Raw genomic sequence first — 576,716 nt, 5'->3', positions numbered from 1 at the left:
AATAGTGGTGTGCTGCGGTCCCCTAGAAACTGGGGCAGGAAGGTTGAGCGAGAAGATGTGTGTCTTTGTTGTGGCCCACTTTCAGCTTTGCCACGGCCCCGTCCTCTGCATGCACCATCAGGATCACATCCACTTCCCCGTCCCTTGCCCCTTGCCTTGCCCATTTTAAATGGACTACTGAAATATTTGAAAACCTCAATATCAATGGATTCATTTTGAGAAAACTTATATGTGATCAGTATGCCTGAAAAACAAGTATTTGGAGACAACAGATAGCCTGGGCGTCTGACTGAGATTTTTATTTTTTTATTTTTTTTAATCACAAAATTCTGTGTAGACCAAGGCTAGCAGACAAAAAAATGCAATGTATGCCTGCAAAGTGAGGATTTGGACACCACAGATACACCAGGCGTCTGACAGAGATAACAGACCAAGAAGAAGAGTGGTGGGGTGCTACGCCAGATGACCTGGCCTCCACAGTCACCAGACCTGAACCCAATCGAGATGGTTTGGGGTGAGCTGGACCTCAGAGTGAAGGCAAAAGGGCCAACAAGTGCTAAGCATCTCTGGGAATCCTTCAAGATTGTTGGAAGACCATTCCTGGTGACTACCTCTCGAAGCTCATCAAGAGAATGCCAATAGGGTGCAAAGCAGTCATCAAAGCAAACGGTGGCTACTTTGAAGAACCTAGAATATAAGACATACTTTCAGTTGTTTCACACTTTTTTGTTAAGTACAGTATATAATTCCACATGTGTTAATTCATAGTTTTGATGCCTTTAGTGTGAATGTACAATTTTCATAGTCATGACAATACAGAAAAATCATTAAATGAGAAGTGTCATGATTCTCAATGGCGAGAGCACATAGCCCAGCATATATGAGAACTAGCTCTTGGAAGATGGAAACTATACTGACCATGAACTAAACCTGCCGCACAACTAGAAGTGGCCGGGTAGCATGCCTACGTTTTTTTAACCCTAGTTGCCCAGCGCCAGCCGGAGAACTACCTAATCCTAGCAGAGGAAAAGACAGTCCTGGCTCACCTCTAGAGAAATTTTCCCAAAAGGCAGACAGAGGCCCCCACATATATTGGCGGTGATTTTAGATGAAATGACAAACGTAGTATGAAAATAGGCTTAGCAAAATCGAGGTCCGCTTTCTAGATAGCAGGAAGACAGAAAGGACACTTTCATGGTCAGCAGAAAACCCTGTCAAAACACCATCCAGAAATTCCTTTAAGACTCTAGCATTAACTCATAACACCAGAGTGGCAATTTCCGATCACAAGAGCTTTCCAGACACAGTAACGAAACAGCAGCTGTGAACAGGAACAAAATGCAAAAACACACAAGGACAAAAGTCCAACTTAGCTGGGAGTTGTCTAGTAGCAGGAACAAGCACAGAAGGCTTCTGATTACATTGTTGACCGGCAAGAAACTGACAGAGGAGCAAGGTTATATAGCGACTCCCACATCCTGATAGGAGCAGGTGAACAGAGGGGATGATGCACACAAGTTCAATTCCACAAGTGGCCACCGGGGGAGCCCAGAATCCAATTTCACAACAGTACCCCCCCCTCAAGGAGGGGGCACCGAACCCTCACCAGAACCACCAGGGCGATCAGGATGAGCCCTATGAAAGGCACGGACAAGATCGGAGGCATGAACATCAGAGGCAGTGACCCAAGAATTATCCTCCTGACCGTATCCCTTCCATTTGACCAGATACTGGAGTCTCCGTCTGGAAACACGAGAGTCTAAGATCTTTTCCACAACGTACTCCAACTCACCCTCAACCAACACCGGAGCAGGAGGCTCAACGGAAGGCACAACCGGTACCTCATACCTGCGCAACAATGACCGATGAAAAACATTATGAATCGAAAAGGATGCAGGGAGGTCCAAACGGAAGGACACAGGGTTAAGAATCTCCAATATCTTGTACGGGCCGATGAACCGAGGCTTAAACTTAGGAGAAGAAACCCTCATAGGGACAAAACGAGAAGACAACCACACCAAGTCCCCAACACAAAGCCGAGGACCAACACGACGACGGCGGTTGGCAAAAAGCTGAGTCTTCTCCTGGGACAACTTCAAATTGTCCACCACCTGCCCCCAAATCTGATGCAACCTCTCCACCACACAGGGGCTGGCTGGCAATTTTCAGCCTGGGGGGCAATCACAAGGCAGTGGCCCTCGAGTTGCGGTGGCCTTCCTTTTCCCTGCTTATATCTGGGCACTGCATTAAAGTAGCAGAGATAACAGGCTTTAAAAACAGGCTGGAACACAGATATGGGAACTGAACGGAGCTTGCTGCATAGATATGGGAGCAGAATCGAGCTTACTCCAGAGATATGGGAACAGAACGGAGCTTACTACAGAGATATGTGAGCAGAACAGAGCTTACTACAGAAATATGGGAGCAGAACAGAGCTTATTATAGAGATATGGGAGCAGAACCGAACTTACTAGATTCAGAGATATGGGAGTCGAACCGAGCTTACTGCAAAGATATGGGAGCAGAACCGAGCTTACTACAGAGATATGGGAGCAGAACCGAGCAAACAGCAAGGATATGGGAGCAGAACCAAGCTTACTACAGAGATATGGGAGCAGAACAGGGCTTACTACAGAGATATGTCAGCAGAAACGAGCTTACTACAGAGATAAGGGAAACAGAACCAAGCTTACTACAGAGCTAGGGGAACAGAACCGAGCTTACTACAGAGATATGGGAGCAGAACCGAGCTTACTGCAAAGATATGGGAGCAGAACCAAGCTTACTACAGACATATGGGAGCAGAACACAGCTTACTACAGAGATAAGGAAGCAGAAACAAGCTTACTACAGAGATATGGGAACAGAACCGAGCTTACTACAGAGATATGGACGCAGAACCGAGCTTACTGCAAAGATATGGCAGAAGAACCAAGCTTACTACAGAGATATGGGAGCAGAACCGAGCTTAGTGCAGAGAAATGGGAGCAGAACCGAGCTTACTGCCGAGATATGGGAACAGAATCGACCTTACTACAGAGATATGGGAGCAGAACCAAACTTACTACAGAGATAAGGGAGCAGAACCAAGCTTACTACAGAGATATGGGAGCAGAACCGAGCTTAGTGCAGAGAAATGGGAGCAGAACCGAGCTTACTACAGAGATATGGGAGCAGAACCGAGCTTACTACAGAGATAAGGGAGCAGAACCGAGCTTAATAAGTCTACTGCATGGAACCAAGTCTGCTACATAGAAACTGGAGCAGAACTGAAATTACGACATACATACAGTACCATAATCTAGATTACTACATTGATAGAGTACCAGAACCAAGCTTACTGCTTAGATATGGTGCCATAACGGAGCTTACTTACAAACATACACACAACAATACAGCTATACAGTGCCTAGTACTATCTCCACTACACAGAGAATACATAATATTATAATATCACCATTACTTCTACATGAAACTACATTCTATACAAAGACCAATGATGCCACCATACACTCCCTGACAGAAGTTATGTCGCTTATCCATGTTATGTAAATAAAAGCTTATAACCTGATGTTAAATTCATCCATTGGTTGTATAAGTTATTCTTTTGAAAGCTGAAACCCTCCAAAATGTGATTTAGGTTAAGAAAATAAATTATCAAAGCAGAAATATTGATCAGTTAATGGACACAGAATGGTCAGATTTTGGCAAGACAAAATTTTTGTTGCCCACAGACAAATAATTAACTTAAAATACAAATATATGTTGCATAACATTGGTGAATGAAGTTGTGGTGCTCATCTAGATTCTTTGGTTTTGTCTTCCAAGCTTCCTCTTTCATCCTTCCCCAAACATGCTCAATGATGTTCATGTCTGGTGACTGGGCTGGCCAGTCCTTGAGCACCTTGATCTTTTTTGCCTGGAGGAACTTTATTGTAGAGATGGATGTATGAGATGGAGCACCGTCCTGCTGCAGAATTTGACCCCTTTTATGATTTGGAATATAAGAGGTAGCTAATACTTCTTGATATTTTAGGCTATTGATATTGTCTTCCACCTTGCAAATGTTTCGCACACCCCCATACTGAATGTAACCCCAGACCATGATCTTTCAACCACCGAATTTAACTGTCTTCTGGGTGTATTTTGGATCCATACTGGCTCCAGTAAGTCTCCTGCAGTGTTTGTTCCAGCTAAGATAGTGATATACAGAGAAGGCAGAAAGTCCCAGCAGTGCAATATAAGCTCTATTGTAATCTAAATGTTTGCCTATGGAAGATCCTGTCCAGTAGTGTGGACCTGCAGTGTCTGTTATGACAAGCGGCACTCCCGCGCCTTGCTAACGATCGGCGTGTCACGTGCGGTGAATTTAACTTTTACTAGTTGACACAGGGACTTGAGGTGACCAGACCTGTTGGAGCTCTGCTGCTGTGGAAGAGGGGCTTGCTTTGGATTTTCTAACCAACAAACATTCCTCCTGAGCAGTTGTGTTGTGGGGTCTGCCGGACCTGTGCTTGTCAAACACATCTCCAGTCTCTTCAAATCTTTTTTTAATTCTTTGTACTTGACACTGAGACACATTAAAGGTGCCCGCCACCTCTGCAGTGGATCTGGTCTTCAGCCTCTTGATAATCCAGGCTTTGGTTGCCCGGTGGATTTTTGGCATGTTGTCAAGAGCTCAAGTTGCAGTTCAAGTGAAGGTCTGGGGTGCTAGGTTTCTTTTTATACACACACACTAAATAACCGATCATTTACTGAGCACAGGTAAGGATGTAAACTAGGATTGGGTGCATTATATGACCAGGCGACAAAACTTTTGTCTTGCTAAAATCTGACCATTCTGTGTCCATTAACTGATCAATATTTCTGCATTGATGTAAATTTATTTTCTTAACCTAAACCACATTTTGGAAGGTTTCAGCTTTCAAAATAATAATTTATACAACCAATGCATGAATTCAACATCAGGTTATAAGCTTTTATTTACATAACATGGATAAGCGACATTATTTCTGTCAGGGAGTGTACAACTTTTACTACTAGTATACTACAATACTGATCATTAATTTAAAAAAAAAGCACAACACTAAGTGCCATTGTATACAGGAACTCTGTATTTACGGTCAGTGTAAAGATACTACAGTGATCACTGGTGACGTTATACACAGGAGATCTGTATAAGGTGTCAGTGTACAGGTAATACAGTGATCACCACTGCCAGTGACATTATACACAGGAGCTTTGTATATAGTATACAGTGTATAGTGTCAGTGTACAGGTAATACACTGACTCACTAGTGACGTCTCTAGCTGAAGTCCTTCATCTTTGCTTTTCACTTTCATCCAGCACAGACTGCCATCACTTCTTCCAGTCAGGACTCGTCTCTGCATAACATAACACAGTTGCCTAGAGCACGGCTTCCAGACCACATTCCCCACTTTTTCCCTTTCTTTTACACCATGTTCCAAATTATTATGCAAATTATATTTTTCTCTGATTTTCCTAAATGGTCGGTGCAAATGACAGTCAGTCAAATAAAAGTCATCACCCGTTAGAGTATACATCGAATTTTATTGGAGAAACCTCCCAATGATAACAGTATAATCTCCAAAATGAATAAAAACTCAAAATGCACTGTTCCAAATTATTAGGCACAGTAGAATTTCTAAACATTTGATCTGTTTTAAAGAACTGAAAATGCTCATTTGTGGAATTTGCAGCATTAGGAGGTCACATTCACTGAACAAAAAAGCTATTTAAAGGGCCACTGTCACCCCCCCCCAGCCGTTATAAACTAAAAGAGCCACCTTGTGCAGCAGTAATGCTGCAGTCTAACAAGGTGGCTCTTTTAGTTTTTGATTCATTTATTAGCTCAATAAAGCGTTTTATAAATTGGCCACACATACCAGATATTATACCTGGAGGCGGTCAGAAGCGTCCTGTATGAATCCAACTGCCGTCACTCTTCTCTTCAGGGCCGATGGTACCCGCCCCCTTCGCGTTGTTGCTTCTTAAATCCGGCGCCTGCGCTGTGCGTGCCTGCCTGGGGCCTGCGCAGTCTTCATTATCAGTAGCAGCTCAGATGCAGGGTGCCTGACTGCGCAGGTGCGGGCAGTGCGGCCGCCCTGTTACTGAATCCCCGCCCCGCACTGTGTTATTCATTATGCACAGTGCGGGGCTGGCATTCCTGGGCATGCGCACTGCGCTTGTCAGACGCTCCCCCGGTCCCCCGCCTTCCAGCGTTGTTCTTTGTGGCTGTTCCAAACGTCGGCAATGAAACCTGTATATTCGGGCAATGCTGGAAGGCGGGGGACCGGGGGAGCGTCTGACAAGCGCAGTGCGCATGCCCAGGAATGCCAGCCCCGCACTGTGCATAATGAATAACACAGTGCGGGGCGGGGATTCAGTAACAGGGCGGCCGCACTGCCCGCACCTGCGCAGTCAGGCACCCTGCATCTGAGCTGCTACTGATAATGAAGACTGCGCAGGCCCCAGGCAGGCACGCACAGCGCAGGCGCCGGATTTAAGAAGCAACAACGCGAAGGGGGCGGGTACCATCGGCCCTGAAGAGAAGAGTGACGGCAGTTGGGGGATTCATACAGGACGCTTCGGACCGCCTCCAGGTATAATATCTGGTATGTGTGGCCAATTTATAAAACGCTTTATTGAGCTAATAAATGAATCAAAAACTAAAAGAGCCACCTTGTTAGACTGCAGCATTACTGCTGCACAAGGTGGCTCTTTTAGTTTATAACGGCTGGAGGGGGTGACAGTGGCCCTTTAACTCCAAAACATCCTAACTGGCCAAGTCACATGTTACCATAGGGACCCTTCATTGATGACACCTTCACAATTCTCGCCTCCATTTAACTTGTGAGTTTTTGGAGAGTTTCTGCTTGTATTTCTTTGCATGAAGTTGGAATAGCTTCCCAGAGCTGCTGTTTGGATGTGTACTGCCTCCCACCCTCATAGATCTTTTGCTTGATGATCCTCTAAAGGTTCTTTATAGGGTTGAGGTCAGGGGAAGATGGTGGCCACACCATGAGTTTATCTCCTTTTATGCCCATAGCAGCCAATTACTCAGAGGTATTCATTGTCATGCATGAGATGGGGCATTGTCAGCATGAAGATGATTTTGCTCCTGAAGGTACAATTCTAATTTTTATACCATGGAAGAAAGTTGTCAGTCAGAAACTCTATATACTTTGCCGAGGTCATTTTCACACCTTCAGGTACCTTAAGGGGCCCTTCCAGCTGTTTCCCCATGATTCCAGCCCAAAACATTACTCCTCCACCTCCTTGCTGACGTCGCAGCCTTGTTGGGACATGGTGGCCATACACCAACCATCCACTACTCCATCCATCTGGACCACCCAGGGTTGCTCGACACTCATCAGTAAACAAGACTGTTTGGAAATTAGTCTTCATGTATGTGTGGGCCCAATGCAACCATTTCTGCTTGTGAACACTGTTTAGGGGTGGCCGAATAGTAGGTTTGTTGTTATGGTTCTCAATGGCAAGAGAACATAGCCCAGCATACATAGGAACTAGCTCTTGGAAGGATGGAAACTTAAACTGACCATGAACTAAACCTGCCGCACAACTAACAGTAGCCGGGTAGCGTAGCCTGCGTTTTATCCCTAGACGCCCAGCGCCGGCCGGAGGACTAACTAATCCTGGCAGAGGAAAATATAGTCCTGGCTCACCTCTAGAGAAATTTCCCCGAAAGGCAGACAGAGGCCCCCACATATATTGGCGGTGATTTAAGATGAAAATGACAAACGTAGTATGAAAATCGGTTTAGCAAAATCGAGGTCCGCTTACTAGATAGCAGGAAGACAGAAAGGGTACTTTCATGGTCAGCTGAAAACCCTATCAATACACCATCCTGAAATTACTTTAAGACTCTAGTATTAACTCATAACATCAGAGTGGCAATTTCAGATCACAAGAGCTTTCCAGACACAGAAACGAAACTGCAGCTGTGAACTGGAACAAAATGCAAAAAACAAACAAGGACAAAAGTCCGACTTAGCTGGAAGTTGTCTGGTAGCAGGAACATGCACAGAAAGGCTTCTGATTACAATGTTGACCGGCATGGAAGTGACAGAGGAGCAAGGTAAAATAGCGACTCCCACATCCTGATGGGAACAGGTGAACAGAGGGGATGATGCACACAAGTTCAATTCCACCAGTGGCCACTGGGGGAGCCCAAAATCCAATTTCACAACAGTACCCCCCCCTCAAGGAGGGGGCACCGAACCCTCACCAGAACCACCAGGGCGATCAGGATGAGCCCTATGAAAGGCACGGACCAGATCGGAGGCATGAACATCAGAGGCAGTCACCCAAGAATTATCCTCCTGACCGTATCCCTTCCATTTGACCAGATACTGGAGTTTCCGTCTGGAAACACGGGAGTCCAAGATTTTTTCCACAACGTACTCCAACTCGCCCTCAACCAACACCGGAGCAGGAGGCTCAACGGAAGGCACAACCGGTACCTCATACCTGCGCAACAATGACCGATGAAAAACATTATGAATAGAAAAAGATGCAGGGAGGTCCAAACGGAAGGACACAGGGTTAAGAATCTCCAATATCTTATACGGGCCGATGAACCGAGGCTTAAACTTAGGAGAAGAAACCCTCATAGGGACAAAACGAGAAGACAACCACACCAAGTCCCCGACACAAAGCCGAGGACCAACCCGACGCCGGCGGTTGGCAAAAAGCTGAGTCTTCTCCTGGGACAACTTCAAATTGTCCACCACCTGCCCCCAAATCTGATGCAACCTCTCCACCACAGCATCCACTCCAGGACAATCCGAAGATTCCACCTGACCGGAGGAAAATCGAGGATGAAACCCCGAATTACAGAAAAAAGGAGACACCAAGGTGGCAGAGCTGGCCCGATTATTGAGGGCAAACTCCGCTAAAGGCAAAAAAGCAACCCAATCATCCTGATCTGCAGACACAAAACACCTCAAATATGTCTCCAAAGTCTGATTCGTCCGCTCGGTCTGGCCATTAGTCTGAGGATGGAAAGCAGACGAGAAAGACAAATCTATGCCCATCCTAGCACAGAATGCCCGCCAAAATCTAGACACGAATTGGGTTCCTCTGTCAGAAACGATATTCTCCGGAATACCATGCAAACGAACCACATTTTGAAAAAACAGGAACCAACTCGGAAGAAGAAGGCAACTTAGGCAGGGGAACCAAATGGACCATCTTAGAGAAACGGTCACACACCACCCAGATGACAGACATCTTCTGAGAAACAGGAAGATCCGAAATAAAATCCATCGAGATGTGCGTCCAAGGCCTCTTCGGGATAGGCAAGGGCAACAACAATCCACTAGCCCGAGAACAACAAGGCTTGGCCCGAGCACAAACGTCACAAGACTGCACAAAGCCTCGTACATCTCGTGACAGGGAAGGCCACCAGAAGGACCTTGCCACCAAATCCCTGGTACCAAAGATTCCAGGATGACCTGCCAACGCAGAAGAATGAACCTCAGAAATGACTTTACTGGTCCAATCATCAGGAACAAACAGTCTACCAGGTGGGCAACGATCAGGTCTATCCGCCTGAAAATCCTGCAAGGCCCGCCGCAGGTCTGGAGAAACGGCAGACAATATCACTCCATCCTTAAGGATACCTGTAGGTTCAGAATTACCAGGGGAGTCAGGCTCAAAACTCCTAGAAAGGGCATCCGCCTTAACATTCTTAGAACCCGGTAGGTATGACACCACAAAATTAAACCGAGAGAAAAACAACGACCAGCGCGCCTGTCTAGGATTCAGGCGTCTGGCGGACTCAAGATAAATTAAATTTTTGTGGTCGGTCAATACCACCACCTGATGTCTAGCCCCCTCAAGCCAATGACGCCACTCCTCAAAAGCCCACTTCATGGCCAAAAGCTCCCGATTCCCAATATCATAATTCCGCTCGGCGGGCGAAAATTTACGAGAAAAAAAAGCACAAGGTTTCATCACGGAGCAGTCGGAACTTCTTTGCGACAAAACCACCCCAGCTCCGATTTCAGAAGCGTCGACCTCAACCTGAAAAGGAAGAGCAACATCAGGCTGACGCAACACAGGGGCGGAAGAAAAGCGGCGCTTAAGCTCCCGAAAGGCCTCCACAGCAGCAGGGGACCAATCAGCAACATCAGCACCCTTCTTAGTCAAATCAGTCAATGGTTAACAACATCAGAAAAACCAGCAATAAATCGACGATAAAAGTTAGCAAAGCCCAAAAATTTCTGAAGACTCTTAAGAGAAGAGGGTTGCGTCCAATCACAAATAGCCCGAACCTTGACAGGATCCATCTCGATGGAAGAGGGGGAAAAAATGTATCCCAAGAAGGAAATCTTTTGAACCCCAAAAACGCACTTAGAACCCTTCACACACAAGGAATTAGACCGCAAAACCTGAAAAACCCTCCTGACCTGCTGGACATGAGAGTCCCAGTCATCCGAAAAAATCAGAATATCATCCAGATACACGATCATAAATTTATCCAAATAATCACGGAAAATGTCATGCATAAAGGACTGAAAGACTGAAGGGGCATTTGAAAGGCCAAAAGGCATCACCAAATACTCAAAGTGGCCCTCGGGCGTATTAAATGCGGTTTTCCACTCATCCCCCTGCTTAATTCGCACCAAATTATACGCCCCACGGAGATCTATCTTAGAGAACCACTTGGCCCCCTTTATGCGAGCAAACAAATCAGTCAGCAGTGGCAACGGATATTGATATTTAACCGTGATTTTATTCAAAAGCCGATAATCAATACACGGCCTCAAAGAGCCATCTTTCTTAGACACAAAGAAAAAACCGGCTCCTAAGGGAGATGACGAAGGACGAATATGTCCCTTTTCCAAGGACTCCTTTATATATTCTCGCATAGCAGCATGTTCAGGCACAGACAGATTAAATAAACGACCCTTAGGGTATTTACTACCCGGAATCAAATCTATGGCACAATCGCACTCCCGGTGCGGAGGTAATGAACCAAGCTTAGGTTCTTCAAAAACGTCACGATAGTCAGACAAGAATTCAGGAATCTCAGAGGGAATAGATGACGAAATGGAAACCAAAGGTACGTCCCCATGCATCCCCTTACATCCCCAGCTTAACACAGACATAGCGTTCCAGTCGAGGACTGGGTTATGAGATTGCAGCCATGGCAATCCAAGCACCAACACATCATGTAGATTATACAGCACAAGAAAGCGAATAATCTCCTGATGATCCGGATTAATTCGCATAGTTACTTGTGTCCAGTATTGTGGTTTATTACTAGCCAATGGGGTGGAGTCAATCCCCTTCAGAGGTATAGGAGTTTCAAGAGGCTCTAAATCATACCCACAGCGTTTGGCAAAGGACCAATCCATAAGACTCAAAGCGGCGCCAGAGTCGACATAGGCATCCGCGGTAATAGATGATAAAGAACAAATCAGGGTCACAGATAGAATAAACTTAGACTGAAAAGTGCCAATTGAAACAGACTTATCAAGCTTCTTAGTACGCTTAGAGCATGCTGATATAACATGAGTTGAATCACCGCAATAGAAGCACAACCCATTTTTTCATCTAAAATTCTGCCGTTCGCTTCTGGACAGAATTCTATCACATTGCATATTCTCTGGCGTCTTCTCAGTAGACACCGCCAAATGGTGCACAGGTTTGCGCTCCCGCAGACGTCTATCGATCTGGATAGCCATTGTCATGGACTCATTCAGACCCGCAGGCACAGGGAACCCCACCATAACATCCTTAACGGCATCAGAGAGACCCTCTCTGAAATTCGCCGCCAGGGCGCACTCATTCCACTGAGTAAGCACAGACCATTTACGGAATTTTTGGCAGTATATTTCAACTTCATCTTGCCCCTGAGATAGGGACATCAAGGCTTTTTCCACCTGAAGCTCTAAATGAGGTTCCTCATAAAGCAACCCCAAGGCCAGAAAAAACGCATCCACATTGAGCAACGCAGGATCCCCTGGAGCCAATGCAAAAGCCCAATCTTGAGGGTCGCCCCGGAGCAAGGAAATCACAATCCTGACCTGCTGAGCAGGATCTCCAGCAGAGCGAGATTTCAGGGACAAAAACAACTTGCAATTATTTTTGAAATTTTGAAAGCAAGATCTATTCCCCGAGAAAAATTCAGGCAAAGGAATTCTAGGTTCAGATATAGGAACATGAACAACAAAATCTTGTAAATTTTGAACTTTCGTGGTGAGATTATTCAAACCTGCAGCTAAACTCTGAATATCCATTTTAAACAGGTGAACACAGAGCCATTCCAGGATTAGAAGGAGAGAGAGAGAGGAAGGCTGCAATATAGGCAGACTTGCAAGTGATTAAATTGAAAGCACACTCAGAACTGAAGGAAAAAAAAAAAAAAAAAAAAATTTTTCAGCAGACTTCTTTTTTCTCTCCTTTCTCTGCCAATTAATTTAACCCTTTGTGGCCGGTCAAACTGTTATGGTTCTCAATGGCAAGAGAACATAGCCCAGCATACATAGGAACTAGCTCTTGGAAGGATGGAAACTTAAACTGACCATGAACTAAACCTGCCGCACAACTAACAGTAGCCGGGTAGCGTAGCCTGCGTTTTATCCCTAGACGCCCAGCGCCGGCCGGAGGACTAACTAATCCTGGCAGAGGAAAATATAGTCCTGGCTCACCTCTAGAGAAATTTCCCCGAAAGGCAGACAGAGGCCCCCACATATATTGGCGGTGATTTAAGATGAAAATGACAAACGTAGTATGAAAATCGGTTTAGCAAAATCGAGGTCCGCTTACTAGATAGCAGGAAGACAGAAAGGGTACTTTCATGGTCAGCTGAAAACCCTATCAATACACCATCCTGAAATTACTTTAAGACTCTAGTATTAACTCATAACATCAGAGTGGCAATTTCAGATCACAAGAGCTTTCCAGACACAGAAACGAAACTGCAGCTGTGAACTGGAACAAAATGCAAAAAACAAACAAGGACAAAAGTCCGACTTAGCTGGAAGTTGTCTGGTAGCAGGAACATGCACAGAAAGGCTTCTGATTACAATGTTGACCGGCATGGAAGTGACAGAGGAGCAAGGTAAAATAGCGACTCCCACATCCTGATGGGAACAGGTGAACAGAGGGGATGATGCACACAAGTTCAATTCCACCAGTGGCCACCGGGGGAGCCCAAAATCCAATTTCACAACAGTTTGTGCACCACAGCAAGCCTTTGAAGGATCCTACACCTTCAGGTTCAAGGGACTCCAGAGGCATTAGCAGCTTCAAATAACTGTTTGCTGCTTTGTAATGGTATTTTGGCAGCTGCTCTCTTTATCCAATGAATTTGTCTGGCAGAAATCTTCCTCATTATGCCTTTATCTGCATGAACTCTGTCTGTGCTCTGTTTCAGTCGCAAATTTCTTCACAGTATGATGATCACTTTTGACCAAGGCATTGCACTATTTAATGCTTTTCAGCAGCAGAGAGATCCTTTTTATTTCCCATATTGCTTGAAACCTGTGGTCTGCTTTATAATGTGGAACATCATTTTTAAGTAGTTTTTCTTTAATTAGAATCACCTGGAAAACTAACGATCACATGTGTTTAAGATTGATTTTAGTGATCCATTGAGCCCTGAGACACAATACCATCCACGAGTTTATTTGAAAAACAAAACAATTAAATCTTTATGACACTTAAATCCAATTTGCATAATAATTTGGAACATGGTGTACACTAGACATCTAAATACAGAGGAGCACCCACAAACAATATATAATTGGTTATTATGCAACCTCATAGATTGTAAGCTTGCGAGCAGGGCCCTCATTCCTTTTGGTATCTGTTGATCTATGTGTTTATTGTTATGCTTAATGTCCAGTCTGTACAAGTCCCCTCTAAAATGTAAAGTGTTGGCACTATAGAAATAAAATTATCATAATTATTATTATTATTAACTGACCATTCCAAATATAAATTATAATCCACCACTGTGCACCCACTAACTATAAATAGCCACTTTCCCCATTTAATATAGAAATTAATTAGCACCTGTACTCTTTCCCCCAATTCATTACCAGTCACTTCATCCTCAACGCCCCCCACTCTGTACCTACCACTCTAACCCTAACCCCGATTCATTATAGTTACATGCCCCTCCCGCCCCAATTCATTGTCATGTCTTTCTCTCTCACCCTCTATTCATTATCAACTGCTCTACCCCACATTCAATACATCATTTACTCCCCCACCCTTAAAATTCATTATTTGTTCTTCCCCTAGATCATCATTTGCTCTCCCCACCCTCTCTTCAATTGATCATTTGCTCTCCCCACCCCCACCTTCAATTAAATTGCTGTCCCCTGTCCCTCACACTGAATTTATCATTTTGCAGTCCCCCCACTTTAATTTGAAGTCCCCTTACTTCATTCATTGCAGTCCCCTATCACCCCCTCAATTCATCTGCAGTGCCCCTTCATCATTTGCAGCCCCCTATCCCCCTTCCATTTCATCATGAGCAGTCCCACATCACACACTTCATCATGTGCAGTCCTGCAGTCCCCTTCTCCCACTTCATCATGTGCAGTCCCCTTACCCCCCCCACTTCATCATGTGCAGTCCCCTTACCCCCCACTTCATCATGAGCAGTCCCCCATCAGACACACTTCATCATGTGCAGTCCTGCAGTCCCCTTCTCCCACTTCATCATGTGCAGTTCCCTTACCCCCCACTTCATCATGTTCAGTCACCCTTACCCCCCACTTCATGTGCAGTCCATCTTACACTCCACTTTATCATTTGCAGTCCCCATTACCCCCCACTTCATGTGCAGATCACCTTACCCCCCACTTCATCATGTGCAGTCCCCTTTAACCCCCAATTCATCATGTGCAGTCCCCCTTACCCCCCAATTCATCATGTGCAGTCCCCCTTACCTCCACTTCATGTGCAGCCCCACTCCCCCTTCATCATGCGCAATCCCCCTTACCCCCACATCATCATGTGCTGCCCCATTCCATCATGTACATCCCGACTCTCCCCACTTCATCATGTGCAGTCTCCTTTATCCACTAAACTATCATGTGCAGCCACACTCCTCCATCATGTGCAGCCCCACTCCATCATGTATAGCCCCACTCAACCTTCATCATGTGCAGCCCCACTTACCCCCTCACTCCATCATGTGCAGTCTCCTTTAACCCCCAAATTCCATCATATGCAGCCTCCTTACACCCCCCACTTCATAACTTGCAGTTACACACCATTAAATTTATTTTATAAAGAAAACAAAAAAGTTCTTCATACTTACCTCACCAGTCGCTCCCCTGCAGTGCCTCTCTGCTTCTAGCATCCGGGTCATGTCGGCGTGTGCGTGAGGACGCCATCGCGCATGCCCAACACCTAACCTGGAAGTATAGAGAACATGAAGGGAGCAGTAGCTGCACAGCTGTCAAGGTGACAGCTAAGCATAGCTGCTGGCCCCTGCGCAGACTTGTGCGCTAACTGTGATGGTGGCTGTGTCTGCTGCCGACCGCATCACAGTACAGCGGACATGGCTGCCCACAATTTGCTGTGTGGCTGTAGCCACCACCAGGCAGCCGGCCCTGAACAGCTGCTGGGGGAGCGGCCCGGGGGGCATTTGCCTCTTTGCCACCTGGGCCAGTCAGCCCCTGCCACCACAGCATCCACTCCAGGACAATCCGAAGATTCCACTTGACCGGAGGAAAATCGAGGATGAAACCCCAAATTACAGAAAAACGGGGACACCAAGGTGGCAGAGCTGGCCCGATTATTGAGGGCGAACTCCGCCAAAGGCAAAAAAGCAACCCAATCATCCTGATCCGCAGACACAAAACACCTCAAATATGTCTCCAAGGTCTGATTAGTCCGCTCGGTCTGGCCATTAGTCTGAGGATGGAAAGCAGACGAAAAAGACAAATCTATGCCCATCCTAGCACAGAATGCCCGCCAAAATCTAGACACGAATTGGGTCCCTCTGTCAGAAACGATATTCTCAGGAATACCATGCAAACGAACAACATTTTGAAAAAACAGAGGAACCAACTCGGAAGAAGAAGGCAACTTAGGCAAGGGAACCAGATGGACCATCTTAGAGAAACGGTCACACACCACCCAGATGACAGACATCTTCTGAGAAACAGGCAGATCCGAAATAAAATCCATCGAGATGTGCGTCCAAGGCCTCTTCGGGATAGGCAAGGGCAACAACAATCCACTAGCCCGAGAACAACAAGGCTTGGCCCGAGCACAAACGTCACAAGACTGCACAAAGCCTCGCACATCTCGTGACAGGGAAGGCCACCAGAAGGACCTTGCCACCAAATCCCTGGTACCAAAGATTCCAGGATGACCTGCCAACGCAGAAGAATGAACCTCAGAGATGACTCTACTGGTCCAATCATCAGGAACAAACAGTCTACCAGGTGGGCAACGATCAGGTCTATCCGCCTGAAACTCCTGCAAGGCCCGCCGCAGGTCTGGAGAAACGGCAGACAATATCACTCCATTTTAAGGATACCTGTGGGCTCAGAATTACCAGGGGAGTCAGGCTCAAAACTCCTAGAAAGGGCATCCGCCTTAACATTCTTAGAACCCGGTAGGTACGACACCACAAAATTAAACCGAGAGAAAAACAACGACCAGCGCGCCTGTCTAGGATTCAGGCGCCTGGCAGACTCAAGGTAAATTAAATTTTTGTGGTCAGTCAATACCACCACCTGATGTCTGGCCCCCTCAAGCCAGTGACGCCACTCCTCAAAAGCCCACTTCATGGCCAAAAGCTCCCGATTCCCAATATCATAATTCCGCTCGGCGGGCGAAAATTTACGGGAAAAAAAAGCACAAGGTCTCATCACGGAGCAGTCGGAACTTCTCTGCGACAACACCGCCCCAGCTCCGATTTCAGAAGCGTCGACCTCAACCTGAAAAGGAAGAGCAACATCAGGCTGACGCAACACTGGGGCGGAAGAAAAGCGGCGCTTGAGCTCCCGAAAGGCCTCCACAGCATCAGGGGACCAATCAGCAACATCAGCACCCTTCTTAGTCAAATCAGTCAATGGTTTTACAACATCAGAAAAACCAGCAATAAATCGACGATAAAAGTTAGCAAAGCCCAAAAATTTCTGAAGACTCTTAAGAGAAGAGGGTTGCGTCCAATCACCAATAGCCTGAACCTTGACAGGATCCATCTCGATGGAAGAGGGGGAAAAAATGTATCCCAAGAAAGAAATCTTTTGAACCCCAAAAACACACTTAGAACCCTTCACACACAAGGAATTAGACCGCAAAACCTGAAAAACCCTCCTGACCTGCTGGACATGAGAGTCCCAGTCATCCGAAAAAATCAGAATATCATCCAGATACACAATCATAAATTTATCCAAATAATCGCGGAAAATGTCATGCATAAAGGACTGGAAGACTGAAGGGGCATTTGAAAGACCAAAAGGCATCACCAAATACTCAAAATGGCCCTCGGGCGTATTAAATGCGGTTTTCCACTCATCCCCCTGCTTGATTCGCACCAAATTATACGCCCCCACGGAGATCAATCTTAGAGAACCACTTGGCCCCCTTTATACGAGCAAACAAATCAGTAAGCAGTGGTAACGGATATTGATATTTAACCGTGATTTTATTCAAAAGTCGATAATCAATACACGGCCTCAAAGAGCCGTCTTTCTTAGACACAAAGAAAAAACCGGCTCCTAAGGGAGATGACGAAGGACGAATATGTCCCTTTTCCAAGGACTCCTTTATATATTCTCGCATAGCAGCGTGTTCAGGCACAGACAGATTAAATAAACGACCCTTAGGGTATTTACTACCCGGAATCAAGTTTATGGCACAATCGCACTCCCGGTGCGGAGGTAGTGAACCAACCTTGGGTTCTTCAAAAACGTCACGAAAGTCAGACAAGAATTCAGGAATCTCAGAGGGAATAGATGATGAAATGGAAACCAAAGGTACGTCCCCATGAGTTCCTTTACATCCCCAGCTTAACACAGACATAGCTCTCCAGTCGAGGACTGGGTTATGAGATTGCAGCCATGGCAATCCCAGCACCAAAACATCATGTAGATTATACAGCACCAGAAAGCGAATAACCTCCTGGTGATCCGGATTAACACGCATAGTCACTTGTGTCCAGTATTGTGGTTTATTACTAGCCAATGGGGTGGAGTCAATCCCTTTCAGAGGTATCGGAGCCTCCAGTGGCTCCAAATCATACCCACAGCGTTTGGCAAAGGACCAATCCATAAGACTCAAAGCAGCGCCAGAGTCGACATAGGCGTCCGCGGTAATAGATGACAAAGAACAAATCAGGGTCACAGATAGAATAAACTTAGACTGTAAAGTGCTAATTGAAACAGACTTGTCAGGCTTCTTAGTACGCTTAAAGCATGCTGATATAACATGAGTTGAATCACCACAATAGAAGCACAACCCATTTTTTCGTCTAAAATTCTGCCGCTCGCTTCTGGACAGAATTCTATCACATTGCATATTTTCTGGCGTTTTCTCAGTAGACACCGCCAAATGGTGCACAGGTTTGCGCTCCCGCAGACGCCTATCGATCTGAATAGCCATCGTCATGGACTCATTCAGACTCGCAGGCACAGGGAACCCCACCATAACATCCTTAATGGCATCAGAGAGACCCTCTCTGAAAATCGCCGCCAGGGCGCACTCATTCCACTGAGTAAGCACAGACCATTTGCGGAATTTTTGGCAGTATATTTCAGCTTCATCTTGCCCCTGAGACAAGGACATCAAGGCCTTTTCCGCCTGAAGCTCTAAATGAGGTTCCTCATAAAGCAACCCCAAGGCCAGAAAAAACGCATCCACATTGAGCAACGCAGGATCCCCTGGTGCCAATGCAAAAGCCCAGTCTTGAGGGTCGCCCCGGAGCAAGGAAATTACAATCCTGACCTGCTGTGCAGGGTCTCCGGCAGAGCGAGACTTCAGGGACAAAAACAATTTGCAATTATTTTTAAAATTTTGAAAGTGAGATCTATTCCCCGAGAAGAATTCAGGCAAAGGAATTCTAGGCTCAGACATAGGTGCATGAACAACAAAATCTTGCAAATTTTGTACCTTTGTGGCGAGATTATTCAAACCTGTAGCTACACTCTGAAGATCCATTTGAAACAGGTGAACACAGAGCCATTCAAGGATTAGAAGGAGAGAAAGAGAGGAAGGCTGCAGTATAGGCAGACTAGCAAGTGATTCAATTAAGAGCACACTCAGAACTAGAGGAAAAAAAAAAAAAAAAAAAAAAAAAATTGTAGCAGACTTCTTTTTTCTCTCCTTTCTCAGCCAGTAATTTAACCCTTTTTTGGGCCGGTCAAACTGTCATGATTCTCAATGGCGAGAGCACATAGCCCAGCATATATGAGAACTAGCTCTTGGAAGATGGAAACTATACTGACCATGAACTAAACCTGCCGCACAAGTAGAAGTGGCCGGGTAGCATGCCTACGTTTTTTTAACCCTAGATGTCCAGCGCCAGCCGGAGAACTACCTAATCCTAGCAGAGGAAAAGACAGTCCTGGCTCACCTCTAGAGAAATTTTCCCAAAAGGCAGACAGAGGCCCCCACATATATTGGCGGTGATTTTAGATGAAATGACAAACGTAGTATGAAAATAGGCTTAGCAAAATCGAGGTCCGCTTTCTAGATAGCAGGAAGACAGAAAGGACACTTTCATGGTCAGCAGAAAACCCTGTCAAAACACCATCCAGAAATTCCTTTAAGACTCTAGCATTAACTCATAACACCAGAGTGGCAATTTCCGATCACAAGAGCTTTCCAGACACAGTAACGAAACAGCAGCTGTGAACAGGAACAAAATGCAAAAACACACAAGGACAAAAGTCCAACTTAGCTGGGAGTTGTCTAGTAGCAGGAACAAGCACAGAAGGCTTCTGATTACATTGTTGACCGGCAAGAAACTGACAGAGGAGCAAGGTTATATAGCGACTCCCACATCCTGATAGGAGCAGGTGAACAGAGGGGATGATGCACACAAGTTCAATTCCACAAGTGGCCACCGGGGGAGCCCAGAATCCAATTTCACAACAGAGAAGGTGCATCCAAACTTTTGGTCTGTACCTCTGTGCCTAAAAAGCAAGGATTTGATCACCACAGATACACTGCGCATCTGACTGAGATAACATACTGTTTCAATATGTGGCCTGTTTTTTTTTAAATGTTTAACCACAAAATACTGTATAGACCAATGCTAGCAGACAAAACAATGCAATGTATGCCTGCAAAGCAAGGATTTGGACACCACAGATACACCGGACGTCTGAAGGAGATAACAGACAGTATCAATATGTAGCCTGTTTTTTTTTTCATTTTTTTAATCACAAAATACTGTATAGACCAAGGGTAGCAGAAAAAAGTGGAATGTATGCCTGAAAAGAAAGGATAGATACACTGTGCATCTGACGGAGATAACAGACTGTTTCAATATGTTGCCTGTTTGTTTTTTTTAAACACAAAATACTGTATAGACCAAGGGTAGCAGACAAAGAAGTGGGATGTGTGCCTAAAAAGTAAGGATTTGATCACCACAGATACACCGGGCATCTGACAGAGATAACAGACTGTTTCAATAGGTGGCCTGTTTTTTTTTTATTTTATTTTTTTAACCACAAAATACTGTATAGACCAAGGGTAGCAGACAAAGAAGTGGGATGTGTGCCTAAAAAGCAAGGATTTGATCACCACAGATACACTGCGCATCTGACTGAGATAACAGACTGTTTCAATATGTGGCCTGCTTTTTTAAAATGTTTAGTGACAAAATACTGTATAGACCAAGGCTAGCAGACAAAAAAATGCAATGTATGCCTGCAAAGCGAGGATTTCGACATCTCAGATACACCAGGCGTCTGACGGAGATAACAGACTCTTTCAATATGCGGTGTGTTTTTTTTAATTTATTTTTTTAATCACAAAATACTGTATAGACCAAGGCTAGCAGACAAAAAAATGCAATGTATGCCTGCAATGCAAGGATTTGAACACCACAGATACATCGGGCATCTGACGGAGATAACAGACTGTTTCAATATGTGGCCTGTTTTTTTTAATTTTTTTAACCACAAAATACTGTATAGAACAAGGGTAGCAGACAGGCAAAAAAGTGCATTGTATGCCTGAAAAGCAAGAATTTGGACACCATAGATAGACCAGGCATCTGACGGAGATAACAGACTGATCAAAATGTGGCCTTGATTTTTTTTGGCCCACAAAAATTGTGTCAATAAGTAGGCTATGACACTAAAGAAAAAATTGGAGTACTAAAATTGTAAAATATTTAGCGCAATGATATGCAATCCGTGTGGCGTACAAATCAAAGTGATAAATATGAGAACTGTAGCTAAATATTTTGGGGCCAGCTACAGATTTTTTGGGCAGCAAAATGGTGTCTAAAAATGTTGTAAGACACTCCAAAAAATAATATAGTACCAAAAAAGAAAGGCCAGAATTTTCTGCGCACTCACATCTGATGCCTGGGACAAAACAAACATTTTTAAATTGTTAGATTTTCACGCTCTTGTTTTGAAATGACCTGTATGTAGTCTGCAGTGTGACCAAGCAAATATATGTAGAAAAAAGGGGGCTATGGATTGCTTTCTAATAAAATAAGCAGGTATAAGGAGGAAAAAAAATAGCCACGGATACCTGGAGCTACGTATATATAAAATATGCAGCAGCAGACAGTAATGGAGCTTTTTGATGTATGCAGTGAGATCTATATACTCACATACAGTGCCTGCATGCCTTGCACTGATGTGGATATGTGCACATAGACTCCCCTGCCTACCTAGCTGTGCAATCTATGTACCCCCGAATTAGCCCTAAAAAGGACTGTTGGTTTATCAGGATTTGTGATTGAACACTAGTAGACCCATAGTACCTAATAAAAGTAAGAATCTGAGCCTATCTGAGCAGCAGCTCTACCTTAACTAGCTGAGTCCAGAGCAGAATGCGGTGAGCAGGGCGGCGCCAGGTCTCTTATAGACCTGATGACGCTGTGCAGCCAGCCAATCACTGTAATACCACAACAAAGATGGCTGCGGTATTACAGTGCATGCCAGACAATCCCTGCATGTTGATTGGCGCTCTAAAAGTGCCAGAATTAAAAGGAGGAGACCCACTGAATAATCCCGGAAATACTCAGTGCTCACCGAGCATAGTGATACTCGGGTGAGTACCGAGTAGTGGCGAGCACGTTCGCTCATCACTATTAATAATATATAAGTCCGTTGAAGCCACTTTAGAATTGAATTAGTCCCTAAGAAGTAGGTTTGGAAATCTATTTGAAAATATTCTCAACAAGGCCGAGCCTGGCTATATCTTTAAGGGGTTAAAGTGCTGCATTTATTTTGGCACATTATAAAAGTGGAGTTTCCAAGTCGAGATATGTATGTGCCAAGGTAATTGTAAATAATTATAGGTGTTGCCATATAATACATTTGGATTTTCCAGTTCCTACTTCCTTCGTGTTATCTTACTTGTCATATTAACAGACTCTAAAATTGTTTATGGCCATGATACATTAGTAAATTACATGTTAGCAACATGACTCTGTACGTCTGTTCAATATTTAGAGTCCTCTGCTTCTGAAAAAAGACACTTCCTAATAAAGTAGAACCTTTCTGCTATTGACATATATTTATGGCGGAAAGTGTTGGCACCCTTGAAATTGTTTCCTAAAACAACGTATTTTTATCAGAAAATTATTGCAATTACACGTTTTGCTATAGACATGTCATTTTCCTTTTGTATGTATTGGAACAACACAAAACGCAAATTGTACAATTTTGTTAGACACATTTTATGTATTTTGTGTGGTAAAATTATGTCCAATTTGCATTTTTTTCTGTTTCTTTTGTGTTGTTCCACTACACACAAAGGAAATAAACATGTGTATAACAAAACGTGTAATTGCAATAATTTTCTGTAATTGCAATAATTTTCTTTTTTTGGTTTAACGCTTGGTGCCAACGATTTCGGCCATGACTGTATGCTAGTTCAGTCCATAAATCAGACCAGACAAGTGCTTATTTTATCCACACAGATCATAGGATTGTGTGAAAAACTGTTGATGTGAACAGACACATTGGTTATTATTGGATCATCGGACTGTCCATTGAGCACACAGATAGCACAATGACCCAAAACATGGCCATCTGAATGAGATCCATCTGCCAGCTGAGCTACTGCAATAACAGCGAGTGTCTGTGCCAAATGGATAACAAAAAAATTAGCAATTTACCAATAGCAACTAGACCCTAACTAAAGATTCTTAAATTAAAATATAACTTGTATTACTAAATTTAAATGATATTGTTTTATTTCTTGCCAGTTTATTAGTCACGGGGTAGGTAATTCCCTCTCTTTACAGAATACTGTCTATACCTTTCCATTATCTGTGAATTTCCCTGGGGGTAAGTATTATTCAATTCTTCCCCTCTCAATCAAGATCAAGTTCCAGTGAACTATTTCATGGTTTCATTGGTATTCCGTAGGGGTAAGTATTATTCAATTCTTCCCCTTTCGGTAAAGTTACAGTGAATAATTCATTGACTATTGATTAGGGAAAGCCTTATTATTTCCCTATATGTAAAGCATAGTATAGGACCTCAATTCAATGTTGTCCATTTAAATAGTATCTGCTTAAGAGTGGCCATGGACCACTGCTTAATAAATGTTACCAATATAGACAGTCTGCTCTAAAAATTAACCAGTTGCCTCCCCAAATAGATAAAAAGCACACCTTAGTGTATGTTCAAATTACATAGTTACATAGTTACATAGTTAGTAAGGCCGAAAAAAGACATTTGTCCATCCAGTTCAGCCTATATTCCATCATAATAAATCCCCAGATCTACGTCCTTCTACAGAACCTAATAATTGTATGATACAATATTGTTCTGCTCCAGGAAGACATCCTGGGCATTGAGCCTTTTTGCTAAGTTTTTGGAGCAGAAACTAAGCAGAAATCCTCTAAAATCATCTTCAAAAACTCAAAACTCCTCATGTACTTGTTTCTCCTCCAAAAACTCATTGTGAACAAACCTGTTACACTACTATCCCAGGTATTCCAGTCCATGCCTCCTTCCACTGGGTCTGCTGCCCTCAGTTGTGGTCCACATTGGGTTTTGCAAGTTGCCTGGCGTGGATCAATGGCATCATTTCCCTAGACCTATTTAAAGCCCATTGACACACACACCTGTGTCTTGAGATGGAGTTTCTAAGACTATTAGTCCTATTTTAGGGGTGCTGCACCATTTGTACTATTTCTCTTTTGTGTTCGTGCTTGCATTTATTGCTGTGGGTTCAACTGCAGCCACCATGCTGATGCTGATATTTCTTGTGAGCCTTTACAGTCCTTACTGCCCACATGCTTGTCTGCTAGCTGCATCTTGGAAGACTGAGTCTAAGAACATGTGCAGTGTTTGAAATGTGTTCGGTTTCACACATTTTTTTCTCGGCACCTGCCACCTCCAACCGCATTTAATTTGATGTCTTATAACAACACCATCTATTATTTTTAACCCCTTCGTGACTGAGGTATTTTAGTTTTTGCGTTTTTGTTTTTTTTTCCCTTTCTTTCCAGAGCCATAACTTTTTTATTTTTCGGTCAATATGGCCATGTGAGGGCTTGTTTTCAGGAGGACAAATTGTACTTTTGAAAGACTTCATTGGTTTTAACATATTGTGTACTGGAAAATGGAAAAAAAATTCCAAGTGCGTTGAAATTGCAAAAAAAGTGCAATTCCACAGTTTTTCTTTTCACCATGTACATAAAATGCTAAAACTGATCTGCCATTATGATTCTCCAGGTCATTATGAGTTCATAAACACCAAACATGTATAAGTTCTTTTTTATTTAAGTGGTGAAACAAAGATCAAAACTTTGGTAAAGAAAAAAGGTGGCGCCATTTTCCGAGACCTATAGCGTCTCCACTTTTCATAATCTGGGGCTGCGTGAGGACTTATTTTTTGCACGTCAAACTGATGTTTTTATTGATACCATTTTGGTGTAGATATGATCTTTTGATCGCTCGTTATTGCATTTTATTGCAATGTAGTAGAGACCAAAAACACATAATTCTGATGTTTTGAATTTTTTTCTTGTTACGTCGTTTAGTGATCGGGTTAATTCTTTTTATATATTGATAGATTGAGCAATTCTGAACATAGCGATACCAAATATGTGCATATTTGATTTTTTTTATTGTTTTATTTTCAATGGGGCGAAAGGGGGCTGATTTGAACTTTTATATTTTTTTACTTTTTTTATAAACTTTTTTAAACTTTTTTGCGTGCTTCAATAGTCTCTATGGGAGACTAGAAGCTGCAGTTGTCTGATCGCCTCTGCTACACACAGGCAATGATCTGATCACCTGTGTGTAGCAGAGATGCTCACTTGCTATGAACGCCAACCACCGCACGGTGCTCATGGCAATCCGGCTATGACAACCATAGAGGTCGGCTGGAGATCTCTGTTTGTCAAGCCAACCCATCGGTGACCCACGATCACATGACGGGGTCACTGATGGGCGTGATTTCCAGCACGCTTCCGGTAAGCGTGAACATTTAACAGGTTAACAGACACGGGTGGACCGCGATTCCACAAGGGCTGTTAGAGGCACATGTCAGCTGTTTGAAACATTCCTTCTGCACCCCATTGTTTGTGCTACCACTAGTATAAGAACACATATGAGGCAAAACCCCCGAAAAACAAATGAGCATATACATTGCCCAATTGGGACAGTCCTATAGTGTCTCTAAAATTGAAAAGTTACCTTGTGTGAGCCGACCTCAGTGTAAATGTGGTTAGAGCAGCACAGGGGCTCGACGGACACCTGCCCATGGGACGCTGTATTGATGAAATAGCTAACTCAAAAAAGGCATCACTATTTGTACAAAGTACAAGCAACTACAGCAATACCAAATAAATTACTCTTACCAGAGTCATCTTATGTTGTCCGCGTTATTTTATTGGCTAAGTAGGAGGAGTATTCTGTCACGTCTCTGCCGTTGCCGGTTTTAGACAATTTTGGGCCCTGGGTGAATTTCAAAGGCCCCAATCCTGAAATATTCCACCAACAACATTGTAATAGTTAAAGGGGTTGTCCGGACTTAAGGTACAAGGTTATGAGTCTGCAGTCTCTTTATGAGTACATTAAGAGGTGTATTTTCCAAAATTGGGGTCGATTTTTGGGATTTTCTGATGTTCTGCCACCTCAGGTGTTTTTCAAATGCAACATGCAAAATCTGTGCTCCAAAAGCCAAATGGTGCTCCTTTTTTTCTGAGCTCTGCTTTGGGAATACTACCGCACTTTGGAGAAATTGTATTATGAATGTTGAGGTGCTTTTTCTTCTTTTACTCCTTGAAAATGAAAAATATAGTGCCATATAACATTTTCATAGGAAAAAAATAAATTTTAATTTTACAGTTTTCTTATTCTTTAATCCCTTCCCCCTGAAGCCTGTTTTCACCTTCCTGAACAGGCCAATTTTTACATTTCTGACCACTGTCATTTTTTAAGGTCATAACTCTGTAACGCTTCAACAGATCCTGGTGATTCTGAGAATGTTTTCTTGTGACATATTGTACTTTATGATAGTGGTAAAATTTATTTGATATGACTTGCGTTTATTAGTGAAAAAAAGTGAAATTTGGCAAAAATGTTGGAAATGTCACAATTTTCAAACTTTTAATTTTTATGCCTTTAAATCAGAGAGTCGTATCGCACAAAATAGTTAATAAATAACATTTCCCACATGTCTACTTTACATCAGCACAATTTTGGGAACATATTTTTTTTGTTAGGAAGTTATAAGGGTTAAATTTGACCAGGTATTTCTCAATTTTACAACAAAATTTGCAAAACCATTTTTTTAGGGACCGCCTCACATTTGAAGTGACTTTTAGGGGCCTATATGACAGACAATACCCAAAATTGACATCATTCTAAAAACTTCACCCTTCAAGGTACTCAAAACCACACCCAAGAAGTTTTTTAACTCTTCAGGTGCTTCACAGGAATTTTTGGGATGTGGAAGGAAAAAATAAACATTTCCTTTTTTTTTCCACAAACATTTTCCGTTAGACCTATTTTTTTACTTTTGCAAGGGTAACAGAAAAAATGCACTATACATTTTGTAGTGCAATTTATCCTGAGCATGCTGATACCTGATATGGGGGGGAACCTACTGTTTGGGCTCACGGCAGGGCTCCAAAGGGAAGGAGCGCCATTTCACATTTTGAATGTAAAATTTGCTGGTAAAATTTACAGACGCCATGTCATGTTTGGAGAGCCCCTGATGTACCTAAACAGTGGAAACCTCCCACAGGTGACACCATTTTGGAAACTAGACCCCTTGTGGAACTTATCTAGATGTGTATTGAGCACCTTGAACCCACAGGTGCTTCACAGAAGTTTGTAACATTACGCCGTGAAAATTAACAAAATCACATTTTCCCAGATAAATCTTTTTTGGCTCCAAATTTAGCATTTTCATAAGTGTAACAAGAGAAATTGTCCATACAATTTGTTGTGTAATTTCTCCTGAGTGCTCAGATACCCAATATGTGGAGGAAAAAAACTGTTTGGGTGCACGACAGGGCTTGGAAGGGAAGGAGCGTCATTTGACTTTTGGAATGCAAAATTTGCTGAAATAATTAGCGGACGCCTGATGTGCCTAAACAGTGTAAACTCCCCTCAAGTGACACCATTTTGGTAACTAGACCCCTTATGGAACTTATCTAGTTGTGTATTGAGCACCTTGAATCCACAGGTGCTTCACAGACGTAAATAGCGTAAAGCCATAAAAATAAAAAAATCTAATTTTTCCCAAATAAATCTTTTTTTAGCTCCATATTTTGCATTTTCAGAAGGGTAACAGGAGTAATTGCACCATACAATTTGTTGTGCATTTGCTCCTGAGTACGTTGATACCCCCTATGTGGGGTAATACTACTGTTTGGGTGCATGGCAGCGCTTGGAAGGGAAGGAGAGCCATTTGACTTTTTGAATGCAAAAGCGTACACCATGTCGCGTTTGGAGAGCAGCTGATTTGCCTAAATAGTGTAAATCCCCCACAAATGACACCATTTTGGAAACTAGACCCCTTTGGGACCTTATCTAGATGTGTATTAAGGACCTTGAACTCCCAGGTGTTTCACAGAAGTTTACAACGTTAAGCCGTGAAAATAAAATCACATTTTTGCCACAAAAGGTTTTTTTAGCTACAGATTTTGTATTTTCACAAGGGCAAAAGGAGAAAATTGACCCCAAAGTTTGTTGTGAAATTTCTTCTGAGTTCACCGATACCTCATATGCGGTCAAAAACTAGTTTTGAGGCACAGTGCAAAGCTCAGAAGGGAAGTAGCGCCCCTGAGGTGTCAGAGCTGCAGAACCCCCCATAAGTGATCCCATTTTACCAATTAAACCTCTCAATGAATTGATCTAGAGGTGCAGTGATTATATTGACACCACAGGTGTGTCACAAACTTTTAAACCATTGGGCAGTGAAGAAAAAATAATTTACATTTTTACCACAAAGATTGTGTGTTAGTCCCAAGTTTTAGATTTTCACACTGGGAAATTGGTAAAAATGGCATGAGAATTAGTCCCACAATTTCTGCTGAATGTAGAAATACCCCATATGTGGCTGTACAGTACTACTTTGCCATACGGAGTGACTTGGGAGGGACGGAGCGCTATTGACCTCATGGAGTGCAGATTTTCCTAGACTAGTTTACGGATTCTATATAAAGAGCCTCTAAGTGCTGGAAAGGCAGAATCCTCCTCAAGTGATCACATTTTGGAAATTATAACCCTTTGGGAATTTGTCTACAGATGTAGTGACTATTTTGACTCCATGGGTGTTTCAAGAAACAAGCAGCAGTGGATGTTGCTGAGTGAAAATTGCAAACTGTTGTTGTAGTGACCAGTACGTTGCAGCCACCAGTACATTATGCCCAGCCCATGCTTCTGGAAACATGCACCTGTAAATTAGGTGGGCTTTCACCACTATAGAAATGCCAAACATGTGGGCGCTAAATGTTGTTTAGGCACACTGGAGCTCAGCAGGGAGGGGGCATTTGGATTTGGAAGCTGAGAATTTGTTGAATTTCTTTTGGGGAGCAAGGAGCCATTTAGTTTTTCCAGAGCCTTTGTGCTACCAGTAACATGGAAGCCCCCTATATTTCCGTTAACAGATGACAGACCTTAGTGGGGACTTGCTTTTATTGTGGACTGAGTTGAAGCTTTCATTGGGAACATTTTACATAACGTTTGGGATCACATTTATCTGGTGTTATACACTGACTACTTCCATCTAAATCTCTGAGTGACGCGATTCAGATGAAACCCCTGAGGGATCCATTCACTATAATGAGGCAGCAGAGTTACTCTGGACTCCATCTGTCCTGTGTTCAGCAGTGTCCATATTTTCAGCAGTGCACAAAACTGTGGCCCACGGCACTTTTATGCAATCCTAAAAAGAGGGACCCTGCCAGATCACAGGTCCTATGGCATCCACAGTGTCTCCCATCTGCCTCATTATAAGGAATTTTCCACCTGGGGATTAGTCTGAATCACGTATTTCAGAGGTATTCACGGAAACCCCGGTGTTAACACTCCGTGCAGAGCGCGGGATAAAGCCTTACTGCGATCTTTGGGAGGCAGAATTAAAAAATTGACAGCATGTGAAAAATTGGTTTTATTTATTTTTTACGCTGTTCCTTGTGCGGTATAAGTGATTAGGTGACTTTATTCTTCAGGTCGGCGCGATTACAGTGATACCAGATTTATATCGGGTTTTTATGTTTTGCTGCTGTCACACACTAAAAGATGTTTTTTATTGTGAAAAATAGTTTTTGCATTACCATATTTTGAGAGCTATAAATTTTCCTTATTTTGGTCCACAGAGTCATGTGAGGGCTTGTTTTTTGTGGGACAAGCTGCCGTTTTTATTGGTACCATTTTCAGGTACATGACAATTTTTGATCGCTTTCTATTCTAATTTTTGGGAGCCAGAATGAACAAAAACCAGCAATTCAGGAATTGCTTTTTGGGTTGCTTTTTTCATACTGTTCTGTTTATGGTAAAATTGGTAAGACCGCTTTATTCTTCGGGTCAGTACAATTACAGTGATACCTCATTTATATTTTTTTATGTTTTGACGCTTTTACACAATAAAAACTATTTTATAGAAAAAATAATTATAACTTTTTTATTTTTCTGCTGATGGAGCTGTATTGTGTCTTGTTTTTTGTGGGACAAGATGACGTTTTCAGAGGTAGCATTTTTATTTACATTCGTATTTTCGATCGCGTTTTATTGCATTTTGTGTTCAGCGATAAGATGATAAAGCATTGCTTTTTGCCTTTTTTTACACTGTTCATTGAAGGGGTCAACTAGTAGGACAGTTTTATGGAGCTGATCTCTACGGATGCGGCGATACCAAATATGATAACTTTTATTGCTTTTTTTATTTACATAAATAAATGTATTTAGGCTACGTTCACATTTGCGGTGTGCGCCGCAGCGTCGCCGCCGCAACGCACAGCGCAAATGTGAACACATGCACAACGCAGCTTTTTGCGCCGCATGCGTCCTTTTTTTTCATTGATTTTGGACGCAGCAAAAATGCAACTTGCTGCGTCCTCCGCGACCCGACGCGGGCGCCGCAGGGACGCATGCGGCGCAAAAAGCAAGTGCACCGCATGTCCATGCGCCCCCATGTTAAATATAGGGGCGCATGATGCATGCGGCGCCGCTGCGGCGCCCGCCGCTGCGGCGGGCGCCGCTAATGTGAACGTAGCCTTATTGTAAAAATATTTGTTAATTTTTTTCTTTATTTAAGGATTTTTTTCAAGATATTTTTACACTTAATTTTTTTTTAATGTTTACATTGTCCCAGCATGGGACGTTACTGTATTACATCAGATCGCTGATCTGACACTGTGCACTGCAGAGTATCAGATCAGGATCTGACAGGCAGGGAAGGAGACATGCCAGCGCCTGCTTTCCGCAGATGCTCACAAACTACCTTCTGTGCAGGACCCAGAAGGACCCCGCTGCCAACTTGCAGTCTGGGGTCTCCATGGAGATGATCAGGACAAAATGACCGCATCACATTTTCCTGAAGGAAGTGAGTAGGGAGCGCCCTCCCTGCGCGATACCCCTCTATGTCGCTGTCACTACTGACAGCAGCATCAGGGGGATAAATGCTGCGATCAGTGCCAGCACAAATTGTGGGCATTTCTGCTTACACATACAGCTGACACCTGCCCTGGATCGCCATGGCACTCAGCATGAGGCCGCACGATTGATGTGCCATATTAGTGCTGCTATTTAAGGGAATGCAATTCCTGCAGGGCTGAACTAGTATAGCACATGTCGGGAAGGGGTTCATTCCTGTACGTCAGGGGTGGTTAACCTTTTTTCTGCCAAGGACAATTTGGATATTTCTACCATCATCCGGGAACCACACAAAACTATCAACGTGAAAATTTCCCTGGTACTGTACATTTGGTCAAACAATGAATTAACTCATCCCTAATGTGATGGCTGGAGCTGCTTCTCTTTGGTGTGACATGTGATGTTAGGTGATCATGTTGCTTCTCACAACTTTTCCAGATTTGCATCGGTTTGGAGAGCATACAGTTTTGTGATAAGTTTTGTAAAGGGACTAACTGGAGTAAATACATCACACAGGAAATGCTGGGACTGCTGTATATGTATCACAGGGGATGCTCAGGCAAGAGCATATACATCACACAGCAGATGCTAGGGCAGGAGTATATACATCACACATGGAACATGTGGCCAGAACATATGCATCACAGGAGATGTTGGGGCTGTAGCATATACATCAAAGGATACATTTGAGGTTGGAGCATATCACAGGAGATAGAGGCTGAAGCATATCATAGGGAATATTGGTGGCTGGAGTACATAACAAAATACATTGAGGCTGAGTCATATCACAGGAGATGTTGGATCTGGAGCACATCACAGGAGAAATTGGGACTTACATTGGGCTCGTTGCTCGGGTCTAGCACAAGAGCATTCCAATTTTCTCGATCCGAGCAATTAGCACCCAAGCATTTTAGTGCTCGCTCATCATTAATTATTATGCCACTTTCAGTAAGCAACAGAGCATCTCATTCAGGGCTCCTACTTGGTGAGTCCATCAAATATGAAATGCAAACACACACTTGGTCTCATCCAAATGCATACTTGTAAAGATATGCTATCTAGTTATATTATATTAAAGTCATAAATATTGTGTTCAAACTTGTCAGAACTAAATAGTTCATAAAAAAACTTTCCTAGGTGCGCTAAGTAATAATTGCCATTGGCATCTGTTCCTATTAATTTTCAAAGTCTTTTACCCTGTTGCACAATATCAGAATTTTACATGTTACTATTATTAGAACAAATTATATATAATATTGTAAGTCCTTATTGTTTAAACATGTCCACTTTAGATTACATTAGATATACTGTATCAAATAACTATGGCATGATGTGCAAGAAAAGTAGCCTTTCTTCAATGTCAAATATTAGAAATTCATGGTACAGTGGTGCACATGGACACCTCATTGTCATTTAATTGTAAGCCAGGTTTAGTAAAGTCACTATTGTAAAAATATTGTACTACAGCTAGGGTTCCAGAAAGTATTTTCTGTTTTGTTTTTCCAAATATTACCTATTGACAAACACATATCCTTCCCCCATCTCAAATTGTTTCATGAATTCTGTAATATGTGAACGTCCCCCACAACCAGGCATTTGTAAACCAATTATCACCTGATGTCTGCCTCTTAAGACCTCAAAATCTATAATTGCTATGGTAATTCAGTATTCAATTCTAGCTAAAGTAAATGGCGCTTTCCTAAATGGCTTACAACCTATTGCTTTAAATAGTACTTAATTTGTAAAATGTTGTTTATATATTATATGGGCTACAAAGTGCTACTGACTAGTGGTGGGCTGGTGTTCCCTCAGAACACAACTCACCTGCAGGAATTATGTTATGCCAGTTTTCTGATATTTAGCAGAACCCTATCAACAATTCAAATAACTGAAACATGTCTAAACACTATTGCGGATAAACAATTGTCCAGCAGTAATCTACAAGTATAGATGGATTCCATTTTCCTCGATCTTTTCTCTGTAGCTGTAATATCTCACTGCCCCATAGTTTGGTGGAAAAATGTCTAGATGTGAATGTAAGAAATTAATTTTTAAATTAATCTTTAAGGACATATATGTTTTTATTTTCTATATATGTAAATATCTAATATATAATTGCCTAGAATACTACTTCCGGCAATTTGTGCCAACTTCCGTGGCTTTGTCCGGAGATAATGTCCGGAGATAAGTGACGTCACCAGCGTCCTACACCCGCTCAGGGTGGACAAAGATATATGCCTTCGTGGTGCGCGGCACTTTTCTGATTGGTTGCCGCCTGCCGCGAGCGACCAATCAGAAATGTGCCGTACTGTGACACACTCCGCCCGCCATTTTGGTGTGATTTTTGAATTTTTACCTCACAGCAAGTTTCTACTGCGTGGAGGCGGTCCCAGTGACGTCGCTCTTCAAGCTCCTGACGAATTTCGTCAAAAAAATGATAATACCATTTACCAAAACTATATATATTTAGTTGTGAAGTGGTTCAGTGACATTTTCACACCAATTTTGAACTTTTGTTTGGTGTTTTCTCCATATACTGCCTATTATTCACTGACTGTTATACTGAGAGACTGCCGTTTATTAACCTCTTCTTTGCCACACTGGGTATATTGCTCTATTATTTGCCACATAAGGACATTGTCCATTATTGCCCAGCAATTTCTCTGCAATATAAACTGCCTATTTATTAATATCTGTATTCCTGCAAAGAACTATTGCCTATTATTAACTGGCTATTTTCCTACTACCTGACACTGCCTCTTATTAACCTGTTGTTTGCCACCACCACGCTTAAAGCTGTTTAGCTTAGCCAACATGAGCTCTAATAGTAAGGATACTAATGACACAGAGCCCAAAGCTGCTGATGGCGCACGTAAGATTAGGTCTGATATAAAGTATACTAATAATGCAGAGCAAAAAGACGCCGATGCCGCACGTAAGCGTAAACAGCGTGCTAACAAGAGTACAGAGGATAGATGCAAGCGCCTGGACACTGTTAAGTATAGTAATGACACAGAGTCCAAAGCTGCTGATGGCGCACGTAAGATCAGGTCTGATATAAAGTATGGTAATGATGCAGAGCGAAAAGCCGCCGATGCCGCACGTAAGCGTAAACAGCGTGTTAACAAGAGTACAGAGGATAGATGGAAGCGCCTGGATACTGTTAAGTATACTAATGACACAGAGTGTAAAGCTGCTGATGGCGCACGTAAGATCAGGTCTGATATAAAGTATGGTAATGATGCAGAGCGAAAAGCCGCCGATGCCACACGTAAGCGCAAACAGCGTGTTAACAAGAGTACAGAGGATAGATGCAAGCGCCTGGACACTGTTAAGTATACTAATGACACAAAGCCCAAAGCTGCTGATGGCGCACGTAACATCAGGTCTGATAATAAGTATACCAATGACGCAGAGCGAAAAGCCACCGATGCTGCACGTAAGCGTAAACAGCGTGCTAACAAGAGTACAGAGGATAGATGCAAGCGCCTGGACACTGTTAAGTATACTAATGACACAGAGCCCAAAGCTGCTGATGGCGCACGTAACATCAGGTCTGATAATAAGTATACCAATGACGCAGAGCGAAAAGCCGCCGATGCCGCACGTAAGCGCAAACAGCGTGCTAACGAGACTACAGAGGACAGACAGAAGTGCCTGGACACTGTTAATGCTGCTTGCAATAAACGCATTACTAATGAGTCTTTTGAGGACAAAACTAATCGATTAAGTAATAAAGCTGCTGCTGCACGCTCTCAACGTTGCAAACATAATATTTCCATGTCCTCAGTCATAGATTCTGCCCACAATACAGCTTCTTTGTCTCCATTCATAGAATGTGTGCAGCCTGAAGCTCCTTTAACCGTTGGTAAATCTGCACGTAAGCGCAAACACTGTCCTACTTACACTCCAAATGATAAACGCCGTCGCCTGTACACCGTTAAGTCTGCTTATAAGACATGCTTCACACCTGACTCTTCTAAGGCAACAAACAAACCATTACCAAATGCAGCTGGTGCACGCCGTGAACGGCGCAAAAAAAACACTTGCACCTCCATATTAATAAACCCTGACCACGATACACCTTCCAACTCCTCAGTGATTGAATCTGTGGACAGTGAAGATCCTCTACCAGGTCCACGCTTTATATATGTTGGCTTAAAGAAACATTCCAATGCTCCGTTACCACAACCTGTACCTCAACATCCTACAGGTTTTACTAATGATGACAGTACCATAGTAGAACACTCCTGTGGTCCTATGAACTATTTATGTGAACATTGTCAAGCATTACATTTTAATGCTGAGATACCAGCAGATAAAAATTTTACTCTGTGTTGTCACAAGAGTAAAGTGCATATACCTATACCCCAATATCCCGAGGTCTTTAAACGATTGCTGACAGGGGAGAGTGAGTTCAGTAAGAATCTCATGGAAAATATTCGTAGTATTAACAGCTCATTTGCTTTCGCCTCCATGGGTGCCAATATGTCCCCTCCACCTGGACATGGCCCTTACTGTTTCCGTATACATGGACAAATATATAATCGTACTGGAACCCTACATCCCAGTGATGATCAAGTTCCAGCTTATGCCCAACTGTATATTTTGGATACCGCTACCGCGAATGAACAACGTTTAAACTGTGAACAAAATCAAAAATGTCATCCCACTTTGATGAGTATAATTGCTCTTCAGTTAGACAATGTGAATCCCTTTGTTGCTGCCTACAAAATGTTACGAGATGTGGAACATGAAGAACATCTTAAAGCTGAAGCTAATGGCACTCTCATGCCAAATATCATCATGGCCCTTAAACAAGATCGGAATCAAGACCCTTGCCGATATAATAATCCAACTGTCAATGAAGTTGCTGTCGTATTTGAAAATGACAATGGAGAGCCACCATTTAATCGTGATATTTTAATACATTTACAACCGGACCCCAAAAATCCTTTGGCGCCAAGAACACAACAGGTCAGCATTCTACACAGTAATTTAGATGCTTTACTCTATCCTTTATTTTTCCCTTACGGAGACCAGGGCTGGCATGATGGCCTCAAGCAACAAGGGCAAAGTCCACACAGAGTTACACAACTGCAATATTACTGCTATGTGCTGTCTGTCCGTAATCAGTTTAATCCACTCCTGAATGGTGGCAAACTCACTCAGCAGTACTTAGTGGATGCTTATGTGAAAATCGAGGCAAATCGCCTAAATTATATCCGTCAACACCAAAAGGATTTGAAAGTAGAGGATTATTGTGTACTCCAGGAACATCTCCAGAAAAAATCCATTGAGAAGGGCATCCCCATTGGAAAAACGGTGATTTTACCATCTTCGTTTGAAGGCAGTCCCAGGAATATGCAGCAGCGGTACCAGGATGCCATGGCTATTGTGACTAAATATGGTCGTCCTGATCTATTCATCACCATGACCTGTAATCCGAAATGGAATGAGATTACTGAGAATTTGGAACCTTGGCAGCGTGTGGAACATAGACCTGATTTGGTGGCACGTGTTTTCAAAATAAAACTGGAAGCACTCTTAAAAGACATTAACAACGGATTATTTGGGAAAGTTTGCGCTATGGTTCATGTAATTGAATTTCAAAAACGTGGCCTTCCACACGCTCACATTTTGATTATTCTGGACAGCAACTCCAAATTAAGGACTGAGGAGGACATAGACAATACAGTGTGGGCTGAAATTCCCAATCCTACCCACTACCCTCAGCTCCATAAAATTGTTCTCCAACATATGATTCATGGTCCGTGTGGAGAACACAACCCAAATTCTCCCTGTATGGATCTGGGGAAGTGTACAAAAGGTTTCCCTAAAGATTTGCAACCAAGAACCATCATAGCTAAGGACGCCTATCCTACTTATCGCAGACACTTTGGCCCATCTTTTCAACACCATTCTAACATGATTGACAATTCGTGGGTGGTTCCATATAATCCGTTCCTGCTATTAAAATACAAGTGCCATATAAATGTCGAAGTTTGTGGTTCCATTCAGGCTGTGAAATATTTATTTAAATACGTCTACAAAGGACATGATAAAGCCAATCTTGAAATCTGCCAGACTAACATCCAACATGATGAAACACACCAATTCATGGATTCAAGATATGTCAGTGCACCAGAGGCAGCTTGGCGAATATTCTCATATCCAATGCATAAACAATCTCATAGCATCATTCGCCTTGCTGTACATCTACCGCATTCTCAGCCACTCTATTTTCATGAGGATGACTCTATTGGAAACATCAAACAAAAGCTCCATCAAAATTCTACACTTATGGCCTACTTCAAGCTTAATCAGAACGACCATCATGCTCATATTTATTTATACCGTGAAATTCCCGAAAACTATGTTTGGAAAGAAGGTTCTTGGGAAGTTAGAAAGCGAGCAGGTGGTTCTGTGATTGGACGAATGTATACTGTCAGTGTGAAAGACCAAGAACGCTACTATTTAAGATTGTTATTGTTACATGTCAAAGGTGCAACCAGTTTTGACAGCATAAAAACTGTACACGGAGTCACACATGAAACCTTCAAAGATGCGGCATTAGCTCTTGGCTTACTATTTGATGATAGTCTGTGGAGAAATACATTACTTGATGCCAGTATTCTCAACATGCCAGCACAGCTACGTGACATGTTTGCCTACATTTGTATTTTTGGTCCTCCAGCTAAACCTCGGGACTTATGGGATGAATTTAAGGAACACTTTGTAGAAGACTACTGCTATGCATACCACTCCGACACTCTGGAGTGTGTCAATTGTGAAGGCTATGCTATGACAGATGTCCAACATGTTCTTAAAGCTCATGGCAAAACTTATACTGATTTTAATTTGCCACGTCCAGTCAAGAAACAACACCTCCTCCCACAGTATGATAAAGATTATGAGTTATCAGCAGCTGCTGAAATGAAAGCTACTCTAAATGGGGACCAACTTTTTGCTTTTGATGCTATCACTCAAGCTTTAGAAGACACTAATTCTACAGCAAAGTGTTTTTTCCTTGATGGTCCTGGTGGCAGCGGAAAAACGTACCTTTATCATCTACTCCTACATCAGCTAAGAGGACAAGGAGACATTGTGTCACCTGCTGCCACTACTGGAATTGCCGCCAACTTGCTACAAGGTGGACGAACCATTCATTCTCTTTATGGGATTCCAATTCCTGTGAATGAAACATCTGTTTCCAGGATTAAGAATGATACCGATGCAGCAAAAGATTTGCACAGCACTAAACTTTTTATTATTGATGAGTGCACAATGCTATCCAAATATGCATTGCATGTCATTGATAGAGTTTTACGTGATGTCATGACAACAAATGTAGCTCACAAAGAAAAAACACCGTTTGGAGGTAAAGTGATTGTTTTTGGAGGCGACTTTAGACAATGTCTTCCTGTCATCCCTCATGGGACAAGAACTGATGTTGTAGAGAGCTGTATAAAATATTCACAACACTGGCAACATTTTACTCGCCTGCCACTTATTAACAACATGCGCTCCATTGATCCTCACTACAGCAGTTGGTTGCTTCAACTGGGAAATGGTGAACTATCTAATGAACATAACCTTGGAGATGATGTAATTGAAATTCCTCCAGACATGGTATGCACTGGCTCTTTAATAATTGAAATTTTTGGAGATAATCTTTGTATTGATGTGAATGACACCGAAAGCATAAATACAGCTGCATCTCATGCAATTTTATGTCCAAAAAATGAGGACGTTGAGAAAGTCAATTCCCAAGTCATGGATTTATTGATAGGTGACTATACTGAATATATCAGTGATGATTCCATCGATCCTGATGAAGCTGATGACCTCGATCAATACCCACTTGAGTTTTTGAATTCTCTAACACCAACTGGAATGCCTTCACATCGGCTGAAACTTAAAATTGGCACCATTGTCATGTTATTACGTAATCTGAACACGAACAAAGGTCTCTGCAATGGTACGCGGCTCATTGTCACTGCCTTACATGCCAATATCATACTGGCTAAAGTAATTAGTGGGTCAGCAGCAGGAAATGTGGTATTCATTCCACGAATTGATTTGTGTCCATCAGAGACTGGATTACCTTTTAAATTAAGACGGAGACAATTTCCCATCAAGCCCGCATTTGCAATGACCATAAATAAATCTCAAGGCCAGACCCTCCATCGAGTTGGCATTTATCTACCAGAACCTGCTTTTGCCCATGGTCAATTGTATGTTGCTTTTTCCAGGGTGAAGCAATGTTGCAATGTGAGGGTTAAAGTGGTTAATACACCACTTCAAGGACAATTATTGGCTGATAGTACTAAAGTCTTCACACGTAATATTATCTACAAAAATATTTTAGTTTAAAGTTACTTTTCTTTTTTTTCATTATTCAGTTTTTCTAATAACATAGACAGCAATAGGCAAATTCTATGTATAGAGATAAGGAAAACAAACAAACAAAAAAAAAAATGAGTGTAGCCATAGACATATAGATTTTAAGTACTTATGTAGGAAACTAGACTGTGGCCCGATTCTAATGCATCGGGTATTCTAGAATATGCATGTCCCCGTAGTATATGGACAATGATGATTCCAGAATTCACGGCAGACTGTGCCCGTCGCTGATTGGTCGAGGCAACCTTTATGACATCATCGTCGCCATGGCAACCATTATGACATCTACGTCGATACTGTGCCCGTCGCTGATTGGTCGAGGCGAATTCACGGCAGACTGTGCCCGTCACTGATTGGTCGAGGCAACCTTTATGACATCATCGTCGCCATGCTGTGCCCGTCTCTGATTGGTCGAGGCCTGGCGGCCTCGACCAATCAGAGACACGGGATTTCCAGGACAGACAGACAGACAGACAGAAAGACAGACAGACAGACAGACAGACGGAAAAACCCTTAGACAATTATATATATAGATACGTATATAACATACGTACTCATTAGCATATAGGGTTAATAACTCTATATCATATCTACATAAATTTAGAAATATGATATATCAATACATATTTTTATAGGTAAGTAGAACACACATTAAGTACAAGATGTAAGATGTGTATCATCCAAATGCCTGTATTTGGTGATAGGAACCTGTATTTGAAGCTCCTGCAGTATAGCTGCTGAGAGATTTCATTTTGTTTTTAAAAAGGGTGAGGTTTTTGTGAACAGGTAAGAGACGGGTGGGATGGCTGTTCACACACATCTCTATCTCCAGGTGTGTTCTGTACATAGAAATAGATATATAGATAGGTACATATTTAGATAGATAGTGAAAGAATAGAGATTTTGCTTTCACATCAACATTTTTCTGCTATTTGGAGAATTTATGGTGGAAAAAAGGCTATTTCTGCACTTCCTGCCTAAGGGCTGACCCACGCCACTCTTGCTGTAAGTTGCATGCAATGTATACGGAATTTGTACTTCACTTGCGGCAGGTGCGGCACATGTGGTTTCTGCAGTTTTCGCCACAAAATCTCCACTTACCAGTGTTTTTGTTGTGGCTGCATTTAATGCAATTGTCGAAGCCGCGTTTGCCGCATTTACTGCAAGTTAACTCCAAGCTTCATCTACATTGCATGGCACTTGCTGAAAGTGTGTTGTAGGTCAGTTCTTTGGTGCCAAGTGTGGAAGTTGTATTGTTTTTAACATTACTTCTGCAAATATCAGAAACATGCAGATGTGAAAGAGGTTTGAGTATTAAGAAATAGGAATCAGTTAGTTAGGACCCATCAGTTCAAAGGCTACCGTGACGTGGTTGATGGGCATGCTTATATTAGCCCATCGGTGTACTATGAACGTTGATTTCTTAAATTTTACACTTCTGTAAAAATAAACACAAAAAATTTGGATACACAAAAAGGCTTTTATTTCTGTTGTACTTATTAGAATTATTTAAAATGAAGGCTTAGCTAAGCCCAAGAGATGATTAAAAACGTTTCATACCAACCCATCAGATGTAAAATTACTGTGAAAATACCTGATGGGCACACAAGTATGCGCCAGTATGGGTACTAAGAGCTTTTCCACATAATAATGAAATATTTTAAAATGTCATAGAACATACCAATATACATAGTTATTGATACATATTATTTATTATTTACATTATTGTTCTTAAGCAAAGAACCGTTGTTGTGGCATTTGCCACAACACGCAAAGTTGTTGTCTGATGTCTTTCATCACTCATAAGCATGTTCATGGATCCTGTGTAACTGTACCTTAAATAACAAGAATTGTCAAGAGCTGGTGAGTGCAGCCATTTTTTGTTCTTTCTTACTATTATTTCTTAATTGTATTATTCTTACATTTGAATAAATAAAGTATATATGGATTCTAGACTCCCGATTCTTTAGAATCGGGCTGCCATCTAGTATATATATATATATATATATATATATATATATACACACTACCGTTCAAAAGTTTAGGGTCACCCAGACAATTTTGTGTTTTCCATGAAAACATACTTTTATTAATGAAATGAGTAGCCAAATGAATTGAAAATCTAGTCCAGACATTGACAAGGTTTGAAAAAAAGATTTTTATTTGAAATAATAATTTTCTCCTTCAAACTTTGGTTTCGTCAAAGAATGCTCCCATTGCAGCAATTACAGCATTGCAGACCTTTGGCATTCTACAAGTTAATTTGCTAAGGTAATCTAGAGAAATTTCACCCCATGCTTCCAGAATCCCCTCCCACAAGTTGGTTTGGCTTGATGGGCACTTTTTGCGTACCATACGGTCAAGCTGCTCCCACAACAGCTCAATGGGGTTGAGATCTGGTGACTGCACTGGCCACTCCATTACAGATAGAACACCAGCTGCCTGCTTCTTCCCTAAATAGTTCTTGCATAATTTGGAGGTGTGCTTTGGGTCATTGTCCTGTTATAGGATGAAATTGGATCCAATCAAGCGCTGTCCACAGGGTATGGCATAGCATTGCAAAATGGAGTGATAATAATAATAATAATAATTTTATTTATATAGCGCCAACATATTCCGTAGCGCTTTACAAATTATAGAGGGGATTTGTACAGACAATAGACATTACAGCATAACAAAAATCACAGTTCAAAATAGATACCAATAGGAGTGAGGGCCCTGCTCGCAAGCTTACAATCTATAGGAAAAAGGGAGACACGAGAGGTGGATGATAACAATTGCTTTCGTTGTTCGGACCAGCCATAGTGTAAGGATCGGGTGCTCATGTAAAGCTGCATGAACCAGTTAACTGCCTAAGTATGTAACAGTACAGACACAGAGTGCTATTAACTGCATGAAGTATATGAGAACATGATGTGAGGAACCTGATTAAGGTTTAAGGTTTTTTTTTGTTTGTTTGTTTTTTAATGAGCCACACAGGGATAGTTAGATTAATGCGTTGAGGTGGTAGGCCAGTCTGAACAAATGCGTTTTTAGGGCACGCTTAAAACTGTGGGATTAATTGTATTAACCTGGGTAGTGCATTGCAAAGAATTGGTGAAGCATGTGAAAAGTCTTGGAGACGGGAGTGGGAGGTTCTGACTATTGAGGATGTTAACCTCAGGTCATTAGCAGAATGGAGAGCACGGGTAGGGTGGTAGACTGAGACCAGGGAGGAGATGTACAGTGGTGCTGAGTAATGGAGTGCTTTGTGGATGAGGATAATAGTTTTGTACTGGATTCTTGAGTGGATGGGTAACCAGTGTAATGACTGGCACAGGGTAGAGGCATCGGTGTAACGGTTGGTGAGGAATATAATCCTGGCAGCAGCATTCAGGAAAGATTGGAGTGGGGAGAGTTTGGTAAGAGGGAGGCCAATTAAGAGAGAGTTACAATAGTCCAGACGAGAATGAATGAGTGAAACAGTAAGAGTTTCTGCAGTGTCGAAAGTAAGAAAAGGGCGAATTCTAGAAATGTTTTTGAGATGCAGATAAGAAGAGCGAGCCAATGATCGGATGTGGGGGGTGAAGGAAAGATCAGAATCAAGGATGACCCTAAGGCAGCGGGCATGTTGCTTGGGAGTAATGGTGGAACCACACACAGAGATGGCAATGTTGGGCATAGGTTAGTTAGTAGAGGGAGAAAACACAAGGAGTTCAGTTTTTGACAGGTTCAGTTTCAGATAGAGGGAGGACATGATGTTAGAGACAGCGGTAAGACAATCACTGGTGTTTTCTAAAAAGGTAGGCGTGATATCAGGAGAAGTGTATAGCCTTCCTTATTCAAAATCCCTTTTACCTTGTACAAATCTCCCACTTAACCAGCACCAAAGCAACCCCAGATCATCACATTACCTCCACCATGCTTGACAAATGGTGTCAGGCACTTTTCACTTTTCCAGCATCTTTTCAGTTGTTCTGAATCTCACAAATTTTCTTCTGTGTGATCCAAACACCTCAAACATGGATTCATCTGTCCATAACACTTTTTTCCAATCTTCCTTTGTCCAATGTCTGTGTTCTTTTGCCCATATTAATCTTTTCCTATTATTAGCCAGTCTCAGATATGGCTTTTTCTTTGCCACTCTGCCCTGAAGGCCAGCATCCCGGAGTTGCCTCTTCACTGTAGACGTTGACACTGGCATTTTGTGTGTACTATTTAATGAAGCTGCCAGTTGAGGACCTGTGAGGCGTTGATTTCTCAAACTACAGACTCTAATGTACTTGTCTTGTTGCTCTGTTGTACAGCGGGGCCTCTCACTTCTCTTTCTACTCTGGTTAGAGCCTGTTTGTGCTCTCCTCTGAAGGGAGCAGTACACACCGTTGTAGGAAATCTTCAGTTTCTTAGCAATTTCTCGCATGGAATAGCCTTCATTTCTAAGAACAAGAATAGACTGTCGAGTTTCACATAAAAGTTCTTATTTTCTGGCCATTTTGAGAGTTTAATGGAACCAACAAATGTAATGCTCCAGATTCTCAACTAGCTCAAAGGAAGGTCAGGTTTATAGGTTCTCTAATCAGCCAAACTGTTTTCAGCTGTGCTAATATACTTGCACAAGGATTTTCAAGGGTATTCTAGCCATCCATTAGCCTTCTTACACAGTTAGCAAACACAAAGTACCATAAGAACACTGGAGTGATGATTGTTGGAAATGGGCCTCTGTATACCTATGAAGATATTGCATTACAAACCAGACGCTTGCAGTTAGAATAGTCATTTACCACATTAAAAATGTATAGAGTGTATTTATGAATCATTTAATGTTAGCTTCATTGGAAAGAAATGTGCTTTTCTTTACAAAATAAGGAAATTGCTAAGTGACTCTAAACTTTTAAACAGTAGTGTATATATTTAAAAGAAATACAAAACAAAAAGCAGCACAAAAAATACAACAGGGTGCAATCCTTCCAGGTATATACCAAACCTGTCCAAAAGAACAAGAAAAATGAAGGCAGTACACCAATAAATGAAAAAAGATCACTATATGATATTTATTTTTTTGATTATCACTAAATTGTATAAATGAACTGTTGATATAAAATACCATGTATTTCCACTTTTGAAGTTGCTTGAGAAAGCTCCACACTTGGGACCGAAACGTCGCATATGGGCCAATAAACTCCACAGTTTTTTTTCATTTAATGGTGTGCTGCCTTCATTTTTCTTGATATATATATGTATATATATATATATATACAGCACAGACCAAAAGTTTGGACACACCTTCTCATTTAAAGATTTTTCTGTATTTTCATGACTATGAAAATTGTACATTCACACTGAAGGCATCAAAACTATGAATTAACACCTGTGGAATTATATACTTAACACAAAAGTGTGAAACAACTGAAAATATGTCTTATATTCTAGGTCTTCAAAGTAGCCACCTTTTGCTTTGATGACTGTTTTGCACACTCTTGGCATTCTCTTGATGAGCTTCAAGAGGTAGTCACCGGGAATGGTTTTCACTTCACAGGTGTGCCCTGTCAGGTTTAATAAGTAGGATTTCTTGTCTTATAAATGGGGTTGGGACCATCAGTTATGCTGTGCAGAAGTGGATACACAGCTGATAGTCCTACTGAATAGACTGTTAGAATTTGTATTATGGCAAGAAAAAAGCAGCTAAGTAAAGAAAAACGAGTGGCCATCATTACTTTAAGAAATGAAGGTCAGTCAGTCCGAAAAATTGGGAAAACTTTGAAAGTGTCCCCAAGTGCAGTTGCAAAAACCATCAAGCACTACAAAGAAACTGGCTCACATGAGGACCGCCCCAGGAAAGGAAGACCAAGAGTCACCTCTGCTTCTGAGGATAAGTTTATCCGAGTCACCAGCCTCAGAAATCGCAGGTTAACAGCATCTCAGATTAGAAACCAGGTCAATGCCACACAGAGTTCAAGCAGCAGACACATCTCTACAACAACTGTTAAGAGGAGACTTTGTGCAGCAGGCCTTCATGGTAAAAGAGACTTGTTTAGGCTAAAGAACGCAAGGAATGGACATTAGACCAGTGGAAATTTGTGCTTTGGTCTGATGAGTCCAAATTTGAGATCTTTGGTTCCAACCACCGTGTCTTTGTGCGACGCAGAAGAGGTGAATGGATGGACTCTACATGCCTGGTTCCCAACGTGAAGCATGGAGGAGGAGGTGTGATGGTGTGGGGGTGCTTTGCTGGTGACACTGTTGGGGATTTATTCAAAATTGAAGGCACATTGAACCAGCATGGCTGCCACAACAGGACAATGACCCCAAACACACCTCCAGGCTGTGTAAGGGCTATTTGACCAAGAAGGAGAGTGATGGGGTGCTACGCCAGATGACCGGTCTCTACAGTCACCAGACCTGAACCCAATCGAGATGGTTTGGGGTGAGCTGGACCGCAGAGTGAAGGCAAAAAGGCCAACAAGTGCTATGCATCTCTGTGAACTCCTTCAAGATTGTTGGAAGACCATTCCCGGTGACTACCTCTTGAAGCTCATCAAGAGAATGCCAAGAGTGTGCAAAGCAGTCATCAAAGCAAAAGGTGGCTACTTTGAAGAACCTAGAATATAAGACATATTTTCAGTTGTGTCACACTTTTTTGTTAAGTGTATAATTCCACATGTGTTTATTCATAGTTTTGATGCCTTCAGTGTGAATGTACAATTTTCATAGTCATGAAAATACAGAAAAATCTTTAAATGAGAAGGTTTGTCCAAACTTTTGGTCTGTACTGTGTGTGTATATATATATATATATATATATATATATATAGCTTTACCAAAAATGAAAAAAGAAAAAACAAAAAGGGAGCGGCACAGTCAATGGCACAGAGGTTCTTCCAAGACCACAATCAGGGTGTAATGTGAAAATCATGAAATAGATAGCCGCCTATTGCTATCGTTGGTGCTCTTCTGGAAAAACATCAATTTGTCCAATCCATGTGCAAAGAAAAAATAAGAAGGCACTCACCAATCTTCAGAAAATCAACACTTTATTCCAACTTCAGATACAATTAAATTAAAGCTTAAATTAAGATTAACAGATAATCAATGGGTTACCTTCAACAAAAAATTGGACAGTAAACTAATACCCATTCAAGCTGATATCAAGCAAAGAAAAAGAGATAAGTTCATACGTGACAAGACTGATTTTGAGACAGGACAGGTTTTTTCCTGGAATAAACGGAATGCACCCCGTGAAGATTCGGGTGTAGGAAGGAATACTAGTAAATGGAGAAGAAAGAACTTTAATAGGAATAAAAATTGAGGCAATGAAAAAGACTACCTGACTACTGAATCGGACTCTAGTCTGAGTGAAGGATTGGCCGCCTCTGCGAGCTCTTTGGAGCAATTACTGGCCGAAGTGGCGGGCGTTTCGGAAGTGTCATTCCCTTTAGGGGAAGGATCCGGAGGGGCGGAAGGAAGAGGCACCGGAGGTGGGCAGCGCAAAAGGAGACATGTTGCCTGGACACGGAGATATTAGCTGCTCCCCCGAAGGATGTAGTTATTAATCTGACTGATCATGTTTTAACCCTGGCCCATTTGTCGTTGTTATCTAAAGGCCTTCGGTATAGTATCCCACAGGATTTCAACCTTACTGAGTTTAAAATTGATTTGTTTAAATCTATTAGGAAAATCCATCTTTTTAAAGCGTTCTCTAATAAAACAACTTGCAGTAATGTTTTAGAGGGCGAAAATCCATGTTCAATTGGCCCCCTAGGTTTCATGGCAGGAGGAGGAGCTTTAGCAGACATGAGAGAAGATTCCAAGTTGTTGCTGGAGTTGACAGATGATATTGTTGATCATAGTCATACTGAGACAGTGAGCACTGCTCCTTTCAGAGGAGGTGTAGCGTCAAGTTATATGCCCCCCATTTCCCCAGGCAATTTGATTGATCTATTTGAGGCACAAGTAATTAAGGATGTTGAAGCCCTTGTATATCAAAGGGCCCCTACCAATCTCGCTACGGTAGAGAGGAAGGCTTTGCAGGAGATAATTGCTTGGGAAGATACAACAGTGAGATCTGCCGATAAAGGGGGAAAAATAGTGCTACTTCCAAGATCCTACTTTATTTCTGAGGCCAAGAGGCAATTGTCTGATAGTGTAGTATACAGACCTTTACTAAAAAACCCGGTGCAGAAATATAAGAGCGAATTGAGGACGTATTTGAGAAAATATGTTGAATTGGGAGTTATTTCACAAAAGAGGGCAGAGAAGTTGCTGCCGGAGTCCCCAACCAGACCCCATTGGTACCACATCCCTAAAGTGCATAAGTCTGTGGATTGCCCCCCTGGGCAGCCAATCGTGTCTGGGATAGGATCGCTTACCGAACCCCTGTCCCAGTACATTGATTAGTTATTACGCCCTATGTTGAAAGACATTCTGTCTTATTTGAAAGACACAAATGCCTTTTTGAAGAGTATACAGAATTTTGGATGGCAAGAGAATTGTTCTCTGACATCGGTAGATGTCAAGAGTTTGTATAAAAGGATTCCTCAAAAAATGGGAGTGGAGGCTATCAAACAGATTCTAGGTACCACAGAGAAAAGTCGACATTTCGTTGATTTCGTATGTGAGGGTTTGGATTTTATTTTAACCCATAATGCGTTTACATTTTTGGATGAGTGGTACGTCCAGGAAGTGGGTACTGCTATGGGGACTACGGCAGCATGTACGTTCGCCAATTTATTCTTAGGTCTTTTTGAGGAGAAATACATTTATTCAGAGAATAACAGATTTTTACAGCATATCAAATTATATCAAAGATATGTTGATGATATAGTTATCATTTGGGACGGAACCATTGATATTTGTAATGATTTTGTATCATATCTTAATCAGAGTAATAGAATGAATATGGTATTTACATCGGTTTTTGGAGGGCAACGGTTGGAGTTTTTAGACGTATTAGTAGAGATCAAAGGGGGTAGCATTTGTGCATCTCTTTATCGTAAGCCAGTAGCAACAAACATTATGATGCACTTTAATAGCTTTCACCCCATGCACACCAAGCAGGCTTTACCCTATAGCCAATTTTTGAGGGTGAGCACGTAAATAATACAGATGAGGGATTTCGTGGACAGTCGATGGAAATGAAGGATAGATTTAAACAGAGAGGTTACCCAGAGGATCTATTACAGTCAGCATTGGAAAGAGTGGTGAAAGAAAGAGAGATTAGAACTAGGGATATGACGCCCGTCCCGGGGGTTAATAAAGGAAAGAGATTTACCTTCTGCTTCTAGTACAGTACTATGGATCAGCAGATACGCCTGGCAATAAGAAAAAACTGGCACATCTTGGAGAGGGACAAGGAGTTGGCCGACATGATAGCTAGAGGTCCTTTGATAGCTAATAAACGGAGCGTGAGATTAAGGGACAAATTGGTGAGGAATCGTGTTGTGAAATCTAACAAATATTGGTTGAATACCAGCATCCCGAAGGGAAACTTTAGGTGAGGACACTGCCCTTTTTGTAGCCAGCATGTCATTGAGCAAGTTTTACAAATGGGAGCAGTAGATCATATGGTTAATGATTTTAGAACTTGTAAAACAGATCATGTAGTGTATGTAGTCTTCTGCCCTTGTAGATATTATTATATAGGGAAAACTATTCGTCCGATGTATGTCATTTTCAGGAACACTGTAAGTCCATCTTGTCAGGGAAAGGTGTGCCACGCCTGATCTCCCATGTGAAGGAGAAACATGATGGTAATCCAGGGATACTTACTTTTGCTGGGATTGAGAAAGTCAGTCTGCCTATTCAAGGGGGAAATTTGGGTAATTTGCTCCTAAGATGTGAAGCGAGATGGATCATGCGCACTGGTGCAATGGGGCCGCTAGGTTTCAATAATAGGATAGATATGTCGGTGTTCCTGTAATTTTCGCAGTAGTGGGTGCACAGTTGTAGCAGGTATGATATTATTACTTAGGCTGTAGGTCCTTTGTTTGAGAAGGTAATTGGTGGCGCTCTTTGCGAATAATATACTGCTTCATTTTGGTTATAGAAATATACGTGCTTAATGCTCCAGCTAAAATCGTTTCTTAAATACTGCTGATTATGTGTAATTTTGTCTTTAATATGTGCAATATTAATAATAGTGTATTTCTTGGTTTGTGGGAGGGGTTCGGCGGGGGGGGGGGGGGTGTGATGGCCAGCACACTTTTTCCGCCGTGCTGTCTTTGCATAAACTGACCCGTAGAAGCGCAAGCACAGCGCGAAACGGCTGTCGTCCTCCTCTGCTCACACGAGCTCGGACTCCTACTCCCCCGGCCCTGAATTTTATCTGAAGTTGGAATAAAGTGTTGATTTTCTGAAGATCGGTGAGTGCCTTCTTATTTTTTCTTTGCACATGGATATATATAGTTTTATATAACTCTTCATAGTTATCTGCTCTTGAGTTTCCTCAAAAAAACAGTTACAATTTACCACTAATGTAAATACTACCATTGCAGCCTTTTCCTTGCCCTGCAACAAATGGAGAAACTCCTCATCTTGAAGAAGCTTATGAATCTGAGGTCCAATAAAGTCTCCTTTCTTTATCTTTGCTTCACTCAACCTTGAAAATTTAACAATGAGATACTTGAACACTTTTGTATATATCCATTGGTTTTACAAAGTTCTTCAATAGGCCCAACTTGATATGCAATGGTGGTAACAAAATCTTACACGGGTCAACATGTGCTGGATTTTGGACATTTTTACTCGCTGGCTGAAGCGAATGTCCTAGAGACAAGTCTATTTTATTGTAGTGATATTCTTTTGCACAATTATCCCACTCAAATAGAAAGCAGCAGTACTTTGTGTGACTACCCTGGAGATAAGTACCGTATATACTCGAGTATAAGCCGACCCGAGTATAAGCCGACCCCCCTAATTTTGCCACAAAAAACTGGGAAAACTTATTGACTCGAGTATAAGCCTAGGGTGGAAAATGCAGCAGGTACCGGTGAATTTCAAAATTAAAAATAGATACTCCATACCGTTCATTATGGCCCCATAGATGCTCCACATAAAGCTGTGCCATATATACAATGCTCTGCACCATTGCCCCATAGATACTCCACATAAAGCTGTGCCATATATACAATGCTCTGCACCGTTGCCCCATAGCTGTGCCATATATATAATGCTCTGCACCGTTGCCCCATAGCTGTGCCATATATATAATGCTCTGCACCGTTGCCCCATAGCTGTGCCATATAGTGCTCTGCACCATTGCCCCATAGCTGTGCCATATAGTGCTCTGCACCATTGCCCCATAGCTGTGCCATATAGTGCTCTGCACCATTGCCCCATAGCTGTGCCATATAGTGCTCTGCACCATTGCCCCATAGCTGTGCCATATAGTGCTCTGCACCGTCCATTATTGCCCCATAGCTGTGCCATATAGTGCTCTGCACCATTGCCCCATAGCTGTGTCATATAGTGCTCTGCACCATTGCCCCATAGCTGTGCCATATAGTGCTCTGCACCATTGCCCCATAGCTGTGCCATATAGTGCTCTGCACCGTTGCCCCATAGCTGTGCCATATAGTGCTCTGCACCATTGCCCCATAGCTGTGCCATATAGTGCTCTGCACCGTTGTCCCATAGCTGTGCCATATAGTGCTCTGCACCATTGCCCCATAGCTGTGCCATATATATAATGCTCTGCACCATTGCCCCATAGCTGTGCCATATAGTGCTCTGCACCGTCCATTATTGCCCCATAGCTGTGCCATATAGTGCTCTGCACCATTGCCCCATAGCTGTGTCATATAGTGCTCTGCACCGTTGCCCCATAGCTGTGCCATATAGTGCTCTGCACCATTGCCCCATAGCTGTGCCATATAGTGCTCTGCACCGTTGTCCCATAGCTGTGCCATATAGTGCTCTGCACCGTTGTCCCATAGCTGTGCCATATAGTGCTCTGCACCGTTGTCCCATAGCTGTGCCATATAGTGCTCTGCACCATTGCCCCATAGCTGTGCCATATAGTGCTCTGCACCGTTCATTATTGCCCCATAGCTGTGCCATATAGTGCTCTGCACCGTTCATTATTGCCCCATAGCTGTGCCATATAGTGCTCTGCACCGTTATTGCCCCATAGCTGTGCCATATAGTGCTCTTCACCGTTATTGCCCCATAGCTGTGCCATATAGTGCTCTGCACCGTTGCCCCATAGCTGTGCCATATAGTGCTCTGCACCGTTGCCCCATAGCTGTGCCATATAGTGCTCTGCACCGTTGTCCCATAGCTGTGCCATATAGTGCTCTGCACCGTTGTCCCATAGCTGTGCCATATAGTGCTCTGCACCGTTGTCCCATAGCTGTGCCATATAGTGCTCTGCACCATTGCCCCATAGCTGTGCCATATAGTGCTCTGCACCGTTCATTATTGCCCCATAGCTGTGCCATATAGTGCTCTGCACCGTTCATTATTGCCCCATAGCTGTGCCATATAGTGCTCTGCACCGTTATTGCCCCATAGCTGTGCCATATAGTGCTCTGCACCATTATTGCCCCATAGCTGTGCCATATAGTGCTCTGCACCGTTGCCCCATAGCTGTGCCATATAGTGCTCTGCACCATTGCCCCATAGCTGTGCCATATAGTGCTCTGCACCGTTGTCCCATAGCTGTGCCATATAGTGCTCTGCACCGTTGTCCCATAGCTGTGCCATATAGTGCTCTGCACCGTTGTCCCATAGCTGTGCCATATAGTGCTCTGCACCATTGCCCCATAGCTGTGCCATATAGTGCTCTGCACCGTTCATTATTGCCCCATAGCTGTGCCATATAGTGCTCTGCACCGTTCATTATTGCCCCATAGCTGTGCCATATAGTGCTCTGCACCGTTATTGCCCCATAGCTGTGCCATATAGTGCTCTGCACCGTTATTGCCCCATAGCTGTGCCATATAGTGCTCTGCACCGTCCATTATTGCCCCATAGCTGTGCTGCTGCTGCAATAAAAAAAAAAAAAAACATACTCACCTGTCTTGCTTGCAGCTCCTCGGCGCCATCTTCCCGGCGTCTCTCCGCACTGACTGATCAGGCAGAGGGCGCCGCGCACACTATATGCGTCATCGCGCCCTCTGCCTGAACAGTCAGAGCGGAGAGACGCCGGGAAGATGGAGACAGCGCCCGGCGTGTGGAACGAGGACAGGTGAATATGCGATACTTACCTGCTCCAGGCGTCCCGCTCCTTCCCCCTGCCTGTCTTCGGTGCCGCAGCCTCTTTCTCTATCAGCGGTCACCGGCACCGCTTCATTAGAGAAATGAATAGGCGGCTCCGCCCCTATGGGAGGCGGAGCCGCCTATTCATTTCTCTAATGAGCGGTCCCACGTGACCGCTCAGGGGAAGAGGCTGCGGCACCGAAGACAGTGTGACAGGCAGGGGGAGCGACAGGATCGCCGGGACTAGGTGAGTATATGACAGTGCTCACCCGCCGACCCCACCACCGATCATGACTCGAGTATAAGCCGAGAGGGGCACTTTCAGCCCAAAAATTTGGGCTGAAAATCTCGGCTTATACTCGAGTATATACGGTAAGTAAAAAGGCAACCACCTTTATGTCCCCACAGAGGGGCTACAAATGTTGGTTATTGTTCAGGCATCTCAAAAGCTGTTTCATGTTGTCATAGATTTCTTTTATGTGGACTGCATAACCAGCTCGAATTGAAGATAATGTATTGCCACTATGCAGCAAGACAGCTTTTAGGCTTGTTTTGGATTAATCGAACAAGAGTCTCCATTCCTCTGAATTATGACTTATTTTTAGAGCTTATATTAAGCTGTTGATGTTATTACATGTCACATGATCACCCTCCATGAAGAAGTAATGGACAAGAATTTTATCATGGTTGTGGAACAAAGAAATCCGAACATTGGCAGTTAGGATATTCCACTGCTGTAGCCTGGAACCTAGTAGCTCAGCTTTACTCTTGGGCATATCCAAATCTCTAAGAAGATAATTCAGTTCACTTATAAGGTATGGCTCAGTTGAGGTTGCTGATAGAAAGTTTGGGTCATTGTCAGGAAATATGAAGTAATGTCTTATTGTTCAATCGCACACTGAGCTCTGCCTTGTCGTTTGGTTTTGCAGACACACTGCAGCTTTGATCCCCCTCTCCACCCCTCCTTCTCTCTCTTTCTGCCGGCATGTGTAATCATATACTCCTTTTCCCCTCCTCCCTCAAGAATGTGATAGCAGAACCCAGCTCTTTGTCTGCAGCGATGTGATCCATGTGTGTGCGAAAAAGTTATTCAAGATGAAATAACTCAACCCAAAGTAGCAATATACAGTAGGTGTGAAAATTACATGTTTGGGATGTGCGACGATAGCGCTACACACCAGTGCTTTTTCTAAGCTCAGCACCTGGCAGAATTTGAGAAACACATTACTGCTTAACCAAGGTACATAGCCAAGTCATGTTTGGACTTAAATGAATGGCAATGTCATGCTGAGAAAAATGATAATTTTGTCGTCCTTCTACGAGCCTCACAGATCGAGTTAGGATGGCTGTGAGCTATTAGAAAGTTTTCCATACCTTTCCAAGGGCAGTGTATACAGCCCTTCAGTGATGTCACTAGCAGAGTGTATAAAATATGAGACCTCATTTTAGGAGTAGCTATTTGCCCAGGAAGTGAGCCAGCAGATGCTCTGCAATCTGCTCTGATGCATTGGGATATATGCTCCTCCTTCTCCCTGCCGCATGGCTTACCATGGAATGACATAAGACAAATGTAAGTTTATCTTCATCTTTAATCCCTTTTATTTTGTAATCGCTCTGTACATACTATAATTGTCTCATCTTGTAATATCGTTTTTAATACTTTTGTAAACACTGTCTAATCTTTTTGGAGTAAAAGTTATAATATCTACTAGCTTTGTTTTCCTTGCAGTGATGGAAAGGGGTTTATAAGTGTATTGCCTGGCTGCAGCTGGGAATAGTTATACCGCCCTCACTGCAGTGTGTGCCCAATAGCCAGTACATAGCAGGCAGCCTTTCTGGTGACTAATTATTCTAGGGGCAGTTCCCTGACTGACCTGAAGGTAAGGGGGGCGCTAGAGATCTGCAAGTTCCAAGCCTGAACTTGAAAGTGGGATATAAATAAAGCCCTGAAGAAAGATCTGGGGCAACCAAACACCCCCGGTTCATGACATATTGGTGGCAGAGCAGTGGGATAATTGTGCATTAGTGATCTGGTTTGAGCAGTCATTCCTCTCACTAAAAACTTGCACGGTTCTTATGAGGACCCTGCGCAAAAAGTTTTTGAGAACGAGCTCAGTGTTTACTAGTCCTGAGACAATACTGTGTGTACTTTCGATTACCCCCTCCCTTTCAATTGTTTTTCTATCCTATCTTTTATTTGGCAATGATGGCCACAAAAAGAGAGCACTGGTACACCCAGCAGAATAAGGACACTCTTGTTGGAATATGCACGTACCACGGCCTGGACCCCCATGGAAAAAAGTTCTGAAGTGGGATATAAATAAATGCCTGAAGATTGAACTGGGGCAACCAAACACCCCCGGTTCATGATAGTCATGATAGGAAGATGCTTCATAACACCAAGCTCCCTCTTCTTCCTCACTTGACTCAACTGAAAATGTTTCTGGTGCTTTTGTAACTGGCAGTTGTTCTGAATGTGGTACTGGGTGTATTGCAGATGAAATGTTTGGTTACTGTAAAGTCCACTTCTTCCTTCCTTGAAACTTCTTTCCTAATGGAGGACACCATGCAATAATAGCAATTGGCAGTGTGATAGGTTGGATCTCTCCAGATCATTGGGACTGCAAAAGGCATAGCTTGCCACTTCCAAATACAACCACTGGGTAAGATGTGAAGCATATCTATGGCATCATATGTGTGTAGTCCAACTCTTGTCCTCATCTCCAATTCTGCTGCCAAAATATAAGATGTAGGCTTTCCTTATCATGGTTGTCAAGTTTCGCCTTTGTGACACAAAAGTGATTTCTCCACATATATAGCCAAAACTATCAGCTTTGTTAATTCAAGAACGAGGCATATCTGAAAAACACACATTGAAACATGTCAATATGCTAAGAAACTAAGCTAAATCCTAAAACTGTATACCTTAGGGTACCGTCACACAGTGAAATTTCCATCGCTACGACGGTACGATTCGTGACATTCTAGCGATATCGTTACGATATCGCAGTGTCTGACACGCTACTGCGATCAGACATCACGCTGAGAATCGTACGTCGTAGCAGATCGTATGGAACTTTCTTTCGTCGCTTGATCACCCGCTGACATCGCTGGATCGTTGTGTGTGACAGCGATCCAGCGATGTGTTCGCTTGTAACCAGGGTAAACATCGGGTAACTAAGCGCAGGGCCGCGCTTAGTAACCCGATGTTTACCCTGGTTACCAGCGTTAACGTAAAAAAAACAAACAGTACATACTTACATTCCGGTGTCTGTCCTCCGGCGTCTCAGCTTCTCTGCACTGTGAGCGCCGGCCAGCCAGAAAGCGAGCACAGCGGTGACGTCTGATGTCACCGCTGTGCTTTCCGGCTCTGCTGCTTACACAGTGCAGAGAAGCTGAGACGCAGAGGGACAGACACCGGAATGTGAGTATGTACTGTTTGTTTTTTTTACGTTAACGCTGGTAACCAGGGTAAACATCGGGTTACTAAGCGCGGCCCTGCGCTTAGTAACCCGATGTTTACCCTGGTTACTTTGGGACTTCGGCATCGCTCCAGCGCCGTGATTGCAACGTGTGACCGCAGTCTACGACGCTGGAGCGATATTCATACGATCGCTGCGACGTCACGGATCGTGCCGTCGCAGCGATGGAAATTTCACTGTGTGACGGTACCCTTACACAGAGAGGGTTTTAAAAAGTAGGTGATGCAACTATAATTAGGATTTCATCATTGGAGCTGTGCTGAAGTTTTATGTTTGGTCCCCCTTAGATCATAAAATACTGAAGGCTCAATAGACTAAATAGATGATGTGTTGAACGCTTCAATGGTTCCCACTGATTCTCAGATTGTTTTTTTCGGACATATTTAGATATCTACGCCAGAACAGCAGAAACCCTCAATAAGTGACATCATTTTACAAACTACATGCCAGAATGAATTCATCTAGGGATGCAGTTATCATATTGACACCTCGTGTGCCTCACAGAATTTTAGACCATTGCTTGTTGAAGAAAAAATAATATTATATTTTTGCCACTAAATTGCTGTTTTAGCCGCATGTTTTTAATTTTTCTAAAGGCTAGTAGGACAAAATGGACCTTAGTCTCTTGTAAAAATTTCTCCTGTGTTCGCCAATATCAAATATGTAATCAGGAAATACTTTTCAGTCACAGTGAAAAGCTCAGAAAAAAATGAGCATCTAATTACAGTGCAGATTTACTGTTATGGTTTGCGGATACCATGACCCACTGGAAAAGCCCCTGAGGTGCCAGGACAGCAGAATTCACAAAAAGGGACCTCATTTTAGAAACTACACCTCTCAATGAATTACTCTACATGTGCAGTGATCATATTGACACCATGGGTGTGTCACAGAATTTTATACTATTTGTCAGTGAAGAAAAACTAATTACATTTTTACCACCAAAATTTAGTTTTAGCACCAGATTTTACATTTTCACATGGGGAAATGGGTAAAAATGGCACAAAACTTTGTCCCACAATTTCTGCTGAATGTAGAAATACCCCATATGTGGCTGTACAGTACTGCTTACCCACACAGTGAGTCTGGGGGGGAACAGGCTCAGAATGGTTCAGAAAGAAGGGGGCATTTGGATTTAGGAGCGCAGAATTTGGTGAATTCCTTCTGAGGGACAAGGAGCAAATGTACTTTTCTATCACCTTTGTACTGCCAGTAACATGGAAGCCCCCTATATTTATGTTAAATGAAATAGTGTGGGGAGCTCGCTTTCTTTGTGGATTGATTTGAAGCTTTTGTTGGGAACATTTTACATAACATTTTGGATCACATATATACTGCGCTATTCACTGAGCACTTACTTTGGGGTGTACATCTAAATCTCTCAGTGACGTGGTTCAGATGAAACCCCAGAGGGATCCATTCACTCTAATGAAGCATCAGAGTTAGGCTGGGGTCACACTTGGCGTAAGACAATACGCCACGTATTATACGTCCGTACTACGGCCGTAATACGGAGAAATGTTCCCAAAATATTGATCCGTAGTCAGGGTGTGTCAGCGTATTTTGCGCATGGCATCCTCCGTATGTAATCCGTATGGCATCCGTACTGCGAGATTTTCGCGCAGGCTTGCAAAACCGACATCTAATGGATTTATGTGCTCAAATATTCATTAAAACATATATACAGTGTATATATATATATATATATATATATATATATATATATATATATATGTCATTGAGACACATATATATATATATTCTGTATTTAGATTTCATTCAGCGCGATATCTGTGAAAAGTCGGTAATTCAATTGCCGGCTTTTCATTTCTCCTGCACAAACCCGACAGGATATGAGACATGGTTTACATACAGTAAACCATCTCATATCCCCATTTTTTTTGCATATTCCACACTACTAATGTTAGTAGTGTGTATGTGCAAAATTTCAGCGCTGTAGCTGCTAAAATAAAGGGTTAAATGGCGGAAAAAATTGGCGTGGGCTCCCGCGCAATTTTCTCCGCCAGAATGGTAAAGCCAGTGACTGAGGGCAGATATTAATAGCCAGGAGAGGGTCCATGGTTATTGGCCCCCCGTGCCTAAAAACATCTGCCCCCAGCCACCCCAGAAAAGGCACATCTGGAAGATGCGCCTATTCTGGCACTTGGCCACTCTCTTCCCACTCCCCTGTAGCGGTGGGATATGGGGTAATGAAGGGTTAATGTCACCTTGCTATTGTAAGGTGACATTAAGCCAGATTAATAATGGAGAGGCGTCAATTATGACACCTATCCATTATTAATCCAATTGTATGAAAGGGTTAAAAAACACACACACACATGATTTAAAAGTATTTTAATGAAATAAACACAGCGGTTGTTTTAATAATTTATTGCTCTCTCAATCCATCAGCAACACCCTCGCTTGGAAAAATAATAAACGCACAAGATACATACCCTCAGCTGAACCGTCACGTCCCATGAGGTAATCCATCTAAAGGGGTTAAAATATTTTACAGGCAGGAGCCCTGCTAATGCAGCTGTGCTCCGTGCCTGTAATCCCCGGCGAATGAATGAAATGTAGGTCATTGACCTACATTTCCTTCAGTCGCGGTGATGCGCCCCCTGGTGGATGTCCTCATATGACCTGGAGCGTGGGAAAAAGTTCCCAGGCTGCAGTTCATGAGAACATCCAGCAGGGGCGCATCACCGCGACTCAATGTAAGTATAGATCACTGCTTTCCTTTCAGCACCCGGGGATTACAGGCACGAGCGAGTGGTTTATCGCAGCTCGTGCCTGTAATATTAGTTAACCCCTTCAGATGGATTACCTCGTTGGACATGATAGGACATCAGAAGGTATGTATCTTGTGTGTTTATTATTTTTCCAAGCGAGGGTGTTGCTGATGGATTGAGAGAGCAATAAATTATTAAAACAACCGCTGTGTTTATTTCATTAAAATACTTTTAAACCATGTGTGTGTGTGTTTTTTAACCCTTTCATACAATTGGATTAATAATGGATAGGTGTCATAATTGACGCCTCTCCATTATTAATCTGGCTTAATGTCACCTTACAATAGCAAGGTGGCATTAACCCTTCATTACCCCATATCCCACCGCTACAGGGGAGTGGGAAGAGAGTGGCCAAGTGCCAGAATAGGCGCATCTTCCAGATGTGCCTTTTCTGGGGTGGCTGGGGGCAGATGTTTTTAGCCACGGGGGGGCCAATAACCATGGACCCTCTCCTGGCTATTAATATCTGCCCTCAGTCACTGGCTTTACCATTCTGGCAGAGAAAATTGCGCGGGAGCCCACGCCAATTTTTTCCGCCATTTAACCCTTTATTTTAGCAGCTACAGCGCTGAAATTTTGCACATACACACTACTAACATTAGTAGTGTGGAATATGCAAAAAAAATGGGGATATGAGATGGTTTACTATATGTAAACCATGTCTCATATCCTGTCGGGTTTGTGCAGGAGAAATGAAAAGCCGGCAATTGAATTACCGGCTTTTCAACATTATCGCGCTGAAGTAAATATAAATATATATATACATATATATGTGTCTCTCTATGATATATATATATATATATATATATATATATATATATATATATATATATATATATATATATATATATATATATATATATATAACGAAACCCGACTTTGGATTACAGATCGTGTACCGCCGACCCGATCCCAGAGTGGGATCGGGTCGGGTTTCACGAAACCCGACTTTGCTAAAAGTCGGCCACTTTTGAAAAGTGCCGATCTGTTTCGCTCAACCCTAATAGACACCTAACATGACTAGGTTATTTTTTATCTAAGTGGTGAAAAAAAATTCCAAACTTTGCTAAAAAAGAAAAAAAAAATTGCACCATTTTCCGATACCCGCAGCGTCTCCATTTTTCATGATCTGGGGTCGGTTGAGGGCTTATTTTTTGCGTGCCGAGCCGGCATTTTTAATGATACCATTTTGGTGCAGATATGTTCTTTTGATCGCCCGTTATTGCATTTTAATGCAATGTCTCGGCGACCAAAAAAACGTAATTCTGGCGTTACATATTTTTTTCGTTACGCCGTTTAGCGGTCAGGTTAATGCATTTGACAGCGGCATTTAACTAGTTAATAGCGGCGGTTGAATCGCGATTTCACCCACCGCTATTGCGGGCACATGTCAGCTGTTCAAAACAGCTGACATGTCCCGGCTTTGATGCGGGCTCACCGCGGAGCCCTGCATCAAAGCAGGGGATCTGACCTCGGACGTACTATCCCGTCCGAAGTCAGAAAGGGGTTTAAAGTGTCCATCTGGAATTGTCGAGTTGTATCTGGTGTTCATTTTTTATAAGTGGTTTTATCTTCCAATAGGGAATTAATTAGCATTCTTTATACATTAGTGTCCAACTAGACCATCTTTGTCAGTCATCTTGATTGTTATCTCTTTCGATAACAGTCTGAAAGTGATCCATACAATCTGCCTGTGAATGAAAAGGGTAAAAGAAGGAGTTCGTGGTTACTAGTAGTAGAGCTGTATTTACAGTTTTTTTCTTTGGGCTAATTACTTGCATGTACATCTTTTAGGTCTCTCATAGAAATTTGTTTTGAAAACTTCAATTTACCAAATTCATTTGTAGAAGTGAAAAATTCTTATATGTTAGGCTGCTTTCACACATCAGTTTTTTGCAGACAGGCTCAATTCGGCGAATTGTGAAAAAAATGGATCTGTCTCAAATTGTGAAAAACTGATGCAGCTGATCCATTTTTTGCCAGATCCAACTAGCTACTCCAGTGAGAGAGAGAGTGAGTTGTGTGAAATCAGCCTTAGGCCTATCCCACATGTCCAGATAATTCCGGTACCGGAAAAATCGGTACTGGAGTTATCCGTGTCCGTGTGTCCGTGAGCTCACGTGGCACATCAGTGTGGCACACGTGCGGCAGCCGTGTGCCAACTGGGTACCACACGGACCGTGCAGGAGACAGCACTACAGTAAGCGCTGTCCCCTGCTTTGGGTGCTGAAGCCACCATTCATTTCTTCTCTCCAGCAGTGTTCGCTGGAGAGAAGAAATGAAAAATTTGGAGCCGCATATTCATGACTGTAATGGGCGGCATCACGTGACCACTCATACAAGAGAAGCTGCGGCACGGTGAGGACGCTTCGAGGGAGCCGGGTGAGTATTTTCTTTCCAGCGGTGGGGCGCACAGGGGGTGGGAGGAGGGGGAAACAAAGATCTTTATTTCTACCTAAAAAACCCCCAAAATATAATGATTTTTCATTTCTTCTCTCCAGCGAACGCTGCTGGAGAAGAAATGAATGGCGGCTTCAGCACCACGCTGGGGGGACAGCGCTTACTGTAGCGCTGTCTCCTGCACGGCACACGGACTGCACACGGACAGTATCCGTGTGCGGTACGTGTTTTACACGGACTCATTGACTTTAATGGGTCCGTGTGATCTGTGCGCTCCCACGAACACTGACATGTCTCCGTGTTTTGCACGCGGACACACAGTCCGCGAAAACACGCTGACATGTGCAGAGACACATTGATTTTAATCTGTCTACGTGTGTCAGTGTCTCCGGTACGTGAGAAAACTGACACCTCACGTACCGGAATCACTGACGTGTGAAACCGGCCTTACTATGCACTCTGTTGAAAAAAAATGTTTTTAACTGAGAGATTCTGAATAAACTTATTGATGTACAGCAATCTTTGAAATAAATCAAAATGTTTGTCTGCAACAAAATTCAAACCTATGAATAATACTTCCATTTGTTCTTTAGTTAATACATGATTAGAAAGATTTAAAACATTAAAGGACATCTCTTGTTTCATGGATTCTTACTTGAATGGAATCAAAATTTTGTCCAACTGTTCCTTAAATTTAATGGGCCTGATAATGAAGAATGAAGAAGTGAAACTTAAGGAAATACATACTGATACGGTATTACCACCACTAAAAATAATTTTGAAAAATTTACAGGTGATCATAAATATGATGAACTATTACAAAATATACAACATTGTTTCCAGGTTAGAAACTTATTATTATTAGTTTTAAAGGCATGTTAATTATTACCAGGAGAAACAAGTTTATGAATGGGGCAGGTGGCAGAAATCGCCCAAGACATTACATCAATTCAGATTCATCTGGCTTGCATGTATCTTTTACCTCATCAGACCAGGAGTCTTTGGATTGCAGCACTAATGACGTTCCCTCTGAGGTTTCCTCTTGCGAGGTTTCATATTATTGGAAACCAAAAAACGCATGTTCTCAAAAAACGCAAAAATTGCATGGGCCGCAAACACACCAAATGTAATGAGAATGGCCACCCGCCGCAAAAAGAATCTTTGAAACCAGAGACATCCATTAACCCAGGGCTGGGGAACATCCGGCCCGTGGGCTGTGTACGGCCCGCAATATTATCTGGTGCGGCCTGCAGCCACTTTGCCTGTTCTTTGGCCGCACGGGCCCTTTAATTTTTCAGAGGTCCGGGGTCTTAGTAACTGGGGGTACATGATCAGGGCTGGATTTTCCAGTGTCTGATCACACATGATCGCCATTATTCAATGAGTAATGGCGATCACAAAAAAAAGTGTGCCCGCTGTTTCAATAATTTCTCTTCTGACATGATATACATGTCAGAGGAGAGAGAAATTAAGCCCCCGAGACCCACTGGTACACCCACCATCCCTGGGTCCCTCCTGATTCTGGCACAGAGTCATCTTCCTGGAAAAAAATGGCGGGAGCATAAGCAGTGCGCCTACTGAGATCTGCCGACCGGTACCAGACAACAATAGGACATTTTTCCTATTGGTTCCTTTTGATCACTGTGATAGACTATCACAGTGATCAAAATAAAAAATAGTAAACCAAATCCCCCTTTGTCACCCCCTTAGTTAGATACAAATTATAAAAATATATTTTTTTATTTTTTCCATTCTTTGCAGTTGGGCTTAAGGTTGGGGTTAGGATTGGGATTAGGGCTGTGATAGGGTTATGGTTGTGTTAGGGTTAGGGTTGGGATTTAAAAAAAAAAAAAAAAGACTATATGATGGCAAACAGCCATGAAACATGCAGGGCAGGGATTCGAGCATGTCACTTGAGCACCCACGTTATTTGGTGCATACCCGAGCACCTGATGCAAACTGTAGTATCAAGCACTAATGACGACAATATGACAACCTAATATAATCAAATTCTGTGACATACATGTGGGTTCAAAATGCTCACAATACCCCTGGATAAAATCCTTGAAGGGTGTGGTTTACAAAATAGGGTCACTTGTGGGAGTTTCCACTGTTTAGGCACATCAGGGGCTCTCCAAATGCAACATGGCATCCGCTAATTATGGCAGCAAATTTTACATTCAAAAAGTTAATCAGTGCTCTGCCGTGCGCCCAAACACTAGATTTGTCCCACAAATAAAGTATCAGCGTATTCAGGAGAAATTGTACTACAAATTTTATGGTCCATTTTCTTGCTACCCTCTTGAAAATAAAAAAGTTTGGGTTAAAGACATTTTTTTGTGAAAAAAAATAAATGTTCACTGTTTTCTTCCACATTACTTCTGTTACTGTGAAGCTCCTGAATTGTTAATAAACTTCTTGAATGAGGTTTGAGCGCCTTGAGGGGTGCAGTTTTTATAATTGTGTCACATTTTGGTAGTTTCTGTCATACAGACCCCTCAAAATCACTTCAAATCACTTCAAATATGAGGTGGTCCCTAAAAAAAGGTTGTGTAAATTTTGTTGGAAAAATGAGAAACTGCTAGTCAACTTTTAACTCTTATAACTTCCTAATAAAAAAAACTATGTTTAAAAAATTGTACTGACGTAAAGTAGAGAAGTGGAAAATGTTATTTATTAATTATTTTGTGTGACATTTCTCTCTGATTTAAGGGCATAATAATTAAAACTGCGAAAATTGTGAAATTTTAAAAATGTAAAAAAATTCTGTATTTTTCAATATAAACGCAAGTCATATCAAATACATTTTGCCACTATCATGAAGTATAATATGTCACAAAAAACATTCTCAGAATCAGTGGGATCCGTTGAATTGTTCCAGACTTATCTCATAAAATGACACTAGTCAGGATTGTAAAATTTGGCTTGATAATTAAGGTCAAATTTTGGCTCAATCATTAAGGGGTTAATGTTTTGAATCTCTCTAATCATTAACTAAAGAACAAACTGTAGTATTATCCCTAGGTTTGAATTTTGTTCTGGACAAGCAATTTGATTTATTTGAAACACCATCAGTTTATTCAGAATCTCACAGTTAAAAACTATTTTTTCAACAAAGTGAATGGTAACAGATCAGAATTTTTTCACTCCTACAAATGAATTTTGTAAATTGAAGCTTTCAGAAAAAATTTACTTTGAGAGACCTAAAAGATCTGTACTCAAGTAGTTCTGCCAAAGAAAAAAAACAGTAAATACAAATTTACTACTAGTAACCAAGAACCCCTTTCTTTTACCCTATTCATTCAAGGGCAAATTGTATGGATCAGTTTCAGACTGTTATCAAAAGAGAGCTGAGACAATTGAATATAGCAACCATGACTTTTGGATATGGGATGGACCCCACTCCTTCTTAAAACCACCATAACTACTGTAAACCTAGGTACTAAAATAAATACACAAAACACATTATTTTGGTTGTCAAAATGGCCACAGCTTTTATTCAAATCACAGGATTAAATAATCACAGCAGGAGTCAGGTGGAGTGCTAGTACATTGGGATTCACAAGTACTGCGATATCCCCATCTGTCTGACATACAGCACCAGGACAGACAGCCATAAAGGGGCGGCACGCACTGGCTTGCCTTTCAAGCAGAGCCAGTAAACTTTCAGGGCACCAATGACCCTATTATCCTCACTCCTGTGCTTAACCACTGTGCCCGCCCCTGATTGATGTTACCATTACAACGTCCTTGAGGCTGGCCACCAAAGCCGAGCCTGCTCACCACCATGAGGTTTTACATCCTCTATTAGTTAAAATGAGTCCACCTTAACTTGTCTGCAACTTCCACCTGACTCCTAAACCACAAAGCCGTGACGGGTTAAATATTCCAAGTCTCATTTGACACCTTTTTTTTTTTTTTTTTTATAAATAATTAAATCATTTTTGTAAACTTAAAAACTAGAAGTCCCTGCAAAAGCATTAATGGGACTAAACTTGGCAAACCCCCGACTCACAAAGAGTCATCCTACAGCGCTCAGGAGAGGAAAAACCCCCTGTGGAGGAAACCTCCAGGGAACCATGGCTGAAGGATTGCCCTTCCCTTGGGCTTAGAAGGTTACCACAAATAATAACTCTTTATAGCCAATATACAATTGAACATGGTACAAGATATACAATGACAAATTCAAAAATACAATGAAAAATTTATCATTATACAAGCAATAATTAAAAAGTTTAAGTCCAAAGATTATAAACAGGGCGGGAGGGCGGGTAATGTTTCCTCCTGTCCATCCTGTGAGAGAGAGAGGGAGAGCCAGAGTTTCCTCCCCTATATAAGCCCCACCCTCCTCACAGTAATACACCAGGCACAAACATCTAAACTTCCTCTTAAAGCAACAACACTCTTGTTTAAAATCTACACCGCAATACAAACAAAAGCTGCAGGAGTTCTCGGTCCACCCATCCCCAAGTCATGTCCACCTCCATCTAGTCTCCGGTGGTTTCTGGAATGACAGACACAGACAAAAATCTAACTTAAATCCCTCCCCAGATTCGAGTAGTTCAAGAACTGAAACAAAGGTTGGAGATAACAATGAAGATGGCTGATAAAGGTGGTCTAGTTGTAATTCTGGACACTGATGTATATAAAATGCAAATGAATTTCCTCTTGGAAGCTAAAACCACTTATAAAAATTAACAACAGATACAACTCAACAATTCCAGATGGACACCTTTAAAGAAGTGGATGAAGGATTTGCATTGGGTGTAGTCACCAAAACACAAGTAATTTAATAAATAAATTTAATAAATTAAAAAGAAGAGGTTATCGTCAATGGACCTTGACTAGAGCTTTAAACATTGTACAAAATAAAAACAGGCAGGATCTTATTACTCACAAACAAAACGTGAAATATTCAATGGAAAATGTCTCTTTCCATTCATTTTAATTTTCAGTTTTATACAATAAAATCAATAATTCATAAACATATTCCTCTATTATAGGATGCTACTTTATCAACCATATTAGAACCAGGTTGCCTTACAATTGCCAAAAGAGCTGCTTTGGTAGGAAACATCTTCTCCAAGTCTTTTTAAATCTTATCAACAGGCATAAAAGTTGTTTTATTTAGTTGTGGAGGCTTGAGATGTAGAACGTGCAAACCCTCTGTAGTGACATATACATTCTCTAATTATGATTAAAAAAAATCACAAAGTTCGACAACATATGAATTGTAACTCCAGGTATCTAGTATATATAATTAGCGGAATTTAGTGCAATTTGATTTACATAGGTTGCACTACACAGAATTTAAAAGTCAGAATCTTTGAACACATAACTGACATTGTTACTCTTTCCAGTTCTAATCATGCTATTTTATTTGCATCTTAGCATTTTATTGTCACGAAAGATGCACAACTTTGTTTAGGATATCTGAACTAGAGTGAATAATGAACTTACAGAGGGGAGAAGACATCAAGAGATTGCTAATGACCAGTGAGGCTTTCTGGATTTTTTACCTGGGAACCTGACATCCTGCGGGACTAAATGGCTGCAAATAAATTATTTTTCATTGTTATAATTTCAGTTGTAAATTATGTTCTGTTAGTTGTGCATATTGGAATAAGTTAATTTTTTCTCTTGGTTTTTTCCTATTCCTTTTGTCTGTATATATAATTTTAAGGTTATTCATATATTAGTCATGTGATTTATGATCGGTTTTCCTATTGGTTACACTTTGTATAAAACCTCTATAGGATCTTTCATGTTTAGCTTTGAAAAAAAAACCACAAAAATTGAGCTTAGCTTGAGTTGGTACACATGCAGAGGTTAAACGCATGTTCACATTGGCCACAAAACATTAAAACCTACAAGAGAAAAAAGTAAGCAAAAGTAAAAGTAAGTTACATCAGGGTTTTTGCTTACTTTTTTCTCTTGTAGGTTTTAATGTTTTATGGCCAATGTGAACATGTGTTTAACCTCTGCATGGGTACCAACTCAAGTTAAGCTCAATTTTTGTGCTTTTTTTCCTTTGTATTGTTGCATTATGTGCAAGCCGGGGTGTGGCCTCCCTGTTTCTGAGCTAGAGATTATATATAAGGCTTCCCCAGTCTGGTGTTTCACTGGTTGGGCCCAGTCCTTTTGTCTACCCTTATTCACACAGAGGTCAACATTGACACATGGTAAGGTTTTAATATTAGACAGTGTAGGACTGTCCCGATCAGAGTTACCTTGACGCAGTGGGATGGCTTTTGTGCTATTTTTTGATCAAAAAACAGTATTACTAAAAACTCTGTAATTTTAATGCACTTTTACTTTTTTACTTAGCTACATCAGGGTTTTAACTTACTTTTTTCTTTTTTTTGTAAGTTTTAATGTTTAACTTTGAGAAAGGACGCCTTTAAACATTTGAGACGCATTGCCGCATATCTTACCACGTGAACTTTTTTCTGCCATCAATTTTTAAAAGATTTTAAAAAAAATATTTTGGATTTTAAAGACGCTGGAACACTATTCTTTTCTTTCCAGTATATAAATGATCCTGATTTACGATTTATTATTTGAATAGCATTTTATTTGATTTTATCATGATTAGCTTGCATTCTCATGCTTGTAATTTCCAGTGTTGTTGTTTGCTTATAGATAATTATAGATACTATTCCACCGCCTATATAAATAAAATTATTTAAAAAAATATTTACTTTCTTGTACATATACTGTGCCGAAGATTATAGCTGAAGCCCTGCTGTGTGTAGCACAGGCAATCAGATGATCGCAGCTTCTAGTCTCCCATGAAGACTATTGAAGTAGGTAAAAAGAAAAACAAATGTTTTTAAAAACATAAAAAACATTAAAAAAATATAAAATCACTCTCCAATCAAAATGAAACAATAATAAAAATATGCATATTAGGGTCACCGGGATCAGAATCGCCCGATTTATCAATATATAAAAATAATTAATCCAATCTGTAAATGGCATAACGCGAAAAAAAATCAAAACACCAGAATTATGTTTTTTTGGTCGCCGCAACATTTCATTAAAATAATAGGCGATCAAAACATTGTGTCTACACCACAATGGTATCAATAAAAACATCAGCTAAGCATGCAAAAAATAAGCCCTCACCCAGCGAAAAATAGATGCTACGCATCTCGGAAAATTACACTTTTTTATTTTTATTTTTTTAAACAAAATTTTGCTTTTTTTACCACTCAAATAAAAAAGAACCTATACATGTTTGGTATCTACAAACTTTTAATGAATTGAAGAAAAATTATGGCATATCAGTTCTAGCATTTGGTGAACATGGTAATAAAAAAAAAAATTCTGGAATTGCACTTTTTTTTGCAATTTCAACGCACTTGGAATTTAATTTCTTATTTTCCAGTATGTTATATGGTAAAATAAATGGTGTCATTCAAAAGGACCACTCGTCCTGCAAAAAACAAGCCCTCACATGGCCATATTGATGGAAACATAAAAAAGTTATGGCTCTGGGAAGAAGGGGAGCAAAAAGCAAAAATGCAAGAATGGATAATGCCCCAGGGGTAAAGTGGTTAATACCATAATGAGTCATTTTTTCAATAAGGATTGTACAATATACTTTATTAAATGGTTTGCTGAAGTCTAGATATATTATATCTACTACATTTCCCTGATCCACCCAGTCAGTGATTCCATCATAAAAGAAAATAAGATTAGTCTGGCATGACTTTTTTTCTCCAAACTGTTGCTGACTCTGGTTAATTACAGTATTCATATCCAAGTACATACATGCTGTTTAATAATTTGTTCACAGATCTTTCTTGGAATAGAAGTAAGGCTCACTGGCCTCCGTCTTTTTTTTTTTTTAAGATATGGAAAACATTTGCCCTTCTCCAATCTTTTGGAACTTCTGTTCTCTAGGATTTTTCAAACGTTCTGGATAGTGGTTCTTCAATTTCCTCTGCTAACTCTTTCAGTACTCTACCATGTAATTCATCTGGACCAGGAGATTTAAAATCTTTTAAATTAGTGTTCCAGCACCATTTCTCTGTTTACTCAGGAATGTTGATAAGCCCGGTTCAGTGTATAAAGTATTAATTTTTTGAGAGTGATTTGTGTGGGTAAAGGTAGGGGATGGTAATGAGGAGTTAGGGGGTCTTTTTGGATTGGTTAGTGGGAGGGACTAATTTGGGGATATATAGGTTAGGGTCACAAAAGGGGTAGGCATATAACACCTGGATGCTGGACTTACATCTTCTGGCCCACCCAACCCCTTTTGCTGGTGCTATTATGGGTTGGCAAGTAATAAAGTAATTTGGGGATTATCCTTTTCTCGCAGCAGTAGGAGGAAAAGGAAGGGGGATCTTGGAAGGTGGTAGATTGTACAAAAGGACTGGAGTGAACCCAGCAAAAGGACGGGTGACCCCTATGTGGTGCAATGTAATTACTCAAGTTTTAAGTGGGTCCCTACTTTGCTTACGTCTCAGCAGGACATCTGTTATGGGCATCATAGAGCTGGGTGTCCTCGATGTGGTGTGGAGGAACTGTTGTTCAAATATGGAAAATTGGAGCCTTCATTCAATGCCCCGCCCTCCCTCCTTTTTAGGTGGTGTAGGGATTTCACTCACTCAGGTGCGATGGCTCAGACTTCAGGAGGCACGTTCCTTTAAAAGTTCATAGGTTTATTACATCATAAACCACGTGGCAAAATAACAGCAAACAAATAGCCTTTAGTTCAGGAAAAGGAAAAACAGTGTCCAGTCTTTCAGGCTCAGACCTAGAACTTTAACACACTCTGGAGGCTAGCAGCTCCACACATATCCATTGTGTTAAGTATTAGGCTTTCTTTTATAGGTCTAACCACACCCAGAACCCATCACATGATCAGGCATGTGGTTGTGACATCACCACAGGTCCTGACACACATATAGGTAGCTATGGTTACATCACAGCGGCAAGCCATCTATGTGACACATATCTCCCGTCGATTAGCTGCCCTTTAGCCACGCTACATACCTCCCCCCTCTGCCTAAAGCCATGGGGCTTGGCACTTTCCCCCACTAGACAAGGGATTCTTGACAGGGCATCCGCATTACCATGCAGCTTCCCGGCCCTATGTTCCACATGGAAACAGAAGTCCTGCAGGGCTAAGAACCAACGGGTGACCCTAGCATTTCTACCCTTCGTTTCCCTCATCCACCTAAGTGGGGCATGGTCGGATATCAATCTAAATTTACGTCCCAGCAGATAGTACCGTAAAGTGTCCACGGCCCATTTTATGGCCAAGCACTCCTTCTCAACGACTGAGTAGTTCTTTTCAGACGAGGACAACTTCCTACTCAGATAGAGGACAGGATGCTCCTCCCCATGTAGCTGCTGGGAAAGGACTGCTCCCACCCCGACATCTGAGGCATCTGTCTGAAGAATAAACTCTTTTTTGAAGTTTGGGGCCATCAGAACGGGTTGCTTACACAAAGCTTCTTTCATTTCTTGGAAGGCTGACTCTGTTTCTTCGGACCACTTAACCATTACTGACTTTGTCCCTTTTAGCAGGTCAGTCAGAGGCGCAGCCATCGTGGCGAAGTTTGGGATGAACCTCCTGTAATATCCCACGATTCCCAGGAAGGCTTTAACTTGCTTCTTGGAAACTGGTTTTGGCCATGTTTGAATTGCCTCCACTTTACTGATTTGGGGTTTTATTTCTCCATGACCCACTATGTATCCAAGGTACTTAGCTTCTTCTTTACCCAAGGCACACTTCTTCGGGTTTATTGTAAATCCGGCCTCTCTTATAGCATCAAACACCGCTTGGACCTTTTCCAGATGACTCTCCCAGTCCGGGCTAAAGATGACGATATCATCCAGGTACGCAGCAGCGTATGCCTTATGGGGTGCAAGGATTCTATCCATAGCCCTCTGGAAGGTCGCCGGAGCTCCCTGTAGGCCAAACGGCATCCGAACATACTGGAAACATCCATCTGGTGTAGAAAACGCCGTCTTCTCCTTGGCTTCCTGTGCCATGGGGATCTGCCAATACCCCTTCGTCAAATCCAAGGTGGTTATGTACCTGGCAGGTCCAAGCCTTTCGATGAGCTCATCAACGCGGGGCATGGGATAAGCGTCAAACTTGGAGACCTCATTCAACTTCCGATAGTCGTTGCTAAACCTCCACTCTCCATCAGGTTTTGGGACCAGGACAATTGGGCTCAACCAACCGCTCTTGGATTCCTCAATGACTCCAAGCTTCAACATACGCTCCACTTCCTTGGAGATAACTTCTCGACGAGCCTCAGGAATACGATAGGGCTTCACATTCACCCGCACATGTGGCTCTGTTAGGACCTCGTGCGCTATGACCTTCGTGTGTCCTGGCAACTCTGAAAACAGGTACCTGTTTTTCTGGAGTAACTCCCGGCACTGTTGTTTCTGGGTCTTCGATAGCGTCTCCGCTATAGTAACCACTCCAACCTCACCTTCTGGGTTGCTTAACAACGATGGAGTTACTGTCGGCTCTCTATCTTGCCACGGCTTGATGAGGTTGACATGGTATACTTGGAATGGTTTCCGTCTCCCTGGTTGGTGAATTTTATAATTTACTTCACCAAGTTTCTCGACAACCTCATATGGCCCTTGCCCTTTGGCCAAGAACTTGCTTTCCACCGTCGGAACTAACACACGAACTCGGTCTCCCAGATTGAACTGCCTCACTCTTGCAGACCGGTTGTAGATTCTGGCCTGAGCTTCTTGTGCCTGGAGGAGGTGTTCTTTCACGATAGGCATCACCTTTGCAATCCTCTGCTGCCTCAGGGCCACATGCTCAATGACGCTTCTGTGGGGCGTGGCTTCGGCTTCCCAGGTTTCCTTGGCTACATCCAGGAGTCCTCGCGGATGCCGGCCATATAGAAGCTCAAACGGTGAGAACCCTGTGGAGGCCTGTGGAACTTCATGAATGGAAAACATCAGATAGGGTAAGAGACAATCCCAGTCTCTACCGTCTTTCTCTATAGCTTTTCTCAGCATGCTCTTCAGTGTCTTGTTAAATCTCTCAACAAGACCATCTGACTGGGGATGGTACACCGAGGTCCTCAACTGGGAGATTTTCAGGGCTTTGCATAACTCCCTCATCACCTTGCTCATGAAAGGTGTCCCCTGGTCAGTCAGGATCTCTTTCGGCAGACCTGTCCGGGAAAAGACATGGACCAACTCGCGGGCTATACTCTTCGAGGAAGAATTTCTCAAGGGAATTGCCTCAGGATAGCATGTGGCATAGTCCAGGATGACTAATATATACTGATGGCCCCGGGCTGATTTAACTAAGGGACCAACCAAGTCCATGGCAATTCTCTCGAACGGTACCTCAATAATGGGCAGTGGCACAAGGGGGTTCCGGAAATGAGGAGTGGGAGCAGTTAGCTGACATGTAGGGCAGGACCTGCAATAGTTCACTATTTCTCGGTGACACCCAGGCCAATAGAATCTCTGCACAACCCGTTCCTGCGTTTTTTCCACCCCTAGGTGTCCACCCAAGATGTGTGAATGGGCCATGTCCAACACCTTCCGTCTATATGGACCCGGCACTACCAACTGCTCTACCAACTCCTCCCTTATTTTCGTGACCCGGTACAACAACTCCCCACTCATCAGAAAATGGGGAAACCTTGTGTCTGCCCCGGCTCCTGCACCACCCCGTCAATAACTGTGACATTATTAAAGGCTTCCCTCAGAGTGGGGTCCCTATGTTGGGCAGTCCCAAAATTTTCACCGGTTACCTCTAACTCCATAGTGTCAGATGCAGGGGACACTTCCTCCTCATCCCCAACCAGCACACAAAAAGGAAACCTGTCTGTCTCTGGGTGTGGTGACACCCTTCCAGGGTTCACTGGTTCCCTACTCTTGCTAGGGAACTCAGAACCTTTTCCCCACAAATCCCAAAACAAACAGAAATCCCGGCCAATAATTATAGGGTGCAACAAGTCCTGCACGACGCCGACTATGTGGGACTCAGTGCCACATGCCGTTTCAATGTCCACCCTAGCCACAGGGTTGTCCTTTGCATCACCATGGATGCACCGCACTCCGACCTTCTTTCCCGGGAGCAGGTGGAAAGGAAAAATGGCCCTCACCAGGGTCACTAGGCTCCCCGAGTCTAACTGTGCCGTTACTGCTTGACCGTTCACCTTTACGGGACACGCTTGAGGTCCCTCGTTGGGCGGAGAGTTCACACTGCAGGCTGGATACGCATAGTATGAACAATGGCGTCCCATGCTGCAGTCCATCTGCTCAGTGGTCTGGGAACAACGGGCAGCTATATGTCCTGGCCCGTGGCACCTCCAACAAATAATACCACCCGTAGGGACCTTGGGCACCACCTCCCCCGCCCTTTGTGACCTTGGACGCACCACCCCTTTTTGGGACTCCGCTCCCTTCTGGGACCCCCAGTATGGCATGGGTTGTCTCCCCAAGGAGCCTTCCAACCCTTGGTATCTCTCGACCAGTCCGATCAGTTCGTCGGCATTCTGGGGATCACCCTGGGCAACCCAAGTCTGTATGGACCTCGGGAGGGAATGCACAAACCGATCCATCATCACCCATTCTACCATCTGTGCAGGCATAGAGGACTCTGGCTGCAGCCATTTCTGGACCAGGTGCAACAGGTCAAACATTTGGGAGCGAGGCGGTTTGTCCCGGTGATAAGCCCAGGAGCGAACTCGCTGTGCCCTAACAGTCAGTGTCACCCCCAAACGTGCTAGAACCTCGGCTTTCAATTTGTGATACTCTTGGGCATCCTGCAAGATCAAATCATAGTACGCCTTCGGGGGTTCTCCCGTCAGGTATGGTGCCAGTACCTCTGCCCACTGCTCTGGCAGAGTTTTTCCCTCTCAGCGACCCTCTCAAACACCGTCAGGAAGGCCTCAACATCATCTCCGGGGGTCATTTTCTGCAATGCGCGTCTTACCGTCTTCCGGACGTGGGTGTCATCAGCCAAACCTGGGGTTGGGGCACTCATCTTGCCCTGGATGGCGGTTGCCAGAAGCTGCATCTGCTGCCGTTGCTCCTGCTGGTTCTGTTGCATCTGCTGCTGTTGCTCCTGCTGGTTCTGTTGCATCTGCTTCCGTTGCTCCTGCTGGCTCTGTTGTATCTGCTGCACCAACAGCCTGTTGGTCTCTTGCTGCTGTGACTGCAACAGCCTGTTAGCCTCTTGCTGCTGTGACTGCAACTGGACCAAGTGTTTCAGCAGTTCCTCCATTTTCCCCGGCTGGCTTACAACAGACTTGATCCAGGACATTCAATAACAGACTTTTCGTCTCCGCTGGGAACGCTGCCCGCACGTCTACCACCAATTGTAGGGATTTCACTCACTCAGGTGCGATGGCTGACACTTCAGGAGGCACGTTCCTTTAAAAGTTCATAGGTTTATTACATCATAAACCACGTGGCAAAATAACAGCAAACAAATAGCCTTTAGTTCAGGAAAAGGAAAAACAAAGTGTCCAGTCTTTCAGGCTCAGACCTAGAACTTTAACACACTCTGGAGGCTAGCAGCTCCACACATATCCATTGTGTTAAGTATTAGGCTTTCTTTTATAGGTCTAACCACACCCAGAACCCATCACATGATCAGGCATGTGGTTGTGACATCACCACAGGTCCTGACACACATATAGGTAGCTATGGTTACATCACAGCGGCAAGCCATCTATGTGACACATCTCCAGTCGATTAGCTGCCCTTTAGCCACGCTACAGTGGCTATACTGTTAACTATTGGAATTTTGATATTATTTATTGTTGCTGTGGTGTTTTTACATCATGTAGTGGTGTTTTACTTTAGATAAGAGGTTGGGAAAAGGGTTAATTGTGGGGCTTATCTTTAAGGTTGGGCTGTTTAGCTATGCAATTCCACAGTCATGTAGTTTATAAATTAAACACCCAATTTTCTATTGTTTAACTTTAAAGGAAACCTGTGACTAGAAAAAATGCTATTAACTTGCAGATATGGGGTTAGTCTGCAAGTTAAAAGCGTTATTAACCTGCCCGCACTTACCCAAGCATAGCGGGGAGAAAATGAACTTTATTGCCCCTGCAGTGTTTCTGTTTCAGACATGATGGTGGTGCCGGCGTGGGTTCAGTTGCCGTGGCTGTAACCATGCCCCTGGCCCAGAGAATAAAGAGCGGCGACTGTAACCATGCCCCCATTGCAGAGGGACTGTCAGTCATGGTCGGTGGTGCAGTTACAGCCGCCACTCTGTATGCTCAGCAGTGACTCAGAGCGGTGACTGAACCCGCAACCTCCCCATTACTGAATGGTGCAGGGGGAATAAGGTCCATTTTCTGCCTGCAGTGTTCGGGTAAGTGTGAGCACCAGGAAGGTTAATAATGCCATTAACTTGCAGATGAACCCCATATTTTCAGGTTGTTTTTTCTGGTGACAAGTTCCCTTTAAACCAGTGTTCCCCAACTCCGGTCCTCAAGAGCCACCAACAGGTCATGTTTTCTGGATTTCCTTAGTATTGCACAGGTGATAATTGCATCACCTGGACAGGCAAGCATTCAGTCACCTGTGCAATACTAAGGAAATTCTGAAAACATGACCTGTTGGTGGCTCTTGAGGACCGGAGTTGGGGAACACGGCTTTAAACTATAGTGTTGTCAATTGCACACACTATCAGGTCACAGACAGCAGTTTTAACACAGGTAAGCAGCACAGACCAACATCAGGAATCTATGCGTTTACCCAGGGCTGCCACTAGAAATTTCGGGGCCCCATACTGGCAAAATTTTCAGGGCCCCCTTAAGACTCCGCCCAGGCTCCACCCCAGCCCCGCCTCCAACCCTCGAACTGTCCACAGCACCACTGCTGTCTCTTGGAAAAACTCCACTTCTCACCAATCACACATTAACAGTTCCCATCACCAGATCACACACATACATAGGCCGCAGATTTTGTTTTGGCCAAAAGTTTTTTTTAATCTGCCATGACAAGGTAGACTCTTTTTTCTAAGTTATTAAACATTTGTTATAATATGCAATACAATTTAGGTATATTTTTATTTATTTTTCAATTTTTCAAATGACCAATAATACCACATACAAGGGACAAATACCACAACACCATGACCAGACACCACATTATCACCACATAGTGACCTATAATACTATCTACAAGGAATAAATACTGCCACACCATGTGCAGACCACATATTACCACCACAGTGACCGAACAATATCGCATATAAGGGACAAATACCACCTCAGCATGTACAGACCACATATTACCACCACATGGTGACCAACTACATACATGGAACAAATACCAACACAACATGACCAGACCACATATTACCACCAGACGGTGACCGAATAATAGCACGTACAAGGAACAAATACCACCACACCATGACCAGACCACATATTACCACCACATTGTGACTGAATAGTACAATACTGATCATTAATTAAAAAAAATACTATCACCATAAGTGCCATTATACATAGGAGATCTGTACTTAGTATGCAGTGTCTGTGTAGAGGTAATACAGTGGTCACCGGTGCCATTATACACAGGAGCTCTATATATAGTGTCAGTTTACAGGTAATACAGGGATCACCAGTGACATTATACACAGGAGCTCTATATATAGTGTCAGTGTACATGTAATACAGTGATCACTAGTGACATTATACACAGGAGCTCTGTGTATAGTGTCAGTTTACAGGTAATACGGTGATCACCAGTGACATTATACACAGGAGCTCTGTATATAGTGTATAGTGTACAGATAATATAATGATCACCAGTGACATTATGCACAGGAGCTCTGTATACAGTATACAGTGTATGGTGTCAGTGTACAGGTAACATACTGACTCACCAGTGACGTCTCTAGCTGAAGTCCTTCATCTTTGCATTTCTTTTTAATCCAGCACAGACCGCCATCACTTCTTTCAGCCAGGACTCGTCTCTGCATAAAATAACACAGTTATCTAGAGCACCGCTTCCAGAGCACATTCCCCACTTTTTCCCTTTCTTCTACACTACACATCTGAATACAGACATTCATCCACCATTAATATATACTGTAATTGGTTATTATTAGGGTTGAGCGAAACGGGTCGGCAATTTTCAGAAGTCGCCGACTTTTGGCAAAGTCTGGTTTCATGAAACCCGACCCAACCCCTGTGTGGGGTCGGCCATGAAGTCGGCAATCTTCTGAATCTGGAATCGGAATTCCGATACCGATTCCCGATATGTTTAAGATATCGGGAATTGGTATCGGAATTCAGATTTAAGTGTAAAATAAAGAATTAAAATAAAAAATATCGCTATATTTACCCTCTGACGGGCCCTGGTACTAACCGGGAACCTTCCTTCCTTAGAATCAGCCTTCCAGGACCTTGCGGTGACGTCGCGGTGACGTCGCAGCTTGTGATTGGTCGCGCGGCCGCCCATGTGACCGCTCGCGCAACCAATCACAAGCCGCGCCGTCACCGTGACATCACCGAAGGTCCTGGAAGGGCTGATTCTTAGGAAGGAAGGCTGCCGGAATGAAGCCGAGGGTGAGTATATTCCTATTAGGTATATACTCACCCTCGGACACGCCCTGCTTCTTTCCGGCAGCCTTCCTTCATAAGAATCAGCCCTTCCAGGACCTTCGGTGACGTCACGGTGACGTCGCGGCTTGTGATTGGTCGCGCGAGCGGTCACATGGGCGGCCGCGCGACCAATCACAAGCCGCGACGTCACCGTGACGTCACCGCAAGGTCCTGGAAGGCTGATTCTAAGGAAGGAATGTTCCCGGTTAGTACCAGGGTCCGTCAGAGGGTAAGTATAGCGATATTTTTTATTTTAATTCTTTATTTTACACTTAAATATGGATCCCAGGGCCTGAAGGAGAGTTTCCGCTCCTTCAGACCCTGGGAACCATTGGAAACCCAATGCACTGCATTGGGTTTCGAGTTTCGGCCGACCCCGACTTTTTTATAGGATCGGCCGATTTCACTCGACCCGACTTTTGAAAAAGTCGGGTTTCGTGAAACCCGACCCGATCCTATAAAAGTAAAGGTCGCTCAACCCTAGTTATTATGCAACCCACCATTCCAAATATAAATTATAATACGCCACTGAGCCCCTTCTAGCTGTACATAGCCACTTTGCCCATTTAATATATAAATTAATTAGCACCTGTACTCTTACCCCCAATTTATTTCCAGTCACTTTATCCTCAACGATCCCACTATGTACCTCCCGCTCTAACCCTAACTCCCATTCATTATAGTTACATGCCCCTTCTGCCTCAATTCATTGTCATGTCTTCTCTCTCTCCCACCCTCTATTCATTATCAACTGCTCTTCCCCACCCTCAAAATTCATTATTTGCTCTCCCTACCTTCAATGCACCATTGCCTCTCCCCACCCCCACCTTCAATTCAATTGCTGTCCACCGTCCCTCACACTCACTTGATGTGCAGTCCCCATCACCCCCACTTCATCATTTGCATTCCACCTTACTTCATCATTTAGTCCCCTATCCCCCTTCACTTCATCTGCAGTCCCCCTTACTTTATCATTTGCAGCCCCCTATCATTTCATCATGTGCAGTACCCCCTCAAACACAATTCATCATCTGCAGTCTCCATCACTCCCACATCATCATTTGCAGTCAACGTCACCCCCACATCATCATTTGCAGTCCCCATCACTTGCAATCCCCATCACTATCACCTCATCATTTCCAGTCCCCATCACCCCTGCATCATTTGCAGTCCCCATCACCCCCACATCATTTGCAGTCCCCATCACCCCCACTTCATCATTTGCAGTCCACATCACCCCCACTTCATCATTTGCAGCCCCCTATCATTTCATCATGCGCAGTGCCCCCTCAAACACACTTCATCATCTGCAGCCCCCTATCATTTCATCATGCGCAGTGCCCCCTCAAACACACTTCATCATCTGCAGTCTCACTCCCCGCCACCTCACCCATTTAAAAAAACAAAAATAAAAATGTTTTTTATACTTACCTCTGTGGTTTCGGGCCGTCTAGTGTTTCCAGCAGTGAAGCAGCAGCTAGAATGTATGGGATGCTGAGAGGACCTGACAGGAGCCCATACATTCTAGCACATTCACTACTGAGATTGCTAGAATGTATGGGCTGTAGTCAGGACCTGCAGGGAGCCCATACATTCTAGCTACAGCCGAGCAGGAGCTGCGCAGCCGACTAGGTAAGGCCGGTTTCACATTTTTGCAGTTGTGTCCACAGCGTTTCTTCCGCAAATATCCGCGTGCGTTGTGTATTCCTATCTTTAACATTAGGGATGCATGCGTTTGCGATCGTTCGCATTTTACCGCGTTTGACGCCGCATGCGTCGTTTCGTCGTCTGCGGCTTTTCGCAGAAATGCAACATGTAGTAACATCTACTCAGCAGACACAGAAGCAGACGAGACGCAGGCTACATCCTTGGAGGAAAACAGGACACTGAACAATGTGAGTATATCCTATCCAATGCCTTTATTTTCTATTTTCTGTCTCTACATGTCCTAATTTCTGCCATTTCTTTCTTTCTTTCTGCATGCATCAGAATGTCTTCTTCTTCTGATGAGGAGCAACGTCCTGGGCCTTCTGAAGTAGAAAATGTCAGTGAGGTGAGTACTGAGTGAGTGAGCAGCGGAGTCACGGTCGGGTGGCAAGGCGGCAGCGTGTATGTATACAAGGCTGACTGTTTACTGTAACCTCACTTTACTATTCTTGAATCTTCCTTTCTTTACTTTCCTCTTTCTTTACATTTTTCTTCTGGACTCCTTTTTTAACTTGACTTTCCTTATTCATGCCATTTCTCAGCCTCTGCTTTCTTTCTTTTCCTTATGTTAATGTATGCAACATTTAATGTCTTCATTTATGTTTTAGGTTCCAGAACGGGATGAGGACCTCATTGACAACGATATCTTCATCTCCCTGGTCCATGAGCGAGTTCCGTTGTGGGACACCCGAGATCCACTGCACTCAAACAACGTCACGATCCGGCGCCTATGGAATGAGGTGGCCATAGCGATGTGGGATGGCTGGGACAATGCCCCGAATCAGGTCCGAAGTGCATTTGGTAAGTATTGCAATGCAGTGTGAAGCAGCAGAGACCTTGGCCGTGCTCACACAACTGTGTGTGATGAAAGAAACTCTCAGGAGTTTCTCTCATCACACATAGTTGTGTGAGCATGTCCAAAAGTCCTTTTTCTGACCTTTTTTTTTTTTTTTTTAACAGTGGCCAAAGTGAAAACATGTTGGCGTTCAATGAAGGACAGCTTCAACAAGGACCTGCGTCAAGAGAACCGTGTTCCCAGTGGTTCAGGAGCAAGGATCAGAAAATACAAATACCATCGCGTTCTGGCATTTTTAAGACCGGTCCTTGCCCAGAGAACGTAAGTATTTTCCCCTTGCATTTGGTTGTATTGTATTGCCATAATCTGTATATTTCTTTTCCACGGGATTTTGCGTCTGGTTAATTCTTGGTATTAATTTTCTTTTTTCACAGCACATGGAGCACTACTGTTGGCCCAGGTTCTGGAGCGGTCCTTCATCAGACAGCCACGGAGCCGTCCCAGCCATCCAGCAGTGCTGCAGCAAGTGGGCCTGCCACACTAACTGGAGACCAGGAAGCTGGTCCATCAGGTGTTCCCCTTTCCCAGTCCTCTGCCACTGCCTCTTTTTTTGGGGGGCTCTCCCGGCAGCGGCAGAGGGCATCGGACAGGTCCCTCATGCCCGAGTTTTTGCACTTGAGCTCGGTTTTTCACGAAGGACTCAAGGCTTTGGGTGTTGTGAATTCTGCTCTTGGGCTCCCTCCGGTGGTTATAAGTGGTAGTGCTGCTGTCTTTGGATCACAGCAGTCATCAGGTGTGTCCACTTTTTGCAATTTCGACTGGGCTATTTAGTCTTGCTTGACCCTTTGGTTAGTGCCAGTTGTCCATTGTTTCCTGGAGGATTCACTTCCCTGCCTGGTCTCTCTTGCTTGCTGATCATTTCAACAAAGATAAGTGCTGGCTTTGTTTTCTGCAGTCCACATGCTGTGGGCCTGATCGTTTTAGTTACCTTCCATGTTTTGTCTTGTCCAGCTTGGTCTGTATAAGGATTTGTTTAGCCAAGCTGGTATCTCTGGAGATGCAGATATACCTTCCATGCCTTTAGTTAGATGTGGAGTTTTTGTATTTTCTGTGGTGGATATTTTCTAGTGTTTTAATACTGACCGCATAGTACTCTGTCCTATCCTTTCTATTTAGCTAGAATTGGCCTCCTTTGCTAAATCCTGATTTCAGTCTGCTTATGTTATTTCCCTCTCTTCTCACAGTCAATATTTGTGGGGGGCTGTCTATCCTTTGGGGAATTTTCTCTGAGGCAAGATAGTTTTCCCCTTTCTATCTCTAGGGGTAATTAGTCCTCCGGCTGTGTCGAGATGTCTAGGGACTGACAGGTACATTCCACGGCTACTTCTAGTTGCGGTGTTAAGTTCAGGGTCTGCGGTCAGTACAGGTACCACCTTCTCCAGAGTACGTCTCATGCTGCTCCTAGGCTACCAGTTCATAACAGTACAACTGGCCAACAATGAGTTAATTGCATCTCAGAAGAAGGAAAGGAAAGTGCTGAGCCATTTTTTTTCTGCAGTCTGTTGTGCCTTTTCTTTCCTCTTTACCTCTGGGTAGTTCAGGAGTTTGGCGCTGGTATGGACGTTCAGGGATTGGCTTCTCGTGTGGATCAGCTTGCTGCTAGAGTACAGGGTATTTCCGATTATATCGTTCAGACTCCGGTTTTAGAGCCTAGAATTCCAACTCCTGATTTGTTTTTTGGAGACAGGTCCAAATTTCTGAGCTTTAAAAATAACTGTAAACTGTTTTTAGCTCTGAAACCCCGTTCCTCTGGTGATCCCATCCAGCAGGTTAAAATAGTCATTTCTCTGCTGCGCAGTGACCCTCAGGATTGGGCTTTCTCCCTGGAAGCTGGAAATCCTGCTTTGCTTAATGTAGACACCTTTTTTCAAGCGCTAGGGTTATTGTATGATGAACCTAATTCAGTGGATCATGCTGAGAAGACCTTGTTGGCCCTGTCTCAGGGTCAAGAAGCAGCAGAATTATATTGCCAGAAAATTAGAAAATGGTCTGTGCTGACTAAGTGGAATGAGGATGCCTTGGCTGCAATTTTCAGAAAGGGTCTTCCGGAATCTGTTAAAGATGTTATGGTGGGGTTTCCCATGCCTGCTGGTCTGAGTGATTCTATGTCTTTGGCCATTCAGATTGATCGGTGCTTACACGAGCGCAGAGTTGTGCACGCTGTGGCGTTGTCTTCCGAGCGGAGTCCTGAGCCTATGCAATGTGATAGGATTGTGTCTAGAGCGGAACGACAAGAATTCAGACGTCAGAATGGGTTGTGTTTTTACTGTGGTGATTCTGCTCATGTTATTTCTGATTGCCCTAAGCGTACTAAGAGAATCGCTAGTTCTGTTACCATCAGTACTGTACAACCTAAATTTCTGTTATCTGTGACCCTGATCTGCTCATTATCGTCATTTTCTGTCATGGCATTTGTGGATTCAGGCGCTGATTTAAACTTAATGGACTTAGAATTTGCCAGATGTTGTGGGTTCTGTTGTGAATTCCGTTCTCGGGCTCCCTCCTGTGGTCATGAGTGGTACTTTGTGAGTTCTGTTCTGGGCTCCCTCTGGTGGCTTTGAGTGTTACGGCTGGTCTGTAGCTGGACTCCAGCTGCCTCGTTTCCTGCTAGGCTTGCTGCCTATTTAACTCCACATGGACCTTTACTTGTTGCCTGCTGTCGTTGTATTCAGTACTGGTTCAGATCTCTCTGGGACTTCCCTTGTGACCTGTCTCCTCGTGGAGAAGCTAAGTTCATTCTAGTCTATTTTTGCTCATTGCTATTTGAAAATGTTTCTCAGTATATGATGAGTTCAGTCCAGCTTGCTTTTATGCTATTTGATTGCTAGCTGGAAGCTCTGGGGTGAGGAGTTGCGCCCCTCACATCGTGAGTCGGTGTGGGGGTCTTTTTGTATTCTCTGCGTGGATAATTTTTGTAGTATTTTATACTGACCGCACAGATTCCTTGTTATCCTCTGACTATTTAGTTATTAGCGGGCCTCATTTGCTAAAACCTATTTTCATTTCTATGTTTGTGTTTTCCTCTTAACTCACCGTCATTATTTGTGGGGGCTGCTCTCACTTTGGGGAAAATTTCGCTGAGGCAAGTGAGGCTTTGTTTCTCTCTAGGGGTAGCTAGTTTCTCAGACTGTGCAGAGGCGTCTAGGCCGAGTTAGGAATGCTCCACGGCTGCCTATAGTGTGTGTTGATAGTATCAGGATTGCGGTCAGTAAAGTTCCCACATCCCCGAAGCTTGTCCTATTTTTTGGTTTACCTATCAGGTCAGTTCATGTGTTCTTACCACCAGAACCATAACAGTACAGCAGGCCAGTAAAGTGTTAATGCATCGCAAAAGAGGGATAAGAGAAGCTCTGAGGTTTTTTTTTCCTCTGCAGTGTGTTTAGCCTCTCTCCTCCCCTTAATCTCTGGGTGGTTCAGGACTCAGCTGCAGATATGGACATTCAAGGTCTGTCCTCTTGTGTGGATCAGCTCGCTACAAGGATACAAAGCATTCAGGATTATTTAATTCACAGTCCTATGTCAGAACCTAAAATACCAATTCCTGAGCTGTTCTCTGGAGATAGATCTAGGTTTTTGAATTTCAAAAATAATTGCAAATTGTTTCTTTCTCTGAGACCTCGTTCCTCTGGTGACCCTGCTCAGCAAGTTAAAATTATTATTTCTTTGTTACGTGGTGACCCTCAAGATTGGGCATTCTCCCTGGCGCCAGGAGATCCTGCATTGCTAAATGTGGATGCGTTTTTTCTGGCGCTTGGATTGCTTTATGAGGAACCTAATCTAGTGGACCAGGCAGAAAAGATTTTGCTGGCTCTCTCTCAGGGTCAGGATGAAGCAGAGGTTTACTGTCAGAAGTTTAGGAAGTGGTCTGTGCTCACTCAGTGGAATGAGTGTGCCCTGGCAGCGATTTTCAGAAAGGGTCTTTCTGAAGCCCTTAAGGATGTTATGGTGGGGTTCCCCACGCCTGCGGGTCTGAATGAGTCAATGTCTTTGGCCATTCAGATTGATCGGCATTTGCGGGAGCGCAAACCTGTGCACCGTCTGGCGGTGTTTTCTGAACAGAAGCCTGAATCTATGCAATGTGACAGGATTCTGACCAGAATTGAACGGCAAAATCACAGACGTCAGAATGGGTTGTGCTTTTACTGTGGTGACTCCACTCATGTTATTTCTGACTGTTCTAAGCGCACAAAAAGGTTCGCTAAGTCTGTCACCATTGGTACTGTACAGCCTAAATTCATTTTGTCTGTTACTTTGATTTGCTCTCTGTCATCCTACTCTGTTATGGCTTTTGTGGATTCAGGCGCTGCCCTGAATTTGATTGATTTGTCATTTGCCAGGCGCTGTGGTTTTATCTTGGAGCCATTGCAATTCCCTATTCCACTAAAGGGAATTGATGCTACGCCATTGGCCAAGAATAAGCCTCAGTACTGGACTCAAGTGACTATGTGCATGACTCCTGCACATCAGGAGGTTATTCGCTTTCTGGTATTACATAATTTGCATGATGTTGTCGTGTTGGGTCTGCCATGGCTGCAGGTTCATAATCCAGTCCTGGATTGGAAAGCAATAGAACAAATAGTGGAGAAAATCCAGCTTCCAAAAATATCAAAATTTATTGAAGGTAAAATCCAACGTCCAAAAACATGGTTTACAGGAGAAGAAATAGCAGCAAGCTACATGTTTCGAACAATAAGTTCTTTTTCAAAGCTCTTGAAAAATAACTTATTGTTCGAAACATGTAGCTTGCTGCTAGGGAATTGCAGTGGCTCCAAGATAAAACCACAGCGCCTGGCAAATGACAAATCCATCAAATTCAGGGCAATAATTTTGATATTTTTGGAAGCTGGATTTTCTCCACTATTTGTTCTATTGCCTCACGTGAAGACTGCACGTCATCCGGGCTTCCCCACAACAAATGCCTAGTAGGTGAGCTGGTTTTGCCACATTTTTTTTTCTTCTGGTATTGGAAAGCAATGTCTGTGTCAAGTTGGGGTTGTCAAGGGGTACATGGCGATGTTCCTTTGGTGTCAATTGCTTCTTCTACTCCTTCTGAAGTCCCTGAATTTTTGTCGGATTACCAGGATGTATTTGATGAGCCCAAATCCAGTGCCCTACCTCCTCATAGGGATTGTGATTGTGCTATAAATTTGATTCCTGGTAGTAAGTTCCCTAAGGGTCGACTTTTTAATTTATCTGTACCAGAACATACTGCTATGCGGACTTATATAAAGGAGTCTTTGGAGAAAGGGCATATTCGTCTGTCCTCGTCAACTTTGGGTGCAGGGTTCTTTTTTGTGGCCAAGAAGGATGGTTCTCTGAGACCCTGTATAGATTATCGCCTTCTAAATAAAATCACGGTCAAATTTCAGTACCCTTTGCCTCTGCTGTCCGATCTGTTTGCTCGGATTAGGGGGGCTAGTTGGTTCACCAAGATAGATCTTCGAGGAGCTTATAATCTTGTGCGTATAAAGCAGGGCGATGAATGGAAAACAGCATTTAATACGCCCGAAGGTCATTTTGAGTACTTGGTGATGCCTTTTGGGCTTTCTAATGCCCCTTCCGTGTTTCAGTCCTTCATGCACGACATCTTCCGAGAGTATCTGGATAGATTTATGATTGTGTACCTGGATGATATTTTGGTCTTTTCTGATGATTGGGAGTCTCATGTGAAGCAGGTCAGGATGGTGTTTCAGGTCCTGCGTGCCAATGCCTTGTTTGAGAAGGGCTCTAAATGTCTCTTTGGAGTCCAGAAGGTTTCCTTTTTGGGCTTCATTTTTTCCCCTTCTACTATCGAGATGGATCCAGTTAAAGTCCAGGCCATCTGTGACTGGACTCAACCTACATCGGTGAAGAGTCTTCAGAAGTTCTTGGGCTTTGCTAATTTTTACAGTCGCTTCATCACTAATTTTTCTAGTGTGGTTAAACCTTTGACGGATTTGACTAGAAAGGGTGCTGATGTGACGAATTGGTCTTCTGCGGCCGTTGAGGCCTTTCAGGAGCTGAAACATCGGTTTTCTTCGGCTCCTGTCTTGCGTCAGCCTGATGTCTCATTTCCCTTTCAGGTCGAGGTTGATGCTTCTGAGATTGGAGCAGGGGCTGTCTTGTCACAGAGAAGCTCTGATGGCTCGGTGATGAGACCATGTGCTTTCTTTTCTAGAAAGTTTTTGCCTGCCGAGCGGAATTATGATGTTGGTAATCGGGAGTTGTTGGCAATGAAGTGGGCATTCGAGGAGTGGCGACATTGGCTTGAGAGAGCCAAGCATCGCGTGGTGGTCTTGACTGATCACAAGAATTTGATTTATCTCGAGTCTGCCAAGCGGTTAAATCCTAGACAAGCTCGTTGGTCGCTGTTTTTCTCCCGTTTTGATTTTGTGGTTTCGTACCTTCCGGGCTCAAAGAATGTGAAGGCTGACGCCCTTTCTAGGAGTTTTGTGCCTGACTCTCCGGGAGTTTCTGAGCCGGCTGGTATCCTCAGAGAGGGGGTGATTTTGTCTGCCATCTCCCCTGATTTGCGGCGGGTGCTGCAGGAATTTCAGGCCGATAGACCTGACCGTTGTCCACCGGAGAGACTGTTTGTCCCGGATAGATGGACCAGTAGAGTTATTTCCGAGGTTCATTCTTCGGTGTTGGCGGGTCATCCTGGGATTTTTGGTACCAGGGATCTGGTGGCCAGGTCCTTTTGGTGGCCTTCCTTGTCGCGGGATGTGCGTTCCTTTGTGCAGTCTTGTGGGATTTGTGCTCGGGCCAAGCCTTGCTGTTCTCGTGCCAGTGGATTGCTTTTGCCTTTGCCTGTCCCGAAGAGGCCTTGGACGCATATTTCCATGGATTTTATTTCGGATCTTCCAGTCTCTCAGAGGATGTCTGTCATCTGGGTGGTTTGTGATCGTTTTTCTAAAATGGTCTATTTGGTGCCCTTGCCTAAGTTGCCCTCCTCCTCTGATTTGGTTCCGCTGTTTTTTCAGAATGTGGTTCGTTTGCATGGTATTCCGGAGAACATTGTGTCTGACAGAGGATCCCAGTTTGTGTCCAGATTTTGGCGGTCCTTTTGTGCTAAGATGGGCATTGATTTGTCTTTTTCTTCGGCCTTCCATCCTCAGACAAATGGCCAAACTGAACGAACTAATCAGACCTTGAAAGCTTATCTGAGATGTTTTGTTTCTGCTGATCAGGATGATTGGGTGACCTTTTTGCCATTGGCTGAGTTCGCCCTCAATAATCGGGCTAGTTCTGCTACTTTGGTTTCGCCTTTTTTTGTAATTCTGCTTTTCATCCTCGTTTTTCCTCAGGTCAGGTTGAGCCTTCTGACTGTCCTGGGGTGGATTCTGTGTTGGATAGGTTGCAGCAGATTTGGAACCACGTAGTGGACAATTTGACGTTGTCACAGGAGAAGGCTCAACGCTTTGCTAATCGCCGTCGCTGTGTGGGTCCCCGACTTCGTGTGGGGGATTTGGTATGGTTGTCATCTCGTTACGTTCCTATGAAGGTTTCCTCTCCTAAGTTTAAACCTCGTTTCATCGGTCCTTATAAGATTTCAGAAATCGTCAATCCTGTGTCATTTCGTTTGGACCTCCCAGCATCTTTTGCCATTCATAATGTGTTCCATAGGTCATTGTTGCGGAGGTATGTGGTGCCTGTGGTTCCTTCTGTTGATCCTCCTGCTCCGGTGTTGGTCGAGGGAGAATTGGAGTATGTGGTGAAGATCTTGGATTCTCGTATTTCGAGACAGAAGCTTCAGTACTTGGTTAAATGGAAGGGCTATGGTCAGGAGGATAATTCCTGGGTTGTTGCCTCTGATGTCCATGCTGCCGATTTGGTTCGTGACTTTCATTTGGCTCGTCCTGATCGGCCTGGGGGCTCTGGTGAGGGTTCGGTGACCCCTCCTCAAGGGGGGGTACTGTTGTGAATTCCGTTCTCGGGCTCCCTCCTGTGGTCATGAGTGGTACTTTGTGAGTTCTGTTCTTGGGCTCCCTCTGGTGGCTTTGAGTGTTACGGCTGGTCTGTAGCTGGACTCCAGCTGCTAGGCTTGCTGCCTATTTAACTCCACCTGGACCTTTACTTGTTGCCTGCTGTCGTTGTATTCAGTACTGGTTCAGATCTCTTTGGGACTTCCCTTGTGACCTGTCTCCTCGTGGAGAAGCTAAGTTCATTCTAGTCTATTTTTGCTCATTGCTATTTGAAAATGTTTCTCAGTATATGATGAGTTCAGTCCAGCTTGCTTTTATGCTATTTGATTGCTAGCTGGAAGCTCTGGGGTGCGGAGTTGCGCCCCTCACATCGTGAGTCGGTGTGGGGGTCTTTTTGTATTCTCTGCGTGGATAATTTTTGTAGTATATTATACTGACCGCACAGATTCCTTGCTATCCTCTGACTATTTAGTTATTAGCGGGCCTCATTTGCTAAAACCTATTTTCATTTCTATGTTTGTGTTTTCCTCTTAACTCACCGTCATTATTTATGGGGGCTGCTCTCACTTTGGGGAAAGTTTCTCTGAGGCAAGTGAGGCTTTGTTTCTCTCTAGGGGTAGCTAGTTTCTCAGGCTGTGCAGAGGCATCTAGGCCGAGTTAGGAACGCTCCACGGCTGCCTATAGTGTGTGTTGATAGGATCAGGATTGCGGTCAGTAAAGTTCCCACATCCCCGGAGCTTGTCCTATTTTTTGGTTTACCTATCAGGTCAGTTCATGTGTTCTTACCACCAGAACCATAACAGGGTTCCCTTTGCAGCCTTTGCACAATCCTATTCCTTTGAGGGGCATTGATGCTACACCACTGGCAAAAAATAAACCTCAGTTTTGGACACAGCTGACCATGTGTATGGCGCCAGCTCATCAGGAAGATTGTCGTTTTCTGGTGTTGCATAATTTGCATGATGCTATTGTGCTGGGTTTCCCATGGTTACAGGTGCATAATCCGGTATTAGATTGGAAATCTATGTCTGTGACTAGTTGGGGTTGTCAGGGGGTTCATGGTGACGTCCCTTTGATGTCAATTACCTCCTCCCCTCTTCTGAAATTCCTGAGTTTTTGGCAGATTTCCAGGATGTATTTGATGAGCCCAAGTCCAGTTCCCTTCCACCGCATAGGGACTGTGATTGTGCTATTGACTTGATTCCAGGTTGTAAGTTCCCTAAGGGCCGACTTTTTAACCTGTCTATGCCAGAACATACCGCCATGCGGAGCTATGTAAAGGAATCTTTGGAGAAGGGGCATATTCGGCCATCTTCTTCACCATTGGGAGCAGGTTTCTTTTTTGTTGCCAAGAAGGATGGCTCCTTGAGACCCTGTATTGATTATCGCCTCTTGAATAAGATCACGGTCAAATTCCAATACCCTTTGCCTTTGCTTTCTGATGTGTTTGCTAAGATTAAGGGGGCTAGTTGGTTTACTAAGATTGACCTTCGAGGGGCATATAATCTTGTTTGTATTAAGCAGGGTGACGAATGGAAAACTGCGTTTAATACGCCTGAAGGCCATTTTGAATACCTTGTGATGCCATTCGGGCTCTCTAATGCCCCATCTGTGTTTCAGTCCTTTATGCATGATATATTTCGGAATTATCTTGATAAATTCATGATTGTATATTTGGATGATATTTTGATTTTTTCAGATGATTGGGAGTCTCATGTGAAACAAGTCAGGATGGTATTTCAGATCCTTCGTGAGAATGCTTTGTTCGTGAAGGGGTCTAAGTGCCTTTTTGGAGTACAGAAGGTTTCTTTTTTGGGCTTCATTTTTTCTCCCTCATCTATAGAAATGGATCCGGTTAAGGTTCAGGCCATTCATGATTGGATCCAGCCCACTTCTGTGAAGAGCCTTCAGAAATTTTTGGGCTTTGCTAATTTTTATCACCGCTTTATTGCCAACTTCTCCAGTGTGGTTAAACCCCTGACCGATTTTATGAAGAAGGGCGCTGATGTGGCGAATTGGTCCTCTGCGGCTGTTTATGCCTTTCAGGAGCTTAAACGCCGATTTACTTCTGCCCCTGTGTTGTGTCAGCCGGATGTCTCCCTTCCATTTCAGGTTGAGGTTGACGCTTCTGAGAATGGGGCAGGGGCCGTTTTGTCTCAGAGGAATTCTGATGGTTCCTTGTTGAAACCGTGTGCCTTCTTTTCTCGAAAGTTTTCGCCTGCGGAACGCAATTATGATGTCGGCAATCGTGAGTTGTTGGCTATGAAGTGGGCATTTGAGGAGTGGCGTCATTGGCTTGAGGGGGCCAAGCACCGTATTGTGGTCTTGACTGATCATAAGAATCTGATTTACCTCGAGTCTGCCATACGGCTGAATCCTAGACAGGCCCGATAGTCCCTGTTTTTCACCCGTTTTGATTTTGTGGTCTCGTACCTTCCGGGTTCTAAGAATGTTAAGGCGGATGCCCTCTCTAGGAGTTTTTTGCCTGATTCTCCTGGGGTCCTTGAGCCGGTCGGCATTCTGAAGGAAGGGGTGATTCTTTCTGCCATCTCCCCTGATTTACGTTGGGCTCTTCAGGAGTTTCAGGCCGATAAGCCTGATCGCTGTCCAGTGGGGAAATTGTTTGTTCCTGACAGATGGACTAGTAAAGTGATTTCGGAGATTCATTGTTCTGTGTTGGCTGGCCATCCTGGGATTTTTGGTACCAGAGATTTGGTTGGTAGGTCCTTTTGGTGGCCTTCTTTGTCACGGGATGTGCGTTCATTTGTGCAGTCCTGTGGGACTTGTGCGCGGGTCAAGCCTTGCTGTTCCCGCGCTAGTGGGTTGCTTTTGCCTTTGCTGGTCCCTGAGAGGCCTTGGACGCATATTTCTATGGATTTTATTTCAGATCTTCCAGTTTCCCAGAGGATGTCGGTTATCTGGGTAGTTTGTGACCGGTTTTCTAAGATGGTTCATTTGGTTCCTTTGCCTAAATTGCCTTCCTCTTCTGATTTGGTTCCATTGTTTTTTCAGCATGTGGTTCGTTTGCATGGCATTCCGGAGAATATTGTGTCCGACAGAGGGTCTCAGTTTGTTTCTAGGTTTTGGCGAGCCTTTTGTGCTAGACTGGGCATTGATTTGTCTTTTTCTTCCGCATTTCATCCTCAGTCAAATGGCCAAACCGAGCGAACTAATCAGACCTTGGAAACTTATTTGAGATGCTTTGTGTCTGCTGATCAGGACGATTGGGTGGCCTTCTTGCCATTGGCCGAGTTTGCCCTTAATAATCGGGCTAGTTCTGCTACCTTGGTTTCACCCTTCTTTTGTAATTCTGGTTTTCATCCTCGTTTTTCTTCAGGGCAGGTAGAGCCTTCTGATTGTCCTGGGGTGGACTCTGTGGTTGACAGGTTGCAGCAGATTTGGGCTCATGTTGTGGACAATTTGGTGTTGTCTCAGGAGGAGGCTCAGCGTTTTGCTAACCGTCGTCGGTGTGTTGGTTCCCGGCTTCGGGTTGGGGATTTGGTTTGGTTGTCTTCCGTCATGTTCCTATGAAGGTTTCTTCCCCTAAGTTTAAGCCTCGGTTTATTGGTCCTTATAGGATTTCTGAGATTGTCAATCCGGTGTCTTTTCGTTTGGCCCTTCAGGCCTCTTTTTTCATCCATAATGTTTTTCATAGATCTTTGTTGCGGAAATATGTGGTGCCTGTTGTTCCCTCTGTTGATCCTCCTGCCCCGGTGTTGGTTGATGGAGAGTTGGAGTATGTGGTTGAGAAGATTTTGGATTCTCGTTTTTCGAGAAGGAAACTTCAGTATCTTGTCAAATTGAAGGGTTACGGCCAGGAGGATAATTCTTGGGTTTTTGCCTCGGATGTCCATGCTACTGATTTGGTTCGGGCCTTTCATCTGGCTCGTCCTGATCGGCCTGGGGGCTCTGGTGAGGGTTCGGTGACCCCTCTTCAAGGGGGGTACTGTTGTGAATTCTGCTCTTGGGCTCCCTCCGGTGGTTATAAGTGGTAGTGCTGCTGTCTTTGGATCGCAGCAGTCATCAGGTGTGTCCACATTTTGCAATTCTGACTGGGCTATTTAGTCTTGCTTGACCCTTTGGTTAGTGCCAGTTGTCCATTGTTTCCTGGAGGATTCACTTCCTTGCCTGGTCTCTCTTGCTTGCTGATCATTTCAACAAAGATAAGTGCTGGCTTTGTTTTCTGCAGTCCACATGCTGTGGGCCTGATCATTTTAGTTACCTTCCATGTTTTGTCTTGTCCAGCTTGGTCTGTATAAGGATTTGTTTAGCCAAGCTGGTATCTCTGGAGATGCAGATATACCTTCCATGCCTTTAGTTAGATGTGGAGTTTTTGTATTTTCTGTGGTGGATATTTTCTAGTGTTTTAATACTGACCGCATAGTACTCTGTCCTATCCTTTCTTTTTAGCTAGAATTGGCCTCCTTACTAAATCCTGATTTCAGTCTGCTTATGTTATTTCCCTCTCTTCTCACAGTCAATATTTGTGGGGGGCTGTCAATCCTTTGGGGAATTTTCTCTGAGGCAAGATAGTTTTCCCCTTTCTATCTTTAGGGGTAATTAGTCCTCCGGCTGTGTCGAGATGTCTAGGGAGTGACAGGTACATTCCACGGCTACTTCTAGTTGCGGTGTTAAGTTCAGGGTCTGCGGTCAGTACAGGTACCACCTTCTCCAGAGTACATCTCATGCTGCTCCTAGGCCACCAGTTCATAACATTTGGGTGACCGAATGGATATTTCACTTAGCCACATGAATACACGTATCCAGGAGGTCACCAAAAGCCTTGACCAAGTAAAAGCCGACCTCCAGAGGCCAGCACTTCATTTTTTTAACCAAATTGAGCAGGGCATGTTGGAACATCTTACTCCTGATCTCCAGCTGAGTGTCATGCAGGCCTGCAATGCTGCTTACATGCAGGCTATGCAGCAGAGTCGGTATTTTCAGCTGACAGTGGCGGCATATCCACCTGTGCCTTCACTGTCACGATTATCCTCAATGCAGACCTCTGCTGCATACCACTGCACTGCCACCTCTATTCCTAGCAGTGCCAGACACCAGTACAGCACCACCACCATGCTGAGTGCTGTTGGACAGCCCACCGCCATCACCAGGACAACCGCTGCTCCTGCTTGAACCTCCTCCACTGACACCACGATGCAGCAGGACCCTGGCATGGCCTTCCGTACCGCCACCACCAAGATGCAGCAGGACCCTGGCATGGCCTTCCGTACTGCCACCACCATGATGCAGCAGGACCCTGGCATGTCCTTCCGTACCGCCACCACCACGATGCAGCAGGACCCTGGCATGGCCTTCCGTACCGTCACCACCACGATGCAGCAAGACCCTGGCATGGCCTTCCGCTCTACGAGCGCTATGGACTCTGGCATGGCTGCACATTCTACGAGCACTATGGTGTTATGGACCTGGTGGTTAGGAGCACCCGGAATGACATGATGAGTAAACTCAAAATCGGAACTAGCTCTGGGGAAGTGGGAACTCTGCTGACCGCAACCTCTACTCCTATCACACACACTAGAAATAGCCGTGGAGCGTACCTAACTCTCCCTAGACGCCTCTTCATAGCCAAAGAGCTAACTACCCCTAAAGATAGAAATAGAAGCCTAACCTTGCCTCAGAGAAATTCCCCAAAGGTAAAGGCAGCCCCCCACATATATTGACTGTGAGTTAAGAGGAAAGTCACAAACACAGGAATGAAACAGGTTTTAGCAAAAGAGGCCAGACTTCACTAAATAGTCAGAGGATAGAAAAGGAAACTATGCGGTCAGCACAAAAAACTACAAAAACCACGCAGAGTATGCAAAAAGACCCCCACACCGACTCACGGTGTGGAGGTGCAACACTGCACCCCAGAACTTCCAGCTAGCAAGGAAATATCATGATAGCAGGCTGGACTAGAATTAGCAGTACTAAGAAATATATTCAGGCAGCAGTAACAAATGAACTAGCAGGGACTTAGCTTCTGCTGGAGTAGACAGGTCCTCAGAGAAGTCCAAGAGAGATCTGAACCAATACTGATACATTGACAGCTGGCATGAAGTAACGATCTGAGTGGAGTTAAATAGGGAAGCCAGCATAGCAATAAACGAGAGCAGCTGATAAAGCCAACCTCAGTGACCAGCAGTTCTGCTCGAAGCCACTAGAGGGAGTCCAAGAGCAGAACTAACCAAAGTACCATTCATGACAACAGGAGGGAGTCCGAGAATGGAATTCACAACAGTACCCCCCCTTGAGGAGGGGTCACCGAACCCTCACCAGGGCCCCCAGGCCAATCAGGACGAGCCAAATGAAAGGCACGAACCAAATCGGCAGCATGGACATCGGAGGCAACAACCCAGGAATTATCCTCCTGACCATAGCTGTTATGATCCCTAGTGGCTGAGGATCACAAATAGATCAGCAAGTGATTACACTAAGGACAAGCTCTAGGGAGATGGTAACTGGACTGATCGCAAATCTGAACCTATCCAAAACAACTAGAGGTAGCCGGTGAACGTGCCTAAAAAATTCCTAGACGTCTCGAGCCAGCCTGAGGAACTAGCTACCCCTAAAGAGAAAGAAAGACCTCGCTTGCCTCCAGAGAAATAATCCCCAAAGATATAGAAGCCCCCAACAAATATTAACGGTGAAGTAAGAAGAAGGCACATACATAGGGATGAAATCAGATTCAGCAAAAGAGGCCCACTGGTACTAGAAAGCAGAAAATAGAGCAGGGGTCTATGCGATCAATAAAAAACCCTTACAAAATATCCATCCTGAGATTTCAAGAACCCACACACCAACTAACGGTGTGTGGGGAGAAACTCAGCCCACTAGAGCAACCAGCAAGCGAGGGAATTACATTTTAGCAAGCTGGAACAGAAAACATGATAAACACTGCTGATCAAAAAATGAGCAAACAAAACTTAGCTTATCCTGGATGGACTGGGAGCAAGGTAGTCAGAAGGAATCTGAGTAGCACTGATTACATCGACAGCCGGCAACAAGTGGAAGTAAAACAGAGCTATATAGGAACCTCCCAGAGGATGAACCAGCTGATAGCCAGAGACCAGCAGGATAACAGGTAAAGCCACCAGGGGGAGCCCAAAGCAAAAGTCACACCATACCACCAGTGACCACAAGAGGGAGCCTGAACACAGAGTTCACAACAGTACCCCCCCTTGAGGAGGGGTCACTGAACCCTCATGAAAACCACCAGGGCGATCAGGATGAGCCACATGGAAGGCACAAACCAAATCGGCTGCATGAACATCAGAGGCGACAACCCAAGAATTATCCTCCTGACCATAGCCCTTCCATTTAACCAAATACTGGAGCCTCCGTCTAGAAATACGAGAATCCAAGATCTTCTCCACCACGTATTCCAATTCTCCCTCAACCAGCACTGGGGCAGGAGGCTCAACCGGAGGAACCACAGGCACCACATACCTCCGCAACAACGAGCGATGGAACACATTATGAATAGCAAATGATGCTGGGAGGTCCAGACGAAATGACACAGGGCCAAGGACTTCCAGAATCTTATAAGGACCGATAAACCGAGGCTTGAACTTAGGAGAGGAGACCTTCATAGGAAAGAAGCGAGAAGACAACCACACCAAGTCCCCAACGCAAAGTTGGGGACCCACACAGCGACGGCGGTTGGCAAAGAGCTGAGCCTTCTCTTGAGACAGCTTCAAATTGTCCACCACATGATTCTAAATCTGATACAACCTATCAACCACAACATCCACTCCAGGACAGTCAGAAGGCTCCACCTGACCCGAGGAAAAACGAGGATGAAACCCCGAATTACAAAAGAAAGGAGAAACCAAAGTAGCAGAACTAGCCCGATTATTAAGGGCAAACTCGGTCAACGGCAAAAAAGTAACCCAGTCGTCCTGATCAGCAGAAACAAAACATCTTAAATAAGTCTCCAAGGTCTGATTAGTTTGCTCGGTTTGGCCATTCGTCTGAGGATGGAAGGCCGACGAAAAAGACAAATCAATGCCCAATTTAGCACAAAAGGTCCGCCAAAATCTAGACACAAACCGGGATCCTCTGTCAGAAACAATGTTCTCAGGAATCCCGTGCAAACGAACCACATTTTGAAAAAACAGTGGAACCAACTCGGAGGAGGAAGGCAACTTAGGCAAGGGCACCAAATGGACCATCTTAGAAAAACGATCACACACCACCCAGATGACAGACATTCTCTGAGAGACAGGGAGATCTGAAATAAAATCCATGGAAATGTGCGTCCAAGGCCTCTTCGGGACAGGCAAAGGTAACAGCAAACCACTGGCTCGAGAACAGCAAGGCTTAGCCCGAGCACAAATTCCACAAGACTGCACAAAGGAACGCACATCCCGTGACAAGGAAGGCCACCAAAAAGACCTGGCCACCAAGTCTCTGGTACCAAATATTCCAGGATGGCCCGCCAACACCGAAGAATTAACCTCGGAGATGACTCTGTTGGTCCATCTATCCGGGACAAACAATCTCTCCGGTGGACAGCGATCAGGTCTATCCGCCTGAAACTCTTGCAGCACACGTCGCAAATCTGGGGAGATGGCAGACAAAATCACCCCTTCTCTAAGAATACCAGCCGGCTCAGAATCTCCAGGAGAGTCAGGCACAAAACTCCTAGAAAGAGCATCAGCCTTCACATTCTTCGAACCAGGCAGGTACGAAACCACGAAATCAAAACGAGAGAAAAACAATGACCAACGAGCCTGTCTGGGATTCAGCCGCTTGGCCGACTCGAGATAAATCAAATTCTTGTGATCAGTCAAGACCACCACACGATGCTTAGCTCCCTCAAGCCAATGTCGCCACTCCTCAAATGCCCACTTCATAGCCAACAACTCCCGATTACCGACATCATAATTCCGCTCGGCAGGCGAAAACTTTCTTGAAAAGAAAGCACATGGCTTCATCACAGAGTCATCGGAGCTTCTCTGCGACAAAACAGCCCCCGCTCAAATCTCGGAAGCATCAACCTCCACCTGGAAGGGAAGTGAGACATCTGGCTGACATAAGACCGGAGCCGAAGAAAACCGGCGCTTCAGCTCCCGAAAGGCCTCCACAGCCACAGAGGACCAATTAGTCACATCAGAACCTTTCTTGGTCAAATCCGTCAAAGGCTTAACAACACCAGAAAAATTAGCTATGAAGCGACGGTAAAAATTAGCAAAACCCAAGAACTTCTGAAAACTCTTAACTGATGTAGGCTGCGTCCAGTCATGAATAGCCTGAACCTTGACTGGGTCCATCTCAATAGTAGAAGGAGAAAAAATGAAACCCAAAAAAGAAATCTTCTGGACTCCAAAAAGACATTTTGAGCCCTTCACAAATAAAGCATTGTCACGCAGGACCTGAAAGACCATCCTGACCTGCTTAACATGAGACTCCCAATCATCCGAAAAAAACAGAATATCATCCAGATACACAATCATAAACTTATCCAGATATTCACGGAAGATGTCGTGCATAAAGGACTGAAAGACTGAAGGAGCATTAGAAAGTCCAAAAGGCATCACCAGGTACTCAAAATGGCCTTCAGGCATATTAAATGCAGTTTTCCATTCATCACCCTGTTTTATACGCACAAGGTTATACGCACCACGAAGATCTATCTTGGTGAACCAACTAGACCCCCTAATGCGAGCAAACAAATCAGTTAACAATGGCAAAGGATACTGAAATTTGACCGTGATTTTATTCAAAAGGCGATAATCAATACAAGGTCTCAGGGAACCATCCTTCTTAGCCACAAAAAAGAATCCCGCACCAAGAGGGGAAGAGGACGGGCGAATATGTCCCTTCTCCAAAGACTCCTTTATATAACTCCGCATGGCAGCATGCTCCGGCACAGATAAATTGAAAAGTCGTCCCTTAGGAAACTTACTACCAGGAATCAAATTTATAGCACAATCACAGTCCCTATGAGGAGGTAAAGAATTGAGTTTGGGCTCCTCAAATACATCCTGGCAGTCTGACAAAAACGTAGGGACTTCAGAAGGAGTGGACGAAGCAATTGACACCACAGGAGCGTCACCATGAATTCCCTGACAACCCCAACTTGACACAGACATAGCTTTCCAATCCAGGACTGGATTATGAGTCTGCAACCATGGTAGACCCAACATGACAACATCATGCAAATTATGCAATACAAGAAAGCGAATCACCTCCTGATGTGCAGGAGTCATGCACATGGTCACTTGTGTCCAGTACTGAGGTCTATTCGTAGCCAATGGCGTAGAGTCAATTCCCCTTAGTGGAATAGGGAATTTTAAAGGCTCCAAATCAAAACCACAGCGCCTGGCAAATTACCAATCCATCAGACTCAGGGCAGCACCTGAATCTACAAAGGCATTAACCGGGTAAAATGACAGGGAACAAATCAGGGTAACAGACAAAATGAACTTAGGCTGTAAAGTACCAATGGTGACAGATTTATCAACCTTTTTTTTGCGCTTAGAGCATGCTGAGATAACATGAGCTGAGTCACCACAGTAAAAGCACAACCCATTTTGCCGTCTATAATTTTGCCGTTCACTTCTGGTCAGAATTCTGTCACATTGCATAGATTCAGGTGTCTGTTCAGAAGACACCGCCAAATGGTGCACAGGTTTGCGCTCCCGCAACCGCCGATCAATCTGAATGGCCAGAGTCATTGACTCATTCAGACCTGCAGGCGTAGGGAACCCCACCATGACATTCTTAATGGCTTCAGAAAGACCTTCTCTGAAATTTGCAGCCAGGGCACACTCATTCCACTGAGTAAGCACCGACCATTTCCGAAATTTCTGGCAGTACACCTCTGCTTCATCTTGCCCCTGCGAGAGGGCCAATAACGCTTTTTCAGCCTGGTTCTCAAGATTAGGTTCCTCATAGAGCAATCCAAGGGCCAGAAAAAACGCATCCACACTGAGCAATGCAGGATCCCCTGGCACCAATGCGAAGGCCCAATCTTGAGGGTCACCACGCAAAAAGGAAATAATAATCCTAACTTGCTGAACGGCATCACCAGAGGAACGAGGTTTCAAAGAAAGAAACAACTTACAATTGTTCTTAAAATTTAGGAACCTAGATCTATCTCCAGAAAACAACTCCGGAATAGGTATCCTAGGCTCAGACATAGGACTGTGAACAACAAAATCCTGAATACTCTGAACTCTAGCAGCAATATGATCCAGACTGGAAGCTAAGCTCTGGACATCCATGTGAGCAGCTGAACTCAGAGCCACACCAAGATTAAGAGGAGGAGAGAAGCTAGCACAGCAGCTAGACACACGGCAACAACAAGGAAAAAAAAAAAAATTCTCAAGGCTTCTTTTCTCCTGCTTCTGCCATGCAATTAACACTTTGCGGGCCGGCTGTACTGTTATGATCCCTAGTGGCTGAGGATCACAAATAGATCAGCAAGTGATTAAACTAAGGACAAGCTCTAGGGAGATGGTAACTGGACTGATCGCAAATCTGAACCTATCCAAAACAACTAGAGGTAGCCGGTGAACGTGCCTAAAAAATTCCTAGACGTCTCGAGCCAGCCTGAGGAACTAGCTACCCCTAAAGAGAAAGAAAGACCTCGCTTGCCTCCAGAGAAATAATCCCCAAAGATATAGAAGCCCCCAACAAATATTAACGGTGAAGTAAGAAGAAGTCACATACATAGGGATGAAATCAGATTCAGCAAAAGAGGCCCACTAGTACTAGAAAGCAGAAAATAGAGCAGGGGTCTATGCGATCAATAAAAAACCCTTACAAAATATCCATCCTGAGATTTCAAGAACCCACACACCAACTAACGGTGTGTGGGGAGAAACTCAGCCCACTAGAGCAACCAGCAAGCGAGGGAATTACATTTTAGCAAGCTGGAACAGAAAACATGATAAACACTGCTGATCAAAAAATGAGCAAACAAAACTTAGCTTATCCTGGATGGACTGGGAGCAAGGTAGTCAGAAGGAATCTGAGTAGCACTGATTACATCGACAGCCGGCAACAAGTGGAAGTAAAACAGAGCTATATAGGAACCTCCCAGAGGATAACTAACCAACTGATAGCCAGAGACCAGCAGGATAACAGGCAAAGCCACCAGGGGGAGCCCAAAGCAAAAGTCACACCATACCACCAGTGACCACAAGAGGGAGCCTGAACACAGAGTTCACAACACATAGCCCTTCCACTTAACCAGGTACTGAAGCTTCCGTCTCGAAATACGAGAATCCAAAATTTTTTCCACCACATACTCCAACTCCCCCTCAACCAACACCGGAGCAGGAGGATCAACGGAGGGAACCATAGGCGCCACGTACCTCCGCAACAACGACCTATGGAACACATTATGGATGGCAAAAGAAGCTGGAAGGACCAAACGAAATGACACAGGGTTGAGAATTTCAGAAATCTTATAAGGACCAATGAAACGAGGCTTAAACTTAGGAGAAGAAACCTTCATAGGAACATAACAAGAAGACAACAAAACCAAATCCCCAACACGAAGTCGGGGACCAACACAACGACGGCGGTTAGCGAAACGTTGAGCCTTCTCCTGGGACAACGTCAGATTGTCCACTACGTGAGTCCAAATTTGCTGCAACCTGTCCACCACAGAATCCACACCAGGACAGTCAGAAGGCTCAACCTGCCCCGAAGAAAAACGAGGATGAAAACCAGAATTGCAAAAAAAAGGCGAAACCAAAGTAGCTGAACTAGCCCGATTATTAAGGGCGAACTCAGCCAATGGCAAGAAGGTCACCCAATCATCCTGATCAGCAGAAACAAAGCATCTCAGATAGGTTTCCAAAGTCTGGTTGGTTCGTTCGGTTTGGCCATTTGTCTGAGGATGGAAAGCCGAAGAAAAAGACAAATCAATGCCCATCTTAGCACAAAAGGACCGCCAAAACCTAGAGACAAACTGGGAGCCTCTGTCCGACACAATGTTCTCCGGAATGCCATGCAAATGAACAACATGTTGAAAAAATAATGGCACCAAATCAGAGGAGGAAGGCAATTTAGGCAAGGGTACCAAATGGACCATCTTAGAAAAGCGATCACAAACCACCCAGATGACAGACATCCTTTGAGAGATAGGAAGATCTGAAATAAAATCCATTGAAACATGCGTCCAAGGCCTTTTCGGGACTGGCAAGGGCAAAAGCAACCCACTGGCACGAGAACAGCAGGGCTTAGCCCGAGCACAAGTCCCACTGGACTGCACAAAAGAACGCACATCCCGAGACAAGGAAGGCCACCAAAAGGACCTAGCCACCAAATCTCTGGTACCAAAAATCCCAGGATGACCAGCCAACACCGAGCAATGAACCTCAGAAATAACTCTGCTAGTCCATCTATCAGGGACAAACAGTTTCTCCGCTGGACAACGGTCAGGTCTATCAGCCTGAAACTCCTGCAGCACCCACCGCAAATCAGGGGAGATGGCAGACAGAATTACCCCCTCTTTGAGAATACCAGCCGGCTCAGGGACTCCCGGAGAATCAGGCACAAAACTCCTAGAAAGGGCATCCGCCTTCACATTCTTAGAACCTGGAAGGTATGAGACCACAAAATCGAAACGGGAGAAAAACAGCGACCATCGAGCCTGTCTAGGATTCAACCGCTTGGCAGACTCGAGATAAGTCAGATTTTTGTGATCCGTCAAGACCACCACGCGGAGCTTGGCTCCCTCAAGCCAATGTCGCCACTCCTCGAATGCCCACTTCATAGCCAGCAGCTCCCGATTGCCAACATCATAATTATGCTCAGCAGGCGAAAACTTTCTAGAAAAGAAGGCACATGGCTTCATCACAGAGCCATCAGAACTTCTTTGAGACAAAACAGCCCCTGCTCCAATCTCAGAAGCATCAACCTCGACCTGAAAAGGGAGCGAAACATCTGGCTGACGCAACACAGGGGCTGAAGAAAAATGACGTTTCAGCTCCTGAAAAGCCTCAACGGCTGCAGAGGACCAATTCACCACATCAGCACCTTTCTTTGTCAAATCAGTCAAAGGTTTAACCACACTAGAAAAATTAGCGATGAAGCGACGGTAAAAATTAGCAAAGCCTAGGAATTTCTGGAGGCTCTTCACAGATGTAGGTTGAGTCCAATCATAAATGGCCTGAACTTTAACAGGATCCATCTCGATAGTAGAAGGGGAAAAAATGAAGCCCAAAAAGGAAACCTTCTGAACTCCGAAGAGACACTTAGACCCCTTCACAAACAAGGAATTAGCACGAAGGACCTGGAATACCATTCTGACCTGTTTCACATGAGACTCCCAATCATCCGAAAAGACCAAAATATCATCCAAATATACAATCATGAATCTATCCAGATACCTTTGGAAGATGTCATGCATAAAGGACTGAAACACAGATGGAGCATTTGAAAGCCCGAATGGCATTACCAGGTACTCAAAATGGCCCTCGGGCGTATTAAATGCTGTTTTCCATTCATCGCCCTGTTTAATACGCACAAGGTTATACGCCCCTCGAAGATCTATCTTGGTGAACCAACTAGCCCCCTTAATCTGAGCAAACAAATCAGACAGCAGAGGCAAAGGGTACTGAAATTTGACCGTGATTTTATTGAGAAGGCGGTAATCTATACAGGGTCTCAGAGAACCATCCTTCTTGGCCACAAAAAAGAACCCTGCTCCCAACGGTGATGAAGACGGGCGAATATGCCCTTTCTCCAAGGACTCCTTTATATAACTCCGCATAGCGGTGTGCTCTGGCACGGATAAATTGAAAAGTCGGCCCTTAGGAAACTTACTACCAGGAATCAAATTTATAGCACAATCACAATCCCTATGAGGGGGTAGGACACTGGATTTGGGCTCATCAAATACATCCTGGTAATCCGACAGAAACTCAGGGACTTCAGAAGGAGTGGAAGCAGAAATTGACACCAACGGAACATCGCCATGTACCCCTTGACAACCCCAACTAGACACAGACATTGATTTCCAATCCAATACTGGATTATGAACCTGTAGCCATGGCAAACCCAACACGACCACATCATGCAAATTATGCAACACCAAAAAGCGAATATCTTCCTGATGTGCAGGAGCCATGCACATGGTCAACTGAGTCCAGTACTGAGGTTTATTCTTGGCCAACGGCGTGGCATCAATTCCCCTTAATGGAATAGGATACTGCAAAGGCTCCAAGAAAAAACCACAGCGCCTGGCAAACTCCAAGTCCATCAAATTCAGGGCAGCGCCTGAATCCACAAATACCATAACCGAGTAGGATGACAAAGAGCAAATCAGAGTAACAGACAAAAGAAATTTAGGCTGTACAGTACCAATGGTGACAGACCTAGCAAACCGCTTAGTGCGCTTAGGACAATCAGAGATAGCATGAGTGGGGTCACCACAGTAAAAACACAGCCTATTCTGATGTCTGTGTTCTTGCCGTTCAGTTCTGGTCAAAGTTCTATCACATTGCATAAGCTCAGGCCTCTGCTCAGAGGACACCGCCAAATTGTGCACAATTTTGCGCTCGCGCAAACGCCGATCAATTTGGATGGCCAAGGACATAGATTCATTCAGACCAGCAGGCGTGGGAAATCCCACCATAACATCCTTAAGGGCTTCAGAAAGACCCTTTCTAAAAATTGCTGCCAGGGCACACTCATTCCATTGAGTAAGCACAGACCATTTTCTAAACTTCTGACAATATATCTCCGCTTCATCCTGACCCTGACACAAAGCTAGCAAAATGTTCTCTGCCTGATCCACTGAATTCGGTTCATCATAAAGCAATCCAAGCGCCAGAAAAAACGCATCTACATTAAGCAATGCAGGATCTCCTGGCGCAAGGGAGAATGCCCAGTCTTGAGGGTCGCCACGCAACAAAGAAATAATAATTTTTACTTGCTGAATGGGGTCACCAGAGGAGCGGGGTTTCAAAGCAAGAAACAGTTTACAATTATTTTTGAAATTCAGAAACTTAGATCTATCCCCAGAAAACAAATCAGGAATTGGAATTCTAGGCTCTAACATCGGATTCTGAACTACATAATCTTGAATGCTTTGTACCCTTGCAGTGAGATGATCCACACAAAAGGACAGACCTTGAATATCCATATCTACACCTGAGTCCTGAACCACCCAGAGATTAAGGGGAAAAGAGAGACAAAACACACTGCAAAGAAAAAAAAATGGGTTCAGAACTTCTTTTATCCCTCTTTTGAGATGCATTAACACTTTATCGGCCAGCTGTACTGTTATGGACCTGGTGGTTAGGAGCACCCGGAATGACCTGATGAGTAAACTCAAAATTGGACCTAGCTCTGGGGAAGTGGGAACTCTGCTGACCGCAACCTCTACTCCTATCACACACACTAGAAATAGCCGTGGAGCGTACCTTACTCTCCCTAGACGCCTCTTCACAGCCTAAGAGCTAACTACCCCTAAAGATAGAAATAGAAGCCTAACCTTGCCTCAGAGAAATTCCCCAAAGGTAAAGGCAGCCCCCCACATATATTGACTGTGAGTTAAGAGGAAAGTCACAAACACAGGAATGAAACAGGTTTTAGCAAAAGAGGCCAGACTTCACTAAATAGTTAGAGGATAGAAAAGGAAACTATGCGGTCAGCACAAAAAACTACAAAAACCACGCAGAGTATGCAAAAAGACCCCCACACCGACTCACGGTGTGGAGGTGCAACACTGCACCCCAGAACTTCCAGCTAGCAAGGAAATATCATGATAGCAGGCTGGACTAGAATTAGCAGTACTAAGAAATATATTCAGGCAGCAGTAACGAATGAACTAGCAGGGACTTAGCTTCTGCTGGAGTAGACAGGTCCTCAGAGAAGTCCAAGAGAGATCTGAACCAATACTGATACATTGACAGCTGGCATGAAGTAACGATCTGAGTGGAGTTAAATAGGGAAGCCAGCATAGCAATAAACGAGAGCAGCTGATAAAGCCAACCTCAGTGACCAGCAGTTCCGCTCGAAGCCACCAGAGGGAGTCCAAGAGCAGAACTAACCAAAGTACCATTCATGACCACAGGATGGAGTCCGAGAACGGAATTCACAACACTATGGACTGTGACACAGTGCAGCCAGACCCTGACAGGTCACCCACCACGACCATGCCACGACATATGAGCCCACCAATGCTTCCCGGATCCCGGCAATCCCCCCCAAAAAAAACCCCCAAAAACCCAGCGGATTCTAAGTATTCCTCCCCCTTCACCTCCCAGTGTGTCTGTAATGTCAGGTTTGTCTCACCCTTCCAGTGCGGCTCAAGCCTCTCGTGTGTCAAGCCCCATCCCCGAACTACCAGACCCCACTAGTTTCATTGCCCCTTCTCCTGCCACCTCTGCCTCGTCCACAGTTAGCCAGGCCTCAGTGCTTCACACCCCCCGTTTACATCACTCTACCCCAAGCCAGCGCAGTTAAATAAATATTTTTGTTGTTTAAAAATAAAAACAATTTTTTTTGCCACAATTATGTTTGGTTTACTGTGTCTTTCGCCGCCGGCAACACACACCGTGCGCCAAATAAACTTCGCCACACACTTTATTTTTTGGCCACATCATATCTCCAGTAGTTAGCAAATAAAAGACTGCAGCTTTGTGTGTCTTTAGTATAGAGATATGAGGTGGGCCAAAAAATTAATTAATGTATTATCTCCACAATCTCTTCCTTCTGCTTAGTCAGTGACTAGTGTAGCAGTCTGAAAAGAAAATGGCGGAAATACAATGCAGAACTATACGCAACAGGTCAGGTGTCAAAAAAATGATTAGTTAGGACACCTGACCTGGTTAGTGGAGAACTGCCTTGTATAACCTCCATTTTCTCTTCTGTGTACGTAATCTATTCCACACAAAGTGAAGGGACGATGGTGGTCATACACGGCATATCTATGCTCACCTGCACAGGTGTCAGAAATAGTGAATTCATGAGACTGTTATATGTGCATCATGAATTCATTATTTATGACACCTGACTCGATGAATATAGATCTCTTTAGTGTAACAGTCATCGTCTCTTCAGTCTGTGTCCAATGGATACTGCAGAACAGAATCAGGACGCAATGACGTCAACAAGCTTACCACTAAAGCAACATGGCTGCCGTCACACTAGCAGTATGTGGTCAGTGTTTTATATCAATATTTGTAAGTCAAAACAAGAAGTGAACAAATTATAGGTAAATTATGATATTAACATAATAACTAGCACCTCTGCCTTTATCACCCACTCCTGGTTTTGGATTACATATACTGATATTAAAGACAGACCAAATACTGCCAGTTTTAAGACAGCCTTGGTTTGTAGAGGAAATACACAGGAGACACGGTCAACACAAACAAAAATAAAGTTTATTAATGAGACATATTATTCACATTTAAGAAAATTACTTGTACAGATAAAATTACAACAGGACATTTACACAACATTGTCCTGCCATGACACACGTCCAATATCAGAATCAAAAAAGGCAGCAAATTGGTCCCGCATGTGACCAACTTCAGCAGTTGACCGCAGTGGGTGATGCTGGTAATCGGGCAGTGGGTGTGCAACTGGTTCATCCAGTTCAATGTTGGTTTGCTCCTTTGCCATTATATAATTGTGCAGAACCACACAGGCTTTGACCACCTCGTCGAATGTCTCCATTTTTAGATTAATGGCTGATGCAAGAATGCACCATTTAGCGACCAGAATGCCAAAGGTACACTCTACTATTCTTCGGGCCCTGGTCAGTCTGTAGGTAAAGATCCTTCTAGTGTGGTTCAAGTCCCGACTGGCATATGGCTTCAGTAGGTTTTCACACATCTGAAAGGCCTCATCCCCAACCATAACAAATGGCATCGGTGGACCTTGAGTGTTGGGGAGCGGTTGTGGCCGTGGAAAATTTAAATTTTTGCCATACACACGGTGGCCCATATCAGAGTTCTTAAAAGTCTGGGAATCGTTGCCACGGCCAAAAGCTCCAATGTCCATGGTGATGAAGCGACAGTCCACATCGGCTATTGCCATGAGCACAACAGAAAAATATTTTTTGTAATTGAAGTACTCCGATCCTGTTCTGGCTGGTTTGATAATGCGAATGTGCTTTCCATCCATCGCTCCCAAACAGTTGGGGAAATCACACACATTGCAGAATTTTTTCGCAATTTCAAGCCACATTTCCGCGGTGGGTAGGGGTATAAACTCTTCCCGGAGTACATTCCACAAAGCCCGGCAGGTGTCCGCAACTATTCCGGACAGGGTGGATATTCCGAGCCGGTATTGGAAGTGGAGGGATGATAAACTCTCTCCGGTTGCAAGAAATCTATAAGAAAAACAAACCAGAAAAAAATTACAATCTATTCTATTTATGGTGTGGTTAAGCTAAAGACAGAAAGGAAAATACCCAAAAAATACATGTCAGAACACCCAAAATTTGGACTGTCATTGGTTTAGATTTGGAACATACCTTAATGTAACCAGCAGACGTTCCTCGGGTGGAATAGCTCTACGGAGCTGGGTGTCCTGTCTCCGTATGGCTCCTTGGACACGAGCAAGCAAATCCCGGAACGAGTCTTGCGACATCCTTGTATATTTATGGAATTTCTCCGGGTTGGCATTAAGCTCGCCATACAGCGTGTGGTAGGCTCCACGGCTCTCACGTAGTTCGATAATGGGGTGTCTCCAAAAACGCCTACGATGTCTCCTTCTCCATCTTTCGCGATTTCTGTCTTGCTCCCAAGCAAAAGCACAGACAAGAAACAGCTTGATGCTTAAATCCAGGTTGAAATAAAAGCTCTCCATGCGAAGATCCATTCTGACACAGCATACAGGAGCAAAATCTGAAGATTTCAGCTGTTCAAGGGTCTATATATTGAGATCCCATAATACACGCCCTCTGTAGTCCCATTGGCGGTTTCTAGTTATCTTGATTTTTCTCCTGTAAAATTTGTCACCATGTGCACCAAAAAAGCAAACGCAGGAAAAACGCATAGAAAAGCGTGCAAACGTGGCATTTTTTTAACCGCATGCGTTTCCGCATGCGTCTAAAAAACGCCGCGTTTGTACGCGTTTTCAAGCGTTTTTTCCTGCACTTGTGGATGCGGATTAAACGCTGCGGATACGAACGCCAATGTGAAACTAGCCTAAGACGGCCGTGCACAGCTCCAAAAAGGCTCCCAAGCCGCAGCGCCGACGTGTGCGCCGCAGTGCATGATGGGGCTCGATCAGTAGAAGCACAACAGTGGGGCCCCGGATCTGCGGGCCCCTCTGTGTACTGCTGCTGACCGGGCCCCATACAGCAGTAATGGCTGTAATGCCCTGATGGCGGCCCTGCGTTTACCATCTGCAGATAATATACTTGTTTATCTTGTGATGTCTGCAGGATGTTTCATATTATTTGAAAGGTTATAAACATATTTAAAGCTTTGTGTGCAGGATCTAGAACGTGTATAATTAATGCTATTTATGGAAAATGTGCATGGAAAAACCCTTCATGAAAATGTCCTGTACCTTTCTTACTAAGACTGTCAACAATCCTAGGAAATAATACATCAACAGCTTCAGTACAAAAGTCCCGTGCTCCTGATGTATTTTAATTAGGGCTCAATTGTTTCCAGAACTCTAAATTGCATAGAGGTTGTAAAGTTAAAGTGGCAAGTACAATCACATTAACACCGTACATGTTCTCTTCAACATGTCTGATTGTATAAGACAATCTTCTTAAAAGAAACCAAAACAATACATTAATTTGCTACAAGTGTAATTTGAAAAATATATTTAGTTATAGTAATAAGTTGCAGTTGTTTATCTACTGTGGGAAACTGTTAGCAACTGTAGTTTTTCAATTGATGTCCAGAAATGTACCAATAGAGGGCGTTAGACGCCTGTTTGCAAAAAGCTACATAAGAGAGGCTTGTCTTCACAAAGATTGCATAGCTGGGATTTTCCAACAAATTAACCTTTTAAACAAAAGGAATTCACTTTGTCACACTTAGGAAAGGTCACAGGAGTGTACTTCCCTCATCTGAGAAAATCAGTCCCATTATGCTAATTACACCCTGATCAAACTCTGATCACAGTGTGATTATATTGTGATTTGATTCTCTTGGGTGAGGAGACTATGAAAAAAAAATTCTCCGTCTCCTTCATTCTGTCAGTCTGAGTGCAGTCCGATTTATTTTTTCCTATCCGAGTATCAGATGCAAATCATGCATGCTGCGATTTTTTTTTCCTCTGACAGACTCAATCCAAGGAAAAAATCAGACATGTAAAGCATACTTCTGTGGATGACGCGTCCCTGCATCACCCACACAGTCTGCTCGGCACCACGCTCGTGCACAGGTGTACTTATCTGCCCTGTTGAGGGCAGAGTAAAATCCTGAAGTACGCAGTCCCTGGGCCTCTTTGACCTTTCCCGATGCCTCTGTACTGCAGCAGTTTGCTCTGCCCTTAACAGGACAGATAAGTACGCCTGCGCAGGAGTGCGGTGCCGAGCAGACTGTGTGGATGATGCGGGGACGCACCATCCACTCGAACCAAGGAGGACGGCATCGTAAGAAGATGGGAGGTGCAGGACCAAGAAGAGCAACACCCATCAGACCGGACCGCCCCCTAGGTGAGTATAATAAAAGTTACTTTTCTTCTCTTGCAGGTCGGGTTGGGGCTTATATACAGCATTACAGAATGCTGTATGTCATCCATGAAAGGCGGTGGCTGTAACTCGTATCGACCAAACCTGGTGACAGGTTACCTTTAAAGAGATTGTTCGCTCAGTAGATAATTTCACAATGGGAAGACATGGTGGTAAAAATGTAAAAGAGGGCATATTCTCCACAGGACTCTGCTCGACCAATCAGTGACTTCGGCATTCAAGTATTGGTTGATGATGTCCATACTTCTGACCCGCAGAGATGGTTGGAGCAGATGCTGCCATCCAGGGATGTGCATGCCTTCTTTCATTGTTATACCCCCGTTGCTGCGCAGTGTGAAATATAACTATTAAGTGAAGAACTACTTTAAAAAGAAAGTTGTTACAGCTGGCGTATATACAGAGACTAGCATCACTATGGAAAAAAATCGGTCAGTCAGTCCCTTTTACATATTGCTCTATTCATGAGGTAATACAGAAAATATTACCTTGTACAAATCAGGACTGAAAGAAATGCTGCCAGGACCTAGAATTGGGCAGCTACCAAAGGATTCGGGCATCTGGCTTCATAAAGACGTCTTTTGCAGAGACAGGGCTGGTCTCTGCTTTTTTGACACATCAGGTGATCTCCTTACCAAGCACACTGGCAGTGTGCTCTCTTGCCGACGCATCACTTCTCATCAGAGCTGGCGAGGGAGCGCACTTGTCACTGCACACTAAGAATAATAGTTCATAGTGACAAGGGAGCTTGTATTGAGCATATATCAAAATTGCCATATGATGCATACTCAATCGGAGGATTTGCCCAGCCTCTGAAATGGCCGTCACCGATGAACCTGCATTTTAGCGACTGCAGCCTCTGCCCCCTGATTGAGTTTCCCAGCATGCACTGGAGATTCTCAAGCAAAGCGTCATGAAACAAGAAGTAAAAAAAAAAATAAAACAGTTATATGGTGTAGTGAGAGAACAATAGGGGATTTTTTATTAAAGTACAGTATATCAGAAAAGAGATTAAATTAACACATTAAATAGACAGACGTAGCATATGATTAAAATAAATGTTAGTTTGGAACCAGCCCTCACTCTGCCTTTTTTTCTTGTGAAAACTGAGTGGAAACTCCAAGTTTTTACGTTGTTTTGAGTTTTTGAAGAGGATTTGGCATTTTTATTCAGTTGTTGCTGCAAATACTCCTAAGAAACGTCATTGTGAACATAGCCTTATTGTTATAATTAAGGTACGTTACTTACTATTTAAAGCTACGGTAATTTCTAAATTTTATTAGCTTTTATTGACAGTACAAAATAGCTAGAATAAAATGTTCAAAGCCTGTACGCTGACATTCTTACACAAGGCATTGTGTGTGCTAACATCATATACTGTATATATAGTATAACTTTTGATTGCAATGTAAGGCTCCTTTCAGACATAGCGCATTTTTGAGCGCTATTTTGCGGGCGCTTTTCAAAAATGCGCAATGTCATTTTCGTCTGCCGGCAAAGTGAATGAGAAATTCACTTTGCCGTTCAGACACACCGCAAAAAAACGCGGCGCTTTTGTCTGCAAACACGCCGGCGTAAAAAGAATTGACATGTCAATTCTTTACGCAGCGGCGTGTCTGCGTATCCCCCTAGGGCCCCATATTAACGTGCACACACAGCGCCTTTGTCCTGGGTGTCGGCGTCTTTGTACGGAGGGGTTGACACCCAGGACCGGACGTGACGTCGGACAGGAAGAGGGAAGCCCCCGCCCCCCAGTGAAGCAGCATGGAGTGTGTGAGTGTGTGTGTGTGTGTGTGTGTAGCGACGCTGCAGCGATAGCGACAACGATGCCGATCGCTGCAGCGTCGCTGTTTGATCGCTGGAGAGCTGTCACACAGACCGCTCTCCAGCGACCAAGGATGCCGAGGTCCCCGGGTAACCAGAGTAAACATCGGGTTACTAAGCGCAGGGCCGCGCTTAGTAACCCGATGTTTACCCTGGTTACCTGGTTAAAAGTAAAAAAAACAAACAGTACATACTCACCTGCGCGTCCCCCAGCGTCTGCTTCCTGACACTGACTGAGCTCCGGCCTTAACAGCACAGCGGTGACGTCACCGCTCTGCTTTCACTTTCACTTTAGGGCCGGCGCTCAGTCACTTTGATACGTGGCACTTTGATACGTGGCACGTGGCACTGAAATATGTGGCACTGAAATATGTGGCACTGAAATATGTGGCACTGAAATATGTGGCACGTCGCACTTTGATACGTGGCACGTGTCACTTAAATACGTGGCACATGGCACTTTGATACGTGGCACTTTGATACGTGGCACTTTGATACGTGGCACGTGGCACTTAAATACGTGGCACGTGGCACTTTGATACGTGGCACTTTGATACGTGGCACGTGTCACTTAAATACGTGGCACGTGGCACTTTGATACGTGGCACTTTGATACGTGGCACTTTGATACGTGGCACGTGTCACTTAAATACGTGGCACGTGGCACTTTGATACGTGGCACTTTGATACGTGGCACGTGGCACTTTGATACGTGGCACTGAAATATGTGGCACGTGGCACTTTGATACGTGGCACGTGGCACTTTGATACGTGGCACTGAAATACGTGGCACTGAAATACGTGATACGTGGCACTTAAATACGTGGCACGTGGCACTTAAATACGTGGCACGTGGCACTTAAATACGTGGCACGTGGCACTGAAATACGTGGCACTGAAATACGTGGCACGGGGCACTGAAATACGTGGCACGTGGCACTGAAATACGTGGCACTGAAATACGTGGCACTGAAATACGTGGCACTGAAATACGTGGCACTTAAATACGTGGCACTTAGGCTATGTTCACATTTGCGTTGTGCGCCGCATGCGTCCTTTTTTTGATTGATTTTGGACGCAGCAAAAATGCAACTTGCTGCGTCCTCTGCGGCCGGATGCGTGCGCTGCAGTGACGCATGCGGCCGGCGCAAAACGCAAGTGCGACGCATGTCCATGTGCCCCCATGTTAAATATAGGGGCGCATGACGCATGCGGCGCCCGACGCTGCGGCGCAGACCGCAATTGTGAACGTAGACTTAAATAGCTGGATAGAGCTGGATCCGCGGGCTGTGATCTGGCCTATGCTCAGCACTCTGTGGAGCGCTGTCATTCAAAACACGTCCACTCATTTTGGTGTTTAGTCCCAAAATGGAGGATGGAAGAAGAAAAGGGTTGGACAAGGAAATGACATAATTTCTTTTTTTTTTCCCCCACTGCAGTTAAAGCTTTATTTGTGTCAAACACAGACAATCTGCAGAGAAAACTGCATAAAAAACCGCACTAAAAACCGCATCAAAAACGCACCAAAAACGCACCTGCGTTTTCTGCCAAGAGCTGCGGTTTTTGTCCTGAAAAAAAAGGATTGAAATCAGGATCGTGTGAACATACCCTTACCGTACAGGGTTACGAGGGGGGGCGTCTGACTGACGCCTGCCCTAGTAACCTGGGGTTAGTGACAGTGGGGTTAGTAAACCCCAGCTGATGTCTGTTCCGCTTGCTGAGGCGTCTTTGGCTCAAGGCCATTGCAGCTGGCAGAATCGACATGATGTTAACTCCAGTGTGTATTGTATTCTGAGTCATAAAGACAGGAAATGACCTCAATGACTCTTTTTTTTTTTCCCCTTTTTTTTTTTCAAACAAACTTTATTTTCAGTACACAATGCTGAAAAAAACGCAGCTGCAAAAAACGCAGCAAAAAACGCTGTGTGTGAAAGCAGCTGCGTTTTTTGCCTGCGTAAAAAAACGCAGGTAAAGCAGCAGCAAAATACGCGCGCGTAAAAATACGCAGCAAATATGCTGTGTGTGAAAGTAGCCTAAAACTGACAGGCAGCTTAAGGCTGCGGTTTCCCATAAGTTTAGAGTACAATGTAAACCTATGGGAAATAAAATCCGCAGTGCACATGCTGCGGAAAAAAACGCGCGGAAACGCAGCGGTTTATTTTCCGCAGCATGTCAATCGTTTGTGCGGATTCCGCTGCGGGTTTCCACCTGCACCAATAGAAATCTGCAGGTGAAAACCCGCAGAGAAAACCGCACTAGAAACCGCGATAAATCCGCAGTAAAAACCGCAGCAGTTTTTCACTGTGGATTTATCAAATCTGCTGCGGAAAATTCCGCAGCAGAATCCGCAGCGTGGGCACATGGCCTTAAAGGCCCTGCCTCGGGCAGTACATAAAGTGTCAAGGGTTATCCTGCCCATTATTTTGATGTATAACACATGCGAGGTAAAGGCTGTGGTTTGGATAGTCGGTCTTGCTATTTATTTTATTTTTATATTGTCACTGTTAATTACTTTATCCAATGCATTCCTAGAATATTCTTTACCTGAAGTTGACATTCTCCTATATTCACACAGTCGCTACGACCCTGAATTAATGCAGAAAACTGCATTACACTGCTATAAACTAATATTGCAGTGCAATATAAAAGCAGTTGAGAATATAAAAATACTTGGGCTTGCCAAAAATAAAAAAGTATACATAGATGTTACAACCAGAACTGTTAGGTTATATTTAATCCATTCAGTGAATGCTGTGAAAATACAAAAATAAAAAACAATGTCAGGATTTATCTATTTTCCTGTAGCCTTTATCAAGCATCTGTTTTATTGTTTGTATGTGTAATAAAAAATCTGAACAATTTTCATCAGTGTGCTGAATCCAGTTTTCATCCATTTTGGTCTGTGTATCCATTTTTACTATCAATGTGGCACTTGGTTTTCTATGCATTTTTTCCCCAAGTTTTTTGGACCCTATAGTGTCCATTTTTTGCATAGACCCTGTGTTAAGTTAACATGTAGTTACTAGTAAATACCTTCCAAAGGTTCTGTCTCAATGGAGAAAAAAAAACAACTGTATATTGCTTTATGGAGAGGGGGAAAAAAAACACTTGCAAGGCTGAAACAAGATGGTGTGCAAAGGGGTTATAGAGAACCTATCAATGGTTATCGGCTTACTGTGCAGGAGTGAAGGTGAATCTCATAGGCAATGCACACATTATAATAATACAGGGCCATTATTCATGGTGACAGATTCGCTGCTCTATGAATGGTAAAAATTAAATGATACCCAACTCTACAGAGAGTCATTGGAAGCCTTTACTTCATGAGACATTATTAGGATATTTATATTTTATTAGGTTACTTTAACTCAATTCTTTCCAAAGAGAACACTAAACATATTCCCTTGTAAAGGGAACCTGTTACTTGATTCATGCTGCCCAAACCACTGGCAGCATTAATCAGAACCTGGTTACATGATTGCAGCTAGGTATAATCTCTGAAAGGCTCCAGCGTTTCAGAGAAATATTTCGACTATGGCCGGCGTCACACTCGGCGTAAGACAATACGGTCCGTATTTTACGGCCGTAATACGGCCGAAATACGGTGAAATGTTCCCAAAATAGTGATCCGTAGGCAGGGTGTGTCAGCGTATTTTGCGCATGGCATCCTCCGTATGTAATCTGTATGGCATCCGTACTGCGAGATTTTCGCGCAGGCTTGCAAAACCGACATCTAATGGATTTATGTGCTCAAATGTTCATTAAAACATATATACAGTATATATATATATATATGTCATTGAGACACATATATATATATTCTGTATTTAGATTTCATTCAGCGCAATATCTGTGAACAGCCGGTAATTCAATTGCCGGCTTTTCATTTCTCCTGCACAAACCCGACAGGATATGAGACATGGTTTACATATAGTAAACCATCTCATATCCCCTTTTTTTTTGCATATTCCACACTACTAATGTTAGTAGTGTGTATGTGCAAAATTTCAGCGCTGTAGCTGCTGAAATAAAGGGTTAAATGGCGGAAAAAATTGGCGTGGGCTCCCGCGCAATTTTCTCCGCCAGAATGGTAAAGCCAGTGACTGAGGGCAGATATTAATAGCCAGGAGAGGGTCCATGGTTATTGGCCCCCCCGTGGCTAAAAACATCTGCCCCCAGCCACCCCAGAAAAGGCACATCTGGAAGATGCGCCTATTCTGGCACTTGGCCACTCTCTTCCCACTCCCTGTAGCGGTGGGATATGGGGTAATGAAGGGTTAATGCCACCTTGCTATTGGAAGGTGACATTAAGCCAGATTAATAATGGAGAGGCGTCAATTATGACACCTATCCATTATTAATCCAATTGTTGGAAAGGGTTAAAAACACACACACACACGATTAAAAAGGATTTTAATGAAATAAACACAGCGGTTGTTGTAATAATTTATTGTTCTCGCAATCCATTTCCAGGCCCTCGCTTGGCAAAATAATAAACGCACAAGATACATACCTTCTGATGTCAGATCACGTCCCACGAAGTAATCCATCTGAAGGGGTTAACTAATATTACAGGCACAGCTGCGATAAACCACTCGCTCGTGCCTGTAATCCCCGGGTGCTGAAAGGAAAGCAGTGATCTGTACTTACATTGAGTCGCGGTGAGGCGCCCTCTGGTGGATGTTCTCATGAACTGCAGCCTGGGAACTTTTTCCCACGCTCCAGGTCATATGAGGACATCCACCAGGGGGCGCATCACCGCGACTGAAGGAAATGTAGGTCATTGACCTACATTTCATTCATTCGCCGGGGGATTACAGGCACGGAGCACAGCTGCATTTAGCAGGGCTCCTGCCTGTAATATTAGTTAACCCCTTCAGATGGATTACATCGTGGGACGTGATCTGACATCAGAAGGTATGTATATTGTGCGTTTATTATTTTGCCAAGCGAGGGTTTGCAAATGGATTGCGAGAACAATAAATTATTACAACAACCGCTGTGTTTATTTCATTAAAATCCTTTTTAATCATGTGTGTGTGTGTTTTTTTAACCCTTTCCTACAATTGGATTAATAATGGATAGGAGTCATAATTGACGCCTCTCCATTATTAATCTGGCTTAATGTCACCTTCCAATAGCAAGGTGACATTAACCCTTCATTACCCCATATCCCACCGCTACAGGGAGTGGGAAGAGAGTGGCCAAGTGCCAGAATAGGCGCATCTTCCAGATGTGCCTTTTCTGGGGTGGCTGGGGGCAGATGTTTTTAGCCACGGGGGGGCCAATAACCATGGACCCTCTCCTGGCTATTAATATCTGCCCTCAGTCACTGGCTTTACCACTCTGGCGGAGAAAATTGCGCGGGAGCCCACGCCAATTTTTTCCGCCATTTAACCCTTTATTTTAGCAGCTACAGTGCACAAATTTTGCACATACACACTATTAACATTAGTAGTGTGGAATATGCAAAAAAAATGGGGATATGAGATGGTTTACTGTATGTAAACCATGTCTCATATCATGTCGGGTTTGTGAAGGAGAAGGAAAAAGCCGGCAATTGAATTACCGACTTTTCACTAACACCGCTGCGTATTTCTCGCAAGTCACACTGCAGGTCCGTGTGGAATCCGTATTTTTCTCGCCCCCATAGACTTTCATTGGCGTATTAGCGCAATACGCTGACAAACGCAGCATGCTGCGATTTTGTACGGCCGTAGAAAGCCGTATAATACTGAACCGTAATATACGGCTAATAGGAGCAGCCCCATTGAGAATAATTGTGCCGTATGTAATGCGAGTTTTACGGACGTAGTTTCTGCGCTCTTACGTCCGTAAAACTCGCCAGTGTGACGCCGGCCTATAGCTGTAGACAAGATTAGTCTGGCTCTGCTCCTTCTTCCCAGCGCTATGGGAGCAACCTGTCAATCACTTGCAGCAGCACCTGACTAGAGAAAACATACTTGGCTATAGTCATGCAGACTGATGCTGCACACAGTTTGAGCAGTGTGAATCAAGTGACAGGTTCCCTTTAACTGCAGGAATATAAAGCTTTAGAATATCTGATTGATCATCAGTAGTCCACAGTGGGTGGACTATTGATGATCGATCAGATAAAACTTATTTTTCTTCCTGTGTGCAGGCTGATTTCAAGTGCTTCCTGTTCTGTCTGCTTTCCGCGTATTGCTATTTACAGAATAGACCAGTGGCAGACACGGAAGGAAGAGGGCCCTTGTGCAAGGACATTACATGGGCCCCTCTATGTGTCTGTGACGGGATGTGTTTGATGATTTAAAGTTGGGAATGGACGTCTTTACCTCTTTGGCCCGTATGTGGCTGGACACTTTGCACCAATGATATGTCCACCTCTGGAATAGACCATTCAATAACACAAGTGCACCACAAGTAATAATTTTAATAATTCTATTTACATAATGCCTATTGTTCCTGTAGGTAACTCAGCCCTTGATAGACCATATACATGAAGGAATGCATATAGACTACAGAGCATGCAAGGTGGACTGAAACATTTTAAGTGATGGTCAATTTATTGTGTTGAGCCCAAGGAAATTTTCCCTGCACCATTACCCTATTACCAGCAGCCTACATGGACATACAGTACGGACCAAAAGTTTTGACACACCTTCTCATTTAAAGATTTTTCTGTATTTTCATGACTATGGAAAGTGTAAATTCACACTGAAGGCATCAAAACTATGAATTAACACATGTGGAATTATATACTTAACAAAAAAGTGTGAAACAACTGAAATTCTGTCTTATATTCTAGGTTCTTCAAAGTAGCCACCTTTTGCTTTGATGACTGCTTTGCACACTCTTGGCATTCTCTTGATGAGCTTCAACAGGTAGTCACCGGAAATGGTCTTCCAACAATCTTGAAGGAGTTCCCAGAGATGCTTAGCACTTGTTGGCCCTTTTGCCTTCACTCTGTGGTCCAGCTCATCCCAAACCATCTCGATTGGGTTCAGGTCTGGTGACTGTGGAGGCCAGGTCATCTGGCGTAGCACCCCATCACTCTCCCTCTTGGTCGAATAGCCCTTACACAGCCTGGAGGTGTGTTTGGGTTTAATATCCTGTTGAAAAATAAATGATGGTCCAACTAAACGCAAACTGGATGGAATAGCATGCCGCTGCAAGATGCTGTGGTAGCCATGCTGGTTCAGTATGCCTTCAATTTCGAATAAATCCCCAACAGTGTCATCAGCAAAGCACCATCACACCTCCTCCTCCATGCTTCACGGTGGGAACTAGGCATGTTGAGTCCATCCGTTCACCTTTTCTGCGTCACACAAAGACACGGTGGTTGGAACCAAAGATCTCAAATTTGGACTCATCAGACCAAAGCCCAGATTTCCACTGGTCTAATGTCCATTCCTTGTGTTCTTTAGCCCAAACAAGTCTCTTCTGCTTGTTGCCTGTCCTTAGCAGTGGTTTCCTAGCAGCTATTTTACCATGAAGGCCTGCTGCACAAAGTCTCCTCTTAACAGTTGTTGTAGAGATGTGTCTGCTGCTAGAACTCTGTGTGGCATTGACCTGGTCTCTAATCTGAGCTGCTGTTAACCTGCGATTTCTGAGGCTGGTGACTCGGATAAACTTATCCTCAGAAGCAGAGGTGACTCTTGGTCTTCTTTTCCTGGGGCGGTCCTCATGTGAGCCAGTTTCTTTGTAGTGCTTGATGGTTTTTGCAACTGCACTTGGGGACACTTTCAAAGTTTTCCCAATTTTTCGGACTGACTGACCTTCATTTCTTAAAGTAATGATGGCCACTCGTTTTTCTTTACTTAGCTGCTTTTTTCTTGCCATAATACAAATCCTAACAGTCTATTCAGTAGGACTATCAGCTGTGTATCCACTAGACTTCTGCTCAACACAACTGATGGTCCCAACCCCATTTATAAGGCAAGAAATCCCACTTATTAAACCTGACAGGGCACACCTGTGAAGTGAAAACCATTCCCGGTGACTACCTCTTGAAGCTCATCAAGAGAATGCCAAGAGTGTGCAAAGCAGTCATCAAAGCAAAAGGTGGCTACTTTGAAGAACCTCATCTGCTGGTATAGGTACACTGTGTTTTATCAAGACCAAAGTCAGCACAGCCGTCTGCCAGGAAATTTTAGAGCACTTCATGCTTCCCTCTGTTGACCAGCTTTTTGGAGATGGAAATTTCATTCTCCAGCAGGACTTGGCACCTGTCCTCAGTGCCAAAAGTATGAATACCTGGTTTAAAAACAACAGTATCACTGTGCTTGATTGGCCAGCAACCTCATCTGACCTTTACTCCATAGATAATCTATGGGGTATTGTAAAGAGGAAGATGAGTGACACCAGACCCAGCAATGCAGAGGAACTGAAGGCTGCTATCAAAGCAACCTGGGCTTCCATAACACCTCAGCAGTGCCACAGGCTGATTGCCCCCATGCCATGCTACATTGATGCAGTAATTGATGCCAAAGGAGCCCCAATCAAGTATTGAGTGCATTTACTGAATGTACATTTCAGTAGGCCAACATTTCGGATTTTAAAATCATTTTTTCAAGCTGGTGTTATAAAGTATTCTAATTTTCTGAGATAATAACTTTTTTGATTTCACTGGCTGTAAGCCATATTCATCAACCTTAACAGAAATAAACACTTGAAATAGATCACTCTGTTTGTAATGACTTTATATAATATATGAGTTTTACTTTTTGTATTGAAGAACTTAAATAAATTAACTTTTTTATGATATTCTAATTTTGTGAGATGCACCTGTATTTGATCACCAAACTATCTTTTGCTCTGGGCAAACACTAAACCCCATCCCTGCAGTCACGAATGCATTATGTGTTATGTGAATGCAATAGTGTTTAGGTAAAATAATACAAAACAATGCATATATTGGAGCTATTCTAATCTTTATTATTCGGTTGACAAGTCATTATGTGTAGCTGCAAGTCTACTTCCTTGAACTATAAGTTATATTTCATGCAGGTACATATAACTTGTTTTAGTAACATTCTTCATACCTTTGATCCAGACACTACCCATATGGATCCGTTTCTTTCTTCTGCAAATCATCATTAACTGCTGACTACTGAGGGTCTGACTTTTGACGGGTAAAATATGCTTATTTTTTTTCTTTTTTTCTGCAGAGGTGTCTGAAATATAACTACAGTAATTTAGCAATCTTCAGTAATTGTATTTACTAAACAAGTAAGGATTAAAGGCAACCTGTCACGTAAAATAACACTATTAACCTGCAGATATGGGGTTAATCTGCAGGTTAATTGTTTTCTGACACTGTGTGGCCAAAGCACTGAGAGCCCCGCTACCGGGAGAAAATTAACTTTATTCCCCCAGCAGCATTCGGCTTCCAGTCATAGGAGTGGTGCTGGCACAGTTTCAGAGACCATTCAGCGTATAGTGGTGACTGTGACCGTGCCTCCGGCACTGACTGACATCCGGCTCTAATGATGAGCCGGCTGTCAGTCAGTCCCGGGGGCGCAGATACAACTGCCGCTCTCTGTACACAGAGCTGGTACTGAAATTGTGCCAGCGCCACAGTGCATGGGGGAGGGGTGTCAATGTGTTTGGAAACAACATGCCCTCAGTGCATTTCAAGTCTGATGTCTGTGTCTGATCCAGCTAAGAATAATCTGATTACAAATTCTTCCAAATTAGGGAAACTCATTTTTTTCCTTGTTGCATAATTAAGAAAGTGTGACAAGGAGGGGTTTAACCCATAAAAGCAAGACTGTGTTCTTCTTCCTCTATGTGCTCAGAGCTTTCACTGACAGTGAGTGTAGTCATGATATCTAACAGCACAAGATGCTTTTTTCTGTGCTGGAAAAGTTGAATTTTTGAAGAGGATTTGACATTTTTATTCAGTTGTTGCTGCAAATACTCCTAAGAAACCTCATTGTGAACATAGCCTTATTGTTATAATTAAGGTACGTCACTTACTATTTAAAGCTAATTTCTAAATTTTATTTGCTTTTATTGACAGTGCAAAATAGCTAGAATATAATGTTCAAAGCCTGTTCGCTGAGAATCTTACACAAGGCATTGTGAGTGCTGACATCATATACTGTATATACAGTATAGTATAACCTTTGATTGCAGTGTAAAACTGACAGGCAGCTTAACAGGCCCTGCCTCGGGCAGTACATATAGTGTCAAGGGTTATCCTGCCCATTATTTTGATGTATAACACATGCGAGGTAAAGGCTGTGGTTTGGATAGTTGGTGTTGCTATTTATTTTATTTTTATATTGTCACTGTTAATTACTTTATCCAATGTGTTCCTAGAATATTCTTTACCTGAAGTTGACATTCTCATATATTCACACAGTTGCTACGACCCTGAATTAATGCAGAAAACTGCATTACACTGCTATAAACTAATATTGCAGTGCAATATAAAAGCAATTGAGAATATAAAAATACTTGCGCTTGGCAAAAATAAAAATGTACACATAGATGTTATAACTGCACACGCAACAACCAGAACTGTTAGGTTATTACATTATTTAATCCATTCAGTGAATGCTGTGAAAATACAAAAATAAAAAACAATGTCAGGATTTATCTATTTTCCTGTAGCCTTTATCAAGCATCTGTTTTATTGTTTGTATGTGTACAAAAAAAATCTGAACAATTTTCATCAGTGTGCTGAATCCAATTTTCATCCATTTTGCTCTGTGTATCCATTTTTACTATCAATGTGGCACCTGGTTTTCTATGCATTTTTTCCCCAAGTTTTTTGGACCCTATAGTGTCCATTTTTTGCATAGACCCTGTGTTAAGTTAACATGTAGTGACTAGTAAATACATTACTACAATACATAAAGACATTATTAGGATATTTATATTTTATTAGGTTATTTTAACTCAATTCTTTCCAAAGAGAACACTAAACATATTCCCTTGTAAAGGGAACCTGTTACTTGATTCATGCTGCCCAAACCACTGGCAGCAATAATCAGTACCTGGTTACATGATTGCAGCCAGGTATAATCTCTGAAAGGCTCCAGCGTTTCAGAGAAATATTACGACTATAGCTGTAGACAAGACTAGTCTGGCTCTGCTCCTTCTTCCCAGCGCTATGGGAGCAACCTGTCAATCACTTGCAGCAGCACCTGACTAGAGAAAACATACTTGGCTATAGTCCTGCAGACTGATGCTGCACACGGTTTGAGCAGTGTGAATCAAATGACAGGTTCCCTTTAACTGCAGGAATATAAAGCTTTAGAATATCTGATTGATCATCAGTAGTCCACAGTGGGTGGACTATTGATGATCGATCAGATAAAACTTATTTTTCTTCCTGTGTGCAGGCTGATTTCAAGTGCTTCCTGTTCTGTCTGCTCTCCGCGTATTGCTATTTACAGAATAGACCAGTGGCAGACACGGAAGGAAGAGGGCCCTTGTGCAAGGACATTACATGGGCCCGGGCTCTATGTGTCTGTGACGGGATGTGTTTGATGAATTAAAGTTGGGAATGGACGTCTTTACCTCTTCGGCCCGTATGTGGCTGGACACTTTGCACCAATGATATGTCCACCTCTGAAATAGACCATTCAATAACACAAGTGCACCACAAGTAATAATTTTAATAATTCTATTTACATAATGCCTATCGTTCCTGTAGGTAACTCAGCCCTTGGTAGACCTTGATATACATGAAGGAATGCATATAGACTACAGAGCATGCAAGGTGGACTGAGACACTTTAAGTGATGGTCAATTTATTTTGATGAGCCCAAGGAAATTTTCCCTGCACCATTACCCTTTTACCAGCAGACACCATGGACATATATACATTACATGCACATATGGCGTATGCCAGATTTTGATAGCTGCAAACCAGATACTGTTTTCCATCTTGATCATTATACAGGTGCATCTCACAAAATTATAATATCATCAAAAAGTTAATTTATTTCAGTTCTTCAATACAAAAGTGAAACTCATACAGTATATTATATATAGTCATTACACGTAAATAACACTATTAACCTGCAGATATGGGGTTAATCTGCAGGTTAATCGCATTCTGACACTGTGCGGCCAAAGCACTGAGAGCCCCACTGCTGGGAGAAAAATAACTTTATTCCCCGGGCAGCATTCGGCTTCCAGTCAAAGGAGTGGTGCTGGCACAGTTTCAGTGACCATTCAGTGTATAGCGGTGACTGTGACCGTGCCCCGGCACTGACTGACATCCGGCTCTAATGATGAGCCGGTTGTCAGTCAATGCCGGGGGACGCGGTTACAACTGCCGCTCTCTATACACAGAGCGGTTACTGAAATTGTGCGAGCGCCACAGTGCATGGGGGAGGGGTGTCAATGTGTTTGGAAGCAACATGCCCTCAGTGCATTTCAAGTCTAATCTGCATAACACTTCAAGATTTCTTGTGACTGGCACATCAAATCTCTATAAAAAAAAGTTCTCTACAAAAAAGATATATATATTTTTTTATTGGGGGGTGGAGTGCAGGTTATTATACAGTGAAACCACTACTTTCACATGTAAAAACGGGCTCAGAAGCTCCCTGTACGCTTATCGTACATTATCGTAGTTAGATTTTTTTATGAAAAAATGAATTTTTCTTGAAGAATAAGCCATAGCATTACCGGTACTTCTAGGGGTAAGATAAGATGGGAGTTTCCCTTTAAATGAGTTTGTGAAGTTGCGCGGATCTAGACATGATTTTGTGTCTCAGTTTGGCGTACCATATATATCTTATTATATTCTCATTTTTACTATATAATAGTAGGTAATAATACAGTGTTACAAGTTTGTTGTGAAGCTTTGCCAAACTTTGCCCATTGCCTACAACGTGGATTTGATTTTGAAGCTGCAGTAGTAAGTATAAGCCACAAAAATGGTATTATACAAAATAATATTAATTGTAATGGTTAATATTCCCCTTCCCACTCACACACAAGGAGGCACAATATTATATACTTGGCTGTCTTGTGACTTGTTGCTGCATTATGCCTTTAGTTTTCATTTCATTACTTCTAAAGCTTGTACAGGTAATTATGACAGCAGCCTGCATGTAGAGAACAGTCTTGACCGCGTATGCCGAGTAGGGTCTTTTCCTACGTATGTAACCTAACCACCAGAAACTGCCCACCGACCCAACCCCTTTCCTTAAATAAAAACATAACCAATTATTCATTTGGATATTTTGGCCACAGCGGCCAACATTTATTAACAAAATTAACATAAACATAAATACAACAGTATAAATTCGAGGGGAGGGTTCTTGGAGCTAAAAAGATCTGGCAAAACCCCACAAAAGAAGATCGACCACCATATTACCCTCAGCCGTGAAAACCAGCTCGAGGGCACCGTACATCCCATTCCGGGAAGAGAAAAAACCACCAACAGCTCCCAGGGTAAAACCCCGTCCAGAGCCCATACCAAAAATGCCAGATCCAACCCCACCACATTTTAAATTGCCTGCAATTATGCTCCAATTCCTTCCCCCAACCAACCATCGTCAACTCCAAGAACCCCCACCCCCCCACCACACACGAACAGCCCTGACCACCTCAGGCTCGTGAGTGCCCCAACGCCACCAACGCCCGTTCAATTCCTTCTTGCAATGCCAAAGTCCACAAATCAATCCCAATCGCGTTTAAATGAATTCCGTCCTCTAACCAGTAGTTACCAAGCCCCGACTCCAATTCAAAATGTCTAACGCTAATCCCCCCGTTTCTGGAAACAAATCCTGCTATTGCCCTATTCAACTTGACCCTAGCCCTATTAATACCCTTCAAAGATCTCGCCCCCCTCCACCATTTCCTAGGCACAATGTCCAACCACACAATAAACACCCCAGGAAATGATACCTGCAACCTCAACAAATCAAACCGTATGTCCCTAATCAACTCCCTGACAGGCCGCGCGCCCAAGTCATTCCCCCCCAAATGCACGATTAAAATGTCAGGGTGTCTGTCTAAACGAACCACCTTGGAAAATTCAGGAAGGGCCCTGCTCCACACCATCCCCCTATACCCCAACCACCGAATGACAACCTGACGCCTACTAAACCCCAGTTGCCTACCGTCCGGCCTGACCTAGGCCCGCAGCGCCCCCCAATGAACGAACGAATGTCCGAAGATCCAGGCTAAGTAAGGGGACACACCTGCAACAAAATGCATGAAGAAAAAACACTGAGGTCAAATACAAAATCATAACCACACCACTAAATTAATGACGGACGTAACTTAAGTAACGATTGGAAGTCCACCTGCCAATCCTACAAATGTCCTCCGCGCCCAAACCCAAACTATCAGCTTCTGACGCCGCCCCGATATGAAAAGAATGCGACCCAAACAAATCCGGAGAAAGGCCCAACTCCCGCAAGCCCCTTCTTAACACCGCAATGAACTGAAAGCGTGACAAAAAGGACCCCTCTGCGTGACACAACAAAGGGCCGGATCTGCCTGACCATAACTGCCAGTACGCTTCCAGACAACCTCTAGGACACATCAGAGACCCGTTAACCCTCCCCAGCACCACACGTTTTCCTCTCCCAATTTGGTCAGTCTTTGAACGCCGAATCCAAAAAACGATACCCCCCGTCCATACTTCCACATCCTCCGCCAACAAACCCCCTGCTCTAACTTTAGACCGCGACACCAGCTCCCCAACGCGCATTGCCCCAAAAAATGCTAATGAAAAAGCGAGACAAAACAACGCCAACTCAAAACTTGACCCACAAATAATCTCCAAGACTCCGCCCAACCGTTCTAAAAGGCTAAACGAAATGGGGCGGCGACGGTCAACCGTCTGATTACCTCTCCTAAAACCCCTAAGTGCTTGTCTGACCAAAAAATGCTTAGTGGCGTCTACCAACCCCTGTAACTTAAAAGCAAAAGCCAATCCAGCAACAAATTTATTTACCTTCGAAATCGACCAACCTTCCTCGGCCGCCTTACCAATCAAGAATAACACTGCCAACATCCTATCTTCGTCTGACGCCAACTGGCCCCACACCGACAACCAACTTTGCCATACCCGCCAGGAGGCTTCGTATGACGCCCAGGTTTGGCTCGTAACAGACTCCCGAATCAACCGGCCCGCTCGTCCATAATCACGCTCCAAAGATGCAAAGGGCATTCCTCTCCCGAGATCTCCGCGTCCGGCGCCAATTCCCGAAAACGGTCCCACTGGAAACGAGACAATGCATCAGCTATTGAGTTCTGCACACCCGGCACATGCACCGCCGAAATACAAGCGTTCAGCTCCAAGCATCGGAAAACCAACTCCTGCACCAACTTAATCACCGGGGGGAATGAGGCCGATAAACTGTTCATCACCGACACTACGCTCATGTTGTCGCAATGAAAACGAATCCTCCTATTAGCAAACATTTCCCCCCAAATGGAAACCGCCACCACGATAGGAAACAATTCCAACAAAACCAGGTTTTTCGTAAGGCCCAACTCCCTCCACTGGCTCGGCCACCGTCCGGCACACCAACGACCACCGCAATAGGCCCCGTAACCGGCCGAACCGGCTGCATCCGTATATATCTCTGTCATGGTTCCCAATGGCAAGAGAACGTCAGAAAAACATAAATAAGGACTAGCTCTTGGGTGATGGAATCTCGAGCTGACCGTGAGCTAAACCTACCACACAACTAATAGTGGCCGGGTGGCGTACCTACGTTGCCCCTAGACGCCCAGCGCCAGCCGGAGGACTAACTAACCCTAATAGAGGAAAAACAGACCTGGCTTACCTCTAGAGAAATTCCCCCAAAAAGGAGACAGAAGCCCCCCACATATATTGACGGTGAATTCAGAGGAAAAGACATACGTAGTATGAAGGTAGGTTCAGCAAAGCGAGGTCCGCTTACTAGATAGTAGGAAAATACAAAAGGGGACTTCACGGTCAGCTGAAAACCCTCTTTAAAATACCATCCTGAAATTACTTTAAGACTCATGTGTCAACTCATGACACCGGAGTGGCAATTTCAGTCCACAAGAGCTTCCAGCTACAGAAAAATAATACAACTGTGAACTGGAACAAAAATACAAAACAAACTTAGGTCTAAGAGTCCAACTTAGCTGATCAGAAGACTAGGAGCTGGAACATGCAACAGAAAGGCTCTGGTTACATTGATGGCCGGCACTAGAATGACTGAGCAGCAAGGCTAAATAGGATACTCCCATATCCTGATGGAAACAGGTGAACAGAGAAAGTGAAGCACACAAGTCCAGTACCACCAGTGACCACCGGGGGAGCCCAAAAACCAAATTCACAACAGTACCCCCCCCCTCAAGGAGGGGGCACCGAACCCTCACAAGAACCACCAGGGCGATCAGGATGAGCCCTATGAAAGTCACGGACCAAATCAGAGGCATGAACATCAGAGGCTGTCACCCAAGAATTATCCTCCTGACCGTAGCCCTTCCACTTGACCAGATACTGAAGTTTCCGTCTGGAAACACGGGAGTCCAAGATCTTCTCCACAACGTACTCCAATTCACCCTCAACCAACACCGGAGCCAGAGGCTCAACGGAAGGCACAACCGGTACCTCATACCTGCGCAATAATGACCGATGGAAGACATTATGGATAGAAAAAGATGCAGGGAGGTCTAATCGAAAGGACACAGGGTTAAGAATCTCCAAAATCTTATACGGGCCGATGAACCGAGGCTTAAACTTAGGAGAAGAAACCCTCATAGGGACAAAACGAGAAGACAACCACACCAAGTCCCCAACACGAAGACGAGGACCAACACGACGACGGCGGTTGGCAAAACGCTGAGTCTTCTCCTGGGACAACTTCAAATTGTCCACCACCTGTCCCCAAATCCGATGCAACCTATCCACCACAGTATCCACTCCAGGACAATCCGAAGACTCCACCTGACTGGAAGAAAAACGAGGATGAAACCCCGAATTGCAAAAGAAAGGAGAAACCAAAGTGGCAGAACTAGCCCGATTATTGAGGGCAAACTCCGCCAACGGCAAAAAGGCAACCCAGTCATCCTGATCCGCAGACACAAAACACCTCAAATAAGTCTCCAAGGTCTGATTAGTTCGCTCGGTCTGGCCATTAGTCTGAGGATGGAACGCAGACGAAAAAGACAAATCAATGCCCATCCTAGCACAGAACGCCCGCCAAAATCTAGACACGAACTGGGTCCCCCTGTCAGAAACGATATTCTCCGGAATACCATGCAAGCGAACCACATTTTGAAAAAACAGAGGAACCAACTCGGATGAGGAAGGCAACTTAGGCAAGGGTACCAAATGAACCATCTTAGAAAAACGGTCACACACCACCCAGATGACAGACATTTTCTGAGAAACAGGGAGATCAGAAATAAAATCCATAGAGATGTGAGTCCAAGGCCTCTTCGGAATAGGCAAGGATAACAACAATCCACTAGCCCGAGAACAACAAGGCTTGGCCCGAGCACAAACATCACAAGACTGCACAAAAACTCGTACATCTCGAGACAGGGAAGGCCACCAGAAGGACCTAGCCACCAAATCCCTGGTACCAAAGATTCCAGGATGACCTGCCAACGCAGAAGAATGAACCTCCGAGATGACTCTACTGGTCCAATCATCAGGAACAAACAGTCTACCAGGCGGGCAACGATCAGGTCTATCCGCCTGAAACTCCTGCAAAGCCCGTCGCAGGTCTGGGGAAACAGCAGATAATATCACTACATCCTTAAGGATACCTGTAGGTTCAGAATCACCAGGGGAATCAGGCTCAAAACTCCTAGAAAGGGCATCCGCCTTCACATTTTTAGAATCTGGTAGATATGAGACCACAAAATTAAACCGAGAGAAAAACAACGACCAGCGCGCCTGTCTAGGATTCAGGCGCCTGGCAGACTCAAGATAAATCAAATTCTTGTGATCGGTCAATACCACCACCTGATGTCTAGCCCCCTCGAGCCAATGACGCCACTCCTCAAAAGCCCACTTCATAGCCAAAAGCTCCCGATTACCAATATCATAATTTCGCTCGGCGGGCGAAAATTTTCGAGAAAAGAACGCACAAGGTCTCATCACGGAGCAGTCGGAACTTTTCTGCGACAAAACTGCCCGAGCTCCGATCTCAGAAGCGTCGACCTCAACCTGAAAAGGAAGAGTAACATCAGGCTGACGCAACACAGGGGCGGAAGAAAAGCGGCGCTTAAGCTCCCGAAAGGCCTCCACAGCAGCAGGAGACCAATCAGCAACATCAGCACCCTTTTTAGTCAAATCAGTCAAAGGTCTAGCAACATCAGAAAAACCAGTTATAAATCGACGATAAAAATTAGCAAAGCCCAAAAATTTCTGTAGGCTCTTAAGAGAAGTAGGTTGCGTCCAATCACAAATAGCCCGAACCTTGACAGGATCCATTTCAATGGAAGAGGGGGAAAAAATGTACCCCAAAAAAGAAATCTTTTGAACCCCAAAAATACACTTAGAACCCTTCACACACAAGGAATTAGACCGCAAAACCTGAAAAACCCTCCTGACCTGTTGGACATGAGAGTCCCAGTCATCCGAAAAAATCAAAATATCATCCAGATACACAATCATAAATTTATCCAAATATTCACGGAAAATGTTATGCATAAAGGACTGAAAGACTGAAGGGGCATTTGAAAGACCAAAAGGCATTACTAAATACTCAAAATGGCCCTCGGGCGTATTAAATGCGGTTTTCCACTCATCCCCCTGCTTAATTCGCACTAAATTATACGCCCCACGGAGATCAATCTTAGAGAACCACTTAGCCCCCTTTATTCGAGCAAACAAATCAGTCAGCAGTGGCAGAGGATACTGATATTTGACTGTAATTTTATTCAAGAGTCGATAATCAATACACGGCCTCAAAGAGCCATCTTTTTTAGATACAAAGAAAAAACCGGCTCCTAAGGGAGATGAAGAAGGACGAATATGTCCCTTTTCCAGGGACTCCTTAATATATTCTCTCATAGCAGCATGTTCAGGTACAGATAGATTAAATAAACGACCCTTTGGAAATTTACTGCCCGGAATCAGATCTATGGTACAATCGCAATCTCTGTGAGGAGGTAGTGAACCAAGCTTAGGCTCCTCAAAAACATCACGATAATCAGATAAAAATTCCGGAATCTCAGAGGGAATAGATGACGAAATGGAAACCAAAGGTACGTCCCCATGAGCCCCCTGACATCCCCAGCTTAACACAGACATTGCTTTCCAGTCAAGGACTGGGTTATGAGATTGTAACCATGGCAATCCAAGCACCAAAACATCATGTAGATTGTACAACACAAGGAAGCGAATCATCTCCTGATGGTCTGGATTCATACGCATAGTCACTTGTGTCCAGTATTGTGGTAATTTTTACTAGCCAATGGCGTATACCCTTCAGAGGTATAGGAACTTCCAGAGGCTCTAAATTAAACCCACAGCGCCTGGCAAAGGACCAATCCATAAGACTCAAAGCGGCGCCAGAGTCGACATAGGCATCCGCGGTAATTGACGATAATGAACAAATCAAGGTCACAGATAGAATAAACTTAGACTGTAAAGTGCCAATTGAAATAGACTTATCAACCTTTTTTGTACGTTTAGAGCATGCTGATATAACATGAGTTGAATCACCACAATAGAAGCACAACCCATTTTTTCGCCTAAAATTCTGCCGTTCGCTTCTGGACAGAATTCTATCACATTGCATATTCTCTGGCGCCTTCTCAGAAGACACCGCCAAATGGTGCACAGGTTTGCGCTCCCGCAAACGCCGATCTATCTGAATAGCCATTGTCATGGACTCATTCAGACCAGTAGGCGCAGGGAACCCCACCATAACATCTTTAATGGCATCAGAGAGACCCTCTCTGAAATTCGCCGCCAGGGCGCACTCATTCCACTGAGTAAGCACAGACCATTTACGAAATTTTTGGCAGTATATTTCAGCTTCATCTTGCCCTTGAGATAGGGCCATCAAGGCTTTTTCAGCCTGAATCTCTAAATTAGGTTCCTCATAAAGCAACCCCAAAGCCAGAAAAAACGCATCCACATTGAGCAACGCAGGATCCCCTGGCGCCAATGCAAATGCCCAGTCTTGAGGGTCACCCCGCAGCAAGGAAATTACAATCCTAACCTGCTGTGCGGGATCTCCAGCGGAGCGAGATCTCAGAGAAAGAAACAATTTACAATTATATCTGAAATTCAGAAAACGAGATCTATCCCCGAAGAAAAATTCTGGTAAAGGAATTCTAGGTTCAGATATAGGAGCATGAATAACAAAATCCTGTAAATTTTGAACCTTCGTAGCAAGATCATTCAAACCTGCAGCCAAACTCTGAGGATCCATTTTAATCAGGTGGAATCAGAGCCATTCAAGGATTAGAAGGAGAGAGAGACAAAGGCTGCAATTAGAGCAGAAATGCAACTGAGTCAACTATAAAGCAAACTCAGAAAAAAAAAAAAAAAAAAAAAAAATCTGCAGACTTCTTTTTCTCTCCTTTCTTCTGCCAACAGTTCTAACACTTGGCCGGCCATACTGTCATGGTTCCCAATGGCAAGAGAACGTCAGAAAAACATAAATAAGGACTAGCTCTTGGGTGATGGAATCTCGAGCTGACCGTGAGCTAAACCTACCACACAACTAATAGTGGCCGGGTGGCGTACCTACGTTGCCCCTAGACGCCCAGCGCCAGCCGGAGGACTAACTAACCCTAATAGAGGAAAAACAGACCTGGCTTACCTCTAGAGAAATTCCCCCAAAAAGGAGACAGAAGCCCGCCACATATATTGACGGTGAATTCAGAGGAAAAGACATACGTAGTATGAAGGTAGGTTCAGCAAAGCGAGGTCCGCTTACTAGATAGTAGGAAAATACAAAAGGGGACTTCACGGTCAGCTGAAAACCCTCTTTAAAATACCATCCTGAAATTACTTTAAGACTCATGTGTCAACTCATGACACCGGAGTGGCAATTTCAGTCCACAAGAGCTTCCAGCTACAGAAAAATAATACAACTGTGAACTGGAACAAAAATACAAAACAAACTTAGGACTAAGAGTCCAACTTAGCTGATCAGAAGACTAGGAGCTGGAACATGCAACAGAAAGGCTCTGGTTACATTGATGGCCGGCACTAGAATGACTGAGCAGCAAGGCTAAATAGGATACTCCCATATCCTGATGGAAACAGGTGAACAGAGAAAGTGAAGCACACAAGTCCAGTACCACCAGTGACCACCGGGGGAGCCCAAAAACCAAATTCACAACATATCTCGCAATCAAAGTTTGTTAAGACCTCCTGCTGAATCAATGACCGCCCGTTGTAATTGCACAAGAAACGTTGCCACACTAGCAAGTCGTCTTTGTGTTCCTTGCTCAGGCGAATAAAATGATGCGGCTCTTTCACACCTGCCGTCGCAACCGACAACCTGCGACAAAATATCCTGCCCATGGGTATGATCCGACATGCAAAATTCAATCTACCCAAAAGAGACTGCAACTCTTTCAAAGTCAGCTTCCTCCTCTTTCTAACTCTATCAACCTCCTGCTGCAGCAGGGCCAGCTTATCCTCCGGCAACCGACACTCCATTCTCTCGGAGTCAATTAAAATTCCCAAAAAACTCAACACAATAGTAGGACCTTCCGTCTTATCCGCCGCTAATGGAACTCCAAAAAGCTCCGCCACCCAAAACATAGCCGATAACGTATTACGGCATACCGCGGAATCAGGCGGCCCGATAAACAAAAAATCATCCAAATAATGGATAACCGACTGAACTCCCGCCACGTCCCTAACCACCCACTCCAGAAAAGTACTAAACGTCTCAAACAAGGAACAAGAAATGGCGCAGCCCATTGGCAAACATCTGTCCAAATAGTAACCACCATTCCAAAAACAACCTAACAATGGAACGCTGTCCGGATGCACCGGAAGCAAACGGAAGGCCGATTCAATATCCGTCTTTGCCAACAGCGCCCCAGGACCATGCCTTCTCACCCACTGCACCGCTGCATCGAATGATGTATACTCAACAGAGCACAGCTCTTGGGCGATGCCATCATTTACCGACCGACCCTTTGGATACGACAAATGTTGAATCAACCGAAATTTATTCGGCTCTTTCTTAGGCACCACCCCCAAAGGGGAAACCACCATACCCTCAGTCGGCGGGCTTAAAAACGGCCCCGACATCCTTCCCAACTCCACTTCTTTCTTCAGTTTAACATCAACAACCTCGGCATGCAACATTGCCGACCGCAAATTTTTAATCGAAAAAGGAACCTCGTGACTCGGGGGAGGAATCCTAAAGCCATCCGCAAAACCATTAAAAATAATACCCGCCTTCAACTGATCGGGGTACCTATTTAGAAAGGGGGCCATCTCGTGAAGCCTCACCGGGCTCTCCCCCTTGACCGGCACCCAAAGCTGGCTTTCCTTTTCCCTTCCTGAAACACTTGGAAGCCCCGTGTGAACTTCCATTACAGTGGGAACACACATGCTTAAATTTACAGGTGCTACCGTATTTACACTGCCCGTCGTTAAACTGCCAGCAGGTTCCAGACTTCTCCTTTGCTCCCTGTGCACCCTGACTACTGCTTCCGTGTCCCGACTGCTGGCTGCCACCACCCCCGGACCCATGAAAGGACTGCCCATGTCTAGCTGGGGCCATAACCTTCAGCCAAAGGCCTATATCCTTCTGGTCCCACCTAATTTCCGGCCTTACCGCCTTACGCTGCCTGAACTGCTCATCATACCGCAGCCACGTCTGACCACCATATGTACGATGCGCCTCCCCAATCGAGTCTAAATAGCAAAACAAACCCGAGCAATTCTCGGGCGCCTTTTCCCCCACTACGCTCGCCAATATTGCAAATGCCTGCAACCAGTTCAAAAACGTCTGCGGAATTAGCCGCCACCTCCGCTTTTCTTCTTCCTCCTTTTTGCTATCGTCTTTTTTTCCTTTATCCAAGTTAAACTTTTCCAACGGAAGCAGGGAAAAAATTTCCACATACTCGTCTCTCCAAATCTTCTCCTTCACCTCCTTTTTTAAATGCGCTCCCAACGGCCCTTCAAAGCACACATAAACTTCCCCTTTTGCCCTGTCATCTAATTTGACCGTATCGCCTTTATCCTTCTCCGTCTGAACCGAAACCGATACACCTGACGATGCAACCTCCACTACCTGACCAGGGGTTAACAAACCACAACCCGCCTGGGGTTCCACCCCTCGACCAGACAACCACGCCTCAACCGGCGATGCGGCAACCCCAGCTGCCGACCCTCCCTCTAATCTACGCAAAATTTGCGACATACCCTGCAATAAGTCCTGCATACCTGGCACCTCCGCCACAATCGGCCCACTCCTCTGCCGTTCCTCACACACCGCCACCCTACCCCTCCTAATTTCCTGTAACCCGGCCCCTGCGGGCGACAGACCAGACATAGACGCATACTCACAAGGCTGCGCGGGTGCTGTGTCCCCGCCAGCCGGACCTCCGGATCCCTGGCGCTCTGACCTCACGCGACGATCACCGCTGGACTCCAACCTCTCGTCGCCGCGTTGATGCCCCAGGCCCGCGCCCCTGGCCTCCTCGTCACCAGGGGGGACCCGAGCATGCTGGAGCTGCTGCGTCGCTAGCCCTCTCTGCCCCAGGCCCGCGCCCCTGGCCTCCTCGTCACCAGGGGGGACCCGAGCATGCTAGAACTGCTGCGTCGCTAGCCCTCTCTGCCCCAGGCCCACGCCCCTGGCCTCCTCGTCACCAGGGGGGACCCGAGCGTGCGGTAGCTGCTGTACCGACCGTCCGTGGTCCGATGGGTAACGGGTAAACACTGCTCTGTGTGCCGGAGACCTCCTGGGCGACCTTGACCGATCCCCGTGTTCCAACCCGGGCGAGCCCGCCCGGTCGTGTAACATTCTTCGCTCCCGGTCAGGCAGCTTGACATTGCTGCCTGCATCTATCGCTCTGCTGCGCCGTTCCGTACAAGCGGGACGTAGAAGATCTCCCGACCGCTGACCGTCCGCCGCCTTTGCACTCCTCGTGGTCATCCTAGCAGGCACCCTGGGAGGCAATGGGCTGTGGGTGCGTGCCGCAGGTAACGGGTCCGGATTCCTGACTGCTGCTGCCGCTGCTCCTCCTGGCCGTGCTGCTCCTCCTGGCCGTGCTGCTCCTCCTGGCTGTGCAGCTCTTCCTGCTTGTGCTGCTCTTCCTGGCAGCGCTGCTCTGCCTCTTCCTGCCGCTGCGCGCCCCCTGAGCGCTGTGGATCTGCTGGGGGCAGGGGGAGCGGCGGCCGCCCTCCCTCTGGACACCGACGTAACAGGAGAGGCTGGTGGAGCGGCGGCCCCGCGCCCCCTGAGAGCGGGGGACCCGACAGGAGCGGAGGAAGCTGCGGCTGCGCTCTGCCTGGATCGCGCAGGCCGCACTTCCGGTCCAGCGCTCCCAGCAGCAGTGGCGGTGTCCTGGGCCCGACGCCCGGCACCTGGAGGCCGGGTGCTTGAAATCCTGCCGGAGCGGGAGCGGCAAGAGGGGGAAGCGCCGCCGGACTCACCGCCCGCAGGGTCCCTGGAGGGGCTCCGGAGCCTGCGCCTGCCACGCGCCGGGACTTCGGGAGACAGTCTCTCTGGGGGCCTGGTCCTCCTGCCCCGTGAGCTCTGCCCGGATCCTCCTGCAGCGCCGATGATGGAGGCCAGCTGGGCCTCAAGCCAGCCCCCTCTCCTGGACCTGGCCATCTCCCGCAGCTGCGACATCATGGAGTCCGCTGAAGCCATACTGCACGTCGTCTTCTTCCTGAATTAAGGTAGGGAATGGCGGTTTTCCCGCACTTTCCCTACAACCTCCCCTTTCCTAACTCCTCCCCCCCTTGCCGACCTCCTATCCCCAGCCGCAGCATTATTCAAAAAGACCGCCCGGCTCAAAGCAGTCATGGGGGGCCTCCACCCAGCTGCGCTTTGTTCCAGCCCCCCTCTTTATTAGTCTGCATATTGATGTATGACCATATGTTTTACACTGTGCTGCTAAGGGATCAATGTTACATTCTGATACAACTAAATACATACTTTTTTTTAGATTTAAATCTGTAATTATGAAAACCTTAAGGTTACATATTATAATGACTGATACTAGTACTGACAGAATATGTCACCTCTGTGTCTGCTCCAGCTAAAAATAATCTGATTACAAATTCTTCCAAATTAGGGAAACTCATTTTTTTCCCTGTTGCATAATTAAGAAGGTGTGGCAAGGAGGGGTTTAACCCATAAAAGCAAAACTGTGTTCTTCTTCCTCTATGTGCTCAGAGCTTTCACTGACAGTGAGTGTAGTCATGATATCTAACAGCACAAGATGCTCTTTTCTGTGCTGGAAAAGTTGTGGATCTCATTTTCTCATTATATTCTTCTTTGGAATTGCTAACTGTCATTCAATACAGAGAATTAAAGACTGCGGGATAACATGCTCTCAGGTAAGAGCTTATCAGGCATGTTAAAGTACTATTCTTCAGCAGACAAAATATTATAAAATACAACTACTGTACATGTTCTATTGTGATATATTGTATAGCCTGCAATGTCTTGGAGAATGTTAATTTCTGTATTTTATTTCAGAATTATTGCATATTTGTAAAAATGTATAAGGCAAATTGATACAATTTCTAAGAAAAACGTATATATATATAGAAGTTTATACGGCAATACATTTATACACTTATATTTGGATGACGGACACTGAGCATTATAAATGACAGAGCAGTCAGCTCTTATTATATATTTTACATCTTTTGGCTGCTTTTTAAAATAATTAAATTTTATGCTGAAAAGCTAAGCTGATACTAAATAACCTTTGGTCTGTATAGAAAAATTGGGTAAGCTGGTAAATTAATTTCTATTCTATCAGAATGGTCATAGAATTTAATGTACAACAAGAAATGTGTGTATGGAAGGTGGATTTAAACACAAACTCCTAGAGAACCACAAATGTTCTTCATGTTCCTAAAGCATACTTGTAAACAGTAGTAATTTTTCCAGCAGATAACACTAGATGTCACTGGTGCTGAAGGTCTCTGTGCATTGAGATGGTATCCTTGTAATGTTTTCCAACACAACCTTCCTCTGCTAACTACATTGGTGTCACGCTCACATCCTGACTGGTGAGCATGAGCCAGGGGGTTTGTGGACCCACTGTGCCACAAACCAGACTACCCTGGAAGGGGCGTGACTAGGACAGCTGCCTTGGTCTTCTCTGGAGCCTCTGATGGTGAGGTCAGGCTTGTGCGGCAGGCAGCTGCCAGCTGCCACTCCAGGGAGGTGTCTGGCTGTGGCTGCTGATCCCACTTGGAGAACAGAAACACTAGGACAGGTGCGGGCATCAGGCAGGACTGGCAAATGAGCACTGCGGAAACTTGGATGAGTAGGCAAGCAGGCACGGCTGAGACACAGGGCAAGCAGGCATGGCTGAGACACAGGGCAAGCAGGCACGGCTGAGACACAGGGCAAGCAGGCATGGCAGAGACACAGGGCAAGCAGGCACGGCAGAGACAGAGGGCAGGCTGGCACGGCAGAGACATAGAGCAGAAGTGGTGTATGAATAAGGTAGGATCCTGTACACACAGCAGGTGCAGGTACTGGTTCTGATAGGAAGGAATGGTGTATGGAGGATCAGGTAGGATCCTGTTCACACAGCGGGTGCATGTACTGGTTCTAATAGTGAGGAATGGTGTGTGGAGGAACAGGTAGGATTCTGTTCACATAGCGGGTGCAAGTACTGGTACTGATAGAAAGGACTGGTAAATGGAGAAACAGTTAGAGACCTGTTAACACAGGAGGAGAACTGCAAAGCTGCGGAGAAGAGCTGTAGAGCAGCAAGAGGTTCTGCAAAAGAAGAAACAAAGCAGTGCTGAACCGCAAGGTATATGGATAAGAGCTGCAACAAGAGGTTCTGCAGCACCAGGGCGTAAGCAGAACAGAACCGCAAGGTAAGCGGAGAGGAACTGCAGCAAGAGGTTCTGCAGTAGCAGGAACAAAACAGCTGAACCGCATGGTATGCGGAGAAGAGTTGCAGCAAAAGGTTCTGCAGCAGTAAGAGCAAAGCAGAGCTGAAAGAGAACAGAACCGCAGGAGTGCGGAACAGAGGTAAAGCTGCAAGAGAGTGGAGCCCAGGCAAAGTCACAAGGGTACAGAGCAGGCAGAGCCGCAAGAGTGCGGAGCATAAGCAAACAGAAAGGACACAAAGAAAGACAGCAGGGAAAGAAGCCACAGACAAGGAGACAGGGAGACAGAGATAGGACTAAGTTCAGACAAGGTAATGGAATGAGACAAGGCACAAGAACAAAGAGACAGGGACCAGGATATTCTGCCTCCTGGAGGGCAGACAGACCAAAACAAAGCAAAGCAAGAACACAGACACTAAGACCAGGATATACAGCCTCCTGGAGGGCAGACCAACAAGAACAAGGCAAAGCTAAGAGTAGAGCCTCCAGAGAAGGAGGAACACAGAGCAAGGCCTGGCAGCTCAGAAGCTAGACACTAACTGAGTTTAGACATTGCACAGGCCCAGTCCACAGGGTGGAGCTGCCCTAAATGCTGGAGGCCTCATGGTAATTGGTCAGGAACAGATTAGACAGGTGCACCCTGATTCCATAGGAACCAGAGAGTTCTGGTGCCGCCCCCAATATGCACACAGCCAGGAAGCATGCAGAGAGCAGAGGCACAGAATATGAAGCTGGCAACAGACAGAAATCACAACATGACCTGGAGCAGTGAGTCAGATGGTGTGTGAGGGATGGGAGGCCATGCAGTGATGCCTGCAGAGTTGTTACAGTACCCCCCTTTACAGCCCCTTTTCTTCAAGCCCTCCAGAATAACTTGTAGAAGAAGGATAGGAGCACACATAGTCAGAGCCATCACGACATTCCTCGAGTAGGATGAGGTAGGTGTGACATTAGGGATCTCAGATTGCCAAGTCTCTTTGAGTCCAGCAAGATCAGCTTCCTTTAGACTGGAGGAAAGCAGAGATGAGCACACTTCTGTCTTGGGATCTTCACCCAATGGCCACATGAGAGTTGGAGGCAAACATACAGGAAGGTACCCTGAAAAAACTGGACCGACTCTTCCGGATTAGAGGGTGAGTGAGTCTCTGTCTTGGTATTTTCACCAAGTAGCCAGTTGGAAGCAGAAGGCATACATACAGGAAGTATCTTCAGCCTGGTACCCTGAAAAAACTGGACCACCTCTTTCTCTTGATCGGAGAAAAACAGAGATACAAGAGCTTCTGCTTCAATGTCTTCATCCACCAGCCACATGGAGTCCGTAGGCATCTTTACAGGAAGCATCTTCTGCCCATAGTTCAGAGAAAAACTTAAAAGCGACAGGGATGTTCCTGGGAACTGGTCACTGGTATTATCACTGGAGGTGTGCGGAGAGGGTGCCAATGCTTACTTTACTTCAGTGAGGTCAGCACACCATGACTCAATAGCCAGCTGATTAGGTGGAGAAGATATCAACACTGTAGATTGACCTTGCAATTTAGGAACAAGAAACCTCTGGAGACTTGATAGTTCCAAACGCAGAACCACGCTGGGTCTTCGGACCGGAACGGGCAGCAGAGTATCCGGTTCAGAACAACCGATGGGCAGACTGGTCAACAAGTGGAAAACAAATTTCTTCGAATATAATGCTCCAATTTGGAGCTGTAGTAGTCCCTTCGACACTGGACTGTTCATACAGTTGTGGCCAAAAGTATTGACACCCCTGCCATTCTGTCAGATAATACTCAGTTTCTTCCTGAAAATGATTGCAAACACAAATTCTTTGGTATTATTATCTTCATTTAATTTGTCTTAAATGAAAAAACACAAAAAGAATTGTCCTAAAGCCAAATTGGATATAATTCCACACCAAACATAAAAAAGGGGGTGGACAAAAGTATTGGCACTGTTCGAAAAATCATGTGATGCTTCTCTAATTTGTGTAATTAACAGCACCTGTAACTTACCTGTGGCACCTAACAGGTGTTGGTAATAACTAAATCACACTTGCAGCCAGTTGACATGGATTAAAGTTGACTCAACCTCTGTTCTGTGTCCTTATGTGTACCACATTGAGCATGGAGAAAAGAAAGAAGACCAAAGAACTTTCTGAGGACTTGAGAAACCAAATTGTGAGGAAGCAGAAGCAATCTCAAGGCTACAAGTCCATCTCCAAAGACCTGAATGTTCCTGTGTCTACCGTGCGCAGTGTCATCAAGACGTTTAAAGCCCATGACACTGTGGCTAACCTCCCTAGATGTGGACGAAAAAGAAAAATTGACAAGAGATTTCAATGCAAGATTGTGCGGATGTTGGATAAAGAACCTCGACTAACATCCAAACAAGTTCAAGCTGCCCTGCAGTCCGAGTGTACAACAGTGTCAACCCGTACTATCCGTTGGCATCTGAATGAAAAGGGACTGTATGGTAGGAGACCCAGGAAGACCCCACTTCTTACCCCGAGACATAAAAAAGCCAGGCTGGAGTTTGCCAAAACTTACCTGAAAAACCCTAAAACGTTTTGGAAGAATGTTCTCTGGTCAGATGAGACAACAGTAGAGCTTTTGGGCAAAGGCATCAACATAGAGTTTACAGGAGAAAAAAAGAGGCATTCAAAGAAAAGAACACGGTCCCTACAGTCAAACATGGCAGAGGTTCCCTGATGTTTTGGGGGTGCTTTGCTGCCTCTGGCACTGGACTGCTTGACCGTGTGCATGGCATAATTAAGTCTGAAGACTACCAACAAATTTTGCAGCATAATGTAGGGCCCAGTGTGAGAAAGCTGGGTCTCCCTCAGAGGTCATGGGTCTTCCAGCAGGACATTGACCCAAAACACACTTCAAAAAGCACTAGAAAATGGTTTGAGAGAAAGCACTGGAGACTTCTAAGGTGGCCAGCAATGAGTCCAGACCTGAATCCCATAGAACACCTGTGGAGAGATCTAAAAATGGCAGTTTGGAGAAGGCACCCTTCAAATATCAGGGACCTGGAGCAGTTTGCCAAAGAAGAATAGTCTAAAATTCCAGCAGAGCATTGTAAGAAACTCATTGATGGTTAGCGGAAGCGGTTTGTCACAGTTATTTTGGCTAAAGGTTGTGCAACCAAGTATTAGGCTGAGAGTACCAATACTTTTGTCTGGCCCATTTTTGGAGTTTTGTGTGAAATGATCAATGTTTTGCTTTTTGCTTCATTCTCTTTTGTGTTTTTTCATTTAAGACAAATTAAATGAAGATAATAATACCAAAGAATTTGTGTTTGCAATCATTTTCAGGAAGAAACTGAGTATTATCTGACAGAATTGCAGGGGTGTGAATACTTTTGGCCACAACTGTAAGTAGGGCTGATTCATCACCAAACACCTTCACAGGATTCTGGAGCTGTGGAACAGGAACCACAAATAGACTCCATCTGGTTAGCAGCTTGAATACATCTGCAGTGCCAAAGCTCCCACAAGGCACCGGAAGACACATAGTTTAGCGGAAGGGAGTTATTCTCACCAAGGGCAGTCTCTCCTACTGGCCCAAGGTTTTGAAGCTTTAGATACCCTGGACAGAGGCCATCCAGGTGTTCCTCACACCTGCAGCAACACCGTATGCCCTTCTTATGGCTGATTTCAGGCTGCTGCTTTGCCAGCCCACTCTCATCAATCTTCTTAGGCTTCAACCGGGTAGCTGCTTTAACGAGTAGAGGAACTGGAAGGTCACAGATGGTCGAGGTTTGGCACAGAAGTTTCTTCATGGGTTTCGCCCGTCTGGAGCACCTCTCGGATCTAGGTGGGGAAGACTTTACAGGAGCAGCAGGACGAGGTATGTCAAAGATTCTATGGAAGGCCACCAGGAAGGCCCCAAGACTCATGACAATAGGATCCTTTGCTTCCCAGAGGGAACAAATCCATAATAAAGCATCTCCTGCTAGGTAGGGCATAATGTAACCCACCTTAAACCGGTCAGAGGGGAAACAAGCTGCATTCTGCAGGATGTAGCGCAAGCATTGTTCCAGGCAGCTTTGGCATTCTTCTGGATTCCCATAGAACCTAGGCGGGTCTGCTGGGTCGTGCTCCTCCTCCTGATAGGCCTGAAGTTGCTTGAAGAGAGCGTTTTAGACTATGATTGGGTCAGAAGTCTCCACAATCTGAACCACCCTTGGTGGAACAAATTTTTCAGGTTGCTCATACGGGTAGAGAGAAAGTTCATCATGCTCTGCGAGTGGTAGGACATGGGATACAGCGGAGGCCATGGTCTGTGCAAACTGTCAAGCTCACGCCCTGACTGGTGGGCATGAACCAGGGGGTTTGTGGACCCACTGTGCCACAAACCAAACTACCCTGGAAGGGGCGTGACTAGAACAGCTGCCTTGGTTTTCACTTGAGCCTCTGATGGTGAGATCAGGCTTGTGCGGCAGGCAGCTGTCAGGTGCCACTCCAGGGTGGTGTCTGGCTGTGGCTGCTGATCCCACTTGGGAGACAGGAACACTAGGACAGGTGCGGGCAACAGACAGGACTGGCAGATGAGCACTACTGAAACTTGGACGAGTAGGCAAGCAGGCACGGCTGAGATACAGGGCAAGCAGGCATGGCTGAGACACAGGGCAAGCAGGCACGGCTGAGACACAGGGCAAGCAGGCACGGCAGAGACACAGGGCTAGCAGAAATGACAGAGACACAGGGTTGGCAGGCATGGCAGAGACACAGGGCAGGCTGGCACGACAGAGACAGAGGGCAGGCTGGCACGACAGAGACATAGAGCAGAAGTGATGTAATAAGGTAGGATCCTGTACACACAGTGGGTGCAGGTACTGGTTCTGATAGGAAGGAATGGTGTATAGAGGAACAGGTAGGATCCTGTTCACACAGCAGGTGCAGGTACTGGTTCTAATAGTAAGGAATGGTGTGTGGAGGAACAGGTAGGATCCTGTTCACATGGGTGCAGGTACTGGTACTGATAGAAAGGACTGGTAAATGGAGAAACAGGTAGAGAGCTGTTCACTCAGGAGGAGAACTGCAAGGCTGCGGAGAAGAGCTGTAGAGCAGCAAGAGGTTCTGCAGAAGAAGAAACAATGCAGAGCTGAACCACAAGGTATACGGAGAAGAGCTGCAGCAAGAGATTCTGCAGCAGCAGGGCCTAAGCAGAACAGAACCGCAAGGTAAGCGGAGAGGAACTGCAGCAAGAGGTTCTGCAGTAGCAGGAACAAAGCAGAGCTGAACCGCAGGGTATGCGGAGAAGAGCTGCAGCAAGAGGTTCTGTAGCAGGAGGAGGAAAGCAGAGCTGAAAGAACAGAACCGCAGGAGTGCGGAGCAGAGGTAAAGCTGCAAGAGAGCGGAGCCCAGGCAAAGTCACAAGGGTACAGAGCAGGCAGAGCCGCAAGAGTGTGGAGCATAAGCAAACAGAGAGGACACAAAGAAAGACACAGCAGTGAAAGTAGCCACAGACAAGGAGACAGAGATAGGACTAAGTTCAGACAAGGTAATGGAATGAGACAAGGCACAAGAACAAAGAGACAGGGACCAGGATATTCTGCCTCCTGGAGGGCAGACAGACCAAAACAAAGCAAAGCAAGGACACAGACAATGAGACCAGGATATACAGCCTCCTGAAGGGCAGACCAACAAGAGCAAGGCAAAGCTAAGACTAGAGCCTCCAGGGAAGGAGGAACACAGAGCAAGGCCTGGCAGCTCAGAAGCTAGACACTAACTGAGTTTAGACATTGCACAGGCCCAGTCCACAGGGTGGAGCTGCCCTAAATACTGGAGACCTCTTGGTAATTAGTCAGGAACAGATTATACAGGTGCACCCTGATTCCATAAGAACCAGGGAGTTCTGGCGCCGCCCCTATGCACACAGCCAGGAAGCATGCAGAGAGCGGAGACACAGAATATGGAGCCAGCAAAAGGCAGAAGTCACAACATGACCTGGAGAAGTGAGTAAGATGGTGTGTGAGGGATGGGAAGCCATGCAGTGATGCCAGCAGAGTTGTTACAATTGGTCGTTCGGGGAAGAGTCAGAATTCCCCATAAACATTACGCTGTCAGCTGATCCCGCCAACAGTCTTTATGAGGGTCTAGGCAGAGATAATCTTATAATTTTCTTCTTCCTGTTGTACTTGTTTCTGTAGTTTTTGATCATTCTGTCCTACTTTTAAAGAAAATTATCAAAACCTCCCCTAAGTAGTGATGAGCTAACACGCTCAGATAAAGCGGTGCTTACAACATGCTCGAAAAATATGTTCATGTCTCCGAGGACTGTTTGTTAGGCAATTCCTGCATGTGTTGCGTCTGTCAAGCATATTATTCGAGCAATGCCAAAGACACTTGGATGGCACCTGAGCATGCTCAAATAATGCTAATATCATGGTGAGCTTTGGCTGTACTAGATATCATAAAGTGCTGCGGTGTACAGCATGGTGGAAGATGGCAGCATCCGCCAGAACTTCTGAGAAGGAAGGAAATGTTTCAGGCTCTCCCAGATTTCTATTAGGCAATCCTTGTAGGCTGCGGTCAACAGACAAAACTGAGTCCTAAGGGTATATTTACATGCAGCAAACATATCCTTGTTTTGACATCAAGCACATGGAATTCTGCCATTCAGATGAATGGGTCAGTTGCAGAAATTTCTGCAACAAATCTGCCACATACAAAGGTAGGTCCAGTGTGGAATCAATCAAGTTGTCACGACTCAGCTGTCAGATGACCCGGGACCAGGGGCTCCTTCCCTTTCCCTACCACTAGGTGGCACCCTAGCTCTCCCTATTCCCTGGGATTTTTCTGAAGGTGAAGTTGCCGGGGCCGCCACCTTTGCCTTATCTTCTGAATCAGCCCTCCATCTGTTCTCTTCCCTCCACCCAGGGAAGAGGGGCGCTACTGTGCACCGCAGTACACCAACCCAAAGAACAAGGCAACACAAACAAGGGTAAACTGAAATACCAAGCATACAAATATTCACTCACATATAACAGAGGAATACACCATGGAGTGGAGGATGGGGGAATAATCAAAGTAAGAGGAGGGAAGGGAATTATCACACTTACAAACCATGCAACAGTCATAGATAACTCCTCCAAAACTCCTCATAAAAACACCTCTCCACCAAGCCATGCAGCAAAAGCTAGCTCTGCCATGGGTTTAAATCAGGACCCAGATTATAAAGGGGATGAGAGTGGCTAATCGAGCATAGCTGAGAACTCATACTCCCAGAGTTTCCAACATGGTTGATTAACCTCTGTTCTGCCAAAAGAAATAAACACCATTTAAAAAGAAGGAAAAATGCTTATTTTCAGTGCAGGAGTAGGATCAATCAGATACTGCGGTCTTCTGGCTCCTCTCTTTCAAGGTGTAAAATGCCTCCCTGGCTGAATTGGACTACTTGAAAAAGTCAATTCCTTTCCTAGTCATATCCATAAGAGCTTTTGATGAACTTGTGGTAGTAGTTGGCAAAACCTAAAAACCTTTGTAATGCCTTCAAATCCTCAAGCTGATCCCAATCCAATACCGCCCGGAGTTTCACTGGATCCATGCGAAAAACTGTTGGATGACAACACATATCTTAGGAAAGGGATCTCTTCAACCAAGAAAATACACTTCTTGGGTTTGACATATAATTTATTGTCTTTCAGTATACGTAAGACTTGCCTGACATGTACCTGATGTGACTCAAGATCAGGTGAATAAATTAATATGTCATCCAGATATATAACCACAAATCTGCCTACCATGTGACTAAAGATGTAATTTGTAAAGTGCTGAAAGGTGGCAGGTGCGTTCGTCAACCCAAAAGGCATCACCAGGCTCTCATAGTATCCCTCAGGCGTATTGAATGCTATTTTGAACTCATCCCCCTCTTTAATGCAAATAAGATTATACACTGACTATATATTGAGGTCTAGTTTTGAAAACCATTTTGCTACTACAATCTGATTAAAGAGGTTCGGAATGAGAGCGAGCAGCTAAGGATCTCGGACTGTTACATAGTTACATAGTTATTAAGGTTGAAGGAAGACTTTAAGTCCATCTAGTTCAACCCATAGCCTAACATGCCCTAACATGTTGATCCAAGGGAAGGCAAAAAAAACCCCATGTGGTAAGAGTAAGCTCCACCATGGGGAAAAAAATTCCTTCCCGACCCCACATACGGCAATCAGACTAGTTCCCTGGATCAACGCCTTATCAAGGAATCTAATATATATACCCTGTAACATTATATTTTTCCAGAAAGGTATCCAGTCCCCTCTTAAATTTAAGTAATGAATCACTCATTACAACATCATACGGCAGAGAGTTCCATAGTCTCACTGCTCTTACAGTAAAGAATCCGCGTCTGTTATTATGCTTAAACCTTTTTTCCTCCAGACGTAGAGGATGCCCCCTGTGATCATATTGAGTTCGCAGAAATCTAGGCATGAGAGTAACCCCCATCTTTTTTCTTTACAAAAAAGAACCCCACAGCAATGGGGAAAGAGGATGGTCTAATATGACCCTCTGCCAACCTTTCTGCGATATAGTCCTTCATGGCCTGCCTTTCTGGACCAGAGTGTTATGACCTGGTGGTTAAGAGGCCACACTGATATGACCTGGTGGCTAAAACGCAACATGGGACGAGCTCTGAGAAGGTGGTATCTCTACTGACTGCAGTCCCTAATCCTAACAACAACACTAGTAATAGCCGTGGGATGTTCCTGACTCTCCCTAGACACCTCTTCACAGCCTAAGAACTAACTACCCCTAAAGAAGGAAATAGAAAGCTATGTTGCCTCAGAGAAAACCCCAAAAGGAAAGACAGCCCCCCACAAATATTGACTGTGAGTGGAGAGGGAAATGACGTACACAGAAATGAAATCAGAATTCAGCAAAGGTGGCCAATACTAAACTTGATAGAGAGAAAAGGATACTTTGTGGTCAGTATTAAAAACTACAAAATCCACGCAGAGTTTACAAAAATGAACTCCACACCGACTCACAGTGTGGAGGAGCAAATCTGCTTTCCCAGAGCTTCCAGCTAGCCTGAATATGACATAGTGACAAGCTGGACAAAAAGAGACATATTTGCAGAGCAATAGAGTCCAAGCAAATGGACAAACAAAAACTAGCAAAAACTTATCTTTTGCTGACAAGGACAGGCCATATGAGAAATCCAAGGATAGAACCAAATCCAACCAAGAACATTGACAGCTGGCATGAACTAAAGCCCAGAGCAGGTTTAAATAACAAACCCAGGCAAGGCGATTAGTGAAGGCAGCTGCTACAGCTACCTAAAGGAGCAGCAGTTCCACTCGAAACCACCAGAGGGAGCCCAAGGGCAGAACTCACAAAAATACCATTAGCAACCACAGGAGGGAGCTCCAGAACGGAATTCACAACAGTACCCCCCCATTGAGGAGGGGTCACCGAACCCTCACCAGAGCTCCCAGGCCGATTAGGACGAGCCAAATGGAAAGCTCGAACCAAATCGGCAACAACCCAAGAATTATCCTCCTGGCCATAACCCTTCCACTTGACCAGATACTGAAGCTTCCGCCTCGAAAAACGAGAATCCAAAATCTTCTCCACCACATATTCCAATTCCCCCTCAACCAACACCGGAGCAGGAGGATCAACGGAGGGAACCATAGGTACCACATATCTCCGCAACAAGGATCTATGGAACACATTATGAATGGAAAAGGAAGCTGGAAGGGCCAAACGAAAAGACACCGGATTGATAATTTCAGAAATCTTATAAGGCCCAATAAAGCGAGGCTTGAACTTAGGGGAAGAAACCTTCATAGGAACATGACGAGAAGACAACCAGACCAAATCCCCAACACGAAGCCGGGGACCAACACACCGACGACGGTTAGCAAAACGTTGAGCCTTTTCCTGAGACAACGTCAAATTGTCCACCACATGAGTCCAAATTTGCTGCAACCTGTCCACCACAGAATCCACACCAGGACAGTCAGAAGGCTCAAGCTGCCCCGAAGAAAAACGAGGATGAAAACCAAAGTTACAAAAGAAAGGCGAAACCAAGGTAGCCGAACTAGCCCGATTATTAAGGGCAAACTCAGCCAACGGCAAAAAGGTCACCCAATCATCCTGATCAGCAGACACGAAGCATCTCAAATAGGTTTCCAAGGTCTGATTGGTTCGCTCCGTTTGGCCATTTGTCTGAGGATGGAATGCTGAAGAAAAAGACAAATCAATGCCCATTCTAGCACAAAAGGACCGCCAAAACCTAGAAATGAACTGGGAACCTCTGTCAGACACAATATTCTCCGGAATACCATGCAAACGAACCACATGCTGAAAAAATAATGGAACCAAATCAGAGGAGGAAGGCAACTTAGGCAACGGTACCAAATGGACCATCTTAGAAAACCGGTCACAAACCACCCAGATGACAGACATCTTCTGAGAAACAGGAAGATCAGAAATAAAATCCATGGAAATATGCATCCAGGGCCTCTCAGGAATAGGCAAAGGCAAAAGCAACCCACTGGCACGGGAACAGCAAGGCTTATCCTGAGCACAGGTCCCACAGGACTGCACAAACGAACTCACATCCGGTGACAAGGAAGGCCACCAAAAGGACCTAGCCACCAAATCTCTGGTACCGAAAATCCCAGGGTGACCAGCCAACACTGAACAATGAACCTCAGAAATTACCCTACTAGTCCATCTATCAGGAACAAACAGTTTCCCCACAGGACAGCGGTCAGGTTTATCAGCCTGAAACTCCTGAAGTACCCGCCGCAAATCAGGGGAGATGGCAGAAAGAATCACCCCCTCCTTGAGGATCCCAGCCGGCTCAAGAACTCCCGGAGAATCAGGCAAAAAACTCCTAGAAAGGGCATCAGCCTTCACATTCTTAGATCCCGGAATATACGAGACCACAAAATCAAAATGTGAGAAAAACAGAGACCACCGAGCTTGTCTAGGATTCAACCGCTTAGCAGACTGGAGGTAAATCAGATTCTTATGATCAGTCAAGACCACCAAGCGATGCTTGGCTCCCTCAAGCCAATGTCGCCACTCCTCAAATGCCCACTTCATAGCCAACAACTCCCGATTGCCAACATCATAATTACGCTCAGCAGGCGAAAACTTTCTGGAGAAGAAAGCACATGGTTTCATCAAAGAGGCATCAGAATTTCTCTGAGACAAAACGGCCCCTGCCCCAATCTCAGAAGTGTCAACCTCAACCTGAAAAGGGAGAGAAACATCTGGCTGACGCAACACAGGGGCAGAAGTAAAACGACGTTTAAGCTCCTGAAAGGCCTCAACAGCTGCAGAGGACCAATTCATCACATCAGCGCCCTTCCTCGTCAATTCGGTCAGAGGCTTCACCACACTAGAAAAATTAGCAATAAAGCGGCGATAAAAATTGGCAAAGCCCAAAAATTTCTGAAGGCTCTTTACAGATGTAGGTTGAGTCCAATCATGAATGGCCTGGACTTTAACAGGGTCCATTTCAATAGCCGAGGGAGAAAAAATGAAACCCAAAAAAGAAACCTTCTGAACTCCAAAGAGGCACTTAGACCCCTTCACAAACAACGCATTAGCACGAAGGACCTGAAATACCATTCTAACCTGCTTCACATGAGACTCCCAATCATCGGAGAAAACCAAAATATCATCCAAATACACAATCATGAATTTATCCAGATAATTCTGGAAGATATCATGCATAAAGGACTGAAATACTGATGGAGCATTAGAGAGCCCGAATGGCATCACAAGATATTCAAAATGGCCTTCGGGCGTATTAAATGCTGTTTTCCATTCATCACCTTGTTTAATACGCACGAGATTATACGCCCCTCGAAGGTCGATTTTAGTAAACCAACTGGCACCCTTAATCCGACCAAACAAATCAGAAAGTAAAGGTAAAGGGTACTGGAATTTGACAGTGATCTTATTGAGAAGGCGATAATCTATACAGGGTCTCAAGGAGCCATCCTTCTTGGCAACAAAAAAAAATTCCGCTCCCAACGGTGACGAAGATGGGCGAATATGCCCCTTCTCCAAGGACTCCTTTACATAACTCCGCATAGCGGCATGCTCTGGCACAGACAGATTGAAAAGTCGGCCCTTAGGGAACTTACAGCCAGGAATCAAATTAATGGCACAATCGCAGTCCCTATGAGGAGGCAGGGAACTGGACTTGGGCTCATCAAATATATCCTGGAAATCCGACAAAAACTCAGGAACTTCAGAAGAAGGGGACGAGGAAATGGACATCAAAGGAATATCGCTAAGTATCCCCTGACAACCCCAACCAGTTACAGACATAGATCTCCAATCCAGCAGTGGATTATGTACCTGTAACCATGGAAAACCCAGCACAACAACATCATGCAAATTATGCAACACCAAAAAGCGAATATTTTCCTGATGTGCTGGAGCCATGTACATGGTTAACTGTGTCCAGTACTGAGGTTTATTCTTGGCCAATGGCGTAGCATCAATCCCCCTTAAGGGAATAGGGCTCTGCAAAGGCTCCAAGGAAAAACCACAGCGCTTGGCAAATTCTAAGTCCATTAAGTTCAGGGCAGCGCCAGAATCCACAAATGCCATAACAGAAAAGGACGACAATGAGCAAATCAGGGTAACAGACAAGAGAAATTTAGGCTGTACAGTACTAATGGTAACAGACCCAGGGACCCTCTTAGTACGCTTAGGGCAATCAGAAATAGCATGAGCAGAATCACCACAGTAAAAACACAGGCCATTCTGATGTCTGAATTTCTGCCTTTCTGCTCTAGTCAAAATCCTATCACATTGCATAGGCTCAGGACTCTGCTCAGAGGACACTGCCATATGGGGCACCACCTTGCGCTCGCGCAAGCGCCGATCAATCTGAATGGCCAAAGACATTGACTCATTCAGACCAGCAGGTGTAGGAAACCCCACCATAACATCTTTAAGGGCTTCAGAAAGACCCTTTCTGAAAATCGCTGCCAGGGCATACTCATTCCATTTTGTGAGCACAGACCACTTTCTAAATTTCTGGCAGTATACTTCTGCTGCTTCCTGACCCTGACACAGAGCCAGCAAAGTTTTTTCTGCCTGATCCACAGAATTAGGCTCGTCATACAGCAATCCGAGCGCTTGAAAAAATGCGTCAATATTGAGCAATGCAGGATTTCCTGGCTCAAGGGAGAATGCCCAGTCCTGCGGGTCGCCACACAGCAAAGAAATAACAATCTTCACCTGCTGAATGGGGTCACCAGAGGAACGGGGTCTCAGAGCAAAAAACAATCTGCAATTATTTTTAAAGTTCAAAAATTTAGATCTATCCCCAGAAAATAAATCAGGAATAGAAATTCTAGGCTCTAATACCAGAGTCTGGACAACATAATCTTGAATACTCTGTACCCTTGCAGCGAGTTGATCCATGCGCAAGGACAGACCCTGAACCTCCATTTCAGCACCAAAATCCTGAACCACCCAGAGATTAACGGGAAAAAAAAGACAAAACAAGCTACAAAGGAAAAAAAAATGACTCAGAACTTTCTTTTCCCTCTTTTGAGATGCATTTAACACATTGTTGGCCAGCTGTACTGTTATGACCTCGTGGGTAAGAGGCCACACTGATATGACCTGGTGGCTAAAACGCAACATGGGACGAGCTCTGAGAAGGTGGTTTCTCTACTGACCGCAGTCCCTAATCCTAACAACAACACTAGTAATAGCCGTGGGATGTTCCTGACTCTCCCTAGACACCTCTTCACAGCCTAAGAACTAACTACCCCTAAAGAAGGAAATAGAAAGCTATCTTGCCTCAGAGAAAACCTCAAAAGGAAAGACAGCCCCCCACAAATATTGACTGTGAGTGGAGAGGTAAATGACGTACACAGAAATGAAATCAGAATTCAGCAAAGATGGCCAATACTAAACTTGATAGACAGAGAGAAAAGGATACTGTGCGGTCAGTATTAAAAACTACAAAATCCACGCAGAGTTTACAAAAATGAACTCCACACCGACTCACGGTGTGGAGGGGCAAATCTGCTTTCCCAGAGCTTCCAGCTAGCCTGAATATGACATAGTGACAAGCTTGACAAAAAGAGACATATTTGCAGAGCAATAGAGTCCAAGAAAATTGACAAACAAAAACTAGCAAAAACTTATCTTTTGCTGACAAGGACAGGCCATATGAGAAATCCAAGGAGAGAACCAAATCCAACCAAGAACATTGACAGCTGGCATGAACTAAAGCCCAGAGCAGGTTTAAATAACAAACCCAGGCAAGGCGATTAGTGAAGGCAGCTGCTACAGCTACCTAAAGGAAATGTAGAAAGCATAAATGGCTTCTAAAAGGATGAAACAGCATAATAGCATATGCAGAAGCCAAAATGGAGAGAAGTGTGCAGGACACACCAAATTAATACATAACCACAACAGAACGGTGTACAAGTCCCAATGGTAGAAATAAGACAACTTTATTAGAATTATAACAAATGAGACAGGTCAAACAATAGCAGTGAGGGTTAAAACCGGCTCATGGGCCGTGACTGCATATAGGGGGAACAGAGCGGCACCCGCAATACAAATGGTAAAAGTAAAACCCACATGTAGTCCATAAACCAACTTATTCACATGCACATAGTATAATCCAGTAGTGGAGATATAAGAGGGAATATAGATGGATCGACATGGGAGATGTAACATACCAATATGATGTAGGTATCACGCCGGCACCACGATGTCCCCCTCCTCCCGACGCGCGTTTCGGGTGTCCCTTCCTCAAGGGAGGCAACTCCTTTGAGGAAGGGACACCCGAAACGCGCGTCGGGAGGAGGGGGACATCGTGGTGCCGGCGTGATACCTACATCATATTGGTATGTTACATCTCCCATGTCGATCCATCTATATTCCCTCTTATATCTCCACTACTGGATTATACTATGTGCATGTGAATAAGTTGGTTTATGGACTACATGTGGGTTTTACTTTTACCATTTGTATTGCGGGTGCCGCTCTGTTCCCCCTATATGCAGTCACGGCCCATGAGCCAGTTTTAACCCTCACTGCTATTGTTTGACCTGTCTCATTTGTTATAATTCTAATAAAGTTGTCTTATTTCTACCATTGGGACTTGTACACCGTTCTGTTGTGGTTAGCTACCTAAAGGAGCAGCAGTTCCACTCGAAACCACCAGAGGGAGCCCAAGGGCAGAACTCACAAAAATACCATTAGCAACCACAGGAGGGAGCTCCAGAACGGAATTCACAACACAGAGATATTATAGAGTCTGCTTTTAGGCAGCTTGGCACCAGGAACAAGATTAAAGGTGCAGTCATAAGTATAATGGGGAAGTAGTTCTTGACACTCCTGCTCCGAGAACACATCCCCAAAATCAGACAGGTATTTCGGCACAGAATGGGTATCCACCCTAGCAAGCCGGGTACTCAAGCAGCGTCCTTGACAATACTCACTCCACTTTACCACTTCCTGAGACTGCCAATTTACTACAGGATTTTGCAGAGTGAGCCAAAGAAGTCCAAGAACCACAGGTGAGAGCAGACCCTCTTGCTCATAACAGTCTAACACTTCAGAGTGCATGGCCCCTACCTGAAGTTGTAAACTTCGGATAACTTGAGCAAAATACCCCTGTCTCAAGGGGCGGAGTTGATGGCTATTATGGGTATGGGTGTGGACAGTGAATGTGGGTTGAGGTCTCAGATCTGGATGAACCTAGCATTGATCAAGTTAAACCCCTCCTCACTGTCCAGAAATGCAGACACATCTACCTTAATTTCATCCAGGTGAATTTGTGCTGGCAGAAAAAATTGTGTCCTACCCATGGAGATGAGTACACTTGGGTTGCTAACCTCCCATCAATCCGCCGCCTCAAGGGAGAATGGAGTCTCATATAGGGCTAAAGCAACCTTCACCCTTACTGTAAGCTCCTCACAGAACAGGCTACGAAGTGCGGGATCATTCCACTTAGTGTCTGTGGCCCACCATCGAAACTCGGAGCAATACTCCTCTGCTGGCCGGTCTCCTTGCTGAAGTTGGCGCAGTGTAGACCGAAAAAATTCCTCCACGGTCTGAAGCGACTGGGAGTCAGACAGGAGAGAAAATGCCCATGCTTGGGGTTCGCCCTTAAGGAATGATATTATTATCCCCACACATTGCTTCTCTGTACCTGAGGAAACAGGACGTAACGTAAAATACAGTTTACAGGTCTCCCTGAAAACTGCAAACTTGTCACGCCCCCTAGAGAACCTGTCAGGCAAAACTATCTTGTGCTCCACTATGGTTTGCCTGGAAGACATGATTCCTGCACCAGATGTATTAGGGTGCTGTAAAACAACCATGTATAAATGTGCCACCTCCAGACTGAGCTGCTGCAGTTGCTGCTCCTTCCCTATTCCTATCACTAGGGGCACCATAGCTTGCCCTATTCCCCTGGATACTTCTGAAAGTAAAGATGCCGGGCCACCACCCTTGTTTTAACTCATGAATCAGCCCTCCCCTCCATCTGTTGTCTTCCCCCACCCATAGAACAGGGGCGCTACTTTGCACCACAGTACAACAACCTGACGAACAAGGCAACACAATCAAGGGTAAACTGAAATACTAAGCATACAAATTTTCACTTACATATAACAGAGAAATGCACTGGAGAGTGGATGATGGGGGAATAACCAAAGTAAGAAGAGGGAAGGGAATAATCACACTTACAAACCATGCAACAGATATCCTCCAAAACTCCTTCTCATATAAACACCTCTCCACCAAGCCATGCAGCAAAAGCTAGCTCTGCCATGGGTTTGAATCAGGATCCAGAATATAAAGGGGATGAGAGTGGCCAACCGAGCTCAGCTGAGAGCTCATACTCCCAGAGTTTCCAATATGGTTGATTAACTCCTCTTCTGCCAAAAGAAATAAAAACCATTTAAAAAGAAGGAAAAGTACTTCTTTTCAGCGCAGTAGTATGAGCAATCAGATGCTACGGTCTTCTGGCTCCACTCTATTGCGGTAACCCCGTGACACAAGTTTTCTGTTACAGTTCTTTTGTGGATTTGCAGATTTCGCCCTACGCATTGAAAAAGGTTTATAAATCCTCAGCACAGGTCAATTTTCACATGGGAATTATTGGCAGAGTGAGGAAGATATTTTTGATATTCTATTCCCTTTCGCTTTGCTGATGCTGTAATTCACACTACTAATTTTCCATCTGCAAATCTGAACAAAGCCCTACTGAGCTGATGTAAACAGTAGAATGTTTAACCCCTAATGACCGCCGATATGCCTTTTAATGGCAGTAGTTAAGGGTACTTAAAAGACAGCTCTGTTAATTAACAGCGCTGTGGAAAAGTGTATAGCGTCCCCCAGAGTCCGATTTTCTCTGGGGTCTCGGCTGCTGGGGGTAGCCGAGACCCCAGAGAACATGATTTGGGTTGGTTTTTACTGACCTCGGGGTTGCGATTGCCATTATTAACCGTATAAAGGTGACCACAAAAAGAAAGTCTGGTTTTGCATTTAATTTCCCTCTCCTCTGATGTGATCGCACATCAGAGGAAAGAGAAATAGGTTCCCCCGAGCCCCACGCGTTACCTTATGTACCGGAAAAGCTGTTTCCGGTCCCCAGCCCCCCTCCTTCTCTTCCTGCAGAAAGAAAATGGTGGGCGCATGCGCAGTGCGTCTGCCAAGATCTGCCAGCTGGCAACCAATAAGAATTTTCTCATTGGCTGCTGGGTTTTCATAACTGTAATAGACCCTATCACAGAGATGAAAACCCCAAATCTACTATATAATTGTCTAAGGGTCACTTCCGCCTTTCTGTCTGTCCTTCTGTCTGTCTGTCTTTCTGTCTGTCACGGAAATTCATTGGTCGCGGCCTCTGTCTGTCATTGAAATCCAAGTTGCTGATTGGTCGCGGTGAAACGGCCACGACCAATCAGCGACGGGCACAGTCCGGCGGCAAATGGCTGATCCTTCCTCCCTGCAGTCAGTGCCTGCTCCATAATCCCCTCCAGTAAGCACTCACACAGGGTTAATGGCAGTGGTAGTGGGCCGCGTTTTGCCACGGGTAACGCTTACCGCTGCTATTAACCCTGTGTGACCAACTTTTTACTATTGATGCTGCCTATGCAGCATTAATAGTAAACAGATCTAATGTTAAAAATAATTAAAAAAAAACAAAACGTTATATACTCACCGTCCGTCAGCCCCTCAGAGCCAGAACCGGCCTTTCCCACTCCTCGCGACGCTCCGGTGACCGCTCCATGCATTGCGGTCTCATGAGATGATGACGTAATCATCTCGCGAGACCGCAATGCACTCTTGGGACTGGAGCGCGTGAGGAGCGTCGGTAACCGCTTCGCCTACATCCGGGCCAACGGAAGGTGAGTATATAACTATTTTTTATTTTAATTCTTTTTTTTTAACAGGGATATGATGCCCACATTGCTATATACTGCGTGGGCTGTGCAATATACTACATGGGCTGTGCAATATAATACGTGGGCTGTGCAATATATTACGTGGGCTGTGCAATATACTACGTGGGCAGTGCAATACACTACGTGGGCTGTACAATGTACTACGTGGGCTGTGCAATGTACTGAGTGGGCTGTGCAATACACTACGTGGGCTGTGCAATGTACTACGTGGGCTGTGCAATGTACTGCGTGGGCTGTGCAATATACTACGTGGGCTGTGCAATATACTACGTGGGCCATGCAATATAATACGTGGGCTGTGCAATGTACTACATGGGCTGTGCAATATAATACGTGGGCTGTGCAATATACTACGTGGGCTGTGCAATATAATACGTGGGCTGTGCAATATAATACGTGGGCTGTGCAATTTAATACGTGGGCTGTGCAATTTAATACGTGGGCTGTGCAATGTACTACATGGGCTGTGCAATATAATACGTGGGCTGTGTAATATAATACGTGGGCTGTGCAATATACTACATGGGCTGTGCAATATACTATGTGGGCTGTGCAATGTACTACGTGGGCTGTGCAACGTACTGCGTGGGCTGTGCAATATACTACGTGGGCTGTGCAATATACTACGTGGGCTGTGCAATGTACTACGTGGGCTGTGCAATGTACTAAGTGGGCTGTGCAATATACTACGTGGACTGTGCAATATACTATGTGGGCTGTGCAATATTCTACGAGGGCTGTGTTATACACTATGTGGCCTGTGTTATACACTACGTGGCCTGTGTTATACACTACGTGGGCTGTGTTATATACTCCGTGGCCTGTGTTATACACTACGTGGGCTGTGTTATACACTACGTGGGCTGTGTTATACACTATGTGGGCTGTGTTATATACTGAGTGCGTGGGCTGTACAATATACCATGTGGGCTGTGCAATATAATACGTGGGCTGTGCAATGTACTACATGGGCTGTGCAATATAATACGTGGGCTGTGCAATATAATATGTGGGCCGTGCAATATACTATGTGGGCTGTGCAATATAATATGTGGGCTGTGCAATATAATACGTGGGCTGTGCAATATAATACGTGGGCTGTGCAATATACTACGTGGGCTGTGCAATATAATACGTGGGCTGTGCAATGTACTACATGGGCTGTGCAATATAATACATGGGCTGTGCAATATAATATGTGGGCTGTGCAATATACTATGTGGGCTGTGCAATATAATACGTGGGCTGTGGAATATAATACGTGGGCTGTGCAATATAATACGTGGGCTGTGCAATATAATACGTGGGCTGTGCAATATACTACGTGGGCTGGCAATATACTATGTGGGCTGTGCAATGTACTACGTGGGCTGTGCAATGTACTGAGTGGGCTGTGCAATATACTATGTGGGCTGTGCAATGTACTGCGTGGGCTGTGCAATGTACTATGTGGGCTGTGCAATGTACTACGTGAGCTGTGTTATATGCTACGTGGGCTGTTATAAACTATGTGGCTGTGTTATATGCTATGTGGGCTATTATACACTCTGTGGGCTGTGCTATATACTACGTGGCTGTGCTATATACTCCGTGGGCTGTGCTATATACTCCGTGGGCTGTACTATATACTACGTGGCTGTGCTATATACTACGTGGCTGTGCTATATACTACGTGGCTGTGCAATATACTACGTGGCTGTGCTATTTACTACGTGGGCTGTTATATACTACATGGCCGACCGTGAACAATCAGCGACAGACGCAGTCCGGCCGCAAATTGGAACAGGATTTGAACCACGCTTCGCTAATTGGTCGCGGCCGGCCGAATCCTGTGTATTCAATGTATTATTCTAAAATCTTCATAAATAAACTACATGCATATTCTAGAATACCCGATGCGTTAGAATCGGGCTACCATCTAGTATTTGATAAATATGGCAGCTCTTGGGCTGTACCTCTCTCTTTTCTGCTTGTACTTGTTTTGAGAGAAAAGAGAGATAGACTACAGTTGAAGTGCTGCCCTGTCAGAGTGATAAAACATAATTTCTGCATCCGCAAGCATCTTATTAACCCAACCCTGTTCTCTGTAATCCCTGCATCATCGTCAGAGGATTATTTAAATAAAAGCCTTTTCTTTTATAATTTTTTTTTAATATTTTTTTTACACTGTGTTCCAAATTATTATGCAAATGATATTTTTCTCGGATTTTCCTAAATGGTAGGTGCAAATGACAGTCAGTCTAATAAAAGTCATCACCCGTTAGAGTATATATTGAATTTTATTGAAGAAACCTCCCAATGATAACAGCATAATCGCCAAAATGAATAAAAACTCAAAATGCACTGTTACAAATTAATAGGCACAGTAGAATCTCTAAACATTTGATATGTTTTAAAGAAATGAAAATGCTCATTTGTTGAATTTGCAGCATTAGGAGGTCACATTCACTGAACAAAAAAGCTAACTCCAAAACATCCTAACAGGCCAAGTTACATGTTAACATAGGACCCCTTCTTTGATATCACCTTCACAATTCTTGCATCCTTTGAACTTGTGAGTTTTTTGGAGAGTTTCTGCTTGTATTTCTTTGCATGAAGTCAGAATAGCCTCCCAGAGCTGCTGTTTTGATGTGAACTGCCTCCCACCCTCATAGATCTTTTGCTTGATGATACTCCAAAGGTTCTCTATAGGGTTGAGGTCATGGGAAGATGGTGGCCACACCATGAGTTTCTCCTTTTATGCTCATAGCAGCCAATGACTCAGAGGTATTCTTTGCAGCATGAGATGGTGCATTGTCATGCATGAAGATGATTTTGCTCCTGAAGGCACATTTCTGCTTTTTATACCATGGAAGAAAGTTGTCAGTCAGAAACTCTATATACTTTGCAGAGGTCATTTTCACACCTTCAGGAACCTTAAAGGGCCCTACCAGCTGTTTCCCATGATTCTGGCCCAAAACATGACTCCTCCACCTCCTTGCTGACGTCGCAGCCTTGTTGGGACATGGTGGCCATCCACCAACCATCCACTACTCCATCCATCTGGACCATCCAGGGTTGCTCGACACTCATCAGTAAACAATAGGGTTGAGCGACTTTCATTTTTTTAAGATCGAGTAGGGTTTTGGGAAACCCGATTTTGTCCAGAGTCGAGTCGAGTGCAGTCGGCCGATTATCGCTAAAAGTCGGGGATCGACCGAAACACGAAACCCAATGCAAGTCAATGGGGAAGCATAGTCGGCAGTGAGTGGAGGCCAGGAAAACACCTACAGTGCCCATTTTAATGCCAAAAACATCCATTCTTGTTTCTGAAGCTTGCCAATCTTAATTAACTGTATAATAATAGTTGGGCATAGGGAATTGGGGGAAAGTTGTGGGGGGAGTAGGGCTGGCTCAAGTTTTTCGTGGGCCCAGGAAATGCGGACTACGTCACGGCGGTGTTGCAGGGAAAGGTAAGTATTTAAAAGTTGCAAGTGCTGTGATCCTGAGCAAGCAGGGGGGGCCCACTCGTTCGCATTGCCACTGGCACAGGGCCCCTCAAAGTACGGCGGTGTGTTTGCATGGCGGGGGCGCCTCCCACCAGCAGCGACACTTTTGCGTACTCTGAGGGGCCCTGTGCCAGTGACGTCGCCAACGAGTATGCCCCCCCACCTGATGAAGGAACCTGCACTTTCATCTGCACCTTCCTCTTTGTCCCTGTGTAAGGTGGTATAACATGCGGGAAGGGGAACCTTACTTTCAGCAGGGACAGATTCTGGCTGTGTAGAGTACAAGGGGAATGTAGTGGTCTAGGTCAATGTACCAGCAGACTCATTTAGCAGTGGCTGGGCAATGGGCAGGATGAGGAGGAAACAGATATAGGGCCAAAGAATAAAGTAGGCTACATGCAGTTCAAAATTGGTAACAGGACTAAACAGGCGGCATTGCTTTGTTCAGTGGAGTAGCAAACCCAAGAGCAGCAGACACTGTTTCAAGGGCCTAACCACACTAGTAGGCCAAATGCAGTTTAATATCTGATAGTATAGGGCGAAAGCCAGAATGTGGAAGCTCAGCTTTGTTCAGTTGAGGACAACACCAGGGAGGGGCAGACACCTTTAGTAGGCCGGAAAAGCCTATTGCATTTTTTAAAATGGTAATTTGGAGCAGAAGGTTGAAGCTCAGCTTTATTTAGTTGAGGGCAACACCAGGGAGGGGCAGAAGCCGTTAGTAGGCCCTAACCACCATTTTTTTTTTTTTTAAAACCACTTAATGAGAGCCGGAAGGTTGAAGCTCAGCTTTATTTAGTTGAGGACAACACCAGGGAGGGGCAGAAGCCGTTAGTAGGCCCTAACCACCATTTTTTTTTTAAAACCACATAATGAGAGCCGGAAGGTTGAAGCTCAGCTTTATTTAGTTGAGGACAACACCAGGGAGGGGCAGAAGCCGTTAGTAGGCCCTAACCACCATTTTTTTTTTAAAACCACTTAATGAGAGCCGGAAGGTTGAAGCTCAGCTTTATTTAGTTGAGGACAACACCAGGGAGGGGCAGAAGCCGTTAGTAGGCCCTAACCACCATTTTTTTTTTTTTTAAAACCACATAATGAGAGCCGGAAGGTTGAAGCTCAGCTTTATTTAGTTGAGGACAACACCAGGGAGGGGCAGAAGCCGTTAGTAGGCCCTAACCACCATTTTTTTTTTAAAACCACTTAATGAGAGCCGGAAGGTTGAAGCTCAGCTTTATTTAGTTGAGGACAACACCAGGGAGGGGCAGAAGCCGTTAGTAGGCCCTAACCACCATTTTTTTTTTAAAACCACTTAATGAGAGCCGGAAGGTTGAAGCTCAGCTTTATTTAGTTGAGGACAACACCAGGGAGGGGCAGAAGCCGTTAGTAGGCCCTAACCACCATTTTTTTTTTTTAAACCACATAATGAGAGCCGGAAGGTTGAAGCTCAGCTTTATTTAGTTGAGGACAACACCAGGGAGGGGCAGAAGCCGTTAGTAGGCCCTAACCACCAATTTTTTTTTTTTTAAAACCACTTAATGAGAGCCGGAAGGTTGAAGCTCAGCTTTATTTAGTTGAGGACAACACCAGGGAGGGGCAGAAGCCGTTAGTAGGCCCTAACCACCATTTTTTTTTAAAAACCACTTAATGAGAGCCGGAAGGTTGAAGCTCAGCTTTATTTAGTTGAGGACAACACCAGGGAGGGGCAGAAGCCGTTAGTAGGCCCTAACCACCATTTTTTTTTTTTAAACCACATAATGAGAGCCGGAAGGTTGAAGCTCAGCTTTATTTAGTTGAGGACAACACCAGGGAGGGGCAGAAGCCGTTAGTAGGCCCTAACCACCAATTTTTTTTTTTTTAAAACCACTTAATGAGAGCCGGAAGGTTGAAGCTCAGCTTTATTTAGTTGAGGACAACACCAGGGAGGGGCAGAAGCCGTTAGTAGGCCCTAACCACCATTTTTTTTTAAAAACCACTTAATGAGAGCCGGAAGGTTGAAGCTCAGCTTTATTTAGTTGAGGACAACACCAGGGAGGGGCAGAAGCCGTTAGTAGGCCCTAACCACCATTTTTTTTTTTAAAACCACATAATGAGAGCCGGAAGGTTGAAGCTCAGCTTTATTTAGTTGAGGACAACACCAGGGAGGGGCAGAAGCCGTTAGTAGGCCCTAACCACCATTTTTTTTTTTTTTAAAACCACTTAATGAGAGCCGGAAGGTTGAAGCTCAGCTTTATTTAGTTGAGGACAACACCAGGGAGGGGCAGAAGCCGTTAGTAGGCCCTAACCACCATTTTTTTTTTAAAACCACTTAATGAGAGCCGGAAGGTTGAAGCTCAGCTTTATTTAGTTGAGGACAACACCAGGGAGGGGCAGAAGCCGTTAGTAGGCCCTAACCACCATTTTTTTTTTTAAAACCACATAATGAGAGCCGGAAGGTTGAAGCTCAGCTTTATTTAGTTGAGGACAACACCAGGGAGGGGCAGAAGCCGTTAGTAGGCCCTAACCACCATTTTTTTTTTTTTTAAAACCACTTAATGAGAGCCGGAAGGTTGAAGCTCAGCTTTATTTAGTTGAGGACAACACCAGGGAGGGGCAGAAGCCGTTAGTAGGCCCTAACCACCATTTTTTTTTTAAAACCACTTAATGAGAGCCGGAAGGTTGAAGCTCAGCTTTATTTAGTTGAGGACAACACCAGGGAGGGGCAGAAGCCGTTAGTAGGCCCTAACCACCATTTTTTTTTTTTAAACCACATAATGAGAGCCGGAAGGTTGAAGCTCAGCTTTATTTAGTTGAGGGCAACACCAGGGAGGGGCAGAAGCCGTTAGTAGGCCCTAACCAAAGTTGAAGGCCAAATGCAGTTTAATTTCTGATACTATAGGCCGAAAGCCAGAAGGTGGAAGTTCCGATTTAGACAGTGGAGGACAATTTGAATTAGGGACTGCAGACAGACTTAGTAGGCTGTCCCCTGTGGACCATGCATCCACCACATTAACCCATTGCGCCGTAATGGACACGTAATCTTCCGTGGCCATGCCTACAGGTCCATGCGTCTGTTGTCAGGTGCACCTTTGTACTCACAGATTGCCAGAGTGCATGGACAATGCGGTCTTCTACATGCTGGTGGAGGGTTGGGATGGCTTTTCTCGCAAAAGAAGTGTCGACTGGTTAGCTTGTAGCGTGGTACAGCGTAGTCCATCATGGCCTTATTAATAGTAAATAAAATATATAACTAGGCTCTATGAACTTTTAAATAGGTTCCAGGGGTACACGGGCAGCATTGGTGTGGTCAGTGGAGGAGTATTGCAAGTAGGGGCTGCAGACAGGCTATCAAAGGCCTAAAATAACAAACAGTAGGCAGTCATGGCAGTTTTACATCGGTTACATGGATACACAGGCAGGCACTCCAGGCAGCATTGTGCTCAGTGGAGGAGTATTGCAAGTAGGGGCCGCAGACAGGCTATCAAAGGCCTAAAATAACAAACAGTAGGCAGTCATGGCAGTTTTACATCGGTTACATGGATACACAGGCAGGCACTCCAGGCAGCATTGTGGTCAGTGGAGGAGTATTGCAAGTAGGGGCCGCAGACAGGCTATCAAAGGCCTAAAATAACAAACAGTAGGCAGTCATGGCAGTTTTACATCGGTTACATGGATACACAGGCAGCTAGGTGGTGAGTGGAGGAGTATTTAAAGTAAGGACCGCAGACAGGCTATCAAAGGCCTAACATAACAAACAATAGGCTCATGGCAGTTTTACAGCGGTTACATGGATACACGGGCAGGCAGCTTGGTGGTGAGTGGAGGAGTATTTAAAGTATGGACCGCAGACAGGCTTCGAAGGCCTAACACAATAAAATGGGCTGGCTGTAGGCACTTTAAAATTGGTTCCAGGGGTACACGGGCAGCAGTGGTCTGGTCAGTGGAGGACTAGTGGAAGGAGGGAGCGCAGAAAGGCTTCAAAGGCCTAAAATAACAAACAATAGGCTCATGGCAGTTTTACAGCGGTTACATGGATACACGGGCAGGCAGCTTGGTGGTCAGTGGAGGAGTAGGGACCGCAGACAGGCTATCAAAGGCCTAAAATAACAAACAATAGGCTCATGGCAGTTTTACAGCGGTTACATGGATACACGGGCAGGCAGCTTGGTGCTGAGTGGAGGAGTATTTAAAGTATGGACCGCAGACAGGCTTCGAAGGCCTAACACAATAAAATGGGCTGGCTGTAGGCACTTTAAAATTGGTTCCAGGGGTACACGGGCAGCAGTGGTCTGGTCAGTGGAGGCCTAGTGGAAGGAGGGACCGCAGACAGGCTTCGAAGGCCTAACACAATAAAATGGGCTGGCTGTAGGCACTTTAAAATTGGTTCCAGGGGTACACGGGCAGCAGTGGTCTGGTCAGTGGAGGCCTAGTGGAAGTATGGACCGCAGACAGGCTTCGAAGGCCTAACACAATAAAATGGGCTGGCTGTAGGCACTTTAAAATTGGTTCCAGGGGTACACGGGCAGCAGTGGTCTGGTCAGTGGAGGACTAGTGGAAGTATGGACCGCAGACAGGCTTCGAAGGCCTAACACAATAAAATGGGCTGGCTGTAGGCACTTTAAAATTGGTTCCAGGGGTACACGGGCAGCAGTGGTCTGGTCAGTGGAGGCCTAGTGGAAGTATGGACCGCAGACAGGCTTCGAAGGCCTAACACAATAAAATGGGCTGGCTGTAGGCACTTTAAAATTGGTTCCAGGGGTACACGGGCAGCAGTGGTCTGGTCAGTGGAGGACTAGTGGAAGTATGGACCGCAGACAGGCTTCGAAGGCCTAACACAATAAAATGGGCTGGCTGTAGGCACTTTAAAATTGGTTCCAGGGGTACACGGGCAGCAGTGGTCTGGTCAGTGGAGGCCTAGTGGAAGTATGGACCGCAGACAGGCTTCGAAGGCCTAACACAATAAAATGGGCTGACTGTAGGCACTTTAAAATTGGTTCCAGGGGTACACGGGCAGCAGTGGTCTGGTCAGTGGAGGACTAGTGGAAGTATGGACCGCAGACAGGCTTCGAAGGCCTAACACAATAAAATGGGCTGGCTGTAGGCACTTTAAAATTGGTTCCAGGGGTACACGGGCAGCAGTGGTCTGGTCAGTGGAGGCCTAGTGGAAGTATGGACCGCAGACAGGCTTCGAAGGCCTAACACAATAAAATGGGCTGGCTGTAGGCACTTTAAAATTGGTTCCAGGGGTACACGGGCAGCAGTGGTCTGGTCAGTGGAGGCCTAGTGGAAGGAGGGACCGCAGACAGGCTTCGAAGGCCTAACACAATAAAATGGGCTGGCTGTAGGCACTTTAAAATTGGTTCCAGGGGTACACGGGCAGCAGTGGTCTGGTCAGTGGAGGACTAGTGGAAGTATGGACCGCAGACAGGCTTCGAAGGCCTAACACAATAAAATGGGCTGGCTGTAGGCACTTTAAAATTGGTTCCAGGGGTACACGGGCAGCAGTGGTCTGGTCAGTGGAGGCCTAGTGGAAGGAGGGACCGCAGACAGGCTTCGAAGGCCTAACACAATAAAATGGGCTGGCTGTAGGCACTTTAAAATTGGTTCCAGGGGTACACGGGCAGCAGTGGTCTGGTCAGTGGAGGACTAGTGGAAGGAGGGAGCGCAGAAAGGCTTCAAAGGCCTAAAATAACAAACAATAGGCTCATGGCAGTTTTACAGCGGTTACATGGATACACGGGCAGGCAGCTTGGTGGTCAGTGGAGGAGTAGGGACCGCAGACAGGCTATCAAAGGCCTAAAATAACAAACAATAGGCTCATGGCAGTTTTACAGCGGTTACATGGATACACGGGCAGGCAGCTTGGTGCTGAGTGGAGGAGTAGTGCAAGGAGTGTCTGTCCCAGTACTCCCAAAATATAAATAGATGTTAATGTCTCGCAAAACAACCAAAACAAAAAAAAAGATGGCATACTTAGGTACAGGGGTGGGCTCATCTGCTGTGTTTCTGACATAGTAATTTGGCAGTAACTATTTAATGGTGCCAATATAGGACACAGACACAGACTACTTTAAGTTGCATCATAGATGTCTACAAATTTGTATTGTCAGTGCCAGACATTGAATGATGTCAGCGAATAGACTAAAGATTGGTGGAGCTGTGCGACATAATTTTGCACGTAGTAGAGCCCAGTTTGAGCTGGGGTAGGGGGGAACTCTCTTGAGGCCGGCGGGACCGCCCCAGGGCCACTCATGTTACAACGGTGTGTCTGACGTTGGGTGCGCACCACCACCGCCAGAGACACTACATTGTACTATGAGGGACCCAGTAGCAATGCCGTCAACCAAAAGCGAGCACACCCACCTCTTCAGACAAACAGCAGTCTCACGGGTGCTTGCGCCAAGTCGCGATACCACGGCCCCGTGTGGGGAGTTTGGCCATTTAGGGAGGTGTAAACATGTCGTATGCTGTACAATCTGCAGCAGCAAATTAGACATTAGAAAAGTAATTCACAGGCAAGAGCTTTTCATAGGAAAGCTAGGTGTCGGCCGGGCAAGGTGGGGCAAAAGATTTTGAAATCCAGTTGTGGTTCATTTTAATGAATGTTAGATCGTCAACATTTTGGGTAGCCAGACGAGTCCTTTTTTCGGTTAATATTGACCCTGCAGCACTGAATACTCTTTCTGATAGGACACTTGCTGCCGGGCAAGCAAGCTCCTGCAATGCATATTCTGCCAATTCTGGCCAGGTGTCTAATTTGGAGGCCCAGTAATCAAATGGGAATGACGGTTGAGGGAGAACATCGATAAGGGATGAAAAATAGTTAGTAACCATACTGGACAAATGTTGTCTCCTGTCACTTTCAATTGATGCAGCAGTACCTGTCCTGTCTGCGGTCATAGCAAAATCACTCCACAACCTGGTCAGAAAACCCCTCTGTCCAACGCCACTTCTGATGTGTGCACCCCTAACACTCCTAGTCTGCTGCCCCCTGGAGCTCGTGTGAGAACGATCACGTGCGCTGTGTGCTGGGAATGCCTGAAGCAAACGGTCAACAAGAGTTGATTGTTTGGTTGCTAATATTAGTTCCAAGTTCTCATGTGGCATAATATTTTGCAATTTGCCTTTATAGCGTGGATCAAGGAGGCAGGCCAACCAGTAATCGTCATCGTTCATCATTTTCGTAATGCGTGTGTCCCTTTGTAGGATACGTAAGGCATAATCCGCCATGTGGGCCAAAGTTCCACTTGTCAAATCTCCGGTTGTGATTGGTTGAGGGGCAGTTGCAGGCAAATCTACGTCACTTGTGTCCCTCAAAAAACCAGAACCCGGCCGTGACACGCAACCAATTTCCTGTGCCCCCGTGAAAGTTTCCGCATTAAAAATATACTCATCCCCATCATCCTCCTCGTCCTCCACCTCCTCTTCGCCCGCTACCTCGTCCTGTACACTGCCCTGACCAGACAATGGCTGACTGTCATCAAGGCTTCCCTCTTCCTCTGGTGCAGACGCCTGCTCCTTTATGTGCGTCAAACTTTGCATCAGCAGACGCATTAGGGGGATGCTCATGCTTATTACGGCGTTGTCTGCACTAACCAGCCGTGTGCATTCCTCAAAACACTGAAGGACTTGACACATGTCTTGTATCTTCGACCACTGCACACCTGACAACTCCATGTCTGCCATCCTACTGCCTGCCCGTGTATCCTCCCACAAATAAATAACAGCACGCCTCTGTTCGCACAGTCTCTGAAGCATGTGCAGTGTTGAGTTCCACCTTGTTGCAACGTCTATGATTAGGCGATGCTGGGGAAGGTTCAAAGACCGCTGATAGGTCTGCATACGGCTGGCGTGTACAGGCGAACGTCGGATATGTGAGCAAAGTGCACGCACTTTGAGGAGCAGGTCGGAGAACCCAGGATAAGTTTTCAATAAGCACTGCACCACCAGGTTTAAGGTGTGAGCCAGGCAAGGAATGTGTTTCAGTTGGGAAAGGGAGATGGCAGCCATGAAATTCCTTCCGTTATCACTCACTACCTTGCCTGCCTCAAGATCTACTGTGCCCAGCCACGACTGCGTTTCTTGTTGCAAGAACTCGGACAGAACTTCCGCGGTGTGTCTGTTGTCGCCCAAACACTTCATAGCCAATACAGCCTGCTGACGCTTGGCAGTAGCTGGCCCATAATGGGACAACTGGTGTGCAACAGTGTCATCTGCCGATGGAGTGGTTGGCCGACTGCGTTCTGTGGAAGAGCTGTAGCTTCTGCAGGAGGACGAGGAGGAGGAGGAGGGGGTGCGAACGCCTACAGCCAACTGTTTCCTAGACCGTGGGCTAGGCACAACTGTCCCTAAATTGATGTCGCCTGTGGACCCTGCATCCACCACATTCACCCAGTGTGCCGTGATGGACACATAACGTCCCTGGCCATGCCTACTGGTCCATGCATCTGTAGTCAGGTGCACCTTTGTACTCACAGATTGCCTGAGTGCATGGACGATGCGCTGTTTAACATGCTGGTGCAGGGCTGGGATGGCTTTTCTGGAAAAAAAGTGTCGACTGGGTAGCTCGTATCGTGGTTCAGCGTACTCCATCAGGGCTTTGAAAGCTTCGCTTTCAACTAACCGGTAGGGCATCATCTCTAACGAGATTAGTCTAGCTATGTGGGCGTTAAAACCCTGTGTACGCGGATGCGAGGATAAGTACTTCCTTTTTCTAACCAGAGTCTCATGTAGGGTGAGCTGGACTGGAGAGCTGTAGATCGTGGAACTTTCGGGTGTGCCGGTGGACATGGCAGACTGAGAGACGGTTGGAGACGGTATTGTTTCCGCCGGTGCCCTACATGCAATATTTCCTCCTACAAAACTGGTGATTCCCTGACCCTGACTGCTTTTGGCTGGCAAAGAAACCTGCACAGATACTGCCGGTGGTGCGGAAAATGGTGGCCTTACAGTGACGGAAGGGATGTTGCGTTGCTGACTAGCTTCATTGGCCGAGGGTGCTACAACCTTGAGGGACGTTTGGTAGTTAGTCCAGGCTTGAGAATGCATGGTGGTTAAGTGTCTATGCATGCAACTAGTATTTAGACTTTTCAGATTCTGACCTCTGCTTAAGCTAGTTGAACATTTTTGACAGATGACTTTGCGCTGATCAGTTGGATGTTGTTTAAAAAAATGCCAGACTGCACTCTTCCTAGACTCTGATCCCTTTTCAGGGATTGCAGACTGAGCTTTAACCGGATGGCAACGCTGTGCTCCAACAGGTTTTGGCTTTGACACGCGTTTTGGTCCAGATACGGGCCCGGCAGATGGAACCTGTTGCGATGTTGATGCCTGCTGCGGCCCCTCCTCCACCTCCGCTTCTGAACTACTGCCGCCTGCACCCTGTTCCCCCAATGGCTGCCAATCGGGGTCAATAACTGGGTCATCTATTACCTCCTCTTCGAGCTCGTGTGCAACTTCGTCTGTGTCACTGTGTCGGTCGGTGGTATAGCGTTCGTGGCGGGGCAACATAGTCTCATCAGGGTCTGATTGTGGATCTGTACCCTGAGAGGGCAATGTGGTGGTCTGAGTCAAAGGAGCAGCATAGTACTCTGGCTGTGGCTGTGCATCAGTGCACTCCATGTCAGAATATACTTGTAATGGGCATGGCCTGTTAAATGTTTCACTTTCTAAGCCAGGGACGGTATGTGTAAAGAGCTCCATGGAGTGACCCGTTGTGTCGCCTGCTGCATCCTTCTCTCTTGTTGTAGTTTTTGCTGAGGAGGACAAGGAAGCGACTTGTCCCTGACCGTGAACATCCACAAGCGACGCGCTGCTTTTACATTTACCAGTTTCGGAAGAGGAGGCAAAAGAGCTAGAGGCTGAGTCTGCAATGTAAGCCAAAACTTGCTGTTGCTGCTCCGCCTTTAAAAGCGGTTTTCCTACTCCCAGAAAAGAGAGCGTTCGAGGCCTTGTGTAGCCTGACGACGAAACTGGCTCCACAGCTCCAGACTTAGGTGGAATATTTTTATCCCCACGACCACCTGATGCTCCACTACCACTACCATCATTACCAGCTGACAATGAACGCCCACGACGACCTCTTGCACCAGACTTCCTCATTGTTTTAAAATCTTAACCAAAGTAACTTTATTTGTTGCTATCAAACAACTTACACGGTGAGCTATAACTTCAGTATGATTTCAATATCCCTTAACAGGTTGGTGAGACCACAAGGAAAATCAGGCACAATGTTACACACTCTGTTTTCTGTGGCACAAAATCACAGAGATGACACACACGCAGGACTGTCACTCAAGCACTAATGTCAATATTAATCTCCCACCTAATTTATTTATTTTTTTTTCTCAGGGAGACTTTAGAAACCAAATAATATTAAAAAAAAAAAAAAAAAAGGCTTTCTATGGCCCACAATTAGAGAGAGAGAGGTGGCACAACCAGGAGTCAAGACTGGCGCACAAGCTGAAAGGGCAATATTACTCTCCCACTGTTTTTTATGTTTTTTTTGTTTTTTTCAGGGAGACTTTAGAAACCAAATAATATTAAAAAAACCAAAAAAAAAAAAGGCTTTCTATGGCCCACTGAATGAGAGGGAGAGAGGTGGCACACCCAGGAGTCAAGACTGGCACACAAGCTGAAAGGGCAATATTACTCTCCCACTGTTTTTTTATGTATTTTTTGTTTTTTCAGGGAGACTTTAGAAACCCAATAATATTTTAAAAAAAAAATAAATAGGCTTTCTATGGCCCACTGAATGAGAGGGAGAGAGGTGGCACACCCAGGAGTCAAGACTGGCACACAAGCTGAAAGGGCAATATTACTCTCCCACTGTTTTTTTAGGTTTTTTTTTTTTTTTCAGGGAGAATTAGAAACCAAATAATATTAAAAAAAAAAAAAATAGGCTTTCTATGGCCCACTGAATGAAAGGGAGAGAGGTGGCACACCCAGGAGTCAAGACTGGCACACAAGCTGAAAGGGCAATATTACTCTCCCACTGTTTTTTTATGTATTTTTTGTTTTTTCAGGGAGACTTTAGAAACCCAATAATATTTAAAAAAAAAAATAAATAGGCTTTCTATGGCCCACTGAATGAGAGGGAGAGAGGTGACACACCCAGGAGTCAAGACTGGCACACAAGCTGAAAGGGCAATATTACTCTCCCACTGTTTTTTTAGGTTTTTTTTTTTTTTCAGGGAGAATTAGAAACCAAATAATATTAAAAAAAAAAAAAAAATAGGCTTTCTATGGCCCACTGAATGAAAGGGAGAGAGGTGGCACACCCAGGAGTCAAGACTGGCACACAAGCTGAAAGGGCAATATTACTCTCCCACTGTTTTTTTATGTATTTTTTGTTTTTTCAGGGAGACTTTAGAAACCCAATAATATTTAAAAAAAAAAATAAATAGGCTTTCTATGGCCCACTGAATGAGAGGGAGAGAGGTGGCACACCCAGGAGTCAAGACTGGCACACAAGCTGAAAGGGCAATATTACTCTCCCACTGTTTTTTTAGGTTTTTTTTTTTTTTTCAGGGAGAATTAGAAACCAAATAATATTAAAAAAAAAAAAAATAGGCTTTCTATGGCCCACTGAATGAAAGGGAGAGAGGTGGCACACCCAGGAGTCAAGACTGGCACACAAGCTGAAAGGGCAATATTACTCTCCCACTGTTTTTTTATGTATTTTTTGTTTTTTCAGGGAGACTTTAGAAACCCAATAATATTTAAAAAAAAAAATAAATAGGCTTTCTATGGCCCACTGAATGAGAGGGAGAGAGGTGGCACACCCAGGAGTCAAGACTGGCACACAAGCTGAAAGGGCAATATTACTCTCCCACTGTTTTTTTAGGTTTTTTTTTTTTTTCAGGGAGACTTTAGAAACCAAATAATATTAAAAAAAAAAAAAAAAAAAAAAAAATAGGCTTGCTATAGCCCACTGAATGAGAGATAGCACACACAGCAGTGGCACACAAGCCCTTACTGAGGCCAATATTTTTCTCCCACTGATTGATGTAGTGTTTTTGTGTTGAGGTAGAATTTAGAACACAAATCACGGAAAAAATAAATAGGCTTTCTATGGCCCACTGAATGAAAGGGAGAGAGGTGGCACACCCAGGAGTCAAGACTGGCACACAAGCTGAAAGGGCAATATTACTCTCCCACTGTTTTTTTATGTATTTTTTGTTTTTTCAGGGAGACTTTAGAAACCCAATAATATTTAAAAAAAAAAATAAATAGGCTTTCTATGGCCCACTGAATGAGAGGGAGAGAGGTGGCACACCCAGGAGTCAAGACTGGCACACAAGCTGAAAGGGCAATATTACTCTCCCACTGTTTTTTTAGGTTTTTTTTTTTTTTTCAGGGAGAATTAGAAACCAAATAATATTAAAAAAAAAAAAATAGGCTTTCTATGGCCCACTGAATGAAAGGGAGAGAGGTGGCACACCCAGGAGTCAAGACTGGCACACAAGCTGAAAGGGCAATATTACTCTCCCACTGTTTTTTTATGTATTTTTTGTTTTTTTCAGGGAGACTTTAGAAACCCAATAATATTTAAAAAAAAAAATAAATAGGCTTTCTATGGCCCACTGAATGAGAGGGAGAGAGGTGGCACACCCAGGAGTCAAGACTGGCACACAAGCTGAAAGGGCAATATTACTCTCCCACTGTTTTTTTAGGTTTTTTTTTTTTTTCAGGGAGACTTTAGAAACCAAATAATATTAAAAAAAAAAAAAAAAAAAAAAAAATAGGCTTGCTATAGCCCACTGAATGAGAGATAGCACACACAGCAGTGGCACACAAGCCCTTACTGAGGCCAATATTTTTCTCCCACTGATTGATGTAGTGTTTTTGTGTTGAGGTAGAATTTAGAACACAAATCACGGAAAAAATAAATAGGCTTTCTATGGCCCACTGAATGAAAGGGAGAGAGGTGGCACACCCAGGAGTCAAGACTGGCACACAAGCTGAAAGGGCAATATTACTCTCCCACTGTTTTTTTATGTATTTTTTGTTTTTTCAGGGAGACTTTAGAAACCCAATAATATTTAAAAAAAAAAATAAATAGGCTTTCTATGGCCCACTGAATGAGAGGGAGAGAGGTGGCACACCCAGGAGTCAAGACTGGCACACAAGCTGAAAGGGCAATATTACTCTCCCACTGTTTTTTTAGGTTTTTTTTTTTTTTTCAGGGAGAATTAGAAACCAAATAATATTAAAAAAAAAAAAAATAGGCTTTCTATGGCCCACTGAATGAAAGGGAGAGAGGTGGCACACCCAGGAGTCAAGACTGGCACACAAGCTGAAAGGGCAATATTACTCTCCCACTGTTTTTTTATGTATTTTTTGTTTTTTCAGGGAGACTTTAGAAACCCAATAATATTTAAAAAAAAAAATAAATAGGCTTTCTATGGCCCACTGAATGAGAGGGAGAGAGGTGGCACACCCAGGAGTCAAGACTGGCACACAAGCTGAAAGGGCAATATTACTCTCCCACTGTTTTTTTAGGTTTTTTTTTTTTTTTCAGGGAGAATTAGAAACCAAATAATATTAAAAAAAAAAAAAATAGGCTTTCTATGGCCCACTGAATGAAAGGGAGAGAGGTGGCACACCCAGGAGTCAAGACTGGCACACAAGCTGAAAGGGCAATATTACTCTCCCACTGTTTTTTTATGTATTTTTTGTTTTTTCAGGGAGACTTTAGAAACCCAATAATATTTAAAAAAAAAAATAAATAGGCTTTCTATGGCCCACTGAATGAGAGGGAGAGAGGTGACACACCCAGGAGTCAAGACTGGCACACAAGCTGAAAGGGCAATATTACTCTCCCACTGTTTTTTTAGGTTTTTTTTTTTTTTTCAGGGAGAATTAGAAACCAAATAATATTAAAAAAAAAAAAAAAATAGGCTTTCTATGGCCCACTGAATGAAAGGGAGAGAGGTGGCACACCCAGGAGTCAAGACTGGCACACAAGCTGAAAGGGCAATATTACTCTCCCACTGTTTTTTTATGTATTTTTTGTTTTTTCAGGGAGACTTTAGAAACCCAATAATATTTAAAAAAAAAAATAAATAGGCTTTCTATGGCCCACTGAATGAGAGGGAGAGAGGTGGCACACCCAGGAGTCAAGACTGGCACACAAGCTGAAAGGGCAATATTACTCTCCCACTGTTTTTTTAGGTTTTTTTTTTTTTTTCAGGGAGAATTAGAAACCAAATAATATTAAAAAAAAAAAAAATAGGCTTTCTATGGCCCACTGAATGAAAGGGAGAGAGGTGGCACACCCAGGAGTCAAGACTGGCACACAAGCTGAAAGGGCAATATTACTCTCCCACTGTTTTTTTATGTATTTTTTGTTTTTTCAGGGAGACTTTAGAAACCCAATAATATTTTAAAAAAAAAATAAATAGGCTTTCTATGGCCCACTGAATGAGAGGGAGAGAGGTGGCACACCCAGGAGTCAAGACTGGCACACAAGCTGAAAGGGCAATATTACTCTCCCACTGTTTTTTTAGGTTTTTTTTTTTTTTCAGGGAGACTTTTGAAACCAAATAATATTAAAAAAAAAAAAAAAAAAAAAAATATAGGCTTGCTATAGCCCACTGAATGAGAGATAGCGCACACACAGCAGTGGCACACAAGCCCTGACTGAGGCCAATATTTTTCTCCCACTGATTGATGTAGTGTTTCTGTGTTGAGGTAGATTTTAGAACACAAATCACGGAAAAAATAAATAGGCTTTCTATGGCCCACTCAGTGAGAGATGGCACACACAGGGATGGCACTGTAGCAGAAATGCCAATCTTAATCTCCCACAAAAAAAAAACAAAAAAAAAAAAAAAACTGTCCTACAATTACTATCTCCCTGCAGTAATGTAAGCCAGGTATGGCAGGCAGCAATAGGAGTGGACTGATGCACAAATTAAATAAAAAGTGTGGACAAACAAAAAAGATAGCTGTGCAGAAAGGAAGGAACAAGAGGATATGTGCTTTGAAAAAAGCAGTTGGTTTCCACAGTGGCGTACACACAGCAATACAGCTATCACGGAGCCTTCTAGGGCAGCCCAATGAGCTACAGCGCTGAGGGGAAAAAAAAAAAAAAATAGCTTCCACTGTTCCTGCACACCGAAGGTGGTGTTGGACAGTGGAAATCGCTGCAGCACAAGCGGTTTGGTGGTTAGTGGACCCTGCCTAACGCTCTCCCTGCTTCTGATGAAGCGGCAGCAACCTGTCCCTAAGCTCAGATCAGCAGCAGTAAGATGGCGGTCGGCGGGAACGCCCCTTTATAGCCCCTGTGACGCCGCAGACAGCAAGCCAATCACTGCAATGCCCTTCTCTAAGATGGTGGGGACCAGGATCTATGTCATCACGCTGCCCACACTCTGCGTTCACCTTCATTGGCTGAGAAATGGCGCTTTTCGCGTCATTGAAACGCGACTTTGGCGCGAAAGTCGCGTACCGCATGGCCGACAAGCACAGGGGTCGGATCGGGTTTCATGAGACGCCGACTTAGCCAAAAGTCGGCGACTTTTGAAAATGATCGACCCGTTTCGCTCAACCCTAGTAAACAAGACTAAAATTATTCTTCCAGTATGTCTGGGCCCACTGCAACCGTTTCTGCTTGTGAACACTGTTTAGGGGTGGCCACATAGTAGGGTTATGAACCACAGCAAGCCTTTGAAGGATCCTACACCTTGAGGTTCGAGGGACTCCAGAGGCACCAGCAGCTTCAAATATCTGTTTGCTGGATTGCAATGGCTTTTTAGCAGCTGCTCTCTTAATCCGATGAACTTGCCTGGCAGAAACCTTCCTCATTCTGCCTTTATCAACACGAACATGCCTGTGCTCAGAATCAGCCACAAATCTCTTAACAGTGCGATGATCACGCTTAAGTTTTCGGGAAATATCTAATGTTTTCATCCCTTGACCAAGGCATTGCACTATTTGATGCTTTTCGGCAGCAGAGAGATCCTTTTTGTTTCACAAGTTACTTGAAAACTGTGGCCTGCTTAATAATGTGGAAAATTCACCCTTTTTCTGCAGTCCCTGGAATAAGAGTAGATGTCACCAATTTTACCCCCATTGATTTTTTCAAAATTTTCACTAGCCCCGAAGTCCTAGAATTAATTGCCCACCAAACAAACCTATATGCCCGACAATATATTTCCCAAAAACCCACTGCCTTTCATTCCCGATCCTGGATTCCCACAAATGTCCCCGAAATAATTTTTTTTTTTTAGGCCTTACCCTGAATATGGGTTTATTAAAAAAAAAACACACTCTGCTCTTACTGGGCAATAAAAGCTGTCCACAGCACCCCTGTATTTGCAGCTGTCATGTCCCGAGTCCGTTACGAAGCCCTGATGAGATTCCTCCACTTCAGTGACAATTCCCAAGCCCCCCCAAGAACTGACCCCAACTACAACCGGCTAAATAAATTGAGACCCCTCCTACAATCTTCATTTCTAAATTCCTATACAGCAGAGAAAAATGTGGCAGTCGACGTGTCCTTAATGAGCTACAAGGGCCGTCTGTCATTCTGCCAATTTATCCCCTCCAAGCGTGCCAAATATGGCATAAAATGATACAAAACTTGTGAGAGCTTATAAGGATACACTTCCACCTTCCTAATTTATGAAGGTAGGGACTGCCAAAAAAAACCCCAAATGGCCCCAAGACAATTGGCATCCCAGGCAAAATTGTCTGGGAGCTAATGACGCCCTTTCTCCATCAAGGGTACCATGTGTATATGGACAACTATTACACGAGCATCCCCCTATATAAATCCCTCCATGCTGCAAATACAGGGGCCTGTGGGACAGTCAGGAAAAACAGAGTGGGGTTTCCGTCACAGTTGGTGTCCAGACATTTGGAGAGGGGGCGTTATTCTCACTTGCAAGTGACCAACTTCTTGCAGTGAAGTGGAATGACAGGAAGGATGTCTACATGCTGACCACAATGCATGCGGAAACCACTGTGACTGTCAGAGAGAGGGGTGCCACCAGGGACAAGGAAAAAACAGTCTGCATCACAGGCTATAACAAATATATGGGTGGCGTTGACTTGTCAGACCAGGTTCTGCAACCACACATGGTCAAGAGTAAGACAAGGGCCTGGTACAAAAAGGTGGCAATCTACCTTATTCAAACTGCCACATACAACAGCTTTGTCCTGTATAAAAAGTCCCAAGGACCACTTACACTTCTGCAATTTCAGGAAAAAAATTGTAGAGGGCCTCATGTTTGAGTCAATGGCACGGGGGGAAGCCTTCGAATCTGAGGATTCCCAGAGACTTGCAGAGCATCATTTTCCTCACCCTGTCCCTGTCACCCCCATCCAAAGGTGTTACGGCTAACGGAACACACTGAGTAAATATAGCTGTTTATTATAAATGGTGCGTTCGCAGCCCGGGGTCCACCGTGCAGGAGGAACCTGCTGCTAGTGAATGGTGGCACTGTTTGGCGGTATAGACTAGCTCTGTTACTTCACAGAGTAGCTGTGAGAGGAAAGCACTGCGCCCTGTTAGCCTTACAGGAGCACAAGCTTGCTGCCGAACTGATTGAAGTCAGTGGTTATGCACACAGGCAATCTCCTCACCGGAGGTGCCGGAATTCTAGGGGCTTATTTCAGCCGGGTCCCTGAATACATACATACAATCTCCTCACCGGAGGTGCCGGTATTCTAGGGGCTTATTTCAGCCGGGTCCCTGAATCCATTCATACATAACCACACTGGCGCAAAGCACATATTTGGATTGATACTAGCGCATGGCCGTGCGGCCATGCGAGCCTTTATAGCTGCAGCAAGTACAAGAACTTCCTAGAAGGACCAATGAGAGGCTGCCACAGAGCCTGAGCACCTTCAGGACCTTCCTGGAGAACCAATGGGCTTTGCTGCAGTATCCAAGCATGTGACCCTCGATCTCTAATGAGAGATCTTACCCTGGGCATGCTCAGAAGGAGAAAAGCAGGACTTAGTCCCAAAAGCGTCTGCTCGCCGCTGCCCAGCACTGGCTTCAATGGCAGAAGCTGGAAAAGCAGCAGTAACCCTTTGTACAGAGTCAGACTGAGCGAGACGCTGGGACCGACGTCTCCGCTGAGCAGACTCCACTGCGGCAGGAGACAAATGGGAGACCGCAGCGGAGATGGCCCGAGATTCCTCCTGTGCAGAGGCGGGAACTCGACCCCTATCGTTACCCCCCTCCCAGGGCCCCCCCCTGGACCTCACCACGCTCGAAGGCAGCAATGAGCTGCGGAGCCTGAATGTGCTCAGCAGGCTCTCAGGACCATAACCCTTCCAGTCCACCAAATAAAATTTTTTGCCACGTATCACCTTGCACCCCAAAATAGCATTCACCTCGTAATCATCCGTAGACGAACCTGATGTCCCGGCAGATGACTCGGAAAACCGGGACATGTATACGGGTTTCAAGAGGGACACATGAAAGGTGTCCGTACTACCCAGGCGTGGCGGAAGGGCTAAACGGTAGACCACAGGGTTAACCTGTTCGAGGACCTTGAAAGGGCCCAAGTAGCGAGGTGCAAACTTAGTGGACTCAACTCGCAGCCTGATGTTACGGGCGGAGAGCCACACCAAATCGCCAGGAGCAAAGGTCGGAGTGGGGCGCCGATGTGCATCGGCAGAGGACCTAATTCCCTCCTTGGAGGTCCGAATGGCATCCTGAGTGCGGTCCCAAATATCCCGTGCCTCCACAGCCCAGTCTGCCACCCTGGAGTCAGCGGAAGACACGGGCATAGGCACAGGTACCCGCGGATGCTGACCATAGTTAAGGAGGAATGGGGTTTGTCCAGTGGAGTCAGCTACGGCGTTGTTCAGCGCAAACTCCGCCCACGGTAGCAAGGATGCCCAGTCATCCTGCCTGGCTGAGACAAAATGTTGCAGATATGTGACCAAGGTCTGGTTGGCCCTCTCTACCAACCCATTCATCTTGGGATGATATGCGGAAGAGAGATTCAACTCAATGCTGAGAAGACGACAAAGCTCTCTCCAGAACCGAGACGCAAACTGGGAAACCCCAGTCACTGACAATTTTGTCTGGCATACCGTGTAGGTGGAAAATGTGTTTTATAAACAATGCTGCCAAGGCCCGTGCAGAAGGTAGCCGTGGAAGCGGTACCAAGTGCACCATTTTAGAAAAATGATCAGTGATAACCCAAATGATGGTACAGCCACGAGACTTGGTTAAACCCACCACAAAGTCCATCCTGACCATCTCCGAGGGCCTGTCTGCCACCGGCAAGGGATAGAGTAACCCAGCTGTCCGTTGTCGAGGAGACTTATTTTTGGGGCAGGAGACACACGCCCGAATATAATCTCCGACGTCACGGACCATATGTGGCCACCAGTACGTCCTCGCCAGCAGTTCAGATGTCCTCTTTGTCCCAAAGTGTCCACCCACTCTGGACGAATGAGCCCAAGAGAGAACCTCCGGTCGCAAATTAATGGGTACAAAACTCTTGCCCGGAGGCACAGACTCTAGCGAAACCGGAGCTACAGTTCTCAGGCTCTCAGAAGGGACAATAAGGCGAGGCTGCCCTTCCTCCTCCTCAAATGACACAACGGAGCGAGAGAGGGCATCAGCACGAATGTTCTTCTTCAGCGAGATAATGGAGGGTGAAGTGGAACCGGGAGAAGAACAAGGACCATCTGGCCTGACGAGAATTTAGCCGCTGGGCTGTTTGCAAATATATCAGATTTTTGTGGTCCGTGAAGACTTGAAAGGGAAAGCAAGCCCCCTCCAAAAGATGTCTCCACTCCGAGAAAGCCAACTTCATTGCTAGCAACTCCCTGTCCCCGATGGGATAATTCCTCTCCGCTGGTGTGAAGGTCTTGGAGAAGAAGAAGAAGCAAGGATGCTTCCGACCTTGAGCATCCTTTTGGAAGAGGACTGCTCCTGCACCAACGGATGAGGCATCCACCTCCATTATAAACGGCTTATCAACATCGGGACGATGTAGGATGGGAGCGCTAGCAAAATGAGACTTAATAGAAGAGAAGGCCCTGGAGACCTCTTCAGACCACAATTTGGTATTTGCTCCCTTCTTGGTGAGGGGCGGGCTACCAAGGGAGCTACCAAAGTGGAGAAGTGGGGAATGAACTGGCGATAGTAATTAATGAACCCCATAAAGCGCTGCACCGCTTTAAGAGAATGGGGTTCTTGCCAGTCCATCACATCCTGTAGTTTGGCAGGATCCATAGCCAATCCCTGGGCGGAGATGACATAGCCCAGGAAAGGTAAAGACTCCTGCTCAAACATACACTTCTCCAACTTTGCATACAGGGAATTTGCCCGTAAGAGGTCGAAGACTCTGCCAACATCTTTCCGGTGGGAGTCAATATCTGGAGAGAAGATGAGAATATCATCCAGATAGACTACGACCGAGGTGGAGAGCATATCCCTGAAGATATCATTGAAAAAGTCTTGGAAAATGGCTGGGGCATTACTAGATACTCATAGTGCCCATCCCAGGTATTAAACGCCGTCTTCCATTCGTCCCCCTCACGGATGCGAATCAGGTTATAAGCACCCCGTAGATCTAATTTGGTAAATACCCTTGCTCCCCGTAGCCTATCAAAGAGCTCTGAAATCATGGGCACTGGGTACTTATTCTTAACGGTGATGGCGTTAAGACCCCTGTAATCTATGCAAGGATGTAACTCTCCGTTCTTCTTCTGCACGAAGAAGAACCCCGCCCCTGCAGGTGACACTGACTTCCTAATGAACCCTCTTGCCAAATTCTCCTGGATGTATTGGGACATAGCCTCCGTCTCTGGGACAGAGAGGGGATAGACACATCCCCAAGGAGGTTCTGCTCCAGGCAAGAGATAAATAGGACAGTCATAGGGACGGTGAGGCGGAAGGGTCTCCGCAGCCTTTTTGGAGAAGACATCTGCATAGGACCAATAGCATTTGGGAAGAGAAGAGAGATCTGCAGGTGTCTCAGTGGTGGAAACCTGAACGCACTCTCTCACACATCTGCCCTTACATGATTCACTCCCGCCTAATTTCCTCCCAGAGGTCCACTCAATATGTGGGGAGTGGAAACGGAGCCAGGGTATTCCCAGCAGAATCTCGTCCATTCCCTCGGGAAGGACAAGAAGGGAAATAATCTCCTGGTGGAAAGGGGACATGGATAACATGAAAGGGACAGTCTGGTGTGTGATTTGTGTAGGAAGTGTCGACCCATTCACTACTCTAACAGTCACTGGTTTGGTGAGCATCACCTGAGGTATTGCATGACGCAGAGCAAAAGCAAAGGACATGAAATTTCCCTCTGCTCCAGATTCCACACAAAGCTCGACTGTTAGAGAAGATGAGCCTAACGTGATTATCCCTTTAAAGGACAACTTGGAGGAAAATGCCACATGGTTTAGTGAACCTCCTCCAGTGGTTACTAGGGTTGAGAGACTTTTACTTTTTTAGGATCGAGTCGGGTTTCGCGAAACCCGACTTTGTCAAAAGTCGGGTCGAGTGAAATCGGCCGATTATCGCGAAAAGTCGGGGATCGACCGAAACACGAAACCCAATGTAAGTCAATGGGGAAGCAAAGTCGGCAGTGAGTGGAGGATGGGAAAATACCTACAGTGCCCATTTTAATGTCAAAAACATCAATTCTTGTCACTTAAGCTTGTGAATCTTAATTTACCTTATAATAATAGTTAGGCATTGAAAATTGAGGGTCATTTGGCTAAAGTTGTGGGGTGGGGGGTAGGGCTGGCTCAAGTTTTTTGTGGGCCCAGGAAACGTGGACTACGTCATGGCGGTGGAGCCGGGAGAGGTAAGTATTAAAACTTTGCAAGTGCTGTGATCCCGAGCAAGCAGGGGGGCCCACTTGTTCGCATTGGCACTGGCACAGGGCCCCTCAAAGTACGGCGGTGTGTTTGATGGCGGGGGCACCTCCCATCTGCAGAGACACTTTTGCGTACTATGAGGGGCCCTGTGCCAGTGACATCGCCAATGAGTATGCTCCCCCACCTGATGAAGGAACCTGCACTTTCATCTGCACCTTCCTCTTTGTCCCCGTGTAAGGTGGTATAGTATGCGGGAAGGGGAACCTGACTTTCAGCAGGGTCAGATTCTGGCTGTGTAGAGTGCAAGGGGAATGTAGTGGTCTGGGTCAATGTACCAGCAGACTCATCTAGCAGTGACTGGGCAATGGGCAGGATGAGGAGGAAACACAGATATAGTCCCAAAGAATAAAGTAGGCTAAATGCAGTTCAAAATTGGTAAAAGGAGTAAACAGGCGGCACTGCTTTGTTCATTGGAGGAGAACACCAAGCAGCGGCAGACACCGTTAGTAGGCCCAACCAAACAAGTAGGCCAAATGCAGGTTAATATCTGATATAGGCCGAAAGCCTGAAAATTGAAGCTCAGCTATATTCAGTGGAGGAGACAAGCAAGGAGCGGCAGACACCGTTACTAGGGCCCAACCAAACAAGTAGGCCAAATGCAGTTTAAAATTTCCTATAGGCCGAAAGCCTGAAGATTGAAGCTCAGCTTTGTTCAGTGGAGGAGAAAAGCAAGGAGCGGCAGACACCGTTACTAGGGCCCAACCAAACAAGTAGGCCAAAAGCAGTTTAATATCTGACATCGGATGAAAACTGAGGCTCAGCTTTGTTGAGTGGAGGACAACTGTAATGGGAGGCAGACACAGTTAGTAGGCATAAATAAGAAAGTAGGCAAAATGCAGTTCAAAATTGGTTAGTGGAGTATACAGGCGGCATAGCTTTCTTCAGCGGAGGACAACTGTAATAAGTGGCTCAGACAGACAGAGTAGGGCAACAATTAAAAAAGGTGGTTAATTGCAGTTCAAAATTTGTAATAGGGGTACACAGTCGGCATAGCGTGGTTCAGCGGAGGAGGACAAGTATAATTAGTGGCTCTGACACACTGAGTAGGCGTAAAATAAAAAGGAACGATATATGCAGTTCACAATTGGCAGCCTTGCTGGGTTCAGCGGTGGAGGACAACTGTTGTGAGAGTCTGACACAGTTACTAGGACAAAATAAATAAGTAGGCTAAATGCTGTTCTACATTGGTAAGAGGAGTACACAGGTGGCCTAGCTTGTTTCGGGGGGGGGGGGGACAGTTGTAATGTGTGGCGCCGACAGACAGACAGACAGACAGACAGAGGCCTAACCTAAAAAAAGGTGTCCAAATGCAGTTCAAAACTGGTAGCAGGACTAACCAGGCGGCCTAGCTTGTTTCAGGGGGGGGGACAGTTGTAATGTGTGGCGCCGACAGACAGACAGAGGCCTAACCTAAAAAAAGGTGTCTAAATGCAGTTCAAAACTGCTAGCAGGACTAACCAGGCGGCCTAGCTTGTTTCAGGGGGGGGAAAGTTGGAATGTGTGGTGCCGACAGACAGACAGAGGCCTAACCTAAAAAAAGGTGTCTAAATGCAGTTCAAAACTGCTAGCAGGACTAACCAGGCAGCCTAGCTTGTTTTGGGGGGGGGGGGACAGTTGTACTGTGTGGCACCGACAGACAGACAGACAGAGGCCTAACCTAAAAAAAGGTGTCCAAATGCAGTTCAAAACTGGTAGCAGGACTAACCAGGCGGCCTAGCTTGTTTCAGGGGGGGGGACAGTTGTAATGTGTGGCGCCGACAGACAGACAGAGGCCTAACCTAAAAAAAGGTGTCTAAATGCAGTTCAAAACTGCTAGCAGGACTAACCAGGCGGCCTAGCTTGTTTTGGGGGGGGGGGGACAGTTGTACTGTGTGGCACCGACAGACAGACAGACAGAGGCCTAACCTAAAAAAAGGTGTCTAAATGCAGTTCAAAACTGCCAGCAGGACTAACCAGGCGGCCTAGCTTGTTTCAGGGGGGGTACAGTTGTAATGTGTGGCGCCGACAGACAGACAGACAGAGGCCTAACCTAAAAAAAGGTGTCTAAATGCAGTTCAAAACTGCTAGCAGGACTAACCAGGCGGCCTAGCTTGTTTTTGTTTTGGGGGGACAGTTGTACTGTGTGGCACCGACAGACAGACAGACAGACAGAGGCCTAACCTAAAAAAAGGTGTCTAAATGCAGTTCAAAACTGCCAGCAGGACTAACCAGGTGGCCTAGCTTGTTTCAGGGGGGGTACAGTTGTAATGTGGGGCGCCGACAGACAGACAGACAGAGGCCTAACCTAAAAAAAGGTGTCTAAATGCAGTTCAAAACTGCTAGCAGGACTAACCAGGCGGCCTAGCTTGTTTCAGGGGGGGACAGTTGTAATGTGTGGCGCCGACAGACAGACAGACAGACAGACAGACAGAGGCTTAAAATAAAAAGCGGTGGCTTCATGCAGTTCTAAACTGCTAGCAGGACTAACCAGGCGGCCTAGCTTGTTTCGGGGGGGGACAGTTGCAATGTGTGGAGCAGACAGACAGACAGACAGAGGCCTAACATAAAAAAAAGTGGCTGAATGCAGTTCAAAACTGCTAGCAGGACTAACCAGGCAGCCTAGCTTGTTTCAGCATGGGAGGACAACTGTTTTGAGAGGCTGACACAGTTACTAGGCACAAATAAGTAAGTAGGCTACATGCAGTTCACAATTGGTAACAGGAGTACAGAGGTGGCATAGCTTTGTTCAGCGGAGGTCAACTGTTAGAAGTGGCTGACACAGTTAGTAGGCCAAAATACTAAAGTGGGCTAAATGTCAGCCAAGGAATTGGTCATAAATAAACTGGTGGCATAGCGAGGTACAGGGGTGGGCTCCTCTGCAGAGTTGCAGACAGGGGTAGTTGGCGCAAAGTGTTAAGGGGTCTAAATGGAGGCCAGGGCCCCTGTATATTTTTACTATCATCTATCATTGCAACAAATTTGTTATGGCAGTGCCATTTAAGGATTTAACAGCACAGACTACACAGTGGTGGGGCAGGGAGAGGTAAGTTTTTCAAGTGGTAGAGCACAGTTCGAGCTGGGGGGGAACACTCTCTCATGGGCGGCGGTACTGGCCCAGGGCCCCTCATATTACGATGGTGTGTCTGACGTTGGTTGTGCACCACCACCGTCACGGACACTTCATTGTACTATGATGGACCCTGTGCCAGTGCCGTGGCCCAAGAGTGGGCACACTGTCATGGTTCTCAATGGCAAGAGACCGTAGTAAAGCATACAAAAGGACTAGCTCTTGGAAGATGGGAACTCGAGCTGACTGTGAGCTAAACCTACCGCACAACTAACAGTGGCCGGGTAGCGTGCCTACGTTTTATCCCTAGACGCCCAGCGCCAGCCGGAGAACTGACTGACCCTAGCAGAGGAAAATACAGACCTGGCTTACCTCTAGAGAAATTTTCCCCAAAAGGCAGACAGTAGCCCCCACATATAATGTCGGTGATTTTAGAGGAAATTGACATACGAAGTATGAAGATAGGTTTGGCAAATTGAGGTCCGCTTACTAGATAGTAGGAAGACAGAAAAGGGAACTACACAGTCAGCTGAAAACCCTTTCAAAACACCATCCTGAAATTACTTTAAGACTCTAATATCAACTCATGACACCAGAGTGGCAATTTCAGCTCACAAGAGCTTCCAGCCTCAGAAATATTCAAACACAGAGAACTGGAACAAAAATGCAAAACAAACTTAGGACTACAAGTCCAACTTAGCTGATAGTAGTCTAGGAGCAGGAACATGCAACAGAAAGGCTTCTGGTAACATTGTTGGCCGGCATAGAAATGACTGAGGAGCAAGGCTAAATAGACAACTCCCACATCCTGATGGAAACAGGTGAACAGAGGCGATGAAGCACACAAGTTCAGTACCACAAGTGACCACCGGGGGAGCCCAGAAACCAAATTCACAACAGTACCCCCCCCCTCAAGGAGGGGGCACCGAACCCTCACCAGAACCACCAGGGCGATCAGGATGAGCCCTATGAAAGGCACGGACCAAATCGGAGGCATGAACATCAGAGGCTGTCACCCAAGAATTATCCTCCTGACCGTAGCCCTTCCACTTGACCAGATACTGAAGTCTCCGTCTGGAAACACGGGAGTCCAAGATCTTCTCGACAACGTACTCCAACTCACCCTCAACCAACACCGGAGCAGGAGGCTCAACGGAAGGCACAACCGGTACCTCATACCTGCGCAACAATGACCGATGGAAGACATTATGAATAGAAAAAGATGCAGGGAGGTCCAAACGAAAGGACACAGGGTTAAGAATCTCCAATATCTTGTACGGGCCGATGAACCGAGGCTTAAACTTAGGAGAAGAAACCTTCATAGGGACAAAACGAGAAGACAACCACACCAAGTCCCCAACACAAAGACGAGGACCAACACGACGACGGCGGTTGGCAAAATGCTGAGTCTTCTCCTGGGACAACTTCAAATTGTCCACCACATGCCCCCAAATCTGATGCAACCTCTCCACCACAGCATCCACTCCAGGACAATCCGAAGGCTCCACCTGACCGGAAGAGAAACGAGGATGAAACCCCGAATTACAAAAGAAAGGAGAAACCAAGGTGGCAGAACTAGCCCGATTATTGAGGGCAAACTTCGCCAAGGGCAAAAAGGCAACCCAATCATCCTGATCCGCAGACACAAAACACCTCAAATAAGTCTCCAAGGTCTGATTAGTTCGCTCGGTCTGGCCATTAGTCTGAGGATGGAAAGCAGACGAAAAAGACAAATCAATGCCCATCCTAGCACAGAACGCTCGCCAAAATCTAGACACGAATTGGGTTCCCCTGTCAGACACGATATTCTCCGGAATACCATGCAAGCGAACCACATTTTGAAAAAACAGAGGAACCAGCTCGGATGAGGAAGGCAATTTAGGCAAGGGGACCAAATGGACCATCTTAGAGAAACGGTCACACACCACCCAGATGACAGACATTTTCTGAGAAACAGGGAGATCAAAAATAAAATCCATGGAGATGTGAGTCCAAGGCCTCTTCGGAATAGGCAAAGATAACAACAATCCACTAGCCCGAGTACAACAAGGCTTGGCCCGAGCACAAACATCACAAGACTGCACAAAACCTCGCACATCTCGCGACAGGGAAGGCCACCAGAAGGACCTAGCCACCAAATCCCTGGTACCAAAGATTCCAGGATGACCAGCTAACGCAGAAGAATGGACCTCCGAGATGACTCTACTGGTCCAATCATCAGGAACAAACATTCTACCAGGCGGGCAACGATCAGGTCTATCCGCCTGAAACTCCTGCAAGACCCGTCGCAAGTCTGGGGAAACAGCAGATAATATCACTCCATCCTTAAGGATACCTGTAGGTTCAGAATTACCAGGGGAATCAGGCTCAAAACTCCTAGAAAGGGCATCCGCCTTCACATTTTTAGAACCTGGTAGGTAAGAAACCACAAAATTAAACCGAGAGAAAAATAACGACCAGCGTGCCTGTCTAGGATTCAGGCGCCTGGCAGACTCAAGATAAATCAAATTCTTGTGGTCGGTCAATACCACCACCTGATGTCTAGCCCCCTCAAGCCAATGACGCCACTCCTCAAAAGCCCACTTCATAGCCAAGAGCTCCCGATTACCAATATCATAATTTCGCTCAGCGGGCGAAAATTTACGAGAAAAGAACGCGCAAGGTCTCATCACGGAGCAGTCGGAACTTTTCTGCGACAAAACCGCCCCAGCTCCGATTTCTGAAGCGTCGACCTCAACCTGAAAAGGAAGAGTAACATCAGGCTGACGCAATACAGGGGCGGAAGAAAAGCGGCGCTTAAGCTCCCGAAAGGCCTCCACAGCAGCAGGGGACCAATCAGCAACATCAGCACCCTTCTTAGTCAAATCAGTCAACGGTTTAGCAACATCAGAAAAACCAGTTATAAATCGACGATAAAAATTAGCAAAGCCCAAAAACTTCTGAAGGCTCTTAAGAGAAGAGGGTTGCGTCCAATCACAAATAGCCTGAACCTTGACAGGGTCCATCTCAATGGAAGAGGGGGAAAAAATGTACCCCAAAAACGAAATCTTTTGAACCCCAAAAACGCACTTAGAACCCTTTACACACAAGGAATTAGAGCGCAAAACCTGAAAAACCCTCCTGACCTGTTGGACATGAGAGTCCCAGTCGTCCGAAAAAATCAAAATATCATCCAGATACACAATCATAAATTTATCCAAATATTCACGGAAAATGTCATGCATAAAAGACTGAAAGACTGAAGGGGCATTTGAAAGACCAAAAGGCATTACTAAATACTCAAAATGGCCCTCAGGCGTATTAAATGCGGTTTTCCACTCATCCCCCTGCTTAATTCGCACTAAATTATACGCCCCACGAAGATCAATCTTAGAGAACCACTTGGCCCCCTTTATTCGAGCAAACAAATCAGTAAGCAGTGGCAAAGGATACTGATATTTAACCGTGATTTTATTCAAAAGCCGATAATCAATACACGGCCTCAAAGAGCCATCTTTTTTAGATACAAAGAAAAAACCGGCTCCTAAGGGAGATGACGAAGGACGAATATGTCCCTTTTCCAAGGACTCCTTAATATATTCCCGCATAGCAGCATGTTCAGGCACAGATAGATTAAATAAACGACCCTTTGGAAACTTACTGCCCGGAATCAGATCTATTGTACAATCGCAATCTCTGTGCGGAGGTAGTGAACCAAGTTTAGGCTCCTCAAAAACGTCACGATAATCAGATAAAAATTCCGGAATCTCAGAGGGAATAGATGACGAAATGAAACCAAAGGTACGTCCCCATGAGTCCCCTGACATCCCCAGCTTAACACAGACATTACTTTCCAGTCGAGGACTGGGTTATGAGATTGCAGCCATGGCAATCCAAGCACCAACACATCATGTAGATTATACAACACAAGGATGCGAATAATCTCCTGGTGATCCGGATTAATACGCATAGTTACTTGTGTCCAGTATTGTGGTTTATTACTAGCCAATGGCGTGGAGTCAATACCCTTCAGAGGTATAGGAACTTCCAGAGGCTCTAAATTAAACCCACAGCGTTTGGCAAAGGACCAATCCATAAGACTCAAAGCGGCGCCAGAGTCGACATAGGCGTCCGCGGTAATAGACGATAAAGAGCAAATCAGGGTCACAGATAGAATAAACTTGGACTGTAAAGTGCCAATTGAAACAGACTTATCAACCTTCTTAGTACGTTTAGAGCATGCTGATATAACATGAGTTGAATCGCCACAATAGAAGCATAACCCATTTTTTCGCCTAAAATTCTGTCGTTCGCTTCTGGACAGAATTCTATCACATTGCATAATCTCTGGCGCCTTCTCAGTAGACACCGCCAAATGGTGCACAGGTTTGCGCTCCCGCAAACGCCGATCAATCTGAATAGCCATTGTCATGGACTCATTCAGACCTGCAGGCACAGGGAACCCCACCATAACATCTTTAATGGCATCAGAGAGACCCTCTCTGAAATTCGCCGCCAGGGCGCACTCATTCCACTGAGTAAGCACAGACCACTTACGAAATTTTTGGCAGTATATTTCAGCCTCATCTTGCCCTTGAGACAGGGCCATCAAGGTCTTTTCAGCCTGAATCTCTAAATGAGGTTCCTCATAAAGCAACCCCAAAGCCAGGAAAAACGCATCCACATTGAGCAACGCAGGATCCCCTGGTGCCAAAGCAAATGCCCAATCCTGAGGGTCGCCCCGGAGCAAGGAAATTACAATCCTGACCTGCTGTGCAGGATCTCCAGCGGAGCGAGATCTCAGAGACAAAAATAATTTACAATTATGTTTGAAATTCTGGAAGCGAGATCTATCCCCGGAGAAAAATTCAGGCAAAGGTACTCTAGGTTCAGATATAGGAGCATGAATTACAAAATCCTGTAAACTTTGAACCTTCATAGCGAGATTATTCAAACCTGTAGCTAAACTCTGAGGATCCATTTTCATCAGGTGAAATCAGAACCATTCAAGGATTAGAAGGAGAGAGAGACGAAGGCTGCAGTAAGCAGAGATGCTAGTGAATCAACTAATGAGCAAACTCAGGAAAAAAAAAAAAATTCTCTGCAGACTTCTTTTCTCTCCTTTCTTCTGCCAATTATTTTAACCCTTGGCCGGCCAAACTGTCATGGTTCTCAATGGCAAGAGACCGTAGTAAAGCATACAAAAGGACTAGCTCTTGGAAGATGGGAACTCGAGCTGACTGTGAGCTAAACCTACCGCACAACTAACAGAGGCCGGGTAGCGTGCCTACGTTTTATCCCTAGACGCCCAGCGCCAGCCGGAGAACTGACTGACCCTAGCAGAGGAAAATACAGACCTGGCTTACCTCTAGAGAAATTTTCCCCAAAAGGCAGACAGTAGCCCCCACATATAATGTCGGTGATTTTAGAGGAAATTGACATACGAAGTATGAAGATAGGTTTAGCAAATTGAGGTCCGCTTACTAGATAGTAGGAAGACAGAAAAGGGAACTACACAGTCAGCTGAAAACCCTTTCAAAACACCATCCTGAAATTACTTTAAGACTCTAATATCAACTCATGACACCAGAGTGGCAATTTCAGCTCACAAGAGCTTCCAGCCTCAGAAATATTCAAACACAGAGAACTGGAACAAAAATGCAAAACAAACTTAGGACTACAAGTCCAACTTAGCTGATAGTAGTCTAGGAGCAGGAACATGCAACAGAAAGGCTTCTGGTAACATTGTTGGCCGGCATAGAAATGACTGAGGAGCAAGGCTAAATAGACAACTCCCACATCCTGATGGAAACAGGTGAACAGAGGCGATGAAGCACACAAGTTCAGTACCACAAGTGACCACCGGGGGAGCCCAGAAACCAAATTCACAACAGCACACCCACCTGTCCAGGCAAACGGCACTCGCACGGGTGCTTGCGCCACGTTGTGACCACGGCCCTGTGGGGGGAGTCAGCCCATTTAGGGAGGTATACCAAATGGCCTATGGTGGACATTCGGCACCTGCAAATGGCGGAATTGGAGCAGTCAGTAAGAGGAGGCCAAAAACAAGAATTTTTTCTGGCAAGCTAGGTGTCAGCAGGGGAAGGTGGGGCAAAATAATTCGAAATCCATGATTGGTTCATTTTAATGAAGGTTAGATCATCAACATTTTGGGGAGCCAGACGTGTCCTTTTTTCGGTCAGTATTGAACCAGCAGCACTGAAGACTCTTTCTGAGAACACACTAGCAGCTGGGCAAGTGAGCTCCTGTAATGCATATTCTGCCAATATTTTGTCATTTGCCTTTGTATCGTGGATCCAGGAGGCAGGCCAACCAGTAATCGTCATCGGTCATCATTTTGATAATGCGGGGGTCCCATTTTAGGATACACAAGGCATACTCTGCCATGTGGGCCAAAGTTCCAGGTGTCAATTCACTGCTTGTGCTGGGTTGAGGAGCACTTTCTTGAAAATATACATCACTTGTGGCCCGCAAAAACCCTGTACCTGACCTTGCAATGCCACCAGTTTTTATTGCCCCCTGAGAAGCATCCTCCTCCCATAAATATTCAGCCCCATCATCCTCCTCCTCCTCCTCTTCATCCGCCACCTCGTCCCGGAGACTTCCCTGACCAGACAATGGCTGACTGTCATCAAGGCTTCCCTCCTCCTCGGCCGCAGACACCTGCTCCTTGATGTGCGTCAAACTTTGCATCAGCAGATGCATTAGTGGGATGCTCATGCTTATGATGGCATCGTCCGCACTGACCAGCCGTGTGCATTCCTCAAAACACTGAAGGACTTGACAGAGGTCTTGGAGCTTCGACCACTGCACACCTGACAACTCCATGTCTGCCATCCAACTGCCTGCCCGTGTATGTGTATCCTCCCACAAATAAATTACAGCACGCCTCTGTTCGCACAGCCTCTGAAGCATGTGCAGTGTAGAGTTCCACCTTGTTGCAACGTCTATTATTAGGCGCTGCTGGGGAAGATTCAGCGATCGCACCTTCAGGAGCAGGGCTGGTAAATCAGGGTAATTCTTGAGGAAGCACTGCACCACAAGGTTCAAGGTGTGAGCCAGGCAAGGTATGTGTTTCATTTCAGAAAGGGCTATGGCAGCCATAAAATTCCTTCCGTTATCACTGACTACCTTGCCTGCCTCAAGATGTACACTGCCCAGCCATGACTGAGTTTCTTGCTGCAAGTACTCAGCCAGTACTTCCGCAGTGTGTCTGTTGTCGCTCAAACACTTCATTTGCAGCACAGCCTGCTGACGCTTACCACTAGCTGTTCCATAATGGGACACCACGGGTGCAACACTGGCAGCTGCAGATGGAGTGTTCGTGCGACTGAGCTCTGTGGACGAGCTTTCGCTTGTGGAAGAGGAGGAGGAGGAGGAGATGCAAACGCCTACCGCCAACTGTTTCATATACCGTGGGCTAGGCAGAACTGTGCCACTATGGCTGTCCCCTGTGGACCCTGCATCTAACACATTAACCCAGTGTGCCATGATGGACACGTAACATCCCTGGCCATGCCTGCTGGTCCATGCATCAGTTGTTAGGTGCGCCTTTCTACTGACCGATTGCCTCAGTGCATGGACAATGCGTTCTTTGACATGTTGGTGGAGTGCTGGGATGGCTTTTCTCGCAAAGAAGTGTCGACTGGGTAGGTCATAGCGTGGTACTGCGTAGGCCATCAGGGCTTTGAAAGCTTCGCTTTCAACCAACCGGTAGGGCATCATCTCTAACGAGATTAGTCGAGCAATGTAGCTGTTCAAACCCTGTGTACATGGATGAGAGGAAGAGTACTTTCTTTTCCTATCTAGAGTCTCTTGTAGGCTGAGCTGGACTGGAGAGCTGCATATGGTTGAACTAGTTGGGGTGGTGGTGGACATGGCAGATTGAGAGAGGCTTGGTGATGGTATTCTTGATGTGGGCCTACCTACAGTGTTTCCAACCAAGAACTTTGTGATTCCCTGACTGCTTTGACCTTGCGACAATACCTCCACATTTGTTACTGGTGTGTTGTGTATTTACTTTTTGCTCCCTCTAGTGGTTACTAGTTTTTTGACTCTGGTTTTTCTGTCATTCCTTTTATCCGCACCTGGGTCGTTAGTTAAGGGTGTTGCTATTTAAGCTCCCTGGACCTTCAGTTCAATGCCTGGCAACGTAGTTATCAGAGCTAGTCTGCTGTGCTCTTGTCTACTGATCCTGGTTCCAGTTATATCAGCTAAGTCCGCTTTTTGCTTTTTGCTATTTTGTTTTGGTTTTGTATTTTTGTCCAGCTTGTTCCAAATATATATCCTGACCTTTGCTGAAGCTCTAGGGGGCTGGTGTTCTCCCCCCGGACCGTTAGACGGTTCGGGGGTTCTTGAATTTCCAGTGTGGATTTTGATAGGGTTTTTGTTGACCATATAAGTTACCTTTCTTTATTCTGCTATCAGTGAGCGGGCCTCTCTGTGCTAAACCTGGTTCATTTCTGTGTTTGTCATTTCCTCTTACCTCACCGTTGTTATTTGTGGGGGGCTTCTGTCCAGCTTTGGGGTCCCCTTCTCTGGAGGCAAGAAAGGTCTTTTGTTTTCCTCTACTAGGGGTAGCTAGATTCTCCGGCTGGAGCGTGTCATCTAGAATCAACGTAGGAATGATCCCCGGCTACTTCTAGTGTTGGCGTTAGGAGTAGATATATGGTCAACCCAGCTACCACTGCCCTATGAGCTGGATTTTTGTATTCTGCAGACTTCCACGTTCCTCTGAGACCCTCGCCATTGGGGTCATAACAGTTTGCCAGGCCAGTATTGAATGTTTAATGCATTGCAGAAGAGGGATTATAAGAAAGAAGATTCTGAGTTTTTTTTTTTTTTTTTCTTCTTCCCCTTTACCTCAGAGTGGCTATGCTTGCTGCAGACATGAATGTCCAGACCTTGATTACAAGTGTGGACCAGCTGGCTACTCGTGTGCAGGGCATACAAGACTATGTTATCAGAAATCCTAGGTCAGAACCTAAAATACCGATTCCTGAACTGTTTTCCGGAGACAGGTTTAAGTTTAGGAATTTCGTGAATAATTGTAAATTGTTTTTGTCCCTGAGACCCTGTTCATCTGGAGACTCTGCTCAGCAAGTAAAAATTGTTATTTCGTTCTTACGGGGCGACCCTCAGGATTGGGCTTTTTCGCTGGCGCCAGGAGATCCGGCATTGGCTGATATTAATGCGTTTTTTCTGGCGCTCGGTTTACTTTATGAGGAACCCAATCTTGAGATTCAGGCAGAAAAGGCCTTGCTGGCTATGTCTCAGGGGCAGGACGAGGCTGAAGTGTACTGCCAAAAATTTCGGAAATGGTCCGTGCTGACACATTGGAACGAGTGTGCACTGGCCGCTAATTTTAGAAATGGCCTTTCTGAAGCCATTAAGAATGTTATGGTGGGTTTTCCCATTCCCACAGGTCTGAATGATACTATGGCACTGGCTATTCAAATTGACCGGCGGTTGCGGGAGCGCAAAACCGCAAATTCCCTCATGGTGTTGTCTGAACAGACACCTAATTCGGTGCAATGTGATAGAAAAATCGCAAATTCCCTCATGGTGTTGTCTGAACAGACACCTGATTTAATGCAATGTGATAGAATCCTGACTAGAAATGAGCGGAAAATTCATAGACGCCGGAATGGCTTGTGCTACTACTGTGGTGATTCTACACATATTATCTCAGCATGCTCTAAACGTATAGCTAAGGTTGTTAGTCCTGTCACCGTTGGTAATTTGCAACCTAAATTTATTCTGTCTGTAACTTTGATTTGCTCACTGTCGTCTTTTCCTGTCATGGCGTTTGTAGATTCAGGTGCTGCCCTGAGTCTTATGGATCTGTCATTTGCTAAACACTGTGGTTTTACTCTTGAACCATTAGAAAATCCTATTCCTCTTAGGGGTATTGATGCTACGCCATTGGCAGCAAATAAACCGCAGTATTGGACACAGGTTACCATGTGCATGACTCCTGAACACCGCGAGGTGATACGTTTCCTGGTTTTACATAAAATGCATGATTTGGTTGTTTTAGGGCTGCCATGGTTACAGACCCATAATCCAGTCCTGGACTGGAAGGCTATGTCAGTCTCAAGTTGGGGCTGTCGTGGTATTCATGGGGATTCCCTGCCTGTGTCTATTGCTTCTTCTACGCCTTCGGAAGTTCCGGAGTATTTGTCTGATTATCAGGATGTCTTCAGTGAGTCTGAGTCCAGTGCACTGCCTCCTCATAGGGACTGTGACTGTGCTATAGATTTGATCCCAGGCAGTAAATTTCCTAAGGGAAGACTGTTTAATCTGTCGGTACCTGAACATACCGCTATGCGTTCATATATCAAGGAGTCTCTAGAGAAAGGACATATTCGTCCGTCTTCTTCCCCTCTTGGTGCGGGATTCTTTTTTGTGGCAAAAAAGGACGGATCTTTGAGACCTTGTATTGATTATCGGCTTTTAAATAAGATCACTGTCAAATTTCAGTATCCTTTACCGCTGTTGTTTGCCCGGATTAAAGGTGCCAAGTGGTTCACCAAGATAGATCTTCGTGGTGCGTACAACCTTGTGCGCATTAAGCAAGGTGATGAATGGAAAACCGCATTCAATACGCCCGAAGGTCATTTTGAGTACTTGGTGATGCCTTTTGGGCTCTCCAATGCGCCTTCAGTTTTTCAGTCCTTTATGCATGACATTTTCCGGAAGTATCTGGATAAATTTTTGATTGTTTATCTGGATGATATTTTGGTTTTTTCTGATAATTGGGATTCGCATGTGGAGCAGGTCAGGTTGGTCTTTAAAATTTTGCGTGAAAATTCTTTGTTTGTCAAGGGCTCAAAGTGTCTCTTTGGTGTACAGAAGGTTCCCTTTTTGGGGTTCATTTTTTCCCCTTCTGCTGTGGAGATGGACCCAGTCAAGGTCCGAGCTATTCTTGATTGGACTCAGCCCTCGTCAGTTAAGAGTCTACAGAAGTTCTTGGGTTTCGCTAACTTCTACCGTCGTTTTATCGCTAATTTTTCTAGCATTGTGAAACCTTTGACGGATATGACCAAGAAGGGCTCCGATGTAGCTAACTGGGCTCCTGCTGCCGTGGAGGCTTTCCAGGAGTTGAAACGCCGGTTTACTTCGGCGCCTGTTTTGTGCCAGCCCGATGTCTCACTTCCCTTTCAGGTTGAGGTGGATGCTTCAGAGATTGGAGCAGGGGCCGTTTTGTCGCAGAGAGGCCCTGGTTGCTCTGTTATGAAACCTTGTGCCTTTTTCTCTAGGAAGTTTTCGCCTGCCGAGCGAAATTATGATGTGGGCAATCGGGAGTTGTTGGCCATGAAATGGGCATTTGAGGAGTGGCGTCATTGGCTCGAGGGTGCTAAGCATCGTGTGGTGGTCTTGACTGATCACAAAAATCTGATGTATCTCGAGTCTGCTAAACGCCTTAATCCGAGACAGGCCCGCTGGTCATTGTTTTTCTCCCGCTTTGATTTTGTTGTCTCGTATTTACCAGGTTCAAAGAATGTGAAGGCCGATGCTCTTTCTAGGAGCTTTGTGCCTGATGCTCCTGGAGTCGCTGATCCTGTTGGTATTCTTAAAGATGGAGTTATCTTGTCAGCTATTTCTCCGGATCTGCGACGTGTGTTGCAGAGATTTCAGGCTGATAGGCCTGAGTCTTGTCCACCTGACAGACTGTTTGTCCCGGATAAGTGGACCAGCAGAGTCATTTCCGAGGTTCATTCCTCGGTGTTGGCAGGTCACCCGGGAATTTTTGGCACCAGAGATCTGGTGGCCAGGTCCTTTTGGTGGCATTCCTTGTCAAGGGATGTGCGGTCATTTGTGCAGTCCTGTGGGACTTGTGCTCGAGCTAAGCCTTGCTGTTCTCGTGCCAGCGGTTTGCTCTTGCCCTTGCCTGTCCCGAAGAGACCTTGGACACATATCTCCATGGATTTCATTTCTGATCTTCCGCTATCCCAGGGCATGTCCGTTATCTGGGTGATATGTGATCGCTTCTCAAAGATGGTCCATTTGGTTCCTTTGCCTAAGCTGCCTTCCTCTTCCGATCTGGTTCCTGTGTTTTTCCAGAACGTGGTTCGTTTGCACGGCATCCCTGAGAATATTGTGTCAGACAGAGGATCCCAGTTCGTTTCCAGATTCTGGCGATCCTTTTGTAGTAAGACGGGCATTGATTTGTCGTTTTCGTCTGCTTTCCATCCTCAGACTAATGGACAGACGGAGCGAACCAATCAGACTTTGGAGGCTTATTTGAGGTGTTTTGTCTCTGCTGATCAGGACGATTGGGTGACATTCTTGCCGTTGGCTGAGTTTGCCCTTAATAATCGGGCTAGTTCCGCCACCTTGGTTTCGCCTTTTTTCTGCAACTCTGGTTTCCATCCTCGCTTTTCTTCGGGTCATGTGGAGCCTTCTGACTGTCCTGGGGTGGATTCTGTGGTGGATAGGTTGCAGCGGATCTGGAATCATGTGGTGGACAACTTGAAGTTGTCACAGGAGAGGGCTCAGCGCTTTGCCAACCGCCGCCGCGGTGTGGGTCCCCGACTACGCGTTGGGGATTTGGTATGGCTTTCTTCCCGCTTTGTTCCTATGAAGGTCTCCTCTCCCAAATTTAAACCTCGTTTTATTGGGCCTTACAAGATATTGGAAATCCTTAATCCTGTATCTTTTCGTCTGGATCTTCCTGTGTCGTTTGCTATTCACAATGTATTTCATAGGTCCTTGTTGCGGCGGTACATTGTGCCTATAGTTCCTTCTGCTGAGCCTCCTGCTCCGGTGTTGGTTGAGGGCGAGTTGGAGTACGTGGTGGAGAAGATCTTGGATTCTCGCCTCTCCAGGCGGAGGCTTCAGTACCTGGTCAAGTGGAAGGGCTATGGTCAGGAGGATAATTCCTGGGTGGTCGCCTCTGATGTTCATGCGGCCGATTTAGTTCGTGCCTTTCATGCCGCTCATCCTGATCGCCCTGGTGGTCGTGGTGAGGGTTCGGTGACCCCTCACTAAGGGGGGGGTACTGTTGTGTATTTACTTTTTGCTCCCTCTAGTGGTTACTAGTTTTTTGACTCTGGTTTTTCTGTCATTCCTTTTATCCGCACCTGGGTCGTTAGTTAAGGGTGTTGCTATTTAAGCTCCCTGGACCTTCAGTTCAATGCCTGGCAACGTAGTTATCAGAGCTAGTCTGCTGTGCTCTTGTCTACTGATCCTGGTTCCAGTTATATCAGCTAAGTCCGCTTTTTGCTTTTTGCTATTTTGTTTTGGTTTTGTATTTTTGTCCAGCTTGTTCCAAATATATATCCTGACCTTTGCTGAAGCTCTAGGGGGCTGGTGTTCTCCCCCCGGACCGTTAGACGGTTCGGGGGTTCTTGAATTTCCAGTGTGGATTTTGATAGGGTTTTTGTTGACCATATAAGTTACCTTTCTTTATTCTGCTATCAGTGAGCGGGCCTCTCTGTGCTAAACCTGGTTCATTTCTGTGTTTGTCATTTCCTCTTACCTCACCGTTGTTATTTGTGGGGGGCTTCTGTCCAGCTTTGGGGTCCCCTTCTCTGGAGGCAAGAAAGGTCTTTTGTTTTCCTCTACTAGGGGTAGCTAGATTCTCCGGCTGGAGCGTGTCATCTAGAATCAACGTAGGAATGATCCCCGGCTACTTCTAGTGTTGGCGTTAGGAGTAGATATATGGTCAACCCAGCTACCACTGCCCTATGAGCTGGATTTTTGTATTCTGCAGACTTCCACGTTCCTCTGAGACCCTCGCCATTGGGGTCATAACACTGGTGGCACCGTAGCCGGTGGGCTTCCAGTGAGGGAAGCAAAGTTGCGTTGCTGACTAACTTCAATATGAGCAGGTGCATCAACGGTACGGGAAGTTTGGTAGTTAGTCCTTGCTTCCAAGTGCCTGCTGGTTAGTTGTCTATGCATGCACGTTCTATTTAAATTTGTAGATTCTTCCCTCTGCTAAAGGTCTTGGAGCATTTCTTACATATAACTTTGGACTGATCATTCGGATCTTGGTTAAAAAATTGCCACACTGCACTCGTCCTACTATGGAATACCTTTTCAGGCTTTGCATGCCGTGCTACTGTCACTGGATTGCAATGCTGTCCTACACCTGTTGTGTTTTTTGACACAGGTTTTGGGCCTGATGCGGGCCTGCCAGATGACAGCTTTTATGACGTAGATGGATGCAGCAGGTCATCCTCCTCCGCTTCTGAGCTACAGGCAGCGGCACCCTCTTCCCCCAATGGCTGCCAATCAGGGTCAACAACTGGGTCATCTACCACCTCCTCTTCAATGTCATGTGCACCGTCCTCTCTGTCAACGTGTAAGGTGCTATAGCGTTCGGGACTGGGCACCATAGTCTCATCAGGGTCGGATTCGGGCTCAGTACACTGCGAGGGCAAAGTAGTGATCCGAGTCAATGGAACAGCATAATAATCAAGCTGTGGCTGTGCATCTGTGCACTCCATGTCCGATCCATCCTGTAATGGGCTTTTAACAATTTCCCTCTCTAACCCAGGCACGGTATGTGTAAAGAGCTCCATGGAGTAAAGTGTAGCGTTGCCTGTCGCATCCTTCACTTTTGTTTTGGGTGAAGGACACAAGGAAGCAACTTTTTCCGGACCTGGAGCAGCCACTGACGACTCGCTGGTTTTAGATTTCGAAGCTTCTGAAGAGGAGGTGAAAGAGCTAGAGGCTGAGTCAGCAAGGAAAGCCAAAACTTGTTCCTGCTGCTCCGGCTTTAAGGGTATGTGCACACGTCAGGTTTTCTTGCAGAAATTTCCTGAAGAAAACCGGAAATTTTCTGCAAGAAATCCGCATGTTTCTTTTTGCGTTTTTTTCCCCTTTTTTTTAGCATTTTGCAAGAGTAATTAGCTTGCAGAATGCTAAAGTTTTCCAAGCGATCTGTAGCATCGCTTGGAAAACTGATTGACAGGTTGGTCACACTTGTCAAATATAGAGTTTGACAAGTGTGACCAACTTTTTACTATAGATGCAGCCTATGCAGCATCAATAGTAAAAGATAGAATGTTAAAAATAATAAAAAAAATTAAAAAAATGGTTATACTCACCTTCTGCAGACAGCCGATCTCCTCAGCGGCGTCCGTTCCTATAGATGGTGTGTGCAGGACCTTCGATGACGTCGCGGTCACGTGACCGCGACGTCATCACTGTCATGTGACCGCGACGTCATCGCAGGTCCTTCACACACACCAGCTATAGGAACGGAAGCGGCAGCGTGCACCTGAGAGGCGGGAAGACTGCAGGGGCCATCGAAGGTGAGTATATGACTATTTTTTATTTTAATTCTTTTTTTTTTTACCAGTTATACGGTGCCCAGTCCGTGGAGGAGAGTTTCCTCTCCTCCACCCTGGGTACCAACCGCACATGATCTGCTTACTTCCTGCATGGTGGGCATAGCCACATGCGGAAAGTAAGCAGATCAATGCATTCCTAGTTGTGCGGAATCCCCGCAATTGCGCAAATCTAATGAACATGTTGCTTTTTCTTCCGCGATGCGATTTTTTCGTGGAAAAAAATGCAACATTTGCACAAGATATGCGGAATACACTGAAAATAATGGGAGGCATATGTAAGCATTTTTTTTGCATTTTTTTCGTGTTTTTATCACGTTTTTATAGCGAAAAAACGCGAAAAAAATGCGAAAAATACTGAACTTGTGCACATGGCCTAAAAGCTGTTTTCCAACTCCCAGATAAGGGAGCCTTCGAGGCCTTGTGTAGCCAGACGATGACGCTGCCTCAACACCTCGAGCCTTTGGTGCTATCTTGCTTTTCCCATTACCACCAGATGCTCCACTACCACCACCACCATCAGTACCAGCCGGCAACGACCGCCCACGGCCTCTTCCACCAGACTTCCTAATTTTTGCAGAAATGTTACCAATATAAAAACCGTTATATGCTACTGTTAAACAAGGTAGAAGATGTATATTAACTTTTGGAGAATTTATATCTCCCTTTTTTTGGCGGGAAGACTGCAGGAAAAAACAGGCCCTGTGTATTACACCACACAATGTACAAGGCAGAACGTGGCTGGCAGATATACGGCAAACAGAACTCACGTAGATCCACTAAGTGGCAATTTAAAGCTCCCTTTTTTTTTGTGGGGGGGAGACTGCAGGGGAAAACAGGCCCTGTGTATTACACCACACAATGTACAAGGCAGAACGTGACTGGCAGATATACGCCAAACAGAACTCACATAGATCCACTAAGTGGCAATTTAAAGCTCCCTTTTTTTTTTGGGGGGGGGGGGGGAGACTGCAGAGAAAAACAGGCCCTGTGTATTACACCACACAATGTACAAGGCAGAACGTGACTGGCAGATATACGCCAAACAGAACTCACATAGATCCACTAAGTGGCAATTTAAAGCTCCCTTTTTTTTTGGGGGGGGGAGACTGCAGAGAAAAACAGGCCCTGTGTATTACACCACACAATGTACAAGGCAGAACGTGGTTGGCAGATATACGCCAAACAGAACTCACGTAGATCCACTAAGTGGCAATTTAAAGCTCCCTTTTTTTTGTGGGGGGAGGCTGCAGGGGAAAACAGGCCCTGTGTATTACACCACACAATGTACAAGGCAGAACGTGGTTGGCAGATATACACTAAACAGAACTCACATAGATCCACTAAGTGGCAATTTAAAGCTCCCTTTTTTTTTTGGGGGGGGGGGGAGGCTGCAGGGAAAAACAGGCCCTGTGTATTACACCACACAATTTACAAGGCAGAACGTGGTTGGCAGATATACGCCAAACAGAACTCACGTAGATCCACTAAGTGGCAATTTAAAGCTCCCTTTTTTTTGTGGGGGGAGGCTGCAGGGGAAAACAGGCCCTGTGTATTACACCACACAATGTACAAGGCAGAACGTGGTTGGCAGATATACACCAAACAGAACTCACATAGATCCACTAAGTGGCAATTTAAAGCTCCCTTTTTTTTGGGGGGGGGGGAGGCTGCAGGGAAAAACAGGCCCTGTGTATTACACCACACAATTTACAAGGCAGAACGTGGTTGGCAGATATACGCCAAACAGAACTCACGTAGATCCACTAAGTGGCAATTTAAAGCTCCCTTTTTTTTTTGCGGGGGGGGGGGGGGGGGGGGCTGCAGGGAAAAACAGGCCCTGTGTATTACACCACACAATTTACAAGGCAGAACGTGGTTGGCAGATATATGCCAAACAGAACTCACGTAGATCCACTAAGTAGCAATATAAAGCTCCCTTTTTGTATGTGTGGGACACTACTGCAAAATTCAGGCCCACTGTATTACACTACACAGTATAAGTGGCAGAAAGTGGCTGGCAGATATACGCCAAACAGAACTGACACAGATGCACTTAGTGGCAATATTAATCTCCCTTTTTATGTGTGGGACACTGCAGCAAAAAAAAAACAGGCCCACTGTATTACACTACACAGTATAAGTGGCAGAAAGTGGCTGGCAGATATACGCCAAACAGAACTGACGCAGATGCACTGAGTGGCAATATAAATCTCCCTTTTTTGTGTGGGACACTGCAGCAAAAAAAAAAAGAAAACAGGCCCACTGTATTACACTACACAGTTTAAAAAAACCCACAATACCCAGAATATGATCCGGGAAGCAAAAGGTGTGGACTACTCGTACATTTTAAAATTCATCTTTAATAAATATATAATAAAATACACAAACTACAGAACAAAACAAAGGTAAAATTCACAATACATATGGTAGGGGACAGCAAGTAAGCTATATCGGGTAGTTTCAAAACTCAATTAATGTTGTCACAATCCCAAAAATAAATGTTTAAAATATAAATTGCCTGTTCAAATATACATATTGCTGGGCCATTGTATAGCAAAAAAGTGCATAGTGCCTATTAGAATGGGGTAAAAACACCCTCAGTGCAATGTTGCATATGCATACAAACAACTATCCCGCAAAATTTCATTAAAGAATTTAATAAAGAACTGGCATGAAAAGATAGGTAAATGTGAACTTACATGATAAGCTGACCTGATGGCACTGTCCCCACCACCCCTTTGACAGCGCCGTTTCGCCTAAACTGGCTTCACAGTATAAGTAGCAGAAAGTGGCTGGCAGATATACGCCAAACAGAACGGACGCAGATGCACTTAGTGGCAATATAAATCTCCCTTTTTTTGTGTGGGACACTGCAGCAAAAAAAAAAAACAGGCCCACTGTATTACACTACACAGTATAAGGCTGGGGTCACACATGCGAGTTTTACGGACGTAAGAGCGCAGAAACTACGTCCGTAAAACTCGCATTACATACGGCACAATTATTCTCAATGGGGCTGCTCCTATTAGCCGTATATTACGGTTCAGTATTATACGGCTTTCTACGGCCGTACAAAATCGCAGCATGCTGCGTTTGTCAGCGTACTGCGCAAATAATACGCCAATGAAAGTCTATGGGGGCGAGAAAAATACGGATTCCACACGGACCAGCAGTGTGACTTGCGAGAAATACGCAGCGCTGTTAGTGAAAAGTCGGTAATTCAATTGCCGGCTTTTCATTTCTCCTGCACAAACCCGACAGGCTATGAGACATGGTTTACATACAGTAAACCATCTCATATCCCCTATTTTTTTTGCATATTCCACACTACTAATGTTAGTAGTGTGTATGTGCAAAATTTCAGCGCTGTAGCTGCTGAAATAAAGGGTTAAATGGCGGAAAAAATTGGCGTGGGCTCCCGCGCAATTTTCTCCGCCAGAGTGGTAAAGCCAGTGACTGAGGGCAGATATTAATAGCCAGGAGAGGGTCCATGGTTATTGGCCCCCCCGTGGCTAAAAACATCTGCCCCCAGCCACCCCAGAAAAGGCACATCTGGAAGATGCGCCTATTCTGGCACTTGGCTACTCTCTTCCCACTCCCTGTAGCGGTGGGATATGGGGTAATGAAGGGTTAATGCCACCTTGCTATTGTAAGGTGACATTAAGCCAGATTAATAATGGAGAGGCGTCAATTATGTCACCTATCCATTATTAATCCAATTGTAGGAAAGGGTTAAAAAACACACACACACATGATTACAAAGTAGTTTAATGAAATAAACACAGCGGTTGTTGTAATAATTTATTGTTCTCCCATTCCATTTCCAGGACCTCGCTTGGCAACATAATAAACGCACAAGATACATACCTTCTGCTGTCAGATCTCGTCCCACGAAGTAATCCATCTGAAGGGGTTAACTAATATTACAGGCAGGAGCCCTGCAAATGCAGCTGTGCTCCGTGCCTGTAATCCCCAGCGAATGAATGAAATGTAGGTCATTGACCTACATTTCCTTCAGTCGCGGTGATGCGCCCCTGCTGGATGTTCTCATGAACTGCAGCCTGGGAACTTTTTCCCACGCTCCAGGTCATATGAGGACATCCACCAGGGGGCGCATCACCGCGACTGAAGGAAATGTAGGTCAATGACCTACATTTCATTCATTCCCCGGGGATTACAAGCACGGAGCACAGCTGCATTTGCAGGGCTCCTGCCTGTAATATTAGTTAACCCCTTCAGATGGATTACTTCGTGGGACGAGATCTGACAGCAGAAGGTATGTATCTTGTGCGTTTATTATGTTGCCAAGCGAGGTCCTGGAAATGGAATGGGAGAACAATAAATTATTACAACAACCGCTGTGTTTATTTCATTAAACTACTTTGTAATCATGTGTGTGTGTGTTTTTTAACCCTTTCCTACAATTGGATTAATAATGGATAGGTGTCATAATTGACGCCTCTCCATTATTAATCTGGCTTAATGTCACCTTACAATAGCAAGGTGGCATTAACCCTTCATTACCCCATATCCCACCGCTACAGGGAGTGGGAAGAGAGTGGCCAAGTGCCAGAATTGGCGCATCTTCCAGATGTGCCTTTTCTGGGGTGGCTGGGGGCAGATGTTTTTAGCCACGGGGGGGCCAATAACCATGGACCCTCTCCTGGCTATTAATATCTGCCCTCAGTCACTGGCTTTACCACTCTGGCGGAGAAAATTGCGCGGGAGCCCACGCCAATTTTTTCCGCCATTTAACCCTTTATTTCAGCAGCTACAGCGCTGAAATTTTGCACATACACACTACTAACATTAGTAATGTGGAATATGCAAAAAAAAAGGGGATATGAGATGGTTTACTGTATGTAAACCATGTCTCATATCCTGTCGGGTTTGTGCAGGAGAAATGAAAAGCCGGCAATTGAATTAGCGGCTGTTCACAGATATCGCGCTGAATGAAATCTAAATACAGAATATATATATATATGTGTCTCAATGACATATATATATATATATACTGTATATATGTTTTCCCTAACATTTGAGCACATAAATCCATTAGATGTCGGTTTTGCAAGCCTGCGCGAAAATCTCGCAGTACGGATGCCATACGGATTACATACGGAGGATGCCATGCGCAAAATACGCTGAAACACCCTGACTACGGATCAATATTTTGGGGACATTTCTCCGTATTACGGCCGTAGTACGGACGTATAATACGTGGCGTATTTTCTTACGCCATGTGTGACCCCAGCCTAAGTGGCAGAAAGTGGCTGGAAATATATATAAAAAAGGGACTGTATTACAATAACAATGTCCCTACAATAATCTCAGGACAAGTATGGTAGCCAGCAATAAAAAGGACTGCTGCACACAAAAGTGTGGACAAAAAAAAAATAGAACTGTGCAGAAAGGAGCAACATGACTTTTGCTTTTAAAAAAGCAGTTGGTTTGCACAGCGGCGTACACACAGCTATGCAGCTATCAGGGAGCCTTATAAGCTACAGAGCTGATGCACAGAAATCTAGCCTTCACTGTGCCTGCAAAGAAAAGGTGGTGTTGGACAGTGGAAATCACTACAGCACAGGCGGTTTGGGGGTTAATATTTCCTCCCTAACAATATCCCTGCTTCTGACGAAGCTGCAGCAACCTCTCCCTATGCTCAGATTGGCAGAAGTAAGATGGCGGTCGGCGTGCACGCCCTTTTATAGCCCCTGTGACGCCGCAGAAAGCAAGCCAATCACTTTCATGCCCTTCTCTAAGATGGTGGGGATCGAGACCTATGTCATCATGCTGCCCACACTCTGCGTCCACCTTCATTGGCTGAGAAATGGCGCTTAAAGCGTCATACGAAACACGACTTTGGCACGAAGATCGCTGACCGCATGGCCGATCCCACGGTGGGATCGGGTCGGGTTTCACGAAACCCGACTTTGCCGAAAGTCGGTGATTTTTTAAAATGTCCGATCCGTTTCGCTCAACCCTAATGGTTACTAGACGTGATCGTTCTCCCGACCGCCGTGGACATTTATTGGCATAATGTCCTAGTTGTTGGCAATTTTTACAAACCACAGGTACCCGAGTGGGCTGGGAGTTAGGTCCCGCTCGAGAAACCTCCATGGCCTCATGGGATTCGGACGCTTGAACGGAAGATTCTAGAGGTCTGGCGAAGGTGGGAGCCAGCCGAAACCTCTGCCTACACTGGGTCCGCTCTAACCTCCGCTCGTTAAAACGGAGGTCGATGCGGGTAGATATAGTAATGAGCTCCTCCAGTGTGGCGGGAATCTCCCTGGTGGCCAAGGCGTCCTTCACATGGTCTGCCAGTCCTTTCCAGAACACCGGAATAAGGACTTTATCCGGCCACTCCAGCTCTGAGACCAGAGTCTGGAATTGGACGGCGAACTGACTGACCATGGACGAACCCTGTTTTATTGCCAACAATTGGAGTGCAGTATCGTGGGTGACACGAGGTCCCAAAAAGACCTGTTTCAGAGCGTCCAGGAAAAGAGGAGCACTCTGCACCACACGATCATTACGCTCCCATAGTGGCGTTGCCCACTCCAACGCCCTGCCCGACAAAAGGGATAAAATAAATCCCACTTTCGCCCATTCCGTAGGAAAACGTGCAGCCAGGAGCTCAAGATGTATGGAGCACTGACTCACGGATCCCCGACATAGCTTACTGTCACCAGCAAACTTGTCTGGAAGCGGGAGACGGGATAAAGTCGGAGCAGGGGTGGCAGAGGACAAACTGGCTGCAGCTAAACTTGCAGCCTGAACAGCGACTGCGGTAACATCCACAGCTGAGGTCGTGCGCTCAAGTGCCGCCAACCTACCCTCCAGCTGCTGGATGTACCGCTATAAACGCTGATCGTCCGCCATTTACTAGCCAGCCCCTGGCGCTAGTATTCTGCTACGGCTAGCGGAACGCACCGTGTAAATATAGCTGTTTATTATAAATGGTGCGTTCGCAGCCCGGGGTCCACCGTGCAGGAGGAACCTGCTGCTAGTGAATGGTGGCACTGTTTGGCGGTATAGACTAGCTCTGTTACTTCACAGAGTAGCTGTGAGAGGAAAGCACTGTGCCCTGTTAGCCTCACAGGAGCACAAGCTTACTGCCAAACTGATAGCAGTCAGTGGTTATGCACACATGCAATCTCCTCACCGGAGGTTCTGGAATTCTAGGGGCTTATTTCAGCCGGGTCCCTGAATACATACATACAATCTCCTCCCTGGAGGTACTGGTATTCTAGGGGCTTATTTCAGCCAGGTCCCTGAATCCATTCATACATAACTGTTGTGATTCGGTTCGTGGGCTCCCCCGGTGGTCTCTTGTGGTACTGGTGTCCTGCAAGCTTTGCCTTCTCAGTTCACCTGTTCCTATCAGGATGTGGGAGTATCCTATTTAACCTTGCTTCTCAGTCATTCTAATGCTGGCCATCAATGTATCCAGAGTGATTCTGTTGCATGTTCCTGCTCCCAGTTTTCTGCTCAGCTAAGTTGGACACTTTAGTCCTTAAGTCTATTTTTGTATGTTTTGTCCAGTTTGCACTTATGTGAATCTCTGCAGCTGGAAGCTCTTGTTGGGCTGAAATTACCACTCCAGTGGCATGAGTTGTCACATGAGTTAAGGTAATTTCAGGATGGTGTTTTGAAGGGTTTTGCAGCTGACCGCGAAGTCCTCTGTTGTATCTTTCTGCTATTTAGTTAGCGGGCCTCTCTGTGCTAAATCTGCTTTCATACTACGTGTGTCTTTTCATCTGCTCTCACCGTTATTATATGTGGGGGGCTGCTATCTCCTGTGGGGACATTCTCTGGAGGCAAGCCAGGACTGTGTTTTCTTCTACCAGGGGTAGTTAGTTCTCCGGCTGGCGCGCGGCATCTAGAGACAACGCAGGAATGCCCCCTGGCTACTTCTAGTGTGGTGTGTAGGTTTAGCATCGCGGTCAGCTCTAGTTTCCATCACCCGAGAGCTTGTCCGTTTATTCTATGCTTCTGATGTTTTCTTGCCATTGGAAACCATAACACATAACCACACTGGCGCAAAGCACATATTTGGATTGATACTAGCGCATGGCCATGCGAGCCTTTTATAGCTGCAGCAAGTACAAGACCTTCCTAGAAGGACCAATGAGAGGCTGCCACAGAGCCTGAGCACCTTCAGGACCTTCCTGGAGAACCAATGGGCTTTGCTGCAGTATCCAAGCATGTGACCCTCGATCTCCAATGAGAAATCTTACCCTGGGCATGCTCAGAAGGAGAAAAGCAGGACTTAATCCCAAAAGCGTCTGCTCGCCGCTGCCCTGCACTGGCTTCAATGGCAGAAGCTGGAAAAGCAGCAGTAACCCTTTTTACAGTGTCAGACTGAGTGAGACGCTGGGACGTCTCCGCTGAGCAGCCTCCACTGCAGCAGGAGACGAATGGGAGACCACAGCAGAGATGGCCCAAGATTCCCCCTGTGCAGAGGCGGGAACTCGACCCTCAACTCAGTGGTATCATCAAAAAAGATGCCGGGTTTGCAGAAAGCATGGCAAATGGAGTGATTCCCAGTACTGTTGCCCACATGCCCATCCCATCCAGGCCCCTGTATCTCCTCCTGCCTTGAGACCTACCACACAAACTTCAATTATTTGTTTGTTTGTTTTTTTAAATAATTTTTATTTTCTGCTTAGTGGCCCCAGTAGAGTAATTTGGAACAATTAATAAAGAATATTTTCATTAGTAGATCACATTTTACTCTATTTCACAATTAATTCCAGAACTTGAACAATCCCATACCGAACTACTGTTCCAACAAATTCTCGTCCACGTACCCACGTCTGTATGCTCTAGAGTGTGGACCCCACAAATGTTCCTGAAAAGTCAGGTCATACGAAAATTAATTCTAGGACTTGATTACTCACAAACATTTTTGACCATTTATCTAACTTTGACTGTTTTTATGACTGTCTTGCTACACAAAACTTTGGCTTCCATTTATATTACTTATATTTATGTTGGTGATACGGGCATGATCATTTTGTTGGACGATTTCTAAAAATGAAGAAGTTCCGTACTTATACACTATGGGCTTTACTTTATGGTTCTTGCCGAACCTCTGGTACCAGACAGTACTTTCTATAAAGAACTGGTTGTTTTGTGCATATAGCGGTTCTGACCTTGGCGAGTGGGAGCTTGCTATGGTGTACCACGTCTATTGGCACATTCGTCTCTCATATAGGGATTGATGGAGCTAAACGGATGTTGTACGACCAGTCTCTGAAAGTCTCTGCCATTCTAGCCTTGCTGGTGTTCTTTCATCTTTGGAACAAACTCAGCTTTGCCACCTAGTTGGCTGCATTTTCCTCCGCATTTTGCCCTTCATTCCAGTACAGTTTAATCTTCCTGCTACAATATGTGCAAATGCGGGACAACTGTTTAGTTAGCAAGACCAAATTTTATAATCAGCCAATCCTGAAAGGATTTTCTTGTTTGCTAAATGTCTCTAGAAGCTTTGAATGGGTCCTGGATCTTCAATGTTACCCTAAAGACCAAATGGTGTGCCATCTATTATAGGCACAGCCATGTGTCCAGTACTCACATTGGTGCCATATTGGATATATTTCTGAACACAAAAAAGCTAGTGAAATAACATTTTTGGGGTCCATTTCTCTTGCTACCCTTGGGAAAATAAAAAATTGGGGGAAAAAAGATAATTTTTTTGTGAAAAAATATGATTTTTTTTTTACGGCTCTACGTTATAAACTTCTGTGAAGCATTTGGGGGTTCAAAGAGCTCACCGAACATCTAGATAAGTTCCTTAGGGGGTCTAGTGTCCAAAATGATGTCACTTGTTGGTGGTTTCCACTGTTTAGGCACATCAGGGGCTCTCCAAATGTGGCATGGCGTCCGATCTCAATTCCAGCCAATTCTGCATTGAAAAAGTCAAACGGCGCTCCTTCCCTTCCGAGCTCTCCCATGCGCCCAAACAGAGGTTTACCCCCACATATGGGGTATCAGCATACTCAGGACAAATTGCAGAACAACTTTTGGGGTCCAATTTCTCTTGCTACCCTTGGGAAAATAAAAAATTGGGGGCAAAAAGATCATTTTTGTGAAAAAAATATGATTTTTTATTTTTACGGCTCTACGTTATAAACTTCTGTGAAACCCTTGGGGGTTCAAAGTTCTCACCACACATCTAGATAAGTTCCTTGGGGGTCTAGTTTCCAAAATGGTGTCACTTGTGGGGGGTTTCCACTGTTTAGGCACATCAGGGGCTCTCCAAACGCGACATGGCTTCTGATCTCAATTCCAGCCAATTATGAGTTGAAAAAGTCAAACGGCATTCCTTCCCTTCTGAACTCTGCTGTGCACCTAAACAGTGGTTCACCCCCACATATGGGGTATTGGTGTATTCTGGAGAAATTGCATAACAATTTTTGTGGTTCATTTTGCCTTTTTACACTTGAAAAAAATAAAAAAAATTGGTTCAGAATAAAATTTTTGTGAAAAAAGTTAAATGTTCATTTTTTCCTTTCACATTGCTTCAGTTCATGTGAAGCACCTGAAGGGTTAATAAACTTCTTGAATGTGGTTTTGAGCACCCTGAGGGGTGCAGTTTTTAGAATGGTGTCACTGTTGGGTATTTTCTGCCATGTAGACCCCTCAAAGTGACTTTAAATGTGAGATGGTCCCAAAAAAAAGTGTTTTGTAAATTTTGTTGTAAAAATGAGAAATTGCTGATCAACATTTTAACCCTTATGATGTCCTAACAAAAAAAAATGTTGTTTCCAAAATTGTGCTGATGTAAAGTTGCCATGTGGGACATGTTATTTATTAAGTATTTTGTGTGACATATGTCTCCGATTTAAGGGGATAAAAATTAAAAGTTTGAAAATTTTAATTTTTTTTTGCTATATTTCCATTTTTTTCATAAATAAATGCAAGTCATATCGAAATTTTTTTACCACTATCATGAAGTAAAATATGTCATGAAAATACATTCTCAGAATCAGCGGGATCCGTTAAAGCTAAGTACATCCAGTAAAGGCTAAGTATACAGCTGTGAGCTGATATTAATAGTCTGGGATGCTCCATGGGTATTACCCCCTTCCCAGGCTATAAACCTCTACCGCCTGCTGTCTGCTTTCCCTCTGCTGGTTAAGAAAATAACGTGTGGAACCCACGCCATTTTTTTCAGAAAAATTATCTTTTAATAATTAAATACATGTACAGTAAGCTGCACACACACTGTACTAATTGTATTTGTCACTGATATCTACAGTATATAACTATCTATTCTATGTGTGTTTACTGTATGTCTTCTATCCTGTCGGCTCCTGCAGTGATTACACTGTACACGGCTGCTGAATTGCCGGCTTTTCTTCTATCTATCTATCTATCTATCTATCTATCTATCTATCATATATACATATATATATATATATGTGTGTCACTGACATCTATATATCTATGTATTCTATGTGTGTATGTGACACCCCAGGGTCCTGGTTGTCACAGTGGCATTGCTTTCCTCATGGGGAGAGTGAAGTCACGCTTGGAAGAGATGGAAGATTCCTCTTAACAGGTAATTAGCACATACAACACCGTTCTGACTCCAGGCCAGAAGGGGGAGCTCTACACCCGACTTCAGGGGAGCTGCTGTCTCTGGTCAGGAGGAGGAGTTAGTTGCTAGGCAGTTAGGAAGAATTAGTCAGTTGGTGCCAGACAGCAGACTGGAGCAGTCTGAGGCAGAAGGACGAGGGAGGGGCCATACAGCCTGAAGTGCTGTAGCTCCTAGATGGCGAGATACAGAAGGAAGAACAGCTTTTAGCTAACGTGCCAGAGAGCGAAGCACAGGAGAGTGACAACAAGGGAGAATAGCAGCGACTGGGCTACCTCCCTGACAGAGTGCAGATACCGGTAACCGGAAGATCGAGGTTGTGTCATACTCTAGGAGGCACAGCAGAAACCGGTAGGACAGCTAGACTACATGTACCTTGTCCACCCTAATACCCAGGAGACACAGTAACACATAGAGCCCTGGTCGTGATAGAGACCCTGTAAAAAGGCTCGTGTCACCTGTCATACGGGTGAGTCCTACCTAAAGGGGGACAGAGAGAACTGAGAGGACCTTGCCAAAAGCTTTAGGCAGTAAGGGACTACAATATCACCACCTAAAAGGAAGGCTTTTAACTCCACTTGGTTGAAGGGGACTCTGAACTCGTTTCCAAGCCGCCGGACCCCGCCTGTACTTGTGATCTGGTGCCCTAGCCTGGGGCTGCCTGCTACCATCAGTAAACCAGGTAAAGAGACTGCAAACCTGTGTCCTCCATTCTTTATCGCACCACTCACCATCTTCATTTACTACACCGGGAGCCCTGGAGACCCAACTTCACCTGCAGGAAGATATACCATCCAAGCTGCCATAACATCACCCCAGTGGACCCCTTAAAGTAGCGTCAGTCATCCCTGACCGAGTACCATAGGTGGCGTCATGAACATTTATTATTTCACAAACCCCTTTAAAGACCTTCCCCTTAACATGGGCGCCCAGGGTCATGGACCGGGTCACCACCGCCGTGACACATCCCTTTAAGTACCGGACCCAGTAATGAGTACCCCACAGCCCTGGCGGGCTTTCCATGTATATCTATTCTATCTATTCTATTCTAATCTGTCACTGTGATTTTACAGTACGCGGCAGATGAATTGCCGGCTTTTCAAAGATCTAGAAGTTTGGTTCTACAGGAAGTATTTTTTTTTCTCTGGGGGCACTCAACTTTGTAAGCATGCACAAAGAGACCCAAGTTAACCCAAAAATACATGAAAAAAGCACCAAAACTGCAACAAAAACGCAAACAAAAACAAACCAAAAACGCACCAAAACATGCGTTTTTACCACCGCTTCTTTTCTGCCAAAAAAATCAGCTTTTGCTGCAGAAATAAAACACAGCAAAAATGCCCAGTGTGAACATAAGTTGTCTTAAAAACCTCTTGCCAAAAGTCATGCAATGAGCACATTAAAATGAAGACATCCATGTACTTAGTGATATATAATGTACAAATTGGTTAGGCAAGGAGTAGGGATTTTATGTTAATAAAGCATTATCATTCTGTGATGAAACTTTATGCAATCTGTCTTTAATACTTTTTGTTAAAATCATGAATTACTCTACATCCTGGTATATGGAAGACGACCTCTGGATGCAAACAAAAATGTTTCTATTCACTGACAATAAACTGAGATTTGAACATGAAAAACAGAGTCTGGTAGAAAGTTGTGGAGTTCTTCATTATTCAGTGAATAAGGTTAATTACCATTAAAGTATGTGTGATATCTTTTGATCAGATATGGTACGATGCATTGCTGTGTTTGCAGAAAAATATCTGTAATAAGGGAACTTTTCATGTCTAGAAACGCAATTTATCTGCAGTTGTAGGGTTAATCTCCAAGTAAATGGAGGACAAAATCATACCTTTTTACTGGAAGCATGGGTACAGGGTGAAGATGAAGTCATTTTCTATCTGTAGCTTCTCACTAGCTGTTTTCTGGGCAGTGCAGAGAAGAGTGACAATTACCACTTACTATACTCTGAACGTGGCTGTAGTCGCTCTCCAGCACTTTGTGTGAGCATTGCATCTGTGCAGGTTGTTAATTAAAGTGTTAAAGTTTGATTACAGCGCACTCAACCCCTGCACCGCTCCACTGACTGGAAGCAAGAGGCTGCAGGGAGAGTACATCTTCATTTTCTTCCTGAAACCGTGCTTGCAATAAGGTAGGCAGACAAGCAGACATGATTTTAATGCTGCTTACCTGCAGAGTAACTCTATGTCTGCAGGTAAATAATGCTTCAGAATGGTGAGTTGACTTCCGATTTGTCAGAAGTTATTTTTAAAAAATGGGGGAACCGAACTGGAGTCGTGCTGGGAAGAGCTGAAGATGGCAGGTGGTGAGTATAATATTAGGAGCTGGGATTTTACATTAGTAGCACCACTCCAGTGCTAAAATATAAATTAAAAACACTGGAGTGGTGCTTTAACCCCTTCCCGACCTGTGACACAGCGTATGCGTCATGAAAGTCGGTGCCAATCCGACCTGTGACGCATATGCTGTGTCACAGAATGATCGCGTCCCTGCAGATCGGGTGAAGGGGTTAACTCCCATTTTACCCGATCTGCAGAGACAGGGGGAGTGGTACTTCAGCCCAGGGGGGGTGGCTTCACCCCCCCGTGGCTACGATCGCTCTGATTGGCTGTTGAAAGTGAAACTGCCAATCAGAGCGATTTGTAATATTTCACCTATGAAAATGGTGAAATATTACAATCCAGCCATGGCCGATGCTGCAATAGCATCTGCCATGGCTGGAGACCCCGATCTGCCCCCACCCCACCCCACCGATCACCTCCCCAGTCGTCCTTTTTGCCCCGATCTCCGTTCCGCTCCCCTCCTCCCTCCTGTCGGCTCCCCCGGTCCTCCTGTCCGCTCCCCAGGTCCTCCGATCCCCCCCCCCGTGTTCCAATCCCACCCCCCCATACTTACCTAGCTCCGATGTCCCTCCCGGTGTCCGGCCGTCTTCTTCATGGGCGCCGCCATCTTGGAAAATGGCGGGCGCATGCGCAGTGCGCCCGCCGAATCTGCCAGCCGGCAGATTCGTTCCTGCACATTTTGGTCGCTGTGATAAGTTCTATCACAGCGATCAAAATAAAAAAAATAGTAAATAAATCCCCCCCCTTTATCACCCCCATAATAAAATATAGAAAATATAATAATTTTTATTGTTTTTCCATTAGGGTTAGGGGTAGGGTTAGGGGTAGGGTTGCACTTAGGGTTGCACTTAGGGTTGCACTTAGGGTTGCACTTAGGGCTAGGGTTGCACTTAGGGTTGCACTTAGGGTTGCACTTAGGGCTAGGGTTGCACTTAGGGTTGCACTTAGGGTTGCACTTAGGGCTAGGGTTGCACTTAGGGTTGCACTGAGGGTTGCACTTAGGGCTAGGGTTGCACTTAGGGTTGCACTTAGGGCTAGGGTTGCACTTAGGGTTGCACTTAGGGTTGCACTTAGGGTTGCACTTAGGGCTAGGGATGCACTTAGGGCTAGGGTTGCACTTAGGGCTAGGGTTGCACTTATGGCTAGGGTTGCACTTAGGGCTAGGGTTAGAATTAGGGTTAGAATTAGGGTTAGGGTTGGAATTAGGGTTAGAATTAGGCTATGTGCACACGGTGCGGATTTGGCTGCGGATCCGCAACGGATTGGTCGCTGCAGATTCGTATCAGTTTTCCATCACGTTTACAGTACCACGTAAACCTATGGAAAACCAAATCCGCTGTGCCCATAGTGTGGAAAATACAGCGCGGAAACGCTGCATTGTATTTTCCGCAGCATGTCAATTCTTTGTGCAATTCCGCAGCGTTTGACACCTGCTCCATAATAGGAATCCGCAGGTGAAATCCACACAAAAAACACTGGAAATCCGCGGTAAATCAGCAGGTAAAGCGCAGTGCGTTTTACCTGCAGATTTTTCAAAAACTGCGGAAAAATCCACACAAATCCGCAACGTGAGCACATAGCCTTAGGGTTAGGGTTGGAATTAGGGGTAAGACTAGGGTTAGGGGTGTGTTGGGGTTAGGGTTGTGCTTAGGGTTGGGATTAGAGTTAGGGGTGTGTTGGGGTTAGTGTTGGAGTTAGAATTGAGGGGTTTCCACTTTTTAGGCACATCAGGGGGTCTCCAAACGCGACACGGCGCCACCATTGATTCCAGCCAATCTTGCGTTGAAAAAGTAAAATGGTGCTCTCTCCCTTCCGAGCCCCGACGTGTGCCCAAACAGTGGTTTACCCCCACATATGGGGTACCAGCGTACTCAGGAGAAACTGATCAACAACTTTTGGGGTCAAATTTCAACTGTAACCCTTGGGAAAATAAAAAATTGCGGGCTAAAAAATTATTTTTGAGGAAAGAAAAATAATTTTTTATTTTCACGGCTCTGCGTTATAAACTTCTGTGAAGCACTTAGGGGTTCAAAGTGCTCACCACACATCTAGATAAGTTCCTTTGGGGTCTAGTTTCCAAAATGGGGTCACTTGTGGGGGGTTTCTACTGTTTAGGCACATCAGGGGCTCTGCAAATGCAACATGACGCCCGCAGAGCATTCCATCAAAGTCTGCATTTCAAAACGTCACTACTTCCCTTCCGAACCCCGACGTGTGCCCAAACAGTGGTTTACCCCCACATATGGGGTATCAGCGTACTCAGGAGAAACTGGACAACAACTATTGGGGTCAAATTTCCCCTGTTATCCTTTGGAAAATAAAAAATTCAGGGCTAAAAAAAATTTTTTGAGAAAATAATTTTTTATTTTTATTTTCATGGCTCTGCGTTATAAACTTCTGTGAAGCACTTGGGGGTTCAAAATGCTCACCACACATCTAGATTAGTTCCTTGGGAGGTCTAGTTTCCAAAATGGGGGCACATATGGGGAAGCTCCAATGTTTAGGCACACAGGGGCTCTCCAAACGCGACATGGTGTCCGCTAATGATTGGAGCTAATTTTCCATTCAAAAAGCCAAATGGCGTGCCTTATCTTCCAAGCCCTGCCGTGCACCCAAACAGTGGTTTACCCCCACATATGGGGTATCATCGTACTCAGGATAAACTGGACAACAACATTTGGGGTCCAATTTCTCCTGTTACCCTTGGGAAAATAAAAAATTCTGGGCTAAAAATCATTTTTGAGGAAAGAAAAATTATTTTTTATTTTCACGGCTCTGCGTTATAAACTTCTGTGAAGCACTTGTTGGTTTAAAGTGCTCACTATGCATCTAGATAAGTTCCTTGGGGGGTCTAGTTTCCAAAATGGGGTCACTTGTGGGGGAGCTCCAATGTTTAGGCACACAGGGGCTCTCCAAAAGCGACATGGTGTCCGCTAACGATTGGAGCTAATTTTCCATTCAAAAAGTCAAATGGCGCTCCTTCCCTTCCGAGCCTTACCTTGTGCCCAAACAGTGGTTTACCCCCACATGTGAGGTATCAGTGTACTCAGGAGAAATTGCCCAACAAATTTTAGGATCCATTTTATCCTGTTGCCCATGTGAAAATTAAAAAATTGAGGCTAAAATAATTTTTTTGTGAAAAAAAAGTACTTTTTCATTTTCACGGATCAATTTGTGAAGCACCTGGGGGTTTAAAGTGCTCACTATGCATCTAGATAAGTTCCTTGGGGCGTCTAGTTTCCAAAATGGGGTCACTTGCGGGGGAGCTCCAATGTTTAGGCACACGGGGGCTCTCCAAACGCAACATGGTGTCCGCTAAAGATTGGAGCCAATTTTTCATTCAAAAAGTCAAATGGCGCTCCTTCCCTTCCGAGTTCTGCCGTGCGCCCAAACAGTGGTTTACCCCCACATATGAGGTATCAGCGTACTCAGAACAAATAGGACAACAACTTTTGTGGTCCAGTTTCTCCTTTTACCCTTGGGAAAATAAAAAAATTGTTGCTAAAAATCATTTTTGTGACTAAAAAGTTAAATGTTCATTTTTTCCTTCCATGTTGCTTCTGCTGCTGTGAAACACCTGAAGGGTTAATAAACTTCTTGAATGTGGTTTTGAGCACCTTGAGGGGTGCAGTTTTTAGAATGGTGTCACTTTTGGGTATTTTCAGCCATATAGAACCCTCAAATTGACTTCAAATGTGAGGTGGTCCCTAAAAAAAATGGTTTTGTAAATTTTGTTGTAAAAATGAGAAATCACTGGTCAAATTTTAACCCTTATAACTTCCTAGCAAAAAAAAATGTTGTTTCCAAAATTGTGCTGATGTAAAGTAGACATGTGGGAAATGTTATTTATTAACTATTTTGTGTCACATAACTCTCTGGTTTAACAGAATAAAAATTCAAATTGTGAAAATTGCAAAATTTTCAAAATTTTCGCCAAATTTCCATTTTTTTCACAAATAAACGCAGAAATTATCGACCTAAATTTACCACTAACATGAAGCCCAATATGTCACGAAAAAACAATCTCAGAATCGCTAGGATCCGTTGAAGCGTTCCCGAGTTATTACATCATAAAGGGACACTGGTCAGAATTGCAAAAAACGGCAAGGTCATTAAGGCCAAAATAGGCTGGGTCATGAAGGGGTTAATGGCACAAGTCCAATTGAACCCAATTTTGCATTAACAAATACTTCTAATATCCATGGCACACAACTCTTCTCCGATGCAAGTGGCTTAACAAAGGACAGCATTCATGTCTCTTTACTAGAATGGTTTTTGTTGTGATACTATTAATAGTATACTTTTAGAATGGGAATCTCATTCTTTATCTTTGCTTTATGAGGTTTCTGTTCTCTTCCTTCGTATCTGGCACATTCATTATAATGTCACTGAAATAAGGGAACTAGCTGCAAGTATTGTGTAAATTCAGATATTCGCTTGTTTGTGTTACACACTGTCACTCATCTTTTATAACCCCTAGTGCTATGAGTAACACGTGAATAAACATCATGAACATTACAATGCTGGTTTATTCATTCCTAGTTTCCTTCTACTGTTTCCTTGTTACACAGAACTTCCCGTTCTGCTACAGTAAATTGTTTGCATGTAAACTTTTGTTTTGAGCCTGCACAGACTTCTCTATTTCATGAGCTTATAGAAACTAAAAAATAATTCAGTCATTATAACCAGGAATAGTCTAGTTTTCAGTCTAATTGCCGGAATTCAGTAAGGCTGGGGCTTTACAAGGACATCTTGTGTAACAATGAAGTCTCAGCGACACATTGCAACATTGGCTGTAGTGAATTCATATGCTGTTGACTTGCAACGTACTGCGACACAGTCGAAAATGTTTCCAAATATGTTAAGTCGCACACACTTGCCATAGACTTCAATGCGAGTTGCATGCGACATGTGATTTTTTTGCAACTTGGTTGTTTTATTTACCATTAAATCATAGCTCTAAAATAGTTGCAGAAAAGTTGCACAGTTGTCAGAGAACTGCTATCGTGTTACACGTCACCCTAGCCTAAATATGGACGTCAAGCAAAACAATCAGTGCTATAGTGTGGCCCCATATGGCATGTGATTTTTTTTCTCACACCCATAGACTTGAATGGGTGAGTCTCATCCAATTTTGCACAGCCACACCAAAGAGAAGCAGTTGCGGGAGTCACAATAAGGCTGAGTTAATTAAATGCTTGACCTAATATAGAAGGGTAATTTTCAAGTTGATAAATTTGTATGGATAGTATAAATATCCAAATGGTCCTTGGCAGAAAAAAGGTTCTCCATCTCTGATCTACAGGATAAAATACCTATGAAGTAGCTGATTGACTTTAATAATACAATAACTCTATAAACTAGTCAACTTCAATGTTTTGGTTTATGAAATCTACGAAATGGGTACTGCATTAATTTGCAAACAGACTTGTGTTTGGAAGCAAGATAAAAAAAAAGCCAAAAAAACTCAGCTGCGTAGGGGCTCAAAAGGTAAGGGGACACATTCCCACTTTCATAGCTGCAACAAACTTCTGTTGAAGACACAAAAAGGAGTGCATTATGATGAGCTATTCAACTGCAGAGCGTCCATATGCTATTCCTGATCATGTCCCTTTTTGAGTCTGTGTCTGCCCATTGGTGACCCGGTTCCTGTGCCAGCATCCTCACTACTTCTTCTGATTAGAAGGCCCGGTGTGACATCATGCATGTCATTACACCACAACGATGACATTCTACATGTCCTACTAATCAGAAAAAGCACTGAGAATGCTGACTGGCAGGACAGGGTTCGCAGAGCACCTACCTTGCAGCCACTACCAATTTGCCTGCTGATCCAATGGTGAATCTTTTTGCTAAACCATTTTTTGGCTTACCAATATAACTAGGAAACACGAGACTGTAATATTGTTGCATTTATTAGATACAGTATCTAAATGCAGTAGGGCTCATTTTTTAGGTTTTTATAAACAGTAATTAAGTTCTTAGTAACATGCACTGTTTTTTTTATCCTCAGCTTTTCCCACATTTTTGACCTAAGATAATCTCTTAGAGAACATATAAAAAGGTTGTCATACAAATATTAGATCCATCAAAAGAATAATTTTTCAATTAACATATTTTTTTCAGCGTGTGTAGATATTGCTGATACATACTTGTTATGGCTCCCCCTTATGTTCTTTTAATTCCTTCTCAGGTCATGTTTTGTACCTCTAACCTTTCATAGAACTGTTGTTGAAGAATATATATTGTAGTGTTTCACCCGCTACGGATCTAGGGGACACTCGCTTAGGTGCGGCAGATGACACTCAGGAGACACGTTTCCTTAAAAGTTCACAGGGTTTATTGCTCCATAAACCACATTGCAACAGGAACAACAGGTAAACAGTCTTACGTCAGACAGGTTAATCCTCAATGTTCATAGTAGAGCTCTGCTCTCTCTCAGACCTGTAGGCACACAGGTCGTGCTATGTCCAGCACGTAGGCTCTCCAGCCTAAATGGTCCCTGTGTACTGTTCAGGACGTCTGTTCCCACATGGAACCGTCCAACATACAGGCCATTCTGCAGTGTCCAGCCAGGACACATGGAAGTGTGTCCACCCTGACACACACCCACACACTCACTCCATGTGCTACACACACCTCCTTACATAGGTGTAACCACACCCAAGTACCTGTCACATGGCTAGACAGGTGAGCGTGACATCACCACAGGTCCTTACACACAAAACCAACTTAGGTGTTCAGACACGCCTCTTTGGGTGGGTTTGTAGGTGACTGAACCCACACATCTCTCCAATCACCTGGAAGCCTTCCTAACATAAACAAATCCCTCAGCAGTAGATCTGATTGAGCAAAACATACCCAGGCTTCCATCACAGGGTCACCCACCTCTGCGATACATACCATTCATCAATCACATGACCAGTCGCCATGCCACAATATATATATATTTTTTAACTGCAACAACATAATGAACAGCAGAAATGAAGTTGCACTTTTTTGAGACAGACTAGATGTCTCATAGAATAAAGGAAATCCAGCAGAATCTGTCCTTTTCGACACCCGAACTGAGCGGCTCATGTCAAACATAAGTGTCAAGGAATTTCTTCAGTAACGACATCACTCCAAATTTACTACTTGATGAGAACTTTATATAGGCGCATCTTTTAGACAAAAATGTTATTGGGCAAATGTGGGAAAGGCCCTTGACACTGGTATTGTCGATGTTCTGGTGGGAACCCTTCTTTAACCTCACCCTCAAATTAAATACTTCCCCCCCCCAACCCTGGTCCTAAAATTAAGACAATGACACCATACATTGGATAATATTGGCCACAGCAGCCTTTATTTATATAACATACAAATATTTAGCAATAATATAAATAACACTAGGAGGGTCCTTGAAGCCCCCAAAATCTGGTGATTAACCATACAAAAACTGTGGACAAAATAACAGACCATAAATTACTCCCAGTCGTTACCCCACTAGTGAGCCGCGTTGGGGGACAGATGCTCAGGGGGCCGCACCCGATGGGGACGCTGCTCTCGTGGGGATTCTGCCTCCACCATCCCAGCTCCACGACCGATGATCCCGGCCACTTGCATCTCCAGCCAGCTGGGTGACTGCAACTCCACTGCCAATCATAGCCTTTCCATGATCTGCTCTACCAACCCCATGGTAAGCTCAGCAGATCGATAAGGGGACTGCTCTTGACCTCTTAGGAGCGGGAAATGAAGTATCCCGACCCCTAACCATCCCTATAAAAACCCCACACCCAAGTACCTGTCACATGGTTAGTCAGGTGAGCGTGACATCACCACAGGTCCTTACACACAAAACCATCTTCGGTGTTCAGACACGCCTCTTTGGGTGGGTTTGTAGGTGACTGAACCCACCCATCTCTCCAATCACCTGGAAGCCTTCCCAATGTAAACAAATCCCTCAGCAGTAGATCTGATTGAGCAAAACATACCCAGGCTTCCATCACAGGGTCACCCACCTCTGCGATACATACCATCCATCAATCACATGACCAGTCGCTAAGCCACATATTCCCTTCTCTGCCTAAAGCCGTGGGGCTTGGCACTTTCTATTACCCGACCAGAGATCCTTCTCTGTCGTCCCTGACAGTCAAACCACCTGTCAAAGTCAGGGCCTGTTACTGAACCCTTTCATTGGCATTCGTCAACCACTTCCGTCACACCCTTTGATAAAGACGACCCCTTGTCATCTCGTCTCAGTCAGATTTGGGCAGCATGGTCAATCTGGCGTCGCAATCCCCTTGCACCCAAACAACCTGTCTGGACTGACTCTTTGTCAACATGTCCGCTACCGGGTCTCCCACGCAAGTCACTCAGGGTAGCTACCCTCTTAGCTGTGACATCAGTTGTGGACAGCATCACTAACTGATTAGTTTCTGGGGACCAATTCACCTTACATGCCCCCACAGCCTTCTTGAACTCTTCATACATAGACTCCCTGGCACAGGCCTCTCTCAGGTCTTCAGGTACGTCTATCATACATTTGAACAAGGAACTCTCCTTCTATTCAGCTGTCATTAGACACCCATCTTGTTCAGTTTTCAGAGCCAACTTCCTCTGAACATCACCAGCTTCCAGACGTTTGGCCAGGATAGACACCTGCTGCTCCACCTTCTCCCAGGCTGCTTTATACATTGATTGGCTTTCTTTCAGGTGACCTCTGAGCTCCGCCACCTCTTTCTCTAAGGCACTCACACGACACTCAGCAGCCTGTCTCCGAAGCTCCTCTTGCTTCAAACGGGTATCCACAGCCTCTTGGACCATGCTTAGCTCGCTCCCTCTATCCTCTGGATTGGCTGAGCTTTCATCACGCGAGGTGGTACCTACTTCAGGCCCCACTCCTTTGGTGGCCTCCACCAGCTCTTCACAAGGTGCAACTGGTACCACTTCTTTGCATCCTTTACGTCTCTGGTGACGGGAGGACTTTTCCTTCTGGTGGGGCTCTTCTTTACTGTACTTCCTTACTTCCTCAGAGTCACAGTCACCAGCATAGTCTGTGTCATACCCCACAGTATGGTGAACCCCCAAGTCACACTCATTCCGGGTGTCAGCTCCACACGTTTTATCTACCACATCACTAACAGTCACATTGTGGCACACATCAGGTGACAACATGTCCGTAAGTTGGGACCCTCCACCATTTTCCTTGGTCAGGCCTGACTTAGGACTGTCAACTATAGGGGGTGCATTCTCTGCATTAGCTTTCACACACAATAATTCATTTGCCCGGGACAACAGTCCGACTGAGTCACGCTTTTGGGATGCTCTGCCCCTTTTTGGGAAACCACCATCCCGCGGGACTCCACCCCCTTTTGGGCAACTACTACTTTTTGGGTTACCTCCCCCTTTTGGGACTCCACCCCTTTTTTTGGAAACCACCATTCGGCGGAACTCCACCCCTTTTTAGGGACACCCCTCGTGGACTCCCTCATGGCACTCACAAGCCCCAACAGCTCCACAGCATACACTCACCGGCCACTTTATTAGGTATACCATGCTAGTAACGGGTTGGACCCCCTTTTGCCTTCAGAACTGCCTCAATTCTTCGTGGCATAGATTCAACAAGGTGCTGGAAGCATTCCTCAGAGATTTTGGTCCATATTGACATGATGGCATCACACAGTTGCCGCAGATTTGTCGGCTGCACATCCCAAAGATGCTCCATACAAGGCAGGATGGATCCATGCTTTCATGTTGTTTACGCCAAATTCTGACCCTACCATCCGAATGTCGCAGCAGAAATCGAGACTCATCAGACCAAGCAACGTTTTTCCAATCTTCTACTGTCCAATTTCGATGAGCTTGTACAAATTGTAGCCTCAGTTTCCTGTTCTTAGCTGAAAGGAGTGGTACCCGGTGTGGTCTTCTGCTGCTGTAGCCCATCTGCCTCAAAGTTCGACGCACTGTGCGTTCAGAGATGCTCTTAGGCCTACCTTGGTTGTAACGGGTGGCAATTTGAGTCACTGTTGCCTTTCTATCAGCTCGAACCAGTCTGCCCATTCTCCTCTGACCTCTGGCATCAACAAGGCATTTCCGCCCACAGAACTGCCGCTCACTGGATTTTTTTTCTTTTTCGGACCATTCTCTGTAAACCCTAGAGATGGTTGTGCGTGAAAATCCCAGTAGATCAGCAGTTTCTGAAATACTCAGACCAGCCCTTCTGGCACCAACAACCATGCCACGTTCAAAGGCGCTCAAATCACCTTTCTTCCCCATACTGATGCTCGGTTTGAACTGCAGGAGATTGTCTTGACCATGTCTACATGCCTAAATGCACTGAGTTGCCGCCATGTGATTGGCTGATTAGAAATTAAGTGTTAACAAGAAGTTGGACAGGTGTACCTAATAAAGTGGCCGGTGAGTGTATATCTCTTTAGGTCGGCACTGGCCCTTTAAGAGTCTGCACGACCTGGAGCACAATTTTTTTTTTTTTTTTTCAATCCTTCACCAGCTCCTGCTGGCACTGCTACAGCTCCTGCTGCAGTCCCAAATCACTGGCACCTCCAGGTTCTGATCATAAACAGCTGCTGCCGCCACTGCAGCTCCTGCTGCCGCGGAACCTCTTGCTGCAACCACGCTGCACGGCTCAACCGCAGACTTCGTGGACCCGCCGATCCACAGCAAGCCGCTTGTCACCTTCATGGACCCGCTGATCCACAGCAAACTTCGTAACCCCGCCGAGTTACCGCCAGACGACTTCAGTCTTTGTGGCCCCGCCGAGCCACAGCAAGTTGATCAAAGACGAAAAAGAAAAAAATGCATAGACTCGCCGGTCCACAGCAAGCACCTGCACACGTGCTTTATAGAAAAACACAGTCTCTCACTGACCCCGGTCAGAACAACACAGACTCCGGTCTTTTACACACCCGGCTTTACAGCCCAAACACAATTGTTCACTGATCCCGACCAGCATAATACACGGTTTTCAGACCGTTACACACCCGGCTTTACAACCCAAACACAATTTCTCACTGATCCCGACCAGCATAATACACGGTTTTCAGACCGTTACACACCTGGCTTTACAGCCCAAACACAATTTCTCACTGATCCCGACCAGCATAATACACGGTTTTCAGACTGTTACCCGTTGGCAACTTTTACGGGTTCCTGGACACCCCTCGGCCTCAGAGGTGCCCAGACGTAATGTCTCTATTTTCCTTCCAATCTGACCCTGGTCAGTACACCACGGATCTCCATCCGTCACCTGTCTTTGCCACACAGGTTCCCGGATCCCTCTTCTCCTCAGAGGTATCCCATAAACAGCAGTTCTCACTGACCCCGGTCAGTATTTACTCACGGTTGTCAAGACCGTCCACTCTTCTGGCTCAGACCAGCCAGTGCTGCAACCTGTGTTCCTTGGATCGTTGCCCGCATTCGAAACACCAATTGTAGCATTTCACCCGCTACAGGTCTAGGGGACACTCGCTTAGGTGCAGCGGATGATACTCAGGAGACACGTTTCCTTAAAAGTTCACAGGGTTTATTGCTCCATAAACCACATTGCAACAGGAACAACAGGTAAACAGTCTTATGTCAGACAGGTTAATCCTTAATGTCCATAGTAGAGCTCCGCTCTCTCTCAGACCTGTAGGCACACAGGTCATGCTATGTCCAGCACATAGGCTCTCCAGCCTAAATGGTCCCTGTATACTGTTCAGGACGTCTGTTCCCACGTGGAACCGTCCAACACACAGGCCATTCTGCAGTGTCCAGCCCGGACACATGGAAGTGTGTCCACCCTGACACACACCCACACACTCACTCCATGTGCTACACACACCTCCTTACATAGGTGTAACCACACCCAAGTACCTGTCACATGGCTAGTCAGGTGAGCGTGACATCACCACAGGTCCTTACATACAAAACCATCTTAGGTGTTCAGACACGCCTCTTTGGGTGGGTTTGTAGGTGACTGAACCCACCCATCTCTCCAATCACCTGGAAGCCTTCCCAACGTAAACAAATCCCTCAGCAGTAGATCTGATTGAGCAAAACATACCCAGGCTTCCATCACAGGGTCACCCACCTCTGCGATACATGCCATTCATCAATCACATGACCAGTCGCTATACCACAATATATATATATATTTTTTAACTGCAACAACATAATGAACAGCAGAAATGAAGTTGCACTTTTTTGAGACAGACTAGATGTCTCATAGAATAAAGGAAATCCAGCAGAATCTGTCCTTTTCGACACCCGAACTGAGCGGCTCATGTCAAACATAAGTGTCAAGGAATTTCTTCAGTAACGACATCACTCCAAATTTACTACTTGATGAGAACTTTATATAGGCGCATCTTTTAGACAAAAATGTTATTGGGCAAATGTGGGAAAGGCCCTTGACACTGGTATTGTCGATGTTCTGGTGGGAACCCTTCTTTAACCTCACCCTCAAATTAAATACTTCCCCCCCCCAACCCTGGTCCTAAAATTAAGACAATGACACCATACATTGGATAATATTGGCCACAGCAGCCTTTATTTATATAACATACAAATATTTAGCAATAATATAAATAACACTAGGAGGGTCCTTGAAGCCCCCAAAATCTGGTGATTAACCATACAAAAACTGTGGACAAAATAACAGACCATAAATTACTCCCAGTCGTTACCCCACTAGTGAGCCGCGTTGGGGGACAGATGCTCAGGGGGCCGCACCCGATGGGGATGCTGCTCTCGTGGGGATTCTGCCTCCACCATCCCAGCTCCACGACCGATGATCCCAGCCACTTGCATCTCCAGTCAGCTGGGTGACTGCAACTCCGCTGCCAATCATAGCCTTTCCATGATCTGCTCTACCAACCCCATGGTAAGCACAGCAGGTCAATAAGGGGACTGCTCTTGACCTCTTAGGAGCGGGAACTGAAGTATCCCGACCCCTAACCATCCCTATAAAAACCCCTTTTGCATACCCCCACCCCACTAAACCTGTCACCACCCCCTCCAACATACTGTCATGCCGGCCTCTGCCTCCATGGGGGGAGAGGGAGCAGTTTGCTCCAGCCTTTACTTTATCATTCTTTGGATGGTAACACTACTGCCCTTTGGCGTGGAGCTCTGGTGTTGTAATCATTAGGATAAGTTTTGCATAATTCTGTAATACATGTTGTACTGAGATGACGTTTCAGTTAATATTTCCGTGTCTGAATTCCATCAAACATATCAGTTGATCTAACAAAACAATGAATGTAATTAAACAAAACCCCAATGTACTGATCACACTTCCGAGAACTAGATATATTCTTATTAGGCAACACCCTAAACTTACTATTGTGGAAACTGAATCAGCAAAATCTATTTAAGGAAACTGAAAGGGTCATAATGGCAAGGACCGAGTCTGTAAAAGTAATATTAACTAAACATAACAAATACCCCACTCTTTTGGTAATAATGTAATGCATATTATATTATTATCATTATTATTATTGTACTTTAGTTATAAGACATTAACATAAATAACATTTTTATAAAGTTCAGATTTATGCTACTGAATTACTAACATTCAGTGATGCCAAAAAATCTGTATCATTTGCATGGATCCAAACAAGAAGAATACAGCTGTTTTTTAAGGGGAAATGTTATTGTTATTGTCTCTTCAACTCTGTCTACCATAAACTTAAAGAGTAACTTTTATGTTATTTTTATATAAGTCAATTTTACATGTAAAAATAAGCCACTTTGTACTATATCTTATCAGAAAATCAGCTTCTTTCACCTCCTAGACTTATCTTTCACTCTAATTTCACAAGTAAAATCAGTCTTCATTATTGATTTTCACATTAATGAGACAGAAGATGATGGTTGTTGCCTACAAGATTCCATGGAGAGAGGTGTGGATGGAGGAGATAGAGGCAGACACATTCTGCTGCAAGTTCTCCTGAAATGACCGTTCAGTATTTGGTTAGTATTTTGGCTTACAGATACTGATGTAAAATACTGAATGTGTAACCATGGCCTTACACCTAACACCCAGACATGCCATGGCCCAAATTGAACCAGTTCACACTTGCGACATAAAGATTTATTCCCACCTTAGACAAACTGTACCTCTTATTGAATCAGGAGCGTCTAAAAGTGATATCTGCCTCCATTTGTGCCTCGCCAGAAATCTTACTCTAGTCAGGGTGTGGAGTAGGATTTGAGGTGCAGCGAATGCCACCTTTTGTCATGAATTTGATAAGGGTAAGTTGCCACTTCCCCTTCCTGGCCCAGCTCTATTCACGTTGTTGAACCTGGGCAAAAATGGCTTGAAAACACCAAAAGTCACAAAATTTTAGGGGAGCATCGCATTGCACCAAAACTTTGCAACTTTTCAAAGCTTTTTAAGGTAGAATTCAAGTAAAAGCTTTAATAAATCTGGCCCTTAGAGCATATCTAGAGGATATGCCCTAAATATGCCCTAAATGTCTGATAGATGTGGGTCTCCATGCTTTTTCAAGCATGACTGTCTCCTGAACTTCCAAAGAAGTGAATGAAGAGACCTGCATACATCTACACTTGCACAGCTCTAAAGATACCATATGTTTTAAGTAGACCCATGTTTGGAAGTAAAATCAGCCAAATACATGAGGCATCTGTCAGACAAATATTTGTTTGGCAGGCAGCTATTTCTACTCACAACTCCTTACACATCATTACTCTGCCGTTATTCACCTGGGAGGAAAAAAACACCACCAGACATCTCTAATAGTGTCTTAACTCCTCCAAAAGGATCGGGTATTGAAATTCCAATTGCTAATCCTTCACTCTCTGTCCCCCAGGAGAGTTTGGAGGCATATATGCACAACAGATAGTCCATCAGTCCTTCCAAAATTGTGAGAATCAGACCATCTTTATGTATATGTCAGTCATTGGTCGAAGTCACATTAGCGTATCACATCCGATGCGAGAACCGAGAACATCGGATGCTATATGCTAATGACCCTCAGCTCTGCTGCGAGCGTGAGCCGAGTGTCCGTGCTCTGTGCTCCGATCCGCTCACATGACAGAATAGCAGCACAGCTGCAGAGGAGACAGAGAAATGAATTTATCCATCTTCTGCATTGCCAGCGTCCACGGGAATTGCACTGCACTTGGGTGATATCCGCCATTGGGAATACAAACATAAGATTAACTTGGTACAAATGCAATCCAATTTTGAATCGAACTGCATTCATCCGATTTAATCGCAAATGGAAGTGAGCCCTAAGGCTGAATTCACACTAGTGTTTGTAAAAACAGCAAACAGATTAGTTTGATCTTCAATACAGACCTAATTTGGACTTGTTCCTTTTTTTTTTTTTTTGATGACCATTGGTAATTTGAAGGATCTTTGAAAACCGCATTAAGGCTTTAATCTTCTAAAAATTTTGCCTGCAACATCTTAGTGTAATGACACGGATTCATCATAACTGTGATATTCTGATCATAATTCTAATCCCTCATTCAGAATCAATAACATTTCTGCCTTGTCCTTCGACATCCCCCCAAAAAATTATGCTAATCAATATGTACGACTCACACTGCAAGAAGACATGCCATCATTCAGCCGCTTCTATAGAGTTATGGTAATGAAAGATTTGTAGCTCTTGCTGCCTCTGTACCATGAGTTGTGAATGGTCTTGCAGCTCCTGTCCCTGGAAGAGAAAGAAGATATGCTGAGAACCTATGGACAGGTGTGGCACTGTTTATGAATGAAAGTAAGTATGCACTTGTAATCCTATACAATCCCTTTAACCCCTTCCCCAAGAAGCCTGTTTTCACCTTCCTGATTAGGCCAAATTTTTCAAATCTGATGTGATCAATTTATGAGGTAAGAACTCTGGAATACTTCTTCATATCCCAGTGGTCCTCAGATTGTATTTTTATTATACATTTTACTGTATATTAGCAGTAAATTTAGGTTATGTATTGCAATTATTTATGAAAATATCAACAATTTGATGAAAATTTAGAAAAATTTGCAGTTCTGAAATGTTGTTATAAAATTAAACTTGGTAATCCTATCACTCATCATTTTGTAAATGTATTTTTGTTAGCATTTTAGAAAGGTTAGCAGCAATTTTTCATTTTTTCAGCAAAATTTACAAAATCTTTTTAGGGACCACTTCACTTTTGAAGTGACTTTTAGGCTGGGGTCACACCACATGGAAACTCAGTCCGTGTCTCCCTGCCGAGAGTCGAACAAGTGTTCTCCGTATGGTCATCCTTGTGTAATGCGTTTGCATTGTGATGATGCGATTTTCTCGCACCTACATATCCATATGACATCCGTATGACATCCGTATGACATGTGTATGGCTTTACATTTCTCACTGCTTTTCCTCATTGAATTTTATGGCTCAATGGGCTGAAATGAGGAAAATGGCAGCGTATTTGTCGCAAGTCACATGGATGGTCCATGTGGTGTCCTAGTTTTTCTCGCACCCACAGACTTGTATTGGCGAAACTCGGGCAATATATGCGTGCAGTGATTTCACTCGCACGTTGAATACGCCCGAGAAAAAAACAGTGATGTGAGCTGCCTCATAGATTAACAGCGGTCCATGTGCTATGCAATGTTTTCTTGCATAGCACTCATCTGTATTCTACCGCAGAGTGACCCCAGCCTTAGTGGCGTATATGTCAGAACACCCCCTCACCACTTCAACAAAATCCAGTTTTAAAAATTGTACCTCTGAAAGTAGTCAGAAAAGCACTCAAAAATATGTTAGATTTTTAGGTGCAAAATAGAATGAAAATTATGTTTTTTTTCAATCAAAATGTTGGATTTCCAACTGTCAATCCTTGTGTTCTTCCCAGGGATGCACCATCACTAGAGTGTTCCTTTGGATGGGGGTGTGGGAAAAGATAGCTGTAAGTTAAATGATTGTTTGGCCAACAGTTGTCTAATGTGTATGGAGGACTTTTTAGTGAAACACAGGATTGTGAGATGGAGGAAAGTTGAACTTCTCGGTATGTTAATCTGTAAATGCTCCACCTCCAAAGTGTTAAAATAATGCTTTTTATTGACATAATTAAAACTTTATAATCCAAGTGAAAAAATAGTAGAAAAAAATCTTCTGGAGCACATGAAGTAAATGTTCTAATAGAAGAGTTATAATTATTTAATATATGCACTACCTGTAGAATAAAGTAAAAAGCAAGGAGGAAATAAAAGACAGACTGGCTGGGTTTTGTATGCAATATGCTATGAATAATAGACTTCCTTGTTTGACTGCAGTGCAAAATCCTGATTGAGGAAGTAGAAGCAAAAAAACATTTAAAGCAAGTCATTTAGTGCTCTTTATGTTTTAGGCATTTAAACTATTTAGAGTATGAACTACCTCCATTGTAACAATGTCTTTATATATCATGAAGATCTATTTATGTGCTTGGGAACTTTCACACGTACTGGATTTGCAGAAAAGTTTTGCAGCAAATCAGGATAAGGTTCCAGGGGAATTTATAGCCGCAAATCTGCACCAAAATTTCTGGAGTTTGTTATAGATTTCCCTGCAGAAAACAGCGCCTCCAAACAACCAAACATTACAACCACCTCCACTGTACCTCCCACGGCAATGCCTCATAGGTGCCTCTTTTCCTGGTATCTCATCATTTCATGCCTTTTTTGCTGATGTCTTGCTATATGTGTAAATGCAATGACTGGAGAACCATGTACTTGAGACCAGCATGGGACCATGCATGAATGTATTGTGGAGTAAGTATTTTGCTGCAGATGGCAAAAACAACTCAGTTGGCTCCCTCATTGAATTCAATTGTGAAAATCCTCATCAAATCTACTACAAAACCATAGAATACGTTGTCATGCTGAAAATGCTAAAATCTGAAATTGACGTTAGCTTCTGTATAGTAATTGCTGGCAGCATGTACAGTTGTATCCAAGAGCGCAGAAATTGGCACAGATTTTGTTTTTTAAAAAGTTAATAAATAATCTTTATTTTTATATAGCGTTAACATATTCCGCAGCGCTTTACAGTTTTGCACACACTGTCCCCAATGGGGCTCAAAATCTAAATTCCCTATCAGTATGTCTTTGGAATGTGGGAGGAAACCTTGAGTACCCGGAGGAAACCCACGCACACACGGGGAGAACATACAAACTCCTTGCAGATGTTGTCCTTGGTGGGATTAGAACCCAGGACTCCAGCGCTGCAAGGCTGCAGTGCTAGCCACTGAGCCACGGTGCTGCCCGGTGATGCTTTGGTATTTTTCACCCTATTAGGCTGCCGTCACACGCTCAGTATTTGGTCAGTATTTTACATCAGTATTTGTAAGCCAAAACCAGGAGTGGGACAAATAGAGGAAACGTATAATAGAAACATATGCTCCACTTCTGCATTTATCACCCCCACGTGGGGGGTGGGACGCGGGAGGTGACCCCAAACTTCATTTTAAACAAAAAAAAACCTTGATCTTTCATCCCTTCTCTCCTGCAAGCGCTGCTTTCAGCTGAGCAGGACAGAAGGGATGAATGCCGGCTTCAGCACCACAAGCAGGGGACAACGCTTACTGTAGCACTGTCTCTCCTGCACGGTCCATGTGGTCCTCAGGTGGCACACGGGCAGCTGCCGCATGTGTGCCACACTGATGTGCCATGTGAGCACACGGACATGGATAACTCCGGTACCATTTTCTGCGGACCGGAATTATCTGGACGTGTGAAACCGGCCTAACAGAAAATCCCTTTGTTCAGGGAGCATCTCAGTCTTTGCTGAATAAAAAACAACCGCATTTACCCCATTTCATGATCTATGTTGGAATATAATGAATTTACATCCAACAAGATGAAGGAATAGTTATCTTCCCACTCAATACCCCTCAATTCCTTGATTAATTGTGTGGAATCTCAAATATGAAGGAAACGACTTTACTAGATCTTGTAAAAGCAAATCAATATAATGAGAAAGATGACAAGTTAAAGACTCTATTCCTGATATAATTGGTCTGCCAGGTGGTTTTTCAGGGTTCTTATGCAATTTTGGCAAATGATAAAACAACGCCATTGTTGGTGCAGGATTTATTAAAAACCTTTTTTCTGTTTTATTAAGAATGTTCCTTAACATAGGCTTCCTTGAGCATATGGTGATAGTCCCGAACAAAGTATTGTGTAGGATTTTCCTTTAAATCCTTTAATCTCATATCAGACAATATGTTCAAAGCTTCCTCAATATAGTCAAATCTGTTTTGCACAACTACTCCCCCCTTCATCAGCTTGCCTTTTTCCTATATCTGTATTTTGTCTCAAATCCTCCAATGTCACTTTTTCTCTTTTAGAGATATTGTTCTCCTCTTTTATTTTTCCCAATTCCATGCTTTTCGATTTTATGCTTATTATTATTTTCCAATTTCCCAAATTCTTCAGATACTAATAAAAAAAGGTGTCTATATTTGGTCCTCTATGTTGATGAGGATTAAATAGAGATTTTTGGTGTACCTCCGTGTGGATATATTCCCTTTCTTACTTTGTCTCTATCGGAATCAGTATTTTTTGGGGTCCCCAATGTCCCCATTTTTTTCAGTCAACAAGAAATGCCTTTTAAGAGTAAGTTTGCGAGTGTTAGGGTTGGCGGAACGCACCGAATATATATATATATATATATATATATATATATATATATATATATATGAGACAGTAGGTGCGTTCGCAACCCAGGGTCCACCGTGCAGGAGAGAAACCTGCTGCTAGTAACAGGCGGTACTATATGGCGGTATAAGCGACCTCTGTTACTTCACAGATTTACTACGAAAAGAGAATGCCGTGATCACAGCTACCTAATAGAGCCAACAGTGGTCATGCAGTCAGAATAGTACACAGCAACTCCTCTCCGGTGGAGCCGGAATTCTAATGGCTATACACCAGCCCTAAATCCACATACACAAAACTCCTCATCGGAGGTGCCGGTATTCTAGGGGCTTATTTCAGCCAAACCCTGACCACATACAACCATGACCACAATGGTGCTGAGCCCATAACATAGGTTTGATACTAGCTCATGGCCGTGCAGCCATGCAAACCTTTTACAGTTTTAGCACTCAAGGACCTTCCTAGTGGTCAAACAGGAACCGTTTTGGGACCTGCGCATGTGGCCCCCGACCTCCAATGGGAGGTCGTCCCGTGGGCATTCCCAGTATGGGAAAAGTAGTGGACCACAGCGGAGATGGTTTGAGATTCCCCCTGTGCAGAGGCGGGAACTTGACACCTAACAGCGAGTGTACGCATTTAAATGCATTTATTTCTTGAGCAGGGCAGAAGTTTAGTTCCCTATTTAAAATTTCCATTTCTGAAGAGGATAAAATATGGGATGATAAATTAAATATTTTGACCAGAGGCAGATTTGGTTGTTTATTAGTTTCTGGGTTCCTTGTTTTTTTTTTTTTACATATTCTCAGATTTCTATTTGATCCCTTTCCTCTTTTTCCACATGCTCTACTTTTCTTTTTTTGGATCTTGATATTACAGCCAGTGTTAAGTAATTTGTAATGTGATTCTTTTGTATTGGACCTAAAATTTGAGCTGTTTGTGAGGAACTGGTTAGTGATGGTAAAATACAATTATAAATCCTTCATTGATTTTGAAACTTTTATTAACAAATGCATTATGTTTATGAAAAAAATCAATTTTTACAGGACTTCTGCAATTCGCCCTTGTATTATGGATATCAACTTCTGGGACAAATCCTGACTGACTGACAAATATTCTTGCCTAATCAATGCTTGCAGTTTATCACAGTTTCTGTGTTTGATGCACCAGTCTGGGGGCTTCAAAAGAGAAAATAATTTTGCAGGAAGCACAGGGATTGGACTGCAGATGTATTGGCAGTTATTTTCATTGATGAAGCCCCTTTCAGATTGCTTTGGACATCTTGAAAAATGATTGTCTACCATGAGTTTTGTGTTGTGGCAGTGATAAAGCATCATGAGATCATTTTTATCCATGGGAATGGGCTCATTCACAATTTTTGCCTAAGAACATTACCATGACTAAAGAATGGTATCTAACCATCCTCCAAGGGCAACTTCTCCCAATAATCCAAGAGCAATTTGGTGATGAACTCTGCTTTTATCCAGCACGATAGAGCACCATGTCACATTAAATAGCTATAACCAAGTGGCTTGGGGAACAAAACATTGAAATTAATTGCCTAGAAACACCCCACAACTCTCTTACGTCTGTCAGAGGCTGCAGGCTCAAAATGGCTACCTCAGTCAGACTTGGTGCTAGCCACTCCATCTGGTAAAATTCCAGAGAAACCATGATACACTTTAAATTCTATACCGGGATCTGGTTTTACAGCAAGATTCAGTGGATTCCCCCACAAAAGGACTGCTGTCCAGATGCAGGAAAGGTAACCAAGCAGGGTTAAAGCCAAGAAGTCGAGTCAATGACTAAATCATGCAGCAAGCAGGTTGATAAAACTTAATCTATAGTCAAAATCAGGAGGTCGTTGCAGGGAAAAAATCGTAAACAATGAGAATAGTGAAAAAATCAATCCTAGGTCAAAAGTCAGGACTGTCCACTGGAAAATAGCAAGGCAAGTCATACAGATTTAGGTCGGAATATAACTGGCAATGGACAATAGGATTTCAAGATCTTGAATAGTTTGCAGCCCCACCCAAACCACACACCAATTAACTCTATTTCTCCCAGTATTGATGAGACTATAAGTCCCAGAGAACACAAAACTAGAACTGAAGCTCAGCATTAACCACAAAGAAAGCGCAACTCTGCCCGGCGACAGCAGAGTCAGGAACGATAGACACTGATACAGATGTTGCCACAGTCTCAATATCATTGAGAAGCTGTGGTCAACCCACAAAAAGTGGGCTGACAAACAAAAGCACTGTTTAGGCAAGAATATGTTGCCATCAGTCAGGATTTGGACCAAAAGCTGATATTAAGCAGTCAGGACGAATTGCAGAAGTCCTGAAGACTAAGGGTCAACACTGTTGCATAAACTTGATGCACTTGTCTATAAAATTTTGAAAAATTATTATTTTCGAACTTCAGCAACCATAGAAAAATCGGACTAAATGATCCAATAACACTGAAGCAGTAAACTTTGTGAAGATAAATATTTGTGTCAGTCTCAAAAACCTTTTGGCCACTCTGCTGTTGCTCTTTTCCATAACAATTCTTGTATGCAGCAATACCTTATCGCGCAACAAGAATTGGTTATATAACTTCCAAGGAAATTATATGCTTTGAATGCAATTCTTATTAAATGTATTTATTAATAGTAACCACTTAAAGATGAGTTATTCAGTTAAACACAAATGAGTCATCATTTTAAGAGATCTAGAAAACCGTATTGAAAAGTCTTGATTCATTGTCATTATAAATAGCGGTAGTATGTATTTTGGGGGAAACTAATTTCTCTAGTTTAGGATTCTCTTTGAATCCTTAAGGGCATATGCGTTTTTGGAAAGAATGAAAGCATATGAAATAATAATATAAGAACAAATAAACATATTGTGTTATCTGTTTAGAAACCTATTTAAAAACATTTTATTACAGTCTTTTAATTCTTACAAATAAAGTAATTACTTAACCAAGTGAAACAAATTACGAGTAGTATATAGACATTATTTTGAGACTGGAAGTGTGGAATGTATGGACATCACCAAATACTAACCTGCCTGCATTTAATTTACCTTGAATGATCACATACATTTTAACCCCTTCATGATGGGACCAATTTTCGCTATTGTGTTTTTGTTTTTTCTCCCACTTCCTGCGGCCATAACTGTTTAATATTTCTGTACACATAGACATACAAGGGCTTATTTTTTAGTGGGACGAGTTGCACTTTTGAATGACAGCATTATTTTTACCACAAAGTATACTGGAAAATGGGGAAAAAAATTCCAAGTGGGGAGAAATTGTGGGAAAAAAATGCAATTCTGACATTGGTTTTGTGTATTGTTTGTATGGTGAACATTTTGTGGTAAAAATTACCTTGCAAATGCAATATGATTCTCCACATCAGTATATGATTGTGGTGATACCAAACATGTCCAGTTTTTTATTATTTTAGTGGTGAAAAAAAATAAGAAGTTTGAAAAATAGATTTTTTTATGTTACCATTTTCTGAGACTTGAAACATTTTTCATTTTTATGGCTGATATAGCTGTTCTATGATTTATAACGATGAGCGAATGTGTTTAGGTGTTATCTGAGTATCCAAAAAACATGCAGCCCCAGAGAATCGAACATATTATCTGAGCACGCCCAAGATACTTGGATAACAACCAAGCATGCTGGGATAACACGTTATCTGAGCATATTCACTCATCACTAATGGCTTATTTTTTGCAGGACAAGACGTTTCTATTGATACTATTTTGGGATAGATGTGACGCTTTGATCCCTTGTTACAGCAATTTTTGTGCTATTGCAGTGACCAAAAAATGTACTTTTGGCGTTGCTGATTTTTTTTTGTTTACAGAGTTTACCAATAGGGTTAATTTTTGTATTTTGATAGATTGAACTTTTCAGAACTTAAAAATCACAGTCTCCTTTGAAGCCCGGCCACAGGCAGGATTTAAAAGGAGCTCTGCAATGATAAGCATGGAGGTCTTCAACATACCCTCTACTGTCATTGCAACACATGTGTGACCCCTGATCATGTCACAAGAGCCGATGGGCTCATGGAATGACATGCCCTTGTAAGGGGTGTACCGAGACAGTGTAATACTCCACTCCCTTCTTTAGTGTTAATACCCCCTTTGCCTATATTTCTATAAATGTTCATACTTGTCTTGCTATGTAAAATAGTTTTACATAGGGAAAGTGCAGTACCCCTGTAGTCCTCAAGATGGAGTGCTGACAGACTCAAGTTAGTTCATACACTGTACATAGTTTACTATAGAAGGGGCCACTGTGGGATAAGTTAGAAAGCTTCCTGCTTTTAGCTCAGTGTTGCCTGGGAGCTGAAAAGCTCAGGAGGCCTGAGTGCCCTGACAATCCAGATGGGCTTAATGCCCAGGACAACACAGTGGCCATGCAACATTGACAAGAACAAGGCCCAGTCATCTAATATTGGTGGCCAGGACATCATCAGAGGAAGCAGCGGCAACCCTGCTAGCAGTGCAGCTTTAGTGGGAACTGCAGTTGCTAGGGAATACTAAGCAGTATGGGCAGGTTACTCATCATGTGGCAGCTCATTGTGTGGGCTGATGCCCTCAGGACCGGGGCAAAATGGTCGAGGAAGTCACCAAATGGTATAAGTCTGCACAGGGAGGATGCTGAAGAACCGAAAGGTACGGTCCGTGCCAGAAGTGAGCTTAGTGACACAGAGAGAAGGACAGGGACAGAGGAAGAGTTGCATGATGTGAAAACTGATGCTAATGTTGGGACAAATATAGATGTGCTGTGTACAAAGATCAGTAAAGTTGTTTATTTGAAAGTTGATTTGGACTGTGGCTTATTTTGTAAAAAACCAGACCAAAGAAGCCTCCAGAAACGTACAGAGGGCCCTGACGATGCAGGTGATGGAGCCAAAGGTATGCAGAGCTTTGGACAGTGTGTGCATGTGGTGGGAGGTCAGGGCGCACTAACGCAAATGCTCTCAGCCACAACTACTGCCCTGTCTCTCCCTCACACCCCCATGTTAGCGCATGTTCAATCGCACCACCAACGATTGTTAAAGGCAGGTACTGGGTGTAACACACAGTCATTACCTGCTGAGTATGGGGCGGGTCTGCTCTGTACACCCACTTCTGATTTGCACATATGTACAGCAGATATCGTGAAGAGTTTAAAAATGATTTTGTCTTACCCTTCAAAATCACTAAAATGTTTCAGGTACCTGGTGTCCCCATTCTGGCTAATTAGGTGTCCACTGCCTCCTATCAAGTGTGATTCATATCTAGCATCAGAGATGCTGAGTCAGGTTATAGAAAGTGGGATCGGTCTATATCTCTCTGCTCTTGCTGTTTTCTTAACCCCTTTACCCCCAAGGGTGGTTTGCACGTTAATGACCAGGCCAATTTTTACAATTCTGACCACTGTCCCTTTATGAGGTTATAACTCTGGAACTCTTCAACTGATCCTGGTGATTCTGACAATGTTTTCTCCTGACATATTGTACTTCATGATAGTGGTAAAATTTATTTGATATTACCTGCGTTTATTTGTGAAAAAAAATGGAAATTTGGCGAAAATTTAGAACATTTTGCAATTTTCCAAATTTGAATTTTTATGCAATTAAATCACAGAGATATGTCACACAAAATACTTAATAAGTAACATTTCCCACATGTCTACTTTACATCAGCACAATTTTGGAACCAAAATTTTGTTTTGTTAGGGAGTAATAAGGGTTAAAAGTTGACCAGCAATTTCTCATTTTTACAACACCATTTTTTTTAGGGACCACATCTCATTTGAAGTCATTTTGAGGGGTCTATATGATAGAAAATAACCAAGTTTGACACCATTCTAAAAACTGCACCCCTCAAGGTGCTCAAAACCACATTCAAGACATTTATTAACCCTTCAGGTGTTTCACAGGAATTTTTGGAATGTTTAAATAAAAATTAACATTTAACTTTTTTTCACCAAAAATTTATTTCAGCTCCAATTTGTTTTATTTTACCAAGGGTAACAGGATAACATAAACCCCAAAAGTTGTTGTACAATTTGTCCTGAGTATGCTGATACCCCATATTTGGGGGTAAACCACTGTTTGGACGCATGGCAGAGCTCAGAAGTGAAGGAGCGCCATTTGACTCTTCAATGCAAAATTGACTGGAATTGAGATGGGATGCCATGTTGCGTTTGGAGAGCCCCTGATGTGCCTAAACATTGAAACCCCCCCACAAGTGACACCATTTTGGAAAGTATACCCCTACGGATCTTATCTAGATGTGTTTTGAGAACTTTGAACTCCCAAGTGTTTCACTACAGTTAATAACGCAGAGCCGTGAAAATAAAAAATCATTTTTTTCCTACAAAAATGTTTTTTTAGCCCCTCAAATTTTTATTTTCCCAAGGGTAACAAGAGAAATTGGACCCTAGATGTTGTTGTCCAATTTGTCCTGAGTACGCTGATACCCCATATGTGGGGGGAACCACCGTTTAGGCGCATGGCAGAGCTCGGAAGGGAAGGAGTGCCATTTGTAATGCAGACTTAGGTGGAATGGTCTGCAGGCATCACATTGCGTTTGCAGAGCCCATAATGTACCTAAACAGTAGAAACCCCCGACAAGTGACCCCATATTGGAACCTAGACCCTCCAAGGAACTTATCTAGATGTGTTGTGAGAACTTTGAACCCCCAAGTGTTTCACTACAGTTTATAACGCAGAGCCGTGAAAATAAAAAAACTTTTTTGTTCCACAAAAATTATTTTTTAGCCCCCAGTTTTGTATTTTTCCAAGGGTAACAGGAGAAATTGGACCCCAAACGTTGTTGTCCAATGTGTCCTGAGTACGCTGATACCCCATATGTTGAGGTAAACCCCTGTTTGGGCGCACGGGAGAGCTTGGAAGGGAAGGATCACTGTTTTACTTTTTCAATGCAGAATTGGCTGGAATTGATATCGGAAGCCATGTCGTGTTTGGAGAGCCCCTGATGTGCCTAAACATTGAAACCCCCCAATTATAACTGAAACCCTAATCCAAATACATCCCTAACCCTAATCCCAATGGTAACCCTAACCACACCCCTAACCCTGACACACCCCTAACCCTAATCCCAACCCTATTCCCAACCGTAAATGTAATCCAAACCCTAACCCTAACTTTAGCCCCAACCCTAACCCTAACTTTAGCCCCAACCCTTAGTGTAGCCTTAACCCTAGCCCCAACCCTAACCCTAGCCCTAACACTAACCCTAGCCCTAACCCTAACCCTAACCCTAGCCCTAACCCTAACCCTAACCCTAATGGAAAAATTGAAATAAATACATTTTTTAAATTTTTTAATTTTTCCCTAACTAAGGGGGTGATGAAGGGGGGTTTGATTTACTTTTATAGTGGGTTTCTTACCGGATTTTTATGATTGGCAGCCGTCACACACTGAAAGATGCTTTTTATTGCAAAGAATATTTTTTGCATTACCACATTTTGAGAGCTATAATTTTTCCATATTTTGTTACACAGACTCATGTGAGGTCTTGTTTTTTGCGGGACGAGTTGACGTTTTTATTGGTAACATTTTCGGGCATATGACATTTTTTGATCGCTTTTTATTCCGATTTTTGTGAGGCAGAATGACAAAACATCTATTCATGAATTTCTTTTGGGGGAGACGTTTATACCGTTCCGCATTTGGTAAAATGGATAAAGCAGTTTTATTCTTCGCATCAGTACGATTACAGCAATACCTCATTTATATCATTTTTTAATGTTTTGGCGCTTTTATACGATAAAAACTATTTTATAGAGAAAATAATTATTTTTGCATCACTTTATTCTGAGGACTATAACTTTTTTCTTTTTTCTTTGATGATGCTGTATGGCAGCTCATTTTTTGCGGGACAAGATGGCGTTTTCAGCAGTACCATGGTTATTTATATCTGTCTTTTTGATCACGTGTTATTCCACTTTTAGTTTGGGTGTATGATAATAAAGTGTTTTTGCCTCGTTTTTTTTTTTTTTTTACAGTGTTCACTGAAGGGGTTAACTAGTGGGACATTTTTATAGGTCGGGTCGTTATGGACGCAACGATACTAAATATGTGTACTTTTATTGTTTTTTTTATTTAGATAAAGAAATGTATTTATAGGAACAATATATATATATATATATATATATATATATATATATATATATATATATATATTTATTTATTTTTTTGGGGGGGGGAATTTTTTTTTTTTTTTTACATATGGATATATTTTTTACACTATAACATTGCCCCGGGGGGGGGCATCATGTTATAGTGTAAGATCGCTGATCTGACACTTTGCTGTGCACTGTCAGCGACCTGACGTGACGTGCACAGCTCCAGGCTTCCCGGCGCCTGCTCTGAGCAGGCGCTGTGAAGCCACGTCCCTGCAGGACCCGGATGCAGCGGCCATTTTGGATCTGGGCCTGCTGCAGCAAGGAGGAGGTAAGAGACCCTCGGAGCAACATGATCACATCGCGTTGCTTCGGGGGTCTCAGGGAAGCACGCAGGGAGCCCCCTCCCTGCGCGATGCTTCCCTATACCGTCAGAACACTGTGATCATCGTGCCGGATGTCAGGTGCGATAGTCAGCTGACACCCAGCCGCGATCGGCCACGCTCCCCCCGTTAGCGTGGCCGATCTCGTATGATGTACTATCCCGTCGGTGGTCATACGGGCCCACCCCACCTCGACGGGATAGTACGTCTAATGTCAGAAAGGGGTTAAGCTGCACGTAGATGTAACAAGGAGGTAGGCTATCAGTTCTAAGCAGGCAAACCACTGTGAAATGTGAAGTATATCAAAGTTCTTTCCTGAAATCCCTTTAATAAATGATGAGCCATGCTTTGCTTAATGATCCCTTCCTCCCCATCTTCACTCCCTCCCTTTCCATCATTCTGGAATACGTTACTCTTAGTTTCATCTCTTCATAAAACTTTGTTGCAGAACTAGACAGGCTTTTCTAGATTTTTTCTAACAAAGTTTATCCCATGTCTGATATTTGCCACTCTTTGTTAATTTATGGGGTTCTAACTGCTTGGATCAGTCATTAAAGAGTATTTTATTTAATATTCAGGCTTTGCAAAGTGTTTGATCTTTCCTATATACTGCATTACCTTATTCTGTTTCCTTCTACATTTAATCCCATGTTGAAAGTACTGGCTTGTCTGTCTACTTCTTGCTGGCTTAGCAGCTGATTTGATCTTCAGCTCTAGGTAAGATTCAGTCAGAGAGAGAGAGAGAGTTTCTAGACTCTCCTCCATGCTCAGACACTTTCCTCTCAACATTTGTAACATGGCGTTAAAGATAGAAGGAAGCAAAATAAGCTAATGAAATATATTACAAAGATTCATAACTTTACAAAAGCTGATCAATAATTAAATAAAGAAAAGTTTAGTTACTTGTTAACCAGTGTTTCACTTTTGTGCTGGAAGCACCACTATGTAAAAAAATGCTAGTGATGCAACAGGCATCCTAGAGGTGGAATACCCTATTACGTAACCACTTACCGACATATAAAGTACTGGTACATCATTTGCTGGCTCACTGAATTTGTTTCAGTCTCAGGTACTCAGCCTACATCTTTTCCTGTACATGATGGCTGTATTATTCAGTCATCATCTACCTCCAACAGTGATGTCCGGACTCTGCCCATGGCTGGTAACCTGTTAAATGTTGCTGTCACTTTGGGACATTTATAGCATGCGTCCTGAGGGGAGTGCTGTACTAACCATCCATAGGCACGCCTGCAATGCAATCGTGGGATGCCTTTAGATTAACATAACAGCCAGGAGTCTACTGAAGACATCTGTGGCTATCATGATGGTACTCCTGTGAAAGCTAGCCAATGGCTGGAGTTTATAGGAGACAGCAATTTTTGCTATGTACAGTAATACTGCGGTAGAAAAATTATATTGTGGTGCAAAAAAGCAGCTCTCACATAGCCAAATAGATCAACAATTAAAACATGACGGATCTCGAAAAATTGAGACACAAGTGAAAATTTTGCTTTTACAAATTTAGAAAAAAATGTCACCACTTAAATAAAAAACAACTATGCATGTTTGGTATTGTAGTAATTGTACTGCCAGGTCATTCTTACCATATAATAAACACCGTAAAAAATGAGAAAATGAAAATTATAGCAAAATTGCACTTTTTTCATTATTTTGCCGCACTTGAAATTTATTTCCTGTTTTCCAGTACATAGCAATAAAGTTGGTGGTACAATTCAAAAGCTCCTCAAAAAACAAGCCCTCATACGGATATATCCATGGAGAAAAAAGAAGTGGAGGAAAATAAAGCTCAAAAAATGGAAAATCGCTTGCTCAGGAAGGGGTTCAAACAGTTAATACAAAAAAGTTTTCTTTCTTTTCTATGTGGAAAGAACTAGTTTACCTGAAAGCTAGCATTCTTTGATGAGTGATAACAGCATTTTATTTGTTTTGTATACTTTCTCTTATTTTAAAACGCCAATGATTTTTTAGTTTTGACTGCAGATTTTAAGAGAATATAATATTTTTGTTATTAACATGTTTGTTCTTTTTTAGGGAGTTCATTGCAAGAACAAACCAACCCGTAAGTACATTGATTTCATATAGAAAATAACATTTTAACATTTATTTGTAACTGGTATTATCTATTCATGGCAAATCAACTAGATGTACAAAGAGAAATTGAACACATCACGCATACAGTATATGTTGGATTTTTATGTATTTTATAGTGGTTTTTCAAAATATAACTATACATTTTTGTGGCATTTGTTTTCTTTACCATTGAGAAAGTATGCCACTTGTATTACAACACGTAAATCCAGCAGCAGGTTCAATTACCCCTTTTGTGCTGCTAAGTGCAGGTATGACGTGTGTGCTAGTTTTAGAAAGCAATTAAGTTCTCTGAACTAGTCCTTATGTGCTTCTCTTTGCTTCATTAGAATACTGTCTGTTCATTTGTTTGGCCTCATTACCTACACGATAAGAATGCAGGGAACTCCCGAATATGTGTTTTCTCACCACGTCACTCTCTTCACGTCACATAGTTTCCATTGCACTGGAAAAATGTAGCTAGGGTGTCAGAGAGGAAGGAACTGGAATCACCACGTGACAGGTAGTAACGTTTTATTAGCAATAAAACCCATGTAACTTACGTTGTAAAGAATCTACACCTCCCCTAATAAAAATCATTAGGGAAAAAGAGGGTCCGTTCTAAAATAAAATAATAAGTATTTATTTCAAATATTAAAACAGATTTAAAAATTCAAGCAGGACTAACATACAGTGACACATATCAATCAGAAAAACACCATATATAACACTGGTCAACAGCATTTTTGGTGCCAAAGATATTTCATCGAATTTAGGGTATTTTTGGGGTGCTGATTCTGAATATGTCATCAGTTTTGCCAGATTGGCTCAAGTTTTTGAGATTTTTGGTATCTTATTTATAGCACTTGTTGGTAAATGCGACGCATCATCTCATTAATTTCTTTGGATTAGTACTTGAACTGAGCAGTTCTCAATATAGTTTTGTGTTAATTAGTGTTCTAAAAGTTTGTTCATAGCTTGATTTTTGCACTAACTTTATGTTGTTGTCTGTTTTCCAGTGAAAAGCATGAACTCATCAAGAAGAAGTTGTCTTAACGATCCAGACTCATTCTGTTACATTTGTGGTGAATACACACTGCCAAAACATAGAAGAAACATAACAGACTTCGTAAAAAAAAGTGTATTTTGCCTATTTTGGGGTTATGCTTGGGGACCAAGACAAGTTTTGGGCACCACACATAGTGTGCAAAGCATGTATCGAATTATTACGAAAATGGAGCAAAGGACAAAGAAAAAGCTTCAAATTTGGTGTTCCAATGGTGTGGAGAGAGCCAAAAAATCATCATGATGACTGTTATTTATGGTAAACACAGGTACAGGCACATCTTCACAATGAGGGACAGGCCTTCTTGCAGATTCCATGTTACTCCCATTTTCGTTTCTTATGCTTATTGAATCCTTGCACTTGCACTGCACAGAAATAACAGTCATCATGATGATTTTTTGGCTCTCTCCACACCATTGGAACACCAAATTTGAAGCTTTTTCTTTGTCCTTTGCTCCATTTTCGTAATAATTGAATACATGCTTTGCACACTATGTGTGGTGCCCAAAACTTGTCTTGGTCCCCAAGCATAACCCCAAAATAGGCAAAATACACTTTTTTTACGAAGTCTGTTATGTTTCTTCTATGTTTTGGCAGTGTGTATTCACCACAAATGTAACAGAATGAGTCTGGATCGTTAAGACAACTTCTTCTTGATGAGTTCATGCTTTTCACTGGAAAACAGACAACAACATAAAGTTAGTGCAAAAATCAAGCTATGAACAAACTTTTAGAACACTAATTAACACAAAACTATATTGAGAACTGCTCAGTTCAAGTACTAATCCAAAGAAATTAATGAGATGATGCGTCGCATTTACCAACAAGTGCTATAAATAAGATACCAAAAATGTCAAAAACTTGAGCCAATCTGGCAAAACTGATAGCATATTCAGAATCAGCACCCCAAAAATAATCCAAATTCATTAAAATATTTTGGACACCAGAAAAAAATTTTTTTTTTGTTGACCTGTGTAATTAATCCAAGTGGACATCAGCTCATAGGTTTAATGAAATATATCACTCATAGTCCTTTTTAGTGTGTCTAGGTACCGCCCATAAGTACCATATAAAATGCATGTGCAAAGCAGTGATAGGGCTTGGTATGGGTCACTGTATGTTAGTCCTGCTTGAATTTTTAAATCTGTTTTAATATTTGAAATAAATACTTATTATTTTATTTTTGAATGGACCCTCTTTTTCCCCTAATGATTTTTATTAGGGGAGGTGTAGATTCTATATGTTTTGAGGATATATTCCTATACGATAATTGAAGACTGTGCTTATAAACTTACCTTGTAAGTCAAGATTGTTGTAAATCATTCTTTGTATTACGGAACACAATTATCTGTGTCAGAGTAAATCAACCCTAAGCTCTTCCTTCATTTGCATTGTAATAATAGTGGCCAAATGCACCTATGATACTGATACAATGTGCAATCCAAATATCAATATAAAAATATATAGAACCTTTATTAATAATTAAGAAAAATAATAGCTATTAAAAAAGGAACACAAGGACACAGACATGGAGGAGACAACAGGTAAGGACCAAATAAATAGTAAATCCTTAGTTCATAAAACGCATCAACAAAATTCCTAAACACTGGAACAAGTCTATGTGCAATAAAGTAAGAAATCAGAAGTAATAATATAATATATTAAACCAAGTGGTCAGCAAAGAAGTAAAATTCTGATTTAGGAGCTAAGTGTACGTCACAAAAGTACTGTCCGTGGAACTGTTCCTGGTAGCTCTAAAAATGGCTACCACAAACAGGCTTGTCGCTATAGACTTCATTTACCAAATTCCAGGAGTAGCCCCGATCTTCAACCTTAAACATCTCTACAGGAATAAGGACTTTCATAGGGACCTTTGGGCTGTAGCCATGGAGTCAGTTGCTGTTTGGTGGTGCAAGTTGGCAAGAATCATAGTTAGCAGGGTGAGAACCAGTAGGGCAGGGGGTGAAAATCATTGAGAAGGTGTGTAATCATTAAACAAGCCATAATTAGAACCAGGAACATCCGCTAAGACACAGTAGCTGAGATGCACATAACAACAGAGCTATGCAGGCTATAACTAGCAGTGGGAGCTGATTCTTAAATAGCGAGTAGCTCCACCTGGGGATGACAGTAGGAAGAAAGACAATCCCAAAGTTTCCAGAGTGGCCAGAGCCACAGGTCCCAGCAGCGAAACTTGACTACCTAATAGTTACCCTGCATTGGTCAATGATTGAAGCAGGAATAGAGCGGACTTGCACTGGTATAGATGTGATAATTAGGGTTGAGCGAATAGCTTCGGCTCCCTCCTTATCCGAATAGCTATAGCGCTTTTGGAATAGCTGCATCAAGAACCCGGATACCTGGAGTGCTCCAGATAATCAGCTGTTTGGTGCCTCAGCTGCATGTGTCGTGTTTGTGTGAAAGTCAGTACACATGCACGGAGAGCCTGTCAAAATGACATGGTTTAATATGTTTATTGAAGAGGCACTAGAATGGCTTCCCCAGGGCCTTGATCTTCTATTGAACATATATGTGATAAATTGGAACCCAGGTTACCAGTCCATTATTCATGTCCAACATCAGGCCCAATATTGTCGTCAGGCATTCAGAAACTATTTGGAATACAGTCTATTTTTTAATTTTCACTATTTTACATTTTAAACAAATCACATCATTCAAACACATCATATTACTTTAATTTCTCTTTATTTACAGATGATATGTTGAACTTATTTTGTCGGACAGCTCCTCAATCATTAACAACTAATATTCTGGAAAATATGAAAATATCTACAGTTATGCAATGTCCACAGTCTGGTCGATGTTCTCTTCATTTAAATATAATTGGAACGGTAAATCTTGATGGTATGAACTCCATGTAATGTTTGGCAATAATTAGTAATCGATCATATTCATTAGATTGAAGGGGCCCTGTTAGACAACTTAAGAATTGGTCCCATGTGCAGTATAAAATAAAAATATTGTATAATTACGTCCTGGACAGATGCCATTCCACTGATCACTGGATTATATCCCCAGAGCATAAAAATGTCACATGACTGCAGCAGTCAATCGGTGCCCTCTGATGGGCTAAAGTCTTCATTATTCCATTAAATGGAATAGTAAAGGCTGCAGCTGATCAGCATCCAGCGATTGACGGCAGTGGTATTATTATCATTATCAAGTATCACTATTATTATTATACATTTTCATAGCAAAAAACAAGGCACACAGGTACATAAGGAGGGAGGACCCTGCCTGCGAGGGCTCACAGTCTGCAGGGGATGGGTGAGGATACACTAGGAGAGGGTAGAGCAGGTTGTGCGGCGGTTCAGTAGGTTGAGGATCACTGCAGGCTGTAGGCTTGTAGGAAGAGGTGAGTCTTCAGGTTCTTTTTGAGGGTGTCTATGGTAGGCAAGAGTCTGATGTGTTGTGGTAGAGAGATCAAGAGTATGGGGGAAGCACGGGAGAAGTCTTGGATGTGGATGTGGGAAGAAGAGATAAGAGGGGAGTAGAGAAGAAGGTCTTGAGAGGATCGAAGGTTGCGTGTAGGTAGGTACCGGGAGACCATGTTACAGATGTATGGAGGAGACAGGTTGTGGATGGATTTGTATGTCATTGTGAGGGTTTTGAACTGTAGTCTCTGGGCGGTAGGAAGCAAGTGAAGGACTTGGCATAGGGTAGAGGCTGAGGAATAGCAGGGAGACAAGTAGATTAGTCGGGCAGCAGAGTGTAGGATCGATTGGAGTGGTGTCAGAGTGCTAGAGGGGAGTCCAGAGAGTAGGAGGTTGCAGTAGTCAAGGCGGGAGATGATAAGGGCATGCACTAGTGTTTTTGTGGTGTCGCGGTCAAGGAATGCGTGGATCCGGGTAATATTTTTGAGTTTGAGATGGCAGGAGGAGGCAAGGGCTTAGATATGTGGCTTGAAGGAGAGGGCGGAGTCAAGGATCACCCCAAGGCACCGGGCATGTGGGACTGGGGAAAGTGAGCAGTCATTGACATTGATGATAGGTCTGGTGGAGGGGTAGAGTGAGATGGGGAAAGATGATGAATTCTGTTTTGTCCATGTTCAATTGTAGAAAGCGAGCAGAAAAGAAGGCTGAAATAGCAGACAGACCTTGTGGGATTTTGGTAAGTAAGGAGGTGAGGTCAGGGCCGGATAGGTAGATCTGCGTGTCATCGGTGTAGAGATGATACTGCATACCATGGGATTCTATGAGCTATCCAAGGCCGAAGGTGTAAATGGAGAAGAGTAGGGGTCCCAGAACAGAGCCTTGAGGAACACCAACTGACAAGGGGTGAAGTGAGGAAGTGTTGTGGGGGAGGGAGACACTGAATGTTCGGTCTGTCAGATATGACGAGATCCAGGATAGGGACAAGTCTGTGATGCCAAGAGGTAAGAGGATCTGTAGCAGAAGGGAGTGGTCCACAGTGTCGAAGGCAGAAGACAGGTCCAGGAGAAGGAGGACAGAGTAGTGTCACTTGCTCCTGGCAGTTAGTAGGTCATTGGTGACTTTAGTTAGGGCAGTTTCAGTTGAGTGATGGAGACGGAAGCCAGATTGTAACCGATCAAAGAGGGAGCAGGAGGAGAGGTGGGAGGACAGTTCAAGATGGACGTGTTGCTCCAGTAATTTGGAGGCATAAGGGAGAAGAGATATCGGGCAATTTCTAGACACAGAGGATACGTCGAGGGAGGGCTTTTTGAGGATGGGTGTGATCTTGGCATGCTTGAAGGATGAGGGGAAGACACCTGTTTGTGAGTGAGAGGTTGAAGAGGTGTGTTAGGGTTGGGATGAAGACCGTGGAAAGGCTAGAGAGAAGGGGGGATGGGAGTGGGTAGAGCGTGCAGGGGGTGAGGTGTGATCTTGACAGGAGGGTGGAGAACTTATCTTCTGTCATGGTGGAGAAGCTGGTTTTGGAGGAGCAGGGTTGAGCAGCTAAGAGGGGCAGTGGGCGCTGTGGGCGAAAGCTTTCTCTGATCGTATTGATCTTCTGTTTAAAGAGACAAAGTCTTCAGCAGAAATGAGAGGGGAGGGAGGGGGTGCAGGGGGATGAAGTAGAGAATTGAAAGTGTTGAAAAGCTGTTTAGGGTTGTGAGACAGGGAGGATATGAGAGATGAGAAGTAAGTTTGTTTTGCGGCAGTGAGCGTGGACTTGAAGCTGGCGAGGGACTGCTTGTATGCAGTGAAGTGGTCGGCAGAGCGGGATCGCTTCCATCTCTGCTCAGCGATCCTGGAAGCCCATCTCAGTTCTTTGGTCAGGCTGGTCATCCAGGGCTGCCTATTGAGTGTACAAGTTTTGCTATGCATGAGTGGGGCGGCCGAATTGAGTGTTGCTGTTATTGTGGTGTTATAAAAAGTGGCAGCAGCATCTGTGTCATGAAGGGAGGCTATGTCTGTAAGAGGGAGAAGGGACTCAGAGAGTGATTGTAAGTTAAGATCTTTGAGATTTCTGCGAGGGTGAGTGAGCTTGTAGAGTGGGGGTTGCACAGTAGGAGAGGAGAGGGAAGAGAATGTCAGTAGGTTGTGGTCAGACAGGGGGAGGGGTGTGTTAATGAGATTAGTAAGGGAGCGGGAGGTGGGTGAAGATGAGGTCCAGAGTGTGGCCATCTTTGTGAGTGGCCTCAGAGGACCACTGAGTGAGGCCAAAGGAGGCAGTCAGTGATAACAGTTTAGAGGCAGCTGAGGTGTAAGTGTCAATGGGGATATTGAAATCACCCATGATGATAGTGGGGATGTCAACAGAGAGGAAATGAAGTAGCCAGGTGGTGAAGTGGTCGAGAAAGGTGGAGATGGCTAGTTCTGGGGGGCGGTAGATGACAGCCAGCTGGAGGTTGAAGGGGGAATAGTGTTATGGCTGGACCTGGTGGTTAGGAGCACCGGGAATGACCTGATAGTCAAAACTGCAAAATAGAGCGAGCTCTGGGAAGTGGGAGCTCTGCTGACCGCAGCCCTAATCTATTATCACACACACTAGAATTAGCCGTGGATCGTACCTGACTCTGCCTAGACGACTCGACACAGCCTGAGAGGTAACTACACCTAAAGAGAAATATAGCCTCACCTTGCCTCAGAGAAATTCCCCAAAGGAAACGAGCAGCCCCCCACATATATTGACTGTGAGTTAAGAGGAAGGCACTAACACAGGAATGAGACAGGTTTCAGCAAAGGAGGCCCAACTTACTAAATAGACAGAAGATAGATAAAGGGATCTTTGCGGTCAGCACAAAAAACTACAAAAAGCCATGCAGAGTGAGCAAGAAACCCCCCGCGCCGACTCACGACGCGGTAGGTGCCACTCTGCAACCCAGAGCTTCCAGCTAGCGAGACAATATCATGATAGCCAGCTGGACAAAACTTAGCAGGTACTCAGAAATATATTCAGCACACAAATGAACAACAAATGAGCTTAACAGGGACTTAGCTTCTGCTGAAGTAGACAGGTCATCAGGAGATCCAAGTGAGATCTGAACCAGTACAGATACATTGACAACTGGCATCAGGTAACGATCTGAGCAGAGTTAAATAGAGGAACCAGCCCAGTCTTAAACGATGCAGCTGAGGAAGCCACCTCCAGACCAGCAGCTCCACTTTCAGCCACCAGAGGGAACCCACGGACAGAACTCACAGAAATACCATTCCTGACCACAGGAGGGAGCTCGAGAACAGAGTTCACAACAGAATAGATTCAGACAGAGTGCACCTCAAATGAGGGAAGAGTAGCGGAGGGTGGTAGCAGGATTGGAGTGAAGGAGCAGGTGTCGGACATGAGCAATCCAACCCCTCCACCAGGTTTGTTGGTGGAGCGAGGGGTGTGAGAGAGGTAGAATCCGCCATAGGAAAGCGCAGCTGGAGATGCCGAGTCAGAGGGGGTGAGCCAGGTTTCAATGATGCCGAGGAAGGAGAATTTGTTGGTGATGAAGAGGTCATGGATAAATGGCAGTTTTTTGCAGACGGAGCGTGCTTTCCATAGTGCCCCAGGTAAGGGGACCGGGGGAGTGGGGGCTGGATGAATGGGTATGAGGTTGCCATGGTTGGGAAAACGTGAAGAGAATCAAGGCAGTGGGTTAGAAATGAGTGTGGAGATATGTTGGGGAGGGCCAGGATTTGGGGATACATCACCAGCAATGAGGAGTAGCAGACAGAGCGTTAGAAGGTGGGAGCAGGATAGGACCTGATGTGGCCATGTGTGCCTGGAGAAAAAGGATTGCATATGGAGGAACAGTTCTGAGGAGAAGGTGAGATGGCTGGGGAGTATTGAGGGAGAAATGACTAGTTCTTTAATAGGTTGAGGGATTGCAGGAGATTGTAAGAAGGAAAGTAGTATAGGAGTAAAAGAGAAAAGAAACCGAAACATTGTAGTGTATTCTGTTACCTTCCAGTCAATTCCAGTTCAATTCAATCTAATTCAACGTAATTAAAAAGATGTATTTTAAAAGATGGAAGTTAAAAGATGAATGTGGCAGATGCCTGCATGTGAATATATCCCCAGTTAAGGGCAATCAGGTGTGAATGAGGAGGTGGCTGGGTATGGGAGACCAGATGTAGAGAGTTAGGCAGAGGTCATAGAGAGGGAGGGGTTGGACTGACCACTCAAAGAGATGCCAGAATAACATAATGAGAGACATGAAACAGATCATGGAAACAAGAAGATAGGTAAGAAAGCATACTAAAAAAGGATTACATGTGCTGCACCAAGACATTCAGATCCAGGGAAAGCATAGAAAAATCAATGCAATATACAGAGACATTCAGGAGCCAGGGAGAGCTGGGGAAAGTTAGTGCATACCATAGAAAATCAATGCAATATACAGAGACATTCAGGAGCCAGGGAGAGCTGGGGAATGTCAGTGCATACCATAGAAAATCACTGCAATATACAGAGATATTCAGGAGCCAGGGAGAGCTGGGGAAAGTCAGTGCATACCATAGAACATCAAAGCAATATACAGAGACAATAAACAACATGACTGATGTCAGATGTATTGACCATCTTAGTGGTAAGTATACTATGTTTTTCTTTTATACTGCACAAAGAAGCTATCCAGGAGGCGCTGTCCTTTAATGGACAACCATCTAAATGCCATGAGATTCTTATATTTAAAGTTTGTGAGGGATATGTTGAGTTATGAGTCATAATACATACTTATATGCCTGGGAACAAAACTAGTTCTTTTACAAAGATAAGGCGATGTTCACACATTCAATATTTTACACCATTATATTTAAGACAAAATCACTAGTGGGACAGTCAGAGGAAAAGTATAATAGAAACACGGCACCACTTCTGTATTTATCACCCACTCCTGGTTTTGGCTTACAAATGCTAATGTAAAATACTGACCAAATACTGAAAATGTGAATGAGGCCTAACTGTGGCATTTCAAAATATTATCAAACTTCTAAAAATTGTATGTGCATAAACTTTAAGGCCAGCACATATGGCTTAAATGGAACTCATCATCAGATTCATAGTGCCCAATTCACAACATCATACACTGGCCAAATCAAAAGCAGTATGCATCATACACTGGCTGAATCACAAGTAGAGATGGGTGAACCCGAACAGTAAAGTTTGGCGTCCGTATTGAACACCTACTGTTTGATCATGGACACCGAACATTGACTTCCCCAGGAAGTCCGTGTTACTGTTCGGGTTTGGCCCCCCAAAACATTGGGTGTTTGTCGCGCTGTCATATGCATGACAGCGTGGCAAACACCAATTCTGATCAGCGGTAAAATCATCACCGCTGGACAGACAGCTGTCGTTCCGACGCTGTCAAATGACACCATGGGCCCCCAGCCATGATCAGAGATATAAAGTTTACCTCCAGTCATTGTTGTCAGCTGATGGGACTACTGCTCCCATCAGCCGCTCCTGTTCTCACTGTTATTAGTGGCAGTAGAGGTGGGAGAAGGGAGTATTCATCAGCCGACTCCTGCACTGTAAATAAACAATAAAAAAAACAGCATGGGTTCCCCTGGATTTTTGATATCCAACCAGACAAAAGTGACAGCTGGGGGCTGCAACCCTCAGCTGTCAGCTTCAGCAAGGCTGGTTATCAAGAATAAAGGGGTCCCCACTCCAATTATTTAAATAAGTTATTTAAAAAAAATGGTGTGGGTTCCCTCCATTTTTGACAATCAGCCTTAGTAAAGCTGACAGCTGGGGGCTAGTATTCTCAGACTGGTAAGGGGCAATGGATATTGCCCCTCCAGCCTAAAAATAGCAGCCTGCAGCTGCCCAGAAAAGGCGCATCTATTAGATGTGCCAATTCAGGTGCTTTGCCCAGCTCTTTCCTCTTGCCCTGTAGCGGTGGCAAGTGTGGTTCATATTTGTGGGGTTGATGTCACCTTTGTATTGTCCAGTGACATCAAGCCCACAGGTTAGTAATGGAGAGGTGTCTATAAGACACCTATTCATTGCTAATTCTATAGTTATATGGTAAATAAAGATATTAGAAAGTATAAAGTATTTTATTTGAAATAAAAGCAAAACACTTTTATTTTTTTATTTAAAAATAACAAACACAGTTCTGCTCACCTAACACCCATTCCACTGAATGGAGCCAGGGTCCCTACCCCTATATCATGCTGCTCTCACATAGGCTAGCAAAACTTGGTGACAGATTCCCTTTAAAGAATGTCTCCGTTGGGGAATAAATATCTTACTTTTCCCTCTATAGAATGGCAAACTAAATATTTAATTGCTACTATATTCTCCAGTAAGATGTGGAGAAGCAATAGTGCCCACTGTGTATTATATTGGTGCCAGGCAACTGTTCCAATCTTTTTGGGTGATGTTTAGTAAGCTCAATACTTGTACAAATTGTTCATCATTATGAAATCTCAAATGAAAACTAAAAGTTTTTTTCTGGTTTCCCTTTTTAGTGTTACTTATAGAATAACATTGACAAGATGCAATTATATCCTGATGCACCAAATTTTTTTTCTTACCATATACAGTGGGAAAAAAGTATTTAGTCAGCCACAAATTTTGCAAACTTGAAAAAGGTGAGAGAGGCCTGTAATTGACATCATATGTAGACCACAACTATGAGAGTCAAAATTGTGAAAACAAATCCAGAAAATCACCTTGTCTGATTTGGCAAGATTTATTTTGCAAATTGTGGTGGAAAATAAGTATTTGGTCATTAACAAAAGTTCATCTCAATATTTTGTTATATATCCTTTGTTGGCAATGACAGAGGTCAAACGTTCTGTAAGTCTTCACAAGGTTGGCACACACTGTTGGTGGTATGTTGGCACATTTCTCCATGCAAATCTCCTCTAGAGCAGTGATGTTTGGGCCTGTCGCTGGGCAACATGGACTTTCAACTCCCGTCAAAGGTTTTCTATGGGGTTGAGATCTGGAGACTGGCTAGGCCACTCCAGGACCTTCATATGCTTCTTACGAAGCCACTCCTTTGTAGCCCTGGCAGTGTGCTTGGGATCATTATCATGCTGAAAGACCCATCCATATTTCATCTTCAATGCCCTTGCTGATGGAAGGAGGATTGCACTAAAAATCTCATGATTCATGGCCACATTTATTCTTTCATGTACATGGATCAGTTGTCCTGGTCCCTTTGCAGAGAAACAGCCCCAAAGCATGATGTTGCCACCCTCATGCTTCACAGTAGGTATGGTGTTCTTTGGATACAACTCAGCATTCTGTCTCCTTCAAACACAATGAGTTTTGTTTCTACCAAACAGTTCTACTTTGGTTTCTTCAGACCATATGACATTCTCCCAATAATCTTCTGGATAATCCAGATGCTCCCTAGCAAACTTCAGATGGGCCCAGCCATGTACTGGCTTAAGCAGGGGGACACATCTGGCACTACAGGATGTGAGTCCCTGGTGGCGTAGTGTGTATCTGATGGCAGCCTTTTTTACAGTGGTCCCAGCTCTTTGTAGGTCATTCACTAAGTCCCCCCATGTGGTTCTGGAATTTTTGCTCACCGTTCCTGTGATCATTTTGACCCCACGGGGTGAGATCTTGTGTGGAGCCCCAGAACGAGGGAGATTATCTGTCTTGTATGTCTAACATTATTTTATTATTGCTCCCACAGTTGATTTCACCAAGCTGCAGAGTCAGTCTTCCTAGCCTGATGCAGGGCTACAATTTTGTTTCTGGTTTACCATAGTAGAGTTTAGAGTGTGACTGTTGGAGGTTGTGAACAGGTGTATATACAGGTACAGGTGTATATACTGATAACAAGTTCCAACAGTTGACATTACTACTGGTAATGAGTGGAGGACAGAGAAGCCTCTTAAAGAAAAAGTTACAGGTCTGTGAGAGACAGAAATCTTGCATGTTTTTAGGTGACCAAATAGTTATTTTCCACCATAATTTGCAAAATAAATCTTGCCAAATCAGACAGGTGATTTTCTGGATTTGTTTTCTCAATTTTAACTCTCACAGTTGTGGTCTACCTGTGATGTCAATTACAGGCCTCTCTCATCATTTTAAGTGGGAGAACTTGCACAATTGGTGGCTGACTAAATACTGTTTTTCCCCACTGTATTAAGAAATTAGCATATAATATACATGATCAATAGAATGACTTATTGCATTTCTTTGAATTCCCTGTACACAGATTATGTTGTATTGTATTTCTTTACCTACTATGTCTCTTCTCCATCATTAGTTAAATATGTAGCCATTTAAATCTAACTATTAAAAGCCTATTTTTTTCTAGATAACATCCGTGGGGTAGAAATCTGTACTATGTCAATGAGCTCTCAACAAAATCAATGTATGCACATTAGATTTACGAAGAGTAAAGTGAAGAAAAATGAACATAAGGTAAATTAAAATTACCTCTCAAAGAGCTGCAGTTAAACAGGCTGCCAATCACACGACAAATGGGCAGATCACTGGGTGAAATTATCTTTTTGGCCTGCTTAAGAAAATCGTTGTCCTTGGCAGCACATCATTCTCTGCCAATGTGCTGCTGAGAAAAATGACAGTCTATTTGCATGGAAATCTTTGTTACTGAGCTTTCTGTCTGTATTGTAAGCTTGTTCTGCCTGTCTAAAGAGGCTAATAAAAGGCTACTGATTGTCAAATATATAGCCAACCATTCGTCACATAATACAGCAGATCGAGTGGCTTAAACCCACTAGTCTGGAGAAGCTGAGAAAGTAGGTTCAATGCCACATATGTAGACAGGGGTATGAGTGCAGTCCAGAGGCGTAGCTGGGGTTTTGGCTCAGGGGGGCGAAGCTTCTGAGTGGGCCCCTAACCAGGTAACCTTGATTACAACTCGGTGATGCGCCCTAATACTGGAGTAGAACCTCAGCAGATGACCGCGCTGTTACTGAAGATAATCTCTATATACCGACCAACATGGATATAACCGCCATATGGTCAGTGGTAGATACCAGCCCTACAGAACATATAACAGATCACAGCACGGTTACAGATAATGACTTACCGCTGACGTTCTTTATGATGGAATTGTTCACTTTTCCCGTCTTTTCCATCTGACCCAGACCGACATGACAACTTCTTCCAACAACGTCTCAGCTGAAGAGAATACAACAAAGACACGTTTCACTTCTCGCATTCCAGCCCCATCACCATCTATTCCCAACCTGCACAAACTCCTCATCCTGCTGCTATCCCAATACTGAGCCGCTGCTGCCGTATGTGTCCCTATTAGGCTGTGTGCACACGTTGCAGATTTTTTTGCGTTTTTTCGCTATAAAAATGCGAAAAAACCGCATACATTATGCATCCCATCATTTAGAATGCATTCTGCAATTTTTGTGCACATGATACGTTTTTTTCCGCGAAAAAAACACATCGCGGTAAAAAACGCAGCATGTTCATTAATTTTGCAGATTTTTTGCGGATTTCCCACTATATTATTGCATTGGGAACCTCTGGAAAAATCTGCCAAAAAAATGCACCAAAAACGCGCAAAAAACGCGGATTTCTTGCAGAAAATGTCCTGTTTTGACAGGAAATTTCAGCAAGAAATCCTGAACATGTGCACATAGCCTTACTGCACCTGATACCCCAATACTGAGATGCTGCTGCTGTATGTGTCCTGATTACTGCCCCTGATACCCCAATACTGAGCCGCTGCTGCCGTATGTGTCCCTATTACTGCACCTGCTGTATGGTTCTCTATGCCCTCTAAATTCTAAGGCATCCCTCTATAATATAGCAATACCAGGTGCAAGTGACCTAGAAAACAGAGCCCACTTTTTTTCCCCCCTAGAAAGTAATATTGTCCTGTGTGCCCCTTTGATAGTCACAGTAACCTGAGTTCCCCTATAGCAATAAGTGCCCACTTTACATTTAATAATGTCCCATGTCTCCCCCCTGTACAGCTCCCTTATACACAGTATGATGCTCTCTTATACACAGTATACTAACCCCTTAGTAGCCTCCAAACTGATGGCTCCAACACTGTAATCCCCACACTGTATGATGCACCAGATCATCCTCAATATAGTATAATGCACCAGATAGTCCTCAATATAGTATAATGTACCAGATAGTTCTCAATATAGTATAATGTACCAGCTATTCCTCAATATTGTATAATGCACCCCCCATAGGCAGACCCTGTAGTATAAAGCAGCACCCCTATAGGCAGACCCTGTAGTATAAGACAGCACTCCTATAGGCAGACGCTGTACTATAAGGCAGCACCCCTATAGGCAGACCCTGTAGTATAAGACAGCACCCCCATAGGCAGACCCTGTACTATAAAGGCAGCAACCCTATAGGCAGACCCTGTAACATAAGGCAGCACCTCCATAGGCAGACCCTGTAGTATAAGGCAGCATCCCATAGGCAGACCCTGTAGTATAAGGCAGATCCCCATAGGCAGACCCTGTAGTATAATGCAGACCCCCCAAAGGCAGAACCTGTAGTATAAGGCAGACCCCCCATAGGCAGACCCTGTAGTATTAGGCAGACCCCCCATAGGCAGACCCTGTAGTATTAGGCAGACCCCTTCATAGGCAGACCCTGTAGTATTACGCATACCCCCCATAGGCAGACCCTGTAGTATTAGGCAGACCCCCCTCATAGGCAGACCCTGTAGTATTAGGCAGACCCCCTCATAGGCAAACCCTGTAGTATTAGGCAGACCCCCCCATAGGCAGACTCTGTAGTATTAGGCAGACCCCCTATAGGCAGACCCCCCCATAGGCAGACCCTGTAGTATTAGGCAGACCCCCCCATAGGCAGATTGTGTACTATAAGGCAGCACCCCTTAAAAAAATAAATACTCACCTCTTCTTCCTGGTTCCTGCGCTGCTCTGAGCTCCTGCTCGCCTCGGCACTGGGCAGTGACTCGTCACATCCCCTGTCAGCGTCGCCGACGTCAGACGCTGACAGGGGAATGATGGGGGAAGTAGCGCAGCGCAGTGCTCCTTCCCTCATCATTGCGGTCAGCTGTATCGGCTAAATGCCGGTACAGCTGATCCTGTGATGAGAGGCGGGGGGCCTACTGCTGGCACTGGGCCCCCCCGCCTGCTCAGGGGCCCCATAGCGGCCGGCGGCAGAGCAGGGAGATCGATTCTCCCTTCTCTGTCGCAGAATATAACTGTATCGGCGCACGCCGATACAGTTACAGTAGCGTAGCTCCAGGTCGGCCCCCTCAGAGCACCGGGCTCGGGGCACCCGCACCCTCTGCCCCCGGTAGCTACGCTACTGGTGCAGTCACTAACTCATGGGGATAGTTAGGGACAGGTGCACACTTGTAGCAAGCATACACATATAGGGGCAAATACACATGGATAGACTGAAGCGCACTATGCTTGCCTACTTTTGACTGGGTAGACATTTAAACCATGCTGCTAAACACTGCCAAACTAATGTGTTAGCTTCCCATGTTGTGAATATGGCTTCTTCATCACACCCCAAAATGAATACAACCTAGACCCCCCAAAAATAGACAAGAATTGTAGCATTCACTAATCTGGTCCATTTTACATATTAGAATACTGCATGCAATGTAAAGGTAGCTCTAACATCTGTCCCCAATATGGATGAACACATGGAGCCAATCATATCGGCAATTTGCCAACACACCTGGCTCATTTTTTAATATGGCTTCAACTTTTATCTTGCCTCTTTAAAAAAAAAAATCCGAAAAGCAGTGAAAATATTATATGTACCCCAAAAAACAAACTATTACACAATTTAATGGATGGAAACATAAAAAAAAATATGACTCTTGGAATACGGTGATAGAAAAATATTTTTTTAAGGTTTTATTGTAGAAAAGTAGTAAAACATTTAAAACCTATATATATATTTGTTATTGAAGCAATGATATTATTGACACATAGAATAAAGGCATTGTGTCAATAATGCATATGGTGAATTAAACAATGTCACGTCGATGTCTCGCACATCTCAGCGATGCCCTTCTCACTGTATTCACCGTTCTGCTTTCCCAGCTCAAACCATCTCCCTGAGCTGCCTTGTGCTCACTGCCAGCTCTGCCACCTCTCTATAAGGAGGCTCAGACAAATCATACGGGAATGTAATCATACTGTTCTGTGCAGTGTTTGCCTTCTCCAGCCCATCCATAGACAGCAGCAGGCTTATTAGGCAACTCCTACCACCACTCCTTGACCGATCGTTGGTTCCCTTCTGCTTGTCTCTGGATCTTGTGGGTGCATGTTTGTTCTGTTTCTCCCATTATCAACCTGGCTTGTATACCTGTCCTGCCTGACCTCTCCGCTCCTGACCTCAGCCTTATACTCTGATCCTGTGCTGCCTGCCCTGATCCCAGATTGTCTGACTACATCTTTGTCCTCCTGTACCTTGTGCCCATGTCTCTAACCCTCCAGTCAGCAGCTGCAGTCCCAGGGACTGCCCTGGAGTGATACCTGGTGACTATTGGTGGCAAAGTCTATCTTCACCATTGGAGACTCTAGTGTATACCCGGTAGTCACTTAGTTACATCCTGCTAGGGTAAGCCCAGACCATGGTGCAGTGGGCACACATCAACTAGCCTTACAAACAAAATGTAAATGCAAAAATATCTATAACAGAATAGGTATTTTTTTCCATTCCTCAACAGGAAAGGTTAATAAAAGTGAATTAATACTAATCATCCTACAAGACCTGCCACCCCCACAAAAAGCACAAACTCTCAGCTAAGTCAAAAAGTAAAACTGGTATGGCTCATCGATATGTGGCAGCGAAAATACGAGAAAATAATTATGCTTGGTGCTTAAAGAGATCCTCCCATCTCCAAGATCCTATCCCAATATGTATTACATGTAATCATAATAATATTAGCAAATACTTCCAATTAGAAATGTAGTATAGGTCTTCTGATTCGCTAAGTCGCTTTTCACATGTGCAGGGCATTGCAGTAGCTTAGATATCCATGGTTATAGCCACGTATAGTGCGTCACAAAGTAACAGTCTTTGTTAGTGGCTGCAACCATGGATACCTAAGCTACTGGAATGCCCTGCACAATCGGTATGCACCATAGCGAATCAACAAACTATGTTACATTTCTAATGGGAAGTATTTGCTAATATTATTATTACACTTACTACTTATTGAGATAGGATCTTGGGGATGGGAAACCCCCTTTCAGTCCCAAACTTGTCTTCTTATTAGGGGAATATGCATAAATGTATTATTCTGCAGGTTATGTAATTATGTTATCTAAAAGTGGATTTTCCTTTAAGGAAGCGTCTTCTTTGCTCTTGGCAGACAGTATGGGGAATCCCAGAGATTACAGAAATTGGGAAGTAAATATGAAAGTAATCTAGTTCATACTAGTCTTGAATTGGCAAGCTGACATGTTATCAAGTCTGGTTCCGGGTAAAGCATAATGTAAATAGCAGCCTTTTTTGGAGAAATAGAATGTTAAGCGTTTTCTTTCCAAATGCAGGTACATGTTCAGGCTAATTGCTTTGAAGTGGGTGTTTCTGAGCATGTTTTTGTAACTATGAAAACAGTACCAGATTATTGTGGCATTGAAATAAGCAAAGAGTATTATGTACAAGGTAAGCTAATACAATTATTTTTCAGCCAAATATATACTTATATGGGATGCATAATAAAAATGCTAAAAGATGTGATAATTGACTGTGATTTCATGTTCGTTATTTGTACACATTATACTATACAGAATTAGAGTTTAATGTCTTTTTCTGATCTCTGCAAGCTTCCTTCAAAAAGTTAATTTGGCTCAGTTTATGAGTTGTAGGTTCCTAAAGTTTCTCTTATTCTCATTTCTCATTGGTAATTTAGTACAATGCACTACCCTTGTGAAAGAAATCATCTCTCCGTGCACTGCCTTCTTAGTCTTGAGTTTAGACACAGCAGCCAATCAGAGGAGGCAGAAGTGCAGGGGGAGGGAGATAACAGCAAACTGAACCAATGATGAGATAGGAGATGTGTTTATGACTATGACAGACTTCCTGTAGGCACTGTAGCTCGACTGTAGTCACAGATTCCAGCTCTGTCCAAATTACTCTGAGCTAGATGAAGCAACTGTGGTTTGTATCTAACCTATAAGTTATAAAAGAAGAGTGACATATGACCACCAACATATCGACCATCCATGCTTTAGTTTTTTTATGAGCGAATTATATACTTGTGTTTATACAAAGCAGCTGATCAGAGGAGGCCAAGCTGCAGAGGAAGTAAAAGGGCAGTAGCCTAAACACAGATAGGAAATGGTGGATGTCATATGGATGTCACATGGATGTATGGCATGTCATCACTGAAGAAGTAATCAAAGACTAGTGGGGATAACTAAAGCAGTAATGCTGGAATAAAAGACTCTGTGGTCACAGTTCATCCTTTCAAGTTTTTTTAAGGCACTTTTTCTTTTGTCAAAGGAAAGTCAAGCTTACCCACGTAAAGGTCCGTGGTAAATACGCCAGTCTGAAACGTGTTTGGTAGATATCCCTACAAGGGGTTGTGACTTAAATTGAAGATCTTGACACTAGAATCGTTTACTCCTTCTCCACTTTTTCTTTTTTGGCTTGTAGCAGTCAATAACATGTTTTGGGGAGAAATTCTTCAAAATGGTTCACATGGTTCATGAATTTTGTGGCAATCTAAAAATGGTCTTTATTTTACCTATTTTATTTTTGTGATATTTTAGAATTAATATTTGCATGTTTTGTAAAATGTCACAAAAATTGGGCCAAATTTTTTTTTTAAATAGTGACTTTTCAAAAAGTTGCAAATGATGAATCAGGGGAAAACACTAGGAAGCCTAAACCCTTACCACAATGGAGAACTAAAAAACCAGACAAGTCAAATACATAAAAAAGGGACTAAAAATACATAAATGAAAAGAAGAATATATGATGTTAAAAAAAGGTGTAAAACACACAAAACTATACAAAAAAACTAAAAAACAATAATAAATTAGCTCCTTTGACTTCCTCCTTCCTCCATGCAGGGACGCCGGCTTACTCACCACCCCAGCTCCTCGGTGTGGTCTCCCGACATGTCCCTCTTGCTTCCAGGAACTAAGGCGCTCCTAGTTCGCGCGTGTGCAGAATTTCATGTTCTTAAAAGGGCAGCGCGCATATTGTAAATGCCCTCAGCTTGTTGCACCTGCAACCCCATAGCTGGGAGGCATCCTGTATAATTCCTCTCACCAAAAGGAGTCACCAAGCAGCGTGTGAAGTCATTAGTGAGTAATGTGTAGTATTCTAAGTGTCTTGAACCTGTGTGCCTGGTCCCAGTGTTGTCAGTCCTGTATCTGGAGTCCCCTGATCCCAGTGTGATCAGTGCCTGAACCTCATCCTCTGGTCCAGGAGTGGCGAGTGCCTGAACCTCATCCTCTGATACTGGAGTGGCCAGTGCCTGAACCTCATCCACTGGTCCTTGTGTGGCCAATGTGTGATCATTTTCCCATGGTCCATTTGAGGTCAAACCCTGATCCACTATGCTAGACTGGTGCGCCTGAACCTAGCCTGAATCCGTGTCAGTAACCATTCTGTAGAGATGCCAGAACTTATTAGTCTGAACAGAGACCTAACACTATTCAGTGTCAGCGAACCTCAGCAGCTGCAGTACCGGGTTTTGCCCAGGTACTTGATGGTTACCTGCAGCTCAGTCTCCACCATCAGGAGCTCCAGTGAACACCAGATAGTTGCTTAGCTACGCCGCTTCCTGGGCAGGCCCGATCCTGTGGCACAAGGAGGCAAAAACAAAAATATGGTTAAGGTTAAATTTGCTGAAGTCAGAGAATTTGAATTTCAAAAGATCCTCTCATTGCTAAGAATTTAAAATTTTATGACCGTCATACAGAGCCATGGTTTTCCTATCCTGCAGTGATCAAGGCTATTTATTTTTAAGCCCATATTTTTTTGTTCACTGTAAATGAGAATGTAAACGGTCTTTCTCTAAACAATCTGTTAGCTATTTTGATTAATAAAGAGTTGCAGTTAACCATCACTTTGACTACATCTTTCATGTCAAATGCTACAGTTTGCCATAAACATATGCTTTTTGTTTTTTTGTCTTGCGTCAAACCACAAGCTATAGTATTTCTCATTCTTTGCAATGAGAAACATAATCTGTTAGACATTAGAGTAAAATATTCTACAGGAGATACCTAGAGGAGTGAGGGCCCTGCTTGCAAAGTTATAATCTATGAGGAAGTAGGTGAGACACGAAAGGTAAATGGTAAAAAGTGCTTGCATTGTATGGTCAGCCATCAAGAGTAATAGGTAGTGATACACAAAACAAATCCAATAATGAAAAAAGACCCCTATAGAGAAAGTATAAACATGAATAATCTTTATTGAATTACTGAAAAAAATTATAAAATTCAATAAAATGCGAGTGAATGGGGAATAAATATAAGAAAAATGATGACAATGACAATTGCATAGATGATTCATATGACTTTCTATGTCTTACAGTATTAGGAAAAAAATAGTAACCTAAATAGTCAATGAAAAATCAGTGAAAATAATTCATAGTAGAAAAAACATCAATTGACTATTAGTCAAGCTACCTAACAATATAAAGGTATTAATATAATAGTGGATTCCCATATAAAAAGCACATCTTTCCAATACAGTCATGGCCGAAAGTGTTGGAACCTTTGAAATTGTTCCAGAAAATGAAGTATTTCTCCCAGAAAATTATCGCAATTACACACGTTTTGTTCTGCACAAGTTTATTTCATTTGTGTTTATTGGAACAGCACAAAAAAAACAGAAACAAAGGCAAATTAGACATAATTTCACACAAAACTCCAAAAATGGGCCAAAATGGGACAAAATTGGTGGCACCCTCAAGTTTAATATTTGGTTGAACGCCCCATGGAATAAATAACTGCAATCACTCGCATCCTATAAAAATCAGCAAGGTTCTTATACCTCTCAACTGGAATTTTGGACCATTTTATTTTTTGCAAACTGCTTCAGGTCTCTCATATTTGAAAGGTAAATTCTTGCAACAGCAATTTCAAGATCTCTTCACTGGCATTCAATGGGATTTAGATCTGGAATCATTGCTGGCCATTTCAAAACTCTCCTTCACTTTGTTTCCATTCATATCTGCGAACTTCTTGATGTATGTTTGGGTCATTGTCGTGCTGGAAAACATATGACCTAGGAAGCAAACCCAGCTTTCTGACACTGGGCACTACATTGCAAACCAAAATCTTTAGGTAACCTTCAGATTTCATAATGCCTTGCATACAGTCAAGGCACCCAGTGCCAGAGGCAGCAAAACAACTCCAAAACATCAATTAACCTCCTCCATATTTGACTATAGATATTGTGCTTTTTTCTTTGGAGGCCTCATTCCATTTTGGTAAACAGTAGAATGCTGTGCATTACCAAAAAAAGCTCTATCTTGGTCTCATCTGTCCACAAGACACTTTCCCAGAAGGATTTTGGCTTACTCATGTATATTTTGACAAACTGCAGTCTAGTTTTTTATGTTTATGTGTCAGTAGTGGGGTCTGCTTGGGTTTCTTGCAACAGCGTTTTATTTCATTCAAATGTCAATGGATAGTTTGCACTGACACTGATGCACCCTGAGCTTGTGGGATGGCTTGAATTTCTTTGGAGCTTGATTTGGGCTGCTTATCCACCATCTGGACTGTCCTGTGTGTCAACCTTGCAGCAATTTTTCTCTGTCATGCATGTCTAGGTAGATTAGTTACAGTGCCATGGGATGTTAACTTCTTGATTATGTTGTACCCCTTGGACAAAGGAACATCAAGATCTCTGGAGATGGATTTGTACCCTTGAGATTGGTTAACAATTTTTGTTCTCAAGTCTCCAGACAGTTCTCTTCTCCTCAGACAGACACGCAATGCAAAGATTGAGTCAACTTATTCCCTCTTTATCTGGTTTCAGGTATGATTTTCATATTACCCACACCTGTTACTTACCATAGGTGAGTTTAAATGAGCATCACATGCTAGTATCAAACTTATTTATGTACAATTTTGAAGTGTGCCAACAATTTTGTCCAGCTTTTTGGGGGGTTTTATGTGAAATTATGTTCGTTTTGCCTTTTTTCTCTGTTTTTTGTTGTTCCAATACACACAAAGGAAATAAACATGTGTATAACAAAACGTGTAGTTGCAATAATTTTCTGGGAAAAATACTTCATTTTCTGGAACAATTTCAAGGGTGCCAATACTTTCGCGCCATGACTGTATATGTTCACCTTTCATAAATGCGTGTATATGGAGAAAGGGATTCTATTATATATGCCAATTAAGAGATATCACTGTTGTGAATTGACCTTTTGGCTCCCTCTTGTGGTCACTTGTGATATGACACTTTGATATTCCTTCCCTTGCTTGGTACCCACCTGGCTTCGTTAGTCCAGGGGTGTAGCTATTTGAACTTCCTGGATTTTCAGTCTGGTGCCTGGCATCATTGTAATCAGATCCTTCTGTTTGCTCCTATCTGCTGGTCCTGGTTCTATGCAAAATTAAGCTAAGTCTTGCTTTCTTGTTTTTGGTTATTTTCTGTGCTCTTATTTTTGTCCAGCTTGTACTAAATGTGATTCCTTATATTGCTGGAAGCTCTAGGGTGCGGATATTCTCCCCCCGTGCCGTTAGACGGTTCGGGGGTTCTTGAATATTCCGCGTGGAGTTTTTGTGAGGGTTTTCGCTGACCATATAAGTCATCTTCCTATATTCTGCTATTAGTTAGCGGGCCTCTCTTTGCTAAAACCTAGTTCATTTCTTGCGTTTGTCTTTTCTTCTTACCTCACCGTTATTATTTGTTGGGGGCTTGTATCCTACTTTTTGGGGTATTTCCTCTGGAGGCAAGAAAGGTCTTTCTTTTCCCTGCTAGGGTTAGTTAGTTCTCCGGCTGGCGCGAGACGTCTAGAATCAACGTAGGTACGTTCCCCGGCTGCTGTTATTTGTGTGCTAGGTTCAGGTATATGGTCAGCCCAGTTACCACTGCCCTATGAGCTGGGTTTTATGTTTGCAGACTTCGCTATTGTCTCTGAGACCCCCTGCCATTGGGGTCATAACATATCACCTATGGTGGTGGAACTCATGAGTAGAAATATTTACTCCCCATTCACTTGCATTTAAATGCTTTTATCATTTTTTTCTGTCATTTAATAAAGATTATTCATGTTTATGCATTCTCTATAGGGTCTTTTTAATTATTGTATTTTGCATCAATATAATGAATAAGGTATTCAAATAACACAGCTTCAACCAGTCTCCAGCTAGTATCTGAATAATTACAGATACAAAGCACTAATAAGTGCATGGAGGGTGTGTAAACAGATGCTATGAGAGATCAGATTTGGAATAAAAGTTTGGAAGGGCAAAGCTGGAATAGTTGCATAAGTGAGATGAGGCGATAGGCCTGTCTAAATAAGTGCGTTTTTAGGGCACGCTTAAAACTGTGGCTATTGGAAATGAATTGAATTTTCCTGAGTAGTGCATTCCAGACAAGTGGTGTAGCTCACGAGAAGTCTTTGTGATGGGAATGGGAGGTTTGGTTTATTGAGGATGTTAGCCTTAGGTCATTTGTTGAATGGGGGAACAGGTAGTCAGAGATGAGGGAGGAGATACAGGGTGGGGCAGAACTGTGGAGGGATTTGTGGGTGAAAGTGATAACTTTACATTGGACTCTAGCAGATAGGCAACAAATTCAATGGCTGGCAGGCGGTTGAGGCATTGGTGTAGCGATTGGAGAGGAATATGTTCTTGACTGCTCCTTTCAGGACTGATTGAAGAGGGGGCAGTTTAGCACGAGGGAGACCGATTAGTAAAGAGTTGCAGTAGTCCAAGCGAGAATGAATAAGAGCAACAGTAAAAGTTTTTGCAGAGTCAATGGTAAGAAAAGGTCAAATCCTAGAGATGCTGTTGAAGTTTAGATAATATGAGCGAGTGAGTGATCGAATGTAGGAGGTGAATGAAAGATCTGAATCAAATATGACCCCAAGACAGTGGACATGGAAATGGAAATATTGCATTTGGGATGGTTAGTAGGAGGAAGCACAAGGAATTCGGTTTTAGATAGAGTGAAGACACGATATTAGAGACTGTAGAAAAACAATCACTCGTATTTTGTAGTAATGCAGGGGTGATGTCAGGAGATGATCTATCAGGTGTTATCAGATCAATGGATGTGTGGTTGAAGACAATGGAAAGAGAGTGAGAGTCATACATAGGAGAGAGGGACTGATCTGCATGTTGTGCAAAAGGTGTAAAAGGGCGCTAGATATGAGTGACTACAGAAGCTAGAACATAAATGGAACAAATACACAGTGTGAATACATTTCGGAGGATAAATGAACTTGCCACAAGTTTGTTTAAATGGTTTGCATGGCTTACCTGTTTCCTGTCTTGTCCAAGTTTAATGTTTAACTGCCCTGGCACTTTGAAAAATATGGCACTTGGATAAAATCAGTACAAGTTCCCCCTCACAAGTGCCTTCCCCTTGGATAGATGTAAGTATATAGGGAAGTTTGTGCTTTGATCTAGCATTAATTTGACAAGTTAGCAATCAATTAACTAGCTTAAAGGGACTCTGTCACCTGAATTTGGCGGGCCCTGTGTCTGGTCTGATGGGCGGTGTTTTCTCTTGTTTCATTCACCCCTTCTTTTCCTGCTGGCCGCAATATTATCTTGAATTGCAGTAGGTGTCATCCGTAGTACACGCGTGCGCAATGCAATCTTGCCTTGCGCACGCGCAGTATGCTTTGCCCAACTGCGGGCAAAGCCGAAAAGCATTAGTGCGCATGCGCCGCCGCAGTATGTTTCAGAAGTATTTCGCTGTGTTCTGGGACATAGTGCGGCGGTGCACTAATGCTTTTAGACTCATGTGAACAGTCACGTGTACAGCAACAGACTATATAAAGCTATGTATACCTGGAAGAGGTGGCCTAGAGACCATTATAATATCAGTAATAGATAGCAATTTCATATTCTAGAAAAGGGTAAGTGACCATAAAATTAAACTCACACCATGTAAGTTCAGTAAAAATCTCTTTTTCATTGTCCCTTATGCAAACCAATGTGGGTTATACAATGCACCTTAGCATATCTAGACTGTTTTACTTTTACTTCCTTATAATATAATATAATATGCTGTTCTTTAGTCCCCTAGTATTTCTTTAGTCCTTCATTGAGCAGCTTTTTATATTTTTTTTTGTGTTTATATAATAATACAAAATCTGTGATTTGGAGTCATTTTTGTAGTACTTTTTCTTCAGGTTTAATTGTTTGGCATTTAGGTGTGTATTTGCCATTTACATAGGCCTTAGGACTTTAGTTTGTCTTAGAGGAGTTGACTGGTTCAAAATGTCACATAGTGTAACTACAGACTTATGAATCCCACCAGTTTCTGAGCTGGGAACATCGGAGATGTACATGATATTCATACTGCCGGCCAGAGTCCGACACTTGTATTGAGCAAGTCTGTACCCACTGCTTGGCCACGCTCACAGAGTGACTGCAGCCTTATCATTTTGGACCAGACAACCCCTTCAACTATGGCAACTAATATTGTCAAAATTTGTTTTCATCTATGTCTTGATGCAGGTGGTCTATTTACTCCAAAAAAGAACATATAATTAATGGGCTATGTGCACACGTTGCGGATTTTGATGCGGATCTACAGCGCTTATGGACGTGTGGAATTGCGTCAAATCCGCAGTGTAGTGCACAACCAATGTTAATCAATGGGAAATCTAAAATTAGTGTGCACATGCTGTGGAAAAATCTGTGTGGATTTGCAGTGCTTTATTTTCTGCAGCATGTCAATTCTTTTTGCTGATCTGCAGCATTTTTGAACCCATTGACTTCCATTGAGTCTGTCAAATCCGCAGCAAAACCGCAGGTGTAAAAAGATTTGCAGTTTTGTTGCGAAGTTGCATGCAAAAAACGCTGCAGATAGGGAGTAGGAAGAGTGTGTGGGCGAAGACTATGTGTGTGCCGAGAAGATGTGCGTCTCTGTGTTCGGGTGCTTGTGTGTGTGTATGTGCGTGTATCTGCGGGTGTGTGCGCGGGTCTGTGTGTGTGTGTGCAGGTCTGTGTTTAGGCAGGCATCATCTGATGGGACTATTAGTCCCATCTATAGAACAGTGACAGCATTAGCCAATGATGGGATAGTAGTCCCATCATCGGCTACTGTGTTGAATAGTAAAAAAACACATATACACATACAGTACGTACATATACACATACAGTGGGGCAAAAAAGTATTTAGTCAGTCAGCAATAGTGCAAGTTCCACCACTTAAAAAGATGAGAGGCGTCTGTAATTTACATCATAGGTAGACCTCAACTATGGGAGACAAACTGAGAAAAAAAAATCCAGAAAATCACATTGCCTGTTTTTTTTATCATTTTATTTGCATATTATGGTGGAAAATAAGTATTTGGTCAGAAACAAACAATCAAGATTTCTGGCTCTCACAGACCTGTAACTTCTTCTTTAAGAGTCTCCTCTTTCCTCCACTCATTACCTGTAGTAATGGCACCTGTTTAAACTTGTTATCAGTATAAAAAGACACCTGTGCACACCCTCAAACAGTCTGACTCCAAACTCCACTATGGTGAAGACCAAAGAGCTGTCAAAGGACACCAGAAACAAAATTGTAGCCCTGCACCAGGCTGGGAAGACTGAATCTGCAATAGCCAACCAGCTTGGAGTGAAGAAATCAACAGTGGGAGCAATAATTAGAAAATGGAAGACATTCAAGACCACTGATAATCTCCCTCGATCTGGGGCTCCACGCAAAATCCCACCCCGTGGGGTCAGAATGATCACAAGAACGGTGAGCAAAAATCCCAGAACCACGCGGGGGGACCTAGTGAATGAACTGCAGAGAGCTGGGACCAATGTAACAAGGCCTACCATAAGTAACACACTACGCCACCATGGACTCAGATCCTGCAGTGCCAGACGTGTCCCACTGCTTAAGCCAGTACATGTCCGGGCCCATCTGAAGTTTGCTAGAGAGCATTTGGATGATCCAGAGGAGTTTTGGGAGAATGTCCTATGGTCTGATGAAACCAAACTGGAACTGTTTGGTAGAAACACAACTTGTCGTGTTTGGAGGAAAAATAATACTGAGTTGCATCCATCCAACACCATACCTACTGTAAAGCATGGTGGTGGAAACATCATGCTTTGGGGCTGTTTCTCTGCAAAGGGGCCAGGACGTCTGATCCGGGTACATGAAAAAATGAATGGGGCCATGTATCGTGAGATTTTGAGTGCAAACCTCCTTCCATCAGCAAGGGCATTGAAGATGAAACGTGGCTGGGTATTTCAACATGACAATGATCCAAAGCACACCGCCAGGGCAACGAAGGAGTGGCTTCGTAAGAAGCATTTCAAGGTCCTGGAGTGGCCTAGCCAGTCTCCAGATCTCAACCCTATAGAAAACCTTTGGAGGGAGTTGAAAGTCCGTGTTGCCAAGCGAAAAGCCAAAAACATCACTGCTCTAGAGGAGATCTGCATGGAGGAATGGGCCAACATACCAACAACAGTGTGTGGCAACCTTGTGAAGACTTACAGAAAACATTTGACCTCTGTCATTGCCAACAAAGGATATATTACAAAGTATTGAGATGAAATTTTGTTTCTGACCAAATACTTATTTTCCACCATAATATGCAAATAAAATGATAAAAAAACAGACAATGTGATTTTCTGGATTTTTTTTTCTCAGTTTGTCTCCCATAGTTGAGGTCTACCTATGCTGTAAATTACAGATGCCTCTCATCTTTTTCAGTGGTGGAACTTGCACTATTGCTGAATGACTAAATACTTTTTTGCCCCACTGTACAGTACAAACTCACCAAACAGCTATTCCCCGATGCCCTACATCACCTGCCCTAAAAATAAAATAATAAATCAACAGTATACTCCCTGTTCCGATGTAATACATTTAATAACGAGTGTCCCACGACGATCTCCCGTGTAGGGCTGTCTATACATAGACATATCTATCTATAGATTGTCTATCTATCTATAAATCTATCTATTCATCAATCTATAGATCTATCTATCTATCCATCTATCTATAGATCTATCTATCTAAGTACCTAGACCCGTAGAAGCAATCGCTAAACGGCCGTCGTTATTTTTTCTTTTTTGGACTATCTATCTATCTATCTATCTATCTATCTATCTATCTATCTATCTATCTATCTATCTATTTCTATCTACAGTCATATGAAAAAGTTTGGGCACACCTATTAATCTTAAGCTTAATGTTTTATAAAAATTGTTTTTTTTTGCAACAGCTATTTCAGTTTCATATATCTAATAACTGTTGGACACAGTAATGTTTCTGCCTTGAAATGAGGTTTATTGTACTAGCAGAAAATGTTCAATCTGCATTCAAACAAAATTTGACAGGTGCATAAGTATGGGCACCCTTATCATTTTCTTGTTTTAAATACTCTTACCTACTTTTTACTGACTTACTAAAGCACTTTTTTTGGTTTTGTAACCTCATTGAGCTTTGAACTTCATAGCTAGGTGTATGCAATCATGAGAAAAGCTACTTAAAGTGGCCACTTGCAAGTTGTTCTCCTGTTTGAAGCTCCTCTGAAGAGTGGCATCATGGGCTTCTCAAAACAACTGTCAAATGATCTGAAAACAAAAAGATTATTCAACATAGTTGTTCAGGGGAAGGATACAAAAAGCTGTCTCAGAGATTTAACCTGTCAATTTCCACTGTGAGGAACATAGTAAGGAAATGGAAGAACACAGGTACAGTTCTTGTTAAGGCCAGAAGTGGCAGGCCAATAAAAACATCAGAAAGGCAGAGAAGAAGAATGGTGAGATCAGTCAAGGACAATCCTCAGACCATCTCCAGAGAGCTGCAGCATCAACTTGCTGCAGATGGTGTCACTGTGCATCGGTCAACTATACAACGCACTGTATTTTTTTGCTGCCATGCATAACGGCTTTTTGTATTACCAAACAACTCAATCTTGGTTTCATGAGTCCACAGGACCCTCTTCCAAAAATAAATTGGCTTCTCTAAATGTGCTTTAGCATACCTCAGCCGACTCTGTTTGTGGCGTGCTTGCAGAAATGGCTTCTTTCGCATCACTCTCCCATACAGCTTATCCTTGTTCAAAGTGCGTTGTATAGTTGACCGATGCACAGTGACACCATCTGCAGCAAGTTGATGCTGCAGCTCTCTGGAGGTGGCCTGAGGATTGTCCTTGACTGATCTCACCATTCTTCTTCTCTGCCTTTCTGATGTTTTTCTTGGCCTGCCACTTCTGGCCTTAACAAGAACTGTACCTGTGTTCTTCCATTTCCTTACTATGTTCCTCACAGTGGAAATTGACAGGTTAAACCTCTGAGACAGCTTTTTGTATCCTTCCCCTGAACAACTATGTTGAATAATCTTTGTTTTCAGATCATTTGACAGTTGTTTTGAGGAGCCCATGAAGCCACTCTTCGGAGGAGATTCAAACAGGAGAACAACTTGCAAGTGGCCACTTTAAGTAGCTTTTCTCATGATTGCATACACCTGGTTATGAAGTTCAAAGCTCAATGAGGTTACAAAACCAAAAAAAGTGCTTTAGTAAGTCACTAAAAAGTAGGTAGGAGTATTTAAAACAAGAAAATGATAAGGGTGCCCATACTTATGCACCTGTCAACTTTTGTTTGAATGCAGATTGCACATTTTCTGTTAGAACAATAAACCTCATTTCAAGGCAGAAACATTACTGTGTCCAACAGTTATTAGATAAATGAAACTGAAATAGCTGTTGCAAAAAAAACAATTTTTATAAAACATTAAGCTTAAGATTAATAGGGGTGCCCAAACTTTTTCATATGACTGTATCTATCTATCTATCTATCTATCTACAGTGCCTTGCTAAAGTATTCGGCCCTCTGGAACTTTTCAACCTTTTCCCACATATCATGCTTCAAACATAAAGATGCCAAATGTAATTTTTGGTGAGAAATCATCAACATGTGGAACAGAATTACGAAGTTGAATGAAATGTATTGGTTATTTTACATTTTTGTTGTAATTCAAAAACTGAAAAGTGGGACGTGCAATATTATTAGGCCCCTTTATCTTAATACTTTGTTGCGCCACCTTTTGCTGCGATTACAGCTGCAAGTCGCTTGGGGTATGTCTCTATCAGTTTTGTACATCGAGAGACTGAAATTCTTGCCCATTCTTCCTTGGCAAACAGCTCGAGCTCAGTGAGATTTGATGGAGATCGTTTGTGAACAGCAGTTTTCAGATCTATCCACAGATTATCGATTGGATTGAGGTCTCGACTTTGACTTGGCCATTCTAACACATGGATACATTTATTTGTGAACCATTCCATTGTAGATTTTGCTTTATGTTTGGGATCATTGTCTTGTTGGAAGACAAATTTCCGACCCAGTCTCAGGTCTTTTGCAGACTCCAACAGGTTTTCTTCAAGAATGGTCCTGTATTTGGCTCCATCCATCTTCCCATCAATTTTAGCCATCTTCCCTGTCCCTGCTGAAGAAAAGCAGGCCCAAACCCTGATGATGCCACCACCATGTTTGACAGTGGAGATGGTGTGTTCAGTGTGATGAGCTGTGTTGCCTTTACGCCAAACATCGTTTGGCATTGTTACCAAAAAGTTCGATTTTGGTTTCATCTGACCAGAGCACCTTCTTCCACATGTTTGGTGTGTCTCCCTGGTGGCTTGTTGAAAACTTTAAGTGACACTTTTTTATGGATATCTTTCAGAAATGGCTATTTATCATCATTAGGCATTTAGGACAACATTGGCTCATTCAGAGATCCGCAATGAACTTCTGGACTGAGTTTGCTACACTGAAAGTAAAGTGGCCGAATAATATTGCACGCCCCACTTTTCAGCTTTTGAATTTCCACAGAAATTTAAAATAACCAAAAATTTACATTTGGTATCTGTCATGTCGGACACTGTTCAGACCAGGTCGTCTGACAGACAGCGGTAATTCCGCGTTTGACCACTGTTTGCTCATTGGCGTTGGCTAGTTTTCGTCTGGCTGCTCCGGGGTTAATTTATCTGATCCTCGGATTGGAAGCTGGGCCATGCCCATTTCCTTTAAATGGTTCTCCTGATCTTTGGGCGTCGCCGATTATAGCTTCTGTCTTATCCGTAGTTATCTCGGTCCGGAGTGGAGAGCTGGTTGTTGGAGTATCGTTGCTGGTGGTGTATTTTCCTTTGTCTTATTTACTCCTTCCTATATTTGTATTTATTTTGCCCTGCACCTTTATAGTGTATCCTGATTGACTGCGGCGTGGTGTATATTTTCCTTTATCCTTGTTTGTTATAATTGTGGGTATTGGTCTATTGCATTCACTGGGTGGTGGGCGGTGGTGTTCAGTCTAGGGCTGAATCAGGAATCAGGGTGAGGGTGGAGGCCTGAACATGCACACCTTCAGTGTAAACTTCAGGTAGAGGGTCAGACAGGGTTACCCTAGTCTGAGGGAAATTGCAGGGGCCTGGGTTATTAGCTCTCGCCCTCCTTGTATCCCCGTGACAGTATCTTTATGTTTGAAGCATCATATGTGGGAAAAGGTTGAAAAGTTCCAGGGGGCCGAATACTTTCTCAAGGCACTGTATCTATCTATCTATCCATGAGTAAGACTGCCTAGTGCAGTCGAAATGCGTCGACTAGTTCATGTCGACCATGTAAATTTTTCATTTGTATGCACCATATTTTCTTTTGAGAAATAAAAAGAAAAGGAAAATCCAGTCCTATTGAGCCGGACTCCAATTTTTTCTATTTTCCTTGATGTGTGGCCAGGGTGAGGCCAGTGTCTGAGTCCCAGGTGGATGAGCATAGAGCAACTGGGTGAGCTAGAATAAAGTTTTTATAAATGTAAAAGAAGAGGTTGGACACGGAAATTACATCACAATTCTTTTTTTGTTTGAAATATATCTTTATTTAGCTTACAAAAATGCACACAAATCCGCATCAAAAACACAGCTCCGCATGGATTTTCAACTGCGTTTTCTGCCAAAAGAGGAAGAATCTGCGCAGAAAATTCCACAGGCAAATCCGCAACGTGTGCACATAGCCTTATAAAAGCAGTTTTCACAGAACTGTTTAGCAATGTATGGTACACACATGTTATGTGGGTGAAGAGACATTCACAATGGAAATAATTATTTCCTTACTGTAAATATTTTCCATGAGGTTTAGGAAAAATAAATATTATTTCCAGGCCTGAAGGATGTACGTACATTATTTGCATGCACATGTAAACTGGATAATTATATACAAAGCATTAATTTATTTTTATGTATATCTAATGTCTTCTATCACAATCACGTGTAGTAAAACTTAGTATAACTATACTAAAAAGCTAATAATTCTTAAACAGCACATTTTTTATTATAAAACATTACCTGAGACTGGTAGAATTGATTTAATAGGGTGCACATAAGCCAGTAAACTGTTTGGTCATTAGGGCCAATATATCTCTCGGATTTGGAAATCCTCCATGAACATTTACACTAAAATTACATGTTGATGTCTGTTTTTTTTTCAGGTTTACTCAAAATATCATATTAGACAGCACATGGCTGGGTCTGTCATCCATAAAGATGGGCTGTACAATGTGGTGACATGATGTTCGATGTTGACATGTGGTTTTAGTCAAAGCTCCATAAAAAAAGTTTTAAATAGTTCCCAACATTCACTATGGTAAAATATAATTACTGCATTTCTCTCTAATTAAGTAATACAATCTGACAGAATGGCAACCTGAAGAAATTTAGCAGTAATCTGTAGAAATATTGCTTGTTTGTGCTCTGGGGAAAAAATTAAAATAAGCGGTGAATGCAAATACCTATGTAGCATTGTTAAATATTTTGCTCTGTGTCTAAAATTTTCCTATATATATATATATATATATATATATATATATATATATATATATATATATACACTCACCGGCCACTTTATTAGGTACACCATGCTAGTAACGGGTTGGACCCCCTTTTGCCTTCAGAACTGCCTCAATTCTTCGTGGCATAGATTCAACAAGGTGCTGGAAGCATTCCTCAGAGATTTTGGTCCATATTGACATGATGGCATCACACAGTTGCCGCAGATTTGTCGGCTGCACATCCCAAAGATGCTCCATACAAGGCAGGATGGATCCATGCTTTCATGTTGTTTACGCCAAATTCTGACCCTACCATCCGAATGTCGCAGCAGAAATCGAGACTCATCAGACCAAGCAACGTTTTTCCAATCTTCTACTGTCCAATTTCGATGAGCTTGTACAAATTGTAGCCTCAGTTTCCTGTTCTTAGCTGAAAGGAGTGGTACCCGGTGTGGTCTTCTGCTGCTGTAGCCCATCTGCCTCAAAGTTCGACGCACTGTGCCTTCAGAGATGCTCTTAGGCCTACCTTGGTTGTAACGGGTGGCGATTTGAGTCACTGTTGCCTTTCTATCAGCTCGAACCAGTCTGCCCATTCTCCTCTGACCTCTGGCATCAACAAGGCATTTCCGCCCACAGAACTGCCGCTCACTGGATTTTTTTTCTTTTTCGGACCATTCTCTGTAAACCCTAGAGATGGTTGTGCGTGAAAATCCCAGTAGATCAGCAGTTTCTGAAATACTCAGACCAGCCCTTCTGGCACCAACAACCATGCCACGTTCAAAGGCACTCAAATCACCTTTCTTCCCCATACTGATGCTCGGTTTGAACTGCAGGAGATTGTCTTGACCATGTCTACATGCCTAAATGCACTGAGTTGCCGCCATGTGATTGGCTGATTAGAAATTAAGTGTTAACAAGAAGTTGGACAGGTGTACCTAATAAAGTGGCCGGTGAGTGTATATACAGTACAGACCAAAAGTTTGGACACACCTTCTCACTTAAAGATTTGTCTGTATTTTTATGACTATGAAAATTGTACATTCACACTGAAGGCATCAAAACTATGAATTAACACATGTGGAATTATATACTTAACAAAAAGTGTGAACAACTGAAAATATATCTTATATTCTAAGTTCTTCAAATTAGCCACCTTTTGCTTTGATGACTGCTTTGCACACTCTTGGCATTCTCTTGATGAGCTTCAAGAGGTAGTCACCGGGAATGGTCTTCCAACAATCTTGAAGGAGTTCCCAGAGATGCTTAGCACTTGTTGGCCCTTTTGCCTTCACTCTGCAGTCCAGCTCACTCCAAACCATCTCGATTGGAGTACAGGCAACAAGCAGAAGAGACTTGTTTGGGCTAAAGAACACAAGGAATGGACATTAGACCAGTGGAAATCTGTGCTTTGGTCTGATGAGTCTAAATTTGAGATCTTTGGTTCCAACCACCGTGTCTTTGTGCGTCGCAGAAAAGGTGAACGGATGGACTTTACATGCCTGGTTCCAACCGTGAAGCATGGAGGAGGAGGTGTGATGGTGTGGGGGTGCTTTGCTGGTGACACTGTTGGGGATTTATTCAAAATTGAAGGCATACTGAACCAGCATGGCTACCAAAGCATTTTGCAGTGGCATGCTATTCCATCCGGTTTGCGTTTAGTTGGACCATCATTTATTTTTCAACAGGACAATGACTCCAAACACACCTCCAGGCTGTGTAAGGGCTATTTGACCAAGAAGGAGAGTGATGGAGTGCTACGCCAGATGACCTGGCCTCCACAGTCACCAGACCTGAACCCAGTCAAGATGGTTTGGGGTGAGCTGGACCACAGAGTGAAGGCAAAAGGGCCATCAAGTGCTAAGCATCTCTGGGAACTCCTTCAAGATTGTTGGAAGACCATTCCCGGTGACTTCCTCTTGGAGCTCATCAAGAGAATGCCAAGAGTGTGCAAAGCAGTCATCAAAGCAAAAGGGGGCTACTTTGAAGAACCAAGAATATAAGACATAATTTCAGTTGTTTCACACTTTTTTGTTAAGTATATAATTCCACATGTGTTAAATTTATTTGAAAAAACTGACCGTCACATCCATACAAAGACTAAGTGTGAACAGGTGCTGAACCTAGAGTAACCAACTCATATAAAGTCAAGAAAAAAAGACAGCACACTGCAGCGCTAAGACATGCAAACATGAAACATGAAAACTGAACTGCAATACTGCACCAGAAATATGAAAAATGAGAGCGTTTAGCGCATAAAAATGGCCAATTTTATGTGTACCTGATAGCCCCTTTACGGCATCTCTCGTATATCAGGTTCTACGCTTGCCTACCTCGCTGAGAATAAACGTCTCCATGTGAATGGGTACCTGTGAAAACCTCTTCCTAGACTCATATTCTCTCTCTCTGTGGAGGGGTACTGGACCCGCTGCGATTAAAACACCTGGGCTAGGAGGCGGAGTGCTCAGTCAGAAGGCTAAATAATATATTTGAAAAAACTGACCGTCACATCCATACAAAGACTAAGTGTGAACAGGTGCTGAACCTAGAGTAACCAACTCATATAAAGTCAAGAAAAAAAGACAGCACACTGCAGCGCTAAGACATGCAAACATGAAACATGAAAACTGAACTGCAATACTGCACCAGAAATATGAAAAATGAGAGCGTTTAGCGCATAAAAATGGCCAATTTTATGTGTACCTGATAGCCCCTTTACGGCATCTCTCGTATATCAGGTCCTACGCTTGCCTACCTCGCTGAGAATAAACGTCTCCATCAGGGGCGGACACAGACTGCAGAGGGCCCCTGTGCAAGAAATTTTCCTGGGCCCCCCCCCATACTGCAACAAAGTTATGTAAACATATAGGTTGTAATATTTATTATCTGTTTAGAACACAACTATCAAATCTAAATAATAAATTCACGTTCAATATTACACAACTGAATATAACACAAAGCAGTCATCTATAAAGCTGTGCCGCCACATATAATGCTCCATACAATTCATTATGGCCCCATAGATGCTCCATATAACGCTGTGCCGCCACATATAATGCTCCATAGTCCATACAATTCATTATGGCCCAGATGCTCCATATAATGCTGTGCCGCCACATATAATGCTCCATACAATTCATTATGGCCCCATAGATGCTCCATATAATGCTGTGCCTGTGCCGCCACATATAATGCTCCATACAATTCATTATGGCCCCATAGATGCTCCATATAACGCTGTGCCGCCACATATAATGCTCCATAGTCCATACAATTCATTATGGCCCAGATGCTCCATATAATGCTGTGCCGCCACATATAATGCTCCATACAATTCATTATGGCCCCATAGATGCTCCATCCATAATATGGAGCATCTATGGGGCCATAATGAGTAATGGAGCATTATATGTGGCGGCACAGCTTTATATGGACTCCCTCCCTATAAAGCTGTGCCGCCAGATATAATAAATGCTCCAATTCATTATGGCCCCCATAGATAGATGCTGAGTGTCTGATGCTCCGTCCATATATAACGCCTGTGCCGCTCCAATTCATTATGGCCCCGGGCCCGGCCCCCAGGGCCCCATAGATAGATGCTGAGTGATGCTGCTCCGTCCATATATAATGCCTGTGCCGCCACATATAAATGCATATACTCACATCGGCTCGACTCTCGTCTCTGCCCGCCCGCTGGTCCTCACCGTCCCGTCTCTCCGCACTGACTGATCAGGCAGAGGGCGGCGCGCACACTATACGTCATCCGCGTCACCGCGTGCCCTCTGACCTGAACAGTCAGAGCGCAGAGACGGGACGGGAAGATGGAGCGGCGCGTGGATCGTGGACAGGTAAATATACTCACCTCCTGCTCCTGGCTCCTTCTCCCAGACCCGGACTGTGGACAGATCATGGTCTCCGCAGACTCCGGGCAGTGGCGGGCGCCGGGCACGGCAGCTTCTGAGGCTGCTCCAGCGGTCATGTCACTCGCCGGCCCGGCGCTCATTACAGCAGGAAATTCAGGAATGATGATCCACGCGTCGCAGCGGCAGGCAGGCTGCAGTGCAGCAGCACAGTCACGAGTCACAACAATTGTCGATTGCCGACGTGCCGTGCATGTCCGTCGGGTCGGGCCCCCTCCCCGCTCTGGGCCCCGGTGCGGCTGCACCGGTTGAACCGGCGGTATGTCCGCCCCTGGTCTCCATGTGAATGGGTACCTGTGAAAACCTCTTCCTAGACTCATATTCTCTCTCTCTGTGGAGGGGTACTGGACCCGCTGCGATTAAAACACCTGGGCTAGGAGGCGGAGTGCTCAGTCAGAAGGCTAAATAATATATTTGAAAAAACTGACCGTCACATCCATACAAAGACTAAGGGTGAACAGGTGCTGAACCTAGAGTAACCAACTCATATAAAGTCAAGAAAAAAAGGCAGCACACTGCAGCGCTAAGACATGCAAACATGAAACATGAAAACTGAACTGCAATACTGCACCAGAAATATGAAAAATGAGAGCGTTTAGCGCATAAAAATGGCCAATTTTATGTGTACCTGATAGCCCCTTTACGGCATCTCTCGTATATCAGGTCCTACGCTTGCCTACCTCGCTGAGAATAAACGTCTCCATGTGAATGGGTACCTGTGAAAACCTCTTCCTAGACACATATTCTCTCTCTCTGTGTCTCTCTCATGTGTTAACATTCATAGTGTTGATGCCTTCAGTGTGAATGTACAGTTTTCATAGTCATGAAAATACAGAAAAATCTTTAAATGGGAAGGTGTGTCCAAACTTTTAATTTGTACTATATATACAGGGGTTGGACAAAATAATGGAAACACCAAACTTATTGGCATCATAATCTTCGAACATGTGATAAACATGCAATCCGTGATATATGGTAATGTTTTGTAGTTGATTATTTGTGTTATGTGATATGTGCATGTAAATGAACTGTTTGCTTTGCATAATTGTAAGAACATTGAAGAGAACCTGATACCAATGGCAGACCTCTCGGATTTTAAAAGAGGCCAAATTGTTGTTGCTCGTATGGCAGGCGCTAGTGTAACAGAAAGTGTCCGAATGCTTGGTGTGTCAAGAGGTACTGTCTCAAAAGTAATGACTGCATTTGAAAGAGAAGGAAAAACATCCGCAGCAAAGCACAAGTCCTGCCAAAAGTTAAAGTTGACTGAGAGAGACCGTCGGACTCTAAAGTGAATTGTGAGAGAAGATCGCAAGACCACAGCTCCTAAAATCACTGCTGAGCTCAATGAACACCTACAGAACCCAGTTTCCACGAAAACTGTTCATCAGGAGCTGCACAAACCTGGATTCCACGGAAGAGCTGCAAATAGAAAACCGCTGCTCTCAATGACAAATGTTTCCAAGCATTTAGAGTGGTGTAGAAACCTCCAGAATTGGTCCCTCGAGCAGTGGAAACATGTTATATTCTCAGACGAATCATCGTTTACCCTATTTCCGACCTCCGGCCGAGTGTACGTTTGGAGACAGCCGAAAGAAGCATTCCATCTAGACTGCCTTCTCCCAACCATAAAACATGGCGGAGGTTCTGTGATGATCTGGGGTGCTATTTTGTGAAAATCCGCCGGACCAATGATATCCCTTCATGGAAGAATTAACAGCCGAGATTATTTAGGCATTTTGGGCGACCAAGTGCATCCAATGGTTCAAGCACTGTTCCCGAAGGGGTAACACCATCTTTCAGGATTATAATGCACCAATTCATACAGCTAGAATCATTAAAGCATGGCACGAGGAACATTCTAATGAAGTTGAGCATCTCATCTGGCCCCCACAATCCCCAGACCTCAACATTATTGAGCATTTATGGTGGATTTTAGAGATTCAAGTTAGACGTTGATTTCTGCTGCCATCATCGCTCAAAGAACTGGAGGGTGTTTTAACTGCAGAATGGGCTAAAATTCCTTTGAAAACAATTCACACCGAGGTATGGATTCATACAAGGAGAATTCTGGCTGTAATCGCCGCAAAAGGTGGACCTACACAATATTAAACTAACTTTTGTTGATGTTTCCATTATTTTGTCCAACCCCTGCATATATGTATATATGTATATATACACTCACCGGCCACTTTATTAGGTACACCTGTCCAACTTCTTGTTAACACTTAATTTCTAATCAGCCAATCACATGGCGGCAACTCAGTGCATTTAGGCATGTAGACATGGTCAAGACAATCTCCTGCAGTTCAAACCGAGCATCAGTATGGGGAAGAAAGGTGATTTGAGTGCCTTTGAACGTGGCATGGTCGTTGGTGCCAGAAGGGCTGGTCTGAGTATTTCAGAAACTGCTGATCTACTGGGATTTTCACGCACAACCATCTCTAGGGTTTACAGAGAATGGTCCGAAAAAGAAAAAAAATCCAGTGAGCGGCAGTTCTGTGGGCGGAAATGCCTTGTTGATGCCAGAGGTCAGAGGAGAATGGGCAGACTGGTTCGAGCTGATAGAAAGGCAACAGTGACTCAAATCGCCACCCGTTACAACCAAGGTAGGCCTAAGAGCATCTCTGAATGCACAGTGCGTCGAACTTTGAGGCAGATGGGCTACAGCAGCAGAAGACCCCACCGGGTACCACTCCTTTCAGCTAAGAACAGGAAACTGAGGCTACAATTTGTACAAGCTCATCGAAATTGGACAGTAGAAGATTGGAAAAATGTTGCTTGGTCTGATGAGTCTCGATTTCTGCTGCGACATTCGGATGGTAGGGTCAGAATTTGGCGTAAACAACATGAAAGCATGGATCCATCCTGCCTTGTATGGAGCATCTTTGGGATGTGCACTGACAAATCTGCGGCAACTGTGTGATGCCATCATGTCAATATGGACCAAAATCTCTGAGGAATGCTTCCAGCACCTTGTTGAATCTATGCCACGAAGAATTGAGGCAGTTCTGAAGGCAAAAGGGGGTCCAACCCATTACTAGCATGGTGTACCTAATAAAGTGGCCGGTGAGTGTATATATATATATATATATATATACTGTATATACACTGCTCAAAAAATAAAGGGAACGCTAAAATTCCACATCCTAGTTATCACTGAATGAAATATTCCGGTTGCAAATCTTTATTCATTACATAGTGGAATGTGTTGAGAACAATAAAACCTAAAAATGATAAATGTAAATCACAACTAATATCCCATGGAGGTCTAGAGTTGGAATGATGCTCATAATCAAAGTGGAAAAATGAAATTGCAGGCTGATCCAACTTCAGTGGAAATGCCTCAAGACAAGGAAATGATGCTCAGTAATGTGTGTGGCCTTCACGTGCCTGTATGACTTCCCTACAATGCCTGGGCATTGTCCTGATGAGGCAGTGGATGGTCTCCTGAGGAATCTCCTCATAAGACCTGGACTAAAGCATCAGCCAACTCCTGGACAGTCTCAGAAGGGGTCTGAGGATCTCATCCTGGTATCTAATGGCAGTCAGGCTACCTCTGGTGAGCACATGGAGGGCTGTGCGGCCCTCTAAAGAAATGCCACCCCACTCCATTACAGACCCACTGCCAAACTGGTAATGCTGAAGGATGTTGCAGGCAGCAAATTGCTCTCCACTGCATCGCCAGACTCTGTCACATCTGTCACATGTGCTCAGTGTTAACCTGCTTTCATCTGTGAAGAGCACAGGGCACCAGTGGCGAATTTGCCAATCCTGGTGTTCTGTGTTGTGAATTCTGTTGTGGGTTCTGCTCTTAGGCTCCCTCCGGTGGTTATAAGTGGTAGTGCTGCTGCTTGTCCTTCACAACAGTCATCAGCTGCTTCCACTTTGGACGGGGCTATTTAGTCTGGCTCCTTCCTTTAGTGAGTGCCAGTTGTCCATTGTTTTCTAGGGATCCACATCTCTGCTTGGTTTCTCCTTCTGGATTGTCCAAATCATCAAAGATAAGTCCTGGCTCTGTTTTTGCAGTCCACATGCGGTGGACTTAATAGTTCTGTGAATTGCTATGTTTTTTCTTGTCCAGCTTTGTCTGTGTTAAGATTTACTCAGCCAAGTTGGAAGCTCTGGAGTCACAGAGTTACCCTCCATGCCTTTAGTTAGGTGTGGAGATTTTTGTATTCTCTGTGGTGGATTTTGTAGAATTTTTTATACTGACCGCACAGTACTCTTTCCTGTCTTTTCTTTCTAGGTAGCGTGGCCTCCTTTGCTAAATTCTGTTTTCAGTCTGCGTTTGTAATTTCCCTCTCCTCTCACAGTCAATATTTGTGGGGGGCTGCCTTTCCTTTGGGAATTTTCTCTGAGGCAAGATAGTTTTCCTGTTTATTTCTTTAGGTGTAATTAGTCCTCCGGCCGTGACGAGGTGTCTAGGGAGTGACAGGAACATCCCACGGCTACTTCTAGTTGATGTGTTAAGTTCAGGGTCTGCGGTCAGTATAGAGGCCACCTACTCCAGAGCTCGTCCATGCTGCTCCTAGGCCATCAGTTCATAACAGTAGAACTGGCCAACAATGAGTTAACCGCATCTCAAAGAAGGGAAAGAAAGTGCTGAGCCATTTTTTTTCTGTACTCTGTTTTTTTTTTCCCTCTTCACTTCTGGGTGGCTCAGGAGTTAGGCGTTGACATGGATGTTCAGGGACTTGCTTCTCGGGTGGATCAACTTGCTGCTAGAGTACAGGGTATTTCTGATTATATCGTGCAGACTCCTGTTTTAGAGCCTAGAATTCCTACCCCCGATCTGTTCTTCGGGGACAGGTCCAAATTTTTGAGCTTTAAAAATAACTGTAAACTGTTTTTTGCTCTTAAGCCCCGTTCCTCTGGTGATCCCATCCAGCAGGTAAAAATTGTCATTTCTCTGTTGCGCGGTGACCCGCAGGATTGGGCATTTTCCCTGGAATCTGGGAATCCGGCCTTGCTTAATGTAGACACCTTTTTTCAGGCGCTTGGGTTATTGTATGATGAACCTAACTCTGTAGAGCATGCTGAGAAATCACTTTTGGCCCTGTGTCAGGGCCAAGAAGTGGCAGAGTCATATTGCCAGAAATTCAGAAAATGGTCTGTGCTTACTAAGTGGAATGAGGATGCTTTGGCGGCTATTTTCAGAAAGGGTCTTTCTGAATCTGTTAAAGATGTTATGGTGGGGTTCCCCACGCCTGCAGGTCTGAGTGATTCTATGTCTCTGGCCATTCAAATTGATCGGCGCTTGCGTGAGCGCAGAGTTGTGCACACTATGGCGTTGTCTTCCGAGCGGAGTCCTGAGCCTATGCAGTGTGATAGGATTGTGTCTAGAGCAGAACGCCAAGGATTCAGACGTCAAAATAGGTTGTGCTTTTACTGCGGCGATTCTGCTTATGTTATTTCTGATTTCCCTAAGCGTGCCAAGAGAATCGTTAATTCCGTTACTATCAGTACTGTACAACCTAAATTTCTGTTATCTGTGACCCTGATCTGCTCATTATCGTCATTCTCTGTCATGGCATTTGTGGATTCAGGCGCCACTTTAAATTTAATGGACTTAGAATTTGCCAGATGTTGTGGTTTTTCCTTACAGCCTTTTCGGAGTCCTATCCCTTTGAGAGGGATTGATGCTACAGCATTGGCTAAAAATAAACCTCAGTTTTGGACACAGTTAACCATGTGCATGGCGCCAGCCCATCAGGAAGATTGTCGCTTCCTGGTGTTACATAATTTGCATGATACTGTTGTGCTGGGGTTTCCATGGTTACAGGTGCATAATCCGGTGTTGGATTGGAAATCTATGTCTGTGACTAGTTGGGGTTGTCAGGGGGTTCACGATGACGTTCCTCTGATGTCAATTTCTTCTGAAATTCCTGAGTTTCTGTCAGATTTCCAGGATGTTTTCGATGAGCCTAAGTCCAGTTCCCTTCCACCGCATAGGGACTGTGATTGTGCTATTGATTTGATTCCAGGCTGTAAGTTTCCTAAGGGCCGACTTTTCAACCTGTCTGTGCCTGAACATGCCGCCATGCGGAGCTATGTAAGGGAGTCTTTGGAGAAGGGGCATATTCGGCCATCTTCTTCTCCATTAGGAGCAGGTTTTTTTTTTGTTGCCAAGAAGGATGGCTCCTTGAGACCCTGCATTGATTATCGCCTCTTGAATAAGATCACGGTCAAATTCCAATACCCTTTGCCTTTGCTTTCTGATTTGTTTGCCAGAATTAAGGGGGCTAGTTGGTTTACTAAGATTGACCTTCGAGGGGCATATAATCTGGTTCGTATTAAGCAGGGTGACGAATGGAAAACTGCGTTTAATACGCCCGAGGGCCATTTTGAGTATCTTGTGATGCCATTCGGACTCTCTAATGCCCCATCTGTGTTTCAGTCCTTCATGCATTATATTTTTTGGAATTATCTTGATAAATTCATGATTGTATATTTGGATGATATTTTGATTTTTTTCAGATGATTGGGAGTCTCATGTGAAACAAGTTAGGATGGTATTTCAGGTCCTTCGTGAGCATGCCTTGTTTGTGAAGGGGTCTAAGTGCCTCTTTGGAGTACAGAAGGTTTCTTTTTTGGGCTTCATTTTTTCTCCATCATCTATAGAAATGGATCCGGCTAAGGTTCAGGCCATTCATGATTGGATCCAGCCCACATCCGTGAAGAGCCTTCAGAAATTTTTGGGCTTTGCTAATTTTTATCGCCGTTTCATTGCCAACTTCTCCAGTGTGGTTAAACCCCTGACCGATTTGACGAGGAAGGGCGCTGATGTAGCTATTTGGTCCTCTGAGTCCGTTTCTGCCTTTCAGGAGCTTAAACGCCGATTTACTTCTGCCCCTGTGTTGCATCAGCCGGATGTTTCTCTTCCTTTTCAGGTTGAAGTTGACGCTTCTGAGATTGGGGCAGGGGCCGTTTTGTCTCAGAGGAATTCTGATGGTTCCTTGATGAAACCGTGTGCCTTCTTTTCTCAAAAGTTTTCGCCTGCGGAATGCAATTATGATGTCGGCAATCGTGAGTTGTTGGCTATGAAGTGGGCATTTGAGGAGCGGCGACATTGGCTTGAGGGGGCCAAGCACCGTATTGTGGTCTTGACCGATCATAAGAATCTGATTTACCTCGAGTCTGCCAAACAGCTGAATCCTAGACAGGCCCGATGGTCCCTGTTTTTCTCCCGTTTTGATTTTGTTGTCTCGTATCTTCCAGGTTCTAAGAATGTTAAGGCTGATGCCATCTCTAGGAGTTTCTTGCCTGATTCCCCTGGGATTCTTGAGCCGGTTGGTATTCTTAAGGAGGGGGTGATTCTTTCTGCCATCTCCCCTGATTTGCGACGGACTCTTCAGGAGTTTCAGGCTGATAAACCTGATTGCTGTCCAGCGGGGAAACTGTTTGTTCCTGACAGATGGACTAGTAAAGTGATTTCTGGGGTTCACTGTTCTGTGTTGGCTGGCCATCCTGGGATTTTTGGTACCAGAGATTTGGTTAGTAGGTCCTTTTGGTGGCCTTCTTTGTCACGGGATGTGCGTTCTTTTGTGCAGTCCTGTGGGACTTGTGCACGGGCCAAACCTTGCTGCTCCAGCGCCAGTGGGTTGCTTTTGCCTTTGCCGGTCCCTGAGAGGCCTTGGACGCATATTTCTATGGATTTTATTTCGGATCTTCCTGTTTCCCAGAGGATGTCTGTTATCTGGGTGGTCTGTGACCGGTTTTCTAAGATGGTTCATTTGGTACCTTTGCCTAAGTTGCCTTCCTCTTCTGAGTTGGTTCCGTTGTTTTTTCAGCATGTGGTTCGTTTGCATGGCATTCCTGGAGAATATTGTGTCCGATAGAGGTTCCCAGTTTGTTTCTAGGTTTTGGCGGTCCTTTTGTGCTAAGCTGGGCATTGATTTGTCTTTTTCTTCCGCATTTCATCCTCAGACAAACGGCCAAACCGAGCGAACTAACCAGACTTTGGAAACTTATTTGAGATGCTTTGTGTCTGCCCATCAGGATGATTGGGTGGCTTTCTTGCCATTGGCCGAGTTTGCCCTTAATAATCGGGCTAGTTCTGCTACCTTGGTGTCACCATTCTTTTGTAATTCTGGGTTTCATCCTCGTTTTTCTTCAGGGCAGGTTGAGTCTTCTGATTGTCCTGGGGTGGACTCTGTGGTTGACAGGTTGCAGCAGATTTGGGCTCATGTTGTGGACAATTTGGTGTTGTCTCAGGAGGAGGCTCAGCGTTTTGCCAACCGTCGTCGGCGTGTGGGTTCCCGGCTTCGGGTTGGGGATTTGGTCTGGTTGTCTTCTCATCATGTTCCTATGAAGGTTTCTTCCCCGAAGTTCAAGCCTCGGTTTATTGATCCTTATAGGATTTCTGAGATTATCAATCCAGTGTCTTTTCGTTTGGCCCTTCCAGCCTCTTTTTCCATCCATAATGTTTTTCATATATCTTTGTTGCGGAAATATGTGGTGCCCGTGGTTCCCTCTGTTGATCCTCCTGCCCCGGTGTTGATTGATGGGGAGTTGTGTTGTGAACTCTATTTTTGCGCTCCCTCTGGTGGTCACAAGCGTGTTGTGAATCCGCTTTTGGGCTCCCCTGGTGGTTGCTGGTGGTACTGGTGACTTGTGTGTCTTTGCTGTCTCAGTTCACCTGCTCCCATCAGTGTTTGGGACTTTCCTATTTAGCCTTGCTCTCCAGTCATTTCCTTGCCGGTCATCATTGCAACCAGAGCCTTCGGTTGCATGTTCCTGCTACTAGTCTGCTGATCAGCTAAGTGGACTTTGTCCTTTTGTTTTGTATCTTTTGTCCAGTTTGCAGTTTTGTTATTCTCTGTAGCTGGAAGCTCTTGTGGGCTGAAATTGCCACTCCTGTGTCATGAGTTGACACAGGAGTCTTAAAGTAATTTCAGGATGTTTTTTTGATAGGGTTTTCAGTTGACCGTGAAGTCCTCTTTTGTATCCTTCTGCTATCTAGTAAGTGGACCTCTCTTTGCTAAATCTACCTTCATACTGTGTATGTCTTTTCCTCTAAACTCACCGTCATTACATGTGGGGGGCTGCTATCATCTTTTGGGGTATTTCCCTAGAGGTAAGCCAGGTCTGTTCCTTCCTCTACCAGGGGTAGTTAGTCCTCCGGCTGGCGTGTGGCATCTAGGGTTAATCAGGTATGCTCCCTGGCTACTATTAGTTGTGTGGTAGATTTAGCTCACGGTCAGCTCGAGATTCCATCACCCAGAGCTCGTCCGTTATTTTTGTGTTTTGATGTTTCCCTGCCATTGGGAATCATGACACAAGCGGTACTGTGTAGTGTTGTCTTTCTGCAGGTTGGCTGCATCAGCTGGTTCGTTTTCCTTGGTTGGTTTCCTATTTAACTCACCTGGATACTCAGTTCCTTGCCTGCTATCAATGTATTCAGTGCTCTTCAGATTCCTTGTGACTACCTTGCTCCCAGTCACTCCAAGTCAAGCTAAGTTCTTGTTTGTTCATTTTTCTGTTTATCAGCGTTCATCATGTTTTTTTGTCCAGCTTGCTAAAATGTGATTTCTGTGCTTGCTGGTTGCTATAAGGGGACTGAGTTTCTCCCCCCACACCGTTAGTTGGTGCGGGGGTTCTTGAAATCTCAGTGTGGATGTTTTTGTAAGGGTTTTTTACTGACCGCATAGATCCCTTTTCTAGTTTCTGCTATCTAGTGTTAGTGGGCCTCATTTGCTGAATCTGCTTTCACCCCTGTGTATGTGCCTTCCTCTTACCTAACCGTTATTATCTGTTGGGGGCTTCTATATCTTTGGGGATTATTTCTCTGGAGGCAAGAGAGGTCTTTCTTTCTCTCTAGGGGTAGTTAGTTCCTCAGGCTGGCTCGAGACGTCTAGGAATTTTAGGCATGTTCACCGGCTACCTCTAGTGTGTTTGGATAGGTTCAGATTTGCGGTCAGTCCAGTTTTCCACCTCCCTAGAGCTTGTCCTATTTTAGTTACCTTGCTGGAGTAATTTGTGATCCTCAACCATTAAGGATCATAACAGTGTAGCAGGCCAAAAAGTGTTTAATGCATCGCAGAAGTGGGATTAAAAGAAGACCTGAGGACATTTTTTTTTTCTCCCGCTTTTCCTTTGCTGCAGTCTGTTTAGCTTCTTTCATCCCCTTGAACTCTGGGTGGTTTTGAGCTCAGCTGCAGACATGAATATTCAGACGCTGACTTCTAGTGTGGATCATCTTACTGCACGGGTGCAAAGTATTCAGGATTTTGTTATTCATAGCCCTATGTCAGAACCAAAGATACCCATTTCTGAGCTGTTTTCTGGAGATAGATCTAGGTTTCTAAATTTTAAGAATAATTGTATGTTATTTCTATCTCTGAGACCTCGTTCCTCTGGTGATTCCGCTCAGCAAGTTAAAATTGTTATCTCCTTGTTGCGTGGCGACCCTCAGGATTGGGCTTTCTCTCTGGCGCCAGGAGATCCTGCATTGCTTAATGTAGATGCATTTTTTCGGGCTCTTGGTCTGCTTTATGAGGAGCCTAATCTTGAGAATCAGGCAGAAAAAGCGTTGCTGGCTCTATCTCAAGGTCAGGATGAAGAAGAGGTGTATTGTCAAAAATTTCGAAAATGGTCAGTGCTTACTCAATGGAATGAGTTTGCCCTGGCTGCAAATTTCAGAGAAGGTCTTTCTGAAGCCATTAAGAATGTTATGGTGGGGTTTCCCACCCCTACTAGTCTGAGTGATTCTATGGCTTTAGCCATTCAGGTTGATCGGCGTTTGCGGGAGCGCAAATCTGCTCATCCTTTGGCTGTATTTTCTGAACAGAGACCTGAGTCTATGCAATGTGACCAAACTCTGACCAAAATTGAGCGACAAAGTCATAGACGTCAAAATGGGTTGTGCTTTTACTGTGGTGATTCTACTCATGTTATCTCAGCATGCTCTAAACGCTTAAAAAAGATTGCTAAACCTGTCACCATTGGCACTATACAGCCTAAATTTATTTTGTCTGTTACTTTGATTTGTTCTTTGTCGTCCTACTCGGTTATGGCTTTTGTGGATTCAGGTGCTGCCCTGAATCTGATGGATTTGTCGTTTGCCAGGTGCTGTGGTTTTGTCCTGGAGCCTTTGGAATTTCCTATTCCTCTGAGGGGAATTGATGCTACACCATTGGCTGAGAATAAGCCTCAGTATTGGACGCAAATGACCATGTGCATGACTCCCGTACATCAGGAGGTGATTCGCTTTCTTGTTCTGCATAATTTGCATGATGTTGTCGTTTTGGGTCTGCCATGGCTGCAGGCTCATAATCCAGTTTTAGATTGGAAAGCTATGTCTGTGTCAAGTTGGGGTTGTCAGGGAATTCATGGCAATACTCCGTTGGTGTCTATTGCTTCTTCCATTCCTTCTGAGGTCCCTGAGTTTTTGTCTGACTACCAGGATGTATTTGATGAGCCCAGGTCCAGTGCCCTGCCCCCTCATAGGGATTGTGACTGTGCTATAAATTTAATTCCTGGAAATAAATTCCCTAAGGGACGACTTTTTAATTTGTCTATACCAGAGCATGCCGCGATGCGGAGTTATATAAAGGAGTCTTTGGAGAAGGGACATATTCGCCCATCCTCTTGGTGCAGGATTCTTTTTTGTGGCCAAGAAGGATGGTTCTTTGAGACCTTGTATAGATTATCGTCTTCTGAATAAAATCACAGTCAAATTTCAGTATCCTTTGCCACTATTGTCTGATTTGTTTGCTCGGATTAAGGGTGCCAGTTGGTTCACCAAGATAGATCTCCGTGGTGCGTATAACCTTGTGCGCATTAAGCAGGGAGATGAATGGAAAACAGCATTTAATACGCCCGAAGGCCATTTTGAGTACTTGGTGATGCCTTTTGGACTCTCTAATGCTCCTTCTGTGTTTCAGTCCTTCATGCATGACATTTTCCGAGAATATCTGGATAAATTTATGATTGTTTATCTGGATGACATTTTGGTCTTTTCTGATGATTGGGAGTCCCATGTGAAGCAGGTCAGGATGGTGTTTCAGGTCCTGCGTGCTAATGCTTTATTTGTGAAGGGCTCAAAATGCCTCTTCGGAGTACAGAAGGTCTCCTTTTTGGGTTTTATTTTTTCTCCTTCTACTGTGGAGATGGACCCAGTCAAGGTCCAGGCTATTCATGACTGGACTCAGCCCACGTCTGTTAAGAGTCTTCAGAAGTTCTTGGGTTTTGCAAATTTTTACCGTCGTTTCATCGCTAATTTTTCTAGCGTGGTTAAACCTTTGACGGATTTGACCAAGAAGGGTTCTGATGTGACTAATTGGTCTCCTGCGGCCGTGGAGGCCTTTCGGGAGCTGAAGCACCGGTTTTCTTCAGCTCCAGTCTTATGTCAGCCAGATGTCTCTCTCCCCTTCCAGGTCGAGGTTGATGCTTCTGAGATTGGAGCAGGGGCTGTTTTGTCGCAGAGAAGCTCTGATGGCTCTGTGATGAAGCCATGTGCTTTCTTTTCTAGAAAATTTTCGCCTGCCGAGCGAAATTATGATGTTGGTAATCGGGAGTTGTTGGCTATGAAGTGGGCATTTGAGGAGTGGCGACATTGGCTCGAAGGAGCTAAACATCGTGTGGTGGTCCTGACTGATCACAAAAATCTGATTTACCTCGAATCTGCCAAGCGCCTGAATCCTAGACAGGCTCGTTGGTCGTTGTTTTTCTCCCGTTTCAACTTCGTGGTCTCATACCTGCCTGGTTCGAAGAACGTGAAGGTTGATGCACTTTCTAGGAGCTTTGTGCCTGACTCTCCGGGAGTTTCTGAGCCGGCTGGTATTCTCAGAGAGGGAGTGATTTTGTCTGCCATTTCTCCAGATTTGCGACGAGTGCTGCAGAAATTTCAGGCGGATAGACCTGACCGTTGTCCACCAGAGAGACTGTTTGTCCCGGATAGATGGACCAGCAGAGTTATTTCCGAGGTTCATTATTCGGTGTTGGCGGGTCATCCTGGGATTTTTGGTACCAGAGATTTGGTGGCTAGGTCCTTCTGGTGGCCTTCCTTGTCGCGGGATGTGCGTTCCTTTGTGCAGTCTTGTGGGATTTGTGCTCGAGCTAAGCCTTGCTGTTCTCGTGCCAGCGGTTTGCTTTTGCCTTTGCCTGTCCCGAAAAGGCCTTGGACGCACATTTCCATGGATTTTATTTCGGATCTTCCAGTGTCTCAGAAAATGTCTGTCATCTGGGTGGTGTGTGATCGTTTTTCCAAGATGGTCCATTTGGTGCCCTTGCCTAAGTTGCCTTCCTCCTCCGATTTGGTTCCTCTATTTTTTCAGAATGTGGTTCGCTTGCACGGCATTCCTGAAAATATTGTGTCTGATAGAGGATTCCAGTTTGTGTCCAGGTTTTGGCAAACTTTTTGTGCTAAGATGGGCATTGATTTGTCTTTTTCGTCGGCCTTCCATCCTCAGACTAATGGCCAAACCGAGCGAACTAATCAGACGTTGGAAACTTATTTGAGATGTTTTGTTTCTGCTGATCAGGATGATTGGGTGACTTTTTTGCCATTGGCCGAGTTTGCCCTTAATAATCGGGCTAGTTCTGCTACCTTGGTTTCGCCTTTTTTCTGCAATTCTGGTTTCCATCCTCGTTTTTCCTCGGGTCAGGTTGAGTCTTCTGACTGTCCTGGGGTGGATTCTGTGGTGGATAGGTTGCAGCAGATTTGGAACCATGTGGTGGACAATCTGAAGTTGTCACAGGAGAAGACAGGAGAGGTATGTGGTACCTGTGGTTCCTTCTGTTGAGCCTCCTGCTCCGGTGCTGGTCTAGGGCGAATTGGAGTACGTGGTGGAGAAGATTTTGGATTCTCGTATCTCTAGATGGAGACTTCAGTATTTGGTAAAGTGGAAGGGCTATGGTCAGGAGGATAACTCCTGGGTTGTCGCCTCTGATGTTCATGCGGCCGATTTGGTTCGTGCCTTCCACGCGGCTCATCCTGATCGCCCTGGGGGTTTTGATGAGGGTTTGGTAACCCCTCCTCAAGGGGGGGGTACTGTTGTGAACTCTATTTTTGGGCTCCCTCTGGTGGTCACAAGCTGTACTGTGTAGTATTGTCTTTCTGCAGGTTGGCTGCATCAGCTGGTTCGTTATCCTTGGTTGGTTTCCTATTTAACTCACCTGGATGCTCAGTTCCTTGCCTGCTATCAATGTATTCAGTGCTCTTCAGATTCCTTGTGACTACCTTGCTCCCAGTCACTCCAAGTCAAGCTAAGTTCTTGTTTGTTCATTTTTCTGTTTATCAGCGTTCATCATGTTTTTTTGTCCAGCTTGCTAAAATGTGATTTCTGTGCTTGCTGGTTGCTCTAAGGGGACTGAGTTTCTCCCCCCACACCGTTAGTTGGTGCGGGGGTTCTTGAAATCTCAGTGTGGATGTTTTTGTAAGGGTTTTTTACTGACCGCATAGATCCCTTTTCTATTTTCTGCTATCTAGTGTTAGTGGGCCTCATTTGCTGAATCTGCTTTCACCCCTGTGTATGTGCCTTCCTCTTACCTAACCGTTATTATCTGTTGGGGGCTTCTATATCTTTGGGGATTATTTCTCTGGAGGCAAGAGAGGTCTTTCTTTCTCTCTAGGGGTAGTTAGTTCCTCAGGCTGGCTCGAGACGTCTAGGAATTTTAGGCACGTTCACCGGCTACCTCTAGTGTGTTTGGATAGGTTCAGATTTGCGGTCAGTCCAGTTTTCCACCTCCCTAGAGCTTGTCCTATTTTAGTTACCTTGCTGGAGTAATTTGTGATCCTCAACCACTAAGGATCATAACAGAGTTGGAGTATATTGTGGAGAAGATCTTGGATTCTCGTTTTTCTAGACGGAGGCTTCAGTATCTTGTCAAGTGGAAGGGTTATGGCCAGGAGGATAATTCTTGGGTTGTTGCCTCCGATGTTCATGCTGACGATTTGGTTCGTGCCTTCCATTTGGATCGTCCGGATCGGCCTGGGGGCTCTGGTGATGGTTCGGTGACCCCTCCTCAAGGGGGGGGTACTGTTGTGAATTCTGTTGTGGGTTCTGCTCTTAGGCTCCCTCTGGTGGTTATAAGTGGTAGTGCTGCTGCTTTTCCTTCACAACAGTCATCAGCTGCTTCCACTTTGGATGGGGCTATTTAGTCTGGCTCCTTCCTTTAGTGAGTGCCAGTTGTCCATTGTTTTCTAGGGATCTGTTGTGGATTCTGTTTGTGGGCTCCCTCTGGTGGTTACTGCTGGTACTGGGTGACTTTGGTGGGTTGCGGCCTTTGGTTTCCACCTGTCCATCAGAGGCTGGGTGTTTCCTATTTTACCTGGCCTTTCTGTCATTCCCTTGCCGGCTATCAATGTATTCAGATGTGCTCTGTTTGGTTCCTGCCTACCTGCTCGCAGATCTTTCAGGATAAGCTAAGTGCTGATTTCAGTTGTTCGGTTGTTTGTCCAGCTTGCTTATTATGTCTCTATGCTAGCTGGTAGCTCTAGTCGACTGAGGTTCTCCCCATGTGCCATGAGTTGGCACATGGGTTCTTGTAATCTCAGGATGGTTTTTTTGATTAGGGTTTTTTGCTGACCGCTCAGTCCCCTTTTGTATCGTTCTGCTTTCTAGTTTACAGCGGGCCTCAATTTGCTAAATCTATATATATCATCTCTATGTGTGTGCCTTCCTCTCATTTCACCGTCAATACATGTGAGGGGGCAACTATATCTTTTGGGGTTCATTCCTCTGGAGGCAAGTGAGGTCTTTATTTTCTCTGCAGTACTAGTTAGCTCTTAGGCTGGTGCGTGGCGTCTAGAACCAACGTAGGCACGCTCCCTGGCTATCTCTAGTTGCGTTTGTCAGGCGTAGGGCAGCGGTCAGCCCAGGTTCCATCACCCTAGAGCTCGTCCGTTATTTATTTGTACTTTGCTTGTCCTGTGCTATCCCTAGCCATTGGGGATTCATGACAGGGATCCACATCTCTGCTTGGTTTCTCCTTCTGGATTGTCCAAATCATCAAAGATAAGTCCTGGCTCTGTTTTTGCAGTCCACATGCGGTGGACTTAATAGTTCTGTGAATTGCTATGTTTTTTCTTGTCCAGCTTTGTCTGTGTTAAGATTTACTCAGCCAAGTTGGAAGCTCTGGAGTCACAGAGTTACCCTCCATGCCTTTAGTTAGGTGTGGAGATTTTTGTATTCTCTGTGGTGGATTTTGTAGTATTTTTTATACTGACCGCACAGTACTCTTTCCTGTCTTTTCTTTCTAGGTAGCGTGCCCTCCTTTGCTAAATTCTGTTTTCAGTCTGCGTTTGTAATTTCCCTCTCCTCTCACAGTCAATATTTGTGGGGGGCTGCCTTTCCTTTGGGAATTTTCTCTGAGGCAAGATAGTTTTCCTGTTTATTTCTTTAGGTGTAATTAGTCCTCCGGCCGTGACGAGGTGTCTAGGGAGTGACAGGAACATCCCACGGCTACTTCTAGTTGATGTGTTAAGTTCAGGGTCTGCGGTCAGTATAGAGGCCACCTACTCCAGAGCTCGTCCATGCTGCTCCTAGGCCACCAGTTCATAACAGTTCTGTGGCAAATGCCAAGCATCCTGCACGGTGTTTGGCTATGAGCACAACCCCCATCTGTAGACGTTGGGCATTCAGACCATCCTCATGGAGTCAGTTTCTAACCATTTGTGCAGACACATGCACATTTGTGGCCTGCTGGAGGTCATTTTGCAGGGCTCTGGCAGTGCTCCTCCTTGCACAAAGACTAAGGTAGCAGTCCTGCTGCTGGGTTGATTCCTTCCTATGGCCCCCTCCACGTCTCCTGGTGTACCTGCCTGTTGTGAATCCGCTTTTTGGGCTCCCCTGGTGGTTGCTGGTGGTACTGGTGACTTGTGTGTGCTTTGCTGTCTCAGTTCACCAGCTCCCATCAGTGTTTGGGAGTTTCCTATTTAGCCTTGCTCTCCAGTCATTTCCTTGCCGGTCACCATTGTAACCAGAGCCTTTGGTTGCATGTTCCTGCTACTAGTCTGCTGATCAGCTAAGTGGACTTTGTCCTTTTGTTTTGAATCTTTTGTCCAGTTTGCAGTTTTTGTTATTCTCTGTAGCTGGAAGCTCTTGCGGGCTGAAATTGCCACTCCTGTGTCATGAGTTGACACAGGAGTCTTAAAGTAATTTCAGGATGGTTTTTTGAAAGGGTTTTCAGTTGACCGTGAAGTCCTCTTTTGTATCCTTCTGCTATCTAGTAAGTGGACCTCTCTTTGCTAAATCTACTTTCATACTGTGTATGTCTTTTCCTCTTAACTCACCGTTATTACATGTGGGGGGCTGCTATCATCTTTTGGGGTATTTCCCTAGAGGTAAGCCAGGTCTGTTCCTTCCTCTACCAGGCGTAGTTAGTCCTCCGGCTGGCGCGTGGCATTTAGGAAGTCGTAGGTATGCTCCCTGGCTACTATTAGTTGTGTGGTAGATTTAGCTCACGGTCAGCTCGAGATTCCATCACCCAGAGCTCGTCCATTATTTTTGTGTTCTGATGTTTCCTTGCCATTGGGAATCATGACAGTATGACCGACCTGTGTTAAAGTTATTGGCAGAAGAAAGGAGAGAAAAAAGAAGTCTGTAGATTTTTTTCTTTTTTTCCCCCCTATGCTTGCTCCATAGTTGGATCAGTTGTATTTCAGCTCTAATTACAGCCTTTGCCTTTCTCTCCTTATAATCCTTGAATGGCTCTGAGCTCACATGTTTAAAGATGGATCCTCAGAGTTTGGCTGCAGGTTTAAATAATCTTGCTACGAAGGTTCAAAATTTACAAGATTTTGTTATACATGCTCCTATTTCTGAACCTAAAATCCCTACACCAGAGGTGTTTTCCGGTGATAGATCTCGGTTTCTGAATTTCAATTAAAATTGTAAATTATTCCTTTCTCTCAGACCTCACTCTTCAGGAGATCCTGTCCAGCAGGTTAAGATTGTAATCTCTTTGCTGCGAGGTGACCCTCAAAATTGGGCATTTTCATTGGCACCAGGGGATCCTGCGTTGCTCAATGTGGATGCGTTTTTCCTGGCTTTAGGGTTGCTTTATGAGGAACCTAATTTGGAGATTCAAGCTGAAAAAGCTTTGATAGCCCTATCTCAAGGGCAAGATGAAGCTGAGATATACTGCCAAAAATTTCGTAAATGGTCTGTGCTTACTCAGTGGAATGAGTGCGCCCTAGCGGCAAATTTCAGAGAGGGCCTTTCTGATGCCGTTAAAGATGTTATGGTCGGGTTCCCTGCGCCTACAGGTCTGAATGAGTCCATGAGAATGGCTATTCAGATTGATCGGCGTTTGCGGGAGCGCAAACCCGTGCACCATTTGGCGGTATCTTCTGATGAGACGCCAGAGAAAATGCAATGTGACAGAATTATGTCCAGAAGCGAGCGGCAGAATTATAGGCGTAAAAATGGGTTATGCTTCTATTGTGGTGATTCTGCTCATGTTATATCAGCATGCTCTAAGCGTACTAGGAAGGTTGACAAGTCTATTTCAATTGGCACTTTGCAGTCCAAATTTATTTTGTCTGTAACCTTGATTTGTTCATTATCAGTTATTACCGTGGATGCCTATGTGGACTCTGGCGCCGCTCTGAGTCTTATGGACTGGTCCTTTGCCAGGCGCTGTGGGTTTGATTTAGAGCCTCTGGAAGTCCCTATACCTCTGAAGGGTATTGATTCTACACCTTTGGCTTGTAATAAACCACAGTTCTGGACGCAAGTGACTATGCGTATGACTCCAGACCATCAGGAGGTGATTCGCTTCCTTGTGTTGTACAATTTACATGATGTTTTAGTGCTTGGATTACCATGGTTACAATCTCATAACCCAGTCCTTGACTGGAAAGCTATGTCTGTGTTAAGCTGGGGATGTCGGGGGGTTCATGGGGACATACCTTTGGTGTCCATTTCGTCATCTACTCCCTCTGAGATTCCGGCATTTTTGTCTGATTATCGTGATATTTTTGAAGAGCCTAAAATTGGTTCACTCCCTCCCCACAGGGATTGTGATTGCGCCATAGATCTGATTCCTGGCAGTAAATTTCCAAAGGGTCGTTTGTTTAACCTATCTGTACCTGAACATGCTGCTATGCGCGAGTATATTAAGGAGTCCCTGGAAAAGGGACATATTCGTCCTTCTTCATCACCTTTAGTAGCCGGTTTTTTCTTTGTCGCTAAAAAGGATGGCTCTCTGAGGCCTTGTATTGATTATCGACTCCTGAATAAAATTACAGTCAAATATCAGTATCCGTTGCCTTTGCTGACTGATTTGTTTGCTCGCATAAGGGGGGCTAAGTGGTTCTCTAAGATTGATCTTCGTGGGGCGTATAATTTGGTGCGAATTAAGCAGGGGGATGAGTGGAAAACCGCATTTAATACGCCTGAGGGCCATTTTGAGTATTTAGTAATGCCTTTCGGCCTTTCTAATGCACCTTCGGTCTTTCAGTCCTTAATGCATGATATTTTCCGTGAATATTTGGATAAATTTATGATTGTGTATTTGGATGATATTTTGATTTTTTCTGATGACTGGGAGTCTCATGTTCAGCAGGTCAGGAGGGTTTTTCAGGTTTTGCGGGAGAATTCTTTGTGTGTAAAGGGTTCAAAGTGTGTTTTTGGGGTTCAAAAAATTTCCTTTTTGGGGTACATTTTTTCCCCTTCTTCTATTGAGATGGACCCTGTCAAGGTTCGGGCTATTTATGACTGGACGCAGCCTACTTCTCTGAAGAGTCTTCAGAAATTCTTGGGCTTTGCTAATTTTTATCGTCGATTTATAGCTGGTTTTTCTGGCGTTGCTAAACCTCTGACGGATTTGACTAAGAAGGGTGCTGATGTTGCCAATTGGTCCCCTGCTGCTGTGGAGGCCTTTCAGGAGCTTAAGCGCCGCTTTTTGTCTGCCCCTGTGTTGCACCAGCCTGATGTTTCTCTTCCCTTTCAGGTTGAGGTCGATGCTTCCGAGATCGGAGCGGGGGCGGTCTTGTCGCAGAAAAGTTCCGACTGCTCGGTGATGAGACCTTGCGCGTTCTTTTCTCGAAAATTTTCGGCCGCCGAGCGAAACTATGATGTTGGTAATCGGGAGCTTTTGGCCATGAAGTGGGCATTTGAGGAGTGGCGTCATTGGCTTGAGGGTGCCAGACATCAGGTGGTGGTTTTGACTGATCACAAGAATCTGATTTATTTAGAGTCTGCCAGGCGCCTGAATCCTAGACAGGCACGTTGGTCGTTGTTCTTTTCTCGGTTTAATTTTGTGGTCTCGTACTTACCGGGTTCTAGGAATGTGAAGGCAGATGCTCTTTCTAGGAGTTTTGAGCCTGACTCTCCTGGGAATTCTGAACCTGCTGGTGTCCTTAAGGATGGGGTAGTTTTGTCTGCTGTCTCCCCAGATCTGCGACGTGCTTTGCAAGAATTTCAGGCGGATAGACCTGATCGTTGTCCGTCTGGTAGACTGTTTGTTCCTGACGATTGGACCAGTAGAGTCATCTCGGAAGTTCATTCTTCTACTCTGGCAGGTCATCCGGGAATTTTTGGCACCAGAGATTTGGTGGCTAGATCCTTCTGGTGGCCTTCCCTGTCTCGAGATGTGCGTGTTTTTGTGCAGTCTTGCGATGTGTGTGCTCGGGCCAAGCCTTGTTGTTCTAGGGCTAGTGGGTTGTTGTTGCCCTTGCCTATTCCGAAGAGGCCTTGGACGCACATCTCTATGGACTTTATCTCGGATCTCCCTGTTTCTCAGAAGATGTCTGTCATCTGGGTGGTGTGTGACCGTTTTTCTAAAATGGTTCATTTGGTGCCATTGCCTAAGTTGCCTTCCTCATCTGAGTTGGTCCCTCTGTTTTTTCAAAATGTGGTTCGCTTGCATGGTATTCCGGAAAACATCGTTTCTGACAGGGGTACCCAGTTCGTGTCTAGATTTTGGCGGGCAGTCTGTGCCAGGTTGGGCATTGATTTGTCTTTTTCGTCTGCATTCCATCCTCAGACCAATGGCCAGACGGAGCGAGCTAATCAAACTTTGGAGACTTATTTGAGGTGTTTTGTGTCTGCGGATCAGGATGATTGGGTTGCCTTTCTGCCGTTGGCAGAGTTTGCTCTTAATAATCTGGCTAGTTCTGCCACTTTGGTTTCTCCTTTCTTTTGCAATTCAGGGTTTCATCCGCGTTTTTCATCTGGTCAGGTTGAATCTTCGGATTGTCCTGGAGTGGATGCGGTGGTGGATCGGTTGCATCGGATTTGGGGACAAGTGGTGGATAATTTGGAACTGTCCCAGGAGAGGACTCAGCAGTTTGCTAACCGCCGTCGTCTTGTTGGTCCTCACCTTCGTGTTGGGGACTTGGTGTGGTTGTCTTCCCGTTTTGTCCCTATGAGGGTTTCTTCTCCTAAATTTAAGCCTCGGTTTATCGGTCCTTATAGGATTTTGGAGATACTTAACCCTGTGTCCTTTCGTTTGGACCTCCCGGCATCTTTCGCTATCCATAATGTATTCCATCGGTCGTTGTTGCGGAGATATGAGGTACCGGTGGTTCCTTCTACTGAACCTCCTGCTCCTGTGCTGGTGGAGGGTGAATTGGAGTACGTTGTAGAGAAGATCTTGGATTCTCGTATTTCCAGACGGAGACTTCAATATCTGGTTAAATGGAAGGGCTATGGTCAGGAAGATAATTCTTGGGTAACTGCCTCTGATGTTCATGCCTCGGATTTGGTTCGTGCCTTTCATAGGGCTCATCCAGATCGCCCTGGCGGTTCTCGTGAGGGTTCGGTGCCCCCTCCTTAAGGAGGGGGTACTGTTGTGAATCCGCTTTTTGGGCTCCCCTGGTGGTTGCTGTTGGTACTGGTGACTTGTGTGTGCTTTGCTGTCTCAGTTCACCTGCTCCCATCAGTGTTTGGGAGTTTCCTATTTAGCCTTGCTCTCCAGTCATTTCCTTGCCGGTCATCATTGTAACCAGAGCCTTTGGTTGCATGTTCCTGCTACTAGTCTGCTGATCAGCTAAGTGGACTTTGTCCTTTTGTTTTGTATCTTTTGTCCAGTTTGCAGTTTTTGTTATTCTCTGTAGCTGGAAGCTCTTGCGGGCTGAAATTGCCACTCCTGTGTCATGAGTTGACACAGGAGTCTTAAAGTAATTTCAGGATGGTTTTTTGAAAGGGTTTTCAGTTGACCGTGAAGTCCTCTTTTGTATCCTTCTGCTATCTAGTAAGTGGACCTCTCTTTGCTAAATCTACTTTCATACTGTGTATGTCTTTTCCTCTTAACTCACCGTTATTACATGTGGGGGGCTGCTATCATCTTTTGGGGTATTTCCCTAGAGGTAAGCCAGGTCTGTTCCTTCCTCTACCAGGCGTAGTTAGTCCTCCGGCTGGCGCGTGGCATTTAGGAAGTCGTAGGTATGCTCCCTGGCTACTATTAGTTGTGTGGTAGATTTAGCTCACGGTCAGCTCGAGATTCCATCACCCAGAGCTCGTCCGTTATTTTTGTGTTCTGATGTTTCCTTGCCATTGGGAATCATGACACCTGCCTGTCTCCTGGTGGCGCCTCCAGCCTCTGGATACTACACTGACAGACACAGCAAACCTTCTTGCCACAGCTCACATTGATGTGCCATCCTGGATGAGCTGAACTACCCAAGCCACTTCTGTGGGTTGTAGAGTCCATCTCATGCTACCACGAGTGTGAAAGCACAACCAACATTCAAAAGTAACCAAAGCATCAGCCCGAAAGCATTGGTACTGAGATGTGGTCTGTGATCCCCACCTGCAGAACCACTCCTTTATTGTGTCTTGATAATTGCCAATAATTTCCATCTGTTGTCTATTCCATTTGCATAACAGCATGTGAAATTGTCAGTGTTGCTTCCTAAGTGGACAGTGCACCCAGCATCCAGATCAAATGCCCCATCAATCTCACTAGCTATATTTTTTCTCTTTATACACAACTAGCACAACATTTCATTAGTTAACAAAATAAAGGGACTCGCAAAGGAAAACTGGGTTATTATAAATAAACCTTAAAAGGATGCTATCTTCAGATTCCATATGTACTCACAGTGAGGGACTTGACAGTCAAAGGGATTTAGGCAGAAAGAAGCCACGTGGTGACTGCATCGGACTAGTCAGACAAGACACAAACCCCACAATTCATCAAAACAATTTAACCAGAATTCTGGCATAAATCACTTTGAAAAGACTCAAATTTTTACAAAACATGGAGTTGTGTAAAAATGTTGGGACATTTGTTTTTTCACATCAATTTCACCGAGCTCCAGCAAAATTTATGGAGATGGGGTGGGACAGGGGTGCGACAGAGGTGTGGCATCACAGCTTCCCTAATTCATGATGAGCTGCAGTGTACTTTATGCTACAAATCTTACTTCAATCCCAGAATAGTGTAAGATTTGTAGCAAGGTGCAAAGAGGTGCTTCTTGTTGATTTAGGAGCGTCTGACTCCAACATATCCTCTTGTCAAGACCGGCATCAGCAGTAGTTGATGAGCAGTTTACTCATTGTTTCCAGGTAAATCTTGCCTGGCAGCACAGATGCAGCCAATGTCTGATTCATGCTGTGGTTTGGGCAATATGTATCTGTTGACAAGTTTCATTTCAGCAAATGTTTGAGTTCAAAATGTAAAATTGCCATGTAATTGTAGCACAGATTCTGGAATAAAATATGTGCTGTAACATTTCTATGTTTTATTACCAGATTGTCACAATAAAGATGTAGGAAAACACATACTTCCATGTCTAAGTAAGTAATCATGAGCTCTTACCAATGCAAATAATATACAGGTGCTTCTCACAAAATTAGAATATCATCAAAAAGTTTATTACAGGTCTTCAATACAAAAAGTGAAACTCATATATTATATAGACTCATTACAAACAGAGTGCTCCATTTCAAGTGTTTATTTGTGTTAATGTTGATGATTATGGCTTACAGCCAATGAAAGCCCCGAAGTCACTATCTAAAAAAATTAAATAATTAAAAAACACCTGCAAAGGCTTCCTAGGCATTTTTAAAAAAGTCCCTTAGTCTGGTTCAGTAGGCTCCACAATCATGTGGAAGACTGCTGACAGATATCATTGACACACTCCACAAAGAGGTTAAACCACGAAAGGTCATTGCTAAAGAAGCTGGCTGTTCACAGAGTGCTGTGTCCAAGCATATTAATGGAAGGTTGAGTGGAAGGAAAAAGTGTGGTAGAGAAAGGTACAAAAGCAACCTGGATAACCGCAGCCTTGAGAGGATTGTTAAGAAAAGGTCATTCAAAAATGTGGGGAAGATTCACAAAGAGTGGACTGCTGCTGGAGTCATTGCTTGAAGAGCCACCACACACAAATATGTCCAGGACATGGGCTGCAAGTGTCGCATTGCTTGTGTCAAGCCACTCATGACCAATAGACAATTCCAGCAATGTCTTACCTGGGCCCAGGAGAAAAAGAACTGGACTGTTGCTCAATGGTCCAAGGTGTTGTTTTTAGATGAAAGTAAATGTTACATTTCATTTGGAAATCAAGGTCCCAGAGTCTGGAGGAAGAGTGGAGAGGCACACAATCCAAGCTGCTTGAGGTCTAGTGTGAAGTTTCCACAGTCAGTGATGGTTTGGTGAGCCGTCATTTGCTGGTGTAGGTCCACTGTGTTTTATCAAGATCAAAGTCAGCGCAGTTGTCTACCAGGAAATTTTAGAGCTTCCCTCTGCTGACAAGCTTTTTGGAGATGGAAATGTCATTCTCTAGGACTTGGCATCTGTCCATACTGCCAAAAGTACTAATACCTGGTTTAATAACAACAATATCACTGTGCTTTATTGGCTAGCAAACTGGCCTGACCTTAACCCCATAGAGAGTCTATGGTGTATTGTCCAGAGGAAAATGAGAGACACCAGACCCAAGAATGCAGATGAGCTGAAGGCTGCTACCAAAGCAACCTGGGCTTCCATAACATCTCAGCAGTGCTACCGGCTGATCACCTCCTTGCGATGCCGCATTGATGCAGTAATTGATGTTAAAAGGAGCCCCAACCAAGTATTGAGTGCATTTACAGAACATACATTTCAGTAGGCCAACATTTCAGATTTTAAAATCATTTTTCTAGCTGTTGTTATAAAGTATTTGAATTTACTGAGATAATGACTTTTGGGTTTTCATTGGCTGTAAGGCATAATCATCAACATTAATAGAAATAAACACTTGAAATATATCACTCTGTAATGACTCTATTTAATATATGTGTTTTACTTTTTGTATTGCAGAACTGAAATAAATTAACTTTTTGATGATATTCTAATTTTGTGAGAGGCTCCTGTATGTATCCCCAATTGTCCGGGTCACCAATGTTTTGCTATCAGAATGCAATGTGTCTAATATTTTACAAGATTTTTGTGCAGAACCAACCTGGCTCTTTATAAGCCTCAAGAAACGTATAATCACCTGATTAGTGTTGAGCATTCCAATACTGCAAATATCGGGTATCGGCCGATATTCGCTGTATGGGAATTCTGATACCGAGTTCCGATATTTTTGTGATATCAGAAATCGGAATCGGAAGTTCCTATAAGTTTCCAGGCGTGTGCGGTGCGTATGGTTCCCAGGGTCTGGAGGAGAGGAGACTCTCCTTCAGGCCCTGGGATCCATATTCATGTAAAAAATAAAGGATAAAAATAAAAAATATGGATATACTCACCCCTCCGACAGACCCTGGACCTCAGCGGTGCATCCGGCAGCCTCCGTTCCTAAGAATGCAGTGAGTGTAGGACCTGCGATGACATCGCGGCTTGTGATTGGTCGCGTGAGCGGTCACATGAGCGGTAACGCGACCAATCACAAGCCGTGACGTCATCGAAGGTCCTTCACTCTGCATTCTTAGGAATGGAGGCAGACGCTTGCAGCGGTGACAGCCAGGGCTCGTCCGAGGGTGAGTATATCCATATTTTTTATTTTTATACTTTATTTTTTACATGAATATGGATCCCAGGGCCGGAAGGAGAGTTTCCTCTCCTTCAGACCCTGGGAACCATCCAGGATCACTTCCGATATTTGTGTCCCATTGACTTGTATTGCTATCGGGTATCGGTATCGGCGATATCCGATATTTTTGGGATATCGGCCGATCCAATCCGATACCGATACTTTCAAATATCGGAAGGTATCGCTCAACACTACACCTGATATTGGGTGTACACATTAGCTGAGCCCGTGAAATGAGTTTCATAAATAATTTATACCTTTATTGCATACTGCAAAGTAACTGCCACATATCTGGAAAGAAAGTAATGGAATCAATTATTTTCTTATTATAGCTGGGAAACTAGATTACATGGTCAATGAGGATAAGAAAAATATAATAGTTTATGTATCAAATATTCCGGAAGACTATGATTACAATGTACGACTATGTTTGAAACACATCAGTTGTCTTGATACTGGAGCTCATGCCTTGGTCAGTACAAACATTTTACATATTATTTTGAATGTCTTTCGTATTGTTTTTAAAAGTTTTGTTTTTCACTTTTTTCAACAAAAGTTTCCCAGCTACTGATTGTATTACCATTAAATGTAAAAAGGATAGTACTTTACTTGCATTTATAGACTTCGGTGCAATAGTAATGCCTGTGCTACAAAGACTATGCTCTCTACTGAACCTGTACTCTGCTCTGTTTGTGTGCTCTGGTAGCCTGAGTTGTGTACTCCTGTAGCCTGAGATGTGCGCTCCTGTAGCCTGAGTTGTGTGCTCTTGTAGACTGAGCTGTGCTTGTCTGTAGAGTGAGCTTTGTTCTCATGTAGCTTGAACTGTACACTTGTCACCTGAGCTGTGCCCTTCTGAAGCCTAAGCTGTGCACTCTTGTAGAATAAGCTGTGCTTGTCTGTAGCTTTAACTGTACGCTCCTATAGCTGAGCTACGCACTCCTGTAGCCTGAGCTGTGCATGCCTGTATCCTGACATGTGCACTCCTGTAGCCTGAGCTGATTGCATGCCTGTAGCTTGAGCTATGAGCTCCTGTAGCCTGAGCTGTGCTTGCTTGTAGCCTGACCTGTGCGCTCCTGTAGCCTGAGCTGTGTGCATGCCTGTAGCCTGAGCTCTGCGCACCTGTAGCCGGTGCTGTTCGCTCCTGTAGCCTGAGCTGTGCATGCCTGTAGCCTGACTTGTGCACTCCTGTAGCCTGAGCTGTGTGCATGTCTGTAGCCTGAGCTATGAGCTCCAGTAGCCTCAGCTGTTCATGCTTGTAGCCTTAGCTCTGCGCTCCTGTAGCCGGAGCTGTTCGCTCCTGTAGCCTGAGCTGTGCATGCCTGCAGCCTGACCAGTGCGCTCCTGTAGCCTGAGCTGTGTGCATGCCTGTAGCCTGAGCTATGAGCTCCTGTAGCCTGAGCTGTACATGCTTGTAGCCTGAGCTGTGCTCTCCTGTAGCCTGAGCTGTGCGCTCCTGTAGCCTGAGCTGTGCATGGCTGCAGTCTGACCTGTGCGCTCCTGTAGCCTGAGCTGTGTGCATGCCTGGAGCCTGAGCTATGAGCTCCTGTAGCCTGAGCTGTACATGCTTGTAGCCTGACCTGTGCGCTCCTGTAGCCTGAACTGTGTGCTCCTGTAGCCTGAGCTGTACATGCCTGTAGCCTGATCTGTTTTCTCTTGTAGCCTGAGCTGTGCACTACTGTAGCCTGAGCTGTTTGCTCCTGTAACCTGAGCTGTGTGCTCCTGTAGCCTGAGTTGTACATGCCTGTAGCCTGACCTGTTTGCTCCTGTAGCGTGAGCGGTGTGTATGCCTGTAGCCTGAGCTCCTATAGCCTGAGCTGTGCTTGCTTGTAGCCGGACCTGTGCGATCCTGTAGCTTGAACTGTGCACTCCTGTTTGGTGAGCTGTGTGCTCCTACAACCTGAGCTCTATCACCTGAGCTGTAACCTCTTGAAGCTTGAGCTGTTCCCTCCTGTAGCCTGAGCTGTGCACTCCTGAAAGCCTGAGCTAAGAAACTCCTGTAGCCTGAGCTGTGCCCTCCTGTAGCCTGAGCTGTGTGCTCCTGTAGCCTGAGCTGTGCCCTCCTGTAGCCTGAGCTGTGTGCTCCTGTAGCCTGAGCTGTGGACTCCTGTAGCCTGAGCTGTGGACTCCTGTAGCCTGAGATGTGGACTCCTGTAGCCTGAGCTGTGCCCTCCTGTAGCCTGAGCTGTGCACTACTATAGCCTGAGCTGTGCGCTCCTGTAGCCTGAGCTGTGGACTCCTGTAGCCTGAGCTGAGGACTCCTGTAACCTGAGCTGTGGACTCCTATAGCTTGAGGTGTGCCCTCCTGTAGCCTGAGCGAGCTGTGCACTACTGCAGCGTGAGCTGTTTGCTCCTGTAGCCTGAACTGTGGACTCCTGTAGCCTGAGCTGCGCACTCCTGTAGCCTGAGCTGTGTGCTCCAGTAGCCTGAGCTGTGCGCTCCTGTAGCCTGAGCTGCGCACTCCTGTAGTCTGAGCTGTTTGTACCTGTAGCCTGAGCTGTGTGCTCCTATAGCCTGAGCTGTGCACTACTGTAGCCTGAGCTGTTTGCTCCTGTAACCTGAGCTGTGTGCTCCTGTAGCCTGAGCTGCGCACTCCTGTAGCCTGAGCTGTGTGCTCCAGTAGCCTGAGCTGTGCGCTCCTGTAGCCTGAGCTGCGCACTCCTGTAGTCTGAGCTGTTTGCTCCTGTAGCATGAGCTGCGCGCTCCTGTAGCATGAGCTGCGCGCTCCTGTAGCCTGAGCTGTTCCCTCCTGTAGCCTGAGCTATGTGCTCCTGTAGCCTGAGCTGTGCCCTCCTGTAGCCTGAGCTGTTTGCTACTGTATCCTGAGCTATATGCTCCTGTAGCTTGAGCTGTGCCCTCCTGTAGCCTGAGCTGTTTGCTCCTGTAGCCTGAGCTGTGCGCTCCTGTAAGCCTGAGCTGTTTGCTTCTGTAGCCTGAGCTGTTTGTACCTGTAGCCTGTGCTGTGCACTACTGTAGCCTGAGCTGTTTGCTCCTGTATCCTGAGCTGTGCGCTCCTGTAGCCTGAGCTGTTCCCTCCTGTAGCCTGATCTGTTCCCTCCTGTAGCCTGAGCTGTTTGCTCCTGTAGCCTGACCTGTGCACTCCTGTAGCCTGAGCTGTTTGCTCCTATAGCCTGAGATGTTTTCTCCTGTAGCCTGAGCTGTGCACTCCTGTAGCCTGAGCTGTGCACTCCTGTAGCCTGAGCCATGCACCTTTTGTTTTTTTTAAATATCAGTGGAGGTTTCAGGACCCAGACTCCCACTAAGCTGCTGGCAATAAAAATGTCACTCCAGTATAGAAAAGGTATAAAGGTTTAGTTATTCTTTAAATGGAAATCAATGGCACTTTATTTTTTCTCACATTTTTTTCCATTCATTTAAAATACAAGTAAATAATATCATGAATTTTAAGCGATATTAGAGGTGTATTTTGCATACATTTTTGCTTTTGTTTGCTTATTAATGTCTCCTTGTATATTTATTTGCCATTTTTAAGTTCTATGGAGAACATAAGAGCCTATACATATAACACTATAACACCACACTCACAGCTTAGTAACATTTAAAAATAAAAAAAATACCACTGACCCTAAATGACAAAAAAGTAATCATTGTAATGTATTATGGAGAAATGTAACACTGACTCCAGGTTAACCTAAGAGTTTACATTGGAATATGGAGGGTCCTAGTTGAAATATGCTTTGGGTGTAAGGGTTTATTTACACCAGTTGATATGTGACATTATCCCGTTCCAACAAAAGGAGGTTGTATTATTGTCCTTGGAAGAGGTCCTTATATCTGGAGGGGGCTCAGGAGCTAAGCTTCCTCCACACTTGGCAAATACTGGCTAATTTATATAGCTGACATTTGTTTCTAACAGCCGCAACAATGATTGAAGTCCCTTAATTAAGTGGACTAAAAAGTAATATAAAAAAATTAAGAATTTTTTAAAAAAATATATAAAAAATTCAAATCACTCCCTTTTCCCACCAGTTAATTATAAAAAAAGGAGAAAATAATCATATTTGGTTTTATCACAGTCTGATGTTATAAAATACTGAAATTAAGTAACCTTATTGGTAAATACTGAAAGGAGAAAAAATCAAAATGTCAGAATTGTGTTTTTTTGGTCACCTCATCTCTCTAAGGCCGGTTTCACACGTCAGTGGCTCCGGTACCTGTAGTGACAGTTTTCTCATGTACCCGAGACACTGACACATGTAAACCCATTTAAATGAATGGGTCTATGCACACGCCATGTGTCCGTGTGCAAAACACGGAGACATGTCCGTGTTTCTCTGGCAGCACGGTCTGCAAAACATCCCGCACACGTGCACACGGAGAACAGTGTGCAGTCTCCTCCGTGTGCACGTACCGCCGCAGGAGAAACAGCGCTACAGTTAAGCGCTGTCCCTTGCGTGTGGTGCTGAAGCCGGCATTCATCCCTTCTGTCCTGCTCAGCTGAAAGCAGCGCTTGTAGGAGAGAAGGGATGAAAGATCAAGTTTTTTTGTTAAAAAAAAGTTTGGGGTCACCTCCCGTGTCCCACCCCTCCCCATCCCCCGCACGCCCGCTTGCAGAGAAATACTCGCCCAGCTCCTGTGATGCCTCCTCTCAGCGCTTTCAGCTTGTCCTGTGTGAGCGGTCACGTGGTACCGCTCATTACAGTTATGAATATGCGGCTCCTCCTCCCATAGGGGTAGAGCCGCATATTCATCACCGCTCACACAGGACAAGCTGCCGGCGCTGAGAGGAGGCATCACGGGAGCTGGGTGAGTATTTCTCTGCAAGCGGGTGGGAGGCGGGAGGTGACCCCCAAACTTTATTTTTAACAAAAAAAAATTTGATTTTTCATCCCTTCTCTCCAGCATGCAGCGCTGCAGGGAGAAGAGATGAATGCCGCCTTCAGCACCACATGCAGGGGGGACCGCGCTTACTGTAGCGCTGTCTTTCTTGCACAGTTCGTATGGTCCTCAGATGGCACACGGGCGGCACACGGCTGCCGCACGTGTGCCACACTGATGTGCCACGTGAGCACACGGACAACTACGGTACCGTTTTCTCCGGTACCGGAATTATCTGGACGTGTGAGACTGGCCTAAAAAATGTAATATTGAGCATCGTATGTACACACAATTGGTATCAATAAAAGATCAGTTTAACATTCAAAAAACAATGCCCTCATTTAGCCTCACCAATAACAAAAAACAATGTTACCGCTCTTGGAAATTGGCAACCCAAAGAAAAAAAAAGCTTTACAATATTCAGAACCTTAATATAGGCATGTTTGTTATTGCCGTAATTGGAATGACCTGGAAAATCATGTTTCCAAGTAATATTTACCTCACAATATATGTCATGAAAACAAAACCCAAATACAATGTCGGAACTGCCTTTTTTTCACCATTTCATCACACTTGGAAATTTTTCCCAGGTTTCACTACATCATATGGTAAAATCAATAGTTTCATGCCAAACCACAACTCGTCCTGCAAAAAAACAAGCTCTATGTCAATGGAAAAATAAAAATGCTATGGCTTGAAAAAAGGCGAGGAAAAAAACAATGGCACAAAACATTCCCAGGGCCTTAAACAGATAAAACGGTTTCCCCACAAATAAAGTTAATTTTAATCAACATGTTAATTAAAAGAACTTGGAATACTAATAAGTTCCACAATTGGAGGTGTTTACATAAAACGATCCTGTGGTGAGATAATGTTATAAATGTGCCCCTGCTGTGTACTGTGTAATGGCTGTGTCTGACCGTGCAGGGACATGGTCTGATCATACCACAGCTCCTGGGCAGGGGGAAGCAAAAGAGAATATAGATATTACAGCACAGGATCGCACATGATTCTTTCTTTGAAGTAAAACATTGTTTAAAAACAGGCAGGGAAATGTTTTACCTCAGAAATAGAATCAGCTGTGATCCCGTGCTGTAAAGTGTACTTTGTTCTTTATGAAAACCTCTTCAAAAATCTCCTTTGTCTAGTCTGTCAGACACCACTTCAGATGTGCACTGAAGGATCCATAATGGATTGTTCGCATAGTGAGCGCATAGGCTGCTATTGTGCTTGGCAAGGTCGGTTAGTTTACACAGCACGGTTTACATTACACAATTATTGGGAAATTAGCATTCTTAGTAACGCTCCTTCTAGGTAACTGTACAGTGTGTGGTGGTAACATATTGTGAAGATTGCTGAGTGACAGCACCTTTACTTCGCTATCAACATTATACACAGTGTGTGGCGGTAACATATTGTGAAGATTGCTGAGTGATAGCACCTTTACCTCACTATCAACATTATACACAGATCGTCATTTTGTGTTTCTTTTATGCTCATTTTCAATTTTGTGCTTTAGATAAAAAAGGACAACACGACAAAGTCTGCCACATTGACATATTCAGAAATTCTACCTTGTTTGTGCATTGAGGTAATTTATGTCATGTACATTATCCACTATTTATACCAATACCAATAAGTCCTAATTTACCACATCCTGTTTTGTCATTATGTTTCGTGGTCTTTGTTATATTGTATAGCTATACTATATAAGAAATGAGATTTGGGATTTTTTGCTTTAATAAATCTATTTCCTTCAAAGCTACATGATTTCCTATATGTTCCATTTTCTATATATACAGGGTGGGCCATTTATATGGATACACCTAAATAAAATGGGAATGGTTAGTGATATATTAGTATATGGGAGGGGGAAAACATTTCAAGATGGGTGGTGAGCGTGCCGGCCATTTTGAAGTCGGCCATTTTGGATCCAACTTTATTTTTTCCAATGGGAAGAAGGTCATGTGACACATCAAACTTATTGAGAAATTCACAAGAAAAACAATGGTGTACTTGGTTTTAACATAACTTTCATGAGTTATTTACACGTTTTTACTTGTTTACAGCCATTGACATGCCTCGGAGGTTAAAACGTGCCGATCTGGCATCAGTCGAACATCCCTTCGCGGATATTAGCTAGTCGCAAATGGCACCCTTACAAAATCAAGTTGCTGCAGCATCTCAACGAGGATGACCCAGATCGGTGCACTGAATTTGCACAATGGGCAAAACAAAAATTTGAACAGAACCCTCAGTTTAAACAGAATATTATGTTCAGTGATGAGGCAACCTTTTATGGGTGGGCCATTTATATGGATACACCTAAATAACATGGGAATGGTGACAGTTTTCTTGGGTAGGGTGTCTTGCATTGAAATCTGCTGCAATGACCCGGGTACTGAGTTCACCAGATATCAACACAATTTCTATTGCTTCTCACGTGTTAACCTCTGCGACATGTCAATGGCTGTAAATGAAGATAAACTTGTAAATAACTCATGAAAGAATAAAATTACATTAAAACTAAGCACACCATTGTTTTCTTGAGAAATTCTCAATAAGTTTTGTTTCACATGGATCCAAAATGGCTGACTTCAAAATGGCCGCCATGGTCACACTCAACTTGAAAGGTTTTACCCCTCCCATATACTAATGTGCCACAAACAGGAAGTTGATATCACCAATCAGTCCCATTTTATTTATGTGTATTCCTGTACATGGCCCACCCTATATATATTTTTTTTGTGTGTGTGTATGAAGTTATTTTAATGTTCCAATTTAATTCATTCTTTAAGGGTTGGCTATTATATCCTGATTCTAGAAGGACACGACTTTGTCCATTTAAAAACAGTAAGTATTAACAAATGAAATATTTGTCTATTATAAATCTGGTTCTTGAGCTGATATGTAATGTTGAAGTTGACATGCTTGCTATGCAGAGTGTTAGTCCTGTGTTTCTGATTTATGGGGATAGTCACTCAGAAGATGTACTCTATCAGTAATAAACTAAAGCAGCACTTACATGAAATTAATGCTAATTAGTAACTGCCAGGTAGCAATATAATTTACCACTCAGGTTTTAAATTTTTCCATTTCACCATCGAAGTGATATCAGTAATGTATATTCTCTGTATGTACTTAACAGCCACCATTTTCTCCTGTTCCTGGTGCCACTCCAGTCTTCTGCAACATGTGGTTGAAGTTGTGACTGCTGGTAGGGTTTGCTTGGCAGACTGGAAGTCACTTCTCAATGTAAAGCTGTGAGACTCAGAATAAGGCTCTCGAAAAAACTTAATTAGACTTACCGGCAATGTTGTTTCCAGGAGTCCATCTTGACAGCACCATGGAGGTTGTTCTTCCTTATAGGGACAGGAAATGCATAAGAGGTTAAAAGACCCTCTCCACACCCATTCACCAGTGTTTTTCCAAGTACCACACCTGGATGGATGCAATTGTTATTTATTCAAATTCTGTACAAGTTGAACACACCAAATACAAAATTAAGGGAGGGAATTACCTCCTGCAGAACCTTATGGCCAAAGGCAACCTGATCTGCTGCCGCAGTATCCAACTTATAGTGTTTACAGAATGTATTTAAGGTAGACTAAGTAGCTGCGCTACAGATCTAATCCACCGATGCACCCGCCCTCTCGGCCCAAGAGGTTGCTAGTAGGGTTGAGCGACTTTTACATTTTTGGGGTCGAGTGTTTTGCGAAACCCGACTATCTCAAAAGTCGAGTCGAGTGCAATCGGCCAATTATTACGAAAAGTCGGGGATCGACCGAAACACGAAACCCAATGCAAGTCAATGGGGAAGCAAAGTCGGCAGTGAGTGGGGGCCAGGAAAACACCTACAGTGCCCATTTTAATGGCAAAAACATCCATTCTTGTTTCTGAAGCTTGTCAATCTTAATTAACTTTATAATAATAGTTGTGCATTGGAAATTGGGGGTCATGTGGCTAAAGTATTTCAACTTTGCAAGTGCTGTGATCCTGAGCAAGCAGGGGGGGCCCACTCATTGGCATTGGCACTGGCACAGGGCCCCTCAAAGTACGGCGGTGTGTTTGCACGGCGGGGGCGCCTCCCACCGGCAGCGACACTTCTGCGTACTCTGAGGGGCCCTGTGCCTGTGACGTCGCCAACGAGTATGCCCCCCCACCTGATGAAGGAACCTGCACTTTCATCGGCACCTTCCTCTTTGTCCCTGTGTAAGGTGGTATAGTATGCGGGAAAGGGGAACCTGACTTTCAGCAGGGTCAGATTGTGGCTGTGTAGCGTGCAAGGGGAATGTAGTGGTCTGGGTCAATGTACCACAAGACTCATCTAGCACTGGCTGGGCAATGGGCAGGATGAGGATGAAACACAGATATAGGCCCAAATAATAAAGTGGGCTAAATGCAGTTCAAAATTGGTAACAGGACTAACCAGTCGGCATTGCTTTGTTCAGTGGAGTAGAAAACCCAGGAGCGGCAGACACCGTTTTAAGGGCCCAACCACAGTAGTAGGCCCAATGCAGTTTAATATTACAAATAAAGGCCAAAAGCCTGAAGATGGAAGCTCGGGAAAACAAAACAGGAGAAAACCCAGGAGCGGCAGACACCATTTTAAGGGCCCAACCACACTAGTAGGCCCACTGCAGTTTAATATTACAAATCTAGCCCGAAAGCCTGAAGATTGAAGCTGTGGAAAATAACACAGGACAACACCAAGGTGCGGCAGACACTGTTACTAGGCCCAACCAAAATAGCAGGCCAACTGCAGTGTTATATAAACAACAACTTAATGAGAGCCTGAAGATTGAAGCTCTGCTCTGTACAGTGGAGAACAGAAAGCAGCGGCAGACACCGTTAGTAGGCCTCAACCACACTAGTAGGCCAACAGCAGTGTTATATTAACAACAGCTACTTAATGAGAGCCTGAAGATTGAAGCTGAGGCAAGTAAACCTGGAGAACACCTTTGAGGGCCAGACACCGTTAGTAGACCCCAACCACACTAGTAGGCCAACTGCAGTGTTATATTAACAACAACTACTTAATGAGAGCCTGAAGATTGAAGCTCAGCTTTGTACAGTGGAGGACAACACCAGGGAGCGTCAGACACTGTTAGTAGGCCCCAACCACACATATTAACAACAACTACTTAATGAGAGCCTGAAGATTGAAGCTCAGGCAAGTAAACCTGGAGAACACCTTTGAGGGCCAGACACCGTTAGTAGGCCCGAACCACACTAGTAGGCCAACTGCAGTGTTATATTAACAACAACTACTTAATGAGAGCCTGAAGATAGAAGCTCAAGAAAACCAAACAGGAGAAAACCCAGGAGCGGCAGACACTGTTAGTAGGGCCCAACCAGACAAGTAGGCCAAATGCAGTTAAATATCTGATACTATAGGCCGAAAGCCTGAAGACTGAAGCTCAGCTTTGTACAGTGAAGGACAACACCAGGGAGCGGCAGACACCGTTAGTAGGCCACAACCACACATATTAACAACAACTACTTAATGAGAGCCTGAAGATTGAAGCTCAGGCAAGTAAACCTGGAGAACACATTTGAGGGCCAGACACCGTTAGTAGGCCCCAACCACACATATTAACAACAACTACTTAATGAGAGCCTGAAGATTGAAGCTCAGCTTTGTACAGTGGAGGACAACACCAGGGAGCGGCAGACACCGTTAGTAGGCCCCAACCACACATATTAACAACAACTACTTAATGAGAGCCTGAAGATTGAAGCTCAGCTTTGTACAGTGGAGGACAACACCAGGGAGCGGCAGACACCATTAGTAGGCCCCAACCACACATATTAACAACAACTACTTAATGAGAGCCTGAAGATTGAAGCTCAGGCAAGTAAACCTGGAGAACACCTTTGAGGGCCAGACACCGTTAGTAGGCCCTAACCACACATATTAACAACAACTACTTAATGAGACCCTGAAGATTGAAGCTCAGGCAAGTAAACCTGGAGAACACCTTTGAGGGCCAGACACCGTTAGTAGGCCCCAACCACACATATTAACAACAACTACTTAATGAGAGCCTGAAGATTGAAGCTCAGGCAAGTAAAGCTGGAGAACACCTTTGAGGGCCAGACACCGTTAGTAGGCCCCAACCACACATATTATTAACAACTACTTAATGAGAGCCTGAAGATTGAAGCTCAGCTTTGTACAGTGGAGGACAACACCAGGGAGCGGCAGACACCGTTAGTAGGCCCCAACCACACATATTAACAACAACTACTTAATGAGAGCCTGAAGATTGAAGCTCAGCTTTGTACAGTGGAGGACAACACCAGGGAGCGGCAGACACCGTTAGTAGGCCCCAACCACACATATTAACAACAACTACTTAATGAGAGCCTGAAGATTGAAGCTCAGCTTTGCACAGTGGAGGACAACACCAGGGAGTGGCAGACACCATTAGTAGGCCCCAACCACACATATTAACAACAACTACTTAATGAGAGCCTGAAGATTGAAGCTCAGCTTTGTGCACTGGAGGACAACTGTAATGGGAGACAGACACAATAAGTAGGCCTAAATAAGTAATTAGGCAAAATGCTGTTCAATATTGGTAAGGGGAGTACACTTGCAACATAGCGTGGTTCAGCGGAGGAGGGCATGTGTAATTAGTGGCTCTGACACACGAAGTAGGCCTAAAATAAAAATGAAGGCTATATTAAGTTCAAAATTGGTAAAAGGAGTACACATGTGGCATAGCTGGGTTCTGTGGTGGAGGACAACTGTTATGACAGGCTTACACAGTTACTAGGCACAAATAAGTAAGTAGGATAAATGCAGTTCACTATTGGTAACAGGAGTACACAGGCGGCATAGCTTTGTTCAGTGGAGGACAACTGCAAGGAGTGGACTGGCCGAGTCAGACACACGTAGTAGGCCTACAATGGAAAGTAGGCTCTATGCAGTTTAAAGTAGGTTACAGGGGTACACAGGCAGCATTGGTGTGCTCAGTGAAGGACAATTCGAGGGAGTGACCGCAGACAGACTTAGAAGGCCTAAAATAACAAAATAGGCTCTATGCAGCTTCCATTATGTGGCAGGGGTACACAGGCAGCATTGCTATGCTCTCAGGAGGACAATTTGAAGGAGGGACCGCAGACAGACTTAGAAGCCCTAAAATAACAAAATAAGCTCTATGCAGCTTCCATTATGTGGCAGGGGTACACAGGCAGCATTGCTGTGCTCTCAGGAGGACAATTCGAAGGAGGGACCGCAGACAGACAAAGAAGGCCTAAAATAACAAAATAGGCTCTATACAGCTTCCATTATGTGGCAGGGGTACACAGGCAGCATTGGTGTGCTCAGCGGAGGACATTTCGAAGGAGTGACCGCAGACAGACTTAGAAGGCCTAAAATAACAAAATAGGCTCTATGCAGCTTCCATTATGTGGCAGGGGTACACAGGCAGCATTGCTGTGCTCTCAGGAGGACAATTCGAAGGAGGGACTGCAGACAGACTTAGAAGGCCTAAAATAACAAAATAGGCTCTATGCAGCTTCCATTATGTCGCAGGGGTACACAGGCAGCATTGCTGTGCTCTCAGGAGGACAATTCGAAGGAGGGACTGCAGACAGACTTAGAAGGCCTAAAATAACAAAATAGGCTCTATGCAGCTTCCAATATGTGGCAGGGGTACACAGGCAGCATTGCTGTGCTCAGCGGAGGACAATTCGAAGTAGGGACCGCAGACAGACTTAGAAGGCCTAAAATAACAAAATAGGCTCTATGCAGCTTCCATTATGTGGCAGGGGTACACAGGCAGCATTGCTGTGCTCAGCGGAGGACCATTCGAAGGAGGGACCGCAGACAGACTTAGAAGGCCTAAAATAACAAAATAGGCTCTATGCAGCTTCCATTATGTGGCAGGGGTACACAGGCAGCATTGCTGTGCTCTCAGGAGGACAATTCGAAGGAGGGGCTGCAGACAGTAAGTATTCCCAAAAACGAAATAGATGTCAATGTCTCGCCCCCCCCCAAAAAAAAAAAGGGGGGGCATACTTTGGTACAGGGTTGGGCTCCTATGCTGACTTTCAGACATTGTAATTTGGCGCAAAGTATTTACTGTTGTAAAAGTAGGACAGGGCCCCTGCCTATTTTAAATAGCATCATACATGTCAACAAATTGTTATTGTCAGTGCCAGGCATTGAAGGATTTCAGCGCATAGACTAAACAGTGGTGGAGCAGCGAGAGATAACTTTGCAAGTGGTAGAGCACTGTTTGAGCTGGGGGGGGCACTCTCTCGTGGCCGGCGGTACAGGACCAGGGCCCCTCATGTTACAATGGTGTGTCTGACGTTGGGTGCGTGCCACCACCGCCAGAGACACTTCATTGTACTATGACGGACCCAGTGGCAGTGCCGTCGACCAAAAGTGGGCACACCCACCTCTTCAGACAAACGGCTCTCTGACGGGTGCTTGCGCCAAGTGGCGAGACCACGGCCCCGTGGGGGGAGTTAGGCCATTTAGGGAGGTGTAAACATGTCGTATGCTGTACAAACAGCAGCTGCAAATTTAGAGATTGGAACAGTCAGTAACACCAGTCCCAAAGCAAGACCTTTTTTCAGGAAAGCTAGGTGTCAGCCGGGAAAGGTGGGGCAAAATAATTAGAAATCCATGAGTGGTTCATTTTAATGAAGGTTAGATCATCAACATTTTGGGTCGCCAGACGAGTCCTTTTTTCGGTCAGTATTGAACCAGTAGCACTGAATACTTTTTCTGACAGCACACTAGCTGCTGGGCAAACAAGCTCCTGCAATGCATATTCGGCCAATTCAGGCCAGGTGTCTATTTTGGATGCCCAGTAATCAAAGGGGAATGACGGTTGAGGGAGAACATCGATAATGGAGGAAAAATAGTTAGTAACCATACTGGACAAATGTTGTCTTCTGTCACTTTGAATTGATGCTGCAGTACCTGTCGTGTCTGCGGTCATTGCGAAATCACTCCACAACCTGGTCAGAAAACCCCTCTGTCCAACGCCACTTCTGATTTGTGAACCTCTAACACCTCTGCCCTGTTGCCCCCTGCAGCTCGTGTGAGAACCATCACCGGCGCTGTGTGCTGGGAATGCCTGAATCAAACGGTCTACAAGAGTAGCTGGTTTGGTTGCCAATATTTGTTCGAGGTTCTCATGTGGCATGATATTTTGCAATTTGCCTTTATAGCGAGGATCAAGGAGGCAGGCCAACCAGTAATCGTCATCGGTCATCATTTTTATAATGCGTGGGTCCCTTTTGAGGATATGCAAGGCATAATCCGCCATGTGTGCCAATGTGCCAGTTGTCAAATCTGTGCATGTGCTGGGTTGAGGAGCACTTTCGGGCAAATCAACGTCACTTGTCTCCCTCAAAAAACCAGAACCCGGCCTTGCAACGCCAGCAGTTTCTGTTGCCCCCTGAGAAGCTTCCTCATCCAAAAAATACTCATCCCCATCATCCTCCTCTTCGCCCGCCACCTCGTCCTGTTGACTTCCCTGAGCAGACAATGGCTGACGTCATCTAAGCTTTCCTCGTCCTCGGCTGCAGACGCCTGCTCCTTTATGTGCGTCAAACTTTGCATCAGCAGATGCATTAGGGGGATGCTCATGCTTATTATGGCATTGTCTGCACTAACCAGCCATGTGCATTCCTCAAAACACTGAAGGACTTGACACAGGTCTTGTAGCTTCGACCACTGCACACCTGACAACTCCATGTCTGCCATCCAACTGCCTACCCGTGTATGTGTATCCTCCCACAAATACATAACAGCACGCCTCTGTTCGCACAGTCTCTGAAGCATGTGCAGTGTGGAGTTCCACCTTGTTGCAACGTCGATGATTAGGCGATGCTGGGGAAGTTGCAAAGACCACTGATGGTTCTGCATACGGCTGGAGTGTACGGGCGAACGGCGGATGTGCGAGCAAAGTCTGCGCACTTTCAGGAGCAGGTCGGGTAACCCGGATAACTTTTCAGAAAGCACTGCACCACCAGGTTTAAGGTGGGAGCCAGGCAAGGAATGTGTTTCAGTTGTGAAAGGGCTATGGCAGCCATAAAGTTCCTTCCGTTATCACTCACTACCTTGCCTGCCTCAAGATGTACAGTGCCCAGCCATGACTGAGTTTCTTGCTGCAAGAACTCTGACAGAACTTCCGCGGTGTGTCTGTTGTCGCCCAAACACTTCATTGCCAATACTGCCTGCTGATGCTTGCCACTAGCTGTTCCATAATGGGACACCTCGTGTGCAACAGTGGCAGCTGCGGATGGAGTGGTCGTGCAACTGCGGTCTGTGGATGAGCTCTCGCTTCTGCTGGAGGACGAGAAGGAGGAGGGGGGACGAACGCCTACAGCCAACTATTTCCTAGACCGTGGGCTAGGAAGAACTGTCCCAATATTGCTGTCCCCTGTGGACCCTGCATCCACCACATTAACCCAGTGTGCCGTGATGGAGACGTAACGCCCCTGGCCATGCCTACTGGTCCATGCATCTGTTGTCAGGTGCACCTTTCTACTCACAGATTGCCTGAGTGCATGGACTATGCGGTCTTTTACATGCTGGTGGAGGGCTGGGATGGCTTTTCTCGAAAAGAAGTGTCGACTGGGTAGCTCATAGCGTGGTACATCGTAGTCCATCAGGGCTTTGAAAGCTTCGGTTTCAACTAAACGGTAGGGCATAATCTCTAACGAGATTAGTCTAGCAATGTGGGCGTTCAAACCCTGTGTACGCGGATGCGAGGATGAGTACATCCTTTTCCTAACGAGAGTCTCATGTAGGGTGAGCTGGACTGGAGAGCTGCATAGGGTGGAACTAGCGGGGGTGCCGGTGGACATGGCAGACTGAGAGAGTGCTGGTGATGGTATTCTTGCTGTTGCCCTACATACAGTGTTTCCTACCACGAACCTGGTGATTCCCAAACGGCTTTGGCCTTGCGACGAAACCTCCACATTTACTGCAGGTGGTGTGGTAAACGGTGGGCTTACAGTGAGGGAAGGGTTGTAGCGTTGCTGACTAGCTTCATTATGATAAGGTGTTACAACGTTAAGGGACGTTTGGTAGTTAGTCCAGGCTTGCAAGTGCATGGTGGTTAAATGTCTACGCATGCAGCTTGTATTTAGATTTTTAACATTCTGACCTCTGCTGAAGGTCCTTGAGCATTTCTTACAGATGACTTTGCACTGATCATTTGGATCTTGGTTAAAAAAATACCAGACTGCACTCTTCCTACTATCGGATACCTTTTCAGGCATTGCACACTGAGCTACTTTATCTGGATGGCCAATCTGTCCTACAACTGGTTTTGGTTTTGCCACATGTTTTTTACCAGATACGGGCCTGCCAGATGGAACCTGTTGCGATGTTGATGCCTGCTGCGGCTCCTCCTCCTCCGCTTCAGAGCTACTGCCGCCTGCACCCTGTTCCCCCTATGGCTGCCAATCGGGGTCAACAACTGTGTCATCTATGACCTCCTCTTCTATGTCCTGGGCACCTTCTTCTGGGTCACCGTGTAAGCCGGTGCTATAGCATTCGTGACGGGGCTTAATAGTGTCATCAGGGTCAGATTCTGGATCAGTACACTGCGAGGGCAATGTTCTGATCTGAGTCAAAGGAACAGCATAATAATCTGGCTGTGGCTGTGCATCTGTGCACTCCATGTCTGATTCATCTTGTAATGGGCATGGCCTGTTAACAATTTCCCTTTCTAACCCAGGAACGGTATGTGTAAATAGCTCCATGGAGTAACCTGTTGTGTCACCTGATGCATCCTTCTCTGTTGTTCTGGGTGAAGAACACAAAGAAGCGACTTGTCCCTGCCCGGGAACATCCACTGACGATGCACTGCTCTTACATTTGGCACTTTCTGAGGAGGAGGCGAAAGAGCTAGAGGCAGAGTCAGCAATGAAAGCCAAAACTTGTTCCTGCTGCTCCGGCTTTAAAAGCGGTTTTCCTACTCCCAGAAAAGGGAGCCTCCGAGGCCTTGTGTAGCCAGATGATGACGCTGGCTCAACAACTTGAGACTTAGGTGCTATTTTGCTTTTCCCACTACCACCAGATGCTCCACCACCACCACCATCATTACCAGCTGGCAATGACCGCCCACAGCCACGACCTCTTCCACCAGACTTCCTCATTCTTGGAAAAATTAAACCAAACTAACAACCGTTATGTGGTCCTGTACAAGCAGGTAGAAGGTGTACGTAAACTTGTTGTGAATTAAAATCTCCCTTTTTCATGTGTGGGAGAATACAGGGAACAATCAGGCCCACTGAATTACACTACACAGTTTGATTTGCAGAAAGAGGCTGGCAGATATGCCACGAACAGGACTGACGCACACAGATGCACACACTGGCAATAGAAATCTCACTCTTTGTGTGTGGGAGAATGCAGGGAACAATCAGGCCCACTGGATTACACTACACAGTTTGATTGGCAGAAAGAGGCTGGCAGATATGCCACGAACAGGACTGACGCACGCAGATGCACACACTGGCAATAGAAATCTCACTCTTTATGTGTGGGAGAATGCAGGGAACAATCAGGCCCACTGGATTACACTACACAGTTTGATTGGCAGAAAGAGGCTGGCAGATATGCCACGAACAGGACTGACGCACGCAGATGCACACACTGGCAATAGAAATCTCACTCTTTATGTGTGGGAGAATGCAGGATTTAATCAGGCCCACTATATCACAGTATATTTTCTGTGGCAAAAAATGAATGAGAGATACCACAGACAGCACTGGCACAGATTTGCCAAGATTATTTTCCCTTTATTTATTTATTTTTTTGGATATGGGAGACAAGTGAATAAATCAGGCCCACTATATCACAGTATATTTCCTGTGGCACAAAATGAATGATGGATACCACAGACAGCACTGGCACAGATGCACAGATTTGGCAAGATTATTCTCCCTTTAATTTTTTTTTTTTATATGGGAGACAAGTGAATAAATCAGGCCCACTATATGACAGTATATTTCCTGTGGCAAAAAATGAATGACAGATACCACAGACAGCACTTGCACAGATTTGCCAAGATTATTCTCCCTTTATTTAAATTTTTTTTTATTTTGATATGGGAGACAAGTGAATAAATCAGGCCCACTATATCACGGTATATTTCCTGTGGCACAAAATGAATGACAGATACCACAGACAGCACTGGCACAGATGCACAGATTTGCCAAGATTATTCTCCCTTTATTTATTTATTTTTTTTTATATGGGAGACAAGTGAATAAATCAGGCCCACTATATCACAGTATATTTCCTGTGGCACAAAATTAATGACAGATACCACAGACAGCACTGGCACAGATGCACAGATTTGGCAAGATTATTCTCCCTTTAATTTTTTTTTTTTATATGGGAGACAAGTGAATAAATCAGGCCCACTATATGACAGTATATTTCCTGTGGCAAAAAATGAATGACAGATACCACAGACAGCACTGGCACAGATTTGCCAAGATTATTCTCCCTTTATTTATATATTTTTTTATTTTGATATGGGAGACAAGTGAATAAATCAGGCCCACTATATCACGGTATATTTCCTGTGGCACAAAATGAATGACAGATACCACAGACAGCACTGGCACAGATGCACAGATTTGCCAAGATTATTCTCCCTTTATTTAATTTTTTTTTTTATATGGGAGACAAGTGAATAAATCAGGCCCACTATATCACAGTATATTTCCTGTGGCACAAAATGAATGACAGATACCACAGACAGCACTGGCACAGATGCACAGATTTGCCAAGATTATTCTCCCTTTATTTAATTTTTTTTTATATGGGAGACAAGTGAATAAATCAGGCCCACTATCTAACAGTATATTTTCTGTGGCAAAAAATGAATGACAGATACCACAGACAGCACTGGCACAGATTTGGCAAGATTATTCTTCCTTTATTTAAATTTTTTTTTATTTTGATATGGGAGACAAGTGAATAAATCAGGCCCACTATCTAACAGTATATTTTCTGTGGCAAAAAATGAATGACAGATACCACAGACAGCACTGGCACAGATTTGCCAAGATTATTCTCCCTTTATTTAATTTTTTTTTATATGGGAGACAAGTGAATAAATCAGGCCCACTATCTAACAGTATATTTTCTGTGGCAAAAAATGAATGACAGATACCACAGACAGCACTGGCACAGATTTGGTAAGATTATTCTCCCTTTAATTTTTTTATTTTGATACGGGAGTCAAGTGAATAAATCAGGCCCACTATATCACAGTATATTTTCTGTGGCACAAAATGAATGACAGATACCACAGACAGCACTGGCACAGATGCACTGATTGGCAATATAAATCTCCCTTCTTAGGTGTGGGACAGTGCAGAAAAATACAGGCCCACTGTTTTACACTACACAGTTTCAGGGGCTGAAAGTGGCTGGAAGATATATATATAAAAAAGGGACCGTACTACAATTACTATCTCCCTACAATAATCTCTGAAAAATATGGCAGGCAGCAATAAAAAGGACTGCTGCACACAAAAAATGAGGACAAACAAACAAGATAGCTGTGCAGAAAGGAAGGAGCAACAGGATTTGTGCTTTAAAAAAAGCAGTTGGTTTGCACAGCGGCGTACACACAGCAACGCAGCGATCAGGTAGCCTTATAAGCTACAGAGCTGTTGCACAGAAATCTTGCCTCCACTGTCCCTGCAAAGAAAAGGTGGTGTTGGACAGTGGAAATCGCTACAGCACAAGCGGTTTGGGGGTTAATTTATCCTGCCTAACGCTATCCCTGCTTCTGACGAAGTGGCAGCATCCTCTCCCTATGCTCAGATCAGCAGCAGTAACATGGCGGTCGGCAGGAATGCCCCTTTATAGCCCCTGTGACGCCGCAGAAAGCAAGCCAACCACTGCCATGCCCTTTTTTAAGATGGTGGGGACCAGGACCTATGTCATCACGCTGCTCACACTCTGCGTGCACCTTCATTGGCTGAGAAATGGCGCTTTAAGCGTCATATGAAACGCAACTTTGGCGCGAAGATCATGTACCACATGGCCGATCCCACGCTGGGATCGGGTCGGGTTTCATGAAACCCGACTTTGCCAAAAGTCGGCGACTTATGAAAATGACCGATCCGTTTCGCTCAGCCCTAGTTGCTAGTGCTCGGGTGTAGTGGGCTTTCAATCCTACCAGAACGGGCAAAAACTCTGCTTCATATGCTAGGGAAATGGCAGCTATTATCCACCTAGCTAAGGATGATTTTGACACTTTACTTCCTTTATTCTTTCCCCCGTACTGGACGAATAAATTTGTATCCTGTCTCCATTCCCGAGTTGCTCCAAGATAGTGGATGACTGTCTGCCTAATGTCCAAGGAGTGAAGAAACCTTTCTTTTGTTTTTTTTGGGGACTGACAAAACGAGGGAAGTACTATTTCTTGATTTAAGTTCCGAGAAGAGACCTCCTTGGGCAAAAATCTAGGATTTAGCCTTAGGACTATACAATCGTCATATATCTAAATGTTGGGGTTCTGGATAGAGGGTGCCTGTATTTCACCTAGTCCCTTAGCCGAAGTTATGGCTACCAAAAAGACCATCTTCACCGAAAGTTTTGCAATGTCAATATCTTTTATCGGCTCATAAGGGGCCTACATAGGGCATTAAGCACTAGATTTAAATCCCACAGAGGGATGGATAACCTTAATGAGGGCCTTAATCTCTGGGTGGCCTTAGAAAAACGCACTACCCACAGGTGAGTTGCCAGGGAAAAATAAAAAAAAACACTCAGGGCCACAATCTGCACCTTCAAAGTTTTTGGTTTTAATCCTTTGTTAAACCCCGCTTGGAGAAAGTCTAGGATCTTTGGAATGTTGGGACTGGAAGTACCTAAGAAAGAGCTACCATTTTACAGAATTAATCTCTTCCACATCTTATTGTAATTTGCATAGGTGACAGGCTTACGGCTGGCCTGGATTGTGGAGATCACCTGGTCTGAAAGGCCCTTGGCCCTTAGGATCTTCCTTTCAGGATCCATGCAGACAACTGAAGGTTTTCTGAATCTGGATGAAGCACTGGGCACTGGGACAGCAGGTCCTTCTTCTCTGGCAGCCGAAGCGGACCTATTTGGGACATCTTCCTCAACAGGGAAAACCAGCTTCGTTTCAGCAAAAATGGGACCACCATCATCACTAATGCACCTTCCTCCTGGATTTTCCTGAGGACCTTTGGAATTAAGGCAATGGGGGGAAAGGCGTACAGGAGCTCTCTCCCCCACTTTTGGTTTAAGGCATCGATTCCTTAAGGGTTGTCCACCGGACTGAGGGAGTAGAACCTCTGGACCTTGGTGTTTCTCCTGGACGCAAAGAGGTCTAGGCTGGGAGTTCCCCATCGATGGCGCAGGAAATCGAAAAATTCTCTGTTCAGCTCCCACTTGGTGTCCTGAACCTTTTGTCTGCTGTCGGCTACTGTAGATGGACTGCAGATATCGGTAAGACTACCTTTTCTGCCCATGTAAATATCCTTGTGGACAGATCTTAGAGTGCCCCGTGTCTTGGGCCTTCCTGGTGACGAAGGAATGATACTGTTGTCAAGTTGTCCGACATCACTTTTACAGTGCATTGCGAAAGTATTGTGCCCCCTGGAACTTTTCAACTTTTTCCCACATATCATGCTTCGCCAAAAATTTACATGTGAAGAATCAACAAGTGGAACACAATTGTGAAGTTGAACAAAATTTATTGATTATTTTAAATTTTTGTGGAAATTCAAAAACTGAAAAGTGGGGCATGCAATATTATTCAGCCCCTTTAGTTTCAGTGCAGCAAACTCAGTCCAGAAGTCATTGTGGATCTCTGAATGATTCAATGTTGTCCTAAATGCCTAATGATGATAAATATAATCCACCTGTGTGTAATCAAGTCTCCATATAAATGCACCTGCTCTATGATAGTGTCAGGGTTCTGTTTGATGCACAGAGAGCATCAAGAAGACCAAGGAACACAACAGGCAGGTCCGTGATACTGTTGTGGAGAAGTTTAAAGCCAGATTTGGATACAAAGTGATTTCCAAAACTTTAAACAACCCAAGGAGCACTGTGCAAGCGATCATATTGAAATGGAAGGAGTATCATACCTGTTATGATCTGGTGACCTTGGAGCCGCATGAAAACTTTCAGTCGGTGGAACCTGTACTGACCGCAAATCCTGAACTAACACCGCAACTAGAAGTAGCCTAGACACCCTACACCCGACACAGCCGGAGGACTAAATACCCCTATAGATGGAAATAGGAATGATATCTTGCCTCAGAGCAGACCCCCAAAGGATAGGCAGCCCCCCACGAATAATGACTGTGAGTAGGAGAAGAATAGACACATGCAGGTAGAAAACAGGATTTAGCAAAAGAGGCCACTCTAGCTAAATAGGAAAGGATAGGACAGATTACTGGGCGGTCAGTATTAAAACCCTTCCAAAAATATCCACAACAGATAATATGAAAAGTTCCACAATCTAACTAAAGACATGGAATGTATATCTGCCACTCCAGAGAATCCAGCAAGACTGAGAAAATACTGACACAATCTAAGCTGGACAAGAAAACACAAAGAATAGCACTGAATTGTGAAGCACACAGCATGTGTGCCACAGGAAAAAAAATCAGACACTTATCTTTGCTGATTTGGCAGAAAGACAGGAGGAACCAGGCAGAGGTCCAACACCTCCCAACAACAATTGACAACTGGCAAGGACTAATGATTCCTGCACACCTAAATACCCCAGCCAGAACTGCAATCAGCAGACACACCTGACCAGGACTGCAACCCAGGGACAACTGCATTACCACCTACTACCACCGGAGGGAACCCAAAAGCAGAATTCACAACACATACCACTGCAAATCTACCAAGACCCGGCCGTCCCTCTAAACTTTCATCTCAAACAAGGAGAAGACTGATCAGAGATTCAGCCAAGAGGCCCATGATGAACTGCAGAGATCTACAACTGAGGTGGGACAGTCTGTCCATAGGACAACAATCAGTCATACACTGCACAAATCTGGCCTTTATGGAAGAGTGGCAAGAAGAAAGCCATTTCTCAAAGATATTCATAAAAAGTGTTGTTTAAAGTTTGCATCAAGCCACCTGGGAGACACACCAAACACGTGGAAGAAGGTGCTCTGGTCAGATGAAAGCAAAATCGAACTTTTTGGCAACAATGCCAAAGGACATGTTTGGTGTAAAGGCAACACAGCTCATCACCCTAAACACACCATCCCAACTGTCAAACATGGTTGTGGCAGCATCATGGTTTGGGCCTGCTTTTCTTCAGCAGGGACAGGGAAGATGGTTAAAATTGATGGGAAGATGGATGGAGCCAAATACAGGACCATTCTTGAAGAAAACCTGTTGGAGTCTGCAAAAGACCTGAGACTGTGACGGAGATTTGTCTTCCAACAAGACAATGATCCCAAACATAAAGTAAATAATAATGGAATCTATATGGAATGGTTAACAAATAAACGTATCCAGGTGTTAGAATGGCCAAGTCAAAGTCCAGACCTCAATCCAATCAAGAATCTGTGGAAAGAGCTGAAAACTGCTGTTCACAAATGATCTCCATCAAACCTCACTGAGCTCGAGCTGTTTGCCAAGGAAGAATGGGCAAGAATTTCAGTCTCTCAATGTACAAAACTGATAGAGACATACCCCAAGCGATTTGCAGCTGTAATCACAGCAAAAGGTGGCGCAACAAAGTATTAAGTTAAAGGGGACAAATAATATTGCACGCCCCTCTTTTCAGTTTTTGAATTTCCACAAAAATTTAAAATAACCAATAAATTTCGTTCAACTGCACAATTGTGTTCCACTTGTTGTTGATTCTTCACCAAAAGTTATCATTTGGTATCTTTATGTTTGAAACATGATATGTGGGAAAATATTGAAAAGTTCCAGGGGGCCGAATACTTTCTCAAGGCACTGTATATGCTAACCTCGCAGGCTGGACTGATTCTGCTTCAGGGTTTCCCACACTGCCCTCAGTTCCCTGAAGTATGAGAACTAGGATCTGATGTGAGGGACCAGCTTCCTTGATGATATCTTCCCTGTAGATGGGCTCACCATCCTTCTCCGCTTGCATCTGTCACTATTGTTATGCAAGGTGACATATTCCACGGAACTCCCCACAAGAGGTTCTTAGAATTGGTCCACCATGTCAGGGATGACTTTAATGATGTGGATAGATGAATCTGTTTGTCCAAGGATGTCTGTCTTCTGTCCCAGGTCGACAGGATCTCCCTCTGCAGTCCGCTTGTATGGGCCTGACCCCAACGGACACATGATATGCAGGCCGTCAATGTTCTTAGAACACTCATCGCTGTTCTTATAGAGACCTGATTCCGAAGAAGAAGACGAATCCTGCTCTTTACCATCTCCTGCTTCTTTTCCGGAAGTTGTGATAACCTCTGTTTGGAATCTAACATAACTCCAAGAAATTTCTTCTGGGTACCAGGCAGCAGGTCTGATTTTTCCTGGTTGATGATGCAACCTAAATCGTAGGGATTACTAGATCTAGCTGATCTTCTAATTCCGCCTCTAAGGGTGATATCAGCAGGAAGTCATCTAAGCATGGGACAATGACCACTTCTTCCCGTCTCAGATAGGCCACGATCTCGGAAACCAGCTTTGTAAATACTCAAGGCGCCAAAGCGAGGCCGAATGGAAAAGCACAAAACTGGAAGTGGTAGCACCTGCCTCCTAGATTTAGGGCGAACCGTAGGTATCTTTGCAAGATTTGGTGAATCAGAATGTGGTAGTACGCGCTTTTTATGTCTATTGTACACATACCGCGTCTTTGTCTATGATGGGAATGGTGGTCTTTAGAGACTCCATTCTGAACCTCTTGTACACTATCCACCGATTTAGTGGTCTCAAGTGTATGATAATGCGACTCTCTCCTGAGGGTTTTTTTTATATCGCGAACAGTGTTGAGTAATGTCCCAGACCCACTTCTGACTGTGGAACTGGGACCACCATGCCAGCTTTTAAAAGGTCTTTCACGTCTGTCCAAATGTGAGAAATGGAAAAACTGGTTCGGGAGTCTGTTATCACAAACCTTGCTGGGCTGATCTGGTGAAGTCTAGGAAGAAGCCCTGAGAGATAGTATTTAAGACCCACTGATTTGGGAAGACTAGCCTCCAAGCCTCTATGAATCTCCCCAGGCGACTCCCTACCATCCCAGCGTCATTTCCTTCTACCTCTTGAACCAGAGCCGAAATAAGAGGATGGATCTTTGCCTTTTCCCCCTTTAGGGTCCTTACAAGGACAGGAAAAACACTGGTGAATGGGTGTGGGGAGGGTCTTTTAATCTCTCGTGCATTTCCTGTCCCTACAGGGAAGGAAGGACTGACAACCTCCATGCTGTCAGGAGGGACGTCCTGTAAACTTTCATTAAGAGGGACAGTAACTGTTAGGGCTCGCTTACACAAGTGCATACATCAGATGAGTACTATCCGATGGTTTATCAGATAGCACTTGGACCAATGTTATACTATAGGGCAGTGCAGAACTGTGGATTTTTGTCATACCAATTCAGCTTGAAAAAAAAAAAAATCGATACATGCTGTTAAATAGAGGCTCCTCTAATCGAGTGACACTCACCCATAAAAGTCAAAGGGTGCTTTTAAGACATCGGACTGCACTCAATTTCTGTAGACTCAGACAATGGAAAAGATGGAGAAATTAAGTTCTCCATCTTCTCTGCACCTGTGCTGTGATACACTCAGGTAAGATAATTGGATCACACTAAGTTGACACTCTGCTCAAACTCAGAGCAGAGTTTGAGCAGTGTCATCATCATAAAGGATTTGATTCTCTAGGAGATCGATTGTACGATTGTGTGACCCCAGAAACAGTAGAAGACGGCGACCGGTGACTATTCTACTATACACAGGGAACATACACTACTGATACAGCTCCAGTAATAAAATAGTATCTCGGGGATGGTACTTTAAAACTTCCATGTTATCTTGGAATATAGAGCAACATACTTTCTTGAATGCATGGAAAATGATAAAACTTGTTTACAACTGTTTATAGTGTTTCTGTATCTGTAACTATGTGAAAAACCTGATACTATAGTTTCCATGTAAACATCTGTAACAAACAATCTTGAGATATTGCATCTCATCCATCCCACAGTGGATATTTCAACATTTTGGAATCTTAGGAAGTAAAAATGTAGCGTTACTTAAGAACCATGAAATATTAGCTTGTTGTAGATTTCATTTTCTCAGATATGGATTGGGACACCTTAAAACATTTATTAGGTCCAATGAACCCATTACTTATTATTGGAAAATAATAAACTACTAACTTACTACTCAGGATTGGATGTCTGTGAGAATCTTCGAGGCAAATTCATGTAATTCTGTGTTAGTGATGAAAAAATAAGTGAAAATAGAGAAGTGAGAAAGTGAAGTCCATTACCATTGCACAGCCATGTTTGGTAATTTGTTTGGAAGCTGCAGCAGAATTTTAATTTGATTTAACATCAAGAATAATTCAGTATCATTATTCCTGCTGTCAAAATGATGGAACTCCTACAGACAACCATGTAACTCAGATTGGGACCAAACTCAAAACAGAACTGTCATCGCATCAAGACGACGAAAAATATGTGAACAGAACTTAACCAAGGTCCAGCTATCCAAGAGCATGTTGGTTTATTTTTTGTTACTTTTCTTTCTGAAAAACATTTTGAAGCCTAAGGCCGGGTGCTCACGATCTGGAACTAACAGCGCTTTAAATGCAGTGCATAATCGCTGCTTCCAAAGAGCTGCTGTCTCTTTAAATCCACATGTATTCACTGAACCGTGTGGATTTGCAGCGTCAAGTAAAGTCTACTGATGTAATTTCCCTTGTGGAGGCTAGCGTCTCCATAAGAGAAATTGACATTCTGTGGTCTGGAGAGACGTGCCACGTGTCCGTCTCCGCTGGTAAGCTGCAGGCGTCTGTGGACACATAGTGGACATGGGATTTCTTGAAATATAATCCACTATGCAGTAACATCTGGATGCTACAGATTTTATGCTGCATAAGTACGCACCATCAAAAATGCAGCAACTCCAAATCATTGGCACATACTCTAAATGGGCTGTCTACAACTCAGACAACCCTTTCGCCTGACATCCCTTCCCGGCATCAGCGCTGGGTCTCTAAGTACTTATGTGATGTTATGTGAACTCTACAGTCAATCAGTGGCCTCTTCACTCACACTTTGTTTGGCCAAAGCTGACATCTGGAAGAAGTGAATGCTGCCGCTTCACTATGACATCCACCGAGTGTCAATTACATCAGAAGGAGGTGAGAATGATATGGCCTATGATTGGTTGCAGGGCTTGCGTGACATAACAATATCTCGCAAACCCTGGGAGGCTCAGTGCTGATGTTGCTGGAACGGCACCAGCACCAGAGGTGACTACAGGCTGTTATTGTTTCAAGTTGGAGAATATTGTGATTAACAAGTGATTGTCCAAGTAATGGACAATCCCTTTAATGTTTCTTTGTGTGACTGGTGATATAGCGGTATAAATCTATTACAATTAGGCTTGCATTGCTGATATCAGCACATCCAGTCTGATAGTTTATCTGTTGTATCCTTCACATTCACAGAACGTTTTACTCAAAATAATTCTTTGAGTATCTTGTAGCTGAGGAGAACAGCTGTAGTATCCTTAAAATGGAGGACTGTTTAAAAAGAGTTTCTGAAAAAAAGAATACTTGATTTCAATGACAGCTCTAATCAATCAGTGACCTCATCAGTCATTTACCAGAAAAAACTCCTCTGTAGATTTCAACCTCTGTCCTATAACTTGGGATAAGAAGGGAAGCTTTGGGGGTTTGTTATAGGAGATTGTACTTAAAGTGACTGTCCAGTCCCGAGTGCTGCATAAATGTTATAAATTCTATACTTGCCTCCATGATCAACACCCCTCCTCTGTCGCTTTACATAAAGAATGTCACATGACCACTGCAGCCAATCAGAGGCTGCTAATCAGCTGCAACCTTTACATTTCCTTGTGAGTATAAGAAATACAAATTTTCTTCTCACATAGAATTGTGGAGGCTTCAGTAAAAGAATTACATCTGCTATATGAATGTGGATGTTCTGATGTGCACTTAAAAACAGGCTTATCTGGAGCTACAGTATATGTAATAAATTAAGTTAAAGGGGTTGTTCGGTCTTTAGGTAAAAGTCTGCAGTCACTGTATGTAACTGCAGACTTGTAAATACTCACAATGCGCACATTGCGCACTGTGAGGATTCACCGGGTCATGTGACTGCTAGTATGCGATTTGCAAACTTCTGGTCACATTCCACCTAAAGGTGTGTGAACTCGCTCAATTCATTTCCAGTGAGTGAGGCTTCACACGTCTCGTTGGCATGTGACCGCATGCTTGCAAATCGCATAATTGCAGTCAAGCTGGCAATGGAGTAAGTGTGGTTTGAGGATTCAAAAATTTGCAATCACATAGAATGGCTACAGACTTTTACCCTAATGTTGGACAACACACTTAAGCTTAAGGGTTAGTTACCTAACGCTTCTCTATTGTTGACCTGCACATAAAAGAATGCAGAAAAAGCATTACAGAGGTTTTTATAACAAATAAATACTTTACAAATGTTAAAATAATGTCCAACTGTTGTCCATGAAGATTCCTATATGATGAATTGTTATCCCTTGAGATTATATATCACATCACAATGTATCTGGTGTACATGATATTATTTTACCATTATAGACCCATTAAAACAGTTAATATTGCCTTGAAGACTGTCCTTGAACCAGTTACTTACATGCTAAAAATATATCACATCGTCTACCACTAAGATACTAGCGTGATGACTACTGTTACATGTTTGAACTGAAGCTTCCTTATCAGATTCCCTCTTCTGTTAGAGTTGAGAGAAAAATGAAACAATAGAAGCCCTCATATCTTGTATCTTGTGTCTCTACACATTACTGAAGTATGCAAAACAAAGCACTAAAAATAGACATCATAGTCGCTGTCATCTGAATGAGAATCTTCTTTCTTATAGGGAATCTTTCAGCAAGTTTTTGCTACTCATCTGAGAGCATCTTGATGTAGGCAAAGAGAAGCTGAATCCAACAATGTATCACTTAGTTTACTGAGTGCAGATGTTCTGACACAATCAGCCTTTTTAGCTCTAGCAATACAGCAGAGCTGAGGAAGCTAACTGTTATGATCTGGTGACCTTGGAGCCGCATGAAACTTTCTCTGGAGTCAGTGTAACCTGTACTGACCGCAATCCTGAACTAACACCGCAACTAGAAGTAGCCGTGGGGTGTGCCTAACACTCCCTAGACACCTCGACACAGCCGGAGGACTAAATACCCCTATAGATGGAAATGGGAATGCTATCTTGCCTCAGAGCAGACCCCCAAAGGTTAGGCAGCCCCCCACGAATAATGACTGTGAGTAGGAGAAGAATAGACACATGCAGGTAGAAAACAGGATTTAGCAAAAGAGGCCACTCTAGCTAAATAGGAAAGGATAGGACAGATAACTAGGCGGTCAGTATTAAAACCCTTCCAAAAATATCCACAGCAGATAATACAAAAAGTTCCACAATCTAACTAAAGACATGGAATGTATATCTGCCACTCCAGAGAATCCAGCAAGACTGAGAAAATACTGACACAATCTAAGCAGGACAAGAAAACACAAAGAATAGCACTGAATTGTGAAGCACACAACATGTGTGCCACAGGGAAAAAGAACCAGACACTTATCTTTGCTGATTTGGCAGAAAGGCAGGAGGAACCAGGCAGAGGTCCTACACCTCCCAACAACAATTGACAACTGACAAGGACTAATGAATCCTGCACGCCTAAATACCCCAATCAGATCTGCAATCAGCAGATACACCTGACCAGGACTGCAACTCAGGGGCAACTGCATTACCACCTACAACCACCGGAGGGAGCCCAAAAGCAGAATTCACAACAGTACCCCCCCTTGAGGAGGGGTCACCGAACCCTCACCAGAGCCCCTAGGCCGATCAGGACGAGCCAGATGAAAAGCATGAACCAAATCAGCAGCATGGACATCAGAAGCAAAAACCCAAGAATTATCCTCCTGGCCATAACCCTTCCATTTGACAAGGTACTGAAGCCTCCGCCTCAAAAAACGAGAATCCAAAATTTTCTCAACCACATACTCCAACTCCCCTTCAACCAACACAGGGGCCGGAGGATCAACAGAGGGAACAACGGGCACCACATATTTCCGCAATAAAGATCTATGGAAGACATTATGGATAGCAAAAGAGGCCGGAAGCGCCAAACAAAAAGACACCGGATTAATAATCTCAGAAATCCTATAAGGACCAATAAACCGAGGCTTAAACTTAGGGGAAGAGACCTTCATAGGAACATGACGGGAAGACAACCAAACCAAATCCCCAACCCGAAGCCGGGAACCAACACACCGACGACGGTTAGCAAAACGTTGAGCCTCCTCCTGAGATGACATCAAATTGTCCACCACATAAGCCCAAATCTGCTGCAACCTCTCAACCACAGAATCCACACCAGGACAGTCAGAAGGCTCAACCTGCCCAGAAGAAAAACGAGGATGAAAACCAAAATTACAAAAAAAAGGCGAAACCAAAGTAGCCAAACTAGCCCGATTATTAAGGGCAAACTCGGCCAATGGCAAAAAGGCCACCCAATCATCCTGATCGGCAGACACAAAGCATCTCAAATAAGTCTCCAAAGTCTGATTAGTTCGCTCGGTCTGGCCATTTGTCTGAGGATGGAATGCAGAAGAAAAAGACAAATCAATGCCCAGCCTAGCACAAAAGGCCCGCCAAAACCTAGAAACAAACTGGGAATCTCTGTCGGACACAATATTCTCCAGAATACCATGCAAATGAACCACATGCTGAAAAAACAACGGAACCAACTCTGAAGAGGAAGGCAATTTAGGCAAAGGCACCAAATGAACCATCTTAGAAAACCGGTCACAAACAACCCAGATAACCAACATCCTCTGGGAAACCGGAAGATCAGAAATAAAATCCATAGAAATATGCGTCCAGGGCCTCTCAGGGACCGGCAATGGCAAAAGTAACCCACTAGCACGGAACAACAAGGCTTGGCCCGCGCACAAGTCCCACAGGACTGCACAAAAGAACTCACATCACGTGACAACGAAGGCCACCAAAAGGACCTACCAACCAAATCTCTGGTACCAAAAATACCAGGATGACCAGCCAACACAGAACAGTGAACCTCAGAAATCACTCTACTAGTCCATCTGTCAGGAACAAATAATTTCCCCACAGGACAGCGGTCAGGTCTATCAGCCTGAAATTCCTGAAGAACCCGTCGTAAATCAGGGGAAATGGCAGAAAGGACCACCCCTTCTTTCACAATGCCGACCGGTTCAAGGGCCTCAGGAGAATCAGGCAAAAAACTCCTAGAAAGGGCATCAGCCTTAATATTCTTAGAACCCGGAAGATACGAAACCACGAAATCAAAACGGGAAAAAAAACAAGGACCATCGAGCCTGTCTAGGACTCAGCCGTTTGGCAGACTCGAGGTAAATCAAATTCTTATGGTCGGTCAGGACCACAATACGGTGCTTAGCTCCCTCAAGCCAATGTCGCCACTCCTCAAACGCCCACTTCATAGCCAACAACTCCCGATTGCCGACATCATAATTGCGTTCAGCAGGCGAAAACTTGCGGGAGAAGAAGGCACAAGATTTCATCAAAGAACCAACAGAATCCCTCTGAGACAAAACGGCCCCTGCCCCAATCTCAGAAGCATCAATCTCAACCTGAAACGGAAGAGAAACATCTGGTTGGCGCAACACCGGAGCAGAAGTAAATCGACGTTTAAGCTCCTGAAAGGCAGAGACAGATGCAGAGGACCAATTCGTCACATCAGCGCCTTTTTTTGTCAAATCAGTCAAGGGTTTAACCACGCTGGAGAAGTTAGCAATGAAACGGCGATAAAAATTTGCAAAACCCAAAAATTTCTGAAGGCTCTTCACGGATGTGGGTTGAATCCAATCATGAATGGCCTGAACCTTAACCGGATCCATCTCCATAGATGAGGGAGAAAAAATAAAGCCCCCAAAAAAAACCTTCTGCACCCCAAAGAGACACTTAGACCCCTTTCACAAACAAAGCATTGTCACGAAGGATCTGAAATACCATCCTGACCTGTTCCACATGAGACTTCCAATCATCGGAAAAAATCAAAATATCGTCCAAATATACAATCAAGAATTTATCAATATAAGTCCGGAAGATATCATGCATGAAGGATTGAAAAACAGATGGAGCGTTAGTGAGCCCAAATGGCATCACAAGTTATTCAAAATGGCCTTCGGGCATATTAAACGCTGTTTAATATGAACAAGATTATATGCCCCTCGAAGGTCAATCTTAGTAAACCAACTAGCCCCCTTAATCCTAGCAAACAAATCGGAAAGCAAAGGTAAAGGGTATTGAAACTTGACCGTGATCTTATTCAAGAGACGATAATCAATACAAGGTCTCAAGGAGCCATCCTTCTTAGCAACAAAAAAACCCCTGCTCCTAACGGTGAAGAAGATGGCCGAATATGCCCTTTCTCCAAAGACTCCTTAACATAACTCCGCATGGCGGTATGTTCAGGCACAGACAGGTTGAAAAGTCGACCCTTAGGAAACTTACTGCCTGGAATCAAGTCAATAGCACAATCACAGTCCCTGTGCGGTGGAAGGAAACTGGACTTGGGCTCATCGAATACATCCTGAAAATCAGACAAAAACTCTGGAATTTCAGAAGAGGAAGAAGAGGAGATTGACATCAAAGGAACATCATTATGAACCCCCTGACAACCCCAACTAGTCACAGACATAGATTTCCAATCCAATACAGGATTATGTACATGCAACCACGGGAAACCCAGCACGATAACATCATGCAAATTATGCAACACCAGAAATCGATAATCTTCCTGATGGGCTGGCGCCATGTGCATGGTCACCTGTGTCCAAAACTGAGGCTTATTTTTAGCCAAAGGTGTAGCATCAATCCCCCTTAAAGGAATAGGGTTCTTCAAAGGCTGCAAGGGAAAACCACAACGCCTGGCAAACTCAAAATCCATTAACTTCAAGGCAGCGCCTGAATCCACAAACGCCATGACAGAGAATGATGACAATGAGCAAATCAAGGACACCGATAACAGAAATTTAGGTTGTACAGTACTGATGGTAGCGATCCTCTTTGTCCGCTTAGGGCAGACTGAAATGACATGAGAAGCGTCGCCACAATAATAACACAACCCATTCTGACGTCTGAATCCTTGTCGTTCTGTTCTAGACAAAATCCTATCACACTGCATTGGCTCAGGAATTGGCTCTGAGGACGACGCCACAGCGTGCACAGTTCTACGCTCTCGCAAGCGCTGATCAATCTGAATGGCCAGAGACATAGAATCACTCAGACCGGAAACCCCACCATAACATCTTTAACGGATTCAGAAAGACCCTTTCTGAAAAGTGCAGCCAAAGCATCATCATTCCATTTAGTCAACACAGACCATTTTCTAAATTTCTGACAAAACAATTCTGCCGCCTCTTGACCCTGAGACAGGGCCAACAAGGTTTTCTCCGCTTGATCCACAGAATTAGGTTCATCATATAATAAACCTAAAGCCTGAAAAAAGGAATCTACATTAAGCAAGGCCGGATTCCCAGATTCCAGGGAAAATGCCCAATCCTGTGGATCACCACGCAGCAGGGAGATGACAATTTTAACCTGCTGAATGGAATCACCGGAGGATCACGGTCTCAGAGCAAAAAACAATTTACAATTATTTTTAAACCCCCAAAATTTGGACCTATCACCAAAAAACAAATCAGGAGTAGGAATCTTTGGTTCTAAAGCTGGAGTCTGAACAATATAATCAGAAATACCCTGTACCCTAGCAGCAAGCTGGTCTACACAAGAAGCTAATTCCTGAACAACCATGCTGGCACAAGACTCCTCAGCCACCCATAAATAAAGAGGGGAAAAAAAGACAAAACAGACTGCAGAAAAAAAAATGGCTCAACACTAGTGTTGAGCGATACCGTCCGATACTTGAAAGTATCGGTATCGGATAGTATCGGCCGATACCTGAAAAGTATCGGATATCGCCGATACCGATACCCGATACCAATACAAGTCAATGGGACACCAAGTATCGGAAGGTATCCTGATGGTTCCCAGGGTCTGAAGGAGAGGAAACTCTCCTTCAGGCCCTGGGATCCATATTAATGTGTAAAATAAATAATTAAAATAAAAAATATTGATATACTCACCTCTCCGGAGGCCTCTGCACCTCCCCGCTGTTAACCGGCAGCCTTCTTTGCTTAAAATGAGCGCGTTTAGGGCCTTCCATGACATCACGGCTTCTGATTGGTCGCGTGCCGCTCATGTGACCACCAGGCGACCTATCACAAGCCGTGACGTCATTCTCAGGTCCTAAATTCCTAGAATTAGGAATTTAGGACCTGAGAATGACGTCACGGCTTGTGATTGGTCGCGTGGCAGTCACATGAGCGGCACGCGACCAATCAGAAGCCGTGACGTCATGGAAGGTGCTGAACGTGCTCATTTTAAGCAAAGCAGGCTGCCGGTTACTACCAGGGCGCGTCAGAGGGTGAGTATATCCCTATTTTTTATTTTAATTCTCTATTTTTTACATGGATATGGATCCCAGGGCCTGAAGGAGAGTTTCCTCTCCTTCAGACACTGGGAACCATACACTGGGAACTTCCGATTCCGATTCCCGATACCACAAAAGTATCGGATCTCGGTATCGGAATACCGATACCGCAAGTATCGGCCGATACCCGATACTTGCGGTATCGGAATGCTCAACACTACTCAACACTTTTCTTCCCTTCTACTGAGATGCATTTAACTCATTATGGGCCAGTTGTACTGTTATGATCTGGTGACCTTGGAGCCGCATGAAACTTTCTCTGGAGTCGGAGGAACCTGTACTGACCACAATCCTGAACTAACACCGCAACTAGAAGTAGCCGTGGGGTGTGCCTAACACTCCCTAGACACCTCGACACAGCCGGAGGACTAAATACCCCTATAGATGGAAATGGGAATGCTATCTTGCCTCAGAGCAGACCCCCAAAGGTTAGGCAGCCCCCCACGAATAATGACTGTGAGTAGGAGAAGAATAGACACACGCAGGTAGAAAACAGGATTTAGCAAAAGAGGCCACTCTAGCTAAATAGAAAAGGATAGGACAGATAACTAGGCGGTCAGTATTAAAACCCTTCCAAAAATATCCACAGTAGATAATACAAAAAGTTCCACAATCTAACTAAAGACATGGAATGTATATCTGCCACTCCAGAGAATCCAGCAAGACTGAGAAAATACTGACACAATCTAAGCAGGACAAGAAAACACAAAGAATAGTACTGAATTGTGAAGCACACAACATGTGTGCCACAGGGAAAAAGAACCAGACACTTATTTTTGCTGATTTGGCAGAAAGGCAGGAGGAACCAGGCAGAGGTCCTACACCTCCCAACAACAATTGACAACTGGCAAGGACTAATGAATCCTGCACGCCTAAATACCCCAGTCAGATCTGCAATCAGCAGATACATCTGACCAGGACTGCAACTCAGGGGGAACTGCATTACCACCTACAACCACCGGAGGGAGCCCAAAAGCAGAATTCACAATAGCTAACCCTGCCCATGTCAGACTCTGTATATACAATGCACATAATCAGTGAGGGGCCTTGTCAGACAAGCAATGACAGAAAAACGACTGGCACATCCAAACTAGTGTGAATAGGTGCATACCAGGAGCAGCTACTTCCATATACAATATACAGAAAAGGGTTGCACTCTATCGTGCCAAAGCATGTCGAATATGAAATACATGAAATATGAATAGCAAAATGGCTTTATGAACATTAGGAAAAATATTTGAGACACTTTGCACAGAATTCTTCTCTATATAAAGTAATATGATGATAATGGGTTCAGGATTAAATCACAACTCTTAAGTATTATCATAAGGACAACTAAAAATATAAAGTCAGCAAGTCATAAATCAACCATGAATATTATTAACATTTGATGCTTACTCAATGTTGTCTTGGTGGATGTACACTGTATAGGCAAGCCTCCCTGGTTGTGGTGATGTGTACAATGGGCTGGGAGGAAACAAAGCATGAACATGAAACCCATGGCTAAAAGGAGAGGGTGGTTAGTCAGAGATTGTGGTACCTGTATAGTCCTCAGAGAGAAAGCAATATGCTGTGGAAGTAAATAAATGCCATTAGGTGCTAGAAGGAAGTGTGGAAAATATGTAGAGAAAGATATATCTTGGGTGCAAAAAGGTCGCTGTACCTTTAAGGTTGTGGATAGTGGCAGCGCTCCTGCACCTTGCCACGTGCCTGCTGCTGGTGTGCTGGGGGAATGAGACAGGAGGTTTCTTATACCTGCATGTGGTAGCCTGGCCACCCGGAAGTATGTCACAGGAAGTGATGTATGCAACCTCCAGGACCTACATTCTAGACCCTGTGTATTGTGATGTACCGAGAGTGTTTCACAGGAGGTGGTGCCTGGTCAGGTGTCTCTTACGTAGCATTGTGCTATCCACTCATATAAGTCCCGCAGTGCTAGGTAGCTAATGTTTTAGGGGACGAGAAGGAGGTGAATGTAAACAAAATAAATACATCATGATGAATAGATATTGTAACCTCACGGTTAAATGGACTATTGTATCCTTATAATCTTTATTTTTTTAATATAGCGCTAACATATTCTGCAGCGCTTTACAGTTTGCACACATTATCATCGCTGTCCCTGATGGGGCTCACAATCTAAATTCCCTATCAGTATGTCTTTGGAATGTGGGAGGAAACCGGAGAACCCGAAGGAAATCTACGCAAACACGTAGAGAACATACAAGCTCCTTGCAGATGTTGCCCTTGGTGGGATTTGAACCCAGGACTCCAGGCTGCAGTGCTAACCACTGAGCCACTGTGCTGCCCTACTGATCCATTAAATGGATGTATTGTTTGATGACACATATAATAGCAAAGATTTTGGGAATGGGCATGAGAAGTAAGTGTAACCATGGTGGATATATATATATATATATATATATATATATATATATATATATATATATATATATATATATATAAACAAAAAGGGAAACGGCACAAAAAGATGTAAAAAAAAAGACTTTAATGCCCTGTGGCGTGGCAACATTTCGGATAAAACAAATCCTTTCTCGAGCCTTGAGAAAAGGATTTGTTTTTTCCGAAACATTGCCACAGGGCATTAAAGTCTTTTTTTACATTTCTTTGCGCTTTTTCCCTTTTTGTTTACTGTCTGGACTATATATATATATATATATATATATATATATATATATATATATATATATATATATATATATATACACAGTTAGGTCCATATATATTTGGACAGTGACAACATTTTTCTAATTTTGGTTATAGACATTACCACAATGAATTTTAAACATAACAATTCAGATGCAGTTGAAGTTCAGACTTTCAGCTTTCATTTGAGGGTATCCACATTAAAATTGGATGAAGGGTTTAGGAGTTTCAGCTCCTTAACATGTGCCACCCTGTTTTTAAAGGGACCAAAAGTAATTGGACAATTGACTTCAAGGCTATTTCATGGACAGGTGTGGGCAATCCCTTCACTATGTCATTCTCAATTAAGCAGATAAAAGGCCTGGAGTTGATTTGAGGTGTGGTGCTTGCATTTTGGAAGGTTTTGCTGTGAAGTAAACATGTGGTCAAAGGAGCTCTCCATGCAGGTGAAACAAGCCATCCTTAAGCTGAGAAAACAGGAAAAAACCCATCCGAGAAATTGCTACAATATTAGGAGTGGCAAAATCTACAGTTTGGTCCATCGTGAGAAAGAAAGAAAGCACTGGTGAACTCATCAATGCAAAAAAATCTGGGCGCCCACTGAAGACAACAGTGGTGGATGATCGCAGAATAATCTCCATGGTGAAGAGAAACCTCTTCACAACAGCCAACTAAGTGACCAACACTCTCCAGGAGGTAGGCGTATCAATATCCAAATCTACCATAAAGATAAGACTGCATGAAAGTAAATATAGAGGGTTCACTGCACGGTGCAAGCCACTCATAAGCATCAAGAATATAAAGGCTAGACTGGACTTTGCTAAAAAACATCTAAAAAAGCCAGCACAGTTCTGGAAGAACATTCTTTGGACAGATGAAACCAAGATCAACCTCTACCAGAATGATGGAAAGAGAAAAGTATGGGGAAGGTGTGGTACAGCTCATGATCCAAAGCATACCACATCATCTGTAAAACACGGCGGAAGCAGTGTGATGGCTTGGACATGCATGGCTGCCAGTGGCACTGGGTCACTAGTGTTTATTGATGATGTGACACAGGACAGAAGCAGCCGAATGAATTCTGAGGTATTCAGAGACATACTGTGTGCTCAGATCCAGCCAAATGCAGCCAAACTGATTGGTCGTCATTTCATACTACAGAAGGACAATGACCCAAAACATAAAGCCAAAGCAACCCAGGAGTTTATTAAAGCAAAGAAGTGGAATATTCTTGAATGGCAAAGGCAGTCACCTGATCTCAACCCAATTGAGCATGCATTTCACTTGTTAAAGACTAAACTTCAGACAGAAAGGCCCACAAACAAACAGCAACTGAAAACCACCGCAGTGAAGGCCTGGCAGAGCATCAAAAAGGAGGAAACACAGCGTCTGGTGATGTCCATGAGTTCAAGACTTCAGGCAGTCATTGCCAACAAAGGGTTTTCAACCAAGTACTAGAAATTAACATTTTATTTAAAATTATTGAATCTGTCCAATTACTTTTGGTCCCTTTAAAAACAGGGTGGCACATTTTAAGGAGCTGAAACTCCTAAACCCTTCATCCAATTTTAAGGTGGATACCCTCAAATGAAAGCTGAAAGTCTGAACTTCAACTGCATCTGAATTGTTTTGTTTAAAATTCATTGTGGTAATGTCTATAACCAAAATTAGAAAAATGTTGTCTCTGTCCAAATATATATGGACCTAACTGTATATATATATATATATATATATATATATATATATATATATATATATATATATATATATGAATAAAAAAGGAAAACAGCACAAAAAAATGAAAAAAAAGTGGGCTTCAATGCCTGAATGCCGTTCAGGCATTAAATACTACTTTTTTTTTCATTTTTTGTGCTGTTTTCCTTTTTTATTTTTATTATTGGAAGCCATTGGACCATTTGGTTTGGGAAGCATTGCACGACAACTGTGGTAATATTGGATGCTGTTCCAACTTTGATATATATATATATATATATATATATATATATATATATATATATATATTTCGTAGCCTCATGGTTAGAGGGACTGAAGTATCCTTAAAGGGATGTTAATTTATGCATATAGTGGCAAAGATTTATGGTATCTAGAAAGTGGAAGGAATAGATAAATCAATACTATTATGACCATTAGGTTAAAGGGCACTATGTGGCAGATTTTTTTTTTAAATATCCTTAAAGGGATGCAGTAATTGATACATTAATGGGCAAAAAGTTATGGTACGTAATATGTTAGTTGATAAATCTATATTATTCTAACCATTGGGTTAAAGGGATACAGTTGGGTTAAAGGGATACACTATGTAGCAAAAAGCTGATAAATAGGCTCAGAAGGAAATTATAGTGATAAATGGGTACATAGTATGTATGTTAGGTTTATTGGTGAGTCCCGCTATTAAACAGAAGGGTATGAGGAATGTCAAAGTACTCACCATTGAAATGGATAAGGATCATTTGGTCTGCAGAAAGAAAAGAGGGAATTAGTACAACCACTCAATTTCTCTATTGAGTCCCCAAGGTGTCAAGGTATTAAGGGTGTGTATCCAGTAGGCCTCCCATTGTTTAAGTAATTTAATGTAGTTGCCGCCTCGCCTGGGTCTAGAGACCTGCTCAATGACCTGGAAACTTAATTGTGGGACTGTATGTTTTGCATTTGAGAAGTGGTCAGGTAGGGGAATCCAGGTTTTGCCACAACATATGGTCGACTTGTGGCTCGCAATTCGGTCCTTGATGTGCTGTGGAGTTTCCCCCACATAAAGTAATCCGCAGTGGCATTTGACAATATAGACTACGAAGTTTGAATCACACATAAAGAAACCCTTTATGGGGTATGTCTTGCCAGTCCTAGGGTGTGTGATGTGGTCCATCTTGATGACATTGGAACATGCAGCACAACTCAGGCATGGAAAGATGCCATTTCTGCAGCTACCTAAGAAGCTTTGTGTGGGGCTCTTGTTCAGAGTACCGATGTCAGCCCTTACCAATTTGTGACATATGTTGGAGGGTCTCTTAGTGCACATTAATGTGGGCGATTAGAATGCCTCAATGTTTAGGTATGCTTTGGCCAAAAGGGGCCAATGTTTTTTAATGGTGGCTTGGACCCTTGGAATCATAACAGTACAATCTGCACTATAAAATGGGGCTCCTTCCCTTCTGAGCATTGCACTGTGCCTGAAAAGTAGTTGCCGATTACATGTAGGATATTTTTGCAATCAGGAGAAATTGCACAAAAATCTGAGAGGTCCAGTTTTTCCTATTAGCCCTTAAAAAAATTTAAAATTTGGGGCTAAAACAAAAATTTTAAAGGTAAAAATGTAATTATTTTTCTTCATAAACTTCGGTGAAGCACCTGGGAGTTGAAGATGCTCACCACACATCTATACATTTCTTGAGGGGTCTAGTTTCCAAAATTGATTCATTTGTGGGGGGTTTCAATCCTTTAGGCACATCAGGGGCTTTTCAAATGCAACATGGCGTCCACTAATGAATCCAGGCAATTTTGAAGACCATAAACAGTAGTTTTCCCCCACTTATGGGGTATCAGCGTAATCAGAAGAAATTGCACAAAACATTTTGTGGTCCATTTTTTCCTGCTACACTTGAAATGTGATGTGGTTCCTAAAAAAGGTTTTGTAAATGTTGTTGGAAAAATGCTAAATTGCTGATTAACTTTTAACCCTTCTAACATCCTAACAAAAAAAATATGTTTCAAAAATTGTTCTGATGTAGACATGTGGCAAAAGTTATTTACTAACTATTTTATGTGACATAAATCTCTGGTTTAAGGGCATAAGAATTAAAAGTATGAAAACTGTGACATTTTCAATATTTTTGCTAAATTTGTGATATTTTCACAAATAAACGCAAGTTATATGGAACAATATGATGAAGTGTAATATGTCACGATAAAACTGTCTCAGAATCACTGAGATCCGTTTAAGAATTCCAGAGTTATTTCCTCTTAGGGCAGAGAAAGTCTGCCGTATTTCTCATGCGAGATTCTCATTGTAAACCTTGTACTGGCTGTCGGCTCTCCTGACCTGAGCTTGACAGCTGCATAGTAATCCATCACGCTGTCTTGCTCAGGTCAGGAGAGGTGCCAGGCCAGTCCGTGCAGTGCGATGCCATTCTCGCACGAGAAATTCGGCAGTCTGACTCCGGCCTTAGGTTAAGCTCACACTAGGCGTTTTTGCAATGCTATTTTGATGCTTTTTTGTTATGTAAATTTTCAGCCGTATTTTACAGTAAAACAAAGTCTTTGAGATTTCAGAAATCTCATACACACAGCTTGCTTTTTTGTCATCACTTTCAGTGTTTTTCACCCATTGTAATTAATGGGTGGTAAAAAACACTGAAAAAATGCACCCAAAGTGCAGGTGTCAGGTTTTGCTGCGTTTTTTGTGCCAAAACCTAATTCTATAGAATAGGACTTTTTTTTCAACACTAAACTTTATCAGCATGCGCAAGACACAAATCTAGCATGCCAAAACCGCAGCAAAAAAAACAAGGAAAACATGCTTGAAAAAACACCAAGTGTGAACTTACCTTTAAAGTGACACTGGTCAGATTTAAAAAAGGCTCGGTCACTAACATACAAAGTGGCTCAGTCTTGAAGCAGTTAATCCACATGGCGCATTTGGAAAATTGTTAGATTTGTGTGTAGTGGACATAACTTTTTTTTGACACATGTTGGCTGGCAGTTTTTACATATTTATCTATCTAAATCTACCCGTGTATATGCCGAGGCACCTAATTTTGCCACAAAAAACTGGGAAAACTTATTGACTCCAGTATAAGCCGGGTATGCATTGTCCCCTCATCCCTATCCTGGTATGCATGGCTCCCCATCCCTGTCCTTGTATGCATGGCTCCCCATCTATGTACTTGTTTTCATGACTCTCCATCCCTGTCCTTGTATGCATGGCCCCCCCTCCCCATCTTTGTATGCATGGCTCCTATAGAAAAACAAAAAAATCCTACTTACCTTTCCTGCGCACCCTTGCTGCTTCTCGTTCTGGTGCCAGCAGCTCTTCTGGCCAAGTGAACACCTGCTCATTAAGGTAATGAATATTCATTCCACGCCTATGGGAGCGGAGAGCGGTGAATATTCATTACCTTAATGAGCGGGCACCTGTGCTAGCCTGGCTGCTGCTGGAAGCCAGTGGCTGTGTCTGTAACTGTACTCGCTACAAGAGAAATGAATATTCACTGCCAGTGCAGTGAATATTCATTTCTCTTTAGCAGTGGGCACAGGCTTTAGCCTCAGCCGCCGGCTCCTGCCTCTGTCACCCGCTGGGACAGTGACTCGTGTATAAGCCGAGGGGGGCGTTTTCAGCACAAAAAAATTTACTGAAAAAGTCAGCTTATACATGAATATATATGGTATACAGTCATATGAAAAAGTTTGGGCACCCCTATTAATCTTAAGCTTAATGTTTTTTAAAAATTGTTTTTTTTTGCAACAGCTGTTTCAGTTTCATATATCTAATGACTGTTGGACACAGTAATGTTTCTGCCTTGAAATGAGGTTTATTGTACCAACAGAAAATGTGCAATCTGCATTCAAACAAAATTTGACAGGTGCATAAGTATGGGCACCCTTATCATTTTCTTGTTTTAAATACTCCTACCTACTTTTTACTGACTTACTAAAGCACTTTTTTTTGGTTTTGTAACCTCATTGAGCTTTGAACTTCATACTATACAACGCACTTTGAACAAGGAGAAGCTGTATGGGAGAGTGATGCGAAAGAAGCCGTTTCTGCAAGCATGCCACAAACAGAGTCAGCTGAGGTATGCAAAAGCACATTTGGAGAAGCCAATTTATTTTTGGAAGAAGGTCCTGTGGACTCATGAAACCAAGATTGAGTTGTTTGGTAATACAAAAAGGCGTTATGCATGGCGGCAAAAAAACACAGTGCGTCGTATAGTTGACCGATGCACAGTGACACCATCTGCAGCAAGTTGATGCTGCAGCTCTCTGGAGATGGTCTGAGGATTGTCCTTGACTGATCTCACCATTCTTCTTCTCTGCCTTTCTGATGTTTTTCTTGGCCTGCCACTTCTGGCCTTAACAAGAACTGTACCTGTGTTCTTCCATTTCCTTACTATGTTCCTCACAGTGGAAATTGACAGGTTAAATCTCTGAGACAGCTTTTTGTATCCTTCCCCTGAACAACTATGTTGAATAATCTTTGTTTTCAGAACATTTGACAGTTGTTTTGAGGAGCCCATGATGCCACTCTTCAGAGGAGATTCAAACAAGAGAACAACTTGCAAGTGGCCACTTTAAGTAGCTTCTCTCATGATTGCATACACCTAGCTATGAAGTTCAAAGCTCAATGAGGTTACAAAACCAAAAAAAGAGCTTTAGTAAGTCAGTAAAAAGTAGGTAGGAGTATTTAAAACAAGAAAATGATAAGGGTGCCCATACTTATGCACCTGTCAAATTTTGTTTGAATGCAGATTGCACATTTTCTGTTAGTACAATAAACCTCATTTCAAGGCAGAAACATTACTGTGTCCAACAGTTATTAGATATATGAAACTGAAATAGCTGTTGCAAAAAAAAACAATTTTTATAAAACATTAAGCTTAAGATTAATAGGGGTGCCCAAACTTTTTCATATGACTGTATATATTCCTCAGTATTGAAATTTCAATACCAAGAAGAAAAAGTTGTGGAATTCTAATAATCACAGGATCAATACACATGTTAATGCCATGCAATAATAATAATAGTACGGTAGTTGGACCCCTTTAGTTTTCATACCATACCTTGATTTGGTTGTCGAATGTTCTGCCGTGCTGAATGCACTTGGTATGCAAATCATCAAGATCCACTGCTGGCAGCTTCATTACAATTTGCTGAACATTGACATCCCAGATGTGCTGAATGGCAGATGAGTCCAGATGTGCTGCAGGCCATAGTTGCACGTTTAGGCCTCACAGACTGCTCACAAGCAACATGCAGCCTGATGATGTCATGTTCAAAAATGGCTCATGGGACACTTTGTCTGAAAAATGTTTGATCATGAAATGACACTGACAGCATGCCAAGGCGTGCATGTAGTTCCATGAGTGACACATACTCAATGCTGAATAAATCAAGATGTTTGAAAAATTTTGTTTCCATTTTAAAAATAGAGAATATCATGACAGTATGCTAAAAAAAATAGATTGACACCATTTTATTATATAAGTACATTCCTTTTTTCTAGAAGTACTACATATTTTCAACATGTCTAAAATAAGATTTACTGACCTACATAGAAAGCATTACTTGAAAACATACTTTCAATAATGAATATACCTTCTATTTTTCCATACTAAAACTATGTCAACACAGATTAGTTTGTGTGCCTATTGACTGAATTGAGTAATGCATTCTCAGATAGTTTTCAGGTAAACTTCCGTGTTTGATAAAAAGTGAATCTACCCTTTATTGCTCCATACTAGCAATACCTTCCTTATCTTTAGAGCTGGGTTATGAATTTATGTTGTACGGTTCCCATAGAATCTATGTGCAAATACTGTACTTCCATGTACCTTTGATTAAAATTGCTTAAGACCTATCGTATGTACATAAATCAGTTGGGAGCAAAAATTACATGCTTAATGTATTTAATACTAGCATCAATACATATTGATTTTGGTGATGGGTTTTCCCACAGTATGGACAATTAGACTTTGATTTGCAGAGTAACATTTCCTCTTATTTTAGGTCATCTCAATGATCCTGTGAATTCCATTCTCCCTGAATCTCACCAGTGTACCTGATTGGAGTTTGTTGTGGCATTTCGTTCTTTGTACAAAGCTGTAAATAATAGATTTTGAAAAGTATAGTTAATATTTTAATAAATTCTTACAATACAAATTTATTTTTTGTAATTGCATTTTATTTACAGCATTCTTTTATATAATAAAAATCTATAGACATAGTAATGCCGTATCTATTTTATGTGTTCACATCCAATATTTTTTATGTGTTCACATTATTGATGAGCATAAGTGCTCGTTACTTGAATTTGCTGAGGGTGCTCAGGTATGCATGGAATATTGCGGGTGAACTAGTGACATGTTCGAGTACCCGCGGCTGCATGTTTCGTGGCTGTTAGACAGCCAAAAACATGTGGGGATTGCATGACCTAAATATGTATGTCCAGCAAGGGGGCAAAGCTTTGTTAGAAAGGACTGTGATTTAGTGGAAATGTGTGTGACCTAAATGTGACACCATGCACCAAAAGATGCGCCGGAATTTTGGTACGCTTGAAAAAGACAGTCTAAAGAAGCATCAAATTTACCAAACAGTATAAACCACAGTGATAGATTTGTCAAATTTTAAAAATAGCTTGCTCTTTTTAAAATATTGAACAGTATTGAAACATTTATGATCCAGAGTGCTTTAATAAAAAAAGCTACATTTTTGCTGCATTTTCTGTGCTTTTTTTAGAGTGTTTATTTTTCTCAAGAAACACTTACCGTAAGTCAGACATTAGTTATAAGTCAATATGTGAATATTAAAAGAGCCATAAGCAGTGACGCAAATCTAAAAATAAAAATAAGTATTTTGGGGACTTTAATATATATGAAGAAATATCCATATCTTTTCGTATACATTCACAAATATTGTTTTCATTTTAGACAACATTAACTTAAACTTAAAATGCAGCCAATTATCCCAATGGCTCATGCTGTGTTATACATCTCAAGCACATTTTGCCTTCTTATCTGAGTTTAGACTACCTAATCCAAATAGTTTATGCCGTTGTAGTGCACAATATTCCATTTCAAGCTGCACCTTCTTCCTCTTCAATAAATAATGCCTTTTTATGGTAAGGGTACCGTCACACAGTACCATTTACATCGCTACGACGGCACGATCCGTGACGTTGCAGCGATCGTATGATTATCGCTCCAGCGTCGTAGACTGCGGTCACACGTTGCAATCACGGCGCTGGAGCGATGCCGAAGTCCCCGGTAACCAGGGTAAACATCGGGTAACTAAGCGCAGGACCGCGCTTAGTAACCCGATGTTTACCCTGGTTACCAGCGTAAACGTAAAAAAAACAAACAGTACATACTTACATTCCGGTGTCTGTCCCCGGCGTTCTGCTTCTCTCCACTGTGTAAGCGCCATAGCCGGCAAGCACAGCGGTGACGTCAGACGTCACCGCTGTGCTCGCTTTCCGGCTGGCAGACGCTCACACAGTGGAGAGAAGCTGAGACGCCGGAGGACAGACACCGGAATGTGAGTATGTACTGTTTGTTTTTTTTACGTTTACGCTGGTAACCACGGTAAACATCGGGTTACTAAGCGCGGCCCTGCGCTTAGTTACCCGATGTTTACCCTGGTTACAAGCGAACACATCGCTGGATCGCTGTCACACACAACGATCCAGCGATGTCAGCGGGTGATCAAGCGACGAAAGAAAGTTCCATACGATCTGCTACGACGTACAATTCTCAGCAGGATCCCTGATCGCTGCTGCGTGTCAGACACTGCGATATCGTAACGATATCGCTAGAACGTCACGAATCGTACCGTCGTAGCGATCAAAATGGTACTGTGTGACAGTACCCTAAGTCTCACACTCTAGTCAAGCATGTCAGAAAAAGTGTCTCAAAGATATAAGGCTACGTTCCCATGATAAGCTTTTAGTGAGTCTTTGATGTTGGAGATTTTCTGTAGCATTTCTGCACCCATTAACTAAAATAGGCTACTTGCATTTTATTGAAAATATGCAGCGTAAAAAACTCACCACATACTCATCGTGGAAACTTTGCCTAATAATTGTGGTGATTGTCATGCATGACAATTTACAAATCAAGCAGCAATTTTGGTGAATTTAGTTTAGTACATTTCCTCAAATTAGCTTTTTTTTGTTGCATTTTGGGGGATCCTTAGGATTTTGTTTTTCAAAAAGCCTAGATTTGGTCTTTTTTATTACTTCAATGTAGGACAGGAAAAATGCATGTCTATTTAAAAAAAACATAAAAAAGCTAACAGCTTAACCCTGTGTTAAGCATCACACAATAGCATAATGATGAACCAAACCATTGTAATAAAGCTAATATTAAAATAGTCTTGCTCAGACTTATGCAGGAGTTTACTTTTATTCATTAACATGCTAAGCTGAATACTGTTGCATCAATGATGGCTGGCAGTCTTTCATGATACCTATGAATGAGACCTTCAATTTCACAATTGTAGTAAAGTTGCTATTTCTTTTGGCTAAAATCTTTTACATTCTGCAATTTTTCTTGGCAAAAATCCTCTAAATTCTGCAATTTCTTTAAGTGTCTGGCATCATGTCCGTGTCTGAGTTCTCAAAAAGACTAATTGATGTTGAGGCCAGGAGACTGTGGTGGTGATTCCAAATCCTTCACTTTCTTTTGCTGCTATCTGTAGGTTTTTTGTTTTAAACCACTATTATGTTTTAAAAGTCTTCTTATGCCTAGGGTTGACATCCAGCTATAAAGCCACATTCCTTGCCAGTATTACCACCAGGACGCTGGTGGCAGTATTTAAAGGGATTCTGTCTCCACATTTGACGAATCTAAACTAATAATATGGGCATACAGATTATAACTCCCCCTTCATGTAAAATAAGCTCTGGAGGTAGAGTTATCTTCCAGGCAACATCTGCCCTGGAGCCTGGAAGAGGTCATTTATAAAAAGTGATGAGATGATTTCTCAACAACAAGGCATCTGATATGAGACACACAGGTATCAGTTTTTTCAGCAGCCTATATCCTGTATGCCCATATTAATAGTTTAGATAGGTCAAATATGGTGACACATGTGTTTACATGAGTTTTTAATAATCCAAAAACCGTGAGTTTTTCATGCAGTAACTACTTCAAGAAACTCTCCTGTATTGGTGAGTTTTTAGAGGAGCTTTCTTTTCCTTAAACGTTTTCTGAAGCGGTTTTGAAAAGTTTTGGAAGAATTTATTTTTGCTGAATTAAACAGTGCCTAGTTTCGAGAAGTTTCCTTCAGGATCCTCTTCTAAGAAATTACGTTCATTTTCTTTTTTCCACTAATTCATTTTTAAAATCTTCTTCAGGAAAAATAGCTAAAAAAAACCTTGTGATGTCGAGAGCAAAAGTAGATTTCCCATATAGATATATTCAAGGATTTTTCCAAGAGTTTTTAAGGCAGTTTTTGAGGTGGATTTTGGAGCATATCAGCTCCAAAAATCTCCTATAAAAACTATTTGTTAACATTCACCAAGGTTATGTGCACAATGAGTCTTTTTGCAAAGCTTTCAGGGCAGAAACGGAGCATACCATCCGAATTGTCGATGAGTTTTGAATTTTTGAGGATTATTTGGAAAGCTCATGCTCAGCTTTTGATCCAAAACCTCCTAAAAAAAACCCACTATCTGCACATACACTAAAGGTGTGTGTACCTAGCATTATTTACATACAAACACAGCCACTGAGTTTTCCCAGTTCTTGAAAACAGTGGTGGTCATTTTATTTTGATGACTTCACTGTCAGCCTTGCTGTCATTCTTGTGGTGTCTCTGCTGCTGACATCTATTACTCCATACTGTGAAGTATACAGAGCATTTAAATTCCCACCAGAAGTTGCCTGAAGAATGAGCATGTCACTTATTTTAACTGCTTCAAGGTTTCCGAACCCTGAAGCAGTTAGAATTTATATAATTTATATGCTTTTATAGTTTATACAATCGATGTGAATATTTTTCTGCCCAAATGATTTGTAATCTTGCCTGAAGAAGGAGCCACTGTGCTCTGAAAGCTTGCCAACATATTATTTCCTGGTTAGCCAATAAAGGTATCACTCCTAGAATACTTCTGTCATCATTGGGCAGAAAAGTATTCACATCGATTTTTCTGGCTAACACGGTACCACAATACAATTTTTTATTGTACATCATAGTTTATACAATAAAGATAATTTTTTTGACATTGCCCTGCATTATGTTCATTTTATAAGACACTTTTGCTTCACTTTTTAGGGCGCATTTTAGGCGGAATCCACCTGAAAGAAACACAGTGTGAACATATCCTAATACTTTGATGCTTTCCCTTTCCACTGCTTTTGGGTAGCAGAGGAACGTTGCTTCACCTCAGTCAATAAGTAAGATTTGGGAGCAGGAAGAAGGCTGACTGAGTTGCTTCAGATTATAGTGCAATGCAAAAAGGAAGATCCTTTGTAGTTGTGAGTACAGATTGTTCTGCCACTGTCTAAAGGTTTATTAGATAAAAAAAAGTCCAGTCATAACAGTCTACTGTAAATTGAAATGTATGTAATCACTAGAGGCAGTGCTATTAGATAAAAGTAGCAGTGATTTAATGACTTTGATCCCGAATCTCCATGCTATACGGGCAATTTCTCATCCACACTAACTAAATCAAACTTAGAGCTCACAGTCACTACTTGAAAGGCCGGTTTCACACATCTATGTTTTGCTGTCCAAGTATGGACTGTAATGGATGTACGCAACAGTTTTCTATGTGTATATGAGGCTGTGAAGATGTGAAGATCAGGTCAGGAGACAATCGGCCTATCAGTGCATCTTGGTCATACTCAGACTGTGAAATATGGATGTGCGAAACTGGCTTTAGTTACAGTGCTGAGTACCATGATTATAGAAATGTGAATCTAGACTTCCCTAAACCCTTGTTATGTAATAATCCTTTAGACAATGGCAGGCTACAAAAGTGGGAGGGGAAGATATATCGCAGTTGGGTGACCTTTGTTGCACTGATATGGAAACACTGCAGTCAGGGGTGAACGTATCATTGGTGCAACCTATGCAGCTGCACTGGGGCCCAAGAGATAAAGGGGGCTATTTCTACCTCAAAGGCAGACACAATTTTGCATTTTTAAGAGCTCTTGGGTTGCAAAGGACCCTTATATTGTTCTTGCACAGGAGCCCTTTCTGTCTGTGTCCACCAGTGATTGTGCTGATGCTTGAGCCTGGTACTTGTAAGTCTTGGTTCATACTACCATTTGGAGTTCTCCTTTTGTGTTCTGTAATATGAGCATAAAAACAGGATTCTGTAAGAAACATTAATCCCTTTGGCTGTAATGGGGTGCCCATCATCTTAATGGTAAAAAGTGCAACACACTGAACTTACAGTTGAGTTCTCCAGCCTCCACCTAGAATAAACTTTCCTTTTGCATTCCATTTGTTTGTTCCAGTAGAGAAGGGAAGAGAGTAATGGAATTTAAAACACAAGTGTTATCAGAGAGTTAATATTATTTTACTATTACTTGTTTATTACACATAAATTATATGGCCTTAGGGGTGTTGAATGTTGGATCTTTTTATATAATTTTCCAATTTCTGTTATACTATAGGGAGTGGGACATAAATTCAAAATAACTGAAGTTCTGTAAACTTTTGCTTGGTAGAAACAAACGAAGTCCAACAGACCTTACTTACTATATTAAGTGTTCGTTTTTGGCTGCAGTTTTTTTGTTTAAGAGAGAGTGCTTTAATCTACTCTACTTATTACAGGAAGGAACATAGGCACTCAGATTTTGGTGGCAAATTGCACTTAGTGATAAACCTCACCTCCAAAACCACATCCCTTTTATCTTCAGGCGCTATTTTTTTTAGCAAAAGGTGACCCCTCGTTTAGCTTTCTTTCTGGTTACAACAAATTCTCTTTTAATTTTTTCTGATAGCATATCTTATTCAACTAGCTATCACTTTTGACAAAATTCATGTTTAGCACACACAAACCCAAATCAGCAGAAATTCAGCCCCATGTTTTACGGTAGTGATAATGTACTTCTCTTCTTAACTACTGTTGACTACTATTTAAATATTGCATTTATGATCTTGACCAAAAATCTTAGTTTTGCTCCCATCAATTAACTTTTTAGAAGTTTATAGAAACAGTGGATATAAAAAGTCCACATGCCCATATGAAAATTCCAGTTTTTTGTAATCTAAAAAAATCACACCAAGAAAAATTATTTCAAAACCTTTTCCATTTTTGTCACTTTCAATCTGTATAAATCCATTGAGAAACACATTTTTTTGATGAGGAAAATAAAAATCTAAAATAATAATGTTTGCATAAATGTGAACACCCTCTTATACTTGGGGATGTGGTTATGTTCAAAAATAGCCAATCACATTTACTGTCACTCATGTTAAATAGTAGTCAGTGAACATACCATAATTTATAGTCATTTTAATTTTCCCCATATAAAGTTTAGCTGTTCTAGAAGGATTTTTCTCCCTCAAGGTATTCAAAACCACATTCAACAAATTTATTAGCGCTAGAGGTGCTTCAAAGGAATTAATGGAATATGGAAGGAAAAAATTAACATTTAATTTTTTTCACTAAAATTTGAATTTAGACCCAATATTTTTTTTATTTTTGTCACAAGGATAACAGAAAAGAATTGACCCCAGAAATTGTTGTACAATTTCTTCCGAGCATGCCGATACCCCATGTGTAGGGGAAAACCAGTGTTTGAGCCCATGGCAGTGCTCGAAAGGGAAAGAGTAACATTTGACTTTTTGAATGCAAACTTTGCTGGAATATTTAGTGGATGCCATATCGCATTTGGAGAGCGCCTGATGTGCCTAAACAGTGGAAACCCCCCACAAGTGACCCTATTTTGAAAACTAGACCCAAAAGGAACTTATCTAGATGTGTGTTGAGCACTTTGAACCCCAAGGTGCTTCATAGAAGTATATAATGTAGAGCTGTAAAAATAAAAAAACAAATTTTTTCCATAAAATGATATTTTATCCCCAAAGTATTTATTACCCCAAGGGTAACAGGAGAAATTGGACGCCAAAAATTGTTGTGTAAGTCAAAAATAATTTTTTTAGACTATGGATGAGTGGTAGACTCTGAAACAATCTTTCATACACAGACCAGGTTTGTCAAGGTAGGTGTCAAACTGATAGGGAATACTAAAGTATATCACTTATCTGTAACACATATTGCACCTCTTTTGCGTTCTTCCTTTCTTTGCAGTTCGAGGGACCTCATCGGGGAAATGTTGGCCTGCTACAACACGGGCACTTTCAGTTCTGGAAGTACTGGGATGGGCACCTTTTTGGCTGCCAAATATTAGTACCTTGATCACTACTTCCTGAAACTGAAGGACTGTACTGGTCTGGTCTGCACATCATAATAGCACAAATGCGTTAAACATTGCCATCTATACGATGTGCACTGCCAGCTTCTTGTACCACACCTTGGCTTTTCTCATGACACTGTATGGCTGGAGGACTTGATCAGAGAGATCAACTCCCCCCATGCTCTTGTTGTACCCCAAGTACACAATGTGGTTTGTGGACCTGTATAGAGGCACCTTGTACAGTGCTGTGGGTGCTGCCATCACCATGTATGGTGGTCAAGAAAAAGACGTCCCTCTTGTCCTTGTACTTGACCACCAGCATGTTGTCACTACATTGGCTCTTCTCTTGCCCTTTCTAAGCAGCTGCCCAACTAGCATCCCAGGGAGGTGTCTGTGAGCTTTGCGGACCGTACTGTAGGCTGCAGTAGCTTGCGCAGAGAGGGACTTGAACAGTAGGACACTGGTATAAAAGTTATCTACATAGAGGTGATAATCTTGATCCAACAGTGAGTGAACCAAATCCCACAAAATTTTCCCACTCACTCCCTGAATAGGGGGGCATACAGGGGGTTGAATCCAGGTGCCCTTCCCTTCATAAACCCTAAACTTGTTTACCCTCAAGTGCTATCGCACAGTTTGCACAGCTTAATTCTGTACCTAGCCCTCTAACTTGGCAGATATTGCCATAATTTGAGCCTCCCCTTGAAATGGATTAGGGGCTCATCCACACCAATGTCTCTTTGAGGGTTGTACACCTCAGCAAAATTGTTGCTAAAGTCCTCATTGACCGTCCGAACTCTGAAAAGTCGGTCAAAGTTGGGGTCATCTCAGGGAGTACATTGCACATTATCAATGTAATGCAAGAATTTGTGGATGGATTCAAAGCATGCAGCTATGTGGAACACTAGAGTGTTATACAAAATGAGAACACTTCAATATTACCAAATTTCTGGCTTCTTCATTATCCCCATGTGAAGAACCAGGCTCCAAACCTTCATTATTTCTATGGCGTCTACAGAGGTCCAGTTGGCAAATGATGAAGTTGCATTTTCGGATAAAGATTGCTGGACATACTAATTTATTTGCGACACAATGAGATTTACAAAATCTTTAGAGAAAAAGACTTAGAAAAAGTCAATTTCTGTGAGGCTGGTGGTTTCAAATTCAATTCTTGATTGCGCCACAAAATCAGGAATTTGAGGCTTATAATTTTTGGGAGGTGAGGGCCATATGGGGTCAATAACAGTAGGCGCTGGTTAAGTTTCTGCACTGGGGCATATTCATGGAGGTTCAGTATCACTAGAGGAAGAGGAGGAGTCAGAAAAATAAAGGAAAAAGGGATCTTCTCATTCACTGCCAGTGTCGGAGACAAGGAAAGCATATGCCTACTCCAAAGAATACCGGGTTTGGGATGAGTGGGATAACATTTTTTTTCATGTATATGATGTTTGTGTGTGTGTACCAAATTTTATTAATGTGTGTTTGAGAGTGCTTGGTGTAAACTTCTTTTTTTATTTAGAATATAAAAAAAAATATAGAAAGAAAAATATAAAAGTTTGGTAAAATAAAAGACAGACTTACTAAATGAACGTTTGTAAAAAACAAATTACCGTATGTACTCGAGTATAAGCCGACCCCCCTAATTTTGCCACAAAAAACTGGGAAAACTTAATGACTCGAGTATAAGCCTTGGGTAGAAAATGCAGCAGCTACCGGTACATTTCAAAAATAAAAATAGATACCAATAAAAGTAAAATTAATTGAGACATCAGTAGTTTAAGTGTTTTTGACTATCCATATTGAATCAGGAGCCTCATATAATGCTCCATACAGTTTATGATGGGCTCCATAAGATGCTCCATATTAACACTAGAAGTCCCAGAAATTTCGAGCTCCCCCCAGAAGTCCTGAAAGATGGTCAAACTGACTCCTTATTCCAAACTGACAACTCTGATGGCTCCAAATCATCCTTTCATTTGTAAATGTGGCCATTGCCTGAGGAATCTGCAGGGGGCAATTGTGTTGATCCACCTCAACAAAGGTCTTGTAAGAGAGTGTAAACAAAAGAATGTAAGCTGCTCCTGAGTGTGTCTGCCCACCCCCCAGCTGCATTGTTGTGCAGGGGATATGCAGAAGGTTGCTAACACCTTAGCAAATTTACATGCAGCCTTTTGTGCTGTGGGGGATAAATAGGTGACTGCTTCACCTATTTTGTTCACAAGAAACAAAATGCAGAGAAGGCACACCATTCAACAGGCATTGGAACTGATCCTGAGCAACATCAACCCTTCTGACTCAGATGGAGAAGACATAGTCCTTCAACCGGATTCGGACTCTGAGCTGTCTTCAGGTTAGATTTTTCAAATTACCTATTTTTATTTCCTGACTATCTTTTTTAGGCTAGGTTCACATTAGGAAGAATTTCAGTTCCCTGCGAATCCAGCAGGGAACTTAGAAATTTTCTCAGCCTCCGCATGTTCCCCACATGTGGGAGAGCGGGGAACACGGTCCCTAGCAACCCGCTGTGTTTACTGGATACCAGCTACACAGCGGGCTGCGGGGAGTGCGATTCGCACACCCGCCTCCCCACTCCCCAGGGAACGCATCTTGAGGAGTTCTCTGTGCGGGGCGGATGCGGGGATGCAAATCGCACTCCCCGCAGCCTGCTGTGTAGCTGGTATCCAGAAAACACAGTGGGTTGCGGACCGTGTTCCCTGCTCTCCCACATGCGGGGAACATGCGGAGGCTGAGAAAATTTCAAAGTTCCCTGCTGGATTCGCAGGGAACTGAAATTCTCTCAAATGTGAACCTAGCCTTTAGAACCAAAACAAAATGTTAATTTGAAATTATTTATCTTGCAGATGAGGAGACTCCTCCTCTACCAAAAAAGAGAGCTCGGTTGGCGAGTGAGCTGACAGAGACCACAAAAGATGGCACAGTGTGGCGTGAAGTACAAGTGGGGAAACATCTCCATTTCACCCCAATAGAATCGTACCCTACAGATGGAGAGCCAAGTGCTAAGGCCAGGCGAAGTGTCCGGAGTCGCCTTCAGAGCTTCCTCTGTTTTATCACTCTTGACATGCTTCGTAGCATTCAAGAATGGACTACTCAACATGCACTTCACACGGAGCAGGTGGATTGGTTCATAGGTCTCCCGGAACTAATGGCATTTATTTCAGTCATTATCTTGCGGGGGGTGACCAAGGTTCCATCACTACATGACAGCTGGTCAGCAAACCTGGCAAACCCAAGGATCATTGCAACTATGACCCGAAACCGCTTCCAAGACATCATGCAACACCTACGCTTTGATTGCTCGCTCACTCGCAGTGAGCGAGTGGAGACCGGTAAGTTTGATGCAATCTCCGATGTGTGGAGATCATTTGTCACCAAATGCATCGCATCCTACAACCCTGATCGACACATCACTATTGATGAACAGCTTTTCCTGTCAAAGACTCGCTGCTGTTTTCTGCAACACATTGCAACAAAACCAGACAAGCTTGGCATCAAGTTTTGGGTGGCTTGCGACTTGAAATCAAAGTACATCTGTAATGTTCTCTCATATCTTGACAAGGACCCCAGTCGTCCCAGCGGGGAGAGACTGTCCGAAACTGTAGTGATGAGGCTGATGGAACCATTCATGGACAAGGGCAGAACTGTAACCACGGACAATTTCTTTACATCATTGTCACTTGCACAACGACTGCTTAGCCGGAAAACCACTATCCTTGGCACAGTCAACAAGAGTCACCGGGAAATTCCTCAATCCGCTAGACAGATGGACCACACTGAATTCACCACTCAGGTGTTTTCAACCACTGGGGCCACACTGACAGTGTATACACCCAAACAAAAGAAGGCCATCTACATTCTCAGCAGCATGCACAGCGTGGTTGAGACTGAGGATACCAACAAAAGGAAGCCAAACACAGTCACACAATACAACCACACAAAGTGCGGTGTGGATGTAATGGACCAAATGGTGCGGGAGTACAGCGTGCGTGCAGGAACACAGAGATGGCCAATCGCCATGTTCTACAACATGATTGACATGGCAGCACTGAATGCTCATGTTCTTTATCAGGCATGCAGTGGGGTGCAGGAGTGCCGGGTGGACTTCCTGGTTGAGCTTGCAAAAGAGTTAGGTGGCTCTCATGTGACTGAAAAGAAGGCACGCAAGGAGAAACTCCTTCGGCAAAAACCTTCCACACCCAGCCCTGTCAAAAGAACGAAGTGTCAGGTCAACCATCGATGCACGAACAATTGTGCAACTGAGAGATGTGTTGACTGCTACAAATACACGTGTGGTAAATGTACCAGGGACATACCCAGGCAGTGCCAGGTATGTTCCGACAGTGCAGACAGACTGCTGAGTGAGTGCTGAAATGCTAGTCATACAAGAAGGACATGCCACTCACACACACACACGCAGCCCCCCACTGCAGCCTATTGTAAATATGTGTGGAATTGTTTTATTCCTTGTATTTTTTTTATTATTTTTATAACAAAAATAAAAAGCGTGGAAACAAATAACAGTTGTTCTTTTGTATATTTTTCACACTGAAATTTCAGTCCTCTTGTGCGATTTTCACGCAATTTTTTTTTGCTAGTGTGCTTGAGGGCTTAGACACAAAAGCCTTTGGTCATTACTCACAGCTGTACCTTGCTCTAAAATTTCTAATTCTCTATTTAAAATATATAAAAAATGATTCATTGTTTCAGTGCTTTTTTGCTCAAATAAAACTAAACTAAATACAATATGTATAGTCTTTATATTATCAAATACAATAAACTGAATAGAACTAACTAGAAACTAAATGGCTAAACTCAATGGAAAACAACATCCTCCTGTGCACCACCGTGCACCGACAGTAATGGCCTTAATTACAGAACAAAAGACGGTGATTAGAGGATGTTAGCTAAAATCTTTCAGGTAGAAATGTTAAATGACCCCTCTCTGGGACTTCTAGTGTTAAAATATGCCCCATGTAATGCTGCATAAATGTTGATTACGACCCCATAAGATGCTCCATAGACACATTTGCCCCGTATAATGCTCCACAAATGTGGATTATGGCCCCACAAGATGCTCCATACAGATATTTGCCCCATATAATGCTGCACATGGCCCTATAAGATGCTCCATACAGATAATTGCCCAATATAATGCTGCACGTGGCCCCATAAGATGCTCCATACAGATATTGGCCCCATATAACGCTGCACATGGCCCCATAAGATGCTCCATACAGACATTTGCCCCATATGCTGTTGCTGCGATTAAAAAAATAAAAAATTACCTACTCACCTCTCAGGCCCCCGGCACTTGCTATATTCACTTGTCCTCTGTTCCACCGCCGACTGCCGCTGTGTCTTCCCCGTCCTCTGCACTGATGTTCAGGCAGAGGGCGGCGCGCACTAATCGCGTCATCGCACCCTCTGACCTGAGTATCACTGCAGAGGATGCGGAAGACGCAGCGGTGCCGATGGTGGAACGGGGAGCAGGTGAATATAGTGCACTGAGTTATACTCACCTGCTCCTAGCGCGGTCCCTGCACGCCTGTTCCCTGGTGCCGGCAGCTTCTTCCTGTAGTGAGCGGTCACATGGTACCGCTCATTACAGTAATGAATATGCGGCTCCACCCCTATGGGAGTGGAGCCGGGTCCATATTCATTACTGTAATGAGTGGTACCATGTGACCGCTCACTACAGGAAGAAGTTGCAGGTGCCGGGGAACCAGGGATGTGCAGGGACCGCGCCAGGAGCAGGTGAGTATTATTACACAGCTCTGCTCCCCCTCCCCTGCTGACCCCTGGGTATGACTCTAGTATAAGCCGAGAGGGTTACTTTCAGCCCAAAAAAGTGGGCTGAAAATCTCGGCTTATACTCGAGTATATACAGTACCCACAACTGACAGTGAACCTGATTGCATTAAGTAAAAAATACTGTAGAAGTCGATGATTACTACGGTATATTTAACTGTCCCTTATATAAATAACTTTTTAATTCTTATGAAAAAAAAGACTCCAACAACTGGAAAACAGCGAGCATGAGTACGGATCAGTGATTTGCATCACTGATCAAGGCTCGGCAGCTGCAGGATGCATGCACGGAGGTGGCTGCAAACGTGGGAATGGACAGGGACAAAAAAGTTCTGAAAACCAGCGTGCATGGGCATTGATAAGCGAATTGCATCACTGATCAACACTTGGCAGCTGCAGGACGCACGTAAAAGAAAAACACTGCCAAAAATGAGCTATCAAGTACTGATCAGCGCTGGCGGCAGAGGCTGAGGCTGGGGAGAGGTGAGGATGCAAACGGAGATGTAAGGGGGAGAGGGGGATTAGGGTGGATTATGGAAAGATCAGACAATGATCAGGAAGGGAGCAGGAATTCTTTCTTCAACAGGATCAGCAGGAGCAGGAGAAAAAGCAAGCAGCAGCAACAACCGCAGTGATTTCTGCTACTGCATGTAACAACAATCTTACACATTTTTCAAGTATGGCCTCTGGGATAGGATGGCAAGATGGAAGCTTTTTCGTTCAAAGGAAAACATCCAAGCCCGGCTATGTTTTGCCCTGATTAGACAAAAGTTGAACTCCTTGCACGTGAACATGACCAACAGAACACCAATCCCGCAGTGAAACATGGAGACAGAATTATGCTTTTAGTCTCTTGTTCAGCTGCTGGAACTGGGGCTTTAGTCATGGAAAGGGAAATTTGAAAGTTCTAAATATCAGTTAATCTTGCATAAAAACCTTCAGGGCTCAGCTAAAGAGCTGAAGATGAAAAATAATCTCACCTTTCACTTCATCAACCCCACGTCTATCTTCACAACAACAGAATTTTTTTTGCAGAAGAAGATCAACATTTTTGGAATGGTCCAGTCAAAGCATAGACCTAAATCCAATCGAATATCTGTGAGTTGACATGAAGAGGGCACTGAACATAGGAGATGCCATCAAAATGTGACAGAGTTGAAGCACTTCTACAAGGGACAGTGGAAAAGATTCTTAATTCTAGAAGCGCCACGCTGATAGGTTTCTACTAGTGTTGAGCGATACCGTCCGATACTTGAAAGTATCGGTATCGGAAAGTATCGGCCGATACCGGCAAAGTATCGGATCTAATCCGATACCGATACCCGATACCAATACAAGTCAATGGGACTCAAGTATCGGACGGTATCCCTGATGGTTCCCAGGGTCTGAAGGAGAGGAAACTGTCCTTCAGGCCCTGGGATCCATATTACTGTGTAAAATAAAGAATTAAAATAAAAAATATTGCTAAACTCACCTCTCCGACGCAGCCTGCACCTTACCGAGGGAACCGGCAGCCTTCTTTGCTTAAAATGCGCGCGTTTACTGCCTTCCGTGACGTCACGGCTTGTGATTGGTCGCGTGCCGCCCATGTGACGGCGACGCGACCAATCACAACAAGCCGTGACGTAATTTCAGGTCCTGAATACCTAATTCTAGGCATTCAGGATTTGAAAATTACGTCACGGCTTGTGATTGGTCGCGTCGCGGTCACATGGGCGGCACGCGACCAATCACAAGCCGTGACGTAATTTTCAAATCCTGAATGCCTAGAATTAGGCATTCAGGACCTGAAATTACATCACGGCTTGTTGTGATTGGTCGCGTCGCGGTCACATGGGCGGCACGCGACCAATCAGAAGCCGTGACGTCACGGAAGGCAGTAAACGCGCGCATTTTAAGCAAAGAAGGCTGCCGGTTCCCTCGGTAAGGTGCAGGCTGCGTCGGAGAGGTGAGTATAGCAATATTTTTTATTTTAATTCTTTATTTTACACATTGATATTAATCCCGATACTGATTCCCGATATCACAAAAGTATCGGATCTCGGTATCGGAATTCCGATACCCGCAAGTATCGGCCGATACCCGATACTTGCGGTATCGGAATGCTCAACACTAGTTTCTACCCAAAAAGACTGAATGTTGTCATAAATTCAGAGGATATGTCAGCAAAATATTAGTTTAAGGGCGTGCATATTTATGTAACCACTTTATTTAGTTCTTTATTTTTCTTTCTCCACCCAAAAATATTTCCATTTACTTTTCAATTAAATTTTTACAGAATATATGCTACATTAAAGGTGGAAAAGGTTCTCAAATTATTGTTCTTGGTATGATTTTTTTCTAAATGACAAAAACCTGACTTTCTAGGAGTCTGTAGACTTTTATGTCCACAATAAGGATAGATGCTGTTTATGCAGAAATTTCAGGTTACTTGTATGTGAAATTTTATTCAAACTGATAAGAAAAATGGTAATTAGACCTACCGGTAATTGTGTTTCCAGGAATCCATCCTGACAGCACTATGGAGATCATCCTTTTTATCCTTTCTGGGACAGGAAACGACGAGAGGTTAAAAGGACCCACCCATCTCCACCCCTCAGTGTCTTTTCCAAGTTCTACACCAGGATGGATGCAACAAAATTTATTGACCATTCTTTATACAAACGTTACATCACATGAGTATAGAATTTCTCAGAAGGGATTGAACTAGCCATGCTGTCAGGATGGATTCTTGGAAACACAATTACCGGTAGGTCTAATTACCGTTTTCCAGGTAATCAATCCTGACAGCACTATGGAGAATACCAAAGTATGGTGATCCAGGATGGGACCACTGCATGAAGCACCTTCCCACCAAAGGCCACTTGTCCTGAGAAAACGTCTAGTGATGCCCCCTTTCTTTCTGCCCATGAGGTGGATATGGCTCTAGTTGAATGGGCTTTTAATCTTTTAATGTCTTAGGGGGAGGCTTACCCTCAGCCTCATAGGACAGACCAATCATGCATCTGATCCACCTTGCTATTGTGGATTTTGCCAACTTTGAGGAGAAAGGCTGGGTCGAGCCTCAATACTATTCGGTTCTTGAATTTCTGCAGATAAAGGTCCCTGATAGATAGGGCCTGTAATTCTCCTACCCTCTTGGTCGATGTAATAGCCACTAGGAAGGCCGCTTTAAAGGAGAGTCTGCTAAAGTCTATACCACTAACTGGTTCACACAGGTGATTACATAATGCATTGAACACCAGGTTAAGATCCCCAGGTGGGACAGATCTCCTCAGCGAAGGTTTCAGTCTTTGTACTGCTCTGGAGAACCTTGCTATCTAGCAGTGGGCTGCCAGGGGAGAATTGAAGAATAAGCTTAATGCTGAAATTTATACTCTTAGGGTACTCGGTCTTAGGGTACTCGGTCTTAGGCCTTTGTTGAAACCTGCATGCAGGAAATCAAGAATCTTGGGAATATCAGGGCGATATGTATCCACCAATGACTCTCCGCACTCCATGCAGAAACATTTCCAGATTTTGTTATATATAGATGAGGTTACCGGTTTTCTGCTTGCCTGAAGGGTAGATATCACCTCATTGGACAAATGCCTTAATCTCAGGACTTGCCTGTCACGGGGGTACTGGGTAGACTACAGCTGATTACCCAGGCCCCTGCAATATCCCTCAAACTAGGGAAACCCTGTATGTCCCTCTCCCACAGTTTACACTGAAGGTGTGCATGTCTGGGCCGCCAGGCCTGACCCTGAGTCCTGTTTCAGTACTAAGCTGAAACCTCCACCCGCCACCCAGTGATAAGACCTCTCACCAACCCCTACAGAGAGCACAGACAGGGAAAACTAAAAAACGCACCACCCGCAGACACACAGGAAAACACTATAATGTGCACAGGGCAAAACAATACAAATATAGGAAGGAGAAATATAACGAAGGATAATACACCACCAGATACGTTATTTCCTCTCCTAGACCACCACTCCAGACCGAGATCACCAGGCACAAGACACAAGCTATAATCAGCGACGCCCAAAGCCCAGCAAAACTATTTAAAGGCAATGGGCGTGACTAAGCCTCCAACCCGAGTACCAGCCAGATTAACCCTGGACAATCTGGATCAATCTAGCTGAGCATATAGTGGACGAATGAGGAATTACCGCTGTCTGTCGGACGCCCTAGTGTGAACAGCTTCCGACATGACATTGCCTCTAAGGATCCATGCCGAAAGGTGTTGACTGTCTGGGTTCTGATGAAACACTGGGCCCTGGCAGAGAAGGTCTTTTCTCCATGGAAGCAGGATAGGATCTTCTACCGACATCTTTCTCAGCAGAGGAAACCAACTCTTTCTTGGCCAGAAGAGCACCACCAAAATAATCTTTCCCTCTCTTCCTGAACTTTCCTTAGTACTCTTGGAATCAGAGGGAGGGGCGAAACGCATAGGTCAGTGTGTCAATGCCTGCCGGATTGTCTAGGGTTTTAGAGAAAAACATTCCCTGACCTTTGCGTTTTCTCTGAGTGCGAAGAGATCTACCTGTAGAACTCCCCAATGCTGGCACATCATGCAGAACACTTCCTTGTTCAGCTCCCACTCTGTCAGAGACAACCTCTGCCTGCTCAGGAAGTCTGCCACTTGGTTCTTGGACCCCTCTAGGAGAGGTGAACTGCCAAAACAGATAGCACCGCCCTCTCTGCCAACCGAATGATCTTCCCTGCCAGATGTCGTAGGGAGGGATGTCTTGGACCTCCCTGATGATGTAAAAATGCCACAGATGTTGTGTTGTCCGAAAGAATTTTTACATGCCTGCCCCTAACTATGGACTGGACCTGGAGTAGGACCTTCCACACTGCATATAGTTCTCTGAAGTTTGAGGACCTGGCTCCAATTTCTGGGCTCCACGTTCCTTGGAAGAATCTTCCTTCCATATGACCACCCCAGCTGACTTGCATCAATGGTGATTACTGTACAGGGGGAGAGAAAACAGGGAACTCCCATCTGGAGGTTTTCCATAATGGTCCACCAGTGTAGAGACCTCCTCACTGAGGTGGAGAGGGGCATCACAGTATGCAGGGATAGTTGGCTTTTGTTCCAGGCAGATAGAATGCCCCCCTGGAGACCTCACAAGTGGAACTGACTCCACTGAACAAAGGGGATACATGAGTTCATTAGTCCCAGGACTCTCATTGCCTTCCTGATGGTACAACAGCTTCCAGAGAATTGACAGATCCTGTCCACTATTGCGGTCTGCTTCTCTACTGGCAAGAAAGATGTTCTTAGGTGAGAATCTAGGAGAATTGCATTCTGGAAAGAGTTCCAACTTGTTTCCATTTATCACCCATTCCTTGGAAGTCGTCTAGGTAGGGGACTATGATAACATACAGTTTCCTAAGGTAGGCGACCACTTCCGCCACTAGCTTGGTGAGCACACTGGGTGCTGAGGCTAGATCAAAGGGAAGGCAACAGAATTGGTAGTGAAGGACTCTCCCCTGGACTTTTAGAGCGAACCTTAAGTACCGATGGAAGGAAGCATGAATGGGAACATGATAGTATGCATTTTTTAGGTCTAGGGTACACATCACCCTGTTTTTGTCTATCAAGGGGACTGTGGACCTGATGGACTCCTCCTCGGAGTCTCATCATGCTCACAGCATAACTTTTTTCCCAAACCTGAGCCTGAACCAAAGATGGAGTCCTTACCCCTACTTCCCTTGCGGTAGCTCCATCTGTCTGACTTGCCTTTCCCCTTATAGCCCGACCTATGGTTGGGTTGTGGTCTACGAAAGGGCTGATACTTTTTGGGTTTATCCTCGGGGAACCCTTTCTTTTTTTCTGATGCTTTTTCTAGAATATCATCTAGAACAGGACCAAACATTCTATTGCCTGAGAAGGGAGCGGAACACAGCTTGTTTTTGGACTGTGTATCCCCCGACCATGTTTTTAGCCAAATAGCTTGCCAGACACCATTAGATAAGGATTCCTTCATGGCTGCAAAATTAACGGTTTCTATGCATCAGCCATGAACCTGATAATTAGCTTTAGGAGGGGAAGGGATTTCAGGATAGCATCCCTGGGGTTTTTTGACCTTAGGTGTTCTTCTAGGTCAGCGACCCATAGGTGCATGGATCGAGCTACCGAGGTCGCTGCGATGTTGGCATGAATTATGACCACTGACTTCTCCCAGGTTCTCTTCAGGAGACCATCTGCCTTCCGTTGCATCAGTTTTTTCAAGTTGGAAGAATTCTCGAATGGGATAGAGGTCCTCTTTGCCATCTTGGCTATGGGAACATCGATCTTGGGGATGTTTTCCCAGACTTTAATGTCCTCTGGCTCAAAGGGCAGGTGAATCTTGAAGTCTCTGGGAATAACCAGCCTTTTCTTGGCATCTTCCCACTCCTCCATGATCATCGAGCGGATGTGGCTGTTGACTGGGAAGACTATTCCTCTGTGACCTCAACCCACCAAACATCTCGTCCTGTGCAGAGAGAGGCTTCTGGATTTCCTCCACCTGCATAGTGCTCCTGACTGCCTGGAGAAGTTCGTCCATGGCCTCAGAGGAAGAAATATATCTCTTCCCTCCATCTGTCGGGTCGGCAATCATCTCCCCTTCTTCCTGGTTAGATTCGCCTAAGTATACGTCCTCCTCAGAGGTCAACTCCATCTCCCTTTGCCTCTTGGCATGGGGACCATTCTGGGACTTGGGCTGAGAAGTGTGCATCTGGACCAGCCCCGAGATAGAGGCTTGGACCTCCAATAGCCAGTTTCCTACTCCACACTGATGAGGGGCAAATACCCCGAAACAGCTGTCTGTGGATGGATACCATGTTTTGGCATAGGTGGCTTTCCTTTATTGGATGCTGCCCTTCCCGTGGTTGTTCCTTCCTGGTGAAAGACCTGGCTATTCATTGCTTGCGTTGAGAAACATGTGATGGTGTCTCCGCGGCTTTTCTACATGCATTTGCATATTTCCCTTTAGGGATGGGGCAGTGTTCTGGATCACTGCGTTGAGAAACACGTGATGGTGTCTCCGCGGTGTTGGATGTTTTGATCTCCCCAAGGTCATTCATCCTTATGTTTATAGTCTGCTCCTAATAGCCAATTTCCTACTCCACACTGATGAGGGGCAAATACCCCGAAACAGCTGTCTGTGGATGGATACCATGTTTTGGCATAGGTAGTTTTCCTTTATTGGATGCTGCCCCTCCTGTGGTTGTTCCTTCCCGGTGAAAGACCTGGCTATTCATTGCTCTGGGGTGAGAAACACGTGATGGTGTCTCCGCGGCTTTTCTACATGCAAGCATACAGTAGGGCAGCTTATAAACATCTAGGACCCTACTTATGATACCCCATCTAAGGTGCCGCTAGGATCCATGCTTCGCCAGATATCTTCTTGCATTCCACCATGGAATGCACGCTGGCCATGTCCCGGAAGTGCTGTGCCTGGCCCGCAGAAATGACGTCACCACAAGCGCACCTGATTCCCGTCAGAGCTGAGAGCCTCCCGGCAGGAGGAAGCAGCTCACAGCCTGGGATCAGCGCTCACCAAGTAGGCTAAGGGACCCTCCATCAGAGGGTGTCGACCACAGACTGACAGCGGGAAGGGAGAGGCTGGGCCCCCTGATCCGTGCTGGGTCTACCAGGTACTGCCAGGAGGGATATGCCGGAGCTCTTCTCTCATCATTCCTATCCTCACTGGGACAGGAAAAAGACTGAGGGGTGGAGATTAGGGTTGAGCGAAACAGATCGGCACTTTTCAAAAGTAGCCGACTTTTAGCAAAGTCGGGTTTCATAGAGACACATATATATATATTTATATTTACTTCAGCGCGATAATGTTGAAAAGTCGGTAATTCAATTGCCGGCTTTTCATTTCTCCTGCCTAAACCCGACATGATATGAGACATGGTTTACATACAGTAAACCATGTCATATCCCCCTTTTTTTTGTGTATTCCACACTACTAATGTTAGTAGTGTGTATGTGCAAAATTTTGGCGCTGTAGCTATTAAATTTAAGGGTTAAATCGCGGAAAAAATTGGCGTGGGCTCCCGCTCAATTTTCTCCGCCAGAGTGGTAAAGCCAGTGACTGAGGGCAGATATTAATAGCCAGGAGAGGGTCCATGGTTATTGGCCCCCCCATGGCTAAAAACATCTGCCCCCCAGCCACCTCAGAAAAGGCACATCTGGAAGATGCGCCTATTCTGGCACTTGGCCACTCTCTTCCCACTCCCGTGTAGCGGTGGGATATGGGGTAATGAAGGGTTAATGCCACCTTGCTATTGTAAAGTGACATTAAGCCAGATTAATAATGGAGAGGCGTCAATTCTGACACCTATCCATTATTAATCCAATTGTATGAAAGGGTTAAAAAACACACACACATGATTAAAAAGTATTTTAATGAAATAAACACACAGGTTGTTTTAATATTTTATTGCTCTCTCAATCCACCTGAAGAGCCTCGCTTGGAAAAATAATAAACCAACAATATACATACTGTCTGATGAACTGTCACATCCCATGAGGTAAATCCATCTGAAGGGGTTAAAATAGTTTACAGGCAGGAGCTCTGCTATAATGCAGCTGTGCTCGTGCCTGTAAACCCCGGCGAATGAAGGAAATGTAGGTCAATGACCTGTAGTTACCTTCAGTTGCGGTGATGCGCCCTCTGCTGGATGTCCTCATGAACTGCAGCCTGGGAACTTTTTCCCACGCTCCAGGTCATATGAGGACATCCACCAGGGGGCGCATCACTGCGACTGAAGGTAACTATAGGTCATTGACCTACATTTCCTTCATTCGCCGGGGTTTACAGGCATGAGCACAGCTGCATTATAGCAGAGCTCCTGCCTGTAAACTATTTTAACCCCTTCAGATGGGTTTACCTCGTGGGACGTGACAGTTCATCACAGGGTATGTATATTGTTGGTTTCTTATTTTTCCAAGCAAGGGTCTTCAGGTGGATTGAGAGAGCAATAAAATATTAAAACAACCTGTGTGTTTATTTCATTAAAATACTTTTTAATCATGTGTGTGTGTGTTTTTTAACCCTTTCATACAATTGGATTAATAATGGATAGGTGTCAGAATTTTTTCCGCGATTTAACTTTTAAATTTAATAGCTACAGCGCCGAAATTTTGCACATACACACTACTAACATTAGTAGTGTGGAATATGCAAAAAAAAGGGGGATATGACATGGTTTACTGTACGTAAACCATGTCTCATATCATGTCGGGTTTAGGCAGGAGAAATGAAAAGCCGGCAATTGAATTACCGGCTTTTCAACATTATCGCGCTGAAGCAAATATTAAAAAAGTATGCTTCCCCATTGAATTGCATTGGGTTTCGTGTTTTGGCCGATCCCTGACCCCGACTTTTCAATAAGATCAGCCGATTTCACTCGACCTGACTTTTGAGAAAGTCGGGTTTCGTGATACCCGACTCGATCTCAAAAAACGAAAAGTCGCTCAACCCTAGTGGAGATGGGAGGGTCCTTTTAACCTCTCACTGTTTCCTGTCCCAGTAAGGATAAGAAGTGCTGTCAGGATTGATGACCTGAAAAATGTACTTTTGTTTAAATTTTCTTTTCCTCTTTTTTTTATAGAATAGAAAGTCATTTATTGTGATACATTTTAGTTTTCAAATGGGAATTCAATTACATTGACATGTTTCTTACAAATATGTTCATTATTATCATTATTTTTTTTTATACATTTTATAATTTTTTCTATATATATATATTTAAAAGAACAATGTAGGATGAATCACTATTCCTCTTCCTCTTTTGTCACCCCTCCCTCTCTCACACTGGGAAAGGGCTATATAAGAAGGATCAAACTCATTTTCTCCATACACTTGAAGAAGGCTGAAAACAGCCGAAACGTGTTGTGTACTGTATATAGTTTTTGTTTTTTTATCAGTTTGAATACAATTTCACCTACAAGCAACCTGAAATTTCTGCACCTTGATTTCTCTCGGTGGCAAGGGCAGCGCCATTCCCTGGTCCTCCTGTCTGGCATCTGCTTTGTGTAATACTCTTGTTTCAGGGTCCAATCCCACCTCACCAGGTCAGCAGCAGTCTTTTGCAAATACATTCATACTTCAAGCGGGAGTTGTGCCTCTGTTTGCACAACCACATCAGGTAAGCAATTTCCTATAGATAGTCAGCTTCTCAATTGATTATATCTTACTTCTTAGATAGCGCCACATTTTTCTCCTTTAGGAACTTCAACACTGTTTATAGATGCAGTTTGGCATATTGTAAGTAGACATTTTTGTGTAGCGTAAGTGTAGTAGAATTTTTCTTTATATCACAACCACAACTAGTGATGATTGAGCACTAAAATGCTGGTGTGCTCGGTACTCGAATCGAGCAGGTAAGATGCTCGGATGTGCTCGACTCGTGTACCGAGTATAATGGAAGTCAATGGGAAACTCAAGCATTTTTCTGGAAGACCCTAACAGGAGGGCTGGGGAGGCAGGAAAATTTGCTAAAATGTATGGAAACATCACTCAAATGGAATGGCATTAGGAAGACCCTTGGATACATCTCTGACTCCCAGGTTGCTGCTGGGAACAATGTTATCAGAGTGTTAATCCACTATTACTAACTGACAATAAAGCATACAAAAACTGAAGATAAAATTAATTTTTCAGTAAAAAAATGTTAGGAAACATTCTTTCCTGTGTAATGATTTTTATAGAAGGTAAAATTAAAGAGCAACAAAAACCCTCCTCCATCCCTTAATAGGTGGGCCTTCTCTCACCATATTTCACTGTTGCCTATGACTACAGTAGAGGACATAGTAGAGGGGGAAAATAAAACTACACTCATCGGTAGTCATTGGTGAATGTAATTTTACTACTTTATCTGGGCATGTGGTGTGTGTGACATGGTAAGACACTCCCTGTTTAAGTTATGAAGGAGGGACTCTGAAACTCACAAGGCCTATGCGGACAATGCAAGAACCACCAAAAATTAGAAGGAACAGGGACTCCGATACACCTTGTATTAAAAATAAAGAAGGGTCTCAAACACATTCTGCTAAAATTGTTAGGTAGTGAACTCTTAGACTCATAAAGCCTATGCACTAAGTACAAGGCCTGCTTAAAATTAGAAGGAGGTACTGCAATACACCCTGGAAAACATGTAGAGGAGGGCCTCAGAAAACATTTCTTTCCCATTTTTAAAGGGAACCTGTCACCCCGTTTTTTGAAGATGAGCTAAAAATAGCGTTAAATAGGGGCAGAGCTGGGCGTTACATTAGTGTCTTTGTGTGCCTTTATTACCCACCTATGCTGCCGAAATACCTTTGTAAAGTCGCCGTTTTCTGCTGTCACTCACGCTGGTCTGGTCCTATGGGCGTGGTGACAGCGCTGTTTCTCCCCCAGAATCCTGCTCATCATTACATTAGTGGCGCAGTGGTGTGCGCATGTACAAAAGGCTAATCCACTGCCCAGGTGATGAAAAACAGCGCGATCTGCGCTATTCAGCCGTTTTAGCGCAGATGGAGCGCTCTGCTGCCCGGGGCTTCAGGAAAATGGCCGCGGGATTCCGCGCGTGCGCAGATGGAGATCGCGGTGGCCATTTTCCTGAAGCCCCGGGCAGCAGAGCGCTCCATCTGCGCACGCGCGGCCACAGGAAAGATGGCCGCGCCCACTGGTAAACGGCTGAATAGTGCAGATCGCGCTGTTTTTCATCACCTGGGCAGTGGATTAGCCTTTTGGACATGCGCACACCACTACGCCACCAACGTAATGATGAGCAGGATTCTGGGGGAGAAACAGCGCTGTCACCACGCCCATAGGACCAGACCAGCGTGAGTGACAGCAGAAAACGGCAAATTTACAAAGGTATTTTGGCAGCATAGGTGGGTAATAAAGGCACACAAAGACACTAATGTAACGCCCAGCTCTGCCCCTATTTAACACTATTTTTAGCTCATCTTCAAAAAACGGGGTGACAGGTTCCCTTTAAGGAGTGGGATTCCTAGACTGGTAAAGCCTATGAACCAAGTGCAAGGGCTGAAAACCATTTACCCCTGGGGGGCATATATACAGTACAGACCAAAAGTTTGGACACACCTTCTCATTTAAAGATTTTTCTGTATTTTGATGACTATGAAAATTGTACATTCACACTGAAGGCATCAAAACTATGAATTAACACATGTGGAATTATATACTTAACAAAAAGTGTGAACCAACTGAAAATATGTCTTATATTTTAGGTTCTTCAAAGTAGACACCTTTTGCTTTGATTACTGCTTTGCACATTCTTGGCATTCTCTTGATGAGCTTCAAGAGGTAGTCACCGGAAATGGTCTTCCAACAATCTTGAATGAGTTCCCAGAGATGTTTAGCACTTGTTGGCCCTTTTGCCTTCACTCTGCGGTCCAGCTCACCCCAAACCATCTCGACTGGGTTCAGATCTGGTAACTGTGGAGGCCAGGTCATCTGCCATAGCACCCCATCACTCTCCGTCTTGGTCAAATAGGCCTTACACAGCCTGGAGGTGTGTTTGGGGTCATTGTCCTGTTGAAAAATAAATGATGGTCCAACTAAACGCAAACCGGATGGAACAGCATGCTGCTGCAAGATGCTGTGGTAGCCATGCTGGTTCAGTATGCCTTCAATTTTGAATAAATCCCCAACAGTGTCACCAGCAAAGCACCCCCACACCATCACACCTCCTCCTCCATGCTTCACGGTGGGAACCAGGCATGTAGAGTCCATCCGTTCACCTTTTCTGCGTCGCACAAAGGCACGGTGGTTAGAACCAAAGATCTCAAATTTGGACTCATCAGACCAAAGCACAGATTTCCACTGGTCTAATGTCCATTCCTTGTGTTCTTTAGCCCAAACAAGTCTCTTCTGCTTGTTGCCTGTCCTTAGCAATGGTTTCCTATCAGCTATTTTACCATGAAGGCCTGCTGCACAAAGTCTCCTCTTAACAGTTGTTGTAGAGATGTGTCTGCTGCTAGAACTCTGTGTGGCATTGACCCGGTCTCTAATCTGAGCTGCTGTTAACCTGCGATTTCTGAGGCTGGTGACTCAGATAAGCTTATCCTCAGAAGCAGAGGTGACTCTTGGTCTTCCTTTCCTGGAGCGGTCCTCATGTGAGCCAGTTTCTTTGTAGCGCTTGATGGTTTTTGCCACTGCAATTGGGGACATTTTCAAAGTTTTCCCAATTTTTCAGACTGACTGACCTTCATTTCTTAAAGTAATGATGGCCACTCGTTTTTCTTTACTTAGCTGCTTTTTTCTTGCCATAATTAGTGTTGAGCGATACCGTCCGATACTTGAAAGTATCGGTATCGGATAGTATCGGCCGATACCCGAAAAGTATCGGATATCGCCGATACCGATACCCGATACCAATACAAGTCAATGGGACACCAAGTATCGGAAGGTATCCTGATGGTTCCCAGGGTCTGAAGGAGAGGAAACTCTCCTTCAGGCCCTGGGATCCATATTAATGTGTAAAATAAATAATTAAAATAAAAAATATTGATATACTCACCTCTCCGGAGGCCCCTGCACCTCACCGCTGTTAACCGGCAGCCTTCTTTGCTTAAAATGAGCGCGTTTAGGGCCTTCCATGATGTCACGGCTTCTGATTGGTCGCGTGCCGCTCATGTGACTGCCAGGCGACCAATCACAAGCCGTGACGTCATTCTCAGGTCCTAAATTCCTAGAATTAGGAATTTAGGACCTGAGAATGACGTCACGGCTTGTGATTGGTCGTGTGGCGGTCACATGAGCGGCACGCGACCAATCAGAAGCCATGACGTCATGGAAGGTGCTGAATGCGCTCATTTTAAGCAAAGCAGGCTGCCGGTTACTACCAGGGCGCGTCAGAGGGTGAGTATATCCCTATTTTTTATTTTAATTCTTTATTTTTTACATGGATATTGATCCCAGGGCCTGAAGGAGAGTTTCCTCTCCTTCAGACCCTGGGAACCATACACTGGGAACTTCCGATTCCGATTCCCGATACCACAAAAGTATCGGATCTCGGTATCAGAATTCCGATACCGCAAGTATCGGCCGATACCCGATACTTGCGGTATCGGAATGCTCAACACTAGCCATAATACAAATTCTAACAGTGTATTCAGTAGGACTATCAGCTGTGTATCCACCAGACTTCTGCACAACACAACTGATGGTCCCAACCCCATTTATAAGGCAAGAAATCCCACTTATTAAACCTGACAGGGCACACCTGTGAAGTGAAAACCATTCCCGGTGACTACCTCTTCAAGCTCATCAAGAGAATGCCAAGAGTGTGCAAAGCAGCCATCAAAGCAAAAGGTGGCTTCTTTGAAGAACCTAGAATATAAGACATAATTTCAGTTGTTTCACACTTTTTTGTTAAGTATATAATTCCACATGTGTTAATTCATAGTTTTGATGCCTTCAGTGTGAATGTACAATTTTCATAGTCATGAAAATATAGAAAAATATTTAAATGAGAAGGTGTGTCCAAACTTTTGGTCTGTACTGTATATGTATATATATATATATATATATATATATATATATATATATATATATATATATATATATCTACTATATAATTGTCTAAGGGGTACTTCCGTCTTTCTGTCTTTCCTTCTGTCTGTCTTTCTGTCTGTCACGGATATTCATTGGTCGCGGCCTCTGTCTGTCATGGAATCCAATTCGCTGATTGGTCTCGCCAGCTGCCTGTCATGGCTGCCGCGACCAATCAGCGACGGCCACAGTCCGATTAGTCCCTCCCTACTACCCTGCAGTCGGGGCCCGACGCCCGCTCCATACTCCCCGCAGTCACCGCTCACACAGGGTTAATGCCAGCGGTAATGGACCGCATTATGCCGCGGGTAACTCACTCTGTTACCGCCGCTATTAACCCTGTGTGACCAAGTTTTTGCTATTGATGCTGCCTATGCAGCGTCAATAGTAAAAACATCTAATGTTAAAAATAATAAAAAAAATAAAAAATCATTATATACTCACCTTCCGCCGCCTTTCCCGCTCCTCATGACGCTCCGGTGACCGCTCCATGCAAGCGGCAGGTTCCGGTGGCAAGGATGGTATGCGAGGAGGACCTGCCATGACATCACGGTCATGTGACCGTGACATCATCACAGGTCCTGCGCGCCTGCGTGAGAAGGACCTGCCATGACGTCATGGTCATGTAACCGCGACGTCATCACACCCTGGAACCGGAAGCTGCCGCCTGCACCGCACACAGGCAACAGAACTACAAGGGGACCTCGGAAGGTGAGTATATGTTTATTTTTTATTTTTTAACCTGTGACATACGTGGTTGGGCAATATACTACGTAGCTGGGCAATATACTACGTGACTGGCCAATGTACTACGTGGCTGGGCAATATACTACGTGTCTCTGTGCTGTATACTACGTCGCTGTGCAATATACTACGTGGCTCTGTGCTGTATACTACATCACTGGGCAATATACTACGTAACTGGGCAATATACTACGTAACTGGGCAATATACTATGTGGCTGGGCAATATACTACGTAACTGGGCAATACACTACGTGGCTGGCCAATATACTACATGGCTCTGTGCTGTATACTACGTCGCTATGCAATATGCTACGTGGCTCTGTGCTGTATACTACATCACTGGGCAATATACTACGTAACTGCGCAATATACTACATAACTGGGCAATATACTACGTGGCTGGGCAATATACTACGTCACTGGGCAATATGCTACGTAACTGGGCAATACACTACGTGGTTGGGCTATATACTACGTGGCTCTGTGCTGTATACTACGTCGCTGTGAAATATGCTACGTGGCTCTGCTGTATACTACATCACTGGGCAATATACTATGCAACTGGGCAATATACTATGTAACTGGGCAGTATACTATGTAACTGGGCAATATACTATGTAACTGGGCAATATACTACGTGGCTGGGCAATATACTACGTAACTGGGCAATATACTACGTAACTGAGCAATATACTACGTGGCTGGGCAATATACTACGTCACTGGGCAATATACTACGTAACTGAGCAATATACTACGTGGCTGGGCAATATACTATGTCACTGGGCAATATACTACGTGGCTGGGCAATATACTACATCACTGGGCAATATACTACGTAACTGGGCAATATACTACATGGCTGGGCAATATACTACGTGGGCTGTGCAATATACTACGTGGACATGCATATTCTAGAACACCCGATGCGTTAGAATTGGGCCACTAGTATATATATATATATATATATATATATATCTGTATATATATATATATACAGTGGGGCAAAAAAGTATTTAGTCAGTCAGCAATAGTGCAAGTTCCACCACTTAAAAAGATGAGAGGCGTCTGTAATTTACATCATAGGTAGACCTCAACTATGGGAGACAAACTGAGAACAAAAAATCCAGAAAATCACATTTTCTGTTTTTTTTATCATTTTATTTGCATATTATGGTGGAAAATAAGTATTTGGTCAGAAACAAAATTTCATCTCAATACTTTGTAATATATCCTTTGTTGGCAATGACAGAGGTCAAACGTTTTCTGTAAGTCTTCACAAGGTTGCCACACACTGTTGTTGGTATGTTGGCCCATTCCTCCATGCAGATCTCCTCTAGAGCAGTGATGTTTTGGGCCTGTTGCTGGGCAACACGGACTTTCAACTCCCTCCAAAGGTTTTCTATAGGGTTGAGATCTGGAGACTGGCTAGGCCACTCCAGGACCTTGAAATGCTTCTTACGAAGCCACTCCTTCGTTGCCCTGGCGGTGTGCTTTGGATCATTGTCATGTTGAAAGACCCAGCCACGTTTCATCTCCAATGCCCTTGCTGATGGAAGGAGGTTTGCACTCAAAATCTCACGATACATGGCCCCATTCATTCTTTCATGTACCCGGATCAGTCGTCCTGGCCCCTTTGCAGAGAAACAGCCCCAAAGCATGATGTTTCCACCACCATGCTTTACAGTAGGTATGGTGTTTGATGGATGCAACTCAGTATTCTTTTTCCTCCAAACACGACAAGTTGTGTTTCTACCAAACAGTTCCAGTTTGGTTTCATCAGACCATAGGAAATTCTCCCAAAACTCCTCTGGATCATCCAAATGCTCTCTAGCAAACTTTAGACGGGCCCGGACATGTACTGGCTTAAGCAGTGGGACACGTCTGGCACTGCAGGATCTGTGTCCATGGTGGCGTAGTGTGTTACTTATGGTAGGCCTTGTTACATTGGTCCCAGCTCTCTGCAGTTCATTCACTAGGTCCCCCCGCGTGGTTCTGGGATTTTTGCTCACCGTTCTTGTGATCATTCTGACCCCACGGGGTGGGATTTTGCGTGGAGCCCCAGATCGAGGGAGATTATCAGTGGTCTTGTATGTCTTCCATTTCCTAATTATTGCTCCCACTGTTGATTTCTTCACTCCAAGCTGGTTGGCTATTGCAGATTCAGTCTTCCCAGCCTGGTGCAGGGCTACAATTTTGTTTCTGGTGTCCTTTGACAGCTCTTTGGTCTTCACCATAGTGGAGTTTGGAGTCAGACTGTTTTGAGGGTGTGCACAGGTGTCTTTTTATACTGATAACAAGTTTAAACAGGTGCCATTACTACAGGTAATGAGTGGAGGAAAGAGGAGACTCTTAAAGAAGAAGTTACAGGTCTGTGAGAGCCAGAAATCTTGATTGTTTGTTTCTGACCAAATACTTATTTTCCACCATAATATGCAAATAAAATGATAAAAAAACAGACAATGTGATTTTCTGGATTTTTTTTTCTCAGTTTGTCTCCCATAGTTGAGGTCTACCTATGATGTAAATTACAGACGCCTCTCATCTTTTTAAGTGGTGGAACTTGCACTATTGCTGACTGACTAAATACTTTTTTGCCTCACTGTATATATATATATATATATATATATATATATATATATATATATGAGAATTGTAGAGGAGGGCTTCAGACACATTGTAACATCATCCCTGCCTGCATCAGGGCATGGCTTCACATCCGCCACCATGCTTAGGGTGAGAGTGCCTGCTCTTCCTGATTCTTAAACAGTGTTTGCATTCAATGTGTCCCCTCCCCAGCCTATTGCCAAGAGGCACCTGGTACTTGATGCATCTCCACCAAAGGGAAGAGGCCTGAGCAACATTTTCTTTCAGTCGGTAGTCAACTTCTTAGTTGCCAGGTTACGTCCTGTTTTTGATGTTGTTTCCACCTTCCTGGGGGCTGTATACCCAGGCCTGAATCCTGTATCCTGAATTAGTACCTGTATCTGACCTTGTCTTAGCTAAGTCCTATTCCTGAACCTGTTTGTATCCTAGTCTGAAGCCTTCCCTACCTTGCTGGGTATCCTTGTTCCTACTCCTTAAACTTGCAGTTTCTGCACCAGTACCTATCTCTATTCTGTTGTCTCTGCACAAAGTTTGTGACCTTGGCGTACACTTGTTACTTCATTGTGAGTACTTGTGTAAATATGGTCCTGTCTGCTTCTGCTCTGCACCTGCGGCTCTGCTTTTGTTCTGCTCTTGTCCCGCATCTGCACCTCTGCTCTTGTCCTGCATCTGCGGCTCTTCTCCTGCTCCGCATCCTGAACTGGGTCCTATCTGTTCCCATATTTGTGTCATACCCACCTTTTTCCCAGTCCTTCCTGAAACTGTTACTAGTCTGAACTGGTTCTTACCCTTCCCTGTATCCCAATTGTACTTGCTGTGTCCCAGTCCTTCCCGAAACTGTTCCTGCTCGTCCAGTCTGAACTGAGTCCTACCTGTCCCAAAATCTCACTCATACCTACCTGTGTCCCATTCCTTCTCAAAACATTTCCTGTCCCTCCAGACTGAACTGTGCCTGCTTGCCAGAGTGTCAGCTGTGCCAGCTTGCCTGCCAGTGTGTCAGCTGTGCAAGAGAGTACTTGCCTGCACCTGTCGTTACAGTGTTCTCTCCCCATGTGGAATCAGCTACTACTGCCAGACGTCGCCCTGGAGTTTTAACGCCTCCAAGATGCTCTGGCCCTCCATCCACCACCTGACACCTTGGAGGATGCCATTACTCAGGCCGTGCGCATGGATCACAGGCTTCGGGCTAGGGGTGTCATGCAGTCTGAGACAACTCTATTTTCCGGCAGCAAAGAGACTGGTGTCGCTCCTGAACCCATGGAGATTGGCGCCACTTTGGTCAAGGAGATGGAGAGGAGATGCCACCGGGAGAAGCAGCTCTGTTTTTATTGCGGGGAGTCTGGTCATTGGAAAAAGGATTGACCTTCATGCCCATCGTCTTCCAAAGTGACGGGAAATGGCTAGGTCTGGGTAGTGGTCGAGGAGGCTGCCCAGACCTGCAGGTACTTTCTTCATCATGTCCTAAAGTTTTTCTAAGGGTTGAACTGCTGGTAGACAATGTCTGTTTTTTCTTACAGCATTGGTGGACAGTGGTTCATCACTCAACCTTGTCAGCTCTGATGTCATTTCCCAATACCAGATAGGGACAGTCAGGCTTCCTACACCACTTAAAGTCGTGGCTATCAACTCATCTCCTATTACCTGAACTGGGATCATTTCTGTTTCTGAAAAGTTTGTGTAGAAAATTGGTTCTTCCCATGCGGAAGAGATTGAATGTTTTGTCATGGACAAATTACCAGCAGGGTTGGTGCTGGGCATGTTGTGGCTTCAGTGCCATAACCCAGTGATTGACTGGGAATCTGGGGAGATTGTTAAGTGGGGGTCCAAGTGTGCTGACTGTTACCATAAATCTATTTGTTGTGTGAAAATTGCAAAACCTGTCTCTGTGTCTTCTAATAGTCTGGAGGGTATTCCGGAGTAGTGTTTTCTGAGAGTGAGGCTGAGGCGTTACCCCCTTATAGGCCATTTGATTGCGCCATCGATCAGATTCCTGGAGCCAAATTGCCCAAAGCTCGCCTGTTCAATCTGTCAGGCCCTAAGCACCTAGCTATGAAACAGTGTGTTTCTGAAAGTCTCCGTAAGGGGCACATAAGACCCTCAGTTTCCCCAGTAGCAGCGGGGTTTTTCTTCGTTAAGAAAAAAGATGCCAGCCTATGTCCCTGCCTCGACTTTCGATAACTAAATAAAATTACTGTCAGGAACACATATCCCCTACCGTTGATTCCTGATCTCTGTAACCAGCTCTCTGGCTCCAAATGGTTTTCTAAACTGGATCTGAGGGGGGCTTACAATTTAATAAGAATATGAGAAGGGGACGAGTGGAAAATGGCTTTCCTTACATCTGAGGGGTTGTTTGAAAATCTAGTAATGCCATTTGGGCTCACCAACGCACCCGCAGTGTTTTACATTTTTATCAATGTGGTATTTTCGGATCTCATTGGCCGTTTTGTAGTGGAATACCTAGATGATATCCTGATATATTCTGTTGACAGAGTTTCCCATTTGTTGCATGTTAACTTAAAACAGTGCCTCAGAGGCTCAGAGAAAACCAATTGTTCGTCAAACTCGAGAAATGTTCATTTTTTGTTCAGGAATTGTCATTTCTAGGTCTGATAATTTCACCTCAGGGGTTTTGCATGGATCCCAAGAAACTGCAAGCTATTGTGGAGTGGGTCCAGCCCCGGGAACTTAGGGGACTTTAGCGCTTCTTGGGATTCACAAATTATTATCGCAAGTTTATTAAAGGTTTTTCACAGGTGACTAAGCCTCTCACGGACCTCACTTGTAAAGGGGCAGATGTCAGAAACTGATCCTCATTAGCTAAACAATCCTTTCTAATGTTACAAAACTGTTTTTACTCTGCTCCTATCCTGGTCCAACCGTATCCTTCCAAACCATTCGTGGTCGAGGTGGATGCTTCCGAGGTGGGGGTGGGGGCAGTTTTGTCGCAAGGACCAGCTTTTCTGCCTAATCTCAGGCCCTGTGACTATTTTTCTAAGAAATTTTCTCCGGTGGAGAAAAATTATGACATAGGCAACAGAGAGCTTCTGGATATTAAATTGGCGTTCGAAGAATGGAGGCACTTTTTGGAGGGGGCGGTTCATCCTATTGCGGTTATCACTGACCATAAAAATTTAGAGTACAACAAATCTGCTAAAAGATTGACCCCCAGGCAACCTCGCTGGTCACTTTTTTTTCCAGATTTCAGTTTTTCATTACCTTTCGGCCAGGGTCTAAGAATGTAAAGGCTGATGCCTTGTTGCGTAGTTTTGAGCCGTTATCCACCCCCGATCCACTATCCCCCTTATTCAACCCAGTCTTGTGGTTGCTGAGGTGTCATCTGAATTGGAGCGAGAGATTGTGGGGGCTCAATCTTTGGCTCCAAGCTCCAAACCTGTAGAGAAATTGTTTGTCCCGCAGCATTTGCGCAACAAACTCCAGTGAGAATTCCATGATTCAAAGTTGAGCGAACACCCTGGTATGGCCGCCACATGGGAAGCAGTGGCAAGGGTCTTTTGGTGGCCTTTAATGGCTTCAGATATCAAGAAACATGTCGCAGCATGTGGGATATGTGCCCATTCTAAGAGCTCGAGTTGCTGGCCGGCCGGGGAATTGGTGCCTTTGCCAGTCCCAGGAAGACCATGGACTCACTTGTCCATGGACTTCATCACCAATGATGATGGAAGCATCATCCCATGGTAATACGGTTAGGGTTGAGCGAAACGGGTCGATCATTTTCAAAAGTCGCCGACTTTTGGCTAAGTCGGCGTCTCATGAAACCCGATCCGACCCCTGTGCTTGTCGGCCATGCGGTACGCGACTTTCGCGCCAAAGTCGCGTTTCAATGACGCGAAAAGCGCCATTTCTCAGCCAATGAAGGTGAACGCAGAGTGTGGGCAGCGTGATGACATAGATCCTGGTCCCCACCATCTTAGAGAAGGGCATTGCAGTGATTGGCTTGCTGTCTGCGGCGTCACAGGGGCTATAAAGGGGCGTTCCCGCCGACCGCCATCTTACTGCTGCTGATCTGAGCTTAGGGACAGGTTGCTGCCGCTTCGTCAGAAGCAGGGAGAGCGTTAGGCAGGGTCCACTAACCACCAAACCGCTTGTGCTGCAGCGATTTCCACTGTCCAACACCACCTTCGGTGTGCAGGGACTGTGGAAGCTATTTTTTTTTTTTTTTCCCCTCAGCGCTGTAGCTCATTGGGCTGCCCTAGAAGGCTCCGTGATAGCTGTATTGCTGTGTGTACGCCACTGTGGAAACCAACTGCTTTTTTCAAAGCACATATCCTCTTGTTCCTTCCTTTCTGCACAGCTATCTTTTTTGTTTGTCCACACTTTTTATTTAATTTGTGCATCAGTCCACTCCTATTGCTGCCTGCCATACCTGGCTTACATTACTGCAGGGAGATAGTAATTGTAGGACAGTCCCTGTTTTTTTTTTGTTTTTTTTGTGGGAGATTAAGATTGGCATTTCTGCTACAGTGCCATCCCTGTGTGTGCCATCTCTCACTGAGTGGGCCATAGAAAGCCTATTTATTTTTTCCGTGATTTGTGTTCTAAATTCTACCTCAACACAAAAACACTACATCAATCAGTGGGAGAAAAATATTGGCCTCAGTCAGGGCTTGTGTGCCACTGCAGTGTGTGCTATCTCTCATTCAGTGGGCTATAGCAAGCCTATTTTTTTTTTATTTTTTTTTAATATTATTTGGTTTCTAAAGTCTCCCTGAAAAAAAAAAAAAAACCTAAAAAAACAGTGGGAGAGTAATATTGCCCTTTCAGCTTGTGTGCCAGTCTTGACTCCTGGGTGTGCCACCTCTCTCCCTCTCATTCAGTGGGCCATAGAAAGCCTATTTATTTATTTTTTTAAATATTATTGGGTTTCTAAAGTCTCCCTTAAAAAACAAAAAATACATAAAAAAACAGTGGGAGAGTAATATTGCCCTTTCAGCTTGTGTGCCAGGCTTGACTCCTGGGTGTGCCACCTCTCTCCCTCTCATTCAGTGGGCCATAGAAAGCCTATTTATTTTTTTTTTTAAATATTATTGGGTTTCTAAAGTCTCCCTTAAAAAACAAAAAATACATAAAAAAACAGTGGGAGAGTAATATTGCCCTTTCAGCTTGTGTGCCAGGCTTGACTCCTGGGTGTGCCACCTCTCTCTCATTCAGTGGGCCATAGAAAGCATTTTTTTTTTTTTTTCCTTGATTTGTGTTCTAAAATCTACCTCAACACAAAAACACTACATCAATCAGTGGGAGAAAAATATTGGCCTCAGTCAGGGCTTGTGTGCCACTGCTGTGTGTGCTATCTCTCATTCAGTGGGCTATAGAAAGCCTATTTATTTATTTATTTATTTATTTATTTTCTTATTATTTGGTTTCTAAAGTCTCCCTGAAAAAAAAAAAATACCTAAAAAAACAGTGGGAGAGTAATATTGCCCTTTCAGCTTGTGTGCCAGTCTTGACTCCTGGGTGTGCCACCTCTCTCCCTCTCATTCAGTGGGCCATAGAAAGCCTATTTATTTTTTTTTTAAAATATTATTGGGTTTCTAAAGTCTCCCTTAAAAAACCAAAAATACATAAAAAAACAGTGGGAGAGTAATATTGCCCTTTCAGCTTGTGTGCCAGGCTTGACTCCTGGGTGTGCCACCTCTCTCCCTCTCATTCAGTGGGCCATAGAAAGCCTATTTATTTATTTTTTTAAATATTATTGGGTTTCTAAAGTCTCCCTTAAAAAACAAAAAATACATAAAAAAACAGTGGGAGAGTAATATTGCCCTTTCAGCTTGTGTGCCAGTCTTGACTCCTGGGTGTGCCACCTCTCTCTCATTCAGTGGGCCATAGAAAGCATTTTTTTTTTTTTCCTTGATTTGTGTTCTAAAATCTACCTCAACACAAAAACACTACATCAATCAGTGGGAGAAAAATATTGGCCTCAGTCAGGGCTTGTGTGCCACTGCTGTGTGTGCTATCTCTCATTCAGTGGGCTATAGAAAGCCTATTTATTTATTTATTTTTTTTCTTATTATTTGGTTTCTAAAGTCTCCCTGAAAAAAAAAAAAAAAAACATAAAAAAACAGTGGGAGAGTAATATTGCCCTTTCAGCTTGTGTGCCAGTCTTGACTCCTGGGTGTGCCACCTCTCTCCCTCTCATTCAGTGGGCCATAGAAAGCCTATTTATTTTATTTTTTTAAATATTATTGGGTTTCTAAAGTCTCCCTTAAAAAACAAAAAATACATAAAAAAACAGTGGGAGAGTAATATTGCCCTTTCAGCTTGTGTGCCAGGCTTGACTCCTGGGTGTGCCACCTCTCTCCCTCTCATTCAGTGGGCCATAGAAAGCCTATTTATTTATTTTTTTAAATATTATTGGGTTTCTAAAGTCTCCCTGAAAAAAAAAAAATACATAAAAAAACAGTGGGAGAGTAATATTGCCCTTTCAGCTTGTGTGCCAGTCTTGACTCCTGGGTGTGCCACCTCTCTCCCTCTCATTCAGTGGGCCATAGAAAGCCTATTTATTTTTTTTTTAAATATTATTGGGTTTCTAAAGTCTCCCTGAAAAAAAAAAATACATAAAAAAACAGTGGGAGAGTAATATTGCCCTTTCAGCTTGTGTGCCAGGCTTGACTCCTGGGTGTGCCACCTCTCTCCCTCTCATTCAGTGGGCCATAGAAAGCCTATTTATTTTATTTTTTAAATATTATTGGGTTTCTAAAGTCTCCCTTAAAAAACAAAAAATACATAAAAAGTGTGCCACTGCTGTGTGTGCTATCTCTCATTCAGTGGGCTATAGAAAGCCTATTTATTTATTTATTTTTTTTCTTATTATTTGGTTTCTAAAGTCTCCCTAAAAAAAAAAAAAAAAAAACATAAAAAAACAGTGGGAGAGTAATATTGCCCTTTCAGCTTGTGTGCCAGTCTTGACTCCTGGGTGTGCCACCTCTCTCTCTCATTCAGTGGGCTATAGAAAGCCTATTTTTTTTTTTTTTTTTTTTTTTTTTTTAATATTATTTGGTTTCTAAAGTCTCCCTGAAATAAAAAAAAAACTTAAAAAAACAGTGGGAGAGTAATATTGCCCTTTCAGCTTGTGCGCCAGTCTTGACTCCTGGGTGTGCCACCTCTCTCTCTCTAATTGTGGGCCATAGAAAGCCTTTTTTTTTTTTTTTTTTTTTAATATTATTTGGTTTCTAAAGTCTCCCTGAGAAAAAAAAATAAATAAATTAGGTGGGAGATTAATATTGACATTAGTGCTTGAGTGACAGTCCTGCGTGTGTGTCATCTCTGTGATTTTGTGCCACAGAAAACAGAGTGTGTAACATTGTGCCTGATTTTCCTTGTGGTCTCACCAACCTGTTAAGGGATATTGAAATCATACTGAAGTTATAGCTCACCGTGTAAGTTGTTTGACAGCAACAAATAAAGTTACTTTGGTTAAGATTTTAAAACAATGAGGAAGTCTGGTGCAAGAGGTCGTCGTGGGCGTTCATTGTCAGCTGGTAATGATGGTAGTGGTAGTGGAGCATCAGGTGGTCGTGGGGATAAAAATATTCCACCTAAGTCTGGAGCTGTGGAGCCAGTTTCGTCGTCAGGCTACACAAGGCCTCGAACGCTCTCTTTTCTGGGAGTAGGAAAACCGCTTTTAAAGGCGGAGCAGCAACAGCAAGTTTTGGCTTACATTGCAGACTCAGCCTCTAGCTCTTTTGCCTCCTCTTCCGAAACTGGTAAATGTAAAAGCAGCGCGTCGCTTGTGGATGTTCACGGTCAGGGACAAGTCGCTTCCTTGTCCTCCTCAGCAAAAACTACAACAAGAGAGAAGGATGCAGCAGGCGACACAACGGGTCACTCCATGGAGCTCTTTACACATACCGTCCCTGGCTTAGAAAGTGAAACATTTAACAGGCCATGCCCATTACAAGTAGATTCTGACATGGAGTGCACTGATGCACAGCCACAGCCAGAGTACTATGCTGCTCCTTTGACTCAGACCACCACATTGCCCTCTCAGGGTACAGATCCACAATCAGACCCTGATGAGACTATGTTGCCCCGCCACGAACGCTATACCACCGACCGACACAGTGACACAGACGAAGTTGCACACGAGCTCGAAGAGGAGGTAATAGATGACCCAGTTATTGACCCCGATTGGCAGCCATTGGGGGAACAGGGTGCAGGCGGCAGTAGTTCAGAAGCGGAGGTGGAGGAGGGGCCGCAGCAGGCATCAACATCGCAACAGGTTCCATCTGCCGGGCCCGTATCTGGCCCAAAACGCGTGTCAAAGCCAAAACCTGTTGGAGCACAGCGTTGCCATCCGGTTAAAGCTCAGTCTGCAATCCCTGAAAAGGGATCCGAGTCTAGGAAGAGTGCAGTCTGGCATTTTTTTAAACAACATCCAACTGATCAGCGCAAAGTCATCTGTCAAAAATGTTCAACTAGCTTAAGCAGAGGTCAGAATCTGAAAAGTCTAAATACTAGTTGCATGCATAGACACTTAACCACCATGCATTTTCAAGCCTGGACTAACTACCAAACGTCCCTCAAGGTTGTAGCACCCTCGGCCAATGAAGCTAGTCAGCAACGCAACATCCCTTCCGTCACTGTAAGGCCACCATTTTCCGCACCACCGGCAGTATCTGTGCAGGTTTCTTTGCCAGCCAAAAGCAGTCAGGGTCAGGGAATCACCAGTTTTGTAGGAGGAAATATTGCATCTAGGGCACCGGCGGAAACAATACCGTCTCCAACCGTCTCTCAGTCTGCCATGTACACCGGCACACCCGAAAGTTCCACGATCTCCAGCTCTCCAGTCCAGCTCACCCTACATGAGACTCTGGTTAGAAAAAGGAAGTACTTATCCTCGCATCCGCGTACACAGTGTTTTAACGCCCACATAGCTAGACTAATCTCGTTAGAGATGATGCCCTACCGGTTAGTTGAAAGCGAAGCTTTCAAAGCCCTGATGGAGTACGCTGAACCACGATACGAGCTACCCAGTCGACACTTTTTTTCCAGAAAAGCCATCCCAGCCCTGCACCAGCATGTTAAACAGCGCATCGTCCATGCACTCAGGCAATCTGTGAGTACAAAGGTGCACCTGACTACAGATGCATGGACCAGTAGGCATGGCCAGGGACGTTATGTGTCCATCACGGCACACTGGGTAAATGTGGTGGATGCAGGGTCCACAGGCGACATCAATTTAGGGACAGTTGTGCCTAGCCCACGGTCTAGGAAACAGTTGGCTGTAGGCGTTCGCACCCCCTCCTCCTCCTCCTCCTCGTCCTCCTGCAGAAGCTACAGCTCTTCCACAACGCAGTCTGCCAACCACTCCATCGGCAGATGACACTGTTGCACACCAGTTGTCCCATTATGGGCCAGCTACTGCCAAGCGTCAGCAGGCTGTATTGGCTATGAAGTGCTTGGGCGACAACAGACACACCGCGGAAGTTCTGTCCGAGTTCTTGCAACAAGAAACGCAGTCGTGGCTGGGCACAGTAGATCTTGAGGCAGGCAAGGTAGTGAGTGATAACGGAAGGAATTTCATGGCTGCCATCTCCCTTTCCCAACTGAAACACATTCCTTGCCTGGCTCACACCTTAAACCTGGTGGTGCAGTGCTTATTGAAAACTTATCCTGGGTTCTCCGACCTGCTCCTCAAAGTGCGTGCACTTTGCTCACATATCCGACGTTCGCCTGTACACGCCAGCCGTATGCAGACCTATCAGCGGTCTTTGAACCTTCCCCAGCATCACCTAATCATAGACGTTGCAACAAGGTGGAACTCAACACTGCACATGCTTCAGAGACTGTGCGAACAGAGGCGTGCTGTTATTTATTTGTGGGAGGATACACGGGCAGGCAGTAGGATGGCAGACATGGAGTTGTCAGGTGTGCAGTGGTCTAAGATACAAGACATGTGTCAAGTCCTTCAGTGTTTTGAGGAATGCACACGGCTGGTTAGTGCAGACAACGCCGTAATAAGCATGAGCATCCCCCTAATGCGTCTGCTGATGCAAAGTTTGACGCACATAAAGGAGCAGGCATCTGCACCAGAGGAAGAGGAAAGCCTTGATGACAGTCAGCCATTGTCTGGTCAGGGCAGTGTACAGGACGAGGTAGCGGGCGAAGAGGAGGTGGAGGACGAGGAGGATGATGGGGATGAGTATATTTTTAATGCCGAACCTTTCCCGGGGGCACAGGAAATTGGTTGCGTGTCACGGCCGGGTTCTGGTTTTTTGAGGGACACAAGTGACGTAGATTTGCCTGCAACTGCCCCTCAACCAATCACAACCGGAGATTTTACAACTGGAACTTTGGCCCACATGGCGGATTATGCCTTACGTATCCTAAAAAGGGACACACGCATTACGAAAATGATGAACGATGACGATTACTGGTTGGCCTGCCTCCTTGATCCACGCTATAAAGGCAAATTGCAAAATATTATGCCACATGAGAACTTGGAACTAATATTAGCAACCAAACAATCAACTCTTGTTGACCGTTTGCTTCAGGCATTCCCAGCACACAGCGCACGTGATCGTTCTCACACGAGCTCCAGGGGGCAGCAGACTAGGAGTGTTAGGGGTGCACACATCAGAAGTGGCGTTGGACAGAGGGGTTTTCTGACCAGGTTGTGGAGTGATTTTGCTATGACCGCAGACAGGACAGGTACTGCTGCATCAATTGAAAGTGACAGGAGACAACATTTGTCCAGTATGGTTACTAACTATTTTTCATCCCTTATCGATGTTCTCCCTCAACCGTCATTCCCATTTGATTACTGGGCCTCCAAATTAGACACCTGGCCAGAATTGGCAGAATATGCATTGCAGGAGCTTGCTTGCCCGGCAGCAAGTGTCCTATCAGAAAGAGTATTCAGTGCTGCAGGTTCAATATTAACCGAAAAAAGGACTCGTCTGGCTACCCAAAATGTTGACGATCTAACATTCATTAAAATGAACCACAACTGGATTTCGAAATCTTTTGCCCCACCTTGCCCGGCCGACACCTAGCTTTCCTATGAAAGGCTCTTGCCTGTGAATTACTTTTCTAATGTCTAATTTGCTGCAGCTGATTGTACAGCATACGACATGTTTACACCTCCCTAAATGGCCAAACTCCCCACACGGGGCCGTGGTATCGCGACTTGGCGCAAGCACCCGTGAGACTGCTGTTTGTCTGAAGAGGTGGGTGTGCTCGCTTTTGGTTGACGGCATTGCTACTGGGTCCCTCATAGTACAATGTAGTGTCTCTGGCGGTGGTGGTGCGCACCCAACGTCAGACACACCGTTGTAACATGAGGGGCCCTGGGGCGGTCCCGCCGGCCTCTAGAGAGTTCCCCCCTACCCCAGCTCAAAATGTGCTCTACCACATGCAAAATTATGTCGCACAGCTCCACCAATCTTTAGTCTATTCGCTGACATCATTCAATGTCTGGCACTGACAATACAAATTTGTAGACATCTACGATGCAACTTAAAGTAGTCTGTGTCTGTGTCCTATATTGGCACCATTAAATAGTTACTGCCAAATTACTATGTCAGAAACTCAGCAGATGAGCCCACCCCTGTACCTAAGTATGCCACCTTTTTTTTTGTTTTGGTTGTTTTGCGAGACATTAACATCTATTTATATTTTGGGAGTACTGGGACAGACACTCCTTGCACTACTCCTCCACTCACCACCAAGCTGCCCGTGTATCCATGTAACCGCTGTAAAACTGCCATGAGCCTATTGTTTGTTATTTTAGGCCTTTGAAGCCTGTCTGCGGTCCCTCCTTCCACTAGTCCTCCACTGACCAGACCACTGCTGCCCGTGTACCCCTGGAACCAATTATAAAGTGCCTACAGCCAGCCCATTTTCTTATGTTAGGCCTTTGAAGCCTGTCTGCGGTCCCTACTTTAAATACTCCTCCACTGACCACCAAGCTGCCTGCCCGTGTATCCATGTAACCGCTGTAAAACTGCCATGAGCCTATTGTTTGTTATTTTAGGCCTTTGAAGCCTGTCTGCGGTCCCTCCTTCCACTAGTCCTCCACTGACCAGACCACTGCTGCCCGTGTACCCCTGGAACCAATTATAAAGTGCCTACAGCCAGCCCATTTTCTTATGTTAGGCCTTTGAAGCCTGTCTGCGGTCCCTACTTTAAATACTCCTCCACTGACCACCAAGCTGCCTGCCCGTGTATCCATGTAACCGCTGTAAAACTGCCATGAGCCTATTGTTTGTTATTTTAGGCCTTTGAAGCCTGTCTGCGGTCCCTCCTTCCACTAGTCCTCCACTGGCCAGACCACTGCTGCCCGTGTACCCCTGGAACCAATTATAAAGTGCCTACAGCCAGCCCATTTTCTTATGTTAGGCCTTTGAAGCCTGTCTGCGGTCCCTACTTTAAATACTCCTCCACTGACCACCAAGCTGCCTGCCCGTGTATCCATGTAACCGCTGTAAAACTGCCATGAGCCTATTGTTTGTTATTTTAGGCCTTTGAAGCCTGTCTGCGGTCCCTCCTTCCACTAGTCCTCCACTGACCAGACCACTGCTGCCCGTGTACCCCTGGAACCAATTATAAAGTGCCTACAGCCAGCCCATTTTCTTATGTTAGGCCTTTGAAGCCTGTCTGCGGTCCCTCCTTCCACTAGTCCTCCACTGACCAGACCACTGCTGCCCGTGTACCCCTGGAACCAATTATAAAGTGCCTACAGCCAGCCCATTTTCTTATGTTAGGCCTTTGAAGCCTGTCTGCGGTCCCTACTTTAAATACTCCTCCACTGACCACCAAGCTGCCTGCCCGTGTATCCATGTAACCGCTGTAAAACTGCCATGAGCCTATTGTTTGTTATTTTAGGCCTTTGAAGCCTGTCTGCGGTCCCTCCTTCCACTAGTCCTCCACTGACCAGACCACTGCTGCCCGTGTACCCCTGGAACCAATTATAAAGTGCCTACAGCCAGCCCATTTTCTTATGTTAGGCCTTTGAAGCCTGTCTGCGGTCCCTACTTTAAATACTCCTCCACTGACCACCAAGCTGCCTGCCCGTGTATCCATGTAACCGCTGTAAAACTGCCATGAGCCTATTGTTTGTTATTTTAGGCCTTTGAAGCCTGTCTGCGGTCCCTCCTTCCACTAGTCCTCCACTGACCAGACCACTGCTGCCCGTGTACCCCTGGAACCAATTATAAAGTGCCTACAGCCAGCCCATTTTCTTATGTTAGGCCTTTGAAGCCTGTCTGCGGTCCCTACTTTAAATACTCCTCCACTGACCACCAAGCTGCCTGCCCGTGTATCCATGTAACCGCTGTAAAACTGCCATGAGCCTATTGTTTGTTATTTTAGGCCTTTGAAGCCTGTCTGCGGTCCCTCCTTCCACTAGTCCTCCACTGGCCAGACCACTGCTGCCCGTGTACCCCTGGAACCAATTATAAAGTGCCTACAGCCAGCCCATTTTCTTATGTTAGGCCTTTGAAGCCTGTCTGCGGTCCCTACTTTAAATACTCCTCCACTGACCACCAAGCTGCCTGCCCGTGTATCCATGTAACCGCTGTAAAACTGCCATGAGCCTATTGTTTGTTATTTTAGGCCTTTGAAGCCTGTCTGCGGTAGCTCCTTCCACTAGTCCTCCACTGACCAGACCACTGCTGCCCGTGTACCCCTGGAACCAATTATAAAGTGCCTACAGCCAGCCCATTTTCTTATGTTAGGCCTTTGAAGCCTGTCTGCGGTCCCTCCTTCCACTAGTCCTCCACTGACCAGACCACTGCTGCCCGTGTACCCCTGGAACCAATTATAAAGTGCCTACAGCCAGCCCATTTTCTTATGTTAGGCCTTTGAAGCCTGTCTGCGGTCCCTACTTTAAATACTCCTCCACTGACCACCAAGCTGCCTGCCCGTGTATCCATGTAACCGCTGTAAAACTGCCATGAGCCTATTGTTTGTTATTTTAGGCCTTTGAAGCCTGTCTGCGGTCCCTCCTTCCACTAGTCCTCCACTGACCAGACCACTGCTGCCCGTGTACCCCTGGAACCAATTATAAAGTGCCTACAGCCAGCCCATTTTCTTATGTTAGGCCTTTGAAGCCTGTCTGCGGTCCCTACTTTAAATACTCCTCCACTGACCACCAAGCTGCCTGCCCGTGTATCCATGTAACCGCTGTAAAACTGCCATGAGCCTATTGTTTGTTATTTTAGGCCTTTGAAGCCTGTCTGCGGTCCCTCCTTCCACTAGTCCTCCACTGGCCAGACCACTGCTGCCCGTGTACCCCTGGAACCAATTATAAAGTGCCTACAGCCAGCCCATTTTCTTATGTTAGGCCTTTGAAACCTGTCTGCGGTCCCTCCTTCCACTAGTCCTCCACTGACCAGACCACTGCTGCCCGTGTACCCCTGGAACCAATTATAAAGTGCCTACAGCCAGCCCATTTTCTTATGTTAGGCCTTTGAAGCCTGTCTGCGGTCCCTCCTTCCACTAGTCCTCCACTGACCAGACCACTGCTGCCCGTGTACCCCTGGAACCAATTATAAAGTGCCTACAGCCAGCCCATTTTTTTATGTTAGGCCTTTGAAGCCTGTCTGCGGTCCCTCCTTCCACTAGTCCTCCACTGACCAGACCACTGCTGCCCGTGTACCCCTGGAACCAATTATAAAGTGCCTACAGCCAGCCCATTTTCTTATGTTAGGCCTTTGAAGCCTGTCTGCGGTCCCTACTTTAAATACTCCTCCACTGACCACCAAGCTGCCTGCCCGTGTATCCATGTAACCGCTGTAAAACTGCCATGAGCCTATTGTTTGTTATTTTAGGCCTTTGAAGCCTGTCTGCGGTCCCTCCTTCCACTAGTCCTCCACTGGCCAGACCACTGCTGCCCGTGTACCCCTGGAACCAATTATAAAGTGCCTACAGCCAGCCCATTTTTTTATGTTAGGCCTTTGAAGCCTGTCTGCGGTCCCTCCTTCCACTAGTCCTCCACTGACCAGACCACTGCTGCCCGTGTACCCCTGGAACCAATTATAAAGTGCCTACAGCCAGCCCATTTTCTTATGTTAGGCCTTTGAAGCCTGTCTGCGGTCCCTACTTTAAATACTCCTCCACTGACCACCAAGCTGCCTGCCCGTGTATCCATGTAACCGCTGTAAAACTGCCATGAGCCTATTGTTTGTTATTTTAGGCCTTTGAAGCCTGTCTGCGGTCCCTCCTTCCACTAGTCCTCCACTGACCAGACCACTGCTGCCCGTGTACCCCTGGAACCAATTATAAAGTGCCTACAGCCAGCCCATTTTCTTATGTTAGGCCTTTGAAGCCTGTCTGCGGTCCCTACTTTAAATACTCCTCCACTGACCACCAAGCTGCCTGCCCGTGTATCCATGTAACCGCTGTAAAACTGCCATGAGCCTATTGTTTGTTATTTTAGGCCTTTGAAGCCTGTCTGCGGTCCCTCCTTCCACTAGTCCTCCACTGACCAGACCACTGCTGCCCGTGTACCCCTGGAACCAATTATAAAGTGCCTACAGCCAGCCCATTTTCTTATGTTAGGCCTTTGAAGCCTGTCTGCGGTCCCTACTTTAAATACTCCTCCACTGACCACCAAGCTGCCTGCCCGTGTATCCATGTAACCGCTGTAAAACTGCCATGAGCCTATTGTTTGTTATGTTAGGCCTTTGATAGCCTGTCTGCGGTCCCTACTTTAAATACTCCTCCACTCACCACCAAGCTGCCTGCCCGTCTATCCATGTAACCGCTGTAAAACTGCAATGAGCCTATTGTTTGTTATTTTAGGCCTTTGATAGCCTGTCTGCGGCCCCTACTTGCAATACTCCTCCACTGACCACAATGCTGCCTGGAGTGCCTGCCTGTGTATCCATGTAACCGATGTAAAACTGCCATGACTGCCTACTGTTTGTTATTTTAGGCCTTTGATAGCCTGTCTGCAGCCCCTACTTGCAATACTCCTCCACTGACCACACCAATGCTGCCCGTGTACCCCTGGAACCTATTTAAAAGTTCATAGAGCCTAGTTATATATTTTATTTACTATTAATAAGGCCATGATGGACTACGCTGTACCACGCTACAAGCTAACCAGTCGACACTTCTTTTGCGAGAAAAGCCATCCCAACCCTCCACCAGCATGTAGAAGACCGCATTGTCCATGCACTCTGGCAATCTGTGAGTACAAAGGTGCACCTGACAACAGACGCATGGACCTGTAGGCATGGCCACGGAAGATTACGTGTCCATTACGGCGCAATGGGTTAATGTGGTGGATGCATGGTCCACAGGGGACAGCCTACTAAGTCTGTCTGCAGTCCCTAATTCAAATTGTCCTCCACTGTCTAAATCGGAGCTTCCACCTTCTGGCTTTCGGCCTATAGTATCAGAAATTAAACTGCATTTGGCCTTCAACTTTGGTTAGGGCCTACTAACGGCTTCTGCCCCTCCCTGGTGTTGCCCTCAACTAAATAAAGCTGAGCTTCAACCTTCTGCTCCAAATTACCATTTTAAAAAATGCAATAGGCTTTTCCGGCCTACTAAAGGTGTCTGTCTGTGTGCCCCTGCCTGGTGTTGTCCTCAACTAAATAAAGCTGAGCTTCAACCTTCTGCTCCAAATTACCATTTTAAAAAATGCAATAGGCTTTTCCGGCCTACTAAAGGTGTCTGTCTGTGTGCCCCTGCCTGGTGTTGTCCTCAACTAAATAAAGCTGAGCTTCAACCTTCTGCTCCAAATTACCATTTTAAAAAATGCAATAGGCTTTTCCGGCCTACTAAAGGTGTCTGCCCCTCCCTGGTGTTGTCCTCAACTGAACAAAGCTGAGCTTCCACATTCTGGCTTTCGCCCTATACTATCAGATATTAAACTGCATTTGGCCTACTAGTGTGGTTAGGCCCTTGAAACAGTGTCTGCTGCTCTTGGGTTTGCTACTCCACTGAACAAAGCAATGCCGCCTGTTTAGTCCTGTTACCAATTTTGAACTGCATGTAGCCTACTTTATTCTTTGGCCCTATATCTGTTTCCTCCTCATCCTGCCCATTGCCCAGCCACTGCTAAATGAGTCTGCTGGTACATTGACCTAGACCACTACATTCCCCTTGTACTCTACACAGCCAGAATCTGACCCTGCTGAAAGTAAGGTTCCCCTTCCCGCATGTTATACCACCTTACACAGGGACAAAGAGGAAGGTGCAGATGAAAGTGCAGGTTCCTTCATCAGGTGGGGGGGCATACTCGTTGGCGACGTCACTGGCACAGGGCCCCTCAGAGTACGCAAAAGTGTCGCTGCTGGTGGGAGGCGCCCCCGCCATGCAAACACACCGCCGTACTTTGAGGGGCCCTGTGCCAGTGGCAATGCGAACGAGTGGGCCCCCCCCTGCTTGCTCAGGATCACAGCACTTGCAACTTTTAAATACTTACCTTTCCCTGCAACACCGCCGTGACGTAGTCCGCATTTCCTGGGCCCACGAAAAACTTGAGCCAGCCCTACTCCCCCCACAACTTTCCCCCAATTCCCTATGCCCAACTATTATTATACAGTTAATTAAGATTGGCAAGCTTCAGAAACAAGAATGGATGTTTTTGGCATTAAAATGGGCACTGTAGGTGTTTTCCTGGCCTCCACTCACTGCCGACTATGCTTCCCCATTGACTTGCATTGGGTTTCGTGTTTCGGTCGATCCCCGACTTTTAGCGATAATCGGCCGACTGCACTCGACTCGACTCTGGACAAAATCGGGTTTCCCAAAACCCTACTCGATCTTAAAAAAATGAAAGTCGCTCAACCCTAAATACGGTTATTTGGGTAGTGGTGGATTGGTTTTCTAAGTTGGCACATTTTGTACCCATGACAAGTTTACCTTCAGCAGAGACGCTCTCTAGATATATCCTGTCCCAGGTGGTATGCTTACACGGGGTCCCCACTAATACTGTGTCAGACAGAGGGACTCAGTTTGTGTCTAAATTCTGGCCGACCTTCTGCAAAAAATTGGGGATATCTCTGTCTTTTTCCTCAGCGTATTACCCAGAAACCAACGGACAAACTGAACACACCAACCAGTCGCTTGAGTAAATTCTTCATTGCCTGACTTCTACCCTGCAAAGCAACTGGTCTGATGCCTTTCCATCAGCAGAATTCGCCTTCAACAACCGGGTAAACCAATCTACCAGTAGGTCACCATTTTTTATTAATTATGGGATGAACCCTCATTTTGGCGAATTTTCTTGAATAGATTCTGGTTGTCCAGGGGCAGAGGACGGGCTCAATCGTCTCAAGCATCTTTGGACTAAGGTTCATGTAAATATTTCTAAGGCTCAGGAGAAATATAAACTCTATTATAATCACTATTGGATTCTGGGAGGCTTCTTATAGCCTCATTGTGGGGTCATTCCTCGTCGCTTATACTCTGACCCTTGGCCGAGTGTGTGTGACCCTGTTGTGCCTGTGTCTGTGCTTTGTGCCTGTGCTTCTTTATGCTTGTCTGGTTCTGATCTGGTTCTGTTCCCATTAAGAGTTCTGCCTGTCCCTCCTGTACTGCACTGCTATCTCTGTGTATGACTCCTTGCTTACGTTCTGACTATTCTCTGATCGCCCCTCCTGTACCACGCTGCCCTCTCCGTGTATGACCCCCGCTTGTCCGACCTGAGTTCCCCTCTCCTCTATTTCAGGGTCCCTGTAGAATCCTGTACTCATCTCCAGCAGCAGGATGCTAAGCCCCACCCCCTGTGGTCACATGATCGCAGGTCCTTCTGTTTTCTGCCATCCTCAGCACGCTGCTCAGGTCCCGTCTGCCTGAGCTTTCCCCGCGGCATCTGAACCCTGGTTCTCCCGCAGTGTTGGTGAGTCACCCTGTTCAGCCGTGGCAGTGCGCCGGTGCTGACAGGATTCTGATAGCTATGCGATGTTTGATCGCATAGCACTCGGCCATGTTATACAATAGTATGACTCTGGCCTAAGACAATAAACCCTGCCTATATGCCTCTAATTCAAAACTATCCCTCCTCCACCAGCTATCCCTACACTGAATGCCCATAACAGCGGTATTTACTAGAGAAAGGACATTATTTAGCCCTGAAAAGGCCTTTTTGTTTTAATAGTGAGGCAGCGGTCTACAAGTACTGTAATAGCAATTGAACACTGTGTATATGCCTGCTCTAATCGTAACCACAGTTACTTTAACAGCTGCTATAAAGGATGAGGCAAGGATTGCAGTGGCCATTTTAATAGTTTTATTACCTAGAAAAAAGTGGTCAGAGTGCACAGTACATCAATAGTGATAGGAATGGAAAGGACTTAAACATAGTGTGGTATACTTCAGCAACACAGAAGTACACAGAAAATAGGAGTGGTAATCTCAGGAAGTGAATATACATAAGGAGCACCCGCTACGGCCGTGGGGTACTCAGGTCAGGTCTGCCAGTTCTTAAGGGGATGGTCACGGCAGCAGTGACCTGGTCCGTGGCCCTGGGCGTCCAATAAAAGTCAAATTAAAGGGGAATAAAGTTTATAAGGGATTGGTTGGTGACGTCACCCGTGGTGCTTGGCAATAGGGAAATGGCCGACGCTGCGGTTCAGGTCCACTGGGGCAGATGGTGACGCAGCAGAGATGTTTCAGCTCTCGACGGGTAGAGCTAGGCCCCAGGGCAGTAAAAGGGTTAAAGTCAATGAGGGTGAATGTTGTGATGCAGGGCAGGTGATGCAGTAATAATTCAGAGGACACAGCAGGGTGCAGTTTCCACACTTTACTCACAGTTCTTATATGCAGTCCCCAGCCGGGTGAAGTGTCCTCCGGGTCTGTGGTCCAGCAAGCTCTCATGTAAATTGGGGTTCCATTTGCCGAGACCCTCTTTCTTATGTGTCCTTCCTGGCTGTCTCTCTGTGCTGGCTTTGCCCTCCTGACCTGCACCTCACACACAGTTTCCCAAGCCAGCAGCCTTGGATCTTGTCGGGCGATGTCCTCCTGGTCCCCTTGATCCTAAGTGGCTGCCTTTTCGGCGAATGTGTGTGACTGTGGCTATGACACGTACAGTTAACACAGCCTCCTGCTTGCTAGCTGAGCCTTGTAGTTCTCCACTAGTCTGGGTTCCGGTTCCCCCACTGCGACCTTGTCTTTCCACCCGACGATGGTCGGCGTGGATTTGGGCACCCATGGTGGATTCCTCACTTCTCTGGCCCCTAGGACCCATTCCTTCCTTCCTTCTCTCAGGAGCTTCTCTCAGACAATTCCTCTTACTCCTCTCTCCTCTCTCTGACTAACTCCTCCCTCTTGTTTCCATGACAACTCCCCTAACTGTCACTTTCTCCACCCACACCCTCTACCTAGTTCCCCCTCCAGCCTGAGATGGGGCCCTCCCTCAATAGGGTCCGCCCAGATCTCCTGGTCATTTGTGGTGTGTTGGATGCTAGTGTGGGTCTCGGGTAGTGCCCCCTCCTTACCCGAGAGTGGAATACCACACCTCTGGCTGAGGTGCAGTACCTTTGTGGTGACTGGACCTTAAGGGTGCCACATTCCCCCCTGTTAAACACAGCACATCCACTGACTGGAACAGAGCAAGTAAAATATTAAAAACATGCAAATATTTTCTGAATTGTAATTCAACAAGTAAAACAGTATAACTATTTCTTCCCTTTATGGGAGGTATTGTACTTTAACATTACATATCAATAACAGAGCATAAAGCATAGCATCATTCTTAATTTACTTTTCTCAATCGAGTTTTACAGTGGGATCCCGAGTCGGGTATCCTACTCACTGTCCTTAGTGCAATATGGAGGAACCCTTCTCAAACCCCAAACCTAGGCCCTGGGCACGGCTATGGGGCATAGCTGGTCACCTTGTTGGACCACTTTTTTGGCCACACCAGACAGTTTTTTGTACTTTGGTCTTCTGTTAAAGACATAGAATGTCCTACTCGCAATCTAAAGGGGTAATGTAAAAACAACAAGGAGCACATTAAGTGCTAACTTTGTACAATAAAAGTTTTGGCCACTCACCGTCCATGACTACATTGTCTTTAAATTTTGCAAGCACTCACTCTTACTTACTAATAAGGCACATCATATTAACACATATTCTTAACTATTTTTGTAGCGCCCCCACCGCCGCAGGGCCGAGGGGTACCCGGTACTGGGCCTCTGAGTCTCTGCTCTGGGGTTGTCACAGTGGCTAGACCCGGTCCGTGACCCTGCTGAGGGGCGTACAGTAATAGATGTGGGTAGATGATGGTGGTGGTGATGCTGTAGTGGTGCGGTGCAGTAAATAAAAAGGACACCAGGTTGCAGTCTCTTTACCTCTTTACTGAAGATCTCTGGGTCCTCAGTCCGGAATCCAGATAACCAGGCTGCGCAAGTCTGGCCGGTCCAATGGCACCTCCAGAGTTCTCTTAACAGGTGGAAATCTGTGCCTTCCTTCTAGCGCTAGGTGTTGCGGTCCTTCCCTGCTGTGCTTACGGAAAGTCCCCACAACTGTTGTGTCCGTTTCTTAAGTTCCCTCACAACTCGATTAAATGATGCTCTGCTAATCCTCCGTCCCTCCCTGATGTTACGGTTAGGACGGCACCCGTATGACGGGTAGGCTCGGAGCTCTTCCGGGACCCTAGAGTCGCCCCTCTCCACAAGTTGCCCCCCAAGACTGCATAGGTGATTTAGGTGAGACAGCCCGCCTTAGACTGACTGTCCTGCCGTTGGTTTAGAGTATTGCCTGAAGCTGAATATTGTAATACTCCCTCGGCGTTCCGGCCGCCGGTTGTGCGCCTCAGTAGGATGTTGCCTCGGTCTCACAGCACGACTCCTACTGGTATTCTCCTCCTTGCTTTGATCTCGTTTCTCACTCAGCACAATCTATCTTGCTTCCAATCCCTCCTTGGGCACCGCCGCTATGCTGAGCAGGCATGGTCCCGTTACGTTCGCTCAAGTTGCCAGGCCTCTGTCAGGATCCCACCCCTGACAGGGACCCTACTGAATCTTCTCCCACAACACCCTCTGCCACAAGGTGTTGCCTGGTTCCAACCCAGTCAGCTTTCTGTCCTAACTTCCTGCCTGACCCCCAGTTTTACCAGTATGTGAGGAGTGGCCTAATGAATAGAACCCTTAGCTCCCCCAGGAGGCCCGACGGTGAAATGTATTGGTGTCTGTGATACCTGGTCAGATGAACTCCTTCAGTGTCATCAGACGTACCATAGCTCCCCTTAGTGGCGGAGCCACAGTACTGCAACGACCAGGACTCTGGGGCGCTGCATTTTCATACCTAACCAAGTTAACTATCTATTTACATTTACATTCTGCCACTTCTCACTTTCTCTTCCAAGGCAGTTCTTTAGGCCTGCAGCCTTCTGAGCAAAGAAGTTCATCCAATTTGGGTAGCTTCTGCCGGCAAGGTCCTCCCAACTGAGGGTCTCTACCCGGGCTGCTCCTGCTTGGGCCTCCCTTGGGAACATCAAATCCGTCCCCTGGTGCTCCCAACAGATAACCACTCTCTCACTATGCACCTCCCAGGACATGAGTTCTGGCTGCAGCGGGGCCGCCAGTTTATCTCCGATGTCTACTGTTTGGTCCCAGGCTATGTTTTTAAACGCCTGGTCGGGTTTTAGAGCTGGCTGGGTTTTGAAGGGCCCAACTAAGGTTTCATCGGCCACTGGGGCAACGTTAGTACATGTTTTCTCTCTGATGCCGGTCTCCTCCTTCTCCACTGCTGGTCGCGAGGTTACACTCTGTTAAGACACTTTTTTCAGCAGGGCCTCCTTCCACTTTACAACCGCAGTAGGCTGCATCTCCTGGAGCTGGTGACCTAACTCCTGCACCACTTCTCCAAGGAACTCTGGGTCTACCGCAGGCAGCTGGTTCGAGTCCTCCTGTCGGCTGGGGGGGTCCATCATTTCCACCCCACGCTCCAGAGCTCTCTGTCCACCACTCACCATGGTGGTCACTGGGTTTGTTGCCACCTCTCCTGCAGCACACTTTCCCGCGCATCCACCTTCCGTCCTCCACCCTTCGTGGGTGGATCCTTTTTCTTTTCCCGACAGCCGTACCAGGAGGCGGATCCCTCTGGCTGATGGACAAATCCTTTTTGCATTGAAGTCTTTACAGTGGGTGGGTATGGCTTTCGTGCCGTTTGGTAACCCAGACCATGATAGGTGAACGAGACCCGGGCTTGCTGGGTCGGTCCATCCTGTTCGTGACGCCAAAATGGAGTACCCGCTAGGGCCACCGGTTCTTAAGGGAGTGGTCACAGCAGCGGTGACTCAGTCCTTGGCCCTGGGCATCCAATAAAAGTCAAATTAAAGGGGAATAAAGTTTATACTTTTCAAAATGGGGTCACTTGAAGGGGATTCTGGTCTTCTAGCAATTAGAAGCTCTGTATATTGAGTCCGCAAATTGTTCTAGGAAAATCTGCGCTCCAGGAGGCAAATAGCGCTCCATTCCTCCCGTGTCTCTCTGTATGGGTCAGTAGTGCTATACACCCACATATGGGGTATTGCCACATTCAGTAGAAATTGTGAGACAAGTTATGGTGCCATTTTACCCACTTTTTGTGTGAAAATATGAAATCTGGGGCTAAAGCAAAATTTTGATGGTAGAAATGTACTGCATATACTCGTAACAACCCTACTTACCTCAAATATCTTGGCTCCCCCGTGCCATGGTTGTATGCATGGCTCACATTGACCCCCCTCCCCATCGTACTCAATCTCCTCGCACCTGCATCTCCATCCCTGCATCTCCGTTGTCCCGATGCCGGTGGTTCTCCTTTCCTGTGCTGAGCGGTCACGTGGTACCACTCATTAAGGTAATGAATATGAACACATCTCCACTCCCATAGGAGTGGAGTGCATGTTCATTTATTACCATTACAACCATGGCATGGGGGAGCCAAGCCATGGGGGACAGGGGAGCTGAGTCATGTAGGACGGGGGAGCTGAGCCATGCAGGACAGGGGAGCTGAGCCATGCGGACTGGGGGAGCTGAGCAAAGGGGACCTGGGGAGCTGAGCAATGTGGGACCCGGGGAGTTGAGCAATGCGGACCGGGGGAGCTGAGAAATGTGGACAGGGGGAACTGAGAATTGTGGACCGGGGGAGCTGAGCAATGCTGACTGGGCGAGCTGAGCAATGTGGACCAGGGGAGCTGAGCAATGTGGACCGGAGGAGCTGAGCAATGCGGACTGGGCGAGCTGAGCAATGTGGACCAGGGGAGCCATGTGCATACAACAGGGGCAGCCACATACCAGGACAGGACGAGGGGTGCTACATACCAGGACAGGATGGGGGAGCCACATACCAGGACAGGACGGGGGAGCCATGCAAAGCAGGACAGGACAGGGGGAGCCACGCATAGCAGGACAGGGATGAGGGGGACAATGCATACCCAGCTTATACTCTAGTCAATAAGCTTACCCAGTTTTCCATGGCAAAAGTAGGTGCCTTGGCTTATACTCATGTCGGATTATACTAGAGTATATACGGTAGTTATTTTTTCTTCACTGCCCAATGGTATAAAATTCTGTGACTCACCTGTGGTGTCAATATGATCACTGCACCCCTAGATGAATTCATTGAGAGGTGTAGTTTGTAAACTGGGGTCACTTATGGGGAGCCCTGCTGTTCTGGCACCTTATGTGGTCTCCCACTGGGTCATGGCACCTGAAAACCATAACTGTAAAATCTGGCGCTCCTTACCTTCTGAGTTTTGCACTGTGCCTGAAAAATATTTCATGATTACATGTACAGTGGGGGAAATAAGTGTTTGATCCCTTGCTGATTTTGTAAGTTTGCCCATGGACAAAGATATGAACAGTCTATATTTTTAAGGGTAGGTTAATTTTAACATTGAGAGATAGAATATGAAAAATAAAATCCAGAAAATCACATTGCATAACTTCTATAAATTTATTTGCATTTTCCACTGAAAAATAAGTTTTTGATCTCTCTGGCAAATAATACTTAATACTTGGTTGCAAAACCCTTGTGTAACACCGGTGTGTTTGTGCCTTGTTTCCCTGACATTACTCTGCATGTCAGTGTTCTTACCCTTTGCTCATTTCCCCCTAATCTGCTGGGATACTGTTGTCTGTTACCTGTATGGATGCTGCTTAGTTCCCTGCTCTGCTTTGCAGCTGTACATGTGTTGTCTTTGCTCCACTGCATGTGTAGCGCCCCCACTGCCGCAGGGCCGAGGGGTACCCGGTACTGGGCCTCTGAGTCTCTGTTCTGGGGTTGTCACGGTGGCTAGACCCGGTCCGTGACCCTGCTGAGGGGCGCCCAATGAAAGGTATGGATGGTTATGAGGTTGTGGTGGTGCGGTGCAGGTCGCAGTAAATAACGAGGACACCAGGTTGCAGTCTCTTTACCTCTTTACTGAAGGCTTCAGGATCCTCAGTCCGGAATACGGTTAACCGGGCTGCGCAAGTCCGGCCGGTCCGATGGTACCTCCAGAGTTCCATTTGCAGGTGGAAATCTGTGCCTACCTTCTAGCGCTTGTGTGTTGTGGTCCTCCCCTGCTGTGCTTACGGGATAGTCCCCACAACTGTTGTGTCTGTTTCTGAAGTTCCCTCACAACTCGATTATGATGTTCTGCTTCGTCCCCCAGATGATATGGCTAGGATGCACCCGTATGACGGGTAGGCTCGGAGGTCTTCCGGGACCCTAGAGTCGCCCCTCTCCAAATGTTGCCCCCTATGTCGTCTTACGTGATTTGAGTGAGACAGCCCGCCTATAACTGACTGTCCTGCCATAGGTTTGAAGTAAGGCCTGGAGCTCTATACTTCCTCAGCGTTCCGGCCACCGGCTGCGCGCCTCAGTAGGATGTTGCCTCGACTTACAGCACGACTCCTACTGGTGTTTCTCCTTGTTGCGTTGATCTCGTTTCTCACTCAGCACAATAAACCTCGCTTCTTGTCCTTTCTTGGGGTACAGCCGCAACGAAGTGCAGGCGCGGTCCTGTAACGTTCTTTCTCTTCGCTAGGCCTCTGTCAGGATCCCACCCCTGACAGGGCCCCCCTGAATCTTCCCCTGCAACACCCTCTGCCACAGGATGTTGCCTGGTTCCAACCCAGTCAGCTTCTAACTAACTTCCTACCTAACCCCCAGTTTTACCAGATTGTGAGGAGTGGCCTAATACATAGTGCCCTTAGCTCCCCCTGGAGGCCAGACTGTGAAGTGTATTGGTGTCTGTGATACCCGGTCATGTGAACTCCTGCACTCCCCCCCGGTTAAATCCAGTACTCCTGGACTGGGAAGAAAACAACAATACATGTCAGCAAAAAGACATACAATTTTGAATTGCAATAACAATAAGCAGATTTGAACAGAGCTTCCCTTTATGGGAGGCGAGGACACTTGAACGTTACAAACATGGTTAAATACTTTAAATAACATACTATAAATAACTTTTCTGACCCAACCGGGTATTCTACTAAGTGCAAATTTTTGAACAATAATTTAACGTTGCCTTTAAGGACGTACACGCTGAATCCACTAAAGACCTTCTTATAAAACACTATAAGGCTAATCAACTTTTTCTTCACTTTCCACCCTTACATCTGCAGGACCGCCTGTCTATCTGCCCCAGGCCTACTGCCTCTCGTTCTGTTGCAGGACCGCCCCTTTCCACCCGAGCCTACTGCCTTTCTGCTACTATACACAGTATAGAACTTATCAACATACTCTCAGTTCAAGATCACTGAGCCATCTCTGTATGGCTCCTAGGAGGACTCACCGACTAACCCCATACAGGTTCACTTCCTGTCCTCATTCTTCTAGCAACATCATTAAACATTTCTCACAATTAACTAGCTCACTACATATAACTTTTACATGTAAGCATTATTAATACTTCCTTTTAAAACATCATCATTCTTTAAGTGCTATTGATGAACGTTCCCTTTAAGAGGGGACCAAGTCTCTATGAGGTAGTGCAACTTCTCAAATTGTGAGTTCGTTTGCAGCAGGAACTCCTGTACTGTCTCCAGGTACAATTTCTTCGCAAAGAGTTCTTGTTCTTGTAAAACCAGTAGGGGGCACCTTTAATAAGGTGCGAACTATTTACAAAACAGTTTGTGAACCATCCACCGTCCATGGTTTGGCAGTCTTTATAACATGGGGGAACTAGGAGCAAAAAGGAAAATAAAAGCAAAAATAAAAAGCAATATGGATCCCGGGTAAACAAAGGGATCCCTTTAAGAATAACCCTAGTCGGGTTTAAAGCAGCGAAAAGCAGGGAAACAAACAGTTAACTATTTACATGTTCAGGTTTCCGAGGTTTAGTTGGACGGCTTCCAGGGCTGCACCTGGCACTTAACCCCTCTTGGCCTGGGAAAAGTGAGGTCCAGGGTTACACCCAGTGCTGGACAAACGCCGTTAATCCGTCTTTCATGTACGGTTAAATCATGCGCAGCGATGGAGGTCTGCGCAGCTTGAGTATGGGCATTTGCTGCAGCAGAGGTAGCGGCTGCTGCAAGATCAGTCACTGGAACGGAGTCAGCAGCTGTGGCACTAGCAGTCACTGGAGTGGTGTCGGTCGTCAGGGCAGGGTGGTCCTTCATACCTGCTTCAGATACGGTCCCTCCGGTGCCGGTCTGCTCCGTCTCCGCTGGGGTCTGGAACGCTGGTTGCGGGGCCTTGTGCTGCGACGTTGTCATCTCCGCTTGCAGCATCCCGCTTTCCGGCAGGGCCTTGCTTTCCAGCTTCGGAGCGCTGGAACTTCTTTCCTGCTCCAGACCAGACGAGGCTACCGACAGGCATCTGGCGAGGCTCCCGATGAAGGTCTTCTTCCACCCGGCCTCAGTGCTCAGCTGCGTCCGCAGGAGTTGGTCGCTGAGCTCATCCACTCCGGCCGGCAGGAAGTCAGTATCAGCGGTGGAGGCCTGGTCACGGTGTCCCTCTGGGTAGCTGGGGGAGTCCTCTGCTCCGACCCCACGCTCCAGTTCCGGGCAGCTCGCCATGGTGTCCTCCACGTGGTTCGCTTCTTCTTCCTCGTCCTTTTCCCGCTCTCTCCTTCGTGGGCGGTTTCGCTTTCATTGTCTCCGCCCCCATTGAGGATCAGTAGGCGGATCTCGGCTGCTGATGGACACGTCCTCAAGGGGCAGAAATATTTAGACTGGGCGGCCATTGTCTTTCGCGCTCTTCAGCTTGTCTACGCCCACTCCACGCCCTTCTTCTTCTCCTGCGCTCTCCTTAGCGCTGTAATGGCGGCGGTTTTGGCGGGAACTTCTGGCGGCAAGTGGCAATACACAGTCTTTGCAATAAGTCACAGTCCAAGCACAACAAATCACAGTTCCAAGGCACACATGACCTGATTCTTCAGGCTTAAGTAGATCCTGTTCGTGACGCCAAGTTGTAGCACCCCCACTGCCGCAGGGCCGAGGGGTACCCGGTACCGGGCCTCTGAGTCTGTGTTCTGGGGTTGTCACGGTGGCTAGACCCGGTCCGTGACCCTGCTGAGGGGTGCCCAATGAAAGGTATGGATGGTGATGAGGTTGTGGTGGTGCGGTGCAGGTCGCAGTAAATAACGAGGACACCAGGTTGCAGTCTCTTTACCTCTTTACTGAAGGCTTCAGGATCCTCAGTCCGGAATACGGTTAACCGGGCTGCGCACCTCCAGAGTTCCCTTTGCAGGTAGAAATCTGTGCCTACCTTCTAGCGCTTGTGTGTTGTGGTCCTCCCCTGCTGTGCTTACGGGATAGTCCCCACAACTGTTGTGTCTGTTTCTGAAGTTCCCTCACAACTCGATTATGATGTTCTGCTTCGTCCCCCAGATGATATGGCTAGGACGCACCCGTATGACGGGTAGGCTCGGAGGTCTTCCGGGACCCTAGAGTCGCCCCTCTCCAAATGTTGCCCCCTATGTCTTCTTAGGTGATTTGAGTGAGACAGCCCGCCTATAACTGACTGTCCTGCCGCAGGTTTGAAGTAAGGCCTGGAGCTCTATACTTCCTCGGCGTTCCGGCCACCGGCTGCGCGCCTCAGTAGGATGTTGCCTCGACTTACAGCACGACTCCTACTGGTGTTTCTCCTTGTTGCGTTGATCTCGTTTCTCACTCAGCACAATAAACCTCGCTTCTTGTCCTGTCTTGGGGTACCGCCGCAACGAAGTGCAGGCGTGGTCCCATAACGTTCTTTCTCTTCACTAGGCCTCTGTCAGGATCCCACCCCTGACAGGGACCCCCCTGAATCTTCCCCTGCAACACCCTCTGCCACAGGATGTTGCCTGGTTCCAACCCAGTCAGCTTCTAACTAACTTCCTACCTAACCCCCAGTTTTACCAGATTGTGAGGAGTGGCCTAATACATAGTGCCCTTAGCTCCCCCTGGAGGCCAGACTGTGAAGTGTATTGGTGTCTGTGATTCCCGGTCAGGTGAACTCCTTCAGTGCCATCGGACATACCATAGCCCCCCTTAGCGGCGGAGCATCAGTACTGCAACGACCAGGACTCTGGGGCGCTGCACATGACCATCCGCATGTGAGGTCCCTGGCTGCCGCTGTGGAAGCTATCCGCAGGTTGTGAGGTCTGCTGCTGGTGCATGACTTTCCACAAGTCTTAGTTGTACTGGTTTCTGCTCTGCAGCCTATTGCTGAGGAGCAGTTCTGATTAAAAGTTCCTCTTCCCTGTTGGGAGTTGACAGAGCTTCTCATTAGGTTTCTTAACCTAGCCATGTGTGTTTGGTCCTCCATGTTGCTCCTGGTCTGCCTGGTCTTCAGCTCCTGTTCTGCCTGCTATCAGTTCTAGGAAGGCTGATGTCTTTGTCCCTGGACCCGTACTGTCTATGTGTTGGTACCAAAGTCTTTGCCTTGAATGTGAAGTCCTCTGCCTGGTGCCTGGAGCCTGATGACTGTCGTCTAGTGCCTGGAGTCTTCGCTGATGTTCTGTCAGTGTCCCTGATGTTCTGCCGCTCCCTGCCTGGGGCCGTGTCTGTTGTACGAAGTCCATATGTCCTGCCTTTGTCCCAAATGTCCAGTCTGTTTCCAGATATCCAGTCCGTGGTCCTGGTTGTCCAGAAGGTGTTTCAGAGTTGGTTCCACTCAAGTTCCTGGACGGGCTCCTCCTCCATTTTTCTGGGCAGTCTCCAGTCTACTTGTGTTCCTCGGTTGTGGCTCTAACTGTGTGTCCTAGATCTGACCAGCTGTCTTGAGCTTCCATGTCAGTGTTCCTGGATCCGTGCTGACCGTGTTTTGCTTGTGTCTCGATGTTCAGCCTGTTTCATGGGGTCCATCCCTTGATGACGTCTGTCTGAGGGCAGTGTCTGATGTTCTCCTGCTGTGCCTGTGCTACACCTGGTGCCTGAAAGAGAAGTTCTCCTGATATGCCCGTGCCAGATGACCCTGGACTGCATCAACCCGTGATGACATCTTGCCATCATCTGACATCTCCTGTCCTGTGATGATCACCCTTGCTTGATGTGTGGAATTGGGAGCCTAGCATTTTTTTGACTTTTTTGTCTTGTATTCTGTATGATGACTTTATGTAGTAAGCTTTATTTCTTCTTACTTGAAGTTGTGCGGTGTCATCTAGTCCTGCATATCATCACCTTGCACACATGATCAGCTGCCACAGACCCTGGTTGCTGCCCTTCCCTAGTTCAGGTAGGACTAGGCCTGGGTACCGCCTGGGACGCACACTCCACATCATCATAGCCTGGCGACATGGGAGCGTAAGCTAAGTAAGCTAAGCCGCATCCGTCAGTCCATTGTGACACCTTGTTGGCAAGCACAGCAGTCAGATTATTTTGTAGTTGATGATGTTTGTGCAAGTCAGGAGGAATTTTGGTCCACTCCTCTTTGCAGATCATCTCTAAATCACTAAGATTTGGAGGCTATCGCTTGGCCATTCGGAGCTTCTACTCCCTCCATAAGTTTTCTATGGGATTAATGCCTGGAGACTGGCTCGGCCACTCCATGACCTTAATGTGCTTATTTTTTAGCCACTCCTTTGTTGCCTTGGCTGTATGTATTTGGTCATTGTCTTGCTGGAAGACCCAGCCACGATCAATTTTTAATTTCCTGGTGGAGGGAAGGAGGTTGTCACTCATGATTTTATGGTACATGGCTCCATCCATTCTCCCATTGATGCGGTGAAGTAGTCCTGTGCCCTTAGCATAGAAATACCCTCAACATTTTTCCACCTCCATGCTTGACAGTGGGGACGGTGTTCTTTGGGTCATAGGCAGCATTTCTCCTCCAAACACGGAGTTGAGTTAATGCCAAAGACCTCAATTATTTTCTCATCTGACCACAGCACCTTCTCCCAATCACTCACAGAAACATCCAGGTGCTCATTGGCAAACTTCAGACGGCCTTCACATGTACCTTCTTGAGCATGGGGACCTTGCGGGTACTGCAGGATTTTAAACATTTATGGTGTAATGTGTTACCAATGGTTTTCTTGGTGACTGTGGTCCCAGCTGCCTTGAGATCATTAACAAGTCCCCCCATGTATTTTTAGTCTGATATCTCACCTTCCTCATAATGAAGGATAACCCACGTGGTGAGATTTTGTATAGTGCCCCAGATCGATGTCGATTGACAGTCATTTTGTATTTCTTCCATTTTCTTACCTTTGCACCAACAGTTGTCTCCTTCTCACCCGGCGTCTTACTTATGGTTTTGCAGCCCATTCCAGCTTTGTGCAGGTCTATGATCTTGTCCCTGACATTCTTATAAAGCTCTTTGATCTTGCTGTAGAGGTTAGAGTCTGACAGATTAATTGAGTCTGTGGACAGGAGACTTTTATAAAAGTGACCATGTAAGACATCTCACTTTAATTGAGGTAACAAGTTTATTAGGAGTGTCTAACTGGTCTGTAGGAGCCAGAACTCTTAATGGTTGGTTGGGGATCAAATACTTATTTCTCAGTGCAAAATGCTAAAAAAATTATATGAATTTAAAGAAGAATTTAAATTCCTGTTTGGTTTCTTCTTGGATTTTGCACACAAAATCCCAAGTTTGTCAGCTGCATTGTATCCTTAATTCCAGGCTTTCTCTTTTTTGTTGAGGGCACTAGTGTCATTTCTTATTTGTATTTTAAATAAATTTATATAATTATGCAATGTGATTTTCTGGATTTTATTTTTGATATTCTATCACTGATAAATTTAAAATACCCTTAAAATTATAGACTGTTCATGTCTTTGTCAGTGGGCAAACTTACAAAATCTGCAGGTGATCAAATACTTATTTCCCCCTCTGTAAGGTATTGGTGCACTGAGGAAAAAATGGACTTCAGTTTGTTTAAAAAAAAATCCTATTTGCCCTTAGAAAAATTAAAAACTTAAGGCTGAACATTATTTTAGTGGTAAAAATGCAATTTATTCTTTCTTCACTGCTGGTATAAAATTCTGTGAGGTACTGTACATGTGATATCAATATAATCACTGCACCCCTAGATTAATTCATTGGGGAGCGTAGTTTGTAAAATGAATTCACATATAAGGGGTTTCTGTTGTTCTGGCACCTCAGGGGCTCTGCCAATGTGACATGGCACCCTCAAACCATTCCAACAAAATCTGAACTCCAATGTTGTGCCTCTTCCCTTCTGAGCTTTGCTCTGTGCCTCAAAAGTAGTATTCCCCCACATATAGGGTATCGGTGTACTTAGAAGAAATTGCACAACAAATTGTATGGTGCTGTTTCTCCCTTTACCCTTATGAAAATGCAAAATTTGGGGCCAAAAAACATTTTTTGTGGAAAATGTGATTTTATTATTTTTACAGCTCAATGTTATAATAAACTTCTGTGAAGCACCTGTATGTATCTAAATACATTCCTTGAGGGGTCTAGTTTCCAAATTGGGATCACTTGTGGGGGGTTTCCATTGTTTAGGTACATCAGGGACAGCGACACTCCAAATGGGACACGACGTCCGCTAATGATTCCAGGAAATTTTACATTCAAAAATTCAAATGACGCTCCTTCCCTTCCGAACCCTGCCGTGCACCCAAACATTAGTTTTCTCCCTCATATGGGGTATCGGTGTACTCAGGAGAAATTGCACTAGAAATTTTATGGTACAATTTCTTTTGTTACCCTTATGAAATTTCAAAATTTTGGGTTAAAATAAAATTTTTGTGGGTAAAAATGTGATTTTATTATTTTCAGGGCTCAATGTTATAAACTTCTGTGAAGCACCTGAGGGTTAAATGTGCTCATCACACATCTAGAACAGTTACCTGAGGGTCTAGTTTCCAAAATGGTGTCACCTGTGGTGAATTTTCACTGTTTAGGCACATCAGAGGCTCTCCAATTGTGACATGACGTCCGCCAATTGTTCCAGCAAATTTTGCATTCAAAAAGTCAAATGGCACTCCTTCCCTTCTGAGCTCTGCTGTGTGCGCAAACAGTGGTTTTCTCCCTCATATGGGGTATCGGCATCCTCAGGAGAAATTACACAACAAATGTGTGGGTCCATTTTTTCTTGTTACCCTTGTCAAAATAAAAAAAAAATTGGATCTGTAGTAATTTTTTTGTGAAAATAGTTAAATGTTCATTTTGCTGTTTTTGTTTCACTGAGCACACCACATCTTTCTCAATCCATAATAACATCTCCATCTGCACCTCACTCACAGTCCAGCAGTTTGTCCTGTTTACCTTACTCCACTCACTCAGCACAGCAGCCAGCCCTTGGTCCCGCATTTGTGGTCACATTGCCACATGTGGACACATGCCAAAGCTAAAAGCTTGAACTCCACCATCTCCATTCTATTGGCCACGGAAATACTGCTTTTCCGCCTGGTGGATACAGATGGTTTCTGAAAGTTGATGGCTGTCGCAGTCCCCCAGTACCAGTTGCCTAGTTGCCATTAATTCTCTAAGAAAGCTGTGCCTGCGCTAGACCAGCATGTTGCAAAGAACATCACACATTCCCTGAAAAATTTTAAGTCGGCCAGGGTGCAGTTCACCACTGACATCAGGATGAGCAAGCATGGGCAGGGACATTACATCTCGCTGACTTGGTACTGAGTGACTCTGGTGGCTGCGGGGGCCGGCAGGCAAGGGGCTGCTCCACAAGTCTTGGGATTCCCAATGATTTCGGGAAAAACCTCTGTATCTAACACTTCCTCCATTGCTTCTGACTCCTCCATCTCCTCTAGGGTCTTTAGCTGCACCTCAAACTCTCCCTTAATGAGCCTTGCAACAGTGCAGCCAGGGCTCACGGCAATAAGACAGTGTTTAAATTAATATGACTTGGAGATCACACAGCTCAAGATTAGTGGACAGCTCTCCAGGCCAAGCTTGGGCAATGGCTGTCTCCCCAGAACCTGGAGCCAGGTAAGGCCATGTGCGATAATGGTGCAAACATGGTGGCAGCCCTATGCCGAGGAAAACTCACACACTTGCCTTGCATGGCTCACATCCTCTCCTCAACCTGGTGGTACAGCAATTTCTCAAGTAAAAGCAAACAGAGTAAAGAAGAGACCACAATATCTAGACATGCCGGAGCAGTATGTGTGGTATCTAAAACTTAACTTTTCATCTAAATTAGGTAAAAATGTTTGTCTTCTTAGTTTTTACCTAATCTACAGGGTGGGCCATGTATATGGATACACATAAATAAAATGGGAATGGTTGGTGATATCAACTTCCTGTTTGTGGCACATTATTATATGGGAGGGGGAAAACTTTTCAAGATGGGTGGTGACCATGGCAGCCATTTTGAAGTTGGCCATTTTGGATCCAACTTTATTTTTTCCAATGGGAAGATGTGATAGAAATATATATATCATGTAGATCTCACTTGCATGTATACTCCTCTATAATCATATATATTCTCATATATCCACAGCTAATATATTACTCAGCTAGTTTATAATAAATGGTTTAAAATGGCTGACATAAACTGATATAAGCCAGACAGATTGTATGGGGTTTTCCATCCAAAAGCGGAACAACGCCAGATGTACTAAGTGCTGATCAGATGTCTCAACTCTGTCCCAGATGCAGAGAGCTCAATTTTAGTTGCTTAATCAGCATTCATATGTGCATTAATCACAATATTCCATATATGTTTAGATAACCAATGACAGAGGAGCTAGACAATATGGTAATTAACTAACCACCCCTAACAACCCCTAACCACTCCTTTCTATAGGCAATTATAAAACTATGTATGTACAATAAAGTATCAGTATTGATGGAATGCTTTTCTGTCACAATGGTGTACAGTCCATTCTTGATGAGCTCTCAAAATACTCAGTCTTATTGGGAACGGCCGCAGCACCCACAGGGATAAATTTATCCAAACCAAATTTCCATATCAAATGGCCCCCAACGCGAGGCATGGACGAAACACACGGGACCCTGCTGACCGGAGAGACGGAGGTGTTGGCCACGGCCTTGGTTCATGGGACGGAGACTGCACAGCTCCATAAGTAAGGTAAGAAAATGTTATCATCTTACCTGAAAGTCCCCTGTGCCCAGTCCGGGTCTATACCTCTTGCCGGTCAGGTGTGGTCACCACCGCATTCCCAGGTAGTGTAAAAAGTCTAAACCCTGGGATATAAGTCAAGGTGTCTGCTGTGTTCCGTGTATGTGTTCTGTGTTTGTGTAAGATCCGGGAGAAGAAAGGAACAGTGACTTTTGCTTGTGGTTGCTGGGTAACAGACCGCAGGAGGTCAAATCGCTCGATAAGTTATTGCAGGATTCCCATGCATAGGAGGGACAGGTAGAGTTCCAGGGCAGGTAGTCCCATGTTCCAGGCATGGGTACTGATAACTTAGAGGGCTACTGCAGATTCCCGTAGTGCCGGCGATCCAGTTAGGATGACTGGACCGGGGTGGTAGATTTCCCGCTTGTTGTGCTTCTCACTCAGGCGGCCCGGGCACAGGTGTGCCCAGTGCGATTGGCAGTAGTCTGTTCCCAGCACAACCTGCACGTGTCACAGAATAAAAAGGGGCATCTCCCGGATGTCTATCTGTTTCTGTTTTTGTGTCATGTATTGCTGCTTTAAGAGCATACAATTGTAAAAGAAAGTTTTTTTTCTCTTTTCTGAACTTCCTCTTTTCCACGCTGCAAGCAGAGATATATGCATTGTAAATCACACTGTCACATCTGCTTTTTTTCTGGCTGTTTCTGCAATGCTGGCTATGTGTAGCTATTTGTGAAGAAGTGAAACAAATTGTATCTATCATTTTTGATGCGACATACGTGTTTTCAGATACGTGATTTTAGTGACATTGGATACAATAGCATAAGAAAAGGGGAAGTGTGTGTCTCTGACTGCGTTGAGCGCAGAGAGAAGGAAAAAAAATAGCCGGTTTTTTTACTCTTTACTCTTTTGAAGGTCTTTATTCTGGTTTTTTAAATTTTTTAAAGTTTTTTAAGTTTTCCAAAGTTTTCCTTCAATCTCTTTACTTTTTCCTTCTTTTTCCTTTTGTATCAAAATTTTGAGTTTTTGATCGTGTACCAGGTTTTTGATGGTTTTCTGTTCTTTTGGGTTTTTTTTTTGGAGTTTTTATATACTCATTTTTAGAAGTTTTTTTTTTTTTTGGTGTTGTTTTTTATTTTTGTTTGTTTTTCATTTCTGTTTTTGCCATGGGGTATAAAGTGGCCAAGCAACAGGAGAATCTTTTACTTCCTGGAGAGCAAACGGCCCCACAGATAGTGGCAGAACAAAAAGGTGTTAAGTATGTGAAGAATTTTGGAATGTATAAAGTATGTGAAATTCATAAGAATGGCAGACTTCAAGCTGCGGAATGACTGAGACGTAGAAAGGAAAATAAGGGAAGTTAGCTGATGTTAAATTGCTGAATACTAATACATGGTATGAAGTAGCAGCAGAGCTTACATCGTTTAGGTGGTACAGAAAGATATGTGAGCAAACCAGGAAGTGATTTTTTGTGTGTATAAGACGGGAGATATTGAATCTGCGCAGTCTGCTCTCAGCAAAATCCATGGTATAGGGAGTTATTTTTGCACAGTATGTGGCGCGCCCCGTCCCTCCCTACAGGGAGGTCTCGGCTTCCCCCCAATGTGGGGGTATCATTGCTCCTCTCTATTGTTCTTGTTCTTCTCTATCCTCCTTTTTCTCTGTCACTCTTTCTCTCCTCATTCTTCTCTCTCACTCTCCTTTCCTCTCCTCTTTCTCCACACTTTTCTCTTCTCTCTCTCTCTCTCTCCTCCACACCTCCCATCTTCTCCTCCTTCTTTTCCTCACTTTCTCTCTCTCCTCCTTCTCCACTCCCCCACCACACCTATCTCCTCCTTCTCTTCCTTGTCCACACCGATCTCCACTCCTCTCTTCTCCTCCTTCTCTCCCTCTCCCACACAACCCATCTTCTCCTCCCTCTGTTCCTCACTCCTCCATCTCCTTCTTCACACCTCTTTCCCCTTCTCCTCCCTCCTTTTTTTATTTACTCCCTTCAACCAATCCACCTGTTTCTTCTTTCTCTCTCTCCACCTCCTTCTGCACACCCTGATTCTCCCCGTTTCTCTTTACCACACCTTTCTATCTCTCTCTATCTCCTCATTCTCCTTCTCCACACCTCTTTCCTCCTTCTTCACTCACCTCCTCCTCCTATACACTTTTCATCAACCCCTCCTTCTTCTTCTTCTTCTTCTGCTGGGCCAACGCCCAATTCAAACAATGTGGTGCTTACAGCACAAGGCAACCCCCAGACACATCAGGCAGCAGACAGCTCAGCCCTGGGTGCAGAGGGGGGAGTACTGTCATCATCATCTACATCTGCTGATAATGTACAACTTACTTCGGCATCGGTCAGAGCTGCCTACATTCACACCAACACAGAACTATAAGCCTAATCCATCACAGCTTGAACAGAGGGGGGAGACGTCCTCACACAAAAAAGCAAATTCTAAGTCCAATATCAGCCAGTTTTTGATCCCAGTACACGCTATCACAACTATTCCTCTGATGAGGATGAAGAGGGAACATCATACATGCTGTCCAGTACTAGAAAAAGAAACTCACAGGCACCAAGAATGCAGGGGCAGATAGAGGCACCTCCATTACACTATGTGCACTGCACTTCAAGTCAGGTGACAATCTTCCTGACTCAGGGATGCATCCCATGCCATTTTACTAAAGAATGTAGCAGAACCAGCAAACATATGCAGCCACCTGGAATGATCTCTGGGCCATAAATGGAAATAGAAGCAGGTGATGCACTCTGGCCAATCATGAAGGAACAATTCAAACTTCCAGCAGAATTAGATGTACACGCTTGGGGGTCAGGGCCACAGCTAATTGAACAGATCAGAGAGTGGGCCAAAGGCAGATTGGCAGGACAAGCCCTCAGCTTACATGACATGAGCCAAGACAAGACAGAGTCTGTAAAGAAGTTTCATGGCAGAGTAATGCAAGTATTTCAAGACTTGGGCTTCACCATTCAAGACCAGATACACAGGCAAATGTTGGCACAGGCCTTTGTGCATGGACTGAGACAGCCAGGAAACCACTGATAGTGGCTAGGCCTGAGAACAGGTCAATAGCAGTGGACTGACCCAGCAAAACGGGTTATGTGCGCCTGGGAGACTGTTTATTGCCAATTGTTGCCAAAACTGCCGCCATTATAGTGCCACAAAGAGCGCGAAAAAGGAAACGGGTGCCGTGCTGCTGAGAACGCCGGAAGGGGAGCCAGAGGTGAAGACGCTGCAAAGTGCCGATCGACACACCGGAAGAACCGCTGAAGACTCCAGAGAGGAGACACCGATCTCAATAAGGTTAGCAAAGGGGAGAAGATATGTCAGACCAGGGGGAAGAAGTGATAGCAGATGCAGTCGCAGCCCCTGTAATGCCCCAAGACCTTGGGTAGGATGCAGCCGCCGGTCCCATGGCACCCCCAGGCCTCGTCACGGATGCACCTGTAGGCCCCATCATACCACCACAGCTTCAATCAGCAGGCCATACCCCGCTGCCACTACAGTACCCATCATGCCGTTGTCCACAGAAGCCAAAGGGATTGAGTCCCAACCAGGGGTGCAGAAGACAGCCCCTGTCATGGTGACCACTGACCTGGAAGTGCAACCACCCTACAAAGACAAGAAGTGTCAAGTGTTACATCTGTGGCAAGTTTGGCCATTTCCGGAACCAGTGCAGAGCACCCATGCAACCCAAGAGTTGGTCCAGAGAGACAGGTCAAGGAAGAAGTGCAGAAAGCAGTGAAGTACCCCATCCAAATGACAGGGGCAAGCAAGCCAGGTCCACAAGGCATTACTCTCCTGACATGTTAAACCCCATCTGCAGGACGAATACCTCAAATTACCCTGAAAGTGGATGGTGTTGTCAGATCTTTTCTTCTGCACACTGGTGCAGCCAGAAGTGTGATGAGACCTGTGGAACTCGCTGATCCCACCTGCTTATCAGAATCCTCTGTGTCTTGCATGGGCATTGATGGTCAAGTCAGATATTCTCAGCTTACAAAGTCACTGAGCGTGTGCACTCAGCCAGGACACTCTATCCTGTCCCAGTTTGTGGTGTCAAGGACCTGCCACTCAACCTGCTGGGAGCGAACCTACTGCAGAAGCTGAAGGCAACCACAGTGTTCCAGGAAGATGGGACAGTGACACTTTCTTCATCCCTGACCCAAGAAGAATCATGCTGGCGGCCCTACAAGAACCTTAAACAACCGATGAGGCCTACCCAAGGAGGTACTGGATGTAGTACCAGAAAGTATATGGTCTAAGGGACCCCAGGACGTGAGAAAACCTCAAGTTGCCCAAGTACGGGTGTCACTCAAGCCATGTACCCCGTACCCTCTCAAGGCCCAGGCCAGGCCTAGAGTCAAGCTGCCTCTGACCAACTGAAGGTCTACCTGGAAAGAGGAATCATTGTTCCTTGCACATCGCATTGCAATACCCCGCTTTTCCCAGTCAAGAAAAAGACTGTAAAAGGAGAGCCAGCCAAGTTCAGAAGGTTACATGACCTGAGAGCTGTGAATGACGCCACGGTGTTTGAAATTGCAATTATGCCAAATCTGCACACATGCTGCTCTCAAATGTGCCTGCCACAGCAAAAGTTTTCACAGTGACTGACCTGGCTGATGTTTTCTTCAGTGTTCCCCTTCACCCGGATGACCAGTACCTGTTTGCCTTAACGCACCAGGGGGGACACCATACATGGACAGTGATGCCACAGTGGGCCCAGAACAGCCCTTCACAGTTCACCAAAGCGATGTCCACAGTCCTCACCAACTGGGTCACAAAACATGCAGAAGTAACCCTGCTACAATACATGGACGATCTACTCCTTTGTGCAATTGACTTTGACACGTGTAAAGCCCATTCCTTGTATCTCCTACTCTACCTGGCAGAGCAGCACTGCAATATCTCAAATAACAAAGTCCAATGGTGTCTGAAGCGAGTTACGTTCCAGAGACACTGTATTGCTCACCAGGCGAAACACCTGACAGATGACCGGAAGACCACAGTGGAGAAGATGGTTCCTCCAACAACTCCAAAGGTGCTACAGGCCTTCCTTGGTCTAGTTTCGTATTGCAGAGCCTGGATCCCTGATGCTTCAGTCCTAATGCAGCCTCTGTGTGAATACGTCAGTGTGACCCCGTTCCTCCTGACAGATGCAGCGTTCAGCTCATTCAAAAAGTTAAAAGGCTCTGTAGTCTCAGCGCCAGCACTAGTTCTACCTGACTACGAGAAGCCATTCCGTCTCTACTTGATGGAAAAAGAAGGCCTTGCTACTGGAGTCCTGACGCAGCTTCAGGGGGGAAAGCAGAGACCTTTGGACTACTTTTCAGCTCGCCTGGATCCAGTTGCAAGGGGAGCCTCTTCCTCCTGCATGAGAGCAGCACACGCCCTCCTGGACGGGACTGCTGACATCATAGGAAAAACCATTGGAAATCCTGGCTCCGCATGACATCTCAGCAATCCTCAACGAAACCCAGCCAAAACATCTCTCCACCGCCAGGCATCTTCGCCTCCAGTGCTCTCTACTCCTGCCTTACAATGTTACCAACTGCAGATGCACAGTCCTCAATCCGTCCACTCTACTCCCACTCCCAAGGGGGGATACAGATATGGACCCTCAGATAAAAATTCTGATCAAAATCTGCATGATACCTTCTGCAGGGATCTGGATTTGCTCCGGACGGATGACCATGATTGCTTCAGCATCATGCAACAGGAAACAGCAGGACTACCCAATGTGGCAGAAGAGCCACTGACCAACCCAGAGTTGATTCTCTATGTGGATGGCTCCAGATTTGCAGATGATGAAGGAAGATTCCACACGGGATGTGCAGTGACCAGCAATCAAGAGATCCTGAGGTCCAGAAGTCTGCTGCCTAGTCTGTCAGCCCAGGCAGCAGAACTGATAGCGCTGACGAAGGCCTACCAGATGGCAGAAGACAAGACTGCGGAAATGTATACCGAGTCGAGGTACTCGCATGGCATAGCACATGACTTTGGGCCCATCTGGGCTGCAAGGGACTTCATCACAGCAAGCGGAACAACTGTGAAGCATCATGGAGCCATTAAGGACCTGCTGAACGCACTTCAACTTCCAAAAGTGGTGGCAGTACTAAAAGTCAAAGCTCATGAAAAACTAAGCACAGTAAAGGCATGAGGCAACAACATGGCGGATATGGCAGCCAAAGAAGCAGTCAAGGGAAGACAATATTTAAAAGTGGGAGAGGTCGTAGAGCCGGATGGCTACTACATGAGGACTGAAGACAAGAAACCTGACCAAATGACATCCTGTGATCTGCTCAAAAAGCTGCAAGAGCAAGCCCCAAAGGACAAGAAGGAATGCTGGATGCGGAAGGGAGCAACACATGAAGAAGGAAGGGCCTACTCAATGGACTACAAACCCTGTCTACCCCGAAGCGTCTACCCAATGGTGGTCTAGTGGGCACATGGGCCCACACACAGATAAAAGACACAGATGAATGATCTGATTGGTGCTTACTGGTTCGCTCCAGGGATCTCCACCCTAACAGCCAAGTTCACTAGCAGCTGTCTGACCTGCGGCAAATGCAACCCTGGAAGAATGGAGAAAGTTCCCACACACCATCTTGCCAGACCACTGTACCCCTTCCAGAGGATCCAGATAGACCGCATCCAGATGCCACCAAGTGGAGGTTTCAAATATGCCCTTGTGGTCGTGGACGTGTTCTCAGGATGGCCAGAAGCTTTCCCAGTGAGGAACCAGTCAGCAAAGACTACTGCAAAGAAGCTACTCTCAGAGATGAGATATGCAGATATGGGGTCCCAGAAGTGATAGAGAGTGACCAGGGACCCACATTCACAGCAAATCTCACACGAGAGATCTGGTCAGCAGTAGGGTCAGACTTAGGCCTACACACTCCCAATCACACTACTTAGTGTAAGGCACACTTCCAGAGGCCCAGAAAAGCTATGAAATTTTGTTTGGGTCTAGTCCCAGGTTAGGGGTATCCTTTCCCTCAGCCGCTGACTATGCAATATGATACTTTGTCTGCTTATGTAACTGAACTCACCAAGAAACTTGCTAACATCCATTCTCGAGTTTTTTCTTCATTGCCAGATCCAGATACAGTGTCCGGTATGCACTCCTTGAAGCCAGGAGACTGGGTGTTGGTGAAAAAAAGTTTGTAAGGAGAACACCACTCGATCCCAGATTTGATGGTCCTGTTCAAGTGCCGCTGATGACACCAACCTTTGTGAAACTGGAGGGAAGACCCACTTGGATCCACTCATCGTATTGCAAGAAAGCTCTCCTACCAGAAGATCACACTCAAGCCAGAATGATGTTGTGGATGCCCTGCCTGACCAGATAGATGACCTACCTGATAAAGAATACACTACACATGCTATTGACTAAGAGACTGATTGCAACGAACCCCCGTTAGGGACAGATCTCCTGACCGCCCATTTGCGAAAAGTCTGTACGGAGTGGGGCGTAGGCGTTAGGCTTGCACCAGTTCACCGGCAGCACAAAAGAGTTGCAGCGCTTTGGGACAGGAGGGCAAGTGATATCTAAGCGGGGCTTGTGATAGAAATATATATATCATGTAGATCTCACTTGCATGTATACTCCTCTATAATCATATATACTCATATATCCACAGCTAATATATTACTCAGCTAGTTTATAATAAATGGTTTAAAATGGCTGACATAAACTGATATAAGCCAGACAGATTGTATGGGGTTTTCCATCCAAAAGCGGAACAACGCCAGATGTACTAAGTGCTGATCAGATGTCTCAACTCTGTCCCAGATGCAGAGAGCTCAATTTTAGTTGCTTAATCAGCATTCATATGTGCATTAATCACAATATTCCATATATGTTTAGATAACCAATGACAGAGGAGCTAGACAATATGGTAAATAACTAACCACCCCTAACAACCCCTAACCACTCCTTTCTATATGCAATTATAAAACTATGTATGTAAAATAAAGTATCAGTACTGATGAAATGTTTTTCTGTCACAATGGTGTACAGTCCATTCTTGATGAGCGCTCAAAATACTCAGTCTTATTGGGAACGGCCACAGCACACACAGGGATAAATTTATCCAAACCAAATTTCCATGCGAAACATCAAACTTATTGAGAATTTCTCAAGAAAAACAATGGTCTGCTTGGTTTTAACGTAATTTTATTCTTTCATGAGTTATTAACAAGTTTCTCTTTGTTTACAGCCATTGACATGTTTCAGAGGTTATTGTGTTGATGTCTGGTGAATGCAGTACCCAGGTCATTGCAGCAGATTTCAATGCAAGACACCCTACGCAAGAAAACTGTCACCATTACCATTTGATTTAGGTGTATCCATATAAATGGCCCACCCAAAAAAGTTTGCCTCATCACTGAACATAATGTTCTGTGTAAACTGAGGGTCCTGTTCCAATTTTTGTTTTGCCCATTTTGTAAGTTCAGCGCGCCAATCTGGCATCAGTCGAACATCCCTTTGGCGGATATTAGCTACTCACAAATGGCACCCTCACAAAATCCAGCTTCTGGGTCAACGAAGATGACCCAGATCGGCGCGCTGAATTTGCAGAATGGGCAAAACAAAAATACATGGCCCACCCTGCAGATTAAAAGTTAAAGTTTAGGTACCACATAATGCTGCTGCGTGTACAGCAATTTCTCCACCACTATACCAGCCTGGATGTGCTGCTACAGAAAGCAGGGTTGCTTTGTGCTCACTTCCGCCGATCGCACCCTGCTGGTTATCGACTCGCATTGCTACAGAGGTCTTTCAGCCTACTGGTTTAATATGTGATCAAACCATTTGATATGTGATGTGCCAAGATGGTGGAATTTCACTCTGCACATGTTGCAGTGACTGTGACAGCAGAAACAAGCTGTGGTGCACTAAGTCCTTTTGCATAGCCTCGGCTAACGCAGTACAGACTTGATGCATATCACACTTGCAGAGTTTTCAAAATGGCTAGTAAGATGGTTAGCCCTGACGATGTCATCAGCAACACTATTCCGGTCATCTACATGCTGGAGCACACTTTGCATAGTCTGCGTGAGGAGGTCATGGTCCCAGAGGAACAAGTGGAAGCAGAGGAAGATGCAGAAGGGATAACAATATCTCTAAGATTCGGACTGTCGTTGCACAGGCAGGTGCCAGGGGAGGGTAGATCACATCGATCAAGTGGGGCTGTTGCTGAAAGTGCAGGAGCCAAGGAACAAATGGAGGAGGAAGAAATTATGGGTACGCAACAGTGAGGAGATGAAGTTGATAATGATCCCCTCTCTGTTGTCCGTGGTTGGCAGGAGGGGACGTAGGAAGCAACCTTGAGTGTTACTCAATATTCCAGGGACTTGGACCTCATGGAAGCACCCGACACATTAGCATCTTCTTACTGCACTATCTGGAAAATGATGCTCATATTGTTAGGATTAGACATAGTGAACTCAACAAGAAAATTTTGGATGAACAAACCAAGGTTTAAAATCAAAAAGACTAAACAAAAAACCTTGTACCCTATCAGATACTGGATAAAACTATATTTTTATTGTTCACTTTCAAATTGAACACCATACAGACAACCGTGCTTGACTAAAACTATCCCTCACACTGTTGATACTCTAAATCCGCCCTGCCTATGCAGCGGAGGTTGGCACCCTAAGATTTATTCGAGATAGGCGCCCCCGCTCATCGGCGGCTGTCCCTACTACTCCTGTTTAAACACTATGAATAGTGTGATACAACTATACCCCAATCTCACACGACAGGGAAAATGAAAGGGACAGTGATTGCTTTTTTATTTTAGTCAACCATAGCAATCATTGAGACAGCGTGAGGTAGAGTGGAAGACAAAATTATCTAAAGTGCAAACAAGTGCAAAATCCACACAGAGTACCTCTCTATAGCTGGTCCCTGCTATTTCTGATAGCCTACCTACCTGTGGGGGTTGGCACCCTACTGTTCAGCGGAATTGGCGCCCCCACTCCTCGACGGCTCAACCTATCGTTTAGGCCCACCAGGCTATTTATCTGAGAGTTAATAGATTACTTATAGGGTCATGGAAGGTGCTGAACGCGCTCATTTTAAGCAAAGCAGGCTGCCGGTTAACAGCGGTAAGGTGCAGGGGCCTCCGGACGGGGGAGTATATCAATATTTTTTATTTTAATTCTTTATTTTACACATTAATATGGATCCCAGGGCCTGAAGGAGAGTTTCCTCTCCTTCAGACCCTGGGAACCATCAGGATACCTTCCGATACTTGGTGTCCCATTGACTTGTATTGGTATCGGGTATCGGTATCGGCGATATCCGATACTTTTCGGGTATCGGCCGATACTATCCGATACCGATACTTTCAAGTATCGGACGGTATCGCTCAACACTAGTGGTTAGCAGTGAGACCACAGTGTAAATTCCAGTTCTAGACGTCCAACCCCGGGGACATCAAGGCGTCATCGCAAAACATTATCAGCAGCAGTAGTGTCAGTGGCATAAGCAATGTCTGTGAGTCATTTCACACATTTTATAGACCAGCCCGCACACCAGCAGAACAGAGTTCAAGTCTGATACGTTATGAATCACTGGAGAGACTGGTGCAGAAGGATCTCGTGCTGAATATCAATGCCATCAAGGGGAATTTGGATCCTTTTGCATTTTGGTCTTCAAAAATGAAAGAGAGACCTGAGCTCGCCTGTTGGAGGTTTTGTCATGCCGGCAGCCAGCGTTCTCTCCGAACGTGTCTTCACCACTGCTGGTGGTATACTGACAGATAAGCACATCCAGCTGTCCTCTGAAAGGGTAGAACACCTAACTTTCATCTAGATGAACAAGATATGGATTTCCTATGACTTTTTCACCCCAGTCACAGACTGGGCAGACTAGGCGATGGAGTACTTTTTAGTGTGCTGCATTGATCTCACGTTATTGTAGTCTTTAACACCTTTGTGGTGTCTTCTGTGCCTGCTGCTACTACTGCTGCTGATGTTACATACAATTTTTTGAAATGTGATGACTCGAAGTTGAGTCTCTATTAGGTGGGTTTCCTGTACTGAAATTGGTGCAGAGGCACATTATACTGTTTCTACTCTGGGGAAATTGATGCAACTTTAGTGATGTGTGACAATAAAGTTTTGAAATGTTTGCACTCCAAGTTGGGTCTCTATCTGGTGGGTTGCCTCTAGCGGAAGGGGTGTTAGAGGCCCATTATACTTTTTCTCCTTTGGGGAAATTGATTCACTTTAGTGGTGTGTGGCAATAATTTTTTGAAATGTTTACACTCCAATTTGGGTCTCCATCTGGTGAGTTGCCTGCAGCAAAAGGAATGTCAGAGGCCCATTATACTATTCCTACTCTGGTGAAATTGATGCCACTTTAGTGCTGTGTGGCAATAATTTTTTGAAATGTTTGCTCTCCAAGTTGGATCTCCTTCATGTGTGTTGCCTGTAGCAGTAGGGATACAAAACCAGCAGTGCTAAATGCTGGCCTGGACCCTGATACCTCATGCATAGCCCATGGCTGACTGCTTCTGTACCATTATAAAAATGTTTTACTGTGGGTCAATTAATCAGTCAGCTACCTGTGTCACTATCCTTACATTATTCTAACATTGTGGTGTACCATGCTGATATATGTGCCACCTGAATGTGGCTCAGCAAAAAAGCAGTTTGAGCTGTTGCATGAGGTATTACGGCTCCCAGCAAAGCAGGCTTACACTGGTCCCTTACCCACCTCATGTTCATTTAAAGTTAAATTCAAGCCTCTAAATGCTGGCCCAGACCCTGATTACTCATGCATGGCCATGGCTGACTGCTGCTGTGCAATTTCTACTGTGAGTCAATTAATGCCACTTTTCCTGGTGTCTGTCCCTAATTTTTGGAAATGTTTGGACTGTAAGTTGGGTCTCCTTCATGTGTGTTGCCTGAATTTGACAGACCTTTCAGAGCACCAGGCCTACACCTGTCACTCATTCACCTATTACTGATCAATGTTTTGGCTAGAAATGCTGGCCCAAGCCCTGTCCCATGCATCCATGCTGCGCAATTATACTATTTGTACTCTAGGTCAATTGATGCCACTTTTCCTGATGTCTGTCTCTAATTTGAGCTGTTTGGGAAGCTTTTTACCCCCTTAAGATCTTTTCTATGCGTTTGGTTTTGCCTCCCATTGAATTCAATTCAATTATGTTCAACTAACCAATCGGCGAACATGTTCGGCGAACGTTGGGACATTCATCAAACCGAACCTTGACAGGTTCGCTCATCTCTACTTGGGTTGTCGGCTGCTATTATCGGTACAACACTGGCTACAGGGCAGAACATTGTATCAAATGTTACACTGCTTTTCAACTACAGTCAGGCAATGTAAGAAGTGACAATGTCAGAGACATTATGGCTGACATGCATTTAGGCAAAGTTATACATACCCACTACAAGGCACATGCCTTTGATTTGATTGTGTAACATTTTTTTTTTAAAATATAACCTTGCAAGAAAGGTTGTGCTCTTTAGCAGGTTAACGTGTGGGCACTTCAACCATTCTTATGTGGCAAACATGTGTCCATTCGCTTTAAACTTCTCCATGATTTTCAGCGGCAATGTGGTATGACTGATCCGCTGCCTGATTTTTTAAATTGCAGTGAGATGGATTTCATCACTGCATATATTGTAGCATTTGTATGATCAATGTGAGGTGAGGTGGTGGATAATATTACACGCTAGAGAAACTGGAGCTTCTGTTACCTTGACACCGGCCATTGGTATGTGATAAATTCAACATGCTACTTACTGAAGCATTTAAAAGAGAGTACAAAATGTGTTACTAGGGCCAACTGTGCCATCAGCAGACAAGAATACGTTGAGGAATGTTATTGCTGCTCAGCCAAAAAAATGTATATATATTTTTTTATCAAAACTTAAAAAAGGCATTGCTTCCATCATTATTAATACCTTGATCTGCAAGTTTTTGTGCAAATGAGGTTGTTTTCATCCTCTGATTGGTCTGATCCTGCTTAGGATTGGGCCTCTGCTCAGGTATGGGCTCAAGGAGTAAAAAGTGTTATAAAAAAAGTTGTTCCTCTATAACTCCTAATTTTCATTCAGTCTCAGCTTGACCAAAATTTTTGGTGTAAATCATAAGTTTTTGGACCTCACTTTTGGTGAATTCTCCCAGCTGGACACGGCACATAATTTTTTAAGTAAAGTTATAACTTTGCAAATAAAAATTCTTGTCATTATTTTAATAATATTTTATTTAACAGTAGTGTTGAGCATTCCGATACTGCAAGTATCGGGTATCGGCCGATATTTGCTGTATCGGAATTCCGATACCGAGTTCCGATATTTTTGCGATATCGGAAATCGGAATCGGAAGTGTGCGGTGCGTATGGTTCCCAGGGTCTGGAGGAGAGGAGACTCTCCTTCAGGCCCTGGGATCCATATTCATGTAAAAAATAAATAATAAAAATAAAAAATATTGATATACTCACCCCTCCGGCGACCCTGGCTCTTAGCGGTGCCTCCGTTCCTAAGAATGCAGGGAGTGAATGACCTTCGATGACGTCGCGGCTTGTGATTGGTCGCGTGAGCGGTCACATGAGCGGTCACGCGACCAATCACAAGCCGCGACGTCATCGAAGGTCCTTCACTCTGCATTCTTAGGGAACGGAGGCAGACGCTTGGACCGGTGAGAGCCGGGGCCGTCAGAGGGGTGAGTATATCAATATTTTTTATTTTTATTCTTTATTTTATACATGAATATGGATCCCAGGGCCTGAAGGAGAGTTTCCTCTCCTTCAGACCCTGGGAACCATTCTGATATTTTGTGTCCCATTGATATGCATTGGTATCGGGTATCGGTATCGGCGATATCCAATATTTTTTGGGTATCGGCCGATCCAATCCGATACCGATACCTTTGCATATCGGAAGGTATCGCTCAACACTATTTAACAGATTTCTCAAATTTATAATGTTATTTCATTTTTTGGTTCAGTCGAACCCTGTGCAAATTTGGGCCCCTTAACAGCACTGGGTACATAAAAAGATCTGTTAGTTTTTCATTACTTACATTCCATGTATTCACTATCAAACAAAATATCAGTTAGCTTGAGACACAGATATATAATGCTCAATGCTGTTGGATGTATCTTTATGAAATGGTGATATTAAATAGTTATTTTGATAAGGTATCACTTATTCAAAGAGTTCAGGTTAAACTAAATTTGCCATACATAAATAACATATAATTCAGAATGTGCTGCCAACAAGTGACAGGTGGTTTGCACTGTGTGTCATTGTCACGGGGATACAAGGAGGGCGACAGCTAATAACCCGGGCCCCTGCAATTTCCCTCAGACTAGGGAAACCCTGTCTGACCCTCTACCTGAAGTTTACACTGAAGGTGTGCATGTTCAGGCCTCCACCCTCACCCTAACTCCTGATTCAGCCCTAGACTGAACATCACCGCCCACCACCCTGTGAATGCAATAGACCAATACCCACAGTTATGACAAACAAGGATAAAGGAAAATATACACCACGCTGCAGTCAATCAGGAATACACTATAAAGGTGCAGGGCAAAAAAAAAACAAATATAGGAAGGAGTAAATAAGACAAAGGAAAATACACCACCAGCAACGATTCTCCAACAACCAGCTCGCCACTCCGGACCGAGATAACTACGGATAAGACAGAAGCTATAATCGGCAACGCCCAAAGATCAGGAGAACCATTTAAAGGTAATGGGCATGGCCCAGCTTCCAATCCGAGGATCAGATAAATTAACCCCGGAGCAGCCAGACGAAAACTAGCCGACGCCAATGAGCAAACAGTGGTCAAACGCGGAATTACCGCTGTCTGTCAGACGACCTGGTCTGGACAGTGTCCGGCATGACAGTCATCAACCCTGAAGCGAGGCATACATGTTCTAAACCTGAGCACCACCTGTATGATGAGGCATATGAATTAAGCAGATGTACAGTGGAGTGCACACCTTAAAAAGCATGACAGATCTGAGCCTCCTCCTGCTCCCTCTTCTGCTGCGGTCTCGGCCTCTTCCTGCCACTGACGATCAACAGGGCCATCTGACTGCCCCCAAAGAGAGAATATGACAGGTATCACTACCACCACCACAAACACAACCAATGTCACCGAGCTTCTCCACACCATCCCAGGGAAATGTTCATCCTTCCATCCCCCAAACCCTCGAGAGAAGGAGGAGGCACCCCTCCTTGCCACCCATGAGCCATGGGCCTGAATTACAGCATTTCCAAATTACTGGTCTTTGAAATGCTGCCATTCCATCTGGTGTAGAAAGACAGTTTTAAATAATTGGTGGTGGCTGTCCTACAGTATGTTATTCCCAACCGCCACTACTTTTCCTAGTGGGCCATCCCTGCCTTGCACAAACATGTTGCGGACCAAATCAGATGTGCTCTGCGCAATGTCATCATTGGCAAGGGCTACGTAACCACCGATATGTGGACCAGAAAGCACGACCAAGGACATTATATCTCCCTAACTGCCCACAGGGTAAATGTACTAGAGGCTGGGAAAGAGGTGGAAGGCTTTCTAGCTCATGTTCTATCACCACCTAGTATTGCTGGACGTTTCTGTCCAGGTTGAGTCCTCCTCCTACTCCGCTTCCTACACCACCTGTGCATTCAGTCACAGGAAGACCGGCACCACAAATTTGAGCACAGCCAGGGGGAAATGACAGCAGACTGTTCTTAAACTCAGCTAAAAAAGAGCATGGACTGTACCTCCAAAATATCATATATTGATCTAATGCCCCTAGACAAAATAATCGACATCCTTGGAAGCTCGGAGCACGGAACCGCTGTGTCAGGGTGTGGAGGAATAAAAAAAATGAGGAATCCAGCTCAACGGGGTAGCGAAAAAATCTTTTCTTTATTCACTTAAAAAATGTGCTCAGTGGAGGATAAAAAGATCAGCAATAACAAAGAGTAAAATGCGATATCAACGCGTTTCTGGTGGCCAAGCACCCTTAGTCATGAATGTTTTGCATGGTTTTGAGCAACAATGGAGTAATTACAGGATATGTCCCAGAGAGTGATGAAGTCTGTGGAGTGTGTTACTCAGGTGATAGGCAGTGCTACAGAGCTCAGGTGAAGGCCTTAGCGTGGCAATGACTATGTTCCAATATGTGTAAGGCTGTGGCCTGAATAGGTCTGTGGAGTGTATTAACCCAGTTTCTTAGATGTGCTGAAAATGTGCATAATCTGGCCAATACCCCTACCACCATTTTTTTGGTAAGGACCCAAATTTAGAAAATGTAAGGGAAGCGACAGTTAAATAAATAGACCGAAGTCTCATTTAGGAGCCTGGAAAAGTCAGCAATGGTCTTTGTCCAGCACTTGACAATGTAAAGTGCTAAAGAATATTTATGCCCTATCTAACTAACATTTGTGAACAGACATATATGCAGACAAGGAACAACTGAATACTGCACTGGGACAAAAAACTGGATGTGATTGTTGACTGTTGTGTCTGTGCAACTGCAGGTTGTGAACAGGAGGCATCAGCGCCTCCTTCCTGGACAGCAGATTGGGAAGGGTGTAACACAGGGGAAGGACCGGTGGTTTTACAGTCAAACATAGATTTTGCACCCAGCCGTTCTGCCCACCTACTGGGGTGCTGCGTATATGAGCAGTATGGCGAATGCTAACAGAGGTATTATGTCGATTTTCCCTTACCCTTTGTGGGTAAGATTTTTGAACTAGCAGCATATACTGTATATATAGAGCATGTTTCATTACTCATATTATTATTCTGTGTAAGACTGAAACCTGAAGAATTGTGTGGAGCATATTAATGCATTCATGTTCCAAAATGTCCAAGTGCAGCCCCAAAAATCAATATCAGGCTACCAGATACATGCTTAAAGAGACCATGAGAAGGGCATCACAATAAAAAAATTATAATAATAGAATATATAGATGTACAAAGGTTTCCAAAAAATACCCCAAGGGGTCTGTATCAGACCAGCTGAAAATGCCATGATGGGGACATCACAATACACTTTGCAGTTAATAAAAGAGGTAGAGATAGGGAGCATAAGTTTCACCATTGCACAATGTGCAAAGTTTTCCAAAAATTACCCAAGGGGTCTGTATTAGATGAGCTGAAGGACGCCGTGGTGGTGACATCACAATACACTTTGCAGTTATTACAAGAGATAGGAAGTACAAGTTTCACAATTGCACAATATGCAATATTTTTCAAAAATTACACAAGGGGTCTCTCTCAGACCAGCTGAAAGGATGCCATGATTGAGACATCACAATACACTTTGCAGTTATTATAAGAGGTAGAGATTGAGAGTAGAAATTTAACCATTGCACAATGTACAAAGGTTTCCAAAAATTACCCCAAGGGGTCTGTATCATACACTCTGAAGGAGGCCGTGATAGGGACCTCACAATACATTTAGCTGTTATTACAAGAAGTAGAGATAGGGAGTACAAGTTTCACCATTGCACAATGTGCAAAGTTTTTCCCAAAATTACCCAAGGGGTCTGTATCAGACCAGCTGAAAGATGTCGTGTCTGCATTTTCCATTGACAGCCATGTGCGCCTATCCATTATGAATGCACCAGCTGAACTAAAGACAACACACTTGCGCCAGGGCATAGTAGCACCTCCAAGGCATACAAGGAGAGGTTGGGCCAAGTGTGCCGCTTGGACAACCAATAGTTAAAGGGCACTGAAGAATCAGGAAGGACGCTGATATGGTCAATTAAGTAGTCCTTCACCATCTTGGTCAACGTCTCCCTCCTTGTCATAGTAACACCCAAAGATAGCCCTTGCTGATTAGACAGTCTCATGAAAATGGCCCAAGTTGGTGGACATTTCCCCCCCTGAGTTGCACCTGTTGTTTGTGGCCCTCCTCTGTAATCTTTGCTGGTGAAAAGATCCAGTACCTCTGCCACTAGCATTGTCTGAGGGTAATCTTTTGAGTAAGTCTTGAACAAAGGCCCTCTGGTATGCATGAACTGAAAATTGCACGTCTGCCTCCAACATGAGAGAAGTAAATTTCTCCTTGTACCATGGATCAAGAAAGGTATACAGCCAGTATTTCATGTTGGACAAAATGTGTTTCATGCAAGGGTCTTGGGAAAGGCATCTGGACATGAACTCTGCCATGTGTGGCAGACTACAAAGAGTCAAACGTTCAGTGTCCTCACCAGGAAGAACACTAACCATCATCTCCTCCTCACGACACATAGCCTCCTCCTCCTCCTCTTCAGGCCATCCATGCTGGATTATTCTTGACTGGTTTTGTATATGCTGGTACTATCTAATATTATTTGCCTCTAAAAATAGCTGATTTGTATATTTTGGTAGTGGATGAAAAACTCCCTATTTCACCCTAGTCCCACAGTCTGTTCCTAATACTAACTATAAAACACAGTGGAAAATAGCCAAAATCTGCAGAATGTACTTGCAATGATGATAAAACACCCAGGTGTACTCTCCCTCCTATTAAATCTCACCCTGCACTATCCCCACCTAACAAAGAACTAATCTTCACAATCTTCAGCTCTGGGCTGGGTGCCCTGGTGCCTCACAGCACCCATGCTGCAAGACTGAGTCCCCATGACTCCAGACTGCACCACCCCACAAGTAGAGATGAGTGAATATTTCAATGTTCGGTTCAGAATAGGAGCACTGAATTTACAATATTCGCTGATTAATTAGTTGAATATTCGCTGAACATAACCGAACGCTACTCATGTCAATGGGAGGCAAAAACAAACGCATGCACAGCACCTTATGACTGCCCCAAATGCTGTGAAAAGACATCAAATGAAGGACAGACGCCAGAAAGTGGCTTCAATTCACCCACAGTAAAAATTGTAGCATTGCCCTGCAGCAATCAACCAGGCATGAGGCACCGGGGTCAGGGACAGCATTTACAGCTTGCAATTGAACGTCACAGTAAGACGAGGTGGGTGAGGGATTGCTGTAGGCCTCCTTTGCTGGGAGCCCTGATACCACATGCAACACCTCTACCTGCTTTCATGCTGAGCCACACTCAGGTGGCACAAATATCAGTTTTGCAGACTACCATTGTCAGAAAAATTTAAGGAGAGTAGCACTGGTAGTTGAGTTCAAGGAAGTGGAGGCCTGATGGTCTCAGAGGTCTACTGCTACAGGCAACATGCATGAAGGAGACCCAACCAGGAGTATACACATTTTTCAAAATTATTGGCAGACACCACCAAGTGGCATCAATTTCACCACAGTAGAAATAGTATAATAGGGACCCACAGGTCTTCCACTACTCCCAATCCAGCAGATGGACACCCAATCAGCAGTATTCACATTTAAACAAATGAGGGCCTTACACCACAGAAGTGGCATAAATTTCACGAGAGTAGAAATAGTATAATTGGGACTGACAGGTCTTCCACTACACCCAATCCAGGAGATGGACACCCAACCTGAAGTTTACACATTTTAAAAAATGAGGGCCTGACACCACCAAAGTGGAATTAATGTCACGAGAATAGAAATAGTATAATTGGGACCGACACATCTTCCACTACAGCTAACCCAGTAGATGTAGACCAACCATGACTGTTCACTAGTGTTGAGCGATACCTTCCGATATTTGAAAGTATCGGTATCGGATTGGATCGGCCGATATCCAAAAAATATCGGATATCGCCGATACCGATACCCGATACCAATACAAGTCAATGGGACACAAATATCGAAAGTGATCCTGGATGGTTACCAAGGTCTGAAGGAGAAGAAACTCTCCTTCAGGCCCTGGGATCCATATTCATGTAAAAAATAAAGAATAAAAATAAAAAATATGGATATACTCACCCTCGGACGAGCCCTGGCTGTCACCGCTGCAAGCGTCTGCCTCCATTCCTAAGAATGCAGAGTGAAGGACCTTCGATGACGTCGCGGCTTGTGATTGGTCGCGTGACCGCTCATGTGACCGCTCACGCGACCAATCACAAGCCGCGACGTCATCGCAGGTCCTACACTCACTGCATTCTTAGGAATGGAGGCTGCCGGTTGCACCGCTGAGGTCCAGGGTCTGTTGGAGGGGTTAGTATATCCAGATTTTTTTTTTTTATTCTTTATTTTTTACATGAATATGGATCCCAGGGCCTGAAGGAGAGTCTCCTCTCCTCCAGACCCTGGGAACCATACGCACCACACACGCCTGGGAACTTATAGGAACTTCTGATTCCGATTTCCGATATCACAAAAATATCGGAATTTGGTATCGGAATTCCAATACAGCGAATATCGGCCGATACCCGATATTTGCAGTATCGGAATGCTCAACACTACTGTTCACATTTCCACAAATTTGTGTTAACATCATCATCATCAGCAGCAGTTACGTGACATTAATGCATCATACAAAAAAATGCAATATCATCTAGTCTGTACAGTCTGCGATTGGGGTGCAAAAGTCCTTGGAGATCCATGACTTGTTCATCTTAATGAAAGTTAGGTGGTCTACACTTTCAGGGGACAGCCGACTGCGCTTATCCGTCAGGGCTTGAGATAAAACCCCCAAGGCATATGAGGCAAGCTCAGGCCACTCATCCATTTTGGAAGACCAAAATGTGAAAGGGTTCAAACCCTCCCTGTTGGTATTCATATTCAGTTCTAGATACTCTTGCATCATTCTCTCCATTCGTTCACCACGTGTAATACTTGGACTCTGTTGTGCTGGTGCACAAGCTGATCTAAAAAAAGTCAAAGGACTCACAGAAGTTGCTTCTGCCACTTACACCACTGCTCCTGCTGCAAATTTTTTGGCTTTGATGAATTGACGTGCCGGAGGTTGGAAGTCTAGAGCTGCGATGCGAACTGTATGCTTCACTGCAGTCTTGAGGAAAAGCTTTCTTAAGGCTTTGTAAAAGCGTGTTTTGATACTCCAGCATTCGTGGGTCCCTTTCCAGGGTGGGAAGCATCTGGCAAAATTTGGTTTTATAACTTGGATCTAACAGAGTGGCAACCCAGTAGTCAGCACTATTCCTAATCATAACTATACGGGGATCATGTTGCAGATAGTGCAGCAAGAAGGCACTCATATGTCGGGCTCTATCATGAGGTCCAAGCCCCTGCTGTGTTGGTGGCTGGGTAACAATGATGCTTGTTTCCTCCATCTCCTCTCACCAACCTTGGACAACAGAGAGGGGAATTTATCCTCTTCATCAAACAGTTGCTCGACCCATCACCTCTTCCTCCCCCATTTGTTTCTCGGATCTTGCACCTTCGATAACAGTTTGTCTGTTATCACCAGCCCCCCTTGATCGCAGTAATCCACCCTCCCTTGCCACCCGCCTGTGTGAAGACAATTTGGAACTTAGAGATAATGTTATCCCTTACGCATCTGGAACGCCCCCAGAGTAGGGCAATGGGGTACTCGGCACCGGGTCCTTCGGTTCGGGGGATGTCACGGTGGCTGACCCGGTCCGTGGCCCTCAGGGGTGTCCAGTAAAAGGAAATGGTCTTTATGGGAGTAGTGTTCGTGATGCCACCTGTGGTATTCGGTCAGGGTGACCAACGCTGCGGTGAGGGGTCCGCTGGGGTGATGTTATGGCAACTAGATGGTATACCTTCCCACAGGTGAAGTGTGTCCCCAGGGCTTCCCAGAAGTGTAGGTGGTGATGATGGACGATGTAAGGCGCAGAGAATAACGAGGACACAAGGTTGCAGTCTCTTTACCTTTACTGGAGGCTTCAGCATCCACAGTCCAGGGTACAGACCACATTGTACGCACAGTCTGGCCTGTCTGAAGGCAAATCCAGAGTCCCCTTATCCAGGTGGAAATCAGTAGCCATCCTTCTAGCGCCTGTGTGTTGTAATACCTCCCTGCTGAGCTTCTTGGTAAGGTCCTCACAACTGTTGTAGATGTTATAGATGTTATTTCTTCCTCTCTGTCCCCAGATGGTGTGGATAGGACAAACCCATATGACTGATGGCCTGAGGCTTGTTTATAGGGACCCTAGAGACGCCCCGACCCCCACAATTTGCCACCGTGTCTTCTTAGGTATTAAGGTCGGGCTGCCAACTTGGAATTGACTGTCTTGCCGGTCTCTGGAGCAAGGCTTGGAGACAGTTGCTCCCTCGGTGTTCCGGCCACCGGCTACGCACCTCAGAAGGAGGCAGCCTATTACAGGGCAGAACTCCTTCTGGTGTTATCTCCTTGTGCTATGACTTCGTTTCTCACCCTCTACAACACAATTCTCTTTGTGTCCTTTCTTAGGATGCTGCCGCACGTGGGGCAGGCACAGCTCTGTGTCTTTCTGTCTTGCTAGGCCTCTGACAGGATCCCACCCCTGTCAGGGACCCTCTGTCTGCAGCTCCGATGTTCCTCCTTTCCCCCTGTCTGCCTGACAGGTGTTGCCTGGGCAAAGCCCAGCAAGCTTCTTGCTAACTTTCTATGCACCTCCCCTTGAGAAAGCCAAACATTCGCGTTGCGAAACACGCGTTGGGGTCTTCTACGGATCGGTTCCTGCCTGGTTTACACCACCCCCCTGCATCCTAGTGGTAAGCAGTGCCCTGTTACCCTTATTTATTACTGTGGTGTGTGCATTTGTCTCCCACAGCGGTGATTCGGCAAATACACTTATGTGCTTCCCTAGCAGCATTCCATGTGTGGGAGGTTGCGGTGTGGATTTTCGGCAGAGACTCACTCTATTTTAAACCATCCCTTTTCTAATTGTATTTTATGTATCTATGCACTTTATGCTTGTGAATTAATAAATATTTATATTTTGCACTATCTTTTTGCTCCGCTGGTACTCCTTTTCTTCAATAACTTTCTATGCAGTCCACCAGTTTTACCCTTCTGTGAGGAGTGCCCTAGTAGATAGGAGCAAGGCTCCCTCTGGTGGTCTGGAGTGTGAAGTGTGGTGTATGGTTTGTGATACCTGGTAAGAAGATCTCCTTTATTGCCATCAGATGTAATATCACTCCACCTGGTGGAAGAATGACATTACTGCAACGACCAGGACCCTGGGGCGCTGCACATCCTCCTCTGCCTCCTCTTCATCTGTGACCACCATCTCCTCCCGCAGGCTATTCAAAGTCTGCTCCAGCATATAGATGACCAAAATAGCACCGTTTTACTTTTTCAATGTAGAATTGGCTGGAATTAAGATCGGACGTGATGTCGCATTTGGAGAGTCCCTGATGTGCCTAAACAGTGGAAACCCCCCAATTCTAACTCCAACCCTAACCCAAACACACCCCTAATTCTAATCCCAACCCTAACCATAACCCTAACCATACTCCTAACCCAAACATGCCCCTAACCCTAATCCGAGCCCTAACCATAACCCTAACCACACCCCTAACCCTGACACACCCCTAACCCTAACCCCAACCCTAAACCCAACTGTAAATGTAATCCAAACCCTAACCCCTATCTCTTCCCCAACCCTAACCCTCACTTTAGCCCCAACTCTAACCCTAACTTTAGCCCCAACCCTAACCCTAACTTTAGCCACAACCCTAATGGGAAAATGGAAATAAATACATTTTTTATTTTATTATTTTTCCCTACCTAAAGGGGGTGATAAAGGGGGGTTTGATTTACTATTTATAGTGGGTTTTTATAGCGGGTTTTTATGTTTGGCAGCTTTCACACACTAAAAGACGCTTTTTATTGCAAAAAATAATTTTTGCATCACCACATTTTGAGAGCTATAATTTTTCCATATTTTGGCCCACAGAGTCATGTGAGGTCTTGTTTTTTGCGGGACGAGTTGACGTTTTTATTAGTACAATTTTTGGGCACCTGACATTTTTTGATGCTTTTTATTATGATTTTTGGGAGGCAGAATGAACAAAAACCAGCAATTTATTAATTTCTTTTGGGTGGGGCGTTTATACCGTTCCGCGTGTGGTAAAATTGATAAAGCAGTTTTATTCATCGGATTAGTGCGATACCTCATTTATATTTTTTTATGTTTTGGCGCTTTTATACAATAAAAGCTATTTTATATAAAAAATAATTATTTTTTCATCACTTTATTCTGATGGCTATAACTTTTCAATTTTTTCACTGATGACGCTGTATCGCAGCTTGTTTTTTGTGGGACAAGATGACGTTTTCAGCAGTACCATGTTTATTTATATCTGTCTTTTTGATCGCGTGTTATTCCACTTTTTGTATGACGGTATGATGATAAAGTATAGTTTTTTTGCCTCTTTTTTTTACTGTGTTTGCTGAAGGGGTTAACTAGTGGGACAGTTTTATAGGTTTGGTTGTTACAGATGCGGCGATACTAAATATGTGTACTTTATTTTTTTATTTACATAAAGAAATACATTTCTTGGAACAATATTTATTTATTTTTTTTCTTTAATTAGGAATTTTAAAAAATATATTTTTACATAGCATAATTTTTTTTTTTTACATTGTCCCAGGGTGGGACATCACTGTATAAAGTCAGATCGCTGATCTGACACTTTGCACAGCACTGTGTCAAATCAGTGATCTGACAAGCAGTGAAGGAGGCTTCTCAGGTCCTCCTCTCAGCAGGCACTGACAAGCCACCTCCCTGCAAGACCCGGAAGGATCCCACGGCCATCTTGGATCCAGGGGCCTGCAGGCAGGGAGAACCTCAGAACAATGCGATCACATTACGTTGTTCTGAGGGACTCGGGGAAGCACGCAGGGAGCCCCCTCCATGCGCGATGCTTCTCTATGCTACCGGAACACTGCGATCTTGTTTGATCACAGTGTTCCGGGGGTTAAAGTGCTGGGAGTGGTCTGTGACAGCTCCTGGCACTTAGTCCCAGGTGTCAGCTGTGATAATCAGCTGACACCCAGCCTAGATCAACCGCGCTCCCCCGTGTGCGTGGCTGATCGCATATGATATACTATTCTGTCCATGGGAAGTAAGGCCCAGGACACATGGATGGAATGGAACTTCCAATGCCAGAAAGGGGTTAAGGGGGCTTCACACTGGCATACCATTATAGATCAAAGCCTTTACATTAGTTTCGATGGAAAGAAAGTCACACATACAGCAGAGGGGAGATATGACAGAGACAGAGAAAGGAGAGGAATGAACACAGAGCTTCATGACTTCTACCATAATAATGTAATGTATGAATAATGCTTTGTAGTTATTTTACTTTATTGTTTAGTCTTATCATTTATTAAGTAAATTCATTTTTGTTTACTCAATTTTCATGTGAACATTTTCTTATGCATCACAATCCTTGAATCCATAACAAAATTGCCTCGCTTTAGGGCCGCCACCAGGTTTGCACCATTATGGGACACTGCCTTCCCTGAATGCAGGTTCAGCGGAGACAGTCATTGTTCAAACTCAGCCTGGAGAGCTTTCCATAACTCTATAGCTGTATGACTGCGATCTCCAAGGCATATCAAGTTTAACACTGCCTAATTGCAGTGAGCCCTGGCTACGCAGTATGGAGGTGGTGGTGATTCGCTCTGCACTGTTGGAAAGCGTGTGTCTTTAAGGCAGAGGTTGAGGGTTCAGGTGGAGGTCCTAGTGGATATAGAGGAGGAGGCAGAAGCAGTGGAGGTGAAGTGAAGTGTTAAATGTAGAGGTTTGTCGTGCAAGCCTTGGGGATTCCAAGACTTGTCGAGCAGGACCTGCCCCCACAGCCACCAGAGTCACCCAGTGCCCAGTCAGCTAGATGTAACGCCCGTGATCATGCTTACTCATCCAAGTATCTGTGGTGTAATGCACCCTGGCAGACAAAGATTTAGTCAAGGAACAGGTGATGTCTGTGACATGCTGGTGTAGCACAGGCACAGCTTTCTTAGAAAAGTAATGGCGACTGGGCAGTTAGTACTGGGGGACTGCAAAGTCAATCAGCTTTTGGAAACCATCTTTATCTACCTGGCGCAAAGGCAGCATTTCCGTGGCCAAAAGTTTGGTCATGGTGGAATTCAACCTCTTAGCTTTGTCATGCGTAGGAGGAAACAATCTTTTATGTGATCACAACTGCTGTACCGTGGGGTGGCTGCAGTGCTGAGAGTGGGTGGAGTACAGTGAAATAGACTAACTGCTGGACCATGAGAAAGGTGCAGGTGGAAATGTTATGAAGGATTGCAAAAGTTGTGGTGTGCTCTTTCTCTGAGATGGGTCTAAAACAGCAGGCATGTCTGCATCCATTACAGCTGACGGAGAGTGCTCAGACTAGAGCGGGTAAAGAACCCGAGGTTCGGCGGTCAAAGACCTGCGTCTCAGTAGTTGGCACAGTTACAGAGGATGCGGAAGAAGTGGCAGATGCGATTAATGGGGCGGCTGATGGCTGTTAAGATCTGCTGGTCAGCATTTTAGCTCAGTGGGATTAGCAGAGTAACGCATGTTGATTGTGCATGTGAAGGTTTATACATGTAGTAGTAAACTTATTGCACTTTTTACCTCTACTCAATTTTTTTTGCAAAGTTGGCAGATTACATGAGGTGGCTCATTCTTTGCAGTGACAAAAAAAGCCCAGGCTAGACAACCCTGTCCAGCCCTGCAAGCTGCAGACATGCGGATGCTGTTGATCAAGGACTCAGTTGTGGCTGAGGATGCATTGCTCGTTGTGGCTGCATCACTATGTGTCTGTGACATACAGCAAAATGTAACCACCTTGTCTTCCTCCTCAGATGACCTACTCAGCTTTGTGCCTCTATGTTCATGCCAACTGGGATGTAACACCTTATCATCCTCATCATCCTCTGTGTTATCAGATTCCTCGCCATTGGAATCGCCCTCCTCCTCTTTCTGCTATGACTGCACAGTACAGACCGCGTGAGTCTCATCAGGATCACCTCCCCTCCCAGGGGTTAACATCTGATAACGAGTGTCAGGATGCTGCTTGGACCGTACTTTGTCCTGCCCCGTATCCAAGCTGAAGAAATTTTGGGCATCGTTGCAGATTTCCTCCTCTTGACTCTGTGAAGTTTTGAGTTAACTTCTGATGACCATGGCATAGAATGTGTGAACAGCTATTCAGACTCACGCATCTGGTTCCGCATCTGGTTCGGTCAGTTGTATGGTTGGAGAGTTGGGACGTGGGGGGGAAGCAAGGGGAATTTGGGTGCCACCTCTGTGGACTGTACTGGGTGTGATTCTGAGGTGGAGGAAGAGGAGGAGAGGCCACTTGAAGCTGCGCTTGCCATCCACTCGAGCACATGCTCTTTCTGGGCCCTTTTCAACAAGGTGTACCACTGTTCGTCTGCCAAAGAAAGGTAGTGGAGTAGCCCATCCAGTAACAGAATTTGTCAGATGTCTTTGCATAGGACATCACGTTGTTGGTTCACTATTACTTTCTCTAACCTTACCACCTACTCCATGTACACCTTGAACACCAAGCCTAATTCCCCTCTCACCACCTCGCCTCACTTTTTCCCAAGTATGTTGCTCAGATAGCATGGTAGGAGTACCATATTAGCAATAACAAAATTAGATTTTAAACTCCGCACCACCTCTGCAAACAGCTGAATTTCAGCAGCAGTAAACTCCAAGGTGAAATATGGTGCGCTGTATCGCGTTAGTCACAGAAGAAAGAATTGTTTGAGTGTGGACGAGGCCTGTATGAGAAAGAAGATATGCTGCAAACAATTTGAATGTGAGATATCCCCTACTTTATGATGCTAGGAACAGAAGTATTTTTAGTGGCCTCTGGATCAGACCTCTGTAACACATTAGATGCTATAAACTATTTGAAAGTCAGGTCCCCTACTGTATGACACTAGGAACAGAAGAATTTTTATAGCCTCTGGATCAGGCCTCTATACCACACTAGATGCTACAAACTATTTGAATGTGAGATGTCCTCTCCTGTATGACACTAGGAACACTAGAATTGTTTGGTGGCCTCTGGATCAGGCCTCTATAAACACGCTAGATGCTACAAACTAATTGAATGTGAGCTGTCCCTTACTGTATGACACTAGGAACAGAATAATTTTTTAGTGGCCTCTGTATGAGCCTTCTTTAACACACTAGATGCTGCAAACTATTTGAATGTGAGATGTCCCCTACTGTGTGACACTAGGAACAGAAGAATTTTTTGGTGGCCTCTGGTTCAGGCTATCTATAACACACTAGATGCTACAAACTATTTAAAAGTCAAGTCCCCTACTGTATGACGCTTAGCAACAGGAAAAAAAATGTTGGTTATGTGTGTGAGATCTGCAGACAGCTTAATTTCAACGCCCAACAAAATGACAAAGTGTGATACGATGGGCTGTCTAACATTTTGCAGCTGAAAAATTATATTTTTTGTGCGTTAGGTCTGCAGACAGTTTCATATCATCACAGCACTAAATGACTAGGTGGGATACAGCAAGCTGTTTCACATTTAGCTAGTCAAAAATATTAGATTGCTATACTCGTACATAGCAAAAAGCACATATGGGGGCACCACAGTAAATGGGACTCAACCTAGGCCTAAAAAAGTACCAAAGATAATAACAAAAGAAAAAAAGTAGGCCTGACAAAACGGGAGTCACCACCAAATAAATACAAAATCACAGCTTTATTTGATAAATATATAAGCAAAAAGGCAAACCACATTTAAAAACATTTAAAACAGGGAGATAACAAAAACTCCCACAATCACAAAAGCCCTGAATAAGGCAAAAGAACCCGCATAGAACCAAACAGGGTTAAATACACATGCCTAAATATGCGCAATAGCTAATACCACAATGAGGTGGCTACTGATGGCCAGCCCTAATGATCCCAAGAACTGGCTGAAATACACAGGCATATAATAAGCCAAACAATGTCCCGACTATCAAGCTGTAATGATCCTAATGTGGTGATGCACCATAGTACCTGTAAATGCAAATAATAATAATGATGATCCACACAGACATGGACATAAGTTCAAAGATACGAGCTGTGCAACAGGACTATGATGAAAGGTGCTATACCCACCACATGATCTGTCTGTAGCCAAAGACGTGTAACAGCCAACCTCAAAGGTATGAATAGCCCATGAGCCCCAGGATGAAGCTGGCCCTGAGTGGCATGTGTACCCTGCGGAAAATATGCGGGCAGCAGGCACCCGACGCGTGTCGCCACACTAAAGTGGCTTCATCAGGGGTAGTGCCTGTGTGTCCAGCCCCCAGCTTATATGGGAAATAAATGGTGACATACCGTGAGCAGCTGTGAAGCGGCCAAGAGTGCCGCATGGAGTGGATGTAATGGCGATCGCACATGCCGGGCCCGGCGTGTATACAATGCGCATGCGCCGGCGTCCAAGAGCGGAAGTGTGAGCTCCGCTCATGGTCGTCCTGGCAACAAGCGCATTCAGAGTATTGAAGTGTGCACAAGAAAATTATAAGAAAAAGAAGGTAACGGTTGTAGCAGAGTATACATGGTAAGAAGTGAAATATAAATGAGGCATAGTGAAAATGAACAACTGGGAAAATGTTGACTGACCGGCTGCAAAAAAATTGGTTTCTGGTGGACCCCAAAACACCTAGAACTAACCTGTACAGGAATGGCATAATAAATACACATACCTGAACACCATAAAAGGCAAGCAGGGAGGGTTAAATATTAATACACTCTCCAATTCCTATGCACAGATATATGACTATTTCAGATAAATAATACAAAAAACTAATAAAATATAAAAAAAACCGTGTACTGAATCCAAAGCAGTATGACAAAGCTTGGGAAGCACAAATAATATACAAAGGTACAAGGTACAAATAATTCAAAAATTACACTCAGACTGATGTTTGAGCAATTGGAAAAGAACACCAAAAGCCATTCACTGGTGAGAGAGTCCAGATGTCCCCGTTATACAGTTTATTGTTTATAGAAGCCAGTGAACAACAGGTCCTCATTGATTCCAATGGGGATTACACAGTTCAGATCAAAGATCCACTTGGATTCCCGCTTGAGGAGCTCAAGAGTGACATTGCCACCCCTCATATTCATCTGTATCGCTTCAAGTCCCAAAATCTTCGTGCCAGCCCATTGTGAATTATGTTCAGCCAGAAAGTGCGAAGCCACAGAAGTCAGGGTTTTCCCTTTTTCCCTGTCCTTTTTCGCCGTGGTAATATTAGAGAAATGTTGCTGTATACGTCTCCTGAGCTCCTGTGTGGTTTGACCCACATACACTTTGGGGCATGGGCATACCAACGCATAGATGAGATTCCGAGACTTACAATTAAAGTAAGTCCTAGTGGGAGTCTGTGAAAACAAAGAAGGCACCATGATTTTTGCATCACCACTGGTGAATGGGCAGATACTGCAATTTCCACAGGGGAAGGTGCCCATCAATCTAACCCCTCTGTTAAGTCTCGTGACCGGTCGCTGGAAATGACTGTGGCTCAGACGGTCCCTGAAACTCCTAGCCCTCCTGGCCACCAAATTTGGTTGGGAGGCAATATGGGGGAGAAGTTTGGATTCACTCTGTAGAATACCCCAGTATTTGGACAGGATCCCCCGTAAGTCCTGCCACTGATTGTTAAAAACTGTGATTATTCCCAAAGGTTTCTCGGTGATCCTGGGCTTGCCCTGTAAAAGTTCTTCCCTACTGCTATTCTTGGCTGCCGAGAACGCCCGGGAAATAACCCGCCTGGGGTACCCCCTCTCCCGAAACCGTGCAGTGAGCTCACGAGAATGCATGGTGAAATCCCTATGTTCACTACAGTTCCTCCTAACTCTATAAAACTGACCCTTCGGAATACCTTTTTTAAGATGCAAAGGGTGGAAGCTGTCGAAATGTAGAAGGCTATTAGTAGCCGTAGGCTTTCGATATAGAGTAGTCAGAATTCTTTGGTCCTTCACCTGCAGTGTTAAATCCAAAAACTCGATTGCAGTCTGAGAGTATTGTGATGTAAGATGGATATTCAATGGGTTGTCATTGAGTGTGCTCACAAATTCTTTACACAGTTCCAGGGTGCCTGTCCAAATAAACACAATATCGTCAATGTAACGAAAATACCTAATGACGTACTCAGAAAAATAATTCGAACAGAACACCCTTGTAGCCTCCCACCAACCCAAAAAGAGGTTGGCATAAGACGGGGCGCAGCGTGCCCCCATAGCCGTGCCCCTTACTTGCCTGTAGTAGACGCGGTCAAAGATAAAGTAGTTTTGATCCAAGACAAAGAGCAGTAGATCCAGAATGAACGAATCGTGTCCTCTATCGCCTGTAGTGTTCAAATCCAGAAAATACGAGACAGCATGTATGCCCCATTCATGTCCAATGCATGTGTAAAGCGACTCCACATCCAAGGTGACCAGCGTGGCTGGTCACCTTGGATGTGGAGTCGCTTTACACATGCATTGGACATGAATGGGGCATACATGCTGTCTCGTATTTTCTGGATTTGAACACTACAGGCGATAGAGGACACGATTCGTTCATTCTGGATCTACTGCTCTTTGTCTTGGATCAAAACTACTTTATCTTTGACCGCGTCTACTACAGGCAAGTAAGGGGCACGGCTATGGGGGCACGCTGCGCCCCGTCTTATGCCAACCTCTTTTTGGGTTGGTGGGAGGCTACAAGGGTGTTCTGTTCGAATTATTTTTCTGAGTACGTCATTAGGTATTTTCGTTACATTGACGATATTGTGTTTATTTGGACAGGCACCCTGGAACTGTGTAAAGAATTTGTGAGCACACTCAATGACAACCCATTGAATATCCATCTTACATCACAATACTCTCAGACTGCAATCGAGTTTTTGGATTTAACACTGCAGGTGAAGGACCAAAGAATTCTGACTACTCTATATCGAAAGCCTACGGCTACTAATAGCCTTCTACATTTCGACAGCTTCCACCCTTTGCATCTTAAAAAAGGTATTCCGAAGGGTCAGTTTTATAGAGTTAGGAGGAACTGTAGTGAACATAGGGATTTCACCATGCATTCTCGTGAGCTCACTGCACGGTTTCGGGAGAGGGGGTACCCCAGGCGGGTTATTTCCCGGGCGTTCTCGGCAGCCAAGAATAGCAGTAGGGAAGAACTTTTACAGGGCAAGCCCAGGATCACCGAGAAACCTTTGGGAATAATCACAGTTTTTAACAATCAGTGGCAGGACTTACGGGGGATCCTGTCCAAATACTGGGGTATTCTACAGAGTGAATCCAAACTTCTCCCCCATATTGCCTCCCAACCAAATTTGGTGGCCAGGAGGGCTAGGAGTTTCAGGGACCGTCTGAGCCACAGTCATTTCCAGCGACCGGTCACGAGACTTAACAGAGGGGTTAGATTGATGGGCACCTTCCCCTGTGGAAATTGCAGTATCTGCCCATTCACCAGTGGTGATGCAAAAATCATGGTGCCTTCTTTGTTTTCACAGACTCCCACTAGGACTTACTTTAATTGTAAGTCTCGGAATCTCATCTATGCGTTGGTATGCCCATGCCCCAAAGTGTATGTGGGTCAAACCACACAGGAGCTCAGGAGACGTATACAGCAACATTTCTCTAATATTACCACGGCGAAAAAGGACAGGGAAAAAGGGAAAACCCTGACTTCTGTGGCTTCGCACTTTCTGGCTGAACATAATTCACAATGGGCTGGCACGAAGATTTTGGGACTTGAAGCGATACAGATGAATATGAGGGGTGGCAATGTCACTCTTGAGCTCCTCAAGCGGGAATCCAAGTGGATCTTTGATCTGAACTGTGTAATCCCCATTGGAATCAATGAGGACCTGTTGTTCACTGGCTTCTATAAACAATAAACTGTATAACGGGGACATCTGGACTCTCTCACCAGTGAATGGCTTTTGGTGTTCTTTTCCAATTGCTCAAACATCAGTCTGAGTGTAATTTTTGAATTATTTGTACCTTGTACCTTTGTATATTATTTGTGCTTCCCAAGCTTTGTCATACTGCTTTGGATTCAGTACACGGTTTTTTTTATATTTTATTAGTTTTTTGTATTATTTATCTGAAATAGTCATATATCTGTGCATAGGAATTGGAGAGTGTATTAATATTTAACCCTCCCTGCTTGCCTTTTATGGTGTTCAGGTATGTGTATTTATTATGCCATTCCTGTACAGGTTAGTTCTAGGTGTTTTGGGGTCCACCAGAAACCAATTTTTTTGCAGCCGGTCAGTCAACATTTTCCCAGTTGTTCATTTTCACTATGCCTCATTTATATTTCACTTCTTACCATGTATACTCTGCTACAACCGTTACCTTCTTTTTCTTATAATTTTCTTGTGCACACTTCAATACTCTGAATGCGCTTGTTGCCAGGACGACCATGAGCGGAGCTCACACTTCCGCTCTTGGACGCCGGCGCATGCGCATTGTATACACGCCGGGCCCGGCATGTGCGATCGCCATTACATCCACTCCATGCGGCGCTCTTGGCCGCTTCACAGCTGCTCACGGTATGTCACCATTTATTTCCCATATAAGCTGGGGGCTGGACACACAGGCACTACCCCTGATGAAGCCACTTTAGTGTGGCGACACGCGTCGGGTGCCTGCTGCCCGCATATTTTCCGCAGGGTACACATGCCACTCAGGGCCAGCTTCATCCTGGGGCTCATGGGCTATTCATACCTTTGAGGTTGGCTGTTACACGTCTTTGGCTACAGACAGATCATGTGGTGGGTATAGCACCTTTCATCATAGTCCTGTTGCACAGCTCGTATCTTTGAACTTATGTCCATGTCTGTGTGGATCATCATTATTATTATTTGCATTTACAGGTACTATGGTGCATCACCACATTAGGATCATTACAGCTTGATAGTCGGGACATTGTTTGGCTTATTATATGCCTGTGTATTTCAGCCAGTTCTTGGGATCATTAGGGCTGGCCATCAGTAGCCACCTCATTGTGGTATTAGCTATTGCGCATATTTAGGCATGTGTATTTAACCCTGTTTGGTTCTATGCGGGTTCTTTTGCCTTATTCAGGGCTTTTGTGATTGTGGGAGTTTTTGTTATCTCCCTGTTTTAAATGTTTTTAAATGTGGTTTGCCTTTTTGCTTATATATTTATCAAATAAAGCTGTGATTTTGTATTTATTTGGTGGTGACTCCCGTTTTGTCAGGCCTACTTTTTTTCTTTTTTTTTTTTTTTTTTTTTCTTTTGTTATTATCTTTTATACTCGTACATAGAGCACAATAGAAGCAGTACACAACTCACTTGTAGTACATGTGCCCTGCTGGCTTTCTCTGTGGCCAAACAAAAAAATGCTGGAAGGTAAATTTAACAGCCACACTGGACACTAGCTAGATACACTATCTGACTGATTTACAACCGCCTTGCTAACTAGCTATAATCTTGCTGCTAACAGTGCCAGCGTCAGGAGCAGCCTCTCGGCACTGTTACAGTGTCAAACTGGCGCTAAAACAAGATGTCCACTCTTTATATGGAGTGGGACATGTGATTTCAGCAGCCAATGACATAAGCCGTTGTGTCAGGATACTGTGGATTTTTCCTGCGCCCTGATTGGCTAGCCGCAATGTGCCCACATAAAATAAGGAAAAGAAAAAAAATTCTGTTTACAAGAATGCTGCCCCTCTGAGCTCTGCAAACCCCCTCCCGTCATCAAACACGTGCAAACGTTCATGATACACCACCATTATCGTTGCTAAAGTGCTGAAAATACTTTTGTGCCAACGCAAATATTTTCCCCCTTTTTACCAATTGTTACCGATTTTTCCTGATTTTATTAGATTTTGCTCGTATTTCCAATCACGAAACCGAATGTGCCATATGCGTGCTGAAATTATTTCTAGCAAATGTTTTCCGAACAAATTCGCTCATCACTACCCACAAGCACAAAACCACAGCAATGATGGCCATCACACAGCCCCAACACCAAGTAAAAGCTTTGAAACTCACTTCCTGACGTGCCAGTGGGCTTCATGCAGTCTGATCAGGATGTTAGACTAAGAACCTAATTTTCAGTTTATAAATTTTTGCCTAGCAGCGATAGATCGATGTATGAGTTTTTGGAGGTGCTGTCCATTCTCTTTTTTCAGCATAATGTATGTTCTTAAACTCCCTCCTTCGGGGGACAAATCCCACAACACACAGGAGCTGTGGACTGGCATCAAACAGCAGACAGATGAGTGGTTGGTGCTGGTGAACCTCAAGCCTGGTCTGGTAGTGTGCGATAACTGGCGATATCTTGTTGCAGCTCTGCGCCTAGTTGGTTTGACGCACATCCCTTGCCTTGCACATTTGCTGAACTTGGTGGTGTACAGCTTCTTAGAAAACTACCCTAACATGTCGTAACTGCTGCTGCTGCTGAAAGTGCAGGCATTACGTGCGCACTTTTGTCGTTCTCACCTGTAACCTTGCTGCTTGCCTGTCTGCATTGCAGTATCACTTCTACATACCAGCTCACCGGCTGATATGTGACATACCAACAAGGTGGAACTCCACCTAGCATATGCTGGAGAAAATGTGAAAGCAGCAGAAGGCAGTAGTGGAGTTTCAGCTGCAGCACTCACAGCTAAGTCTCTATGCAGAACAACAACATTTCACCACCATTGAGTGGGCCTCCATGAGGGATGTGTGTGCCGCATTGCACTACTTCGATGACAACATTATCAGTGTTACTATACCACTTATATGCCTGCTGGAAAAAATAATTCAGGCCATGATGTATGAGGTGGTGGCTCAGGAAGAAGAGGAGCGGGAGGAGAAGCAGAGCCAATTCACACATTTATCAGGCCTATTGTCCACACACGGTTTTGGAGGGTACGTTACTGTCCCATCATCGACCAGGTACACAACTTTATAGCCAGGGGACAGTTTGGGAGGATGATGATGATGATGATGATGATGATGATGAAAAGTAGGCAGGGAAGGAGAAACAACCGTGTTCACAGCAGAATGGCACTCAGATGAGCTCACTGCATAACTGCAGTGTGGCTGAGGGGATAAAGAGCACCCAGATATTATATCTCCCACCAAGGACTGCTTGTCATTGCCTCTGGGCAGCCTGGTACACATGAGCCAATACATGCTGCAGTACCAGTGCAATAACCCTCGAGTTGCGCATATTTTTACTAGTGCAGATTACTGGGTGGCACCCTGCTGGATTCCTGCTACAAGGACAACATACCATCATTACTTCTGTCACTGGAGAGGGATTGCAAAATGCATAAATAAAAGCACACACTGGTAGAAAAACTACTAATGACTTTCTCACCTGATAGCAGGGGCTCAGTGGAACAACAAGACAGAGGCGGAGGAAGTAACCAAACAGCTGGGGTACTGCCAAAACACCTCAGAACGCAGGGTTAACATGGCCGAAATGTGGTAAAACTTTATGAACATGCCACAACAAACAGCAACAGCAAGTAATAGGGTCCATGTTAGCAGGAGCCAGCGTTATAACAACATGGTGGAAGGAAACATGTAAATACGTCTCCACATACTAATTGATAGGTCTGCCCCATTTCACTTTTAGGTCTCCAAATTGGACACATGGCTGGAGTTTGTACTTTTTTACCTTTGAGTTGTTGGCCTACCTAGTGGCAAATATCATGTTGGAACATGTGTTTAGCATGGCATTGGGTGGGATCACAGACAGGTGCATCCGCCTGTCCACATCCAACGTGGGGATCCTAACATTACTTAAAATGAACCAGTTGTGGATCCCACAGGACTTAGCCATACCTTTAGATGACTAGACAACCATATCATCCACACCCAGCCATTCTTTTTGCCATTCATTTCATTTGGGCGCCTCCTCCCCAAATAATAAAACAAAAAATGTTAGCTACCTCCTGCTCCTCCTCCTCCAGCACTATATCCACCTCCTCCAGTTGGTTATTTGCCCCTTGGTTGTAGTTTTTTAGCTGACTTTGTAGTCATTCTATATTCTTTGAAGTCAGTTCCCTAAAAAAAAGCGTTGGACTACTCCTCCATTGCCTCTTCCACCCATACAACCACATAAAGCCAGTTTTAGCTTAGCAAATTCTAGGTTGTTTTAAGTGAGTTGCATAAAAAAAGAAAAAAAAGCATACAGAAAGAAAAAAATGCAGAATATAAAAAAAAGTTGGATTACTTGCCTTTGCCTCTTCCACCAATACCAACACGTCCACCTCTTCCTCCACTTGGACCTACGCCTCGTGGTTCGAGATAGGTAGTTTTGTACTGTAGGTTTTTTTTAAGTCAGTACCATGACAAAAAAAACAAAAATGTTTTAAAAAGTCTGAAAAAAATAATAAAAAAAAATAAATAAAAAAAAAACAGTGTTAGATTACTCCTCCCTTGACGCTTGATTCGTGATACCACCACATCCACCTATTCCTCCAATTGGACCTACGCCTCCTTCTTATAGATTGCTGGTTTTAGATTTGGAAATTCTAGGTTGTCTTAAGTCAGTTCCATAAAACAACAACAACAACAATAAAATAAGAAATAAACAAGGAAAAGAAAAAAAAAACACACAAAAAAGCCCCAAAACAGTGATGGATTACCCCTCCAAACAATGGAAGAATATTCAAATTTCTTGCAGATGGTGGATTTGAACCCAGGACTCCAGTGCTACAAAGTTGCAGTCCTAACCACTGAGCAACCGTGCTGCCCTTCCTCTTTCACCTATACAGCCATGTCCACCTTCTCCTCTACTTGGACCTGTTCCTCCTGGTTTTATGTTTTATTTTTGCTCTGCTTAGCGCAGGGACAGAACAGAGAAGTACAGAGAAACAGTATTAGGATTTGCGTGTGTGCAGTTTTCAAAATACACTGTCTACGTGTACTCTGCACCTGTGTCTGCGATAGTACCATACGTAACTAAAAATTTCTATAATTTTCAACTGTGTTGGTTTTAGTGATGTGCATCTAAACATATTTTTTTACTCTTATGCAGCCATGTCTATGATAGTACTGTGTCAAAAGCCACTGTGTGTATTTTTTATTTCTGAGTACTTTGCCAAAAGCCGCTGCGTGTATTCTTTAACCCATATATATGGGAGTACTGTGCCTTTAAGCCACTGTGTGTACTCTGCAACCCTGCCTGTTGGAGTATTTGCCCCTTTCTCTGGGTGTGAAATTTTTAATCATCTTCTGTGGGATCAATGTAGAAACATGCTCTGTGGGGGAGATTTGTTATTAGCTTCTGCGGTTATACTGTGCCCAAAAACATCTGTGTACTAGTAGTGTGCATAAAACATAATTGTACTCTACCTTTGTCGCCTTGCCTAATGCTCATTAAAGGATTTAACTACTCATTCCAATTACAGAGCCTCTAAATTGTCATGGATGGCTATTTTGTCTCTCAATATCAACTGCTGACTCAATTGAGAAGTGGTTAATTTGCTAGACTGCTGCCGTCCTTGGATGTGGTACATGTTTCACAAATTGCCTTTCCAAAACAGAACCCTAATTCTCCATTAACTGTGAGTACTCTGCAACCCCGCCTGTGGGCATTTTGAGACTGGATGGCTAAGAGTGCCTCCAGTTCCTTCACTTTGTGTTCCACCTGGTCCCCACTTAATCATGGCCGAACATACAAGAGTACAATTACAATATCCCTAGCTGAAGTATTCAAGCGTGGTTGCCTGCTTTTGAACACTAATTTTTTCAAAGTAAACACTTCTGGCCCTTTGGATCATAAGGCAATGGAAATGGGGAGGCATCCCAAAGCAAATGGGCTGGGACTGGCAGTAGCAAGGCTCGTGGTGGACCACCAGATGTATCCAGAATCAAACCACTAGCTTTTTATCTTCGGTACTCTGCTTCATTCTCTGTGGGTGAAATTTTTATCTGGACTTCCGGTAGCAAATACATCAAAATTGACATCCTATATGTACAGGGAGTAAATATCAGAGTACAAGGCCCAACATTAGAGCCAGACAATAGTCCCCATCATATATATGAACCATAGCAGGACAACTGCAATATACACTAAGCAAAACAAGAGCACCACCAGCAGTTTAATTATCCAAAATAGCAAAGATCACTTTATTTATCATTAAAAATAGGCAAACAGGTGCATGGAGAACAAGGGAACACATGTAAGAGTACAACACAGCAAGTGCCCAAAGAAAGCCAAGGGCGGCATTAATACAGTATACATAACAATGGTAAGTCAGGATATATCATGGCGAAAACATGTATACCGCCATACTTCGCTGCCCTGGTATTAGTTTTGTACAGTGCATAAGGCAACAAAGTATCCACGCTTAGAGCGAAAACATACCAGAGTGTAGTATCCGTCACCACGCCATCCAACGCTATCCCCAAGGGGGATCATACGAGAGGTGATGGCTGATGTGCGTACGGATCTGAAGGAAAAGATGGCAGAGCAGACCAGGATAGAGCTAGCCAAGATGGAGATGGCAGAGCAGACCAAAATAGAGCTGGCCAAGGTAAAGATGGCAGAGCGGAGAGAGGAGAGTCAACGAGCAGGGGGAGCTCTGGCTTCCGCCCAGGTACCTTCAACAGTAAGCCACAAAAAGATCCAGTATATTGCCTTCTGACAGTTGGGGAGGCAGAAGAAGACATTGATGGCTTTCTGCAGGACTTTGAGCGGCAGTGTGCCCTACATCAAGTGAAGCCGGAGGAATAGGTTCAGATTCTGGCCAGCAAGCTGACAGGCCGGGCAACTGACGCCTATCGCACGGTACCTGATGAGGACTGTATGGACTATGAGCGGATCAAAGAAGTGATCTTGGCCCGGTATGCGCTGACACCAGAGGCATACCGCCAAAAGTTCCGCGGACTTATAAAACGGGTAACCGATACCCACGCTGAATGGGCCTGTAAATTACGGCGGTCACTGCTACAGTGGGTACAAGGGAGCCAAGCAACCACTAAGGAGGACGTCCTCCAGCTCTTCTTGTTAGAGCGATTATTTAATGGACTAACCCCCGAGACACAGGAATGGCTTCGGGACAGACGACCAAGGACTCTTGAGGAGGCCGCTCGTCTGGCCGACGAACACCATGATGCCCGGGGGTCTCAGTCGGCCAGATCAAAGATGGTCACTAGGGGTCCTCCCATGGGTCTGGAAGCCCGCAAACCACAGAAGATTGTCGGGGGACCAGCTCAAAATCCGACCTACCACAGTCCCCCTGGGGCGCGATGCCACACCTGCCATCAGCTGGGCCACCTGCAAAGACAATGTCCCAACCGGACTCAGCGTACCCAGTGGCCAAAGGCGGGAACAGCTACCTTCAGCTGGGCTGCTGTTCACTGCTACCAAGGCGAAGCTGATCCGGCATTGGGGGCTACGACTAACCAAGGGATGGAAGAGGTGGAGGAAGTGCTGCATGAAGTGGACCCCGCGCAGGCAGCCCAGGCAGATAACTGACAACAGCATCGACAGGTTGTGTGGGTTAATGGGAAACATATGCAGGGACTAAGAGATTCAGGGGCAACTTTGTCCCTTGTGAAGCCTCATCTCGTCCGGGACCAAGAGAAGATGGACCAGACAGTGGCAGTCCATGTAGCAGGGGGAGCCATACATCTACTGCCCGCTGCCAGGATTCACCTGAACTGGGGAGTCGGGGATGGCCTGGTTGAGGTCGGCTTGATGGAGGAATTGCCTGCAGATGTCTTGCTGGGAAATGACTTGGGGCCTATGTTGTCTGCCTTCTCGGTCGGCCCTCTGGCTGAGACATATCCTGTGACCACCCGGAGACAAGGTCGAGCTGCGGAGGCGGAATCACACTCAGAGGAGGCCCAGGTAAGACACCATGTTGTGATTCGGTTCGTGGGCTCCCCCGGTGGTCTCTTGTGGTACTGGTGTCCTGCAAGCTTTGCCTTCTCAGTTCACCTGTTCCTATCAGGATGTGGGAGTATCCTATTTAACCTTGCTCCTCAGTCATTCTAATGCTGGCCATCAATGTATCCAGAGTGATTCTGTTGCATGTTCCTGCTCCCAGTTTTCTGCTCAGCTAAGTTGGACACTTTAGTCCTTAAGTCTATTTTTGTATGTTTTGTCCAGTTTGCACATATGTGAATCTCTGCAGCTGGAAGCTCTTGTTGGGCTGAAATTACCACTCCAGTGGCATGAGTTGTCACATGAGTTAAGGTAATTTCAGGATGGTGTTTTGAAGGGTTTTGCAGCTGACCGCGAAGTCCTCTGTTGTATCTTTCTGCTATTTAGTTAGCGGGCCTCTCTGTGCTAAATCTGCTTTCATACTACGTGTGTCTTTTCATCTGCTCTCACCGTTATTATATGTGGGGGGCTGCTATCTCCTGTGGGGACATTCTCTGGAGGCAAGCCAGGACTGTGTTTTCTTCTACCAGGGGTAGTTAGTTCTCCGGCTGGCGCGCGGCATCTAGAGACAACGCAGGAATGCCCCCTGGCTACTTCTAGTGTGGTGTGTAGGTTTAGCATCGCGGTCAGCTCTAGTTTCCATCACCCGAGAGCTTGTCCGTTTATTCTATGCTTCTGATGTTTCCTTGCCATTGGAAACCATAACAGTATGGCCAGCCAAAATGTTTAATCTATAGGCTGAAGCAGGAGAGAAAAGGAACTGTGTGAAACCTTTTTTTTTTTTTTTCCTTCCTCTGAAGTTGCACTCCAGCTCTAATTGCAGTCTCCTGTTTTCCTCTCCTCTTAACCCCTGAATGGCTCAGACTTTATCTGTTGAAATATGGATCCCCAGAGTCTGGCTACCAATTTGAATAATCTTGCCTCTAAAGTTCAGAATATACAAGATTTTTTGTTACATGCTCCTCGGTCTGAACCTAAAATTCCTATACCGGAGTTTTTTTCTGGAGATCGATCTTGTTTTCTAAATTTTAAATACAATTGTAAATTGTTTCTTTCGCTGAGATCTCATTCTGCTGGAGATCCTGCCCAGCAAGTAAAAATTGTTATTTCTTTACTGCGGGGTGACCCCCAAAATTGGGCATTTTCATTGGCACCAGGGGATCCTGCGTTGCTCAATGTGGATGCGTTTTTTCTGGCTTTGGGGTTGCTTTATGAGGAACCAAATTTGGAGATTCAGGCTGAGAAAGCCCTAATAGCCCTCTCTCAGGGGCAAGATGAAGCCGAAATATATTGCCAAAAATTTCGAAAATGGTCTGTGCTTACTCAGTGGAATGAGTGCGCTCTGGCGGCAATTTTCAGAGAAGGTCTCTCTGATGCTGTAAAAGACGTCATGGTGGGGTTTCCTGCGCCTACTGGTCTGAATGAGTCCATGACAATGGCAATTCAGATTGATCAGCGTTTACGGGAACGCAAACCTGTGCACCAGTTGGCGGTGTCTTCTGAAGAGGCACCACAGAGTATGCAATGTGATAGCTTTCTGTCCAGAAGCGAACGACAGATTTATAGGCACAAAAATCATTTGTGCTTCTATTGTGGAAATTCTACTCATGTTATATCAGCATGCTCTAAACGAACAAAGAAAGTTGATAAATCCTCTGCTATTGGCACTTTGCAGTCCAAGTTTATTTTGTCTGTAACTCTAATTTGTTCGTTATCTTCTATTGTTGCGGATGCGTATGTGGATTCTGGCGCCGCTTTGAGTCTTATGGATTGGTCCTTTGCCCGGCGCTGTGGGTTTGATCTAGAGCCTCTGGAAGTTCCTATACCTTTAAAGGGTATTGATTCTACACCATTGGCTAGTAATAAACCACAATACTGGACACAAGTGACTATGCGTATGACTCCAGACCATCAAGAAGTGATTCGCTTCCTTGTACTGTATAATCTACATGATGTGTTGGTGCTGGGATTGCCATGGTTGCAAACTCATAACCCAGTCCTTGACTGGAAAACAATGTCTGTACTAAGCTGGGGATGTCAGGGAAATCATGGGGACACATCTTTGGTCTCCATTGCTTCATCTATTCCCTCTGAAATTCCTGAGTTTTTGTCTGATTATCATGAGGTTTTTGAGGAATCTACTCTTAATTCTCTTCCTCCTCACAGAGATTGCGATTGCGCCATAGATTTGATCCCTGGCAGTAAATTTCCTAAGGGTCGTCTATTCAATCTGTCTGTACCTGAACATGCTGCCATGCGAGAGTATATTAGGGAGTCCTTGGAAAAGGGACATATTCGTCCTTCTTCGTCTCCTCTTGGAGCGGGGTTCTTTTTCGTGGCTAAAAGCGATGGTTCTTTGAGACCTTGTATTGATTATAGACTCTTGAATAAGATCACAGTCAAGTATCAGTATCCTTTGCCATTGCTGACAGATTTATTTGCTCGCATTGAGGGGGCGAAGTGGTTCTCTAAGATTGATCTTCGCGGTGCGTATAATTTGGTGCGAATTAAGCAGGGGGATGAGTGGAAAACCGCATTTAATACGCCCGAGGGCCATTTTGAGTATTTGGTGATGCCTTTTGGTCTGTCAAATGCCCCTTCGGTCTTTCAGTCTTTTATGCACAATATTTTCCGTGAATATCTGGATAAATTTATGATTGTGTATTTGGACGATATCTTGATTTTTTCGGATGACTGGGAATCTCATGTTCAACAAGTTAGGAGGGTTTTTCAGGTTTTGCGGACCAATTCTCTGTTTGTTAAAGGTTCAAAGTGTGTATTTGGGGTTCAGAAGATTTCTTTTTTGGGGTACATTTTTTCCCCCTCTTCTATTGAGATGGATCCTGTGAAGGTTCGGGCTATTTGTGACTGGACGCAACCGACTTCTCTTAAGGGCCTTCAGAAATTTTTGGGCTTTGCTAACTTTTATCGTCGATTCATAACTGGTTTTTCTAGCGTTGTCAGGCCTTTGACTGATTTGACTAAAAAGGGTGCTGATGTTGCAGATTGGTCTCCTGCTGCTGTGGAGGCCTTTCGGGAGCTTAAGCACCGTTTTTCTTCTGCTCCGGTGTTGTGCCAGCCTGATGTTTCTCTTCCTTTTCAGGTGGAAGTTGATGCTTCCGAGATCGGAGCGGGGGCGGTTTTGTCGCAGAAAAGTTCAGATTGTTCAGTGATGAGACCTTGTGCGTTCTTTTCTCGAAAATTTTCGCCCGCCGAGCGAAATTATGACGTCGGTAATCGGGAGCTTTTGGCGATGAAGTGGGCATTCGAGGAGTGGCGTCATTGGCTTGAGGGTGCTAAACATCAGCTGGTGGTCTTGACTGATCACAAAAATTTGATTTATCTTGAGTCGGCCAGACGTCTGAATCCTAGACAGGCGCGCTGGTCGTTGTTTTTCTCCCGGTTTAATTTTGTGGTTTCGTATCTGCCAGGTACTAAGAATGTGAAGGCGGATGCCCTTTCTAGGAGTTTTGAACCTGATTCCCCTGGTGATTCTAAACCTACGGGTATACTTAAGGATGGGGTGATATTGTCTGCTGTCTTCCCAGACCTGCGACGTGCTTTACAAGAGTTTCAGGTGGATCGGCCTGATCGTTGTCCGCCTGGTAGATTGTTTGTGCCGGATGAGTGGACCAATAGAGTCATCTCGGAGGTTCATTCTTCTGCATTGGCAGGTCATCCGGGAATTTTTGGTACCAGAGATTTGGTGGCTAGGTCCTTCTGGTGGCCTTCCCTGTCTCGGGACGTGCGTACTTTTGTGCAGTCTTGCGATGTTTGTGCTCGGGCCAAGCCTTGTTGTTCTCGGGCTAGTGGGTTGTTGTTGCCCTTGCCTGTTCCTAAGAGGCCTTGGACACACATCTCTATGGATTTTATTTCTGATCTCCCTGTTTCTCAGAAGATGTCCGTCATTTGGGTGGTGTGTGACCGCTTTTCTAAGATGGTTCATTTGGTGCCCTTGCCCAAGCTGCCTTCCTCATCTGAGTTGGTGCCCCTGTTTTTTCAGAATGTGGTTCGGCTGCATGGTATTCCGGAGAATATCATTTCCGACAGGGGATCCCAGTTTGTGTCCAGATTTTGGCGGGCGTTTTGTGCCAGGATGGGCATTTATTTGTCTTTTTCGTCTGCATTTCATCCCCAGACAAATGGCCAGACGGAACGTACTAATCAGACCTTGGAGACTTATTTGAGGTGTTTCGTGTCTGCTGATCAGGATGACTGGGTCTCCTTTTTGCCGTTGGCTGAGTTTGCCCTTAATAATCGGGCCAGTTCTGCCACTTTGGTCTCCCCTTTCTTTTGCAATTCAGGGTTCCATCCTCGTTTTTCATCTGGTCAGGTGGAGTCTTCGGATTGTCCTGGAGTGGATACCATGGTGGATAGGTTGCATCGTATTTGGGGGCAGGTGGTGGACAATTTGGAGTTGTCCCAGGAGAAGACTCAACGTTTTGCTGATCGCCATCGTCGTGTTGGTCCTCGTCTTCGTGTTGGGGACTTGGTGTGGTTGTCCTCCCGTTTTGTCCCTATGAGGGTCTCTTCTCCTAAGTTTAAGCCTCGGTTCATCGGTCCTTATAAGATTTTGGAAATTCTTAACCCTGTGTCTTTTCGTTTGGACCTCCCGGCATCCTTTGCTATCCATAATGTCTTCCATCGGTCATTATTGCGGAGGTATGAGGTACCACTTGTGCCTTCTGTTGAGCCTCCTGCTCCTGTGCTGGTTGAGGGTGAATTGGAGTACGTGGTGGAGAAAATCTTGGACTCCCGTGTTTCCAGACGGAGACTTCAATATCTGGTGAAATGGAAGGGCTACGGTCAAGAGGATAATTCTTGGGTTACAGCTTCTGATGTTCATGCTTCTGATTTGGTCCGTGCCTTTCATAGGGCTCATCCAGATCGCCCTGGTGGTTCTTGTGAGGGTTCGGTGCCCCCTCCTTAAGGGGGGGGTACTGTTGTGATTCGGTTCGTGGGCTCCCCCGGTGGTCTCTTGTGGTACTGGTGTCCTGCAAGCTTTGCCTTCTCAGTTCACCTGTTCCTATCAGGATGTGGGAGTATCCTATTTAACCTTGCTCCTCAGTCATTCTAATGCTGGCCATCAATGTATCCAGAGTGATTCTGTTGCATGTTCCTGCTCCCAGTTTTCTGCTCAGCTAAGTTGGACACTTTAGTCCTTAAGTCTATTTTTGTATGTTTTGTCCAGTTTGCACATATGTGAATCTCTGCAGCTGGAAGCTCTTGTTGGGCTGAAATTACCACTCCAGTGGCATGAGTTGTCGCATGAGTTAAGGTAATTTCAGGATGGTGTTTTGAAGGGTTTTGCAGCTGACCGCGAAGTCCTCTGTTGTATCTTTCTGCTATTTAGTTAGCGGGCCTCTCTGTGCTAAATCTGCTTTCATACTACGTGTGTCTTTTCATCTGCTCTCACCGTTATTATATGTGGGGGGCTGCTATCTCCTGTGGGGACATTCTCTGGAGGCAAGCCAAAACTGTGTTTTCTTCTACCAGGGGTAGTTAGTTCTCCGGCTGGCGCGCGGCATCTAGAGACAACGCAGGAATGCCCCCTGGCTACTTCTAGTGTGGTGTGTAGGTTTAGCATCGCGGTCAGCTCTAGTTTCCATCACCCGAGAGCTTGTCCGTTTATTCTATGCTTCTGATGTTTCCTTGCCATTGGAAACCATAACAACACCCCAACCCTACACATATTCCCATAGCCAGACACATTTCTTGGGCCACCCCAGCTGAATTTAAGAAGGAGTTACTTGAGGATCCTTCATTAGAGGGATATCGTGGGAAGGCACAGGAGGGGAGAGGAGTACTGGAAGGGGAGCAATTTGTATGAAAGCAGGGATTCCTCTACCGGATCACAGAGCAGCACCACACAGGGACGAGCCCCACTATAAAACGACAGCTGGTAGTTCCCAAGAAGTATAGACAGGAGTTACTGTGGATCTCTCATGACATACCCTTGGCCGGGCACTTCGGCATCAGTCGCACCAGGTATTGTCTGACACAAAACTTCTTTTGGCCGGGGGTAACCTATGATGTTCGTCAGTACTGCCAGACCTGTGACAGTTGCCAGCGCATTGGCAAGAGGGGAGATCAATGCAAGGCCAAATTACGCCCTCTCCCCATTGTGGAGGAACCATTTAGCTGAGTAGCGATTGATCTGATAGGGCCGTTAGCCAAACCCAGTCCATCAGTGAAAAGGTATAAATTGACAGTGGTAGATTATGCCAGGTATCCAGAGGCGGTTGCGTTACCTAACATACTGGCAGAGATGGTGGTGGCTGCCCTGCTCCAGGTTTTCTCATGGGTTGGATTTCCCCGGGAGATTATCTCGGACCAGGGTACCCAGTTTACAGCAGAGGTGACCAACCAACTGTGGAAACTGTGCGGTGTAAAGTCCATTAGAAGCGCCCCATACCACCCGCAAACCAATGGGTTGTGTGAACACTTTAACGGGACTTTAAAACAACTCATTGGGACTTTTACCAGGACCTACAGGGACTGGGAGAAATTCTTGCCTCACCTCCTGTTTGCCTATCGGGAGGTGCCCCAAGAATCCACGGGGTTCTCCTCGTTCGAACTGGTATACGGGAGACGGGTAGGGGGACCCCTAGACCTAGTGCTAGAACACTGGGAAGGGGAGGGCATCATAGAAGGGGTACCTATTGTACCCTATGTGCTGGAATTCCAGGACCGCCTACAGGAGCTGACCCAGGCTGTACGTGGGAACATGCAGGTGGCTCAGTGGCGCCAGCACGTATGGTACGATCGGAGGGCCAGAGAGCGCACCTTGGAAATAGGACAGAAGGTCCTGGTGTTAGAGCCCACTAGGCAGAACAAGTTCCAAGCTGCATGGCAGGGGCCCTACCAGGTAGTGGGGAAAATAGCCGACACCACCTATAATGTCGCCGATTGTGACGACGCCAGGGTTATCCGCATGTTCCACGTGAATATGCTGAAGCCCTACCGGGAGCGCCCTGAAGAGGTAGTGGCCATCTGTGCACCTGAAGCAGAGGATTTAGACTTCCCTTGCCTGATGTTTTAGGGGAAAGGAATCAGTGTAAAACATGGGACCAGGTACACTTGGGTGAAGACCTAGGCCCCCGGGAGAGACAGCAGGTGGAGGCGTTGTTGAGGCAGCGACAGAGGATGTTTTCGGGGAAACCCAGGTACACTCACCTGGCACAACACAAGGTTGAGACCCAGGATCAGACCCCCCTGTGACAACCCCCCTTTCGTGTCCCTGAGTCTGTATGAGAAGGGATGCGACAAGAGATACAAGAGATGCTGCGTTTAGGGGTCATTGAAGAGTCAGATAGTCCCTGGGCATCCCCCGTAGTGTTAGTGCCCAAGAAGGATGGGACTACACGGTTTTGTGTAGACTATCATATGCTCAATGAGAAAACAGTGACAGATGCGTATCCCATGCCGCGTGTGGATGAGTTGTTAGACCGGCTGGCAGGGGCAAAGTATTTGACCACCATCGATCTATGCAAAGGCTACTGGCAGATTTCCCTTAGTCCTGACACTATTCCCAAGTCGGCATTTGTCACCCCGTTTGGCTTATTTCAGTTTCGAGTTATGCCATTCGGGATGAAGACTGCCCCGGCGACCTTCCAGAGGCTGGCTGACCGGCTTCTGGATGGTCTCCAGGACTATGTGTGTGCCTACCTGGATGACATTGCCATCTACAGCGTGACATGGGAAGAGCATCTAAATCACCTAGAGACAGTATTAGACAGGATCCACAAGGCCGGAATCACCCTGAACCCAAACAAGTGTCATGTGGGCAAAGCGGAGGTTCAGTATTTAGGACATTGGGTGGGAAGTGGGAAACAGTGACCGGAACCAGCCAAGATTGAGGCCATAGCCAAATGGCCCACCCCACGCACGAAAACTGAGGTCATGGCGTTTCTAGGGACAGCAGGGTATTACAGGAAATTCGTCCCCAATTACAGCAGCATAGCCAAGCCTCTCACTGATCTGACCCATAAGAACCAACCCCGCCAGGTGACCTGGACCCCAGAGTGTGAGGAAGCCTTCCGCCAGCTAAAGGACACCCTCACCAATACCCCTGTATTGGCCACACCCGATCCAACTAAACGTTTCCTTGTTCACACAGACGCTTCTATGTTTGGATTGGGGGCAGTACTGAGCCAAGTCGGGCCGGACAGTCAAGAACACCCGGTAGCTTACCTGAGTCGGAAACTACTTCCCCGTGAAGTAAGCTATGCGGCCATCGAGAAGGAGTGCCTGGCAGTAGTATGGGCACTCAAAAAGTTACAACCATATTTGTATGGACGACAGTTTTCCCTCCTAACGGACCATAATCCCCTAGTGTGGCTTAATCGGGTCTACGGAGACAACGCCAGATTACTGCGGTGGAGTTTAGCCCTACAACCTCTGGACTTCACCATCAACTACAGACCCGGCAAACAAAACGGTAACACCGATGGACTAAGTCGACAAACGGAACTTGTACCAACCCCATAAACTTCGGTCATCCCCAAACCGATCCGTTAAGGATCAGACTGTGTATGCCGATCGCGTCGCTGAAAGGGGGAGCCGTGTTACAGAACCCCCCAGCACCCAGAATATGTTATGCAGTTATTTGTATGTATAATAGGTTCCATGTGAAATGCATCAGCCCACAGGCTGCACCCCTGGGAAGAGGGGACAAGATATCTCCCTTCTGACCTCCCCCACCTTTGTAATTCCCACAGTAAATATCAGCAGGCTCCGGCCACCTGAGGCTATTGTAATGTATGTCTGGCCTGTCCTCTGTCTCTGTGTTATATATTCTGTGTCCTGTGAATAAAGTGTTGTTAGACTGGAAATACCTGGAGAAGCAGTGAGATTTTATATGCACCCATGCAACCAAGGAATTCCAGCCAGCGTCCTTCATTCAGACTCCAGCCAAAGCAGAGTGGACCTCATGAAACACGGGGTGGTACTGAAAGAGGTACTACAGCACGGTAGACCCCGTTACACTTAATTTTTGCCAGAGCTGTATGTGGGGTTTTGTGTTTGGGTCAAGACTCTTGGGTCAAGACTTTTTAAAATGTCTGTCCGAACATCCATGGGTTTGCTCATCATCACTAATTGTAATATTTGTTTTAACCTTTGTCAATATAGATTTCCACATGAGTTATAAATACACAATGTTTAGCTGATTATGTGAACAGAAAAAGTTAAATACTTAGGTACTTTCCAATAGTAACATATACATTTGCATTAATGTGTCAACCGTGACATGTATTTGAAAGTTTAATCTGTGAAATGGGAGCCTAAGTACTTAAGAGGTATTATATGACTGATGTGAAAAGATTCAGCATAAAGGAGTAAACACTGTACAGTATCTGTTTTTATATTGTAGATTTATTACAATCTCTCCTTTGGCACCAATAGAGTTTTTGAATGTTACTGGCATAGCAACGTTGCTTTCACAACGAATCAATCAATGCCAATTTCTATTGGATCTTCAGTACACTTTTATCATTTTGTATACTCAAACTCTATAAGCATACTATATTTCAAGCAAAACATACTTTGCCTTCTGCTTTCTGTTGATCCACTTCTGACTCCACATTTGTATATAAAACCTGCTGTTGCTTTTTTCCTCAAAAAATACTGTATTTGAAACTACCCTTAGGCCACATTTACTCGTTGAGTATTTAGTGAATTTTTTACCTCAATATCTCTAAATCAAAACCAGGAGTGGAACAGTCAGAGGAAAAGTATAATAGAAATACGTCACCACTTCTATGTTTTTCACCCACTCCTGGTTTTAGCTTACAAATACTACAAATACAAATTACAGGTAAAAAACTCACCAAATACTCCAAATGTTCATGTGCCTTTAGGGTATGTGCACGCGATGTCTTTTAAACTAAGGTGAACCCGTCAAGTTTTTCAAACAGAAAATGCTTAAGAAAACTCTGGCGTTTTTTCTTGAAATGTTTTTGAGTTAATGTTTTAGTTGTTTTCGAAGCATTTCACTGATATTTTTGGCCATTTGCATTTTTTAAGGGTTTTCTCACATAGTTTGTATGATGTCTTATTGACTGTCTCTGGTGATTTTTTTCACTCCATTTTAAAGAAGCAGCAAAATTAATGAACATACCAATGTTACTTACTTTTCCTTTTTGGTTTTTGACCTGTGGGATGTTTTTTTTCCTCCAACATGCAGCATGTTAATTCAGCACATTTGCACTTCAATGAGGGTTTTAAAAAGTTTGATGTTTGTATGCATTTTTCATACATTTTTTGTTATGTTTTTGCCCTTAAAATACAGGTGTGAGTTTCAGATAGGAGGTTATTGCATCAACCAGAGGAGGTAGAGTGAGATAAAAAAACTTTGAAATCCACAGTAAAATGAAAAATCATTAAAAACTATAATAAATTGAAATGTGAATAAAACATTAAAATACATGTAATGTACACAGTGTTTTCCCTGCCAAATCTCTGCTTATTTCATGCAAAAAAAAATATTGCAAAAACAATACATGCATTGTTACCCTTGGGCCATTGTAAACATATTTAATTGCATGTAAAAGTTTGGGCAAAAAAAAAAATATTTTTTACATTTTAAAAATTTAAAAAAGGAAAATGGGCCAATTCAAAAGTTTGGGCACCCATGGAGAATTGTGTGCTCACATAACTTTGACCAAGGATTCAGACCTTAATTAGACTGTTAGGGTAATGGCTTTCTCACTATCATCATTAGGAAAGGCCAGGTCAAAATCCACAATAGACTACCTCAAAAGGCGTAAGCTGAAGATTTTACAATGGCCCTTACAGTCCCCTGATCTGAACACCATTACAAATCTGTGGCTAAACTTCATAATACAGGGTGGCCCATTTATATGGATACACCTAAAGAAAATGGGAATGGTTGGTGATATCAACTTCCTGTTTGTGGCACATTAGTATATTTGAGGGGGAAAACTTGTAGATGGGTGGTGACCATGGCGGCCATTTTGAAGTCGGCCATTTTGGATTCAACTTATTTTTTTCAATGGGAAGAGGGTCATGTGACACATCAAACTTATTGAGAATTTCACAAGAAAAACAATGGTGTGCTTGATTTTAACATAATTTTATTCTTTCATTAGTTATTTACAAATTTACGACCACTTATAAAATATGTTCAAAGTGCTGGCCATTGTGTTGGATTGTCAATGCAACCCTCTTCTCCCACTCTTGACACACTGATAGCAACACCGCAAAAGTTACCATAATGTGGTATTGCTCCATCTTGAGTGTCAGGTCCGAGCATTCCTACATGAACAGTTTCCTGGAAAGTGGATTGGTCGTCATGGGCCAGTTGATTGGCCAACGAAGTCTCCCTATCTGAGCCCCTTAGACTTTTATCTTTGGGGTCATCTGAAAGCAATTGTCTATGCTGTGAAAATACTAGATGTGCAGCATCTGAAACAATGGATAGTGGAAGCCTGTGCTAGCATTTCTTCTGCGATGTTGCTATCAGTGTATCAAGAGTGGGAGAAGAGGGTTGCACTGACAATCCAACACCATGGCCAGCACTTTGAACACATTTTATAAGTGGTCATAAACTTGTAAATAACTCATGAAAGAATAAAGTTACATTAAAACCAAGCACAGCATTGTTTTTTTTGTGAAATTCTCAATAAGTTTGATGTATCACATGACCCTCTTCCCATTGAAAAAAATAAAGTTGGATCCAAAATGGCCAACTTCAAAATGGCCACCGTCGTCACCACCTATCTTGAAAATGTCCCCCCTCCCATATACTAAAGTGCAACAAATCACCAACCATTCCCTTTTTATTTAGGTGTATCCATATGTATGCCCACCTTGTAGTAGTAATATGACCCAGGAATCTCACAGAACTGGAGGAATTTTCCAAGAATTGAAAGACTCTTGGCTGGCTACAAAACATTTACAAGCTGTGATACAGTATATGCAAAAATCTTGCAATTTTTACACTGGCCACTGAGCGAGTGAGCTGTGACATCACATTTTAAAAATGGTGGCTCCTGTGTGATCTACTAAATATAGAGGTGTCCTCTTTCATTATCATCCCATGTGTGAGGATAATGAGACTGCTGAAAAGTATTCTGCACAGACCAGGAAGAATAATTCTAGCATTAGGTTTATTGCCCAGTGTGGAAATTGTAAAGATTCTCATTTGTAGTTTATTGTATAGGTAATGTTTTGGAAAAATGTTAATACATTTTATGCAAACATTTAAAAATACATATAAAATAATAAAACTTATTGCACCAAAAGGTCATTTTCACATTTCTTATAAATCTGCTTCCCCCTATGCTTCTTAGGTGGGTAGTGGCCGTAAGTTTCTGAAATTGCATCCTTTCCTGGGTTTTAGATATCTTTGTAGAAAATATAGGAATATAGCTCATAATTAGAGTTGAGCGAAGTTGTTCGGATTTGGGTCCGAATACAATCGGCAGCAAATATTGTTTTTCAATATTCGTTGAACACAGCCGAATGTCATTAGAGTCAATGGGAGTAGAATTTATCACATATGTTCGGAACCGATCAACAAACATAAATTCATCAGGAATAGGATAACAGTATGGCTGGAAAATGGCAAATTCAGATTCGGCAATCAAATCTGAACAAATTTGTTCAACTCTACTCTTAATCATGAACCATCTCTGATTAGACATAATTAGTACATGAATAAAAAAAGTTTACTGTAAAACAATTAGTTCCTATTTTAACAATTTTTATCATTTAGGCTTTGTATCAAGTGAACACTCAACCAAAGCTTTGTATGAAGGCAAGTACTCTAAACATTTCTAATGTCTCAAGTCTTCATGATATCTAAGCTTTTAACCTGAAGAATTAAGACTTGGATATGTATTCTCATTTTATTCTGGATTTATAAATATCAAGTTCTTCCTTTGAAGAGAATAACATATGAATCACTTCATATCATGTAAAGTAGTTGTCCTTTCACACCATACTTATGACGTGTCCATTAAATATTAGAAAGAAATGTCAGCAAAACCATCAGTAGTGAGAGTGACAAAGGAAAAAAAATAGGAATCCACTTGTTTCAGGCAGTAATTAACCCCTTCCCGACATGCGCCGTACCGAACTGAGTTCCCGCAAACTGCAGTACTAGTACGGCGGCAGGATCGTGCAGTCTCACAGTGAGCACCGCTGCGATCGTGAGTGGGTGTCAGCTTTATGTGACAGCTGACACCACGCAGCAATGCCCACGATCGGCGCTAGCTCCTTCCGGGTCCTTCACTGAGGTGGCTTGCCGGTGCCTGCTCTGAGCAGGCGCCGGAAAGCCTCCTGCACTGCCTGTCAGATCGCTGATCTGACACAGTTCTATGCAAAGTGTTAGATCAGCGATCTGATGAAAAATAGTGATGTCCCACCCTGGGACAATGTTAGAAAGTGTAAAAAAAAAAAATAGAATGTATAAAAAAAAAATTCCCCAAATAAAGAAAATAAATAAATAAATAAATATTTTCCAATAAATCCATTTATTTATGTAAATTAAAAAAAAACAATAAAAGTACACATATTTGGTATCGCCACGTCCGTAACTACCCGCTCTATAAAACTATCCCACTAGTTAACCCCTTCAGTGAACACCGCAAAGAAATAAATAAAAAACGAAGCAAAAAACAATGCTTTATCATCATACTGATGAACAAAAAGGGCAATAAAATGTGATTAAAAAGACGGATTTAAATAACCATGGTACCGCTGAAAACATCATCTTATCCCACAAAAAAAGCCACCATACAGCATCATCAACAGAAAAATAAAAATATATATATTATATTATATTATTATATTATAGCTCTCAGAATAAAGCGATGCAAAAGCAATTATTTTATACATAAAATAGTTTTTATTGTGTAAAAGCACCAAAACATAAAAAATGATATAAATGAGGTATCGCTGTAATCGTACTAACCCGAAGAATAAAGCTGCTTTATCAATTTTACCACATGTGGAATGGTATAAATGCCCCCCTAAAAGAAATTCAGGAATTGCTGGTTTTTGTTCATTCTGCCTCCCAAAAATCGGAATAAAAAGCGATCAAAAAATGTTATGTGCCCGAAAATAGTACCAATAAAAACGTCAACTCGTCCCGCAAAAAACAACACTTCACATGACTCTGTGGGCCAAAATATGGATAAATTATAGCTTTCAAAATGTGGTGATGCAAAAAATATTTTTTGCAATAAAAAGCATCTTTTAGTGTGTGACGGCTGCCAATCATAAAAATCTGCCAAAAAATGCTATAAAAGTAAATCAAACCCCCTTCATCACCCCCTTAGTTAGGGAAAAATAATAAAATTTTAAAAAATGTATTTCTTTCCATTTTCCCATTAGGGTTAGGGTTAGGGTTTGGGCTAAAGTTAGGGTTAGGGTTAGGATTGGGGCTAAAGTTAGGGTTAGGGTTGGGGTAAAGTTAGGGTTGGCTCTAAAGTTAGGGTTGGGGTTAGGGTTAGGGTTGGGGTTAGGGTTAGGGTTGGGGTTAGGGTTAGAGTTAGGGTTGGGGTTAGGGTTAGGGTTGGGGCTAAAGTTAGGGTTAGGGCTGGGGCCAAAGTTAGGGTTTGGACTACATTTACAGTTGGGATTAGGTTTGGGATTATGGATAGGGGTGTGGTTAGGGTTATGGTTGGGATTAGGGATAGGGGTGTGTTTGGGTTAGGGTTTCAGTTAGAATTGGGGGTTTCCACTGTTTAGGCACATCAGGGGCTCTCCAAACGCGACATGGCATCCGATCTCAATTCCAGCCAATTCTGCATTGAAAAAGTAAACAGTGCTCCTTCCCTTCCGAGCTCTCCCGTGCACCCAAACAATGGTTTACCCTAACATATGGGGTATCAGCGTACTCAGGACAAATTGGACAACAACTTTTGGGGTCCAATTTCTCCTGTTACCCTTGGGAAAATACAAAACCGGGGGCTGAAATATAATTTTTGTGGAAAAAAAACAGATTTTTTATTTTCACGGCTCTGTGTTATAAACTGTAGTGAAACACTTGGGGGATCAAAGTTCTCACAACACATCTAGATAAGTTCCTTGGGGGGTCTTGTTTCCAATATGGGGTCACTTGTGGGGGGTTTCTACTGTTTAGGTACATTAGGGGCTCTGCAAACACAACGTGACGCCCGCAGACCATTCCATCAAAGTCTACATTCCAAAACAGCGCTCCTTCCCTTCCAAACTCTGCCATGCACCCAAACGGTGGTTCCCCCCAACATATGGGGTATCAGTGTACTCAGGACACATTGCACAAAATCTTTTGGGGTCCACTTTCTCCTGTTACCCTTGGGAAAATAAAAAAATTGTGGGCTAAAAGATCATTTTGTGGGAAAAAAATGATATTTTAATTTTCACGGCTCTACAGTTTGATTATAGTCACCAAGGGGCGGTCCCGCTGCGATCCGGGTCCGATGGGTGTCGCGGTCTGGGTCCGGCACCTCCCATCTTCATGCGATGATGTCCTCTTCTTTTCTTCCTGCTGTGGCTCCGGCTCCAGCGTACTTTATCTGCCCTGTTGAGGACAGAGTAAAGTACTGCAGTGCGCAGGCGCCGGGCCTCTCTGACCTTTCCCGGTGCCTGCGCACAGCGCCTGCGCACTGCCGTACTTTGCTCTGCCCTCAACAGGGCAGACAAAGTGCGCCTGTGCAGGAGCCGCAGCAGGAAGAAAAGAAGAGGACGTCATCGCATGAAGATGGGAGGCGCCGGACCCGGACCGCGACACCCATCGGACCCAAACCGAACCGGGACTGACTCTGGGTGAGTATAATCTAACCTGTTTTTCTTATCTTTCAGGATACATTGGGGGCTTATCTACAGCATTACAGAATGCTGCAGATAAGCCCGTGATGCCAATGGTCGCAGCTCATTCTCGAATTTTGGGTTGACAGACTCCCTTTAAAATAAAATCATGGCAGCACTCATTGGAAGGACCAAAAAAAGTAAAAACTAATTCCTCCATTCAAAAATGACAAAAAGATAGAAGCAATGTTTTGAACTGTGTTTAGCAAGCTGATGAAACCTAATGAAGACCATGTAATTCAAAATGTTGTTTGTCATTTTTGGCATTTCTACATGAATAAATTATTTTCTACTTTTTTGATACTCCTGGTGAACGCTGTCATAATTTTGTTTTAATGAGTAGCCATTAGAAAGGTCATCGATATCAAATCAGTGGTGGAAAAACAGCCAGTGCCCTATCAATTAGCAGTTATTAATTCCAGCGGAGCTGCAAGGCACAGCTCCATTAAATGTGTAGAGGCAGCTGTTGGGTACTGCAGAACATCTATTCAATATCTTTGGGATAGGTCATCATTATGAAGTGACCAAACAACCCTTTTCAGATACTGTCTGGGATATTGCCATTACGATTGTTTACATAGTATTAGAATTGTCTAAATCAGTGATAATTATCCTGTCACTGACCCGTAACTGTTACCCTTGATCTTAAGGCTAAGTGCACACGTCGCAGAATTACCGTGGAAATTTCCACGGCAATTCTACAACTCCTGCTGCGGGTATATCGCATGCGGAATTGGCATGCATATTCCTGCTAAAAACTAGCGTTTTGCATGCATAATTAGCTTGCAGAATGCTAGCGTTTTATAAGCGATCTGTAGCATCGCTTGGAAAACTGATTGACAGGTTGGTCACACTTGTCAAACATAGTGTTTGACAATTGTGACCAACTTTTTACTATTGAGGCTGCCTATGCAGCCTCAATAGTAAAAGATATAATGTTAAAAATAATAAAAAAAAATTTTTAAAATGGTTATTCTCACCTTCCGAAGGCAGCCGATCTCCTCAGCGGCTTCTGTTCCTTTAGATGCTTTGTGTTCAGGACCTGCGATGACGTCACGGTCACGTGACCGCGACGTCATCGCAGGTCCTGAACACAAAGCATCCATGGGAACGGAAGCTGCCGCGTGCACCGCTGAGAGGCGGGAAGACTTCAGGGCCATCAGAAGGTGAGTATATCACGTTTTTTTTTATTTTATTCTTTTTTATAACAGTTATATGGTGCCCAGTCCGTGGAGGAGAGTCTTCTGTCCTCCACCCTGGGTACCAACCGCACATGATCTGCTTACTTCCCGCATGGTGTGCATAACCCCATGCGGAAAGTAAGCAGATCAATGGACTCCTAGGTGTGCGGAATCCCCACGATTCCGCAAATTTAATGAACATGCTGCATTCTTTTCTGGAATGCGATTCAGCTTAGGAAAACAACGCAGCATGTGCACAAAAAATGCGGATTGCATTCTATTAAATAGGATGCTTAATGTGAGTGTTTTTTCACGGTTTTATACCGTTTTTATAGCGAAAAATCTGCTACGTGTGCACACAGCCTAATAGTGGACATCACAACACGTCTAGCTTCTCTTGGCATGGACAAAAGAACAACTACATAAGCTTTGAGTTTATGGCCATGTTTGTGATCAGTATTCCTTCCAAATATTTTAGGCTAAAAATTGAAAACCAGGCAGAAATTAATCTTAGAGAGGAAATATAGATAAATGTTTCTAAAATAATGGTTTGACTGCTTGCCACTACCAACATCTGTTATTGTTTCCACCAAACACATGCAAAAAAGAACATGAACCAAAAATATAGCCAAGTGAGCTATATCAGAGGAAATTATACATGAATTGGCAGAACACTCAATTAATAGGATTTCCCCTGCGTATAATTATCATAGGAGAATTTACTTTAATGTAGGGAGGGATGGAGAGGGAGTGAGCAGTGACATGACCTATTGAGAGTGGTGGATCCTGTGTCATCTACTAAAAATAGAAGTGTTACCTTTCATTATGATCCTATGTGTGAGAATAATGAGACTGAAATTATTCGGCAGAGGACAGGAAGTATGATTGAAGAATTAGTTTTTGTGGCCAGTGTGGAAATTGTATAGATTCCCAATTGTAGTTTATTTTATGTATATTGTTTTGGAAAAATGTAAAAGAACATTATACAAATGTTTAAAAATATATTTAACATAAATAGCGGATTGCAGCAAAAGGTAATTTTCTGGCTACACAAAAAGAACATGAACCAAAAATATAGCTGAGTGAGCCATATCAGAAGAAATTACAGTATTTATGAGTTGGCAGAGCAGTCAATTCATAGGATTTCCCCTGCCTATAATTATCATAGGAGAATTTAGTTGCGCCCTATACAGATGACTCCATCTAGGTCAGGAACTGCATGGCAGACACATTTTTTTGCATGATGGTCTCTGCTTTGATTTTTTTATAAACCTAAACAATGCTTAGTCAAAAATATCACTCAAAATATGACTATGCCAATGTACATTGGTTCTTTAGTCTTAAATAGTTACATTTTTAATGCGTTACAATAAAAAATTATGGAAATGATTAATTTATTCACTTGTAGCATCAAGCTGTCAATTTGAAGTCCGTAAACGGTAGCATAGTTTACTTTCAGAGGTGACAAAGAAGTCCAGGTCTGGTGGGGATATGGAGCTGCATCCTATGCACTCACATACATTAGCTGCTTGGTTTATCATCAGCATATCTACAAAACATAACGATGTGCCAAAATAAAGCAAAGTCTGTATACTGTAAGAGAAGTGGAAGATATCTGGTCTAGGTTCATGGAGTCAGCTGTATCAGGAAGAATTAGATAAAATGTGACAGCTGTAAACTGTGAAAATCCCATAGTTATTAAATGATTGTAAATAAGTATAGGTGCACGATTCTAAAATTAATAAGCATCATCTGTAATAAAGTAAGAGTTTCAATGAAATAAAATCAGTCAAGACTTCCTGCAAGGTTTGTATGGGAGTTTCTATAACAACTGAACTTTAGTTAATAGAGTGGAGACAACCTTGATTCACTGCTTAAAGGGTTTGTACAGGACTTTCATATTGATGGCCTATCCTTAGGCCCATTATGTAAATTGTGGGGGTGGGACTCCCGACACCGCAGCTGATCAGTTGTTTCCAGTGCTGGCAGTGGCCGGATGTGCCCAGTTGTGGAGCTGCACAACACAGCTTTTTCAATTATATCATGGCAATGGTCGGATACTTACATCCGACCTTTATTGATTTGAATATTTTAGAAAACAGAAAAACAATTCCAAGTGCAGTGATATTGTGAAAAGATGCAAGTTTGCTATTTTGTGATTAAAATTATGCTGAATTATTATTCTCAACGTCTGTCCGATTATGGCAATGCCAAACTAGAATAATATTTTTTTACTTTAGAAGGAGATTTTTTTCTTTGTGTTGCCATTTTCCAACATTTTGTTTTTCCATCTGTTGAGGGCCTCATGTTTACTTGGCAAACTTCCAGTGTTATTGATATCAATTTTAGGGTAGATACAACATTTCTATCTGTCTCTATTACATTTTTATTAGGAAGGTGAAGTGACCAATTTATTTTCTTTTTATGGCGTTTACCAATCATGTTAATTAATTTTATATTTTGATTGATCAGACTTTTAGAGGCGAACCAATATCAAATATGTTAATTTATTTATTTTTAAATTATTTATTTTTAATAGAGCAAATGAGGATTGATTAAAATGTTAAAATGTTTATACTATCACATTTTTAACATTTTTCAAAACTTTATTTTAGTACCCTTAGGGAACTTAAACCTAGAATTTTCTGATCGCTAATACTATTTACTATAATATCGCAGCATTGTAGTACATAATGTACATCTCAGTCTTCCATGGAGTGTTTATGTTTTTAAAAAAATCGTATTTCCGCAGGCATACGTAGCATAGTTCTGTGTGCTAGCCTTAGTCAATTTTTTTTGTTAAATTCACACAAAAAAAAAAAAAAAAACACTAATACAGTCTGTTATTTCAGGCTGAGGCCTGCTGTATCTTTTTTGGAAAAATCGTATTTCTGCAGGCATACGTAGCATAGTTCTGTGTGCTAGCCTTGGTCAATTTTTTTTTGTTAAATTCACCAAAAAGCAAAAAAAACATGAATACAGTCTGTAATTTCAGGCTGAGGCCTGCTGTATCTGTTTTTGAAAAATCGTATTTCCGCAGGCATACGTAGCATAGTTCTGTGTGCTAGCCTTGGTCAATTCTTTTTTGTTAAATTCACCAAAAAAACAAAAAAAAAACATGAATACAGTCTGTAATTTCAGGCTGAGGCCTGCTGTATCTGTTTTTGAAAAATCGTATTTCCACAGGCATACGTAGCATAGTTCTGTCTGCTAGCCTTGTTCCACTCTTATTTTTTACTAGTTGTTTCCAGCCAGCTAACGCTCGACACGCTCATTGCTATCTAATTTTTGCAGATATTGTTGTTGTCAGTCAGCTACTGCATCGTTGTCCGGATTTTCCTGCAACCTGTGAGATGGACCTGGCGACTCTTATTGGCTCATTTTGTTTGGGAGAATGCGGATGCAATTAAATGTACGTTTACCTTGGCTGAAGTGGTTGAATTACATAGAAAGGAAGTGCTGCGTGTGGTAATGTGAGGGGATGGAGCCTCGTGTGGTAATGTGTGGGGACGGAGCCTCGTGTGGTAATGTGTGAGGACAGAGCCTCGTGTGGTAATGTGTGGGGACAGAGCCTCGTGTGGTAATGTGTGGGGATGCAGCCTCGTGTGGTAATGTGTGGGGATGGAGCCTCGTGTGGTAATGTGGGGGGACGGAGCCTCGTGTGGTAATGTGTGAGGGCGGAGCCTCATGTGGTAATGTGTGAGGACAGAGCCTCGTGTGGTAATGTGTGGGGACAGAGCCTCGTGTGGTAATGTGTGGGGATGCAGCCTCGTGTGGTAATGTGTGGGGACGGAGCCTCGTGTGGTAATGTGGGGGGACGGAGCCTCGTGTGGTAATGTGTGAGGGCGGAGCCTCATGTGGTAATGTGTGGGGACGGAGCCTTATGTGGTAATGTGTGGGGACAGAGCCTTGTGTGGTAATGTGAGGGGAAGGAGCTTCGTGTGGTAATGTGGGGGGACGGAGCATCGTGTGGTAATGTGTGTGGACGGAGCCTCGTGTGATAATGTGTGGGGATGGATCCTCGTGTGGTAATGTGGGGGGACGGAGCCTCGTGTGGTAATGTGTGGGGCGGAGCCTCGTGTGGTAATGTGTGGGGACGGAGCCTCGTGTGGTAATGTGGGGGGACGGAGCCTTGTGTGGTAATGTGAGGGGAAGGAGCTTCGTGTGGTAATGTGGGGGGACGGAGCATCGTGTGGTAATGTGTGTGGACGGAGCCTCATGTGGTAATGTGTGGGGATGGATCCTCGTGTGGTAATGTGTGGGGATGGATCCTCGTGTGGTAATGTGGGGGGATGGAGCCTCGTGTGGTAATGTGTGGGGCGTAGCCTCGTGTGGTAATGTGTGGGGACGGAGCCTCGTGTGGTAATGTGGGGGGACGGAGCCTCGTGTGGTAATGTGTGGGGACGGAGCCTCATGTGGTAATGTGGGGGGGCGGGATTATGTGTGGTAATGTGGTAGGGGGTGGGATTATGTGTGGTAATATGGTGGGGGGATTATCTGTGGTAATGTGGTGGGGGGGCGGGATTATGTGTGATGATGTGGTGGGGGGCAGGATTATGTGTGGTAATGTGGAGGGAGGATTATCTGTGGTAATGTGGTGGGGGGGCGGGATTATGTGTGGTAACGTGGGGGGGCAGGATTATGTGTGGTAATGTGTTGGGGGGCGGGATTATCTGTGGTAATATGGTCAGGAGTCGGGATTATGTGTGGTGATGAGGGGGGTTGGAATATGAGTGGTAATGTGGGGGGAGCAGGATTATGTGTGGTAATGTATTGGGGGGGCGGGATTATCTGTGGTAATGTGGTGGGGAGGCAGATTATGTGTGGTGATGTGGTGGGGGGCGGGATTATGTGTTATGACGATGTGGTGGGGGGCGGGATTATGTGTGGTAATGTGGTGGGGGGTGGGATTATGTGTGGTAATGTGGTAGGGGGCGGGATTATGTGTGGTAATGTGGTGGGGGGCGGGATTATGTGTGGTGATGTGGTTGGGGGGCAGGATTATGTGTGGCAATGTGGTGGGGGGGCAGAATTGTGTGGTGATGTGGTGAAAGGCGGAATTATGTGTGGTAATGTGGTGGGGGCGGGATTATGTGTGGTAATGAGGTGGGGGGCGGGATTATCTGTGGCAATGTGTTGGGGGTGGGATTATGTGTGGTGATGTGGTGGGGGCGGGATTAAGTGTGGTAATGTGGTGGGGGGGTGGTATTATGTGTGGTGATGTGGTGGGGGCAGAACTGTGTGGTGATGTGGGGGGTGGAATTATGTGTGGTGATGTGGGGGGGCGGGATTATGTGTGGTAATGTGGAGGGAGGATTATCTGTGGTAATGTGGTGGGGGGGCGGGATTATGTGTGGTAACGTGGGGGGGCAGGATTATGTGTGGTAATGTGTTGGGGGGGCGGGATTATCTGTGGTAATATGGTCAGGAGTCGGGATTATGTGTGGTGATGAGGGGGGTTGGAATATGAGTGGTAATGTGGGGGGAGCAGGATTATGTGTGGTAATGTATTGGGGGGGCGGGATTATCTGTGGTAACGTGGTGGGGAGGCGGGATTATGTGTGGTGATGTGGTGGGGGGCGGGATTATGTGTGGTGATGTGGTGGGGGGCGGGATTATGTGTGGTAATGTGGTGGGGGGTGGGATTATGTGTGGTAATGTGGTGGGGGGCGGGATTATGTGTGGTAATGTGGTGGGGGGCGGGATTATGTGTGGTGATGTGGTTGGGGGGCAGGATTATGTGTGGCAATGTGGTGGGGGGGCAGAATTGTGTGGTGATGTGGTGAAAGGCGGAATTATGTGTGGTAATGTGGTGGGGGCGGGATTATGTGTGGTAATGAGGTGGGGGGCGGGATTATCTGTGGCAATGTGTTGGGGGTGGGATTATGTGTGGTGATGTGGTGGGGGGCGGGATTAAGTGTGGTAATGTGGTGGGGGGGTGGGATTATGTGTGGTGATGTGGTGGGGGCAGAACTGTGTGGTGATGTGGGGGGTGGAATTATGTGTGGTGATTTGGGGGGGCGGGATTATGTGTGGTAATGTGGTGAGGGGGTGGGATTATGTGTGGTAATGTGGTGGGGAGGCGGGATTATGTGTGGTAATATGGTGGGGGATTATCTGTGGTAATGTGGTGGGGGTCAGGATTATCTGTGGTAACGTGGTGGGGGGTGGGATTATGTGTGGTGATGTGGTGGAGAGGCGGGATTATGTGTGGTAATGTGGTGGGGGGGCGGGATTATGTGTGGTGATGTGGTGGGGGGATGGGATTATGTGTGGTGATTAGTGTTGAGCGATACCTTCCGATATGCAAAGGTATCGGATTGGATCGGCCGATACCCAAAAAGTATCGGATATCGCCGATACCCGATACCAATGGATATCAATGGGACACAAAATATTGGAATGGTTCCCAGGGTCTGAAGGAGAGGAAACTCTCCTTCAGGCCCTGGGATCCATATTCATGTATAAAATAAAGAATAAAAAAAAAAAATATTGATATACTCACCCCTCTGACGGCCCCGGCTCTCACCAATCCAAGCGTCTGCCTCCGTTCCCTAAGAATGCAGAGTGAAGGACCTTCGATGATGTCGCAGCTTGTGATTGGTCGCGTGACCGCTCATGTGACCGCTCACGCGACCAATCACAAGCCGCGACGTAATCGCAGGCCCTACACTCACTCATTCTTAGGAACGGAGGCTGCCGGTTACATCGCTAAGGTCCAGGGTCCGCCGGAGGGGTGAGTATATCAATATTTTTTATTTTTAATATTTATTTTTTACATGAATATGGATCCCAAGGCCTGAAGGAGAGTCTCCTCTCCTCCAGACCCTGGGAACCATACGCACCGCACACTTCCGGTTCCGATTTCCGATATCACAAACATATCGGAACTCGGTATCGGAATTCCGATGCAGCAAATATCGGCCGATACCCGATACTTGCAGTATCAAAATGCTCAACACTAGTGGTGATGTGGTGGGGGGGCGGTATTATGTGTGGTAATGTGGGGAGGTGGGATTATGAGTGGTAATGTGGGGGGGAGGATTATGTGTGGTAATGTGTTGGGGGGTGGGATTATCTGTGGCAATGTGGCAGGGAGGTGGGATTATGTGTGGCGATGTGGGGGGGTGGGATTATGAGTGGTAATGTGGGGGGGCAGGATTATGAGTGGTAATGTGTTGGGGGGCGGGATTTTCTGTGGTAATGTGGTGGGGAGGCGGGATTATGTGTGGTGATGTGGTGGGGGGCGGGATTATGTGTGGTGATGTGGTGAGAATATTATATACAATCCACCGCACTCCCTCAGTGGAATATCTTAGGCAGAAATGTAAAATGATTTTTGAAAATGCTAATTTATTTGAATAGAGAAAGAATCAAATATAATGGATCAAACAGAAGTCAATTATTTACACAATGTGCAAGCAACTCAGAATGTTGACGTTTCGACCCTCCCGGGTCTTAATCTAAGGTCGCACTGTAAGCACAAGAACAAAAACAATATATACATCTTGGGATAAACATGGCACAACAAATAAATACAAAATAAACAATAAACAATTGGAAAAATCATATAATACACTATGTACAATATGTTGTAGCCTATGGCTAATACTCCCCAAGTGAGTACCATTTAGCATATGTCATGAGGTTAGACCGTCAGTATGGAGTTGGGGAAATGTGTCTAGTGACATGGTATCTATAAGATCCTCCTGTAATAGAGCTAAGATAATTACCTTAATGAATAATTTCTTATAATAGGAAAAGAACGTCGTCCCTGAGGTATCCAGGGGCTAGAGGAAGTAACAGTAATGTCAGTATCCAACTTTGTAGTGAGCTAGACAGAATGAACGATATGGAATTGTAGTTATTTACCAGGTAAAATTCTCTAATAGTAAATATGGCCTGGTGAGTAATCCGTGTATAACCTGAAATATTGCGAATATATCGGTAAGGAAAGGTAGTATTATTATTGGTGATGTCTAATAGCAACGGAAATGAATCATTACCTTATTTAATGGTAACAGTGGTGCATCAGCGTTTTGCTGATTATAGTCTCTGTTATAGGTATATAATTGAGAATGGTGCTGGTATGGTTAATGGTGCCCTGGAGTAACCGGGGTAGATCATTACCTTGTTAGGGGATAGTAGCGGCGCATCAGCGTCTTGCTTGTATAGGTATGTGACCCTGTTAAAGTTACCAAGGCAAGAGATATGAGTAAAGCTTTCATGGAAATGAGCATCTTGTGTAAAGTGTGGTGGGAAGCTAGCGCTATTACCTGTGAGAATAGAAGCACGGCGTTCCTGCGTCCTGTACTTCGGCATGCTGTGTGAGATGTGCGGTCTTTAAATAGTGTTGCCACTCTCATGAGTACCGCTAACCGGAAGTGACGTTGCGCATATGGGACTGAGGATGTGCGCATGCCCGAGCGTCGGCATGGGCTCACACCGCTCGGTCACCATAGCGCTACTAGTAAACTCTGCTAACCGGAAGTGACGTGGCGCACACGGGGCTGAGGATATGTACATGCCTGAGCGTCGGCATGGATTCACATCAATTAGTTGCCATGGCGTCACTTTGTGGGAGGGTAAAGCTAATGTCACTACCGGAAGTGATGTAGCGCTGTTTTAACAGGAATGCCCGAGTATTCTAAGGAACTCAGAAAGGGCTATTGCAGCCATATCGTATTATGTGGGGGCTGAACCATGGTGTCAGTGTCTGTCTGACTGCGCATATGAAGTGCCATATAGTGCATAAAAGGAGGGGTAGAGAGAAACACCCTGGTTATTGAGAGTAAGAGAATTAGTTACTGGGAAATAGTTACTGGGAAATAAGAACTATTGTAATGTGGGAAGAAAAAATGAAAAAACTAGAAGAAAAACTAATGATTGTACCTGGATGGAAGTTATAGGATGAAAATTGTGAGAACGAAAAATAATGAAAAATAAAGAAAAATAATGAAAAATAATGAAAAAATAATGAAAAAACAGTGAAATAATGAAAAAAGTGGAGAAAATAAAAATGGAATAAGAGAAAAACGAAAATTGAAACAAAATAAAAATAAAAATAAAATTAGAAATAAAAATAAAAATAAAATAAATATAAAATATCTATACCCAGGGGAGGTAGACACTCACCTAGAGGCGGATGGCATCAGCGTGTCTATAAAGCAAAAGGAGAGTAGTTGGAGGTATTATATGAGTCAATTAATTTCTCTATTTAAACCCCTAGGTTCCAATGTGTCCAAGGTATGGATCCAATAAGACTCCCTTTGTTTAAGGACCCCACATAATACGATATGGCTGCAATAGCCCTTTCTGAGTTCCTTAGAATACTCGGGCATTCCTGTTAAAACAGCGCTACATCACTTCCGGTAGTGACATTAGCTTTACCCTCCCACAAAGTGACGCCATGGCAACTAATTGATGTGAATCCATGCCGACGCTCAGGCATGTACATATCCTCAGCCCCGTGTGCGCCACGTCACTTCTGGTTAGCAGAGTTTACTAGTAGCGCTATGGTGACCGAGCGGTGTGAGCCCATGCCGACGCTCGGGCATGCGCAAATCCTCAGGCCCATATGCGCAACGTCACTTCCGGTTAGCGGTACTCATGAGAGCGGCAACACTATTTAAAGACCGCACATCTCACACAGCATGCCGCAGTACAGGACGCAGGAACGCCGTGCTTCTATTCTCACAGGTAATAGCGCTAGCTTCCCACCACACTTTACACAAGATGCTCATTTCCATGAAAGCTTTACTCATATCTCTTGCCTTGGTAACTTTAACAGGGTCACATACCTATACAAGCAAGACGCTGATGCGCCGCTACTATCCCCTAACAAGGTAATGATCTACCCCAGTTACTCCAGGGCACCATTAACCATACCAGCACCATTCTCAATTATATACCTATAACTTTTCAGGTTGAACCCAGAGAAGCACCACCCACTATATCAAACTTATGCTTCAAAAGCAGAGACTATAATCAGCAAAACGCTGATGCACCACTGTTACCATTAAATAAGGTAATGATTCATTTCCGTTGCTATTAGACATCACCAATAATAATACTACCACTCCTTACCGATATATTCGCAATATTTCAGGTTATACACGGATTACTCACCAGGCCATATTTACTATTAGAGAATTTTACCTGGTAAATAACTGCAATTCCATATCGTTCATTCTGTCTAGCTCACTACAAAGTTGGATACTGACATTACTATTATTTCCTCTAGCCCCTGGATACCTCAGGGACGACGTTCTTTTCCTATTATAAGAAATTATTCATTAAGGTAATTATCTTAGCTCTATTACAGGAGGATCTTATAGATACCATGTCACTAGACACATTTCCCCAACTCCATACTGACGGTCTAACCTCATGACAAATGCTAAATGGTACTCACTTGGGGAGTATTAGCCATAGGCTACAACATATTGTACATAGTGTATTATATGATTTTTCCAATTGTTTATTGTTTATTTTGTATTTATTTGTTGTGCCATGTTTATCCCAAGATGTATATATTGTTTTTGTTCTTGTGCTTACAGTGCGACCATAGATTAAGACCCGGGAGGGTCGAAACGTCAACATTCTGAGTCGCTTGCACATTGTGTAAATAATTGCCTTCTGTTTGATCCATTATATTTGATTCTTTCTCTATTCAAATAAATTAGCATTTTCAAAAATCATTTTACATTTCTGCCTAAGATATTCCACTGAGGGAGTGCGGTGGATTGCATATAATATTGTTAGTTGGACCTTAGGGTCTGTCACACCAGCACCCCGATTTACTATAGAGTGCAGGCCAATATATTTATATTTGTGATGTGGTGAGAGGCGGGATTATGTGTGGTAATGTGGTGGTGGGAAGGATTATGTGTGTTAATGTGGTGGGGGGGATTATGTGTGGTAATGTGGTGGAGAGTGGGATTATGTGTGGCAATGTGGTGGGGGGTGGGATTATCTGTGGCAATATGGAGGGAGGGCGGGATTATGTTTGGTGATGTGGTGGGGGGCGGGATTATGTGTGGTAATGTGGTGGGGGGATGGGATTATGTGTGGTGATGTGGTGGGGGGCGGGATTATGTGTGGTGATGTGGTGGGGGGATGGGATTATGTGTGGTGATGTGGTGGGGGGCAGGATTATGTGTGGTGATGTGGTGGGGGGCGGGATTATGTGCGGTGATTTGGTGGGGGGCGGGATTGTGTGGTGATGTGGTGGGGGTGGAATTATGTGTGATGATTTGGTGTGGGGCGGGATTATGTGTGATAATAAGGTGGGGGGTGGGATTATGTGTGGTAATGTGGGGGGCGGGATTATGTGTGGTGATTTCGTGGGGGGCAGGATTATGTGTGGTAATGTGGTGGCGGGTGGGATTATGTGTGGTAATGTGGTGGGGGGATTATCTTTGGTAATGTGGTGGGGGTCAGGATTATCTGTGGTAATGTGGTGGGGGGCGGGATTATGTGTGGTGATGTGGTGGGGGGCGTGTTATGACCCCAATGGCAGAGGGTCTCAGAAATAATTACTAAGTCTGCAAACACAATAAACCAGCTCATAGGGCAGTGGTAACTGAGCTGACCATATATCTAATCCTAGCACCACAAATAGCAGCAGCCGGGGAACGTGCCTACGTTGGTTCTAGACGTCTCGCGCCAGCCGGAGAACTAAATAACCCTAGAAGGGAAAAGAAAGACCTTTCTTGCCTCCAGAGAAAAGACCCCAAAAGTTGGATACAAGCCCCCAACAAATAATAACGGTGAGGTAAGAGGAAAAGACAAACGTAAGAATGAGCTAGGTATTTAGCAAAGAGAGGCCCACTAGCTAATAGCAGAATATAGTAAGATGACTTATATGGTCAGCAAAAACCCTATCAAAATATCCACGCTAGATATTCAAGAACCCCCTAGAGCTTCCAGCAAAGTCAGGAATCACATTTAGTACAAGCTGGACAAAAATAAGAGCAAAGCAAAAAACCAAAAAAACAAAGAAGCAGGACTTAGCTTAATTTTGCACGAACCGGGACCAGCAGACAGGAGCAAACAGAAAGGATCTGATTACAACGATGCCAGGCACTGGACTAAGGATCCAGGAAGTTTATATAGCAACACCCCTGGACTAACGACCCAGGTGAGTGCCAAACTGAGGAAAGACAATCCCACAGTAATATCACTAGTAACCACAAGAGGGAGCCAAAAAGTCTAATTCACAACAGTACCCTCCCCTTAAGGAGGGGCCACCGAACCCTCACCAAGACCACCAGGGCGATCAGGATGAGCAGCGTGAAAGGCACGAACTAAATCGGGCGCATGCACATCAGAAGCAACCACCCAGGAATTATCCTCCTGACCATAGCCCTTCCACTTGACCAGATACTGAAGCCTCCGTCTGGAGAGACGAGAATCCAAGATCTTCTCCACCACGTACTCCAACTCGCCCTCAACCAACACCGGAGCAGGAGGCTCAACAGAAGGAACCACAGGTACAACGTACCGCCGCAACAAAGACCTATGGAACACGTTGTGAATGGCAAACGACACCGGAAGATCCAAGCGAAAGGACACAGGATTAAGGATTTCCAATATCTTGTAAGGACCGATGAAGCGAGGCTTAAATTTAGGAGAGGAGACCTTCATAGGAACAAATCGAGAAGACAGCCATACCAAATCCCCAACACGAAGTCGGGGACCCACACCGCGGCGGCGGTTGGCAAAACGCTGAGCCTTCTCCTGTGACAACTTTAAGTTGTCCACCACATGATTCCAGATCTGCTGCAACCTATCCACCACAGAATCTACCCCAGGACAGTCAGAAGGCTCCACATGTCCCGAGGAAAAACGAGGATGGAAACCAGAGTTGCAGAAAAATGGCGAAACCAAAGTAGCGGAACTAGCCCGATTATTAAGGGCAAACTCAGCCAACGGCAAGAAGGTCACCCAATCATCCTGATCTGCCGAAACAAAACACCTCAAATAAGCCTCCAGAGTCTGATTAGTTTGCTCCATTTGTCCATTAGTCTGAGGATGAAAGGCAGATGAAAACGACAAATCAATGCCCATCCTAGCACAAAAGGATCGCCAGAACCTGGAAACAAACTGGGATCCTCTGTCAGACACAATATTCTCAGGAATGCTGTGTAAATGAACCACATTCTGAAAGAACACAGGAACCAGATCGGAAGAGGAAGGCAGCTTAGGCAAAGGCACCAAATGGACCATTTTAGAAAAGCGATCACATACCACCCAGATGACAGACATGCCCTGAGACACCGGGAGATCTGAAATGAAATCCATGGAAATGTGTGTCCAAGGCCTCTTCGGGACAGGCAAGGGCAAGAGCAACCCGCTGGCACGAGAACAGCAAGGCTTAGCTCGAGCACAAGTCCCACAGGACTGCACAAATGACCGCACATCCCTTGACAAGGAAGGCCACCAAAAGGACCTAGCCACCAGATCTCTGGTGCCAAAAATTCCCGGATGCCCTGCCAACACCGAGGAATGAACCTCGGAAATGACTCTGCTGGTCCACTTATCAGGAACAAACAGTCTGTCAGGTGGACAAGAGTCAGGTCTACCAGCCTGAAATCTCTGCAACACACGTCGCAAATCAGGAGAACTGGCCGACAAGATAACTCCCTCTTTAAGAATACCAACTGGTTCTGCGACTCCAGGAGAGTCAGGCACAAAGCTCCTTGAAAGAGCATCAGCCTTCACATTCTTTGAACCTGGTAAATACGAGACCACAAAGTCAAAACGGGAGAAAAACAATGACCAGCAGGCCTGTCTAGGATTCAGGCGTTTAGCAGACTCGAGATACATCAAATTTTTGTGATCAGTCAAGACCACCACACGATGCTTAGCACCCTCGAGCCAATGACGCCACTCCTCAAATGCCCACTTCATGGCCAGCAACTCCCGATTGCCAACATCATAATTCCGCTCAGCAGGCGAAAACTTCCTAGAGAAGAAAGCACATGGTCTCATTACCGAGCAACCAGGGCCTCTCTGCGACAAAACGGCCCCTGCCCCAATCTCAGAAGCATCCACTTCGACCTGAAAGGGAAGTGAGACATCAGGCTGGCACAAAACAGGCGCCGAAGTAAACCGGCGCTTCAACTCTTGGAACGCCTCCACGGCTGCAGGAGCCCAGTTAGCAACATCAGAACCTTTCTTGGTCATATCCGTCAAAGGTTTAACAACGCTAGAAAAATTAGCGATAAAACGACGGTAGAAGTTAGCAAAACCCAAGAACTTCTGAAGACTCTTAACTGACGTGGGTTGAGTCCAATCATGAATAGCTCGGACCTTGACTGGGTCCATCTCCACAGCAGAAGGGGAAAAAATAAACCCCAAAAAGGGAACCTTCTGTACTCCAAAGAGACACTTTGAGCCCTTAACAAACAAAGCATTCTCACGCAAAACCTGAAACACCTTCCTGACCTGCTCCACATGTGAGTCCCAATCTTCAGAGAAAACCAGAATATCATCCAGATAAACAATCATAAATTTATCCAGATACTTCCGGAAAATATCATGCATAAAGGACTGAAACACTGAGGGAGCATTAGAGAGCCCAAAAGGCATCACCAAGTACTCAAAATGACCTTCGGGCGTATTAAATGCTGTCTTCCATTCATCTCCTTGCTTAATGCGCACAAGGTTGTACGCACCATGAAGATCTATCTTGGTGAACCACTTGGCACCTTTAATCCGGGCAAACAAGTCTGACAACAGAGGCAAAGGATACTGAAATTTAACAGTGATTTTATTCAGAAGCCGATAGTCAATACAAGGTCTCAAAGATCTGTCCTTCTTGGACACAAAAAAGAATCCCGCGCCAAGAGGGGAAGAGGATGGACGGATATGCCCCTTCTCCAGAGACTCCTTGATATACGAACGCATTGCGGCATGCTCAGGCACAGACAGATTAAACAGTCTTCCCTTAGGAAATTTACTACCTGGAATCAAATCTATGGCGCAGTCACAGTCCCTATGAGGAGGCAGAGCACTGGACCTGGACTCGCTGAATACATCCTGATAATCAGACAAATACTCAGGAACTTCCGAAGGAGTAGAGGAAGCAATAGACACCGGCGGGGAATCAGCATGAATTCCCTGACAGCCCCAACTTGACACAGACATTGCCTTCCAATCCAAGACTGGATTGTGGGTCTGTAACCATGGCAGACCCAAAACGACCAAATCATGCATTTTATGCAGAACAAGAAAACGAATCACCTCCCGATGTTCAGGAGTCATGCACATGGTTACCTGCGTCCAAAACTGCGGTTTATTTTCCGCCAATGGCGTAGCATCAATACCTCTAAGAGGAATAGGATTTACCAACGGCTCAAGAACAAAACCACAGCACTTGGCAAATGACAGATCCATAAGACTCAGGGCAGCACCTGAATCCACAAACGCCATAACAGGGTAAGAAGACAATGAGCAAATTAAAGTCACAGACAAAATAAATTTAGGTTGCAAATTACCAATGGCGACAGGACTAACAACCCTTGTTAGGCGTTTAGAGCATGCTGATATAACATGTGTAGAATCACCACAGTAAAAACACAACCCATTCTGACGTCTATGATTTTTCCGCTCATTTCTAGTCTGAATTCTATCACATTGCATTAAATCAGGTGTTTGTTCAGACAACACCACCAGAGGATTAGCGGTTTTGCGCTCCCGCAAACGCCGGTCAATTTGAATAGCCAGCGCCATGGAATCATTCAGACTTGTAGGAATGGAGAAACCCACCATCACATTCTTAATGGCTTCAGAAAGGCCATTTCTGAAATTTGCGGCCAGAGCACACTCATTCCACTGAGTAAGCACGGACCATTTCCAAAATTTTTGGCAATACACTTCAGCTTCATCCTGGCCCTGAGAAAGAGCCAGCAAGGCTTTTTCTGCCTGAACTTCAAGATTGGGTTCCTCGTAAAGCAATCCGAGCGCCAGAAAAAACGCATCAATATTTGCCAATGCTGGATCTCCTGGCGCTAGCGAGAAAGCCCAATCCTGAGGGTCGCCCCGTAAAAAAGAGATAACAATTTTAACTTGCTGAGCTGAATCTCCAGATGAACGGGGTCTCAGAGATAGAAACAATTTACAATTATTCCTGAAATTCCTAAACTTAAATCGGTCTCCAGAAAACAGTTCAGGAATAGGTATTTTAGGTTCAGACATTGGACTACTGGTAACAAAATCTTGTATGCCCTGCACACGAGCAGCAAGCTGGTCTACACTTGTAATCAAGGTCTGGACATTCATGTCTGCAGCAAGCACAAGCCACTCAGAGGTAAAGGGGAGGAAGAGAGGAAAAAAAAAAAAAAAACTCAGAATTTCCTTTCTTATTATCCCACTTCTGCAATGCATTAAACATTCAATGTTGTCCTGGCATACTGTTATGACCCCAATGGCAGAGGGTCTCAGAAATAATTACTAAGTCTGCAAACACAATAAACCAGCTCATAGGGCAGTGGTAACTGAGCTGACCATATATCTAATCCTAGCACCACAAATAGCAGCAGCCGGGGAACGTGCCTACGTTGGTTCTAGACGTCTCGCGCCAGCCGGAGAACTAAATAACCCTAGAAGGGAAAAGAAAGACCTTTCTTGCCTCCAGAGAAAAGACCCCAAAAGTTGGATACAAGCCCCCAACAAATAATAACGGTGAGGTAAGAGGAAAAGACAAACGTAAGAATGAGCTAGGTATTTAGCAAAGAGAGGCCCACTAGCTAATAGCAGAATATAGTAAGATGACTTATATGGTCAGCAAAAACCCTATCAAAATATCCACGCTGGATATTAAAGAACCCCCTAGAGCTTCCAGCAAAGTCAGGAATCACATTTAGTACAAGTTGGACAAAAATAAGAGCAAAGCAAAAAACCAAAAAAACAAAGAAGCAGGACTTAGCTTAATTTTGCACGAACCGGGACCAGCAGACAGGAGCAAACAGAAAGGATCTGATTACAACGATGCCAGGCACTGGACTAAGGATCCAGGAAGTTTATATAGCAACACCCCTGGACTAACGACCCAGGTGAGTGCCAAACTGAGGAAAGACAATCCCAGAGTAATATCACTAGTAACCACAAGAGGGAGCCAAAAAGTCTAATTCACAACAGGGGCGGGATTATGTGTGGTAATGTGGAGGGGGGATTATCTGTTGTAACGTGGTGGGGGGGCGGGATTATGTGTGGTAATGTCGGGGGGTGGGATTATGAGCAATAATGTGGGGGTGCAGTATTATGTGTGGTAATGTGTTGGGGTGGCGGGATTATCTGTGGTAATGTGGTCGGGAGTCGGGATTATGTGTGGTGATGAAGGGGGTTGGAATATGAGTGGTAATGTGGGGGGGCAGGATTATGTGTGGTAATGTATTGGGGGGGGCGGGATTATCTGTGGTAATGTTTTGGGGAGGCGGGATTATGTGTGGTGATGTGGTGGGGGGCGGGATTATGTGTGGTGATGTGGTGGGGGGCGGGATTATGTGTGGTAATGTGGTGGGGGTGGGATTATGTGTGGTAATGTGGTGGGGGGGCAGGATTATGTGTGGTAATGTGGTGGGAGGCGGGATTATGTGTGGTGATGTGGCTGGGGGGCAGGATTATGTGTGGCGATGTGGTGGGGGGGCAGAATTGTGTGGTGATGTGTTGGGGTCGGAATTATGTGTGGTAATGTGGTGGGGGGCGGGATTATGTGTGGTAATGAGGTGGGGGGCGGGATTATGTGTGGTAATGTGGTGGGCGGCGGGATTATCTGTGGCAATGTGGTGGGGGATGGGATTATGTGTGGTGATGTGGTGGGGGGCGGGATTATGTGTGGTAATGTGGTGGGGAGGTGGGATAATGTGTGGCGATGTGGGGGGTGGGATTATGAGTGGTAATGTGGGGGGGCTGTTATGATCTGGTGGCCTAAGAGCAGCATGAGACGTACTCTGGAGAAAATGGTACCTGTACTGACTGCAGACCCTGAACTTAACACCGGAACTAGAAGTAGCCGTGGAATGTACCTATCACTCCCTAGACATCTCGACACAGCCGGAGGACTAATTACCCCTAGAGATAGAAAAGGGAAAACTATCTTGCCTCAGAGAAAATTCCCAAAGGATAGCCAGCCCCCCACAAATATTGGCTGTGAGAGGAGAGGGAAAAAACATACACAGACTGAAATCAGAATTTAGCAAAGGAGGCCACTTCTAGCTAAATAGAAAGGATAGGACAGAGTACTATGCGGTCAGTATTAAAACACTAGAAAATATCCACCACAGAAAATACAAAAATCTCCACAGCTATCTAAAGATATGGAGGGTATATCTGCATCTCCAGAGATACCAGCTTGGCTAAACAAATCCTTATACAGACCAAGCTGGACAAGACAAAAACATGGAAAAGAACTGAACAATAAGGCCACAGCATGTGGACAGCAAAAAATCAAGGCCATAACTTATCTTTGTTGAAAAGAACTGCAAAGCAGGAGAGACCAGGCAGAGATGTGAATCCTCCAGGAACAATGGACAACTGGCACTGACTAAAGGGTGAAGCAAGACTAAATAGCCCAGTCAAAATTGCACAAAGTGAACACACCTGATAAATGCTGCGATTCAGAGACAGCAGCGCTACCACTTACAACCACCGGAGGGAGCCCAAGAGCAGAATTCACAACAGTACCCCCCCCTTGAGGAGGGGTCACTGAACCCTCACCAGAGCCCCCAGGCCGATCCGGACGAGCCAAATGAAAGGCACGAACCAAGTCATCAGCATGAACATCGGAGGCAACAACCCAAGAATTATCCTCCTGGCCATAACCCTTCCATTTGACAAGATACTGAAGCCTCCGTCTCAAAAAACGAGAATCCAAAATCTTCTCAACCACATACTCCAACTCCCCATCAATCAACACCGGGGCAGGAGGATCAACAGAGGGAACAACGGGCACCACATATTTCCGCAACAAAGATCTATGAAAAACATTTTGGATGGAAAAAGAGGCTGGAAGGGCCAATAAACCGAGGCTTAAACTTAGGGGAAGAAAACTTCATAGGGACATGACGGGAAGACAACCAGACCAAATCCCCAACCCGAAGCCGGGAACCAACACACCGACGACGGTTAGCAAAACGCTGAGCCCCCTCCTGAGACAACACCAAATTGTCAACAACATGAGCCCAAATTTGCTGCAACCTGTCAACCACAGAGTCCACCCCAGGACAATCAGAAGGCTCAACCTGCCCTGAAGAAAAACGAGGATGAAAACCAGAGTTACAAAAGAAGGGTGAAACCAAGGTAGCAGAACTAGCCCGATTATTAAGGGCAAACTCGGCCAATGGCAAGATAGCCACCCAATCATCCTGATCAGCAGACACAAAGCATCTCAAATAAGTTTCCAAAGCCTGATTAGTTCGCTCGGTTTGGCCATTTGTCTGAGGATGAAATGCGGAAGAAAAAGAAAAATCAATGCCCAGCCTAGCACAAAAGGCCCGCCAAAACCTAGAAACAAACTGGAAACCTCTATCGGACACAATGTTCTCCGGAATGCCATGCAAACGAACCACATGCTGAAAAAACAACAGAACCAAATCAGAAGAGGAAGGCAACTTAGGCAAAGGTACCAAATGAACCATCTTAGAAAACCGGTCACAAACCACCCAGATAACTGACATCCTCTGGGAAACCGGAAGATCCGAAATAAAATCCATAGAAATATGCGTCCAAGGCCTCTCAGGGACCGGCAAAGGCAAAAGCAACCCACTAGCGCGGGAACAGCAAGGCTTGGCCCGCGCACAAGTCCCACAGGACTGCACAAAAGAACGCACATCCCGTGACAAAGAAGGCCACCAAAATGACCTACCAACCAAATCTCTGGTACCAAAAATCCCAGGATGACCGGCTAACACAGAACAATGAACCTCCGAAATCACTTTACTAGTCCATCTGTCAGGAACAAACAATTTCCCCACAGGACAGCGGTCAGGTTTATCAGCCTGAAATTTATGAAGTACCCGTCGTAAATCAGGGGAGATGGCAGAAAGAATCATCCCTTCCTTCAGAATACCGACCGGCTCAAGGACCCCAGGAGAATCAGGCAAAAAGCTCCTAGAGAGGGCATCAGCCTTAACATTCTTAGAACCCGGAAGATACGAGACCAAAAAATCAAAACGAGAGAAAAACAGGGACCATCGGGCCTGTCTAGGATTCAGCCGTTTAGCAGACTCGAGATAAATCAGATTCTTATGATCGGTCAAGACCACAATACGGTGATTGGCCCCCTCAAACCAATGTCGCCACTCCTCAAATGCCCACTTCATAGCCAACAACTCACGATTGCCGACATCATAATTGCGTTCCGCAGGCGAAAACTTTCGAGAAAAGAAGGCACACGGTTTCATCAAGGAACCATCAGAATTCCTCTGAGACAAAACGGCCCCTGCCCCAATCTCAGAAGCGTCAACCTCAACCTGAAAAGGAAGAGAAACATCTGGCTGACGCAACACAGGGGCAGAAGTAAATCGGCGTTTAAGCTCCTGAAAGGCAGAAACAGCCGCAGAGGACCAATTCGTCACATCAGCGCCTTTCTTCGTCAAATCGGTCAGGGGTTTAACCACACTGGAGAAGTTGGCAATGAAACGGCGATAAAAATTAGCAAAGCCCAAAAATTTCTAAAGGCTCTTCACGGATGTGGGCTGGATCCAATCATGAATGGCTTGAACCTTAACCTGATCCATTTCTATAGATGAGGGAGAAAAAATGAAACCCAAAAAAGAAATCTTCTGTACTCCAAAGAGGCACTTAGACCCCTTCACAAACAAGGCATTATCACGAAGGATCTGAAATACCATCCTGACTTGTTTCACATGAGACTCCCAATCATCTGAAAAAATCAAAATATCATCCAAATATACAATCATGAATTTATCAAGATAATTCCGAAATATATCATGCATGAAGGACTGAAACACAGATGGAGCATTAGAGAGTCCGAATGGCATCACAAGGTATTCAAAATGGCCTTCGGGCGTATTATACGCAGTTTTCCATTCGTCACAATGCTTAATACGAACAAGATTATATGCCCCTCAAAGGTCAATCTTAGTAAACCAACTAGGCCCCTTAATCCTAGCAAACAGATCAGAAAGCAAAGGCAAAGGGTATTGGAATTTGACCGTGATCTTATTCAAGAGGCGATAATCAATACAGGGTCTCAAGGAGCCATCTTTTTTGGCAACAAAAAAAAATCCTGCTCCCAATGGTGAAGAAGATGGCCGAATATGCACCTTCTCCAAGGACTCCTTAACATAGCTCCGCATGGCGGTATGTTCTGGCACAGACAAGTTGAAAAGTCGGCCCTTAGGGAACTTACAGCCTGGAATCAAGTCAATAGCACAATCACAGTCCCTATGCGGTGGAAGGGAACTGGACTTGGGCTCATTGAATACATCCTGGAAATCTGACAAAAACTCAGGAATTTCAGAAGAGGGGGAGGAGACAATTGACATCACAGGAACGTCACCATGAACCCCCTGACAACCCCAACTAGTCACAGACATAGATTTCCAATCTAATACCGGATTATGCACCTGTAACCATGGGAAACCCAGCACAATAGCATCATGCAAATTATGCAACACCAGAAAATGACAATCTTCCTGATGGGCTGGCGCCATGCACATGGTCAGCTGTGTCCAAAACTGAGGTTTATTTTTAGCCAACGGTGTAGCATCAATGCCCCTCAAAGGAATAGGACTCTGCAAAGGCTGCAAGGGGAAACCACAACGTCTGGCAAATTCTAAGTCCATTAAGTTTAGAGCGGCACCTGAATCCACAAATGCCATGACAGAAAATGACGATAATGAGCAGATCAGGGTCACATATAACAGAAATTTAGGTTGTACAGTACTGATGGTAACAGAACTAGCGATTCTCTTGGTTCGCTTAGAGAAATCAGAAATAACATGAGCAGAATCGCCGCAGTAAAAACACAACCTATTCTGACGTCTGAATCCTTGTCGTTTAGCTCTAGACACAATCCTATAACACTGCATAGGCTCAGGACTCCGCTCGGAAGACAATGCCATAGTGTGCACAACTCTGCGCTCGTGCAAGCGCCGATCAATCTGAATGGCCAGAGACAGAGAATCACTCAGACCAGCAGGCATGGGGAACCCCACCATAACATCTTTAACGGATTCAGAAAGACCCTTTCTGAAGATTGCCGCCAAGGCATCCTCATTCCATTTAGTCAGTACGGACCATTTTCTAAACTTCTGGCAATATGATTCTGCCGCTTCTTGACCCTGAGACAGGGCCAAAAAGGTCTTCTCAGCATGATCCACTGAATTAGGTTCGTCATACAATAACCCAAGCGCCTGAAAAAAGGTGTCTACATTAAACAACGCCGGATTCCCAGGTTCCAGGGCAAATGCCCAATCCTGGGGGTCACCACACAGCAGAGATATAATAATTTTAACCTGCTGGATGGGATCACCAGAGGAACGGGGTTTCAGATCAAAAAATAGTTTACAGTTATTTTTAAAGCTCAGAAATTTGGACCTATCCCCAAAAAACAAATCAGGAGTTGGAATTCTAGGCTCTAAAACTGGAGTCTGAACGATATAATCAGAAATACCCTGTACTCTAGCAGCAAGTTGATCCACACGAGAAGCCAATCCCTGAACATCCATACCAGCGCCGAACTCCTGAGCCACTCAGAGGTAAAGAGGGAAGAGAAAAAAAAAACACAACAGACTACAGAAAAAAAAATGGCTCAGCACTTTCCTTCCCTTCTTCTGAGATGCGGTTAACTCATTGTCACCCAGCTTTGCACACAGACTTCATCCACCCAGCTCTCCTGCTATGAAGCGCACATAGTACATCACCCAGCTTTGCACATAGACTTCCCTCTGCTCCTAGCATTGTGATGGTATGTTCATCCACCCAGCTCTCCTGCTATGAAGCGCACATAGTACATCACCCAGCTTTGCACACAGATTTCCCTCTGCTTTTTGCTTTCATATGGTATGTTCATCCACCCAGCTCTCCTGCTATGAAGCGCACATAGTACATCACCCAGCTTTGCACACAGACTTCCCTCTGCTCCTAGCATTGTGATGGGATGGTATGTTCATCCACCCAGCTCTCCTGCTATGAAGCGCACATAGTACATCACCCAGCTTTGCACACAGACTTCCCTCTGCTTTTTGCTTTCATATGGTATGCCTTTCAGCTAACCCCAGCTCACCCTGTGATATTTATGACCTTGTTTACTTAGGCTTGATTGTATGCATCTGTGTTGTGATTCGGTTCGTGGGCTCCCCCGGTGGTCTCTTGTGGTACTGGTGTCCTGCAAGCTTTGCCTTCTCAGTTCACCTGTTCCTATCAGGATGTGGGAGTATCCTATTTAACCTTGCTCCTCAGTCATTCTAATGCTGGCCATCAATGTATCCAGAGTGATTCTGTTGCATGTTCCTGCTCCCAGTTTTCTGCTCAGCTAAGTTGGACACTTTAGTCCTTAAGTCTATTTTTGTATGTTTTGTCCAGTTTGCACTTATGTGAATCTCTGCAGCTGGAAGCTCTTGTTGGGCTGAAATTACCACTCCAGTGGCATGAGTTGTCACATGAGTTAAGGTAATTTCAGGATGGTGTTTTGAAGGGTTTTGCAGCTGACCGCGAAGTCCTCTGTTGTATCTTTCTGCTATTTAGTTAGCGGGCCTCTCTGTGCTAAATCTGCTTTCATACTACGTGTGTCTTTTCATCTGCTCTCACCGTTATTATATGTGGGGGGCTGCTATCTCCTGTGGGGACATTCTCTGGAGGCAAGCCAGGACTGTGTTTTCTTCTACCAGGGGTAGATAGTTCTCCGGCTGGCGCGCGGCATCTAGAGACAACGCAGGAATGCCCCCTGGCTACTTCTAGTGTGGTGTGTAGGTTTAGCATCGCGGTCAGCTCTAGTTTCCATCACCCGAGAGCTTGTCCGTTTATTCTATGCTTCTGATGTTTTCTTGCCATTGGAAACCATAACAGTATGGCCAGCCAGAATGTTTAATCTATAGGCTGAAGCAGGAGAGAAAAGGAACTGTGTGAATCCTTTTTTTTTTTTCCTTCCTCTGAAGTTGCACTCCAGCTCTAATTGCAGTCTCCTGTTTTCCTCTCCTCTTAACCCCTGAATGGCTCAGACTTTATCTGTTGAAATATGGATCCCCAGAGTCTGGCTACCAATTTGAATAATCTTGCCTCTAAAGTTCAGAATAAACAAGATTTTTTGTTACATGCTCCTCGGTCTGAACCTAAAATTCCTATACCGGAGTTTTTTTCTGGAGATCGATCTTGTTTTCTTAATTTTAAATACAATTGTAAATTGTTTCTTTCGCTGAGATCTCATTCTGCTGGAGATCCTGCCCAGCAAGTAAAAATTGTTATTTCTTTACTGCGGGGTGACCCCCAAAATTGGGCATTTTCATTGGCACCAGGGGATCCTGCGTTGCTCAATGTGGATGCGTTTTTTCTGGCTTTGGGGTTGCTTTATGAGGAACCAAATTTGGAGATTCAGGCTGAGAAAGCCCTAATAGCCCTCTCTCAGGGGCAAGATGAAGCCGAAATATATTGCCAAAAATTTCGAAAATGGTCTGTGCTTACTCAGTGGAATGAGTGCGCTCTGGCGGCAATTTTCAGAGAAGGTCTCTCTGATGCTGTAAAAGACGTCATGGTGGGGTTTCCTGCGCCTACTGGTCTGAATGAGTCCATGACAATGGCAATTCAGATTGATCGGCGTTTACGGGAACGCAAACCTGTGCACCAGTTGGCGGTGTCTTCTGAAGAGGCACCACAGAGTATGCAATGTGATAGCTTTCTGTCCAGAAGCGAACGACAGATTTATAGGCGCAAAAATCATTTGTGCTTCTATTGTGGAAATTCTACTCATGTTATATCAGCATGCTCTAAACGAACAAAGAAAGTTGATAAATCCTCTGCTATTGGCACTTTGCAGTCCAAGTTTATTTTGTCTGTAACTCTAATTTGTTCGTTATCTTCTATTGTTGCGGATGCGTATGTGGATTCTGGCGCCGCTTTGAGTCTTATGGATTGGTCCTTTGCCAGGCGCTGTGGGTTTGATCTAGAGCCTCTGGAAGTTCTTATACCTTTAAAGGGTATTGATTCTACACCCTTGGCTAGTAATAAACCACAATACTGGACACAAGTGACTATGCGTATGACTCCAGACCATCAAGAGGTGATTCGCTTCCTTGTACTGTATAATCTACATGATGTGTTGGTGCTGGGATTGCCATGGTTGCAAACTCATAACCCAGTCCTTGACTGGAAAACAATGTCTGTACTAAGCTGGGGATGTCAGGGAAATCATGGGGACACATCTTTGGTCTCCATTGCTTCATCTATTCCCTCTGAAATTCCTGAGTTTTTGTCTGATTATCGTGAGGTTTTTGAGGAATCTACTCTTAATTCTCTTCCTCCTCACAGAGATTGCGATTGCGCCATAGATTTGATCCCTGGCAGTAAATTTCCTAAGGGTCGTCTATTCAATCTGTCTGTACCTGAACATGCTGCCATGCGAGAGTATATTAGGGAGTCCTTGGAAAAGGGACATATTTGTCTTTCTTCGTCTCCTCTTGGAGCGGGGTTCTTTTTCGTAGCTAAAAGCGATGGTTCTTTGAGACCTTGTATCGATTATAGACTCTTGAATAAGATCACAGTCAAGTATCAGTATCCTTTGCCATTGCTGACAGATTTATTTGCTCGCATTGAGGGGGCGAAGTGGTTCTCTAAGATTGATCTTCGCGGTGCGTATAATTTGGTGCGAATTAAGCAGGGGGATGAGTGGAAAACCGCATTTAATACGCCCGAGGGCCATTTTGAGTATTTGGTGATGCCTTTTGGTCTGTCAAATGCCCCTTCGGTCTTTCAGTCTTTTATGCACAATATTTTCCGTGAATATCTGGATAAATTTATGATTGTGTATTTGGACGATATCTTGATTTTTTCGGATGACTGGGAATCTCATGTTCAACAAGTTAGGAGGGTTTTTCAGGTTTTGCGGACCAATTCTCTGTTTGTTAAAGGTTCAAAGTGTGTTTTTGGGGTTCAGAAGATTTCTTTTTTGGGGTACATTTTTTCCCCCTCTTCTATTGAGATGGATCCTGTGAAGGTTCGGGCTATTTGTGACTGGACGCAACCGACTTCTCTTAAGGGCCTTCAGAAATTTTTGGGCTTTGCTAACTTTTATCGTCGATTCATAACTGGTTTTTCTAGCGTTGTCAGGCCTTTGACTGATTTGACTAAAAAGGGTGCTGATGTTGCAGATTGGTCTCCTGCTGCTGTGGAGGCCTTTCGGGAGCTTAAGCGCCGTTTTTCTTCTGCTCCGGTGTTGTGCCAGCCTGATGTTTCTCTTCCTTTTCAGGTGGAAGTTGATGCTTCCGAGATCGGAGCGGGGGCGGTTTTGTCGCAGAAAAGTTCAGATTGTTCAGTGATGAGACCTTGTGCGTTCTTTTCTCGAAAATTTTCGCCCGCCAAGCGAAATTATGACGTCGGTAATCGGGAGCTTTTGGCGATGAAGTGGGCATTCGAGGAGTGGCGTCATTGGCTTGAGGGTGCTAAACATCAGGTGGTGGTCTTGACTGATCACAAAAATTTGATTTATCTTGAGTCGGCCAGACGTCTGAATCCTAGACAGGCGCGCTGGTCCTTGTTTTTCTCCCGGTTTAATTTTGTGGTTTCGTATCTGCCAGGTACTAAGAATGTGAAGGCGGATGCCCTTTCTAGGAGTTTTGAACCTGATTCCCCTGGTGATTCTAAACCTACGGGTATACTTAAGGATGGGGTGATATTGTTTGCTGTCTTCCCAGACCTGCGACGTGCTTTACAAGAGTTTCAGGCGGATCGGCCTGATCGTTGTCCGCCTGGTAGATTGTTTGTGCCGGATGAGTGGACCAATAGAGTCATCTCGGAGGTTCATTCTTCTGCGTTAGCAGGTCATCCGGGAATTTTTGGTACCAGAGATTTGGTGGCTAGGTCCTTCTGGTGGCCTTCCCTGTCTCGGGACGTGCGTACTTTTGTGCAGTCTTGCGATGTTTGTGCTCGGGCCAAGCCTTGTTGTTCTCGGGCTAGTGGGTTGTTGTTGCCCTTGCCTGTTCCTAAGAGGCCTTGGACACACATCTCTATGGATTTTATTTCTGATCTCCCTGTTTCTCAGAAGATGTCCGTTATTTGGGTGGTGTGTGACCGCTTTTCTAAGATGGTTCATTTGGTGCCCTTGCCCAAGCTGCCTTCCTCATCTGAGTTGGTGCCCCTGTTTTTTCAGAATGTGGTTCGGCTGCATGGTATTCCGGAGAATATCGTTTCCGACAGGGGATCCCAGTTTGTGTCCAGATTTTGGCGGGCGTTTTGTGCCAGGATGGGCATTGATTTGTCTTTTTCGTCTGCATTTCATCCCCAGACAAATGGCCAGACGGAACGTACTAATCAGACCTTGGAGACTTATTTGAGGTGTTTCGTGTCTGCTGATCAGGATGACTGGGTCTCCTTTTTGCCATTGGCTGAGTTTGCCCTTAATAATCGGGCCAGTTCTGCCACTTTGGTCTCCCCTTTCTTTTGCAATTCAGGGTTCCATCCTCGTTTTTCATCTGGTCAGGTGGAGTCTTCGGATTGTCCTGGAGTGGATACCATGGTGGATAGGTTGCATCGTATTTGGGGGCAGGTGGTGGACAATTTGGAGTTGTCCCAGGAGAAGACTCAACGTTTTGCTAATCGCCATCGTCGTGTTGGTCCTCGTCTTCGTGTTGGGGACTTGGTGTGGTTGTCCTCCCGTTTTGTCCCTATGAGGGTCTCTTCTCCTAAGTTTAAGCCTCGGTTCATCGGTCCTTATAAGATTTTGGAAATTCTTAACCCTGTGTCTTTTCGTTTGGACCTCCCAGCATCCTTTGCTATCCATAATGTCTTCCATCGGTCATTATTGCGGAGGTATGAGGTACCACTTGTGCCTTCTGTTGAGCCTCCTGCTCCTGTACTGGTTGAGGGTGAATTGGAGTACGTGGTGGAGAAAATCTTGGACTCCCGTGTTTCCAGACGGAGACTTCAATATTTGGTGAAATGGAAGGGCTACGGTCAAGAGGATAATTCTTGGGTTACAGCTTCTGATGTTCATGCTTCTGATTTGGTCCGTGCCTTTCATAGGGCTCATCCAGATCGCCCTGGTGGTTCTTGTGAGGGTTCGGTGCCCCCCCCTTAAGGGGGGGGGTACTGTTGTGATTCGGTTCGTGGGCTCCCCCGGTGGTCTCTTGTGGTACTGGTGTCCTGCAAGCTTTGCCTTCTCAGTTCACCTGTTCCTATCAGGATGTGGGAGTATCCTATTTAACCTTGCTCCTCAGTCATTCTAATGCTGGCCATCAATGTATCCAGAGTGATTCTGTTGCATGTTCCTGCTCCCAGTTTTCTGCTCAGCTAAGTTGGACACTTTAGTCCTTAAGTCTATTTTTGTATGTTTTGTCCAGTTTGCACTTATGTGAATCTCTGCAGCTGGAAGCTCTTGTTGGGCTGAAATTACCACTCCAGTGGCATGAGTTGTCACATGAGTTAAGGTAATTTCAGGATGGTGTTTTGAAGGGTTTTGCAGCTGACCGCGAAGTCCTCTGTTGTATCTTTCTGCTATTTAGTTAGCGGGCCTCTCTGTGCTAAATCTGCTTTCATACTACGTGTGTCTTTTCATCTGCTCTCACCGTTATTATATGTGGGGGGCTGCTATCTCCTGTGGGGACATTCTCTGGAGGCAAGCCAGGACTGTGTTTTCTTCTACCAGGGGTAGTTAGTTCTCCGGCTGGCGCGCGGCATCTAGAGACAACGCAGGAATGCCCCCTGGCTACTTCTAGTGTGGTGTGTAGGTTTAGCATCGCGGTCAGCTCTAGTTTCCATCACCCGAGAGCTTGTCCGTTTATTCTATGCTTCTGATGTTTTCTTGCCATTGGAAACCATAACACATCTGGTCCACTCTTAATTCTCTGACCAAGATGAGCAGAGACCACTCCTCTCTGCTTCACACCTGAACGCACTTAGTTTTCCATATATTGTATAGCACAAGTCTGCATGACTTCAGTGTGCAGTGTGATTTCTAGAAGTGTGTTCTAAAAGTGTGGATTACATTAGAATTAAAACCTGAATTGAACCTGAAGGGAACTGAAGGTAACTGGCCAGTCACTGTAAACAATGTTTCTGTTTGTTGTCACTTTTACCCCTATATTCTTTCACTTTCTGCTACCTCCCCCAATCCCCACACCAAGAAAGGAACTGTTCATCTCCTCTTTAATCCTCCCCATCCATCTCAGCTCCTCCTCAGAACTGTTCCTTAACATACAATCCTCTGTCTCAAAGCACAGGCAGCCCCCTCACGCCCTCTCCTGCTCCCACCTGCTAACACTTTCTCTGCTACTTCTCACTGCTGGTGATATCTCTCCAAATCCTGGTCCTCCTCACCATATTCCCACAGTCATTTCTACCTCCCACCCACGCTCCTTCACAAACTTCCGTAACCTCTCTAACCTTATACCCATTCACCCAGCCCCCGCTTCCCCAGTCCCACTAACAGGAGCTCTGTGGAATACTCGCTCTGTCTGTAACAAGCTTCCCTACATCCATGATCTTTTTGTTACTACCAAACTTTCCTTCCTCGCCATCACCGAAACCTGGCTCACCCCTTCTGACACAGCCTCCCCTGCTGCACTCTCTTACAGTGGCTTCCACCTTTCTCACACACCCCGCCCCAGCAGCAAGCATGGCGGAGGAGTTGGTTTTCTCCTGTCAGATAACTGCTCCTTCACGCCAATCCACCCTCTGTTACCCTCCCTTCCTTTGAGGTGCACTCTGTGCGCATCTACTCCCCCTCCAACCTCCAACTGGCTGTCATTTACCGCCCCCCAGGGCCAGCCACCATCTTCTTTGACCACTTCACCACCTGGCTACTTAATTTCCTTTCTGCAGACATTATCTATCATCTATCATCATGGGCGATTTCAACATCCCCATTGACACTTCCCTCACAGCTGCCACTAAACTTCTATCTCTCACTTCCTCCTTCGGCCTCACTCAATGGTCTTCTGCAGCCACTCACAAAGATGGTCACACACTGGACCTCATCTTCACCCGCCTCTGCTCCCTATCTAACCTCTCTAACTCACCTCTTCCTCTCTCTGACCACAACCTTCTCACATTCTCATCTCTCTCCACTCCATGTCTACAATCCCCACCCCACAAACTTTCACACCCTCGCAGAAATCTTAAACATCTTGACCTACATTCATTCTCTGAATCCCTCCTCCCTCTCACAGACATAAGTTCCATACACAATGCGGATGACGCTGCCACTCTATATAACACCACAATAGCTGTAGCTTTGGAATCTGCTGCCCCACTTACACATACCAAAGCTCGCAAAATCAACAGACAGCCCTGGCACACCAGCCTGAGCAAAGAACTGAGGCGAGCTTCCAGGGCTGCTGAGCGCAGATGGAAAAGATCCCACTCCAACGACCACTTCATCGCATTCAAACAGTCCCTCACTACTTTCAAGACCACACTCGCCACAGCAAAACAAACCTACTTTTCATCTCTCATATCCTCCCTGTCTCACAACCCTAAACAGTTATTCAGCACCTTCAATTCTCTCCTCCGTCCCCCAGCACCTCCTCCCTCCCCACTTATCTCCGCTGAAGACTTTGCCTCATTCTTCAAGCAGAAGATTGATAACATCAGAGACAGTTTTGGTCAACAAGCCCCAGAGCCCTTCCTCCCAACTTCCCTACCCTCCACCTCCAAAACCAACTTCTCCACCATTACAGAAGATCAACTCGCCACTCTGCTCTCAAGATCGCATCTCACCACCTGTGCACTTGACTTGCTCCCATCCCACCTCATCCCAAACCTCACCACAATCTTCATCCCAACCCTAACCCATCTATTCAACCTAGGGTTGAGCGACTTTCATTTTTTTAAGATCGAGTAGGGTTTTGGGAAACCCGATTTTGTCCAGAGTCGAGTCGAGTGCAGTCGGCCGATTATCGCTAAAAGTCGGGGATCGACCGAAACACGAAACCCAATGCAAGTCAATGGGGAAGCATAGTCGGCAGTGAGTGGAGGCCAGGAAAACACCTACAGTGCCCATTTTAATGCCAAAAACATCCATTCTTGTTTCTGAAGCTTGCCAATCTTAATTAACTGTATAATAATAGTTGGGCATAGGGAATTGGGGGAAAGTTGTGGGGGGAGTAGGGCTGGCTCAAGTTTTTCGTGGGCCCAGGAAATGCGGACTACGTCACGGCGGTGTTGCAGGGAAAGGTAAGTATTTAAACGTTGCAAGTAGGGTTGAGCGAAACGGGTCGATCATTTTCAAAAGTCGCCGACTTTTGGCTAAGTCGGCGTCTCATGAAACCCGATCCGACCCCTGTGCTTGTCAGCCATGCGGTACGCGACTTTCGCGCCAAAGTCGCGTTTCAATGACGCGAAAAGCGCCATTTCTCAGCCAATGAAGGTGAACGCAGAGTGTGGGCAGCGTGATGACATAGATCCTGGTCCCCACCATCTTAGAGAAGGGCATTGCAGTGATTGGCTTGCTGTCTGCGGCGTCACAGGGGCTATAAAGGGGCGTTCCCGCCGACCGCCATCTTACTGCTGCTGATCTGAGCTTAGGGACAGGTTGCTGCCGTTTCGTCAGAAGCAGGGAGAGCGTTAGGCAGGGTCCACTAACCACCAAACCGCTTGTGCTGCAGCGATTTCCACTGTCCAACACCACCTTCGGTGTGCAGGGACTGTGGAAGCTATTTTTTTTTTTTTTTCCCCTCAGCGCTGTAGCTCATTGGGCTGCCCTAGAAGGCTCCGTGATAGCTGTATTGCTGTGTGTACGCCACTGTGGAAACCAACTGCTTTTTTCAAAGCACATATCCTCTTGTTCCTTCCTTTCTGCACAGCTATCTTTTTTGTTTGTCCACACTTTTTATTTAATTTGTGCATCAGTCCACTCCTATTGCTGCCTGCCATACCTGGCTTAGATTACTGCAGGGAGATAGTAATTGTAGGACAGTCCCTGTTTTTTTTTTGTTTTTTTTGTGGGAGATTAAGATTGGCATTTCTGCTACAGTGCCATCCCTGTGTGTGCCATCTCTCACTGAGTGGGCCATAGAAAGCCTATTTATTTTTTCCGTGATTTGTGTTCTAAATTCTACCTCAACACAAAAACACTACATCAATCAGTGGGAGAAAAATATTGGCCTCAGTCAGGGCTTGTGTGCCACTGCTGTGTGTGCTATCTCTCATTCAGTGGGCTATAGAAAGCCTATTTTTTTTTTTTTTTTTTTTTTAATATTATTTGGTTTCTAAAGTCTCCCTGAAAAAAAAAAATACCTAAAAAAACAGTGGGAGAGTAATATTGCCCTTTCAGCTTGTGTGCCAGTCTTGACTCCTGGGTGTGCCACCTCTCTCTCTCATTCAGTGGGCCATAGAAAGGCTAATTTTTTTTTTGGTTTTTTTAATATTATTTGGTTTCTAAAGTCTCCCTGAAAAAAAAAAAAAAAACATAAAAAAACAGTGGGAGAGTAATATTGCCCTTTCAGCTTGTGTGCCAGTCTTGACTCCTGGGTGTGCCACCTCTCTCCCTCTCATTCAGTGGGCCATAGAAAGCCTATTTTTTTTTTTTTTTAAATATTATTGGGTTTCTAAAGTCTCCCTTAAAAAACAAAAAAAACATAAAAAAACAGTGGGAGAGTAATATTGCCCTTTCAGCTTGTGTGCCAGTCTTGACTCCTGGGTGTGCCACCTCTCTCCCTCTCATTCAGTGGGCCATAGAAAGCATTTTTTTTTTTCCTTGATTTGTGTTCTAAAATCTACCTCAACACAAAAACACTACATCAATCAGTGGGAGAAAAATATTGGCCTCAGTCAGGGCTTGTGTGCCACTGCTGTGTGTGCTATCTCTCATTCAGTGGGCCATAGAAAGGCTATTTTTTTTTTTGGTTTTTTTAATATTATTTGGTTTCTAAAGTCTCCCTGAAAAAAAAAAAAAACATAAAAAAACAGTGGGAGAGTAATATTGCCCTTTCAGCTTGTGTGCCAGTCTTGACTCCTGGGTGTGCCACCTCTCTCCCTCTCATTCAGTGGGCCATAGAAAGCCTATTTATTTATTTTTTTTAAATATTATTGGGTTTCTAAAGTCTCCCTTAAAAAACAAAAAATACATAAAAAAACAGTGGGAGAGTAATATTGCCCTTTCAGCTTGTGTGCCAGTCTTGACTCCTGGGTGTGCCACCTCTCTCCCTCTCATTCAGTGGGCCATAGAAAGCATTTTTTTTTTTCCTTGATTTGTGTTCTAAAATCTACCTCAACACAAAAACACTACATCAATCAGTGGGAGAAAAATATTGGCCTCAGTCAGGGCTTGTGTGCCACTGCTGTGTGTGCTATCTCTCATTCAGTGGGCTATAGAAAGCCTATTTATTTATTTATTTTTTTTCTTATTATTTGGTTTCTAAAGTCTCCCTGAAAAAAAAAAAAAAACATAAAAAAACAGTGGGAGAGTAATATTGCCCTTTCAGCTTGTGTGCCAGTCTTGACTCCTGGGTGTGCCACCTCTCTCTCATTCAGTGGGCCATAGAAAGCATTTTTTTTTTTTTTCCTTGATTTGTGTTCTAAAATCTACCTCAACACAAAAACACTACATCAATCAGTGGGAGAAAAATATTGGCCTCAGTCAGGGCTTGTGTGCCACTGCTGTGTGTGCTATCTCTCATTCAGTGGGCTATAGAAAGCCTATTTATTTATTTATTTTTTTTCTTATTATTTGGTTTCTAAAGTCTCCCTGAAAAAAAAAAAAAAAACATAAAAAAACAGTGGGAGAGTAATATTGCCCTTTCAGCTTGTGTGCCAGTCTTGACTCCTGGGTGTGCCACCTCTCTCCCTCTCATTCAGTGGGCCATAGAAAGCCTATTTATTTTTTTTTTTAAATATTATTGGGTTTCTAAAGTCTCCCTTAAAAAACAAAAAATACATAAAAAAACAGTGGGAGAGTAATATTGCCCTTTCAGCTTGTGTGCCAGTCTTGACTCCTGGGTGTGCCACCTCTCTCTCTCATTCAGTGGGCCATAGAAAGGCTATTTTTTTTTTGTTTTTTTTAATATTATTTGGTTTCTAAAGTCTCCCTGAAAAAAAAAAAAAAACATAAAAAAACAGTGGGAGAGTAATATTGCCCTTTCAGCTTGTGTGCCAGTCTTGACTCCTGGGTGTGCCACCTCTCTCCCTCTCATTCAGTGGGCCATAGAAAGCATTTTTTTTTTTTTTTCCTTGATTTGTGTTCTAAAATCTACCTCAACACAAAAACACTACATCAATCAGTGGGAGAAAAATATTGGCCTCAGTCAGGGCTTGTGTGCCACTGCTGTGTGTGCTATCTCTCATTCAGTGGGCTATAGAAAGCCTATTTATTTATTTATTTTTTTTCTTATTATTTGGTTTCTAAAGTCTCCCTGAAAAAAAAAAAAAAAAATAAAAAAACAGTGGGAGAGTAATATTGCCCTTTCAGCTTGTGTGCCAGTCTTGACTCCTGGGTGTGCCACCTCTCTCTCTCATTCAGTGGGCCATAGAAAGGCTATTTTTTTTTTTGTTTTTTTTAATATTATTTGGTTTCTAAAGTCTCCCTGAAATAAAAAAAAAAATTAAAAAAACAGTGGGAGAGTAATATTGCCCTTTCAGCTTGTGCGCCAGTCTTGACTCCTGGGTGTGCCACCTCTCTCTCTCTAATTGTGGGCCATAGAAAGCCTTTTTTTTTTTTTTTTTTTTTTAATATTATTTGGTTTCTAAAGTCTCCCTGAGAAAAAAAAATAAATAAATTAGGTGGGAGATTAATATTGACATTAGTGCTTGAGTGACAGTCCTGCGTGTGTGTCATCTCTGTGATTTTGTGCCACAGAAAACAGAGTGTGTAACATTGTGCCTGATTTTCCTTGTGGTCTCACCAACCTGTTAAGGGATATTGAAATCATACTGAAGTTATAGCTCACCGTGTAAGTTGTTTGACAGCAACAAATAAAGTTACTTTGGTTAAGATTTTAAAACAATGAGGAAGTCTGGTGCAAGAGGTCGTCGTGGGCGTTCATTGTCAGCTGGTAATGATGGTAGTGGTAGTGGAGCATCAGGTGGTCGTGGGGATAAAAATATTCCACCTAAGTCTGGAGCTGTGGAGCCAGTTTCGTCGTCAGGCTACACAAGGCCTCGAACGCTCTCTTTTCTGGGAGTAGGAAAACCGCTTTTAAAGGCGGAGCAGCAACAGCAAGTTTTGGCTTACATTGCAGACTCAGCCTCTAGCTCTTTTGCCTCCTCTTCCGAAACTGGTAAATGTAAAAGCAGCGCGTCGCTTGTGGATGTTCACGGTCAGGGACAAGTCGCTTCCTTGTCCTCCTCAGCAAAAACTACAACAAGAGAGAAGGATGCAGCAGGCGACACAACGGGTCACTCCATGGAGCTCTTTACACATACCGTCCCTGGCTTAGAAAGTGAAACATTTAACAGGCCATGCCCATTACAAGTATATTCTGACATGGAGTGCACTGATGCACAGCCACAGCCAGAGTACTATGCTGCTCCTTTGACTCAGACCACCACATTGCCCTCTCAGGGTACAGATCCACAATCAGACCCTGATGAGACTATGTTGCCCCGCCACGAACGCTATACCACCGACCGACACAGTGACACAGACGAAGTTGCACACGAGCTCGAAGAGGAGGTAATAGATGACCCAGTTATTGACCCCGATTGGCAGCCATTGGGGGAACAGGGTGCAGGCGGCAGTAGTTCAGAAGCGGAGGTGGAGGAGGGGCCGCAGCAGGCATCAACATCGCAACAGGTTCCATCTGCCGGGCCCGTATCTGGCCCAAAACGCGTGTCAAAGCCAAAACCTGTTGGAGGACAGCGTGGCCATCCGGTTAAAGCTCAGTCTGCAATCCCTGAAAAGGGATCCGAGTCTAGGAAGAGTGCAGTCTGGCATTTTTTTAAACAACATCCAACTGATCAGCGCAAAGTCATCTGTCAAAAATGTTCAACTAGCTTAAGCAGAGGTCAGAATCTGAAAAGTCTAAATACTAGTTGCATGCATAGACACTTAACCACCATGCATTTTCAAGCCTGGACTAACTACCAAACGTCCCTTAAGGTTGTAGCACCCTCGGCCAATGAAGCTAGTCAGCAACGCAACATCCCTTCCGTCACTGTAAGGCCACCATTTTCCGCACCACCGGCAGTATCTGTGCAGGTTTCTTTGCCAGCCAAAAGCAGTCAGGGTCAGGGAATCACCAGTTTTGTAGGAGGAAATATTGCATCTAGGGCACCGGCGGAAACAATACCGTCTCCAACCGTCTCTCAGTCTGCCATGTACACCGGCACACCCGAAAGTTCCACGATCTCCAGCTCTCCAGTCCAGCTCACCCTACATGAGACTCTGGTTAGAAAAAGGAAGTACTTATCCTCGCATCCGCGTACACAGGGTTTTAACGCCCACATAGCTAGACTAATCTCGTTAGAGATGATGCCCTACCGGTTAGTTGAAAGCGAAGCTTTCAAAGCCCTGATGGAGTACGCTGAACCACGATACGAGCTACCCAGTCGACACTTTTTTTCCAGAAAAGCCATCCCAGCCCTGCACCAGCATGTTAAACAGCGCATCGTCCATGCACTCAGGCAATCTGTGAGTACAAAGGTGCACCTGACTACAGATGCATGGACCAGTAGGCATGGCCAGGGACGTTATGTGTCCATCACGGCACACTGGGTGAATGTGGTGGATGCAGGGTCCACAGGCGACATCAATTTAGGGACAGTTGTGCCTAGCCCACGGTCTAGGAAACAGTTGGCTGTAGGCGTTCGCACCCCCTCCTCCTCCTCCTCCTCGTCCTCCTGCAGAAGCTACAGCTCTTCCACAGAACGCAGTCTGCCAACCACTCCATCGGCAGATGACACTGTTGCACACCAGTTGTCCCATTATGGGCCAGCTACTGCCAAGCGTCAGCAGGCTGTATTGGCTATGAAGTGTTTGGGCGACAACAGACACACCGCGGAAGTTCTATCCGAGTTCTTGCAACAAGAAACGCAGTCGTGGCTGGGCACAGTAGATCTTGAGGCAGGCAAGGTAGTGAGTGATAACGGAAGGAATTTCATGGCTGCCATCTCCCTTTCCCAACTGAAACACATTCCTTGCCTGGCTCACACCTTAAACCTGGTGGTGCAGTGCTTATTGAAAACTTATCCTGGGTTCTCCGACCTGCTCCTCAAAGTGCGTGCACTTTGCTCACATATCCGACGTTCGCCTGTACACGCCAGCCGTATGCAGACCTATCAGCGGTCTTTGAACCTTCCCCAGCATCGCCTAATCATAGACGTTGCAACAAGGTGGAACTCAACACTGCACATGCTTCAGAGACTGTGCGAACAGAGGCGTGCTGTTATTTATTTGTGGGAGGATACACGGGCAGGCAGTAGGATGGCAGACATGGAGTTGTCAGGTGTGCAGTGGTCTAAGATACAAGACATGTGTCAAGTCCTTCAGTGTTTTGAGGAATGCACACGGCTGGTTAGTGCAGACAACGCCGTAATAAGCATGAGCATCCCCCTAATGCGTCTGCTGATGCAAAGTTTGACGCACATAAAGGAGCAGGCGTCTGCACCAGAGGAAGAGGAAAGCCTTGATGACAGTCAGCCATTGTCTGGTCAGGGCAGTGTACAGGACGAGGTAGCGGGCGAAGAGGAGGTGGAGGACGAGGAGGATGATGGGGATGAGTATATTTTTAATGCCGAACCTTTCCCGGGGGCACAGGAAATTGGTTGCGTGTCACGGCCGGGTTCTGGTTTTTTGAGGGACACAAGTGACGTAGATTTGCCTGCAACTGCCCCTCAACCAATCACAACCGGAGATTTGACAACTGGAACTTTGGCCCACATGGCGGATTATGCCTTACGTATCCTAAAAAGGGACACACGCATTACGAAAATGATGAACGATGACGATTACTGGTTGGCCTGCCTCCTTGTTCCACGCTATAAAGGCAAATTGCAAAATATTATGCCACATGAGAACTTGGAACTAATATTAGCAACCAAACAATCAACTCTTGTTGACCGTTTGCTTCAGGCATTCCCAGCACACAGCGCACGTGATCGTTCTCACACGAGCTCCAGGGGGCAGCAGACTAGGAGTGTTAGGGGTGCACACATCAGAAGTGGCGTTGGACAGAGGGGTTTTCTGACCAGGTTGTGGAGTGATTTTGCTATGACCGCAGACAGGACAGGTACTGCTGCATCAATTGAAAGTGACAGGAGACAACATTTGTCCAGTATGGTTACTAACTATTTTTCATCCCTTATCGATGTTCTCCCTCAACCGTCATTCCCATTTGATTACTGGGCCTCCAAATTAGACACCTGGCCAGAATTGGCAGAATATGCATTGCAGGAGCTTGCTTGCCCGGCAGCAAGTGTCCTATCAGAAAGAGTATTCAGTGCTGCAGGTTCAATATTAACCGAAAAAAGGACTCGTCTGGCTACCCAAAATGTTGACGATCTAACATTCATTAAAATGAACCACAACTGGATTTCGAAATCTTTTGCCCCACCTTGCCCGGCCGACACCTAGCTTTCCTATGAAAAGCTCTTGCCTGTGAATTACTTTTCTAATGTCTAATTTGCTGCAGCTGATTGTACAGCATACGACATGTTTACACCTCCCTAAATGGCAAAACTCCCCACACGGGGCCGTGGTATCGCGACTTGGCGCAAGCACCCGTGAGACTGCTGTTTGTCTGAAGAGGTGGGTGTGCTCGCTTTTGGTTGACGGCATTGCTACTGGGTCCCTCATAGTACAATGTAGTGTCTCTGGCGGTGGTGGTGCGCACCCAACGTCAGACACACTGTTGTAACATGAGGGGCCCTGGGGCGGTCCCGCCGGCCTCAAGAGAGTTCCCCCCTACCCCAGCTCAAAATGTGCTCTACCACGTGCAAAATTATGTCGCACAGCTCCACCAATCTTTAGTCTATTCGCTGACATCATTCAATGTCTGGCACTGACAATACAAATTTGTAGACATCTATGATGCAACTTAAAGTAGTCTGTGTCTGTGTCCTATATTGGCACCATTAAATAGTTACTGCCAAATTACTATGTCAGAAACTCAGTAGATGAGCCCACCCCTGTACCTAAGTATGCCACCTTTTTTTTTGTTTTGGTTGTTTTGCGAGACATTAACATCTATTTATATTTTGGGAGTACTGGGACAGACACTCCTTGCACTACTCCTCCACTCACCACCAAGCTGCCTGTGTATCCATGTAACCGCTGTAAAGCTGCCATGAGCCTATTGTTTGTTATTTTAGGCCTTTGATAGCCTGTCTGCGGTCCCTACTTTAAATACTCCTCCACTGACCACCAAGCTGCCTGTGTATCCATGTAACCGATGTAAAACTGCCATGAGCCTATTGTTTGTTATTTTAGGCCTTTGATAGCCTGTCTGCGGTCCCTACTTTAAATACTCCTCCACTCACCACCAAGCTGCCTGTGTATCCATGTAACCGCTGTAAAGCTGCCATGAGCCTATTGTTTGTTATTTTAGGCCTTTGATAGCCTGTCTGCGGTCCCTACTTTAAATACTCCTCCACTCATCACCAGCTGCCTGCCCGTGTATCCATGTAACCGCTGTAAAACTGCCATGAGCCTATTGTTTGTTATTTTAGGCCTTTGAAGCCTGTCTGCGGTCCCTCCTTCCACTAGTCCTCCACTGGCCAGACCACTGCTGCCCGTGTACCCCTGGAACCAATTATAAAGTGCCTACAGCCAGCCCATTTTTTTATGTTAGGCCTTTGAAGCCTGTCTGCGGTCCCTCCTTCCACTAGTCCTCCACTGACCAGACCACTGCTGCCCGTGTACCCCTGGAACCAATTATAAAGTGCCTACAGCCAGCCCATTTTATTGTGTTAGGCCTTCGAAGCCTGTCTGCGGTCCCTACTTTAAATACTCCTCCACTCACCACCAAGCTGCCTGTGTATCCATGTAACCGCTGTAAAACTGCCATGAGCCTATTGTTTGTTATTTTAGGCCTTTGATAGCCTGTCTGCGGCCCCTACTTGCAATACTCCTCCACTGACCACAATGCTGCCTGGAGTGCCTGCCTGTGTATCCATGTAACCGCTGTAAAGCTGCCATGAGCCTATTGTTTGTTATTTTAGGCCTTTGATAGCCTGTCTGCGGTCCCTACTTTAAATACTCCTCCACTGACCACCAAGCTGCCTGTGTATCCATGTAACCGATGTAAAACTGCCATGAGCCTATTGTTTGTTATTTTAGGCCTTTGATAGCCTGTCTGCGGTCCCTACTTTAAATACTCCTCCACTCACCACCAAGCTGCCTGTGTATCCATGTAACCGCTGTAAAGCTGCCATGAGCCTATTGTTTGTTATTTTAGGCCTTTGATAGCCTGTCTGCGGTCCCTACTTTAAATACTCCTCCACTCATCACCAGCTGCCTGCCCGTGTATCCATGTAACCGCTGTAAAACTGCCATGAGCCTATTGTTTGTTATTTTAGGCCTTTGAAGCCTGTCTGCGGTCCCTCCTTCCACTAGTCCTCCACTGGCCAGACCACTGCTGCCCGTGTACCCCTGGAACCAATTATAAAGTGCCTACAGCCAGCCCATTTTTTTATGTTAGGCCTTTGAAGCCTGTCTGCGGTCCCTCCTTCCACTAGTCCTCCACTGACCAGACCACTGCTGCCCGTGTACCCCTGGAACCAATTATAAAGTGCCTACAGCCAGCCCATTTTATTGTGTTAGGCCTTCGAAGCCTGTCTGCGGTCCCTACTTTAAATACTCCTCCACTCACCACCAAGCTGCCTGTGTATCCATGTAACCGCTGTAAAACTGCCATGAGCCTATTGTTTGTTATTTTAGGCCTTTGATAGCCTGTCTGCGGCCCCTACTTGCAATACTCCTCCACTGACCACAATGCTGCCTGGAGTGCCTGCCTGTGTATCCATGTAACCGCTGTAAAGCTGCCATGAGCCTATTGTTTGTTATTTTAGGCCTTTGATAGCCTGTCTGCGGTCCCTACTTTAAATACTCCTCCACTGACCACCAAGCTGCCTGTGTATCCATGTAACCGATGTAAAACTGCCATGAGCCTATTGTTTGTTATTTTAGGCCTTTGATAGCCTGTCTGCGGTCCCTACTTTAAATACTCCTCCACTCACCACCAAGCTGCCTGTGTATCCATGTAACCGCTGTAAAGCTGCCATGAGCCTATTGTTTGTTATTTTAGGCCTTTGATAGCCTGTCTGCGGTCCCTACTTTAAATACTCCTCCACTCATCACCAGCTGCCTGCCCGTGTATCCATGTAACCACTGTAAAACTGCCATGAGCCTATTGTTTGTTATTTTAGGCCTTTGAAGCCTGTCTGCGGTCCCTCCTTCCACTAGTCCTCCACTGGCCAGACCACTGCTGCCCGTGTACCCCTGGAACCAATTATAAAGTGCCTACAGCCAGCCCATTTTTTTATGTTAGGCCTTTGAAGCCTGTCTGCGGTCCCTCCTTCCACTAGTCCTCCACTGACCAGACCACTGCTGCCCGTGTACCCCTGGAACCAATTATAAAGTGCCTACAGCCAGCCCATTTTATTGTGTTAGGCCTTCGAAGCCTGTCTGCGGTCCCTACTTTAAATACTCCTCCACTCACCACCAAGCTGCCTGTGTATCCATGTAACCGCTGTAAAACTGCCATGAGCCTATTGTTTGTTATTTTAGGCCTTTGATAGCCTGTCTGCGGCCCCTACTTGCAATACTCCTCCACTGACCACAATGCTGCCTGGAGTGCCTGCCTGTGTATCCATGTAACCGATGTAAAACTGCCATGACTGCCTACTGTTTGTTATTTTAGGCCTTTGATAGCCTGTCTGCGGCCCCTACTTGCAATACTCCTCCACTGACCACAATGCTGCCTGGAGTGCCTGCCTGTGTATCCATGTAACCGATGTAAAACTGCCATGACTGCCTACTGTTTGTTATTTTAGGCCTTTGATAGCCTGTCTGCGGCCCCTACTTGCAATACTCCTCCACTGACCACAATGCTGCCTGGAGTGCCTGCCTGTGTATCCATGTAACCGATGTAAAACTGCCATGACTGCCTACTGTTTGTTATTTTAGGCCTTTGATAGCCTGTCTGCGGCCCCTACTTGCAATACTCCTCCACTGACCACAATGCTGCCTGGAGTGCCTGCCTGTGTATCCATGTAACCGATGTAAAACTGCCATGACTGCCTACTGTTTGTTATTTTAGGCCTTTGATAGCCTGTCTGCGGCCCCTACTTGCAATACTCCTCCACTGACCACAATGCTGCCTGGAGTGCCTGCCTGTGTATCCATGTAACCGATGTAAAACTGCCATGACTGCCTACTGTTTGTTATTTTAGGCCTTTGATAGCCTGTCTGCAGCCCCTACTTGCAATACTCCTCCACTGACCACAATGCTGCCTGGAGTGCCTGCCTGTGTATCCATGTAACCGATGTAAAACTGCCATGACTGCCTACTGTTTGTTATTTTAGGCCTTTGATAGCCTGTCTGCGGCCCCTACTTGCAATACTCCTCCACTGACCACAATGCTGCCTGGAGTGCCTGCCTGTGTATCCATGTAACCGATGTAAAACTGCCATGACTGCCTACTGTTTGTTATTTTAGGCCTTTGATAGCCTGTCTGCGGCCCCTACTTGCAATACTCCTCCACTGACCACAATGCTGCCTGGAGTGCCTGCCTGTGTATCCATGTAACCGATGTAAAACTGCCATGACTGCCTACTGTTTGTTATTTTAGGCCTTTGATAGCCTGTCTGCAGCCCCTACTTGCAATACTCCTCCACTGACCACAATGCTGCCTGGAGTGCCTGCCTGTGTATCCATGTAACCGATGTAAAACTGCCATGACTGCCTACTGTTTGTTATTTTAGGCCTTTGATAGCCTGTCTGCAGCCCCTACTTGCAATACTCCTCCACTGACCACACCAATGCTGCCCGTGTACCCCTGGAACCTATTTAAAAGTTCATAGAGCCTAGTTATATATTTTATTTACTATTAATAAGGCCATGATGGACTACGCTGTACCACGCTACAAGCTAACCAGTCGACACTTCTTTTGCGAGAAAAGCCATCCCAACCCTCCACCAGCATGTAGAAGACCGCATTGTCCATGCACTCTGGCAATCTGTGAGTACAAAGGTGCACCTGACAACAGACGCATGGACCTGTAGGCATGGCCACGGAAGATTACGTGTCCATTACGGCGCAATGGGTTAATGTGGTGGATGCATGGTCCACAGGGGACAGCCTACTAAGTCTGTCTGCAGTCCCTAATTCAAATTGTCCTCCACTGTCTAAATCGGAGCTTCCACCTTCTGGCTTTCGGCCTATAGTATCAGAAATTAAACTGCATTTGGCCTTCAACTTTGGTTAGGGCCTACTAACGGCTTCTGCCCCTCCCTGGTGTTGTCCTCAACTAAATAAAGCTGAGCTTCAACCTTCTGCTCCAAATTACCATTTTAAAAAATGCAATAGGCTTTTCCGGCCTACTAAAGGTGTCTGTCTGTGTGCCCCTGCCTGGTGTTGTCCTCAACTAAATAAAGCTGAGCTTCAACCTTCTGCTCCAAATTACCATTTTAAAAAATGCAATAGGCTTTTCCGGCCTACTAAAGGTGTCTGTCTGTGTGCCCCTGCCTGGTGTTGTCCTCAACTAAATAAAGCTGAGCTTCAACCTTCTGCTCCAAATTACCATTTTAAAAAATGCAATAGGCTTTTCCGGCCTACTAAAGGTGTCTGCCCCTCCCTGGTGTTGTCCTCAACTGAACAAAGCTGAGCTTCCACATTCTGGCTTTCTCCCTATACTATCAGATATTAAACTGCATTTGGCCTACTAGTGTGGTTAGGCCCTTGAAACAGTGTCTGCTGCTCTTGGGTTTGCTACTCCACTGAACAAAGCAATGCCGCCTGTTTAGTCCTGTTACCAATTTTGAACTGCATTTAGCCTACTTTATTCTTTGGCCCTATATCTGTTTCCTCCTCATCCTGCCCATTGCCCAGCCACTGCTAAATGAGTCTGCTGGTACATTGACCTAGACCACTACATTCCCCTTGTACTCTACACAGCCAGAATCTGACCCTGCTGAAAGTAAGGTTCCCCTTCCCGCATGTTATACCACCTTACACAAGGACAAAGAGGAAGGTGCAGATGAAAGTGCAGGTTCCTTCATCAGGTGGGGGGGCATACTCGTTGGCGACGTCACTGGCACAGGGCCCCTCAGAGTACGCAAAAGTGTCGCTGCTGGTGGGAGGCGCCCCCGCCATGCAAACACACCGCCGTACTTTGAGGGGCCCTGTGCCAGTGCCAATGCGAACGAGTGGGCCCCCCCCTGCTTGCTCAGGATCACAGCACTTGCAACTTTTAAATACTTACCTTTCCCTGCAACACCGCCGTGACGTAGTCCGCATTTCCTGGGCCCACGAAAAACTTGAGCCAGCCCTACTCCCCCCACAACTTTCCCCCAATTCCCTATGCCCAACTATTATTATACAGTTAATTAAGATTGGCAAGCTTCAGAAACAAGAATGGATGTTTTTGGCATTAAAATGGGCACTGTAGGTGTTTTCCTGGCCTCCACTCACTGCCGACTATGCTTCCCCATTGACTTGCATTGGGTTTCGTGTTTCGGTCGATCCCCGACTTTTAGCGATAATCGGCCGACTGCACTCGACTCGACTCTGGACAAAATCGGGTTTCCCAAAACCCTACTCGATCTTAAAAAAATGAAAGTCGCTCAACCCTAGTTGCAAGTGCTGTGATCCTGAGCAAGCAGGGGGGGGCCCACTCGTTCGCATTGGCACTGGCACAGGGCCCCTCAAAGTACGGCGGTGTGTTTGCATGGCGGGGGCGCCTCCCACCAGCAGCGACACTTTTGCGTACTCTGAGGGGCCCTGTGCCAGTGACGTCGCCAACGAGTATGCCCCCCCACCTGATGAAGGAACCTGCACTTTCATCTGCACCTTCCTCTTTGTCCTTGTGTAAGGTGGTATAACATGCGGGAAGGGGAACCTTACTTTCAGCAGGGTCAGATTCTGGCTGTGTAGAGTACAAGGGGAATGTAGTGGTCTAGGTCAATGTACCAGCAGACTCATTTAGCAGTGGCTGGGCAATGGGCAGGATGAGGAGGAAACAGATATAGGGCCAAAGAATAAAGTAGGCTAAATGCAGTTCAAAATTGGTAACAGGACTAAACAGGCGGCATTGCTTTGTTCAGTGGAGTAGCAAACCCAAGAGCAGCAGACACTGTTTCAAGGGCCTAACCACACTAGTAGGCCAAATGCAGTTTAATATCTGATAGTATAGGGCGAAAGCCAGAATGTGGAAGCTCAGCTTTGTTCAGTTGAGGACAACACCAGGGAGGGGCAGACACCTTTAGTAGGCCGGAAAAGCCTATTGCATTTTTTAAAATGGTAATTTGGAGCAGAAGGTTGAAGCTCAGCTTTATTTAGTTGAGGACAACACCAGGCAGGGGCACACAGACAGACACCTTTAGTAGGCCGGAAAAGCCTATTGCATTTTTTAAAATGGTAATTTGGAGCAGAAGGTTGAAGCTCAGCTTTATTTAGTTGAGGACAACACCAGGCAGGGGCACACAGACAGACACCTTTAGTAGGCCGGAAAAGCCTATTGCATTTTTTAAAATGGTAATTTGGAGCAGAAGGTTGAAGCTCAGCTTTATTTAGTTGAGGACAACACCAGGCAGGGGCACACAGACAGACACCTTTAGTAGGCCGGAAAAGCCTATTGCATTTTTTAAAATGGTAATTTGGAGCAGAAGGTTGAAGCTCAGCTTTATTTAGTTGAGGGCAACACCAGGGAGGGGCAGAAGCCGTTAGTAGGCCGGAAAAGCCTATTGCATTTTTTAAAATGGTAATTTGGAGCAGAAGGTTGAAGCTCAGCTTTATTTAGTTGAGGACAACACCAGGCAGGGGCACACAGACAGACACCTTTAGTAGGCCGGAAAAGCCTATTGCATTTTTTAAAATGGTAATTTGGAGCAGAAGGTTGAAGCTCAGCTTTATTTAGTTGAGGGCAACACCAGGGAGGGGCAGAAGCCGTTAGTAGGCCCTAACCACCATTTATTTTTTTAAAAACCACTTAATGAGAGCCGGAAGGTTGAAGCTCAGCTTTATTTAGTTGAGGACAACACCAGGCAGGGGCACACAGACAGACACCTTTAGTAGGCCGGAAAAGCCTATTGCATTTTTTAAAATGGTAATTTGGAGCAGAAGGTTGAAGCTCAGCTTTATTTAGTTGAGGGCAATACCAGGGAGGGGCAGAAGCCGTTAGTAGGCCGGAAAAGCCTATTGCATTTTTTAAAATGGTAATTTGGAGCAGAAGGTTGAAGCTCAGCTTTATTTAGTTGAGGACAACACCAGGCAGGGGCACACAGACAGACACCTTTAGTAGGCCGGAAAAGCCTATTGCATTTTTTAAAATGGTAATTTGGAGCAGAAGGTTGAAGCTCAGCTTTATTTAGTTGAGGACAACACCAGGCAGGGGCACACAGACAGACACCTTTAGTAGGCCGGAAAAGCCTATTGCATTTTTTAAAATGGTAATTTGGAGCAGAAGGTTGAAGCTCAGCTTTATTTAGTTGAGGACAACACCAGGCAGGGGCACACAGACAGACACCTTTAGTAGGCCGGAAAAGCCTATTGCATTTTTTAAAATGGTAATTTGGAGCAGAAGGTTGAAGCTCAGCTTTATTTAGTTGAGGACAACACCAGGCAGGGGCACACAGACAGACACCTTTAGTAGGCCGGAAAAGCCTATTGCATTTTTTAAAATGGTAATTTGGAGCAGAAGGTTGAAGCTCAGCTTTATTTAGTTGAGGGCAACACCAGGGAGGGGCAGAAGCCGTTAGTAGGCCCTAACCACCATTTTTTTTTTTAAAAACCACTTAATGAGAGCCGGAAGGTTGAAGCTCAGCTTTATTTAGTTGAGGACAACACCAGGCAGGGGCACACAGACAGACACCTTTAGTAGGCCGGAAAAGCCTATTGCATTTTTTAAAATGGTAATTTGGAGCAGAAGGTTGAAGCTCAGCTTTATTTAGTTGAGGGCAACACCAGGGAGGGGCAGAAGCCGTTAGTAGGCCCTAACCACCATTTTTTTTTTTAAAAACCACTTAATGAGAGCCGGAAGGTTGAAGCTCAGCTTTATTAAGTTGAGGACAACACCAGGCAGGGGCACACAGACAGACACCTTTAGTAGGCCGGAAAAGCCTATTGCATTTTTTAAAATGGTAATTTGGAGCAGAAGGTTGAAGCTCAGCTTTATTTAGTTGAGGGCAACACCAGGGAGGGGCAGAAGCCGTTAGTAGGCCCTAACCAAAGTTGAAGGCCAAATGCAGTTTAATTTCTGATACTATAGGCCGAAAGCCAGAAGGTGGAAGCTCCGATTTAGACAGTGGAGGACAATTTGAATTAGGGACTGCAGACAGACTTAGTAGGCTGTCCCCTGTGGACCATGCATCCACCACATTAACCCATTGCGCCGTAATGGACACGTAATCTTCCGTGGCCATGCCTACAGGTCCATGCGTCTGTTGTCAGGTGCACCTTTGTACTCACAGATTGCCAGAGTGCATGGACAATGCGGTCTTCTACATGCTGGTGGAGGGTTGGGATGGCTTTTCTCGCAAAAGAAGTGTCGACTGGTTAGCTTGTAGCGTGGTACAGCGTAGTCCATCATGGCCTTATTAATAGTAAATAAAATATATAACTAGGCTCTATGAACTTTTAAATAGGTTCCAGGGGTACACGGGCAGCATTGGTGTGGTCAGTGGAGGAGTATTGCAAGTAGGGGCTGCAGACAGGCTATCAAAGGCCTAAAATAACAAACAGTAGGCAGTCATGGCAGTTTTACATCGGTTACATGGATACACAGGCAGGCACTCCAGGCAGCATTGTGGTCAGTGGAGGAGTATTGCAAGTAGGGGCTGCAGACAGGCTATCAAAGGCCTAAAATAACAAACAGTAGGCAGTCATGGCAGTTTTACATCGGTTACATGGATACACAGGCAGGCACTCCAGGCAGCATTGTGGTCAGTGGAGGAGTATTGCAAGTAGGGGCCGCAGACAGGCTATCAAAGGCCTAAAATAACAAACAGTAGGCAGTCATGGCAGTTTTACATCGGTTACATGGATACACAGGCAGGCACTCCAGGCAGCATTGTGGTCAGTGGAGGAGTATTGCAAGTAGGGGCCGCAGACAGGCTATCAAAGGCCTAAAATAACAAACAGTAGGCAGTCATGGCAGTTTTACATCGGTTACATGGATACACAGGCAGGCACTCCAGGCAGCATTGTGGTCAGTGGAGGAGTATTGCAAGTGGGGGCCGCAGACAGGCTATCAAAGGCCTAAAATAACAAACAGTAGGCAGTCATGGCAGTTTTACATCGGTTACATGGATACACAGGCAGGCACTCCAGGCAGCATTGTGGTCAGTGGAGGAGTATTGCAAGTAGGGGCCGCAGACAGGCTCAAAGGCCTAAAATAACAAACAATAGGCTCATGGCAGTTTTACAGCGGTTACATGGATACACAGGCAGCTTGGTGGTGAGTGGAGGAGTATTTAAAGTAGGGACCGCAGACAGGCTTCGAAGGCCTAACACAATAAAATGGGCTGGCTGTAGGCACTTTAAAATTGGTTCCAGGGGTACACGGGCAGCAGTGGTCTGGTCAGTGGAGGCCTAGTGGAAGGAGGGACCGCAGACAGGCTTCGAAGGCCTAAAATAACAAACAATAGGCTCATGGCAGTTTTACAGCGGTTACATGGATACACGGGCAGGCAGCTTGGTGGTGAGTGGAGGAGTATTTAAAGTAAGGACCGCAGACAGGCTATCAAAGGCCTAACATAACAAACAATAGGCTCATGGCAGTTTTACAGCGGTTACATGGATACACAGGCAGGCACTCCAGGCAGCATTGTGGTCAGTGGAGGAGTATTGCAAGTAGGGGCCGCAGACAGGCTATCAAAGGCCTAAAATAACAAACAATAGGCTCATGGCAGTTTTACAGCGGTTACATGGATACACAGGCAGCTTGGTGGTGAGTGGAGGAGTATTTAAAGTAGGGACCGCAGACAGGCTATCAAAGGCCTAAAATAACAAACAGTAGGCAGTCATGGCAGTTTTACATCGGTTACATGGATACACAGGCAGGCACTCCAGGCAGCATTGTGGTCAGTGGAGGAGTATTGCAAGTAGGGGCCGCAGACAGGCTATCAAAGGCCTAAAATAACAAACAGTAGGCAGTCATGGCAGTTTTACATCGGTTACATGGATACACAGGCAGGCACTCCAGGCAGCATTGTGGTCAGTGGAGGAGTATTGCAAGTAGGGGCCGCAGACAGGCTATCAAAGGCCTAAAATAACAAACAATAGGCTCATGGCAGTTTTACAGCGGTTACATGGATACACAGGCAGCTTGGTGGTGAGTGGAGGAGTATTTAAAGTAGGGACCGCAGACAGGCTTCGAAGGCCTAACACAATAAAATGGGCTGGCTGTAGGCACTTTATAATTGGTTCCAGGGGTACACGGGCAGCAGTGGTCTGGTCAGTGGAGGACTAGTGGAAGGAGGGACCGCAGACAGGCTTCAAAGGCCTAACATAAAAAAATGGGCTGGCTGTAGGCACTTTATAATTGGTTCCAGGGGTACACGGGCAGCAGTGGTCTGGCCAGTGGAGGACTAGTGGAAGGAGGGACCGCAGACAGGCTTCAAAGGCCTAAAATAACAAACAATAGGCTCATGGCAGTTTTACAGCGGTTACATGGATACACGGGCAGGCAGCTGGTGATGAGTGGAGGAGTATTTAAAGTAGGGACCGCAGACAGGCTATCAAAGGCCTAAAATAACAAACAATAGGCTCATGGCAGCTTTACAGCGGTTACATGGATACACAGGCAGCTTGGTGGTGAGTGGAGGAGTATTTAAAGTAGGGACCGCAGACAGGCTATCAAAGGCCTAAAATAACAAACAATAGGCTCATGGCAGTTTTACATCGGTTACATGGATACACAGGCAGCTTGGTGGTCAGTGGAGGAGTATTTAAAGTAGGGACCGCAGACAGGCTATCAAAGGCCTAAAATAACAAACAATAGGCTCATGGCAGTTTTACATCGGTTACATGGATACACAGGCAGGCACTCCAGGCAGCATTGTGGTCAGTGGAGGAGTATTGCAAGTAGGGGCCGCAGACAGGCTATCAAAGGCCTAAAATAACAAACAATAGGCTCATGGCAGTTTTACAGCGGTTACATGGATACACAGGCAGCTTGGTGGTGAGTGGAGGAGTATTTAAAGTAGGGACCGCAGACAGGCTTCGAAGGCCTAACACAATAAAATGGGCTGGCTGTAGGCACTTTATAATTGGTTCCAGGGGTACACGGGCAGCAGTGGTCTGGTCAGTGGAGGACTAGTGGAAGGAGGGACCGCAGACAGGCTTCAAAGGCCTAAAATAACAAACAATAGGCTCATGGCAGTTTTACAGCGGTTACATGGATACACGGGCAGGCAGCTGGTGATGAGTGGAGGAGTATTTAAAGTAGGGACCGCAGACAGGCTATCAAAGGCCTAAAATAACAAACAATAGGCTCATGGCAGTTTTACATCGGTTACATGGATACACAGGCAGCTTGGTGGTCAGTGGAGGAGTATTTAAAGTAGGGACCGCAGACAGGCTATCAAAGGCCTAAAATAACAAACAATAGGCTCATGGCAGTTTTACATCGGTTACATGGATACACAGGCAGCTTGGTGGTCAGTGGAGGAGTATTTAAAGTAGGGACCGCAGACAGGCTATCAAAGGCCTAAAATAACAAACAATAGGCTCATGGCAGCTTTACAGCGGTTACATGGATACACAGGCAGCTTGGTGGTGAGTGGAGGAGTAGTGCAAGGAGTGTCTGTCCCAGTACTCCCAAAATATAAATAGATGTTAATGTCTCGCAAAACAACCAAAACAAAAAAAAAGGTGGCATACTTAGGTACAGGGGTGGGCTCATCTACTGAGTTTCTGACATAGTAATTTGGCAGTAACTATTTAATGGTGCCAATATAGGACACAGACACAGACTACTTTAAGTTGCATCATAGATGTCTACAAATTTGTATTGTCAGTGCCAGACATTGAATGATGTCAGCGAATAGAATAAAGATTGGTGGAGCTGTGCGACATAATTTTGCACGTGGTAGAGCACATTTTGAGCTGGGGTAGGGGGGAACTCTCTTGAGGCCAGCGGGACCGCCCCAGGGCCCCTCATGTTACAACGGTGTGTCTGACGTTGGGTGCGCACCACCACCGCCAGAGACACTACATTGTACTATGAGGGACCCAGTAGCAATGCCGTCAACCAAAAGCGAGCACACCCACCTCTTCAGACAAACAGCAGTCTCACGGGTGCTTGCGCCAAGTCGCGATACCACGGCCCCGTGTGGGGAGTTTTGCCATTTAGGGAGGTGTAAACATGTCGTATGCTGTACAATCAGCTGCAGCAAATTAGACATTAGAAAAGTAATTCACAGGCAAGAGCTTTTCATAGGAAAGCTAGGTGTCGGCCGGGCAAGGTGGGGCAAAAGATTTCGAAATCCAGTTGTGGTTCATTTTAATGAATGTTAGATCGTCAACATTTTGGGTAGCCAGACGAGTCCTTTTTTCGGTTAATATTGAACCTGCAGCACTGAATACTCTTTCTGATAGGACACTTGCTGCCGGGCAAGCAAGCTCCTGCAATGCATATTCTGCCAATTCTGGCCAGGTGTCTAATTTGGAGGCCCAGTAATCAAATGGGAATGACGGTTGAGGGAGAACATCGATAAGGGATGAAAAATAGTTAGTAACCATACTGGACAAATGTTGTCTCCTGTCACTTTCAATTGATGCAGCAGTACCTGTCCTGTCTGCGGTCATAGCAAAATCACTCCACAACCTGGTCAGAAAACCCCTCTGTCCAACGCCACTTCTGATGTGTGCACCCCTAACACTCCTAGTCTGCTGCCCCCTGGAGCTCGTGTGAGAACGATCACGTGCGCTGTGTGCTGGGAATGCCTGAAGCAAACGGTCAACAAGAGTTGATTGTTTGGTTGCTAATATTAGTTCCAAGTTCTCATGTGGCATAATATTTTGCAATTTGCCTTTATAGCGTGGATCAAGGAGGCAGGCCAACCAGTAATCGTCATCGTTCATCATTTTCGTAATGCGTGTGTCCCTTTTTAGGATACGTAAGGCATAATCCGCCATGTGGGCCAAAGTTCCAGTTGTCAAATCTCCGGTTGTGATTGGTTGAGGGGCAGTTGCAGGCAAATCTACGTCACTTGTGTCCCTCAAAAAACCAGAACCCGGCCGTGACACACAACCAATTTCCTGTGCCCCCGGGAAAGGTTCGGCATTAAAAATATACTCATCCCCATCATCCTCCTCGTCCTCCACCTCCTCTTCGCCCGCTACCTCGTCCTGTACACTGCCCTGACCAGAAAATGGCTGACTGTCATCAAGGCTTTCCTCTTCCTCTGGTGCAGACGCCTGCTCCTTTATGTGCGTCAAACTTTGCATCAGCAGACGCATTAGGGGGATGCTCATGCTTATTACGGCGTTGTCTGCACTAACCAGCCGTGTGCATTCCTCAAAACACTGAAGGACTTGACACATGTCTTGTATCTTAGACCACTGCACACCTGACAACTCCATGTCTGCCATCCTACTGCCTGCCCGTGTATCCTCCCACAAATAAATAACAGCACGCCTCTGTTCGCACAGTCTCTGAAGCATGTGCAGTGTTGAGTTCCACCTTGTTGCAACGTCTATGATTAGGCGATGCTGGGGAAGGTTCAAAGACCGCTGATAGGTCTGCATACGGCTGGCGTGTACAGGCGAACGTCGGATATGTGAGCAAAGTGCACGCACTTTGAGGAGCAGGTCGGAGAACCCAGGATAAGTTTTCAATAAGCACTGCACCACCAGGTTTAAGGTGTGAGCCAGGCAAGGAATGTGTTTCAGTTGGGAAAGGGAGATGGCAGCCATGAAATTCCTTCCGTTATCACTCACTACCTTGCCTGCCTCAAGATCTACTGTGCCCAGCCACGACTGCGTTTCTTGTTGCAAGAACTCGGATAGAACTTCCGCGGTGTGTCTGTTGTCGCCCAAACACTTCATAGCCAATACAGCCTGCTGACGCTTGGCAGTAGCTGGCCCATAATGGGACAACTGGTGTGCAACAGTGTCATCTGCCGATGGAGTGGTTGGCAGACTGCGTTCTGTGGAAGAGCTGTAGCTTCTGCAGGAGGACGAGGAGGAGGAGGAGGAGGGGGTGCGAATGCCTACAGCCAACTGTTTCCTAGACCGTGGGCTAGGCACAACTGTCCCTAAATTGATGTCGCCTGTGGACCCTGCATCCACCACATTCACCCAGTGTGCCGTGATGGACACATAACGTCCCTGGCCATGCCTACTGGTCCATGCATCTGTAGTCAGGTGCACCTTTGTACTCACAGATTGCCTGAGTGCATGGACGATGCGCTGTTTAACATGCTGGTGCAGGGCTGGGATGGCTTTTCTGGAAAAAAAGTGTTGACTGGGTAGCTCGTATCGTGGTTCAGCGTACTCCATCAGGGCTTTGAAAGCTTCGCTTTCAACTAACCGGTAGGGCATCATCTCTAACGAGATTAGTCTAGCTATGTGGGCGTTAAAACCCTGTGTACGCGGATGCGAGGATAAGTACTTCCTTTTTCTAACCAGAGTCTCATGTAGGGTGAGCTGGACTGGAGAGCTGGAGATCGTGGAACTTTCGGGTGTGCCGGTGTACATGGCAGACTGAGAGACGGTTGGAGACGGTATTGTTTCCGCCGGTGCCCTAGATGCAATATTTCCTCCTACAAAACTGGTGGTTCCCTGACCCTGACTGCTTTTGGCTGGCAAAGAAACCTGCACAGATACTGCCGGTGGTGCGGAAAATGGTGGCCTTACAGTGACGGAAGGGATGTTGCGTTGCTGACTAGCTTCATTGGCCGAGGGTGCTACAACCTTAAGGGACGTTTGGTAGTTAGTCCAGGCTTGAAAATGCATGGTGGTTAAGTGTCTATGCATGCAACTAGTATTTAGACTTTTCAGATTCTGACCTCTGCTTAAGCTAGTTGAACATTTTTGACAGATGACTTTGCGCTGATCAGTTGGATGTTGTTTAAAAAAATGCCAGACTGCACTCTTCCTAGACTCGGATCCCTTTTCAGGGATTGCAGACTGAGCTTTAACCGGATGGCCACGCTGTCCTCCAACAGGTTTTGGCTTTGACACGCGTTTTGGGCCAGATACGGGCCCGGCAGATGGAACCTGTTGCGATGTTGATGCCTGCTGCGGCCCCTCCTCCACCTCCGCTTCTGAACTACTGCCGCCTGCACCCTGTTCCCCCAATGGCTGCCAATCGGGGTCAATAACTGGGTCATCTATTACCTCCTCTTCGAGCTCGTGTGCAACTTCGTCTGTGTCACTGTGTCGGTCGGTGGTATAGCGTTCGTGGCGGGGCAACATAGTCTCATCAGGGTCTGATTGTGGATCTGTACCCTGAGAAGGCAATGTGGTGGTCTGAGTCAAAGGAGCAGCATAGTACTCTGGCTGTGGCTGTGCATCAGTGCACTCCATGTCAGAATATACTTGTAATGGGCATGGCCTGTTAAATGTTTCACTTTCTAAGCCAGGGACGGTATGTGTAAAGAGCTCCATGGAGTGACCCATTGTGTCGCCTGCTGCATCCTTCTCTCTTGTTGTAGTTTTTGCTGAGGAGGACAAGGAAGCGACTTGTCCCTGACCGTGAACATCCACAAGCGACGCGCTGCTTTTACATTTACCAGTTTCGGAAGAGGAGGCAAAAGAGCTAGAGGCTGAGTCTGCAATGTAAGCCAAAACTTGCTGTTGCTGCTCCGCCTTTAAAAGCGGTTTTCCTACTCCCAGAAAAGAGAGCGTTCGAGGCCTTGTGTAGCCTGACGACGAAACTGGCTCCACAGCTCCAGACTTAGGTGGAATATTTTTATCCCCACGACCACCTGATGCTCCACTACCACTACCATCATTACCAGCTGACAATGAACGCCCACGACGACCTCTTGCACCAGACTTCCTCATTGTTTTAAAATCTTAACCAAAGTAACTTTATTTGTTGCTGTCAAACAACTTACACGGTGAGCTATAACTTCAGTATGATTTCAATATCCCTTAACAGGTTGGTGAGACCACAAGGAAAATCAGGCACAATGTTACACACTCTGTTTTCTGTGGCACAAAATCACAGAGATGACACACACGCAGGACTGTCACTCAAGCACTAATGTCAATATTAATCTCCCACCTAATTTATTTATTTTTTTTTCTCAGGGAGACTTTAGAAACCAAATAATATTAAAAAAAAAAAAAAAAAAAAGGCTTTCTATGGCCCACAATTAGAGAGAGAGAGGTGGCACACCCAGGAGTCAAGACTGGCGCACAAGCTGAAAGGGCAATATTACTTTCCCACTGTTTTTTTAAGTTTTTTTTTTATTTCAGGGAGACTTTAGAAACCAAATAATATTAAAAAAAACAAACAAAAAAATAGCCTTTCTATGGCCCACTGAATGAGAGAGAGAGGTGGCACACCCAGGAGTCAAGACTGGCACACAAGCTGAAAGGGCAATATTACTCTCCCACTGTTTTTTTATTTTATTTATTTTTTTTCAGGGAGACTTTAGAAACCAAATAATAAGAAAAAAAATAAATAAATAAATAGGCTTTCTATAGCCCACTGAATGAGAGATAGCACACACAGCAGTGGCACACAAGCCCTGACTGAGGCCAATATTTTTCTCCCACTGATTGATGTAGTGTTTTTGTGTTGAGGTAGATTTTAGAACACAAATCAAGGAAAAAAAAAAAAAATGCTTTCTATGGCCCACTGAATGAGAGAGAGGTGGCACACCCAGGAGTCAAGACTGGCACACAAGCTGAAAGGGCAATATTACTCTCCCACTGTTTTTTTATGTATTTTTTGTTTTTTAAGGGAGACTTTAGAAACCCAATAATATTTTAAAAAATAAATAAATAGGCTTTCTATGGCCCACTGAATGAGAGGGAGAGAGGTGGCACACCCAGGAGTCAAGACTGGCACACAAGCTGAAAGGGCAATATTACTCTCCCACTGTTTTTTTATGTTTTTTTTTTTTTTTTCAGGGAGACTTTAGAAACCAAATAATATTAAAAAAACCAAAAAAAAAAAATAGCCTTTCTATGGCCCACTGAATGAGAGAGAGAGGTGGCACACCCAGGAGTCAAGACTGGCACACAAGCTGAAAGGGCAATATTACTCTCCCACTGTTTTTTTATGTATTTTTTGTTTTTTAAGGGAGACTTTAGAAACCCAATAATATTTAAAAAAAAAAATAAATAGGCTTTCTATGGCCCACTGAATGAGAGGGAGAGAGGTGGCACACCCAGGAGTCAAGACTGGCACACAAGCTGAAAGGGCAATATTACTCTCCCACTGTTTTTTTATGTTTTTTTTTTTTTTTTCAGGGAGACTTTAGAAACCAAATAATAAGAAAAAAAATAAATAAATAAATAGGCTTTCTATAGCCCACTGAATGAGAGATAGCACACACAGCAGTGGCACACAAGCCCTGACTGAGGCCAATATTTTTCTCCCACTGATTGATGTAGTGTTTTTGTGTTGAGGTAGATTTTAGAACACAAATCAAGGAAAAAAAAAAAATGCTTTCTATGGCCCACTGAATGAGAGAGAGGTGGCACACCCAGGAGTCAAGACTGGCACACAAGCTGAAAGGGCAATATTACTCTCCCACTGTTTTTTTATGTATTTTTTGTTTTTTAAGGGAGACTTTAGAAACCCAATAATATTTTTTTAAAAAAATAAATAGGCTTTCTATGGCCCACTGAATGAGAGGGAGAGAGGTGGCACACCCAGGAGTCAAGACTGGCACACAAGCTGAAAGGGCAATATTACTCTCCCACTGTTTTTTTATGTTTTTTTTTTTTTTTTCAGGGAGACTTTAGAAACCAAATAATAAGAAAAAAAATAAATAAATAAATAGGCTTTCTATAGCCCACTGAATGAGAGATAGCACACACAGCAGTGGCACACAAGCCCTGACTGAGGCCAATATTTTTCTCCCACTGATTGATGTAGTGTTTTTGTGTTGAGGTAGATTTTAGAACACAAATCAAGGAAAAAAAAAAAAAATGCTTTCTATGGCCCACTGAATGAGAGAGAGGTGGCACACCCAGGAGTCAAGACTGGCACACAAGCTGAAAGGGCAATATTACTCTCCCACTGTTTTTTTATGTATTTTTTGTTTTTTAAGGGAGACTTTAGAAACCCAATAATATTTAAAAAAATAAATAAATAGGCTTTCTATGGCCCACTGAATGAGAGGGAGAGAGGTGGCACACCCAGGAGTCAAGACTGGCACACAAGCTGAAAGGGCAATATTACTCTCCCACTGTTTTTTTATGTTTTTTTTTTTTTTTTCAGGGAGACTTTAGAAACCAAATAATATTAAAAAAACAAAAAAAAAAAATAGCCTTTCTATGGCCCACTGAATGAGAGAGAGAGGTGGCACACCCAGGAGTCAAGACTGGCACACAAGCTGAAAGGGCAATATTACTCTCCCACTGTTTTTTTATGTATTTTTTGTTTTTTAAGGGAGACTTTAGAAACCCAATAATATTTTAAAAAAAAAATAAATAGGCTTTCTATGGCCCACTGAATGAGAGGGAGAGAGGTGGCACACCCAGGAGTCAAGACTGGCACACAAGCTGAAAGGGCAATATTACTCTCCCACTGTTTTTTTATGTTTTTTTTGTTTTTTAAGGGAGACTTTAGAAACCAAATAATATTAAAAAAACCAACAAAAAAAAATAGCCTTTCTATGGCCCACTGAATGAGAGAGAGAGGTGGCACACCCAGGAGTCAAGACTGGCACACAAGCTGAAAGGGCAATATTACTCTCCCACTGTTTTTTTAGGTTTTTTTTTTTTTTTCAGGGAGACTTTAGAAACCAAATAATATAAAAAAAAAAAAAAAAAAAAAAAAAAATAGGCTTTCTATAGCCCACTGAATGAGAGATAGCACACACAGCAGTGGCACACAAGCCCTGACTGAGGCCAATATTTTTCTCCCACTGATTGATGTAGTGTTTTTGTGTTGAGGTAGAATTTAGAACACAAATCACGGAAAAAATAAATAGGCTTTCTATGGCCCACTCAGTGAGAGATGGCACACACAGGGATGGCACTGTAGCAGAAATGCCAATCTTAATCTCCCACAAAAAAAACAAAAAAAAAACAGGGACTGTCCTACAATTACTATCTCCCTGCAGTAATCTAAGCCAGGTATGGCAGGCAGCAATAGGAGTGGACTGATGCACAAATTAAATAAAAAGTGTGGACAAACAAAAAAGATAGCTGTGCAGAAAGGAAGGAACAAGAGGATATGTGCTTTGAAAAAAGCAGTTGGTTTCCACAGTGGCGTACACACAGCAATACAGCTATCACGGAGCCTTCTAGGGCAGCCCAATGAGCTACAGCGCTGAGGGGAAAAAAAAAAAAAAATAGCTTCCACAGTCCCTGCACACCGAAGGTGGTGTTGGACAGTGGAAATCGCTGCAGCACAAGCGGTTTGGTGGTTAGTGGACCCTGCCTAACGCTCTCCCTGCTTCTGACGAAGCGGCAGCAACCTGTCCCTAAGCTCAGATCAGCAGCAGTAAGATGGCGGTCGGCGGGAACGCCCCTTTATAGCCCCTGTGACGCCGCAGACAGCAAGCCAATCACTGCAATGCCCTTCTCTAAGATGGTGGGGACCAGGATCTATGTCATCACGCTGCCCACACTCTGCGTTCACCTTCATTGGCTGAGAAATGGCGCTTTTCGCGTCATTGAAACGCGACTTTGGCGCGAAAGTCGCGTACCGCATGGCCGACAAGCACAGGGGTCGGATCGGGTTTCATGAGACGCCGACTTAGCCAAAAGTCGGCGACTTTTGAAAATGATCGACCCGTTTCGCTCAACCCTAATTCAACCTATCACTAACAACTGGTGTTTTTCCCTCAAGCTTTAAACATGCCTCCATCACACCTATCCTCAAAAAGCCCTCTCTTGACCCATCCTCTGTATCTAGCTATCGCCCTATATCACTTCTCCCCTATGCCTCAAAACTACTGGAACAACACGTCTACCTTGAACTGTCCTCCCATCTCTCTTCTTGCTCCCTCTTTGACCGCTTACAATCTGGCTTCCAGTCACACCATTCCACTGAAACTGCCCTAACTAAGGTCACCAATGACCTTTTAACCGCCAAGAGCAAGCGACACTACTCCGTTCTCCTCCTCCTCGACCTGTCGGCTGCCTTTGACACAGTGGACCATTCCCTATTATTACAGACGCTCTCATCCCTTGGCATCACAGACTTGGCCCTATCCTGGATCTCCTCATACCTAACAGACCGGACATTCAGCGTCTCCCACTCACACACCACCTCCTCACCTCGCCCCCTATCTGTCGGAGTCCCACAAGGTTCAGTCCTTGGGCCCCTGCTCTTCTCCATTTACACCTTTGGCCTGGGACAGCTCATAGAATCTCATGGCTTTCAGTATCACCTCTATGCTGATGACACACAGATCTACATCTCTGGACCAGATATCACCTCCCTACTAACCAGAATCCCTCAATGTCTGTCCACTATTTCATCCTTCTTCTCTGCTAGATTTCTCAAACTTAACATGGACAAAACAGAATTCATCATCTTTCCCCCATCTCACGCGACCCCCCCAACGAACCTATCCATTACAGTAAATGGCTGCCCACTCTCCCCAGTCCCACAAGCTCGCTGCCTCGGGGTAATCCTTGACGCTGATCTCTCCTTCAAACCACATATCCAAGCCCTTTCCACTTCCTGACGACTTCAACTCAAAAATATTTCACGAATCCGTTCATTCCTCAACCAAGAATCTGCAAAAACCCTAGTCCATGCCTTCATCATCTCTCGCCTCGACTACTGCAACCTCCTGCTCTGTGGCCTCCCCTCGAACACTCTCGCACCCCTCCAATCTATTCTAAACTCTACTGCCCGACTAATCCACCTGTCCCCCCGCTATTCTCTGGCCTCTCCCCTCTGTCAATCCCTTCACTGGCTCCCCGTTGCCCAGAGACTCCAGTACAAAACCCTAACGATGACATACAAAGCCATCCACAACCTGTCTCCTCCATACATCTGTGACCTCGTCTCCCGGTACTTACCTACACGCAACCTCCGATCCTCACAAGATCTCCTTCTCTACTCCCCTCTTATCTCCTCTTCCCACAATCGTATACAAGATTTCTCTCGCGTATCACCCCTACTCTGGAACCTTCTACCACAACACATCAGACTCTCGCCTACCATCAGAATCTTCAAAAAGAATCTGAAGACCCACCTCTTCCGACAAGCCTACAACCTGCAGTAACCACCGATCAACCAACCGCTGCACGATCAGCTCTATCCTCACCTACTGTATTCTCACCCATCCCTTGTAGATTGTGAGCCTTCGCGGGCAGGGTCCTCACTCCTCCTGTACCAGTTATGACTTGTATTGTTTAAGATTATTGTACTTGTTTTTATTATGTATACCCCTCCTCACTTGTAAAGCGCCATGGAATAAATGGCGCTATAACAATAAATAATAATAATAATAATAATTGTGGGCCAGTTGTACTGTTATGATCTGGTGGCCTAGGAGCAGCATGAGACGTACTCTGGAGAAGGTGGTTCCTGTACTGACCGCAGACCCTGAACCTAATACCGCAACTAGAAGTAGCCGTGGAATGTACCTAGCGCTCCCTAGACATCTTGACACAGCCGGAGGACTAATTACCCCTAGAGATAGAAAAGGGAAAACTATCTTGCCTCAGAAAAAATCCCCAAAGGATAGGACTTTGGCAGTCCTGGAGGACTTGTTAAAAGAACAGGAACCCGACCCAGAAGGTACGTTCCCTAGATCTATCCTGCCTAGGTCAACCGCATTCCCTCCCTTGTCTTTGTGCCCTCAGGTAGAGATTTTTACTAGATTGGTAACGGAAGATTTCAAAAAGCTCCCTGAATTTATAACACATGACAATGTCACGAAGTCTCAGCGACAAGCATTGTATGAACTTAGTAACCTTGATGACATTGTCATAAAAGCAGCAGACAAGGGAGGGAATGTCGTTATTTGGCCGACAGTTAAATATGAAAAAGAGGCATTGAGGCAGTTGAATTGTAGGGACACCTACATCCGGCTGCCTCATAACCCTACAGACACTTTCAAACATGAATTGGATAGAATCTTACGGAACGCTCTGGATCAGGGAACCATTAATAAAAAAGTGTGTGATGGGTTGATGGTGGAGTTTCCAAAAACACCCACACTGTACCTATTACCCAAGGTACACAAAGACATGACAAGTCCTCCAGGGAGGCCAATAGTCTCTGGGATCGATGGTCTTTGTGACCCAATTTGTAGGTACATCGACTTTTATTTAAAGTCTATGGTTGAAACATTGCCCTCGTATATTCGGGACACCACTGATATGTTAACAAAGGTAGAGGGGATGGTGTTGGAGCAGGACATGTGGCTAGTAACAGCGGATGTTGAATCATTGTATACCTGTATTTCGCACGACGACGGAATTGAGGCGGTCCGCTTTTTCCTGGGGAATGGCAACTGGGATGGCCAGATCTGTGACTTTGTTGTGACCTTGTTGAGATTTGTACTGACCCACAATGTGTTTCTCTTTAAAGACAGATGTTATCTTCAAAAACGTGGTACTGCCATGGGGGCGGCGTGCGCCCCCGCCTATGCCAACCTGTTTCTCGGTCTATGGGAGAGATCCATATTCCATCAGGATGGGGCCTCTGCCGTGGACCGGGTGCAGTGTTGGCATAGGTATATTGATGATATCTTCTTTATATGGCAGGGCAGCGAAAAGGGGATCACTGAATTTGTGGGTCAGCTTAATAGCAATCCTCATAATATTCGATTGACATACAAGGCACATCAAAAGAAAATTGATTTTTTGGATATTTATCTTGAGGTTGATGAGATGGGGATGCTGCATACGGATGTATTCAGGAAAGCTACTTCAGTTAATTCCCTGTTGCATGCATCCTCATCACATACTACTCATACCATCAAAGCCATCCCAGTTGGGCAGTTCCTCAGGATGAAGCGGATCTGCTCCACTGAACAAAAATTTGAGGCTCAATCAGATGATCTAAAAGATAGATTCAGGGCCCGCGGCTATAGCAATCGCTGCATAAAACAGGGGTATACTAGAGCTAAGAGAACTGAGAGACGTGAGTTGTTGTATAAAAAAGAAAGGAGAAATGGGTCTGAGAACAATGTCAGATTCATTTCTACTTATAATTGCCAATGGAGACGTATGCAGGACATCGTAAACAAGCATTGGCCGGTTCTTCTCACTGACCCCGTTCTCGCCTCTAGTATCCCCCAGAGACCCAGCTTCACGGCTAAACGGGGTAAAAGCATAAAAGATCTATTGGTTAAAAGCCATTATGTGGCAAAAATCAGTAATCCCCTTAATCCAACAGAGGTCCACTATGGGGGTGCTATCCGTGCGGCGATTGCTTGGCCTGTAGGGAAAAGAACCTCATCAGGGGCACTCATTTTGCGTCGTCGTGTGGAGACAGGAAATTTCAGATCCGGCATCATATCCGCTGTACCAGCACTTGTGTTGTATATCTGGCCACATGTCCTTGCTCCAAAATCTATGTGGGACTGACGTCACGTCAGTTGCGTGTACGCGTGAGAGAGCACGTAAGGGATATAGTTAACGCACGCAAGGCTGAGGACGTCAGTGCCCTCAAAACCATCCCCAGACACTTTTACAAGTTCCATGCATGCGATCCTACTGGCCTTAGGGTCATTGGGATCGATCAAGTTCATAGTGGTAATAGGGGAGGCAACATAAAACGGACACTTGCACAGGTTGAATGCAAGTGGATTGTGATCTTGGACTCTATGTCTCCTGTAGGATTAAATGAAACAATCAGTTTTGTTCCCTTTTTATAAGGAGCCTTGTTCCCCATGTCCTCTCTTGCCGCAGAATTGACTTAATCTGTAATTACATTTTAATTCTGTATTTTTTCTGTTTATTTATGTTTGTCACTCTTTACATCCCTAGACCTAATGGCTTTTCTTGAGCTTGGTGCTTATGAGGTTTATGACCTGGCAGTACATGAGGAATGTGAGAGCTTGGATCAGGATGACGGCTCACTATATCAAGATTGATCACTTCAAGTCTGCTCACTGTGAAAAATAGAGGGAAGATTGAAAAATGGCATATAATCCTTCCATAATTTATTATTCAATTTTATAATTTGTTTATAATTTATTACTTTATTTAGATGTAATCTTTTATCATATATTTATGTATGGTTCCACATTGACACTATTATTATTAATTTTTTGTTCATTTATTAGTTTATTATATAATATATTGTGCACGGTTTCACATTCATGGGCACTATCATTATTATTATATATATATATTTTTTCTGTGTATATTTATTTTAAATTAGTAGTGACCCGTTTGTATCCTGAGATTCTCGCTCCCACTCCTTATATTTGTATTCCAACTAATGCAGTGCGCTGTGGCCGTACGGCTATATACATTTATTACTTTTGATTGCTTTGGGTTGTTAAACCATGGTCTGTTTTTAGCGTGGAACGCTATTTTTCTTACTATATATGTACCACTTTCTCCTTTTTGCTGTGGGCTGTTCGATCCTCACATGTGGGTCCTTCTGTCGGCCTGTGCGTGCGCCCCGTGACTGCTGGGAGGCCCATGTATCTCCGGCTTCTATGATTCGAGAGCGCATGTCTGTGACATCAACGGGGGAATTCCCTCTGACGTGCGCTCTCGATGAATGCCGGGGAGCTGGGACTTCCCTGCAATGTAGTCGCGCTGCGCTTGCGCACTTCGTTATGGAGGAGCGCCTGTAACTGCGCAGGTCTGAAAGGTTAGGAACAGCTGTGTAGTGACGACTTCCTGCTATCTGAGTCACAGCGCGGTTGCGCACTTTCAAAGCAGGTCTATTAACCTCATTATAAAAGCGCCACGCTCTGCTAAGCCCCTTCATTCCCTCTTTGAAAAAGGAAACGCGAAACGCGCGTCAGGGGGTATTCGGAGCCCCAGGCAGATTAACTACTCCATCATGGGTAAGCAGTCTCGCATTAGGTAGGCACAGTAACTAGCTTCACGCATGGGAGATGCATGTCCACATGGACCTTTAAATCATATAATACAGTCACACCATGCCTTTTGGCGCTGATACTTATGCTGACTTGTGATAATACCCTGATGTGTTTTTTACTTTTTCTTTTCTGCCTGTGACCTGGATGTTTGCTACTAGGGTTTTTCCTGTCATCTGTGTATTAAAATATGTCACGTGTTTTTTATCATTGCTACAATAAAATTTACATTTTTATATTTATTCATTTGGGAATTTTCTTCTTTTTTCTACATATTTATTCGTATAAAAACTCCCTTTTTTTCTGTTAAATTAAGTTATTTGGAGTATACGTTACTAATTTCCATTTGTATACATGGGTAAGGACAATCAACCGCTTACATTTACACACAGATGGTGTGGGGCCCATGTGATTTCTGTTGGTTTGATTTTAGTACTCTGGAGAAGGTGGTTCCTGTACTGACCGCAGACCCTGAACCTAACACCGCAACTAGAAGTAGCCGTGGAATGTACCTAGCGCTCCCTAGACATCTTGACACAGCCGGAGGACTAATTACCCCTAGAGATAGAAAAGGGAAAACTATCTTGCCTCAGAAAAAATCCCCAAAGGATAGGCAGCCCCCCACAAATATTGACTGTGAGAGGAGAGGGAAAAAACATACACAGACTGAAATCAGAATTTAGCAAAGGAGGCCACTACTAGCTAAATAGAAAGGATAGGACAGAGTACTATGCGGTCAGTATTAAAACACTAGAAAATATCCACCACAGAAAATACAAAAACTCCACAGCTAACTAAAGATATGGAGGGTATATCTGCATCTCCAGAGATACCAGCTTGGCTAAACAAATCCTTATACAGACCAAGCTGGACAAGACAAAAACATGGAAAAGAACTGAACAATAAGGCCACAGCATGTGGACAGCAAAAAATCAAGGCCAGAACTTATCTTTCTTGAAAAGAACTGCAAAGCAGGAGAGACCAGGCAGAGATGTGAATCCTCCAGGAACAATGGACAACTGGCACTGACTAAAGGGTGAAGCAAGACTAAATAGCCCAGTCAAAATTGCACAAAGTGAACACACCTGATAAATGCTGCGATTCAGAGACAGCAGTGCTACCACTTACAACCACCGGAGGGAGCCCAAGAGCAGAATTCACAACACAAAACTGCATCAAAAAACATATCAAAACTGCACCAAAAACTGCATCAAAACTGCACCAAAAACTGCATCAAAACCTTCGTCAAAAAGTGCATCATAACTGCACCAAAAGCTGCATCAAAACTGCACGAAAACCTGCTCCAAAACCGCAACAAAACTGCATCAAAACTGCACTAAAAAGTGCATCAAAACTGCACAAAAAACAGCATAAAAATGCATCAAAAACAGCACCAAGAACTTCACCAAAACCGCACCAAAAACTGCACCAAAACTGCACCACAATGGCACCATAAACCGCATCAAAAACCGCACCAAAAGCGCACCAAAAACTGAATCATAACTGCACCAAAAAATGCATCAAAACTGCACCAAAACTGCATCAAAAACCACACCAAAAACTGCACCAAAACCACACCAAAACTGCATCAAAACTGCTTCAAAAACTGCATCAAAAGGAATGCAGTTTGTGGTGCGGTTTTTGATGCAGTTTGTGATGCGTTTTTGGTGCAGTTTTTGATGTGGTTTTTCATGCAATTTTGATGAAGTTTTTGGTGTGGTTTTGGTGCAGTTTTTGGTGTGGTTTTTGATGCAGTTTTGGTGCAGTTTTGATGCATTTTTTGGTGCAGTTATGATTCAGTTTTTGGTGTGCTTTTGGTGCGGTTTTTGATGCGGTTTATGGTGCCATTGTGGTGCAGTTTTGGTGCAGTTTTTAGTGTGGTTATTGGTGCAATTTTTGGTATGATTTTTGATTCAGTTTTGGTGCAGTTTTGATGCAGTTTTTGGTGCAGTTATGATGCAGTTTTTGGTGCGATTTTGGTGCAGTTTTTGATGCGGTTTTGGTGCAGTTTTGATGCAGTTTTTGGTGCAGTTATGATGCAGTTTTTAATGCGGGTTTTGATGCTGTTTTTGGTGCCTTTTCAATGCGTTTTTTATGCAGTTTTGGTGCCTTTTTGATGTGTTTTTGGTGCAGTTTTTGATGTGTTTTTGATGCAGTTTAGATGCAGTTTTTAATGCGTTTTTGATGCAGTTTTTGGTGCAGTTTTGATGCTGTTTTTGGTGCAGTTTTGATGTGTTTTTGATGCAGTTTTGATGCAGTTTTTGGTGTGGTTTTTGCATGGTTTTGATGCAGTTTTTGGAAATAAATAAATAAACTGAAAATGTGTATGATTTGAATATAAACATGCATGAAAAAATGGATTCGGAGGCCAGATTCATCATTTCACAACTCAGTTTCATATGTTTTTCATCGGATCCATCGCTGTGCGTTTTTTCACCGGACAGAAAAATCGTTCCACTGTATGTGTTTTCTGTCTGGCGGAAACAGCTTTTTTGACGGATCCAGCAAAAAACAGCTGAAACATGTGGCCATCAGGCGCAATCCAGCGCCAATACAACTCTATAAGAAAAAACGGATCCAGCAGAAAAAAAAACGGATCGGCTTTTTTCAAAACTCGCCGGATTGTGCCTGACGGCAAAAACCTAATGGTGAAATTAGCCAGATAGATATATGGATAGAAACATCTATGTATCTATAGATATATCTATAGATAGATATATCCATAGATAGGCCGATGTTGATTAATGAACACAAAGAAAAAAACGGGAAAAAAAATGGAGTGGGCTCCCGCACAATTTTCTGCGCCAGAGGGGAAAAGCCGACGGCCGGGGGCCAATATTTGTAGCCTGGGAAGGGGGTAATACCCATGGCCCCTCTCGCTATGAATATCAGCCTGCAGCTGTCTGCATAGCTTTTACTGGCTATTAAAATAGGGGGACCCCCAAAAAAATGATGTGGAGTCCCCCTATATTTTAAAGCCAGAAAGGCTACGCAGACAGCTGCGGGCTGATATTCATAGCTGTAAGATGTGCCAATTCTGGCACTTAGTCCCACTCTTCCCACTCCTGAGTAGTGGTGGGATATGGTATTGTATTGTATTGTATTGTATTGTATTGTATTGTAGGGTGACATTAAGCCGGGTTAATAATGGAGAGGTGTCAATAAGACGCCTATCCATTACTAATTCTAGAGTAGTGAAAGAGTTAAAAACAAAATAAAGACACAGCTAGAAAAAAGTATTTCATTATTCTTAATTTAACCATACTTACAATACTTCAGCGCCTGCAAAAAACGTAAAATAATAAACCGTATACTCCCTGTCCGACGCAGTCCAATTAATAACGAGTTTCCCATGACGATCTCCCCTATAGAACAGTGACATCGGGTGATGTCACTGCTCTATAGGACCTCCAGTGACACACTGACAGGAGACAATGGCTCCTGCAGTGCATCACTGAGAGGTTACTGTAGTTCACTGGTCTCACTTTAGGGCAATTGCTGCGTGGGAACTTTCTCACACAGCAGTGCCAAAAGTGAGACTAGCGACTATTTTTTACAGTGGCGGAGGAATACAGTGCGGAACGATACCTCCCTCCCGTCATTGTATTCCTGGAGCCACTAGAGAGCGGTCGCATCAGCTGATGCTGCTGCTCTCCACTGTAGATCATCGTGGGACACTCGTGGATTTCTTTGGATCAGGGAGTATATTGTTTTTTTGTTATTTTAATATTTTTTACATGTGACACTGGCTTTGGGGATCAAAGTGACAAGTGATGGTGAGTATGTACTCTATGTTATATGTACTGTATGTCTATATGTATGTATTGTATGTAATGTATGAATGTACTGTATGTAGTATGTATGTAGTATGTATGTATGTTGTATGTATGTAGTATGTATGTAGTATGTATGTTGTATGTATGTTGTATGTATGTTGTTTGTATGTAGTATGTTGTATGTATGTTGTATGTATGTAGTATGTATGTTGTATGTATGTTGTATGTATGTAGTATGCATGTAGTATGTTGTATGTATGTAGTATGTATGTATGTATGTAGTATGTATGTTGTATGTATGTAGTATGTTGTATGCATGTTGTATGTATGTATGTAGTATGTTGTATGTATGTTGTATGTATGTATTTAGTATGTATGTAGTATGTTGTATGCATGTATGTAGTATGTATGTAGTATTTAGTGTGTTGTATGTATGTATGTATGTAGTATGTATGTAGTATGTTGTATGTAGTATGTATGTTTGTGTTTTTTTTACATTCAACACATTAGCTGGATGATGGGACTACTACTGTCCCATCATTGGCTAATGTGTCAACCACTGTCATTGTAGCAGGCATAGCCCGATGTGACTTGTAGTTCCATCGGACAATGCCTGCACACACACACAAAGACCCCCAAGAGGCCCACACAGACCCCCGACAGGTCTGCACAGACCCCCGGCAGGCCCGCACAGACCCCCGGCAGGCCCGCATAAACCCCCAGCTGGCCCGCACAGACCCCTGGCAGGCCCGCACAGACCCCAGCAGGCCCACACAGACCACCGGCAGCCTGCGCAGACCCCCGGCAGGCTCGCACAGACCCCTGGCAGGCCCGCACAGACCCCCGGAAGCCCGCACAGACCCCGGCAGCCACAAATAGACCCCTGGCAGGCCCACACAGACCCCCAGCAGGCCCGCACAGACCCCCGGGAGCCCACACAGACCCCGGAAGGCTCGCACAGACCGCCGGCAGGCCCGCACAGACCCCCCGTCAGCCCACACTGATTCTCAAGAGGCCTGCACAGACCCCCGATGGTCCCACACAGACCCCGTCTGCACACACAGACACGCACAGTCTCCGCCCACGCACCGCCCACTCTTCTTCAATACTTTCTGCATTATTCTTAGTTGTTTTCCTTTATTTAGAATTAGCTTACAAGGAAAGAAAGGGTTTATTTTCATTCCAATTATTATGTCCCATTGACTTGCATTGGTTTCCGGTATCGGAATCGGCGAAATCCGATATTTTTTGGGTATCGTTCCAATCCAATCCGATCCAATATTTCCCGATATCGGAAGGTATTGCTCAACACTAGTGGTGAGGCGGCAGCTCTGGTGGTTGTGAGGCAGCAGCTCTGGTGGTGGTGAGGCAGCAGCTCTGGTGGTGGTTAGGCAGCAGCTCTGGTGGTGGTGAGGAGGCAGCTCTGGTGGTGTTGAGGCAGCAGCTGTGGTGGTGGTGAGGCAGCAGCTCTGGTGGTGGTGAGGCGGCAGCTCTGGTGGTTGTGAGGCAGCAGCTCTGGTGGTGGTGAGGCGGCAGCTCTGGTGGTGGTGAGGCGGCAGCTCTGGGGTGGTGAGGCAGCAGCTCTGGTGGTGGTGAGGCGGCAGCTCTGGGGTGGTGAGGCGGCAGCTCTGGTGGTGGTGAGGCGGCAGCTTGGGTGGTGGTGAGGCGGCAGAATGGTTATCGCAGGCTGAAGGCTTTCCTGAAGAGATGGGTTTTCAGGTTCCGTCTGAAGGATCCGAGGGTGGTGGATAATCGGACATGTTGAGACGTGGAAGCACGGTGGCGCAGTGGATAGCACAGCAGCCTTGCAGTGCTGGAGTCCTGGGTTCTAATCCCACCTTGGACAACATCTGCAAAGAGTTTGTATGTTCTCTCCATGTTTGCGTGGGTTTCCTCCAGGCACTCCGGTTTCCTCCCACATTCCAAAGACATACTGATAGGGAATTTAGATTGTGAGCCCCATCGGGGACAGCGATGATAATGTGTGCAAACTGTAAAGCGCTGCGTAATATGTTAGCGCTATATAAAAATAAAGATTATTATTATTTATTAAGTTCAGGTGTTTCAGCCACAGAAATTCTAAACAGGAGCATAAAACTAAGCTTGAAGCCATGCAATCACAATTTAAAGATTTTGGTAGCAGCATGGATCTTATACATGTGGCATTGTCCTAGGATGCCATGTATATCACATTTGTAAAATTTCTTATGCAATAAATCTGCCTGATTGAACTATAGGTGTTGTTATTGGAAATTGGAACCATCAAGAAGTAAGAACAGTTAAGTGGTGGACCACACAGATATACAAAAAAAGTTGCCAGATGGTGATAAAGTGAGTAAAATCACCCATCTTCTGTTTTGTTGTCCAGTCTAAAATGAAAAGTCTGCAGTCACTCTGTATGACTGCAGACTTTTGAATTGCTCCAGCGCATGCACTGTGGTTTCTTAGCTGAGAACGGCTGTGATGTATGAGATATGCATACTCCCGGACAGAAGCCATCCAGTGGGTGTGGCCTTACTTCATAAGGGCTCTTTCACACGTCAGTGTGTCTAGTACATGTGGTGACAGTTTTCACATGTACCGGAGAAAGTGAATTGGCCTGTGCACATGACAGTGTGTTTACACGGACTGTGTGTCCATAGGCAAAATACGCTGATATGTCCATTTTTTAACAGCAGCACGGACCGCAAAGCATCATGCACATTTGCACACTGATGGCACATGGATGACATCTGTATTTCATCAGTCTGACATGTACCAGGGCCTGGGAAGCAGCGGTGCTGTTAGCGCTGTTCCCCAGCACCAGGTGCTGAAGACTGCTCTCATTATTCTCCCCTTTTCATGCTCCGATTAGCACTAACAGGATAGAATGTTGAGAGTTATTTTCAACTGATAACAGAAAGAGCAGGCGACTACTACTCCCATCAGCCTACACCTGCTGCAGCTAATAACAGCGAGAGCGGGCGATGGCTGATGGGAGTATTCATCAGCTGCCGACTGTGCTCTAAATAAATAAATAAATAAATTTTAAAAATGGCTTTCCCTGTATTTTTGATTACCAGCCAGGCAAAACTCACAGCTGTGGGCTGCAACCCTCTGCTGTCAGCAAGGCTAGTTATCAAGAATAGAGGGGCCCCCACATAGTATTTTTAATTATTTAAATGAATAATTTTTAAAAAATGGCATGAGATTGCCCACATTTTTCACAACCAGTCTTACTAAAACATTCAGCTGGGGGCTGGTATTCTAAGGCTAGTAAGGGGCCATTGATATTTACCTCCCCAAGCCTAAAATAGCAGCCAGCAGTTGACCAGAAAAGGAACACCTATTAGATGTGCCAATTCTGGCACTTTATCTGGCTCTTCCCACTTGCTCTGTAACGGTGGGAAGTGGGGTTCATATTTGTGGGTTTGATGTCACCTTTGTATTGTCTGGTGACATCAAGCCCACAGCTTAGTAATGGACAGGTGTCTATAAGACACCTGTCCATTACTAATCCTATGGTTATGTGATAAATAGTGTTGAGCATTCCGATACCGCAAGTATCGGGTATCGGCCGATATTTGCTGTATCGGATTTCCGATACCGAGATCCGATACTTTTGTGGTATCGGGTATCGGTATCGAAACAACATTAATGTGTAAAATAAAGAATTAAAATAAAAAATATTGCTATACTCACCTCTCCGACGCAGCCTGGACTTCAGCGAGGGAACCGGCAGCGTTGTTTGCTTAAAATTTGCGCTTTAACTTCCTTACGTGAAGTCCCGGCTTGTGATTGGTCGCACGCCGCCCATGTGGCCGCGACGCGACCAATCACAGCAAGCCGTGACGTAATTTTAGGTCCTTCAGGATTTTAAAATTACGTTCCGGCGTTGTGATTGGTTGCGTCGCGGTCACATGGGCGACGCGACCAATCACAAGCCGTGACGTCACGGGAGGCAGGAGACGCGCGCATTTTAAAATGCGCGCGTGTCCTGCCTCCCGTGACGTCCCGGCTTGTGATTGGTTGCGTCGCCCATGTGACCGCAACGCAACCAATCACAATGCCGGAACGTAATTTTAAAATCCTGAAGGACCTAAAATTACGTCACGGCTTGCTGTGATTGGTCGCGTCACGGTCACATGGGCGGCGCGCGACCAATCACAAGCCGGGACTTCAAGTAAGGAAGTTAAAGCGCGAATTTTAAGCAAACAACGCTGCCGGTTCCCTCGCTGAAGTCCAGGCTGCGTCGGAGAGGTGAGTATAGCAATATTTTTTATTTTAATTCTTTATTTTACACATTAATATGGTTCCCAGGGCCTGAAGGAGAGTTTCCTCTCCTTCAGACCCTGGGAACCATCAGGAATACCGTCCGATACATGAGTCCCATTGACTTGTATTGGTATCGGGTATCGGTATCGGATTAGATCCGATACTTTGCCGGTATCGGCCGATACTTTCCGATACCGATACTTTCAAGTATCGGACGGTATCGCTCAACACTAGTGATAAATAAAGACATAGCAAGTATAAGAGTTTTATTAGAAATAAAACAAAACACAACGCATGTTTCCATTTTTATTTAAAAATAACAAACACAGTTATACTCACCTAACGCCTAATTCCATTGATTCTTCGTCGCCTTTAATAATACAAAAATAAAAAAACAAACATATCACTCACCTGTCCATCGTCTGTCCCACGCTGTAATCCATATCAGGGGGATGAATAATTTTCAACCTGGACGATGCCAAGATGCAACCATCCAGGCTGAGAAACACTGATGAATGAGCTGCTGCGAGCGCAACATCAGTGACGAGCGGTGACATCATCGAGGTTACCGGAGGTCACTGAGGCTGCTTTACCAGCCTGGATGAACAGCGGTGACCTCAGCACCTTGAGAAAAAGTCAGTGAGTTCACTGCAGATCAGCCCAGTGAGTTTACCACAGATCAAAGATGTATCCTACTGTTATTTCAGGTTTAAGGGTTTAAGGCATTTGGAGAGATTTTCATTTGAGTTTTTTTGAGTCCTGAAATACCTTGTCAATTATAGGGTATGCAGTATTAGTAGATATTATTAGTAAAATATTATCATCATGTCTTGCTGAAAGTTAAAGTTATTTTTACATATGAAGTGTCTAAAAAAATTACAAAACTAATAATGAAATTGATCTTGAAATGTATTACCTTTCCCAATTCACAGGGCTTAAGGGTGGATGTGAATTACTCATTCCCTGTCCAAATTTGCAATATACCTTGTAGTAAGTATAAATGGTAATAATGTAATTAGAAAAAAACGTTTAGCTCACTCCATCCCAAGGTTTTTTCTATAGTGAAGGGCAGTGTATATGACTATTGAATTTTTCCTTACAATCTACATTATCCATTGCTACAATAAGCAGCTGTCTCTAGTTTCCAAGGCTTGGCACAGGGATCCCACTCCAATGATGTACAGTACAGGTCCCCTGCACTGGAATGATGATGTCCTCAATATGCTCCTGACTTTTTATGGGTCACAGGCCTAAAGCACCATAGTTTTCAACTAATCATTATCCTGGTGAAAATGACCCTTTCTTGAGATTTGGGGGAGAATATTAACTGATGTAAAATATGCCAGCTCACGTTTGCATCCCTTGAGACTGTAAACTGTAATTGCTATTACAGGAAGATGAGAGATTAAGGTGTTTTCAGTTTGTCGTGCTGATAAGTGTATTTGTATGCTCTACCTTTTCTGCAATATATTTTTATAGAAGTCTTTTGAACATTCTCATAGCAACTGCTGATCTTTTGTTCACTTGATGGGTCTTTCTCTTTGTACATGTGAGGGATAGACCTGTCAATCACCTGCAGCGGTTCTGGGAAGAGTCGGTAGGGGGTAGCGCAGGACTAGTCTCGTCTCCGGCTATAGCGCCCAGCCAGATCTTCAGAGTATATTATCTCTGAAATGTTGGAATGCTTTGGAGAAACATATAGCTGGCTGCAATCATGCAACAGGTTACAATTCATGCTGCCTGTGGTTTGAGCATTATAAATTATCTGAGTTGAATACAAAACTAATTAATAACTCAGATAGCCAGGATTAGTTATAAACAGTGCTAATAGAAAAACTAATGCCAATAAAAAATGTTGCGTTATTAGAGTTTAATAAAAAACCATCCAAAAAAATGTGAAAAAAAAAAGCAACAAAACTGGCGGCTATAAATAGCTGACCTGCAAAGCACCATACATTAGGTAGGCCTGATACCCCTAATAGACATACATTGGGTAGGTCTGATAGACCTTGTAGCCCCTACCTGACAGCGGAGGTTGGCACCCTGTATCAAATGCAATTGGCGTCCCCGCTCCACGGCGGCTCACCCTAGAAGCCCTGGAAATCCCTGCTCAAACACGTACCCAATGAACTATTTGCTAACAGACAATGAGAAACAACACCAGATGGGTTAATTGGCCCAAATGGTCCAGCATCTAATGTTATTAATAAATGAATAAATACCAATCATAACAATACATATTCCTTATAAAGAACATATTAATTTTTGATGTCCAAGAAGAAGAAAAATGGGGGAATAGAAAAGATATTTCCCTTACAGTCCCTATTTACAGAGTCCCTACCTGACTGCGGAGGTTGACACTCTAGATATGAATGCAAAGTGGCACTCCCACTCCACGATGGCTGTCCGTAAATGACACCCTACAGCTTCCCTTTCAATAGATACCCAAATATGGATGGAAATAAAGGTGGGGGAGACAGAGGGAAGAAATAGGGAATGTTAAATTGGACCCTAGTCCTACAATAAGGCTCAAAGGACTGCTCAGTATTAACCCCCTTCTTTGTTTAGTATCCAATCAGTTATTATTAATGAAGGATTTTTGTGGTAAAGGACAAATGGGTACAGGTGCTGATGTGCAATATTTGGGTGTCTATTGAAGGGGAAGCTGTAGGGTTTCATTTAGGGGCAGTGGGATTGGTGCAGTGCAACAGATAGGCAGGGACCACAAAAAGTTCAAAGCAAATGTCTTTTAATGTCCAAAGAAACTCACAGCTGGAAAACAAACGGGAGGGAGGGGGAAAACTTTTCAAGATGGGTGGTGACCATGGTGGCCAATTTGAAGTCGGTCATTTTGGATCCAACTTTATTTTTTTCATTGAAAAGAGGGTCAAGTGACACATCAAACTTTTTGAGAATTTCACAAGATTAACAATAGTGTGCTTGGTTTTAACGTAACTTTATTATTTCATGAGTTATTTATAAGTTTATGACAACTTATACAATGCTTTCAAAGTGGTACCCATTGTGTTGGATTGTCAATTCAACCCTCTTCTTCCACTCTTGACACACTGATAGCAACACCGCAGAAGAAATGCTACCCCGTATCCTCCATTTTTATATCCCTGCTGTTCCCACAGTGCCACACATTTTAGTGAGTGCATCTCTGCACCTCATTTAAATCTTCTCTGGTTGTGTACATTATATCATTGTATGTTATGTTGTCTATTTGGCACTACTTTTATATTGTTATTTATGTATAATAAAAAATTTTTTTGTATATCTACTTTTGTGATGTTATGCTTCAATGCTGTGTTTGGATATATTGTCGGAAGCTTCACATTTGATTTTTTAGAGTAGCTTTACGGGGTTCCCATAGACTACTATGCTAATGGTGCCTGAGATTTTGTATTTGGTTATAAAAAAACAGTTGAATTGTTGATTTTTGATCATCCTCCATGCCTGATTAAAAGTTAATCACAATGTCCTATGTACCATAAAATGGTAACAGTGTAAAATTACAAGCTGCCATACCCCCAAAAAGAACATTTGTTATGATCTACTATATAATTGTCTAAGGGTCACTTCCGTCTGTCCTTCTGTCACCGTTATTCGTTCGCTGATTGGTCCCGGCAGCTGCCTGTCATGGCTGCCGCGACCAATCAGCGACGCGCACAGTCCAGAAAAAATGGCCGCTCCTTACTCCCCGCACTCACTGCCCGGCGCCCGCATACACTGCTCACACAGGGTTAATGCCGGCGGTAATGGACCCCGTTATGCCGCGGGTAACGCACTCCGTTACCGCTGCTATTAACCCTGTGTGTCCCCAACTTTGTACTATTGACGCTGCCTATGCGGCATCAATAGTACAAAATGTAATGTTAAAAATAATAAATAAAAAAAAAAAACTGCTATACTTACCCTCCGCCGCCTTTCTCGCTCTTCGCCACGCTCCCCGGACCGCTCCATTACAAGCGTCAGCTTGCGGTGAGGTCCCGTCCCAGGGCTGGTGTGCGGCAAGGACCTGCCGTGATGTCACGGTCATGTGACTGCGACGTCTTCATAGGTCCTGCTCCCACCAGCCCTGGCACTTGCAATGGAACTCGGCTTCAGGAAAATGGCCGCCGCGATCTCGATCTGCGCACGCACGGCATCCCGAGGCCATTTTCCTGAAGCCGAGCACTACCATCTGCACAGGATCGCAGAAAGAGGAGAGGCGGGATGCGGAGGAGCAGCGCCAAGAATGGTGAGTATGATACACTACAAGGGGCCCTCGGATCGTTAGGTGAGTATGTTTATTTTTTATTTTTGGACCTGTCACTGGGCAATATCCTACGTGGCTCTGCTGTATACTACAAGGCTGGGCAATATACTACGTGGCTGGACAATATACTACAAGGCTGGGCAATATACTACAAAGCTGCGCAATATACTATGTGGCTCTGTGCAATATCCAACGTCGCTGTGCTGTATCCTATGTAGCTGGCCAATACACTACGTAGCTGGGCAATATACTACGTGGCTGGGCAATATACTACGTCACTGGGCAATATACTACGTGGCTGGGCAATATACTACGTCACTGGGCAATATACTACGTGGCTGGGCAATATACTACGTGGCTGGGCAATATACTACAAAGCTGTGCAATATACTATGTGGCTCTGTGCAATATCCAACGTCGCTGTGCTGTATCCTATGTAGCTGGCCAATACACTACGTGGCAGGGCAATACACTACGTAGCTGGGCAATATACTATGTGGCTGGGCAATATACTACGTGGCTGGGCCATATACTACGTGGCTGGGCAATATACTACATGGCTGGGCAATATACTACGTGGCTGGGCAATATACTACGTCGCTGGGCAATATACTACATGGCTGGGCAGTATACTACGTCACTGGGCAATATACTACATGGCTGGGCAATATACTACGTCACTGGGCAATATACTACGTGGCTGGGCAATATACTACGTCACTGGGCAATATACTACGTGGCTGGGCAATATACTACGTGACTGGGCAACATACTACGTGACTGGGCAATATACTACGTGGCTGGGCAATATACTACGTGACTGGGCAATATACTACGTGACTGGGCAATATACTACGTGGACATGCATATTCTAGAATACCCGATGCGTTAGAATCGGGCCACCATCTAGTATTGTATATTGGGGAAAAATAATGTGTACTTGAAAGAGCGTTCTTATGGAATTTGTAGAGGGTGGGAATATTTACTGGTATAACTGGTCATAAATGTACTGAGAAGTGCAGTTGAGTTTGCTTTATACATGCCATCAATAAGGAGGCATGTTTAACGCAGTGTAACTAGTTCTAATGAAAGACAATTAATGCAATACAGGTGCTTCTCATGAAATTAGAAGATCACCAAAAAGTTAATTTATTTCAGCTCTTCAATACAAAAAGTGAAACTCATATATTATACAGTCGTTACAAACAGAGTGATTTATTTCTGTTAATGTTGATTATTGCTTACAGTCAATGAAAACCCAAAAGTCATTATCTCAGTAAACTAGAATAATTAACAAAAAACAGCTACAAAGGCTTTAAAAAGGTCCCTTAGTTTGTTTCAGCAGGCTCCACAATCATGGAGAAGACTGCTGACTTGATGACAGATGTCCAGAAGGCAGTTATTGAAACATTCCACAAAGAAAGTAAATTTTGCATTTCATTTGAAAATCAAGGTCCCAGAGTCTGGAAGAAGAGTGGAGAGGCACACAATCCAAGCTGCTTGATGTCTAGTGTGAAGTTTCCACAATCAGTGATGGTTTGGGGAGCCATGTCATCTGCTGGTGTTGGTCCACTGTTTTTTATCAAGACCAAAGTCAGCATAGCCATCCACCAGGAAATTTTAGAGAACTTCATGCTTCCCTCTGGAGCTTTTTGGAGATGAAAATTTCATTCTCCAGCAGGACTTGCCACCTGTCCACATTGCCAAAAGTACCAATACCTGGTGTAAAAACAACAGTATAACTTTGCTTGATTGGTCAGCAAACTCGCCTGGCCTTAGCCCCACAGAGAATCTATGGGGTATTGTCAAGAGGATGATAAGAGACACCATACCCAACAATGCAGACAAACTCAAGGCGTGATTGATGCAAAAGGAGCCCCGAAAAAGTATTGAGTGCATTTACTTAACATACATTTAAGTAGGCCAACATTTTGGATTTTAAAATCATTTTTCAAGATGGTGTAATAAAGTGTACTTATTTACTGAGATAATGATTTTGGGTTTTCATTGGCTGTAAGCCATAATCATCAACATTAACAAAAATAAACACTTGAAATAGAGTGATCTATTTGTAATGACTATATAATATGAGTTTCACTTTTTGTATTGAAGAACTGAAACAAATTAACTTTTTGATGATATTGTAATATTGTGAGATGCCCCTGTATTTGTTCAGTATGCGTATATGAGGGTGTACCTCAAGGAGACAGGAATTGTCACCTGAAGGGCGAGACAGTGATAGTATAGACTTCCACCACTATGAAATGTTCATGGAACCCTTATGAGTCAGATGCCATGACGTAGTTGGGGAAGGTTGCATTTGGCTTCAGTGATTTTTTTTATTGAGTTGTTCAATATTCTCCTATTTTGTGATGGCTGATTCACATGAACAATATGCAGCTATGAAGTTTTGTTTCCATTTGGGAAAAAAATTACTGGTAATCAGAAAATGTTGTTACCAAAGGGTACCCAAAATAAACTGGAAGTCATTTATCAAAAATAGTGTATTTATTTGTAAATTTTGAAAATTCAGTTTCCTTCAAAGTACTCTGCATTTGCAGCCAGGAGATTGTCTCTTGTCAGGGGTGAGCAGGCGAGGTGCGAAATTTGCACAAATTTGATAAATTTCTCTTGAAATTCGCTAAAGGTACCGTCACATTAAGCGACGCTGCAGCGATATAGACAACGATGCTAATCGCTGCAGCGTCGCTGTTTCGTCGTTGTGTGGTCGCTGGAGAGCTGTTGCACAGACAGCTCTCCAGCGACCAACGATGCCGAAGTCCCCGGGTAACCAGGGTAAACATCGGGTTACTAAGCGCAGGGCCGCGCTTAGTAACCCGATGTTTACCCTGGTTACCAGTGTAAATGTAAAAAAACCCCAAACACTACATACTTACATTCCGGTGTCTGTCGGGTCCCCCGGTGTCCGCTTCCCTGCACTGTGTAAGCGCCGGCCCTAAAGCAGAGCGGTGTCGTCACCGCCCTGCTTTGCTTTATGGCCGGCACTGGCACATTCAGTGCAGGAAGCTCTGAGCAGCAGCGCGGACGCCGGGGGACGTGACACACATCAGAAGGTGAGTATGTAGTGTTTTTTTTTTTTTTACTTTTACAATGGTAACCAGGGTAAATATCGGGTTACTAAGCGCGGCCCTGCGCTTAGTAACCTGATATTTACCCTGGTTACCATTGTAAAACATTGCTGGCATCGTTGCTTTTGCTGTCAAACACAACGATACCGATCTGACGACCAAATAAAGTTCTGGACTTTAAGCTCCGACCAAGCGATATCACAGCAGGATCCAGATCGCTGCTGCGTGTCAAACACAACGATATCGCTATCCAGGACACTGCAACGTCACGGATCGCTATCATTATCGTTGGAAACTTGGTCAGTGTGAAGGTACCTTAACAGCAATGATATGAGATCCCTATCAACTCCAGGAGTTTATTAATGGACAGATTGGGATCGTCTAGTATGGCTTGATGAATTTTTAGCATATTTTCATCAGAATGAGCAAACAACTGTAATAATAATAAAAAAGGTAATAAAATAGTTGAAAGACTGAACAACTCATTGAAAAAAAATCACTGTAACCAAGCACAAACTTCGGTCTCACGTCAGTTGAGTTGTTATATAGCACAATGAAAGAAAAAAAGTGATCCGCACCTCTAGAACCACAATAGCCTAGTTTGCCAGCTCGGTGTATACTGCTGCAGGCATGTAACCTAAGACGTCGGGTGCTCACCAAGAGAAAACTCAGTACTTTAAGTCCAAGTATGTAGAAAGTAGAGGTGGCACTCACCAGTCTAGAAAATCCATGCTTTATTGAAGAAACACAAACAATTAAAACATCTTCAACGCTGTTGCGCTTCTAAGGGTAAATTTCCCGTATACCTGTAGAAGCGCAACAGCGCGAAATGACCGTCGTCACTCACATGCTCCATCTCCCATTCTAATGTTGAAGATGTTTTAACCGTTTGTGTTTCTTCAATAAAGCATGGATTTTCTAGACTGGTGAGTGCCACTTCTGCTTTCGACATACTTTAAGTTGTCATATAGACTCAGAACTACTCAGTGAACATTCACTTAACAACAGACTCTAATACGCAGTACCAGTATTTACCATTTTAATAGCTGATGTACAATGTGAACATTGTCTTACATATGCAGATTTTGTTACTAATTTTCATGCTAGTTCAGTAGCTGCAACTGCTGTGCTGCTTTTGTTTATCTGCTCAGCAAGCTGATGTAAAGCACATAAAAATCATTGTACAATTAATTGTCTGTATTATTGCTGACTACTCATACTATGCTCTCACCTAGTGTTAAATTTAATTAGTCATAATACACAGAAGTGAAACATCAGAATCAAATAGGCTCCGCATTAGTAACCAGTAACTAAAGTAATGAGAGACACTGGTAGAGAGCACCCATGACTAGACTTTGTATGTAACTAAATCCCTAAAAAGCAGGGTCTTACCCATAATCGCCACGTCGGCGCAGATGCTGGCAGCCCCATTGCGCGTTTCGCGTGGGCTTCATCGGGTGGCTGTAATTATACGTGCATTGTTCCCGTTTATATATAGTACTTCCTGCAGACTGATCATTAAGTCGACGCATGCGTCATATTCCACGCTCTGACCGATACATAACATCCGGTCTCACCGCAAGTACTGCTGGGCGGGGGAAATCCCCCTGTGACGTCTTAGCCCAGAATGCATTGAGAAAAAGAAACCATCTGTGATGCTCCTCTCCTCAGCACGTACTTGGCATGCGCACAAATGTCGCTGGCACCATCTTATATATGGGCAAGATTAGCCAGGATATTATCAGTACAAAATATCTATCTGCAACGAAAACAAGGTTGCTGTACGATATCGCATTGTATCGCAAATTAACCAATGGGCCTACAATTCCAGGTTAAGATGAAAAAATAATACATATCACATCAAATACATTGAAAGTGACAGTGCCAGAATAATTTAAAGTGACAGGGCACGTAATGAAGTGAACTATATCACAGAGATATACGCAAAACATCTATAATTTAAAATGTAATCAGTTGAGAATATTCCAATGAGAAATAATAACTGCAACAAAGTGCCATAACATATTGGCAGATAAAATCATGCCTATAATACTTAATAAATAGCGAACATCATGTGAAGCTAAAATTAGGAAAATATATTATAATCATATAGCTAATCTACAGTACATACTGTATATAGTCCATCAAATCATATCTATAGAATACCATATGTATCATAAAACCCTATAACCCAGATATAAACAATTTAGATAACAATATATTAAAAGAAGGTCAGCGGATTCAGGATCGTACACCCACCCTATGGGGGATTATGCGATCCTGGGTGCAAATTTTTGGAGCATTATTTGTGACTGCAAGTCGAGACGCTGTCCTCTTATGTCAGGGACATGACAGACGCCCTGAGACGACTTGATAGTCTACATCTTGAGCCAGATATGTTACTCATTGCAGCTGATGTTGAATCATTGTACACAAGTATCCAGCACAAGGATGGCCTAAGGGCCTCTCAATTCTTTTTGGAGTCAAGTACATAGTTACATACATAGTTATTAAGGTTGAAGGAAGACTTTAAGTCCATCTAGTTCAACCCATAGCCTAACCTAACATGCCCTAACATGTTGATCCAGGGGAAGGCAAAAAAACCCCATGTGGTAAGAGTAAGCTCCATCATGGGGAAAAAAATTCCCTCCCGACCCCACATACAGCAATCTGACTAGTTCCCTGGATCAACGCCTTATCAAGGAATCTAATATATATACCCTGTAATATTATACTTTTCCAGAAAGGTATCCAGTCTCCTCTTAAATTGAAGCAATGAGTCACTCATTACAACATCATATGGCAGAGTTCCATAGTCTCACTGCTCTTACAGTAAAGAATCCGCGTCTGTTATTATGCTTAAACTTTTTTTCCTCCAGACGTAGAGGATGCCCCCTTGTCCCTGTCACCGGTCTATGATTAAAAAGATCAGCAGAAAGGTCTTTGTACTGTCCCCTCATATATTTATACATTAACATAAGATCACCCCTTAGTCTTCTTTTTTCCAAACTAAATAGCCCCAAGTGTAATAACCTATCTTGGTATTGCAGACCCCCCAGTCCTCTCATAACCTTGGTTGCTCTTCTCTGCACCCGCTCCAGTTCAGCTATGTCTTTCTTATACACCGGAGACCAGAACTGGACACAGTATTCTAAGTGTGGTCGCACTAGTGACTTGTATAGAGGTAAAATTATGTCCTCCTCATGAGCATCTATGCCTCTTTTAATGCATCCCATTATTTTATTTGCCTTTATAGCAGCTGCCTGACACTGGCCACTGAATATTAGTTTGTCATCCACCCATACACCCAGGTCTTTTTCATTGACGGTTTTGCCCAGAGTTTTAGAATTAAGCACATAGTTATACATCTTATTACTTCTACCCAAGTGCATGACCTTACATTTATCCCCATTAAAGCTCATTTGCCATTTATCAGCCCAAGCTTCTAGTTTACATAAATCAGCCTGTAATATAAAATTGCCCTCCGTAATATAAAATTGCCCTCCTGGATGCAGACATCAGGGGCCTGGTGTTGGAGTTGTTGGGGCTCATCCTAACACATATTTTTTTTACATTCGAGGATAGATTTTTTTCTACAATGTATGGGTACAGCTATGGGGGCGGCGTGTGCACCATCTTATGCTAATGTCTTTTTGGGATACTGGGAGAGGAGCATTTTTCCTGATGATGCATATGCCGCCTCCCAGATCCTTGGATGGTATAGGTATATAGATGAGATCTTGTTTATATGGTTCTGCCAATGATTTAGAGAATTTTATGTTGAGATTGAACTGCAATGGCTCCAACATCAGGCTTACTTATTCTTACCATCAGGAAGAGATTCCCTTCCTGGACATTATAATCAGAAAACAAGGAGATGGATTATTATATACCGATGTCTACAGGAAGGATACCTCAGTAAATGCACTTTTGCAAACATCCTTAGCACATCCTGGCTCTACGATCAGGGCTGTTCCAAAGGGCCAATTTCTCCATATGAGGAGAATATGTACCTCTGATTCATTATTCGAAAAGCAGGCTGCGGACCTTGGGGAGAGGTTTTTGAATCGGGGCTACAGTAAGAAATGTGTGAAATGGGGATACCATAGGGCTAAGAGAACTACTAGGAGTGAGTTACTCCTGCCAAAAATTGAGAAATCAGGGGATTTGGCTGTGAGATTTATAGCTACCCATAACCACCAATGGGACACAATTAGGGGTATTCTCCAAAAGCATTGGCCAGTATTAAAAACAGAACCAAAACTGTCATGATTTCCCCAATGGCAGGGAAATCAAAATAACAAACGGACTAGCTCTCGGGTGATGGGAACTAAAGTGACCGTGACCTGAACCTGACACAACACTGGAAGTAGCCGGGGAGTGTTTCCTACGATGCCCTAGACACCACGCGCCAGCCGGAGATCTAACTACCCCTATCAGAGGAATATATAGGCCTGCCTTACCTCCAGAGATGAACCCCCAAAGGAGATAGCAGCCCCCCACAGATATTGACGGTGAGTCAAGAGGAAAAGACATACGTAGGATGAACAGCAGATTTAGCACAGTGAGGTCCGCTTTCTAGATAGCAGAAGTACAGGAAAGAGTTACTTCACGGTCAACTTCAAAACACTACTCAAAAACACCATCCTGAAATTACTTTAAAACTCCAGTGACAACTCATGCCACTGGAGTGGCAATTTCAGTCCACGAGAGCTTCCAGCTACAGAGTGTCACATTGCAGATAGCTGGACAAAAATAGCATAAACTAGAAACAAAATTCAACTTAGCTGAACAGGAACTTGAGGCAGGAAAATGCAACAGAATGCTACTGATACATTGTTGGCCGGCATAGGACCAGCAGCCAAGCAGCCTTAAATAGGAAACTCCCCTAATAGGTGGCAACAGGTGATCCAGGATAGAAGAAGGCAAATAAGTAGCACTACCATAAAACACCACCGGGGGAGCCCACAAACAAAATTCACAACAGTACCCCCCCCTTAAGGAGGGGGCACCGAACCCTCACCAGAACCACCAGGGCGATCTGGATGAGCACTATGAAATGCACGAACCAAATCAGGAGCATGAACATCGGATGCTGTCACCCAAGAATTATCCTCCTGACCATAGCCTTTCCACTTAACCAGATACTGAAGTTTCCGTCTGGAAACACGGGAGTCCAAGATCTTTTCCACCACATACTCCAATTCACCCTCAACCAGCACAGGAGCAGGAGGATCAGCAGAAGGAACAACCGGCACCTCATACCTCCGCAATAATGACCGATGAAAAACATTATGAATAGTAAAAGATGCTGGGAGGTCCAAACGAAAGGACACAGGATTGAGAACCTCCAGAATCCTATAAGGGCCGATAAACCGAGGCTTAAACTTAGGAGACGAGACCTTCATAGGAACAAATCGAGAAGACAACCAAACCAGGTCCCCAACACAAAGACGAGGACCGACACGCCGATGACGATTAGTGAACTGTTGAGTCTTCTCCTGGGACAACTTCAGATTGTCCACAACCTGTCCCCAAATCTGATGCATTCTATCAACCACAGCATCTACTCCAGGACAATCCGAAGACTCCAATTGACCGGACGAAAAGCGAGGGTGAAACCCTGAATTACAAAAAAATGGAGAAACCAAAGTGGCAGAACTAGCCCGATTGTTAAGGGCAAACTCTGCCAATGGCAAAAAATCAAGCCAATCGTCCTGATCAGCGGACACAAAACACCTCAAGTAAGTCTCCAAGGTCTGATTAGTACGCTCAGTCTGGCCATTAGTCTGAGGATGGAATGCAGACGAAAAAGACAAGTCGATGCCCATCCTGGCACAGAACGCCCGCCAAAATCTAGACACAAACTGAGTACCCCTGTCAGACACTATATTCTCAGGAATACCATGCAAACGCACCACATTCTGAAAAAATAGAGGGACCAGCTCAGAGGAGGAGGGCAATTTGGGCAAAGGTACCAAGTGAACCATCTTGGAAAAACGGTCACAAACCACCCAGATGACAGACATCCTATGAGAAACAGGAAGGTCAGAAATAAAGTCCATAGAGATGTGCGTCCAAGGCCTCTTAGGAATAGGCAAGGGCAACAACAACCCGCTGGCCCGGGAACAGCAGGGCTTAGCCCGAGCACAAACATCACAAGACTGCACAAAAATACGCACATCTCGAGACAAGGAAGGCCACCAGAAGGACCTAGACACCAAATCCCTGGTGCCAAAAATTCCAGGATGACCTGCCAACGCGGAAGAGTGAACCTCCGAAATAACTCTACTGGTCCAGTCATCAGGGACAAACAGTCTACCAGGCGGACAGCGATCAGGCCTATCCACCTGAAACTCCTGCAAAGAGCGCCGCAGGTCTGGGGAGACAGCTGACAATATCACCCCATCCTTCAGGATGCCAGTAGGTTCGGAATCACCAGGCGAGTCAGGCTCAAAACTCCTAGAGAGGGCATCTGCCCTCACATTCTTAGACCCAGGCAGATATGAAACCACAAAGTTAAATCGAGAGAAAAACAATGACCAGCGCGCCTGTCTAGGATTCAGACGCCTGGCTGACTCAAGATAAATTAGATTCTTGTGGTCAGTCAAGACCACCACCTGGTGTCTAGCACCCTCAAGCCAATGACGCCACTCCTCAAATGCCCACTTCATGGCCAAGAGCTCCCGATTTCCAACATCATAATTTCGCTCAGCGGGCGAAAATTTTCGAGAGAAAAAAACGCACATGGTCTCATCACTGAGCAGTCAGGACCTTTCTGCGACAAAACTGCACCTGCTCCGATCTCGGAAGCATCTACTTCAACCTGGAACGGGAGCGACACATCAGGCTGGCGCAACACAGGAGCAGAAGAAAAGCGGCGCTTAAGCTCCCGAAAGGCCTCCACAGCCGCAGAGGACCAATTAGCAACATCAGCACCCTTTTTGGTCAAATCAGTCAAAGGTTTAGCAATGGCAGAAAAACCCGCTATGAATCGGCGATAGAAATTAGCAAATCCCAAGAATTTCTGAAGACTCTTTAGAGAAGTAGGTTGTATCCAATCACAAATAGCCTGAACCTTAACAGGGTCCATCTCCATAGATGAAGGGGAAAAAATATATCCCAGAAAGGAAATTCTCTGAACCCCAAAAATACACTTTGAGCCCTTCACAAAAAGAGAATTAGCTCGTAAAACCTGAAAAACTCTCCTGACCTGTTGAACATGAGATTCCCAGTCCTCCGAAAAAATCAAAATATCATCCAAATACACAATCATAAATTTATCCAGATATTCATGGAAAATATCGTGCATAAAGGACTGAAAAACGGAAGGGGCATTCGCGAGACCGAAAGGCATTACCAAATACTCAAAATGGCCTTCAGGCGTATTAAATGCGGTCTTCCACTCATCCCCCTGCTTAATCCGCACCAAATTATACGCACCACGTAGATCGATCTTAGTGAACCACTTCGCCCCCTTTATGCGAGCAAACAGATCAGTCAGTAAAGGTAACGGGTACTGGTATTTAACTGTAATCTTATTCAGAAGTCGATAGTCGATACAAGGTCTCAATGAACCATCCTTTTTACCCACAAAGAAAAACCCTGCCCCCAGTGGAGACAAAGAGGGGCGAATATGACCCTTTTCCAAAGATTCTCTGATATACTCCCGCATAGCAGTATGTTCAGGTACAGACAAATTAAACAAGCGACCCTTAGGAAATTTACTACCGGGAATCAACTCAATAGCGCAGTCACACTCTCTGTGAGGAGGGAGAGAATCAATTTTAGGCTCCTGAAAGACATCATAAAAATCTGACAGAAATGCTGGGATCTCAGAGGGAGTAGATGAAGAAATGGGAACCAAAGGTGCATCCCCATGAATCCCCCGGCATCCCCAGCTCAACACAGACATTGATCTCCAGTCCAAGACTGGATTATGAATTTGTAACCATGGTAATCCAAGTACTAACACGTCATGTAGATTATATAACACAAGGAAACGAATAATCTCCTGATGGTCTGGGGTAAGATGCATAGTCACTTGTGTCCAATATTGTGGTTTATTGCTAGCCAAAGGTGTAGAATCAATACCCTTTAAGGGAATAGAAACTTCCAGAGGCTCTAAATCAAACCCACAACGCTTGGCAAAGGACCAATCCATGAGACTCAGAGCGGCGCCAGAATCCACATAAGCATTCACGGTAACAGATGATAAAGTACAAATCAATGTCACGGACAAAAGAAATTTAGACTGCAAGGAACCCATAGAAAAAGATTTATCAACCTTTTTATCAACCTTTTTTATGCGTTTAGAGCATGCTGATATAACATGAGCTGGATCTCCACAGTAGAAGCACAATCCATTTTTGCGCCTGTAACTCTGTTGTTCGCCTCTAGACAAAACACTATCGCATTGCATATGCTCTGGTGCCTCTTCAGAGGTCACCGCCAAATGGTGCACAGGTTTTTGCTCAGAAGATACCGCCATATGGTGCACAGGTCTTTGCTCAGAAGATACCGCCATATGGTGCACAGATCTTTGCTCAGAAGACACCGCCATATGGTGCACAGATTTGCGCTCCCGTAAACGCCGATCAATCTGGATAGCCAATTTCATGGCATCATTCAGACCTGTAGGCACAGGGAACCCCACCATGACATCCTTCACGGCATCAGAGAGACCTTCTCTGAAATTAGCTGCCAGAGCGCACTCATTCCATTTAGTAAGCACCGACCATTTACGAAATTTTTGGCAGTAAATCTCAGCTTCATCTTGCCCTTGGGAAAGAGCTATCAAGGCTTTCTCAGCCAAAATCTCTAAATTAGGTTCTTCATAAAGCAACCCCAAAGCCAGAAAAAACGCATCTACATTTAATAACGCAGGATCCCCTGGCGACAATGCAAATGCCCAACTTTGTGGGTCACCCCGCAGTAGAGAAATAACAATTTTAACCTGTTGTGCAGGATCACCAGCAGAGTGAGATCTCAGAGACAAAAACAATTTACAATTCTCTCTAAAATTCAAAAAACGGGATCTGTCTCCGGTAAAAAATTCAGGCATAGGGATCTTAGGTTCAGACATTGGAGCACGTATAACAAAATCTTGTAAGTTCTGGACCTTTGTAGCCAGGTTATTCAGACCTGCAACCAAACTCTGTGGATCCATGATTCAAACAGGTGTAACCAAAGCCATTCAGAGATTAAGAGGAGAGGAAAAAAAAAGGCTGAAGACTGCAGTTTAAGCAAGGAGTACAAATGAGCACATTCCAAACACAGAAGGAAAAAAAAAAAAAAAAAAAAACCTTTTCACATCCTTTCCTGCATTAGTGCATGGTTTTAACACATTCTGGCCGGCCAAACTGTCATGATTTCCCCAATGGCAGGGAAATCAAAATAACAAACGGACTAGCTCTCGGGTGATGGGAACTAAAGTGACCGTGACCTGAACCTGACACAACACTGGAAGTAGCCGGGGAGTGTTTCCTACGATGCCCTAGACACCACGCGCCAGCCGGAGATCTAACTACCCCTATCAGAGGAATATATAGGCCTGCCTTACCTCCAGAGATGAACCCCCAAAGGAGATAGCAGCCCCCCACAGATATTGACGGTGAGTCAAGAGGAAAAGACATACGTAGGATGAACAGCAGATTTAGCACAGTGAGGTCCGCTTTCTAGATAGCAGAAGTACAGGAAAGAGTTACTTCACGGTCAACTTCAAAACACTACTCAAAAACACCATCCTGAAATTACTTTAAAACTCCAGTGACAACTCATGCCACTGGAGTGGCAATTTCAGTCCACGAGAGCTTCCAGCTACAGAGTGTCACATTGCAGATAGCTGGACAAAAATAGCATAAACTAGAAACAAAATTCAACTTAGCTGAACAGGAACTTGAGGCAGGAAAATGCAACAGAATGCTACTGATACATTGTTGGCCGGCATAGGACCAGCAGCCAAGCAGCCTTAAATAGGAAACTCCCCTAATAGGTGGCAACAGGTGATCCAGGATAGAAGAAGGCAAATAAGTAGCACTACCATAAAACACCACCGGGGGAGCCCACAAACAAAATTCACAACACAAAACTATATGAAATTATCCCAGCGTCACCCCTTATGACAGAAAGAAAAAGCAGGAATTTGGAGGATCTTTTAGTCAACAGTCACAGGCAAGTGCGGCTGTTGGCCTCCATCTTGACTCTTTTGAGGAGGTATTGGAGGAAAGAATTCAGAAGAAGTGTAGGGCTATAATGATCAATAATACACACCCGCTATACGAAAGGGAACAATGCACATATAATTACAGCCCCCAAGGAAGCCCACGCGAAATGTGCGTTGGGGCTGCCAGCATCTGACCCGACGTGGAGATTATGGGTAAGACCCTCCTTTTTAGGTATTTAGTTACATACAAGGTCTAGTCATGGGTGCGCTCTACCAGTGTCTCTCATTACTTTAGTTACTGGTTAATAATGCGGAGTCTCTTTGATTCTGATATTCCACTTCTGTGTATTATCACTTTTAAATTTGACACTAGGTGAGAGCATAGTATGAGTAGTCAGCAATAATACGTGCACTGGCACTTTAGATATAATATAGTTCTCTTTACATCTATATTAATTGGGTCCCCCATCTACTTTATACATATTCTCTATAGGGTTTTGGTGCTATTTTGACCTTTGTTCCACATTATGCATTTATCATTTTGGCTATTTTCTAATATACTTGTGTGTATACATTGATGTTCTTTTAATCATGTATGTAATAAAATGAGTTATGTTTTATATTGGACTGTTTATCTCTTTTTCTTTAGCTGTTTCTCTATGAGATATGTGAGATTGTCCTGCAAACTAGACCCCTGGTACCACCTGGTGTAGGGCCCTACTGACAACATTATGCTTTCTGTTCTGTGGATTTTGTTCTTAATAGTCAGCCGTATTACAGCCTTTTTTGCAATGCACATACAACCATAAAAAGGTTATGCATCTCAAAAGATATCGGTAGAGGAAAATGAATGGTTATGCATGTATTATAGTGATAAAAAAATGTTTATTCTAATATTTTGTAAAAACAAAAAATAGTATACTGCTAAAAAACTGGAATGGCATATTGACAAAAGACAAATATTTGACCTACATATATTAATGTAATGAGTCCATAATAAGTTATTGTATGCAAAGCAGTGGTGACCTTTTCTCTTTTTGTCTAACTGGAATTTCCTTTCAAGAATTTAAACAAAGTTTAGCTTTATTTTTTTCTTTTTTCTTTTACAGAAAGTGACAAGTATCTGATCGCTGGGGGATCCAATGTGGGATACCCAATCCTGAGAACAGAGGTCTGGAACATGTGTAGCACTCTTTCGTCCATACTCCTTGAGAGTGTAAAATGTAGCTAATGGCAGTCCCACAAACTGAGGAAAAAAAAACCGGTGTGCTTAACATGTTCTCCATTCAATTGAATAATTCAGGACCCACCTTCTCATATTCAGTTGGGTGTCCATGTGGATGCAGCGATCAGGCATTTTTATTCGATCTCGTAAACAGGTGATACTTGAATGTAATCTTGTTACAACCCCTTTAAGAGAATAATCTCATAATAAGAACATATGGAGTTATTATGCATCAGATTTGCAGGGGCACTATTCGTTTAGCTGGGCACAATCGGGACTAGATAAATAGTCTGAATAAGGTCTGCTAATTGCCACAAATCGGTATGATGTTTTGTCTGTTGTCAAACAATGCAATCAGGGTCGTACTGGCCCACCGGGATACCGGTGAAATGCCCGGTGGGCTCCGACCCAGGGAGGAGGAGAAGGAGGAGAAGGAGGAGGAGGAAGAAGAAAAATAAAGAGAGAGGTGGGCCCTTTAAATCTTTGGGCGGCGCCGACCGCCGCCACGACCAGGGGCCCCCCCGGAGCCAGCGCTGGCATCGGGCCCCCCTTCTAATACTCACCTCTCCTGGTTCCTGCGGCAGCTGCAGTGTCTTCAGCGCCCTCTGACTCTGCGACGTCTCAGGGCAGAGGGTGTGATGACGTCATCACTGCGCGCTCAGCCTCTCTGTCCTGAGCGTTGCAGAGCCGGAGAGACGCTGAGTGCACTGGACCTGCACTGGGAATGGGAGAGGTGAGGATTTTTTTCTTTATGTCTGACTGGGGCCCATAATAATTTATGAAGGAGCAGAGGGGGGCATTATACTGTGCAGGGTGAGGGGGCATAATACTGTGTGGGGGCATAATACTGTGTGGAGGAGCTGGGGGGGGGAAATACTGTGCGGGGGCATAATACTGTGTGGAGGAGCTGGGGGGGAATACTGTGCGGGGCCCGGGGCATAATACTGTGTGGAGGAGCTGGGGGGAATACTGTGCGGGGGCATAATACTGTGTGGAGGAGCTGGGGGGGAAATACTGTGCGGGGCATAATACTGTGTGGAGGAGCTGGGGGGTAAATACTGTGCGGGGGCATAATACTATGTGGAGGAGCTGGGGGGGAAATACTGTGCGGGGGCATAGTACTGTGTGGAGGAGCTGGGGGGGAAATACTGTGTGGGGGCATTATACTGTGTGGAGGAGCTGGGGGGGAAAATACTGTGCGGGGCATAATACTGTGCAGGGGGGCAATAATACTGTGCAGGGGCAATAATACTGTGTGGGGGCATAATACTGTGCAGGGGGTGGGCATAATACTGTGCGGGGGGCATAATACTGTGTAGAGGAGCTGGGGGGAATACTGTGCGGGAGCATAATACTGTGTGGAGGAGCAGGGGGAATACTGTGCGGGGGCATAATACTGTGTGGAGGAGCTGGGGGGGGAAATACTGTGCAGGGGCATAATACTGTGTGGAGGAGCTGGGGGGTGGAATACTGTGCGGGGCATAATACTGTGCAGGGGCATAATACTGTGTGGAGGAGCTGGGGGGGAAATACTGTGCAGGGCATAATACTGTGCAGGGGGCAATAATACTGTGCAGGGGCAATAATACTGTGCGGGGGGCAATAATACTGTGCACGGGTGGGCATAATACTGTGCGGGGGGGCATAATACTGTGTGGAGGAGCTGGGGGGAAATACTGTGCGGGGCATAATACTGTGTGGGGGGCATAATACTGTGTGGAGGAGCGGGGAGCCCATAATACTGTGTGGAGGAGCTGGGGGGCATAATACTGTGCGGAGAAGCACGGGGCCCACAATACTCTATGCAGGAGCAGGGGGCCCATGATGTGCTGTATGGAGGAGCATTACATGGGGCCCATAATACTATATGGAGGACTATGTGGTGCCCATAATACTGTATGGAGGAGCATTATATGGGGCCAATAATACTGTATGGAGGAGCATTATATGGGGCCAATAATACTGTATGGAGGAGCATTATATGGGGCCAATAATACTGTATGGCGGACCATGTGGTTGGCCATAATACTGTATGGAGGACTATGAGGTGCCCATAATATTGTATGGAGGAGCATTATATGGGGCCAATAATACTGTATGGAGGACTATGTGGTTGCCCATAATACTGTACGGAGGACTATGAGGTGCCCGTAATACTGTATGGAGCACTATGTGTTGACAATAATACTGTATGGTGGACTATGAGGTGCCCATAATACTGTATGGAGGACTATGTGGTTGACCATAATACTGTATGGAGGACTATGAGGTGCCCGTAATACTGTATGGCGCACTGTGTGGTGCCTATATTTTGTACTATATCTGTTTTTTTATCTGTACATCAGGAATCGTGGCATGTGTTAAAGGGGCCCATGAAAACCTGGAGCTGACCCTGGCGACAACGCACATCAAGATGAATACCGGCTGCTACTGTGACAGGGCGCTCTGCTCTGTGACAGGCCATGTGTTGAAGTCACATAGCAGTTTTGTGAAATGATTCCTGCAGCCTTTGATAGGCCGGCGGCCTTTCAATGTTACTGCTATGTGACGTCAGCGCGCGGCCTCTCACAGAGCAGAGCGCCCTGTCACAGCTGCAGTCGGCAGCCATTGTAACGACCACACCGAATATGAAGCCAAAAGATGATACTGGGGAGCGCAACAAGGTGAGAAGAATCCCCCCTCTGTAGTTGGGCAAGGTAGTGGCCGTAGGGACGGACATAGGGGCCCAGGGAGGGTACATTAAATAAAGGGGCCCAGGATGAGGACATTATTACTGGAAGGGGGCCCAGGATAGGGACCTTATTAAGGTGGACATTGGGGTCCAAGATGGAGACATTAAATAAAGGGACCAAGGATCTGGCACCTTATTAAATAAAGGGGTGACATAATTACTGTATTGAGGTCAGGATGAGGAACATACATTATTGGTTTATGGTGGCAAATGGGGACATAATTGCTGTAGGGGCCAATCAGGGGACATTATTACTGCTGTAATTTACTTTTGATCTTACTGTCTTCCATGGGGAGAACAAAAGGGTCCTGCTACTGAGCAGGGTGGCACTATGTCTTTTTTTTCTTCATCTGACATAGTATAGAAGTTGAGGAAAATAGTGGGGAATGTGCTCTGGAAGCGATCAGCTATAGCTAACTGTGTTATTTTCTGCAGAGACGAGTCTTTGCTGGAAGAAGTAATGGCGGTGTGCACTGGATGAAGAAAAAAGACCTCAACTACAGATGTCACCGGTGAGTCAGTGTGTTGCTTGTACACTTACACTATATACTGTGTACAGAGCTCCTTTGTATAATGTCACTGGTGATCACTGTATTATGTGTACACTGACACTATATACAGAGCTTCTGTGTGTAATGTCATTGGTGATCACTGTATTACCTGTGCACTATACAATATATACAGAGCTCCTGTGTATAATGTCACTGGTGATCACTGTATTACCCGTACACTATACACTATATACAGAGCTCCTGTGTATAATGTCACTGGTGATCACTCTATTACCTGTACACTGACACTATATACAGAGGTACTGTGTACATTGTCACTGGTGGTAATAACAGTGTTGTTAGTATTCGGGCACTATGTGTTGGTAATTTGTGGTCTGATCATGGCGTGGCAGTATTTCTCCTTGTATGTGGTATCATGTGGTCCCTATATGCTGGTAATATTTATTTTTATTTATTTTTAGTCATTTATATAGCGCTATTAATTTCACAGAGCTTTACAGACATTATTGCCACTGACCCCGATGGGGCTCACAATCTAGATTCCCTAGCAGTATGTCTTTGTAAATGTGGGAGGAAACCAGGGAACCCGGAGGAAACTCACGCAAACACAGGGAGAACATACAAACTCATTGCAGATGTTGTCCTTGGTGGGATTTGAACCCAGGACCCCAGCGCTGCAAGGCTGCAGTGCTAACCTCTGAACCGTGCTGCCCTAATATGTCATATTATTCGGTCACTGTGTGGTGGTAATATGTGATCTGTTCATGGTGTGGTGGTATTTGTCCCTTGTATGTAGTATTGTTCGGTCACTATGTGGTCTGGTCATGGTGTGGTGGTATTTCTTCCTGTATGTGGTAATATTGGTCTTGGTATAGTGGATTGTGTTTTGTATGGCGGTCATTTGTTGTCTCTGATATTAATTAGGAGAAGATTCTTTATTTTCATTAGAGTTTTAATGCTTTGTACACAGCGGCGGAGATGCAGTTACAGGGGGTTTCCTGTGGAAAAAAGTAATCACCTCTCCACAGGATAAGTGATAACGTATTGATTGGTGGGGGTCTGACAGCTTGGACCCATTCAGCAAAATGTGGAACTTTTTATCCCCATTAGACTGGAGTGGCATGTCCGACTAGATCACTGATCCATTCATTCCCTCAGTGGCTGCACTTGTTTTTTTCTGGAAGCCCCAAAGAGAATGAATGGAGCTGCGGTCAGACATCCCACCTGTCGCTGCATTTTAAAATAGTGATAAAAGTGTCCTGTCAGGGATAAAACTTCCCCATTTTTCCGATTGGTGCAGTTTCTAATGGTCGGACCTAAGCGATCACCTATCCTGTGGGGCCCATGGATCGGAGATAACTTGTTTTAACCAAGAACCCCATTACTGTAAACTACCGTAATTATACATCTCAGTTATTGGGGCGCACAGTAGATGTGCAGCAGCCACCTGTGTTTTACAGCTGATGCTCCGCTATAATGACAGATATTTGCATATAGCTGTAGGGTGGGCCCCTAGAGTCCATTCCCCTGGTTGGCCTCAGACACCCCAGTCCGACCCTGAATGCAATATAGAGAGTCAGAACAGGAATACCTACCCTGGAGGAAATGTGTAGCAAAGGTGAACCATGTTATTTAAAACTACCTCGTGGCTACGACAATACCAAATACCAAAGCTTTTCTTTATACTGAATCACAGAACATTAAAAGTTTGCATAGCGTGAAGCAGTGAGTCTGTTAGATATTATTTACTGTAACATACAATTTGCTAAAATATTTTCTGATCTTGATGCCTGTCAGATATGCAAACATTCAGCATTTTTAGAGTCAGCAGCACAAGGAAATTCCCACTACATTAGTCATGTGATGTTTCTATAAGGGCTCCTTCCCACACACTTTTTTCTAACTCCTTCCTGAAAATTGACCTACTATTGCACAGTAATTGTGGTATTTTAATGACAATAGAGCATAAAATACAATACTGGTGATGTTGGGGACACAGAATTGTGGGCACAGTATAATCAGAGCCTGGCTGGACGATTGGAGACAGATATGTTGTTCTGTAAAATGCTTCAGCGTTTCAGAGAAAACATAGATTAAAGAGATAAGGCTAGTCCGTCTCTGTGGACAGCATGGTATAGAGAGAGAAGCTGAGCTGATATATACAGTTGAAACTAGAAGTTTATATACACTAACATGTTGCCAAAAAAATCAGAAGCTTCTGAATACATGACATCATATGAGCAGTCCAGAATTGTTTAAAGGCATAGTAATCTTAGTGTATGTAAACTTTTGACTTTGCAGTAAGTAATAAAAATGCCTTAAAACATTCTCTCTCTCTCTTTCAGTATTCTAGAATTTTTTAAATACCGTATATACTCGTGTATAAGCTGAGTTTTTCAGCCCCTTTTTTTGGCTGAAAAAGACCCCCCTCGGCTTATACACAAGTCACGGTCCCAGTGGGTAGGTCACTGGCGTCTCTGGAACTTGCCCGCGCTCCCCTGCAGCCTCGGTAAGTATTCCGGTGGGTGCTGACAGGGCCGGTGGTCGGCTAGGGAACTAGGGCCAGTGACGGTGTCCTGAGCAGTCGGGGACACCAGCGCGCTATGGAGGCCAGGTGCCTGTGCCGCCGCTTGCTCAGGCCCCCATCACTTGCGATATTCACCGGTCCCCATTCCACTGCTGCGCTGTGTCTTCCGGGTCCTCTGGCTGTGACGTTCAGGTCAGGGGGTGCGATGATGTGATTAGTGCACGCCCTCTGCCGGAACAGTCACTGCAGAGAACCGGTGATGCTGAGGAGCAGCGGGCAGCGACGAGAGGTGAGTATGTCATTTTTTTTATTGCAGCAGCAGATATACAGTAATCATATCAGCATAAACTGCACTGATATGATGAGCATTATACGGAGCAAGTTTTCTATGGAGCATCTTATGGAGCCATAATCAACCTACAGTATAGACCAAAAGTTTGGACACACCTTCTCATTTAAAGATTTTTCTGTATTTTCATGACTATGAAAATTGTACATTCACACTGAAGGCATCAAAACTATGAATTATATACTTAACAAAAAAGTGTGAAACAACTGAAAATATGTCTTATATTCTAGGTTCTTCAAAGTAGCCACCTTTTGCTTTGATGATGAATGTAATTTCTCAGTCCAGTCCGATGGGCATGGTTTTGGGTCTCTGCATCACACCCATCAGCTGTTGGTCGCCGTCCTACTTCATTGATAACGCCTCCTGCCCCGTGTGACCTCTCACGCCCGCTGAGAAATATAGCCTTGTGCGCATGTGCAATACGCTTTGCCCAACTGTGGGCAAAACCCGAAAAAAAGAAATGCGCATGCGCTCGCAAACATAGTTCCGGTACATGAGTTACACGAGCTCATTCTCCCAGCAGAGCAGAAGAGAATGATGAGAGCCGTGTTCAGCACCCGACACTGGGGAACAGCGCTTACAGTAATTCTTCTTCCCTGGCGCCCGTCCTTGTGGCAATGATGCGGCACAGGCATGCCACATGTGTGCCGCAAGTATTACACACAGACACTAACATCTCCGGTACCGGAAACATCAGGACATGTGAAAGAGACCTTATAGCGGGTTTTTATGTTTGGCTGCTGTCACACACTAAAAGATGTTTTTTATTGCAAAAAATAGATTTTGCATCACCATATTTTAGGAGCTATAATGTTGCCATATTTTGTCCCACAGTCATGTGAGGTCTCGCTTTTTGCAGGACGAGTTGACATTTTTATTGGTACCATTTTTGGGCAAATTACATTTTTTGATCGCTTTCTATTCCGATTTTTGGAAGGCAGAATGAACAAAAACCAGCAATTCATGAATTTCTTTTGGGGGGCGCATATACCGTTCCATGTGTCATAAAATTAATAAGGCAGTTTTATTCTATGAGATAGTACAATTACAGCAATACCTCATTTATATAATTTTTTATGTTTTGGCGCTTTTATACAATAAAAACTATTTTACATCAAAAATAATTATTTTTGCATCCCTTTATTCTGAGAGCTATAACTTTTTTATTTTTCCACTAATGGAGCTGTTTGGGGGCTTGTTTTTTGTGGGACAAGGTGATGTTTTCAGCGGTACCATGTTTATTTATATCTGTCTTTTTGATCAAGTCTTATTCCACTTTATGTTCGGAAGTGTGATGATAAAGCATTGTTTTTTGCCTTTTTTTATGGTGTTCACTAAAGTGGTTAACTGGTAAGACAGTTTTATAGGTCGGGTTGTTGCAGACGCGGCAATACCACATATGTGTACTTTTATTGTTTAGATTTTTTTTTCCTTAAAATATTTATTTAGAGATAGAATAAATATTGATTTTTTTATTATTATTTTTGATTTTTTTTAAAAAAATATTTTTACAATTATTTTTTTTTTTTACTTTTTTCTAACTTTTTTACTTTGTTCCACTATGGCTTTGTTGCAGGCTTATCGCTTCTATAGTTTGCAGATAAAGCAGCATCTGCAAGCCATAGAAGCTGTCAGCGCTGCACTGACAGGGAGACTTAGTGATCATGCACTGCGCATGATCACCAAGTTTCCTAGCTCTGGTGTCCCGGATGTCGTCATGTCAAC

General features: G+C 44.5%; 1 protein-coding gene across 5 annotated transcripts; it reads left to right on the top strand.

Moving 5' to 3' along the window:
* The first annotated feature begins 137,334 nt into the window (after nt 1-137,334).
* IL17REL (interleukin 17 receptor E like) lies at nt 137,335-427,525 on the top strand. Of its 5 annotated transcripts, none has more exons than XM_077264875.1 (10): nt 137,335-137,494; nt 245,284-245,311; nt 249,101-249,250; nt 258,090-258,196; nt 263,275-263,389; nt 306,270-306,314; nt 308,866-309,005; nt 314,889-314,960; nt 316,168-316,222; nt 427,091-427,525. In XM_077264875.1, the coding sequence occupies exons 1-10, from the start codon at nt 137,357-137,359 to the stop codon at nt 427,159-427,161; spliced, it is 921 nt and encodes a 306-aa protein (XP_077120990.1). In that variant the 5' UTR covers nt 137,335-137,356; the 3' UTR covers nt 427,162-427,525. The 5 variants fall into 5 exon arrangements, with proteins under 5 accessions (XP_077120990.1, XP_077120992.1, XP_077120991.1 ...); XM_077264877.1 differs by lacking the exon at nt 427,091-427,525 and adding an exon at nt 402,646-402,747; XM_077264876.1 differs by lacking the exon at nt 427,091-427,525 and adding an exon at nt 353,558-353,695.
* Nucleotides 427,526-576,716: the final 149,191 nt, after the last annotated feature.

The sequence above is a fragment of the Ranitomeya variabilis genome, chromosome 5 (assembly GCF_051348905.1).
Source record: "Ranitomeya variabilis isolate aRanVar5 chromosome 5, aRanVar5.hap1, whole genome shotgun sequence".
Lineage (NCBI taxonomy): Eukaryota > Metazoa > Chordata > Amphibia > Anura > Dendrobatidae > Ranitomeya > Ranitomeya variabilis.
Note: the sequence above shows the minus strand (reverse complement) of the source record. Positions and strands in the feature narration are given on the sequence as shown.

Coding starts and splice junctions, on each gene's coding strand:
- IL17REL (XM_077264874.1), top strand. CDS start 137,357: ATGATATCTAACAGCACAAGATGCTCTTTTCTGTGCTGGAAAAGTTGT. Junction 263,390..306,269: donor CAAAGAGTATTATGTACAAG/GTAAGCTAATAC, acceptor TTTTATTACCAG/ATTGTCACAATAAAGATGTA. Junction 314,961..316,167: donor TACCTTGTTTGTGCATTGAG/GTAATTTATGTC, acceptor TCATTCTTTAAG/GGTTGGCTATTATATCCTGA.